Source organism: Molossus molossus, unplaced genomic scaffold (assembly GCF_014108415.1).
Source record: "Molossus molossus isolate mMolMol1 unplaced genomic scaffold, mMolMol1.p scaffold_m16_p_32, whole genome shotgun sequence".
Taxonomy (NCBI): Eukaryota; Metazoa; Chordata; class Mammalia; order Chiroptera; family Molossidae; genus Molossus; species Molossus molossus.
Window position 1 is genome coordinate 1,438,130 of NW_023425369.1, and position 574,769 is coordinate 2,012,898.

A 574,769-nucleotide genomic window follows, 5' to 3' on the forward strand; every position below is an offset into this window, starting at 1 on the left:
AGGCTCATAATAGTCAAGTAACTTTCCCAAGACCCACAGTCATTATGGTGATAGAGCCAGGATCTGAACCCTCATTTGGTCACAAGTCCATCTGAACCCTCATTTGGTCACAAATCTCACACTTGTTCCACTGTAGTAAATGCCTCCCAAATTTGTTTTGTGGTTGGTTGTATTCTGAGTGTGATGTATGAGTGACAGAGGTCCTCAGGACAAAGAATGAAGAGTGAGCCAGGTTGCAGTAGGTCCTGGGCTCCACGGGGGCACCAAGGTAGACGGGCCGTGGAGCAGACTCCACGGCTCTCTGTGCGAGGTCCAGATCCCACGACGTTGGAGCCACCGCGGTACACCCTCCTGTGCGATTGATCTGATGTACGGGACCTCCTTTGAGGAGCACAGTGGGGTTGTTTTCCAACCTGGCTTTAGATTCAGGTTAGACTTTGGCTGCAGCTTTCGGGCCTGAAACCCAAAGCTCCCGAGGGGTGGCGAGTTTTGTCAGGGAAAATATGTGTTCCTGTGTGCTGCTCCCAGGAGCTTTTCCTCTAGCAAACAAATGAACCACCACCAACAGTAACACCAGCTGCTTTCACATGGGTGTATTTGCTTTAAGAAAACTCTTATCCAGATTGCTGTACGTTTCTTTTGCTTTACAGACTAATGTGTTCATGTAGAGAGTCTTGCTAGGATAACAAGTGGGTAAAGAAACCTCTCTGACAGAGAAACCCAGTGAGACCATCCGGCAAGGCTTGTGCTCAGCTTTACCTGCTGTGTTCCAGGGGCCTACGGAAGCTTCAAGGGTCCCCATTAAAGAGTTTTCCGAGCAGAGTTGAGTCTTATGTAACGTGATATGTTTGCTAAAATGTTTTATGTATCATGACTTATTTGGGATACATAAAAATACATAAAGAGTATAGACCTATGGATATATCCCCTGGCTTAAGAAATACAACATTGCTAAATGAGATGAAGCCCTGTGTATACCCACCCCACCCCACCCCACCCCGATTACATCCCTCATCTTCCTCTCCCAGAGGGAATGCCTATCCTGAATTTGGTATTTATAATCTCATACCTTTATTTATATTTTTATTACACATGTTTGTAGAAAAAATAAATAATATTTTATGTATATTTTAGTGCATTCCAGAAGTGGTACCGATGTGTATGCATTCGAAGTATGAATTTCCTACAACTTGTCCTTGTCACTAAACAGTTAGTGTGAGCGAGTCACCAGCCTGAATGTGTTTAATTGTAGTTCATTCATTCTCCCTCCTGAAGGAATTGCTTGAGCACAATAATGCACAAATATATCACGTCATATATTCTCTCTCTTGTGGGTGGACAGTTTTCTCTCTTTCTTTTTAATTATTGCAAACAATATTGCCATATCCATTCCTACATACGTCTCCTTGAGCTCATGGGGCAAGATTTCCCCAGTGCCTACACCTGGGAGAGAAATTACCGGGCCGGGAGGTATGGATATCCCAACATTCACTAGATTGCTCTCCAAAGACAGTGACTGTTAAAACATGTTTTGTTTCCCTATACAACACCGCTGTCTTCACTATGTTGTGTGGTATGTGTATTTGCACATAATTAAGAACGATGACAAAAAAGGAACAATGTAAATATTCCCGTGTACATATAGAAATGCTTGCATTGTATCCTGAAAACAAAAATAAGAAATATTTGATTACTTCCCTCCACAAACTCCATCTACTATCTTTCTATTCTAACATGTACTTTCAATATCATCATCCCAATATCTCAGTGCCCTCCCTAGTGTGAATTTTGTTATATGTATGGTGTTAATATATGTAATTAATTAATAATTAATTAATGTATTGATAATCAGTGTGGCCTGATCAGGGGTTACTTGATTTTACTTATTTTTTAATCCATAAAACTGTAAGGAAACCTACCAGACTCTGTTACTATAACCAAGCACACATCTTTTAAGGCTGTCCACGGAAGAGGAATCTCTATGTGAAAAGGGACAGTGGCTAATTCTTCATTTATTCTTTGAGTCTTTCTTTTTTTTTTTGGTTAACCCTCACCCGAGGATGTTGTTCCCATTGATTTTTTTTTAGAGAGTGGAAAGGAGTGAGAGAAAGAAACATCAACATGAAAGAGTCACACTGACTGGTTGCCTCCTGTACAACCCCAGCCGGGGCCTGGGATCAAACCTGCAACCCAGGTACGTGTCCTTGACCGGAATTGAACCTGAGACCCTTTGGCCCAAGGGCCGAGGCTCTAACTGCAGAGCCAAACTGGCCAGCGTTAGTTTTCCTTTGTTTTTCTTGCGGTCCAACTTCCCAGGGGATCGCTCATTATTTATTACCACCACTACTCGCTGGTCTCAGGGTCATGATTACTAGTATGGTTTCTCAGGGAGCCTCCATGAGAATTTTCATTTTATGTTTCAACACAATCATCTTCAAAACACAAGGAGCAGCAGAGGCTCGTGCACCATCTGATCACCCAGAGCTGAGCACTGGCCCATGATGGCAGCATCACCATATTCCTTTCAAGCTAATGAAGAAAGAGTAGAGATTTCCCTAATAATAAATCATGTGGTTTTGCCAAATGTAGGGCAAGGGCCTCACCTTGAATTATTAAAGGTTGTGCAGAGGTTTGAGCAGGAAGAAAATGATAGGAGAATTGACTTCACCCAGCACATGGCAATATAGGTATGCCACACTCCAGAGAACCGTCACACAGAAGTCGGAGGCATATTCATGCTAAAGGCAGCAATTTAGTTTCAAGGGAAAAAATTCATCATCAGGTTAAATCAACAGTGTTAATTTGAATTGTGTGTGTATATATATATATATACATATACATATATATATACACACACACACACAAACACACACATATACACACACACATATAAATGTGTATATTTAGTTTATAAAACTGACTATAATTATGAAAGAACTCTAAGCGTAAAGAGATTATTTTTTATGCATGTACACACTTAAGTAACAAAAATTACAACAAAAAGTAAATAAGGTCAGCTCTGGAAGTCTAGGAGTCGGTTGTCCTCGAAAGGAGTCCACATGTTTCCAAAGTGAAATCAGACCTCTCATTGCAGCTGAGACCCAGCAGAAACGTCTACATCTCTTTTATGTTTTTTTTCTTTAAATTCTCACCCAAGGTTATTTTTCTATTTATCTTCAGATAGGGTGGGGAGGAGGGAGAGAAAGAGAGAGAGAGAGAAAACCATCCATGTGAGAGGGACACTTCGACTCGTTGCCTCCCACACCAGGGCTGGGGATGAACCACAAACAAGGTATGTGCCCTTGACTGCAATCGAACCCATGACTCATTGGTCCATAGGCCAACACTCTAACTGCTGAGCCAATCTGGCCAGGGTTATATCTCTTTAAAAGTGTCAATGATAACAAAAGGGAAAGAGACAGACTTGCAATGGTAATCTCTATCAGGAGGCATAATTCACTTCTCAGCTTCAGGTCCTGGTGGAGTCTACCATTTCTCCATCTCTTCATCACTCTGCAGTTCCTGCAAAGCTGGTAGAGGCTCTCAGAAGCTATGCCCTTGAGCTTGAAATAAGAGAGAAAGGGCCTCCCTGCTTGACCTATGTGGGCTCATTTCCTGTTCCAGTCAGGTTCCCATCAAGTATTTCAAACACACATCATTTAAGACAGGGAATTGGGCCCTGGCTGGTTTGGCTCAGCGGTTGGAGCATGGGCCTGTGACCAAAGAGTCTCAGGACTGTCCAGCTGGTGTGGCTCAGAGGTTGAGCATCGACCCATGCATGCACCAAGAGGTTGCCAGTTCAATTCCCAGTCAGGGCACATGCCCAGGTTGTGGGACCAATCCCCAGTGAGGGGCATGCAGGAGGCGGCCAATTGATGTTCTCTCTCATCGATGTTTCCTCTCTCTCTCCCTCTCCTTTCTTCTCTCTAAAATCAATACAGGAAGAAAAATATTTTAAAATAAAGAGTCTCAGGATCAATTCCAGTCAAGGGCACATACCTCGGTTGCAGTTTGGTCCCTGGCCCTGGCTGCGGTCTTGCAGGAGGCAACCAATGGATGTGTCTCTCTCACATCAGTGTTTCTCTCTGCCTCTCTCTCCCCCTCTGTCCCTCCCTCCCTCCCTCCCACTCTATCTGAAGATAAATGGAGAAATATCCTCGGGTAAGGATTAAAAAGAAAACAAGACAGGGAATTGGTTACCCAGATGCTGGAAGAGCTAAGAAGCCAAGCCAGGCGATGGTGAAGGGACAGCAAGAAGCTGCTGCCCCCATAAGGTGGTAGGGACACAGAGAAGAGGTCACATTACCAGAACACACCGGGCTGAGCCATGGTCAGGAGTTAGAATCATCAGGGACTGTGGCTAGGAGCCAAGTTCAGGGAGGAAGAGGCAGCCAGAAGGGGAGGCAGCACTACAGGAAACTGGGAAAAGGTGTCTCCCTTTAACCTTCCCTCACTACTTCCTGCTGACAAGCAACAGAAAGGGACCCCGAGGATGTTCCCTGTGACACAGCAGGGGAAGGGGGAAACAGGCAGATGAAGGCTTCCACCAGAGTCTGTGTTCTTGCCCACGACCCTCACTTCTCTCAGATAATTGACACTGGGAGTAACCCTTTATGCGTGTTTCCACCTCCTACACTGGTGTGATCACACCCTAAGAAAGGCAAACAGGATTCCTAGTTTGTACCAGTTCCCATTAGTTGCTGTGGCTGCCTGGAGCCCCATGTTGAAGTTCCTGCAACTCCATCTCTGATGGATTGATTAATAATGTCTGTCATGAGTGCAAAAGGTGAGTCTTGGCCCTGGCTGCTGTGGCTTAGTGGTTAGAGTGTTGGCCCACACACCAAAGGGTCGCAGGTTCAATCCCCATCAAGAGCATATACCTGGCCCCAGTCAGGACACAAGCAGGAGGCAACCAATCTATGTATCTCTCACATCGGTGTTTCTCTCGCTCTCCCTACACCCTCCCTCCCTTCCACTCTCTCTAAAAATCAATGGTAAAAATATCCTCCGGTGCCCTGGCCAGTTTGGCTCAGCGGTTAAAATGGCCCTCGGAGCCTAGAGTCTTGGGTTTGGTTCCCACTAAGGGCACGTCGTACCTCGGTTGCGGTTTGTTCCTGGCCCTGAATGGGATTTTGTGGGTGGCAACCAATCAATGTGTCTCTCCCCCATTGATGTTTCTCTCTCCCTCCCACTCTGTCTGAAGATAAATGCAAAAATGTCCTCGAGTGAGGATTAAATATATATATATATATCTCCTCGGGTGAGGATTAAAAAACAAAAGGTGAGTATTGGTATACTCATAGTTGGTTACATACGATCTCTAACTTTTGATTTCATCAGAAAAATCTTTCAATAGACAATATAAAAAATTAGCATCTATATATAGCAGATAAGAATCTTAGTCTATCCACAAATGCAGGTGTGCATGAAAGTCTATTTCTTTATTTTCTTAAATTTAATTCATTTGATCTAAGTCTTTATCCCTCCAGATGGGTGGGGATTTCTGTCTCGTCACTTTTCTCATATGGTGCATGGAAAATGGGAAGAGACCTCTCCATTCCAGTCCACTGTGGCCACCACCGACCGCTCGTTGTCCAGTCTGCATGAGGGAAATCCAGCAGCTCTCTGCTTTTCTGCCTTGCGTGGGGCCCAGGAATCTTAGCCACAGCCTGGAACCCTAGTGCCCGCATTCCAAGAAGTTCTTTGCTACCGTCTTCCTTCCTGAGCTCTGCCAGCAAGGGAGTTAAAGCTGTCTCCTGCTCATGGACCACGGAGCCTGACCTCTGCCCTTCGCAGGCTGGGGGAGTCTCTCTTCTCTCCATTCTTAAATGCAGATGCCTAACTGAGGGGGTCCAAAAGGAGGATATTTGTCTGTAGGTGTCCCCTTGGTCGGTACAACCAAGATGCCAGGCAATTATTTTTATTTCAGGTTCATGAACTGAGTTACTAGCTTTAGCATTTTCTAACTCGAGTGTGTGACTATATCCTGGTTTGACTACACATTTATTTATATTCTGGCAAGTTCTAGTGTGTGGAGAGACAGCGTTAAATGCACTACACCGCCCTCCCTTCATGCAGCTCGAAGTCCCATCCCCTCTGTCTTCACCCCCGCGAATCCTGACAACGGCGTCTCAACAAGCCGGTTAGGAAACCAGCCGGGGAGAGGGTGTCCTGCCAGCAACTTCGGCTTTGGGCTTCCGGGAGGGGCACGGGGCTGCTGCCTTCCTAAGACAAAGGAGAGAAAAATGTAAGGAGAAACAGTAATTAAACATCTCTAAAAATTAACCTACAGAAGTTCACCCTGTGGGAGGGAGAAAGAGCTGCAGGGACGGTGGGCTCCCCTCACTGAAGAAGGTTCTGTTCCTTCAACCGGACATTCATTCTCTTGCCCTGGAAGACACTGTTCCGGACACAGGGGGTACCCAGCAAATAGCCACCAGGACTCTCTCATGGCGTTTCGAAGTGGGGAGTCAGGGAATTTCAGCGATTTCAGTCATAGCCTCTGAGCAATGTGTAACGTCTCTAAGCATTTGACAAATCCAGTACTTAGGATATCGGGTGGGATTCTACACGGAGATGTCTCTGGAAAAAGCCCATCTCCGGCAATTACTTTGTCTCTCCAGGATTAGCATGAATTGGTGGAGTAATTTTTAAAAGTGCTGATGTGTTTTCACGGGTGTCACCAGTTAAAGCTAATTGGGAGAGGAGGTGGGGGAAGATGGAAATGTGTGGTTTGGGGTTCCTAGCTGTGAGCGTGTCTCCTAGGAAACCACGGTGATGGAGAGTGGTAGGCTCTCTGAAACAGGGGAGGAGTGAGAAATACAAGGCGAATATGCACAGGGAAAGAAACAAATCATTGGCTGAGCCCCAATTAATAAAGAAAATACTCCATTATTAGTGGAATCTTTTGGAATTGCTGATGAGGTCAAGGCGGGTAGGCTAGACAAAAACACAATCTAGACTCACTAATAGGCAAAGTAGTAAGCAATGTGCAAATGCAATAGTCTCTACTTCGGCTTTGTAGTATAAATGAAAATAATCTAATTGTCATCTGAGAATGAAGCGGATACTGTTTAACTCTCTACCACGTCACAGGTGTTGGTTTGTTTTTACTAATGGGGGCCATGTATTAAATGTGTGAAATGTCCCTCTCCTTCATCTTTCTTTTTCTTTTTTTTCTTTTATCCTCACCCTAGGACATTTTTGCATTTATTTTCAGGTAGAGCAGGAGGGAGAGAGGGAAGAAGAGAGAGAGAAACATGGTTGTGAGAGAGACACATTGACTGTCTGCCACCCACACGACCCCAACCAGGGCCAGGGACAAACTGCAACAGAGGTACGTGCCCTTAGCGGGAACCAAACCCGGGGCTCTCTGGTCCATGGGCTGATACTCTAATCACTGAGCCAAACTGGCCAGGGCCATCTACTTTCTTTTATAACCAACAGTACAAACCTATATCTCCTGGACGCCAGGATGGTAAGTAGGACATGCGCACTCTTCAAATGCATGGGGTCTGAGTCTTCTCCAACACTCCTTAGTAACATTGTGCCGCTAGCACAGGACTCATTAGGGAGATGATAACAGACAACAGCTGACACTTTCAGGCATACACTGCCCCAGACAGGGTTCCAATAACTTACTGGAATTAAATTACTGAAACACTTCAAGGTAGGGATTATTTAGACCATCCACTCCTTTACAAACAAGAAAACCGAGGCACGGAAACATGAACTAACTGTCCCAACATCACATAATAAGTAAAGGAGCGAGGTATGAACCAGGCAGAGTAAGTTGAGAGCCCATAGCCTTAGCGATGCTCTGTGGCATATCTGGTCTGGGGCTGTGTCTGGCCACAGCATCTAGAGCCAAGAGCTCGCCTTAGGAACATAATGAACACCTACCGGGGTTGGCTCTGGACCACATCATTCACTACCTGTTCTTTAGACTCTTCACCTGCTTTGGCTCGTACACTGTACTTCATCTGCAGGTTGGCATGAGGAAAGGAATACTTGTAGGTCCTAGGGCTCCTAAATCCTGCAAAATCCAGGCCATTTTCAGTGAACTGGCCTGTCTTGAATTTTATTTATTTATTTATAATATATACCTTTTGTACAAAAAGGAGCTGAAGCAGCTTATACTAAAGACATGTACATGTGCTGATTAAGTATATATAGAAAACTACAAACCTGAAAAGGAAATGAAGGAAATACAGGAGTATAGTCACTATAATTAAGCATTAATAAAGAAAATACTCCGTTCTTAGTGGAATCTTTTGGAACTGCTGATGTGGTCAAGGCGGGTAGGGTGGGAGAAATAAAAATGAGTACATTGGCTAGACAACATACAATCTAGTCTCACTAACAGATAAAATATTAAGAATTCAATATTAGTTATTACTCTGTCATTTGCCCCAACTGATCACATACAGAACTTTATATTAATTTTCAATCCACCCATAGACTCATATTTACTGGGAACCTACCATGTGCCCGGCAAGTGTGCGGTGCTCTAGTTGAGACAGAGATGTTTAAGACATGGCCGCATGCTGACAACCCCAGGGAGAGGCTGGCATACATGAGCCAATAGCTGAGAACTAGGCTGCAGGTGACGCGGTGCCTTATTGTATCGTAAATGCTTCAAGTGAGGGTTCTGAGAGGTTAAAACCCATCAGGTATGGGAGAGCTAATTCCTAGAGTCTCAGGATTCTAACAGGTATCAGTTACTTCATTATGTATGGATAATGGCCCTGATGGGAGTCAACAGCTATAAAATGAATAGAGAGCTTATCAAAATCTAGACCTCGTTTTGTTATATATTCTGTTGCATTGAACTATATGTTTTGTATTGTAATGTTGTTGGATTCATAGATCTTCCGAGGAAATACTCATCCTGACTACCTTCCACACTAGGTAGGAATCTTTCCCTTCATATATTCTTCCTGTCACATGATCGTCTAGCTGCCACATTCAAGGGAGCCGAGGAACAATGACAAGTGTAAGAGCTCACGTATACCGAGCACTTTCTGTGAGCCATCTTTCATGCATTCCCCACACAGCAACTCGCTTAATCCTTAAATAGCTCTGAGATAGGTCCTGTTACTCACCACATTACTGAGATGAGGACATTGAGACACAAACAGGTTAAGCAATTAGTTCGAGGTCACATGATCAGCAGGTAGCTGAGCCCTTAAACCAAGCCTTTGGAGATGCTTATCTTTTATCTCGTTTCTAGATTGTTAGGAAAATGTTCTAAGATTTCTGAAAATGTTCTGAAATCTGCGTTCAACTGTCCACAATCCACTGACCCTATTTTGTTATGTCAGTAGCAATAAGCCCCCTCTTCTTCCAAAAGAAAATGCTCCCAGTGCTGTGTCAGAGACCTTAAGTCCTTGTTTCTAGGGAAGGTGAACACACGCGTAATTGCTTGGATCAGTTTCTATCTCTTAGGCAGCATAGTGAGAAATTGAGAGCCTGTCTTCTGGACCCAGGCAGCGTAAGTTTAAATCATAGTTCTGCCAACCAGCAGCTTTGTGACCCTGGACATGTTGCTTCACCTCTCTGTGCCTCAGTTTTTTCACAATGTAAATACAAATTTTATAGATATAACTACCAAACTAGTAATTCTATCTGCAAAATAGCCTTGTCATAATGTTTTAATTATTTGGATATGTAAAAGGAGGCTGAGCAGAAGGCAATTAGGTGTTAGAATTTCTGGGACCCTTCCCCTGAACCTGGGGGCACACCCTTAGGAGCAGGACTCAGAGCTGGGCACAGGATCTGAGATACCGAGTCTCTCAATGACTTATAAATAGCACTCATTTTTTATATCTGAGAGCATTAGTTAATTGTGTACATTATCTCAATATAGAGAAGAGAATGATAGGTTTATCTGGGGGAGTTTAATTTAGTGATTTCCAAAGTAACTCAGTAAATCAGGGGTAGAATTAGGATTAGAATTCTAGTTTCCTGGGGCTTTCTTGCTTGCTTAGCAGTTCTGCTCCATGGTGCTACCACCCTGTGAACTGTTCACACGCCTACACTGGTCCTCATTGCATGTGTTTGCTGTTTCAGTGTAAACTTATGTCTGTTCACGGTAGTTCTCTCCTCCAAGTCACCCCAGAAAGGAACCTTGACGTGACTTTGGATTCCTTTCCCTTTTCTGCCACCAAAATCTATCAACCCTGAGCAGTTGCTTCAGGCCTTAGGAAAATGAAGGAGCAACATTAGATGGTTTTGAAGGGCCTTTCAGTTCTCTTGAAGGCTTTGTCTTGCCAAAGAACATCAGAGTCTAAGCAATAAAAATAGATTTTAATCAGGAACTATGACAATAGGGGAAAAGAGACCCGGGGAAAATGGAACTGGGCTCCTTTCAACATCCAGCATGGCGAGGATGGGATTTATAGCCCAGGACCAGGGTGAGGTCAGTGGATGGAAAATTACTAAGAGGAGACATCAGGGGTTCTGGCTAAAATGACTGGACAGGATCCTTGCTAAAGGCCGGCCAGGGCGATCAGACGTCATCTCAGGGGTGGTGAGAGATGAGGAATTTACTCAGCTGTTGAGAGTGATTAGATATTAAGGGTGGAGATCCTGGCTAAACCAATTTGCCAAGATTCTTGCTATAACTGGACAGGGCAAGGCTGGCAAGGACACAGGAAGGAGCTGAATGTTGAGGTCTAGAGGAACCTGACTGCAGCTTAGTCCAGGACAGGGTCCATGTCCAGGTCCGCGTCCTACTCCGGTGAGTTCCTCCCCCAAACTCTCTTCCCCCATATCCTTCTCTGCAGTTTCGCCATCCTGTTCACAGTTCTTCAGCACCTAGTCCAGAACCGAGCTGCAGGCGAACAGTCTGGGTTTCTCTCACTGCAGAGCGACTCCTCGTTCCCCAAGGCTTGGGGAAATGTCCCCTCTCTCGGGCTCGTGAACGGCCATTCCACCCGTCAGAACAGATTCCCACCCAGCACCCCAGCACGATGACACCCTTTGAGTGACAGAAATTGTGCCGGGACCATTTCCAAACCTACAGTGACACCGCCGCCGCAGGAGGAAACGGCTGCGAACAGGCACGTGTTGCCGGGGTGCAGAGCAGACACCATCAGGGTTCCTGCGTCTCGATTTGCGGAATGTAAACTGTGTACGATGCAGAGCAAGGAGAATTATCTGTTCTCTTTGACAGATTCACCTGAGCACATTATAGATTTGTATTGTAAGGGCACAAGAAAAATAAGAAGGAATTCTTTGAGTCCTCAGAGTCTGCCTTCCCTCCGCCCGCTGCTCGGGCCCCGCCCTTTCCTCCGCAGGCACCAGTGGCGCTGGGACCATGGTGCTGTGGCTCCGGGAGGAAGGCCGATGTGCATGTTAGCGCAACTTCAAGTGCAATGAATGAACTTCGAGGAAGACATTTTGAGACTCAGCTGGCAGGTGGGGAGGACTCGGGAGCCTTGGGTCCTCCCCAAGAGCATGGGGGGGGGGGGTCTCCTCTTCTACTTACATTGTTCATGCTTTAGCATTTTTTCAGTTTTAACTTCTTTTTAAATCCTCACCCGAGGATATTTTTTTCTATTGATTTTTAGAGAATTGAAGAAGGTGGGAAGAAGGAGAGAGGGAGAAACTTTGATCGGCTGCCTCCCGTACACACCCACCTGGGGATCGAACCCACAACCTACGTATGTGCCCTGACCAGGAATCAAACCCACAACCTTTTGGTGTAGGGGACAGCACCCGGCCCTCTGAGCCACCCAGCCAGGGCCAGTTTTAACATTTTGTTCCAGCTCTTCTAAACTCAGCCTTTACCCTCCGTGAGAAAGATGCTTCTGTGCTCTCTCTGTATTAACCACCATCACCCAGGCAGCCCGAAATGGCCCAAGGATCCAAGCCCAGGTACCTCAGGGTCTTGGGTTTGAATTCCAGCCATTAAAATATTCTCTGGCTTTAAGCACTTCTCCGCACTCTGTCCTCAGTTTCCCCCATCTTTAGTATCGGTTATATTATCTCTCAAGGTCTCTTCCAGGCTGGACAGTCCTGATGCTTACAATGATCAGACATTGGTTTGGGGAGCTCACTGCACACGGACTCTTCAAACCCATGTCCTGCAGCCTGATTTCCCATCGAGGGTGCATGTCTTAGTGCTTCTGCTTCTCTTCCTTCTCTCAGGGTGCAGGATGGAGTTTTGACAGTATTCATACTCTAAGAAGCAATCACCATGAGATTACAGTTTCTGAAGGGTCAGCATTTTACTAGGTCACATTTTCTGCTTAAATTGCCTGACAGTGTCCCTTAATAGTGAAGAGCACGCTTTACTTAGAAAACCTGTGCTCAATCATTTAGAGAATGTCACCAGAACATGTGCATAAATGATGTACACATCTTGAATACCAATTATTGCCTGACAGAGAGGAAGCTTGTTCGACGGTTAAAGATAGGGAGGCTGGACCTTTCTGGCCAAAAAAACCTCTTTCCTGTTAGTAGCACCTTTGTTTAAAAAAAATTTCTCCATTCCTTGTCATGTCTCCATCTGTGACAGAGCTTTCATCGTATGTTATTGATCCCATTGAAAGCCAGCCACCCAAACCCTGTTTTCTTATGAACCTTTCTTTGTGACAATACAGCCTATTAGAGCCAATGTGTATTTTGTGATGTTTAAAGAAATGAGATTGATCAGTCAACCAACCTTTATTGAATTCAGTCACTATGCCAGACATCAGAGGAGCCAAAGACACAAGAAGCTGCTAATATTGTGGGACACACAAGGCCGTGTGCGCCCGCGCGCACATACACGTTGAACTCTAAACCAGAAAGACCACATGGTGAGAAGCATTGGAGAGAAAGATGTGCAAGTGCAGAGGAAGGAAGCCCTTGACCTCGCCTGTGGGTGGGGGCAAGGCGTGCAGAGGGCTGGGTGACAATCAAGTGAGACTTCGCTGGAAAGGTGACCGTGAGGCGCACCTGAAAGAAGAAATGCAAACGAGGACACTACAGCAGTCCAGGCCACGGAGCTCAAGAGCATGGCTGTCTACATACCAGGGGAAAGTGTGTCAGTATTCTTTTTTTTTAAATCCTCACCCAGGGATATTGTTTTCATTGATTTTTCGAGAGAGTGGAAGGAGGGAGGGAGGGAGAGAGAAACATTGATGTGAGAAAGACACATGGATTGGTTGCCTCCTACATGCTCCCCAACCAGAGCCGAGGATCAAACCTGCAACCCAGGTGCGTGCCCTTGATCAGGAATTGAACCCAAGACCCCTCAGTACACAGGCCGACACTCTAACCACTGAGCCACACCAGCCAGGGCACGCATGTTAGTATTTAAAAAAAAATTTTTTTTTCTTATTGATTTTAGAGAGAAAGGAAGGGAGAGGGGGAGATAGAAACATCGATGAGAGAGAACATCAGTTGGCCGCCTCCTGCACATCCCCCACTGGGGATCTGGCCCACAACCTGAGCATGTGCCCTGACCAGGAATTGAACTGGTGACCTCTTGGTGCATGGGTCGACGCTCAACCACTGAGCCACATCAGCCGGGCACATGTTAGTACTTTAACAACCAGTATAGACATATCCGTTGTACTAGGTGATCATGAATGCTAGTAAGTAGGTTAAAATTACTAGGCCTCCAAGTGTTTACAGGTCCATTGTCAAAGCAGGTTGAACTTATTTATTTTGTTATCATTTTCATCAGACGTGTATTGCATTACTAGAAACAGGTCATTATCTCAGGGGATAGAAGAGCCAATTGCAATGAAGTAGAAGTCCTTTCCACCAGACACGGTGGATTGAGTTGCTCCATCCTGCCCACCACACTGTGATGTCCTGGAGGACAAAGGCAGGCGGAGTCACCTTGGTGTTCCCAACACCTGACACAGGGATAGGCACACAGAAAGTGATCAATAAATGTTCGTGAATGAGCAAGCTGATTCTTGATTCCTTTAGACTCCAGAGCTAGTTGAAAACTCAATGGCCTGTTTTCCATTTCCTTTAGGTAAATATGTTTGACAGCTTTTGGTCCCTTGGCTCATCTGCCAGGATGCTAAGGTGACCTTTGTATCTCACAACTGTCTTCTGCTTGTGAAGAGTTGGCCCAGGCTTGCTTACTGGCAGGGGTGGGCAGAGCAGTAGGTTCGAAGCATTTCGGTGTGCCCAGAGAAAATGCACTTGAGGCTTAAATAATTCCATCTCATGAAAGAAGCAACAGAAGCAGGTATAAAAATGTGTTCGGATAGAATTAAAATCAAGTGAGAGGACAGAGAAGGGGGGCAGCAGAACACCCTCGCATACTGGCAGGTAGAAAACGTCTAAGCAGTTGGCAGTTAATGAGAAGAGAGAGGATGGAGGTAGGCCAGGAAGCTGGGGCTGGGAGCTGCCGCAGCGAGCCGCCTCTCGGAGGTGTTTATACACAGCGAGAGCAGGTTCTCCTGGGCTATGCTGCATGAATTTTGATCTTGCCTCTCTACCCTTCTCTACTGAGCTTCAGTCACTTCACTCATATTAGGCAAAACTTCTTGATGTTGAAATCAGCGTGTGCTGATAGCTCTTGAGTCGAAAGACGGGATCCAAAGGGTGGGCGTTTCAATGGGACAGGAAGAAAAGGAGAAAGCGAAACAGCTCGAGGCTTCTGTTCAGTCAAACCTTTTTGTCACATCTTCTCACTTCAAAACATGCACGTCCCTGGCAGAACTGAAAGGGACATAATGTCAAGGGACACAATGCGCTTGCGTGTGGACGGAGAACCCTGTTTCAGAGTCAGAGTGCGTCCTTCCACTGGCGGCGGGGAGCGTTCATCATTCCCGCTGAGGAGGAGGGTTTTGAATGGGTTGAGATCCACATTATACTTGCTCCATGTCCGTGTGAGGGCGGGGGAGCTGGAGTAGCGAGCCCCTCCTTGCAGGCGGCACCTTGTGAAAGTTCATCCATGTGCACCAGCTTTCAGGATTTCAGAATAGCAAGACCCGTCGTGGCTTCTCCTGACGGTACAGCTCTTGTTAAGTTGGAATAATGGGCCAGTGCTGATCACTGAGGGTGGAGGGCAGTGACATGGACCGTGACCAGGTTACCTGGCAGGGCGGGACGCGTGTGTGCAGCCATGGGAATGGCGCGGCCAAGGCTTTGCTTCGCTGGCAGAGCTGAGCTCGCGCTTTCGTTTCTGCAAAGTGCGTAATGCTAATTATGAACACTTGAATCCTGCCATTTCCTAGGGAGTAATTAATGAGATTCTGAGAAAACCTCGAGCGGCCTCCCTAGAAAGGGCAGCAAGAGGGTCAGGGCTAAGCGTGACAGTGAAGGGGAATCAGGGTTGGTGAGGGTCCAGGAGACAGTCACAATTAGTTGAGCATTGCAAATTCATCTCTTTACCCTGAGAACTTGAAAAACTGAATCAGGAAGCTGAATTTTTAGTTCAATCCTGCTGATATACTGAGTGGGTTTTTTTTTTGTTTTTTTTTCTTATTTAAATTTTTTTCATGGAAAGAGAATAATGGTAGGCTACCTGTGCAGCCCCAAGTTTGAGATATATATAACCCCTCAAAATTTTTTTTATTTCCCTTTCATATAATTATAAAGGGCATCACATTCGAGCCCTGCCATGGTAGGGTTGGTGACCATGTGCTTCTAACCTTTGTTGAGTGCTCATCCTCAGTAATCCTGTTTTTCTTTTATCTCCCTTGTCAACGGCCAGACAGGGATAGCAGGTACTCTCCCCTCGCTAAGTCCATCGCTGTCTCTATCTCATTTCCCTTTCTATGTACATCATGTCCGCTCATTCATCTATATACCCCAGGCTCATTGAAAAAGATGTCAAGACATCTTCCAAAAAAAAATGCTTTACAACAGAAAAGAAACAAAGAAAGAAATACAGAAGGAAAATGGTAAAAGCCCAAGATTAAGGTAGTCTAGAGAAATATTTACCAGAAGATTTATAGAAATGACCGTCTTCACCATTTCTCCCCATTCCTGTTCTGATCCTACGAAGGAGGGCCCAGGGAAACACAGGAGCAGCTCTTTCCAGATGAGACCAGCAGGAGGGCGGCTCTAGCGCCCAAGGGATCACTGTTGTTGGATCTCCTTGAGAGACCTCCTGTTCTCTAGGTCCAAGTGGGTCAGATTGTGCCTAACGTGGAATAAAACTAGTTTCCCTCCCAGCAAACTGTGACTCACGGAGAGCGGGACTGAGCCAGTGATGCGTCACTTATGTGGCCCTCCCCTAGCCAGGCCTGTGTCTCAGCCCCATGACGACTTTCGACTCGCCTGGACAGCCAGCGGAATGGAAGGCTTTAGGAAAGAGGAATGGGGGATGGTGGAGAAGACTCAAAACCCAACTGTCTTAGCTCATAGCAGACAGGAACCAGGGCAGTGGACAGCAAGGTCAGCAGGTCACAGATATTAAGAGGTGAACCCTGCCTGCCGTGTGCTCCAGAGCCCTTGGCGGCCTCCCCATCCACTGCATGCTCACTCTGCCCTCCTTTTCCCACAGTAGTTGTCAGTCTGGTTGGTCGACAGGTTGGAAAGCAGGGCTCCCTGGGGACTCCCACCTGACTGTGCACGCGAGTTTTCTGTCCTGTTGGTCAGGATAGAAGTTGGAAGCTACCTTTATGATTGCAGACCGAGGGTCACCGCCAGCCAGCAGGGTCTTAGTGGGAGTCCGGAGGTGGGCTGCTTTGATTAGGAGTGAAGAGTGTCTTGGTTAAAAGGTCTATGATTTCAGCCCTGGCCAGTTTGGCTCAGTGGTTGGAGCGTCGGCCTGCGATTCAGAGAGACCCGGGTTCGGTTCTCGCTGAGGGCACGTACCTTGGTTGCAATTTGTCCCCGGCCCTGGTTGGGTTGTGCGGGAGGCAGCCACTTGATGTGTCCCTTTCACATCTCTCTCCCCACTCTACCTGAACAAAAATGGAAAAATATCTTCGGATGAGGATTTAAAAAAAAACAACACAGGTCCATGATTTCAGCAGCCCAGCTCCCAGCCCTGACAACAGTTTTGCAGGCTTTGCAGGGAAGGAAGGAGGAGGTTTCCCCAGCTGCCAAAGTGCAGAAAACGGTCCCGCCCATCCAGTGGTACATTGTCCGTGTGCCTCTGTGTCCTCAGCCAGTATCTCCTCAGCCAGGGTTGTAAAGGGTATTTTCATCTGTAACCAAACTTCCTGTAGTGGACTGGCAGGTGGATCAGAAACTTCAGATGGAAGCTCCAGGCATGTGCTGTGGGAGCCAGACAGCCACACAGCCGAGCCACTGACCGTTAACGAAGCTACACTGTCTGTTTTGCTCGTGTTTGGATCTGTGTCCCTCCCAACAGTCTCCGGAACAGTCCCACTTAACTGGATTTCATCCTCAAGGCTGAGTATTGAAGCAGGGTGACTCAGGAGAGACACCCAACGGGGGAGAGAGCAGGGTGCCTGGGGACGGTGCTTGGGCTAACTGGCTAACAGCCGGCGGGTTCTCCTTACTTCTCCCACCTCCGGTCACGGTCCACTCTGCAGAGCCCCCGTGCTCCCGCAGCACCCAGCCTCTGTTCTCTCGTGGTTTTGCAAGTCCTGGCATTTGGAGTGTGGCATAATTAGAGGAGAGAGTTGTGAACTCTGCAATCCATTGTTTCCTTTGTTCTAGCAAAAGTATCATTTGGGGACCTGTGTGGTTGAATCCATATTATAAATAGCGCAGTTAGGCCCTCATGGTGTGACAGGGCCAATCCCAGGACAGCCACGCACGTGTGACTGGAGGATTTACCACTCTCTGAAGCTAACCTTTTCTGGAAGAATCACAGTCAGTCCTGCGCTTCCCCTTCAGATGCCGGGCGTGCAAACCGAAGAGTCTAGATTCCACCTGCTAACTTCACCTCAGACCAAAGCTTGACCTCCCACCCGGATTACACGCTGCATGTCCCATTGGAGAACTTAGAAATTGTGGAGGCTGGATCCCAGGCTAAACAGATGTCAGGGCTCCCTGGGAGCCGGGAGTTAGGAGTTGTGACATAAATGTACAAAGCCTTCTTTCCTATGTCAAATAAACAGACACATATTTACAAATGTGTGCAGGCAGACAGGCAGTCCTATCTATGCCTTCTGTGTCTTATACACATATTTAGGTATGTGATCATCCCATCACTGGCTGATTTGGCTCAGTGGTTCGAGTGTCAGCCCGTGGACCAAAGAGTTGCAGGTTCAAATCCGGTCAAGGGCACATACCTCGGGTGTGGTTCGTCCTTGGCCCCGGTCGGGGTCATAAAGGAGGCAACCAGTTTGATGCGTCTCTCTCACATCAATGTTTTTCTCTCTCTCCCTCCCACTTTATCCGAAGATAAATGGAGAAATACCCTCCAGTGAGAATTTAAAAAAAAGATTATTGATGGTGGCAAGTGTCACAGAGAAAGGTCCCTATATTGGTGGAGGACAAAAGGTCTCTGGATACAGTAAGGACAAGAATGGGTGACATCTTAGGGAGGGGAAAAAGAAGTATGGTGACAGCCAAAGGAAATGTGCTCCCTCCACCTGTGGCCATCACCAGGGGCTCAGGGGAGAGCAAGATGGGGTGGAGAGCAAGCGGGGCGGGTCCATGAGCACTGAGCAGCCTGAATCTGGAGGTCGGACCATGGCCTAGAGAGGTGGTGGTGCGAACAGCCCCGGGGAACCACCGGAGTGGCGAGGGTGTCTGCAACATGGAAGGAGCTGGGTGCAACAGCTCCCCAAAGCCTCAGCTATGGAGAACCAGAGGCCAGGTGCCTGCAACATGGAAAATTTGGTAGCATGTGGACAGAGGTTGGCCACCTTCAGATATCAACCACTGACTTCTTGTTGTTTAATGTTAATTAAAGCTGTTAATATCATCCAAAGGTGAAATATAAGATACTTCCCAGGAGTGCTGAAAGGTGAGGGAATAGGAACGGCAATGGTCCGTGGGACCCACACAACCCCCTGGCCGACCTGTTAGGACTGACCCTCCTGCCCAGGTGGTGGGGCCCGAGCCTCTGTTTCCAGGGACTGGCCTCCTGCCCAGCACATGGGCTGCCTAGGGGGTTTCCTTCGTAGCAGGGCACTATCTGAAGCCAGGCTTTGATCCCGAGTGTTCATTTCTCTCTGGTTTTGACCTTCTCTGTGACTTTAAGCTTGTTTTTATTTTATTTTTGTTGTTGTTTTCATCCTTATGTGAGGATATTTTTTCACTGATTTTTTAGATAGAGTGGAAAGGAGGGTGGGAGAGAGAGAGGAATATTGATGTGAGAGAGACACATTGATTGGTTTCCTCCCACACAACCCCGACCAGGGTTGAGGATCGAACCTGCAACCCAGGCTTGTGCCCTTGACTGGGAATCAAACCTGAGACCCTCCAGCCCATGGGCCAGCACTCTAACCGGTGAGCCGAACTGGCCAAGGCTTTAAGCTCGTTTTTAAATTGCTGATTCTAAATGGCATTCTACAGTCCACATATATCCAGAAATAACAATGGTATTGTTGTAAACTATTGGTGATTTTTCATCAGTAAGCAATCCTGAGGTTCTCAGAGGGACTTTTTGTTTGGCTGGCTTTTTTCCTGATTTAAATCAAATGATCAAAGAGAAAAAATGTCTCTCTGCTTTGGTTCTTTGAATTATTAACTAGATATACTATAATAAGATGTTTCACTGCCATTCACAATAATGGAAAAAGAGCGAGAGAGAAATGAAAGGCTCTTGGGATGGAGGTCCTTCCATATCAGGCAAGCAGGGGGGTTGGGAGAAGGAAATGCGGTGTTTGGGGAGCAGCACCCGCACTGTTTATAGACAGATGTGCACATCAGTCAAGCGGTGTCCCTTCTGTCTGTGCATCCAGCACTTTTCACATTCGTGACCTTACCTGACCCCCACAATCCAGTGATGATGAATGCAGGGCAGGAGAGGTTATGTGAGGTCAGAGGAGGGCTGTCACACTGGAGATGGTGTCAGGCCAGACAGCAGTGACAGCAGTTGTGGTGGTGAAGGTGATGATGAGAGGAATTAATATGCGCAGAGTGCTTTACAACACAGACTTGCCACACGCGTATTTCTCGCTACAGAACTAGAAGATGGTTGTGCAGTTATGTATGGGACACTGAGTTGGAAGGGAGAAAACCTTACATCTGAGATTGCTCAGCTACAATATGCAAAACCTTGTCCAGACCTGCAAATGTGTTGAATTTTCACAGGGAAAACAGACCAAAATTTGCATCAGATTTGAGCACCTAGGATTCTTGGGGTACAATGGTTATGCAAATGGTGCTTGCCTGCAAGGAGAGGGACGAATCACATGTGCCCACCACTCTACAAGAAAGCCAAAGACAAGAAGTGCAGGGGGAAATAGCCCAACATATAAGCTGTGAGCTCAAAAGATGCCCAGGGGTACTTGAAGAAGGCTTAATGGAGATGAAATTTGAATTGGTTTTTGGAGGATGGGTTGGATTTCAGTCTGAGAAGGACCAGAGCTATTCTGGGAAGAGAAAATGGCTTGAGCAAAGACATGGAAGAGAAAAGTGTGACCATGTTGAGAGAATAATGATCCATCCAAGTGGGATACAACAGAAGGCACAGGAAAGAGGGTTCTGAGTGAAAAGCCTGGAAAGGTAGATACTTGGTTCAGTAGTTAAGGGTGTTGGAGGCCGAGGTGAACACTATCATCATCCCATTGACAGAGGAGAAAACAGAGGCACAAGGAGAACACGGTCATGAAGCCAGGCAATGGCTCTGGGTAGTCTGACTGCAGAAGCCAGCGCCTCTGGTCTGGATGCTCAACACCCCTTCTCTACCTGGAGCTCTCCCAAGATGTGGCGAGGCCTGCCCTCTACCTCACAGGACCCATGTCTGTCCTTCTGCTTTTGGTTGTGAGTGGCAGACGCCAACTCAAACTAGCTGAAATAAAAACCCAGTGTTTGATCTCAGAAAACAAGAAGTCCAGAGGTCAGATGAGAGCCATCGCTGGTTTATTCAGCAGCTCAGCAGTAACTTCCAGAACCCCGCTGTTCCCTCCTTTCCACCTGCCACCGCCCCCCTCATGGGCCAGCATGTCCTCTGACTGAATGTTCTCTCCACCCCCTGCCTGCTCCCCTTCCCCATTTCAGAGGCAGCTGTTCTGACCCTCAGGGGGGTGCACTCTCCCTGCCTCCTGTGGTGCAGGTGGGTTTCCTCCTCCCAGCAATGCTCTGTGAGGGACAAAACTCTGTGTATTTGTTCAACAGTGTGTCCTAATGTCTGCCACTCCGACGCTTGTCACATGAATAAGTGATAGCTTTGTGTGGTGCCTACAAACTCAAGAACCACAACAAATATGGAATAAGGCAAATAACTAATTGTGATGTATTTTCCCATGGTGCATTTTTGCTGAGGCACGTTACTACTGGTTTCTTCCCCAAGAAGCATCGTCCTCTTCCCCCCTTCCTATAAAACCCATGATTCATTCAGCTGTCCATGAGATCCCCTGTTCCTGAGGGATGTTCTGATTATTTACCACCTCTGCCAATTGCTGTTAGCCCAGGGGCACCCATGTCATAAGCTGCCCGAGCAGACCGAGGGAAGGCTGTTCTTGCAGGTGGACAGGCTGCTGGGTGCCCCCGCTGCTTCTGGTGGTCATCTTGTGACCAGTGTCGTGCTAGTGGAGTTGGAAATAATAGAGAGAAATTTGGTAGGTAAAAGCAAACAGGACTTGGTCATGTTTGGGGACATGAGGGATGAAAAAGGTGGTGTTAAGGAAGGCTATTGTTTTCTGGCTTGGACCATGCAGTGGGTGGGTGGGTGGGTGGATGGATGATCTATTATTATTATTATTATTATTATTATTATTTTAATCCTCACCGGAGGATATTTTTACATTAATCTTCAGATAGAGCTGGAGGGAGAGGGAAGAAAAGAGAGAGAGAGAGAAACATCAGTGTGGGAGAGATATAATTGGTTGCTACCCGCATAACCCAACCGGGGCCAGGAACGAACCGCAACTGAGGTATGTGCCCTTGGATAGAATCAAACCCGGGACTCTTTGGTCAGCAGGTAATGCTCTTACCACTGAGCCATACCAGCCAGGGTGGGATGGACGTTCTAATAACTGGAATGGAAAACCCTGGATAAAATGAGAGTCATCCACCAGACTTTCATGCAATTTTCCGTAGTCGGTTTTATAAATTAAACTGAGTCTGAATTCATCTGCGCTTCATGTTTGCTTCCTTTGTACTGTGTTGGGCCCTCTGGTGTGTCCTGTTTGTCACAGTCCTCCTTGTGCCTGCCTTGATTCCATGATGTTTGCATTTCCTCCTTGGACCTGTCTGAGAGTGCCAAGACATCAGGAGACGTGCACGCGTGTGCATGTATGTGCGTGTGAGGGATTGCATTCCTCGTGGCAGATTATTATTTTGTCCCTAGTAAGTGGTGGGTAAATATCTGCTGGATATAGCCAGGCTGCAGCGTTGTGGGGGTGCAATAGCCACACTTAGGTGGAAAGTTGCATTGAACCTGGGAGCCGATAGACTTCCCACCTCATCATCTCCCCTTACTCCTGATTGTGTCTTTTGTGATGAACTGTTTGAAGTTCATCCAGCAAGCTCCTTCAAAACGCCTCTGCAAGCCTCAGGCTGTGTGGCAAGGTAGCCATGTCTCTGAATGTCCGGGAAGGAAACTTGTCACCCTTTTGTCTTTGGAAGGTAGGGGTGCCTTTCCTTGTTAATAGATTTGCAATTATTTTGGCAGATCAGAAATAATATTTCAAAAGCAATGAAGATGCAGCTGGGGGACATTACTGACTCGTAATTGCTTAATATTGTTATCACATTTGCTTACAAGAAAAGAGCGGCAACCCGCCATCCATCAAGGGAGAGATTATTCATCGTAGGTGATCACGGTGCATGCTTTGGAATGTCATGGCAACCGTCCCACGGTCTGGACTTGATTACTTGCTGCTGCATTCCAGTCATAGCTGAGTTGCTTCATTAACATTATTTTCAACCTCATTTGTAAAAGGAAGTTGGAAAACAGCCCCACATGGGGCCTCATGCTCACCTGCTCAGAAAAGCTGATGTAGCAAAACAAAGTAGCATCTTCTCTTTCTGTCCTTTGCTAATAGAGTCTATAATTGTACTCAGAAGCTCATGGCCCCACTGTGGGCATCAAGAAAGGGCTCACCAGAGGTGACGGGGAATTACATACTATCCAAACCTGTCTTTCTACAAGTGGGAAAAATGAAGCCAGGAAAGGTTGGTGCCCAAGGTTGAATGGAGTCCTCTGGTGATCAGATACTCCTGGGTTAAATTCCTGCCTCCATCACTTACTACCTATTAAGCTTCCTATGTCTATCTGAGCCTCGGTTTTCTCCTATGAAATGGGAATAAGAACACCTGCCTAGTCAGCACCTCTTGTGAGAATCACAGAGAAGCCATGATCATGGTACCTGGCACAGAGCAGGTGTTCAATTCCCGAGGGTTATAATTATGATTATGTCAAAAGTCACAAAAGGAGTTTGTTGAAAAGCTGGAACGCAAATTTGTGTCTCCTGAGTCTGGTCTGATTAGACCACAGAGCTCTGCGTGAGTAAGGAGGCCTGGAGTGTGGGCATCTGTAATGTCTGCTCAGTAAACATCTTCTCTCATGTTGTACTTAGAGACTGGCACCGTTCAGGTGGCAGGGGGGTGCTGGTGTGGGTTGGTGGGCTTTGGGCCAAATATCTATCCGAAACAAGTGGTCTGTGGCATTTTCCAGAACCCTCCACATCTTGCTACAGCACACTGGGGTGTAAATGGGCTGTGCTACAGGTTGCAAATAAAACGGTCATTCAGTCTGAAAGACTCGCGGGCACTGAGGGAAGATGGAGACCACCCCACTCAGAGGCCGAGGTGACCTGCGCACCCGGGGAAGAGAACATGCTGCGGAGAGGCGGAGAGGCGGGATGATGACGGGTATTTAAACATAAACTTCGGCTCCCAAATAGCCTGGTGGCCTCTCTGGGACTGGAAGCAGCGCACATCAGAATTCTTGAAGGTTCCGAGAGGCCAGTGGGGTGTGGGCACACAGAAGCCACGCCCCCTGGAGAAAGGCGGTCCGTGGAGTGTGACTTAGGAAGCCCACCCAGCTCAGGGTCCCCTCACGACGGGAAATACAGAGGGGGTGGCGGGCGAGCCAAGTGCGGGGCCCCAGAGGCTGCAGGCAGCCTTTGCAGAGGCCGGTTCCTGGCGCAGGGAGAGGGCGGGAGCTCTCTGTCCCAAGGGTTTCGGCCTTGGAACGGGACCCAGCCGCCGGCAGGAGGAAGAGCGGGCAGAGCCGGTGCACGAGGCAAGCCCGAGCTCGCGGGGTGCCCAGCGCGGCCGGCATGAACCCCTCAGCCGAGCAGACACTGGAGCAGAGTAGCTGCAGCCAGTGCCTGGCCCGGTACAGCAGGGCAGGAGCGTGCCCAGATCTGCCCAAGTCGGGCTTTTGTCATTAACCTGAGCAGCAGCTACCTTTGTGTCATGTAATCCTTAGTATGCAGTTTCTCTTTTAATCCCACAACATGCCTGGGAAGCAAGTCCTTTCATTTCCATTTAACAAATCGGGACAGTGAAGCTGAGAGAGGTTCAGTGATTTTCCTGGGGACCGGGGAGGGAGGTAGATGAGCAAGGATTAGAACCCAAACCCACACTCACCTCTCCTGGTGTCATAGTAATAGCTCGCCCTGATACAGAGCCGTTCCGTGCCAGGCACACACTTTCCATACGTTCATGTGAGGCTTACAACCCCCTGATAGGGTGGGTATCATTACCGTGTCCATTGAACTGATGAGGAAATGGTGGCACCAGATTAAGTAATGGGCCACACAGCTGAGTGGCAGGGCCAGGTTCCCGAGCCAGCTGGAACGGCTCCCAAGTGCAGGGCTGGGCATGAAGCAGTGACTGTCGGTGTGTGCTCCCGGGCCTGAGCCTCAGGAGCACTGCAAACTTGATAGAAATGCAGATTGTCAGGTCTCACCCCGGAATCAAAGCAGGTGATCTGGCCATGCCCTGTCCCTCCTGTAGGTGGCGCTCTCTCCAGTTAACCCTGGAGAGTAGCTGACACCCTCTTACATTCTTCTTTCTGGAAGTGTGGTCTCTGAACAAGCAACATGGGCATCCCTAGGGTGCTTGTTAGAACTGCAGAGTCTCAGGCTCCCCCTAGATCTACAAGCCAGAACCTGTGTTTTAACAAGATCCCCAGGTCTCATGTATGCACCTCAAAAATTGAGAAGCTCTGACCCAGGGTATTGCAGGGTGGGGTCGCACGGGGGAGACTGCCCTCAGATCTCACTGCTCCTGAGACAATGAAGAGAGGGAAGCTGCTTTCCCGGTGTCACCTGGAGGAACGTCAGTCAGGAGACACAGTCCTTTGCTGGAAGGTGGTCTCCTAGTTAAGGTAGCAGCAGCCAGGTTAACAGATGGACAAAGTCTCCGTGACTCAGTCTAATAGGTATTTATTGTTTGTGCAAAATCAAGTCAGTGGGGGGGCTCTGTTACCCAGCAAGTTAGAAGTGATGCCCATGGCTTTCCCCTCTCACTCACAGCCACCCTACCTGCGAGGGAAGGTGGGAAATGCGACCTAAACCTAAGGAGCAGCCCACGGTCTCTGCCACGTTCACTGGAAATTTACTCTCAACTGTTTGGGTATCAAGTCAGCAAATGAACAAATGTGTGCACAATAATCAAATAATGAGTAAGAGTCATTTATTCACCCATGCATGTGTTCATTCAACAAACATTTGTTAAGGCCTGGTATGTGGAGGAACTTGGAATAATAAATGAATAAAATTGCTGCTTCTCACAAAGAGCCTAGCATCCAGAGGGGAAGATGACAAGCGGCCCAGTGACTGGCAACTGTGGGTAGCAAAAAGCACTAGTGCTCTGGGAACGCGGGAGAGGTTATCAAGCAAGGATATCAGGGAAGGCTTCCTGGAGGAAGTGACACTGAGCCAGGTTTAGACACGTGGAAGGAATAAACAAGGCAAAGAATGAAGTTTGAATACTTAAGACAGCCGAGCAAGCTGCTTCTGTGAAGCCGTGGAGAAACTCAATTTGGGAAACTGAGGTGTTGGTCGGCTTAATGGTGGTGTCAGGGATGGTGAGGGACATGAAGCAATACAATTCACTTGGCTGGGTTGCCTGTTTCCTGTGGGACAGGAAACAGTGAACCTGTGGTCTGGCCCCTGACAGCAGGAAAAGAGGCAAATAGTTCTGACCACACACTTGTATGTATCCTCACGCATAGTCACCCAGAAAACAAGAACACGTACCACCTACAATGAGTTTCCTCACTGAAATGCCCTATATAGTGGCAGGAATGGAGGAGCAAGCTGCTTCAACTACCCCATATTTAGTCCTGGAACGGCTGTCACCTGCCCTGCCCTGGAAACCCTTTCCTTACAGAGGGATGTGCAGAGGTCACACGCTGCCCCAGTCTGCGGGGCTTTTGGAAAAGCTGGTGACCATATCTCCACCAACCGTCAGCCCCAAAGACATCCTTTAGAAGTTCTGTGGGACAGGACACAAAGTTCTGTCTTTCATAATTAGGAAGTGATGGATAACTTAATCAGAACAGAGAGTGGTTCACAGGATGTCACCTCCTCTCATTTGTTGGACTACGAGCCCCCATTAATCACCGGTCTTTCCAAATGCAGAACAGACAGGTTGATGAGAAGCTTAGTGCTGGGGTAACCTTGCCACTGCTCCCTGATCTGCTTCAAAAATGCTGCCAATACATCACAGCCAACACCACTGTCACCGGCCAGCCTCTGCTCCTCATGAACCTTTTGAGAAGCCAAAGGAATATCTGCACATCCAGGAAGCATGTCCCATCCCACCTCCTTCCGCTGTGGGTCCCGAAAGCCGTGCCACAGCAGGTGCACCCATGAGGCGGTCCCTGGAGGTTTAATCCCACAAGGGCCCTGAGCTCTGCTCTGACTGTCATGCTGTCTCCTGCACACTGAAGCAGGTTTAAGTCCTGTTTGAAAGGACGATCCTCCTCTCCTGACCTTCTCTCCTACGGGTGCTTCTGCAGGATGCTTTTCTTGAAGCTCTTTGTTCACGGAAGCCTGTAGCCCTAGTGTCAGCAGGGCTGCGAATGAGTTCCTCTCCGCCATCTGTCCCCCTGTGGACTAGGATGCTCACCGGGCAGGCCCTGGTTGCTGGCAGGGGACTCCTGGATCCCTCAGCACTGTTCATGGCCACCTCCCTGAGCTGCGTGCTCCATCTGAAACCAACACCTCCCCAACAAAAGACTACTCAGTCCAGTGGGGTTTCTAGTTCCTCACTGTAGAAACACATCTGGCTGATTATGCAGGAAGGACCTTTGTAAAGAGAAAGGTCATGCAGGAGGTTAAAGAATTTCCCTGCGAGCCAGAGTATTGCTGGATTCAGGGTTATATGGCCAGGAAAGATGCCCCAAATCCCACCACCAAAGGGACCCCCTGAGGACCTCCTCCACATCAGGCCCTGATGCGGCAGCTTGCTCCCCAGAGCGGCAGCCTGGACACCAGGCACCCTCCTGAGGACAGCTCCCACTGCTGCGGCCACTGGGAGGTTCCTTGGTGCCCAGGATTCCTGGACACCAGCTTCCCACTTCCCACTCCAATGCATGTGCCAGTTCCCGTGCCCACACCCCACCTCCAAGGAACCTGAAAAAGTGAGTGAGCAGCAAATATTTTTAGCTTTCGTGGCCGGAAATTGCTTCTGGCCCTGCAAGACATCCATCCCATGGGCACAAACAGAGAGGAGGTTAATGTTGGCCGCTTCTGTCTCATGCCTGTGAGGGATGAAATGAGGTTGTAATTCATCGACACTGGCTGGCTCATAACATTATTCCTAACAGGCGCTAACGCTTTCCGGCTCTGACGACGGGTGCGCTGCCCACCCTCCTGCCACGGCTCCAAACTCTTGCAGATGTCTGCTGTGGTCTCCTTACCGCTCTGCTGGCGGGGGCTGGTAGCCTCTGACGCTCCGGGTGTTCAGGGGAAGAAGGGTCTGGGAGTTTCGATTTTTTTTGGCTAGCAGTGGGCGTTTGTACAGTTACATTTCTGTCTGTCACCTCCCTACCTTTGCAGTTTGCTGCCCCGAAGCGGGCTCTCTCTCAAGATTGCCAGTTGCTGTGTCTTCAGTACCCGCCATGTAGACTTCATTTCGGGCCAGGAATTTCTTGGATGCCTGTTAAAATTCAGAATCTTGGCACCTAGATCCAGAATTTTGGTGTAGTGGGTGTTTGATAGAACTGGCCAAGACTTTCCAAGTTAAACTTCTTTGGCAATTTCACAAACTCTCTGAGAATCACCATTACTGTCCTCACTGCTAACTGCTTGAGGATTTAGGGAATCTATGCCTCCACCCAGGCTCTGGACAGCTCACCCACCCGTGGCCGAGGAAGTACATTCCAGCTGTCCCGGGCTTCCAGGTGATGCGAAATGTGCTCTGAGTCAGAAGGATGCCTGTGGGGCGAGTCGGGGCTTCCACTGCATCCGTAGATATCCATACTTATTCTCGTACCCTTTTCTTTCACCCTCCCTTACTCAGGTAACCAGCCGTCTTGCTTGGAGTGAACTTCAGCTCTTACTTGGGGATGTTAGCCTCTTGAGGGGGCCTCCTTTCTCTAGCCCCACTACGTGAAAGGAAGTGATTATTATTGCCTTATACCTCAGGAACAGAGAGCTCAATGAAAATTGGCTGCTAAGTTCTAAGTTAGAGTCTCAGAGACCTGGACTCACTGTGGCTCCCATGGTATTAAAACCCCACCCCCATCAGTTTCTAGGAAATGACACTCCTGCTTCCCGAGGAACGCAGGGCAGTGGCCTCAACAATAAGGAGGCCAACAGACTGTCCTTTGCACCGTGTGATAAAAAAGATTCATCTCTGTAGCCAGAGCTACCTCCTTAGCAGTGTAAGGGTCTCTCCTTCCTTCATTCGCTAACTCATGCCTTCGCCAAATATTACTTGGATGCCTACTGTGTGCGAGGCCCCGTTCAGGTCTGTGTTATAGTGGCTTCTTGCCTTTTTCTGGGTTCGTGGAAAGGAGCCTGTGTGAGTCAAGGCCGTGCAAGACACAGACCCCAAGACAAGGTTACCCACGCAAGGATTTCATTAGAGGAAATGTTCGCAGGACGGAGAAGAGCTGGGAAAGGCTGGGCGAGCGCCCAGAAGGCAAGGCAAGTCTGACCTTGAGAGAAGGAGGGAGTGCTAGGCTCTGGATGTTTGTGTTCCCCTCAACTCATATGTTGAAATCCTCACCCCCAGAGGTGATGATACTAAGAGGCAAGGTCTCTGGTAGGTGCTTACATCGCGAGAGTGGAGCCCGGGTGGATAGAATTAGTGCGTTTATGGAAGAGGCTCCAGAGAGACCGCCCGCCCCTCCTGCCACGCAGGGCTGGGGGAGAAGGCTGTGCCCAGAGGAGGCCCTCACCTAAGCATGCCGCTGGCCTGACCTCCGACTGTCAGCCTCTAAAACTGTGAGAAATACAGTTGACCCTTGAACAGCATGGGGATTAGGGTCGCGGACACCCGTATGTCCAAAATCCATGTATAACTTTTGACTCCCCCAAAACTTAACTACAAAGAGCCTACTGTTGACCAGAAGCCTCACTGATAACATAAACAGTCAATTAATACATTTCTTGTAAGTTATACAGGTTGGGGCAAAAGTAGGTTTGTAGTTGTTTTTATGGACAATAATAGAATAATTAATCAATAATAATACAAGAATAAACTCTGTTTCACATACTCACAACTGTAAACCTCCTTTTGCCTGCCCTGTATGTATTACATACTGTATTCTTACAATCAAGTAAGGCAGAGAAAAGAAAATGTTGCTAAGAAAATCATAAGGAAAAGAGAGGTACATTTCAGAATTTATTGATAACAATCTGCATGTAAGTGAACCCACCCAGTTCAAACCCTGTTCGTTCAAAGGTCAGCTGTAAACTCCTGTTGTTTAGAAGCCACCCAGTCTGTGCTATTGTGTTAAAAGAGCCCGAACGGACTAAGACAGGGAAGAAGTTTGTGTGGACGGGTCCTAAACTGCCGAGAGGTAGCAGGAGTTGCCTCAGCCGTGGGGGTACTTGAACCTACACAGGCCACCGATGCATGTAGCACCTCCCAGGGGAGGGTCTCCTGCGGCACCTCCTCTGCTGTATCTGCCCTCCCACCTGGTCACTGGCAGGGAGCAGCCAGCGGGAGGCCAGGCCTCAGCCCAGGCAGCACAGCAGGGGGCGTCGATGCATAGTGGAGGGCCCTCCGTCAGGTATGCCCTCTGCTGACTGAGGTCTGCCAGGGGCCTTCTCCTGGTGGCCACAGAGCCATGCTTTTGACCAAAACCAGAATGAGAAAGGGAGCACGAGGAAATTTTGGCATGGAGTCAGATCTAACCTAAGAGGAAGTTTTATCTATCTTCCCGAGATGGCTTGGGTTTGCCCGGTCCATACCCATTTCCCGCCTTGTAAAGGCAAGGAATGGTTTGAGTTTGCTCTCTTACTTATGGAGAAAAGTTCATTGTGCAAATGTTTTCATGAGATGGTCTTTGTTTTGTTTTTTGTTTGTTTGTTTGTTTTGGTTAATCCTCACTTGAGGATTTTTTCCATTGATTTTTAGGGAGAGTGGAAAGGAGGGAGGGAAGAAGAGAGAGAGAAGCATCAATATGAGAGACACATCGATAGGTTGCCTCCCACACAACCCCGACTGTGGCCAAGGATTGAACCTGCACCCCAGGTATGTGCCTTTGACCAGGAATCAAACCCAGGACTGGCCAGGGCAAGATGGCCTTTGTTTTCAGAGCTGCTGCAAATGGAGTCTTTGCCTGTGAAAAAGCTGAGTTCCAGGACCTCCATCTTGCAGTCAGAAGCCCCCTCTCACCCTTCTGCACCTCACAATCAGGGCTTCTTTATCTGCCGTATCAGAAGTTAGCAGATCCCAGTAGAAGCAAGTCTTGGGGTAATTCTCAGTATCGGCTTTCCACTGAAGCAGAAAACACAGGAAGCATAACACTTGATTAAATCTATTCAACCTACCCATTCCAATGCCTCCAATTTCATATTAGCGGAGGAATAAACAGGAAAATACCACCCACCGGTGGGCATTCTTCACTTGAATCCGAAGTGAAAACCAAGCCTTCGGGCAGCACTCAGGTTTTCCTAACAGATGCTACACACGTTTCTAGAGTGAAACATGTCCCTGTTTTTCTGTGTCAGCTCTGGTTCCTAATAGGATGGTGCAAGGAGGCAGGGCATGAAATTTTCATAACCAGTCCCCTCTATTTACATGCACGAAAGCTGAGATAGCCGGGGTTGGAAACAACTAATGCATATGCAATCTGAAGTGTTTCTGAATATTGGTGCTGTTTTCCTGGTGCTTTGAAATCGAGAAGTGAGGACGTCATTTGCACTCTTTTTCTTTAGTCATTTGCGCAGATATTTACTGAGTGTCTATTATGGGCAAGGTTTTTTAAATAGAGAATACAGTATAGACAGAGATGCTGATAGACAAGGGGATGGGTTCAGGGGAGGTAAGTGGAGTTTTACATAGATTTCTGTGCACAAGGAAGAACCAGCATATAAGCACATAAGCACTGTTACCTTAGTCTATGGTAGGAAGACTACAGTCGTGGTATATCTAACAAGGTAAGAGTAATTATTTATTTTTCCTATGTAGTTTGTGATTTCCTGAGAGATACTTCATAAACTAGAAATAGACCAACGACAGATGGGATGGGACCTTTGATTAGCAATGATCGAGGAATAACCAGAGATGCTAAGATCGCACTGTCGTGCAGTAGCCCCTCCTACATGTGGCTGCTTGCAATGCGCCTTGTCTGAACTGAGCTGCTCTGAGTATAAAATACTCTCTGGAGTTCGAAGACAGGGCTGCTCTAGACTGTAAGCTTCCAGGAGATGGGTTCTCGTATTGCATCCTTGGAACATAACACACTTTCTGGAATGTACGAGGGTGTCTAAGATGTTTGTTGAGTGGATGTGTGTGAGTTAAGTACACGTCAACACTGTCACCAATAGTAAGGTATCATTTATTACCTCACTTGTCACCCACTCTTAGTATCCCATCCATTCTCCATCCACAGCACTTTTGTGCCTCTGACACATCTCCTCAGAACTTGCTCTAGCGTGTCCAATACGCAGATGGCCCTCACAGACCCTGGGCCAGAGCCGCGCTGGTGGCCGAGTCAGGCTCTGCAGGCAGACACCTCCCTGCCAGCGGATCTGTGGGACTCAGAAACTCTCTGAAGGGAGGGTTAGCTCTCCATACCCTGCTTTCCCTCCCTGCTTTCTAACCACTTAAATTTCTCAAAAAATTTTTAGTGGACCCAAAAGAAATGTGTTCCGTCCTTTCTTTTCTCTGGTGGTTTTATAGCCGCCGTTCTTGCTTGTAGTCATTCTTCTGACTCTCCCTCATTGTCAGGTTTCCAGTGGTCATTTCTTCCTGCTCCGAAATTAGAGGCTTTAAAGGAATGAGAGATGAGGAAACCAAAAAAAACAGAGGAGGGGATTTTAGAATTGTGCCTAAAATAAGAATCAATTTGTTCTAAGTGAGGCTGTGCGGGGCCATGGACAGAGCTTGGAGCATGGACTTGGTTCTCTTTTTGCTGCCTCTCCCCAGGGCTTCTGCTTCCTGCTGGTCCCTGGCTGCATTTGAGGTGATTGATGTTACCAGGAAAGTGAGCTCTGAAAAACGAGGTTACGTTGTATCTAGGATAATGAAGTATTTGGAAAGTTAGAAGCAATTGGGGTGAGGTTAAGACAGCATTTGGCCAAGGCACTCAGATCTCCCCAACCATACCTCCCAATGACTATTTTAGGAAAACATATACACAGAGAACGAGAGTAGGACCCGGGTCCCTCTAGTGGGAAGGCCAGAGCTCGCCCATAGAGAGGAGAGCCGGAGGGAAAGAATAAGGGAGAGCAGGGAACGGATCTCCTCAAGTCTGGGTGGAGAGTGCCCAAGCCTTCCCCCCTAAATCTCTGTCGGAATGCACAGCAGGTAATGGGCAGGGGCAAGTTTTCCCAGAAGCCTTGGGGTGAAGACAGACCTTCAAAGGAAGCTGTACCAAAGCAGGCTGAGCTTTGAAAGAGCCACCCACTGAGACCACAGCCCCATCCCCCCGCACTGGAGTCTGGCAGCCCCCCATCGCTCTCAGGGTCCTTGGTGACAGAACGGTTGGGGCGGTGTGGAGTACAGAACAACAGACTTTTCTGACCCGACCTTGGAGATCAGAGGTCTGACTCCAAAAGGATTCAGTGAGAAACAAAGGTGTTCTTTTCAATCATGGAAATTCCCTGAAGAAGAAAAACAAATATGTACATACATATATACCTATATGTACATTTCTAATTAGGGCTTTACTACTTAGTCTTTGAAGAAATGGGCAACAAATGATTTCTGAAAATGGGTTGATCATGTGTACTTGTATTTTTTAAAGGAACATTTAATTCATTAATGATGATGACATATGAAATGAACATGGATGCACCATACAGCATCTTTGAGCTGGTTTTCTCTTAGACTTTGCAAAATCAGTGTCATTCAAAAGAATTTTAAGCACAGATTGTAGTAGATACAGAAGCTCTTCTCCCTCCCACCCCCAAAGTCATTCAGGCAGCCCTCTTGGTGTGTGTTTCACAATTAGCATGCACTTAAATAGAGCCCTTATTTAATAACCTCTTTGTCTGTCTCTTAATTATAATAATTACACCCACTAAGTGAAGATAAAGGTGGAAGTATAAAATGGATGTCCTTCTGAATTTGGAAAGAACTAAAGTTTAATCATGACCTTCCTATGAGCACAGACTAAAGTGTGAAGATGCTGAGTCCCAGGGGAGCTATTGTTATCCCTTAAAGGCCTTCACATTCTTTCTAAATCAATTGAGAGAAAGTGCAGCCACAGCCACAGAGAAACTACGCAAAGCAAAGTGTTCTTAACAGCTCTCTCTGTCTCCTGCTCTCTTCTCTGCACTCATCCATCGCACGTACCTGCCAGATTAATTCTCCTAAAATGCCTCATTCATCATGTTACTCCTGCTCACCCATCTTCATCGCTCCTGATTACTTACAGGATTGCACTCAAAAGCGGATTCAGTTGCTCCAGGCCCTCCCCAGCAGCTCCCACATTCCCATTGCTGACCATCCTCTTCAGGCACTTCCATGCCGGTCCCCTTCCTTCTGAAGAAACAGTTTGCTAGTGTTTCCCACATAATTCTCGAACTTTCCCAACACCAGCATTTGCTCACACTATTCCCCAGGCTATAATCTCTTTAATCATTCTCTTTGCCTTTGCAATCCCTCCCTCCCTCCCTCCCTCCCTCCCTCCCTCCCTCCCTCCCTCCCTCCCTCCCTCCTTCCTTCCTTCCTTCCTTCCTTCCTTCCTTCCTTCCTTCCTTCCTTCCTTCCCTAATTATTGAGCACCTGCCGGGTATCAGGAGCTGCGTGTGAACCCTACTCCCGACTCCGCATGCAGGATGTCCTCCTTCTTCAGAGTACATAGCACTTAATTTTTTTGTCATTAATTTGTCCATTAATCATAGAATCCTGTGACAATCTCTTACACTATTATTGTACAGAGTCTTAGTTCGTCCAGGCTGCTATAGCAGAATACCATGGACAGGGGGCTTATACACAACAGAAATTCATATCTCACAGTTCTAGAGATTGTTTGAGTCCCAGATCTAGGTGCTAGTCGATGTCAGCAGCAGCGTCTGGTGAGGGCCCCCTTCTGGGTTCAGAGACATCTACTTTGTCCCCACAGGGTAGAGGGGTGAGGGAGCAATCTGGGCTCTCTTGTACACACACACTAACCCCATCACGAGGGCTCCACCTTCATTACCTAGGGCCCACAGTGAAGATTGGCTTTTAACATACGAATTTTGGGAAGAAGCAAACATTCAGTCTAGAGCATATACTATTCATTTTTTAAAATGCGTTTACCTTGCCCTGGCTGGTTTGGCTTAGCGGTTGGAGCGCTGACCCACAGACCAGAGAGGCCCGGGTTCAGTTCCCATTAAGGGCACGTACCTCGGTTGCCGTTCATCCCCGGTCCCGGTTGGGTCATGTGGGTGGCAACCACTCAATTTGTCTCTCTCATGTCAATGTTTCTCTCTCTCTCTTCCTCCCTCTCTCCCTCCCACTCTATCTGAAGATAAATGCAAAAATGTCCTTGGGTAAGGACACCTACCACAGATAAAGCATTATGTCAGGTACCAGAAAGAATAAGTCATCAAAGGACACAGACAATAGTTTGGGGAAAGCAGCAGGTGGGTAGGAGCAGGGAGGAGGGGGTCAGTGGGGGAAAGGGGGGATATCTGTAATACTTTCAACAATAAAGATACATTAAAAAAGAATAAGTCATGATCCTTGCACTGAGAAGTGTGAAATCTTGTTAAGAGATGAGGTGATCGCATTTATTTATTTATTTATTTATTTATTTATTTATTTATTTATCCTTACCCTGCTGTTTGAGTATCCTCTGTCTTGAAGGAAGGACTGTGTAAGGGGGAGTAATCCCTGAACTAGAATCTATGCACTTTATAAACTGTTCAATGGCAACAAACCGTGAGCCAGATCACAGCTTGGGATATTATCCCATCAATGTCGGATCCAGGCCTCAGGAAAATCCAAGGCACAGAGGCCTGTGATTTTATTTATTTATTTATTTTAGTTTAAGTTGTGTGTGTGTGTTTTGTTTTGGAGAGAGAGATAGAAACATCATGAGAAACAAACATCGATTGGCCGCCTCCTACATGCCCCCGACTGGGGATCAGGCCCACAACCTGGGCATGTGCCCTGACTGGCAACCTCTGGGTGCATGGGTCGACGCTCAACCACTGAGCCACACCAGCTGGGCGAGGCCTGTGATTTTAAAAAGCAGAAATAAATAAGAGTTAAAATATTGCCTATGTACCTGGAGGGCATTATGCTAAGTGGAAAAAGCCAGTCGCAGAAGGACAAATGCTGTATGATTCCACTTATATGAGATTCCTAGAATAAGCAAAATCATGCAGAATAGTGCCTGGGGGAAGGGAAGTGGAGTTGTTTAACGGGACAGTTCTGAAGATTGGTTGCACAACAATGTAAATGTACTTGGCACTACTGAACTGTGTGTTTAAAAATAGTTGAATGACAAATTTAATGTTACATGTTTTTAATGACAATTTTTAAAAAATTTTAATAACCATTAAAAAGGACAAAATACCTGCTCATGAGAGAATTCTGAGAGCTGTGTTTGGCAGAATAAAATCATTTCAACAATGGCAAAAACATTTCCTGTGTATTGATGATCAGCATCACAAAGGGATTCACAAGTATTTTTTAAAAGAAGTGAGAAATCTGCTTGAATATAGTTCAGGTGACTATATGGGCCCTTCCTTGAGAGATCTTCTAATCTTGCCTTTTATTATTTTTTTTTTTATCCTCACCCGAGGACATTTTTGCATTTATCTTCAGATAGAGCAGAGGGGAGAGAGTAATCTTGCCTTAAAAAAAAAAAGTAGCTACATATATCTCGGTTGTCCAGAATGTTTATTTCTGTATTCTCTTTTTGAGTAATAAAAAAGGAAAAAACCTTATGAATCACCTTACAATTTATAAAATCCCTCACATTTGCTGTTTTCAAAGACATCTTCAGCACCTCGTTTCCATGTTGCATCAAGGGCAAGAAGGATATTTTTCTTTCTTTCCAGTGAATTCTTTTTATTTTATTTTTATAAACCAATTTCTCATTTGGTCTTCTAAACTATACTGAAAGATCTTAGCAGCCTTTTAATATAATCCTTATAGTTACATATTTAAAAGCAGTACTTGTGTGTGCATAACTATTTTTTACCACCTCTACTTTCAATAAGATTTTCAAAAGTGGCCTACAGGTCAAACATCTAGAAATAAAGGAGAGATTGTGTGTAAGAAATAGAAATAGTAAGACTTTCAGGTACCTACATTGAGCAATTTATGCCAACTGTCAGTGAATTTTGTTCAGACTTATCTGGCAGCTTAGACACAAAGGGAAACACATTGGGTTATGTGTTTTGTTTTCCAGTAGTAGAATATGTTCAAATTTAAGTCACTCGAAAACAATAAAGAGGCCCGTCCTACTCTTTTTTAAATCCTCACCCAAGGATATGCCTTCATTGATTCTAGAGAGAGAAGAAGGGCGAGGGAGAGAGAGAGAGGGGAACATGGATGTGAGAGAGAAACATCGGTTGCCTCCCAAACACAACCCAACGGGATCAAACCTGAAACCTGGGTATGTGCCCTGACCATGAATCGAACCTTCAACATTTTGGTGCATGGGACAGTGCTCCAACCAATCAAGCCACCCAGCCAGGGCCTACTTTTACCTTCTTTAGAATAAATAAGCATAATTCTGTTTACCTTTCCTTAAAACACTAATTTTCCACCCTTTGAGTTCTCCTTTTTTGCAGATCTTTTGCCTAACTTCTAGAACACAGGGAACCAAACTGGATGCTCTGCTCTGCTAGACAACGGACTGTGGAAAAGAATAAATGGGTGGGTTCCTCTTGGCCTATGCAGGGTATAGTATCTCACCCATTGTGTGGCCTCTAAGGCTTTTTCTGAGATGCTTTTACTGAACCAGTATTTTCCCAGCCTAAAGTTATTATTCAACTCAGAAAGTACATGAATACCTACTAGTCTAGAGGCTGTGGAGCTCACAGTACCTTGCAGTCAAATATAAATTGATGCAGCCACTATGGAAAACAGTATGGCGGTGTCTCAAAAATTTTTAAATAGAACTACCATATGATCCAGCAATTCCACTTCTGTATATTTATCCAAAGGAAACAAAATCACTATCTCAAAAAGATGTCTGTACCCCATGTTCATTGCAGCATTATTCACAACAGCCAAGACATGACACACCCAAGTTTCCACTGACAGACAAATGGATCCAGAAGTTGTGGCATATATATGTGATGGAATATTATTCAGCAATGAGAAAGAAGGAAATCCTGCCATTTGAGATAATAGGAACGGCCTTGAGGACATTACGCTAAGTGAAACAAGTCAGACAAATACTATATGTTCTCACTTATATGTGGAATCTAAAAACATCACACTCATAGAAACAGAGTGGAAGGGTGGTTTCAGGGTGTGAGGGGGTAGGGAAAGTGGTGAGATATTGATTAAAGAGGACAAACTTTCAGTTATAAGATGAGTATGTTCTGGGCATCTGATGTGCACATGGCGACTATAGTTAAGTGTACTTGGAAGTTGCTTTGACAGTAGAGCTTCTGTGTTCTCACCACCACAAGAACAACATGGTAATTATGGAGATGAAGGATGTATGAATGAACCTTATTGTGACAAGCATCTGCCATATACAAGTGGCACACCTTGAACTTACATAATGTTATATGTCAATTATATATTGAGAAAGCTGAGGAAAAAAAGGTTTTAAAGAAAAGACGTGAATGAGAACACATTTAGCTCTTAATGCAACCCATTTCTTATCTGTCACGCTGGATGTTAGGGACCAAGTGGTGGGTAAATGGGACTTTTGAGCTGAGATCATAAGGATGAGAGGGACTCTGCCATGTGAAGATCTGGAATGATGGGAGGGCCCCCCACAAAGAAGGTACCCCATGCCCAGAAGTCCTGCCTGCAGCATGGAAGAGTGTGGTGTAGTGAGGCTGGGTCCATCACACACTGTACTCCTTGATCGCCCCTCCTCAGAGGTCATCTGAGGACACTGCCCTCAGCCCTGCTCCTACAGCACATGCAACTCGGAATCTTTTATTTATTTCTGTATTGTGTTTTATTTTATATTTTATTTTATTTTAATCCTCATGCGAGGATATTTTTACATTAATCTTCAGATAGAGCTGGAGGGAGTGAGGGAGGGAGAGAGAAAAAGACACATCGAGTGGTTGCCTCCCGCACAAACCCAACCGAGGCCGGGGATGAACCACAACTGAGGTACGTGCCCTTGGCTGGAATCAAATCCAGGACTCTTTAGTCCATGGGCAGCTCTCTTACTGCTGAGCCATACTGGCCAGGGTACAACTCAGAATCTTTTAAAGGTCACTATTCTGATAGGATTGTATGAAATGATTTATTTTTTCCCCTATGGGAGAGGAACAGTCAGTAACAGCAATAGTACTAAGTTGCACCACAGGACATTGCCAGTTTCTTGGGTCATTAGTGGTTGCCTCTTGGCAATTTCATATGGTCTAAGCTCATTATTCTGAGTATTGGAATGGCCCACGGGGACAAGAGTGGTTGGGGAAAGTCTCTTGCTTTATGTCCCTCACTTTTATGCACAGGTAAGGTTGGGGTTCCAGCACAGACTTGGAGCCTGAGGGACTGAACGGGACCATGTGGAGCTCAGTGACAGGGAGAAGTAGGTGGGATCTTTATGACATAACCTTCACTTTCTGGGGAGCAGAACCATCTTGGAGAAGAAAAAACCTGCTCAAGGCATAGATTAAGGTTCTTGACTTGAAGCAGTTCTAGTAGCAGAGACCAAGGCCTGTGTAGTTTATATTAATACTCTAGCACAGAGAAGTGAGCATCATGTCTGTCTGGCATAAGGATGGAGAGAGGCACTAGTATGGAAAACAGAATGAGAAAAGACCTCTTTCTCTTAGCTAAGTGTGCTTCATGGCATAGCCGGGAGGAACGGGAATGCTACCATACTTTACCTACAGTTGGCTGGCTTAAGCTGACCAGGAATTGTTGACTGTATGTAATTCTTATAGCTTAGACTGGGTTCCATCATTTCCAATTCAACATTCCAACGTCATCTATGAATTTTGGAGTTTTAAGAAACTTCTAAGTGTTATTATAGAACAAAAGATATATGACAGGAAGGAAGGTAAATATCTGGGTGAACTTCCAACTAACGATTCCATATAAAATTCTGGCCCAAGGTAAGGCCCTCCCTTAGAGAGTGCTGTCTTAATTTAGCAATTATATACTAATTTATGTACTATGTAATTTATGTAGTACATAATTTTTTTTTATTTTTTTTATTTTTTTTTTTTATCCTCACCCGAGGATATTTTTCCATTTTTTGTACAGATAGAATGGGAGGGAGAGAGAGGAAGGGAGAGAGAGAGAGAGAAACATCGACGTGAAGGGACACATCGAGTGGCTGCCACCCGCACGACCAACCAGGGCCGGGGACAAACTGCAACCGAAGTACGTGCCCTTAGCGGGAACCGAACCCGGGTCTCTCCGGACCGCAGGCCAACGCTCTAACCGCTGAGCCAAACTGGCCAGGGCTGTAGTACATAATTTAATACTAATTATGTACTAACTGAGATTTGAAAGACAGTGCCCTCGCTGGGTAGCTCAGTTGGTTAGAGCACTGTCCCTTTGCGCCAAGGTTTCGGTTTCGATCCCCAGGCAGGGCCCATAGAAGAATCAGTCAATGAATGCATGAATAAGTGGAACAACACATCTCTCTCAAATCAATTTAAAAAGAAAGAAATACAGTAATTATATCAATTAGGTTTACATTCAGCTGAGTGTAATAGAAAAACTAAGGCTTACCAGGGTTACTAGCAGTGGTCTAAATGGGTTAACTATTTATTTCCCTCCAAGGAAAAACCATCTGCAGGTAGGCAATCCAGGGCTGGGTGGATGCTCTGTGGTTAGCAGGGACCCAGCCTCTTGTATTCTGTTGCTCCACCATCCTTAACTATCACCTCATGGCCCCAAATGGCTGCATAAGATAGAAACATCACATCTGTATTCCAGACTGCAGTATGGAGTAAGGGGGAGAAGCCTGTGGCCCTTCTGTTTAAGGAAACTTTCATCAACATCCCATTAGGCAAAGTGTAGTCACAGAACATGTCTGCATAAGAATGTATGTGTATCCCCTTTTAGATGGGCTCATTGCCGATCTAATTAAAACACATGTTTTGTTAGGTGGAGAAGAGGATAGAATAAAGCGGGTTTGGGTAGACACTGCAGTCTCTGTCGCTTTAGCAGTGGAGTCTGCTGTTGTCCAAGACAACTGCGTGAAGGAGAGGCTTATGTCAGGAAACCAGACATGGGAAGACACCCAAATAGAACAAAAACTAAATTGTGTCAGTCTCCTCCCCTCCCGCCTCCCTCCCTTTTTTCTTTTTTTTAAGTGCTCTGGATTTTCTGTGGGCTGGCTTTAGAATTTTAGAAAATAAAGCTTCAGGAAGTTGTTGTGACAAGTTGCCCTGCGTGAAACCTCCCATGCACACAATCACTGTTCCAGACATAATTGGGAGCTAATTTCATATTTCCTGCATATCATATTGGAAAATTGAGCTGTCAGATTTATTTAAGGGCTACATGCCAAATGAGAACACCCAAGCCCTGCCCTTTGAAAGAATATATTTCTGTGAGACTTCTTTTTCTTTCTCCAAGACTTAGCATTATACTAGAAGCCAAATCCATCTAATAGAGCAAGACTTTGAAGTTCAGATATCTGTTGCATATAAAATTTAGAAAACTTACAGAAGACAATATAGCCAAGAGAAGTCTTTTCATAGGTGTCCTTTCCCATCAAAAAGTCCCTTATTTCCCAAAGCTTTTAAAGTTGTGGATTGTGCCCTGGCCGGTTTGGCTCAGTGGTTGGAGCGTCGGCCTGCGGTCCAGAGAGACCCGGGTTCGGTTCCCGCTAAGGGCATGTACTTCGGTTGCAGTTTGTCCACGGCCCTGGTTGGTCGTGTGGGTGACAGCCACTCGATGTGTCCCTTCACGTCGATGTTTCTCTCTCTCTCTCTTCCTCTCTCTCCCTCCCGCTCTGTCTGAACAAAAAAATGGAAAAATGTCCTCGGGTGAGGATAAAAAAATAAATAAATAAAGTTGTGGATTGTAGCACAGTAGAACAACATCTTATACGTTATGTGAGGTTTAGTGGAGTCTGGATAATCCGTGGTCAGGATGCCTTGACATAACTGTGGAATCAAAACTAGGTTAACAAGAAATGAGCAGGGCATTATTCAGCTTGTCTCTGGAGAGAGAGTAAGCTCCATGCTATGAATGTGTGTTACTGAAGTCATCTTGCTAGTGTGGTACCGTCGAGTCTGTGACTTATCAAAGAATCTCCCAATCAGTGGACAATCCCACTTGGATTCTTTTCCCACAGCTTTGCCTGAGCTCTTTTACATCTTATGCTTTGTTTTTTTCAAAATACTATGCTTAACTGGAAGGGAATCTGCATCTCTTATTCCCCGAAGTCCTGGGATTGGACTTCAATCCAGTAAAAGCAGCTTGATTTTCTCATTTAGTTTCTAGAAATAGTTGAGAGAGAGAGAGAGAATGAATGATGATCCAACATCTGGTGGAGCTGTCTAAAATTAGAGGAGATGACCTTGATAGGAAATGCCAAAATGAAGAAGGGAGGAGGAATGAGTCAGTTTACTAATGTAATTTGTTCTGTGAATAGTTGATGGGCATTACTCACAAGGAGAAGGTGTAGGGTTGGGTTGGGTTGGGTTGTATGTGTTGTGTTGGCAGGAGAGACCAGGCTGAACACTCGGATGCAGAAGTTCTTAAGCATGGGAATGGTGTCCACACAGCCCAGGTCCAGGTATGGTAGGTAGGAAATGAAACAGGTAGAGGGTATCATTGATTTCCTCTTCATCTCCTTGCTTCACCATTTTGCCCTTCACCTGATGTCCTTTCCCCTTCCATTACTGGTGTTACTTTCTCTTTTATTCTCCTGTCTTAAAAAGATCTGTTCAAATTAATGCACACCTAAATTGTAGTAAAGTGTAAATGAATTTCATTGGAACTTCAGCCGGTAGTGAGTATCTGAGGAAGCATCTTTGGAGCGGTGGATCCTCTAGGCCTGTTTTTTTTTTTTTTTTACCTTCTCAATGACTTACTGTGTGGCAAGTAACTCTTTCAAGGAAAAAGCCTGGGAAGTCTCTTAGCAAAGTTAACTATTGCAAGTCCATTCTACTGCCCGCTCATTTCCTTCAAGAAGGTTAATTGTGGGAAGTCCTGGGAAATCCAGTAATTTTTATGAGAGGTAGGATTGATGAAAGAATTATGAAATCACAGGTGAGAGGCTATCTAACTTCACCGAGGACGTACCTAGCCTAGAGGTTTTCAAACTTTTTTGGTTCTAAGTAGAATTTTTGTTGTTGTTGTTGTTGTTACAGATGTTTCTCCTTTTCCCCCATTGACACCCTCTGCCCGATCCCTCCCCCTGCGCAGCATTGTTGTCTATGTCCATGGTTACACATATATGCATATAAGTTAATAAAAACATGGAATACTTTTTAATAAAAACATGGAACAGATAAAGCAGAGCAGTTTGGGTGGAAACCTAGGTAGGCATCAAGTGGGTAAATGAAGGGAATGCAGAGGCTTTTGCAGGCACCCTGAGACTCGGGGTCTGGAGTTTAAACACCACTGTACCGGTTGTGCAGCTTGTGCAAGCCAGTCCTGGTGAAGATCTAGAAGCTTGGGCTCTGAGATGCGGAAAGACTTGCCCAAAGTTGCACAGCCAGGAAGGACAAACTTGAAACTTGGTTCCAACATTCCAAACATCTCGTTTAGAGCTTTCCCATCGCAGTGCTCAAATGACTGATTTTCTCTGGGAAGTTTATTTTTTTCTGATTATTAGAAAACCTAGAAAGAGTAGGAAGTATAGGGAAGAAATGAAATCCACCTAAAATCCCATCAGTCAAAAAAATTATAGGCTAGCCCTGGCCAGTTTGGCTCAGCAGTTAGAGCATTGGCCCACGGACTGGGGAGTCCCGGGTTTGGTTCTCGCTAGGGGCAAGTACTGTACCTTGGTTGCAGTTTGTCCCCGGCCCCGGTTGGGGTCGTGTGGGTGGCAGCCATCCGATGTATCTCTCTCACATGAATGTTCCTCTCTCTCTCTCCCTTTCTTCCCCCCGCTCTATCTGAAGATAAATGCAAAAATGTCCTCGGGTAAGGATAAAAAACAAAATTAGAGGCTATATTTCCAGCATGATGTAAACATCAATAATCTTTTTATTTTAATTTTTTTGGTACGTGCCCCTAGCGGAAACCAAACCCGGGACTCTCTGGTCCCCAGGCCAGCGCTCCAACCGCTGAGCCAAACCGGCCAGGGCAACATCAATGATCTTAACTTCAACAATCTTAAAGAGATTTGACTTTTCTCATGTTGATTCGAATGTGTGGTTGGTCCTTGGACCCAGTGAGTATATAAAATAAAATTCTAGGTCATAAATACAAACAGAAAGTTTGAGCTATTTCATGTTCTCAGATATTTAGGGAGGAGAAATATATGATGGAACAGTCCTCTTGAAGTATCTCTTCCTAAAAATCTCCCTAATTGGGTTTCCCAGAACCCAAACCCAGCCTGTCACTGCTGATAATGATAGAATAATTTGAAAATACTCGCAACAGGGAATTTTTCTTGGCCTTTCTACCCAAGTGTCCTAGTGTATCAAGCTCTGGCTATAGCTGAATCTTTTTTCCTTTCTTTCTTTCTTTCTCTCTTCCTTCCTTCCTTCCTTCCTTCCTTCCTTCCTTCCTTCCTTTCTTCCTTCCTTCCTTCCTTCCTTCCTTCCTTCCTTTTTTGTTAATCCTCACCCAAGGATATTTTTCTATTGATTTAATTTTTTTTTTAGGTAGAGTGGAAAGAGAGAGAGAGAGAGAGAGAAACATCCAAGTGAGAGAGACACATCAGTTGGCACAACCCCGACCAGGGCCAGGGATCGAACCTGCAACCTAGGTACATGCCCTTAACCGGGAATCAAACCTGAGACCCTTCAGTCCTCAGGCCAATGCTTTAACCACTGAGCCAAACCAGCCAGAGTGTACAGCTGAATATTTCTAATGAATCCTTTCAAGCATCAGCAGGGATGCTCCTTCCAAACAAAAACGTGATAGCAAATGAAATGCTTTACCACATGCATTAAGTGATTCTAAATTCGTAAGTTCAGGTGAATCAAGATGAGGGTGGAAATGACGATGACAGAAGTGATAGGGCCACACCGGCTTAGCTGAGTTGACTGGAAAACAAGGACTGCATGAGCCAGCAAAGGCTGGCATCTGGGGGGCGAAAACCAGATATTATTGCTCCACCCGACAGTTTGCATAGATGGCGGGGGAGGGGACCCAGGAGAGTCAGGCAGTGGGCGGAGGGAGAGGCGCTTGCCCTATTGCCAGGCTGCCTTGCCGCAAATCAGGCTGTCACTTCAAATTATTTATCTCTCAACCATTAACATTCCCATCTATAAAAGAGGGACAATAAAAATTGCACCCATTTTTTGAAGATTTACTAAGTAAATCCACATACATCTCTTAAAGCAGGGTCTCACACATAGTGTTCAGTGAATATTAACTATTTTGATCAAAATTATTACACCACTTTTTGATTTCTACCCTCTTTAACCTCTCATCCCTCTGCTGCCTCTGTTCTGTAATTTGGACCATAAAGACTGTTTTACTGGATGCATCTGGGAGACCAAAAGAAAGTTGACTTTTTGGCTTAAGCCAAAAGTCAAGCCTGAATTGGACATTAATGGAGTATGAAGCCCAACGAAGACAGAGAAAGCCCTGTATGCCTGGGTACCCCCTGAAATACGGATCTAAGAAACGGCAGAGAATTTCCCAAGGCAAATGAAAGTAGCTTCCATTTACTGAATACTGTGTGTCAGGCACGAGAGGAATGCATTTGTCATTTCATTTGATGCTCTCAACAACACATGTTTCAGGCGAAGGAAACAAGGTTTACAGAAGTTACACGAGCCCAGGGTCACACAGCTGGCAGGTGGCAGAGCTGGGGGTCCAATCCAAGTACAGTCACGTCAAAGCTCGTATTCGCACCCACTGTGCTGTACTGCACCCCAGAAGGCGAGCCAAACCGGGAACATAGCATGAACAAAAGTCTTGGACTTTTTGCACATTGGACAAAGGTGTTCAAATGGATATGAGGGAAATGGACATGAGTCTGGGTCAAGGACCCTTGAGCACCATATGCAGAAGTATTTATCAGTCAAGTGAAGGGAGCCATCAAGAGCTTTGAGGTTTTGAAGGCAATGACATGACTTGCATTTTCAGAACATAATAATTCTAATGGCAGCTTATGGGGATAAATATGTTGGAGCGAGACAGGAGTCAGGAGTGACCAATTTGAAGACTATCATAATAGTTCACTGAGAGCAACCTGGACCAGGAAAGTGGGAGTAAAAAGAAATTTTATATGTATATAGCTAAATATCCAAGACATAATATATCCATAAGTATAACAACTAAGGGTGCTCACTGGCTTTGGCATCTGATGATCCAGAGTCTGAATCTCAGTTCTGTCATATAGTAATTGTTTACCTTGACATCCAGCTTCCTCCAGTGTAAAGCCGAGAGAATGATTGTCTTAGCTAGTCTGAGCTGCTATAACACAATATCATAGACTGGATGGCTTATACATTCCAGACCTCTATTTATCATGGTTCTGGAGGCTGGAAGTCTGAGATCAGCATGGTTAGGTTCTGGTGAGAGCTGTCTTCCAGGTTACTGACTACCAACTGACTACCAACTTCTCATTGTGTCCTCACATGGAAGAAAAAGGGTATGAGAATCTCTGGGTTTCTTCTATGATGGTGCTAATTCCATTCATGAGAGGCTCCACCCTCATGATCTAATCACCTCCCAAAGGCCCTGCCTCCTAATGCCATCGCATTTCTGGGTTAGGATTCAATAAATGAATTTAGGAGGAACACAAACATTCAATCCATTGCAGTGATGTTAGGAGAGTGAAAATTAAGATTAAAAAAGATGAATCACTTAAAAGCAATTATAATACAGTTGCCTAGCACATAGTTAGTGCTCAATAAATACTGGTTACTTTGTTATCATTATAATAATTAATATTCCTTACTGTCTGCATCCTTCCTGTCAACCAGAGAACAAAGGTCTGCAGATAATAAGAATAAATGAATTTAAAATTTGTTATTTTGATCACATTTACACAATTAAAAATTTTCAAAAATTATATTTCTATTATTTTCTAATACACCAGTAGGGGAGAGAAATTGTGGTATGTAGCATGGTGTCTTCCACACGTTTTTGTTCTTTAGTGAATTAATAAAATGCAATGCAGCTAAACAAACTACATTGTTGATGACCTCCATTGGATGGGTAGAAAATCACACATTGCTTAATTTTTTTATTTCACTGCCTATTTGCCTCAGACCCATGTGTCCTTTCTAGGTGGCGACTGCTGGACAGCAGAGTCCAGATCAGTCTGACTCTTTTTATGGCCAAGCAGAGTAAGCCCCATACAAAATTAGTTTCTTAAAGCTTACCCTTTTTAAATACATATCTTTCACAACTTTTGAGGGAAATATCTAATATTTTAAAACCTACTTATCTGCAAAGTTGGGTTAAGGAGTTATTTTTCTCAACATTGCCCAGAGGATTTCCGTTAAGTCAACTCCCTACATGTAGCAGGATTTGCAGATTACAGAGTCTATCTACAAAGTTTCTGCCAGGGAAAGAACTCATTAAGAAGACTTGGCACTGTGTTCCCTAAGAACAGGATGGTGAAGGTTATTTTTACAGCCGCTCTCAATTGGGCACAGATGATCTAAATTCACAGTATTACCATAGTGCTCCAGTTGTTTTATTTTTACTCCTCAAGTCTTCTTGTTGTTTCCTGGTTTTAGGGATCCATGCAGAAGGAATGCTCTGGGTATTTTGCACTGGTGCATTTTGGGCTTGCCCTGAGGTGGGACTGCCAACCTGTGGCAGAGGCCCAGTGTCATTAAGCTCTGGAGGAGCTGGTTATTGTTCAGAAAGCATGTGAGCTGTGCTCAATTCTGTGCACATCATAGGTGGGCCAACACCTACACATGTGGTCTTTGTTTCATTACATCATGTGGAATAAGGATTTGATCCACCATGCAGGATAGGAACAATGATTTTGGAGAAATGGGTCCCTTGAACCACACTGGCCCACCAGCAGCAAAGTGCTAAAGTTGAGGTTATATTTAGAAGTGCATTTATAGAATAATTTAAGGTGATTGATCCCCTGCCATATGCTCTTTATGCAGTTGCTCCATCAATAGCTTACGTCCCCACGGAGAGTGCAAGCATTCCAATTCAATTGACAATTGTAAATTACCATACAAGTAGCATCAAATCAGTGAATAGCCACATGCCTATTTATATCACTGTTTTTTCCACGGGGCAAATCTGTTCTGAGTTTGAAAGTGATGGCTGGCAGGAGGCACTCAGTTACAGGCAGAATCTTTTAGAACTTGAACTAGTTCCAGGAGAGAAAAATATACACCTGGAGGATACCTGGGGGAGAGATGTCATGAGTTGAATGGTCAGTGATCTGAATAAACAAATAAATCTTAGGGTTTCAGTTTGATCTTATTTAGTTATTAAAATAATTGGGTTCTTTATCTTAGTTTCTTACCATCTCCTTAACTATCACAGTCATTAAAATTCATCCTTTGGCCCTGGCCGGTGTGGTTCAGTGATTAGAGCATCGATTCTTGGACCAAAGGTATCAGGTTCGATTCCCAGTCAAGAACGTGTACCATGGGTTGCAGGTTCAGTCCCCAGCTCCAGTGGGGACGTGTTGGGAGGCAACCAGTTGATGTGTCTCTCTCACATGATGTTTTTCTCTCTCTCTCTCTCTCTCTCCCCCTTCTTTCCTCCCTCCCTTCCACTCTAAAAATCGATGGAAAAAACATTCACATACGAGCACACATAGGCACATTTATATGCATTCACATGCACACATACACAGCCATGCATATGCATGCGCACATATGCATATACACACATTCCAACTGCAGTAACCACTGCATATCTTCCGTGTTCCCCTCCAGGGAGCCGCAGATATTACTCCCCCAACCTGAGCGATCTGCTCCTCTAGCATGTGCATAGATCCTGGGCAGGGCTGAGAGCTCTGGAAATCCCAAGAGAGAGAGAGGCAAGGTGGATTCAGAAGCAGACAGGATTTTCCCAGGAAGACACAGTGCTCACTGAATCCGGTCCGTGCCCAACTCTCCTGCAATTTATGTGTGGAGTGATGGAAGATGCATCTGTGCGGTGTCCAGTGACCCTGGATCCGGGGATTGAAGGCCACTGCGGCCCTCTGGATTTGGAGATCACAGCCTTTGTGTTCACAGGGAGGGGAGATTGGCCAGAGGTGGGGACACAAGAGAGCCGCACACTATTACGTTTCCATTACAATGGCGTTTTCTTCACTTCTGGGAGCGTCCCCCCAGGCGCCCCATTAGCATAGTTGTTATGCCTCACAGGTGCAGGCCTCCTCATTCCAACCACCCTGTTTGTATACCAAGTCCCTAACATCTGCACGGGGTGGGCGATGCGACATGGGCCCTGCGTTTGGGTTCATCCAAGGGGCATTCAAAGAAACAGACTGATTCGGTGGAGTCAGGCCGTCTGGACCAGAAGCCCAGTGCTGCGCGTCACGGATCGCTGGCCCCAGGGCTGTCCTGAAGGCCCCACCGGGTCGCGGCGTGGTTTCCTGCTCCGCTCCGGGGCCGGTTCCAGTGTCTGCCGCGGCTCCGCGGGCAGGGGCGTGCACCTTTCTCCGCCAGGCCCCCATTATAACTCCACCATCCAGGCCCTGGTTAAAGCTGTTGCCTTTGAAAAAGCGTTTTCTCCCCAGCTCTAGTTTCTTTCCCAAATAAGCTCACTAGGTGGCAGTGAGCAGTGAGAGAAAGCGGGCGGCTTCGGAAAGGCATCAGAGGCGAGAGCTTCGCACCCGGGGTCTGAGCTGCTGGACGTGAAAATCCCTCCGCGGCTGGTGGCTCCCACGGCCCTTCCCGAGGGCAGACCCGCTGCTGTTTCAAGGGGAACATGAAGTTTTTACCAAATGATGAAATGCAAAATTTATTGTCAGACTTCTTCTCAGTGCTTTGTTGATCATTTCTATTCTGGTTGTATTCATAATATTGTCAAAACCAGAGACATTTATTTTTAGCCTATAAACAGACTTCCTTCCCAGAAAATGATTGTAGCTGGGTGCTACTCATGCAGCCATTAGAGGGTGTGTGTAGGTGTGAGCGGGTGTAAATGCGTGTGTTTTCTTTGGAAGGCAGGACAGCCTCGCGATCACTTCAAGGATTTGTGTCGTTGTTCTTTCTCTACACAACCTTTTTCGATCGCGAAGGACCCTCCTCTCGCCCTGTTCAACTCAGGGTCTCCGCGTTCTCAGCAGGTAAAGCCTGGAATCTGAGCTTGCCTCTGCTTAGGGAAGACTCTATAACTTGAAATTTATGAAAGGACACTGAAATCTTAGTGCATACACTCTCAATTAGTTTATGTATATGCTGCCTGGTTTTTAGCCTGAATGCACTTTGTTCAGAGGAGAAGAAACAATTGTAAATCAACTGGAAAGGTGGTTTCTGTAAACTGTTTAGTCTTGCCTATGGCTGGAGAGGTTGACCACACTGGATCCAGATGCCGGCACTGTGGCTTCATCACCTTTGCTCTCCGTCCACAGCCCTGCCCTGACCTGGGGAGCTCATCAGAAGAGATGCCAGGAGCTCTGTATCTAGCCAGATGTTCTTGGACACAGGGCATCACTGCACTGGTCGTGTTGCTGCTCTAACCCTGACCTCAGGCTCCAGCCCTCATGATTTCTGGATCCTTTTCTATCCCCAGGTCTCTGCCATTCCCTAGTCTTGACTTCCTGTCTTAGTAACCAGTCAGCCCCCTCTGGTTTGGATTTGTTCTTGCCAGACACTCTCTTAGGTCTGAAGTCCTATCTTTGCAGCCTGGGACCCCACTGTCTGGTGACAGATGCCCTTTTCCAACTACATGCCTCTGTTTGGTGGTTATTGCTAACTTCTGAGTCCCAACCGAGTCCTCCACTGAGCTGTTTGGATACTATGTGATTCCAGTAAGAATCACCATTAAAAAAACTCCAGCTTTGCTGATGTCTGCATTCAACAAACATTTATGCAGGACTACTGTGTGCTAGGCTCCAAGCTGGGTACTGGAGATACAGTGGCTCCTGTCATCAGAGAGCCACAGCCTACCTTCAGACCTGTGTTCTAGCTTGGTGCCTTCCCCCAAGGCTGGCGGCAGTCTGCTCCCAGCCCTGCCGACCTTTGCAGGAAGATCCTTTTCTAGACCATAGTCACTCACAGTCGGCCCTGGCCTGTTGCAGCAAACTGGGCCATGGCTGGCTGTGCCTGAGGTCATCAAAGTGTCCTGCTCGGTTTCAGGTGAAACTCTTTCAGTAGCTAGCCGCAGGCAGGTTGGGGCTACCTTTAGTCAATATGAGAAGGGAACTAGAGTGCTGAATCGTCAGATAGTCACTGTCTTCTTGGATCTGCATGGTCCCTTGCCTGCACCAAGCAAGGACGACACAGAGCAGACATGAGGAACCTGCCTGGCTTGAGGTGTGAAATCCTGCACCACTCGAGTTCTGCCTGATTAACTTGCTGTAAGAGAGATCAATGCGTCAGGTGCGTAAAATCGCCCCTGCCTTCATTTCGATTATGTAGGTGATGAAGAGATCTTGAGGTGGCGTTGAGTCAAGTATAAGCTATCCCCTGCTAAGAAGATAAAATCATCTGAGGTTGTTTCCATTTGCACTGGACAGCTGTACCTTTTAGAAAAGCTGTGCTTCTGATACTGTGTTAATTATATTGTAAGTGAGCAGTGTGGGTAGTTAATAATATTGGAGATTCCAGTTGGGGACTTAAAAATATACATAATAAATCTTAGTGCTCTACTAGCTAGAAAGAAAGTAAGTAGCCCTGGCCGGTTTGGCTCAGCGGTTGGAGCGTCGGCCTGCGGTCCGGAGAGACCCGGGTTCGGTTCCCACTAGGGGCGTGTACTTCGGTTGCAGTTTGTCCCCGGCCCTGGTTGGTCATGCGGGTGGCGGCCACTCGATGTGTCCCTTTCACATCGATGTTTCTCTCTCTCTCTTCCTCTCTCTTCCTCCCACTCTTTCTGTACAAAAAATGGAAAAATGTCCTCGGGTGAGGATAAAAAAAAAAAAAAAAAAAGAAAGTAAGTAAATGTGAAGCTCCTCCGTGGTTCTCTTATGGAAATAAGACAGATGTGAAAAAATACCCTAATAGGGAAACTAAGGTTGGAAAAAATCTGTCCAGGATCTCTAAGCACATGGTGCAATATTTTATGCAGTTGTTTTCTCTAGAATTTGGTTATAGTAATGTTTTGTTTTGTTTTTAATGCTCTATGGGCGATACCTTTTCCACTATGTACATTTACATACATCCCACATGATTGCTTTTTAATGCATTTTAAAAGATAAAAGAGTTACTTAAGAAATAGGTATACAAGGAAATCCCTTCTAGGAGTCCAGATATTCTTCCTGTCCTTTTGGAAATCTTGTTCATGCCTCAAAGTTCTAATCAGTTTGGTGTCATTTTGTGCTTTGCTAGTCTGCTCCGTCAGGACCCACGGGTAATGACTTCAGTGTTAGTCTGGGTACTTCTCTTTGGTGAAACCTGAAGCTCAAGGATTTATAAGAATGATGAAAGATGATTGACGAGTACTGAAGCCATGCTACGAAGTGCTCTTGGTGCAGTCCATAAAGTTAGAAATATGGAAAAAATTACAGATAGTGTCCAGGCCTAACTGCAGTATGGTTTCAGCATTAACTCATAACCTTAGAACAGAGCGGCTGGTGATGCACCCTGATTCGACCCCATTCTCCTAGACCCAGTTCTACATTTCCTGCTATGCCCTGCTCAGGTCCCTGCAGAGTGGCCCCTTCCGGGTACCCACCGTCATGTGTCCTCGGGGTCTCTCTCTGCATTTCCACAGTGTACAGTATAAAACTCACCAATTATGCTCCTGGTAATCTTGCTACTTCTCCTGTTTCCAATCCCTGCCTATAGATCTGTGCAGCACAGAGCTCTAGGAGGTATAACTTCTGTGCACCCTGTGAATACTGCCAATATTCTCTCCTGGGTGGCCGTGACTAAGAAGCCCTCCAGGACTTCCGGGGAGATCGAGCGTTACCTTAATGACCCTCCTCCTATTACTCAGAAGGCTTTTCCTTTACAGTTATTTCTAGGCCCCCGCTATAAATATCCTCCTGGCAACCATCTGCCCCTGCGGCAGAGTTTTACTATTTCATGCCTGAGCTTGGGTTATGGGATCACAACACTGCCTTCCCTTCTAGAGCCATTTCGACAATTCCTCTCACTCCTAAAGAATATCAGCCCTACTCTGTCAGGAGCGAGCAAGATTTATTTTAGTTTCATTAAAAAAAAAAAAAAAAAAGCTGTGCAATTTATACAAAGCAATCAGGAGCTTGTTGGCCCATGTGGTTCAATCCATGGACTCATAAAGGGGACAGAGGAAACAAAACAAGGCCTGGAAATTACCTAGACATCTGGACGGTGAGTTCCTGCTCCACGGAACTGGGCCAGCCCCCTCCCATAAATCCAAACTGTTGGCCATGGCATCTCTTAAGGGGCCAGGTAGATATTTTTCCCACAAGTGAAAATTTCCAGTAAAACTAGAACCTGGTGTTTGTTTGTTTTTTAAGCTTGAGAAGGTAAACTTTTATTTTCAATCCACAATAAATAAGGTGTTTGGAGGCCAAGGCCCTAATGAGATAATCACCATGAAAGCTGCCACTGAAACCAGCATGTTTGACAAGGGAATGGGGCTGGCCCTGTTCCCAGCACACTGACTGGGAGGTTGGAGGAGGGGCTCGTTGTTGTCCCTATAACAGGTGACAATTCAGAGCAGGGCCAGCCCATCCTCTGTGGGAACCTTCCTGATACGTGCTTGAGGGGCTGGTTGGAGGCTCCAAGAGGGGAGAGAATGAATAATAGGTGGGAAGTCAGCCAGTGGCAGTCACACTGTTCACTGTTCTCTCCCCCGTGGAAACGGAACCTTCTGAGAGCATCGCCAGGGGCCTGTGGGAAAATAGGTAAAGTCGGGAGCCACCTTTGTGACCGTAAAATCAGCTGGAAAGTAAATGGACTTCAAGCGCTGGGGACATTCCAAGAAAGAGGCTTTGAAGTGGTGGAGACCAGAAGTCGGCTGAATGAGCCCTACTGGCTCTCTCACACAGGAGGCTCATCTTTAGAGCCCTCTCCCTGTACCTCCCAGCCTGCCCCTGCCCTTGCTTTTGCCCTTTCCAGACAAGCTGGCATTAGGCTCATTATTAGAGCAGCAGGGAGCCCGTTCAGACCAGAGCCCAGTCCTAGCATGCTTGAGGCCAGGTCCCTGACCCTGCGCACCAGCTGTGTGATCTGGTGTTGTGTCACCCTTCCGGTGCCTCGGTTTCCTCCTGTGCAACACTGACTGGCTCGTCAGTCCTTCCAGAAGCAGACCCTGAGCTAAGGATCCGAGTGAAAGTGCCTGTTGAGGAAGTGTTTCCAGGAAAGGAGCAGGGTGAGCAGGGTAGGAGGCGAAGAAGCCGTGCTGGGTGGGACCGCCGCTGAAGCCCGTCCCAGCTGCAGCCCGATCCCCGCAGCTCCGAGGTGTAAGTTGCATCTCGGAGTCTGTGCCTCTGCAGGAAAGGGTTCCGGTGTCTGCACCCTCTCAGCAGTCAAGTCATCGCTGCGTGGGTGGGGTAGACTTAAGCTGGCTTGCGCCTCTGGCTCTCCCCTTTGAGCGGAGCAGCTCCGGCGGCCTGAGGGCAGCCCTCCGGAGGAGGCAGCAAGTGCGAGCTTGAGCAGCAAAGCCCCAGAAGCTGGGCGGACACACGGGTGGAGGGATGGCAGCGGGCCCCAGCAGAGCTCTCCGTTACCCGGTGGGACGAGGGCGCCTATCTCATGGCGTTGACGTGAGTGAAATGCGTGCGTGCTTACCAAGTGCCTATAAGGAACAGTCCAGAGAGTGAACTTTCAGTGACTCTTCTAGTTTTGCAGTGAGCCTCACGCTCATCACCCCCATCCTCTCACCGGCGTGCTGGGAGCAGGGCCGGCCCCCATCTATGTTCTTAGACAGGCTGGTCTCCGTGGCAGCGTCCACAGTGGCCGTCTCCCTCACAGCACCACTCCTCGGCTGTGTGCTGGGCGATGGCACAGCCGGGAGGAGGGGACCTGTTGGTGACAGGAGCACCAAGGACCACCGCAGGTGGAACAGCGGGATGAGTGCGAGAAAGAAAATCTCCCTGTCCTCAGTGGACAGTCAGCTGTGGAAGAGGCACAGAGGATTTAACTAGCAACAGCTCCCCATGGGCCAACACACAGCTGAAACCAAACGTTAGCACTGACTGGCTCTGTTCTTGGAACTGCCATGTTTTGAACTCCAAAAGGAGCAGTTTCATCTGACGCCAAGCTCAGCACCCCCCTCAGGTGTTAAGAGCAGCTCCCTCGCTGCCCGCACGGAGGAGCTTGGACACCTGGACATCAGGTGTTTACATCAGGAGTTCGCTGATGGCACCTGTGGGTTAGCCAGACCAGAAAACTTCCAGCAGTCAGGACAGCCATCTCCAAATATATATGTAGGACTGTAGTGTGAAGAAAGATATGGAGCTGTGACAGGGAGACCTGATGGGGGGAGGTTGCCCGAAAGTTCTTTGTGAACTTTCTTCTGTCTCCAGGCTCCAGAGACCGCTTGATTCCCAGAGTGTGTGGCAGGACAGAGCCTTCCCGCTGCCCGGGCCTCGGGCGGGGGCTGGTAAGCAGTGGGGGGGATTCAGACATGCAAGGGAGACCCCTTCCATCTCCTAGCTTCCAGGACCGCAGTATTTATCAAGGATCAATAAGAAAGAGACAATAGATGATAGGTAGTCAGATTGATAGGTAGATAAGTAGATGGATAGACAGATAAACATGTAGATAGGCAGGCAGAGATAGGTAGGTAGGTAGATAGACAGGAAGGTAGGTGGATAGATGGATAGATAGATAGATAGATAGATAGATGACTAGATCGACAGATGGATAGATAAAGAGACGGATGGGTGGATATAGGACACTCAGTGTAGTAGATATGAGTACAGAAAATGTCTATTGTAACTAGCCTTGCTCTGGAGAGACTAGTGAGTGGGGACTTGGCCGTGGTTTGCATAAGGTTTGAGGCTACTCATGACGCTTCATAGGGGCAAAATAGATGGGTCTGAGCTCCGAGTGAAGGGAGATGTGTGAGCAGACGGGAGGCAGTGTCCTGAGCGCCCGGGCTGTTTGGTTTGCACAGTCTTCGATTCTGCTTTGTAATTGTCTCAGTCAAATCTCCTCACAGGGTCCCTGTTTTTCCTCCCCTCCTTTACAAATAAGGCTATTAATATAAGAAGAGGCCAGGTGAAGTAGCATCCTCGACGGCTAAGTAGCTCCGGCAGCTTCTGCTGTTCTTTCAGACATCTAGGTGACTGGATGAAGTAAAGGAATCTGGTTCCCCCTCTTATGAATGGCAAACAATTCCCGACTAGAATTTTCTTCTTAGTATCTAACACAAGCCACTGCAACATGAGCCCTCCAACAATTCTCCTGGTCTCCTCTCTGTTTCTTCTTCTGTTTTAATAGTGTGGCTCACACAGTAGTGTTTGGATTCATTCTTGACTGTAAATTACTTTGAAATCTATGCTGCATGCAGGCTTTTTAAATCACAGCCAACTTCTGAGTTAGAACTTGTGGCACCATGTGAAATTGATTTTCACATTTAATTTCTATTTCCCAGAGAGGTAAACTGAGATAAGAGTACCAGGATGGGAGCTTGTTCCAGCTTTTCCATTCCAAAGGCTCGCTTTCTGTGCTGGACTCCACCAGGAAGCACAGGCCTGCCTGTCACCCCCCTTCTACAGTCCAAGTGCACTGGGGCACTCACAGAATCACGTGGGTAATGAGGTTCAGGTGTAGAAACACATCGACAATACTGATAGCTGCCATTTACTTAATGCTTATGCACCATGCCCTGGCCAGTTTGGCTCAGCGGTTAGAGCGTCGGCCCGTGGACCGGAGAGTCCCGGGTTCGGTTCCCACTAAAGGCACGTACCTCAGTTGCAGTTTGTCCCTGGTCCTGGTTGGGATCATGTAGGTGGCGACCACTCGATGTGTCTCTCTCTCATCGATGTTTCTCTCTCTCTCTCTCTTCCCCCCTCTCTCCCTCCCGCTCTATCTGAGGATACATGCAAAAATGTCCTCAGATGAGGATTAAAAAAAAAATTCTTATGCGTCAGGAATATGCCAACTACTTTACCTGTGTGATCTCCTTTTCATCCTCACTCCAACTCTCAGAGTTTAATACAGTGAAGAACACAACACATAAACCAGAGCCTGGACTCTCACATACCCACACCCCACTGGGCTGACCAACTTGTCCTGGTTTGCCAGTGGCTTTCCTGGTGTTCCCAGGAAAAGTCCAGAGTCTCAGGAGCCCTTCCCAATCCTGAGCAAACCAGAATGGTTGGCGCTCTCTCTCTCTCTCTCTCTCTCTCTCTCTCTCACACACACACACACACACACACACACACTAGCATAATGCACCATGTATTCCCAGAATTCTGGAGTTGGGAAGGACTTGAAGACACACCCATGAAATCAGGAAACTGAGCTGGAGAGCAATGAAATCATTTATCCAAATGGAGGCAGAGCTAAGGATCTCCTGAAGTCAGACAGAAGACCGACGTGATCACTCAGTTCTCAGAAAACATACATTAGGTAAATAAACTCTCATAGGGGATTTACACATAAAAGATTGTGAACAGCCCTGGCTGGTTTGGCTCAGCAGTTAGAGCATCAGCCATGATCAGAGAGGTCTCAGGTTCAATTCCTGGTCAAGGGCACATACCGGGGTTGCAGGTTTGATCCCCGCCCAGGTAGGGGTTGTGTGGGAGGCAACCAATCAATGTTCTCTCTCACATTGATGTTTTTCTCTCTCTCTTCCTCCCTCTCTCCCTCCTGCTCTATCTGAAGATGAATGCAAAGGAAAAAAAGATGTCCTCGAATGAGGATTAAAAAAAATGTTTTTTCTAACCTTTGTTTAGAATATAATATAAATTGATTCAAATCTTTTATATGGACAGCTTTGATGTTCGTATTAGTGAATTTGAGACACTGTCATAAGCTGAATTATTAACGATTAATCAAATGTTCAGTCTACTAAGGAAGAAAAGCAAACTGGTCCATTTGAAAGATTTTGTCTTTGTGGTTGTTAAAATGATGGCAACCACACCGAGCTTTCTGGTTAGCCTTTATATAAATAGATAATTAAATTAATTGTTATATTCCATTCCCCAGCCTACCTAATTTATTTTATTTCTTTGTGGATAAATAGAAAAGCCTATCACTTTCATTTATTGTACACGCATACTAAATGTCTACAATTACTAGAGACATATATATATACAGGGTGGAGATATATGCCTTTATATATGATGGAGGGTTCTTGAAAGACCTAGCTACAAAGGCTTACTGCCAATCACCTTAAAGTTGAAGGCAGAGGATTTTGCAAAAACGACAAAAATTGGTTGCAACACTAATCGAAATGGCAGAGCCTTGCATGCCTGCTCCAGTCCCCAAAAAGGCTGATTCTCAAAGCTATGAAATGAATTGGTAATTCCTGCTGCTGAACTGAACAGTTGGTGAAATCCTTCCAAGTCCATGAATCACACTGGGGACCAGGCAGATGGTCCATCCTCCAAAACATGACTGCACCAGTTTCACAGAGAGGAGGTTTTCACAGGATACTGAGAGCAAATGAATAGGCAGGGAAATACGCAGCCCAGCTCCCTCTCATTCCACAGGCCAGCTCTCGCGGGCATGTCACAGTGTCGAATGTGCGAGGCAGTCTTCTCTCCCAGCATACCCATGGTCACTGAGTTGACAGGCCAGCGATTCCAAGACCTGCTCAATCTCTCCGCTGCAGAAAGAATTTCTGATTAGAGAGCAGACTGCCTGCAAAGTATCTGAGGCTCACCCAGGGGTTGTACTGGTGCCAACACTGCTGATTAGAGAAAATAAGAACTGCTAGCCCTGGCTGGTTTGGCTCAGCGGTTAGAGCCTCAGCCCTCGAACCAAAGAGTCATGGGTTCGATTCTGGTCAAGGGCAAGTACCTCAGTTGCGGTTCAATCTCCAGTCCTGGTTGGGGTCGTGTGGGAGGCAGCCAATCGATGTGTCTCTCTCACATCGAGCTTTCTCTCTTTTTCTCTCCTCTCTGTCTCTCTTCCTCCCTCCCTCCCACTCTATCTGAAAATCAATGGAAAAATATCCTCAGGTGAGGATTAAAAAAAATAAAAAGCCCTGGCCAGTTTGGCTCAGTGGTTAGAGTGTCGGCTTGTGGTCCAGAGAGACCCGAGTTCAGTTCCCACTAAGGGCATGTACCTCAGTTGCAGTTTGTCCCTGGCCCTGGTTGGTCGTGCGGGTGGCAGCCACTTGATGTGTCCCTTTCACATCGATGTCTCTGTCTCTGTCTCTGTCTCTGTCTCTCTCTCTCTCTCTCTCTTTCTCCTTCTCTCTCCCTCCCACTCTATCCAAACAAAAAATGGAAAAATGTCCTTGGGTGAGGATAAGAAAATGAGAAGAAGAACTGCTAAAAGCTACCCTTTGTGTAGTGCTAACTGGAAGCCAAACAACATGTTATATTCTTTACATCTACCACCTCATGTAAAGCCTGTGACTGTAGGGGTGACACTCACCTGGACATTCACAGATGGGAGAGCTGAGACTTCGCGGGAAAGCCCTGCAGTCACACCGTGAGTGAGTGTAGTCAGGGTCCAACCACCTCCGTCTCCAACACCCGCGCACTAACCGCTGCCCGGGAGTGAACCGGGTCACCTCCCTTGTCAGAAGGCTTTCAGCGCTTATGAAGAACACCTCTTGATTTACAAACGGACGGAGGAATGATTTCCTTAGTGAAAATTAGGAGAACTTATTCTGGCACTTAGGAAGGAAGTGTTTCAAAATGTACCCGGGGGTTCTAGTTTGTTTGCTTGTTTTTTTCAGGTACAATAAGGACATTGGAAGGAGAGTTTGTCGCTCACCCGAGATATGGGGGTGCACCACGCAGGGCCACCCAGGGAGGCACCAGGAGGCAGGAGCAAGGGGAAAGCAGGGGCAAAAGCCCTTATCATGGTTTTTCATGGGAAGGGACAGGCAAGGCAGGGGAAGTAGCTGAGCAGGCCCAGGACTGGAAACGTGGAATAATTTGGGCAGGCTCTGAGCTATGGAGGTGGTCTCTCGTTGTCCTGTACCTGGTCCTGGGGTGATTTAGGGGAGGGGAAGGGGCATAATATCTTGGACTGCAGGAACTGATACAAGGAGGTGGATGGGGTATGGACTTAGAACCCATCAGTTTGCATGTGAACCTGTGCTTGCAAGCAAACCCTTTGCTCCCGGTAGGAATCAGACCCTAGAAGCCGGCTGTCCTCCAGTCCATAAGGCGCCAAGATTTCAACACATCATAAAACATAGAAAATAAAAAATATAATTACTACAAGAGGGCACCTAAAACCCCTCTGGGCACATGCCTTTTTCGCTTTCCCTGGGACAACATACGCAGCCGTCATGGCTGTGAACATTTTATGGGGCGATTTTACCGTTTTCAGAGCATACTGCTTCTGGACTGCTTACAGGTCTAAGACTGAAACATGGGCCCGTTTACTTTTTTTCTCTGGGTGAGAAAGTCTCATCAAATAAGTCTTGATTAGCTTGGCTACTTGAATCATGGAAATATTTCTTTAGAAATACAATCATCTGCTTAACAAACAAAATTTTTATTAACTGGAGTTTCCACTGACAGAAGGTGGGGAGGAGATGATCAACAAAGTTATGGATGTTGTTATATGCTTTTAATAATATGATGCTCATGCCAAGTTTTTCTGTCATAGTCTGTCTACCTTGCTGCCTTGGTAAGCGCTTGAACAATAGCAGTGACTTGAGCAATCAGAGACGCTGTCCAATTCTTCTGTCACGTCACAGCTTAGCTCTGACCTGAGGTGTGTCCACAGACTGAAGCCCAGCCTTCCCTCCACCTGGAGGCACCTGAGGACCCAGTTCCTGTTGTGCTAAGGCAACCAAACAGAGACAACAGCAGCCCACCAGGCTTCACCCTCCCTGTTCACCTCCCCCTGCTGGAGCCTTAGGGCTGGGAGCCAGAGCTCTGCAGCGGGACATTTGGGCTTATCTCCTGACGAGGACCAACTCAGTGACCAGGGCTGGTCACCTAACCTCTCTGAGCCTTGGGCTTTTTCTCCTTAATCTCTAGAATGCAATGATAATAATAGAACCTGTGTCATAGGGTTGGTGAGAGGACTCAATAACAAGTCCATGGACAGAGTAAAGACTCAAAAATGTCAGCTGTGTTGGCTACCTATCATGATCATTGCTATGTCTGAAAATGTCATGGAAGGGATGATATGTAGAGTCAGCTTTGGGCCACAATGCCAATGTGTTTACATTTTAACAGTGCCCCTGAAGATCAGTCTCTACCTCAAATGTACCAGAGTTTCAGATGCCTCCTCCTCACCCAGCTGCAACCTTGGGGCCCCGTCTCTCAGCAGCTTGGATTGCAGTGAAATGCCCCCTCGGCCCTAGAGGTACATAGCATAGAGAGAACAGCACGGGGAGCTAGAATAGCCAGCCCAGTTCTGTCACCAGCTAGCTAGTAATGTTGGACATAGTACTACAAACACCTGAGCTAGGTGCTGATGCGACCCCCGCCGTGGGCACCCAGACCCTAGGGGAAGCACAGTGGCCTCAATCCCGTCGCCTGATGTAGTAAACTAGCAAATGTTTCAAGGCCTAATTTTTGTTTTGTTATTGGCCCTTCCCCCTTCATTGCACACATATACAGAAGCAATTCAATATCAGAAATGTCACTTTAGCATAGATCAAAAATTGACTACTGTGGTTTTATAAGTCACAGAGAGTTTATTAAAAACTAAATTGATAGCTAAAAAGGACTCTGACGAGGAGAAGCCCATAAACTTAATGGCATTTATTAATTTATGGGCCATCATTATACGATGAGTAATCTTTATATAAAAGCAGCGAGGAGCTGTGATTTGGTTAGGACGGTGCCTGCTGTTTCCCTTTGCAGAGATGACGACTGTCTGCCACTCAAGGCTGAGCCGGCCGAGGCGCCCAGCTGCACGCTCCCCGCTCGACCAGAGCGCCTTTCTCCGAGCCTCTCTCTGCCTTGACAGTTTATCTCCTCGAGCTCAGCCCTGAGCCTGCTGACACAAGCCTGGCAAATGCTCAGGAAGGCAGCCGATGAGGTATAGGCCCCAGCTGGGTGCTGCCCACCCTGGGTTCTTTTCCCAAGCGGCCTGGTGCTGCAGTATATGCTCCCTTTCAGGTTTCAGTTTCTTTACCTTCAAAACAAGGGGCTTGCATGGCTGCTTCCCAAAGTCCTTTCATAATCACAAGCCACGCCCAGGACCCAAAAGGCCATCTGGTCCAGCAAAGCATAGTCACGCCATCCCCAGGCCGGGAGACACTTGTCATCTTGGCCCCGGGCACCCAAGTGGCATGAGGAAAGAGGGGGGCGCCAAGGAAGGACACACCCTGCTTGTCAAGTTGCTCTTCCCTGAGAGTTGGATGAATGAGGGTGTGAGGTGATGGAGGGCGTGTGACATCTGGACGGGGCTCCCTTCCTAGGCTGATCTTGGCCAGAAGCCAGTTCCAATGTCCGCAGGCAGAAAAAGATGGAGGAAAGGAGAGGGGAATATAGAACATCATAAAAGCCGTTAAGGTGGTGCATAAGGAACCAATTTAAAAATGGGAAAGTAGCAGAGAAACTTGATTGCTTGGAAATGTCACTCTATCGGGCACTCCAGGTACAGGGGGGACTAGAGTACTCAGTGGCCGAATGCTATCACCATACAGTCTTGCTGAATATTGGGGTATTTGAGGTACCAAAGGACACACAGAACCAAGTCTGCATAGCCCACTCCTCTGGCCACAGTAAATGTGTTGCCTGGGAGCCCTGCAGATCTCATCCATTCCATGAAATACCATCACTATATCAGCTTGATGGTCTGAAAATGAGTGCTACCTGTCAAGATGAGATCAGGAGTCATAATTTTCATTAATGGATCTATTAGAAAACATTTCTAACATTTTCATCTCACTTTTCTTTCGTGTAAGAGACGTAATGTAGCGAGCAGTCCTGAACGCTTGCTCAGTGCCGGCCCCTGCCGTGCTTTCTGTGGCATCACACGTTGACTCTTCATGCCCTCGAAGGTGTTTGCTATCCCCAATGTGTAGGTGGGGGACGTGGAGCACAGGGAGTTTACGTACCTAGGTGGCCAGAGGCAGAGTTGGCATTTGCACCACCTGCGGGGTCGACTCAACCTCTGGACCACATGGGGGGAAGAGCTGGGCCCCTCCTTCACAACAGCACTGGGTGGCTGGGGTCAGTGAGAAGGACAATGAGGTATCTTGGTGCCCTGGACACTCTGAGATGACCGAAGCCTGGGCTTTCCCAGTAGCTAAGGGAAGCCCTTCGGACCCAGTGGTAGCCGCGTTTCCCTCTTCAGTGGGGAGTTCTTAGGGCTCGTCCAGCATATGGAGCCTTAACAGGAACAACCAGCTGGAAAGGGCTGAACGCAGATGACGTACTTGTCTCCACAGAAAGGGATGGAGGCCCAGGATAGAGAGACAACGTGGTAGAACAGGAAACACGTGTGTTTGGAGCCAGACGGCCTGGACAATTCACGGAACTTGACCCTAACACGTGAAGTTGCTGTGTGGGTCACAGGAGAAAACAGATGTCAAATGCTATAAAATGCAACCTGTTCCAGAGAGCACCTCGCATATAATAGGTGCTCAATAAATGATGGTTGAAGGAGGCCCTTTCCACTCAGGTAGTAGATCAGCTGAGCCCCTGCCTCTTCTGGAGGGAAGAACAGTCTCCCAACACCTGGGATTCCAAAACAATGAACCCGAGAATGCTACTACTGGAGCTGTTGTTCACTCGGGATCCGGCAAAGCAGACAGTGGAAGAGGAGCCTCTGTCTTAATTTATTATGTTTGTATTTATTATGATGCTTCATTCATGATAATGGTCCCCTGCAATGAGTTGCTTTCTGCCTCAGAAATCTAATGACAAGGATCATTAATCCTTGAAGCCAGAGTGATTGTCAGGTGGATTTGGGCTGAAAATATTCACTGTGGTGTAATTTCTACAATTGGGTTCATTTTGTAAGACATTTTCTCATCTTCTTTTGGCCCTGTGCCTTCCTCATGTGGGTGGGCGCATTCACAGGCCGTGTGACACAGAGACCTCCTAGAAACCAGCAACAGGAATATGTGAGGTGGATGTTGAGCCTACACAAGAATGTGACTCTTTCTGGGTATTTCAGAAAATATATTGCATATTTAATATATATTTAATATATATTTAATTATATAACCCTGTGAGCATTCGATGGAAAACCTCAATTCAAACAGATCTGCTTCCTCTTGTGTTTGCGTTTAAAAATCAATGTATTCATCAGACCTTAAAGGCAGGTTATTCCAAATGGATCACTCCTCAGAAGACATAACATGAAACTCCTGGGTTGCAAAGGGCCTCTCAGAATTGACACCAGTGACCTCCTAATAGCAGGGTGAGGGACAGCCTTTCCACTCCAATGGAAGGGAATGAAGAAATGGACACTTTGCCAATACTAATAACGATGACTGCAATATGTAGGCACACTTCAGCGTGTACAAAGCACCTTCACATGCATTATCCCCTTTGAGCCTCATAAAAACCCTGAGAGGTCAGTGCAGTAGGCATAATTATTGCAAGTAGGATTATGATTATCCTCGCTTACTGAGAAAGCCACAGCTCCCAGCTTCCACAGTCATCAAGCAGCAAAAGAAGGACCCGCATTTCCGTCGAAAGGTTTAAGCCTTGCATACCAGTACGTAGAAAAGCTTTTGCCAGAAACAACAGTTTGGGACCCCAGGTACAATTCTTATGGCATGTATTTTTTGTATCATGGGTTTTTCTGTCCCTAGCAACATTTTTAGTCCCTTGTGGTACCTACCTGGTACTGTGGTAGAACCTGAGATTCCTGGCATCTCTTCACTTCCCGAGTGACACAGAGCTGTGCCCTATGGAAACTGCAAAGGTCACTTAGACCCAGGCCCTCCCTTAAGAGGATCAGTGCTTGAAATGCCACGTGCTGCTCCCCCAGAAGCCTGCAGGCTCTGCCCTCTCCTCCACACACTCACTGTGCTCACCTCCTCCCCCAGCCCGGGAAATCCTGGTCACTGTGCTCTCCTGTCCCCTTTGCTGGGGAGCTCCGTGAGGACAAGGACCACACCTCTCTCAGCTTTGCATCCTAAGCGGGCCATCACGATTCAGGCTATGATGTGTGAAATAAAGAAATTAATTAAACAATTAATTATTAGGGAGAAATAAGAACAAGTGCAGCAAAAGGCAAATTACTGGCTTTTATTTATGTTGATGTTTTCTTTGTTGTTTTTTTATCCTCACCCGAGGACATTTTTGCATTCATCTTCAGATAGAGCAAGAGGGACAGAGGGAGGAAGAGAGAGAGAGAGAGAAACATCAGTGTGAGAGAGACTCATCGGCTGGCTGCCACCCACACGAACCCAACCAGGGCCGGGGACAAACCATAACCAAGGTACATGCCCTTAGAGGGACCCAAACCTGGGTCTGTCTGGACCGTGGGCCGATGCTCTAACCGCTGAGCCAAACCAGCCAGGGCCATGTCGGTGGTGGTGTTTTTTTCACCCAAAAGTACTAGTCATGTGTTTGACAACTTTCCACATTTTAGCTTCTTAAGATGCCAGCTTTAACCCATCCCCAGAAATGACAAAGTCAGTTCAAGCACATTTTATTCTTTAGCCAATCTCAAAAACTCCCAGGTCCTTCATGAGCTCTAGGTGACCTGGGAGAGACTGGGAGGGGTCCGTACACACCCTGCGTGACACAGCTGTGGGCTGCTGCGTCAGACCCGTGCTGGGTGGGTGAACAGAAACAGGGTGCACGGTGGGTGCGTGGTGGGCTGGCCTTGTGTGAGGCTGGTTTTTCAGAGGCTCAGACATGGCAGATAGACCTGAGACCAGGTAGCCATCTTGCTAAGGTCAGATTCTCCTGGTAAATATCAGTCCCCTTCTGTGGTTAGAGGTGGGTGGTATATTACACGTGAAACAAGTCTTTGGTGAAATTCTGCCCAACACACAAACATTTGTCAAAACTAGGCACAAACACTAAGTCCCATAACTTGGAGAAGTCCCACTTTCTGTCTTTATAACAATGCAGGAATACCACGGATACAGGCTGTCTGTAGTTCTTAGATTAATGTTTAATGGAATATGCATATATATTCCATTATATATGTATATACATACACACTATATAAATACACATATATATGCATACACATATCACCCACACACATACGTACACACAAACATAGAGAGAGCCTATACTTTAAAATTTTGCATCATACATGCCCAGTGAAACATTTTAAACAAGGTAAAATACTTCAGGTGGGGTTGGGTTAAAGGATACTTTTTCACTGTTAGTTTCGAGAAGCAGCATGGTGTCCTGGAAGGAGCAATGGCCCTGGAGGAAGCCAGATGGCAGGTTCCAGTTCTGTCTCTTCTTAGCAGCTGGGAAAGCTGTGTAAACTCTTCAGACCTTGGTCTCTTGATTAGAAAAAATAGCATTAATAATACATAATGCATAGTGTTGTTGTGATGATTAAATATGATACTGGAGGTGAAGTATTTAATATGTGCCTGAATTAATTAGGTATTAAAGAAATAATATTTCCTCCCCTTCTTGACTCTCCTCTTCCCACTAATTAGATGAGCAGGATTTCATCAGGATATGAAGTGCTTACTATGGAGAAAAAAAAACAATTTTTAAGAAGTGTTGATTGTTGCCCAGCTGGCATGGCTCAGTGCATTGAGCATGGTCCCATGCACCTAGAGGTCACTGGTTCCATTCCTGTTCAGGGCACATGCCCAGGCTGTGGGCTTGATCCCCATTATGGGGTGTGCAGGAGGCAGCCAGTCAATGTTTCTGTCTCATCGATGTTTCTTTCTTTCTCCCTCTCTCCTTTTCTCTCTATCTAAAAAAATAATAATAGTAATTTTTAAAAAGAGATGTAGATTATTTATTGTTTATATGCAAATATGATTGTCATTTAAAATAAGTCATGTCTAGTCATTGCCGATGATATTGAAAAACCTTTTCTTGGTAGTGCTATATTAGCTAGCAGTTGCTTGAGTTACAGGGAGCTTTAAAAAAGTTAAGGCCCTGGCCAGGTGGCTCAGTTGGTTGGAGCATTGTCTCGCACACCAAAAGGTTACAGTTTCCATTCCCAGTCAGGGCACATACCTAAGTTGTGGGTTCAATCCCCAGTAGAGGCACATACGGGAGGCAACCTATTAATGTTTCTCTTTCACATCAGTGTTTCTCTCTCCCTTCCTCTCTCTCTAAAACCAATAAAAACATATCCTCGAGTAAAGATTAACAAATTATTAAGGGCATCTTTCTTTGACTAAACTTTATAGAATATATAGAGTGTCAACTAATTCTGGGTAATCTCCACCCCTTGTCTACAGGATTTGCTATATTAGAGACTTCTGTGGGATCTGGGTTAAATCATCTAAGACTAGTTCCTTGAAGTCAAGACCTGAAGGCTTTTCTATTATACAGCCTCCCATCACTCAGCCTCCTGTGGTTAGCCATGACTTACCAGTGTTATCTTCTTAAAAACCCTCCTGCCCTGTGTGAATCTCCTCCTCTCCTCCAGTTCAGCTGTGTGCAACAATAAGCAAACAAACAAATTACTGGACACTTTCCGGACTCCAATAAATTTTAAGGAGGGAGATCTAGTTCTATAACCAAACATGCATGTAGATCAATCCAACACCCCTGCTGGACAAGACATTTCCTCCTCTGTGTGCTCATTAGGCATGAACTGTGAAATCATTCATCCCCAGGGGCACTACACCAGGGCACAGAAGTGCTGTTGTCTGACAGCAGTTTGTAGCCTTCACAGTATCTGTGATGTCTTCCCAACTGTTGGTTTTGATCACTGTTGCTTTTTCATCTGTGTATTTCCAACATTTCAGCCATGAAGCAGCTGATAATTTGTCTCGTTGAAGACCCAGGTCTGAAACACATACACTGTCTGATTCTAATCATCAGGTTCTGAACAGCTAGAAGACTGGAGCACAGAACTTAGGTCAAGGGGCAGTTGGCATGCCCTTGAGGCATTCTGCCACCCTCCCATCTTCCACTGCTTCCTATTTTGCTCTTTCCCCTGAAACCTCATTCTATAACATGAACCCTTACAATACTCCTTGACCACCATTCTACTAACTACCCAAGTATGTTGTTGATGTTGGGGTACTTCATATACAAAATATAAAGGGAAGTTTTATTTGTATATTTTTAAAGGGAAGTTTTAATGATCCAACTCATACGGGGCTACTTCCAGTCTTCCAACACCTGCATTATTAGAGATTTCAATTTGACCATTTGGATGGTCATAATAGGATCAAGAAAAACCCATGAAGATGGTGTACTCTTTACCTCAAACCGCCCATCACTTTATCCCCTACCCAACAGCCGCCCTTGGACAAGGCAAGACACCATCAACCATATCACCCCCCTTGGGAGATCTTTCCCATCATAGATACCATACACTATCTGACCTCGGGCCCCAGTGATATTTAGTTTTGGAGAGTATATTTAAGGTCCTTTGTGTTTAATTTCAATCATACCACCACAAAACCAACCATACCTGAGGAATACTACATTTCTTGCAGACAACCCAATGGAGCGAGTTCTTCACTACCTAGAACACCTCCTTTCATACAAAGGTGCTTCCAAGATTCAGCCCATCAAACTCCTTGCAGCCTTTGCCTCACATCGACAACCCAGCATGCAGGTCACCCCCACTCCAAGTCTACGAAAGGGATTGTAAGAAGCGTACCAGTCAGCAAGATCACCAGGGAAGGGACATGAATAAAAGATACTGCCTGGCATGAACATCTGAGCCAAGAGATGGGAGGCACCCTAGGCGTCTGGGAAGCTGTAGAGGGGTATAGAGTATCCTCACAGAGCAAGCCCTGTCCTTCTTTCTTTTCTACTGTTGTTATTTTTCTTTAATTCTTATTCTTTGGTTCTTTCTCTCTTTTTCTTCATATAAATTATAAACAAATGTATTTATTTTTCTAGTACTCGGTATCCTTAGCTATACTTTATGAAGACTTACATTGAAGAAACAAACCTCATGACTGGGAGGTGCAGAGTTAGGGAAGGACAGAAAGCTATTTTCCAGAAGCATGTTTCATTACTTTTATGACTCAAATATCTCCATCTCACCTCATTTTCCTTTAAGCCCAAATATGTAGCAGACTGAAATGTACTGATATGGGATGTCGGGGGTGGGGTGTGTAATGAGTGCAGACAAAAAGAAGCATATTAGAATAGTTTCCTGTCTTCTAAAAAAAAATCCTCCCCTTTCCCAAAATAACTGATAAATGATCCTTTGTGGTGATGGTTGTGGTGCTGCTTCTACCGTTGCCAAAGACCTACTCGGCATCTTGCTGAAAATTCGAGCTTCCTAGGTCTGGACAGCAAATGTGGACGGTTGCATGTCAGGGGAATGCCACTGAGGCTCCAAAAGCACTAGGCTTATTAAAACAAGTCCAGCCCTGGCCGGTTTGGCTCAGCGGTTAGAGCATCGGCCTGAGGTCCAGAGAGACCTGGGTTCAGTTCCCGCTAAGGGCACGTACCTCGGTGGCAGTTTGTCCCCAGCCCTGGTTGGGTCATGCGGGTGGCAGCCACTCGATGTGTCCCTTTCACATCGATGTTTCTTTCTTTCTCTCTCTCTTCCTCTCTCTCCCTCCCACTCTATCTGAACAAAAAATGAAAAAATGTCCTCGGGTGAGGATTAAAAAAAAAATCAAATTCACTCCAACTCACAAAATGTTAAACTTAATAATATTTTAGATTTAAAAATTTTTTTTTTCTTTATTGATTTTAGAGAGAGAGGGAGGAAGAGGAAAAGAGACATAGAAACATCGTTGAGAGAGAACATAGATTGGCCCACCTCCTACATGCTCCCCACTAGGGATCTGGCCACAACCTGCGCATGTGCCCTGACTGGGAATCGAACCAGCAACCTCTTGGTGCATGGGTCAATGCTCAACCAGTGAGCCACACCAGCCAGGCTATTTTAGATTTTTAATTTTCCAAAGAATACAGTGATACCTCGGTTCTCGAACATAATTCGTTCCAGGAGGACGGTCGAGAACCAAATTGTTCGAGAACCGAAGCAATGAAACCCAATAGGAAATAATGGAAACTGGATTAATTCGTTCCAAGCCCCAGAAAAAGCCTATTTACTGGCCTAATTTGTATATAATATGTAGAAAAACATAAGTCTCAACAAGAAATAAAAGTGTACAGTATGTCTAAGGGTTAAATTCAGTGTAAAGCGTGACTCTCTCCACAAAGCGTGACTCTCTCTCTGCACTCACACTGACGACGCAAGCAAGGCGCGCTGGGCCCAATGAACGCCATTCGGCTCAACTCGGCTCATCTCGGAAGTTCGAGTTCCAAATATTTGTTCGGATTCCAAGACAAAAGTTTCTCGAATCTCCTGGTCGAATACCGATTTGGTCGAAAGTCAAGGCGTTCGAGAACCGAGGTATCACTGTACTTTCGAATTAAGAAGGATGAGGTTATGTGAATCCTGCATTGTACCCAGAATAGCATAACCACAGTTATTATATTTGGCCTATTCTTCCAGGTATTGCTTGGAACTTTGAGGACATTATCCAAACAAAGTTGAAACTTCTAACTTCCCAAGACCTCATTTGCACCAAATTCAGCCCAACTAAATTGGCCCTAAATTGTGTTGCCTCTTCCTATCTACATGGCCATCAAAATCTCATTGTTCTGTTGATCTCAACTATATATTCAGAAGAAAGCAGTCTTATTAAACATTCATCATAAAGAATAAATGATTAATCGACTTGAACCTTCCCGAGAGAATTTTTATTTTAAGGAGGAAGTTGTTCATATAAATCGATGTCTAATGACTGGAATTTCAGCATTCATTGAAGATTTATTACATGTTGGTCACAGTCCTTTGTGGCAAAGCCACAAAATTAAGACAAGCAACCTTACAAATACAAAGAAATCCTTCCCAGTACTTCTTTCTTTCACTCTCTCTCTAACCGCAGCCACCAACTCCCACCTCATTCAACTGTCCACCCCAGAGTCTACCATCACCCAGTCTTCTCATCAAGTCCTAGTCTCCTTCATTCAATGCTGAACTTGGAGAAGATGTTCAGAAGGTGCATCTTTCCACTCATGCATCTGGTAGTTTTCTCTGTCTGTTTCCACGCGTATGCCAATCCACCAAAAGCACCTGACTTCCAGTATACTCACCTCCGCAGAACAGAGTTTAAAGACAATGATAATTTGGATATTAACTTTTTTCCCCATCCCCTCCTTATATCTTCCTCTCCTGATTTAGAAAAGTGTTCTAATCCAAAGTAGGTCTTTTCCCCCTTAAATTGTTTTTTTATATGAAATATTTTCAGATAATAAAACACTTCACTGGATTATTTACAAAGAAAACTTTTCCATTTAAGATTTATTAATGTAATTCAACTTAAACCAGAGTTTTCACCCATGTTTTGGTAACATAGACTCGAAGTATGAAGGGTAAGCGTACCTTCCAACTGAAAAAGCAGGGTTTACACAGTGGGCTGTGTTGAGATGAGCAGTGTTTAAAGGTCCTCAGCATTAGACTTCCTCCCCAGACGAATGCATATGCCCTCCTGATTTAATTTGGTCTGTTGGAGAATTTTTTCCCCCTAAATATTCCATGGCATTTTGGGAGTGGGGAACACTAAATCTGCCTGGGATTTACATTTGCTCTGGACTGACTTCTGAGAAACTGAAATCCAAATGCCCTCACAGATGGAATGGCCACATGGAGGAGCAGAAAAGCAACTCAAGAAAGTGAAGACACTAGTGTTCAAGAATCTGGGCTCTTTCCTGGAAAGGGGTATTTGCCTTGGTACATTAGTGACCTCAGTTTATGCTTTTCCCCTAGAGAATAATTATTAAAGGTTCACAGTATGGATCTTGTCTCGCAACCCTTTTGTTCCCTTTGATGAGTCCATCCATCTTGGTCGGAAATCCTTTCCTCTCCTTTGAAGAAATTAAGGAAACTTCCAGGGGCAATGAATCTGTCAACTCAGTGATCTTGAAACACACCCTCCTCAATCCTTCTGATGAGTCAGTGTCACTGTGAGCAGCCCATTTGCAGAAACCACGTCTGCATCTGTGCACTTTGGCACCCCCATCGCCTAGCACCATATCTAGTACACAGTAGGCATTGAATGCCTGTTAAATAAGCGAATAAACCGAGATCTAACGTGACAACATGGGTAAGAGCCCCTGGAGCCTCAGAGCCCGAGGTAGATGAGCGGAGCGGTGCCCCTGAGCCCCAGAGAGAAGTGCTGCCTTAGCAAGTGCACCCCTGCCCAGACAGAAGACCAGCTCTTTCTCTCTCTGCCTCTCTTCAACACTTACCCTCCCTGACCGTGTCGCTTTCATCCAACTTTTCTCCAGCGGGCTGCCTTTCTATATTGCTAATAAAAGGTTGGTAGAAGAAAAATACTGGGGAATAAAACCAAATTAATTGAAAGATTAAGATGAAAAACATTTATAGTTGCTATTTTTCAATCTCACTCATTCAAACTGTACAGTAGTCCCTCCTTATCGGGTGTCACTTTTCATGGTTTCCGTGGCCTATGGTCAACTGCGGTCCAAACATGGTAAATAGAAAATTCCAGAAATAAACAGTTCATACGTTTTAAATTGCACACTGTTCTGTGTAGTGGGATGAAATCTCCCACCGTCCCACTCCATCCTGTGTGGGTGTGAATCATCGCTCATTTCTCCAGCGTCTCCACGCGGTGCATGCTCCTCGCCCCTTGGTCACCGAGTAGCCATTTCTGTTAACAGACCAACTGACTCAGCATCACAGTGCTTGTGTCCAAGTAACCCTCATTTTACTTAATAATGACCCCAAAGCACAACAGTAGTGGTGCTGGCAATTCAGATCTGCCAAAGAGAAGCCACAAAGTGTGTGTGTGTATAGGAAAAACACAGCGTATGCAGGGTTTGGTACTATCTGCAGTTTCAGGCATTCACCAGGGGTCTTGAAACAATCCCTGCAGATAAGAGGTCAACTGTAACTTCCATTACAAGATTCTTCCAAAATTCCAGAATGACTGCTTGGAGGGAGGAGGCAGAGTAGACACTGCATTGCACCCAGCAGGAGTCTGTGCAGGGCGGAGGGTCCCCCGGGAGGAGCGCAGGATGGGGCACAGTGCCATGCTCGGGGGAGGTGAAGAAAGCAGGGGTGGTTACCAGTAGGAAGACAGAGGGAAAGAATCTGAGCAGCTCTGGTCAAGGAGAGATTTGAGGGGAAGGAAAGTCTAAATATGCTGTGACATGTTGTGTGAACCATCCCTTCAAGAACAACCACAGCAAAGTCTTCTTCATTCTTCAAGGCTGACAGCTATTGATTTGTGTTCAGTGGACTGGCCCTAGAAACAGCCAATGATACTTTATTAATATTACTATCAAAATAGCCAAAGAGCACTAGTCAGTTTGACTCAGCGGTTAGACCGAGGGATCGTAGGTTCAATTCCCGGTCAAGGGCATGTACCTGGGTTTCGGGTTTGATCCCTGGCCTCTGTAGAAGTCATCCGGGAAGCATCCAATGGATGTGTCTCTTTCACACCGATGTTTCTCTCTTTTTCTCCCTCTCTCCCTTCCACTCTATCTAAAATCAATGGAAAATATCCTCAGGTGAGGATTAAAAACAACAACCAACAGCCAAAGAGAGACAGCTAAAGTGAGAAGTGGAGAAAAAGAAGGGCCAGGAGAATCCTCTACAAAAGCTATAATTCCCAAATATTTGGTTTCATGGGCCATGAGATTTTTACTTTATTTTATTTTATTGATTTTAAAGAGAGAGAAAAAGAGGGAGAATGAGAGAGGAAGGGAGAGAGAGAGAAACATCGATTTGTTGTTCCACTTATTGATACTTTTATCAGTTGATTCTTATATGTGCTCTGACCTGGGATCGAACCCAAAACGTTGGCATTTCGGGACAACACTCCAACCAACCGAGCTACCTGGCTGGAGCATCATGGGCCATGAAATTTCAAAAAGGTTTTTGAATCTAACTTCTAAAGTCTGCCAAGGGAAGGCACTGGGGCGAGGGCGGGGTATGTGTGACTGCCCTATTTTATTAGCACCATCATAACAGAAAGTTGAACACCAAAAAAGTGGAAAATACGTACTTTTAAAATAAAATGCTACCTTTAAATTTGAATATATTTGGCTTTGGTGGAAACTTCCTTACCCTTGTTCTTATTTTTCCCATTTCATCATGGAACAATGAGAAATTCTTCATAGGTCCCCAGACCAGTGTTTATGAACAGCTGTCCTGGAGGCCCCGGGGCACACAGGCTTCCAAGAACTCTGACGAAATGTATGGACCCACTCTCAAGAAGATGTGCATATGCACACATGCTTTTGCAAGAACTTCAGAGAGTTTGTCTCTAAGATAAGCACTTAGCTCCAGAGAACCCTTTGCATTGATAGAGATCTGTCGTTTGACTCGAACATGCCGCGGCCAGTGGTCTCAGCGATCTCAACTTCATTTTATAGCAGTGAGTGCTGGGGCACGGCAGTCCGGTCACTTACAGTCTCTCACCCTGTGAGTTGGTGGCAGCCCAAGGAATACAATTCACATGGCCTAAGTTCAACATCGGCTTAGCCAAACTATTTAACACTCCTAGAATATAACCCAGGGCAAATGATATTTCCACAGTACAGAAAAGCAAGTCAGCAAATCCACTTTCTCTCTCCCCCGGAGTCAGGAGTGGGGATTGGGAGCAGGGGGAGGAGTAATTGGAAACAGTGTCACTGGCGACAGAACAAAAGCAAGGCACTGTGCCAGGACAGAACGATCATTCAGTACGTTTTTAAAAGAAAGAGGGAGCTGACTAAATGAGACAGCTTCCTTCATCTCACTTAACCTGGGGGAGGGAAAAACAGGAAACCATTCCTATTAACCCTAATATAATTAACATCCTAATAATATGTGAAAATCCTGAGTTCAGCTGCTACCCACCAGCCTATGATAATATACGTGGGAACTTCAAGCTCACACATGAGTAAGTGATAGCAAATGTAAAGCTTTATTGTTTCTGCATATTTTTTTTTAATCCTCAGCCAAGGATATTTTTTTATTTATCTGCAGACAGAGTGGGAAGGAGATAGAGGGAGAGAGGGAGAGGGAAAGAAACATTGCCGTGAGAGGGATACATTGACTGGTTGCATCCCGCACGACCCCGACCAGGGCTGGGGACAAACCACAACTGAGGTACGTGCCCTTGGCCAGAATCGAACCAGTGACTCATTGGTCCATGGGCCAACGCTCTAACCACTGAGCAAACCAACCGCGGCAGTTTCTGCACATTTGAATGCTTTTTGGTAGGGAGGGGAGGCAAATTATACTCCTACCTCCCAGAACCTTTTTGATCCTAAGGTTAAGAACTCTTGAGTTCTTAGTTACTTAGCACAGACTAAAGTCAGATTTAAATACAGACATGATGAACAAAATATAGTAATATAGAAATATACTAGATTATAATTAATGAAAGTCTATTGAACTAGAATTTTTCTGCACCACACTTAAATGATAAAATCACAAGAAAACCAATACTTATGGGAGGTCTGCTATATATCATGCTTTGTTTTTTTAATCCTCACCCCAGGATATTTTTCTATTGGTTTTAGAGAGAGAACAAAGGTGATAGAGATATCAGTTGCCTCCCTCATGCACCCCGAACAGTGATCGAACCCACAACATAGGCATGTGTCCTGACCTGGAATCAAACCGCAACCTTTTGGTACAATGGCCGATGCTCCAACCAATTAAGCCACCTGGCCAGGGCAATATATTATCCTTTCTTGATCATAACTGGTTTATTCTCCCAAAAGTTCCCATCAGATATATGGTATAATCCACAAAACGGCCCACTGTTCCTTCCACTGACACTAGTCGATAATTTGTGCTCCCCAGGGCCTGAACCTAGAAAACGTAGACTTTGTGACCTGGCCAGCAATTCTGGCTAAGGTGTTAGTGACTTCATACCTTACTCCTCTCAGGCATATGTATACTCCCAAAGATAATCCTAGAAAGTGCATTGCTTGATTTATTAAAACCGACTTCTGATGGTATAATTTCACCTAAGACAACACCTAGATGGAGAAGATACTTAGAGAGGAAGGAAACTTTCCCAGCACACGTTAAGTCTTGCTGCGGTAGATATTATTTTTGATATCTGGAATTAGCCCTGGCTCTGCTAGTTCTTACTACGACCAATGAGATGATTGTTTGTGTATATACATAAGGGTGTCATAAATAAAGCAGATTTTTATAAGCTTAGCTTTTCGTGTCTTTACGTTTTGTTATATAGTGTTTTCATTTTTTTCTCTCTCCTCAATACTGGTTATTACTGTTTAAACATCTTGTTACTAATTTCCATAAAAGACTTATTTTCTATGTGATTTGCTGTATCATAGTTTTTGTATGGGCTAAGAAAGGTTTATTCCCTGAAGGATAGGAGGTTAAATGTACATCTATTGATATATCCCTATGATTGCTAACATTGTTCCATATTATTATTGGACTCTGTTTATTCTAGTCAATGACAATAATGTTTCAATTTTTCTTTATATTTTTAAATGGTTTTTGCTTTATGTATTTTTATGTTAGGTTATTTACTACATACAGTTTCCTGGCTTATTGTCACTGTGGATTCTAGGTCCTTTTCCAATATGCTTTGACCTTCTTAATCCTTTATGAGTCTTTTTTGCCATGAACTCAGTGTGCAGCCCACAGATGTAGGTTCCACCTCTGAATCCTTCAAATGCTGGCTGACCCCTGCTTCTTGTTCTTCTCTGTCCTTTCTCCACTGGCAACACACATTCTTGTAATTTTTGTCCTCCTCACTCATCCTCTCTATCCAGACTCAAAACATTCTTTTGTTCCAGTAACAAATACCTACGCTGTAATTAGCCAGGTTCCTGGCCTCAAGTTGCTGAGGACCTCAAGCTGTGTAAACATCCATACCCGAGCACTCAGTCAGGTCCCCGGTCACCTTCATCAGAGGAAGATATGGGGCATTGGCTCCATTGTGCTTTGAGTGGGGCAGTCCCCCATTCTGATCTCCAAATGGAGTAGCAGATCCAAGTGCACAGCTCCCCACCCAGTTCCTAGTGCGGCTCTATCGTACCAAGCTGGGTCCTGACCTCCTCAGTTGCCCAGGTTTGTGTAATTCTGAATCAATGGGGTCTTTCTGAACGGTCTCTCCCGCTGTGTGCTTCTAGCAGCCCCTGCCCATTGTGCTTCATGCTGGAAGGCTATACTTCCCAGAGGCACTGAGCTACACAGTTTCTGTCCCCATCGCCCACCAACACACACACACATGCTCTACACTCCCCATTTCTCTTTCCTCTTCTGTTGTTTTCTGAAAATCACAAGATGCTTATGCCAGTATAATTATGTTAGCAGGGAGAACTAGGGGCTAGGACTCTGGGCACCTCTAAAGCATTCCACAGAGAAAAAAAGTACTATGACCTTTTTTATGCTTTATTCAGAATTGAGTCTGTGAGCCTGGGGTTATACAAAGGAGGGACCGCGTGTCTTTCTGTGTTCTTTCATGGGGTAGGGCTTCTTTGTTTCATAACATTAAACATGTTTGTTTAACTTTGATTCCATCGGCCTTTCTAATAGTGGAAATTTCTCCCAGATTCTGTTTCTTCTTTTTTTGTTGTTTTAATATGTTTTTATTGATTTTTAGAGACGAAGGGGGAGAGAGATGGAAACATCAATGTGAGAGAGAAATATCGATCGGCTGCCTCCTGCACACCTGCCACTGTGGTTTGACTTCCGGTCAGGACGCATACCTAGGTTGTGGGTTTGATCGCATTGTGTGCCCTGACCAGGAATCCAACTGGGACCTCTCAGTCATGGGACAACGCTCAGTCCACTGAGCCACACCAGCTGGGCCCAGATTCTGTTTCTTGATGTTTCAGTTTGGGGTACTTGAGTGAGCTCTTTTCATTTTCCGTGACTTAGGAATATCAGTGGGGAATCGGGAGAGACTAGATTGAGGCCTCCACGCAGATGCTACTTCAAATGAGAATTAGAAAAATAAAGTTTGATCGAATGGGGTGGAGGAGGGCTACCATTTTCCATCTGTCTCCTCTTGTTCCTGGTAGAATAAAACATCAGTGATAGCTGTGAGCAAAGACCCTATGTGCCAACAATAGGAGTTTAGCAGTCTTTCAAATTAGATACTATGAAAATGCTTAAAAATGGTATGGTACATGATCAATGGCTGGTGGCTTTACTATACTGTTATTTTCACCGCATTGCACATTCTAAAATTGCCTCTGCTGCTGTTTCGATGAAAGATCTATTTCATCAATGTTAAAAATGAGCATAATATTCTGATGGCTGCATTTCACCAGGAGCGCCTCAGTAACGGGCACCAGCAAAGTGCCTTGCAAAGTTCACGCAGAAGAGACCATAGCTTCCTGAGACTAAGCATGTATTGTTTTCCAGTGGCTAAAGAAAAGCCTCCCTGTCTGGTGGCCATGGCAATGTTGGGTGGAGGAATTAGCTCCTCCGCCGGTAGCTTGCACGTGGCACTGTTCTACAATAAGGAATATTTCTGGGACTTCTGGAAGCGGCCATAATGACATGTCATCTAAAAGCACTATGGGAGGACAAGTGGAACTGGGAACACATGCGTTCTTTCAGTGAAGCTGTAGTTGGGGAAAACACCAATATAAAAATAGGCTATTTTTAGGACCTCAGTATCTCGGCTCCGTGAATGGTTCTGAGTCATATTTTACGAAGATGATACACTTGGCTACTGTCGGGCTGCAGCTCCCATCCGGCTCTGGGGTGGGGGCAGGATTAAGTGGCCTTCCATACTGAGCACTTCCAGGCAAAATTACTAGTGCACTTCTGATTGCAAAATCTTTACCCTTGGCGTTGACTTAAGTAGCAGGAAGAACATGACTTGATTGTTCAAATCCCTGGTAGATACACTGCTGCTCTTAAGCTCTGAGCCATTCATTCATTTGGCCTCAAAAGTCCCAGGGAAGCTGTAACATTTCTAATATCAGATTTTTCATTTTTGGCGCATTTAAAATTCCTGGGGTGATTTTTTAATGGCATGCATGTAGGAGGTAGATTTAATTCTCATGTTTTGACTGCAGTGTCTTTTTATACTGAGTCAGATAGAAAATCCTAAGGAGTTCAAAACGCATAATAGATGGGAGTTTGCTAAATCCACATACAAGACTGTGTGCCTTTAAGCAGTGATCCCCCGCCTAACATAGTTTGATTGAATAGTGGTTAGATGGTTACTAAGAGATAACTACATGCTCAGCATTTAATTGGACTTTGGTGGGTTTCCACAGAACAGAACAATAATTTAATTTATCACTAAATTAAGGATACACATTTAAAGCATATAACATAAGACTTTTATTTATTTTTAATTTTTTTTTCATTTATTTATTTTGGAAAGAGAGGAAGGGAGAGGGAGAGAGAGACAGAAACATTGATGAGAGAGAACATCAATTGGCCGCCTCCTGCATGCCTCCCACTTGGGATTCAGGCCCATATACTGGGCATGTGCCCTGACCAGGAATCGAACTGGTGACCTCTTGGTGCAGGGTCGACGCTCAACCACTGAGCCACACCAGCTGGACTGACATAAGACTTTTTTAAAAAGGTGGTGGGGGAAGGAAGCCTAGTAGAAAGAACTCCCTTTCCCATGAGCATTGGCCATACAGACCCTGCCTACCTTTGTCTCTGAGAGTCTCCCTTCCTAGGCATCTATGGCTCAGCAACCCCGCCCTCACCCTCATACATATCTCTTTAATTGGATACATGCAATTTTACATAAATGAAATCTTACTGATACATCCTTTTTCGTTATCTGATTTCCCCCTGAACAATATATCTAAAATAAAATTTTTTGTCTGTGAATATAGATCTGCATCATCATTTTATTGGCTATGTAAAAGGGAATAATTTCACCCAATATTGAACCAACTTCTTTTTGAAGAGCATTAAAGTGGTTTCCAAGTTTTTCATTGCTATCAGTAGTGTGTTACATATACAGCTCTGTGTATTTGTCTGATTATCTCCTTGGGATAAATTTCTAGAAATTGTATTTGGGGTTCAGTGAGTCTGTTCATTTTGAGTTTTCATTCATTTGGTCAGAATGCTTCCACCGACATAGAATAGGAAATCCAATTAAAGAAATGAAAATATAAAGAACTGACTGTGTCACATAAGAAGTTTGGAAGTTGGGGTATTCTAAGATTAAGTCAACAATTCAGTAATGTCACCAAATCCAAAGTTTCCTTCCATCTGACTCACCTGATGTTTTCAATGTATTGATCTGGTCCTCAAGCTTGTCCTTCATAGTCACACAATGTTGCCACAGTTTCAGGCATCACGTAACAACACTGGTATGGAAAAAAAAAGCATTTCCTTTATGTATCTCTTTTTATCATAAGGACAGTATCTTAGAATCTCTCAGTAAATTCCCCTTTGCATCACTTAACCAAAATGGGCTGGACAACTAATGGCAATCAGTGATCTATGAGCTAAGAAAATTCTGGGGATAAGAAGAATGTTGACAAACTTCTTTTCAGAAAGATTGTATCAACTTATATTTTTACCCTTAGCACCTGTTTTTCCTTCTTTTGTCAATCTGATACTATATTAAAAAATGATACCGCCCTGGAAAGTTTGGCTCAGAGGTTAGAGCATCGGCCTGCGGACCAGAGAGACCCGGGTTCAGTTCCCACTAAGGGCATGTACCTCGGTTGCAGTTTGTCCTGGCCCCAGTTGGGGTCGTGTAGGTGGCAACCAGTCAATGTAGATGTTTCTCTCTCTCTCTTCCTCCCTTTCTCCCTCCTGCTCTATCTGAAGATAAATATAAAAATGTCCTCAGGCGAGGATTAAAAAAAAATATATGATACCTTGCCCAGACGTGGCTCAGTGATTGAGCATCGACCCATGCACCAAGAGGTCGCAGGTTCAATTCTAGGCCAGGGCACATGCCCAGGTTATGGGCCAAATCCCCAGTGGGGGGCATGCAGGAGGCAGCCAATCTGTGTTCTCTCTCATTGATGTTTCCATCTCTCTCTCCCTCTCCCTTCCTCTCTTAAATCAATAAAGAAAAAAATTTTTGTTTTAAATGATTCGGTTATTTTTGGGGGGGAGGGTATTTCCTTTTTTATTAAGATATAATAATTATCTTATCTTTGTATTTATCTGATTATTGAATATATTTTCAAATATTTACTGACTGTTTTGACTCTTTTATAAAACTGCCTGATTATATCCTTGGCCCTTTGTTTATTTTTTAATTTTTTTAAATTTATTTATTTTTTTATCCTCACCCAAGGACATTTTTTCTATTTTTTGTTCAGATAGAGTGTGGGAGGGAGAGAGAGAAAGAGAAACATCGACGTGAAAGGGACACGTCAAGTGGTTGCCACCCACACGACCCAACCAGGGCCGGGGACAAACTGCAACCAAGGTACATGCCCTTAGCGGGAACCGAACCCGGGGTCTCAGGATCGCAGGCCAATGCTCTAACCGCTGAGCCAAACCGGCCAGGGCTGTTTATTTTTTTAATTGTCTTGTAAGTACTCTGGGTATACTAGGAAAAGTAAATCTTGTATATTAGGAACATTGTAATTTTCCCACTGATTGATTATCATTCTATTAGCATTATTATGGTGAATTTTGCCATATAAAATTTTTAATTTTTATGTAATCTATCAATTTTTCCTTTATGGTTTCTGGCTTCATGATCATGCTTAGATCAACCCAAAGATCAAAAATCATTCACCTGTGTTGTCTTCTAATATTTCTTCTTTTAAGTGGCTAGCCATCTGTCCAAGAAAACAGTCATTAAGTAGCCCCTTTTCTCCCTACTAATTGGAGAATGCCATCATCATCACATACTAATTCCCATGTATGGAAATAATCTGTGTACACCAGTTTTAAAAACAAAGGATTAGGCAATATTTACTGATTTTCTGCAATGTGGAACGCCATTGCTTATGGTTGAGAGTGGAAACAGGGACAAACGAGACCCCGTGTTTGTCTTTAATCATGCATGTGCCCGTCATTAGTAAGACGTGCTGGCACTGGGCCAGGGACAACTGCTCTGATTCCCAAGGTGCCCACTTATAAACACTGTGGCCTCATCTGACCGCAAGCACAATATTTTGCTTTTCTGTGCTTTACTTTTTTCTAAAGAAAAATAGGATAATAATAGTGTCTATTTCGTAGACTCGATGTGATAATGAGTGAATGCATGTAAAACGCTTAGGGTCTGGCTCAGAGGAAGAGTGCCATCTTGCTAGCTACAGCTCAGACTTCGAGGAAGGGCAACGGCGTGCATATCGGCAGAGACTCTGGACACCAACTGCGTGGGCTGGGATTCTCCCACACTGACTAGTCGGGTCATCTTGAGTTAGTTACTTAACCAATTTACTTTGTCTCAGTTTTCTCATCTGTAAAATGAAGATGGTAATGGCACCTACTTCTTAGGGTTGTTGTAATTATTAAATAGATACATGTAAAGTGCTTAGATACTTTAATAAATGCAAATTATGTAAAAGCTATTTTTTTATCCAAGATATATCATGTCACTTGATTCCAGACTATTTCAGAATCTTGACAACAGACTAGAGGAAGATAAAGAACAATTTGGGGGGAGCTCATGGGAACCTTCCATTACTAAACAGTCCAACAGGCAAAGGGATTGTTTCCAAGAAATTCCACCTCCGGCTTCTCCATTATTCTTTCTGTCGGGGTAATAGTGGGAGTCCAGAGGGGACAGGAGCTAACACTGCCACCTGGTTTCATTTACACACCGACATTAGATTCCACAATACTGTTCACAGAACGTAACCAGCCTTAGACCAGGTTTGCTCTCTCTCAATCCTGATATGATTTGGAAGCAACTCTTTGCTGTTCAGTTAGTTGTTTTTCAACCAAAACCATCAGATAAATATAATTTGCACTTTGTTTCTGGTTCTCTCCTCCATTATATCTAAATCTATCATTATCACCTGGACTACAAGAAACATTTTTAGTTTGTCCAGGGCACATTTTTCCCCTGCTTCCACCCACCTTTTAAACCAAGAGTAGACATTAAACCTGATATGGCAACCGAAAACTCGTGGCCTCGGACTGCTGCAAGTTGCATTGGGATCTGTGGTTACACCTAAACTGAAGCAGCCAGTCCGCTCTCTGCAAACCCTGTATTGCTGAGCTCTGCGGCTTGTTCCTTCACCAAAGGGCTGCCCTCGGAGACAGCCTTACGGAGACGCCAGCCACTCACCTGCCGGCCCAGCCCCTTCTGCTCACACAAGTTGCAGAGAAAGGACCAGGAGAGTCCACTCAGCTCATCTAGATTAGGTCCTCAGTCAACAATGAACATCTGTATTTATCTTTCCTTTTTTTTCCCTCTAGTGTCTACAGCACTACAGAAAATGGAAAGTCCTGCATAGGAATAGTAACATAGGTATTAAAAAAGACCCTTTACATGTCTTCTCTCTCAGACACTTTGGTTTATTCCAGTGTTTTATTGATCCAGAATAGGCAATGTACCTAAAAGATAAATGGGAAAAAGAGTCTAGGATGAGAAATGAAGATTTTGATTGGTTTTTGTTTTTTTTTTAATCCTCACCCGAGGACATTTTTGCATTTTATCCTAAGAGTGGGAGGGAGAGAGGGAGAAAGAGAGAGAAACATTAGTGTAAGAGAGACACATCCACTGGCTGCCACCCATACAACCTCAACCAGGGCCGGGGACAAACTGCAACCGAGGTACATGCCCTTAGCGGGAACCAAACTGGGGCCTCTTTGGTCCATGGGTCAATGCTCTAACCACTGAGCAAAACTGGCCAGGGCAAGAAATGAAGATTTTGAAAGGATGTATTTTAAATTGCATATATTTAACTACAATTTGTTCTTGAAAAAAAGCAAATGGTATGTTAGTTAAAACTTCAGATTGACACTAAATCAATGAATTCTATGTGATTGAAGAATTTAGCATGAAAATAGCCTAAATTCCCCCAAAGGACTTGGGAAAAGAAGAAACTAGCATTTGGGGATAGACTATATTTTGTAAAGAGAACCTCCCCACCCTGTAACACTTCCCTGAACCAAGCCTGGATGAGTAATCATTTCTCTCCAGTTCTACTCATTGAAGGAACCAGAAAGTTAACACACTTTTGCCAGGCTCAATTTAAGAACTGGGTAAAGATGCATGAATTGTTTCATTTGTAGGGAACTAGATATTACTTCCCTGATCAAAGCCTCTCTTGTATTTCTGGATAAGTTTTATTTATTTATTTTAATCACACAATCACACCTACCACACAGACAAGCAAACTGAGCTTGGTCCCAGGACACTCTCGCATTAAATGAGAGTCAAGAGTGTGCATAAACACAGCAGATGGGAAAGGGTCTTTGCTATCCAAATTGCCTGCAGCGTGCATTGACTTTTGTCTTGTTTGATTCATATTTCCCTTTTCTTGAAATTTCCTGAGTGGAAGCAATAATGCAAAACAGACACAGAGCCTGGTGTCTATTATTTTCTTGTTATTTGTCAACATGACACATTCTCATAAACCCAGCTCTATAGGGTGAAGGCAGTGTGTGAAGAAGATAATATATTCACACCGCACTGAGAAGGAAGAAAACCTCTCTCTGATTGCTTTCATTTCATTAAGAATGTTGCTGTATTTATTGGAATTTGAAAAATAAGTCACCAGTGTGTTCTCCACTGTGTTGCCTCATCTGGGAGGCAAATGCCTGAGTCTGAGGTCTGTATTGACAATACTGAGTTACAGAACTTCCACTGACCTAAAAAAGCAAAATGCCTTGGTTGCAGAGCTCTTCGAGGCCTCATTTCCTACCCCGGTGGAAGAAGATTCTTGCATTTTTCTTGTCTGCTGCTTCTCAGGTATGACAAGTCAAAGGAGATACAGAACGCGTCGTCCATCTGCAAAGGCTTCAAGGTTTTGTACAAAACATAATCTGCCGCCCTGGATGGTTTGGTTCAGCGGTTAGAGTGTCAGCCTGTGGACCAATGAGTCGCGGGTTCGATTCTGGTCAAGGGCACATACCTTGGTTGCAATTCATCCCCAGCCCTGTTTGGGGTTATGGGGGGGGGGGGGTGGCAGCCACTCAATGTGTCCCTTTCACGTCAATATTTCTCTCTCTCTCTTCCTCCCACTTTATCTGAAGTGGAAAAATGTCCTCCGATGAGGATTTAGAAAAAAAACAAAAACATAATCTGCCAAAGGTGAAGGGATCAAGAAAAAATAAAGTGGAAGGATGGAAAAAATATTCCATGCAAATAGTAACCAAAAGAGAAAGAACAGGAATGGTTATACTAATGTAAGACAAAATAAACGTTAAATCAACAATGTTTTTTAATGGGTTTAGAGTTTCAGCTTTGCAAAATGGAGAGTGTACTGGAGATGGGTGGTAGTGATGTTTGCACAACGATATGAAGTACTTAATATCATTCAATGGTGCACTAAAAAAGAGTCGAGATGGTAATTTTTATGCTACATGTATTTTACCATAATAAAAAAATGTTTTAAGAAAAAAACTAAAAACAATGTGCCAAACCTGGCAGGGCTAAATATAACCAGAGAAAAACTCAACTTGCTACCTGGGGAAATGTTGGGAACAATGAATTTTCAAAATATCCTATAAGCAATAATTTTATTTTTCTTTTGAATTTATGAGGAGCTCTTTCCTCTCACTAAAGGAGACAAAAAAGCAACAAGGAGCTCAGCCTCACATTTGAAATGCCTTGGTCTTTCTTCTGAATGAAGGCAGCAGATGGTGGGGTGGGCTCTGATGGGCTCTGGGTTTGGATAGGGTGGCAGATGCGTGAATGGCAGTTTAGAAAGCCAATAGAAAATCAGTGATGCCATGTACACAACAGGGGGCCAGGGAAGTGGTAACTGGGACTGAGACTAATACTGGAGAAATACTGGGGGAAAAACTCAAAAAACAATTTGTTTTCATTTTAAAAGGGAATGAAGTATGTGTGTTAAAATTGTAAAGAGCAAATATCTTTAGAATGAAGGCAGGCCTTATTTGAAGTCTTTTTGATCCTTCAGTTGCTATTTCAGAAGCTTTGTGGGGGCGAAAGCAAATCGTAATCTTTCAGTGCCTGCTGTGTGTAACTGTTTCATGGATTTCATTTTATTTTTATTTATTTACTTTTTTTGACCCAGTCATTTTTGTGTATTGTTTGTTGGAGAAAGATGTGTATTAGCAAATAAAACTTTCAGAGAAGCATTAAAAATTCAAAGAAAATGTCTTTTAAAAAAATTTCAAAGGCAAATTATTTATACTATGCTGACAATTATGAATAACTTCCTTAAACTTCATAAACCTACCTGAGCAGTACAAATATGGAATTAGATTGAGTGGTTGCTCAGAACTCTGTAATTGTATGACATCCCCCCCCTTTTTTTTCCTCGATTTTATTTTGTATAGGTTTTGGGTGTACAGCTTAGTGGTTAGACAATGATATACTTTACATAGTGTTCCCCGATATTTCCAGTTCCCACCTAGCAGCATACAAACAATATCATTGACTATATCCTATGCTTTACTTATTTTCCTGTGACTATTTTATAACTTGCAATTTGTGCTTCTTTTTTTAAAATTCTTTTCCTTTATTGGATTGAGAGAGAGAGAGAGGTAGAAACATCGATGACAGAGAACATCGATTGGCCGCCTCCTGCATGCCCATCACTGAGGATTGGACCCACAACCTGGGCATGTGCCCTGACCAGGAATCGAACTGGTGACCTCTTGGTGCATGGGTCGATCTCAACCACTGAGCCACACTGGCCAGACAACAATTTGTGCGTTTTAGCCCCTTCACTTCTTTCACTCAGTCCCCCGACCACCCCCACCCCTAATTCATCGATTTTAGGTCTTGAGTGTGTGTGTGTGTGTGTGTGTGTGTGTGTGTGTGTGTGTGTGTGTGTCACTGGAGCAGGGTAGAGAGGGAGAGTATGAGGCAGTCAGAAGAAAGGGAATACAAGACTTAGTCTCTATTACTGAGGATCTCATTTTGCAGATGGAACACATCATACAGTCAATAAATCAATAAGATGATCTGGGAAGAACTGATCCACTAATGCATATTCATATCAGGTAACCTGATAACCTAATTCCCTGAGTCTTCCTTAGAAGAAAAGAGTGCATTGATGTATTAATTGATTTGTTAACAAAGTGACCATAGTTGAGTTGCTGAGGACAAATGTCCAGGTGATTCTTAATGTGGTTGAGGTTGGGTTTCTCTGGAGTGAATCAGTACACTCCCTATCTTCCTGGGAAGAGGCAAAAATTAACTGCAAAGAGGCCTTGAGATAGGAGTGGAGGAAAAACTCCCACCCTTAGGATCCAAGAAGGCAGTTGTTCCTGAACCTGCGGCCTGGAGAGGCCGGGCCTGGAGGAGTGCTGGGTGGCCTCCCTTGTTCACTGGAGACTGTTCAGCTTCCAGGCGGGATGCTGGCTGTCTGCCAGACTCTAAGATGTGTCTAAAGCCTTAATTAAAGCATCAGCGTAGTCTCAGGTGCAGTTTGGAAAATTAGGGCAAGGTTTGTGTCCATCCTTAAGACAGAGTTATGCAGGCAAGAAAGAGCAGTGTCCCCTGTCCCAAAACCAGAATTGGGGTAGCAGTGGCTGGGTGTGGGGAGGCAGTCCCTCCAGAATCACCAGCAGCAGAGGAACTGGCAGGGACACAGCAATAGATGAAAGAGCCTGAGGCAAGGGACTAGAGCTGTTAAGCATACTGACAGCGGGGCCTTAGGAAGAGCTCAGAAATAGCAGCAGTCTTTCTATGGAGGTGGACTGATACCACAATAATATGAGAGTAAAAAGCATGTATAACCTTAGATCTCAATGGTGGGTGACTCCTAGGCCAGCAGGGTGAAAAATCAACAACTAAAACCAAGTGTATTAGTCCCCCTCCTTATACACAGTTTCTCTTTTCATGGTTTCAGTTACCCGCAGCCAACTGGGGTCCAGAAATATTAAATGGAAAATTCCAGAAAGAAATAGCAGTTCATAAGTTTTAAATTGCACACTGTTCTGAGTAACGTGATGCAATCTCGCACTGTCCTGCTTCATCCCTCCTGGGGGCATGAATCCTCCCTTTGTCCAGCATCTCCATGCTGTAGATGCTCCCCTCACCCCCTACTCCCACCCCTCAGGCTCTTAGTGACCTCAGTTATCAGGTCAACAGTCATAGTATCTCACAGTACTGTGTTTCAGTCACCCTCATAGTAGCCTAACACTCCCTCACAATCCCTGTGTCACTCACCTCACTGCATCTCGTAACATAGGCATCGTATCATCTCCCATCATCACAAGAAAAAGAAGAGCGACGGCACAGTAAGGTATTCGCACAATGTCCAGTACAGCGCACTGTTAGAATTGTTCTATTTTATTATTAGTTATTGTTGTTAATCTCTTACTGTGCCTGATTATAAATTAACTTTTACCATAGGGATGTATTCCAGGAAAAACATAGTACATACAGGGTTTAGTACTATCTGTGGTTTTCATCATCCATGTGGGGTCTTGGAATGTATCCCCTGCAGATAAAGGGGGACAACTGTGCTCAGTGTTATAGACTGAGTGCCATGTCCCCCAAAATTCACATGTTGAACTCCCCCCCCCCCAATGTGATAGTATTAGAAGGTGGGGCCTTTGGGAGGTAATTGGAGTTAATGAGGTCATGAGGGTGGAGTGCCCTTCTAAGCGTCCTTGCTGCCCTTTTCTGCTCTCTGCCATCTGTAACTTAGAAAAGGGTTCTCATCAAAACCCAACCATGCTGCCACTTCCAGCCTCCAGAACTGTGAGGAATAAATTTCTGTTGTCTACAAGCCACCCCATCTATGGTATTTTCGTTATAGCAACCTGAAGGGACTAAGCCACTTCGGGAATACAGAAGAAAGGAGTTGCCTGAGTTGGTTGAAGATAGTGAGCTAAGGATCATAGGAAAGGTGGGTATGGAGTTCTAGGGAAATAAGGACATGGAGAACATTCCAGCTCCCAGCTGGGGAATCTGAAGGGCTGGGCTATGCTGATAGCAAAGCCATATGATTTATATGGTGCCAGGCTGCACAGAGTGCTTCCAGCACACCCTCGCCCCAAGACCCTCATATTTTGAAAGTATTCATTTGTGCCAGGGGAATTACTCAAGGACTTGGACCTCCTGGGATGCAGCTGATCAGCCATGCTCTGCCTCTGGATCTGTGGTCCAGGTGTGTTAATGTGCCACTGAATACAGAGATGCACTTCCATGACCTCTTTTTCCTCATAGCTGTTATTACCCTGGGAGAGAAAACTAAAATCAGAGAATCAGAAAACAATGTTTGTGTTTCTGACTCCACCATCTCTGCAGATATCCTTCAAAATGTTTCCCCAGCTGTCTTGGGAGTGCCCAGGAAGATGTTTAAGGTGTATGTATTAGTTTCCAAGAGCTGCTGTAATAAATCTGTACACACTGGATGGCTTAAACCCACAGAAATGTTTCTCTCACAGTTCTGGGGGCTGGAAATCCAAAACCAAGGCGTTGGCAGAATTGGTTCTTTCTGGAGGCTCCGAGGGACAACCTGTTCCATGCTTCTCTCCCAGATTCTGTTGGTTTTCTGCAATCCTGTGCTGCCAGTGGAAACTGTGCTCTTTCATGGAGTTGTGAGAAAAGCATTTCGGGAGACAGGTGATGGGGGATGAGGTTTAGTGGTAAGATTCATCAGAGTGGAAATGGGAGGCTCCCCCTGGGTTCCCAATGTCTCATCTCCATCCATCCGGCCATGGAAAAAATCCACTCTTGTCTTCATCAAGCCCAAAACAAAGGCCACCGTCCAAAAGTTCTGTGCCATTGGTCTGGCATCAGCAGTGTCACCTGTCCAGGTAGCTTGGTGCTGTTCGGGCTGTGATCCTTGCTGTGCTGTGTACCCAGGCTCCCACTTGGAGCCCTTTGGATTCCATACAGGGCTGCTAGGGCCACATGGTTGCTATGGAGAGAGAATGCGTGAACAAAGGGGTGAGAGCGTGTTACCAGGTGAGAGAGAGAGCCAGAGGGAGACAGGGAGGAAGGGGCTTTGTCTTTGTTATTCTCAGGTTACATTATCCTGGGCTTGGGAAGGATCAGGAGCTCCTTCAAACTAACCAATTAACTTCCTAAGTTTTCCCAGGCTTCTGATGGGTCCACCCCCTAACCAATCTATTTCCTAGGTCTTTGGGGTTGTGTCTCTTATCCAATCAGATCCCTTTCTCAGGCTAGACTGACAGGCCTCTATGGTGACTTCTACTGCACGTGTGCTCACCTCCCCGCATAGCCTGGGTGAGTGGCCTGAGGAGATTGAAAAGCCGGTCCTTACTCGTGTATGGGGGAGGGGGTGTTGGTCCCCTTGGGGCGCAATGCTGCTGTCCGCCCCCTAGAGCATGTGAAGCTGTGCTTCCTGGTTAAGCAGGGTTATGCTTCCTAGTCGAGTGTGCTTAACAATGTCTGATTCCCTTTGCTCCCTTCCTTTATTAATATGTAGCTACCACTCTGGCTGGTTTGGCTCAGCTGTTAAAGTCAGCCTGTGGACCAGAGTCGTGGGTTCGATTCCAGTCATGGGCAAGCACCTTGGTTATGGTTGAGCCCCAGGCCCTAGTTGGATCATGTGGGAGGTGACCAATTGATGTGTCTCTCTCACATCAATGTTTCTATCTCTCTCTCCCTCCCTCCCTCCCTTCCACTCTTTCTAAAGATAAATGGAAAAATATCCTCAGGTGAGGATTAAAAAATAATAATAGTAACAGTAATGATATCTAGCTACCTACACTAACACCTGGCTTGTGGTTACATCCCTCCAATCTCAGCTTCCATCATCACAGGCCTCTCCTCTCTGTCTCTTCTCCTTCTCTTACAACTTTAAGTAAAGATAAAATCCAACAGCCCCTAAGGAAATATAGGAGGAAAAAAAATTTGCTTTAGACCACTGTGAATTATGAGGAGTGGAAAGGCACAGCTTGGCTGCCCTCCTCCCTGACGCTGCCGACAGCGTGCTGGGGGGATTCCCACCAGAGTGCACCTTTTGTTCCCGCAGCTCTGGAATGCTGGCGGCAGCTTCTCCAACTTCCTGCTCTCGGCTGGTTTTAAACACTCCCTCTAGTGTGAAACTACTGCACACTTCACCATGAATTGCTTTCCATACTGACAGTTATCTCCTCACCCCAGCCCCCCATTGCACATTTGTAAATCTAATGGGCTTAATTGCTCTGTTCACTACCTATATACTTCTTTATTTGAAGAAGGTATGAGAGAGGTCTCAGGTACAAATTAATCCAGCACATTAAACCAGTAAATCAGGAATGCAGCACTGGCAAAGCCAACGGTTCCTTCCCGGAGTGACTGGCTTCTCAGTTTCTTTCCACACGATTCTGTGAGTCCAGGTTCCTCCTGAACACAGAACTCTGGTGGCCATGGTCATTCCACGCATCCAGCTTTAAATTAAAAAAAAAAAAAAAATGATTTTAGAGAGAAAGGAAGGGAGAGGGGGAGAGAGAGACATTGATGTGAGAGACATTGATCAGTTGCCTCCTATATGTGCCCTAATCAGGAATCGAACCCTTGACCCTTTGGTGCACAGAATGATGCTCCAACCAACTGAGCCACACTGGCCAGGGCATATCCTGCCTTTTGAGCTACAAGTGGGTTCCCCACATTCTGCCAATACAAGATTTTGTTGTTGCAGACCAAGTCTCATCACATTTTTTTTTTATCCTCACCCAAGGACATTTTTCCATTTTTTGTTCAGATAGAGTGGGAGGGAGAGAGAGAGAAACATCAACATGAAAGGGACACATCGAGTGGCTGCCACCCACATGACCAACCAGGGCCGGGGACAAACTGCGACCGGGGTACATGCCCTTAGCGGAAACCGAACCCGGGTCTCTCTGGACCGCAGGCTGATGCTCTAACCGCTAAGCCAAACTGGCCAGGGCCCATCACATTTTTTAGCAGACTTTAGGAACTGGAGGTACAGTCAGTGAATGGGAACCTCCAGAGCCAGAAGGAAAGAAATATTCTTATCTTTGTAACAACAGGGAGAGCCCCATTTTGTTTATAACAATTACTGTTGTTTTAATTATTGTAAAACTCTACCATAATGTAGTAAGCGGGGAGTTTCAAGAAAAAGGTCAGTCATGAAAAATGGGGGCATTGTGCTACTAAGAGGCCAATGCTGTTGTTATCAGTTGGGAGCACTCCATGTCCCCCCACACCCCGTTGCTGGTGGGAGTGGGTTTCTTGCAATATCCTGAGAGGGAGAATTTTCTGACACTTACACAGGAGGATGAGATATTGTAGAAAGCCTCATTGCTGTTGAATAGCACCTCTGAGCGTCCAAGGTCTCATTTCCCCGTGGCCCACCAAGGAGAAATGCAGCTGTGTCTTCAACAAGGCTAGGACTAAAGCTGTTGCCCAGAGTTTCTGTTCCACGTTGGGACAGTGTCCGGGCCAGCATTAAACTAGCTTCACTTGTATTCCCAGTAGCAGTCCATCAGTCCGCTGCCTGTGGGGTCCACAGGGCCACATGGCTGTGGAGGAAACACGGGCAAATGCAAGGGAGTCACAAGAGTGCCAAGAAAGGAGCAAAGAGCCCAGAGAGAGAGCTCCTTTGTCCTGGGATTATGTATCCCCAAATTTTCACAGGCTTATAGTGGCCCTGCCTCCCCAGCCAATGATCTCTGTTCCCAGGTTTGACTGACAGGCATCTTCGTTATGTTACCTCAGCTTCACTGTGCCTGCGCCCATCTTTCACTTTGTTGGAGCCCTTCCCCCAGTGCTTGCAAGTGAATGGACCGGTGGTTCCCCAGGGGGGGTAAAGTTGCAGCTTCCTGGTGACGCTGCCCAAATTCTACCACTCAGAATTTCCTAAGTTTCTGTTTTACCATCCAAATTCATCCCACCCTAGCAGTTGTAGCTGGCTGGGACTTTCAGGACAGTGGAGTGGCAGCCATGCCACTAATATCTTGGTAGGCTGGTTCATTCTTCAACCTGATTCAGGCCATTGGCTACTGCCCCCCCCACACACCCACGTACCCACACACACACACACATTCCTTCTCTATTTCACCTCAATTTCCTCCTCCCCATAATAACTCTCTCTCCCCTCCCCCATTATCTTGTGATCTTACTGATTAACAACACAGAAATAATGTCTATTGTTTATTGAGTGACTATGTGCTAGGCTGTGTGCTAAATGCCTTCACACTTTTTGTTAAGTGGTTAAAACAGTTCTGTGAGGTGGGTACTGTTTTCCCACTGGTGGAGAAGGAAGCAGACACTGGACTTCAAAAGTCTGCCACAGACCTGGCCCATTTTGCTCAGTGGTTAGAGTGTTGGCCCATAGACTGAAGGATCTCAAGTTCGATTCCCAGTCAAGGGCACGTACCTGGGTTGCAGGTTTGGTCTCTGTCCAAGTTGGGATTGTGCAGAAGGCAACCAATCAATATGTCTCTCTAATATAAATGTATGTTTCTTTCTCTCTCTCTCTCTCTTTCTCTCCCCCACCACCACTCCCCCCCTCCCTCCCACTTTATCTGAAGATAAATAGAAAGATATCCTGGATGATAAAAAAAAAAAAAAAAAGAACATTGTAACTCAGCCAGTGTGGCTCAGTGGGTTGAGCATTTTCCCATGGACTGAGAAATCCTGGTTCGATTCCTGGTCGGGGCACATGCCTGGATTGTGGGCTCCATCCCCAGTAGGGGGCATACAGGAGGCAGCCAATCGATGTTTCTCTCTCACTTTGATGTTTCTCTCTCTCTCGTGCACTCTCTAAAAATCTATCTAAAAATCAATGGAGAAATATCTTCAGGTGAGGATTAACAAGAATAAAAAGTCTGCCACAGGCCCCACAGTGGGAAAGCAGCAACACCGTGATCCTAACTGTGGTCTGTGTAACTCCAAAGCCTTTCTATTTCATGCCACTCATTGACATTAAAGCCCAAAATAGCCATGTTCTCCCATACTTCTTAGACTTGGAGATCCCTCAAAGGGGAAATTTCTAAGATGGAAAGTACTTTTCATCCCTAAAGTTTCACATTTTGTGTTACAGTCAGTTTTGTTTTCTGGATTATTCAGTACTAATAATACAATGAGGCTCTTCTTTGGGTTTTCAGAACACAGCTGGGAGAGAAATCAACAGAAATACTTGAATCATCTTCCCCGTCAGCTGATACTCATTACAGATGCTATAATGATGGTTTAGAGTTCATATCAACCTCCTTGATTGACCCTTTGCCTCTGAAATGGCTGAAACTGATCACTATGGCTTAAAAAATGGAAAGAACACAATGGCTTCTCTTTCTTCCTTGCATGTATATTTATTTACACACATGTTGTGTACGGTCTTTGAGGTTTCCTAGTCCCCTTGATGTCAAGGGCCCCCAAAGTAAGAATCTTTGTAAAGGTGACCAACATTGAATCAACAGTTTTTTGTTTTTTTTTAATTCTCACCTGAGGACATTTTTGCATTTATCTTCAGATAGAGCGGGAGGGAAAGAGGGAGGAAGAGAGAGAGAGAAACATCGACGTAAGAGAGACACATTGAGTGGTTTCTACCCACATGACCCCAGCCAGGGCAGGGGAAAACTGCTACCAAGGTACATACCCTTAGCAGGAACTGAACCCCGGACTCTCTGGTCCACGGGCTGACACTCTAACTGCTGAGCAAAACCAGCCAGGGTGAATCAACAGTTTTTGAAAGGAGATGTTCTGGAAGCCACCAGATCAAGATTGGGCTCCGGCCATGGTCACTGTGTGATTCTAGCTTTAAGACCCTCTTCTTCCTCTCCCAGCCATTTGCAAAAGCAACACCAGATTAATCACCTCAGGCTTGGGTCCTTGTCACTTTGTCCTAGGTGTGGGATGGGTTACCAAACTCTGGGCCACTTTCCATTGTGGGCTGCAGTGCTAAAGGCCTAGACCTTCTGTCTCCCCCAGACACAGTTAGCTGCCACTCACTCCAGAAATCTCCACTAAGGCCAGTTCCTGCAGTGCTCCTGGAGGGTAAATTCCCATCAGAGGACAAGAGGAAAATTGAGAGTCCCTGGACTGCATGCTGGCAGGTGGGCACATGAAGAACTTTCTTGCCGTACCCTGGATCACAGACCTCCAAGCAGTGTCATTGTCTGGGGCTTTGCTGTGAGGTCCTGCATGTCAGATCTGTGGGCAGCTGGCACTCCCAAGGAACCAAGGAGCTGTTCTTCTCATCTTTGCCTCTAATCAAGGACAACGATAAAAGCAAAATCCCAAAGGATACAGAAGTTAAAGCAGTTTGCATCGGCATATTTCTACTATGAAGAATCTATTCTTTACTCAACAAAGCCAGCAGAATTGAAATTTTGACACAAGAGATATGAAAATTCTGTTTAGATCAGGACATCGCTGTGCCTCATGGGGGGGTCATTGCACAGTGTCCTGAGGGTGATGTTGGAGAGGGAGGCCCCATCACAAACCAGAAGGAATATGAGTAGCATGGCTGGCCCGGTTGTAATTCCACAGTTTATAAAAACTTTGCTCTTTGTCTTCTCGAGATCATCTCCAGCAGCCGGTCCTGGTGGCCATGCTTCCCAGTAGCAGCAGTGACTACGTGGTGGGAATTTGATATCACCGCACTGGGATCCATTTGGATTTCCCTCGTTAGCGCAGATATGGGGTCATTACCTTAACCAGTCTTTGGGCTGGTCTGGGGCCAAGTCCAGCAGGATCCTGAATCACCGCCTGTCTGTGCATTCCAGCCATGAGAGGTCAAGGTGATCCTCACCCTGGACAAACAGCAGTCATTTCCTCCGGGGACTCAGGAGCTATCCCTGGATCCAGGGGTCAGACCACCCGAGAAAGAGTGAGCTGAAAATAACCTCCTGCCTTGGCATTAACAAGTATTAAATTAATTCTGCCTTTCATTTTCTTAAAATATGGTCAAATTAGGCCCTTGGGACTCGACTGGTCTGGAAAAGACTTTTTCTAAAAAAAAAAGTGATAGGTCCTGGCCAGTTTGGCTCAGCAGTTAGAGCGTCGGCCTGCGGTCTGGAGAGACCTGGGTTCGGCTCCCGCTAAGGGCACGTACTTTGGTTGCAGTTTGTCCCCGGCCCTGGTTGGTCGTGCGGGTGGCAGCCACTCGATGTGTCCCTTCACGTCGATGTTTCTGTCTGTCTCTCCCTTCCTCTCTCTCCCTCCCACTCTATCTGTACAAAAAATGGAACAATATCCTCGGGTGAGGATAAAAAATAAAAAAAAAAAGTGATAGAACAGCTTTGCATGTTGCCATGTGTCCTTTTCATGAGATTCTGAAACATTTCTGCAGCAGAGTATAGGGGAGGAAGACGGTGGCCCCTCCCGTTGCGTTCACAAGCTTTCACCTAAGGGTTGGTGCAGAGAGAAGTGTCACAAACCCTGATCGCTGCAGCCACTTTAGACCAGTAGTGATTGTGATGTTTTGTTTTGTTCAAATGATGTTTGAATCATTTCAATGAACGCATGGAGAAGAGTGAATCAGAATGTGTGTGTGAGACAGAGCACATCAGAGCTGAGGATCCCAAAGATGGGCTGTGTCTGGTTAGTAAACCAGAAAGTACATTTCAGTGATTTCATCTACTAAAACAGCATTTATTTATATTTATGCCAGGAGCATTTCATAATAAACTAGTGTAAAGGATATAAAATCACGAGAAAACTCTGATCAGTATATAATAGAGATGTTAACCATTAAAGAGGGAATACACACACCTGCTGAACCAAGGAAAGCTTCATAAAGTCAGAGGCATTTGAACACTGTAGAAAAACAGTACAATTTCAGTAGGAAAAGGTCACAGGGATAAGTCCCATGGACTCCGCACACTTGGGGTAGAAAGGGCAGGCATATGCTGGAGGAACGCCAGCAAGGATTTGTGTTAGACTCTTGTGTAACTCCCATGAAGTTGCAACAGCAGAAGTACCAGAGCACATCGCCTGACTGTAAATAATTCACTTAAATTAATCTGATGAACAAGAGAAAGGCATTGAAGGGTCTTGAGCAGAGAATTGTCAAGGTTAAACACAGTCTTAGGTAAGTCATGGCGGTGGCTCTATTACCTTCTTCAGACTGTCGTAATGGAGTACTACAACCTGGGTGCCTTAAGACAACAGATTTATTCTCTCACAGTTCTGGAGGCTGGAAGTGTGAAATTAAGGTGTCAGCAGGGCCATGATCCCTTTGACAGCTGGAGGAGAATCTGTCCCATGTCTCTCTTTTAGCTTCCACTGTTTGCCAGCAATTCTTGGCGTTCCTTGGCTTGTAGACACATCGCTCTGATCTCTGCCTCCGCCTTCACATGGTATTCTCTCGGTGTGTATGTCTCTCTGTCCAGATCTTCTTCTCCTAATGATATCAATTATATTGGATTTAGGACTCACCCTAATCCAGGATGGTCTCATCTGAACTTGATTACATTGGCAGAGACCCTAAATAAGATCACATTCACAAGTTCTGGGTAGACATGACTTTCGGGAGCCACTATTTAACCCAGTCAAGAGGCCAAAAGTAGGAAGATTTAACATGGAGAAAGACTGGCAACTCAGAGCCCTCAGTGAGGAGTCCAGTGTAACAGACAGAACAATGAAGACCCAAGCCCAGAGCAACAACACTAGCTATGAAGAGGAGAGACATGAAAGGCAGAATTGACTGGGTTGGGTGACTAATGCCAGGCGGGGGGAAGTTAAAGATGACCCAGAGATCAGGGACTGAGTGGGTGAGTGGTAGTGCCAACAACCCAGGTAAGGAAGCAGAAAGCTATAGTTAATTTGGTGAGAAATTAGTTTGATTTTATATCTCTTTGCAGAAAGTTAACAAAAGATGTTGCTGTATATGGAAGTCCGGGCAGCTGGCAGGGAGGGGTGGGGTGCTGGACAGATGTTAGAGCTGGTAGAAGGGATTTAGGAATAATCCAGCAAAAGGAGCTAGATTATCATCCGAGTAGATAAAATCCCAGACTTTGAGAAGACACATGAAAGGACGGAGAGAGAATTTTGGAGAACAGCTCAATTGCATACCAAAGAGGATGAAAAAGGGAGAATTCAGGAAGCCAGTGGGCAGGGATTGAGGGCAGGAGAGGGAAGAAAAAAATAGATTATTTTGGATAAATCATATGATTTAATCCTTTTATAAAATATAAATATGCATTTTAGGACATTTCCTTTGAGTATCATGGTATATCTATCTACACAACATACATGGAATTTTAGGATTTATTCATAAAATAACATGGAACATATAGCAAAAATTACTCATAAAAACAAAATTCTTTAGAAATATATTTGTACTCAATCCTCAGCAATTTTTTTAAATCCTCACCTGAGAATATTTTTCTATTTACCTTCAGATAGAGTGGGAAAGAGGGAGACAGAGGGAAAAAGAGAGAAACATCAACATGAGAGAGACACATCGACTGGTTGCCTCCTGCACAACCCCGACCAGGGCCAGAGACTGAACCACCACCAAGGGTATGTGTCCTTGACCAGGATCAAACCAGAGACTCATTGGTCTGTGGGCTGACAGTCTAACCACTGAGCCAAACTGGCCAGGGCAATCCTCAGCAATTTTAATGTTATATATGTTCAAATTTTTTAAGTTATTTTTTAAATTTATTTTTTAATAGAATTAAAAAAAATTTTAATTGATTTTCTAGAGAGGAAGGGAGAGAGAGAGAGAGATAGAAACATCAATGAAAGAGAAACATTCATCAACTGCCTCCTGCAAGCCCCTAATGGAGATCGAGCCCTCAACCCAGACATGTGCCCTGACTGGGAATCGAACCAAGACCTCTCAGTCCATGGGACATGCTCAATCCACTGAGCCACACTCACCGGGCATGTATGTTCAGATTTTTGATGAAGAAAACACTTTTGTCAGTACATAGATAACAGAGTAACATGTTGCAAGTAAAAATATCCTTTAAAATTATTTTATGTCCTATTCTATCTCTATACTTTCAAGATATTCACTGTTTTTTAACTTTATATAAGTATAACCATGAGATACACACCCTTTTGTATCTAGCTTCTTTTATTCAAAAATATATTTATAGATCTACCCATGTCGTTGAGTGTAACAGAGGTTCATTCATTTTCATTGCTGTATTTCATTCCATTATATGATTAGTCAGTATGACTCTACTACATATTTATCTGTTCTAGCTCTGATGGGCATTTGGAGAGTGCTCATTTTGGAGCTTTTATGAATAATGCTGCTACGAAAACCCCTGGGCACGTCTTTGGTGCTCACACAGACACATTTCTTTGGGTTATACCTAGATGTGAAACTTATTTATAAACATTTCCAATTTTAAGTCTTTAACAAAATAGTTCAGGTAGGAAGATTACAGTGTGTTTCCCTTTTGGTGCAGAAAACAAATTAATTTTTAAACAGACCAAAGGCATTTCAATTAGTCAGAATTTTAATGGTGGAAAGTTAATCTGTAAACACTCTATGGAAATACTGGAAAGCCTGCAGCCAAGCAGGACTTCTCAGAGAACGTCATGAGAAAGGCTTCTTGAAAAACGCTGAGAAGAAAGCACGCTGGGCTCCCTCAGAAAGCAGCTCTGAAGAGTCTGAAGGACAGAAAGAGCTCTGTTTTATTGGGAGAAAGCAGAAGTGTTCTTGTTGCCCAATTTCAGCCTGAAACTGGAAAACAAAACACAACCGAAGAATCCGGTGTAACTCCAAACACTCCGTGACTTTTTCAAAGGACCACAAGTTGCTGTTCTCAGAGCTTCATTATGATAAAATAAGTCATTTCGCTTTCTCACAAGGGAGCCATGGAATTCCTTTAATTAAGAGGAAGTAAACTAGTTATTCCCCTCTGAAGGCCTGGTGCGCGCGGCTGCACAGCCGGGGAGATATATTTATCCCAGCTTGTTGGTGTGACACCTTGCCCTTCCTTCTCCTCACACCCTGCCTGTTGCTGTTTCCACCTCCTTCCCATCAGCACCTCATTAAATGGCACACCTGTGTGATCGAACCCTGAACTGCCCGGTCCACTGTAGGGCTGAACTCTGCCTCCTTCTGACCTCAGTGCCGCAGTCAAGGAGACACCTGAGCTGACCTATGGTGTCTGAGGAGTCCGCAGTTCTGTTAACACAGGAAGGAAGATGCTACACCCAGAGATGGGCTGTCTGGATTCGGGTCACTGGCTCCAGGCTGGCCCTCAGCAGACAGGCCAAATGAGGCCAAAGTCCCTGGGGCCTGTTCCCTCATCTCCAAAACGCAGTTCATCTCCCATGAATTTTACACTCCTCCCAACTTGAAGAATTGCATCACTCTCTTTTTTGCTCCAACATTAACTTCAACTAAATTCCTCCAGTGCTGTTATTGACTCTCTCCATTACACAATGGAGATGCTATTAAGATTATCTTGTAAATGAATACCAGACATTTTCCAGTAAGTCCGCCACCACCACCGCACACACTTTGTAACCAGCTCTGCTTCCTCACAAGAACTCTCTCTGTTCCATTCAACAGAAGAATGGTTTTCCCTCAGTGACAGGAACAAGTGATGGTTCACACAACGAGGTTGCTGTGCACACACAGCCCAGTGTCGTGGTTTATCACTGACTCTGGAGCCAGAGGATGGGGCTCATGTTCCAGTTCCACCGTTGGACTGGCCCCATGGCTGTGAGTAAGTGACCTAGCCGTTCTGTTCCTGACCCGTCTGTAAAATGCGAAGGGTGAACATAATAACCACCTTATTGGGCTATTGTGAGGATTAAACAACTTTATATTTGTAAGGCACTTAGAACTATGCCTGGCACAGAGTACAGATTAGAAGGGAGATGGATGGATGGATAGATAGATAGATAGATAGATAGATAGATAGATAGATAGATAGATAGATAGATAGATGATAGCTAAGCAAATGAGCAATCAATAAGATCTTACTTAGAAATTAGAAATGAGCACTCTTAGATGCAAAAGACCTTCCTCGCCCTGGCCGGTTTGGCTCAGCGGTTGGAGCGTCGGCCTGCGGTCCTGAGAGACCCGGGTTCGGTTCCCGCTAAGGGCACGTACCTCAGTTGCAGTTTGTCCCCGGCCCTGGTCGGTTGTGCGGGTGGCAGCCACTCGATGTGTTCCTTTCACATCGATGTTTCTCTCTCTCTCTCTCTCTCTGTTCCTCTCTCTCCCTCCCACTCTACCTGAACAAAAAATGGAGAAATGTCCTCGGGTGAGGATAAAAAAAAAAAAAAAGACCTTCCTCACCTATTTAATATCTAACATCTAAGCCACTGTGAGCAAAAAGGGTATTATTAAACAACAATACAGTAAATGGTCCAAGTACAGGTCATAAAAATAGCCCTCTAATAATTCACCAGTCTAAGCATTTCCAGCCACAGGATTACTAGCTTGGTGTCTGCAGTGCCTGACAAAAATCATTACAACCTCAATGCAAGTTCAACAGAAAACAAAATCAGTAAATATTTAATGTTTAATTAAGTTAAATTAATTAAATGAATTATTTAGTGTGTTGGCTGCTATCTTGTAATGATTTTTAAGTGTCCAAGAAAGTAAAGGTTTCTACATTGTCCCTTTCAGAAATGCTCAAGAAATGGTGTCCAGAAAAGAAGAAGGTCAGTGTTATTCTTGTTTTGTACAAACACAGCTAGTGACCTTGAGAATAAGTGGAAACATAAAGAGATTAACAGCAGAGTGAAATAGAGGCCCACCTTAAATTTAGGGAGGCAGTGGGATCAGCCTTACTGATGATAAAAGTCATTGGTAACAAGTCATTGCTCAACCGAGTCTCAGGGGAACCTGCAGCCATACTTAAGGTGTTGACGCTCTCGTACATCTAGGCACACAGTGGACATTCTAAGCACCTTTATTGCCTACATTGCTGATCCTTTATGAGATTAGCTTCTGAGTTTGGTAGATTTGAAATTGAGTAGCTGACAAGTGTTATCAATTTTATATAGTTCACATCTGATTAGGTGTCGTGATCCAAATCTTTCAAGAGCCAACTTTTTCTTTGCTTTGATATCTCTTCTCAAGGTCAAAGGGAAATTTTATGAAGGGGAATATTTGGATGAATTACCCTCTGTTCTTGCTTAGTGTGGTTTTAATTTCCATTCATCCTAACAGGTGTGTTTGGGGCAGGTAATACAGAGATGCATAAGGGAACCATTAATATTCTCTTAAATTGTCCTTGAGTGAGGATTAAAAAAAAAAAAATTGAGCATTAGTGTTAGGGAATTGTATGAACCAGTATTTTTGCTTATTAAAGAACATTATAAATTGAAATAAAAATTAGATGCCATTTTCACTCATCACATTGTCCCAGATTCAATAGTTGGCTCTCATACTATGTGGCTGACTGAGGCATGCTCTATATATGTAGGGGTGTAATTTGGTACAACCTCTAGGGCAGCGGTTCTCAACCTGTGGGTCACAACCCCTTTGGGGGTCGAATGACCCTTTCACAGGGGTTGCCTAAGACATAACAGTAGCAAAATTACAGTTATGAAGTAGCAATGAAAATAATATTATGGTCAGGTGTCACCAGAACATGAGAAACTGTATTAAAGGGCTGCAACATTAGGAAGATTGAGAACCACTACTCTAGGGAGAGTAAAATGTACAATGTCTACATATTCTTAATGTGCATGACCTGTGAGCCAGCAATTCCATTTCTAGAAGCCTACCTTACAAATATTTTGGCACATTTATGAAACACACTTTCTGTATATTTCTGACATATTTAAATACCCATTAATGGCCCTGGCCAGGTAGCTTAGTTGATTAAAGCATCATCCTCATGCACCAAAGTTGTGGGTTCAATCCCCAAGTCAGGGCACATGCAGGGTCAACCAATGAGTAGAACCACAAATCAATGTTTCTCTCTCTCTCTCTCTCTCTCTCTCTCTCTCTCTCTCTCTCTCTCTCTCTCCCTCCCTCTCTAAGCTCTATCAATAAAAAAAAATAAAATAAAATTTCTAAAAAAATACCCATCAGCCCTGGCCAGTTTGGCTCAGCAGTTAGAGCGTCGGCCTGCGGTCCAGAGAGACCCAGGTTCGGTTCCCGCTAAAGGCACGTACCTCAGTTGCAGTTTGTCCCCGGCCCTGGTTGGTTCATGTGGGTGGCAGCCACTCGATGTGTCTCTCTCACATCAATGTCTCTCTCTCTCTCTCCCTTCCATTCTATCTGAACAAAAAATGGAAAAAATGTCCTCGGGTGAGGATAAAAAAAAATACCCATCAATAGGGAATAGGTTAAATGAAGTACTGTTTACAGTTGTAAGTATGCTACAATTTGTGATATATATTATATTATACTATATATTATAATATTATATTATTATTATATATTATATTATTATATATTAATATTATATATTATATATTCAGACATAAATTGTTGATATACACATAGTAAAATTTTATACCTGAATATATATAATGAATATCACAAATGGTAGCGTATTTATTGTCTTCATAGCACTTCATTGTCTGGAATATATATATATTCTTCTCATTTCAGACTAGTTTTAAGTGCTTTATCTAGAGTTATCAGGTTCATTCTCACAACAACCCTGTTAGACGTGGAAATCTTTAAACCTGTGTGCCATTTACAGATGAGAAAGAGCCATCAAAAACATCTGTAAAAGATTTGGGAGAACGTGGCAAGGCTCTGTGCTTCCACAACCTGCATTTGTTAGAGTTCGAGTGGTGGGGTTATCCCGAAATGGTGGTCCTGGTACGTTCCCAGTTTGCCCTGCCGGTGCCAATCACAGAATCTCTACAAGTCCCTTTCACTTCAAGTGGTAGAGCCAGTGACAGGTGGCAGTCTGAAAGAGCAGACAAGTTATTAGTGTTTCTCTCCATCATAAGCTCCGAGCACCGCTGCATGTGCCTGACACCAATTTCACTGCCTGTTAGTTTTGAAAGTCTTGAAATTCAGCCTTGTGAATAGGCAGGGTATGGGGGTGTGGGAAGCAGGGCTGGAGTAGCAGTGCGGGGAGGGGGGGTGACGTGGAGGAATAGAGCCTTTGTGCTTGTCAGAGAGGCTGTCAAAATTGAAAATGCATTGTGAGTGGGGAAGACAAGGTTGCTTGTGCAAGCCATCTGACACAAACACGGGAAGAATGAGGCAAACACTGCATGCATGGTCTGCTGAGACCACTGCCCTGACCCACTGCAGTGCCAGCCTGTGGGGGAGCCCTGCAGAGGCAAGGTTTAAATTAAACCTTGTCCTCCGAGAGACAGCTAGACCAGACAGGCGAGCCTTTATAACCACTCCCAGACAGGCAGCTGTCTGTGGGGCCATCAAAAGGGCCTGTTTTCCTTAAACAAGCATATCTTTAAAAATCCTCTCTCATTCTACTTTTAAGTGAAGGCAGAAGCTTGACAAACAGGATATCAATAAGACATTAGTATCCATCGCTTTTACATGTATCATTGTGGGGGGCGGGGCTTGCAGTATAAACTGTGTCTATAGGACATAATGCAATGATCAAAATAAAAGCCACTGCTTTTGCTTTAAAAAAAAAAATCTGTCATTGTGTAATCTTTGTTTCAAATTTCTGCTTAGCTTCACTGAACGAAGCACAAACATTGCTAACCAGATCATCTTAATGACCAATTCAGATCAACTGTAGGGTGGTCTGGTCCATTGCTTTGTGCCCGACTTTCAAATAAATGGTTTTGCTGAGTAGAAAATCACTGCACTAGACTGGACAGAGAGACCATTCCAGAAAAACATTTTGCATATTGCCCACTGCCTCGGGCTTGCACACCTTTGTACTTAACATAGATTGTTTGATGTGCTCTAGTTGAACCGAGGACCTCACCTCTGCAGGGCACTTGCACTTTTGTAGTGGAGATTTATTTTCTGGGCTGCAGAATAACATAGTCCTCTCTGGAAGGATGGTTTACTCACAGTTTCCTTAGAGAGGACTGGCTTCCTAGCTGTACAGGGAATTCGGCTACTCCCCACCCTCCAAAGACTTTCCTTTTATCTGAGTCCTATCACCAAAATGCTGAGACTGCTGTAGAAGATTTTTCATACACGTGGGAGAAGGAGGTGGTCACCCAAGATTCAAACAGAAAGAAACTCTAAATTTAGAAATATAAGCTTAACTGTTATTATTTAAATATGCAGAACAAATTCTAGCATTTGCCTGCTGTCAGCTGTGTTGCTGATTACTGTTCTCAGTTGGTGAGCCTCATAGCCCAAGTGAGGTCCTTCTCTGGTGGTCACTGATCTTTGATCAATGGGAAACGTGTTGTGTTTTTGACTTATGCAATCAAAGTGATGTCTATGGGTGGAATCAGGATCCCATGGTGCCACTAGTGAGTCGTTGGCTGCTGCCTTCTCAAACCCAGTGGTCTCTGGGCTCAAACCCTTGGATCCATCACGGTCCCCAGCCATGCTCCTGTTGCTGATTGCTGCAAATCCCTTTCAGGAAGTGTGCTCTGTACCTCACTTGTTCTTGCTCATTTCCTCTCCCATGAAGTGAGAGAAATGTTCTCCTTTACCCCTTCATCAGTGAGCTCTCCCTCATCCCTCAAGTCCCAGAGTCAGCGCCTCCCAGTAGGGAAGTACTCTCTTCTTTCCTATACCCGGAAAAGATCGTACAGTAGTCCCCAGTTATTTGAAGTTTCACTTTCTGTGGTTTCAGTTACCTACAGTCAACCTTGGTACAAAAATATTAAGTGGAAAATCCAGAGATGAACAATTCATACGTTTTAAATTGTGCAGGACTCTGAGTAGTGTGCTGAAATCTGGCGCTGTCTCATTGCCCCCTGCCTGGGGCGTGAATCATCCCTTTGTCCCGCGTCTCCACATGTACAAGTTCCCCGCCTGTTAGTCACTTAGTAGCCATCTGGGTTATCAGCTTGACTTTGCAGTAGCTCAGCGATTGTGTTCCAGTCACCTTTATTTTATTTGATGATGGTCCTAAAGCCTTTCACATAACTTATATTAGAGTATATTGTTATAATTGTTCTATTTTATTATTAGTTATTGTCTCTTACTGTGCCTAATTTATAAGTTGATCTTTTTTATAGAAAGATCAACTTTTTATATAGGAAAAAAGATATGTAGGGTTCAAGACTGTCTGCAGTTTCAGGCATCCACTGGGGGTCTTGGAATGTCCCCCACCGATAAGGGGAGGTACTGTGGAAATTACACCACCTCTTGCCATGTCTTCTCAAGACTGTGAGGTCTGGAAGAAGGAGCTGTGTCTTAATCTTTCCAGCAGGACCAATACCCATGCCATATCTGGCCCAGTTTCCGAATAAATATTTTTCAAAAGGATGAATGAGCCCGGCCGGTGTGGCTCAGTGGTTGAACATTGACCCACGCACCAAGAGGCTGCCAGTTTCATTCCTGGTCAGGACATGTGCCCAGGTTGTGGGCCAGATCCCCAGCGGGAGATGCACAGGAGGAGGCCAATCGTTCTCTCTCATCAATGTTTCTGTCTCTCCCTCTCCCTTTCTCTCTCTCTAAAATCAATAAAGGGAAAAAATTGTTTTTTAAATGGATGAATGAGAAAATGAATAAAAAAATGTTTGGATTTTACATAAGATCAACAAAACTTCTCCATAGTTACCAAAAATGCGTATCAGTTAGACATAATATAGTTACTAAGGCGGCTTCCCCATTCAATCTGCCTAAGCCATTCCTTACCATATTTTCATCTATTGATAAGCACTGATGGCAGTGAACTTGCCTTATCACACTGCCTCTTCAAGGGTTTCTCTGCCTTCAGACCGGTGTGGTCCTGCTTCTCGGTACCAGCTTACCCCACGTGGCTCATGTACCATCCACTAACAGCAGAACTAATGATAAATGTCTCTTACAATTTTTTTTAAATGTATTTATTTTAGAGAGAGAGAGACTGAGAAAGAGAGAAAGAGAAACATTAACTTGTTGTTCTACTTATTTATGCATTCATTAGTTGATCTCTGTATGTGCCCAACCGGGGATCAAACCCACAACCTTGGCATATCGTGACAGTGCTCTAACCAACTGAGCTACTAGGCCAGGGCATTATATGTCTCTTATGGATGACATGCACAACGCACTACGAATTTCCTCACTCTCTCTTTATGTTAACTCCCTTTTGGTCAATTTCTCCCTTTTGGAAATGGCTAAAGTGATTTAGTTCCCAAAAGTAGTATGTTCTTGATCCATCAGCCTCAGGGGCCGAGCTCAAGCATGCGAACCACTGACACTGCCCAAAGTATGCAGTTTCTTGACCTTGAGATTTGCTGTTTATATTCTAGAAAAAGCACTACCATGAAGTGCCCTTGGAGTCTAAGAAAGTGTCTCAGAGAAGAGCCATGTGAAGTCATTGCTTGGACTGGGATACTGCCTTACATTAAAAATACTTGCCCTGGCCGGTTTGGCTCAATGGTTAGAGTGTCGGCCCAGGGAGAGTCACAGGTTTGATTCCGGTCGAAGGCACGTACCTCAGTTGTAGTTTGTCCCCAGCCCTGGATGGGGTAGGCAGGAGGCGACCAGTCAATGTGTCTCTCTCACATCATTGTTTCTCTCTCTCTCCCTCCCTCCGTCCCCTCCACTCTATCTAAAGATAAATGAAAAAATATATATATATCCTCGGGTGAGGATTAAAAAGAAAAATACTAACTGTTCTCCATCAGTTGATCCCTTATCCATTCCAAGAAGAGGATTAATGAGATACTGAAGTATATCTTTTATGAAGTTCCAGCTATTCAAAATATTTTGTTCAAATGTAATTCATAAGGAAAAAGGCTAGAGAAAACCTGGTTTTAAAAGCCCTCCCGAGGTTTCCGGGAGACTGGAAAAATACTGCATCTAAGGAATGCCTTCTTCTCCAGTCGTCTCCTGGTTATACTGCGGATGGTTCACCCATCTTACCTGGTGAAAGGAGGCTCCTGGCTTTTTGAGTACCTGATGGCAGCTGTAGTTTTAACAAAAGATAGCAACTCCGTGGCAACAGTAAGTTGAGTCTCTGTCGCTGACCTTGCTTGCTCTGGTCATTGCATCCAGTACAGACATGGCAAACGCATTAGCTGATAGGAAGGCCTGTGAATATGAGTTGCTCATCAGGGAAATATATTTTCTGTACATTCCTGGCTCTTGGAGCCATTCATCACAGCATTGCGCGCCCTCCCTCGTGCCTTTGCCTCACAAGAGATGCCTGTCATGAAGCCCACTCTGATTCCTCTGTTAGAGGCCTGGGAACAGAATCCAAACCATAACTCAAAGAACACTTATATGAAATTTATGACCAACTGTCAAGCTAAACTACTCGGACAGATTCCAAATCTACTTTAGAAATAATATGATGCTTCTTTTTTTTTTAATCCTCACCCGAGGACATTTTTGCATTTATCTTCAGATAGAGCAGGAGGGAGAGAGGGAGGAAGAGAGAGAAACATCGACGTGAGAGAGACACATCGAGTGGCTGCCACCCACACAACCCCAACCAGGGCCGGGGACAAACTGCAACTAAGGTACGTGCCTTTAGCAGAAACCAAACCCAGGACTCTCTGGTCTGCAGGCTGACACTCTAACCGCTGAGCCAAACCAGCCAGGGCAATATGATGCTTTTTAATCAGTTTTTTCTTTGTCCTTTATGGTTGCTTTGTTTAAATGTTAAGTGCCAAATTAAGTGGGTTTGCCTCTCCATTGGGAAAATGAAAATTCACGGAAAGGTACTAAATTGGAGAGTTTCATCTGTTCCCACTTCAGAGAGCTCTTGACACGAAGAGGGGAAGTTTTATTGTAGAGCAAAGACAGTGTATAGTCACAGTTTCTCTCAATTTCACATGGGCTACCGTATTCTTTGTCATCCTTTGTCATCATCACGGAGTACTAAGGGGTCACACCCAGTTTGGAGAGAGACTGGAGTTCCCATGGATTGTGAAGCTTGGAAATTGTTTAGAGAACAGGGCAGAACTCCCTTGCAGACTGAGGCTGTTTCTCATACAACAGTCACAGCAAGAATGGTGACTATAGTCTTGACAACCAAGTGTTCCAGAGAGACGGCCTCAGGCCTGAGAAGTTGTCCAAAACAATGGTCTTTCTTAAGATACAAGATTTCAGCCTTGAAAGGGGAAGAAATTCTGACACATGCTACAACATGGATAAAACTTGAAAACATTATGCTCAGTGAAAGAAGCCAGACACAAAAGGACAAAGATTGCCTGGTTCCACTTACATGAGGTACCCAGCGTCATCACATCCATAGAGATAGGAAGTAGAATGCTGGTCCCCAGGGGCTGGAAAGTAGGGAGAATGGGGAGCTGTTATTAAATGAGTCTCTGCGTCTCAGTTCCACAAGATGAAAAGAACCCAGGAGGTTCTTAATAATACTGAAATTTACCCTTAAACCTAGTGAAGATAGTAAATTTGATGCTAGGTGTATTTCACCACAATTTGAATTTTTTAAGTAAAAAACAAAGGAAACTTTGGAGGCAGAGAAAGAGAAATGACATTTGCAAGGTTTCGTGGGTATTCTTTAACTGGCAGAAGCTTGAGGAGTTGACACAAGAGATTAAATTTTTCTCCTTGATGTTTATCTACTCTTGCAGAGGAGGGGGTGGGAGGATGGAGATGGGGGAGGTATAAGGGATCTAATAATATTCTGAGGAAAAATTTAGTACCCCCACGATTTTCGTTTCCTTGTTTTCCACAAGACTATGTGCTTTTCTGTCATCGCGTACAGAACGAGGTCTGATGCGTGTTTTACAAAGAACTATTGATGGCGTGTCTGTGTGAATTGCCCTAGCCTTGGTCACAGCCAACTTCTGCGGGACCCTCGGCCCCATCTACAATACACTCCAGTGTGTTTGGCCATTTATGAAAGGTCAGAAATGAACTGAGAAATGGCTCGAGTCAGAAACATGTGGCCCTATAAATATCAGAGTCAGACGGTTTATTCCATTTCCCCCCCCTCTGGCTTCTCACCCCATCTCACTCTCTCTCTTTCGCCCTCCGTTGAGGTTCCCTGCATTTTGCCCAGCACCTCAGACGGTGCAGTTACATTATACAGAGCAGGCAGCGGTCAGATTCTTTACCTGGTGATATCTCTTTGTGCCCAGTTGGGTCCTGTAGCACCATTAGTATAGCTTTCTTTTTTTTAATCCTTTAAAGATCTTTGGTTACAAAGCACCAGCAGTACAGCCTGCGATGTTCCGTTTGGTTTTAAGGGTTTCCCCTTCCCATTAATGGCAATTCTGCCTTGTGCCTGAGCTTGACACCAGCCGTGTTTTCTGAGCTGAGAGTGTGCAGGTTTGGGCCGTCAACCTCAGAACAGATCGAGACGTTCATTATGACGTTCGCTGCCAAACTGGAGGACTTTGAAGTGACGCTGGAACACCTGCTCATGGACGTGTTTGTAAGTAAAGGCTTTCACCTATCCCATGCCCGGTGGACCCTCCTGCCACTCCCAAAGTCTCTGCGACTGTCCCCATTGCTGCATCTGATTCTGTTCCACAACCGTGCAGTTCTCACCCGTGTCCTTATTTCTTACTCATGTGCCTCATGGGGAGAAAACCATCAAGTCTCCCAATGCCTGCGTGGGGGCGGGATGGTCTGTCCAGATTACATGCCAGAGATGTGACTTTTTAAATCAAGTATCTTCCAAAAGTCTGAATAAATGGGGTGAAGAAATCTAGCGCAGCTGCCGGAAGAGACAAAAGCAGCTTCAATCGGCATTCCTTGAGAGAATCAGATTTGTTTGGGAAGTGATCATTCCAGAAAGAGGGGGAGGATGGATTCAAAATGTTGCATTTTCCGGGTAGAGAAGCTGAGGACAGGATAGAGCAAGCATTTCAAGCATTTCACTCTCTACTGGGGGGGAGGGGGGGGCTCGCCACTTCCATAGGTATTAGGTTAATTAGTGTGACTCGTTTTTTAAAGAAAGAGCAGCTGACGAGGACACTTCTGTTCTTGTGATGACTCTAGAAACACAATCTTTGAAAACTCCTGGCACTCATAGCAACTGAAACATCACTTCTACCCCCAACCAACCACAGGCATTCCTAGCCTGGGCTCCGGGTTTTCTGTCGGTGACAGGTCTGTCTGTTTTGTATTATTGATGGGGTTTAGGCAGGTGGTAAGGCAGCTGAAAGGTGCTCTCCTTCCAAGAACAACACTGGCTGTGCCTGGGAACGGCGGCTGTGGTGCATTTCGAGGACACGCCGGCCTGCATCTCGAATCTGGAAAAGGCTGGCTGCCCATTTCTCAGTCCCTCTCAGAAACCTTTCAGGAAATGATGTGTTTTGGCAGACATGAGAGTCTGGGGGTTTTTTTCTTTCTTTATTAATTTATAATTTGTCTTTAAATTGAGGCAACATTCTGCTGGCAGGATTCCTGGAGGGAATTAGCCTTTCCAGGGCTGGGTACCAGGACTCATTGGACCGTAGGGTTGGGAAGTCATGACTTAAAGAGGAATGTGTGGAAAATGGGGAGCATCCTTATGCGTTCCCATTGATGGGGTTCACGGCAGCGTGTCGTTATTTTATCTGAAGTGTGAGCAGAGCAGGAGGGGGGTGTTGCTTTGACAGCCGATGCCCCCTGCCCAGCCTCCACTGCCTGCCACAGTGGGGGCTATTGGGGTGGTAGTAGGGTCTCCTGTGGAGGTGGTCTGTGGCATACCAAAGGGCTGCCATGATTTTGGTCATCTCAGGGGGGGAAAAATTCATCTGGGAGTTGTTTCATTTAAATACCATGAAATCACTAATGTATTACCCATTTCTCCTCAACTGCCCTACCCCCACATCATTTCTCCAACACCTCCACCACCGCAGTCTTGTTTGAAAGCTCCCACATACACTCCCTCTTGGAAGGAAATGCAGTCATACACTCTGTCCCTTTCTATAAATACAACCCATAATTTCACGGCCCGGGCTGAGATCCTTACCACCTCTCACTTGGACTAACCGTCTAATTCCTCTCCTGCCTTAGGCATTTCTCCTCCAATTCATCCTACCACTGTCATCTCCAAAGCCACCTCCCACACTCTATTTTTGTAATTAAAGAGAAATTATTTCTTTACACTAGTTTTAGGTTCATAGCAAAATTGAGCAGTAGGTACAGAGAGTTCCCATGTACCCCCCCCCCACACCCCCACACACACACACAACCAACCTCCTTTCCTATGGACATCTTGCATGAGAGTTGTTACAATGGATGGACCTACACTGACACATCATTACACTCAAAGTCAAAGGTTTGCATTAGGGTCACTCTTGGTGTTGTACATTCTATGGCCTTTTCTTTCTTTCTTTTCTTTTTTTAATCCTCACCCAAGGACATTTTTTTTTTTTTAGATATTTTGTTCACATAGAGTGGGAGGGAGAGAGAGAGAGAGAGAGAGAGAAACATCAATGTGAAAGGTATACACCAAGTGGCTGCCATCCACACGACCCAACCAGGGCCGGGGACAAACTGCAACTGAGGCACATGCCCTTAGCAGGAACTGAACCTGGGTCTCTCTGGAATGCAGGCCGACGCTCTAATCACTGAGCAAAACCAGCCAGGGCCATTCTATGGCCTTTTCAAATGTGTAATGACGTGTATCCTCCATTGTGGTATATATGGGATAATTTCATTGCTGTAAAAATCCTCTGTGCTACCCGTATTTATCCCTCCCTCCCTCCCTCCCCGCTAACACCTGGTGATTACTAATAATGTTTTTTCTGTCTCCTTAGTTTTGCTTTTTCCAGAATGTTGAAAACCATATAGTATGTAGCTTATTTAGATTGGCTTCTTTCATTTAGCAATATGCAGTTAAGTTTCTAACACATATTTTTATGTCTTGATAGCTCTTTTTTTTCTTAACACTGAATAATATTCCATTGTCTAAATGTACTATTATTTATCCATTCATTCATTGAAGGACATCTTGGTTGCCTTCAAGTTTAGGCAATTATGAATAAAGCTGCTATAAACATCCATGTGCAAGTTTTTATGGGGACATACGTTTCAATTAATTTGGGTAAATACTAAGAAGCTCCATGGCTGGATCATATGGTAACAGGAAGTTTAATTTTGCAAGAAACTGCCAAACTGTCTTCCATGGCTGTACCATTTTACATTCTCACAGAAATGAATGAGAGTTCCTGGTCCTCCACATTCATGCCAACATTTGGTGTTGTCAGTGTTTTGGATTTTAGCCATTCTAATAGGTGTGTAGTGATGTCTCATTGTTGTCTTAGTTTGAAATTCCCTAATCATGTATTATATGGGACATTTTTTCATATGCTTCATTGCCATCTGTATATCTTCTTTGGTGAGGTGTCTGTTCAGGTCTTTTGTCCATTTTTTTTTTTTTTTATCCTCACCCGAGGACACTTTTTCCCATATTTTGTTCAGATAGAGTGGGAGGGAGGGAGAGAGAGAGAGAGAGAATCATCAACGTGAAAGGGACACATCGAGTGGCTGCCACCCCCACGACCCAACCAGGGCCAGGGACAAACTGCAACCGGAGTAAACGCCCTTAGCGGGAACCAAACCCAGGTCTCTCCGGACCGCAGGCCGACACTCCAACCACTGAGCCAAACCGGCCAGGGCCTTTTGTCCATTTTTTAATCTGGTTGTTAGTTTTCTTATTGCTGAGTTTTAAGAGCTTATTGTATATTTTAGATACCAGTCATTTTTCAGATATGTCTTTTTTTTTCTCTTTTTTTAATCTTTACCCAAGGACATTTTTTTTGCATTTATCTTCAGATAGAGCAGGAGGGAGAGAGAGAGAAACATCAATGTGAGAGAGATACATCAAGTGGCTGCCACCCGCATGACCCCAACTGGGGCCGGGGACAAACTGCAACCCAGGTATGTGTCCCTAGCGGGAACCAAACCTGAGACTCTCTGGTCCGCAGGCCAACACTCCAACCACTGACCCAAATTGGCCAGGGCTCAGATATGTCTTTTACAAATGTTTTCTCCCAGTCCATGGTTTGTCTTCTCATTTTCTTGACAGTGTCTTTTGTGGAGCAGAAAATGTTAATTTCAATGAAATCTAGCTTATCAAGTATTACTCTCATGGTCATGCCTTGGTGTCATATGCAAGGTCACCTAGGTTTTCTTCTACATTATCTTCTAGGGGTTTTATGGTTTTGTGTTTCATTTTTAAGTCTGTGATCCATTTTGAGTTCATTTTTGTGAGGGGCATAAGGTCTTTGCTTAGATTCATTTTTTTACATGTGGATGTTGTTATTCCAGCACCATTTAGTGAAAAGACTGTCTTGGCTCCGTTGTGCTGCCCTTGCTCCTGTGTCAAACCAGTTGATTATATTTATGTAGATCTGTTCCTGGACTCTCTACTCCGTTCCATTCATCTATGTGTCTGTTCTTGCTCCAATATCACGCTGTCTTCATTGGTGTAGCTTTACAGTGAGCCTTGAAGCGGGTCACGTCAGCTCTCCCACTGTTCTTTTCCTTCCATACTGAGGTGACGGATCTCGGTTTTTCTCCTTTCATATAAATTTCAGAATCAGTTTGTATATACTTGCTAAGTTTGTAATAACTTGCTAAGACTTTACTAGGGTCATGTAAAATGTACAGATCGAGTTGAGAAGAATGACATTCTGACACTATCGAGTCTTCCCATCATGAACATGGACTATTTATCCATTTGCTTAGTTCTTTGTTGATATCTTTCATCAGTGTTTTCCCAGTTTCCTCATATAGGTCTTCTATTTTGTTAGAATTATACCTAAATATTTTATTTTGGGGTGCCAATGTAATTGATAATGTGTTTTTAATTTCAAATTCCACTTGTTCGCTGCCGGCATAGGGGAACGTAATTTACTTTTATATATTACCCTTGTATCCTGTAACCTTGCGGTAATTGTTAACTGGTTCTGAAAGTATGTTTTTCAACTCTTTCAGATTTTCTACATGGACAATCATGTCATCTATGAACAATGATAATTCTCTTTTTTCTTTCCCAATCCATATACCTTTTATTGCATTTTCTTGCTACATTAGCGAGGACTTCCAACACCATGTTGAAAACCCAGGGTGGGAACGGCGTCCTTGCCTTGCTCCTGATCTTAGCGAGACAGCTTCGAGTTTCTCACTATTAAGTACGATGTTAGCTGTAGGCTTTTCGTAGATACTGTGTATCAGATTGGGAAGCTCCTTCTATTCCTAGTTTAGTGAGGGTATTAATTATGAATGGGTTTTAGATTTTGTCAAATGCATTCCCTGCCTCAATTCCTCTGGTAAGATATTTTCTCCTGAGGGCAGGCCTTGCTAAGATAACAGGATACTCTGATGTACCTCCATGGACACACATCCCTAAAGAATATCGAGAATGAGCTTTCAAGTTGCATGGATTTGGGTCTCCATCCCAGCTCAGCACCCACCCGAGCCAGGTGACTCTCTGCAAGTGTTTAATCTTTCTGAGCTTTGATTTCCTCATCGATACAGTGTAGTTAATACTTCACAGTTTACAGGGTCACCGTAAAGATTGGAAGGAGGTAATGTAGAGCCAGCGCCAGGGCTATGCCCCGTGCAAAGGAAGCCCTCTGTGAATGAGCAATCTTCTGCTCCTTGTCTTCCCCTAGAAAAAGCGTCTGTTTTAAGTCCCTAACCACAAGAAGTTACTCTCTACTCCTTTCCTTCTGAAGCTCTCTTTCACCGTTATCACCTAACCTTCCCCCTTGAACCTTCAGGGGACTTGGTTCTGTCAAAGCACAGCGTTGACTCTGCTTTACCACAGCTGGGCTGATTCTCCCGCCTGCGACCAATGTGACAGGAGGCACCTGGTCCTGAGCCCACAGCCAACAGGCGATGGAGCCTGGGGGACAGGACTGTGCTTGGCTTCTGCTCTCCAGTTCGGCTTCTGTAGTGGGGACTCTGAGCAAGGTGACTTTGGGCTGCATTTCCAAAGCCACTTCCCAGGAGAGAGCCAGGAAGAGTGTCTGACATCCCACAGGGCCTGGGAGATAAAAACCCACAGAAGAATGAGGGCACTTGACATCCATAGGCCAGTATCTCGCTCCTCACCCTTGCTAGGGATGGCATGATTTCTCACATGAGTCTAATTGTCTAGAAAGAATATTTCCATCAGAGGCCCATTAGCTTTGGCTTTCCTCTCTAGCTCATAGCATGCTCATTAGGGTGTCATCCCACTATCTCAAGAACAGCTGTTTCCATATTGACACTTCCTTTCCAGGATTACAAAAAGCCTCTGAGGGGGTTTGTGGGATTGCAAGGGTTCTGCAAGATGAGATAAAAGGGACATATCAGACCTGGTGTTTCATAATTAGTTGTCGCCACTCTGGGGCTCCTGTAGCTACTGCAATGCTGCTGGATCTGTGAACAAAAATAGCATGCACGCGTGCATGTGTGTGAATGAACACACACACACACACACACACACACACACAACACCGCAGCAGAGTAAAGAGCACAAAAGGTGAGGTCAGTCAAAGCATGTGAATGACTCTTCAGGACTAGCTCCAGAATTGTTGGCAATGCCATTGCTGATGTGGTTGTCTTGTTCCCTTTGTCTGTCTAGCCTGATCTTGTTTCAAAGGACTTAAGGTTCTTCTGTCCAAAGTATAGCTTGGAAGCTTCATGTCACTAGTAGGTCCATGGACTATGAGCCCTGTAACATATACTGAAGGAAAACAGAACAGAGGAAATTAGGCAGGTGTCCTGAAACACTGTTTATTGCATTAAATAACCCAGTACCTAGATTCGAGTTTGTTCATTCAGAGAGGCTGAGTGGCTCCAGCGTTCCCTTCCAGCATCCCGTGCACTTCCCGGGGCCCCAGTGACCTTCTAGTCACTACCCACTGCCTCAGTGTTTGTCTGGCTTAAACTCTGTAACATTGCTCCTTCTGTTTGTAATTTAATTCTTGTTTGTATCAAAATAATAATATTCATGGCAATGTAAATAACATTTTAAAGTTCAAGAGTACTACAGGGCTTATTAAAAAATACACACACTCAGACCCTTTCTCTCCATCTCTGAGTCCCTCTCCCCAGGGGTACCTGCAGACCTCCCTTTCAGCTGTTGCTTCTAGTAGTTAACTCTAAGCTTCTCAATGACATAATTATACTGTGATTTCTTAATTACTCAATTTTTGGCATTTTTGCTGCCACCCTGAAGGATGAGGCTTTGACCTATGTAAAACCTTACTCCACATCCCTACAAGCACACACGTCTCTCTTCTTTCTTCTCAGTATATCTACATCACCATTTAAATAAAAATTCAGTTCTATTATGATAATCAAATATTGTTTACAGCTGAGAAATATTATATATTATGATTACATATCCTGAATATTGTGACTTTATGTTTTTCCAGGAGTTAATAATTGCCTTGTGTCATTCTTTGCTTAATAGTCTGTGTACCCTTTCAATCATTTTTCTCTCAGTTCTTCAGTAGAAGTATGTATCTCCTCTCAACTTGGGAAACTCATCAAATAATCAACATATTCTCTTTTATTTTCTTATTTTTGAGACATTCTTCCTGAGTTCCCTCATCCTCCTGCAGCAGTGGGGTTAGCTTCTAAGTCTCTTGCATGGCTTTCTTCTTGGTCTCCTCTTCTCCATTATTCTGGGAACTCCCTTTGCACCTCTCCTGTGATCAGTTCTTCTTTTCTTGGAACTCGTGTTCTTCTCTCTGTAGGTCTAACTTTCTTTTTCTAGGGATTATCTTCCAGTGAACTTCTGGAAAAAGGTGAGTGAGAAGTAAAATTTTTCCTCTTGAATATCTGCCCTCACACTTGGCTAATAACTTGTCTAGTGGTCACTTGTCTGCTACTGAAACCCAGAGCTACATCTCCATGCTTGACTGTTAAGTTCCAGGTCAAAATGTTCAGGCACCAGAAGCTCTGTACGTCTAGAGCTACTCATTTTCATCTCCCAAACCTTCTCCTCTTTCTGTGTATTTAACTAACAGGACCAAACCTCCTCCCTCTAGTCCCTTAGTATAGAGACACACTGTGTATCTCCCTCTACCATCTATGACTCCCCAGTGTCTTGTATTCAACCTCTCACCACTATCCTCCTTCTGGACTCAATCGTTGCTTATTTGGACAATTGCAAGGATCTTGTAACTACTCTCTGACCCTCCAGTGTACCATTCACTCTCTATCATTGTACCATTTACCCTCTCCATGGTACCATTCACCCTCTATCACTGTACCATTCACCCTCTATCACTGTACCATTCACCCTCTCCATGGTACCATCCACCCTCTATCATTGTACCATTCACCCTCTATCACTCAAGTTAAAAAAATTTAGGCTAGCCCTGGTCACTTTGTCTCAGCGGTTAGAGCGTCAGCCCATGGACCAAAGAGTCGCAGGTTCAATTCTGGTCAAGGGCACATACCTGGGTTGCAGTTCAATCCCCAGCCCTGCTCAGGGTGGTGCAGGAGGAAACCAGTCAATGTGTTTCTCTCATATCAATGTTACACTCTCTCCCTCCCTCCCTCCCTCCCTTCTCCCCTCCCTCCCACACTACCTGAAAATCAATGGAAAAATATCCTCAGATGAAGATTACAAAAACAAAGTTAGGCTAGATGGTATCACTTCCTACCAAAAAAAATAAGTTTTAAGGACCCCCTCTTGCTCACAGATGTCCCATGATGTGAAACTTCCAGGTACCCATCTTTCTAAGAGATCAAGTGCTTTCTTTCTTCACCTTGGGAAACTACAGACCATGTGGCTCACCCCAGAGACCCCTGGGCAGATGGGCAGTTGCCTTGGGAGTGACGTGTTCCTGGGCAAAGGAGAGAAAGCCATATGATGGCCCAAAAGAAAGCCATCCTTCTTGAAGCAGCACAGGGATTACTTAAACCAAGATGAACCATTCTCCTGTTGAAGAAAATGACATGTTAAACTTCTGAAAAAGGGAAGCATGAAAATTAGAAGACTTAAAAGTTCATCCTTAGCCACCCAGTGCTTATCTAAGACACCTGAAAGTTGGAAGCTAAGCCTAGTAAAAATCAAAAGTCAACATTCATTTACTGTTTGAAGGTGTTCTATATATATTCCACTAATCCTGGGTAGTCAATACCATAGATAAGGACATTATTTATTTTGCCATTCTAGGTGCAATGAACAGTTTACCCTGTGCAAACTTCACTTTATAAACAGGGCAAATCAATGCTGGTTCAAAATCCACCCACAGTTGCTAGCGCATGGAAAGGGGCTTTGCAAAACGGCCTCGAAAGCCCATCTACACAGCGAGCCCCTCATGGGTCAGCTTATTACCTACTTAATCACACAGGCATCCTGGCAATTTTATCGATTTGTCAGGACCTGGACATGACATCATTCCTAATAGCACATGCAATAAGCCATTACCACCATGCAGAATAGCCGTTATCCTAGGCTGCAGCCATTGATTGCCTGACTTAGCCCCCTGCTGGGAAGGGCAAGTGCACTCTGATGGGGCAGAGCATACTGAGGCGAGACGTAAAGGACCTTCGTGTGGAAGTGAATAGTTGAATGATTCTGTCAGCAGGCTGAGGAGCCTGGTATTTGAAGCAAGGAATGTGAAGATAGAAAATAGACCAATTCTCCACACAGAACATTAATACTTTCCATTTGACATTTTCTACATCTTGATCATTGCCATCAAGATTGAGATTCTGGGATGCCCATTAGCATGTGAGGTTTTTCATCCAGCAAATGCTGCATTTTCTTCCTACCCTGGAAGCATGAAGGTCTGGTTTCCTTTGTGAGGGGATGTATGTTTTTGCATCGATGGACATAAAAGGTCCTATACAGGGCTAATTGATTCTCTTCTAGTTACTCAAATGAAACATACTAAACAGAAAATTCAGAAAGATCCAAAAAGAAGCCTGTCTCCCACCCAAAATGTGTAGCTAAGCTGGATGACCTTTAAGGAATTCAGCTGGATAAAATATGGACGTCATAACACAACATGTATGAAGAGGGAGAAAGACAGATGGTGAGGTCCGGGAAGTCTGTGTGGTGACAGGAAAATAGTGTGCAGAATTGAGAGTGGAATCAAACGAGGTGTGTGAGTGTGTGTGTGTGCGTGTGCATGTGCGTGCGCGCCACTCACAAAGGACTTTCACAAACATTATTTCATTCCATCCTGTTGGGTAGGTATGTTCAGTAACCTTCCAGGTGCAAACCCAGGTATAAGCTTTTTTCACTTCACTACAGACATCAGCACAGAGCCGAGTTTGAACAACAAAAGAAAACTCTTCCCACAAGCAAACGTCCCCTCATATCCTCAGTTGTTGACCCAGCACCTGACACGTAGCAGCTGTACAGGAGAGGACAGTGGTTCGTGGGTTCCCAAGCCACTTACAGTGTCACCAGGGCAGGTACTCCGCCTCTTTATGCCTTGGTGTCTTCACCTTCATTTAGGGTAACTAAGAGTACCTATTTGATAAAATGTTGTAAGAATTCAATGAACTAATATATTTAAAAACCTTTAAAATATTGACTGCAGTAGGATGTGCCATCTAAGGGGGTTACCGTTATTTTATTAGACACTCAGAAAAATAATTGCTGAATGAATGATGTGGCATAAGCCATAAAATGAAATAAAATTGGTTTAGACAAGGCAAGGCCAATATCATAGAGCATGGTACGAAATACCAGAAGAGCACAATGTGATCTCAGAAGCAAGTAGTGCCTAGTCCGAACCTTTATCAGCCATGACATTCAGAAGTCAAAATGAACAATTCAGTTTAAACTTCTTTTATTTTCTTTGCCTAGCTGTTCATGGAGAACTATTCGATGAAACCCAGAATGTAGTACAAGTAGACAAGGAAAGAAGGAAGGGACAGAGGGAAGGAGGGAGGGAAGAAGGGAGGAAGGAAGGCAGGAAGGAAGGAGAAAAGGCAAAGGCAGGGAAGGAAAATTTATTTGCCCACCCAAGAGAGCTATAAATTTACCTACTGTTTCTTCCAAATGCCACAGGCATGAAAGTCTGTGCAAAGATGGGTAATGCCAACAGTGCACTGTGTCGCTGCAAACCTTTGTTCAAACAGGGAGGAAGGTAAACTACTCTGCTCTGCTGAAGTGGAGAGACTCTCCCAGACCCCAGGCATGTGAGGTCCGGCGACAACTGTGTTGCTTGATGTCTTCATCCTATTCTTAGGTGTACTAGGTTTCATGATTGGCATAAATTCGGGCCACTTTTCAAACAGAAAACTATGGATGTAGGCAGTGTTTCTGTTTGCATAAGACTGAGTCACAGCTCCCTCTGATGAGATGTGACATGAATTACCAGGGTAGCTGAGTTAGGAGGTAAGGGACATCGTGTGGGATGTTGAAGAAAGACAGGACTCCCCTTCGAAACTCCCCTCCCTCCGACTCCCTCCTCCCCTAATTCGAAACTCTAGGAACTATCCACATTGGACAGGACTGTGTTTCCTTCGGGTGTGTGTTTGAGTCAATCTCATCCTATTTATCTGCTCACCTGTTTACATGGCAAGACTTGACAACAGCACACTTCATTCAAGGCTGCGGTTCTCCCCTCCCCCAGCTGTAGTGCGGGTGACCTGCTGTGGGAAAGAGGGTGCATGGCCCCTCCGTCGGGGGCAGCCTCTAGCATGTGCAGGGTTGAAGTGGGTGGGAGAGGTCAGGGCAGGAAAGTCTCTCTCCCCCTGGGACTGACGGGTGTTCAAACCCAACCTGTCCTTGTGGTGCGCCTCCTGGGGGCTTGGAAGGCCCCCGTCATCCCGCTGCTGGGCTGTCTCATGCCATTCCCTGGCACAGTGGGGCCTCCCTTCAAGTTAGTCATTTAAGATTCCTCCCTTCACCTGGGCCCCCACCCAGCTTCTTCCAGGTGGGGTTCCCTTGCCCTTCACATGAGCACTGGGCACCTAAGAGGAGCCAAGACCAACTCTCTCAGGCAACCACATCTGACCCAAGACAGTGGGGTAGAAGTTTCTCCTAATATCCCACTCTCTCCTCCCTTTGCTGCCACCAGCTGCTTCAGCCCTTCCCTTTCCCTTTTGAAAGCTCCCTGTGTCCTCCCAAGAGGCTCCTCAAAGCCCCTCTGCCAGGCCTGGGGCGAGGGGACAGGCCTCCCCCTCCCCCCATCCTCCGACAGCCCTGAGACAAGGTCAGCTTAGACAGCAGGCTTCTGAGCTGTTCTCAGACCCTCCCTCACCAGCCCCCGAGAGGGTGTGGAAGGTGAGAATGGTTGGTGCCCACCGTCTCGCCATCTCCAATAAAGTCCAGGAGCCTCCTTTTAATCCTGCCAAACGTACTTGAGATGAGGTTAAAGGGGCGCCTACACTGTCTGTCTTTCATTGTCTTTGTTTCCATAATGTAAACGATATTTCACCTTTTGCCAGAGAAAGAAAGAAAATGAACAAAACGGGAAGAGAGAACGTTTTCCGAATGGATTCTGCCCACCTTTTCCAGAAGGGCTCGCCCACCCGCCCCCCCTCCCGTCCCCCCTCCCGCCCCCTCGCCCTGGAAGAAGCTGGGTGGGGGCCCAGGTGAAGGGAGGAATCTTAAATGACTAACTTGAAGGGAGGCCCCACTGTGCCAGGGAATGCCCCTGACCCCAACACACAGTGGCCTCGGCTGCCCTCGGACCCTGGAGCTTCAATATGGCACCCCCTGGGCAGTGTGCCCCCAGTTCCCAACCCCGCCAAGCCGAAATTTCTACCCTCTAGACCAGTGGTTCTCAACCTTCCTAATGCCATGACCCTTTAATACAGTCCCTCATGTTGTGGTGACCCCCAACCATAAAATTATTTTTGTTGCTACTTCATAACTGTAATTTTGCTACCGTTATGTCTTAGGCGACCCCTGTGAAAGAGTCTTTCGATCCCCAAAGGGGTCGCGACCCCCAGGTTGAGAACCGCTGCTCTAGACCATTCTTCCTGCATTCTGCCGAATGAACAAAAGAAGGCATTACGGATGAGCTACTTAGTGCTCGGGAGTCACAGGAGGCAGATTTGCATTCACGCAGGCCTTCAGGCTGCCAAAGGGGTCGTTTCAGGCCCTGAGCTAATAGTTGGAATAGTACCTGAGTTCAGTCTGTCAGGCTCACTGTGAACAGAGCGCAGAGATTGCAATGAGCAGTCCTCATGCTGTGCCATGACCCAGTGTTCTGTCAGGAGGTGACCACCATGCCCACGACTTGTCAGCTCCCACCAGCTCGGCCAGGGAGTCAGGTCTTGCCCCGACGCCCAGACATGGGCCTGGGGAGTCGGCTGTCTCCTTCTGCTGCCTCCCCAGCACTGGGGTTGGAAACTGCTTTCTCTCTGACAGGCCATCGTTCCCCACTCCCTTTTCCAGCCACGACTATTCATGATGAAGAGCACCCATTTAATTTGATGTATCTGGCTTCGGTGTATCAAGACCATTGATTTATCTGAAATATGGTTCAATCGATTCCTATGCATTTTTGTTCCAGAGTTTGCATGTAAATATTTTCATTGAGACTGAAATGTTCAAACAAGCAACCCCAAAACTTCACTGGCCTCTAGTGCTGTTCCCAGAGGCAGCAAAAGCAGCAGCTCCAGGGACTCTAGGACAGAAGTGTCTTCTCCACCTCACCTCCCCAGGGTTCGCTGACACCCTATTCTGGTCCCATCCTCCCCATCTGTCCTGTGGCCTTTATGCTGTTCCTGGGATGCACAGAGAACCCCCTCATCCACCATCCCGGCAAAAACATGCTTTCTCCAAGTCATAGTCTGCTCGCTTTCAGTTCTTCCTAATTCACCATCTTCCATTTCTTTGTTCAGTGAATCACTGGTCCCTCAGTGCTGGTCCTTGGCTGCTGACCTCAGATCTATTGTTCCCCTTTTCCTCCCCTGACTGCGTGGCTAGTTCCACGGCTCTGTGTCGGTTGGCTTCAATGCATGGGAGACACTGCAGGGAAATTGGAAGGGAGTAGGAAGGGAGAAGCTGGGCCGTCCTCCCCCACCCCCACTCGGCCTTGGCAGATGACTCCAGCGGTGGTCGGGTCCCACCTGACTGGTCCACAGTGTTCCAGCCTCTGCCAGGTGACCCTGGTCCTTGGCTCCAGGAACCAGCTCCTCCCTGTGTCCCTCAGGCCAAGGCGTGTGCTGGCTTTCGGCTGCCTCCCCAGCTCCTGTTGGCTTCTTCCTCCGCCATCACCTGTGCCTAGTTCCGACGGACATGGAAGCAGTAGTTGCAGAGACTCCAGAACTGCTAAATTCAATACTGTTTCCTGTCATGACAGATTTTTTTTTCCCTTTCCTGATGGGCCCCAGGGGTATATCTCCTTTCTGACTTTCCATCCTGCTGCAGTCTGAGAGCATTCTCTGTGACAGGCAGGGTGTAACGGACTTCGGTTCTCCTCTGGGCTCTGACAGTCCTAGCTGCACTACTTTAGTCAACTTCCTAAACCTCTCTGAGCTCCAGCATTGTCACCTGTAAAATGTAGATAGTGAAACTCAAGTCTGCCACTGAGACAGCCTTTGGTAACCTTCCAGCATGTTGTCTGGCGACTACTGTCTGCTCTGTAAACATAAGTCTCCTCACCTCCCCCGGAGGAGTGGTCGTATCCACTAAGGTAGGAGTGCACATCCCCTCCAGGGAAACATGCTTGTGTTACAGCAATGACCTCCTAGAAATAAATACTTCAGACTCAATAATCAATTTTAAATGTATCAATCTCAAAAACGCAATTTTAAATGTATCAATCTCAAACTTGCACAGCTAGAAAGATAGTCTTGGACAAGCTGGCCTTTGTGCACCTTCATTTCCCTTGCGAGGACTGGGGAGGGCTTCTCTGCTGTGGCCCCTTCTCTCCGTTAGCTGGAAGGAGGTGCGGTGCTGACATGAGAAACGATCCTGCTCCCCATCCCTGGAGGGGTGGAATGTGTGGGGCTCAAATGTGTGGGAGTCTGGCCCGGGGTTATTTTTGTTTCCATTAACATTCTCTTCTATATGTATTTTAACCTTAATCAATTGCATATGTTTTTGTTTTATTTGCACTTAGTTCATCAAAGTGTCCCTTATGATCTGAACTATGCCACGAGGGCTTCAGCTCTTCAGTGAAATGCTCATTAATACCCCTGGGAAACAGGAAGTTGCATTTAGTCAAATATAAATAAAGTCAGCTCCCAGGGGCTTCGCCCTGGCCTGGGTCAGGAAGGAGCCGGTGACTTCTCAGTTGATCTGATCCATTGCCCCCTCTCCAACTGCACTGGAGGAAGGAATTCCCAAGACTCCGGACAAATAAGTGCTTTGAAAATGTGCTTGTCCTTTGTTCAACACCGTTACGCAGAGAATCGGGGTTTCATAAAGGAAGGAGATCCTATTAATTTGGCCAAATAACTGGGTATCATTCCAGATTTATGTCCACCCCCGAGTAGTTTGGAACCAGGCAGTGCAGGGAGGAAGCAAGAAATAGGAGAAAAGGTAGGAAAGCCCAAACCACCTCGCCAAGACGCCTGCAAGTCGTGTGGTGCAGCTCTCCGTCCTGTCTCTGCCGGCTTGCTCGCCCGCTCGCCAATGCTCCCACTACACATATGGAGCCAATTACGAACAAAGCCCGAATTGTTATATATTTGGAATTTCCCACATCAACTTGATGCTTTCTTTAACTGCCTCTTAATGTGTGTCTGCACTGGGTGACCAGACCCACGCTTCCAGCCTGCCTGCCCCCGCCCCCGCCCCCGCCCCCGCCCCCCTTCTGAGAGTCTCTTTCCTGATTCATTTTATAGCGGTATAAAGTTCCACTCCTTCCCTTCACACCCCACCCCCACTTCCTATCAATCTCTTTGAATAAACAGAACATTCTTTTCCATCATTTTCAATAAACTGGTCTGTAGAGAGTAAATATAAGCTGGTTCCCAAAGCATAGGAGTGATATCAGGTTAACACCCAAAAGCATGGGATGATTACAAAGGAAATGGCATCTCTTTCATAAAACCCGGAACGGGAAAGAGCAGTTGATGTAGAAATGTGTTGAAAAGAAGACTAAAATACTTCCAATCTTGGAAGTCCCTTACTTGTTTTTCTTTATAGTCATTTTCTCTGCTACAGAAATAAGCAGCTTTAGGGAGGCGTAGCAATGGGGGTGGGAGGAGGTAAACACTGTATCAGTTATACAATATCACAGGAAAGTTAGAATTTTACAGCATGTGTACCCTCAGACAACAAGAGAAGATTCTCTGATACAGAATTCTACGATAAGATTAGAAAATAATAGGCAAATGTAATGGATGAATATGAACTTGGATAGCTTTTTTCAGAGCCTTGTAAAATCAAACACAACTTCTTCATGTTCACTGGCACCGATAAAAATAAATGTTCTATAACAGACATTTAAAGAGGGGGTCCCACATGCAAGTAGATTTAAGTTGATGCATCTGAACCATGTGACACAAACATTTTCCTCTTCCTCCTCTCATGCTTTCTCTTTGTGGACTGCATTCACATATATAATTAATTGTATGCCTACATTTATTTTCTATGTGTTGGAAAGCAGAAGGGAAAAAAATAAAACAGATATGCATGTCTGACTCCCAGGGTCATATGTATAATTTATGACTGCAAAGAAGGACCCCCCCCCCCCTCCCAAGTCCCTAATGTGCTATGTCACTGGTCTTCACATATTTTTTCCTGTGCTGGGGAGAGAGGAAAATCAGAATGCAGAATTTCACCAGAATCTCCACACCAGATGGTGATGTTCCAAATAGTCTTCTTAAGGTGAGCATGTGACCTACTGTACAGCCGAGGGGCTCCTGCATCACGTGATGGAATGAATAATACGTCTGATAGAGCTTTGATTAGACGACTGACCTGGTTACCATCTGTAGTCACGAGAAACCAAGTTGACATTTCTGGACCACTCTCCCCAGAAGCGTCGCTTGCCCACTTCTGGGACACGCAGCCTCACGGAGGGATAGGCACATGGGGACAGACAGGAGGCAGCTAAAGCTCAGCAGCTGAAAGCACTCTCAACTTGCAGAACTTGGGCTATTTTTCTTCTTCCCCATCCCCCCACCTCCTGACAAACCACATCTTGACTCATATGGTCGAAAGAAAAACTCTTTCAGTTATTTGATATTTGGGAAACCTCCAGGAGACCGTAACTTTGTTTTGAGGAAGCCTCTGTCTCTCCCTTTGCTGGGAACGCTCCCGGACACGCGAGCACACACACCCACACCCACACACACACTCACACTCACACACAGCGCTACACCATGGTGGTTCAGGCTGCAGTGGCTCCGAATAGATCCCAAAGACTTTTACTGAAAATTCCTTATGGATCTCTGAGAAGACGCAGCGTGGAGAGGGTAAGCGACGTGGCGGGCTGTTTGTGTTCCCCCAGCAACTGCTCCAGAGAAAGGGAGACCTTTGATTTCATTGTACACAGCCTCCCTCGGCTAGTGCTGTTTTCCTGAAAAATCCGAATTCCTGGGACTGTCGAATACTAAGTCACTTGTAATTTTTTTCCCTAATAGATAATGAGGAGAAAATTGAAATGGAAATTTTTGTTAGCTGTACATGTGGGTAGGGGGTGTTAGAGATGAAAAATGGAGACGACTGGGGTGGGGGCTGCCCTGTGTAACGGATGTGGAGGATGTGCGTGCTCGTGGAGAAAAGCATCCGGGCTGCAGGGGCTGTGAAACCCGTTTTCTTCTGTGTTTAATGAAACAGGTCCATTAGTGCAGCAGGCTGCAAATTTCCTCTCTGGGTGACAGTGTCTTCAAAGGAGGTGTTGATGACGTTAAGGAGCTGTGATGCCTTGCGGGTATAAATTGTACACCCGGTTGACTAGAATCCCTTCTGTGTTTTGTTGTTGTCGTTATTGTTGTTGTTTCAAATACCTTGCTATCGTTTTGGTTTATGTTTTTACTACTATGGATTTGGGCTTAAAATTACTGTTAATTTTCTGAAAGCATGCTTACTTTACGGTAGTCCCTGGCAGAGGAGATCCCGTAAAGCAATCCGAAGGATTTGTCCTTCTCTGGAGTGACTGGTGCAGTTTGGGGGATGACTGGAGCTAATGCAAAGCGGATGGTCCTGGAAACGGTGGGCTCATCTGTGTGGGGATAGTGCCTACACCCAGGCAAAGATGGACTCGGTGGGTCTCAGGACCCCCAAAGCTCCTGTTTGAATCATGGCGGGCCCCTCCGTGGGCTGTGGACATCTATTTAGACATCTTAGGTCCGAGTGTAATCTGAGATCAACAAGGCAAGGGGCTCTCTGGACAGATAGCAACCTGCCACATCGTATAAAGGGGAACAGCGCTTAATTCAAGTGACTTTTTCTGGTTTGTATACTTACCACTCAGTGACTTGTAACTTTCAGGAAAACGTAAAGTTTAAAAATATAAGGGGCTATCTCGACTTCTAGGCAGGGCTGATTTCCTGACTTTTGATGAGTTCTATTTTTTCCGCCATTTGAGAAAAATGAAAAATAACTTCACTGCCCACTCTGCTCATGTGCAGGCCTTGACTTTGAGACATCTTTCTTGTGCTCAGTATCAGGGTCATCAACTCACATGTACTCAGTGCCTACCGCATGCTCCCTTTATACCAGGCGCTTTCGGACATAGGACCAGCAGTTCCTGCGGAAGGTATGATTTCTCAGGCTCATGTTGAATGTGATTTTAGGCTCTGGTGAAAATGTTTTGACCTGTATGGTAACTAAGGTTATATAATATGTTCTGTTCACAAATACTCGCTTGGAAATGTGAATTGCACACACTGGAGCTGTATGTACCACATGGAGTACAATGAGAGAGTTACCCTACGCATAGGCACGAAAAAATTCACAGCAACCTGGCAGCCTCTGCTTCACCATTATAATCTCCAGCTAGGTGTTTAATCACATATGTTTAATAATAAATCAAGATGTATGCAGTTACCATTTCTGTTATTCACTGGTCACCAGTTTTAGAAAAACTGACAATACACGAACACCGTGTCATATATAAAACATGTCCGTTGTTGCATACACTGGCGTATGCTTACATTCAAAACACAAAGACCTGTTTTCCGCCCTTGAGCAGGTGCCGGGGTTGCTCAGGCCTGAGGAGTCAGATCTGAAAGCTTCTGGGCCCCTGAGAGAAGCACACCCGCCATCAGGGCATCAGCCGTGCTATCACTGTCCAGTGCTGGGTGGGTAGCACCCGGGCTGGCACACCCGGGACATTATTCACAGGGGAAGGTCCCTGGTGCTCCTATGAGCTTACCCTGTCACCCTTCACCACAAGGGACAGTGAGACTAATTAGAATGTATGATGTCATGTCAATTACAATTGGATGTTTCATGCTGTTGCTGCTTTTCTGACAGTTTTCAGGATCAGAGTCATATATTTATATAAAAGGAGGGCAGGAAAGGTGTGAAATGGCATCTGCTTTAGGGCAGACACTGAGGACCAGCGCTGTGTTCTGGGGACTCCCTGGATTCAAAGCAGTGGCAGCTGTCTCAGTTACATCAGCAGCCTAGAGGGTGGCAATCGCTGGAACTGTCTCACCATATTTAGTGATGCCAAGACCTCGCATTGCTGTAACACCTTTGTACCAATGCGCTTTCTTATCCATTACCTCACTTTACCATCATGAGTTATTAGGGAGACACAGAGGATGAGGTTATTATTTTCGACCTGTTTGAACAGGGAAACCAAGGTATGGAGACAGACACTCAGTGACAGAACGGGACCTAAGTTAGTGACCTGCCATTTAGCCCGTATTCCATCACCTTTGCTCTCTGGGAAACTTTGATATTGCAGCCTGGCCCTGAGAAGTTGGTTACAGCCAACTTGCCACCAGAATTTCACATGAAAGGCAATAGAGAAGACTAACCAAAGGCAGAGATGCAACAGCCAGGAGAGTAGCTCATGATTTCTAGGGCTCTGACAGTCATGCGCATGTAGGTGTCCAGGATGAAACAACTGTTTCTGGTTTCTGACTGCCTAGAAATTGAGTTGAAAGAAGAGAAACGAGCCCTGGCTGGGTAGCACAGTTGGTTAGAGTGTCATCCAATATGCAAAGGTTGCAGGTTGAATCCTCTGTCAGGGCACATACAAGAAAAACCGATGAATGCATAAGTCAGTGGAACAACAACTCAATGTGTTTCTTTTTTCCCTCTCTCTCTCTGTTCCTCTCGAAAGAGAGAGAGAGAGAGAGAGAGAGAGAGAGAGAGAGAGAGAGAGAAAGAAAGAAAGAAAGAAAGAAAGAAAGAAAGAAAGAAAGAAAGAAAGAAAATGCACCTTTTCTTCTTAATCTTTACCTTATTTTTTTCATTTATCTTTAAATAGACTGGAAGGGAGGGAGAGGGGGGGAGAGAGAGAGAGAAAGAAACATCGATGTGACAGAGACACATCGATTGGTTGCCTCCTGCACGACCCCGACCAGGGCTGGGACAAACTGCAACTGAGGTACATGCCCTTGACCAGAATCAAACCTGTGACTCTTTGATCCACAGGCCAATGCTCTAACCACTGAACTAAACCACTCAGGGCTAAATGCACCTTTTTAACCAGGCTTTCTAGATATTTATCAAATCCTGATCACAGAAATCCTTACTCAGGCCGGAAGGCCAGGCTTAGTTCTTGTTCATATGTTTTGGTTTGTTCTGTTTTTTTATCCTCACCCAAGGACATTTCTGCAACTGTCTTCAGATAGAGCAGGAAGGAGAGAGGAAGAGAGAGAGAAAGAAACATCAATGTGAGAGAGACACACTGAGTGGTTGCCACCCACACAACCCCAACTGGGGCGGGGGACAAACTGCAACCGAGGTATGTGCCCTTAGCGGAAACCGAACCCAGGACTCTCTGGTCTGTGGGCCAGTGCTCTAACCGCTGAGCAAAACGGCCAGGACTTTTGTCATATGTTTTCACAGATTTCCACAAGTCCATCACCATGCCAGGCAGGGCACACAAAAATGAAGGAAATGTAAGACGCTAGATTTGGTAAAATAGGAGAGATTAGGGTTACAGGTTATGTAAATGAAACAGGAGCAGCAAGGTAGATTGGAAGAGTGTGCAGCCACGCTGTTTCTAGGTATTCACTGTGTAGCCTTGACATAGTGACCCAGGCTTTCTTAGCTTGGGTTTCTTCGTCTACATAAATGAATATTTATTTTCATTTGTTAAGAAGTTGAGCCCTGGCCGGTTTGGCTCAGCGGTTAGAGCGTCGGCCTGCGGTCCGGAGAGACCCGGGTTTGGTTCCCGCTCAGGGCACGTACCTCAGTTGCAGTTTGTCCCCGGCCCTGGTTGGGTCGTGTGGGTGGCAACCACTCGATGTGTCCCTTTCACGTGGATGTTTCTCTCTCTCTCTCCCCCTCTCACTCTATCTGAACAAAATATCGAAAAATGTCCTCGGGTGAGGATAAAAAAAAGAAGTTGATGTAACGTATGGAGGGACCTAACACAATGTCTGGCATACAGAAAGTAATCAGTGATGGTAGGCATGTTTTTTTTTAAGTTTGAGTGGAGAAAAACTTGACTACTTGACTTGTTGTTGTTTTTTCTTTATTGATTTTTAGAGAGAAAGGAAGGGAGAGAAAGAGGGAGATAGAAACATCAACGAGAGAGAACATCGATTAGCCGCCTCCTGCATGCCCCCCACTGGGGATTGGGCTCACAACCTGGGCATATGCCTTGAGCAGGAATCGAACCGGCAGCCTCTTTGTGCATGGGTTGACTCTCAACCACTGAGCCACACCGGCCAGGTGGAATGTTTTATTAAATTACTATGACCCTAGCCCTGGCCGGTTTGGCTCAGCGGTTAGTGCGTCGGCCCACAGACTGGAGAGTCCAGGGTTTGGTTCCCATTTGAACCATACCTCGGTTGCAGTTTGTCCCCGGCCCCAGTTGGGGTTGTGTGGGTGGCAACCACTCGATGTGTTTCTCTCACATCAATGCTTCTCTTTCTCTCTTCCTCCCACTGTATCTGAAGACAAATAAATGCAAATATGTCCTCGGGTGAGGATAAAAATATAAATAAAAAAAATTACTATGACCCTACAATATGAGGAAATAGTTTCATGTTGGAAATTACAGTTACAGGAACAAAACCTAAGAATAAGTGAGCAAAGCTTTTATGTGGCCCAGGCTGTGTTGCTTTAGTGCATTTATTAGGGGAGCTCATCTCCCCATTGTTTGCCCTTCTCTACCATCCAGACCCACACATCCTAGAATGGACCTGACATCTGTGTTTTCCTGAATGTCTCAACACCTCACATTCAATATAGTCAAATGGAATTTGTCATCTCGCCCACAATCCTCCTCCTCCTGCAATACCACCAGCTACCTAAACACCCGAACTGGAACCCAGGCCTTTCCCTGCCTCCTGCCTTGGTCTCACTGTCTACTCAGTCACCACGTGCTGCTGGTTCTAGCCCCCGAACATCTCTCATATCCACTGCTCCTGCTTCCGTGACGTTTCACCTTGTAGCAGTTGCCAGTCTTGGCCTCCCCCAGTCAGGCTCTATGTTGCAGACAATGTGATCTTTCTAAAACAGCGATTTTCAGCCCTTGTGCTGCAGCACACTGGTGTGCCACGAGAATTTTTAAAACATGCAGTACCTGACTATTTAGTCAGGGGCACTGACCTCTTTTCCCTTAGATTGTCAAATAACTGGTTTGACTCGGCCATTAGAGCGTTGGCCTGAGGACCAAAGAATCACGGGTTCAATTCTGGTCAAAGTCACGTGCCTTGGTAGTGGTTGTCCCTGGCCCTGGTTGGGGTGGTGCGGGAGGTGGCCAGTGTTTCTCTCTCACATCTTTGTCTCTCCCTCCCCCCACTCTATCTGAAAATTAGTGGAAAAATATCCTCAGGGAAGGATTAAAAAATAATACACACATACGCTTAAGTGGTTTTCTACCTCAAAGTAAGTACAAATGTCTAAATATAATTACAAGGGCCTTCATAATCAAGACCCTGCTATCCTCTCCAGCCTCATCTCCCCTCATACCTTACCCTGAATACATTGTACTCCAACCATACTGAACATGTGTGCTGTTCCTCCAAATTACCATGCTTTCCCTTGCCTCAGGGCCTTTGCACATGCTTTTATCAGATTGACGCATACTGCCTCCTCCTTCCACCGTTTTAGTTTTCTGTTCACACCCTTCAGTCTAAATGTAACATCCTGTGGGGAGCCTTTCCAGGTGCCCTATCCCCTCCCTAAGTCTGAAAACATGCTCTTCCTTCTGGCTTCTCTATCACTCTGCATTTCCTTTATAAGAGCACAAATCACACTGCACTGAATTCTCCTCTCTCCATTCTGTTTCCATCCTGTCAGTCCTCCACATGATGACAAGCCGCTTGAGGGTAAGGAGCACATCTTGGACCATGGTTCATAACAGGAGTGTTATAGATATTCACTAGATGAGACAATGAATGGAATCTGAAAGTTCCTATCAACTTCCCTCAGTGAGAAAATTTGGGGAGAGGATCAGAATTAAGATATTAATAGGAACAGCCTCACTTCTTATGTTAAATGACCACAAGCCCCATTTTTGCTGGTGGAAAATGTGTTCACTCTAACATGTTAATACAAACTGAGGAGATGGATGGCCTTCTCCTATTTATTCTGAACTCTAAGGCCACACCATAAATCTTAGAGTCATACAAAGTGAATGTGTGAACAAATGACCAGGCTCAGATGATACGTCTCTTCAGACTAATGTAAATTTGACATGTTTTGTTGGGGAAAAAAAAGAAGTCAGAAAGCATTCTCTTTTACCATAATTATTTGACTATTTAAGTGAAAGGGTTTTTCTGTCTTGGAAAGACTGAAACGGTGTGATATTTCTGGGAGAAGTATTTTTAACACAGTATAAATTAAACCTTTTTGCACCCACATTATTCATTATTTGAAGTGTTACTCCAGGTTGACGCGTTGCCAGTCTATTATTTTGCAAACCATTACATTATCACAGCTGCTAGGCTGCATAACTTAAGAAGTCAGAATACAACAGAGGCTCTATAGTCTAGTGTGTGGTGCTTACATTCTGAATGTAATCATGCAGGGAAGTGTAAGGCTTTACCAAAAACATATACAGCAGACGGCTTCTAGTGGATATTTATTACCATTGAAAGGAGACAGCTAAGAAATTGTTCAGACAGATCAGTGTAGTCACACATGTTATTATCCAACCCCCTTATCCTGCATGGGGTTTTGTTTCTTCTATAAATATACACCTCTCTGGAGAAGAAAGAACATCGAAGTTCGGGGACTCCTGCCCTCTGGTTCACAGGCTGCGCTGGAGACTATTTTGCCCGCGTTGTTTAGCCCCATACAATTTTAAATGACCTCTGCTTGGTGAACCAACACTGATTTTATTTCTGACAGCAGCTTATGTCAAGTTAAGCCAATGACTTGTCCTCTTAGCCAGAGTGTGTCGTGGAAAGGCTGTTCCTACTGGTTCCACCCCAGAGTTTTTATCCCTCACCCTGGGGTGGGAAGCAGGACTGGAGATCGCTCTTCAAGTGGTCAGGACCCCCAGGAGCGTCACCATCCTGCACCAAATGGTGACAATCAAGCTGGGCATGAAACCAGGTGGTGGCTTCTCTCTGTAGACTACCCGTCCCTACTCCTGACTCCTCCTTGGGACTGTTGTTCGTGTCTTAGGTCCAATTCCATGGCTCATCCTAACGCAGTGCTTCTCGAGCTTGGTTTCACATCAGAAGCACTTGGGGACCTTCAAAAATCCCAAGGTCCAGGCTGTCCGCCAGAGCAGTGTGTGTCAGACTCTGGGAGCCACACGTCAGGGTTGAAGCCCCGGGTGACCCGTGTGTGCAGCCACATTGAGAACTGCTGCCCTAAGGGAAGATGACTGGGCGCCATGCCCGCTTACGGAGATAGCCGGTTCCTGTGCTTCCTCGTGTCTTCACATGAAAAAAATCAATGAGTGGATGGTGTTGGATTTGAGTCCAAAGTGTTATTCCCAATGGGAGAGTTGGGTCCGTTCTTCTGGGACATCCTATGCAGTAACCAGCACTTTAAGGCCTCTTTCTGGATAATTGGACCCAGCCTTCTGAAGTCAGAGAGGCTGGTGTTGTGCAGGACTTGCAGACAATTTGAGATCAGAAGCACCCAACCCAGCTAATCCTGCATAGTCCTTCTCCATTGGGGTGTGGACAAAGCCCCTTTGGATTTCTCAATCTGCCCTCTCGCGGCTGTGTTCACAAAACCAGTCATGTATTCTCGGAACACTTTCTGTACGGGTTTTGAAATCACATCTCTTGCAAATTGCTCTAGCAGAATAATACTCTCCACCTGTGTAACGTAAGCGTTTCTTTGAACACATAGTTGAAAACAATGCCCTTTTACTTGTAGTGATTCATCAGTGCGCCTCTGAGAACAATATTGTTTTATGTGTAGGAAACAATATAGAAGAAAGTATGGCTGTGGATCTTTGTTTTCTAATCTGGGAGTGGGTAAACACATCTGTGGGGTTTTTTTATTCTTTTTTCTTTTCTTCTCCAGTCACTTAATAACTAAATGCTTCAAAAGATGTGGCCGGTTTTTCTATCACTCCCTAGAGCCTAGAACCATGCCTGGCATATATATAGGGCAAATAAATATTTATTGAGTGAATGTGAGTAGATGAATAAAAAGAATGTCTTCATGGTCATAAACACAAACCTTTAATCAATCAGAACTCTCACCCAAAGGATAGGGTTGCCGAGGGCCTGCTTTTCTTATTCAGGTGAATATTTGTGTCACAAACAGTCTTAACAAAGTGACTTATTTTGGGATGCTAGTTTTTCTTTTTTTTAATTTATATTTTTATTACAGTAAAGTTGTCCTGGCCGGGTTGTCTCAGTAGTTTGAGCGTTGGCCTGCAGACCAGAGTGTCTCGGGTTCCCGCTAAGGGCACGTACCTTGGTTGCAGTTTGGCCCCGGCCCCGGCCCCGGCTGGGGTCGTGTGGGTGGCGATCAGTGGATGTGTCTCTCTCATATGGATGGTTCGCTCTCTCTCTCCCCCCCTCTCTCCCTCCTGTTCTATCTGAAGATAAATGCAAAACTGTCCTCGGGTGAGGTTAAAAAATAAATAAATAAAGTAAACTTGGTATATATTATATTAGTTTCAAGTGTACAACATAGTTATTTAACATTTATATACCTTATGATGTGAGGATGCCAGTTCTTTGCAGAAAATTGGATCATGAAAAATTGCTTGAAATTTGACTACACAATTTATTTACCCTTTTGAGTGCGTGAACATCCTTCTTCCTTCCCAATTGGAATGTGTGTGGGGGTATTTTGAGATAGTCTATAAATATGCCTCTGATCATTTTCCTCCACTACTTACTGACTTTTCTCAAAAATGCCAAGGTCTCATTTCCACATGGATAGATTACTTCCAAATGGTCGCCTCAATCCCTCAATCAGAACATTAATCAGGAAACCCAATAAGGCTTACAAGTATATTGATTATTTCTGGAGAATGTGGTCTGAGGTCAAATGAACAGTCAGTCTCAGAATATAAATACCATAGGGAATGTAATATCTAGAACCCAATACCCTATTCATTCATTCCACAAATTTTTATTTAGTACCTACTTCATGCCAGGCAGTATTCTAGACCTGAGGAATATAGTAAAGTATCTGCTTTTTTTTTTTAATCTTCACCCGAGGATATTTTTCTACTTATCTTCAGATAGAGTGGGAAGGAGGGAGAGATAAACATCGACTGGTTGCCTCCCGCACAAACCCAACCAGGGCCGGGGACCGAACCACAACTGAGGTACGTGCCCTTGACCAGAATCGAACCCAAGACTCTTTGGTCCACGGGCCAACGCTCTAACCGCTGAGCCAAACCGGCCAGGGCGAAGTATCTGCTTTCATGTTAAGAAGTGATAAGGTCTCTAAAGAAAACTATGGCAGGATGAGGAGCGAGGGGAGATGAGGTGTGCCACACTCGGGGCTAATGTGGCTGTCCGTTCAGATGACGTCTGAGGAAAGACATGAAGGAGGACCCGAGCAGCCAGGCAGTCCTCTGGGAAAGAACACGCCAGACGAAGGAAACCGCAAGTGCAAAAGGCGTGGTGCTGGGGCGTCCCTGGGCCGAGAACAGCGGGGATGGCCGAGCTGGAGCGTGCGAAGGGTGCGGGGTAGGCGGTGAGGAACGGCAGTCATGCAGGTGATGGGAGCCAGATGCCAGAGGCGGTGTGGCCATGATAAGACTTTAGGGTTTTACTCTGAGTGAGACAGAAGAAGACGTGTGGTTGGGGGCAAAAGGATGATATTAGCTGACATTTTTTAAGGAGTCCCTGTGGCCACTGGGCTGACAGCGCAATGGGCGACGGCAGAGCGACTCATTAGGTCATTAGAGTAACAATCGCGATGAGAGATGATGATGGTTTACACCAGATGATACTCTGGAGGTGGTGAGAAAGGAGTGTTGGGAAGAGTGAGGTGACAGATTGGCTGATGGGTCGGGTGGGGAGTGAGGGGAAGAGCCGGGTGGAGAAGGACTCCCGAGCTGCCGTAGCCCCGAGTCGACACTTGCTAAGGGGGGAAATGCTGCGGGAAGAGCCAATGCTCTTCTTCTCCAGGGGCAGGGGCGATGAAGAGCTGTGTTTGGATGTGTTAAACTTGAGATGATGATTAAAAATTCCAATGGAGGACGTTAAAAAATGTAAGTTTGATGTGTAGGTGAAAGGTCTAGACTGGAGACAGGAATGTGGACCGTATCCGGGGGCTGCTGAAGCCGGCTTCTCCAGCTCTCAAGAGCTGATCACGGATGTCTCTTCAGAAGTCCACATTCAGGGATGACATGTGGCAGCTTGAAACGGGCCTGGTGGGGGAACTTACACCATGGAAACAGATCAGTGTGCCTGGGTGTGGGTGAGTTCCAGCACCAGCGCTCTGAGGAGGCTCTCCTGCCCGTGGCCAGTGCCGCCCTCCCTTTGCAGTGTCGTGGTGCGTGGCCAGGACCGTCCAGGTAGGCAGCAGCGTGAGCACCAGGCTCTGGAGCCCCTCTCATTAAGATGTCAACCCAGGACTTAAGGGGAGGGAGAGGAGAGGGAACCCCCTCATCCTGCTGGACCCCAGCTTTGGGTTTTCCAGGAACAGAGCACTTGGGGAGAGGAGCTACCAAAGAATGAAAACACCCTCTGTAAACACAGGGCACTTACAGATTTGAATGAGCAGCACAGTGGTCTGCTCACTCCTTGGCCCCTAATGGCAGCTGTGCAGCCCTTCCCGAGGGCCAACCCAACGGGCAGGAGCCAGGCGCCCCAGCCACGCGCCCTCCCATTCAACATCACTTCTCAGGGCAATACCCACACCCTGTGGCATTTACTTCGACCACAGAAGCCATCCACGGATCATTTTAATTTTCTTTTATTTCTAGTATAATCCTGGACATGTGTTCTGTGGTCCCCTCTGGATAATACCGGATCAACATGCCTAAAAGCAAACAAAAGTGTGTTTGGGATGCTGCGACTCCATTTTTCCTTCAGTTCAGTGGCCTTAAGGTGGTGAGAGAAATGTGTAATGTGTATGAGAATAGGGCCCATGTGGAGCAAGATTTTCTTGCTCCTTCTGAGACCTACCAATCAGAAACAGGCTTTTGAAAACTTATATCTATCTCCTGTAGTCCCCTGAGGACCTAATCCTTCATCGTAGTCCTGGCTGCTTCTACTCATTCCAGTCATCCTGTAACATAGGGCCCCGGCGACGTTATAACTCAAATGCGCTCCGGAGCCAGGCTGGTCAGACACGTAGGCCAGTAAGGAGGGCACATCGCCGACGAGAGCGCTCGTGCCTGGCAACCGATGCCAGCTACTCCCAGCTTCGCCACCAGGAAACAGGCTGGTGTTCCCGGAAATTCTGACTCTTTAATAGAAAATCCTTGTGCAGTTTTCTTATAATAATAGATGTGAGAGAGTTGAAATATCTCAATATTAGTGTGCTGGCTTTATTGCAAGCGTAGAGGCGAACACTGCCTAGCAAACCAAGCATGTGGCAGCCTCCACTGGGCCCGCTGAATGCCATTGTTCAACATCTGCAGTACAATGAGTGCCATCCCATCCAAATATCTATACGGTAGATCCTCTCTCCCCAAACTTGAATTGCATGAGGATACATCTCTATACAAAAAAAAACAAACAACAACAATCTAATTTCGAATAGAGCTTCAGGCCTTCCAGCTGGTATCATAATCCTACTGCTAAATCAGAATTTGAAAAAACAACAAAAACTCTTGCTGTGGCCATTTGGGCTCAGCGGTTAGAGCGTTGGCCCGCGGACTGGAGAGTCCTGGGTTCAGCTCCTGCTAAGGGCACGTATCTCCGTTGCTGTTTGTCCCCGCCCCGGTTGGGGTCATGTGGGTGGCAACCACTCGGTGTGTTTCTCTCACATCAATGTTTCTCTCTCTCTCTCCCTCCCTCTCTATCTGAAGATAAATGTAAAAATGTCCTCAGGTGAGGATTAAGAAAAACAAAACAAAACTCTTTTGACAGGTCACATGCAAATTCTAAATTACATTTAAATAAACTGGATGCATGCCTTCCAGCTATGGAAATAGGAAGACAGTATCCTCTTTGCTTAGAGCATGGTTTTATTACCTAGCAAGAGGAGCAGAACCTAAGGAGCAACTAAACCTACAAGTCTAATCATCGCCTGATAGGACAACCTAACAGCAGCCACATTGTTTGGCTTTGGCAGGTGTTTTCTGGTGTTGAAGTGGACCATAGCAAACAATTTCATCTAATGAAGCAATCACTCCACCACCTAGAGGTCTAGTTTGCTCCTAACTCAGATTTACAAACCAGCAGCATGTGGTCCTACTCAAAACCAGAGGCAGCATGACAGCCAAAATGAGGTTCATTTCTGATCAAGGTGGTTGGCTGGTAACAGCTAAACTAAAACCCTTTCGTTCTAAATCATCTCTTTTGTGCTCGATGGAGAATTCTGGGGTCTCAGCCAAGTCCCCGAGCAAAAATTTGAATGAAAGCACAGCTCTTTTTCTGATGAAAACTTTGGTTCTACCCGTAGGAGCTCTTGATCTTACCAGAATGTCAAGGGGGAATGGTGTCCAATGGGGGGACAATACAAGTCATACCTCTCAACTGTCCCTTCTGAATAGCAGTCCTCATGTGTCATACCCACAGCAGACGTGTATCTCTTTCATTTTCATCTCAGAATATCTTCACTTCTGCCTCTTGCAGGATAAGGCAGCTCAGTTGCCTGCCTTCCAGCACTTAGTCAGAGGCCTCCTAGGGACATCTGACACCCAAGAAAAGCAGATCAATGGATATATTAGCTATTCATTACTTTTCCCCCTTTATACTATAGCCTTATGAAGTTAAATAATCAAATATCAATATACCTGGGCAGCCGTTTTCCTCAACTCCCTCCTGGGATTATTTTATTGAGTTAAGATATTTTTTAAAATACATTTTTATTGATTTTTTTAGAGAGAGAGGAACAGAGAGATAGAGACATCGATGTGAGAGAAAAACATCAATTGGCTGCCTCCTGCATGCCCCCCTACTAGGAATTGAGCCCGAAACCGGGCATGTGCCCTGACCAGGAATCGAACTGGGACCTCTCAGTCCACGGGACGATGCTAAATCCACACTGGCCGGGCTGAGTTAAGATTTGATTCATCTTTCTTGAGGGCTGATGTTCAGTATCCTTTTTAAAGATATGCAGCAACCTATTCTGGGCCTGAACTGGAGCCAATGACCCAGGTCTTGGGCAGGACGTGGGGTAGGGTGGGCAGAACTGACAGAACATGAAACCCAGGCGAGATGTGGGAGGTGGCTGGTGGCAGCAATCTCTAACACAAGCCCCACAGACAGGTGAATGGGTCGTGAGTCTGGAAGTGTTAGATGGAGCCGGAAAAATCTGGAATGAAACAGTCAGATGCATACCAGAGAAACTAGAGAAGAAGTAGGTTGAAAGCAGCAGGAAGAAGGAAGGGTCCTGAGGAACTGCACAGACACTTACATAGCTGCAGGGACGTCTGGGCACAGCCTGGGCTGCAGGCAGGGAGAAGTAGCTCAGGCACCGCCTGGCTCAGAAAGCCAACAAAAGCAACATCCTTAAAAATATTTCAGAGGCTTTTTAAAAATTACAGTTGAAGATATCCCCCCCCCCATACCCCTTGTATAAATTTCACCCTATTCATTCCTTTCAGGAGATCATATGAAATATGTGATTTAGCCCGGCCATTGTGGCTCAGTGGTTGAGCGTTGACCCATGCACCAAGGGGTTGCCTGTTTGATTCCCGGTCAGGGCACAAGCCCAGGTTGTGGGCCTGATCCCCAGTGGGGGGCATGCAGGAGGCGGCCAATTGATATTCTCTCTCATCAATATTTCTTTCTCTCTCTCCCTCTCCCTTCCTCTCTCTCTAAAAGTCAATAAAGGAAAAAAAAAACTTTTTAAGAAATATGTGATTTAATATGCTTATTTTTATTTTTCACTTTGCTGCCAGGAAACTCAGAGCTACAGTTGGGGTCCAGCTGGCTCGTTCTAGATACCTTTTCACTTTTATCTCATCCTTTTAAGCGACTCTTTTCTTTTTCCTATTTTATATTAGCCATAATTTCCTCGTTTGCCCATATTATCCCAGCATATATTTATGTGCGTGTATTTTGCACCTCTGCCAGGCAGCATGAAATCCCATAACTCTCTCCCCTGTTTGTGTTGGTTTCGGAAACCAACGGAATGGAAACAGTTCACTCGGTGAGAAACTGGAACAAAGGATGCTACTTCCCTTCCCTTGGCGGAACTAACGATCCCACAGGTGTATCAAAACTGCTTCACCGTGAGCTGAGACGTGGGAACATCGTCCTGTGAACAAGGCAGTGCTTTATCCCAGACGGGAATGAATTTATCTGGAATGTTTGGCCCTGATAAAACAGCCACTCCATTTCACCCCATTGTGTGTACTCGGGGACACCGTGCAGCTCCTGGTGGCTGCTGAAAGGCATTCCTGGGAAGAACAGAGAATACGCTCTAGAGGGGGGTCCCCAGTGGAGGGTCAGTGGTGCCTATTCTCATTCTGAACCTCCAAGTCTGAGGCCCACCTTCCATTCAAGTTACACTGTGCCTGAGAGTGACATTTCTATAGAGTCCCAGCTCGCTGTGCTGAGGGCTGAAAAAGAGGTGGTTTCTGCTTCTCAGTTCCCACCAGGATGTTGAAAGCCTGTGCTTTGTCCTTTGCACCTCCACTTCTTTTTTCTTTTCCTTTCTAAAGTTTGCTCGTGGTGTGCTCTGCTGAAAACTATCAGATGCACAAATAACCATAGCTTCCTGGGAAAGAGTTGTGGCTGCAGGTGATGGGTTGGTGCCAAGAGGAGTCGTAAAGCTGAGAACACTGTTTTGGGAAAACCACGGCATTCAGAGCAGTTTCAGGATAACCGTCCGGCCCCATTAGGGACTCTGGCCGGGAACCCGCCCTGGAAGCTGGCTCCAGAATCTCCTCCGGGGAACACGGAGCCCCACACGCCCCCAGATACGTTGGTTTTCTTGTTTTATTTGTTTAATGTTTAAGGGTAGGCATTGCCGGAATCTAGTTTCTGATCTTGGAGTTCATGAAAAGAAAGATGGGAACCAAAGCTGGCAGACGAAGAGGCGTCAGTGGTGGGTCAGGTTTACACCAAGAGGAAGAAATTACACATTACCAGATGCCTACTCCGGTACTTAACAGAATTCTGAGAATTTCTGACCTCGTGATGTAAGATGTCACTGTCCTCAGGCTTGTCCTCCGCCACACCCATTGCTCGGCTAAGAGTCAAGGAAGCCAGAGCTTGCTCGCTCCCTGATTACTGAGACCTGAGGCCAAGAAGCTCTAGCAAAGGAAGGTCTCCTGTATGTTTCCTTCCATCCTGGAGTGAATTAACCCAGTCAGCCAGGGTCAGGGAGCAGATATCAAGTGACACATTTTCCTCCCTCATTCCCTGGCTCCTCCGCAGATGTGGCCCCTGGGCGCAGGAGGAAGGAAGAGCACTGACCGGATGCACGTGTCAGTCCTGGGCCCCTGAAAGCAGGGAAATAACCTCCTTCTGTGGTTTTATAGGCACCACATCCTCTTCTCCCCGCCCCACCCCCTCCAGATTGCTCTCAGGTGCCAAGAAAATGACCAGGAGCAAACTCAGACAGGTAGGAAGTCACTGAGACCCAGGAGACCTTGACCTGATAGATCACAATGTAAAGTACATTTCTTCAGTGAGCTCCCACTGTGTGCAGGGTACCCTGCTGTACTTGACAGATGTCTTCTCCTTTGACCCCCAGACAGCCCTGTGAGGCAGGCTTTCATGTGTGTCTCTACTTTATAAAAGAGGAGAACAGAACAGAGAGTCGATCGTTGGCCCAGGCTTGCACAGCCAACATTGATAAATCCAGCATTTGAACCCAGGTAGTCTGACTCCAGAGAACCTTCTCGGGGGGATCTGACTGAGGTCTAAACTGGAGTGAGGTTCTTGGGGTCCAAGTTGCTGAGAAAAATACCCTCGACAGAGGCACCGGGGTGGCCAGATTCAGCAAATGGAAACACAAGATGCCTAGGTAAATTAGATTTCAGATAAACAGCAAATAGTTCTGTAAAATAAGTATGTCCCATGTTGTTTGTCTGAAACTGCCATTTTACTGGGTGTCTTGTATTTTATCTGGCAGCCCCAGAGAACCACCGCCGTCTCTCCATCTCCTTGTGTTGTCTTCCTCGTGGTTAAGTCAGCATTTCCCTGCTTTCTTTCATTTCTCCTATGCCCTTCTGTGGAACTTGTGAGCTCTATTCCCACACACTACCTTGCTTTAAAATCGATTGTTAATCATCATCTAGTATTGCTTGGCTACCCAAAAATATGCCAGAGCTTAGATGTTGTTCAGAGACTCAGAGTGGTAGCCTGTGACCTCTCGGCCAGTAAGTGTTAGGGTACATGCACCAGGAATCCTTGGCACCCCCATAGAAGTAAAAGCAACTGCCACAGAGCGGTGGTGGGGCTGGGAAGACAGACTCCTCACCCCGGCCTCCATCAGAGGAGTTCTGCTTCTGAGATAGTACTTATGTTTCTACCTAAGATTTACTGTGGGTGAAGAGTTCCATCACTGAAAACAAAAGTTATTGAAAATCACTCTTCCAGGCTGTTACGTTCCGAAGCCATGCATCTCGAATGTCAGTGTACAGAGGGGCCACCTGGGGATCTTGTCAAAGGCAGGTTCTGATTCAGCAGGTCCAGGGCAGGAAATGAGAATCTACAATTCTGATGAACTCCCAGATCATACTGATGCTGGGGTCCATGGAGGACTCTGTAAGTAGCAAGACTCTAAAATGGCATAGCTGAGGTCCATGGACATAGATTATTTTTCTTCTCATCTTTGTTTCAGATATCATCCATCCATCTATCTATCTATCTATCTATCTATCTATCTATCTATCTATCTATCTATCCACCTATCATATATCTATCTGGGTCTCTGGATATATACTGACCCACTCCATCCTGCTCCTGCCCCCATCCCCAGGCCTCCACTGCACTTTTTGTTGTTGTTAATCCTCACCTGAGGATAATTTTCCATTGGCCTTTTTTAAGAGACAGTGGAAAGAAGGGGGGCGGGGGGAGAAAGAGAGAAACATCAATGTGAGAGAGACACATCGATTGGTTGCCTCATGCACAACCCCAACTGGGGCTGGGGATCGAACCTGCAACCCAAGTATGTGCCCTTGACCACAATTAAACCCAAGACTCTTCCATCCAGGGGCCAATGCTCTAACTGCTGAATCAATCCAGCTAGGGCTCTTCGCTGCACTATTGTCTGAGTCCATTGGTTATGCATATATGCATATAAGTTCTTTGGTTAATCTCTTCCTGCCCCTCTCACCCCTTCCCTCTGACACTCCTCAGTCTGGTCCATGCTTTCATGTCTCTGGATCTATTTTGATCATCAGTTTATTTTGTTCATTAGATTCCACTTATAAGTGAGATCATGTGATACTAGTCTTTCTCTGACTGGCTTATTTCATTTAACTTACTACTCTCCAGGTCCCTCCATGTTGTCTCAAAGGGTAAGACACCCTCTTTTTATAGCTGTATAGTATTACACTGTGTAAATGTACCACAGCTTTTTAATCCACTCATCTACTGACGGGTATTTGGGCTGTTGCCAGATCTTAGCTTGTAAATAGTGCTGCTATGAACATAGGGGTGCAACTATTCTCTCTGATTGGTGTTTCAAGATTCTTACGGATATATTCCTAGCAGTGGGATCACTGGGTCAAATGGCAGTTCAATTTTTAATTTTTTAAGGAAACACCATACTGTTTTCCATAGTGGCTTCAACAGTCTGCATTCCCACCAGCAGTGTACTAGGGTTCCCTTTCCTCCACATCCTCACCAGCACTTGTCATTTGTTGATTTATTGATGGTAGCCATTCTGGCAGGTGTGAGGTGATACCTCATAGTCATTTTAATTTGCATCTCTCTGATGATTAGTGGTCTTGAGCCTTTGTTCATATGTCTCTTGGCCATCTATATGTCCTCTTTGGAGAAGTATCTATGTAAGTTCTTTGCCTACTTTTTAATTGGATTGTTTGTCTTCCTTTTGTGTGAGTTCTTTATATATTTTGAAAATTAACCCCTTATTTGATGTATAATTGGCAGTTATGCTCTCCCATACAGTGGGTTCCCTTTTCATTTTGATGCTGGTTTCTTTGCTGTGCAGAGCTTTTTAGTTTGATATAGTCCCATTTGTTTATTTTTTCCTTTGTTCCTCTTGCCCTAGGCAATGTGTTGGTGAAAATTCTGCTAAATGAGATGTCTGAGATTTTGCTGCTTATGATTTCTTCTTCTAGGATTTTTATGGTTTCACAACTTACATTTAAGTCTTTTATCCATTTTGAGTTTATTCTTGTGTATGGTGTAATTTGGTGGTTTAGTTTCACTGTTTTGCACGTACTTGTCCAATTTTCCCATCACCATTTATTGAAGAGACTGTCTTTACTCCATTGTATGCTCTTGTCTCTTTGTCAAATATTAATTGAGTATAATGTTTTGGGTCAATTTCTGGATTCTCTGTTCTGTTCCATTGATCTATATGCCTGTTCTTGTGCCAGTAACAGGCTGTTTTGATTACAGTGGCTTTGTAGGATAATTTGATATCTAGTATTGTGATCCCTCCTCCTTTGTTTTCTTTCACAAGATTGCTGCAGCTATTCAGGGTCATTTTTTGGTTCCATATACATTTTTGGAGTATTTGTTCTAGATCTGTTAAATATGCCATTGGTGTTTTAATAGGGATTGCACTGAATCTATAGATCACTTTGTGTAGTATGGACATTTTAATGTTAATTGTTCCAATCCATGAACACAGTATATGCTTCCACTTGTTCATATCTTCCTCTATTTCTTTTTTCAGTGTCCTGTAGTTTTCTGAAAACAGGTCTTTTACCTCCTTGGTTAAGCTTATGCCTAGGTACCTTAATTTTTTTGTTGCAGTGATAAATGGGATTTTGTTTGTTTGTTTTTCCGAGAGTTTATTATTGGTATATAAAAATGCCATTGATTTCTGGATGTTAATTTTATATCTTGCTGCTTTCCCAAATTCATTTATTAAATCTAGTAGGTTTTTGGTGGAGTCTTTAAGGTTTTCTATGTACAATATCATGTCGCCTGCGAATAATGTCAGTTTCACTCCCTCCTTTAAAAATTGGATCCCTTTTAATTTTTCTTCTTGTCTGATAGCTGTGGCTAAGACTTCCAGTACTATGTTGAATAAGAGTGGTGAAAGCAGACATCCCTATCTTGTTCCTGTTCTTGAGGGAAACACTTTTAGTTTTTGCCCATTGAGTATGATGTTGGCTGTAGGTATATCATATACAAACTTTGTCATATTGAGGTATGATCCCTCTATTCCCTCTTTGCTGAGAGTTGTTTTTTTTTGTTTTTGTTTTTGTTTTTTAATTAAAAATGGGTGCTGGATTTTGTCAAATGACTTTTCTGCATCTATTGATATGATCATATGATTTTTATTTTTCGTTTTTTTATGTGACATATCACATTTATTTTTTATTTATTTTAATCCTCACCTGAGTATATTTTTCCATTGATTTAGAGAGAGAATGGAAGGGGATGGGGTGGGGGGGGCGGAAATCAATGTGAAAAAGACATATTGATTTTTTTGCCTCCTGCACATGCCCCAACCAGGGTTGGGGATCAAACCTGCAAACCAGGTACATGCCCTTAACTGGGAATTGAACCCATGACCCTTCGATGTGTGGGCCAATGCTCCAACCACTGAACCACACCAGCCAGGGCTATATCACATTTGTTGTTTTGTGAATATTGTGCCAGCCTGCATCCCTGAAATAAATCCCACTTGGTCATGATGAATAATCTTTTTAATGTATTTCTGGATTCAATTTGCTAATATTTTGAGGATTTTAGCATCAATATTCATTAGATATATTGGCCTGTAATTTTCTTTCTTTGTAGTGTCTTTATCTGGTTTTGTAAGTCTTCCTTCCTTTTGAATTATTTTAAAAAGTTTGAAGAGGCTAGGTGTTAGTTCTTTGAGTATTTGGTAAAACTCCCCCATGAAGCAGTCCAGTCCAGGACTTTTGTTTGCTGGGAGTTTTTTAAATCACTGCATATATTTCACTAGTTGCTATTGATCTATTCAGGTTTTTGGATTCTTCTTGATTCAGTTTTGGAATATTGTGTTTCTAGGAATTTATCTATTTCACCCAGGTTGTCCAATGTGTTAGCATATAGTTGTTTGTAATATTTTCTTAAAATCCTTAGTATTTTTGTGGTGTCAGTTGTAAGGTCACCTCTTTTGTTTCTGATTTTATTTATTTGAATCATCTCTCTTTGTTTCTTGATAAGTCTGGCTAAAGGGTGATCAATCTTGTTTATCTTTTCAAGGAACCAGCTCTTGGTTTCATTGAGCTTTTGTATTGCTTTTTTAGTCTCTATGTCATTTATTTCTACTCTGATCTTCATTTCCTTTCTTCTACTTACTCTGGGCTTTTCTTGTTTTCTTTCTAATTCTTTTAGTTGTAGGGTTAGATAGTTAATTGGATATTTTTCTTGTTTCTTGAGGTAGATCTGTAGTGTTATGAACTTCCCTCTCAAGACTGCTTTTGCTGTGTCCCATCGATTTGGGGTTGTTGTGTGTTCATTTTCATTTCTTTTTTTCCAGGATTTTTTAAAAAATGTCTTCCTTGATGTTGTTGGTAACCAATTCATTGTTTAATAACATGCTATTTAGCCTCCATGTGTTTGAATATTTTTTAGTGTTTTTATTGTAGTTGATTTCTAGTTTCATGACATTGTGATCTGAGAAGATGCTTGATATTTTAATGTTCTTGAACTTCTAGAGACTTAGTTTATGTCCTAAAATATGCTCTATATTTGAGAATGTCCCATGTGCACTGGAGAAGAACATATTCTGCAGCTTTGGGGTGTTCTGTAAATGTCAATTAAATTCATCTGATCTAGTGTGTCATTTAGGGTCATTTATTTCCTTTATGATTTTTTTTTGTCCAGAAGCTCTGTCCTGTGAAGTTGATGGGGTGTTAAAGTCCCCATATGGCCCTGGCCGGTTTGGCTCAGCAGTTGGAACGTCGGCCTGCGGTACAGAGAGACCCAGGTTCGGTTCCTGCGAAGGGCATGTACCTCGGTTGCAGTTTGTCCCCGGCCCTGGTTGGTCGTGTGGGTGGCAGCCACTCGATGTGTCCCTTCACATCGATGTTTCTCTCTCTCTCTCTTCCTCTCTCTTCCTCCTGCTCTATCTGAACAAAAAATGGAAAAATGTCCTCGGGTGAGGATAAAAAAAATAAACAAATAACTAAAAGTCCCCTACTATGACCATATTGCTGTCAATCTCTCCCTTAAAGTCCTCAAGAGGTTTTTATATATTTAGGTGCACCTATATTGGGTGCATATATATTTATCAGGGTTACATCCTCTTGTTGGATCAGTACTTTTAGTAGTATGTAATGACTTTCTTTGTCTCTTGTTATGGCCTTTGCTTTGAAGTCGATTTTGTCAGATATAAGTATTGCTACCCCTGCTTTTTTGGGTTTTTTTTTCCATTTGCATGGAAAAATTTTTTTCATCCCTTTAGTTTCATCCTATGTGCATCTTTTGTTTTTAGGTGGGTCTCTTGTAGAAAGCATATATATGGGTCATGATATCCATTCAGCTACCCTATGTCTTTTGATTGCAGCACTCTATACATTTTTATTATTATTATAGCAGCAGTCCCTTTAACATTTCTTGGAATGCTGGTTTGGTGGTAATAAACCCTGTTAGCCATTTTTTTTGTCTGGGAAGTTCTTTATTTCATCTTCTATTTTGAATGATAGCCTTGCTGGATAAAGTAGTCTTAGTTTCAGATCCTCACTTTTCATTACCTTGAATACTTCATGACACTCCCTTCTGGCCTGTAGTGTTTCTGTTGAGAAGTCAGTTGACAGCTTTATAAAAGCACCTTTGTAGTTAACAAATTGCTTTTCTCTTGCTACCTTTAAGATTCTCTCTTTGCTTGGTTGGTGTGGCTCAGTAGTTGAGCATCAACCTATGCACCAATAGGTCACAGTTTGGATTCCTGGTCAGGGCACATGCCCAAGTAGGTCTGATCCCCAGTGGAGGGCATGCCAGAGGCAGCCAGTTGATGTTCTCTCTTATTGATGTTTCTCTCTCTCTCCCCCTCTCCCTTCCTCTCTCTCTCTCTAAAACCAGTAAAAGAAAAAAAAAAAAAAAGATTCTCTCCTTGTCTTTATTTTTGGCAGTTTAATTATGATGTGTCTTCACATGGGCCTCTTTGGTCCTTCTTGCTTGGGACTCTGTGTCTTTAACTTGAGTGACTTTTTCCTTCACCATATTTGGGAAGTTTTCTTCCATTATTTCTTCAAATAGGTTCTCTATCCCTTGCTCACTTTCTTCTCCTTTTGGTATTCCTATGATGCGAATATTGTTATGTTTCATATTATCCCATAGCTCCCTTAAATTGGTCTCCTGTTTTTTAATTGTTTTTTTCTTTCTGGTTCTTTGATTGAGTGATTTTTTTTACCCTCTCCTCTAATTTGCTGATCTGATCCTTGGCTTCCTCTAATCTGCTTATTTCTTCAAATGTATTCTTTATTTATGCTGTCATTCTTTATTTCCAAGTAATTGTTTTTCATAGTTTCTATGTCTTTATTCATGCTGTTGAGCATTCTTATAATCATTATTCTGAACTTTATATCTGATAACTTGCTTATCTCCATTTCATTTAGCTGCTTCTAGAGAATTCTCTTGTTCTTTCATTTGGGGCTTGTTTCTTTTTCTCCCCATTTTGGCTGTCCATTTGTGTTTGTTTCTATGTATTAGGTAGATCTGCTACAACTCCCAGTCTTGGTAGGGTGTCCCTATGTAATCAGTGATCTGTAGGACCCAGTGACTCAGTCTCCCTGATCACCAGACCTGGGTGCTCTAATAATGTCCTTTGTTTGTGCTGTGTGGGCCCTCCTGTTGTAATTGAGTCTTCATTACTATTGGTCCATTTGTGCATGAGCTCAACCCTCAGGCTGGTTGACAGTGAGGCTCAAACCTAACACAATATGCAGGTTGTTGTGTAGATGCTTATCACACAAAGCAGAATTTGCCTCAGCAGTGTTTGGAGCCTGCCAACATCTCCCTGTGGATATTCTGCTTTGGATCCTGCTCTGTTGTTGTCTGAAGCTGACCACTGGGTTTATTGATTTTGGTGCCTCTTCAGAGGGTCTTGGGTATAGGCCAATGTCAGACACTGTTTGTGACTGGCTCTGAGTACCCCCTTTGGAGCTATCAGCGATCCACAGCTTGTAGCTCCCTCTGCTCAGGCTGAATATATGTATAAAGGACCAAGGTGCACACCAGGGTCTGAGTTTACTAGCCTCAGGCCCTGGAGCAGGTCAGGCAAAGACTCAAAGCACCCGGAGATCCACCTCTGCCTGCAGGCTGACTTTTAGTCTCAGTCAGTTAATGAGCCTTGGGCTACAGACCTCAGCAATGCGTCAATGCCACAGGGTGGGGCAATGGGTGGAGCAATAGTTTCTCCCAGGCTAAAGCTCCATTGATGAGAAGGCTCTGCCCAAGAAAGATGGTTTCTGCAGCATAGGGCAGTCACTCGGCACAGGGATCCTGGCGGCTTTCCTCTCAGCTCTCTACCCAGAGCCACCAACCCCAGACTCTTTTCAAGCAGCTCTAGTCCACTCTGTTCTGACTCTGCTGGAGCCCAAGGTGAGTGGCAATCTCAATATGGCCTCCTTTTTATGTCCTTGGTTATAAGGGTTCTCTCCACTTAGTCTTCAGTTCATTATTCAGGATTGTATTTCTATATTTTAGTTGTAATTCCAGTTTTGTCCTGGGAGGTCAGTGTAGGTTCCACTTAATCCACTGCCATTAGATTACTGGTTTAATATAAAAGACTATAACTCAGGAATAGCCAGTTGGGAGAGATACATAGGGCAAGGCATGAGGAAAGGAGGCAGAGCTTCCTTGCTCTGTCTAGGTATACCACATTTTCCAAATCTTCACATGGTCCTCTCCAAACCACATCTGGATCCTTGGATATTTATTTTTCTATATATCATTTGTCTATATCTCTATCACTGTGTATCTATATATGTGTACCATCTACCTATATCTGTTTATCTACCTATCAATCTATCATCTTTACCATGACTACTTTATACAAACATTTGGGCAAGATCAGCGTGACTGTCCAGGCCACTTAATGAGAAATAAAATCTCCATGGTAAAAGAGGTCATAAGAGAAAAAGGAATGTAGCACAATGACATGTTCCTTCTCAAAAGCATTCTACCAAGGTCAAAGTATCTATGAGTATTTTATATTTGCCAAATTTGGAAATCCTGTAGACCTAAAACAGTCCTGGCCTTAAAAAATCTGGAACCCTTGTGTGACCAAATGGGTATCTCTATGCATTGTGCATAATCCCCAAGAAGTCCTCTGCATGGCCTTAAATATGAAGGAGATTGTTTTCGTTTCCCTCTCTGTTTTATACAAATATTAAATAAAATAAGTAGGCCTGAGACACTTGGTCTATTGTCTGATCCTTTTTTTTTGTTTTTTTTCATCTTCTATCATATCTCAAATGTACTTGTTTCTGTAAGAGTTAGAACTCCTCCCTTTAAAGAAAAGAAATATTGAGTGTTTTTGTTTTGGCCATAGATGATACCAAGGGCTCTTGCCTTGGAGAGATTTGAATTTGTTTTTTCTTTTCTCTTACAGCTGTGACCTAGTTAATTGTAGGTGGGAAGCAAACTCTGAAATCATTGGACTTTGTGCTGTGCTTAAAAATCTTGCTCCCTCAAATTGTAGCATGTCCTCCTTAATAACAGGAAGTCAGGTTCTGAGATCAGCAACATTTGTGTGTTTTGTGCATTGAGATAAAGAAGAGTAAGTGTGTTGCCTGTAGTTTCCTGGCGGTGGGGGAGAGGGGAAAGAGAAGGGAGATAGACAAGTAAATAACCCAAAGATGAGTCACTCATTTCCAAAACGAGAGTCTAAACACTCTTTGTTAAAGGCAGACTGTAACCTCGGAATGTCCTGGCCTCTGGGCCACGGGGACAAAGGAGTGAGTGATTCAGGGTCTCAGTGTCGCTGCTTCATTCCTGCCTTTGGGGGACTCAAGTACTGAAGTATCACATCGTAAGAAACCATTTTAATTTAGAAATAAATGTGTGTTGCTAACATTCAGGCTTTTCAAGTCAATAAGTGGACCCTCATGGTGGGAAGAAAAATTCTATTCCTTTGAACAAAAAATGTTACTTTTAACTACTTAATTATTTTTTCAGGGGAGGGGGCAATGAAGAGTTGGATGGAAGGTCCTTGAGTTCTGACTTTCCATTCTGAGTATGGAGAAGGGGTTTGTTCATTAGCCCTACGGCGGGCAGGCTGCCCTGCTAGCGTATTTCTTCCATGATACCCAGAGGTGAATGGCAGTTCTTTAGAACAGGTTGTCAAAGAATGAAACTATGAACAGTGAATACAGTGAGCGACAGCGTTTCTTCCATTTCTGTCAGCCACGCTAAATCCAAGGGGCATGGTGGACCTAGAGCAGGGGCTCTCATTGTGGCCCCATGGCCAAAGTGCCAGCTCACCTGAGAACATGTGAGGAATGCAAGGGCCAGGGACCTTACACCAGGTCTCATGAGCCAAACACTGGGGTGAGATCTGCTTCCTTTTTTTTAATGTTAGAATTCAGGCTGGTGATGGACTCCAGAAGCCTCCTTTAATACTGGAATGTTCACCTGAATCACTTTTTAAAATAATTTTTTTTCTTTATTGATTTTAGAGAGAGAGGAAGGGAGAGAGAGATAGAAACATTGATGAGAGAGAACATCGGCTGGCCGCCTCCTGCATGCCCCCCACTGGGGATCAGGCCCACTACCTGGGCATGTGCCCTGACTGGGAATGGAACCGGCGACCTCTTGGTGCAGGGTCAATGCTCAACCACTGAGACACACTGGCTGAGTGAGATCTGCATTTCAACATGCCCTCTAGGGGATTCTAATGCAGGCTGACCTGTGAGAACTGCTGACCTGGAGTCTTAGGTAACATCAGGAGTTACAGGAGCTCATCTGCAGGACACTGACCTCAGTGCCAGACGAAGACAGTGGTTCTTTTCCTTGGCTGAGCATTAGAGCCCCTGGGCTACTTTTGTGAAATATAATACCAACTCCCTCCCCAACATATAAAACTTCAGTCCCTAGGGGTGGGACAGGTGAAAGCATTTTGTAAAAGCTTCCCAGGTGTCTCTAATGGGCAGCCAGGATTGACAACCACTGGTTAGTGGGAAAGAACAGACCGGGTAGGGGAGGGTTGCAAACTCAGCTGAAATGCCGATACCTGGGAAAGGGAGCCAGCGTCCTTAGTGCCGGGCCCGGGCAGGCCCTGCAAGCTTGCCTTTCAAGGCAATGGAGACGCCAGAAGCCACCGGTGGTTTCACTGTCGTCATTGTGCACAATGGGGGTGCTGAGGGCCTCACTTAGAGCCAGTTGTCAAACCCCTCCTTGCTAGCCCTGTCCAGCTCCAGGTGTGAAAACTGCCAACGCTCCGTTCCTGACTCTGCGCGGATGGAGTCCAGCAGAGTTCCAGGAGGCAGAGGCTGTTGGTCAGAAGCCTGGTGTCTGATGGCTGAGGGTGTGCCAGGGACCTGCACGTCCCCAGGTTTGGTCGTTTCTTCCTAAACGCAGGCCAAGCAGTGGGCGAGTGCCTTTGACCCTGCTCGGCGTCCGCTCTCCCATGGAGGCCAGAGCCGCTAGGGCTGCGGTCCTGACACCATCCTCCACTCTTGCTCAGCTTGCTTGTAACAGGGAGCCCTTCAGATCAGGAAGGATCCTAATCCCTCTCTGGTGGCTTTCCACGTCCTGGTGCCTGACCCTAAGTCACACCCACTAACATCTGTTCAGGGTAATTTAAATGGGGCCACAGTCTCAATCAGCCTATAGCCGGTGTAATGTGCCCAGTGGGCACCCCCATGCCCAGCCTCCTTCCCTGCCCCGGCCCTCAGCGGAGGAACCAGCCTGCCTTACCACCAAGGGCCCATAGTCATGACAAGCAGAGTGGTCAGTGCTGAATGTCCAGAAGGAGGGAACCATGGGGTCACAAAGGGTGCCTTGGCCTAAATACGTAAGCTGGACATCAGAGCTGGGCTCCATGCCAGCCTAGGAATGAGAATGCGGATGAAGGCGCCGCAGTCAAGGGCAGGGCCAGCTGAGGCTCGTACATGCTAATGGCGCACCCGGGGCCACCGAGCAGGGCTCACTTGAGCAAACACATGCTAAATGTCAGTACTGTGTGTCTGACTGTGGGCAGAGGCCCAGCCTGCCTCAGGAGAGGCCCAGGGACAAACAGGGCAGAAGCAGTTGGTGAAAAGATTAGTATCCAATGCTGGGGCACTTCCTCAAACAAATGAAATCACCTTGTGATCCAGCAGTTGCAGTTCTGGGAATGCATGCAAAAGAAATGAAAGCAGAGACTCCAACAGTTATTTCTATGTCCATGTTCTTAGCAGCATTACTCACAGGAGCCAGAAGGTGGAAACAACCCAGTGTCTGTCAGTGGATAGAAGGGGAAAAAATGTGATATGTACATATGATGGAATATTATTCAGCCTTAAAAAGAAGCATATTCTGCCCTGGCCAGTTTGCTCAGTGGTTAGAGTGTCACCCAGTAGACAGCAGAGTTGCAGGTTCGATTCTGGTAAAGGGCACGTACCTGGGTTGCTGTTCGGTCCCCGGCTTTGATTGGGGTCGTGCAGGAAGCAGCCAATCGATGTGTCTCTCTTGCATTACTGTTTCTCTCTCTCTTTCTCCCTCCCACTCTGTCTGAAGATAAAGAGAAAAAATTAAAATAAAAAATAAAGAAGCATATTCGGACACGTGCTAACATAGATGAACTTTGAAGACAGATCCCGTATGATTGCACTTACATGAGGAACCAGAGTCGTCTAATTCATAGGCAGGAAATAGAATGGTGGGTGCCAGGGGGTGGGGGGGGTGATGTTTAATGGGTACAGAATTTCAGTCTTGCATTCTGGAAATGGGTGGTGGAGACAGTTGCACAACAATGTGAATGTACATGATACCACTTAAAGGTGGTTAATTTTGTTACGTCTGTCTTAACACAATTGAAAAAAAAATCAGTATCTGAAATCCAGAAGGTTGTGGAGTGTGAAACCCGACAGGTATATGCTTCCATGTGTCACACAGGACATGAGGAAGGGGTTGTCAACCTGTGTCTGTGCTGTAAATGCACCCTTAATTTCCTGAACCCCTGCCCCGTGGGCTGCTCCGGCCTTCACATTTTACAATCCATCCTGATTTTGGTAGGGGAGGAGGGGTGCTCCCCTGAGAGAGTGCCTCAGGCCGCTCTTGTGGTCAAACTCAGGAAGGGGATCGCAGACCTGCCCATTACTGGTGCTTAATTAAGGAGAAGCCTGGTCGCAGCTGCGCTGCAGTGAGGCCATTGTCCCGGGTTTATTAAGAGACGGAACAGAAGGCACTTAGCTCCTAAGCGGCTCCTCGAAGGAGAATCTTAAATCATCACCTTTGTTTCTGCATCAAGAGGGAAATAACCAACACCCTGATCCAATTTCCTTCTCCTCTACTGGAAATTTACCTCAAATTATACCACACAGAGACTTTTTTCTTTAAATAAAAGATTAATCGTATTCTATTTTTCATGACAAGTCAAACAGTAAAGTGTAAGCTGGTTTTTCTTACAGATCTTCAGATGCCTTCATGGCCTAGATGGGTGTAATTACATTTTTTCTCTTAAGTCATTGAAGGGAGTTCAATTTCTTCGCGCAGTTTATTTCCCCGGCCCTCCTGTCTCTCCGATGTTAGGGTTACCAATTAAGGAAAAATACCTGATGCAAATTCACGGAGCCTTGGGTTAAAGTAAATGTTTTACTTACAGAGGGCTGCTTGACCTCTGTCAGAAATTGGCAGGACATAGCGGAGATCCAAATAGTCATACGTTCTAGAAATTTGTCCTTGTGCAATTTGTTCCAACACGATAGAGTGCACCTAGGTACACAAACCTGCGTATAGCTTACTGCACACCTAGACAACCAGGGACAGCCTACTCCTTCTACGCTACAAGCCTGTACAGCATGTTACTGTATAGGATACTGTAGGCAATTATAACAGTGGTATTCACCGAAACATACGTAAACGAAGAGAAGGTACAGTATAAAAGATAAGAAATGGTGCACTTGTGTAGGGCACTTTCCAGGAATGGAGCTTGAGGACTGGCACTGTTCTGGGTGAGTCAGTGAGTGAGCTGTGGGTGATACTACTGTACTCTCCTGTAGCCTTATACATGCTGTACAATTAAGCTACACTGAATCTATTAGAATGTCTTCTTCTTCAATAACAAATGAACCTTGGCTTACAATAACTATTTAACTTTATAATCTTTTTATTGTTTTTTTAACTTTTCAATTCTTGTGCAATACTGCTTACCTTAAAACACAAGCACGTTGGCCCTGGCCGGTTTGGCCCAGCGGCTAGAGCGTCAGCCCGCAGACCAGAGAGTTGCAAGTTCGATTCCAGCCAAGGGCATGTACCTCAGCTGAGACTTGTCTCTGGCCCTGGTTCAGGCCATGCGGGAGGCAACCACTCGATGTGTCCCTTTCATGTCAATGTTTCTCTCTCTTCCTCTCTCTCCCTCCTGCTCTATCTGAACAAAAATGGGGGAAAAAAATGTCCTCGGATGAGGATAAAGAAAACACACATACAAGGACATTGGAATAACATTACAACAGCTACGATATCACTAGGAAATAGAACATTTTCAACTCCATTACAGTCTTCTGGGGCCACTGTCACATTTGCGGCGCTTGACTATAGAGGGAATTTCAGAAGGCTGCTCAGAGTAACCTGGCAGGACCTCACTTCCCCCTTCCCTGCACGCTTGCACTGTGGCAGGTCCCCACTCACCTGCTGCCTCCCACACTGCCCCACTGGGAGCTCGACTGCTGGCCTAACGGGAAGGGTATACAATCTCCTGGCAGACGGAGCCGGGTCCGGCCCACCTTGCTTTCCCTTCAGTCTCCCATTCAGCTGTGGAAACCCTGGCTCACTTTGTTATACATCTTTCGTGGTGGTTGCTCTCAGTCCACCTAGTTTCTGGCCTCCTGGTCGACATGAACTCTGGGTTCATTCTTCACAGATATTTCGATCGCCTGCTTGAACTCGTTGATTCACCTTGAAATTCTGGATGACCCTGGATGTCTGTGATGACTGTGATTTCCTAACCATACGTTGCCTAGATCTCCAATCCCAACCTTGTTCCTTTATCTCTGAGCTTTGTTGCTAAATCCTAAGCTGTTCCTGGTATCCTTGGTCAACCATGGATACAAACAGACCGTGCTGCCTATAATTTAAATGGTTCCAAAGTACAGCACTCAAAATAAATATTTTTATCTGTCTGTAAGAGATCTTAATGAGAAAGTACAGTATTAAAATTCTTCGGTGTTAGTCTGGGCAACTCAAAAAATTAATAAGCTTATCCTAAAACAGCACTAACTTTGTGATATGGAAGTTCAGTTCATTGGCTAATCCAATCCCCATCAACCAGCTCAAAATAGAAAATGGTTGCTTTATTTTATTTTTAGAGAGAAAGAAACATCAATGTGAGAGAAATATCAATGAGCTGCCTCCTGCATGCCCCCTACTGGGGATCGAGTCCACAACCCAGGCGTGTGCCCCGACCGGGAATCAAACCAGGACCTCCCAGTCGGTGGGACAGTGCTCAATCCACTGAGCCACACCCGCAGGACATGGTTGCTTTTTATTTTGTTCTGCGTGTTTTGGGGTTTTCTGTCATTGTTGTTATGGGTGTTGCTTCACTAGAGGACTTTTGTAAGTTTAGGAAATGTAATGGACTAGAACACAATAGCTTTTTGCCACAGCCACATTGGAATACAGTCTCTAGAACCAGGCATAGCTGTGGGCTTGCCGGAGTTCCTTCCCTTGGCCTTAGTGATGCTAACTACGGATTCAGAGCACGGGGGGGGGACAACGTGACTGTCAGCGGACAGTCTCCCAGCTGGGTTCTTCGGATGGCCAGACGGCTTTTACATCTGTGTTCTCTTTCCCCTTGAGAGAAGCATTCTAAGAAATAGAGACCAAAATGCAACCTAGACAATGGCTTCCCCAAGTCATTAGCTCACCAGAATTGCATCTGACCCACAGAAGCCACAATGACCCCACCTACATTAGTGAGGCCATTCCATTCCCATCTATCAGCCTCCTGCATTGTCATTGTCACGGCGTGTCCATACTTCATTACTGAATAAGAAAAGGGATGTAGGGTTAGTGCGAATATTTGGGCTCTTTCAGAAGCCAAGACAATAAAAAAAAAAAAAAAAGAAAGGTACCTCCTGTTGGGGAGTCTAAGCTACTCCAGGGTAGAAGTTATGAAGGTGTGTCACCCAAGAGCAGCAGGAAAAGTCACAGTCTACATTTTTATACAAAATACACATTTCCACTCATTCAGTACTCATGATATTCTTATTAAGTCCAAGACACCAGGGATACCAAAGCGGGGGGGGGGGGGGGATAGCTAAATTAGAAGGAGAAATTTTAGAAAAGAGACTTTACTAGAAATGAATAATTTCTTTTTTTAAGGAAAACCCTCTAATATAAACAACATACAGCAGGTCCTCCTATAACATTGTCTGGTTCTAGGTCATTTCATTGTCATGTTGATGGGCCCTTGTTTATATCAATTAACCTATGGCAAAATTGGTGTCATTATATGTCGGTTTTCTTGAAGTCACAGGACCTATCAAAGACGTTATGTGAGGATTTACTGTACCTGCAGGTGGATTGAGGGGTAGATGGAACTTAAGCTGTAGGTGAGAACTAAGTGAGCTTCCATCCCTACTTACCACTTATCAGTTCCGCTTGCCTTCATTGATGTTGGAAGAGAAATGTGACTTCACAGATTCTAGACACAAATTTTCTAAGGTCTTCTAGGTTCCCACTTGGAGAGAGAGTGGTAATTCTCTCTCAGCAACTGTCCAATGGGCATGAACTCATCTTCATCTCCTGTGAAGGGAGTGGGTCTCAAGGTCCTGCCCTTCGCAGTGGAGACCGACTTCTCAAGCAGGCACACCCTCACTTACGGTGCACAGGCCATTCCATTCCCGTTTATCAACAGGCCCCAGACCCCAGCTCTTCCAAGTGGATGTAACTCCTAAATAAAACAAAGCTTATATGTTTTCACATAAGGCTGTGATCACATAAACACATGTTGTAAAATACATGCTCGAAAATCATCCTTGGTCTCCGAGTTCCATGGAAACCAAATACCAAGAGATGGAGGAAAGAGGAGCTGGGGGCATTTAACTTCTCATTCGGGGCCTGGAATGATTTAAATCAGACAGCCCTGATTTTATTTCTGCTGGGGTCTGGCATGTATATGAGAGCTGACTTTTGTAACCGGGATGATTGATAGGATGACATCACTTTTATGGCCATAAGACCACTTGTATAACAGTTTGTGAAGCTTGGGGGAAATATTTCTAAACATAGCCCTTGGCATGCGTCGCTGGAGCACTTGAGCTGGAGGGCAGCGCCTGCCTTCCCACAGCTACTTTCCCAGGGACCCAAAATATTTTTATACACACAGCCAAGCATTTTTCAAAAAGTATTCTGCCCCCAGATGAACAGAGTGCGCTCCCTTGCGTTATGTCAACGGCTCTCTCTGGTTCTCAGGTTGAGGCATGATGACGCAATGACTGTGTCAGAGCTGGGACATTTTCCAGACCCAAATATGGGATTAAATGTGTTAGTGAGCAGTCCTGAAACGCCTCAGGATTTCAAAAGACTGTTTGGGTTTGGGCTCTGCACATCGCCCACTCACTTTACCATACAAGTGCTATTCCTAAAATCCTTTTCCCAAAGAGCTGGCACTGGGATTATAAAGTGACAAATGGGAACTTCCAAAACTGTTTGGACTTTTGCCCCAGACGGCGGGAGTGTCGGGAGCAGAAGAGGAGGGGTGGAGGGGAGCGGTGGACAAAGGAAGAGAAATGGTGGGCGCTTCTGTACTCTCCACCTCTGTTTCCCCAGAGTGGTCTGCTGCAGCCTGCTTGGCGCTAGGTCGGGCTCCTTCTGCTTGCTCCCACAGCCCGCCCTACCCAGTGGCCATGCCAGAGAGCTCACTTAGGAAAGCAGGAATGAACCATTTCATACCCACTAGGTCGGCTAAAGTAAGAACGACAGGCAGTAACAAGGTTGGCGGGGACGTGGAAAAATGAGACCCCTCATACACTGGTGGTGGGAATGGAGAGAGGCGCAGCCACTGTGGAAGTCAGCTCGGCAGCTCCTGAAAGGGTTAAACATGGAATTACCAGTGATCCAGCTCTTCCTCTCCCAGGTGTCAACCCAAGAGAAATTAAAACATGTACATCCTCCCAAAAGCTTGTACGTGAATATCCACAGTAACGTTATGCACAATAGCCCCCAAAGTGAGAACAACCCAAATGCCTACCACTGGATGAATGGATACACAAAACACAGTCTATCCATACACTGAATGGGCTTTTATTCAGCAAAAAAAGGAATGAAGTGCTGATACTTGGTACGCGAATGAACTTTCAAAACATTATGCTTAGGGGAAGAGGCCAGTCTCAAACATCACATTCATATAAAATATCCAGAATAAGCAAATCTTTAGAGACAGAAAGTAAATTGGTGGTTGCCAGTGTCTAGGGAAGGGAGGGCCAGCTAATGGGTATAGAGTTTCTTTTGGGGGTAATGAAAGTGGACTAAATTTAAGTTGTGGTGATGGTTGTACAACCCTGTGAATATACTGGAAAACCACTCAATTGTACACTTTAAATGGACAAAGTGTTCTCTATATAATTTAAATCTTAATAAAGTGGGTTTTTTATTTTTTAAAGCTAACGAAGAGCTATGGGCTTCCTTCATTTAATGAATAAACACCCAGCTCTGCCCCAGACCAGCATTTTGGTGACACGTGGAGATTCGACAACAAAAGCATCCCGTGGATGGGAGAAACAAAACGTGCAATCAATCGATTTAAACCCAGGTTTGAGAGCCCGGTGCTGGAAGTCAGGGGGGAATGTGGAATTAAAACGTGAATTTGTAGCCAAGCGCTGAAAAGGTCCAACGTGCCGCAGAAATCTCACCGAAAGGAGCCCGCGCTGCGACGGCGGAAATGTGGCTGAGGTGTTCCCAGCCCCCGCTTTCCCTGTGCTGTTGTGGGTTTGTTTATTTTCCAGCACCTTCTCAGGCTCACTTTGGACTAAGTTGCCTATTGATCCTCTTTCGTTCTTCCAAGAGAACAGATGTGGCTTATTAGTTTGGGTTCAAATGCCTGGGTATTTGGGGCCTCAGCTCAACCGGGCTTTGATGTTGGGGAAACTGCCCTTTCCCTTCAGATTCTATCTGTAAAAGGTAACAAAACCTAACCGAGAGCATGATTTATTTATTTATTTTAATCCTCGACCGAGGATATTTTTCCATTTTTGTTCAGATAGAGTGGGAGGGAGAGAGAGGAAGAGAGGGAGAGAGAGCAAAAAACATCAATGTGAAAGGACACATCGACTGGTTGCCTCCCGCACGACCCCGACCTTGTGGTACGTGCCCTTGACCGGAATCAAACCCGCAACTCATTGGTCTGCGGGCTGATGCTCTAACCGCGGAGCCAAACCAGCCAGGGCAAGAGAATCTTTTAAAAAGTACTATTTTTGTCTCCCGGTAGCTGACATTGACTGTCATCTAGTGTAGGGGTTCTCCAGGCAGCCTCAGGCTGACATTTTCTAAAACAGATGTCAGTAAATAATCACCAAATAATTAGCACAGGTTATCTTAGATTGCGTTTCTGAATATATTTCTTTGGTGCTATAAATATGCTTCTTCGTGTGTGTGCCATTTCCTGTGTCTGCCTGTATTTGAAAATTGTGTTCAAAATCGCACTACACATTACTTGCAACTTAGAGTTTTTCCGAGTTCTTCTCAAGGTGGTAATTATGTCTGAAACATCCCTAGCGTCAAGCAAAGGCATTTATGGCTTTAAAAATATACATTCCTCCCTCTTTACAATAACAGCGAAGTAGAGTCGGGAGGCAGATGGGCAGCTGGGCCCGGCGAGAGCAGCGGGGAGAGGGGTGGACTGGAAGCAGTGGTCAGCGCCCCGCGTGGCCCGTGCGCCCTGCAGAGTCCCACCGCCTTCCCGCTGGGACTACGTGAGACACGTCCAGGTCGTTTATCTGCCCGGTGAGCCTTGGTGTCAGGTCCCAGCTCCATCACAATATCCATGTGGCCTGGGAAGGCCACTCTGACCCTCGGCACTAGATTTCCTCCTCTGTAAAATGAAGGTGTACACACACACAGACACACTTGAGAACACAGATACATATATACATACACACAGACACTTGCAAACATATACATGCACACACCAACACAGACTGACACACACATACACGCACACACACACGCATCTGTTTCTAATTGCTCTGAACATTTTAAATCCCTTTAAAAGCAAAGGCATCCTGGTCAATGGCAGTGTCCTATTCGCATGCATAGCCTGTCAGATGCCGCTGGGGCAGCTGCCCCGTGAAAGTCTGAATTAGCAGCACAGAGGCTGCGACAGAATCAGGAATATGACTGAAACTGGGCAGCATCCTCCACCGGCCCTGGGACATAACCAGTCCTGTCTCCAGTGCGTCCAGGGGCTGGAGACATCTGCTGGAACTTCCAGGCTCAGATCGCAGCGGCCAGACTCGTCTCCGAGGCCAGTGTCCCTGTCCCTGTCCCTGTCCCTGTCCCTGTCCCCGCGAGTAGTGAAGACTTCAGAAGTTTTAAGTGGGTCTCACTGTTCTCAGGAATTAATATGTTGGGATTCAAGCAGGTTTTTTAAAAGCTTATTATGGCACTTTTGGACTTAAAAGATTCCCAGACCATAAGTTAAATATATATTTAACTTAAACAAATTTTCAGTCACATTATTTAATCAGAGAGTAAACAGTACCTTTAAAACTGTCCCTGTCTGTTCCATAATTACACACTTTGGATAAGAGCCTGGTTCACAGCCAGAATCCCCAGAGCATGAGCTCAGGGACACAGGCAAAAGCAACATAGTTGGTCTTTGCTTCTTCTTGAAAACACCAAGGTGGTTAGGTAATGTTAACAGGACAGTCATTTTCCCTATACCATTTGTTTTTTCATTTAGTTTCTTTCTATCATTGTTTCACTCTTTATTTTTCCTTCAATAAAACTATCTCTGTTGATGAGGTGTTTGTAGAAAGGCAAGATTCCGTAGTATCCCCCACACTCCCCTTTTATTACAGGGTATGGAGATAGAAGAATAACATACAGGAATGAAATCATGCATCATGTTCTATCCCAGAGCCACTACTCATGGGAAAATTATTAAAATTCATCAAAGCAGAGTTTAAATAAAAATGGGCTTCCCATATTTATTAGATTAATTACTGTATCAGTCCATGGCAGAAGGAGAAAAGGGATTAAGAAAAGATGATTTCAAGAAACACAGATTTTGAAATGATCTCAAGAGCTTCATGTTATCAGTGGTAGGTAATGTCCTTGAATTACTCGATCATGGTTAAGTGCTTCAACTAATAAACATATAAAGTCAGGTACATGCCACGTCCTGTGTAATACACTTTAAATATATTGCCTTATTTAACCCTCACAACAACCCTGTGAGGTTGGTATGATTCTGATCTTGCAGACAGGAGAGTATGTCAGAGAAGTCCCTTTGTCCAAGGTGACACGGTAGGTGGCAGTGCCACATTTAAACACAGGTATGTCTGACTTTAGGACATTCCGTAGGTTCCTGAGTGATGTGCTCTACTACCATTCTGATGGCATTAAAGGTTCAGGTCGGAGAGAATCGAGTGAATGAATGGGGAGAATGTGCACATGGCAAATATCCCTCAGTGATTGCTGTGGTTTTTCAGGATTATCCAACCAAAATGCTGTTAAGACTAAACCCAGCCCTGGCACATCTGGCTCAGCGGTTAGAGTGTTGGCCCAAGGACCAAAGAGTCGCATGTTTGATTCCAGTCAAGAGGACGTACCTCGGTTGTAATTCATCCCTGGCCCTGGTCAGGGTCGTGCGGGAGGCAACCAATTGATGTGTCTCTCTCACATCGATGTTTCTCTCTCTCTTTCCCTCTCTCCAACTCCATCTGATGATAAATGGAAAAATGTCCTCTGGTGAAAATTTAATTTAAAAAAAAAAAAGACTAAACCCACCCCACCCGGCCAGTGTGGCTCAGTGGATGGAGCGTTGTCCCAGGGACTGAGAGGTCCCAGTTTGATTCCCAGTCAGGGCACATGAGGGGTTGCAGGCTCAATCCCCAGCAGGGGGCGAGCAGGAGGCAGCCCATCCATGTTTCTCTCACATCAATGTTTCTGTCTCTCTCCTTCCCATCCTCTCTCTCTATCCCTCAGTAACTGCAGTGGTTTTTCAGGGCTATCCAACCAAAATGCTGTTAAGACTAAACCTAGCCTTGGCCAGTCTGGCTCAGCGGTTAGAGTGTTGGCCTGAGGATCTCTCTCTCTAAAATAAATCAGTAAAAACAAACAAAAAAGGACTAAACTGCCCCTTCTCTTAACTGTCCAGGCTGTGTTGTGACTGAACCCCCCTACCTGTTGCCTGTCCTTCCTGCTCCGGACTCTATCACGTTAAGATTCAGGTGCCCTTGTGAAACATGGTGTAAAGTAATCAAACTCAAAACAGCTGAGTTCACTTCTCAAATAGCTGAACGATGTTCAGCTGGGTGTCTACCCTTGGGTTGAGATTCACATAGGGCTGATCCAATATCTAATAAAGTTTTAAGAGCTTTGGAGAAAATGCCCACTGTGGGGAAATGTGGGATATTTTGCCTTTACCTACTTTATCTGCTTTCTTCCCAAATTGAGGATGTTGATATGAAATCCATCAGATAAGCTTTCTTACAGCTCTTTTCATTCTAATCTCAGTTTGGGAAATTTCCAAAGAAAATGCCTGGGCTTTTACAAATTGGCCACAGAAATAGCGATTTCTCCAGGGCCTTTTCACTTTGTCATGCAGACACTTCTTGGTTCTTTAAGTTTGAAAGAGTTAAGAGAAAAGATGGAATGTCTCGGGAATGTTGGCGGGGAGGCCGCGGCTCTCCCCTCTCTGCATCTCACCCTGGACGGGCTCCTGGGACCAGGAGACCTCAGGATGGCTCTGGGTTCATGCTCTTTCCTCGGTTCTGCCCAAAACGCCACCTCTGTGTCTGGAGAGGGAGAGAGGCGCAACTGTCTGCAGGGTGAGGCTTGTTTTCACCTTGTCCCTGGAGAGTTCCCAGACACAGGGAGAAAACATTTGAATTAGCAGCCATTGGCTTATCCTTGAGGGAAAACAGGCACTGAAGATTAGTGGAGACGGTGGTGAGGGGAGGTAGAGGGGAGAAAAGTAGAACAAGAGGAAACGGAGTTATTTTGACTGCATTTTTTCCTTGCCTGATTAAATCTAATGACATCTGAACTTTGCATTACTAAAAGAACCCGGCTCTGAATGTGGGGCCTGGGACCAGAGGGTGAAGGCGGGGCCTGGAGCTGGCATGGCTGCGGGGGCGCCTGGCGCGGAGGACCTGCTCTGTAGCTGGGACCAGCTGCTGTGGGACCTGACTTGCCGGGCGCTGAGGAGGTGCAGAGGGGACAGCCTGCAGGTCCTGCAGCTGATGCTGAAACCATGGTGCTTCTCCAGGGCTGTCTACCAGGTGGGACCTGCATCTACTCTTACGTTTCTTTGCAGCATAAGAAGTGTGGGGAATGGTGTTGAAGGGGTGGAAACTATTGTCACATGCTAAGGACTATGAAGTGTGTTATAATAATGGGGGGGGGGATAATCATTAATTGAGCATCCTCTTCGAGGGGCCAGGCACTGTGAGAGGTGCCTTGTAAGCAGTATCTAATTCCATTTTCCAAACCACCAGATAAAGTGGGTGCTTATGACGCTATTTTGGAGGCGAGGTGATTGAAACTCAGGGAAGGACTTGCGTTGTGCAAAGTCAGCCAGTTGGTAAATGACAGAGCCCTGCAGTTTAAACCAAGGATTTTCTGGACACAGAGAAGAGGCTGCTCTTTCCACAAGTTCATGCTCCTCTTACCGGAGACTGTTTTCTCCACGTGCGTGTCGGGGTGGTGACAAGCTGTAAGGGGCCTGTGGCTGTGGGGTCAGGAGGCGAGGAGGGAAATGCTGAGCAACAATAGGAAGGCCTTTGGTGACTCAGCTGGTGGCCTCTGAAGTCAGACGTTTCCACAAACTCCTTTCAAATGTAAGAAAAAGAGAAACATTTCTGCAGGAAGGTAGCCTGTCTGAGTCCATTGGCTGGGGGTGCCTAGCGCTTCAAAGAGGGAGACTTTTCCCTCTTCATCCGTCCAGACTGGTGTCATTTTGCCACGGAGACCTCAGTCCCCACAGCCCAGCCTGAGAGGAAGGAGCCAGAGTGACTGAGGGGGTGAAGGCTAAGTAGTAAGGTTCTGGAATGGGGTGCCACCAGCTCTTCCTCAGTTGACGGTGTTTCGTAATCCAGCGTCTTGCACTAAGTCAACGTGCGTGGTTTTGGCTCTCTCTCCTTGCCAGCTGGCTGGTCGCATGCTTGGAACCAGGCAGGCCCCGCTGGCCTTTGTATTTTGAGATGTAATTTGGCGGCGCAAATCCTTTAATGAACTGTAATGACTAAACAATGCAGGACCATGAGCCACCCTCCTCCCTCCCCTCCTTAAGGAATGAATGTCTGGACTTACATGGAAGAGACAGCTCCTTGGAAGATGTGCCCAAGAGCCCTTGGTTGATCTTACAGAGGAATACAGCCCTCCCAGGACCCTCCTCCTAGACCCTCCCCCCAGGACCCCTCCTCCCAGGACCCTCCTCCCAGGACCCCTCCTCCCAGGACCCTTCTCCCAGGACCCTCCTCCTAGACCCTCCCCCCGGGACCCTCCTCCTAAACCCTCCTCCCAGGACCCTCCTCTCATGACCCTCCTCCCAGGACCCCTCCTCCTAGACCCTCCTCCCAGGACCCCTCCTCCTAGACCCTCCTCCCAGGACCCTCCTCTCATGACCCTCCTCCCAGGACCCCTCCTCCTAGACCCTCCTCCCAGGACCCCTCCTCCCAGGACCCCTCCTCCTAGACCCTCCTTCCAGGACCCTCCTCTCAGGACCCTCCTCTCAGGACCCCTCCTCCTAGGACCCTCCTCCCAGGACCCTCCTCTCAGGACCCCTCCTCCTAGACCCTCCTTCCAGGACCCTCCTCTCAGGACCTCTTCTCACTGCCTATTGGCATTTGGACTGGAGACTGTTCAAGTGGTTTCTGGAAACAAGATTTCTCCCCCCCGAATTCTTGTGTTCGAAGGGCACATACCTATTGTTTTACTAATAACAGCAAATATGTTCGTAGTCGACCTTATATAAATGAAATGTGAGAGGAGTCCTCCCAAATTTGACAACAATCTAAAAAATGTATGTACTGTTTCCAGTGACGACTTGTGACTCTGAAAGAAACCTGGAAACAAGGTTCCCTGATGGGAGATTCAGTCTGGTGGTTGGTCTGCCACCTGAAGATTTTTCTGAAACCCTGGTGTGGAGTCCAACTTCAAGCAGCTTGGCCTTTGGGGTGACTTCTCAGTCGAGGTCATTCTGCCTGAGCTGTTGCTGTGCTTGTGAATGAATTTTAGGGTCCTGGCTTCCTACCTCCGTCTCCCACTTTCTCTTTGCCTTCTCTCATGTCTCAGAGAGTTATATAAACCCTGAGATTCTAAATCAGGGAAGCCCCAGTTCTAGGGGCTTTCGCAGGACTTGCTTCATGTGTTAAGAGCACTGTAAAGAACACTGAAATGTATTGGCCACCACGTTGTGGGGGGAAAGTGTGCTCTTCCAGTCACCCACACTTAGCAAGCAGCAGCTGTGCGCCTGCCCTTTGCTTTCTCTGTGAGAGTGGGGGTGACAGCTCCGCGGCCCCGTGAGAATTAAATAAGGGCACATGTGTCCAGGTGTGCTGCGAATACTCAGTACTTGCAAATGGGAAGTGTTGTTGTTTGATATATTGTATTCTTACTGTTTTTTATCTTGGGGAAAGTTCACCAAGGGTGCCTTTAAATTTTAGCGGTCAGGTGACTAATGGCCATTTTTATGTATTTTGTGTAGGGAATTGTCTAGGAAAAACTGTTTCCTTTTACTGTCACACGACTACTCTCACACTCACAACACTTCTGATGCCAAATACGAGGGTTTCCCCCACACGGGGCAGTTCTGACACTCACCGGAGTTTGCGCAGGCTCCACAGGGTAAGGGCTCAGTCCCGAGGGGTAGGTCCCCAGTGACCCACAACTTCTGTCCAAGTTGGCTACAAATTGGAGCTTCCCGGAATCCCCTCTCTGGGTTTACTCATTTTCTAGAACAGCTCACAGAACTCAGAAACACACTGCCACTTGTACTGTAGGAGAAAGGATACAGATGAACAGCAGATGAAGACAGGTGCTTCTGTCCCCGTGGAGGTGGGGGGTGTCGTCCTCCCAACATGTAGCTGTGTTCACCCATCTGGTGAAAAGCTGTTTGAACCCTGTGCTTTTGGGATTTTTATGGATGCACCTTCACATTAGTATGATTGATCATGGACTTAGTCTTCCTAGCGGAGGGGTGGGGCTGACAGTTCCGAGTCTCTAACCACGGCTTGTTTTCCTGGTGACCAGCCCACCCAGAACCACAGCACTGAAACAAAGACACTACTGTCACCCAGGAGAGTCCCAGGGATTTCAGAGCCGTGTCGGGAACCAGGGTCAAGGACCAAATATTAAAACAAAAGATGTTCCCAGTGTTCTTATCACCCAGGAAATTACAAGGGTCTCAGGAGCTCTGTGCCAGGAACTGGGACAGGGACCAAAATATATATATTTGTATTATTTCATAGAGATGCTTTCATGGTTCACAGTTTCTCACTGGCTGAGGTGATAGCTGTCAAACCCTGGCTGGACTTGAAATTCAACTGGGGAGCTTTTTTTTTTTTTTTAATTTTTTTTTCTTTATTGATTTGAGAGAGAAAGGAAGGGAGAGGGAGAGAGAGATAGAAACATCAATGAGAGAGGACATCGACTGGCTGCCTCCTGCATGCCCCCCTTGGGGATCAGGCCCGCAACCTGGGCATGTGCCCTGACTGGGAATTGAACCAGCAACCTCTTGCTACATGGGTCGACGCTCAACCACTGAGCCACACCAGCTGGGCACAACTGGGGAGCTTTTAATATCACCCATGCCCAGGCCTGACTCCCAGAGATCCTGATTTAATCGATCTGAGATCTGCGTATTGGTAAGTTTTCAAAGCTTTCCAGGTGATTGTCATGTGCGGTCCGGCGGGAGAGCCCCTGAGCTGAACGAGCTATTTTATGTCATGAAACCCCCAGTAGGTGCATCAGAGCCACTGAATGAAGGGGACAATTTAAAAACATATGTATTAATTCCAGGAGCCCCACCGCAGACTTAACGATTAAGAATGTTTTGGAGTGGGGCCTGGCAATCTGCATTCTTAACATGTGATTCACGATATGAGTGGTAACCACTAACAGAGAACCAAAAGTATTATGTGGACCCTAAAAATAAGGATCAGAGGCAGTGACTTGGCAAGGTCAGCATGAGGATGAACTCAGTTCAAATTAAGTCCATTCCTTGGTCCACATAAGGTGCTCAGTAAATGTTAGCTGCTTTTATTGTTATTGCAAGATTGAAAGGGTGCACCCACATTTACCCCAAACTATGAAGAAAATACGATCTGTTACTCAGGATGGCAGTGACCTTCTCTGAAACAGGTTCATCAGCAGCTCTGGAGGGGGGACCTTTCTCATTTTCAGGTCCCCATTGACTCCCCAAACAGGGAATGCAGGCAGCTCGGTCTCCTCTCCGCAGGGACGTTGGTCTATCTGACTTGCCTCTTACCCAGTACTTCATCACGTTACTCTCCCACACAGCTGTTATTTGTGGAGCCTGAACTGTCCATAATTGGGGATGGGAAAGCTCTAAAAGGAGAAAATTTCCCTGGCCGGTTTGGCTCAGTGGTTAGAGCATCTGCCTGCGGGCCAGTGAGTCACAGGTTCGATTCCGGTCAATGGCACGTACCTCCGTTTCGGTACTTTGATTGCAGTTCCTCCCGGCCCTGGTCCGGGTTATGTGGGAGGCAACCAGTTGATGTGTCCCTCTCATGTCAATGTTTCTCTTTCTCTCTCTCTCTCCCTCCCTCCTTCCATCCCAGTCTATCTGAAGATAAGTAGAAAAATATCCTCGGGTAAGGATAAAAAAGAAATAAATAAAAGGAGGACATTTTTTAAACTGTACAAATTTAGGTGTTTAAAGAAAACCACAGCAACATTACAAATATAAGAAAGGTGACAGATCTCATAAGCATCACAAAATCCAGAAAAAAATGACACAGGTGTATTAACTGCCTAACATCTCTAGTAATACTTTTTTCCCCTACATATTTTGGCTTTCTACTCTTTTTCTTATTTTTTATTTTTTTCAATGACAACATTCAATATTTTTTATATTAGTTTCAGATATATGGCATACTGTTAGACATTTATATAATTTATATAGTAATCTCCCGGATAGGTCTAGTACCCACCCAGCACCATACATAATTATTAAAATATTACTAATATTTTTAATTTATTCATTTGATAGAGAGACATCTATTCGTTGTTCCGCTTATTTACGCATTCGTTATTTGCTTCTTGTATATGCCCTAACTGGAGATCAAACAGCAACCATCTGACTGTTCTCTGTATTTATGAGTCTGTTTCTCTATTGCTTGTTCATGTATTCTGGTTTTTAGATTTCACATATAAATGAAATCGTATGGTATTTGTCTTTCTCTGTCTAATTGTTCTCACTTAGAATTACCCATTAATTACCCATTAGGTTCATTCATGTTGTCAAAAATGGTAAGATTTCATTCTTTTTTTATGGCTGAGTAATATTCTGTTGTATATTTGCACTTGAGTTGCTTCCATATCTTGGCTTTTGTAAATAATAATACAATGAACATAGGGATGCATATGTCTTTTCAAATTAGTGTTTTGGATTTCTTTGGATAAGTATCCAGAAGTGGAATTGCTGGGTCATGAGTAGTTCTGCGTTTAATTTTTTTGAGGAGCCTCCATACTGTCTTCCTTAGTAGCTGCACCAGTTTGCAACCCCACTACAGTGAACGAGGGTTTCCTTTCTCCACAGCTTCACCAACACTTGCTGTTGATTTACTGACCGTAGCCCTTCTGACAGGTGTCAGGCGAGCATCTGCTCATGTCTATTGGCCATCTATCTGTATGTCCTCCTTGTAGAAATGTCTATTCAGGCCCTCTGTCCATTTTTTAATGGATTGGGGGGTTTTGGTGTTAAGTGTTATGAATTATTTATAAATTTGGGGTATTAACCTCTTACCACTGTATCATTGGCAAATATTTTCTCCCAATTGGTAAGTTGTCTTTTCATTTCGTTGATGGTTTCCTTTGCTGTGCAGAAACATTCTAGTTGATGCAGTCCTGTTTGTTTATTTTTTCTTTTGGTTCCCTTACCCAAAAAGATATCCCAACAAAAATATTACCAAGACTAATGTCAGAGAGTTTACTGCCTGTTTTCTTCTAGGAGTTTTATGGTTTTAGGTCTTACATTTAAATCTTTAATCTATTTTGAGTTTATTCTTATATATGGTGTGAGAAGGTGGTCTAGATTCTTTTACTTTTTTGCATGTATCTGTCCAGTTTTCCCATCACCATTTATTGAATTGAGTGTTTTTACCCCATTGCATATTCTTGCCTCCTATGTCACAGATTATTCACCATATAAATATGAGTTTCTTTCTGGGTTCTCTATTCTGTTCCATTGATCAATGTGTCTATTTTTATGCCAGTACCTTGTTGTTTTGATTAATATAGCCTTACAGTATAGTTTGAGATCAGATAACATGATACCTTCAACTTTGTTATTTTTTCTCAAGATTGCTGTGGCTATTTGGAGTCTTTTGTGGTTCCATATAAAATTTAGGATTATTTGTTCTAGTTCTGTAAAAGATGCCATTATTGCATTGAATCTATAAATTGCTTTGGGTAGTATAGACATTTTAATGATGTTATCTCTTCCTCTCCATGAGTATATGCTTCCATTTATTTGTATCTTCTTCAACGTCTTATAATTTTGGGAGTATAGGTCATTTAGCTCCTTGGTTAAATTTATTTCTAGGTGTTTTTGATGTAATTGGAAATGGGATCTTTAATTTCTTTTTCTGAGACTTCTTTATTGATGTATAAAAATGCAACCGATTTTTGTTTATTAATTGTGTGTCCTTACTGAATTCATTTATCAAGTCTAGTAGTTTTTTGATGGGATCTTTAGGGCTCTCTGTATAGTATTATGTCATCTGCAAATAATGACAGTTTTACTTCTTCCTTTCCAATTTGGATGGCCTTTCCCTCCACCTTGTCTGATTGCTGTGGCTAGGACTTTCATCCTTGTCTTGTTCCTGATCTTAAGGAAAGTGCTTTTAGCCTTGGCCAGTTTGGCACAGTGGTTGGAGCATTGGTCTGAGGTCCAGAGAGACCCAGGTTCAGTTCCCGCTAAGGGCATGTACCTCCGTTGCAGTTTGTCCCCGGCCAATGGCAACCACTCGATGTGTCTCTTTTACTTCGATGTTTCTCTCTCTCTCTCTTTCTCCCTCCAACTCTATCTGAACAAAAAATGGAAAAATGTCCTCAGGTGAAGATAAAAAAGAAAATGCTTTTAGCTTTCCTCAATGAGTATGATGTAGCTGTGGGTCTGTCATATATGGCCTTATTTTATGTTCCCACTTTGCTGTCAGTGTTTATCATAAATGGATGCTGGATTTTGTCAAAAATTTTTTCTGCATCTTTCAATATGACCATATGATTTTTATCTTTGGTTAATGTGGTGTATCATGTTAACTTATTTACGGATATTGTACCAACCTTTCATTCCAAGAACAAATCCCACTTGATGGAGGGGTATGATCTTTTTAATGTGTTCCTGAATTTGGTTTGCTAATTTTTTTTTATCTTCACCTGAGGACTTTTTTTTTTTTTTCCCCCACTTATCTTCAGATAGAGCAGGAGGGAGAGGGGGAGGAAGAGAGAGAGAGAGAAACATCAATGTGAGAGAGACACGTGATTGGGTGCCGCCCACATGACCCCAGCTGGGGCCAGGGACAAACCGCAACCAAGGTACGTGCCCTTGACAAAATTGAAGCCGTGACATTTTGGTCCTCAGGCCAATGCTCTAACCACTGATCCAAACCAGCCAGGACAGTTTGCTAATATTTTGTTAAGGGTTTTACATTCTATGATCATCATGCATATTGGCATATAATTTTCTTTCTTCATGGTATCCTTGTCCGGTTTTAGAATCAGAATAATACCGGCCTCAAAAAATGAGTTTGGGAGCCTTTTCTCCTCTTAAATTTTTTGAATAATTTGAAAAGATAGGTGTTAATTCTTCTTTGAATGTTTAGTGGAATTCACCTGTGAAGCCATCTGGTCCAGGAGGTTTGTTTGTTTGTTGGGTTTTTTTTTTTAATTATTTATTTGATTGTGTTAGTAGTTATTGGTTTGTTTAGATTTTCTGGTCTGTTTTTTAACGCAGTCTTGGAAGATTATATGTTTATGGGAATTTATCCATTTCTTCCAGATTGTTCAATTTGTTGACAAATAATTGTTGCTAGGATTTTCTTATAATCCTTTGCATTTCTGTGTTGTCACTTCTCTTTCATTTCTGATTTCATTTATTTGGATCCTCTCTTATTTTTGATGAGTCTGGTTAAAGTTTTATCAATTTTATTTGTATTTTCAAAGAACCAGCTCTTGGTTTCATTGAACTTTTGTATATTTTTAGACTCTTTTGTTTATTTCTGCTTTGCAATCTCAATTATTTCCTTCCTTATGCTCCTTATGGGCTTTGTTTATTGTTCTTTTTTTAGTGCCTTTAGATGTATGATTAGCTTATTTGAGATTTTTGTTTATTTCTTGAAGTAGACCTGTATTGCTATGAATTTCCCTCTTTATTTATTTATTTATTTATTTATTTATTTATTTATTTATTTATTTAAATTCTCACCCAAGGATATTTCTCCATTTATCTTCTGATAGAGTGGGAGGGAGGGAGGGAGGGAAGAAGGGAGGAAGAGGGGGAGAGAGAGAGAGAAACGATGTGAGAGAGACATATTGACTGGCCACCTCCCGTACGACCCCAACCAGGGCCAGGGACCAAACTGCAACCGAGGTATGAGCCCTTGATGGGAATCGAACCCGCAACTCTCTGGTCTGTGGACCGACGCTCCAACTGCTGAGCCAAACTGGCCAGGGCTGAATTTCCCTTCTACAGTTGCTTTTGCTGTGTCTCATAGATTTGGGGTTATTGTGTTTTCATTTTTATTTGTCTCAAGATATCCTTTGATTTTTTCCTTGATTTTGTTGTTAACCCATTCATTGTTTAGTAGCATGTTATTTAGCCTCCATGTGTTTGTGTGTTTTCAGTTTTCTTCTTATAACTGATTTCTAGTTTCATACCACCGTGGTTGGACAAGATACTTGATATGATTTCAGTGTTAAATTTATGGAGACTTGTTTTGTAGCCTAACATGTAGTATACTCTGGAAAGAGTTCCATGTTTGGCCGCCTACTCTTCGATGTCTTCAAATGATTTTGTAATATTTCTGTAGAGACAAAAGAGGAAGATAAACTGGACTTTCCTCTAACATGGCTAATCAAAATTTTTTTCTCTTTTTAGTGCTAGTTTAGAAAGGTTTCTTTCAGATTCACAACTTGTCATTGGAAATATTATTCACATTTTAAAAACTGTTTTTGAATTTGAAAAGCTTTCTCTCAAGTTTCTTTGGTATATGATGTATGATCAAACAAACTTGTTCATAATAAAAGTATAGGTGTGTGCCCTTTAAACACCCGAATTCCGAAAAAAATTCAATTGCATGCAATTCATAGAAAAAATTATTTGACTTTTTTGTAATGGTGCACAGTGCATATTTAGACCCCTGACAGGGGACAGCTTCTGCATTGACTGGGGATTATGAAAACTGCACCCTCTACTTATAATTTTACTGTTTGATAATTAGAAGATTTCTCCACTGACTAGCTTCTGGCTCTTAGCTTTTTTTTAAATCCTCACCCAATGATATTTTTGCTTTTATATTCAGATAGAGCAGGAGGGAAGAAGAGAGAGACAGACAGACAGACAGACCAATGTGAGAGAGACACATCGCTTGGTTGCCACCCACATGACCTCAACCCCTGCTGGGGACAACTGCAACCCAGGTACCTGCCCTTCGCTGGAATCAAACCGGGACTCTTTGGTCCTCGGGCCGACGCTCTTACCACTGAGCAAAACCGTCCAGGGCTGGCTCCTAGCCTTTTAAACTGTGTCCTATGTGGAGGGGCATTCCTGCACAGCCGGGTGCTGTGAGATGGAGTGGTGACTGGTTAAGATCTGGCCCTGTCCCTTCACGTACAATTTTGGGTGAGGAGCATGGCGGGAAGCAGTGCCTACGCTAGAACTGCTCATTTTTACCTTCTCATAGATGGAAGTGACTGCGAACTTCATAAATACATCCCACTGAACTCAAACTACATGTACCCCAACTCGACTTCCCTTTTGCTGAATTCCAAACAATGCCCGTGGCCATGCTGATGCTACCTGATCAAGAGGGAAAGTTTAACAGAGGGGAAGTTATTGTAGAAAGAAACATTATTCACAACTGAAATGCATTAGCTTCACGATGAATCTACCTCTGTACCTTCCCACCCCAGCTCCAGCACCCCCAGTTATGCAGGACAAACTGTAAGAAGAATTAAGTAAATAAGACCAACAACCTGAATTACTGCCATGCCATGAATTGCTTCTGGCCCCAAAGAGGTAGAACATGTGTATGGCATATGTACACCTGTTTTAGATTATTATTTTTTTTAAGTTGGATGTCATTTTTTATTTTACTTTTGGTCTGTTTGTAGAAACTGCATCCTTTATTAGAGTTGTCCACTTTGTTTGTTTTTTTTTATTTATTTTCTAATGCCTGCCAGACAAAGCACAAAAGAGACAACACGCCCGGTCTTCCTGGTTTCAGGATGTGAGATGTGTCAGAGATACTAGGAGAGGGACAGTCCCAGGGGACATTCCCACCTTCCTCCAAGACGTGTGGTTTGTTACATGGTTTTAAAATCATCCGTGGTTCCTCCATCTCTGCTGCTTCTAGAAAGAAATATGGACCAGTGGCTGGAGTAACCATTCAAGTGTCAGAATTTGGGGAGAGTCCTTTTTGAAGTGTATGTACCTGGTTCTGACCCAATGCTCTGACAGTAGCTCTGTGGTTCGCAGAGTCAGGCCAGCAAGGACCTGTACATACCCCATTTCCTACAGACACTGTAAGAAAAACATGGCAAATGAGCTAACATGTGAGATCGCCTTATCATCCTGGCAGGGGTGTGTCATCACGGGGAACGGTGTGCACTTTCTTCTTCGCAGAAATCATGCTTCTATGCTGAGAGGTTCTAGAAACAGGGATGTTTTGAAAACAAAACTTTCACAGTTATGTGCATGATTAATTAGGATGATGTCAGGGGTAAATTCTAACGACAAGCCATTTCTCTACAATGAGATTGGGTTTTCATTTGTATCTTCTTAAACAACTAGTACAACCAGTCTGGGGCCTATGGATTACGCCGTGAGCCCAACAAACGTTTCCACATGTGGAAAGTTGGGCTTTGATTCTCAATTTGCTAGTTTTGCTGTTCCCCTTTCATCATTTTGTTACAGCGATGTACGTTTTCAAAAGGCTGTGCCCTTTGTATTATTTAATGCCTGCATATGGTGTGGGGCTCAGCCTTCTCTACGAAGATCTGCAACATATGTTGCGGTGAAAGGGGGAGAACATAGGCTCCACCAAGAAGAACAATTAGCCAGTTTATTAGGTTTGTTTGTAACTCTCGGCAAGTCTGCGTTTGTTTTCACCTTCTGACAGTCATTGGGGCTGTTGGTGCCTGTCCATAAAGGATGGTGTGTTTGCATTCACCAGCGTGCTGGATCGTCACACACCCTGCCTCCCGCAACAGTGTTTTCTTACATTGACACAGACTCACGTCTTCTTGGTAGGACTGGAAGCGAAAGTCTCGTTCTTGCATTTTCTAATGTCTCCTCTTTGATGTGGACACGATTTGCAAACAGCCTCCAAGCTCTGTTATAACACAGCTTTGAGTGTGAAGGAACATGTTCTCATCTTCCTTGAAAGCACTTTCCTGGTTCCGGTGAGAAAATAAAGCTTTGGGAGGTTTAGCATTCTCTGTCAGTTATCTGGATCCTCTTTCTCATTGGGTCGGTTCCTCCCAACATGCTAATCTACTTTCAAAATGAATGCTGTGGAAATCCACTCTGTGTTTTAGCTTTGGACCAATATCAAACTACATATGAATAGTGAGGGCTTCTAAAAGTCTACTTAGGGGGGTCTGGAGATAGTAATCCCGTTGGAAGGGGTATAGCCCATTTTTTACTTAAATTGTATGTATGTTTGGGGTCTCTTGAAGTGGGCTGATGGAGAATATGGGGGATCTAATTTCCCTGTCATTGCCTTGAAAAAAATGGCATTTAAGTAAATGGAGAGTTTTTGCCTAACAACCTCAAAAAGTCCTAATCTTGAGGGAGGAGGGGGATAGATGGAGGTGGAAGAGGGCATAAAGGAGATAAATGGTGATGGAAAAAAATAAAATAAAAGTTTTTAAAAGTCCTATTCTTTACAAGCTGGTGTCTTTTCAGAGTCCCATCAATTGAGAGATAATTTTTTTACACATCCTAACTTAAAAAAAAAAACATACTCGATGTCTTTTTAGAGTTTACAGAGTACTTTCAAATGCATTCTCCTATTTCTCACTACGAGCTCCGAGCAGTTAGCGGCTGGCCTCCTGTGGGGGAGGATCTCAGCAGCTACACTCCGGACATTCATTTTGGAGTAAGGGTCCCCCAGGCCAGGGCCAGTGGGTATGGATGCCCCTTTCCGCAGTCACTTGGAAGAAGAGGGCTAGCAGCCGATGCTGAAGTCAAGTATTCTGAATTATATTTCTAGTTTTTACAGTGAATCAGAGTATGGCATACTCTGCCTCAGCTTCCCCACAAATTAAGATTCATTCATTCACTTATTTATTCATTCATGTTTTGTTCATTCATCTAACAAATAATGAACAAACACCTGCTATGTGCCAGATACTGTGCTAGGTTCTGGGGATGGGATGGGACGAGTCCATGTTCTTACAGAGGTTGCATTCCCAGGGTAGAAACTAGACAATCATTCATTTACTCAACAGCGCTAATACTATAGTTACACAAGCTCAGGTAAAATCAAAATTAAAATTGCTTTGAGGACAAGGTACGTGATGACCTAGAAGGGTATAACACGGGAACTTACCTGTTTTGAGATGTCAGGGAAGGCTTCCTGAGGAGGCAATATATGAGCAGAGATCTTAAAGACAAGTGGGAGTGAACTGTGTACCAACCCAAAGTTGATGCCGTGGACGGGAAAATAAGAATACTGAGTTTACCCTGGTCAGTTTGGCGCAGTGGCTAGAGCATTGGCCCACGGACCAAAGAGTGGCAGGTTCAGTTCCAGTCAAGAGCATGTTCTTTAGTTGCGGTTCCTCCTCAGCCCTGTTCCGGGTTGTGCAGGAGGCGACCAGTAGATGTGTCTCTCTCACATCAATGTTTCTCTCTCTCCCTCCCTCCCTCCTACTCTATCAGAAAATAAATGGAAAAAAATACCCTATGGTGAGGATTAAAAAAAAAAATACTGAGTTGGTTAGGCGTAACAATCAAGTGTCCTTATTTAATAAATAAATGTGTTTTATATCATTTACAATAATGATGAGCATACTGCTTGACCACTGGAAGCTCTCCATTAAGCACTGTCCTAACCCTGCACTGGACTTTGTGAAAACCAGCTGGTCTATGTTGGAAACCTCACCACCCCGCCTCAGCTGGACATTTTCTTCATTCCCAAGGGTGTGAGCTCATTACTACGCCAGGTGGATTCCCAATAAATGCTGATTGTGCAATCTGATTATTTTCACGTCATGCTGACTCCCTTTGGAAGATGGAAGCAGGGTATTGGGTCTCTGTCACCTTTCTGAGTCAGAGGGGAACTTCCTGATTAGGGCCACACCCTGCAGATTGAGAAAAAACACGCAGCTCAGAACGAGGTGCTAATTCTGGAATAAGGATCCACTAACAATCACTTTTTAACTGAAGCATTGATTCATTTTTATCACAGGGCACCTCAGTCAATTAAAGTAAGCCGGGCTTCCACAGGGATGCCTTGGCAATCTCAGTGACCTACAGAAATGTATTTCTCACCCGGTAAGTCCGGCGATGTTCTGGTGGATACACAGTTTTCCACAGGTCCATTCAGGATCATCTCGTGCCTCTATCCTCTAAGGGCTCAGTGGCCTATTCACTGAGCAAAGGGAGACAGAGAAGGGAAACACCCAGGAAACTTTTTATGGATCTTCCCTTCTACTCACATCCCATCGGCCAGAATGCAATGTCATGGCCACGCCCAACGGCTAGGGGTGTGGGGAAGGCAGAGGGTGGGCAGCTGGCTCACCTGTCACAAAGGGTCAGCTTAGCCTGGGGTAAAGACACGCCCTGGAGTCAGGCAATTAAATTTAAGTCCTAATCACCAGACCAGACCTTGTCATCTATAAAATGGAAATAATAGCTCTACTGACCACTTAGTTATCTTTAGGACTGAATGAGACATTACATGTAAAATACTTAGACCACGCCTCATAAAGAATACATGTGCAATAAATGTGCCGCCTTCGTTATCGATGTTTTCATTTGCTACAAGATAAAAGCAAATGTAATCCTTTTGTGTTATCTCATCTCAGAAATGAGTGGGGATACAAAACAATATTCCTGAATTTCTCCAAGAAGACAAAAAGCCCTCGATTATCAACATTTGGAGAGGATTGTTCTTCCTGAGCCTCCTGGAAGTTCCCAGGGGAAATGTAAGAAAGTCTGACAGTTTTGTCAGGAAATAAGCAAGCTGCAACGCATCACGTGGGTGGTTCCGGTGTCTTAGGTGGCGTCTGCGGCTGGAAGAAAGCCGCAAGGTTGGTGTCTCCCAGAAATCAGAAGGCCGCTCTGTTCTGTCCTCCCTCCCGCGAGCCCAGTCCAGGCGCAGGGCTGCCTGTCCCGCACCGCGAGCCTGTTGGCGCTTCCCCAAGTGAGCACCTGGTTGACAATCTCCCTGTTCTGAGACAGCCGCTCCGGCTTTTCCACAGCGCCTGCTGGTCTGGGCCGAGCAACCTGCAGTTTGTTTTCTCTCTAGGCCAAGGCAGGCCACCTTGGAGCATTTTCCCAGCAAGAGGAAGTGCTGGCTGATGGTCAGCCCTGGGGGCACTTTGCAGCTGACACCTCCTTAGCGGGCGCTGCCCCAGGCCGGGCAGCAGAAGGGCACGGAGTGCCAGCTCTCTGCACTCAGGAGGTCGGAGTCGGGAGAGGACGGGGTTGGTGTGCCTTCTTTTACCAACCCGTGTTATATTTAGTTCACCTCCCAAGCCCAGGAAGCCTTAGATAAATCCCTGGAAATGATTGGCTCAACCTGGCCTCCCTCTGCAAGGTCCACAGGACATTAAGACCATGTCACCCGATGACATCAAATCTTAGCAACAGCAACAACAAAGTCACAGCTTTTGAATGTGTATAGACATCTTTTGATAACCACTGGGGTGGGGGAAGGGTTGCTGAGAAGAGGAGATTCCAGCCAATGCTGCCTAATAAAACTCCCATATTTAAGCCACTTTATAGAACAAAATACTTAGAGTGCTGGGGAACCTTGTGAACTCAGTCTAGGGTAATCCATTCTCTGCAGTCAAGGCTACATCTCAAACACCCAAGGAAATGACTCGTCTAGACTGGTTATGACTAGAAAACGTAAAATAAATTAAAGATGTTTATTTAGTTCTGTTTTGAGTGCTTTGCATAGACGTTAATTCTCCCAATGAGCCTATGAGGCGGTGACTGTGATTACTCATCTTACAGATAAGAAAATGGAGGTTAAATCACCCAGGCAAGGTCACGCAGCTCAGAAGAAACAGACTGGCCCGATTTCAGGGAGTGAGGGATTTCAGGGATCTCCTCAGGGCTGTGTTCAGTATAACCTGCTACTAGCAGGAGATCCTTCCTGGCGCCCACCAGGGGCTCCGACAGCCATCTGAGTTCTCTCCCTCTCCCTCTCCCTCTCTCCCTCCTCCCGCCTCTCCCACCTGGGTCGTGAGTTTCCGGCCAGCCAGGTGCCATGCCTGGTAATCCTTACAAGGTGCAGTCGTTGAGTTGCCTTTCTCTCCTTCTGAACCGGTCTATCTGCAGTTTCTTTGTTGTGTTTGAGACTGAAGGATAAAAACTGAGCTCTTCCCTACTTCATAAAATACCCAACTTCTGCCTATAAGCCTGGATTCCATTACTTTGGTCTAAATGAAGGGTTCTTGATAATAATAGCTGAGATTTATTCAACGCTCAAAATTCGTACACTTCACATGTATATATTTAATCGTCAAGGCAATCACACGAGGGAGGTAGCATTATTGTCCAATGTTATACACAAGGAAACTGAGTCACTGAAGGTTCTAAATCACTTGTCCAAGATTCACGGCCAGTTGGTGTGACTTCAGAGTTCAGGGTCTGAAGCACTAGGCAACACGGGCTGCCGGGGGGAAGCTGTCGGCTTCAGCAGGAGAATCTGGCCGCACAGGTATGTTCATGGAATGCCGACAGCATCTCATTCTCCCCTCTGCTCTGTCTGCCTGCTCACCATTTCTGTAGCCGTGTTATCCACACATTCAAATGTCCCTGCTTGTTTCGTTGTTGTTTTCATCAATCACCAAGTATTTCTAGATGGGGACAGGGCCCTTGTGGAATCCCAGTTGTGTGATCACTGTCTTGTTACTGAACTTCAGTTTCTGTCACTGGAAAATGGGGGTGAATAGGACCTCAGACTTTTGCTGGCGTGAGCGAGATGCGGCCTGTGAAGCTCTGGCATTGTTCCGGGAGACAGTGTCTGGCTGGGAAAGCTTCCTCTTACCCCTTCAGTTCTTCCTGCTGCTTGAATCATTCAAGTGGCAGGTAGTAGATTAACAGGAGAAGATCAAATTTTAATACATTCACACGAGGAATTCACATGAGCATGAAAATTCCAAAGACGGTTGGGCCAATTGAGGTATAGATGTCATTTGAACTAAGGGTAGGGAGGTACACAATTCACAGGTAGATGAGAAAGAGCAAACCTTTGCTCAACAAATTCTTTTTTTTTTTTTAATCCTCACCTGAAGATATTTTTCTATTTTATCTTCAGATAGAGTGAGAGGGACGGGGGAGAGAGAGAAACATCGATGTGAGAGGGACAAATTGACTGGTTGCCTCATGCACGACCCCAACCAGGGCTGAGGATGAACCACAACCAAGGTATGTGCCCTTGACCTGAATCAAACCCTCAACTCACTGGTCTGTGGGCTGACACTAATTGCTGAGCCAAACCAGCCAGGCACTCAACAAATTCTTACAGGCCGATTGGACACAAAGGGGACTCTAGCAAACAGATGTCACTGGGATCCACCTTTCTGTCTGCCACACAATTGCCATGTGCTGAGATGAACATATTAAGCTTCCCCTCCTGAAGCAGGGTTTTCTCTGTCAGCCTCGTTAGGCAGGAAAGGGGGAGGTAAAGAAACTCTTCTTGAGTTTGTTGGGCTTTAATTGTTTTCAGCTCAAAATGATCTGCATGCCAGGGTAGCACATTCTGGGGAGACTCGCTCCCGACCCCCACAACAGTAAGCAATCACGAAAAGGTGGCCGTGGCCGTTGTAACGTTACTGCTTTACAGTGCGATCAACACATATTCACTGACTTCCACTCCAGTCAGCGTGCGAATCCTGAGAGACACGACAGGGTAGGGGAAAGTATTTGCTACAACTTTCCAAACAACTAGTAAATCAGGCAGGTAATTAATAAAAGGTAACTAGGATGTAAGGTAGTGGATAGAGGCCAAATGAGAAGTTCCAACAGCAAACACTGTTGGATTTCAGAGAAGAAAAGACCAAAGATCTGCAGGATTCAGGAGAAAGATGAAGAACAGACAGCCTGTAGCCGGTTTGGATCAGTGGTTAGAGCATCAGCCCATGAACCAAGGGGTCACGGGTTCGATTCCCGTCAAGGGCATGTACCTTGGTTGCAGTTTGTCCCCGGCCCTGGTCAGGGTCGCACGGGAGGCAACCTGTTGATGTGTCCCTCTCTCGTCGATGTTTCTCTCTCTTCCCCTCCCTCCCACTCTATCTGAAGATAAATAAAAAAATATCTTTGGATGAGGATTTAAAAAAAGGACAGGATTTTTCTAGGCTATAGGAGAGAGGAGGGTTTCCAAATAGGAAAAACATTGCAAACAAAAGAAAAGGTGCGGGAGAAAAAAACATACAATATGTTCATAGTTACCATATACGATCGACTTTCTAAGTAGCTGACAGTACAGAGGGAGAGAGAGAGAGGATTGAAGGCCAACGAGACACAAAGACAAAAATAGGAATGAACAGAATCAGGAACTGAAGGCAGAAAAAAGTTAGTGATTTGCTCAACCCTGTGAATTAATATCACAGCCAGAAATAGCACCAAGGATTCCCAGTTCCCATGAGATTCTCAATATGAGACACTGTGCTTTCCCCAGTAAAGGAGGGTTTACACTACCTCCTTTGTGTTTGGATGCTGCTTATTATCAAGTATAAACCAAAAAGCAGTGGTGAGAGTCATAAACAAACTTGGGCAGTATAGCCTCTCAGAGGAACCTGCCTGTTTTTCTGATCTTTCAGCTTCAAGACAGACTCTTCCCCACACGCATCTGGAGTCAGAGCCATCCATCCACCAGAGAGAGGGCTGACCATGTTGTTAAAAACTGTCTGGTTAACCCTCTGGTGCAGAGCCTGCGACTCTTTTCATGACTTTCTAAGCCAGTTGTTAACAACGATGTCCTGGGCACGCAGACGCCCAGTTCTCAGGGTTGGGGGAGTGCCCAGGGTGGGCGCTGTAGGGAGGATCTGGACTGAACGTGGAGCTCATTGTGAACCCCATTTTGCAAAAATGCTCCCCATCTCCTGTTCTTGGCCCTTCCCAGCGACTTGCTGAGGGCCAGGACTTGGGAGTAGCCTGTTTTGTTTTGTTTTTTTCTTACCCAGCCTGTGCTATTGTCCAAATTGTCAATGCTGCTCGGAAATTCTAGTCAATTCATTTGAATCTTACAAGTCACTGCTAAGTCAATTCAGTTTTCTGTGCCACGGGGACAAATACACATCTCTGCATCCACAATTATCTTCCTTTTCCTCGGCTTGTAATTTTACTTTTCCCCATTTTTACTGAGATATCATTGACATCCATCACTGTATAAGTTTAAGGTGTACAGCGTAATGATTTGCCTTACATGTGTTGTGAAATGATTACCACAATAAGTTTAGTCAATAACTATCATCTCTTACATATACCAAAAAGGAAAACATTTTTTTCTTGCGATGAGAATTCCTGAGATTTACTCTTCTAACAGCTTACTAATATTGTACAGCAGTCTTTAGTGTAATCCCCATCTTGTATGTGACATTAGCAGTATTTATCTTATAACTGGAATGTGTACTTCTTCTTCTTTTTTATTAATCCTCACCAGAGGACATTTTTCCATTTTTTTTGTTTGTTTGTTCAGATAGAGTGGGAGGAAGAGAGAGGAAGAGAGAGAAACATCGATGTGAAAGGGACACATAGAGTGGCCGCCACCCGCACAACCCAACCAGGGCCGGGGACAAACTGCAACCGAGGTACATGTCCTTAGCAGGAACTGAACCCGGGTCTCTGTGGACCACAGGCCAACGCTCTACCGTCAAGCCAAAGTGGCCAGGGCGGACTGTGTACTTCTTGACCCCTCCCCCCACCCTCGCCTCTGATAATCACACATCTGAGCTCTGTTTCTACAAATTTGGTCTATTTTAATTTTTATTATATCTTTTGGATTTCACATATAAGAGAGATCATATGGCACTTGTCTTTCTCTAACTGACTTATTTCACTTGGCACGATGCTCTCGAGCTCCATCCATGTTGTTGCAAATGGCAGGATTTCTTTCTTCTTTATGGCCAAGTAGTATTCCATTGTGTATATATACCACATTTTCTTCATTTATCCATCAGTGGAAACTTAGGCTGTTTCCACAACTTGACTATTAAGACTCATGGTGCAGTGCCCACAAAGGCACAGCTAGTAATTTTAGATTGCGTCACGGCATATGTGAGATGGGCAGAGACTCTGGTGTCAGACGGATACAGCTCCAATTGCCTGTCTCCACCAAATACAGGTCCAGCGTCCACCTATTGCATGAACTTGGCAAGCTCCCTCATTGTGATAAGCCTGTTTCCTCTTCTGTAAAATGGGGTGAAAACCAGTTTCTCATAAGATTGTTTTCAGGATACGATATCCTACCGAAAGCACTCAGCATATTGTATAGCACATCCAAGGTGCTCAATAAATGATAGTAGTGTCATTGTTGATTCTTGATCATCATCTAAGTACTCCTGGAAATCTTGCTTTGCTAGGAAGGCCCTTTGCAGCAGCATTAGGGATGAGTTTAAAAGGCTTAGAATAAAAATCACCTTGATGTTTTTCAGATGTGTTGCCAACTTCAAACTAAGAGAGGGAGAGCCTGGAAAATGCAGAAATAGTCTCCGTACATACTGCTTTTTGTCGAAGGACAATGCCCTTCTCCCCCTCTCAGCACTGACTGCTAATCAATCCCCACCTCCCCTTGAACTGTGCTTTTCTGGAGGGCTGTGTATCTCCACATATGGAACACAGTTTCTCTGCAGGGCCTTTAATACCAGAAATTCCAAAACAAAGCAAACCCTGGCAGAGCACTGGCTCCACGTTGACAAATCAGCCCGCCATCAGGCGCCACCTCAGGTATTACAACGTGTTTTTAATTAAGGAGGGAACTGCAACTCAGACTTCAGAGGTTAGCTGCTGGCCCTGTGCAGTGGAGGGCTAGCAGACCCCCCTCCGCAGAATGGAGGTACCTGGAGCCAGAGAGGACCTCTCCGGTCCTGCTGCATTGTCACCTCCCACCCTACACTGCTTTGTGCGCTGACACCTCTGTAACTTGGGTTAGAAGTACCATGGATCACCCACTAAATGGCATTTAAAAGCAGAATTATTCAAGTCGTGTCAGATGACTACCTCACCCAACTGAACATGATGTATGCTTTGTTAAGCCCCTGTGACGTTTGAAAAATGGGGGCTGTCTAAGAAAGAAAATTGTGTCTATGGCTAAAAGAATTGAAGTCAATGTTCATTCTTAGAAGAAAATTCAAGTGGCTTTTAAAGACAGTTTGCTGATTACCTCTAGCCTACCTGCAATCTAAACGATGGCAAAGTCAAAGGGCAGCAGCGGTCGGGTCTGCGTGGAGACCTGCGAGTCCCACGGGCACTGGGAGCGCTCGGGCAGGGTTCCGGCTCCAGGCCTGCGTGCGGCGGACCTGCCCCCCTAGGAGGAACTTGGCCGTTGACTCCAACAGGCACGCAGGCTGCTGCAGGGGGGATGGGGAAACGCTGCCCTGGGACTGTGGAGCCCTGTCGGGGAGGCTCTGATGGTGCTAACGCCGTGTTTCCTTCTCCTTTGGCGACTTTTCCCATTCCTGGAGCAGCCAGAGCTCCTGAGCACTGCAGGAAACTCCGACTAGAAAGAAGTCTTGCCTTTTATTTATGTCTGTGCAAACACAGCCCCATCTGTAGAAAAGCAGCTGAGACTGGGGAGAGAACTGCGAAGTGTGCACATTTTGGTCTTTTCTGCCCTGGCATCCTGACAGAGCACGGGTTATTCCTTTTTGCTTGTCTTTTGTTTTCATAAAGAAGGAACAAGGACCTGCCACTGCCCTGTGGTGACTCTTTGTAAAGGGAACCTCTAGCCCTGGCCAGTGTGGCTCAGTTGGTTGGGCATCATCCCGTGTACCTGAAAGGTTGCTGGATCAATTCCCGGTCAGGGCACATGCCCAAGGTGTGGGTTTGATTCCTGGTAGGGGTGTGCAGGAGGCAGCTGATCGATTTTTCTCTCTCATGTTGATGTTTCTCTCTCTCTCTCTCTCTCCCTCTAAAATAATTAAAGAAACCTTAAAAAGAAAGAAATGCAGAATCCCAAGTTCTACCTCAGACTTGCTCAGTCCAAACATGCGTTTAAAAAATAAGTAAATAGCCTGGCCAGTGTGGCTCAGTGGTTGAGCATCGGTCCCTGCACCAACAGTTTGCTGGTTCGATTCCCAGTCAAGGCACATGTCCAGGCTGTGGCCTGATCTCCAGTGAGGGGCAGGCAGGAGGCATCGATGTTCTCACTCATCGATGTTTCTATCTCTCCTCCCTTCCTCTCTCTCTCTCTAATATCAATAAAGTGGAAAAAAAAATTTTAATAGATAAATAAATAAGTAAAGTGAGCCTCTTGTGTGATTATGGCAGGCCGATTTCTTAAATTTTACGAAGGGTGGAAATAGTTGATACTGCAAAACAAAGGTAATGACAATAAGCAGTTCTTTGGTTTCTTGGGGGAATCCTGCCCTAGCTCACTTTAGAATAACAAAGGAGCCATGGCCCATTTGTTTCAGCATTTGGAGTATTGGCCCTTGGACCAAAAAGTCTCGGGTTCAATTCTGGTTAAGGGCACGTACTTCAGTTGTAGTTCGTCCCTGACCTTAGTCAGGGTCTTGTGGGAGGCAACCAATCCATGTGTCTCTCTCACATTGATGTTTCTCTCACCCCCCCCCCCACCCGCCCCACTGTGTCTGAAAATAAATGGAAAAATATCCTGAGGTTAGGATTTTTAAAAAAAGGAAATGTTGTGAATGTTACAGGAAGATGTTCACAAGTTGATGGTGTGTGGGAACCAAAGCAGGGTACACAGCTGTTGGTACAAAGCACTCCCACTTCGGAGGAGAACGCGCACGGGCAACCAATGTCATCAAGGTGGCCTAGGAGACTCGCTGTGCCAGGGGCCGGCTATGCTCTGCAGAGGTCCACCTCGTCTCATCCTCACAACAGCCTGCGAGGCAGCTGACACAGTAAGAAGTGACACAGCCGATTCCGAATCCATGCTCTTGGCCAGTAGGCTGTAATACAGCAGTTATTTCTGGGTAGTATAATTACAGGCATATTTTAACTTCCTTTCACTTTCTGTTCTTTTCAAGTTTTTATCTTTTTACAAGGAGCATATATTACCTGAAAAAACAGAAAACAAAAAGTATGAAGAGAGGGAAAACATGCGTTGTGAAGAGCAGTCACATTTGCTTCATCAGGGAGATGTTCAATTAAACCAGATCTAATCACTGCTAAATCAAGCCACTCCTAATTTAAGATGTAAATATGAAAGAACATCCTAAGAACTCCAGATATTCTCACCTATTCCTTCTCTGTAAAATTTTATATCATAATACCTGATCGCCCTTCATGTTTTCCTATTGATTAGGATGACATCCCCACCCCCGGGCATGGCCAGCTGAATCTCTTCATTTGTACTTTTTTCCCTTCTTCTCCCACCTCTTTCATTAGCTTTCTCTACGAACTCCCCTCGGCCTCGTTTGTCTTCAGTGTTGTCCCTCTGTGGTCTCCTCGGTCTGCACGCAGACTTCCATCTTCTCATCTGTTCTAAAAAGCAAATTCTCTCCAGGGGCTGTGATCCCATGATAGCCCACCAACTCTCTCCTTCCTTCTGTACTGACGTCACCTCCACACCCTTACCACCCATTCCTAATGCCCTCGTGGTCTTGGCCTCTGCCCCTACTGTCCTATTTCCCACAAAGCCACCAGTGCCATTCACTTGTCACACCCAATGTGATTTCCTATCGTCATCAGTGTTTCTGTAGCCGTGATCACCACTTCGCAGGCTCAGCACCCTTGGCTCCGATTTCCCTGTGCCACCCTCCTTCTTTCTCAGCTTCCTCTGCCAGTTTCTCCTGCTCCTCATTCTACCTAAACAGACAAACCCAAAGATCAACTCCAGCCTCGTTCTCTTGTCTCTATAGATTCCCTTTGAATCTCAGTAGTTTTTGTGTACCACATGTTCATCACATAGTTTATCCACAACTCCAAAATATATACACAGGAAGGTTACGTTCTATTGGGCAAGAGAGATGATAACTAAACAGATAAGCAGGCAAAGGTCATCAGAAAGGACTTTCAGACATAATGATATCTGCGCTAAGACACAGATGATGCAAAAGAACTAGGCAGCCCGGCCGGTGTGGCTCAGTGGTTGAGCATCGACCCATGCACCAAGAGGTTGCCAGTTCGATTCCTGGTCAGGGCACATGCCCAAGTTGTGGGCCATATCCCCATTACGGGCATGCAGGAGGCAGCCAATCCATGTTCTCTCTCATCTATCTCTCTCTCCTTTTCCCTTCCTCTCTCTCTAAAAACAATAAAGAAAAAAAAAAAAAAAGAACTAGGCAGCAAAGTTCTAGCAGAAGAACAAGGCAGAGCAAATGCCAAGGTCCTGAGGCAGAAACAAAGGTGGCCTGATCTAGGGAGAGGAGAAAGACAGCATGGCTAGAGCATGGTGGGCAAAGGGGAGAGAGTGGAAGAAAGGGCAATGGAAAGGTTGACTCCTCCATGAAATGTTAAATTCTTACATTACTTGGTAATTCTGTTACCATCATTCTGCCTTGTAATGCATTATCTGTTATCTCCTACTATGAACATCTTGAGTGAAGAAAAAAATCAGATCTTACTTGTCTTTCTAGTCCCTCCAGCACTAGATCAACAAATTATTAAATTAGTTGCATTTCAGTGAAGGAAATAAGCTAGAAATGAAATCTGTTAAGATTCAGATTTACCCCAAGTTAAAACCCGCCTTTGAATCACTAATCAACATGATGCCAGAAATAACATCACACTGAAATGTCAGTAAAATTTAGCCAGAACAACAAAGCCAAGTGTCCCTTTCTTTTCTGCCTCCGCCTGGTTGGGAATTTAACATCCCTCAAGCCACTCATCTGGGACAAGATTTCAGGGTGTGTGCATGTTTTCCATCCCCACAGGGCTGGCTGTGGGTGGAGGAGAATTCCTGACACAGGATAAGGTCACACTGAATTAACCCAGAAGACTCTCTCCTGGGGAAATCATCTCCATGTTGCAAAGTCAGTAATGCTGCTAATTAAAGAAACATTTTTTGAGACGCTGTGATCTGTCGTTAGAAGTGTTGACTCTTGATGACATGGAGAATGACTAGCATCTTATTTCATGCATTCCAAAAAGAAAAGTACACAGATGTGAATGTCTGCTCTTCAGATCATTGCTTCTGAAACAAGGCGCTGAGGAATCGCAGCAGTTTGGGGTATAGCTGGGAGTCGGAAAAGCAATGTGAAGGGAAAACACGGTTGCTTGTTTTTCCTCTACGCTCAGTGCTGCTGCAGCATGACTTCCTTCTGACAGCAGATGAGTGAGCTTTCTCCACATCAAGCAATTTTGTCACACCGGCCTGGTCTCAGATCATTCTACTCAATTCAAAACTGTCTACATGTCTGATCCCACAGGTTAAGGGTTCAGTCCCACAAGATGCCTCTGCCCTCCACCTCCTTGTCCGATGCCAGTCCAAGTCCAGGTGCTCGCCTGTGCTTTTGACCCACTGTCGATGGGAGCTTCCCGCCACTCACTCCTTGGGTTCCATTCATTTGTTAGAGTGGCTCACAGAACTCAGAAACATTTTACTGACCAGATCATCATTTCATTCTGAAAGGATATAACTCGGGAACAGCCAGAGGGTAATGGGGTAAGGTTTGGGGAAAGGGGTGTGGAACATCCATCTTCTCTCTCAAAGTACCACTCTCCCCAAATCTCCACGAGTTCACCCACCGGGAAGCCCTCTGAACCCCATGCTTTTGGGTTATGGAAGCTTCATTAGACAGGTATAACTGATTAAATTACTGGCTACTAGGGGCTGATTCAACCTCCAGCCCCTCTCTCCTCTCCTGAAATCAAGGGCTGGGACTAGAAGTGCCAACCTCTAATCACACAATTATTTCCCCTGGCAGCCAGCCCCCATCCATCCTTAGGGGCTTTCCAAAAGTCATCCCATTAACATAAACACGTTTATCACTCTTTTCGCTTAGGAAATTCAGAGGTTCCTGTGCCAGGAACAGGGATGAAAACCCAATATTATATTTCTTTCTTTTTTTAAATCCTCACCCGAGGATATCTTTCCATTTATCTTCAGATAGAGTGAGAGGGGGAGAGAGTGAAAGAAAAGGAGAGAGAGAAACATCAACATGAGAGGGACACATTAATTGGTTGCCTCCCGCACGACCCCGACCAGGGCCAGGGATGAACCGCAACTGAGGTACGTGACCTTGGCCGGAATTGAACCCACAACTCATTGGTCCTAGGGCCTACGCTCTAACTGCTGAGCCAAACCTGCCAGGGCCAAATATTATATTTCTTATTACATATCACAATATCACACAGAGGCTCCAGTGTCAGTGAGGTAGCATTTATTAACTGTCACACACCCACTCTGGGCCTCAGTGTCCTTATCTACAAAACAGGGATTTATAAAATCTGCCCGATAGAGTTGATATAAAGATCACAAGTGTGCAAAATTGATTTGTTAGTCATACAAGGTCTTAACAAAATGAAGGGATGTTGGAAGCTTTGGAAGGATCTTGGCAGTATCAATTCTGGTCTCCCTCGTGTGGAGCTGCAAGAACAGTTTATTCCCAGAGTTCCCTTTGAGTCCGGCTGGCCCTGGACCTGAGCTCCCAGGCCCTGTGCTGCATTTCCTAAATCGGGCCGATGAGGACGCAAAGAAAACGTCTTGAAGTCAGGCACCCGTTCCCATGCGACCTTAGTTGCTGTGGAAATAAGCCACGCTGCCCCTATACTGAAAAATTAAGTTTCAGAAAATGCAAGCAGAAGACCTCTCGCTTGAAATAGGACGCCAGCTCCTCTCTCCAATTCCCCCGTACCAGGAGCTACAGCTATTTTCACCCTGGGCGTCCATCAGACCTGCCTTCCTTGGGTTAATGGATCTTGAAAGTGAAAGGCCTTTAAAAGTGGTTACATAGCCCTGGCCAGTTTGGTTCAGCGGTTAGAGCGTCAGCCTGCGGTCCAGAGAGACCCGGTTTCGGTTCCCACTAAGGGAATGTACCTGGGTTGCAGTTTGTCCCCAACCCTGGTTGGTCGTGCGGGTGGCAGTCACTCGATATGTCCCTTTCACGTCGATGTTTCTCTCTCTCTCTGTCTCTCTCTGTCTCTCTCTTCCTCTCCCTCCCTCCTACTCTATCTGAACAAAAAATGGAAAAATGTCCTCGGGTGAGGATTAAAAAAAAAAAAGTGGCTACATAGTGATGAAAGACCATTTGATTTCATATTTTAAACTATATACATTCAATGAAAGGTTAATCAGTTCTGAAAGTGAGTGAGTCCCAGATCCCAAGCCCCAGCAAATAGCTGTACTTCAGGGCGTGCATCTAGTGCAGCGATTTCCAACCTTTTCCATCTCGTGGCACATAAACTAATTACAAAAATCCTGCGGCACACCAAAAAAATATATTTTTTGCCGATCTGACAAAAATAAAGAGGGTATAATTTTGATTCATTCATACCAGATGGCTATTGTTGTGTTGGCTGTTGTCATTTTTTCACTTGACAGTCTAAGGAAAAAGAAGTCAGTGTCCCTGACTAAATGGTCAGGTATTGAATGTTTTAAAAATTCTTGCAGCCCACTGGTTGAAAATTGCTTAATAGCGCAAATGTCAAAAGTGTTTGAACGATCAAATTAATTATTTGCATTTTAACTCTCTAAAGTCTTTTCCTATCTGGGGGCTTATCAGTTCTTCTGGTGCCCTCTCCCCTTGCCCACCCCCTGCTCTCCTGTTCTGACCCTTCTCTGCCCACTTGCAGCCTCTGACTCCTTCCCCCTTCTTTATTCTGCTGTCTTCACCTTCAGTGAATTGTACCTACCATTGGGTAAGTCACTTGTCTTCTGAGGTATCAATACATTTTGTGGTTCCTGAATTAACTTTCAGGACCAAACATTTTAGCAGAAAAACACTTTTTAAAATGTGGAATCATATGATAAACTCCCGATATATAAAACAGATGTGAAGAATGACATTTTAACAGCATAAACATATAAAATTTGCTTATTCTTCCCTGGCCGGGTAGCTCAGTCAGAGTATCGTCTCATACACCAAGGTTATAGGTTCAATCCCTGGTCAGGGTATATACAATAGGCAACCAGTGAATGCATGAATAAGTGAAACAACAAATCTCTCTCAAATTAATGAAATGTGTTTATTATAAGACCATTCAATGGGAATAACATTTGGTTGCACAATACCAAGGAAGTCTTGGAACACTCTGATACGTGTTCTTCATGTGAGCAGACATGCACAGCCCTGAGTATTTGAAAAGGCCAGGACAAAGTTACTCTTGTTATCTCTTGATGACATGGAGAAAAACGAACCAATCAGGCATCTGCAAAAACTTCACAGACCCAGAGGGCCTACACAGACAGACTGACGGACTGAACACGTCGCTCATCTGACACACACTCCACCAGTTCTTTCATATGCAATATTTAAAAAGACTTTATTTCTTAGAGCACTTTTAGGTTTCCAACAAAACTGAAGAAAGTGCAGAGATTTCCCATCTACTCCCTGCCCCCCTATATCATAGCCTCCCCCATCAGCATCATTGACCAGTGGTGCATGTTACCAAGGGTCAACCCACAGTGATACGTCATCACCCAAAGTCCACAGCTTGCCTTAGGGTTCATTCTTGCTGTTTAGACAAAAGTATAATGACATGGATCTACCATGATAGTATCATCTGAAACATCTTCAGCCCCTAAAAGTCCTCTGTGCTCTGCATATTCATCTCCTCCCCCACCCCCGCAACCACTGATCTTTTTATTGTTCCCCTAGCTTTGCTTGCCCATTCTTTTAATAAAACCATTACGGGCTGCCCATGCTGATTTTTCTTTTAATTTGTTAATCCTCATCCAAGGATGTTTTTCCCACTGATTTTTAGAGAGAGTGGAAGGGAGAAAGGAAAGGGGCAGGAGACAGAGAGGAACGTTGATGAGAGAGACACATGGATTAGTTGCCTGCCGCACTGGGATCGAACCTGCAACCCAAGTACGTGCCATTGACCAGGAATGGAACCTGCAGCCCTTCAGTTCGTGGGCTGACGCTCTAACCACTGGGAACACCAGTCAGGGCCCACACCAAATTTTTAACTGATTGGTCACTTTATTGCTTAGCCGGGAAAAGGATCTTAAGAGAAAATAAGTGGAAGTTAGAGGGTGTAAAACAAAAACAAAAAAAGACAAGAAAAAAAGAGACACTGGATTCTATCCCCGTGGTAAAATACCACTAAAAAGTGAGCCAGTGGCCACCAGAGTTTGTAGAGTGACCCAGGGCAAATGAATAAAAGACATTTGTGTGATGTGGGAAAATTATATAGGTAAATAAACAAGTGACTATTGCACAGGAGCACCTGAAGTTTTTGTCATGATAGGAAAGATGCTCTCCTGAGAAGCCTTCGGCATTGACTGACTTCTGGTGAGACCAAGGAGGGGCAGGGGATTCTAGGTAACCAGCCCATCTCAGCCTCCCGCTTCCAGCCTCAGGCGTGTTCCTGGAGTTCGGGAAAGGACCTGCCTAGAAGTCCAGCTGAGTTTGCTCTACTAGATCTGGGGTTCAGCTCTGGCCGGTTTGGCTCAGCAGTTAGAGCGTCAGCCTGCGGTTCAGAGAGACCCGGGTTCGGTTCCTGCTAAGGGCATGTACCTCGGTTGCAGTTTGTCCCTGGCCCTGGTTGGGTTGTGCGGTGGCAGCCACTCGATGTGACCCTTTCATGTCGATATTTCTCTTTCTCTCTCTCCCTCCCACTCTATCTGAACAAAAAATGGAAAAATGTCCTCAGGTGAGGATAAAAAACAAACAAACAAACAAAAAACTAGATCTGGGGTTCAGGAAGCACTCACTGGTGGTGTCTCTGACATCACTGGCTGCCCAGCCCCCCCATTCTGGTGGCCAGGCCCACTGGATCAGGACAGGGTTATAAGCAAACAGAGTCCAAGAAGCTCAGATCCCTTCCTTGGCCCTTTCTGGATTCCAACTCATAGTTGTGGGTCCCAAAATTATTTCACACCGGGGCAATCGTACTTTTTAACCTCCCTGAACCGGTTGGTGTCTCTCTCTCTCTCTCTCTCTCAGAGAGGGGAAGGCAACCCCTAGGGGGTGTGTAAATAATGGTTGGGACCTGATTTATGGGTTTGGTTCCAGCCAGATGAAGGTGAAACTGGGCATCTGACTCTGGCCTGGTCTGGCTTCTTCCTCGAAGCCTGGAGTAATTAATGAGCAAGGAAATGAAGGATTTAGTTGCTGGTAATGACTGGATAAGGAGAGACTGACACCAGCCAAATGCATGGTTCTCCCACACTGTGAAATGTGGAGGTGGCAAGATTTCCAAGGGTGACCCTGGATATATAATTGAGCAAGCTTTATTAAATGACTTGTCGCATGGAGCACGTAAAGTCTTCCAGCCCGGTTTTTATAACGTGCTGCTCCAGAGGCGGAAACCAGCCGAACTTGAACCTCCGCAGAGCCTCGCCTGGCAGATTTGCAGACAGCGGTGCCCATGAGACATCTCAAACTTTACGACTACATATTTAAGCATTTATGAGACTTGCACTGCGTTCCATTAAAATGAAAAAAAAAAGAGAGAGAGAGAGAGGGGCAAGTTGGGGGGGGGATCCCAAGACTTCCAGCAGGGGTAATTAACCCCAAATGTTTCATAAAGGATTTGATAGTGTTCTGCTTTTAAACTCCTTTCCCAGGCCCGTTGTAGAAGGGAAAGAGAAGAAAGGAACCTATTAAAAAGTCACCATTGCATTTTTTGAAAAATTGTATGACCAAACTAAGCTGTTGGACCCATGTTTAGAAGGAAACTAACCACACAGACCTCATGCCAAGGTAACAGATTAAATTTTACTGGAGAGAAAATATTTAAGACACGGACTGGCAGTTTTCACCAGACCCACCCGAGAAATGCCTCTCTTTTATCCCTCATCTACTTACTCTATGCCTTGCCTGTTGGGTCTAGGTTTGGCATCAGCCGGGGCAGCTTGGCGTCCGCCCAGCCTCCCACCAGCTGGGATGCATTTCCGTTCCTCCCACTGCACCGTTGCTGGTGGAGAGGCAAGGAGTGGCCGCTGTCATAGCGGAGACACTGAGTCCATTCATTACGAATACCTGCTCACATGAGCTCACATCCACGTGGCCCCACCTCAGTGCCGACCACACCACGGACTGCCCCCCTCTGGCTGGCTCTCTGCAAGACGCAGTCAGGGCTCTTCGTCGGAGGGATGGGGCCGCCTTCTATTCGCTGCCGTGTGCCCAGGCATGAAGGCACATCCTCAGTATGTCTATTTTAAGCCCGCCCATTTCACAAAAGAAGCTTCTAGAATAGTCGGTCAGCAACTGACACAGCTCTGGTCTCCAGGAATGAACGACAGTCGTATAAATAGGAGAGTGTTCTGTCTGACGCCAGGGGAAGCACCTTGAACATTAAGCAGACCAAACAGTGTCATGCTCTGTCACACCCTGCTAACGGATGTGTGGTTGCCGTCTCATAAAAGATCCCCCCCAAATAAACAGCTGGTCTGATGGTTTCATAGTCGCCTGCCTGAAGGAGGGACTGGACAGATGACTCACTCTTGTGGTTTCTCCAACTCTTTAAATCTGTTGTCTCCAGGTGGAAGAAACATTTCAGTGTTTGTTCTCACTGATGGCTCACGGTATTTATGGCCTCACCTTTTCACTGCCAAGGGGTGTGCCTTTCTGCCCACATTAGCAGGACCCCTGCTCATGCCCACTCTAAGTAGAACTTTTGATAGCAGTTTAACCCGTAACTGCTAACCTACTTTCCTATCAGGTATTTTAAAAGACATAATAGATATTTGGCTTTTGTATTGTCTAAAATGAATGAGAAGCCCTGGCTGGGTAGCTCAGATGGTTAGAACGTCACCCACATATGCCCAAGTTTCGATTCAATCCCCAGTCACGGCACATGCAAGAATCAACGAGTGAATGTACAGATAAGTGGAATAACAAATTGATGTGTGTGTGTCTCTCTCTCCCTCCCTCCCCTTTTCTCTCCAAAATCAAAATTTGATAGTAAAAAGAATGAGAAGTATACATTACTTTTTGATTTAGGTCTATTTTTCATCAAATTATCTATTTCAATCAAGAGTTGTGGTTGGCTTTTATGTCCTGTTTTGCCATATGGAAAAGCACAGAGCTTCACGAATATCAGAAATGTGCAATATGAAACGTATAGCCCATAATTTTAGAATGACTTCACAGCATTTTATAATTCATGAAATCTCCACCCCCTCTCTGTAAGATCAGACATTTTATGACATAAACCACAACACATCTTGTTTCTCTCAAGAAAAATAAAAGCAGAACATAACTTTAAAAAAAAAAAAAAAAAAACACCTTTCTTTGCCATAAGGGAAGAAGTCTTTCTGTTTTTGCACAAAATTCAGAGATCTCTGCAAATGTGGTGTGAAACAATTTATTCACACCTTTTCTAGGCATCTTGGTCAATCGAAATTCAAGCCATATGTTTTCAGTTGTTTGGGCTACTGACAGATACCATGGACTTGGGTGGCTTAATCGCAACGGAAAGGTACTTCTCACAGTTCCGGAGGTTGAGAAGCTGTGATCAAGGTGCCATCAGATTCGGTATCTGGTGAGGACTTGCTTCTTGGTTCACAGAGCTGTCTTCTCTCTGTGTCCTCAAAAAAGGGGCAAAGGAGTCCTATGGATCTCTATTTTTAATCCTCACCCATGGATATGTTTATTGATTTGAGAGAGAGAGAGGGAGAGAGAGAAACACTGATATGAGAAACATCCATCAGTTAATTCCCCTACATGCCCCTACCAGGAATTGAACCCACACCTTTTTGGTGTATGGGGATGACCCTCCAACCAAAAAAGCCACGCGGCCAGGGCCATGGGGTCCCTTTTATAAGGACACTGATCCCATTTATGAGGGTTCCTCCCCAAACCTCCAAACACCTTCACAGTGGGGATGAGGTTTCAACACATGAATTGGAGCGGGACACAGACCTTCGTGTGTAACACCACACGTCCCCACACTGTTCTAATGACCGGAGTCAGGCTACCCTCAGCCGACCTCTCCTTCCCTGGTGAAGCCTTGGTACCTGCAGCTCCCCGATCTCTTTCAAGTGCCTCCAACATAAACTCGCCGTTCAGCCTTGTTTTAGGTTTTGTTTGTTGAGTTCTGCCTCTGTCCGTCGGTCCTTCCTGCTCTCCCAGCATTGCAGGGACAGCGCTGGACGCGTCAAGGTAGCACTGAGGAGGGGAGGGAGGAGGAGAGGGAGCTCGTTAGTGCCTTCAATGAGCCTTTCCCAGTTTCATCTGTGGCTGAATCACAAACTTTCTGAGTCATTTACCCTGTCGCAGAGCCATTTTCGGAGCGGGTAAGCAACATGAGAGAGGCCAGGGCTCCTTCGTCACAGAGAGACCGCAGTGGCAGTGTAATGCCACCCAGGATGGAGGTGACAGGGCCAGCCTAGAGATCTGGGGCACCTGCCTTTGCCTCTGTGGGCTCCACTGGCAGCACCTGTCAGAGGTCGCCTGAACAAGGGGCTCAAGGTGCTTCCTGGGCACGCTGGGCCCCTAACCTGTCCCTTCCCATGACCCCTCCAGTCTCTTTCCTAGGTGCAGGGCTACTAATGGGCCTGGAACAGGATCTGCTGGTTACAGGGGATGGCCCTGGGGAGCAAGCTAGATTTACAGCTGTGGCATTGCCCTTTCTCTGCCGCGGGGCTCCGCTCGGGCCTGCTTCCTTCCTCTGTAGTCAGCGGACTGCAGAATAAAGGAGCGGCCCGGCCGGGCCAAGCCTGGCTGGGTAACCATCGGCACGCGTCGCTTCAGGGTCAGCCTGAGCTGCCCCTTCCATGACTCTGCGAAGGCGACAGTGTCGGGCCGCGTGCGGAAGCCCCGTCATGCAGCTGTTCTCCCCAGCAGCACCCAGACCCTCCCCCTAGAGCATTCGCTTCCCTGGGGGCCGGGTCACTCCGTTCCTCAGTCTCGTCAGAGCCCACCAGGAAAGACAGGGACTGTGGTCCGAAGAAGCCGAGATGGAGCCATGCCTGCCCCAGACTCACAGCATCCAGACTGAGAAAGAGAAATGCTACCAGGCCAATAGATGGACACTATGCAGATATCTAATTTTAACACGAGATTTCTTTTTTTTTTAATGGAACAAGAAATGATGACATACGGCATCATATTAAATGTAAAGACTCCTGTCTTTTGGATATGATGTCAACACTACAGTGAAAGATGGCCTCTGGGAAGTGGACCAGGAGGAGTGATCCCACATTCTTGCCCCTTCCAGCTACAACGTTCACATTTCCCTCAGTGGACAGCTGGAGAAGGCTGGGAGGCTGGCTTCGGCCACAGGACTTGAAGAGGCTGAGTCTGTAGGAGGTGTCCGCCCTGACCTTGGGTCTCCGCAGACACTGCTCTGAGTAAAACAAGCCTTCACAAGCCTTACAAGTGTGTATCCCTTGGCAGTTTACAAAGTACTTCAACTATCTGTCAGGACACCGAGCCTCATGTTGCAACCAAGGTGATGAGATGGAAAAATCTTCTGGCTGCCGGGATGGGAAACCTGACTTCACAGAGGCGGGAGCGCGGCCTCCTCTGTGGCCGTCCTGTTGAAAGACGGGGCACATTTAGAAGCTGCCAGGCCGGGCACTCAGGGCAGCACCACAGATAATTCTTGTTGTTGTTGGCTCCGCAGACTCATCCAGGGCTTGTTCCACTCTATATTTAGTCATGCTTGCTATGGAATTAGGAATACTTTTATATCACTGACATTTGACACATAGACATTTTTCTCGAGGGAAAAAATAACATTCAGGCTCTCACGTTAATGTTGGGAAAGTACAACTGCCCCCAACCCACCCCCCAAATGTGGCAGCTTCTAAAGCTGGAGCCAGGGACTAACCAGCCAGAAGTTTATATTACAAATAAATCCCACTCTTTATGCCAAGGAGGTATGTCAAGAGGCTGACAGTTTAACTGGCCAAGCCAAAACGTTTCCTGAAAAATTAGAATTTCCAAATAATGAATTACTTTTTATCTGATTTTTTTTTCTTTAAAGAAAAGGCAAATTGGGTTGGTAATCTCGTGATAAAATAAGTAGATCCAAAATGTAACTAAAATCATATGGTTAATAATTTTCAAAACCCCAGTGATCTGTAGGCTGTTTTCTCTCCCTAATCTTGCTCTGCGTTGATTAGTCCCACGAGACTGAATCACTTGAACTGCAGGTCAATACCAGACATGAATCCCTGCGGCTGTTTCTGGGGTCTCCCCTTTCCATGCAGCCACCATTTCCTCCTACCCCAGGGTTTCTCAACCCTGGCACTAGTGACATTTTGGTCTAGATAATTCTGTGTTGGGAGCTGTCCTCTGCATTTGGGGATTTTTAGCAGCATGCCTGGTTGCTACCCACTATATGCCAGTAGCAACTCTCAAGTTGTAGTACTTAAACATATCTCCAGAGCCCAGGTGGGCGTGGCTCAGATGGTTGAGTGTCCTTCCATGTACCAAAAGGTCACCCATTCCATTCCTGGTCAGGGCACATGCCTGGGTTGCAGGGTTGCAGGCTCGATCCCCAGTAGGGGGCGTGCAGGAGGCAGCTGATGGATGTTTCTCTCTCACTTCCATGTTTCTCTTTCTCTCTCCCTCTCTGTTCCTCTCTCTAAAATCAATAAAAGCACACAGTTGTTTTTTGTTTTTTTTTTCAAATGTCTCCAGATGTTGCCAAATGTCCCCTGGCTGGGTAAGCAAAGTCACCTCCTGTTGTAAATCACTTTGTTAACTCCTCTGTGCCCAGTACAAAGCTTTGCCAAGAATGAACCTGAATTTGTGCTGTACAAATATGTTATTATGGTCCGTTGAGACTGTATGAGAACAGAGCAAAAATCAGTACATTGAAACAAAACAGGAATGATGTCTAAGGACTGGAAAAGTTTTTCTAATTTAAGGGTGGGAAGTAATGATATGTATTCAGTGCCACTCTTTGAAGGTCTTTAAAAGTTAGATTTGATTATCTGTAGTAAGAGGTAGAATAGAATTTAAGTCCTTTTTCAGACTTTTTGTTTGGGTTCTTTTATTTTTAACAAAAAGGACACACTGAAAGGCATGTAAGTATACAGGAATACAAAGAAAAATAAATTACCAGAGGTAATTTTCCTTCTTTAGCTGAAGAACTGGGCATACAGGGGAGGGAAGGCAGGCTTGCGTTTAGGTGAGAAAGAGTGGAGAATGAAACTGAGAGATTAGCAGGTCATTCATAGCTTAATATAATGGTTACAGTTAAGAGATTTGCCTACAGATAAATGTTTCAGAACACGCGTGGTACTGACTGCTCTTCCATCCCTCTCACTGGAAATGGATTTACAGATTGAAGAGCTTTTGAAATTTTAATTTTAAGTCCTTTTTTTCATTTTAGTTTTATTAATCTTCACCATAAATATTAATCTAGGAGCACCAGTGCCCCCAGGGCCTTCGCGTGCTCTCTCACAAAGGCTGATGAATATCACGACCGCCGTTAACCAGAAAGCAGCGTGAGTGTGAGAACTGACCGCTTGTCCCTCAGTCTGAAGCAGAGCTACACCTGAAACATCCGGGTCCTTATCCGTGCCCACGTTCAAAGGGACAGCACCCTAGAGAGAACAGAAGTTGGGCACGGAAAGGCCTGGCACTGAGATGCTGGGGAAGGGCTGCAGTGTGGGGTTTCATGCTTTCTAGAGTGAGGTTAAAGTTGTTTTTTCAGTTCATCTGCTAACTGTTGTTTCACTGGGTCCCTTTCTGCTTCATTAAGTACATTCTCTGTGGGGTCAATTATTTCAGCTCCTGCTAGAAGCACCTTTGTAATCAGAGAGAAGACAACTTCTCTGCAACCCACCCGAGGTTTGCTGGTATCAAAACGAGTGTTAGTCTTCCCTCTCTCTGAAGATGTGTAGCGTCTGGGCATGGCAAGCATTTGATGCTTTCCAGGATAAAGAGGGTTGCTCACCAAAAGGTTTGCAAAAATATCACCCCTAGAGGGGACTGTTTCAACCGCTGATTTGCTGCTGTCAGGAGTCTTTTCACTTTGCTGAGAACTGAAGGCTCCTTTGGCAGCCCAGCCAAAAATGCCATTGGGCAGCATTTATTAGATGGATCACATGCAGCACAAAGAAATGTCAAAATAATTTATTTCAAGGAAAAAGCTCAGTTAACACATGAGTTTTCTGCCTAAGTGCTAACGAGTGACAAAATGAGAACTTTTTTTTAAACCAAAGTGGAACATAGACCCTTAAATCTTTGAGATTCAAAGCAACTCAGGCATCCTTGGTTGACCCCTCATTTACAATGAAAGCGGTTCTCAGTCCACCCAGTGTGTACGGGTGACTGGGCCAAGGAGCTCGCTCTTGCCACTCCACCACCCATTGGTAATTTAATGAGGACTACTGTCCTCCCTAAAACAAGGATTCCAGCTGAAGCTACTGACTTTGCTCTAAGCTCACATGCTGATCTCTCCATGAAGCTTTCCTGGGTATACACATCTGTCTCATAGTCACAGTCATGTGCCACTTAATGACAGGAATATGTTCTGAGAAGTTCAGCGTTAGAGCGATTTTGTCATTGTGCTAACATCACAGAGTGTGCTTACACGAACCTGGATGGTGTAGCCTACTGCACACCCAGGATACATGGTCAAGCCTACTGCTCCCAGGCTACAAGCTGTGCAGCATGTTACTGTACAAAACAACATGAGATCAAATCAAGCACAAGAGAAAAATAATACAACCAAGAGACACGGTAATGCAAGATGCGTGAGGCTGCTGCTGATGTAACACACTGTCTTACAGCCAATTTTCTGTATGTAGAAGGAGTACACTCTAAAACAATGATAGAGAGTATAGTACAGTAAATAACCTAAGCAAGTAACGTAGGTGCTTTTATCAGTATCGAATATGTGTTCTGTGCAACTGGCAGTAGTAGGTGTGTCCACACCAGTGCGTCCACAGACACATGAGTAGCGCATTGTGCTCTGACGTTAGGACAGCTATGACCCTAGGCGATGGGAATTTTTTAGCTGCATTATAATCTTAGGGGATTATATGTTGTGTATGCTGTCTGCCATTGACTAAAAAGCATGGAAAACCTGTGCACTCTAGAAGTAGACAGACTTTGGTTCAAGTCATAGTTTTCCACTCAAAAGATGCATTTCTCCTTTTTTTGTTTAATCCTCACCTGAGATATTTTTCCCATTGATTTTTAGAGAGAGTGGAAAGGAGGGAAGGAGAGAGAGAGAGAAAAAGAGGGAGAGAGAGACATCAGTTGGTTGCCTCCCACACTCGCCAACCAGGGCTTGATCAAACCTGCAACGTAGGTACGTGCCTTTGACGGGGAATCAAACCTGTGACCCTTTGGTGTGCAGTCCAGCGGTCTAACCACTGACCCACACTAGCCAGGGCAAAACATGCATTTCTTTAGGGAATTTGTGTCCCTTCCTGAGCCTCAGTTTCTGGTCTGTCAGGAGGATATAGCAGCCAAGGTGCCATGTCATCGTTGAAACATCAGTGGGGTCAGTGGCAAGAGCATGACATTCTACCTGGCAGGGAGGGGGCGTTCATGGAAGGGAGCTTTTTTCTACTGACTGGTCTTTGCTTAACTTCCCGCCTGAAAAAAAATATCAGAGCTGATAAACTTGTTTTCACCCATTCTCTGGAAAATATACCGCACCTTATATAAAAAATATGTTTACTTACCATGTTGCATGCAGATTATCCCAGAACTTTCTGGAATATCACCCATCAACCTGTGTCACTTCTAGAATGAAGGCTGCTTTAGTTTTGAATTTACACTGTTCTCTTCATAATCTGATACCAATTTTTTTGCAAGGCAGTTATGTGGTCTACTTTTATTTTATCTGGACGGCCTGTCCATTGGCGTGGGCCTGCAGCGTCACCAGCTAACCAGAACTTTGAGAATGTGCAGTTCGCCCGGAAGAGGTTTTTAGTTGATGAAAATTCTGGAAACCATGTCTTATGAGAAACACACAAAAAGTGGAGATGGTTAGCTTGAAGAAAAACAGACACAGGGAGGACACGATCCATTCTTAATTGGTTAAGATTAATGCATTCATTCAACTGTCATGAAACAACATTTGTTGAGCACTTTCTTGTGCCAAGGAAGAGACACTGAGAGCAAAGAAGAAGGACTAGGTTGCTGCTTTTGCAAATAGAGTTAGTGGGGAGTGGGGACCAGACAAAAGGGCTTCCTAAGGGGGCAATATAATTTGGGTTAGTAACTGCTTCTCTACAAGTTTTTGGGGAAAAGAGGTCATTTGCCTAATTGTTTCTCTGGTTTTATTATTGAGATATAATTGACATATACCATGTTACTTTCAGGTGTAGAGCATAATGATTTGATATTTGTATATATTGTCAAATAATCACCACAGTAAGTCCAGTTAACACCCATTACAACATAAAGGTATACATTTTTTTCTTGTGATGAGACTTTTAAGATCTACTCTCTTAACAACTTTCAAATAAGCAATACAGTAGTGATTTTCAACTGCTGTGCCGCGAGGATTTTTTTTTTAATCCTCACCTGGGGACATTTTTCCATTTTTTGTTCAGATAGCGCGGGAGGGAGGGAGAGGAAGAGAAAGAGAGAGAAACATCGATGTGAAGGGACACATCAAGTGGCTGCCACCCGCACGACCAACCAGGGCCGGGGACAAACTGCAACCGAGGTACGTGCCCTTCGCGGGAACCGAACCCAGGTCTCTCTGTACTGCAGGCCGACGCTCCAACTGCTGAGCCAAACCGGCCAGGGCAGATTTTTAAAATATACAATATGTGCCCAGCCGGTGTGGCTCAGTGGTTGAGCGTCATCCCATGCACCAAGAGGTCACGAGTTCGATTCCGTGTCAGGGCACATGCCCAGGTTGTGGGCCCAATCCCCAGTGGGGGGCATGCAGGAGGCAACCAGTCGATGTTCTCTCTCATCGATATTTCTATTTCTCCCTCTCCCTTCCTCTCTCTCTAAAGTCAATAAAGGACAAAAAATTTAAAAACAAAACAAAATATGCAATACCTGACTATTTAGTCAGGGGCACTGACCTCTTTTTTGTTAGGCTGTCAAACAAGAAAATGACAACAGCCAACACAATAGTCATCCAGGATGAAAGAATCAAAAGTATACCTATTTTTGTCAGATCAGCAAAATATATTTTTTGGTGTACCACAGAATTTTCGTAAGTAGTTTATGTGTGCCATGAGATGAAAAAGGTTGAAAATCGCCGCACTACATTATTATTAGCTATAGTCACCATGCTGTACATTACATCCCCAGGACTTACTTATTTTGTGTCTGGAAGTCTGTACCTGTTGACACTCTTTACCCCTTTCACCCACCCCGTGCCCCCACCTCTGGCAACCACCAATCTGCTCTCTGTATCTGTGTGTTGGTTTGGTTATTTGTTTATTTATAGAGTCCACATATAAGTGAATTCACACAGTACTTGTCTTTCTCTGGCTGACTTATTTCACTTAGCATAGTATTCTCAAGATCCATTCATGTTGTCACAAATAGCAATATTTCATTCTTTCATGTGGCTGAATAATATTCCATTGTGTGCATAAGTGTATATGTGTGTGTATGTGTCTATCAAAATTTCTTTATTCATTCATCCATTGATAGATACTTAGGTCATTTCCATGTCTTAGCAGTTGTAAATAATGTTTATTTAATTAAATATTTATAAACAATAATTTAAAAACATCTTTTTTTAAAATTAGTGTTTTAATTTTCTTTGGATAAATACCCAGAAATGGAATTGCTTGATCACGCGGTAGTTGTATTTTTAATTTTTTGGTGAAATTCCATACTGATTTCCATAGTGACTGCACCAATTTACATTTCCCACCAAAAGTATGCAGGGTTTGCCTTATTGTTTCTTAATTCTGTATCTTTATATTCCTGACTTACTGCTTTTTTTCTTTCTCAAGAACAGGCATTCATACCCAAGTGTGCGATGTCTGGTAAAGGGGTGCGCATGGGGTAGATGCACAGGGAAAGCATTCAGCCTGCTCTCGGGCTCAGGAAGGCCCGACTGTGACTGAGTGAGGAGGTGGAGTCTGAGCGCTGAAGAGCGAGGGGTCCAGAGGGGTTTGTTAGTAAGCAGCATCACTGTTAAGGTTTCTCAGGACTGCGACGATGTGTGGGGAGGGAGTGTGGGTTTGGTCCGTCCTGGGAGGAAGCTGCCAGGTGGCGGAAGCCCCCCTGTCCTAAAGGGAATGTGGAGTTTTATAAAAGACCCTGAGTGGGAGGTGCAGGACCTGGGTTCTAGTTCTGCTGTGGGGCCCTTGAGCAACTCACTAGTCTCTCTGGACCCAGCTCCTTTGCTGGCAGTGTGTTGATGGACTGAATTGTCTTGAATCTCCTCTCCCCTTACCTCTACATGGCTCCACCATGTCTAAAGTTAAAATTTTAGCCCAGCCAGTGTGGCTTAGTGGTTGAGTTTTGTCCCGTGCACCAAGAGGTTGCCAGTTCAATTCCCAGTCAGGGCACATGCCCAGGCTGTGGGCCTGATCCCCCGTGGGGGGCATGCAGAAGGCGGCCAATTTATATTCTCTCGTATTGATGTTTCTACCTCTTCCTCTCTAAAAATCAGTAAAGAAAAAAAAATTGTTTTAAATTTGTTTAGAACGTTTCCTGGGACCTGTACGATTTAGGTGAAGGACCACTGCTCAGGGACTCCATGCCAATTGAAGAACCCATTTACCATTTTTTTTCTTAACCCTGTGCAGTAATATTCCTGTGTAAGTGTTTTTTTTTTACTCAAACAACATTTTCCCCTAAAGCTGAGACCCTTGATCTCTCTCTCCCCCAGCCCTTTTGGGAATGCTAGCAGTGATGCTCTTTGCTTGTGACTGGATTTTACAGTAGATTCGAGAGAGTCATCTATACCCTAGAAAAAAAGTGTGCCTGGCTGAAGAAACAACCCACAGACCCTCCCCACCGCCTCGGCAGGCACCGAGCGGCCTGGGGAGCGGACGGCTTCCTTTCTGATTCCTTGGAAGAGTCACACAGGACAAGTAACCCCTGCGGCTTCTCTGGCAGGGACCAGCGTTATCAAACACTTAGCGGAGGAGTCCGATGGTGGCAGGAACCTACACTCTTGTCACTCATCAACTCTTGATTGTAGTTCTCAGCCAGAGCCACACAAGCGGCCACAGCCGCGCACTGTCCCTGCAGCAGGCTGTGGCGAGGCAGGGAGGCGCCGAATCCCCACGAAAGCCGGGCTTCGCCTGCGGGGACGCAGCTGGAGGCGTCCACGGACACGCGGTGCCCAGCCACAGTGGCCGCTCCGTCTGCTCGCTGAGCTGGGAATCACTGCCCCACTGTTCTTCCTGGAAGTTCAAAGTTTTTTTTTTTTGTTTGTTTTTTTTGAGAAAAACATTCATTCTTACCCTATGTCCTGACATGGAATACTAATCATTATTATAAGTTTAGCTAATATTCATTACATGCTTATTATGGACCGTGCTTTGGCCTGTGTGATTTTCATGAAATATCTCATTTAATTCCCACGACAACTTTATGAGGGACAGGGTGTCCCCGTTTAATAGATGAGCAAACAGAGGCACAGATTTAACTTAATTTGGCCTCATCTGAGAGTTGTTAGTAGCATGGCCACGACTCACCCCACAGAGGCTGCTCCAGATCCTGCCTCTTTGCCACCCCACCTTCTTCCACTTGCCTGCTGAGAATTTAAAAATCGAAGGCTATAGAAAGTGGGTATAAGTTCACACTGGGGAATATCAGAAACCAGGCCTCCAGCTTTGGGGAGCTCTGTTCCCCTTCCCTCTTTTCATTCAGGTGACAAAATCAGGCTGAGTGCCAGCTGTTACTCCAGTTGTTCTGGGTACTGCTTCCATTGGTGACGTAAGTTCTCATCTTCATAAATTGGTTTTCACCTTAAAGTGACAACACTTCTCTCCAAACTTACCCACCGAAAACCATCACTCCTGTGAAACCCGAATGGTCCCCCAGAGGTGGGCAGAACGGAGGCCAGGGCGGCCTCTGCACAGCCCCAGCTCTCACGGAGGGCATCCAGAAGGACACCGGTAGCTGGAGCTCAGCACCGTCTTCGGCAAGAGCTTGTCCTGGAAAACACATCAGCATCTCTTCCAGTCTATCTGCTAGTCCTTCCATATGAAAGAGAAAGGACTTGACAAACTGTGAAACATGGCACTGTCACAGTTACTACATGGTTACGGGAAATTTACATTTTATACCTTAAGTGGTAACTTCATTGAAAAGCAAGAAATTGGTACAACCATCCTACAATTAATATGTAGCTTGCTGTGCAGCCAAACACTTCTACAAATAATAAGGAAATGACACGTGAGGATGACAAGGTGGCTTGGCACAAGGAGACAAGGATCCCAATCATATCCAGTGACGTTGGGACCAGTTTCTTTTTTCCGGGGGGGGGGGGGGGGGGGGATCAGTTTCTAATATGACACCAAATGCTCAGTCACGGTTGGAGCAAACTGGAGGTCTTACGAAGTTAAAAATTCCGTGTGACTTTGTTGTGAGAAGACCTCCGGCTTCTCACTGTTCTGCCCCACACCTGGAGGCGGAAGGATGAGGAAAGGGGAGATGCACAAGGTCCTCCATGACTTATACCCTCTGGCCCTCTGAGTGGCTTGAGCTCCCAGCAGCAGCCGTCCTGCCCGGCCACACTTCCCCATGTCCTCAGCAGGCCTCAGTGTTGTGTGAAATCACAAATCAGGCTATTAAGGAGAATATGTAATCTCCTTTTAGCACTGAATGTAAAAAGAAATGAAATGGAACCTTTACAATGAAAAAAAAACAGAGTCTGTATTTTTTAATTCTATAGGCTTTTTAAAAAAAATGTACATCTGGCTCATTTACCTCAGCCCAAGATAGAAATGCCAATCCAAATACTTGTGCAAACAGTTTCATCTTCATGACTGGAATTCACAGTTCAGAATTTTTTTTTTTTTTTTAAGTTCTGGCTGAACTTCTACTTTTTAAAACAGATCCTTGAGCTATAATTTTAAATCCTAACTACAACTCAGTTGAATTCTGGAAATGAACTCTAAAAATGATACTAGGAAAAAAATCTATTTATTTCTTATCATCACTGCCTTAACTTACACGTTCCAAAAGAACTTAAATATCTTAGACATCCAACAGTGCCAACTACTTTAGGATTTAAAGATCTAATTTCCATATGTTGCTATGAAATGACAGTCTTCTCTTCTATGCTGATACTCTCTCCACATAGATACAATTCATAGGGTCTTTGCATTTATGATCATGTTAGCCTTGCTTTTTTTTTAATTGTTGAAAGTATTACAGATGTTCCCCTTTAATTCCCCCATTGACCCCCCTCCTCCCCACTCTCACCCCCTCCTGCTTTCTCCAACCTATTGTCTGTGTCCATTGGTTGTGCATATGTGCATGTAAGTTCTTTGGTTTATCTCTTCCCACCCCTCCCACCCCCTCCATCCCTCTGAGGTTTGTCCATCTATTCCCTACTTCCATGACTCTGGATCTCTTTTGGTGGGCAGTTTATTTTGTTCATGATGTTCTATAAATAAGTGAGATCATGTGGTACTTGTCTTTCTCTGACTGGCTTATTTCGCTCAGCATAATAATCTCCAGGCCCCTCCATGTCATCTCAAAGGGTAAGAGATCTTTCTTTCCTACAGCTGCATAGTATTCCATTGTATATATGTATCACAGCTTTCTTATCCACACATGTACTGATGGGCACTTGGGCTGTTTCCAGATCTTAGCTATTGTAAATAGCGCTGCTATGAACATAGGGGTACATATATTCTTTCTGATTGGTGTTTCAGGCTTCTTAGGATATATTCCTAGAAGTGGGATCACTGGGTCAAAGATCAGCTCCATTTTTAATATTTTGAGGAAACACCATATTGTTTTCCATAGTGGCTGCACCAGTCTGCATTCCCACCAGCAGTGCACTAGAGTCCCCTTTTCTCCACACCCTCGCCAGCACTTGTTGTTTGATGATTTGTTGATGGCGGCAATTCTGACAGGTGTGAGGTGATACCTTATAGTTGTTTTAATTTGCACCTCTCTGATGATTAGTGATGTTGAGCATTTTTTCATATGTCTCCTGGCCATTTGTATACACAAGAATAAACTCCCTCTCTCCCTCCCACTCTATGAGAACAAAAATAGAAAAAATGTCCTCGGGTGAGGATAAAAAAGAAAATGGACGTTGCCTCCCAAAGTGACCCTGTGGTGGTGGTTCTAAAAGCATCTGGGGCTCAGTGGTCCATCTGCATGTCTTTATTCCCTTCATTCTCTGTATCTTGAATCCTTGTACATTCGCACCTCGAGCATGTTGTTCTTATTTGTCTGCGTAGGAAATTGGCTAAGTAGAGGAGGATACAGGGCAATAGACAAGCTCAGGGAGCTCTGAGTGAGACAAACGTCCCCTCCCACTGCAGTCACAACCGTTCCAGCAGCAGTTGGTGGGTCACAAGGGAAAAACTGTGCTTTACACTAGTGTCAGAGGGAGATGGCATTAAGAAGCTTAAAAATAAATATCCCAGCTTCCAGTCATTAGCTTTGACTTCCAAATGGCTGGCTGATTATTGGCACTATGTTGCATTGCTTTGTTTTGATGGACTGGAACTGCTTTGGGTATTGCCTTGGCCTTAATCAATACACACTACAAAGGAGAATCACCTATCACATAATCTTCACCCTCCCTTCCCCTGTGCCTTGAGGGGGTCCAGACAGGAGTATACCCTACATTAAAATCTCAAGTGTCTGGACCAGTCAGGCTACCAATGCCCCCAACAAGAAGCTGGGCATGGCCTCTCCGGGACTCTGTGTTCAGGATTTGCCAGGGCAGGGTGAGACGTGTTTCCCGGTACACAGCCTCGCTGTCTCCTCTGTTTATTTCTTCACGTGCCTCTCAGCTCCTGTATCAAAGTTGAATACATTCCTTCTCTCCGGTTTGCAGATCTCTGTAGGCAAGGACGTCTTCTTTGAACCAGACACCTAAAGGGAAGAAAGGCAAAGTCGATTTCTGTGAGCAGCAGTGTTTCACCATGCGCTGTACTCAGTCAACCACACGAATGAACTGATTGGTAACATGAAATTACCTACATAAAGGGAACCTTTATACTAAAAACCAAAACAAAAGAAGAACAAAACCTTCCGCTGCAATGGAACATTTCCTGGGGTTATGCTGAGAATGGGTTTTAGTGAAGAGAGAAGCCAAATGAACGAGCCTTGGCACCCTCCCTCTGGCACAAACGGACTTTCCTAGAAAAACGGTCTGAATAAACAGGAGCGGAGAGTGGGAAACTATCAGATCGGCGAGGCTGAATATTCACACACAAAAATAAACACATAGTCAGCTTTTGGTTGACTGCAGGAATTGTGCTTAGAGGAAATTCTTTGTATCGTGTCTGTTTTTCTCTCTCTTCCTTGCTCAGTGGTCAAGTTCAAGTCTCATCATTGGTGCAGTGACTGAGTCTGAATCCTGACCAGTGATGAGATCAGTCCTCACTATCCCGGTGACCTGAGAGGGACTGCCGAGTCTCCTCTGCTGTGTCACAATGTCTGTGCAGCCTGCATTACATAAAGAAACGCTCGATCGCCTTCTCTATTAAGGCATCCCTTCAACAAGTGGCTGTTGAGAACCCGTTATACGCCAGATACTCCTCTAAACCCTGAGAGCAGAGGACAAAGCATGCCCGCTCTCTTGGGAGTTCCATTTTGAGAGCACCCAGGGAGACAGAAAATAAACAAATCTGTACTATGGCAGATGCTGGGCAGTGCCGTGAAGGAAGTAAAGCAGTCAGGAGGACAGAATGGTAGCCGGGGAAAGGACATTGTTTAGCCTGGGTGGTCAGGGAAGGCTTCTCTTGGAGAGAAGTGCTATATGAATCAAGAAACTGTACCTGAAGGAAGAGAGTTTCAGCAGAGGGAATGGCAGGTACAGTGGCCCAGAAGTGGGAGCACGGTTTGTCCAGTGACTGGAGTAAAAGGAGGGAGAGAGAAGGAAAGTCAGAGGAGATGAGTTGGAGTAGGGAGAAGGTATTTCACATAATGTTGCCTGGGGTGGGGTGGGGAGGCTGGTGTATGCAATTTGAACATTACTCCTAATTAGATGGGGAGCCTTGGAGGAATTTTAGCTGGGATATCATGTGATCTTGCTCGTTGTTTTATTTTCTTTTTATTTTTTATACTCACCCGAGGATATTTTTCCATTTATCTTCAGGTAGAGAGAGAGAGAAACATCAATGTGAGAGGAACACATGGATTGGTTGTCTCCCACACAACCCCAACCAGGCCAGAGGCGAACTGCAACCTAGGTACGTGCCCTTGGCTGGAATCAAAACTGGTTCACTGGCTGACACTCTAGCGCTGAGCCAAACCGGCCAGGGCTTGCTCATGATTTTAAAGGATTGCTCTGACAGCTGCCTGGACAATATACTCTCCGAGGCCAAACCCTGTAGCCTGAGTTGGTTTTCTTCATCCCCTGGCTGGCCATTGTAGGAAGTATGTTCGTAAGACTTGCAAATAATGCAAAATGGGGAAAATAACAGAATCGAGATCTAAACATATTTATTCTTTACGTTTAAAACCCAGATAAATAGCAGCCTCCACTGGGGAGCCTTCCCTGTCCCCCAGCCATACCCCACTGCCCACCATGGTGAGACACTCCCCAGCGATACTCCCTTAATGTTGGCGTAAACTTCAAGCATCAAGTTGCTCTAGACCTTGTGGGTTCACTCATATCCCCTTCAACACTGCATCCCACTTAAAAACAGGAAGGTAGCTTATTCACCTCCCCATTCCCCAGATTGGCACATGGTAGGGAGTTAATAAAATTTTGTTGAATCAGTGAATTCTTTAGCAATCCATTAAGACTGATTTACACCAATATGATGAAATATATTAAAAATCAACTGTTTGTGTGTAAGATAGATAAGGCCCACCTTTCCAATGGTTCACGTTTTTAAAAATCTGATATTTAGCAGACCTTGAACTTATTATGAGGTATGCATGAGATATAACTGCTTCAAAAATATATAAGTTGCCCTGGCTGGTTTGGCTCAGCAGTTAGAGTGTCAGCCTGCAGACCAAAGGGTCTCGGGTTCAATTCCTGGTCAAGGGCATGTACCTCGGTTGCAGCTTTGATCCCTGGCCCTGGTTGGATTGTACAGGAGGCAACCAATGGATGTGTCTCTCTCATATTGATGTTTCTCTCTTTTTCTCTCTCTCCCCTCCCCTTTTCTTACACTCTATCTAAAAAAAGCAATGGAAAAAAATATCTTCAGGTGAGGATTAAATATATATATGTATACACATATACATATGTGTATATATATACACACACACATACAGACACACACACATATACATACACACACACACTGATGAAATCTTATACACACACACACACACACACAGATGAAATCTTATGGTCTAAGCAGGTTGGGCTACTTGCTGATCAAATCGAAAGCACTGTATGGAACACACGATGTAGTGCTAACACACCTGGTTTAGATTTATTGGATTTACATATGTGTGTGCATGCACATGCCTGTGTGAGCAGAAACAGCACGATCTTCTATTTCACCAGAAATAGATTTAGGCAGAGCCTAAATCTGAGGTTGTGATACAGGGACACCTGTCTGTTGGCTGGTGCATTGTGTTTCTTGACATTTTAACTTGGCCTTGGGGTTTGCTAATGCCTGAAGATGTACCCTGTAGAATCCCGAGATGAAAGGGAAGGAGACCTGATTTAGTTAAATAGCACCTTTAAGACATATGTATGGAAATTTCTAAAATTTAAACAGGTGTGTGTGTGTGTGTGTGTGTGTGCGCGCGTATGCACGAGCGCATTGGTTAATCCTCACCTGAGAATATTTTTCCATTGATTTTTAGATAGAATGGAAAGGAGGGAGAGAGAGAAATATTGATGTGGAAGAGACACATTGATTGGTTGCCTCCCACATGACCCCGGGGATCGAATCTACAACCTAGGTATGTGCCCTTGATCAGGAATCAAACCCGTAACCCTTTGGTCCACGGGCTGATGCTCTCACCGCTGAGCCAAACTGGCCAGGGCAAGCTGATGAATATTTTTGATGAAATTGCACCTTGGAAAGCCCGGCTCACAGAGGCCTCCCACTCAGAGTCTTCCAGCAGACTGTTCTGTGTCCGAGGTGTGCGTTCCTTGCTATTTCTTTCACAAAAAGACTTGACTACTCGAAGTTATCACTGTGGATGGAATGCATTTTTTTCATTCCATTTTCTCACTTTTTACAAGCATAACTTAACCAAAGAATGAACTACTCACAGTTAGTTATTATACTGAGCAGCACACTGATCCTACTGTTTGAATGTGGCCTATTTATTAGCGACAGTTCCTGGAGTTGGAAGAAGTTGTAAATGGACAGACAGGGCAGAAATAGTCAGCCTCTGTCACATGCCTCATTGTAATGACTCAGTTCTACTAACTGTGTCCTAGAGGGAGAGAAATGATGAAGTACCGATCTTGTTGGTTTCTAAATAAATTTTAACTGGCACCATGTGATTCTAATTGTGTCTCATATTTGGGCAGTTCTAGTCAGAAGCAGTAGGATCTTGTCATTAGAATAATAAAAAAGAAATTTTACCTACTACTTTAAGTCAAATTTTGAGGAGAATGATTTTTTTTATTTTTAGAGCAGAATCCACTTGCCTTATAGATAGAAATAAATCCTTTCTAATCCTACAAAATAAATAGCCATCGTCTACTCCTTATGCTGACTTCTGTGTGGCATTGACTAAGTCACTTACCCTCTCTGGGTTTCACTTTTTTCTATAAAGTAAAAGAACTGGACCGCACATTCTCAAACAAATCTTCTGACTGTAAAGTTCTTTCATCTTTATTATGATACATGTATTGACATTGACCTTAAAGACCACCGACCACCTGCTTCCTTTCCTAGCACCTTAGCTTTTAATTCATCACTGCATCACCAATGTCAGGGATAGACAGCTAGACAGATGAATTGTCACTGTCTTAGTGAACTTGGACTCTATATCAAAATACCAGACTGGGTGGATTAAACAACAGACATTTATTTCTCACAGTTCTGGAGTTTGGGAAGTCCAAGGCTAAGATGTCGGCAGGTTTGGTCCCTGGTAAGAGCTCTGGTCCTGACTTGCAGATGCCACCTTCCCTCTGTGTCCTCACATGGCAGAGATAGGAACCTCTTCCTATAAGGGCACTAATCCCACCAGCGGGTCCACCCTCATGAAGTTTTAACCTAATCCTCTCCCAAAGCCCCTTCCTCCTAGTGCGATCACATCTAAGGTTCAAACATAGGAATTTGGGAGGCTGTGACCATACAAAATTTCTAAATTCTTTTTTTTTGCAATTTTTATTAATTTATTTTTGTTACAGATGTTTCTCCTTTTTCCTCCATTGACACCCTCCTCCCCATCCCCACCCCAAGCATTGTTGTCTATGTCCATTAGCTACGCACACATGCATACAAGTTCTGTGGTTTATCTCTTCCCTTCCCCGCAACCCCCTCTTCTGAAGTTTGTCAGTCTGTACCCTACTTCTATGTCTCTGGGTCTATTTTGTTCATCAGCTTATAAAACTTTCTAAATTCTTTTTTTTTTTTATCCTCACCCGAGGATATTTTTCCATTTTTTGTACAGATAGAGTGAGAGGGAGAGAGAGGAAGGGAGAGAGAGAGAGAAACATCGATGTGAAGGGACACATCGAGTGGCTGCCACCCACACAACCAACCAGGGCCAGGGACAAACTGCAACCGAAGTACGTGCCCTTAGCGGGAACCGAACCCGGGTCTCTCCGGACCGCAGGCCGACGCTCTAACCGCTGAGCCAAACTGGCCAGGGCCTAAATTCTTAACATATAAGGAGGCGAAGGCTGCTGTGAGAAACAATACAGAATAATGTAAGGGCCCTGAAGGCACATCTAGATTTAAACTTCACTCTGCCACTCACTCTGTGAGTCCTTTATCTGTCATATGGGGATGCTACGAGGACTAAGTGGACCCAGAGGTAAAGTGCTTGGTGCAGTGCTTGACACACAGTCAGAATTTATTAAATGTTTGTTACTACTCTGCTACTGAAGCACCTATACACGACTGGTCCCATTCTAAGAGCTACAGGAGGGTTTAAAAAAAGAAAAAGAAAGCAAAGCATTGAACAGAAAAGTTGGCTCCCAGGCCCAAACAAACACGGTATGTGTAAAAAATTTTGGAAGAAGAATGAAGGGTGCCAGCCAGGAGAACCCAGTGTTTCATCTCTGACCTCCTAGTAACGTCGGGAAACTCTCTGTAGATGCTACAGTTTCCCAAAATACATCTGAGATATTCGAATTCAGGCTCTGGGAATGTGCCCAGTTTTGGATGCAACCAAAGGATACATTGCATTACACATTCTTAGCTCCTAGGAAGAATTTCTGTAATCACCTTACTGTCTGCACTCTGGCTGAGTGGGTTTAATGCGATCTGTACATGATGGGGTAGGCGTGGGAGGGCGGGCAGGATGTGAGGGAGGCTTGCTGGGGTTCTATTCAAGGACCTCATCTCAGCCTTGAGGATAGTCGGGCAAAATCATCCTAACCGGGCCAGAACCTTTGAATGAAACGGACAGCATTGAGTCAGTAGCTACACAGTTTGCTTTCATCAAAAAATGCTTAGATGTTAGAGGAATGCTGAAATGTCTGGCTTTTCCCCTTCATCTAGCTGGTTTTATGAAGACTTCATTGCAACTCCATGACTGCTTACACTTTAAGGTTTTCTTCAGTTGGTGCAGCTCTTGACTACTTGAAAAATCCTGCTCTTCTTCTGATGGAGATGAGAGATTTGCCAATGTGGGGGATCATTTCTGGGGGTTTCCTTGGCTTCTTTGATGATCCCTACTGTGTTACGTAAACCAGGTCAGATGTCCATGTGAGGGCATCGTTTTAATGGGAGCTTTTCAAATAGGATTTCAGAACAGGCATCCTTCTACTGAATTGCTACTTTTAAATGTATTGGTGCTTTTTTGGGTACCGGTGTTTCATTGTGACGAATGTCCTGCACTCCAAGCGATGAGGTGTTCTTTGAGATCCGTGTGCCACCAAGGAACTTCTAAAGGTTCTGAGTGATTCAGAAATTTTCTTTCCCTCTCAGACTCTTCCTTTCAAATGGCTCATGCTGTTACTGCCCAGAAATAAAGTGGGCACGTAATTGGAAAATATAGGTGCCTAGTTACTTATTAACTCATTAGTACAATGATGAATGAACATCTTCCTGAGAAAAATGATACCCAACTGCAACATAAACAAAGTCATAGACAAGTCATCACATTAGAACAAGGATTTTTTTTTTAACCTTTTCTGCTAGGGGACTTTCTCTCACATTAACTGTGCTCATTAATATTATCTTCTAAAACCACAAATCTGCAGTAATTTAACTATTGTAGAAGCAAATGTGAAAGAAACCAGAGAATACAGTATCTTCCCCTCAGCAGCCAACCAGATGTCACTTTGGGAATCACAATAAATCTCTTACATTTAACACGGAGCCACCGAAAGCAAAGTGGGCTATAAAGACACCAAATAGACTGATCCCTGGGAATTAGGGGGACGCTTGTCATTTAAATACATATTTGAAAACTTTTTTTCTACCAAGTCCATTTTGCTTTGTTTTACCGTACTTTTGATTGATATCCATGGCTCACACTTAGCCTGGTTCATTCATTGCCTAGTCCAGAGCTTTGCTCATGGTAGCTACTCAATAAACCAGTTAAATGAATGAATAAATAGATCCATAAACCCTCGCAAATCCCACTTCTAAAATTCAAGTTCCTGAAACTATGACTTTGTGACTGCTTATTCATATTAGAGCTGGGGGTTGTTTAGACTAGAATATCTCCGGCCTACATTCATTCACCTAGAATCGATTGAGCCTCGTATGCTGTGTACTGTTCAAGGCTCTGGGATGCGACAGAGAACAAAGCCCTCATGGATGAAAACTTGCCTTCATGGAAATCATCAAATAGAGGGAAACAGTTGACAAATAAATAAAATACGTGTGATGTTAGTAAATAGGTACAAAGCGGAAAAGCAAACTGGTGATGGGAATGTGTTGGGCAGTTTTATATAAGGGGTCTCCTTTTTCAAAAGCAGGTCATTGGAATTCTCCCCATTGAAGAGCGTCTATGGACCAGGGTAACAGCGGTCACTGTGTGCAGAGTGCTTCATGGTTCACGGTGTGCGCTCCCGCTTCCCCTCATCTGCATCCCTAAGAGGTCTCCGTAGTCCCCATTACTGATGATAAAACTGAGGGTCAGAAAATGATTAAACTGCTTGGCCAAAGCCATGTAGCCACTGAGCAGAGGTGGCCAGAGCTGGCCAGGCCGCCCGTCTCCTCTGCCTGTGATGTGAAGTGTGTCCGTCGGTCTCACTCCTGCCAACAGGAGGGGAGGGAAGCCTGTGATGGCGTGTTTGTGTTCTGTTCAGAGTTGCTGTTTTGCGGAGTTAGATTATTTACATGGTTGTGGGGTTTCTTTTCTTCCCAGGGGAAATAAAAGTACAGTGTGTTTATTGTTATATTTTTCTTTATTGATTTTAGGTTTAGAGAGAGAGGAAGGGGGAGAGAGAGAGAGAGAGAAACATCAATGAGAGAACATCGATCAGCCACCAGGAATCAAACCGGCAACCTTTTGGTGCATGGATCGATGCTCAACCACTGAGCCACCCCGGCTGGGCCAGTTTGTGTTTATTATTCAATAAAATCTGTGAAGAGTATTAAGATACAACAGGAGAGAAGAATTGGGTGAAACCGAAGCCTCTCCTGAAAATCTGGGCATAATGCTCCCCTCCATCCTGTAGTTAGACTCTTGAGTTCTGAGCCGCCTCGGACCTGCTCTCTGCCGTGAGGTGCTGTCCGTGTCGTCTGGGCCATCCTCTGACTTGCACATCAAACTAAAGCCACTTCTTGGTGATGAGTGTCTTCCTCAGGAAGTACAACTCACCCCTCCCTGCTATGTAGTAGTGAAAATATTTTAATTTCATTCAAAATTTAAGTTTTGAGAGCCAAAGCTTCAGTAGACCACAAAGGTGATCTTTTTTCCTACTTAGAATTATCCAAGTATAAAACCTCAAAGCAAAATCTTCAAACACAAAGTGCTCATTTTCAATGCACTCAACCCCTGTTTACATAAAAGTCATAAGATTATGGCCTGTTTTTTGGAAAATGAGTAGAATATTGTTCTTCATCCCCTAAAAATGAGCAAACAAACAAACAAAAAATGATCAACAAATATTTACTGAAAACCTGGCATAGTTTTACTAAGGTGGTGACTCAAAACTAGAGGACAATGGAGATTTGGTAAGCAGATAGAGAGAAATTTGAGTTTTAGTTCTACTACTCGTTGAGTGACCTTGGGCAAGTGACCTAACCTCTGAGCCTCAGGTTTCCCTTCTGTGAAATGGGTATAACACTCTGAAACATCTTTATGGGGGTTAAATGACATATAGAATGTTAAGTGTCAGGCACATAGTACATAGTCAAAAATAGTACTGTAGTGGGGCTAGTGAGTGCCAACTACACACCTCGTGGTCTTCCCTGCAGGGCAATAGCGGTCTTGACTTGGGCTACGATTCCCCAAATCCAGAAGAGGTGGGCAGGGCTGAAACCCAAGAGCAAACGTAGAGGAAAGCGAGGCCCAGGACTGGATGAAAACAGCCACGGGCAGTGAGGAAGCACCCAGAAGACCGCAGAGCGAAGGCAGAAAGCCGACCCAGAGTGAACGGCGTACAGCAGTGGCCAGTGGCCTGGAGTGGGCTGTCCGGATGACAGAGCTGAGATGGGTTCCCTGAAACAGAGCCCAGGGACGGGGGATGGGATGGAGCTTCTACAGGACTCCAGGGCCAAGCCAGGTCAGGCAGCCCGGAGGGTGCCGGCCTCAATAAATGAAAAGCAGCTTTTATCTTGGAGAGATCTGCATTTCTAATTCACCTGCAGTCAGCACCAGCGCAGATAACGCTCACTTCTCAAAGTCGGAGCCTTCAGTGGTGGTTCAATTTGGACAATGTTGTGTTTGTTCTCTGAATACAAACTGCTAGTGTTGGAAACCCTCAGTGCCTGAGCCACCCACCCCACTGGACTCTTTGTTGGTGGGGCTTGCTCCCTGCCTCAGAGAGTCAGAGGGACTTTGGGGTCAGGAACCCAACCGCCCACCCAGGGCAGGCATTCCCACCACTGCATGACTGTAGGTACTGCCCCGCCTCTGCAGGGACACTTCTGGTGTTAGGACACCCACCCACATGACACGGAAGCTGTCCCGTCGATTAGCAGCTGAGTTACACGAAGCCCTCAGCACTGTGAGGTCTGCGCTCCTGTGGCCCTGTCCCCGCAGTGTTGTTTCCTGCACCTGCAGGTGACATACCTAATCTACCTGGGACAACTCTCCAGGCAGCTGGCCCCGCCTCTCCTCCACTGGGGCTATTCTTTTGGGGACTAAACATCACCATTCTTTTCAGCCACAGAAGATGGCTTTGAATATTTCTGTGTCTTAATTGCTGTCATCTGGTCAAAGCTAAATTTGCAAGCATTCATCTTAAAATGCAGCCCATGAAACTGAACACAGCAATTTCTATATGTTCTGAATATGTCAGTCCCATGAACTCCTTTGTCGAGAACACTGATCTCTTTTGCAGACTAATATTGTACTATCTTTGGGGGCCCCCGCATGATGCTTTAGGCTCCTGTTAAGCTTCCTGCCAATAAAATTCAAGATATCTTTTTTTTTATCCTCACCAGAGGACATTTTTGCATTTATCTTCAGATAGAGCAGGAGGGAGAGAGGGAGGAAGAGAGAGAAACCTGAGAGAGACACATCGAGTGGTCGTCACTCACACGACCCCAACGGGGGCCGGGGACAAACTGCAACCGAGGTACGTGCCCTTAGCAGGAACCGAACCTGGAACTCTTTGGTCCACGGGCTGATGCTCTAATCGCAGAGCCAAACTGGCCAGGGCTCTTTTTTTTTTTAAATAACTGCTTTTTGTCATCCTACATGTATGTAGTTTATTTGGTGAAATCTACATTTCTCATTGTTAAATCCACAATTCTCTCTTCTCAGGCCATTTTTTTTTTTTTTTTTTTTTTTTTTTATCCTCACCCGAGGACATTTTTTGATATTTTTGTTCAGATAGAGTGGGAGGGAGAGAGAGAGAGAGAAACATCGATGTGAAAGGGACACATCGAGTGGTTGCCACCCACACAACCCAACCAGGGCTGGGGACAAACTGCAACCGAGGTACGCGCCCCTAGCGGGACCGAACCTGGGTCTCTTGAGACCGCAGGCCGATGCTCTAACCGCTGAGCCAAACCGGCCAGGGCTTCTCAGGCCATTTTGAATCCTGATTTTTCAGCTCTCTTTTTAAATATTTGTTATTTAAAAAAACTTTATTGAATTTATTGGGATGACATTGATTAATAAAATGATATAGGTTTTAGTTGTACAATTTTAATAATTAATTGTTTTAATTTGGTAAGAATTCTTCATAATTCAGCAAAGGCATTAATGAAAATAGTTATCATACATAGCCAAGTGCAGGGCCCTGTGGTATACCCCCACAGGCCCAAGAAGCTCTTATTAGACTAGAGCTCTTATTGTTAATGGTATTGAATGCCGATTATCGATATTATTCATAATATAGGCTGAGCATACTGTTGGTAATGTTATTACCGTCAGTACTCATCACAGGCATATTGGGTATATTTACTCAACATCCGCCATATTTCATTCAGTGACAGTCCTTGTATATGATCACTTTACTAGTGATGAACCTACCCATGGCGAGGATACACCCCTATTTGACTGTCTCCAGACCTACTGTTGTAATTATAGAATCCAAGTGTATGTGAGAAACTTTGGAAAATGTTTCACTCACACTGAAGTGCACTCTTCATCTTGGCCCTGGTGAAAAGGGCACGAGGCCGGCACTCCCCGCCAGCTCCCAGCACCCCTCACGACAGAAGCTGTCCAGAGTGCCGTCCCCTTCTCCGGCACAGCTGGGCCATGACCGAGCTACTGGACAGGCCTTTCATCTTGACCATGGCTGTCTTCCTGCCAGCATGCAAAGGTGCCCCAGGGAGGTGAAGGGGAGTGGGTCTGCGGGTGGTCACCTCATGTCACCTTCCATTCCTCCTCACCGCTCCTGACCGTTGTCTTTCAGAGGCTCTGCCTCTCTCCCTGCAGTCTGGCTTCTGTGGCCTCTCCCTCCCCCAGCCACAGCCTGTTTCCATCACACACACTCTGTGCTTATTTATTCACTTGCTATTGTCTGATTCCCCCACTGAATGTCAGCCTCACGAGCGCAAGGACAGGGACTTTTAGGGGGCCTATTTTGTCCACTAACTGTATCCTTAGTATTAAAAATAGTGCCTGGACCATTGTAGGATCTCCATAAATATTTATTAGATTAAAAATGGGAATTGTGCCCGGCCAGTATGGCTCAGTGATTGAGCATCAACCCATGAACCAAGAGGTCACCGGTTTAATTCCCGGTCAGGACACATGCACAGGTTGTGGGCCTGATCCCCAGTGGGGAGCATGCAGGAGGCAGCCAATCGATGTTCTCTCTCATCAATGTTTCTGTCTGTCCCTTCCTCTCTCTCTAAAATCAATAAAGAAAAAAAAAATTTTTTTTTTTAAATGGGGATTCTGGCCCTGGCTAGTTTGGCTCAGTGGTTGGGGTGTCGGCCTGAGGACTAAAGAGTTGCGGATTCAGTTCCGGTCAAGGGCAAGTACCTCAGTTGTAATTCCGTCCCCAGCCCTAGTCAGGGTTGTATGCGAAGCAACCAATCAGTGTGTCTCTGTCACATCGATATTTCTTCCTCTCTTTTTCTCTCTCTCCCTCCCTCCTTTCCTTCCACTTTATCTGAAAATAAATGAAAAAAATATCCTCAGGTGAGGATTAAAAAAAAACAACACAGAGGTATTGTCTACTTGAAATAATTTACCTAGACCCCTATTTAAGTCTCCTGACTTTTTTTTTTATCCTCACCCTTGGACATTTTTCCATTTTTTGTTCAGATAGAGTGGGAAGGAGAGAAAGAGAGAGAAACATCGATGTGAAAGGGACACATCGAGTGGCTGCCACCCGCACGACCAACCAGGGCCAGGGACAAATTGCAATTGAAGTACATGCCTTTAGCAGGAACCGAACCCAGGTCTCTCTGAACCGCAGGCCGATGCTCTACCTGCTGAGCCAAACAGGCCAGGGCTTAAGTCTCCTGACTTTTTGTTATGACTATAGATTCCTGCAGTGTCAAGCACCCCAGGGGCAGAGGAAACAAAGGCGGGCACCAGACGCGGGGGATAGTGGCCTTGTGAAAGGAGGTGCTTACGGTTCATGAGCTACACAAATCACTGTGAGAGTGTACAGCTCAGTGATTTTTAGTGTATTCAAAGAGCAATGCAACTGTCACCACAATCTGCTTGAGAACATTTCATCATCCTCAAGAAAAACCCTTTGTCCTTAGCAATCACTTTCTCCCCTGAAGTTGCCCTAAGCACTCATCCATTGGCCTTCACTAATTTACTTTCTCCATAGACATATTGATCTACTTTGGACATATCATATAAATGGAATCATGCACTATGTTGTCTTTTCTAATGGACTTCTTTCATTTAGCACAATGGCTCAAGGCTCATCCGTGTTGTAGCATGTGTCAGTGCTTAATTCCTTTTGACAGCCGAGTAATATTCCATTGTGTAGCTATACTGTATTCTGTTTATCTATTCATCAGCTGATGGACATCTAAGCTGTTTCTATGTTTGCCTATTATAACTAATGCTGCTATGAACTTCACGTACAAGTTTTTATGTGATGAATGTTTCCATTTCTCTTAGGTATATACCTAAGAGTGGGTCATTTGGTTACTCAGTGTTTAGCATTTTGAGGATTTGCCAGACTTTCAGAGTAGATGCACCATTTTATGTTTCCACCAGCAGTGTATGAGGGTCCAAGTTTTCCCCATTCTCACCAACACCTGTTACTCTAAGATACTTCTTTTTAGTCTCATTATTTATCTTATAGCCCTTATAAATTATGCATTCTTTTAAATTATATAAATAATTAGTTTATTGAATTTAAATTATTTACCATCAGGGAAAGAGGAAAACCAAAAATGGGAAGTATTTTTATTAAGCCTATTCATTTTGGGACACTGAGCTTCATCAAGGAAAGCTAAAGCAGTCACTGGTAGGGTCCTGAGCATTTCCTTTATTTTTACTTTATTGGATTTATTGGGTGACATTGTTTAATAAAATTATACAGGTTTCAGGTGTAGAATTCTATAATCCACCATCTGTTTATTGTATTGTGTGCTCACCTCTCCAAGCCAAGTCCCCTTCCATCACCATATATCCCCCCTTTCCACCCCTCCCCCACCACTCCCTTTCCCTCTGGTAATCACCATGCTGTTGTTGTCTGTGTCTATGAGTTTTTTTAGAGAGAGCTTCTTTTCTCTGGTTTGGTGTCTCAGCATTTTAAGGACCTGGGTGCCCTTAAATATGTGGGTAGGAAGAACAATGTCTCTCTCCCTGCTTTACATACTGTGCCAGAAACTCCCTTAGACACACCAAACTATGGAGTGTTTCTAGACTTCTGCAGATGGAAATGTCAAAAAACGCATCTTTGTGTGCATGGCTAACCCAGAGCCTCTGGTGCGCTGGTCGGTGTCTTTTAGATTCCTGGGGATCCAACACTTGTTAGGTGCAGGGAGAAGACTGAAGGGGTCTTTCTCTGATTTGCCCCCAATGTGATGGTTTTCATAGCATGAGACAAACTTGGAGTCACAAAAGACTTACTGTTCCCCACCAACTCTCTGCATTCATTTGTAGAACTTTCTTTTTATAGATGTGATCTTCCCACATGTAGAAAAAAATGTTCATAGCTTTGCTTAGTACTGGTTCACTGTGAAAGTGTAGCCTTGAAAAAATGTTTAAACTACTCTTCCTCATTATTAACTTCATTTATTTGGATTTTTAAAGTTGTAGTCTGGGCTTTTGTTTGGTTTTCATTTGATTTCCATGAATACAACTCACAATTCATTTCTGTGTTTGAAAACCCTAGCCAGCGACTTCTCCTGGCTGAGGGAAAAGGGCATGGTCAGAATGCTACTTTTCAAAAAGTCAAATTTCAGAGGCACTTGTCATTTTCTTAAACACGTCCTTTAAAAGACAAATTTTCAAATCACTAGATTTTTGTCAGGAAACTCCCAGAAGCTTAAAAGTACAGTGTTCTCGGTGAATGCTGCCGGGGCTGCTGGTGCAGGCACCGGGCAGAGTGGTGTCATGCCGCTGTGTCTGTCACAGATGGCTGCCCAGCTGTGTACACGATTGTTTATTGGTTCCAGTTGCTATTGTGCTCGATAAAGCACTCGCAGATTTTGTTTGAAACATTACCAGACCTTTGCAAATCAAGATGTATTCGCCAATTTTATCAGCACAAATATAACAAAAGAAAAGAAACCAAAGATGTTTACAGCTCAGTTTTCTTCAGGATGAAGACTCAAGCTAGCCTGTGTATCAGTTATCCGTTGCTGTGTAACAAATCATCACAAAATTCAATGGCTTAAACAGCCAACATTTATTCAGGTCATGATGGTGTTTGTCGGCAATTCGGGCTGGGCTCAGCAGTGCAGTTCTTCCGGTCTCCCTCCTGCATCTGTGGTCAGCTGGAAGTCAGGCAGGCAGTTTTGTTCATCTTGGCTGGGCTCTGTCACCTCTTTGGGGCCTCATTTGGAACAATAAGCTAACTCAGCCTTGATCCATTTGTCTTTGTGTCTTCCAGCAGGCTACCCATCTTTCTTTCTTTTTTCATTTTTTATTTTGTTAATTCTCACTGGAGGGTATTTTCTTCTATTGATATTTTAGAGAGAGTGAAAGGGAAGGAGAGACAGTGAGAGAGAGAGAAACATCAATGTGAGAGAGACACATCGATTGGTTGCCTCCCAAATGTGTCTCCACCAGGGCCGGAGATCAAACCTGCAAGCCAGGTACATGCCCTTGACTGGGAATCGAACCCATGACCCTTCAGTGCATGAGCTGACACTCTAACCACTGAGCAACATCAGTTGGAGCAGGACTACATTTTAAATATTGTCACTTTTTCTGCATTTTATTGGCCAGGACAAGTCAGAGGCCTGGTCCAGTTTCAAGAGGAAGGAAAACAGACTTCACCTCTAGATATCGCTTCACAATCACATGACAGGGGCCTGGATACAGGAAGCAGTAAGGGATTGTAACCATTTTTGCAAAGACAATCTACTTCATGACCATTCAAGACTGTATTAAGAACATATTTAAATGTGTTGTTTTGTTGCATGCTTTGATCACACAGCTTTATATATATATTTATATCTCTTTATATATATATATATATATTTATATATATATTCATATTCTTGAGTTAATCTTTTGGACCTTAAAGAGATTGACCATTTCTATAACAAAGGACTTTATCAAATGAATTTCATATTTGTGACAATTCTGAATCTTATCTTAAATAGCATGCCATGCAGTTTTATGTGTGTTTTCATTTTATGGCTTTGAGCCAAGACTTCCTCCTATAGTTGAAAAATAGTAATAATCAGGTTGTTTTTCTTCAAAATTTGTATAATGGTATTTACCATGTCACTGCAATAGTGATAGGTTTATGCAATATTTGTTTTCTTACACAAGAGAAACCATGACTTAAGATTGTTTGCGCCCTGGCCGGTTTGGCTCAGCGGTTGGAGCGTCCGCCTGCGGTCCGGAGAGGCCCGGGTTCGGTTCCCACTAAGGGCATGTACCTCGGTTGCAGTTTGTCCCCGGCCCTGGTTGGTCGTGCGGGTGGCAGCCACTCGATGTGTCCCTTTCACATTGATGTTTCCCTCTCTCTCTCTCTTCCTCTCTCTCCCTCCCACCCTGTCTGTACAAAAAATGGAAAAATGTCCTCGGATGAGGATTAAAAAAAAAAAAAGATTGTTTGCACATCCGTAATAATCAACCCATCTTTTAAATAAGCACCCAATAACATCTGACACCTTTCGGATAAACAGTTATTCTTTATTATAAATTCACAGCTGTAATTCAGTAGTGGGTATTTTATGTTTTCATGTTGGTTTCAACTATTGTTACAAAATTAAAATGACTATATTTTCAAAGGTAAAGAAAGAAAGACACTGTGGATGCGGGGAAATAGGGACTTTTATACATTGCTGATGGGAATAGAAATCAGTTTAATCACTTTGAACAGCAAATTGACAACACCCAGTATATACACACATCTACAGAAAGCAATTCCATTTCCAGGTGTTTACCCTACAGAAATTCTCGTACATGTACTAAGGAGACATATACTAAGATAATCTTTGCATTCTTTCATTCTTCATCAAGTATTTATTGAGCACATATTATGTCTCAAATACTATTTCAGATATTACTATATAGCCATGGACAAAACAAACAAAAATCCTAGGAGTTTGCTTTCCAGAGGAAGATGACAGAAAATAAGCAAGATAAACAAGGAAAATATATAGCAGGTAAATTGTGATTAGTGCTATAAAGAAAAATAAAACAGAGAAAGAGAATAAGAAGTGTTGGAGAGGGGATTAAACACTTTAACAGGATGGACAAGGGACAGCTTCATTGAGAAAGTGACAATTAGAGTCGCTAGATTTAACAAATAAAAATACAAGATACCACTTTAATTTTAATTTCAGATAATTGGTGAATTTGTTTTAAGTATAAGCATGTTCCATATAATATTCGGGACATTCTTATTCTGCTCGATGTTTATCTGAAATTCAAATATAACTGGGCATCTTATATTTTATCTGGCAATCCCAGTGACAAGTGAGTAAAATCCTGAAGGAACAAAGGAGCGAATGAAGTGGATGTTATGAGAATGTTGTGAATGAATAATTGGTAGGCGAACATGCCAGATGGAAGAAACCGTAAGAGTAAAGGCCCTGGCCAATTGTAATTGTGAAAACTTAGAAGTAACCTGTCTTTCAGTGGGAAAACTGAGAAAGGAGATAAGTCAGAGAAAGACAAATACTGTATGATCTCACTTATATGTGGGATCTAAAAAAGCTGTTCTCATAGAAACAGGAAATAGCCCTGGCCGGTCTGGCTCAGCGGTTAGAGCGTCAAACTGCGGTCCAGAGAGACCGGGGGTTTGGATCCCGATAGGGGCACATACCTCAGTTGCAGTTTGTCCCTGGCCCTGGTTGTTCGTGCGGGTGGCCGCCACTTGATGTGTCCCTTTCACGTCGATGTTTCTCTCTCTGTCTCTCTCTCTTCCTCTTTCTCCCTTCCACTCTATCTAAACAAAACACGAAAAAATGTCCTTGGGTGAAGATAAAAAAAAAATTAATTAAAAAGAAACAGGAAATAGAATGGTGGTTACTAGGGGCTGGAGGATGATTGAGGAGATGTTAGTCAAAGCATACAGACTTGCAACCAGTAGATAAATAAGTCCTGGAGATCTTATGTACAGCATAGTGATCATAGTCAACAATACAGTATTATAAACTTCAAAGTTGCTTGGAGACCAGATCTTTATTGTTCTCACCACAAAAAAGAAATAGAAATTTTGTGACTTGGTAGAGGTGTTAGGGTGATAATCATACCGCAGAATATAAATGTATCCAATTAACACACTATACACCTTAAACTTACACAGTGTTGTATGTCAATTATATCTCAAAAATAAATAAATAAATAAGAAAGGCAGTCTAAAACAAAGAACATAAACTGTCCAATCTCTATGGTAGTTATCCAGTAGTCTAATATATTTTCTGTACCTTTCTGAATGCTTATAATGTTTCATTATTTAAAATACTTTTAGCCCAGCTCGTGTGGCTCAGTGGTTGAGCGTCGACCCATGCACCTAGAGGTCACCAGTTCGATTCCCAGTTGGTGCACGTGCCCAGGTTGTGGGCCTGATCCCCAGTGCAGGGCAGGCAGGAGGTGGCTAATCTATGTTCTCTCTCATCGATGTTTCTATCTCTCTCTCTCCCTCTCCCTTCCTCTCTCTCTAAAAATCAATAAAGAAAAAAAATAAAATAAAATAAAGTACTTTTAAAAGAAGGGCATCAAACATGTAAAAGAAATTAGATACTTTTGTACTAGGAGAAACTCACTACATACAGCTTAGGAGTGGATTAATATGTGATCTAGCAACAATGCTGTGCAGGTGCTGGTAGGTGACAGATACTGGTGAGCAGTGCTCATGACCCAGGGTGAGAAGCTGTCTACTGTAATTCAGAATGTCCCCCAAATTCACTGGGAGCCCTTGGGCAGGCCAGGGGCCCCTCACTGCCCATGTCCTCTCCTGTCCGGGGGAGGCGCGCACACCCGCCCTCCCCGTCAGAGCGCCACGTGCGTGGTGGACAAGACCGCAGCCGTGCAGGACCGTATGTGTCCTCGTCTGTTTTGTCCTCATTTGTTTTGTCGAAACTGGAGCCCACCTTGGATTTCCCACTGCCCTGGAGGTTGAACAAAGTTATAAAAGTCAGGCTCATTTTGCATTTTCCTCTACGGATTTTTTTTTTTCTTATAGAAAAATGGAAGTTGATTTACTCCTAAGGAATGCGGTGAAACCTTGGGGCTCTGCCTCACCTTCGCTGGTGGTGGTGCTGGTTTGCTGAGGGATCTGGGCTACACGTGTCTGAGCAGAAGTTCACATGTGGTGGGGGCATGCTGCACCACACAGGGGAGGGTGAGACGACGTGACGCTTTTAGGGGTGCATGCTGCGACTGGCTGGCATTCCCAGGGGCATCCTTTGACATCAGACAAGGTGCTGTGGGCTGCTTCAGGGACTCGAACCACTCTTAGTGCATCCCAGATGCGCAGGGTGAGCGCTCCCTACAAGGTGCACTCAGAGGAAAGGCTGCAATTCAGGACACGGTTACTTAGGATGAGGATATTTCTTATGATCTATTTACAGTACTTAACTCATCTGGATCTCATTAAAGCTCACAGCACTTAGGTAGAGGGCTTAAACCAAGAATCAACATCTGATGTAGTGAGCAAGAGGGTATCATATGTAGACAAACGCTGCCAGATTTTTTTGCCGTTAGTTGATGCAGATAATACAAATAAGAACATTAATAGCACATGTTTTATTAAACACATGCTCTTTGCCCAAAACTCTATGTGTGATGTGCAGTGCAATCCTCATGGCAACCTTATGGGTCGGAGAGTGAGACTGAGAGGTGAGAACACATTCTCCTATGGCTATGCAACTAGTAAGTTGCTGCCCCGTGGTTTAAACCCAGGCATCAGCTCCTAACCTGGAGATTATGTTCTTGGCGTCTTTGAGCAGGAAAGTGAATTCCGACACTGGTTTCAGCATGCGATGGAGACGGATAAGGAGGTCCTGCCCAAAGTCTCCGTTTGGCTCTTTCAGGGCCCTTCAGGGATGATGAGGAGAATCAGTGAAGTGGCTGCAACAATCGTGAAGATTACGGTGAAAACAGAATCCTCAAATAACTGTTGTAAAAGTGCAGCCAAGGATTCTGCCAGGTTGGAAAACTGAGGCCGGCAATGACTCAGTGGTGCCCTGTCACTGGACTTGGCCCTGCTGGATAACACCTCCGTGTGTCTGCAGAGCTCTGTTTGGGGTGGGAATGGTTTTGATGACCAGGGGCAGCTGGGAGCAGTACTCAGCAAAAATGTCACCTAAATCAATATTCCCTTTGGAGCCCCCTTATGCTCCTCCAGAAACCAGTCCTGAAACTTCCCGCCGTGAGCCCTTGATTGACCAGTTTCTGCTTTTGCTCAAAATTAAGCCTCAGTGGAAAGAACACACTTTGGAGGTCTTGGGGGACAGACTTGGATTCAAATCTGTCTTTCTGGGTTTGGACTTTTGGCAAGTTACTTAATATTTCGGGGCCTCAATTTCTGGATCTATATAATGGGAATTAATATAGTCACGCTCCACTTGATGACAGGGCTAAGAAATGCATCCATAGATGATTTCATCATTATGTGAACATTATCGAGTGCATTTACACAAACCTAGATGGTATAGCCTTCTACACACCTGGGCTATGATATACCGCTGTCATTGACAGAAGCGTTGCTATACAGACATGACTGTAACACCTATTGTGTGGTGTTGCTGCAAGGATTACAGATAATGCACATGATATGTATGGCACCACTCAAAAAATAACTGCTGCTATTATTATCATTATTATTATTATCATCGTCATCCGATAGCAGTTTAGGTTATAAACATTTGCAAAGGCAAATTTCCTTTGTAAAGAGTACAGGAGGCTTTCCCTGAAGATTCTAAAGATATTTTCCTTTCTCCCCACTGTATATCTCATCTTCTACTGAAAACACAAGACTAATAAAATGGTCCCCAGGCATTCAGACCTCCATTTAGGCTCAACTTCAGACCACAGTGTAGATTTGCCATGTTTTGAATTTTTGAGAGAGTGAAAAAGAGGATGAGATAGAAACCCATGGAGATCTTCTCAAGACCACACAAGAGAAGTTAGAAAAATATAAATGCATGAAGCACCTTCGATTTCCAAAAGCAAACATCAAAACAATTTGGAGTTTACTAAGTGGGGACTAAGGAGGGATGAAGGGCCTCCACCTCAAGAGAGAAATGACACCTGCTGGATTACTAAGTGCTTTTGTTAGACCTCAGTGAGTCGTTCTAGGAATCTTCAGAACATACTGCAGGGATTCCTAGAACTGGACTCTGGTGTTTGCAGTGCAGTGTGGCCACTGACTCCAGCTCATTTAGGAGACCAAGCCCGCTCACAGTTTCAGACTGACTGTAATTTAGGCCGCCTTTATGAGACAATTACATGAAATTGCTTATAAACACTGGTCTGACGCTGTTCTCTTCCATCACAGATGCTTCTCCTGTTTTTTATTTTATTAGCTAGATGGATTTAATTATCGAAATCTATTGGGTAATTATGATCATGCTTGGCCCAAAGAACGTGGTAAAGCAAAATTAAATACACAGTGTACAGATTAACAAATTTTGAGGACTTAGAATAAAATAAAATTCTTCAAATAAAAATAAGCAAAATGTTGCCCTGATTTCCGCTTATGAGAAATCCCCAGTGGAGTAAGGAATAGAGCCAAGTGCCGAAATGGTTATAATAAAGTGCTGCGTTGGAGATGTGCATGGGCTACTTCAGAGCCCTGGAGAGAGGGCCTCTGGGAAGGTGGCCAGGAGATGAGGTGGAGAGTGAGGGCATCGGCCAGGTGCAGGGGAGGGGAAGGAGACCTTCTGCTCAGAGGGGGAGTGTGACCAGAAGCAAGAAGCAGTAGGGACTTGCATGAGTCTCTCGTTGGCTGGGGGGTGACGTGCCAGCAGGGAAGAGTGCGTGGTGAGACTGGACAGGCAGGCGGGCCCTGCTTATTACCAGGTAGCAAGCAAAGGAAGCCAGGTCCATGCCGAGTCTGTTCCCTGTCACGTCCTTGCCTTAACCAGTACCTACTGATGAACACCTGCCAGGGACCTTCGACTTTACCCCAGGTACAAGACTTTTTTTTAATCCTCACCTGAGGATATTTTTCCATTTATCTTCAGCTAGAATAGGAGGGAGAGAAAGAGAGAGAGATTGAGAAACATCAATGTGAGAGAGACACATCAACTGGTTGCCTCCCACATGACCCCTACCAGGGCCACAGACAAACCACAACTGAGGTATGTGCCCTTGACTGGAATCGAACCTGTGCCTCTTTGTGGGCTGACGCTCTAACCACCGAGCCAAACCAGCCAAGGCATGAGAGAGAGAGAAGATTTTATTTTTCAGAATGAAGCAATATGGTTATATTTTGTTTTTGATATGGAGGTCACCAGTTAGGAAGAGTTTCCATCAGAATTCAGTTCTTAAAACCACAATTCTACATGTGAGGATGTTCACTTATTCATTTCATTTATCTTGATTTTTTTTTTTTTTGTAATCTTCATCTGAGTATATTTTTTCCATTGATTTTTAGAGAGTGGAAGGGAGGAAGGGGTGGGGGGAAAGAGACAGACAGAGACAGAAAAACATGGATGTGAGAGACACACATCGATTGGTTGCATTCTGCACGCACCCTAAACAGGGCCAGGGATCAAACCTGCAATCCAGGTACATGCTCTTGACTGGGAATCAAACCCATGACCCTTAGGTGCTCAGGCTGACACTCTAATCGCTGAGCCACACTGGCCAGGGCTGTCTTTAAAATTTTTATTTATTTCTTTATTTGAGAGAGAGAAAGAGAGAGAGACATCAATTTGTTGTTCTACTTATTTATGTATTCATTGGTTGCTTTTTATATGTGTCCTGACCAGGGATCGAACCCACAACCTTGACATATTGGCACAATGCACTAATCAACCGAGCTATCCAGCCAGGCCTTATTTATCCTTTTAATGAATATTTATTGAATGTTCACTATGTGCCAGGGACTTATCTGGATTCAGATGGGTCAGAAATAAACAAAACAGACATAAATTCCTGCTCTCCTGGGAGGGACAGGTAATAAACAAACACATATGTAAAACAGAGTTATATAGTCTGTTAGAAGGTGATAAGGACATGAGAGGAAAATAAAACAGGGAGGGATTAGGGAGAGGGCAGCAACAGAAGGGCAAGCAGAAGTTGCTATTTTTTAAGAAAAATGATCATAGGTCATTTTGATTTTTGACATTTAAAAAACTGAGTGACAGCTATGAAAAATATATAAACTTAGCTCAATTTATCTCTACTAAAAGATAAAAGAATGAAAAAAAGATGGTCAGAAAAAAATCTCACTAGTAAAGTAACATTTGATCAGAGACCTGAAAAAGGGCAGGTTTGATTCCTGCCGTTATCTGGGGAAATGCAAGGGCCCTGGGACCAGAGCAAGCCTGAGAAGCTGGAAGGATCGCTGGGAGGCCAGGGTGCCTGCAGCGAAAATGAAGGGTTAAGTGGTAGAAAAGTGGTATTAATCGACCAGCAACAGCAGTATCACCTAAACTTGTTAGAAATGAAAATTCTTCTACTCCTAACCCAGAGCTATGTATGAATCAGATACTCTGGAGAGGCATTATAGCTTTCCAGGTGGTAATCCTGATGTTGGCTTATGTCTGAGAACCACCTCTTAGAGCTAGGTCCCAAGACCTCCTTTCTCCCTAGAACATCTCTTCTTGATGATCTGATCAATTTCCATATGTTCAAATGCCATCTGTGTATAGTGTTGGGGAGGAAGAATTTTTCCTTCCAGGTTCTTCAGGCTGGTCTAAGAATCAGATGGCCGTGGGACAAAGTAACAGGAGAAAATCAAATTTAATTGCATACATTCATAAGGAGGTCTCATAGAAACGGGAACCTAAAGAAAATGACCAAAGCAAGCAACTTTTATATTTTTTAAGCAAAGAAACAATAAATTTGTATTTTACAGGACAAAGAAATGAAGGTTTGGGTGCTAATTAGTAAGGAATCTAAGTAAAGTTTTGGCTTGGGATAGTAAATTAGTGAAAGGTAATAAGGTTTGTTATACAGATTTCTCTGCCCTGAATTCTCTCTCTGGTGCCAAGGATGTCTCTTTTTCCTTCTGGTTCGGGGAAAGTACCTTTCACGTGGAAGATTTATTGCCTGCTCTCAGAGGGACAGAGAAGGGTCAGAGTGCCCTTTTTGTACCAACTTCTTTTTAAGCAACTTTAATTCAAAATAATCAGTATGGCATTTTGGCATATTTGGGGGCCGCCTGCCACTGGACATCCCCAATGTTTAAAATTTTCCATGCAGATATCTCTTTTTGAGTTCTAAGCTTGTGTATCCAATCCCATCTCAACAGATAGTCTGCCAGGTTCCTTTTTGGTGAAGTCAGAACCCTAGAAATGTGCTACACTGAACTCTGTTTATAATGTGGATTATAATGTATTCTCTGCCGCTATAATTTGGGGATGAGTGTGATTAGTATTTGGTGGCTGGAGAAATCGTCACGTCACTCCATGTCAGCTTCCAGCCCCATCTCACCTCCAAGAGACTGACGTGCCTTTTCTTCCTATGGCACAGGGCCCTGCGTCTGTTAAATCCTGGGCTGTTCCTCCCTCACTGACTCATCATGTTAATACAGTCTTGCTGCTTCCCTGAGAGATTAATGGGTGGATGCCACCTGCACATAAGACTTCATACTCTTAGTAGTTACAACTGAAAAAGGAATATTTGCTGAAAAATGTTTTTCATTCAGTTTCACTAATATTTCTGTCTTGGTTCCCATTTGTAATGAGGCAATAGGCCAACAAATAAATAATGAGTATTGAGTTCCAGCTGATAGACACTGTGCTCGGCATTATGAGGGATGCAGTGCCTCCAAGTACTTGACATTGGAAGGTAAGACGAGTGAGGATTAACAGTGCAAACTCGGAAGCCAGACTGCCCGAGTTTGATAATTGGCTATTGATATACTTACCATGTGTAGGACCTTAGTGGGTTATAAAACCTCTCCCTGTGCTTTCATTCTCTCCACACTAAACGGGGTTACTAATAGTATCAGCCTCACAGGGCTATTGAGAAGATTACATAAGCTACTGTATGTAAAGTACATAATCAGTATCTGGCACTTAGTAAGAACCAAGTGCTAACTAGTTATTAATATATATTTTTGAGTAAATAAATAGAAAAGGTTTGGTGAGAGAGCTAACCTATGTACTTGAGTGCATCTGTAATGTATACCAGTTTTATACTATGGTACTCACTGTAGTAAATCTGCTCCCAGGGGCTGCAAATTACATTAATTAGCTGGTGGTGTTTTGATTGAGCCTTCTCTGTGTTTCGGAAAGACTTGCCCTGGGTTTTTGTTGCCGTGAGTTGAGGCGCTCTAAACCATGATTCCCAACCAGGAAAGAATAATAGGCAATAATCTAATATAATGAGAACATAACAAGATTATAAAACATAGCTATTAAAAAATGACATTGCTATTTTAAAAAATAACGAAATAAAACACAGCTATTAAATGAGCTCTTCATATACCCCAGGGACCCTGGTTTTAAGTACTTGCTCGGGCCTTGAGGGGAGCTGGAATTCTTTCCTTTTGATTGAAGTGATTCATCATTGGCCTTTCATTGACCTGGGAGTAAGGAGAAAAAGTATTGGGTATAAAAATAGAATAGGGTTCACTTAAAACCAGTCAAGCACTATAACCTGCCCCAAAGGGGTCTTTCTTTATCCTTAAAACTGGTTGGAGTATGGAAGGAAAAGATGCCAGTGTTATTCTCTAGCAAGACAGGAAACAGGAGGTAAATCTTTGTCCATGTGGTGCAGGTTAGGAACTAATGGGACAATATAGCTTACTGTCACCTCCCTGGTGCTAGCCGACTCCAACTGTGCTCCATTCATTCCATAATTAATAGATGCATGTAAAGCACAATTGTGGCCATTCTCACTGTGATTGCCTGCATATTTCATCTGTACACCATGTGGTAGTCTGAGTGTGGAAGGAACTGCTCAGGGTCTCCAAAGAAGGACTCTGTTCAAGTGCGATTGTTGCCCCAGCACACTGCTTACTGGTTTAAATCCCAGGTTCTTCATCTGTAGGAAGGGATACATATAGTGTCCACCTCCAGAGCAGCTTGTGCTGATCCAATGAACTAATGTTTGGAAAGTTCTATGTACTCAAATAATGTTAGCTATCAGTTGTATGATTTTAGAAATAATTTGTGTTGAATCCATAGTTGTTATAAGGCTGAAGTGAGATATTATTATTAGGCCCATTTTATTTTTCTTCTTTCCTATGTCTTGTTTGATATATATTTTTCTTTTTTTAAAAAATTAATTAATTTATTTTTGTTACAGATGTTTCTCCTTTTCCCCCCACTGATTCCTCTCTGCCTTGTCCCCAGCTTTGTTGTTTATGTCCATTGGTGATGCACACATGCATATAAGTTCTGTGGTTTATCTCCCTCCTACTACCCCCTCTTCTGGGGATTGTCAGTCTGTAACCTTCTTCCACGTCTCTGGGTCTATCCCATTCCTCAGACTGTTATGTTCATTATATTCCACAAATAAGTGAGATCATACGATACTTGTCTTTCTCTGTTTGGCTTGTTTCGCTTAAGATAATACTTTCCAGGTCCCTCTATGTTGTCTCAAAGGATAAGAGATCTTTCTTTCTTACAGCTGCGTAGTACTCCATTGTGTGTATGTACCACAGCTTTTTTTATCCATTCCTCTACTGATGGACACTTGGGCTGTTTCCAGATCTTAGCTATTGTAAATAGTGCTGCTACAAACATGGGGGTACATATATTCTTTCTGATTGGTGTTTCAGGCTTCTTAGGGTATATTCCTAGAAGTGGGATCACTGGGTTCGTTTGATATTTTTTTAAAGTATTACAGATGTCCCCCGTTTTTTCCCCATTGACTCCCTCCCTATGCCCATCCCCCTCCTGATTTCCCCCACCTAAATGTCTGTGTCCATTGGTTGTGCATAAATGTATATAAGTTCTTTGGTTTATCTCTTCCCACCGACCCCCCCCCCCCCATTCCTCTGAGATTTGTTAGTCTGTTCCCTACTTCCATGACTATATCTCTTTTGGTTGAAAGCTTATTTTGTTCATCATATTCCATCATGTGGTACTTGTCTTTCTCTGACTGGCTTATTTCACTCAGCATAATAGTCTCTAGGTTCCACCATGTTGTCCCAAAGAATAAGAGGTCATTCCGTCTTACAGCTGCATAGTATTTCACTGTGTAAATATACCACAGCCTTTTCATCCACTCATCTACTGATGGGCACTTGGGTTGTTTCCAGATCTTAGCTATTGTAAATAGTGCTGCTATGAACATAGGGGTACATATATTCTTTCTGGTTGGTGTTTCAGGAATCTTACACTATATTCCTAGAAGTAAAATCACTGGGTCAAATGGCAGTTCCATTTTTAATTTTTTGAGCAAGCACCAAATTGTTTTCCATAGTGGCTGCACCAGTCTGCATTCCCACCAGCAGTGTACTAGAGTCCCCTTTTCTCCACACCCTCACCAACACTTGTTGTTTGATGATTTGTTGATGGCCACCATTTTGGCAGGTGTGAGGTGATACCTCATTGTTGTTTTAATTTGCATCTCTCTGATGGTTAGAGATGTTGAGCATTTTTTCATATGTCTCCTGGCCATTTGTATGTTCTGTTTGGAGAAATATCTATTCAGGTCCTCTGCCCATTTTTTAATTGGATTGTTTGTCTTCCTCTTGTTGAGTTGTATGAGCACTCTATATATTTTGGATATTAACTCCTTATCTGATGTATCATTGGCAAATATGTTCTCCCAGAGAGAGGGTTCCCTTTTTATTTTAATACTGGTTTCTTTTGCTATGCAGAAGCTTTTAAATTTGATGTAGTCCCATTTATTAATTTTTTCCTTTGTTTCTCTAGGTGATGTATCAGTGAAAATTCTGCTACATATATTTGAGATTTTTCTGCCTACATTTTCTTCTAGGATTTTTATGGTTTCACATGTTATATTTAAGTCTTTTATCCATTTTGAATTTATTCTTGCATATGGTGTAAGTTGGTGGTCTAGTTTCTTTTTTTTTTTTGCATATATCTGTCCAAATTTCCCCAACGCCATTTATTGAAGAGATTGTCTTTTCTCCATTGTATGCTCTTGTCTCCTTTGTCAAACATTAAATATACATACTGTCTTGGGTCAATTTCTGGGTTCCCTGTTCTGTTCCATTGATATGCCTGATATGCCTGTTCGTGTGCCAGAACCAGGTTGTTTTGATTACGATGGCTTTGTAGTATAACTTGATATCTGGTATTGTGATCCCTCTCACTTTGTTCTTTTCTTTTTTAAGATTGCTGTGGCTATCTTTGGTTCCACATAAAATTTTGGCGTATTTGTTCTATATCTCTGAAATATACCATTAGTACTTTAATAGGGATTGCATTAACTCTGTAGATTACTTTGGGTAGTATGGACATTTTAATGATGTTGATTCTCCCTATTCATGAACATGGTATATGTTTCCATTTTTTAATATCTTCCTTTATTTCTTTTTTCAATGTCCTGGAGTTTTCTCAGAACAGGTCTTTTACCTCCTAGGTATCTTATTTTTTTGTTGCAATGGTAAATGGGATTGTTTTTTTAATTTTCTCCTCTAAGTATTCATTATTGGTGTATAAGAATGTATTGGGCCCATTTAAACTTTTTTCTTTATTGATCTTAGAGAGACAGGAAGGGAGAGGGAGAGAGATAGAAACATCAATGAGAGAGAACATTGACTGGCCACCTCCTGCATGCCCCCACTGGGGACTGGGCCCACAACCTGGGCATGTGCCCTGAGCCAGAATCGAACTGGCGACCTCTTGGTGCACAGGTCAAAGCTCAACCACTGAGCCACGCTGACTGGGCATATCAGGCCCATTTAAAGGTGAAGAAATGGGTATCAAAAAATCAAGAGACTGAAGGTCACACTGTGCCTTCGGAGCAGGGGTCCAGGACTGTCCGATGTCATTGGCTTCTAGGGAGGAATCATGCAGTCCAGACTCAGGTCCACACCCACGCTGGCACCTGTCCTCAGCAAGGCAAATACACAAAAGCAAAAGTGAGAGCCACTTTTTTTTTCCCCACCAAAAGTGGCACTCTGGTGAAGATTCAAACTGAGGAATCTCCTCTTAATTGCCTCATATACTACCCAGAGCTTGTCAGAAAAGCTATGACTTCAGATCTCAGAGTTAAGAACCTGGTACTTTGTATTAGTGTAGAATGTGTAATTTGTGCTATGCAACTTTAAGCATAAAAAACATCACATTGATTTATTGCTCTTAACCCAGTGAAATCTAATTAGAGCCTCACCAAGGAGGTAGGAATTTATCCCCCCTTTCCTTTCCCCTAGCTCACATTGCACCTCAAGACAGGAAAAGGCTAGTTGCCACTGAGGTGCTCAGTATCTAAGAACTTGAGGTCCATTTTAAAGCCAATTACCCCATTGCTCCTAGCCAAACCCCAAGATCCATTGCCTAAGACACACCCCTTAGAATTTAGTACCGCCATCCAGTGTCCACATACTTCCCACATCAGCTGACAGGTGCCCTTTTGAGGCATGTAGACAGATGTCATCCCTTTCCTTCTTCTGGGGGTGCTATGGCCTTTCTCCATTCCTTCTAACACCCCCCCCCACACACACACACACACACTCCCAAGCCACAGTGCACCTCTCCTCTCTTTGAGAGCTCAGCTCTTCAAAACAAAGCTGCCTAACTCTGCGTGAGAGAGGCAAGGGGTATGGTCTCAAATCCTGCTTGCTCTCTGCAAGGGCCAAAGGAAAAGTATTTCTTTTTCTTTCTGAAACTACAGCAGTCAGAAAACAGTCTGCCTTATGTCTTTTTTTCAGCAAGACTCTTCAAAAAGTATCAACCTGGAGCTGAAAGTGGAAACACTATATTCTTTCATCACAACTGCATGTTAGGGCGGGCAGATGGACCAACCCTTTGCAAAGATCCTTTGATTCTTTATGCCTTTGCAAGTAACTGCCTGCATTCCCCGTGGCGGCATTGGCTGCTCTTCGGAAAGCAGACCGTTACAGAACTCTGACTGCAAAGCTTGTCATCCATCAACTCCAAGGATCACAACTGGTGAAACAGAGAATAGATTTTCTCCATATTTTCATTAACTTCCAGATAAATTAACTTTGAATTTTATCTCACGCATCAAGTTTAACCATGGCCCATTTCTCTATATCCTTAAATTCTACAAATAAGGTTTTTCTTCCCTAAATTTTTATTCATTCTCTGTCTTGTTGCCAAACATAAAAGGCTTAGGGGATAAAAAGATCCTATGCCATGTTCCAGCACAAGGTCTCACTGGGAGACAGAATAAAAAGCCCTCATAGGGCTGTAGGCATACAACCAGGCCCTGTTCTAAGTGCTTCACATACTGTGTATTGATTCATTTAATCCTCATAGCAACCTTATGAGGTAGGCAGTGATTTTATCCCAGTTTCATAGATAAGAAAAGTAAGGCACAGAGAAACTTGCCCAAGGTTACACAGCTAGCAGGGGCCCCAAGCAAGATTCAAGCCCAGGCTATCTGAAATCAGTCTGTGACCTTATCAAGGAACTGTGAATATCCATTGTAGTTAAGTGTTAAGAAGGAAGCAAACAGGATAATGATACAAAGAGTACCTGGGAGAGGCCTTTTTCTAGGCATTGAGCAGGAAAGGTTATCATTATCTTGGAGGCAGCCTTTGAGCTAAAACCTGAAGGATGACTAGGAGCCAGCTATACCGAGAGTGGGGTAGGAGCATTCCGGCCAGGAAGAACAAGAAATACAAATGCAAAGAGAAGAGTAGTTTAAGGGCAGAAAGATGGCTTGTGTGGCAAAGTATAGGGACAGGGAGGCTAACACGTGATGAAGATGGAGAGGATGCAAGAGAAATGACAAGCCATCGGGCAGTGGTTAAGTTGAGCAGTGACATGATCTGAGTTGTTTCTAAAGTCACTGGCTGCTGGGTAACAAGGAGATGAGTGAGAACCTGGAATGCAAGGACCTGGAAAAGGGTGATGGAACAGGGGGTAGAGGGTGAGTGGACCCTGTTGGGGTCAGGTGGCAAAAGATGAGGCCAGTGGATAAGGAGGGCTTGGTGCTCAGGCCATTGTAGCCTCCCGAAGAAGTGTGGATTTCATTTCTAAGAGCTAGGGAAACCCTGAACAGGGTTAAGCAAAGAAGATCTACGACCAGATCTGAGTTTTAGGAGAGTTACTCCAGCTGGCATGGAGAATGAGTTTCAGAGACAAGACAAGGTTAGGAGGCTGCTGGAGACACCCTGAGGCGAGGTGATGCGAACAGAAGGCTAGGGCAGGGGTCACTCATCTATAAAGGCTAACCAACACCAGGCATTGTTGGAGTAAGTCGGACAAGGGGCTGCTCTTAAGGAACTTTCCAGAGCTGTTTATGGGAAATGCTTGGTGATAACCTGAATGTGAGGAATGAGTGAATGGAAGGTGACAGAAGACCCCTCTGTCCCTGTTTCTGGCTTGGATGGATGCTGCACAGTGAGACAGGGAACCTGGACTTCCAGTGGGACAGTTCCATTTTAGGACATTCTGAGAATTACAGTGGCTGAAGTGGAAAAGCAGCGGGTGGGTGGAATCCAGGGACTCCTATAAGGATGGAAACTAAATATAAGAAGAGAAATGGTAGGTTTGATTTCCTCAGTCACCCCCTACTAAGTGTTACAGTCGCAACACATCAGCACTGGAAACAGCCTGTGTCCAAAGAAATAACTCTCCTGAGGGCCAGGAGGATATGGGCTTCCAATGCATCTAGAAAGAATTGGCTTTGCATTGGAACAATCCTCAGTGGCTACAAAAGTACAGACACATCCCAGTTCCAAACAGCTTCCCCTGACTCAGATTCCCAGAGTCAACTCAAGTCCCCGAGAATCATGTCAAGTCTCCAGTCACCAGCGTGTGATCAAGACAGCTTGAAGTAAGACAGGCAGTCCTAACTAACGCATGTGTTGTTCACTTTTTCCTTCAATGTGGAGTTTCCATTTACTGACTGTGAGACCTCTTGAACTCTCAAAACATGTTAACCAATGGACACAGAAAACAATACTGTTAAGGTGTGTGTGTGGGGGGTCAGGGACAGGAGCAGGGAGGAGGGTGTCAATTTGGGAAACAGCAGGGACATATGTAACAAAAATAAATTAATTGATTAAAAAAAATTTTTTTCTTTAGAGATCTTTCGAGAAGAACACACGATGGGTGTGTTCTGGAAAGATCAGTTGGAAGACAGGATGGCAAGATTTATTTTTATTGCAAAGTTTGTAAATTTTCACTCCTGCCCCTGCCCTGGAAATAATGGCGCTAGATATACCTGGGTCTCCTTTCGCTGTGGTGAGAGGAGAACCAATCTCGCCTTTGAATTGTGGATGGATGGTGAGTGGATGGATGCTGGGAAATTCAGCGCCGAGCGAGTTCTAGGGACAGATTTTACCCCTGAGACAAGCTAGCGTTTCCGCCTTAGCTAAGCGGTGCCACTGTCTATTTCGCCCTTTATTTTATCAACTGTGTTTTGACAATTCATAGGGAAAAAATGTGTCTAGGGCAAATTGAGCTCCTGCAGCAATAAACATTTAGACATGCAACGTGAATTGAGTTATTGTTCTTGGTAGGGATATTCTCCAAATTTGTTTCTCTTCTTTTGGAAGGAGCACTAGTCAGGTTTTCCTGCCCTGGGCCTCTGGAAATGGAAGTCTCCTTTCCCCAGCAATTGTTGCGAATTCCTGATAACAGCCCCATGGCTAGGTTATCCCGCAGGAATTTCTATTCCTAAGAGTTGAGGGGAGATTAAAATTCAAGATTGGGCTGGTTCGAAGGAGTTACATCTTCAGCCAAATGCAGCCAAAGTCGCCTCTTTCTCAGGCTCACAGGGTGGGTTTTTTTGTTTTTGGGGAGTGTGTGTGTGTGTGTGTATATCTTGTCCGTTTCAGTCCCTTCTCTTCTCCCTGCACAGCCTCTCCAGGTCCACAGCCTCGGTCAGGACCTAACTTTGTCCCTACTTGTGTGCGCGCGCGAGCAGCTCCGAGACCCCAGGCTCCCCGGCTGCACAGACCGCGGCAGGCCGGGCGCGGGCGGGCTCATTGTTGTCCGGTGCTCCAGGCGCGGTTAGGGACCTGCCGGAGCCCGCCTAGCGCAGGACCCGCGGGGCCGCTGGCGCGCCGGGGAGCGCGCTCTGTGCGCGGGGGCGTGGCCCGGGCCGAGGGGCGGAGGGCGCCCGCACCATGCGGTGGGCCAGGCGCGGCGGGAGAGGGGCGGGCCGGCGGCGGGGCGACCTGGCCTGCGGCCAGGCTTGGCGGGAGAGACGCAAGCGGGCGATGGGCTGACGGAGGGCTGGCGGCGGGGCGGGGGCGGCGGGGCGGGGGCAGGCAGCAGGCGGCGGTGAGGCTGCGGGTGCCGCGGAGGAGGAGGCAGAGGCTCCGGGTGCGGATGCCACGGAGTAGGCCACGGGCCTGCGCTCCCAGGGCGGATGGGACGCCGGTTTCCTTGGATCCGCCGCTGCAAACCTGAAGTTCCTAGGCTCCCTGGGACGTGCAACAAATAAAAGGTAATGTGTCTTTGTTTCCCAGCCATGATCGCAGGAAGGCTATGGACTATTCGGCACTTCTGTGTCCTTTTCTAAATGCTAGTCGGGTGAAAGGAACATGACACTTCTTAACGGGGACGTAGAGGATATAATGTCGCGGATGTGACATTTTTCAGTGCAAACCCCACGTGCGGCCCGCACTATACTCCGTTCTGCAACCGCATCCTCCCCCACAGGCACTTTGCTTTGGCACTGAACTCTGAATTTACCCGGGGAGAAATGAAGGGCCGATGCTGTATGTATGCAGACCAGGTGGGATTTTTTAAAAAAACATTTTTATGGAAATGTCAGGGAAGCTCTGCCCTTTGGGTGCAGGAGTGAGCAATTCAGACTAGGGTGGCGGGAGACAGGCAGCTGGTCGCTGGCTGCCGGGGACTGCCAAAATGGACTGCTCTTTACATTCCAAATGGCTGCAGCAAGTTTGATGCAGAAGGGGAGGAGGAGAGGAGGAAACCCCCCTTAGCCCATGGTCATTTAAAAATGACCCCATGCAATGCTTCTGTATTGCCGGCAGCTGCCCAAACGTTGGCACATACTGCATTTAGAAACGATTAACCAGTCCTGCACTTTGAAAGCTGTGTGGGCTGCTGGTGTGTAATCAGGAACTCGGTGCCTTTTCTCCCATGCCTTGTTAGCAGAGTAACTGCTCAGGAGATTCACACAAATTCTGCGGAATTTCCAAGGGATGGCTGTACTAATAGTAACTCTGGCTGTAGCTACTTAATGAACATACTCATTCTGAAGGATGCAGCCATGCCAGTCCTCAGGAAGCTTAGCTCGCTGAGAAAGGCCATCCAGTGCTGGAAAGGACTTCCTGACCCCACCATGAATGGAGTAAGCTCTCTCTCCCCTATGAATGGAACATCCCAACAGAGGCTGCTGGTGCTGCTGTTCTGGCTTTTTCAGTTTGAATCCTCGCTGCTTTTGATGGAAGGCATTCTCAGAACACCCAAGACAGGCACATTTCTAAATCCCAGCCGTTCAGGTTGGACAGCCCACTCAATTTTGGAGTTGCCTTGGCTGTATTTAGACACCTGGCGGGGCTGACTTGATTTGCATTTACCTGACTGAGTTTAGAATAGCTGCTCATTCCCCCGCCTTCTACCTCAGTATCCACAAGTCTCATTTCCCCCCCCAAAAGCATGACTGATTTGTGGGAAAGCACCAGAGAGCCAGGGGCCAACGTCTGACTTCACCCAGGGAAAGTACCTCAGGAGCTGGATACAAAAATCTATCCCTTACACGTATAAAACTGTGTGCCATCTTTAAAATGTGCAACAAAGTGGGGCTTGGAGGAGGGTATGGGAGGACACATTTTATTGTTTGGTTTCTAGTCTTCAAATGGCTTCAAGTTCATTCATAAAATTTCACCTTGTTTCATTGGAGTCTGGTTTGAGCGAGGCCAGAAGAGCAGACCTTCAGATCAGCAGAAATCTGATTCTGATCCTCAAAGTGTCACTTGTCTCTTGCAATGTGGATGTCAGTGGATGTGCCACTTCTGTTGGCTGAGGGATCCATTCTTGTGCAAATGAAATTTGGGTTTAGTTAAGGCATAACAGGAATGAGGGTCAAACAGGTTAGAATCCATTTGGTCCTGAGAGGTTGAAGAGCACAATTAATTTAATCAGAAGCAATATTTGGACATGCTTTGAAATCAACATTACATCGGCTAGTTATGAATAGAATGTTGCCTCCAGATAACTTGAAGTAACACCTGATGTGTAAAGTTGTGTGGGTAGAAATAACCTTTTAGAAAAAAAAATACCACTAAACTCTTCTTGTATTAAAGGGGAACCGTGTCTGTAGAAATGAGGATCAGAAAATCTTTGTACCCTCTTTTGTTCTGACCAAGTATGATCTGCCCCTGCTATTGCGATAATCTTCTTGGCTTTCATCTTGAACTAATTGTATTAATAAGACTTGTTATTTATGGCACAGGGCCTCTGTGTAATTTGTAGACATTGTTGCCAAATCCCCTGATAGCCTGGCAGGTGGCTTCTACCATTAACATGATCTTGTTTTTGGAGAAACCAAGACCCCTTGAGGTTCAGTGAGTTGCTGATTTCATAATCCATGAGAACAGCATCCCAGATGTGTACAGTGCTCCATTTTATCATAACAGCAAAGTGACAGTCCGAGGTCAAAGGCAGAGCCAGGTACGAGTCCTTGCATGGGTTCTAGAACTTGGAAAAAGCTCTGTGGAATAGTGTACACAACTAGAGGTGCGAAGGAAGGTCTCTTGAGTCAATCCTGATGAGTTGATGAAAAAAGTATGGTCCATTTGTGATGGGAGAAGCATTGATGAGATGAAAGATTCAGGGACTTTGGTATTGAGGGAGTCTGTCCGGCTACCTTTGTCTTTTAGTATGTGTGGGGTAGATTGAGACCTCCTCCAAAGAAGATCTTTACTGACTTGACTGCATAAATATATCACTTGTTGTCACATTATTGATGCCTGTGTGTGTGTGTGTGTGTGTGTGTATGTGTGAGTAAAATACAGATCTATTCACATACCATATACTTATCTGTTATAAGAGTTGCATTTAGTCTGACAAACTGAATGACTGAAAAGATGATGGGGCACTTTCAAATCTAAAGCTTTGTTCTTAGATTTTTTTTTTCTTTTCTTGCATTTATCTTCAGGTAGAGTAGGAGGGAGAGAGGGAGGAAGAAAGAGAGAGAGAGAGAGAAGCATCGATGTGAGAGAGACACATCGACTGGTTGCCACCCACATGACCCCAACTGGGGCCGGGGACAAACTGTAGCTGAGGTACATCCCCTTAGCAGGAACCGAACCCAGGACTCTCTGGTCCGAGGGCTGAGGCTCTAACCACTGAGCCAAACTGGCCAGGGCTATTCTTAGATATTTTGCACATGTAATACCTTTTCTAATAAAAAGGAACAGTATAGCTTCTTGAGAACTTCCATTTAAATATTTCAAAATGAGAAATAGACATGCTAACAGTTAAATATCTGATGGAGTTACTTTATTATGTTTTCTTCTCTATTTTTAAAAAATATTTAATAAATTGATTTTTGTTACAGATGTTTCTCCTTTTTCCCCCTCATTGATTCCTTCCTCCCGTTCCCGCCCACCCCCCCCCCAGCATTGTTGTCTATGTCCATTGGTTATATTTACATGCATAAGTTCTTTGATTTATCTCTTCCTTCCTCCTACCCCCTCCTCTGAAGTTATTTTAAACCACTTTCTAAATAGTATCAAGAGGGGACTGACTGGTGTGGCTCAGTGGTTGAGCATTGACCCATGCACTAAGAGGTCTCCAGTTCGATTCCCAGTCAGGGCACATGCCCAGGTTGTGGGCCAAATCCCCAGTCGGGGGTCATGCAGGAGGCAGCCAGTAGATGTTCTCTCTCATCGATGTTTCTATCTCTTTCTCCCTCTCCCTCTCTCTCTCTAAAATCAGTAAATAAAATAAAATAAAATAGTATCAGGGTGTATAAGTCTAGACTCATCAATGACTTTAATGCATAACTTTTATATTTTGGATAGCACCTGATGTGTCATTAAAATCGGTGGCAGAAATTCTCTGTTTAGGTGTATTAATTCCACATCTCAATTAAAAATTATTTCTGAGCCCTGGCCAATGTGGCTCAGTGGCTGGAGCATCAGCCCTTGTACCGAGGGGTCACAGGTTCCATATTCGATCAAGAGCATGTACCTAGGTTGCAGGTTCAATCCCTGCCCCAGTCAGGGCACATGCAGGGGGCAACCAGTTTATGTATCTCTCACATCTATGTTTCTTTCTCTCCTCCAACTCCCTTTTACTTGCTCTAAAAATCAATGGAAGAAATATCCTTAGGTAAGGACTAAAGAAAAAAAAAAGATTTCTGAGACCTCATAGAAAGAGAAACCATGGGATAAAGATTTTCCAATGATTATTTGACCTAAATTCTAAAAAACATATTCTTCTTGGGCTAAAGGAGGAGAAAAAGAGGAACTCCATTACCTGGACACGATCAGCAGGTGCCCCAGGCCACATTCCCTTGTGACCTCCAAGGACACTGGTTATCCCTTCACTCTACCAGGTCCCTTTCTGATTCTTCATTGTCTGTTACTCTCTGAAAATGGAATTAAAGTAACATAGGAAGACATTGATGTTTCCTAAAAGGAGTTGAAGTGAGAAAAGGAAGAGAAGGGCTCATTCCATCGGTTTTGTAGGATATGTAGATACTTGACCTCTTCCTACAATTAACAAACTCAAAGACTGAAAGAATCTGGGGAAAGTGGCCACAAAAATCGAAGCTGTTGGGGAAGGGTGAGATTTGAGTATTTTACCTTGTGGTGTTCATTCTAGCTGTCATCAGACCGAATAACCTTGGTGTATGGTTTGCACTTATTTTTTTTTTTATCCTCATCTGAGGACATTTTTCCATTTTTTGTTCAGGTAGAGTGGGAGGGAGAGAGAGAGAAACATCGACGTGAAAGGGACGCATTGAGTGGCTGCCACCTGCACGGCCAACCAGGGCCGGGGACAAACTGCAACCGAGGTACATGCCCTTAGTGGGAACAGAACCGGGGTCTCTCTGGACTGCAGGCCGACGCTCTAACTGTTGAGCCAAACCGGCCATGGCTGGTTTGCATTTTTGTGCTTGTTTTCCCAGGCCATTTCATTTCAAGAGCTGGTCCAACAGCCCCTGGAACTCTGGGCTTCAGGGTCACCATTGCATACAAAGGTCTGCTGGTTTCACTACTCTCTTCTCTAAGAAGTTTTCTGAATCAGCATAAACTGGCTTATCAGAATTCTCTCCACAGCAGTTTCCTTTTGGTTCCCTAAATCCGTCAGCTGACACCCTTCCTCTGTCCCATGGGATCAGCAGGTCTTTCTCTTCTAAGGAATAATGGAGGCATACCCGCACATTCGAGGCAGCCTGTTCCACTATTAACAGCATTATCCTAAAAATATCTATCATTATGCCTTTCTCAGAAGATGATCAGACCTGGTTCTACTGTTCAGCGAATTGCATTCACGCTGCTTTTGGGTGCTGGTGTGGTTGTGTGTGTGTTCAATTCTTAATTGTATCAGTGGAAATTAAGTATTTTCTCCCAAAAGAGAAAACGTATTCTTCTTGAGCTAAAGATAAAAATTACTGCTGAGAATAAAGGCCATGATTGTTGGAGGGAGTTTGCGGACTTTGGTTGGTTCACAGGCCTTATTACTACCAAATAATCAAGAAGCAGTGAGCTGGTAGCCCCTCTGCAAATGCTCAGAGCTAACTCTAATTCAGAAATGTAGCATGTGGGATCCAGCTTGTTAGGAAGTTAGATCTCTTATATGGTAGTTTGGGTTTTTTTTTTTTTTTTTTTAATTAGAACTCTGATTACCCCATGATGCATCACACGAAGAAACTAGTTGTCCACGGTCAAGAACATGTATACACCTTTCTTCTCCCTAAACTCTGACTACGTCCCCATGCACTTTATTGCTCCTATCTTATTAGCAGTTATTTGCCAACTCATGGTTCCTGCATACTTTCTGCTTACTTAATGCTCATGGCATTGAACCCTTTGCTCATGATGGGCACTCAGGAGATCCTGTTGGAGTTACTAAAGCACTGAGTGAAACTTTCATCCCACATTCCAACATCGCGATATTTAGGTGTCTTCAGAAATCTGGAAATCTGAGTGGTCTAAAGTGAAGTGTCACCTGTTGGGCCCTCCTGTGTCCGACCTTTTCTTCGTCTGTACCGTGGTATGGCTCCTTTTTCACAGTTAGCAGTACCTTCCCAACCTTGGGGCCAGAAGTCTTGGTGCTGATGCAGAATACTAAACCTTTTAACAATAACTTTTACTTCAAATTAGCCTAGAGTTACCCCCCTAACTTAAGACTCTTACCCCCAATTTCCATAGTAGAAATCAGCCTGTTCTTTGGGTGGTGCAGTCTTCTTCACAGGGCTTTTGCCTTTCTTTGTCCTTGTTGGGTGAGGAATGCATGAAAAAAATGGCGTGTAATGGGGAATTAGATTGATAATGCATGACAGTGAATGGAAATAATAATCAGAGAGTTGCCAGGCTGTGCCATTCATAACCATAAAATGCACAATTATGCTCTCACCACATGCCTGTGAACAAGTATTATAGATGTGACAAACGCAAACTAGGAGACCAGAGGGTGTAGAGCCGATGGAGCTAGGTGGTACCCCTACAAACTGAGCCTGGGTGCGTGCGGGCTCGCCCGTTGCTCTGCTCCCACGAGCTACCCCAGTAAATATTGGATATTTCTTTTTCTGTTTCGGGGGGGGGGGGAGAGAGAGAGAGAGAAGAAAAGAGGGAGGGTGGTAAGGACAAGAACCAGATTGGAGCTGAACACAATGGAGGGCAGTGTTTTGCCTTCTCAATCCCCTTTTATTGGAGTGGCTGAGTGTTTTGTAACAGAGTAACTACAGAGTGACCAGTAGCACAGATGTAGCCTGCAGGTCTTGGCAGCAGAGCACAGGCCCTGAGTCCGGCAGAGTAGCGGAGGCCGAAGTCACACCAGATGTGCAGTGCTGTCTGCGAACCAATCACAGATGAGATCTGGGGGTTATCAGTCAAGTCAGACATTTCAGATGGATGGAGTCTTAGCAATTGAAGGTGGGTATATAGATCATTTTTGCAGATGAGGAGCTGCTTACAGATGTTCGGGGACCTCGCCAGGGTCTTAGTTTCAGGGCCAAGACAAGAGTTCCTACCAGCTGACAGGGTTTCTGGGATGCAGTGTGTATGGCAGACTGAACAGAGCTGCGGTGGCATGGAGCCCTGGGTGGGTTTCTGGCTCCGCCCCTTTGTAGCTGTGAGGCTTTGGGTGAATTACTGAATCTCTCTGAGCCCCAGTTGTTTTCTTTGTAAGAAAAGTTATATTCAGAGGAGCCAGATAATATCTGTGAAACACCTATCACAAAGAAATATGGGAGACTCTTAAGAAATTCTGTCATGCCCTGGCCGGTTTGGCTCAGCGGTTAGAGCGTCAGCCTGTGGACCAGAGTCCCGGGTTTGGTTCCTGCTAGGGGCACATACCTCGGTTGCAGTTTGTCCCTGGTCCTGGTTGGGGTCGTGTGGGTGGCGACCACTGGATGTGTCTCTCTGATGTCGATGTGTCTCTCTCTCTCTCCCTCCCTTTCTCCCTCCCATTCTATCTCAAGATTAAGATGCAAAAATGCCCTCAGGTGAGGATAAAAAAAATGGAAAAAAAAAACAAAAAAGAAATTCTGTCATTGTATTCTGCACTTTGCGTTTGGCTTGCTTCTGTCTCAGGACCAACAATGCTAACTTTGGGGTGGGGGTTGGAACACATTGGGGGGGTAAGAAAGCCAGTCGCCATGGAAATGGAGATACTACTGAAATAAATGGTACCTCCTCACCAACAGTCCTGATGTGAATTTTATAAAGAAAAAACAGCATTAAAGGGAATGACCCTTAGCTCTGATAGTTCATAAATGTCACCTGCATTCCAGAGAGGATTTTGCAGGTAGTGGCATCATCCTGGTGATCCTCACCTTATTGGGACAGAGAAGCTTAGTAAGCATGGGAGGCACCCTGCTACCTCCCTTCGTCTGCAGTGAGCCCTGGAACATTCACATGGAGAGGGCTGGTTGCAGAAGGGGGCAAGAAGAAAGAAATATGATTTTGCCTTTGCACTAAGGGATCCTATCACTCTTCCTTTTTGAAATTCTTCGATGTTCAAAAATGATCAGAAAGCCCTTAGGACTTTTGTCTTGAAAAAATTTGAGACTAGAAACAAGAATTACCAAGGTTTGTTAATCAGTGATATTGCCTTTTTTCTTTGTTAGCAACAAAGGCAAACATCCAAATACTGATCACACTTCTTCGGTTACTTTCCATTCATTGCCATCAAGTAGGACAATTTTCAACTCCTGTTTTCTTATTTATATTTCACCTAAGTAATTAGAGCAGCGAGTTAATGACAGAAATAAGCCTCGAACCCGAGAGTGTCCTGGTACTTGTGGAAGTTTCTTTTTCCATTATAACCACCACCTGACCACTCTGCAGATACTGGGAGAGTTTCCTTGTAGCAGAGACATTAACACGCCAGTTTACATAATAGTCACCCAAAATTATTTATGCACTTTAATAACCTAGGTGTTAAATAAAATAAATCAAAATGATAGATGGTCCATCTTCTGCAGATGGATTGAACAGGCAGCCACAGGCAGCAGAATCAGCATTAAACAAATACAAAAACAGCGACAGTATTTATAGAACATTGTGGCTGTGTCCAGGGCAAGGGTATATTTTAAGTGAAGCCTCGGAGACAGCTTGTGGGCATCCTTTGCCTTGACAGGGTGGAGTGTGTCCATCATCTTAGGGAGAAATTATAAGCTGGTATTTGTTTGTGGTTCCTTCTTTCTTTATTGTGGAAAACTTGGTTTCTGTTGCCAACCGCAGTTTGGTTCATCTGCCATTCTGTTCCTATGGTTGTAAATTGGTCAGTAGAGATTTTGTGCTATTTAGATACAGAGATCTCTAACTTTCAACTTGGAAAGCTATCTAAATACTTGGAGAATAAAATCTAAAACCACAGTCTTTTGTTTGTATTTTAAAATATTTTAAATTATTATTGATTTAGGAGAGGGGGGGGAAGGGGACTGGAGAGAGAGAGATCAATTTGTTGTTCCAGTTATTTATGAATTTATTGGTTGATTCTTGTATGTGCCCTGACCAGGGATTGAACCTGAAACCTAAACCTATGGGGACAACACTCTAACCAACTGAGCTATCCATCCAGGGCCAGTCCTCTTGTTTTATGTATAGCTAGATTCTTTTCTTCTTGGGGATTGATCATACTCCTAGAGAACTGTCAAAACCCAATGGAAAAATTCCATAAACTGTAAGTTTTATACTGTGGTTTTTGGTTTTATAGTGGAAATAGAGAAAGTCAGTATGTGAACATGCATGTTTGTAGGTAGGAAAGGAGAGGGCGGGGATGATGAGTTCTCCAGCCTTCCAGAGGGAGAGGATGAAGCCAACACCTGGCATAATTCACCCCTTCTCATCAGACCCTCACCGTGGGAGGCTGCCTGTCAAATGGACTTTGAAATGGCCTATTCTTTGGCTATTTATAAACTTTCCCTAAACATAGTTCCCCAGAGGAACCTGCCTCTGAGAGTACTCCAGGGTGAGCAGATGCTCTCCTGAGCCCCTTCCTTACGACTAGCTCCACCCAGGCTTTTGGACACTCCTGTTTCTCTTCCGCTTGCAGCTTAGAAATCCTTGTCCTGTGATGAATGACTCACCATGTCTGCTCGCTCTTCCTCTTTGCTGCACTGGTAGTCTTTAACTCTTCTGGCCTTTTACAGTACATTTCTCTAATGCCTGGTTCATGTGTTTCCTTCCCAAATTCTTTTAGGGTGAGGTGTCACTGCCGCCATCCGAGTTCAGGTCCCAGTTCAGGGCCTCCTCTTTCTTTCCTGGGTTATTACAAAATCGTCACAACTTATTCTTTTCCCACCTTCTCTCTCTCTCTCGCACATGCATCCTTGCCTTTCCCAAGCACATTTGACCTTTTCTGGACATCAGCCTCTTGCAAATGCTCATCCTTCAAATTGAGAGGCTCCTCCCATTCCTTCTCTGCAGGACAGCCCTGCTATTTCTTAGTCCAACTCCAATGTCTCCTCCTCCTGTTCCTCCTAGCAGAACACGTCTTCCTCCTGTATTCTCCCAAAACATCATTAGATATCTGTTGCAATGCCCTTTGTACATATTTCTCCCTATACCTATCTTTAAAAATATATTTTTACATTTTTAGTTACTGATTTTAGAGCGAGAGAGAAGGAGGGGAGAAATATCAATTTGCTGCTCCACTTATTTGTGCATTCATTGGTTGCTTCTTGTATGTGCCCTGACCAGGATCGAACCTGCAACCTTGACATAATGGGATGACACTCTAACCAACTGAGCTACCTGGCCAGGGCTCTCCCCATACCTTTATAAGGGAAGGACCATGTCTTATTTATCTTTGAGTCACAGTATCTAATTATATGCCTTTTATTTGGTAGGTGCTCAAAATATAAATTGAGCAATAATTTGATATATAGTGAGTGTGCTTCTCATATCTTTACTTGTTTGCACATAGCTAGCACGGTTTTCTTCCCTGCCTAGGCCTAGTATTCTTATCTGCCCTTCTCTCTCTGCTTTTCGGCTCAGACTACTCTCTCTGCACATTTCTTGTCAAAGAGAAGAGATTAAGGATGGTGCAGCACAGCTATCCTTTATATGGATATGGTCTTGCAAACCACAGCTGGCAAAATGACAGTATCTGAATACTGCATCTTCAGTCAGTCAGTCAGTCAACACACACTTGTTTGTATGCCTCTGTGTTCCAGGAATGTGTCAGTGAACAAAACTGATAAAAATGCTTGTCCTCAGGGAGCTTGCATTCTAAGGGGAAGAGGCAGGGGATAGACATAATACATAAGTAAATAATATAATGTTCTAAAAGGTGGTAATTGCTATGCAGAAAAAAAACAGAGGATGGGAAGTACAGCCAGGTTGCTGTTTTATATACAGGAGTCGAATGAGACACTATGAAAAGGTGATATTTGAGCAAAGCTTAAAAGGGTGTGAACAGGTGAGTGAGCTGTGTGTGTGTTGGGGGGGTGGTGGCGGGGGGAACATTCCAGACAGAGGAAAGAGCTCATCAAAGGCCCTGAGGCAGAAGAGTAGGGAACAGCAAGGAGATAAGTGTGGAAGGACACGCCAGATGAGGGGCTCAGAGGTAGAAATCAGTGGCGCCTTAAAGGCTCTGCCCTGGGGGTATGGGACCATTGCAGCACTTGGGTCTGGAGAGCGTTCTGATTGTACTTGGGCTGCACAGGGATGGTCAGGGTGCCCTGTGGGAACCAGACCATCAAGCATGTGGAGGAAACAGCAGGGCGGCCAGTTGAGTGGCTGTTGTAAGAATACAGAAAGTGATGAAGTGATGATGTTGAAAAGTGTTCAGTGTCTGGAAGTTTTAGGAGAACCAACAAGATTTTTTGGTAGGTTGATGTAGAATGTGGAATGAAGAGAGAAGTCCACAGTTTGGAAGCCTCGATACCAGAACATGGGGATAGAGAGCTGACATTATGTGAGAGGCAGAAGCTATGGGTGGAGGTGGTTTGGGGAGAAGGTGAGTCAGGAATTCTGCTTGGGACACAGAGTTTGGGATGTTTAATGGATATCCAGATGGACATGCTGAGTGGGCAGTTTGCAGTCATGCACAAGCCTGGAAAAGGAGAAAGTCTGAGCAGAGATACACAGTGGGCCTCAGCCACATAGAGGTGATAGTTAAAATCTCCATGGCTCGATCCTGAATATGACAACGTCTGAGAAAAAGCATAATTACCACACTTCAAATAAAAAGAACGTAAGATATATATATAGATATTAAAAAAAAGGTAATTCCTAGAAATGTGAAGAGCCCGTTGAGATGTGCTGTTGCACAAATTGAACTGTCCTTGTCATCCTGGTAGTCTGTCTGTTTTTTTTAAAATTTATTTTAATTTACTTTTTCTTTTGATCTTAGAGAGGAGAGAGAGAGAAACATCGATCGGCTGCCTCCTGTTCAAGTCCCATCTGGGGATCGAACCTGCATCCTGGGTGTGTGCCCTGGCCGAGAATCAAACTGCCACCTTCTGGTATATGGGACAATGCTCAACTGAGCCACCCAGCCAGGGCACACAGTGAGTTTATTGATGTATCATTGGCATATATTAAACTGCACCTATTGGAAGTGTACATCCAGTTGGATAAGTTTTGACACATGTCTACACCTGTGAAACCATCTCCACCATCAAGAACTATAACCCCATACTTTCAGTCCTGTTTATGAGACTCTTTCGTGTTTAAAGCTTCATGCTAGACACTATGAAGGATTTCAGATGTAATCACTATCCCTGCCTCATGTATTTGTTTTGATTTAAAATTTTGGCTTTCCCTCGCCAGTGATCTAATCACAAACTTATTTCCAGAGCTTTTCTGAAGCACATGCTGAAAATACACTCCAGTTTGGTTACCAGAGTGTTTGAAAAGACACGTGTAAACCCTTGGACACCAGGAAAGAGGAAAGATTAGGAACCCTGCCATCCATTAATCGGTTTGGATACAGGCGAAAACATATTCCTCCTTCCTTCCTTCGTGGAAACATCCCAAACAGTAGGCTCAGTGTCATCCTTTTTCACTGTGTGTAGTCAACACAGTAATTACCTCCTGCTGAAAGCTTTGAGAAATTGTTCTGTGTCCAATTAGAATTTTTGATTTGCCTAACAGATACTACGCGACGTCTTTATTGCTCTAACTGCTCACTAACGACAGGCGCCCTGGATAGCCTTAGACCTCCGGTGGCAGTGTCCACTGCATCAGAAGGCACGGCCTGATTTCCCGGAACAGCACTGACATCAGAGAATGGGGTGAAAGGAGGGGAACCCTCCTGTGGTTTCAGAATCCTCTCCCTCCCTCTCCCACCCCTCTCCATGTCCCTTGCTCTCCCAGACTCATGCCCCACCCCCATCTTTCAGTGTTTTGGGGGAACACATGCATCAGCTCTGGAAACGTGTTCTGTGCCTGGAGCCGGAGCAGCAGGAGCAGGCCTCTGAGAGGTGTCTGGGGTGGTTCACGGGCAGCTGGCTAGTGTCAAAACTTCAGACAAGATGAATGGAGGAAAGGAACTGCCAGGGGCTCGAGCGAGCAGCAGAAGGCTCTGCCGGCGAGGCTCCAGCAGAGTCCTTTCCAGAGACCATGGTCATGTAAACATGCAGGCTCCAGCCCAGACGGCTAAGGTAGCTGTAAAAATGTCCCTGATGTATATGCACTGCAGGCTCCCAGGTTCTCCCTGTGCCTTTTATTGGGGGTGTTGGGTGGGGGAGGGGCAAGGGCTTGCTGCTGCCTCTGGAGCTGGGCCCACCCTGCAGGACTGGTGGCTTTCTAGATTGGGAACACCCTTATTGCTGGACTCTTCTCTGCTGTGATGTCACTGGAGATTTGGTTCACGTTAAGCATGAGCAGTTGGGCCGGAGTGCGTTCTTGCAAACCTGGAGGACTTGGCAGCTGGGCACGGGGGTCCCTGGACTTGGGCACGGGGGTCCCTGGACTTGGGCACTGAGGGCCTTCATGTCCCATGCAGGTTCCGTGAAAGCAGGAGGCCTGGAGGGCCACCCCGCCTTCACTGTGGCTGTTCTTCCACTGTGCTGTAAGAGTCACCAGAGACCTCAGGATGGGATCCCCAGAGCTTTCAGATGGTCTAGAATACTGCTTTCAGGCCCTGTCCCCGACCCGCCTGCGCACTGATGGAGAGTTCAGCCACATGATACACAAAGGGGTTGTTCATGGGGAGGAGAACCCATTCCCAAATTCTGATCTCTGTAGCAAGACCTCCCGCTCCCACTGATGTCAGTTACGCTCATTCCACATGTGCTCGTGGGGATAACACAAACTACAGAGAACCACAGCTTCCTGAGCCTGTGTTTTGGGGGAAGTTTCCATAGAACAAGCAATGAAAACACATCTCCTGAATGCAGCTTACGTTGTAGAGTACTATATTTGGGAATTGCCCTTGAAATGATATATAAGGATATATGTTATTTGAATATATATTTATTAATTCATGTAAAAATATTTATTGAGTGCCTATTATGACAGTTACATCATTCTGTTTCAATCACACACGTATATCATTTTAATGTTAACAAAATAGTTATACTAGAAACGTGATAACCTATTGCTTAGTAAGATGCATGGTTGTAAATAGTGTTGTCTCACCCTACTGATCACAACATCGGCAACGTTTTCTAAAAATTAGTTGAAAATAATACATTGAATGAGATATTGGAACCGAATAGGTAAATTCACGTTACCAAGAAAATGGGACTGAGGTTCTTGGTTATCTAATACATGAATGCTCAACCAGCAGCGGACACATAACCATTTCACACAACATTGTGTTTTAAATGGAGGGCATTTGATCGCACATTTATACAAAGGAAATTGGTAGGAAAAGAAATGGTAGGAAAATGTGTTTGTGCCTACTGGTCTGTAGTGTGATTTTTTTAAAAAGTCTTCCAAAGCAGTAAGTAGATGGTGTGAATATTTATTTTTATCAAACTACATGTAATGTTGTAATAAGAAACATTATAAGTAAATATAAGAGTTATTAGAGTGAAGATATTTTCTTGGAAGTCTTGTCCGTAGGTGGGCACATGTGCTCATGGCTCAGGCTCTGTCAGCCGCCTCCCCCAGAGGTCAGGACTCCTTTCTGCAGCATGGTCGTCTGGCCCCGCCGGGATCACTGGAAGTGAAGATGACCCACCTGTTCCATTCTGAGCAGTGGTGCTTGTCTGACAGTTCTTTCTTCTGTTGAATTCAGATGTGTCTTCTGGAACTTCCACTCACTGAATCCATTTCTGCCCACCAAAGCAATGTTCTCCCTTGTCATTAAATTATGAAATTTAATCATCAAATTAGCGTTGCCTCAGCAAATTGACAAGTCTCCATGTCCAGGCATGCCCCAGGCAGTCTAGTTTATACCTGTCATCTCCAGGGAATCAATAGTAGCTCCCTTCTCACTCATAAAAGTGTGTTGGCATGGACGGAAGGTTGCAGGGCACCCTACCACTGGCGTCTCTGCTACTCAGGCTAGCAGGCGTGTTCCTGTCGGTCCTGAGAAGGCATGGCCTCCACCGCTTTTCCCAGCTGGATTGCTCTTCTCTGGCCTTGCTCCAGTTTCCTTCATTTCCACATAAAATAATGGTACTCAGAATTGAACACAGATTTCCAAAAATGGTTTAACCATAGTAGAGTGGAGGCCTCTTAATTCATTAATCAGAATGCTATGCTTCTGGTATATGAACTAAGAATAAGACTCAAAACTATAAACAATATGACCCCAACTGAAAAAAAATGGAAGCCACCATCTAAACCTTTTTGTCAACCGTAAATGTGATCATCTCTGTGCTGGTTATAAATCATTGGGGGTTACACACATATTGAGAAAGACAGTTTATGTTTTAGAATCGCCTTCCTTACAGTTTTCCAAGTGCTTGTGTATCTTCTTAGGCACGGAATCCTCTTTCCAGACTCCCCTTTCTGCATCTGACAGGATTACATTGATCTGAAACCATGTTCATTGGCTACTTACTGTTTCATCAGTGATTTAGCCATTCTCAGATCATTGGAGATATGATGCTTCCTCTTTCTTGTTATTGTAAATAGGGCTCTCCAGCTGTATTCCTTACTCCTCCTCTCCACCCTGCTCCCCCCCCCCCCCCACCACTCTGCTCTAGCTCTACTGCATGGCTCATGTTTCCAGAACATGCCATGTTCTCTCCCTTTCCGGGCCTTCTTCCATCAGGTTGCCTTTGCCAGACGTCCTATTCTGCAGCTACTACTTCCTCACCTGAGTGTCAACCAATTCCCCAGGTATGAGTTAGGGTCTCCCCTCTCACCCCATAGCATCTTATACCCACATGAATTACCCTTTAATTGCCTGTTAATTTCTCTACTGGATGTAGAAGCCCCTTAATGTGGGAACAAAAATCATGGCCATCATTATATCTAATAAGATGTCCAGCATATAATAAATGTATCATAAACACTTATTGAATGAATACACACTATAGTGGATATTATTATTTTTTTTTATTTTTATTTTTTAACCTCACCCAAGGACATTTTTTTTCATTGTTTGTTCAGATAGAGCGGGAGGGAGAGAGAGGAAGAGAGAGAGAGAAACATCGACGTGAAAGGGACACATCGAGTGGTTGCCACCCGCATGACCCAACCAGGGCCGGGGACAAACTGCAACCCAGGTACATGCCCTTAGTGGGAACCGAACCCAGGTCTCTCTGGACCGCAGGCCGATGCTCTAACCGCTGATCCAAACTGGCCAGGGCTATAGTGGCTATTATTACATACAATCATTAACCCCATTTCTCCTAGTTTATTAGGATACATTACTAGATTACTTTCTTGATTACTAGAGAGATTGATCTCTTCTCTAGAAGAGAAATTACTGAGTCAAAGAATATGAAAGTCATTTGCACTTTAGTTTTATTTTCTGTAGGGTATTAGTAGTAGTCCAATTAGCTTGTAATTATGTACTAATTAAATAATTCAATCTTTAACATATTAACCCCTCCTTATATTTGTTGTCATCCTCACTCCCAAATTTATGTTTGTTTTTTCTTTCTGCTTATGGAGATTTTTTAAAAATTATTTTTTCTAAATATGTTTTTATTGATTTTTTTTTTTTTTTTAGAGAGAGGAAGGGAGAGGGAGAGAGAAACATTGATGTGAGAGAGAAACATCGATTGGCGGCCTCCTGCATGCCCCCTATTGGGGATCGAGCCTGCAGCCTGGGCATGTTTCCTGACCTCCTGGAATTGAACCGGGACCTCTCAGTCCATGGGGCGACATTCAACCTACTGAGCCACACTGGCCGGGCTAAAATTGTTTTTAATGTAGTCAGATCTTTACGTTTCTTCCTATTGGCTCATTCATTGCTTTTATGCTTAGAAAGATCTAATTGCCTATGTATTTTAAGTATATGACCATGAATTTAGTTGGGGGAAAGAGGTACAGTTGGTTTATATTCTTGGGTTGTTAGTCCTACCATTTCCTGTCTTGGCTGAGAAGATTGAAACAAAACAGGAACTGAGTTGTTCAGTGGTTCATCTTTTAACAAGAATCTATTGGCTCCAAACAATGAAAAACATTCCTTTCCTTCATCTTTTTGCTTTGAGCATTTCTTTAAAGGTTCTTTCATTGTCCTTAGACTTTCCTTGTTTTAAATTTCAGCTTTGGTGTTTTTTTTTTAAATCTCTGTCCCTGTAAGTTTATGACACTCATCATCTGTGGACACAATATGTACATTGTATATGTTATACTAATATCTAGTCTCCTTAGCAGTGGTTCTCAACCTTCCTAATTCGGCGACCCTTTAATACAGTTTCTCTTTCTTTTTTTTTTTGAATCCTCACCTGAGGATATTTTCCCATTTATCTTCAGATAGGGTGGGAGGGAGGGAGAGAGAGAAAGACAGACAGACAGAGACATCGATGTGAGAGAGACACATTGATTGGTTGCCTCCCATATGACCCCAGCCCTGGTTGGGGACGAACCACAACTGAGGTATCTGCCTTTTACCAGAATCGAACTTGAGACTCTGGTTGATGGGCCGACACTCTAACTGCTGAGCCAAACTGTCCAGGGCATCACATTTTTACTTTTAAAGTCTTCACCTCATACACAGGATATTCTTTTAGACCCATAGAGACAACCTTATCTTTTTTCTGGAACTTTAAAGACTGTTTTCCTTGAGTCTGTGGTCCCCATCTGAACTCCCCATCAAGTCTCCTTTTCTACTACAAAAATTCCAACTACAACAACCCCCCGCAAAGGGTCAATATTCGCCTTTTCCTTTGGAAAAAACTCATCTTCCTTCCACCCAGAGGGGCCTGTCGCTAAGATCCCGAAGCCAGAGCTCGCAGGACAGAGCCCAGATGTTGGCCCTCACCTTTCCTCACTTCAAGGAGAATGGAGGCTGGTAGAAAGGCGTAAAGGCTCTTGCTGCTCCTTTGACTGTCTTGTGTCTTCGGGACTGATACCTCACTCGGCCACCTTTAAAGGACGCACAGATACCCGCGCTGTGGACAGTGTGTGTGCAAGAGTAACACCCTGAACCTGCTGAGGGAAACGGGCGAGTCCTCCTGTTAGCGAGAGGTGGCCTTGTCCCTTGTTAACACGCAGCCTGTGGCCTGGCAGTCCTTGTCCTCGCCGGCCTTGTCCCACGTGTCACACACTGGCTTTCTAAGCCCCCCGTCTAAGGCCAGCTGCAGCGTTCCTTCTGTCAGCTCCCTCTGGGTGACTGCCAGGTAGCCCGGGATAGCCCTGAGAAGGGCTGGGCCCACAGGTGCCCTGTTGATGAAGTGTCCCCTCCAGCTACGACCAGGGCTCCACGGAGCTCTGTCCTGTGAAGGCCTGGTGCTTGCTCAGCTCTAGGGACAGCCACCCAGAGGGAGTCTGCCCTGACCAGCCTCCTCACCCGGCTGTCCTGGTGGAGAGTGCGGGGAGCGGAGGGCCACACTGTCTGTCTGGGCTGAGGACACTGTCTGACACTCCTGCCCGGAGGCACCTCGCATCCCCTGACTAGAGACTTCCGAAGGTACTGCTGATCGAGAGCCCACCGCACGTCAAGGAGAGTGCCACACTACGTCCATTAGTTCATTCCTCACAGCTGCCCCTCGAGGTTGGCACCAGGATGGTCTCCATTTCCTAGACTAGGGATTGTGGCTCAAGTGGGTGTAGTGGCTCGTGCAGGTCCTCCCCCCCCCCCCCCCCCCCGTGAAGCCAGGATACCAGGATACAACAGACCCAGCGCTCAGGCCCCAGAGCCCCACCCCCACCCTCTGTGAACCACAGCTCGTGGCCTGGGAGCACAGCTGGGGAGCAGAGCCTGGCATCAGGTGTTATGATGGGGAGGCTGCCAGGTGGGGTGGGAAACGCCCCGTGGGGAGTAAAGGGTGTGTGTCAGCACAGCCGAGTCTGCAGAATGAGCAACAGTGAGTGCCCATCGTTCCCTCCAGCCCGTGCCGCTGGGAAGTGGCACCACGGTTTCCTTGATCACTGCTGTGTCTCCAGCGCCCAGCTCAGCACGAGGCAGAGAGGAGACAGGCAGGGCTGGTCCTTTGAGGACATCAGCGAAGAAAAAGTGTTTCCAGGCAAAGGAGACTGTGGGAGCCAGGCCCTGAGGTGGGAGAGTGTGGCCTTTGGAAGAAAGAATTCGGAAGTTCCAGGGTGGCTGGCTCTTGGGACAGAGGGGACAGGAAAGGAAGGCATTTGAAAACAAGTAAGTTCAGGTGAGGCCAGATTTCAGAGGACTTGGTACGCAGCATTGAGATATCCATCTTTCAGAAATGGTGGGAGTGTGTGTAATGAGGGAGAGGGGTTTATAGCAACATCAGAAATCTGCTCCTCCGGCCTTGAGGAGTCCACTGTCCACACATTCCCACCCCGTTTCCCATCAGCCCCTGCTCAGATTGCACGGGACTCCTTCTGGTGGAAATTCCCAGCTCCGTTTCCCTTGTGAGGAGCAGTCTTCCCTTCTCTGACCCTTCTCCAGAGAAGACGATAATCCATGTGGAGTAGGATTAAGTCTCTGTATCTCCAGAGACTCCAGTTGTTCCATTCACAGAACCAGAGTTGTCTGGGATTCTAAGCCTGGGAAGAAAGCAAAAGCCTCTGTGAATATGTGTTAATAGGTAGATTTAATACTCAAACTGGAGGTAAAAAAAAAAAAATGCTGTCGTCAGAAGGTACTCTAGCAGCGGCAGAACTCACGTGTGACAATCAGGTCACTGATCTTTCGGTGCCTCACTGGCCAGGATGTACTGCAGAAGGCGCTGGGTCCTTCCTGGAGCCTTGGCAGCACCTGAGGTCTCCGAGGGGAGCTTGCTGCTCCGTGCTCACCAGCTTGGTGTCCGTGGTGCGTAAGCGGACTCCGGAGCCTGTGCACCTGGGTCTCCCAGTCCATTTTCTCCTGACCACTTCATCAGAGGGTTATCTCAGACAGAAGAGGGTGATGGTCTGTAACACTCTGGACCTGGGATGAAATGCACCAGCTGGACTTTGGCCTTCCATATCTGAGACCCACCTGTCCAGCCTCCATGTCAACAGCTTGTCCTCAAATATTGTGCAGTGTCCTAGTGGAGAGTGAAGAGTGCCTTCCTTCCCACATCCTACAGCTTGGCTTTGGATTGGAGTTCCCCTTCCCTGGAATCATGAAAGGCCATCGATGGAGCTCCTGGGTGTTCTTACCTCTAACCTTTCTGGGTCCATTCCTTACCTTCTAAACTTTAGGCTAAGAGACTGATGGTTAGTGTTTTCTGACTCTCTGTGCTGCGGTACCATCTGGAGAGGATTGAGAGGGATTGTCCTGTAGGACTCGGGGCTCCAGCACATACAACAGTGGTCTTCAGGACAATAAAGTCAGGGACTGAAACTGTCCCGCCCAGGCACAGCAGCCCTACCCTGTCCCCAAGCCCTTAGTGTACCCAACACCACAACTTCTCTTCCTGCATTCGCAGAGAAAACCCAATTCCCTTTTGCCGAAGAGGGAGAGAGAGAGATCTGAGCAACAGCAACACTAAAATATGCTTTACAAAGATCCTCCAGTAAAACACTGGCCCCATGTATGACCTCATCAAATGCAAACTTGCAGAGGGATAAGCTTTGAAGAATACAAGACTATTTTAGTTTTTATATTACAGTATATTGGCATGTGAATTGTTTCTAACAGAGACACTCGTTTATATCGCTTTCATCTGGGTTTTATAAGCTACAGCTGCTTTGAGGAGCAAAGAATCTCAAGGACAGGCCTGGGTATGTCCTTCTTTTAAATCTAGGAGACTCGAGGGAAAGACAGAGGTGGGATAATTTGCCAGAGGTCATGGAGCAAAGCAGGGACAAGGTCATTCACTCTGAATCAGATTTCTGGTGTCTAGCACCTTGTGTCTCCTTTCCTTCCATTATCATCTCGTTTAATTAATTTATTTTTAAAATATATTTTTTTTATTGATTTTAGACAAGAAGGGTGAGGGAGAAAGAGATACAAAGATCGATAAGAGAGAATATCGATTGGCTGCTTCCTACATGCCCTCCACTGGGGATCTGGCCCACAACCTGGGCATATGCCCTGACCAGGAATTGAACCGGCGATCTCTTGGTACATGGGTCGATGCTCAACCAGTGAGCCACACCAGCTGGGCTATCATCTTATTTTAATATGATGTCACTTAAAGACAAAAAACAGTAAGCTTGAGATAAATCAGAGAGAAGGAAAAATTAAAATTAAAATTAAAATGGACACTATAGCCCTGGCCGGTTTGGCTCAGCAGTTAGAGCATCAGTCTGTGGACCAATGAGTTGCAGGTTCGATTCCGGTCAAGGGCACATACCTCATTTGTGATTCGTCCACGGCCCTGGTTGGGGTCGTGCGGGGGAGGCAGCCACTCGATGTGTTCCTTTCATGTTGATGTTTTTTCTCTCTCTCCATCCCACTCTATCTGAACAAAAATGGAAAAATGTAGTCAGGTGAGGATTTAAAAAAAAAAAAAGGACACTATACCTTTAACCTTTCATGGTTATGAGCAGAGATCCCTCATGTTCTGTTGTTATATTACATTATGACATCACTTTATAGTAACTGAGATTATATCCGGTATTTTCATGGTACAGTTTAAGTGTGGGCAGCAAATTGGTGGATTTTCTTAAATAAATGTTAACTTGCCCGAAATCCTTTTATATATGGATTTGCTGTGGGGTTGAGTTTCTTGAGGCCACTGTGAATGCATCACTTCATTTCTCTCCTGGATGTGACAGCTTCAGGGTCACTGAGATGTTGTGATCTTGCGACTTTTTAGTACCTAGGCGGGCCATTGGGCCCTCATTTGTCTGAGGAGGAAACTGAAGTGGAAGGAGAAGGGCTGTTTTGGGTGACCCCGAGAGCAGAAGCTCCCACAGTGAGTCACACTGGGAAGTTGTAGTCATGTGTCTGGAATTTCCTTCTGAGCCTCAGAAGGCCTGGGTCAAGGGGCGGCTGTGAGGTGCTGCTGTAATGCATCGGATTCTTTGCCGGCCTATGCCTGATGCACTGACCAGCTGTGCTTAGGAAGGGCGTGCTGGAGGTCAGCTCTCTGTGTTTGGCTAGTATGCTTTTGAAATCTGAATTTTCTATTAGATGATAAGATTTTAAAAGATAGGATTTCAGCCTGGCCGGAGGGGCTCAGCTGGTTGAGCATTGTCCTGTGCATTGAAAGGTTGCTGGTTCGTCCAGGTCAGGGCACATACCTGGATGTAGGGTTCGATCCCCAGTTGGATCATGTTCAAAAGACAGCCAGTAGGTGTTCTCTCTCACATCAATGTTTCTCTCACTCTCAGCATGTCCTTGGGTGAAAATAAAAAAATAAAATAAAGGATAGGATTTCAGGTTGTTTGGGGGAACATCAATACTTTTCTTAAACGAAGCATGTTTGGGAAATGTTCATTCTTCCGTTTCCACAATTCTAGCAAGTCTTTAATATTTTTTATTTTATTGTCCCATAAAGGTATTGTCTCTGAAATGAATGTGAATCACAACTTGGTAACTCGCTGTGCCCGGGACGGAAGCCAGCAGGCCGGTGGTGGCTGGGGAACGTGCTTTCGCGGGGCTGGGAGCGCTCCCTGAGCTCTCTCCTGCCCACCCTTCCTCACCCCTCTGCCCTGCAGCTTCGTGATAACAGTTTCAGCATCAGTCCGCCTCAGAAAATACAGTCATAAGGTGTTAATGGAATAACTTTAGCTTTCGTTTTTGTAAGCCACATGTTTTTTCCTTCTAAGTTCAGGATCTCTTACCCCGTAGTCATTCACACAACTGCCTGAGATTTCTATGAAACTGTCCTGAAGAGTGGACTAGGGTTATTTCTTCAGAGCACTTCCTCTACGTGCCTGGACCATAGTGAACAAATGATTTGACAGGGAGCGACCAAGAAGAGGGAGAAGACATCCAAGAAGTGGGAGAAAGAGAAAGAGAGAAGTGATATATAGAGGAAGAAGTGATAATAAGAAGCATAGTATAAGAGCTTTTACTTAATTCTGAATTTGAAGAGAAAATATTCTCCATAAAGTCTATTTTCACATGCTGAGTTTTCCATGGAAAGCAACCCCAAACCACCATTTGGGGGTTGTCCTTGCTAGTTATTGTTTTCTAGTGATGCCCTGAGGAGAGGACCCCCCGCCACATTTGGACAGTGGGGCCTCCCACCAGCAGGAATAAATCAGGCTACTGTAGGCAGATGCCTTCAGACGGAGATATTTATAATTCCCCCTTTGAGATGCTGTGTTTCCTGAACCACTTCTCGTCACAATTGGCTTCCTATTCATTCTGCCTGCAGGGAGAGAATGTGTCAGACTTTCAATCTTCAGATTTCTGACCTATGTGACAATTGTAGTTCTCATTTGTAAATTAATTAATTTGATTTGATATGTTAAAAACACAGGCCATCTAAAATTAATTTGCTGAGGAAAGAGCTTCTCAGGCTCCATTTCCTGTGGCTGACCTCAGACACGCTTACTCATTTTTCTAGATCAAGTTTATTACATTATTCTAATTGACCCCCGCACACACACCATTTTGAGTAATATTTGGGTAGAGTGGGGGGAACCACCCATAAGCCTCCTACCCTAGCACATCAGCTGTTTTATTTATGCCTCCTAATCCCTGTCCATCTGCATGACCATTTTATTGGCTGACTTTGTAGTTCACATATCATTATATTCTGCTATGCTCACTTAAACTAGTAGCACAAATCCATGTTTCTGCAGAGTCTTCATGATTCAGTGTATATCTCAACAGAAAAGTTGGATAAATGGAGTAGACACCCTGCCTTCAAAATAACACTTGACATCCTTGAGAAGCACAGCGCCCTTGGCAGACCTCTGCTTGGTGGACTCGTATTGTAGCGAGACGGCTTATGACTGGAGTGGTAGCCAGCCGGCCCGGCATCCACGAGAAGCCTTGTTCTCCCAGAGGGTTTCCTTAGATGCCAGTGCGCCGGTTGTGCCTGAGCCGCTGGCGAGGAAAACAAGGGAAGCAACATCACTTCACAATTGTCCGTATTCAGAGGGACATTTCAGGCAAGCCAGACAAGGCGACAGATGTCCACTGGTTCTCCCTACGCACCAGAATGGAAAACTCTTTCTGAACTGGTAGCAGGATCCTCCTGCTACCAGTTCTACTTCAGTATGAAAAATCGAATGGCCCCTCCTTTTGAGGAAAAACTAGAGCAGTGCTGTCCAAAGACACATGTGCTTCCAAACGTGTGATGATTCAAAGTTGAGTTTCTGTTTAGACTCACGTTCCTGGGCTGACTCTTCGGAAACAGGTTGCCTTCCAAAAGGGAGGCAGCTTGTAAACTCCCCACTCGGAGGGAGTGGTGCTCATAAATTCCCCAGGGCTTAGCTACGGGGCTCTGTTGAAGAGAGGAGTGAACTTGGAAGACCTTGGGTGGATCTTAAAATCTCAGTGCATGTTACTTCCTTAAAGTGCTGAGCAGATAAGGTGAGGTTAATGTAATGAGAATGTTATGCTTCAGATGAAAATGAGAACTTCGGGAAAATTTTAGACGTGGGTATGAACTCAGTGTCATGTCTCACTCGGCATGTTTTCAAATATTGTGAGAAAGGGATACACTACCTCTTATTACTATGATTAAAACTTTATTTGAGCCCTAACCAGGTGGCTTGGTTGGTTGCAGTGTCGTCCTGTACACCAAAAGGTTGCAGGTTCGATTCCCTGTCATGGCACATACTCAAGTTGCGGGTTTGATCCCCTGATGGGGTGCATAAGAGAGGCAACTGATTGATGTTTCTCTTCACATCAGTGTTCCTCTCTCTTCCTTAGATGAGGATAAAAAACAACAACAAACTTTATTTGCTATAGTAATGTCTTTTAGATACCAATATTTTCTTGTTTTTATAAAATATATTAGAATGTGGATAAGGAACTCAAGAATGTGCTTATATCCGTAACCTTTTACAATATAGTGAAGGTCAGAACTTTGAGTTTTAATGCAGAGTACAAGCAGAATTTTTTTGAAAAACTGTGTTTTTTTGTTGTTGTTGATTTTTTAGAGAGAGAGAGAAACATCAATGTGAGAGAGATACTTTGATCGCTTGCCTCCTGCACATCTCCTATGGGGGATCGAGCCCAAAACCCGGACATGTGCCCTGGCCTGGAATCAAACTGGGACCTCTCAGTCCATGGGACGATGCTCTATCCACTGAGCCACACCAGCTGGGCCAGAATTTCTTAAAATTTCCCATCCCCACTGGTCAGAGAATGTTCTCAAACCTATAATAAATGTTTTTAAAGGAATTTCAAAATAATATACTGGATGATTGTGGCACTTCCTTCTTAGAACATTTACTCAGTTAAAGTTAGCTTCTTTCTAATAACTGAATTGTTGAATATCTAAAATTTGTTCAAGGTACCTGTGTCATTGCTGTCAACTGCCCTGTTGAAACTTCAACATTTTTGGTGTACTTTTTAAAAAAATTGATTTTAGAGAGAGAGGAAGTGGGGAGAGAGAGAAATGTTGAATTGCTGTTCCACTTATTTATGCATTTGCTGGTTGCTTCTTTATGTGCCCTGACCAAAGAGCAAACCCACAACCTTGGCATAACGGAACAACACTCTAACCAACTGAGCTACCTTCATAGGATCAATTTTTGGTGTACTTTTTTGAGGAAAGAACTGTTTATACATTCCAGTATGATGTTCATATTTGAGTTTAATTAAACATTTCAGTATCTTTCATTGAACTTAGATAGGGGAATGATTAAAGTGAAGCTGATGGATTTTCTTCCCCATAGAGAAGTCATTCATTTATTTTGTAACATTTTTTTTCTTTTTTTATTGAGATATAATTAACTTATTGTATTAGTTTCATGTGTACAACATGATTCGATACTTGTATAGATTGTGAATTGATCACCACAGTAAATCTAGTTAACATCCATCACCTCACATAGTTACAAATTGTTTTTCTTATTATGAAAACTCTTAAGATCTAATCTCTTAGCAACTTTCAAATATGCAGTAGAGTGTTATTAGCTATAGTCACCATGCTGTACATTCTATTCCTAGGATTTATTTATTTTATAACTGGAAGTTTGTATCTTTTGACAACCTTTACCCATTTCCACTACCTCCCCAACCTCACTTTTGGTACCAGCCAGTTGATGCTCTGTATGAGTTGGTTTTTTTTTTCAGATTCCACATATAGGTGAGATCATATGGCATTTGTCTTTTACTGTCTAACTTATTCCACTTAACATAACGCCCTCAGGGTCCATCCATGTTGTCCCACATGGCACTATTTTTCCTTTTCATGGCTGAATAATATTCCATTGCGTATGTGTACCACATTTTTTTTTTCGTTGATTCATTCATTAATGGACACTTAGGTTGCTGCTGTATCTTGACTATTATAAATAATTCTGCAGTAAACATAGGTATACATAGATCTTTTCTAGTTAGTGTTTTGTTTTTTTTATCCTCACCCGAGGATATTTTTCCATTTTTTGTACAGATAGAGTGGGAGGGAGAGAGAGGAAGGGAGAGAGAGAGAAACATCGACGTGAAGGGACACATCGAGTGGCTGCCACCCGCACGACCAACCAGGGCCGGGGACAAACTGCAACCGAAGTACGTGCCCTTAGCGGGAACCGAACCCGGGTCTCTCCGGACCGCAGGCCGACGCTCTAACCGCTGAGCCAAACTGGCCAGGGCTCTAGTTAGTGTTTTTATCTTCTTCAGGTAAATACTTACAAATGGAATTGTTGGATCATATGTTAGTTTTATTTTTTAATTTTTTGAGAAACGTCCGTAGTTTTCTGGAGTGGTTGCATCAGTTTACATTCCTGCCAACAGTACACGGGTGTCCTCAATCTCCACATCCTTGCCAACACTGGTTATTTCTTGTCTTTTTGATATTAGCCATTCTAAAAGTGTGAGGTGATAGCTCACATTTGTGGTTTTAATTTGTATTTGTATTTCCCTGATTAATGGATGTTGAACCCCTTTTCATGTACCTGTGGGCATCTGTACATCTGCATTGGAACAATGTCTGTTCAGATCTTCTGCCTATTTTTAATTGGATTGTTTTTTGTTTGTTGTTATTTTGCTATTTTATGTTTTTTTTCCTATATTTTGGATATTAACCCCTTTTCAGATACATGATTTGCAACTATTTTCTCCCATTTGGTAGGTTGCCTTTTCATTTTGTTGATGGTTCCCTTTGCTGTGCAGAAGCTTTTTAGTTTGATGTAGCCCCACTTGTTTACTTTTTGAAGCTGATGAAATTTTAAATTAAGCCATTTGGCTAGGACGACTACTGTTTGCAAGGTTGATGGATTCTACTGGAATTTGAGCCGGTTTTGTGGCTAAGACAGTTAACACAGGAAGTTAAGACTCCAGAGTGAATAGACTTTGCATAGGTCCATGTCAGGCCCACAGCTGCCTGCTTTGGCATAGACGTGCAAAATAGCAAGTCTTCGGACTGAACTTTTCCCTCAATGTTTACTCTATTTTAACTTCTGAGTATGTGAAACGTTTCTTGATGACTGTTCTCAGAGCTGGGGATTGCTGAGTCATTATAACGGAGACTGGAGACAATGGTTTAGCCCCATCCAAGCAGGACGTGCTGCTTTGGTGTAGATCCCATCAGTAGGGAAGGCTGAGTGGATGGAAGGATGGTGGGCTGGCTTCATTTGCGGAAGGACTCAGAGAATTTTCTCTTGGGAGTGCATGACAGCTTTGGACATGCTGATGGTTAGACAATAAGCCCTGTTGAACAAGAAGAGAAGAGGCCATCTTTTCCATGTTTCGTGGAGAAAGCACTCGGGAGAAGGGACCTGACCTTGATGGCCGTGCAGCTACGTGAAGCCAGGATCTGCCATGTGCATCCTTCCCTTTGATCTGCTGGTAGCTGGGGGAAGGAAGAAGGCTTCAGTGAGGGTTACAGAGTCATATAAGAATTCAAGGGCTGGAAGGAACCTTTTGTGGCTTCTGGTCCAGACAGTGGTTTGGGAGCCAACTCATACTAGATGTCGTTGTTACAGTTTCAGGAATTTGGGGTGCCAGTTGTAAAAAGTAGCCATTATTAAAATTATATAAACATAGCATTAAATAAATTATACTAAAAGCAAAGGTAATAAATACTCAGAATTGGTCACTTCCCAGTTATTTTACCATACTTTGCTATCGTCAACACTCTTGAGGTTACTTACATCTGTTGTATCTGTTGGAAATACTGTCGGTGTTGTCGTGACAGCAGCGTGAAGTCAGACAGTTGCCAGAAGGGTGCAGCGTGCAGTTGCCAGAAGGGTGAAGACATTGGGAGCACAGGAAAGCAGTTTTGGGTGCGAGTGGTGGCCAGCTGACATCTATGAGAAGCCCTGTTCCTCAGGGGAGTTCCTTTGAGGGTGATGCCAGGGCTCTAGCAGATGCTACAAATGAATGTTTTTGTTTTCTTTCTTTTTCATTCAGAAAGAGAGTTGTGAAATTGTCACGTGTGAGACTGGAACACAGAGATGGACAGAGGCTTGTGCAAAGTCCTGCAGCCAGTAACCTGTGAGACCAAGACTCAACTTGGATCTCCTGGGGCCTGTCTGGGTGCTTTTCCTTATGTCGCATAGTTGTAAAGGCACAAGAGTTAGGGGTTAGGCTTAGATGTGAGTGTGATCTCCGGGGTTCCTCTGTCACAGGTAACTAGGGTCAGAAACGAGCAGAGGGGAGGATTAACTCAGAAATGAAATGCAGTTGCCAGAAGGGTGGTCATCTACCCTCTGGTGACTGGTGAGAGGGACGCGTCCCAAGGTGGCAGAGACCTGATACCAAACTCTGTCCCTAATACGTGGTGAAAAGCTATGGAATGAATGAGGAAAGAATGAGTAACTTTTATCAGCACCTGATATGTGTTATGTATGTATTTGTTCTTTTATTTTACATCTCCCCCATGAGAATGTAAGTTCCATGCGGGCAGGGACCTTGTCTGTATGCTGCTGTATACCAGCTCCCAGAACAGTGCCTGGCACATAAATACTTTTGAATGACTTAACCAATCCTGCTGCTTGTTGGCATTTTATAGCATCAAATCCCAGGGGAAGTTTTGCCCAGAGGACTGTGCCTGGTAGAGTCTGGCACAAGGGACTGAACCTAACCATTTGGCTGGCTGGCTAGACCCTCAGTGACCATCATTTCTCTTTCTTCTCAGATGACGGAGGGCCGTCGATGTCAAGTACATCTTCTTGATGACAGGAAGCTGGAACTCCTAGTACAGGTAAATGACTTTGGGCCAACTTTCTAAGTTTCTTCTGTGACTGATGTGGTTCACACTTTGATTCAGTTGGGGGGTGGGTCAGAATGTAAACTGGTTTTCAGGCTAAATCTGTTCAAATCTATGAGGGAAGACTGGGACACACCCTGGTATTTTTGTGTGATTGCTATTTTTGTTCATTCTGTTTCTTTGCACACCACGCCTAAGGCATTCAAGGTCAGATGTATATCTAAACTATTGTTGCAAATCTCTAGAAAAGGAAATTCCACAACTGCCATTAGCTATTCTTTATGCTTGAAAGAAGTTAATTATAATATAACCTAAATAACTCTTGCTGTGGCTAAAACTGGGTTAGTTGTCTAAAAAGAAGTTCATTATTTTCAAGTGAAAATACTTTTGAATGACTTAACCAATCCTGCTGCTTGTTGGCATTTTATAGCATCAAATCCCAGATATAAAGAAAGGGAAACAATCTCTTGGCTCTGTCTCCCTTCTAAGAGCTGAGTAATCACCGTATCCCATCCTGTGCATCAACGTCGACATCTCTGTTGAACATCTGGAGAAACTGACAGAGGAAATCAATCGATTTATCTCCACACTAAGAACATGTCAGTGTCAGAGAAGTCTCCTGGTCTTGCTCAATTTACTCTTGAAAAAAACCGTTGTTTTACCCAGAGCCCTAAAGAGTGGCGAAGTTTCCAAACTTGATTTAAAGCACTTAATCTCCAAATCTGTTGCTCAACTCCAACTTTTATAGCTAAATGTGCTTGATAGTCTCTCAGTGTCTGTGAAATTCTTAGGGCAGGGCTCCTTAGCCATCATGCTTCGCCACGGAGAAGCTCCATTTCATCAGTCGGTTGAAGTGACACCCACATACTCATCCCCTGGGAGGAACCGTCCTGCTTTGGTGGGGAGGGTCACACAGGAATCCTCTCATCTTGTGCTCCCTGTACGCGCTGCTTGGATTTCAAAACGTTCCAGGAGCTAACTTAAAAAGTTAACACTTTTCAATAGGATTTAAATTATAAAGAAATTATAAACGCACTGTAGTATATGGAGAAAATAGGAATTAGCTCATACAGCACACTAGTTCAACTAATTCAACCACTATTATCTTGTCATATCTCCTGTTTATATTTATAGGCTTCATATTTATATTTCTTAACATGGTTGGGATCACGTATGTATAATTCTATGTATTTTATTTTTCCACTTAACATTGTCTTTCACTAGTATTTTCCAAGTGGTTATAAATGGTCATCTTTGTTGATGGCTGCATAAATCCCAGGAAAGGATATATACCGTGATCAGCTAATCATTCACCCATTCAAGTACATTTAAGGTTTTTTTGTTGTTGTTTTGTCATGTTTTCCCCGATGACAAGGAAGTGCTCTGGTTAATTTATCCACGTGTTAGAGTTCTGCCACATTTTGGATTGTGTCCATGTTCGGCTGGACTGCAGGACCCACTGCTGGGGAGAGTCAGACTTCCCGTTGGATTGGGGAGTGGGTGGCAGAGGGGATGGTAAGGTGAGCGAGCTCTCTTCAAATAGCAGGATCAGGAGCTGCCAAAGCCTTTGGGGCGCTAAGTTGTTATAATCAGTATGAGTGGTCTGCTGTGTCTCAGGTGCTTTGCATGTGTCGAGGCTTGGAGGCTTAGATGGCAGCCCCCTCTGGAACAGGAAATGAGGCCCCCTGGGAAAATATGAATGGAGGCATCTGAAATGGACGTGAGTCCCAGAAAGATGGGTTGTTACCGATGTGCACAGTTTCGGAAAGGACATCCTCTGCCCTTCACCATCAAGAAATTGTTGAATTAGCCAAACAAGAGTTCGTACTCTTCCCATCCCTTTGAGCACACGCTTCATGTGTTATTCCCTCTTCCTGGAACACTCCTTCCAACCCCGTCCCTGTACCTGGCTGGTTTCTGTTAAACTTGCAGCCCACCCAGGCTTTCCCTGGCCCTGCCCTCTGCCCCTCCTTAGCTGGGCCTTAGCTGCCCCACCCCCCTTACAGCACCGGCACTCTCCCTGGCATTGCCTGTTTGCTTGTCAGCATTTCCCAGAGCCACCAACGACTGAGAACTGGGTCTGCTTCTTGGTCACTGTATCCCCAGGACCCAGCCCAATGCCTGGCACATACGTCACTAACTAAATGCTTGTTGAGTAAAAAATGAGTGAGTCCTAAGGTTCTCTGGTGTTACTTCCCCCAGAGGACTTCTTGCCATAGAACCATTGCCTGGCAGTGGATTTACTTAGTGCAAATATTAAATAAATAAATAAATAAATAAATAAATAAATAAATAAATCGGTTCTAAACTCCTTTCTACATTCTTGTAGAGTGGGTTTCTGCAACACTTTGGGAAATAAGCTTAAAACTATTTCACAAAAGTCAACTTCAATATATGACTTTTCTCTATTCTCTACAAAGTTTTGTTGTCCAAGATTATGTTCTTTTGACAGAGTGATTTCTAGAGGGAATTCCTATTCTCCAGCTCCAGATCAATCCCATTTATTTATTTTTAAAAAAATATGTTTTTATTGATTTTAGAGAGAGAGGATGGGAGAGGGAGAGAGAGAGATAGAAACAATGATCAGCTGCCTCCTGCATGCCCCCCACTGGGGACTGAGCCCACAACCTGGGCATGTGCCTAACTGGGAATTGAACTTGTGACTTCTTGGTGCCTGGGATGATGCTCAACCAACTGAGCCACACTGGCCTGGCCATCTCAAGGCTTTTATTTTTATTTTATTTATTTTTTATTTTTTATCCTCAACCGAGGACATTTTTGCATTTATGTTCAAATAGAGTGGAAAGGAGAGAGGGAGGAAGAGAGAGAAAGAAACATTGATGTGAGAGAGACACATAGACTGGTTGCCACCCACACTACCTCAACCGGGGCTGAGGTCAAACTGCAACCAAGGTATATGTGCCCTTAGCGGGAACCGAACCTGGGACTCTCTGGTCCGCAGGCCGACGCTCTAACTGCTGAGCCACACTGGCCATCTCAAGGTTTTTAATAGCATAAAGCATTTGAACTTCACACCCTCTGTTTGGTATTTTAAATTCACAAACTGATAAGGTTTGTTTTTGCTAAAGATTTTGTTGTTGTTATTGAACAATTTCAGGATATTTGTAACAAGCCTTAGATTGAGCAGCGCCTGTCGATGTTTCCACGTTTACCTGACAAGGTTTATCAGGTGGAGAGGGTTTGGATGTCCAGGAAATGTTTCCCTCCCATGGAGAAGCACAGGGGCTCACACCGGGTGACTGACAAACATTCCAGTAGCTGCGGAGGTGGGAGGTCTAGGTTCTCAATCACTATTAGGATAAGAGACACATCAAAGGCTACACCTCAGACCTTCAGAAGCAGGAAAAAGACTGAACTGACAGAATCCACAACTAACAATTGCTTCTCCCCAGGAGGATGCTGGTAACCAGTCTGCCCCAGGAGAATTTTCTGCAGTGATGTAGACCTGGCCACTGTGAGGTAGCGTTTCCCTTCTCTGGGTTTCAGAGCAAAAGGGCTGTAATCCCCAAGTGTAATGCTTTTCCTAAAGCCCTTTGAGATTTCCCAGTCAGTCTGTGCTTCCAAGTCCCTGATTGCTCCCCGTAAATCCTGCATTACCCCTAAGGAGGAGGGGTGCAGGTCAGTAGTGCACATACTAGGGTTTAACATTCAAAGGGCTCATCCTCAAATCCACAGGCAGGTCCCTGACACCCAGGACATTACCACGTGACTCTCTAAATCCTTGGATTCCACTTGAGGACAGCTGGAACAATGCTATGAGCTTTCAGTGACAAATCAACCTCAGTCGATGTGGGGCAGGTGGTTCAGCCAGATCACCCTCCCATCCAACCTGGAGACAGTATCTTTTGCTTTCTCATCCAAAATTATTTCAACCAATTAGAAATGGACTCAAAAAGCCTACATCGAAACGAGAGAGGCCACCACACGTGCATCTCTCAGTCAGCCTCTTCCTGAGGCTTCCGAAGCCAGACCAGAGGGTGCCCTGCATGTTTCCTATTGAGCTTTTCAAGTCTGGTCTTCCTAGGGTTATTCCTTTAAAACGATTTGCTTCACTTTTCTCTGATCTGAATGCATATTTAGGGGAGCATTTTGAAAGCAAAGAAAGGGGAATGTGGTTTAGCCCTAGTAAGAAAGAGTTAAATTAGGCTGAGAAGAATTTTCTGACAGTGAGGGTCAAGAAATAGAAGCCACCACCCTGGCCGGTTTGGCTCAGCGGTTGGAGCGTCGGCCTGCGGTACAGAGAGACCCGGGTTCAATTCCCGCTAGGGGCATGTGCTTCGGTTGCAGTTCGTCCTCGGCCCTGGTTGGTCGTGCAGGTGGCAGCCACTCGATGTGTCCCTTCACATCGATGTTTCTCTCTCTCTCTCTTCCTCTCTTTCCCTCCTACTCTATCTGAACAAAAAATGGAAAAATGTCCTCGGGTGAGGATAAAAAAAAAAAAGAAAAAAGAAATAGAAGCCACCAACAGGGAAGGTTCTTGCTCTTGGGTATCTTAAAAATCGGATAGATTTTCACTGGTTTGGAATGGCTGAGGTGTGGTCCTTTCTAGTTCTCTGAGGCTCGTGATACTGTGTAATCTCCTGTCTCATAGGAAACAGGCCAGGACAAGGAAAATGGACATGCGCCTTCTCCTCCCAGAGACACCTCATTTCAGGCCTTTCCCCAGCACTGTAGATGAGTCCTCTGCACCCCCTAACTTGGCCACAACGGACTACACTTCTTTTTAAATCCAATTTATTACTATTTATTTATTTATTTTATTTTTTGTTAATTCTCACCCAAGGATATTTTTTCCATTGATTTTTAGAGAGAGTGGAAGGGAGAGAGGGAATGTAGGGAGGGAGAAAGAGAGAAACATTGATGTGAGAGAGACATCGATTGGTTGTGCCCTGACCTGGACCTGGGATTAAACGTGCAGCCGAGCTATGTGCCCTTGACTGGGAATTGAACTCGGAGATCCTTCGGTGCACAGGCTGATGCTCCAACCACTGAGCTACACTGGCCAGGGCTAAATTTATTTTTTAACTAGTGATTAGGCATTTATATACCATATGAGGTGATCATCCTGTTAAGTCTAGCTCCCATCTGGCACCATACATAGTTTTCCAGTGTTATTGATTATAGTCCCTATGCTGAACTTTACATCCCTGTAACTGGCAGTGTGTACATCTTAATTCCTTTCACCATGTTTGTCCATCCCCAACCCTCCTCTGGTGACCTTCAGTTTGGTTGTCTGTATGTACACGTTTGTTTCTGTATTGTTTGTTCATTTATTTTGTTTTTTAGATTCCACATATCAGTGTAATCATAATATATATATATCTTTTTCTCTATGTGGCTTATTTTGCTCAGCACAATACCCTCTAGGTCCGTCCATGTTATCACAGATGACAAGATTTCATTCTTTTTTATAGTCGAGTAATATTCCATTGTATATGTGTACCCAAACTTCTTTATTCATTTGTCTGTCGATGGACACTTGGGTTGCTTCCTTATCTTGGCTATTACACATAATGCTGCAATAAACATAGGGGCCCATATGTCTTTTCGAATTAGTTGAACCCCACTTCTTGTTTTGTGTAGGGTGCTGCCCTGTGAAGCGGGGCAGTATTCTAGGGTTACAGTGTCTCTCCCCTCTGTCCCCCTTTCTCAGTGGCCATTGGCAGCACAATTACAACTGTCTGCTTTTATTAAAATAGAGGAACCAAGTGTCCTGTGATTCTGAGAAGTGGAGCCAACTTCAACTAATCAGCGTTTTTTCAAGAACATCAAAGATGGTGGCTGGATTTTTGTAGTGTATGATATGGTGTCCCTAACCCCCAGAAAACCTGTGAGACAGAAGCGTCAGGAAAGAGTTAAAGCTGCTCTGTGCAGAACGGTTGGCACACTTGAGATTGGCCAGTCTAAACGGGTGTGTCTGTGTGAGATACGCGTTGAAGGCTTCGTATGAAAAAAAGAAGTAAAATGTCTGAATGATTTTTTAGGTGATGATTCCATGTTGAAATGGCATTTGGGTATATTAGGTTAAAATATACATAATTAATCTCACCTATTTCTTTTCCCTTGTTTAATGTGGCTACTATAATATTTTACATTTCATACTGGGCCCACATTTGTGGCTCACATTGCGTTTCTGTTGGAAAGCTACCTAAAGAACAGAGAGAAGGTCATTTAAACAAAAGAAACAGTTATGGACATAATAGAATTGTTTAGGGCTACCCAGATGTTATACTGGATGTCTGCCACAGTAATGACTACATATTATGGTTCTTTATGGAGTTTCTATGACATTTATCTTATTTAATCATCATGGTAACTGTGTAAATACATAGGTGCTATCTCAGATAAGGAAACGAATTCAGACAGGATAAATAACTCGCTCAAGGCCACATACTAGTACCTAGGTCTTGTAATGTTGTAGCCGAGTCTCTCTTCCCTGCACCATAAAAAATATATACAATAAAAACCTGAGGTACTCCCTGGCTGGTGTTGCTCAGCGGTTAGAGCGTCGGCCCGAGGACTGAAGAGTCTTGGGCTCAGTTCCGGTCAAGGGCACGTCCCTTGGTTGCAGTTCAGTCTCTGGCCCTGGTCCGGGTCCTGCAGGAGGCAACCAGTCGATGTGTCTCTTTCATGTCGATGTTGCTCTCTCCTTCTCTCTCCTTCCCTCCCGCTGTATCTGAAGATAAATGGAAAAATATCCTCGGATGAGGATTTAAAACAAAATAAACTAAAAACCCAAAGTATGATGTAGTTCACCTGTGGTGCAGCTGCTGCGTTGGCCCTAACACCAGCATTGTAAGTGACCGGAGTTAAACACTTTGAACCTCATCGCGAAGGAGAACTGGAGGTGGTCTTACCCAGGTCATTTGGCTTCCTCCAACTCAGATTCTGATCCCTGTAGCAAAGATTTAACATGTGAGCCCTGACTAGGAGGGATTTTCACATCATGTGGATAAGCCTGAGGGCATCAGGTGTGGAAGAAGATTAAAGAAGCTGATTAAAGCAGTGTTGACTTCTCATCACTTTGTCTGACAACGGTGCTAGTGACATTGCGTCTGAAAGGTTAATAAGGAAGTTAATGTGGGCTCCGAGGAGAGCAGCCTTGAAGGCAGAGCAAATATCCTGGCCTATAGAGGGCTAAGAAAACAACAGCCTGTAGATGACTTTTTTAAAAATCTGGAACCCCGCCCTGGCCAGTTTGGCTCAGTGGTTGGAGTGTTGACCTGTGGACCAGAGAGTCCTGGGTTCAGTACCCACTAAGGGCATGTGCCTTGGTTGCAGTTTGTCCCCGCCCCGGCTGGGGAAGTGTGGGTGGCCAGTCGGTGTGTCTGTCTTGTATCCTGGAGCCCCAGTCATGCCACATAGAATGAACAGACCTGGGTGCCCTGCATGCCTACACCCACTCTCACCCCATTCTCAGCTTCTTCCATGGTTATAATGTTCTTCTGTAAAAGGCAAGGGATTTACTTGGATACAAATCCAAGTGAACCAGGACTATCCCCCAAATTACATGTTGCCAAGGAAAAACAGATACTGAGCTGATTCCATAACTTCTTCTTTATTTAATCTTTATTGTTGAAAGTATTACAGATGTCCCTCCTTTTTTCCCCCATTGACCCCTTCCTGCCTGCTCCCACCCCCTCCTGCTTTCCCCAAACTACTGTCTGTGTCCATTGGTTATGCATGGACGCAGGTAAGTTCTTTGGTTTACCGCTTCTCATACCTCCCACCCCCTTCCCTCTGAGGATGGTCAGTCTGTTCCCTACTTCCATGGCTCTGGGTCTGTTTCACTGAGGAGAGAGGCTCAGTTTGCTGCCTGGCCATCCACCGAGGAGTGAGCCAGGTCTGCCATCTGCTCCTGTCTGGTCCGAATCCACCAGGAGGCCCAGTGTGAGCCCGGGGTGGGAGCCATGTGCAGAAGCTGGCGCAGACCAAGGGCCTGGATGCTCTGAACCTTGTGCTCAGGACTCCCAGGCTACCAGGGCGTCTCATAAAATAGGAGCCCAAGGGGTGTCAGGCAGCACTGCCTTGGGCCGACCTCAAACTCCCCCGTGATCGCCATCATCATGTATTAGGCTTCTTGCTGCAAAGCCGGGCATTACACCAATGAGCCGAACAGATGTCTTTCTAGCCCCTGGGGATGGCTGACAGTATTTACATTTTAAAGGCACATGGCGAAGCACATAGAGGCTAGGTATAGAGACAGAGACCGTGATGGCAACCCTGCATGTAATCAAAGGGAGGAACCAGAAAGTCCATAAAGTGCACCCTAGTGACACAGGCAGCTCAGGAAGGACCTGCGCGTCTCCTTTCTCCAGCACGCTCCTTGGTGGAAAAGGTGCTCAGCTCTGTGCTCTTGGGAACAAAAGAGAATCCCTGTCTCCCTGTGGGGCTGTGGCAGAGGGAGGAGTGTCAGGAAGCAGCAGATTGATGCAGTCATCCAGGGGACCTCCCCCAACACACACACACACACACACACACACACACACACACACACCCCTCACACCCTCCAGGACCGGGCAGCTAGGTCCAAGCTCTGGTTGCTTAGCACTAATCCCGTCTTTGCTCCCTTCCCCCACCTTATCCTCCTTTCTCAACCCCCCACCCCCATGTCTGTTCCCTGTTCTCCCTGATGCTAATTTTAACCAGTTTTAACGTGGATTCTTGGAACCATTTGAAATGGCCAATATTTGGCCGGTTTTTCCCTCGGAAAGGACAGTTGCATTTGGTTCCAGCTGGATGTGAAGGGAGAGGGAGGAGAGGGCGGACGGCAGCATCCCTCCTCCCCTTCCAGGGACGACCCTCCGGAAAGGGTGTTTTATGTCTTTGCTTTTAGTTTTGTTACTGCTGAGTTATATTTTCCTTTGATCCCTTTACAAAATCATCTCCACATGTTCTCTCAGGTAGCCCGTGGGATCGTTTGCAGATAAGGAACCTCCGGTGATGCGTGCAGACTGGGGGCTCTTCATCTTTGTCTCCCCGCTCAAGAGGGATACGGGGGGATTGCAGTGAATTTAACACACAGTGCAGTTCAGCAAAATGTGAATAATTATGCTTCTAGGGGAAAGACACACACACACACACACACACACACACACACACACACGTGCACACCCCCTAAGAAGAGTGTGGAAGCAAAGAGGAATCTGCAAAGGATGGTGTCACGGGAATCTGGGCATTAGGCTGGGTGTTTTTGTTTTTTATCCCAGATTGATTTTTGTCACATTGCTCAATTCGAACACTTGTTCATTTGGTAAATCTTTATTGTTTGTCTGCCGCTGTTCTATGCAGACCTAAGTGTGCCTCCCATGGGAGCAAGGGTCCTGTCCAGGGGTGAGAAATGGTTATTCAGGCTTTTTTGAACGAATCTTACAAATCCAGGGGTGGGTATTCTTTTGTTCTTCTAATAACCTCCTGTGGCTGGGACAGCCCCCCTTCTCTGTGCAGTTGTACTGACTGTACCCTGTCCTTCCTTGTAAGGAGGGGGTACAGGAGGATTTGGGGGGTGGAAATCTGTTCCTCCGGCAGCTTCTGCTGCTGCTTGTCCTACTCCTGGGAAAGAAGGAGAAGAGGTAGCACAGAGGGAAGTGGGGGAGGGAGGGAGGGAGGGAGGGAGAAGGGAGAGAGTTGTCCGGTACCAGAAGTGGAGGAGGAAGGAATAGAAAGGTCTGAGGGAATCTTTTCTGCGCTGTATTTTTCCCAACTCTTGCACCTCTATGGGCCTTCTTGAATCTCTCTACTTTCCTCTTCCTCACTCTCCCAGCACCGAACTTACAGTTTAGCTGTTAAAGCAACTCAGAAGTTTCCAGATTTGGCTAAGCCCCAGTCCCACACCTTGGCCTCCTGCTAGGTATGTGTAAGTGGCTACTGAGGTGGCAGCTGGAACTCCATGTCCCCAACCCAAGCCTGTTGGTCCCCACTCCTCATCAAATCCAGGGCATCATTTTCTGCACCTGCGTTGAAGGGGAGCCCACCATTCTCCAAGCCAAGCAGGCTTAAGAACCCAGACACCTTTTTTGACTCATTCCTCAACTCTATCCCAGTCTTGAAGTCTTGCCAGTTTTCTCCCCTCTTAAGGAAATGATCTTCCTTCTCTACTCCTGCCATCACCTTATAGACATTTACCACCTGGACTTGACACTATCTGCACGCTCATCGTCCCTGCTGTTTGCCTCCTCGCCGACCTTGACAGTTGTGTTCTCCAGACATCCAGTCTGTCCTGCATAGCACAAGTGGGTGCCTCTTCCTTCACCGCTGCTTGATGACGTCTCTGCTCAGGACCTTCAGTACGTCATCCTGTTTGAATTCCTCTGCTGGTCTGTCACGTCCCTGCATGATGTGACCCTGTCCTTGTAGGAGCAGAATATTAAAGGGGTGAAGAAGGTGGTTTTGCCCCTAACTGCCTCCTCTCTGAATGTGCCCCACAGTGTCATCGCTGGGGCCCCAAACTTTATAATTACAAGGAATTGTATCCATAGTGATGGACAGACCAACCATGTGACCGTCCTCTTGTCTTTTAGACCACTGGCTCTCACACTTCTACTTACAGAATCCTTTGTCCACTATCATATAAAGGAGGAGGTAGGAACCCCACCACTTGTCCCATACCACTAACAGGGCTTCACCCGAGGGGCCTCAGCAGACCCCACAGCGTTTGGAAATCACCACTCTAGGTAGAAACCAGATGATAGACAAGTACATATCCTTGACTCTGTGCAAGCAAACACAAACCTGAACATTTAAATGCAAATCGAGTTTTAATTATACAGCCATTTTTTCACTGCTTTGGGAAATTTGATAGCTTAGTGGTTAATCATCACAATAGCGAATGGAACACTTCTCTCTGTACCAGACTGTTCTAAAGGCTTCATCTGGGCTAAATCATCAGCTGGTAATCAGCTCCACAGCTCTGTGAGGCAGGTAACTGTTACTGTCCCCATTTTTCAAAGGAAGACATTGAGACAGAGCAGTTGGTAACGTAGTCAGAGTTGTACAGCCGGTGAATTGTGGACACCTGGTTCGGAAGCAGGCTGGCTGGTTCCAGAAGAGCAGCTTGTACCCAGTATGCTGAGAGCACGGCTCTGGGGCCAGACGGCCTGGCTTCACAACCTGGCCAAAATCCCAAGCCAGCCAAGGTCACGGAGCTACCGACTCCGGCTCTGAGCAGCTCCGTGACCTTGACCAGTTACGCAGCCTCTTCAGGCTTCGGTTTCTCTATCTGTAACCACGGAATGATAACTGCCTCCGGTCTTCCTGGTGTAATTTTATCTGTGAATTGATACTAGTACCTGCCTGTGGAGTTGTGATTAGGATTCAATGAATTAGAGCATGTGGAGTGCTCAGAAGACTTCCTGGCACCTCATGGGCACTTTTAGCTGGAATCAGATGCCCAGGTTGGACCACTTAGTAGCTATGGTAACCTGAGCAAGCCCTGTGCCTTTGCTACCTACCTGTACAATGGGAATGACTTCCCTGGCCTTTTGGAGAACTGCTACATGATTTGCGGAGTTATTATTCCTAGTAGTTTGGTTTTTATTATGATTCTGTACAAGGTTTTATGGAGTATTTTTAGAGTTCAGTGTTAGTTCACTTGACAAGTGATTTTGACTATCAGAAATGTTTTACCTGTCGAATCTTCCAGGCTTCGCAACACATTGTCTCCTCATCTTTTCACGAACTGCTAATTCTTCCGATGTCACATACAACTCATGTGACAAGGTCGTACAAGGACAGGCAGGATGTATAGGACATGTATTTATACAGAGTACTGTAACCATCCAGATAAAGTGAATTTGGCTTGACCTCCAATTATGTCAAAGTATGCTAATCACTCGTCGTATTCTTGGGGATGGAATAGAAAATATGATGTTGACAGTTTCAGCCCAGTATCTTATAAATAACCCTGTTCATAATGCTTTACATTGAAACGGTCTTGAAGTCACAGAAGGGATCATATTGTGACATAGGGACGGATAAAAACTATGACAAACACTGTCCCTTATCACAAGTTAGCGATTGGTTTCCCAGCCCATTCCTCACAAAGTCAAGTTCTCACAAGTTCACATGTTAGCTTGTTCCCACTCAGGGCTGTACCCTTTCAGAGGTTGCGATGCGCTAGCAGATTTGTAGCGCAGAGTGAGATGGGTGTTTTGGGGTGTCTGGGTGTGTTTATGTGACTCTGTAAGGCTCAGAAGAACAGGTGCCTGGCCAGGCCTGCTGGACCTCAGCAATGGGATGACTCCTGGGAGATTGCATGGCTCCCAAAATACCAGCTGCCGGTTCAAAATTGGTCAACACTTATTTTTTTCTGAGGAAAGAAGATTTTAAAATCTTATGCAGAGTCCTCTGAGGGGAGCAGTAGATCAGTACAATGAGGCCTGCATTTTAAGGTGAGCCATCTGTGAGAACTATCTTACCACATATCCCGGGGTCGGAGAGGTGGGTAAATGCCTTCTCTCCGCCTTTCAGAGATTAAGAAAATGACATACAGGCAAACCTTGGAGACGTTGTGATTTGGTTCCAGACCACTGCAATAAAGAGAATATTGCGATAAAGCGAGTCCCATGAATTTTTTGGTTTTCCAGTACATGCACAGATTATGTTTACACTGTACTGCCGACTATTAAGTATGCAGTAGCATGATATCTAGGAAAAAAAACTATCGACCTTATTGTATTATTTATTTATTTATTTATCCTTACCTGAGGACACCTTTTCATTCCTTGTTCAGATAGAGTGGGAGGGAGAGAGAGAAAGAGAGAGAGAGAGAGAGAAACATTGACGTGAAAGGGTCACATCGAGTGGCTGCCACCCGCACGACCAACCAGGGCCGGCGACAAACTGCAACCGAGGTATGTGCCCTTAGCGGGAACCGAACCCGGGTCTCTCCGGACCGCAGGCCGACGCTCTAACCGCTGAGCCAAACCAGCCAGGGCTCGACCTTATTTTAAGAAAAACTTTTTTTTTTTTGCGCCGATAGACTTGCTTTGATGCAGGGTTGTCAGAAACCTTCGATTTGTAAAAGAAAAGACACAATAAAGCCGAGTACAATAAAATGAGGTACGCTGTGCAAACTAATGCTACTGTGACAGCGAAATGCCTTCCACGTTAAATCGGTTCGGTCAGACACACCTTGCATAAGTCTTAGGCGCAGTGCTGCCATGTAACCCTTAGTTCAACAACAGGGTGCTCACCAAATTGTATCTGTAAGCATGAAACAGAATAACAGGCTTTCCATCCTCTTCACTTTGAGCACAGTGAGAGTCAGGCAGTTAGCTCTAGGGAAGGTCTGCGGGCCCCTTGACTGTGTCTCACCCGTCTGCACAGGAAACTGGCCACATGCCGGCGGCCATGGCCCCAGCGCCACATCTTCCCAGGACACGTTCAAGAGCAGGAAAGGGAGTTTCTCCTCTTGTTAACACTTTAGTCATGGAAGAGGAGCTCTCCCGTCCCTTACTTCCCTGCTCCACCCCAGAGCAGACTTGGCTCATGTTCCCATACCTGAACGGGCACTGCCAAGGCATGGAGTTCACGGGATGGCTTCACCCAGTGGTTCTCAGAGTGTGGTCCTGGGTTGGCAGTATCACTGTCACCCGGGCATATGTTAGAAATGTGCGTTCTTGGGCCACCCAGGCCGGAGCCAGAGTGTGACCCAGGGCAGTGCGCTGGGGCCTGTGCCTCCCCGGAGCATGTCCTTGGAGGCAGGAAGGATCGAGGCAGGAAGGACCGACCGAGGAGGGGTGCCCCGCCCCGCACCTCTCTGCAGCGCGCTCTGGCTCCCGCCGGGGCCGGGGCAGTGTGGCATTCCCAGGCTCCTGCATTTCGGGGACCAGAAAACTTAATGGTAAAGGAAAGTGGGCTGGACTCTTTTCTTCTTTTGCCAAATAAGGGTATTAAACAATATTGCTGACTACTGTAACCTTTACTTATCTAATAAAGAAAAACACGCACGAAAGCAAAGAACAATCTCTTAAATAGGATACATTTAGCTTTATGAAGTTAAACACATTCAATTTACTATTCTGGTACTGGCTCGTGGGAAAATGCACCAAGGTTTAGGGGGCATTGATGTGAAAAGCTCACACTTTGGGTCAAGCCAGTTCTAGGTTTGAATCCTGGTTCTCTCGTCCCGTGTGGATGGTGTGTGGCCTTGGAAATATTTGCCTTTATGAACCTTAACTTTGTCGTTGCTAAAATGGGAATTATAACAACTATCTTGCAGGGTTGTGATGACAATTAGAGGGGATGATAATATGAAACATACCCTTGTTACTGAGGAAATTCCAAGGATTTCCTCCCAGGAACCAGGGACAAAAGCCAATCATATTCTTTATTATGCAAGAATAGCTAATGATGCAGGCATTCAAAATCTTAAGGCTTGGACTGAGACTGTTGAAACAACCAAAGTTAATGTATGAAGTTTCTGTTGCCCCCCAAGCACGAACTCTTTTGACATCAGATCACTTTTTAAACTGTGACCCTGTTAGTCAGCTTGGCTGTCACAGTGAAATGACGCACTGGGAGGCTTAAAGAACAGAAATGTATTTTCTCACAGTTCTGGGATCTAGAAGCCCAAGGTCAAGGTGCCAGCAGGGTTTGTCCCTTGTGATGTCTCCCTCCTTGGCTTGCAGATGGCCACCTTCTCACTGTGTCCCCACATGGCCTCTCCCTGTGCAGGCATCCCCAGTGTCTCTTCCTCTTCTCATAAAGATACTAGTCCTCTTGGATTAGGGTCCCACCCTGTGATCTTACTTAACCTTCATGACCTCTCTAAATACAGTCACATTGGACTTCCATATAGAATTTGGGGTGGGGAGCACACAATTCAGATGGTAACAGTCATCTTGAGCAAATGACCACTTTAAGCCTTAGAATCTAAATCTTTTCTTTTTTTTCTTTTAAGAAAGTAAGAGAAAATAAAAGTGGACAACTTTTCAATGAAAGTGGACTACTGTCTTTGAGGGTAGTCGTGAGGTGTGAGCATGGTAGCGTGTGAGATTGCCCACCACTGACCTCCTGGGGCGGCCGAGGGCCCACGCAGCAGTTTTACAGGGCCACCTGCTGTGTCGCCTGGATGGGCCTCAGGGTTCTCACCTGGGCAGTGGGTGTTCCATGGGCTGGTTCTCAGACTCCGGTTGCAGAGAGGGTCAGACCTGAGTCATCACCGTGGCAGTGTGTCCACTGCTCCGCCACTACTATAAAATATGGGTGACAGCTGGCAAGGTCCCTTGTCCTCCGGAGCCAGGAGACTATGCAGTGAGCTGTGATGCAGGCCTGGGTCTGAGGACCATCGAGCCGCTGTGTGTGACAGGACCATGCGGCAGTCGGGAAAAGCACACGAGTCTGAGTCTTAAGCTCTTGGTGTTCACTAAGCTTAAAGGAGAAAGAAGAGAGAATGATGCCAGTGTGTCCAAAGCCAAATTAACTGGGACCTCACCGAAAACCTTAGAACTTCCTGTCTCCATCTACACACTTCCTCTGGGTGCATTAGGAATCCTGTCGGCTGAGATTACCACCATAGAGGGTCATTTAAATTCCCATTGCAGAGGGTCATTTAGAAAGTATTTTCTCCTAAGTGCAATTTCCATAGTCTTCTGTTCAGATGGATGATTGAGTACATCGTGGCCACCTCACTTGTCTTTAGAGATGGTGATTCTTCCAGCCAAGCCCTAAGGTTATGTTAATCATTGTGTTTATCTTGTTCATCATTGGATGGCTTTTATTCAATGTCATGGTCATGGTCAGTATTTTAGACTGTATAACACAGGAAAACAGGCATATCTCTGTGCTCCAGGAATTTATTATCTAAAGAATGTAATGTCAGTACAGTCCAAAATGCAGAGAAAAATCCAGACAGGAAACAAGGCAACAAACCAAGAGGGAAGTCACGGAAGGTAAGTTGACTAAAGTAGACGGTAGGTGGTGTGATGGAAAAGAGATTCTTTCCCACGATGTTTTGATTAGGGGAATGACTGGAGAAGAAAAGTTATGCCCTGTCTTTCAGGGGAAGGATGATTTCTGCTGGAATTAAGTCTGTCTTCTTTAAAGATGCTCCCTGAGTAGGTAGGGTACCATAGAGGCCGGAGACAGAAACCTGATGGCTCCAGTGGGGTCAGAACATGAAGCAGAAGGAAGAGTGTGAGGACGTGAACAGAAGATGCCCTGTAGTCCTGTAACTGAAGTTGTAGGGGTCGGTAGGAGATCTCGCAGAGCATGGGTGACGTGGGATCTGATGGGAAGAAAACAGGACGTCCTGAGGGCCCCACACCCACGCATTTCTTTCTTTTTTTTTTTATCCTCACCTGAGGATATTTTTCCATTTTTTGTACAGATAGAGTGGGAGGGAGAGAGAGGAAGGGAGAGAGAGAGAGAAACATCGATGTGAAGGGACACATCGAGTGGCTGCCACCCACACGACCAACCAGGGCCGGGGACAAACTGCAACCGAAGTACGTGCCCTTAGCGGGAACCGAACCCGGGTCTCTCCGGACCACAGGCCGATGCTCTAACCGCTGAGCCAAACCGGCCAGGGCCCCACGCATTTCTTATTGGTAGGTGCGGGGTTAGACTCTCAGAATTTGGAGCACCATGTGAACGTATACAGGATGCCAAAATAGAGGTGAGATTGACCTTGAGGAATAGTATTGCCCAAGAGGATAAAAAATCAGAAGCTGCCCGTCCTGATCGATGGTTGGAAAAAACTGGTGGTTGAAAACATGACCTTCTGATCTTTTGTAACAGTCGTGCATTCCCCACTGCTGACTTTCTGATCCGTGGAGAGCTCCAAACAGTTTCACGAAACAGGTCAGGAATCTTGGCTGGAGTTCTTGGCTTCCTAGTGCTTTTCACAGGAGAAGCAGTGATTCAGAGCCCAGTCGGGGCTGTAGAACCCGAGTGTCAGGGCCCTTGAGCCTCGCCAGGCCCAGCCCTGTGTGCTCTGGGAGAAGTCTTTCCAGCTCAGTGACCATATTAAGGGAGAGAGAAATGAGGCAGTATGGTTGGTTTAGACTTGTCTTTCTAATTTTGGACGGTCCTCTCAAAGGGTCAACTTCTGGGGACACCTTTTCCTGACCAGCATTCCCAAAACTGCTCCATGGAACATGAGGCCCAGAAAGTTCTCCATGGCGGAGGGTTCTGTGCTGAGTGAGTTTGGGAAATACCTCACAGTATGTTCCCAGCAGAGACATGGGCACATTTGTCCGTTAAAACCAGTGAGGAGGCCATCAGGAAGATGCCTGCTTAGCCAGTCTGCCCAGGCCCCCTAACTCAAGAAATCCCTCTCGCTTTGACCACAAACTCCTTTTGGGTGGCCCAGCTTATGATGGTCCTGCACAGCAGGGCTCTGTGTTGTCACTTGGGAATGCCACGTCTGACTCCACACCACATCACGTGTCTGGTGTTAACTCCGCCAGGGGCTGGTGGCTTGGCTCTGAGCCAGCCGCTTGGCCTTTCTGTGCCTCAGATTTCCCAACAAAATATGTTGATTTCTGCAGAAGTTCTTTTTCCTTCCCAGGAAGGCTACCAACATCAAGGAAATGACAAAAAATGTTTTGAGCTCTTTAGGAAGGTAGTACCACCAAAATATTGGATGAATATCACAAGAGTTTCTTCCAAGCAAGACTGATACTCATTCCTTAAAGAAAAATTCTGTACTAAGCTGCATAGTGCCAGGTCCATCATAGGCACTCTAGATACTTATTGAATCAATGAATAAAAAATAGTATATAAAGAGTAACTATATATAAAAATATAAATTATATAAATAAAAATTACATATATATATAAATTATGACTATCTACATGTCAAACATACTTCTGAATACACTAGTATCTCTTCTTTTTTCATTGCAATAACATTTATTCTAAGGTTTAAACATTTCATACATGTTTTTCTGTTTTATTCCCATCTCCTTACCCCCCTACCCTTTGGCAACCATCAGCGTATTCTCTGAATCTGTGAGTCTGTTTCTTTTTTGTTTTGTTTATTCACTTGTTTTGTTTTCTTAGATTCCACATATTAAGTGAAAGCATGGGGTATTTCTTTCTCTGACTTATTTCCCTTGGTATAATAACCTCTAGGTTCATTGTATTTTTTCATTGATTCTTCATCAGAACTCTGGGGGAAACAGTTATCTCCGTTCTGCTGTTGACAAAACTGAGTCACAAAGAGTTAAGTCAATTGCTGAAGGCCACCTAGCTCCAGGAGCGAAGGAGTTCACACCCAAGAAGTTTTTCTGATATCAGAGCCCTGCTCTTAACCATCGTGTTTGTCGCCGTGCCGAATGAATGTACTCTGAGAAGGAAAAGAAAGTATATTTCTTTCTAGTCCATTCTAATGACCACCGTCTCAGGCGCTCACTTGGCAGCCTGAGTCCGGGCTTAGACAGATGACGCCGTGCTGATAGGTGCTCTGTGCACATGGCCGTCACGGGGAATTATCTAATTGTCTGAGAGTCCATTTGCCAAAGTAGGACTAAGGAAAAAAGCTGAACAGAGAAGAACTTCAGAGGCAAGAGTGAGGTCTGTGTAGTCAAGAGGAGAAATGTTACCCTGTTGGCTTACAAAGCCATTTGGCCCTCTCTCAAACTCATTTAAATCTCTCCCCTCTTAACAGCCTCCCTAGAACGCAGGCCTGCCTCTGTTCCCTGCTCACCTCCTGCAGACCTCATTCCTTCTACTGACGTTCTTTGTAACCCTGCAGACTGCTCTCTGGACCAGAAATCTCAGCCACAGCCATTTAGTCTTCCCTAGGCCCTGGGGGAAGAAGTCAGTCTTGTCAGAAGTTTTCTTTCTAATGTCAGGCTTTCAAATTCTGGTAGCCTTTGATTATTCAAAAATTAATACTTGGGGAGCTAGAAAGAGCCTCAAGGGTAAGGGGGTTGATTCCTCCCCATTTTTCTTCCTCCTGGAAAAGAGAACAGAGGATTGAGCTCATGTCTGCAAGCAGAGTTATATTTTAGGGAAGACTCAACCAATTTGTATCCAGAGACTGGTTTCTTAAGAGAACTAACCACCTCTGCTACCTCAAAACTTGGCATTTTTCAAACTGGCTGATACATCTTTAGGGGAGAGCACTTCTTCCTAAGGTGTGTCCACTTTGGGCTTGACCTGTAAGGACCCAGAGCTGCTTCCGTGTGTCCACAAGGCCCCCTAGAGCCGGAGGCCTGCAGGTCGGGGTAATTTTCTGTACTTTTCACTGCGGACGCTTTTACTGTTTGTGTCGTGTCATCTTTCTGTTGGTTGTGTGTGTTTAAGTCTCTAAGCATATTTAACAGCTCATTGGGGCATAATTGACATATGTCAAACTGCACATATTTAAAGTGTACAACGGATCATTTTGACGTATGTCTGCAGCTGTGAAACCATCACAAAGTCTAGCCATTCTGAAGCCACGGCCAGAAAGTGTGTTTCCTCCGAGCCTACCTGAGACCCCCCTCCCCCAGCCATGCAGTATTCCTTCTGGATGAAGCTGTTGGTCATGAGCCCACAGTGGACCCTGGACAGCTGGGCCAGCAGTCTGTCACAGGGTGCTCATGAGCCCTGGAAACCACACTGGGAATTTTTAGGGGCTCTGGAAGGGAAGGCAAGTGTTTTTCATTTCTCCGGACTCTCAGCTGGGGTATTCAGGGTCCTGAATGTAACCTGGGACTCCGCCCTGGCCTTGGAAAGCCTGTGGGGATGGTAAGGGGAGAAGTGAAGCTAGGTTCCCTGTGAGCTGGGTTCTGGGGCTCAGTCAGCAGGGATGAGGGTTTCGCTTCCTCCTCGGCTCCACGGCAGGAAGGCTGGGCAGGAAGAGCCCTTGGAACGGGCATTTCAACAGGAACCGAACCTAAAGAAGCGCTGAAGGAGGGCACAGGCGGTGAGGGGTGGGGGTGGGGGGGGCACCAGAGCAAATGTCGGTGCAGAAATGGACCTGCTGTGGTTACCAGGTTGTCCCATGGACCCCTCCACCTTTCCTCTCTTTCTCTTGGCTTGGAAACGGCTTCACAGTTGGGCTTTCAACTCCTGACTGCTCCCTGTGGTCATCCTGGCTGTATACTCAAGAGCTCAAAATAAGGAAAGATTGCCAAGGTTCTGTTACTTTTATTTATTTATCCATCCTTACCTGAGGATATTTTTCTATTTATTTTCAGATAGAGCAGGAGGGAGGGAGAGAGGAAGAGAGAGAGAGAGAGAAACATCGATGTGAGAGAGACATATCGACTGGTTGCCACCTGCACGACCTCAACCAGGGCCGGGGACAAACTGCAACTGAGGTGTGTGCCCTTGGCCAGAATTGAACCTGCGACTCCTTAGTCTGCTGGCTGACGCTCTAACCACCGAGCAAAACTGGCCAGGGCAGGGTTCTGTTACTTTTAAAGTATTGAGTTATAGAAGTCTCATTTCATACATGCCCATCCTATTTATGCCTCTGACTTGCATACAGAGGTGGTTATTTGAGATCCAAGTACAGAGGCCTTGCCCCGCACTAACCAGCATGACCCCTTCCCTTGCCTGTTGGTGTGTGTGCAGGACATGGACCATCGTGTAGCTTCGTTTGCGTTCCGTGGCTTTGTGAACAGACTTAGCCCAGATCATGTGTCTCACCTGTTTGAATTTCTGTCATGCCAGGCGCCCTCTCTGGGTCATGTCATATCACAGTGGGTACTCCCTCCGTGAAAATTTTACGTTTGTCGGTTCCGGTGGCTCGCTGGTCAGTTTCAGGGCTGTGACTTATTCAGAAAGAAACGGTCAAAGATGAATTGACAGTCAGACTTTGCACAGTCCCATGTCAGTTAAAATGGAAAAACGACGTCTGGTACGATGAAGAACAGGCCACGCAGCTTCCAGTGAGACGCAGAGGACTCTTACCCCGAGTTCTGGCCGGGAGGAAGTGGGATTCGGTGTCTCGATCACTGCGATTTCCCCCTAGTTTTCAGATTCAGTTTAAACAGGATACAATATGTGACTCTGATTGTGAAAGTGTTGGTGAGCTACAGAGAAGGTCATAGTAAGGTCAGTTTCTTGAGGAAACTGTTTTCTGCATCACCTCGTGTTTATCAAGAATCTTCATGTTTTACTTTTTGCTGTGCTGTATTCCTAAAACATTGGTGTGGGAGGTCAGGCAGTAGAGCTGGAATAAATGAGGGAATTCTGGATTAATGGTCTTGAAAAGACCCGTAAGTCTGTGCGCTTTACCTCCCTCTTTCCTTTAGGCCAGACCCGTTCAGTTTTGAAAATATCACTGATTTTACGTTTCTGCAAAATGTACTTGATATCTTGTGTAATGAGTATAGAGTTTCAGCTCTGCAAAATGAAAAGAGTTCTGAGATTGTGTGCACGACAGCATGAGTGTATGCAGCGCTGCTGAAATACACACTTCAGATCGTCAAGGTGGTCAATTTTGTGTAATGTATATTTTAGCCAAGTTTTCAAAGATGACCTTGTAGCCTTCTTAGAAAGCATTTTGATAGTCAAACCTTAGGACATTTTTAATGTCTATGTTAATTCTGTCCTCATAGAATTTCACATTATAGCCTCTTTAGGGGAAAGAAATAAAAAGGTGCTTAGTACCACCTATAAAATGTGCTCTCATAAGCACAGACAGGCCCAACGAGTGGCCCTGTTTAACGGTCCCTGATACCCAGGAAGAGAAGAGGAGATGAAGGCTCCTCACGGCCCTGAGACCCCACGGTTAGAGTTTAGACCATCCTTCCTCTAGACCTGGCCCCTGACAGAGGCCAAAGTTAGCCCACTGCTCCGAGGATGCCCTGAGAGATGGCAGGAAATCCAGATAAGAACAGGACCGCTCTTGCTGCTGAACTCATGCCTGGGGAAGGAGAGTGGCCAGGAGGACTTCCCGAAAGGCGGAGGTCCGTGGAGCCATGGTCAGAGGCTGCTCCCTTCTCTATCTTCTTTGCCCACACTTATTCTCCCTTCAGAAAGCACAGATTCCTGGCAAGTCCTGCTAAGGATCATGCCCTCTAGTTTTCTGGAATGTTTTACGGCAGGCTAAAAGCATAGACCTTGCCCTGGCCAGCTTAGCTCAGCTGTTAGAGCGTCGGCCCGCGGACCAGAGTTGTGGGTTTGATTCTGGTCAAGGGCAGTTGCAGTTCATCCCTGGCCCTGGTCGAGTTTGTGCGGGAGGCAACCAATCGCTGTGTCTCTCTCACATCAATGCTTCTCTCTCTCTCTCCCCCTTCCTCCCACTCTATCTGAAAATAAATGGAAAAATATCCTTGGGTCAGGATTTAATAAAGGCATAGGCCTTGGCTACCTAGCCTACTCGTCACCCAGAAGCAATGCTCGGTAGGACATTTAGGTTACCCTAAAGGGCATTACATTACAGCTTCTCTTTGGCATGGGAGTGGAGGTGTCTTAAACATTCCACACCGGTAGGAAGTGGTATTGATCACATGGGCTTGAGAGAATTCAGCACTCTGACCAGGTTTGAATTTGGAATTTACTCCTTGCTAGCTCTGTGATGTGGGGTGGGGTGATCTGTCGTCTCCGTGCCTCAGTCTCTCCAGACATAAAATGGGGATATTGTATTTCTCTTGAGTTTCTGATCATTGTAATGGTCACATGTGGTCTTGCCCCTTCACCCCCAGCCTTAGAAACAGGTTCCAACCCTGTGACTGGGCTCGGGTCCGTTGTCTTCCGTCAGAGGCCCATGCCCACGCTGTCATGTGTGACCAGATTTCACTGAGTCATTGACTCTTGCAGGCCCTGCTTATATGACAGGTCTCACACAATGTATTGGATTTGGTGAGTTATTTGTTGTTGTTTTTTCTGTTAATCCTCACCTGAGAATATTTTTTCCATTGATTTTTAGAGAGAGTGGAATGGAGGGAGGGAGGGGATAGAGAGAGAAACATCAATGTGAGAGATAAAGCAATTGGTTGTCTCCTGCATGTGCCCCAACTGGGGCTGGGGATGGAGCCTGCAACCCACGTTCGTGCCCTTGACCAGGAATCGAACCCGAGACCCTTTAGTGCATGGGCCCAGGGGAGGGGAATATCAGGCCCATGGGCTGTATAAGGCCCTCAAAATCAACACCAGCTAATGTCACATACCTCACCAAATTAGCCTGACCAGAAAAAGGTTGCCCACCCCTGCCTAACCATTGAGCCACACTGTCCAGGGCTTTGCCAGCTTTTAGTTCTCTCTCCCCACAGGCAACAGCAGAAGCAGGTGTTTCAGCCTCCTTGTGGCTAAATGCACAGGAGGAGAGTCAGCCTGCCGGGGTTGATGCCCAGCTCTGACCTTTCCTGTAGGAATAGCACTAGCAACACTGTAGCCTCGTGGGTTATCGAGGGCCCAGTGTATAGTACTGAGCACGTCTCACCACCTTACGAGATGCCACACGCCATTCTAAGGCCTTACCTGTTGTAGACCTTTCAGTCCTCACAACATGAGAATGAGATACTGCTACTTTGTTGAGAGGTTCATTTAGTTTGCCTGAGGCCACACAAGGTGAGTGGCCCCAGAGTGGGGACTCTGCACCACATGGCACTGGGTGCCCTGTAAAGATCTGAGGTTGTGGCTGCTTCACTGTGAGCCCCTTAACGTCAGGCACAGTGGCTTCCTTTTGGGTCCCCCGGCTCCTCGCCCACTTCCTAGCACATGGTGGTGCTCTGATAGGACTGCTCACCTCTGGTAGGACCATGTATGTGATGTAGTCTGTAAGTGGAAAGATGTCAGAATTCTGAGATCATAAACAAACATCTTTGGAGCAGAATCTCAATCCTACTGCACTTTAGAATCCACTGATCCCTGGGCCCCTTGTAGACTAATTAGGTCAGACGCTCTCTAGGGTGGGGCTCAGGCAGTTCTGGCTGTTTAAACTTCCCAGGTGACCCTCCCGTGCAGCCAAGGCCGGGGATCACTAATTTGGAATATCCCAGGTGACCTCTGCCCAGACTTCCTGCCTGCCATCTGGAACCTCCGGCTGCACAAAGCACCAGGGTACATTTGGAGGAACAAATTTTTAAGAATACAGTGTACAGTCCTTGACTTCATTATTGCTAATGGTTCATGAAGAGGCACTTATTTTTTATTTTTTTATCCTCACCTGAGGACATTTTTTTGCATCTATCTTCAGATAGAGCAGGAGAGAGAAAGGGAGGAAGAGAGAGAGAGAAACATTGATGTGAGTGAGAGAGACACATCGAGTGGTAGCCACCCACACGACCCCAACTGGGGCTGGGGACAAACTGCAACCGAGGTATGTGCCCTTAGTGGCAACCAAACCTGGGACTCTCCAATCCATGGGCTGATGCTTCAACCACTGAGCCAAACCGGCCAGGACACAAGGAAGCACTTTAATTGAGTCACTTGAAAGGACAGCCTAGGATGTATCTTTTAAAAAATTTTTATTGATTTTCAGAGAGAGATGAAGAGAGAGGGAGCAAGAGAGATTTGTTGTTCCACTTATTAATGTTCATTGGTATATGCCCTGATTGGGGTTTGAACCTGCAGCCTTGGAGTATCAGGATGATGCTCTAACCAGCTGAGCTACCTGGCCAGGGTTTAAGATGCATCTGTGAAGAGATGCTGCAAGAGGTAGTCAGAGCATCCGGAAACACAGCATCTCTGTGGACCCTTCGGGGACCTGAATGGAAAGAACCAGTTCTGCTGGTCAAATGTATCACCAGAGCCCACCTCACGTGCATTAGCATGTGAGCCAGGGCAGGGTTTTGGTTTTGGCTTTGCTCTGTTTATTTTTCCCTCGAAGATGATGTGCCAAGAGGAGGTGTTTTTCTGGCTCAACTGAAAAGGTCCCAAGGTTCTGGGTTTGATGGATTCTCATAGATGCAAGTCCACCCATACCTGAGGAGCATCTCATGGTAACAGCTTTCCCCCAGTGAATGCAGGGTGTTCCCCAGTGATGACGACTTGGGGGAACTGCTACCCGGAGAAGGCAACGTGAAATAAGGATGTGAGTTGGGGTGTGGACCAAGAAGTGCACAGAGAAAGGGCAGGTGGAATTAACAAGCATCCAGTAATGATCACATGTTGAGATCTGAATTTCGTTTTGCGCACACTGTCTCATTGTGTCTTCACAACATTCATAAGGTTGGTGGCATTGTATGCATTTTACAGAGAAGAAGCTGTTGCTCTGAGAAATTAAACTGCTTGGCCATAACCCCACAGCAGTTCATGAGCCGTGATTCCAATCCAGCCTCTCTGACTCCAGAGTGCTCCTGTTGATTGACAGTGATCCTGGGCTCTGAAGGTCGTGATTTAATGCCCAGGCCTCCAGGTGGCGGCTTGTGAGATCCAGGGGCGCTCCACTGGGGGACCGGAGAAGTCATATTTGGTCTACAAATACAGCAGGGACTGAGGCAGTGAGGGTTCTATCTTTCCCTGTGCCTCCTTGTCCAGCTGAGAAGTGTCCTGTGGGCAGACGTAGGTCCAGAGTAATTTTTAAAATCAAAAGTTAGCCCTGGCTGGTTTGGCTCAGCAGTTAGAGCTTCGGCCTATGGACTGAAGGGTCTTGGGTGTAACCCCCAGTCAGGGGCGCATACCTGACCCCGGTGGGGCTTGTGTAGGAGGCAACCCATTGATGTCTCTCTCTCACATCGATGTTTCTCTCTCTCTCTCCCTTCTTCCCTCCCACTCTATCTAAGAATCAATGGAAAAATAACCTCATGTGAGGATTAAAAAAGTAAAACACAAAAAAGTCAAAAGTCACAATACTGAGTGCATGTGTGTATATGTGTATGTGTGTGTGTGCCTGTACACACACACGCTCTCTCTCTCTCTGTATAAACCTGAACATGAACTTACAGAGTTAGATTTCACCTTCAGCCTCTTCTGAAGTGCTAGCTGCCGGTGCTGGGTTCCCGTGCACCTCTGCTGGTTCTGCAGAGCGGGACTGGGAGGGACTAGGATGGAAGCTGACTGCATATCCAGCTCTCTGCTCCTCGAACCACGGAACCCTGTGGCCTGCACAGCCAGGACAGCACCTGGATCTCTTATCTTAGCCTGGGGTTCTCTCTGCTGCACCCTGACTTTGAAGAAGCTCTGGGAGGAAGAGACATATTTTTCACTGTTTCTGCACTGTCTCATTCTGGTGCTGGTGTCATCTGGTACCCTTGACTTCTTTGATAGGAGCCTTTCAGAGAGGTTCTGAAAAGCGGCAGCACAGACAACAGAATCTCTTCTGTGCTTGTGACCTGGGTGGTAGGCTGACCCATCCTTGTAGCAGTGAAGGGAAGAGAGGCCAGAAGTGACAGCTTCCTGCCCAGAGGACAGCCTGCCTAGCAACCAGTGACACTTGCTGCTACAGGGTCACAGCCTGTGATGATTTCTCTCTCTGCAGATTGACACACTATTATGAATGTAGAGAGTGTTGCTGCTGCTCTGGAAAGGACAATGTGAGGCCTTGAAGAGAGTAAGTGAGTGCAGAACGGAGAAGTGTGGTCTGATTCCCAGATGGACCATTGATAGGCGGTAACGCTGGTGACAGGCGGGGTCAGGGGCCTTCCACATTGCATGTGAATCTTCCCACTGAAAGTCTTCCACTTAAATGTTGCAGATGGCCCTGTCTGGCCTCTTATTTATTTTGATGAAATGATTTTGACACAAAGAGACAGGCAGGTGACAAGAGCAAAGACTGGGATGTGCACCTTCCTTCTGGCTTTTCTTTATTCCCACTGACAGACACCCCCCCCCAACACACACACTTTCTCAGCTCCACTTATTGTGGGTGGTTGGGGCTCCAAGGAGAATCCACTGAAGAAGGGGTTGGTCCCGCCCTGGCCAGTTTGGCTCAGCGGTTAGAGCGTCGGCCTGCGGTCCGGAGAGACCCGGGTTCGGTTTCCGCTAAGGGCACGTACTTCGGTTGCAGTTTGTCCCCGGCCCTGGTTGGTCGTGCGGGTGGCAGCCACTCGATGTGTCCCTTTCACATCGATGTTTCCCTCTCTCTCTCCCTTCCTCTCTCTCCCTCCCATTCTGTCTGTACAAAAAATGGAAAAATATCCTCGGGTGAGGATAAAAAAATAAATAAATAAGGGGTTGGTCCCACGCTGGACCCTGCTCCAGGAGAGTCCTAATGAACAAGCGGAGATCCCGGCAGTGGAAGACGCTTGTCTGATGCGTACCGAGGAGGAAGTCTGCGGGCTTCGGGAGACACTTTCATTTGGTGGGGATTAGAACTGAGAAGAGATGAGCTGCCCCAAGGCCCATGTGAAGATTGAGAAGGACCCTGACCTGCGAATGGAACTCGGGGGACGCTGGCTTGTGTCAGTATGAAGGCTTCTGGTGCTCCAGTCCTATCTCAACCTTCCTCACTCGTCCATCTGTCCATCCACCCACCCGCCACGCAGTCATTAATCAGTTAGCATTTGGGCCAGGCTTTGTGGAAACAAGGATGCAGAGGACACCGTTTCTGCTCCCAGGATGTGGTCACTCTGGGAAAGAAGCAGACGACGAGTAAGATGAAACTGCTGTGGGACGAGCGCATCAGGAAGGGCTGGTGTGGAGCTCGGCCCTCTAGCCGCTAGGTCAGCCGGGGTGGGGACCAAGGGAGGGTGTGAGGCAGGGCAGCTCTGAATGAGAGGGATTTGGGGCAGCGGAGCAGGAGGAGGGAAGTGGAGGCCACGGGAGTAGATTACACGGTGGTCGAGCACCCAGCAAAGCACAGGGCTCCTCAGAAGCAGGTGGGAGTGGAGGGACCCCCTCTCCCTCCTGCTCTCCCACCCACCCTCCGAGCATGCTGGCCGCCCCCGCCTGTCTCCTAGGGTGTGCGTGCAGACCTACCCAAGAGAACACACAGGTCCAGGCCATTCCCTGCCTCCTGGCTGACTGTGCGGACCTCTGATCCATCCCGCTCCGATCCAAGAGTACTTGGCTCAGATCACCTGCTTTCGCTTTTTCGAATGTGATTTTTTGGACGTGATTCCTTCCTCCTGCCTTATCGGGCCACAGAGGGCTGTTTTGCTTTGCCTGAATTGGGACTGACTTCATATTTCTTATGTGGCTTGGCTTCAGAACCAAGACGGAATAGCAGTGCCAAGCTGCCTGACGGCCGTCTTTAACATGTGTTAAAAACCTAATAAAATATTGCCTCCAAAATTCCTGGCCAGATTCACTTATATAAATATCTAACATAAGGTCTCACCCATAACATCCCACCAGGTTTCAGGAGATGGCTTTAACATCTGCCCCGAGCGGGGAGAGGTGCGCAGAGAGCTTGTGCTCTGGGCTCCTTGGGGCTGAGCTCAGCCAGTCCCTGTGAGCTGCGTCTCTGTTGTTCCCGGGACAGGGGTGAGGACGGCTGTCCGCTGTCCCTTACACTGCGAACCACACCACCAGTTCCCTCCTGGGTGTGCTTCCAGTGAAAGGCCTGCCTGTGTGTGTGAGCTCAGCCTGTGTCTCCCGGCTGCCTGTGTACCCTAGTAGACTCTGTCTCATTTATGTTCTTAATCCCCTTATTTCATACCATTTACAATTGTGTAAGCCTCCTCCAAACCTTCTGGAAGTGGGGGCTCGGGGCTGCAGGTAAACAGTGAAATAGTATTTATGATTCGAGAATGAGGGTATTATAAGTTCACGGTTCCTCTTTGGACCCCCGCGGCGCAGCATCTGTTCTTATCCACTGGTTAGCACGCCGAGGTGGGGGGCGGCCTGCCTTTTGCACTGTTGCTTGTCTGACTTGAAGGAAATTGCTCTTCAGGAATAAATATTTTGCAGCCATAAGTTAATCTTCTTCCCTCCCCCTCCTGGGAAACCAGTACCTGTGCACTTTTGCATCCCTCTCCTACCCCAGTGAGAGCGCCTTTTTAATTATATTGGAGATGAGTCACCGGCAGAACGCAGTGTATTTCTGCAGCAGGTACCTGCCAGCAGTTTGCGAGAGCCACGGGACGGGACCCACAGGGACGAGACTTGGGGAACTTCCAAGTTAAAATGCTGACAAACATGGGAAAGTGAGTGCCGTGTCTCCAGGTGTATCACTGACGCGCGAGACTTCCTTCTCTTCTCTCTTTAGTCAGTCACTGCCATTTTAACCCCAAAGAAGCAGGAGGGACAGGTGTGAGGTCAGTTACTGCCATGCATGGGCAGACCCTGGGCGTGGAGAAGGTGTGCTATTTAGGGTGAGTCTGCCCCAGTAATTCATTTCCAAGGGAAGTTGTCTGCTTTCTGTTCTCCTTACTGTGTAGTAACAATTTATTCACAGTTCCTGAGATAAAGGATATGACAGTTTACTCAAAAGAGGATTTAGATTCTGATCAGAGAAGGTCCTTGTCACAGTGATGAGGGGATACGTAATTTCTTTGGGGATTCAGTTACCGGTTCAAGGAGAACCTGCTTTTACTGAGCACCTTTCATGCCCTAGGTACTTTATAAAATGATTGTTTTTGGAGTCCTTGCAACAGCCCTGTGAGGTAGATATTATCCTCCCAGTATTTCAAAGTGAAAGGAACTGATCGCTTCACACATGGAATAGCATTGGGTTTTCAAGCCCTGTGGTCTGACCACAAATCCATTGCCTAGATTGCATGAAAAGGGCGCTTACATTTTAAGATCAGTCACAGCAATATGAGTCTGTATGTACACACACACACAGGGTGTGTATATGTATGTGTGTGTATTTTTTATTTTACCCCTTTGCAACTCCCCACTCTCACTACCATCTTACTAGAAGGCAAGCCCCGTTGTCCGAACACCAGCCACACCACACTGTGGGCAAAGGATGGCAGGTGTCACGCGAGCCGCACCCCTGGTGTACAATGGGAAGGTAGCAGCAACCAATTTACCTGCCCCTGAGAATGGGCCCTTCCTTCTGCCCCGTTGCCATACATGCCTTTCCTAGGGAAACTGCGGAGAGCTCCTAGCTCCTGCTGACTGCAGAGCTGTTCGCTGGAATGACCGAAACTTGCTTAAGGCCTCATGGCCTCGGTGTGTACCGCACAGAGCCTGTCCTGAGCTCGGATTCCCTGTGCCCTTAGACCACACCCCTCTCTGCCCTGTCTGCATCCAGGGAAGGGAGTGACTCAGCACACAGTGTCAGCAGGACCTCAGGTTTGAATTGGTCCTGTGCCATTTGGCTCACTGGAAAGGTAGCCAATCTGCCAGTTTGATCCTAGAGAACTCACTTGACCTAGTAAATATATGGAAGGTTTACGTCCAAATTAGTCATTGATGACTCCCTGTAGGACAAGGTGGGGTCAGAACAGTGTGCAGAGAGACTTCTTGTTAAAGGGAAAATGGAAGTGGTGGACAGGATCGTGAAAGATGAAGCTGGACCCCCAAGAACCTTTGCACCCCCGTGTTTGCTAGACATGTCTCTGCGTTGGGGCTGCTGCCCTGACAGCCGTAGGTGGAGAGGCACTTTGAGCACTGTGTCTTTTGTGTTTTCGCCTCACTGAGACAATTACCATTTCATTAATGCAGAGAGGCTGTGGAGGGGGCCACCCTGGGTGAGCTGTCCTTATGACATTGCCCGGAGCAGGCTGGAGTCTGGGGTTTCTGTGTTAATCAGCAGGCGTTCCCTAATGAACACCTGCCCGCTTCCCAGAGTCCTGAGGGGCGTGGATCCTGAATACAGTGGGCTTCCCAGACTGCTGGCAGAGGGACTTTGCATTTCTGGAGGAGCAATAATTATGTACGCCTGTCAGAGCCTTCCCGTTGGGCATCATTCAAATGCGGGGAGGAGACTGGCTTCCCAGACTGATAGCAACCTCAACTTTTCTGAACCTGAGACAGGGTATATCTTAACAAAATGAGGAAGAAACAGTGGGGAAATCAGATGACAAGAACCAGGGAATAAGCTAGTATAAAGAATAGTATAGCCTGGCCAGTGTGGCTCAGTGGACTTAGCATCGCCCCATGGACTGAGGTTCCAATTCGATTCCTGGTCAGGGCACATGCCCAGGTTGTGGGCTCGATCTCCAGTAGGGGGCGTGCAGGAGGCAACTGATCAATGTTTCTTAGGTTGATGTTTCTATCTCTCTTTCCTTCCTCTCTAAACCAATCAATAAAAACATTAAGAAGAATAGTATATAGGAATAGTATAAAGGTGGGATGGAGGTGGAGGGGAGACAACTGCGAAACATTTTGGTTTCTTGGGAGTCCCCCATCCTGGGTTGACCACAGAGTTAAATGGAAGGCGAGGGAAGGGAGGAGCTGGAGGGAGGCAGTCAAAGGAGCCCAGGTGACTGTGTTGTTGGCAGGGAAACGGGTTGAAAGAGGTTAGGGATGGGGACACTGCACCTCCTGTCCTGGGTTTATAAGTAATAGGAACCTTGCCATTTGCATCAACGCCTCCTTCCTGGGTGCCTGTAGCACCTGATTGGATTGAAACCTGGCCACTCGCATCTGAGCACAGGGCATCTGGTCCATCCCTCCCTCCCGCACTGCTCCCCTAGCATTTCTGTGCTTCAGACCCGCCTGGGGAGGGTGCGCGGGTTCACCCCCTCCGTGGTCAGCTTCCCTGCTGGCCAGTGTAACAGCAAACAGTGACCCTGTAGTCTGTCCCACTGTCCTAACACCCAGCCTTTATTAGGTGCCCGCAGTGTGGCAGGCACTATACAGGGATACAATATTGCTCAAACCTGCCCCTGCCCCTAGGAACTCACTGTATGGCAATATTTTATTGCATTTAGAATAAGCAGCCGCAAACCCCTCCTGCTTGGGCTATTTGTTCCTTGGTGGATCTGTACCCCAGTGTGTAAAACCAGAGCTTTGGAGGTAGCCCCAGACTCAAGCCCCTCGTGTGCCCTTGGGGGATTGTGACCTTGGGAACACTGACATTTCTAAGACTCAGTGTCCCCATCAGTAAATGTTGCAGGTTGCTTCGAAGATTAAAGGAGGTGGTGTATGGGAGCTCACCGCCTAGAACCCAGCGGGGGGCGGCCTGCACAGAAGACTGCTGGGGGAGGGGCCGCAGCAGCAGGACTGGTATGACCTGCCCAGTCCCCGTTAGCAGAATAGCAGAAAGGCTGGGCAGGTGCGCGGGTCCTGGAACCACCTATGCTGGCAGCTAAGCTGACCTCCCTGGTCCTTGGACAGGCTTTTCGACCCCGGAGACGAAGTCTCCTCCCCTGGAAGTGAAGTGGTTGGGCAGTATCCGCATCACACTGCAGGGCTAGGGTCTGCCAGTGAGTAGCCGCAGGCATGGGGCACGCTACTCCTCTCTGCTTCTGCTCCTTCTCCGTCAAATGTGGGTAATTCTGGTCTCTACTTCCTGGGTGAGGATTGACTCAGTTCCTGGAAAGCACCTGGGACAGCGCTGGCACCCAGGGTACACCGGGTGAACGGAACTGTAGTGTTGACCGAGTCTTCGACCAGCTTTGCTGAGATACTCTGCTGGTCACTCCAAGCTGGGTGGAGATCAAGTATTCGTCTCGTGTCCACTGATGAGTTGGGGTTCAGGTTGAATGGGGACCTCCAAGATAGAGAGATGCTCCCTCTGCAGGGCCCATGTAGCTTTAGGACCTGCCTCCCCACCGACTCAGAAGAGCGCAGGCCCTATTGGCCTCCACATCTGTTGCATAAAGGAAGTCGCCTCCCCAGAATCCAGGAGCTGCCCAGAGAGGGCAGGAAGGAAGCAGCATCTCAGCTAATCAGCCTGAGCATCCAGAGGGTGCCCTGAGGGGGAGCGGCCAGACCCTGGTCTGTGTGTAGGATGACCTCATGTTTTTGGTTCATCATGGGGCCCCCTCCCCAGGGATACTGAGCAGCCAATGAGCAGTGTCTGCTTATTACCCTGCCCCCAGGGGCGGGGGAGGCTGGAGCCAGGCTCCCAGCTGCTCCAGGAAACACAATAACAGGCAGGGCTTCAGAGCAGCCCGTGCTCCTGCATCATTTTTGCAGACTCCCTTCCTCAGCCCCTCTCTCCACCCAGGTTTTCAGGACAGTTGGAGAGGAAGGGCAGGCTGACTGTGCTTCTGCCCGACCTCAGCACCTGACTGACTGTTCCCCTGGCTCCAGGCAGCAGCCTCCTCTGCAGGGCCGGGAATCACCTTTCATGGGTCCAGCAGTGCCATCAGGAGAGGCGGGTGTGGCCCAGCCATGGAGTTGTCACCTGGCAGCCCAGAGGTCACTGTGTGCAAAGCGAATTGTCCAAAACAGCCTTGGGGAGGACACAGAAGTAGGCAGGCCTGTTCCAGAGCCCTGTGCATGCTGATATGTGCATGGTTTCCCACTAGAAAAGTCCAGAGCCCTCTGGAACTCGGGTCGGACCAGTGATGATGAGGAGTTATTCTACCTTCTTCCCAGAAGCCATTGCGTGAACAAAGTTAATTGAAGGTTGATAGAAAGTCAGTCTTAAATGTACAGGGTGGGGCAAAAGTAAGTTTACAGTTCTTGTGGAAAATAATGCAACAATTAATAAATAATAATACAAAAATAAACTTTCATGTATTCACAACTGTAAGCCTACTTCTGCCCCACCCTGGAGTGACCTCATAGGGCCAGGTCATCACCAATGACCCAGAACAGGCTACCTCCAACCCAGGGTGCAGTGTCGCCGCCTCGGGTCCACACCGAGGCCCTGCCCAGTCGTCCTGTGGAACTGGACTGGGCTACAGCCCTTCTGGCCTCGCTCCCAGCCGGATCCCTGCAAACTCCACAGATGTTTATAGCACACATAATTGTCAAATTATAATCAGCAGAATTCTGTAAACATCCCCTCAAAGTACATAAGAGGATAAAGCTTTCTGCTTACCCAGCGACTTTCTCTAAATTAGTTTAAGAAAAATTTGGAACAGTGTAGTACATTAATCATCATCGTGCCAAGGTATGACATTGTCTTTGTTTGCAAGACCAGGAAATCGCAGGGCTGATGCCTTCAGTGCTGTTAATACAACCGTACAGAGAAGCGACGGTGTGGTGCCCGGTCGGTCAGCATAAGCGAGGTTGTGCTGTTGATGACAGACGACCCCAAACATCTCAGCGGCTTCACACTGAGGTTCATTGCTCACTCACCCTGCACGTCCATGGCCGGCAGGAATGCTCTTGCTGATTGAGCCGTCATAGGGAAAGAGAGAGGGTGGCTGTTTAAATTACTCTTATTGAGGTATGATTGAGATATAACATTATTATTAGTTTCAGGTGCACAACATAATGATGCAATCATTGTATAGGTCATGGCCTTCAAAGGGACTTAAAACTTGAGAGGTGTAACATGCACATCTTCTGGGATCTGTTATCAACCCCTTAAATTCCCTGTTTATTTCCCCATTTGTAATTGTGGTTAATAAATGTAGGCTTTTCTTCATTGGGAAGTAATAGGACTAACTTAAAAAAAATGTTTAAACCAGTGATAGGCATCCGAATGGGTATAGTCATTGAAAAGAGGGAGCTTGAGCCCTGGCCAGTTTGGCTCAGCAGTTAGAGTGTTGGCCCATGGACTGAAGGGTCGTGGGTTCGATTCCGATCAAGGGCATGTACCTGGGTTGTAGGTTTGATCTTTGGCCCTGGTTGGGTTTGTGCAGGAGGCAACCGATCAGATGTTTCTCTCTCATTGATGTTTCTCTCTCATCGATGTTTCTCTCTCTCTCTCACCCCTTCTCCCTCCCTTCCACTCTTATCTAAAAGTCAATAAAAAAATATCCTTGGATGAGGATTAAATAAAAAGAAAAAGAGAAGAGTGAGTTTGTGATCACGTTTATTCCTGGGATGAGGCTGTTGCTCAGAGCCTTTCAGTTGCCTTCAGCTTATGAGTCAACAAGAAAATGCATTTTCTCACTGTAGAAATTCCAATTTAAAAAGGTTTGTGGCAACAGGCTAAATCATAGGGTTATGTCACCATGGAAAGCCCTAAAGTCTCTCTCCAAGAAGCTCCTGCGTGGCTGATCACTCTGGTGACTTCTTCAGTGTGTTGAGTCAGACCTTTAGCTCTATACAGTCAGAAACCTGATTTTCCATCTTCAGGGGAAGACTCACATTCGCCATGTTTGAAGTACTGGTTATATATAGATCAGTACCAATGTCTGAAATGTCGGTGCACTGGGTTGACGTGAGTGTTGTAGCCCTCATCCACACATGGCCCTCCCAGCTCATGAGAGGTCCTGATCCTTGACCTCTCACCCAGGAAGTAGAGGCAGCAGAGGCAGGTGACAGGGGGTTAACAGGCGAGCCCTGAGGCCAGCTTGATTTCACAGGGAATCCTGTCTTTGTTCTGTGGCCCAGCTGCCTGACATCTCCAAGCTCAATCTTTATTGGCATGGAATGATCATCTCTTATTTCAGATAGTCACATATCATAGAGGATGGTCAGCACTGTGTCGAAGACAGAAGTGCCTCAGTGATTCTTCGGAAGAATGGAAGTAGAAGAAGGAGAGCTAAATAGGTCTTGAGTGTTTAATGTGATCCGCTAAAGTGGCCCCATTTCTGCCCATTCCGGCCTTACCCCCGGAGCCCAGGTGGTCCAGGCCCGTTGGCTAGGACCACATCCGCGTCCCCAGCTCACCTCCCTTTCCCACACTGCTGCACCCGGCCCTCCCCCGCACACCTCCCAGGCCCCCGTGGAATGATTACTATTTTATCCTGGTATAAAGTATTCCAGCCCTGAGAGGACAGTCATGCTCCACGTAACGTTTCAGTCAATGACAGAACATGTACGACAGTGGTCCCATAAGATTATAATAGAACAATCCTGTCACCTAGTGATGTCATAGCTCTTGTAATGGTCTCAACACATTGCTCACAGGTTTGTGGTGATGCTGGTATAAACACACCTACTTTGCTGCCAGTGAAATAAAAGTATAACACATACAGTTATGTACAGTACATAGTTCTTGATGATGACAATAAATTACTATTACTGGTTTATGTAGTTATTATACTATACTTTTTTTTTTCTGTTAATCCTCACCCGAGAATTTTTTTCCATTGAATTTTTTAGAAAGAATGGAAAGTAGAGAGAGAGAGAGGGAAAAAAAAACATTAATGTGAGAGAGATACATCGACTGCCTCCCGCACGACCCCAACCAGGGCGGGGGATTGAACCTGTAACTCAGGCACATGACCTTCACTGGGAATCGAGCCTGTGACCCTTCAGTCCATGGGCGGATGCTCTAACCACTGAGAAAACTGACCAGGGAAATTATACTACACTTCTTATCATTATGTTAGAGTATATTCTTTCTACTTATATATATAAAAGTTTGCAGTAGCACAGTGTGCTGTGTTATGCCGGCAGCAAACTCATGCATCTCGTGTTTATGGTGTTCCTTGATGGCATCATTTTCTCTTGTGCTTGATTTGATCTCATGTGGTTTTGTACAGTAACATGCTGCCCAGGCTTGTAGCCTGGGAGCAGTAGGCTGCACCCTGTGGTCTGGGTGTGCAGTAGGCTGTACCTGTAGGCTTAGCAGGTGCACTCGATGATATTCACACACTGAAATCGCCTAGTGACGCGTTTTTCAGAACTTATCCTGATTGTTGTGGTGCATGGCCTTAATTCTTTCTCTTCCTGGGTAAACTTATGTTTCTCTGATCAGTTCTATTGAGATGTTGGCTTTAAAGTTTATCTCTTTAATAAACTTTAAATTTTATTTCTGTCAGGGCTGGAAACCTCACCATAACTCTCAAGAACCCACAGTAATCACTTTATAGTCACACATTTTATAAAACCAGTTTGACCTTCCTCCTCCCTCTCTGTCTCCATTCAGTAGACTTGACTTCAAGTGATTTTTGCCAATTGAAAAAAAATTCATTCTGAGGGCAAGAAGATTTATCAACAGTGAGGATACTTTTAAAAATGGGACACAAGCTTCAAAGGCAAACCCAAAAGATGATCCAAAATGTCTTAAGAAATAGCAGACTGCTTTGAAAGGGGCAGCAATCATCTGGACAGACCATGCTATGTTGCAATTTAAAAATTGGCCAGACTGCCTTCTGTTCAGTCGCAGCCTCTACATTAAATGCTTTCTACCAGGGCAGCCAGGTACGCTCTGGGGCTGGAGGTGGTGCAGCCCCCAGAAGCACGCAGCAAACACAGCTAGTGGCCTCGGGGGCCCCCTCGTCTTGGATTCCACTTTGGAATTTATCGGAGACGTTCTGAGACAGGCCAGGAGTGCCGCGCTGCGTTCCGCGCGGGAGTTTGCTACTTCTCATGAAGGAGGTCTTACATAGTGTCTCGAATCCCCTCTTGGTCACGGATGGCTTTTTCACTTTTTCAAATTTTAAAGTGAATGGAAGCATGAAATGTTAGACGGCTTTGATTTATCAAGATGGATTCTCCTGTTGAGTTACGTCTTCTGGGGGGTGGGGTGGGGAGGAAGCTCTACCCTCAATTCAGACCCACTGCTGTCCTTTCTAGCTGTTTCACTGGTAAATTGATGATTGTCGAGGCCCAGAGGGTGGCACCCTGTGAGCCAGGAGCGAGGTTGAATAGGGGAACCATCTGCCTTGGCTATTCATTTATTTATTTATTTATTCAGAGAGAGTGGGAGGGAAGAGGGGGGGACAATTATGTGAGAGAGGCACATCAATTGGTTGCCTCCCGCACGAGGCCAACCAGGGCTGGGGACTAAACTGCAACCTAGGTACTTGCCTTTGACCGGAATCAAACCTGCAACTCTTTGGTCCACAGGCTGACGCTCTAACTACTGGACCAAACTGGCCAGGGCTTTTTAAAAGGAACACTAGCCCGGCTGTTGTGGCTTAGTGGTTGAGCATCGACCCATGCACCAAGAGGTCGCGGGTTTGATTCCTGGTCAGGGCATATGCCCAGGTTGTGGGCCTGATCCCTAGTGGGGAACATGCAGGAGGTATCGATGTTCTCTCTCATCGATGTTTCTATCTCTCCTCCTCCCTTCCCCTTACTCTAAAATCAATTTAAAATTTTTTTTAATATAAATATATAAAAATGAAAGGAACACCAGACCTTACTCTGTGGCCCGGGTAAAATCTAAGTTCTTACTAGCAAGTGCTACATGCTACTCATCTTGTATGTCCTGTAGTGTTGGCTGGTGCCTTGCACATATGAGACACTCAATAAATGTTGAGTTAAAGGAAGTGTACCTGTCTCAGTCTGCTAGGGCTGCTGTAACAAAATAGTAGGTTGCTTAAACAGCAGACATTTATTTTCTCACCTTTCTGGAGGCTGAAAGTCTGAGATCAGGGTGCCAGCCTGGCTGGATTCTGGTCAGGGCTCCCTTCCTGACGTGCAGAGGGCAGCCTTCCTGACGTGCAGAGGGCTCTCTTCCTGACGTGCAGAGGGCTCCCTTCCTGACGTGCAGAGGGCAGCCTTCCTGACGTGCAGAGGGCAGCCTTCCTGACGTGCAGAGGGCTCCCTTCCTGACGTGCAGAGGGCTCCCTTCCTGACGTGCAGAGGGCAGCCTTCTCAGTGTCCTCTCATGGTGGATAGAGTGCAAGCAGGCCCTCTGGTGTTTCTTCTTGTCATGGGGGCCCGCCTTCATGACCTCATCTAAACCTAATCATTTCCCAATTGCCCCATCTCCAAATACCATCACATTGGGTTAGGGCTTCAACATAGAATTTGGCCAGGGACATAGTGCAGTCCAGAGCAGCACCCAGAAGGGAAATAAGAAACCAAACTGTCATGTAACTCTCTTATTTTTTTTTTTTTTACCACCTTCACCCATTTTGACCCCTCACCTCCTCAGCAACTACCTATCTATTCTCTGTATCTAGGAGTTCTTTTTAAAAAGTTTTTAAAAAAAGATTCTACATATAAGCGACATTATAATGGTATTTATCGTTCTGTGTTAGACTTATTTCACTTAGCATAATACTCTCAAGTTCACTCATGTTGTTGTAAATAGCAAAATTTCCTTCTTTTGCATGGCTGAGTAGTATTCCATTGTATATATACACCACATTGTCTCTATCCATTCATCCATTGATGGTTACTTAGGCTGATTCTATGTCTTTGCCATTAAAATAATACCCTTTGAACATGGGCTGCCTGTATCTTTTCAAATTGGTATTTTTGTTTTCTTTGGCTAAACACCCGGAAGTGAAATTGCTGGATCATATGATAGTTCTAAAACTGTCATGTAAGTTCTTGGTTTGCATGTGTTACCCACTGTCCTAACAGAAGTGCAACAGAGTAGCCACTGGAATAAGACATATACACAGGAAGGGTGTTCATGCACATACATGTACATACACCAACAAGCATACATTTTTCTCTGCTGGAGTCTGTTTTTGCTCTGAGCTTGGAGACATCCAGCGAGTGTGCTTAGAACGGAATAGTTGTCATAGAATGAAGGCAATTCATTGGCACATACTGACCTGGGACCTAATGTAGAAATGACTCTTCCCTGTTAGCCCTGCATCCCCATCAAATGGCCTTTCCTAGCTCCCCAACCTCAGAGCCTGGTGTCTGCAGTCATGTCAACATTGAGGGACCCAAGAGAGTGAGGTATTGACAGCATGACATTTGCAGTGATTTTATGCTTAAAGCTCTGGTACACTCCTTTACATTGGCAGAGATGCTTGGGAAAGAGTTTATGATAAAAACATTCACAGGTAAAGGCTGACCTTCTCCTTTGGAAAGGCAGATGGAAGGTGAATCTTTAGCTTATTTTTCTTTTTTCTTTTTTTTATCCTCACCTGAGGACATTTTTCCATTTTTTGTTCAGACAGAGTGGGAGGGAGAGAGAGGAAGAGAGAGAGAGAAACATCAATGTGAAAGGGACACATCGAGTGGCTGCCACCCGCACGACCAACCAGGGCCAGAGACAAACTGCAACCAAGGTATACGCCCTTAGCGGGAACCGAACCCGGGTCTCTCTGGACCGCAGGCCGACGCTCTAACCACTGAGCCAAACCGGCCAGGGCTTATTTTTCAATACTATTCCCAAAGCCCTTTGGCCACAATTTTAACATTTCTTGCAGGAGGATACTTTTATTGTTTGTATTTTTAATTATGGGAGCACAACATGTGTTCATGGGGAGGGGGTCCAGAGCCAGGATTCAAATCCCAGCCCAACAGTTAAACAGACATGTTTAGTCTCTGGGCTCCTGTTTCCTCCCGCACAGTGGCGTTAGTGATGGGACCACCTCGCAGGGCTGTGATGAGGATTAAAGAGGCTGGTGTTTGTAGAGTACTTAGAACAGGGCCTGGCACAGAGCAAATACTGTAGAACTATATGCTAAATACATATATATGATAAGTATTAAATAGTAGGCAAGCAATTATATTAATCAATATTAATATAATTAGGTATTATAACATTTAAAAATATATTTTAAGTAAACATGATAATATGTAATATATTTATTATATGTAAATTATATATGTAACAAAATATACATTACAAAATATGGAATATATTCATTATATTACTACTAATATAATATATGTTAAAACATATATTATACAACTATATAAACATATACATGTTATAACATATAATATGTATACTTACTTTACATATATGTGTATATTTTTTAATAAGGCATCTTCCTGTGAATTCAGCATGGAACATGCTCCCGTGTGGGGAAGACAGCCCCAGGCTCCGACTGCCCTGTCGATGAGGACGTTCCATTTGTTGGCAGAACAAACTACTAGGAAACAAGGCAGAAGGTCGCCCTCGTACTTGGCTGTTTGCTCAGAGGCGTCCTCATTGCCCACTCCCTTAGGTTTTATAAAAATCATTTGCATCGATATAGAAGGGGTTTGAGATGTTGCATTTTTTTTAAATTATGTAAATTGGAAATTGGATGTCTTAGGAAATGTAATCTCTCATCACTTACCCTTTCTCCGTTTTGTTCTCCCGCCAGCCCAAGCTTTTGGCCAAGGAGCTGCTTGACCTCGTGGCATCGCACTTCAACCTGAAGGAAAAGGAGTACTTTGGAATAGCCTTCACAGACGAGACGTAAGAATGGAAGGGAAATTGGAAATCACACTGTCCCAACTGGCCGCAGTGAGGTCAGCCGCAGGCCACTAGGGTCCTGTGGTGTGGGGTCAGGCCAAGTTCATCATTTGAATTCAAAGTCCTTGTGATCATGCCCGGAATGGCCAAAGGACATAATTAGGGTGATGTTTATATTATGAAATTATTAGGTAAACTAGTTCTTATCATCGGATTGCAAGTTCGTGTTCAGAACTGAAGTGTTTTTATTGTTTGTTTGTTTTAAGTAGATTTGCATGAGTTTGTTTTCTGTTTCAGTTAAATGAAAACTTCTGGAAATTAAACTTTTTTCTCCAGTGTGGAATAACAATCACAGGAAGTGAATTTGATGATAACTTCAAAATGAAAATTATCTGTGCCATTTCACTGTCTAAGCTGAAATGAGAGAATAGAAAAATCAGAAATTCAGGTCACTCATCTGATGAAAGTACTTTTGCTTTTACTGGTCTTTCCGTTTGGCTCTATAAAGAGGTGTTTGTTTTACAACACAAGTAAGAAATATCTTTACTAAAATTTCAATTTCCTTAATATTGTTAGCAAAAGAGTATGTAAAAATGTGCACCGAGTGTTAGATAGGAATGTATTCTAAGCAAATGTTTAATAATTTTCTTTCCTCTGAGTGTACACACACACACTCCTGCAGATCTTTAGAATTACAGGGATGATTTTCTAGAATACTAATAGATCAGGGTTGGGTTGGTGGCTGGACAGGACAGTACAGGGGAGGCCATGTGTCATTAACCATGGTGGCATCAAGGCAGGATGGGCTCAGAAGCAAGGACAGGAGGCAGCCACATCGGTGAGTAGGAGAGGGGATCAGATATGTGTCCACCTGGATTCTCAGCCTGGGGAACCGCAGGAGCATCATGGAACGTATGATCACCCTATGAATTAGCGACAGGTCAGATGGTGGGGTGATCCGGGAACAGGCAGTGGGAGTAGTCACATTTTCCTCGAGAAAACCGGGAGGAACCAGGTCAGCCCCTGGTACTATGTTGGGAACTGAGCCAGAAGGCAGGCCGGGGTGGGGGCCCCGAGTCTAGAGGCACCGCCGTGCCTGTGGGTGCAGCCGAGGAAGCCGGGCTGTGAATGGAGGGCTGTGGTGGGAAGGAGCCAGCCTAGTAATGAAAAAAACTGTGTTCAGGCAAATATACATCGGGAACAGCTACTTTCACCAGTGCGGGCGTTTCTGCCTTTTCTTCTGAGAATCACTATAAACCCCTGAAATTGCTCTTCATACCTTTGTCGCTAATTAGAAGGAAACCAGAAGTTCCAATGAATCATATCCCATTGTTCACATTTCCCAAGTACTGTTACTTTCCTCAAAGATCCCGTGACCCCCACGTGAGTCCCAGTTAGAGTAAGAGTCAGAGAGTGAGCATGTTGTCCTGGGCCAGCGAGAAGAAATGCTGACTGTGCCCCAGCAGCGCCGGCCAGGAGTCGGCCACCAGGTAGAAAGTCACCCTTCTCCAGGATGGCGTGCGCAGGAACCACACCGCAGGAAGAGTGGGCTGCAGCACAGGCCCTTGTCCCCGCGGGTCACGCTGTAGTTTCTAGTCTGGGCCGTCCTGGCTCCCTGGGTTGGCCAGGAGAGTGGGTGTGCGTACGCATGTGAGGCCAGGCTGGAGGAATGTGGCCCACACCCTGGAGTGGCATTGCAGAGTGGAGGGCTCTGGGGCGGGGGACGGTGAGGAAGAGGATGTGAGCCATCCCCTGGCACAGTCCACAGAGCGTGTGGTCACCACCATCCCCTTCTCCCGAGTCTGGGTGGGAGGGTTTCTTCACCAATTGCAGGAGTGGCCGGAGGCCAGCAGGTCAGTGGAAAAGAGCAGCAGCTGCAGACAGTTTCTGAAAAAGAACTGGCAGGTGGACCTGACTAATGGGGGAAATGGAGTGTCGGGGCCCCAGGAAATAAGGACAGGAGGCAGAAACAAAGGGGATGGCCGTGACTGGGGGCGAAGTCATGGCCTGACAACATCTGGGGCCAGTGGACGTTGGCTGGTGGCCTCTTTGATCATCTGAACTTTCCTACCTTTCCTGGTAAAAAAGGGCAGAATGAAAAGCTGTGCCTGTGAGTGAGACTTAGTCTGGGGTGATGAGCATATGTCTAGAGCAATAGCCTTGTCCTATGTGCCCCTGGACACGAGCACAAGGTCTTTTAATAACCGTGTCTTCAAATTGTGCATGGTACTGTGACTGTGTGTGTGTGTGTGTGTGTGTGTGTGTGTGGTTTCTGCAGGTGCTACACTGTGTGTTTTATAATCTAATGCAGTTGGAGTTTCATTCGTTACTCTAGCCCATGGTATACCCTATGTGTTGCCTGTTTCCTCATGCAAATCAAGCAAGACTAACACTTGGAAAGTGATATAAACTACAGAATGCTTTAGAAATGTAAAGTTTTACCAGCAGCATCATGATTCCTTGTAGTAGATGTATGACTTTTAGGGCACGTATTGTCAGTGAGCCTTCCAGTACTCACTGCTGTTGACGCCATTTTGCAGGATCTGGACGGGGCTGGAGAAAAGGCATATAGAACAGAATGCAGACAGGACATTGGAAGTTTCTCTAAGCTTTTTCTGCGCCATAAGTTGTGCTTATGAATAGTGTCCAAGTACACAGCACAAGACTTTACACCCACAGACATTTAATAACGTTAGCTAATCCACTATGTTGTAGTATTAGTACCAACTCCACCCTCCCTTTTTTAAATTTAATTTTTAAACTCTATGTTTTGAAATAATTAGCCTTACAGAGGAATTGCAGTGGTGGTACAGAGGGTTCCATATACCCATCACCAGGCTTCCCCAAATGTGTTGATAGTTTACAACCTGTGTTAACATTACTATATTATATTACCATATTATTGGTACTAAACTGTGGACTTCATTCCAATGTTGCCAGTTTTCCCATGAATGCCTTTCTCCTGTCCTAGGATTCAATAGCACGCAGCTTCTTCTGTTTTGAAAAATTTGCTGCAATCAAAAGAGATGTAGATGGTTATCAGCACATGCTCTGGATTGAGGCGATACAAGCAAACAATGACATGTTGGCCGCCTTTGAGACGTTCTGAAGCAGAGGAAGAGCCTCGTATTCATTTGATCCTAAAATAATTATTTACGTTTTGCTGGAGTTGTGGTTCTGAACTTTGGTTGCACATTGGAGTCACCGTGGACATTTTATAAAAATGCCAGTGTCCGGGACCTGTCCTGGAAGAGTGATTTAATTGGTCTGGGAGTGGCCAGAGCAGCAAGATTTTCCTGATATTTTTCTAATGTGCACCCAAGTATGAAAACCCCAGTTCTAGAGAGAGGGGAATGGTGGAGCCATTGACCCCTGTCCCCTCCCTCCAGATCCAAGAAGGGAAGCCGATTCCACTGAAACACTGAATATTTGGGGCCAGGGACCTGAAAGTTCTAGACTCTTCATTCCAGACAAACTCTGGAAACCTGGCAGCGTGAGGACCACCTCAGAGGCTCGGCTTTGGTGTTGACCCATCAGTCCACGTGGTGTGGCTGAGTTTTCACTTTTCTTCCCTTTTTTTTTTTTTATCCTCACCCGAGGACATTTTTTCATTTTTTTTATTCAGATAGATTGGGAGGGAGAGAGAGGAAGAGAGAGAGAGAGAGAAACATCGATATGAAAGGGACACATTGAGTGGCTGCCACCCACACGACCAACCAGGGCCGGCGACAAACTGCAACCGAGGTACGTGCCCTTAGCAGGAACCGAACCTGGGTCTCTCTGGACCGCAGGCCGACGCTCTAACCACTGAGCCAAACCGGCCAGGGCAAGTTTTCACTTTTCAAGCACTGGCATCCATCATTTCAGGAACACTGTTTTCACATTTTATTTTTTGACTTATTTTCATTGCTGTTTTAAATACCCAAGTTGTTGAGTGTTTTTTACATTTTTTTATTTTCAGAGGTCATGGTTCTGATTGTATAATTTAAATCAATAAAGCCTTATATTTAATTATCCCATCTATTCTCAATATTCTCAATCATAATTTTTGTTTCCTCTGTTTGGGTTATTTTATTTTATTTTTTAACAGCTTTATTGAGGCATAATTAATAAAGAACTGCAGTGTTTAATGTGTACTGCTTTATGAGTTTGGACATTTGCAGATATTCAGGTTTTTAATATTTTAATATTTTTTCTTTTGTTAATCCTCACCTGAGGATTTTCTTTTTATTGATTTTTTTTTTTTTTTTAGACTGAGTAGAAGGGAGGAGGGGATGGGGGAGAGAGGGAGAGAGACATCTGTGTGAGAGAGACACATCAGTTGGTTGCCTCCTGCAGGACTCCAACCAGGGCGGGGGATCAAACCTGTAACCCAGGTACATGCCCTTGACTGGGAATCGAACCTGAGACCCTTTGGTGCATGGGCCGATGTTCTAACCATTGAAATACACCAGCCTAGGCCACACTTTGTTGTTGTTGTTATTGTTGTTTTTATCCTCACCCGAGGACATTTTTTTTTTTGCATTTATCTTCATAGAGAGCGGGAAGGAGAGAGGGAGGAAGAGAGAGAGAAACATCGACGTGAGAGAGACACATCGAGTGGCTGCCACTCACATGACCCCAACGGGGGCCAGGGACAAACTGCATCCGAGGTACGTGCCCTTAGTGGGAACCGAACCCTGGTTTCTCTAGTCTGCAGACCGACGCTCTAACCACTGAGCAAAACCAGCCAGGGCATGTTTTTAATTTTTAAAATAAAGAGAAAATTGTTGACAGAGGGTCTTATCATCCAAAGCTATAACTAAACAACTTGTAGACTATTTAGCAGAAATATCAAACACACCCCAAGTTGAGGTAATGATTATAATATAGTTACATTTTAATTTGAATCTCCTGCCATTATTTTGAGAATTATGTGTCAGATGCTGTCAATGAGTATTTATGTAATGAAAACCTTTAAGAAGTATTTGGGAAGTGAGGGAGAAAGATAACAAATTTGGTCAGCAATCAGTGCACATTTTAAAAACCTGATACATTTAGAATGTATTTTCACATACCACTTAAAGCAAGTTCACATACCGAATAAGGAAGTTCTGAGCCTCTTATTTAATCATAGACCCCTTTGAAATTTATTAAGAAGGTCCCTTCCCTTGCCTGCACAAAAGTTTATACATAAAATAATTTATGCTTAAATTTAAGAAGGGTAACTAGACATTCTGAAGCCAGAATCGTAGTTTAAGAACCAATTAAGGATTATTTTAAAAACAATGTGCAGTGTTTTAGTTAATTAAATCATTGATTAGTACTGTTTGGGGAGTCTGACTTATCCAGATAATTAAGGGCCAGTGTGTCCTTAATCAGTTGGGTCTATAGACCAGTGCCGGGACAGAGGGGTCACTTCTCTGCTCTGCAGTGTCCCTGAGTCCTCGTGTGCCTTAGTTAGAACATGACTAGCACTGGCCGAGCATTGGAACAGGGTCTAGTTGCTGAGCACTCTCAGTCTCAAACTTTCTACTATTTTAAAATAAGCAAAGTAGAGCCCTCAATGGTGTTGTTCAGTGGTTAGAGCATTTGGCCCATGCACTGAAGAGTCTTGGGTTCGATTCCCAGTCAAGGGTACATACCTGGGTTGTAGGTTCGATTCCCACCCTGTTCGGGGTGTGTATGGGAGGTCACCAATCGTTATGTCTCTCTCACATCGATATTTCTCCCTCTTCCTCCCCGTCCCTCCCTCCTGTCCACTCTCTCTAAGAAAATCAGTGGACAAAATATCCTCGGGTGAGGATTAACAAAATAAATAAATAAACAAAGTAGAAAAGCAGTTTTCCAATCGTGGAAGAAACGGCATGATGTAGCTCTGGGAAAGCAATTTAGTGTTTAGAAATAGGTTTGGGGTTTCCCTTCATTAAATGCCCTGAACCACAAGACTGCAGAGAGAACCAGCGGCTACAACCTCTGGGCCTGGGTTGTAACAGCTGCTTCTGGGAGCATGGCATTCATCAAGCAGTCTCCTCGGAGACTGGCAGACATAGGACACAGCCATTCCTTCTGTTTAGTGACCAGAAAAGGGCTTTAGCAGAACACTTTCCGTGTGCGGCTAAGATAAACTTAAGAAGACTGGGATGATCTGAGGAGGCCTTAGGGATCCACCCAGGCTTTCTCTTCTAAAAAAAAAGTGTTAGGATGGAGCTCGGATCCTGGACGAGGGGGAGCAGAGTGAATTCTCTCTAAGGAGGGGGTTGTTTACTTAGAGTAAGAGTGGTGTTTATACATGGACAGCTGTCCCCAGACTGACAATAGCATTGATCTGTGGGGAAGATCTGAAGCCAACATATTGGTTTCTTAACAGATGTTTATTTAGCATCCACTGTTCAGCACCAGAAATAACTAGACTTTTTTTTTTACCATTGTGTAGCCTGTATTTTTAGTTTAGGAGGTATGTAAGATATAGTGTAGGAGGTACTATAAAAAAAAGTCTTGGAACAGACAAATCCTCTATAAATAAAAAGTTAAAACCATAAACTCAGTTGGACCAAATAGCCCAGGTTTAAGTCATCTGGACTCCCCAGTGCACTCCTTATCTTAATCTTTCTCTGTGTGTATGCGTCTCCGGTGCACAATCTGTCTCTCTCTCTTGCTCTTTCTTTCTCTGTCTCTCACACACACACACACTAAAAAATACACACTGCACTCTCAGACCCACACACACTCACTCTGCAAGACCACAAGTTGAGTGTTTCTGCCTACGTTGATACCCCTGAGCTGTCCTTGATGTGCACCTGCATGTCTGAGTCAGGACACTAAAAGCCAAACATCATTTCATTTGAAGAGCTCCCCACCCACCCTCCATCCAGGGGCCTCTGTGAGAATGTTACACTCTTGCTCTGGCTTTCCATAGAAACTCATTCCGTATGAAGTCGGCTCTATACAGTGAGAACCTCTAAAAGGCGCCAGAGCATCATTCTCCCCTGGGGTCCAAGAATGATCAGCTCAGATAGTCTTATCAGACACCTCCACCCTCCAGTAACTCTGTAAACAAAGCTCTCCTTTAGGTCATCTCTATGGAAGGTCCCAACATTTGGAGCAGAAATCTATTTGTAGAAGCTAAAAGCAATCTGTTAAATAAATGCATCCAATTTTTGTTGCCTAGAAGCAATTGTGTATTTATGACTGACCCAACAGTTTGACCTATAGCCACCATAAACCAAATGAGCATTATCTTGCTCAGCTTTAAAGATAGTTATCAGTCAAGCAGTAAAAAATACCAAGTGTCTGCTAGGGCATCTTTTATTTTTGTGCTTTGTTATTAGTGAAAGCACTAATGTGCATTCGCCAAGAAAAATCGATGAGAACAATGAAAACCAAGCTATCAGGCATCTCTTACTTAAACAGGACTGAGAAAATGCTTCTCTGCTTCTTTCAACACCTTGCTGCCTGTTCTACTCTGACTTAAATTAAAAAAAAAAAAAGGAATTTTTTTGTTTTTGAGAAAGGGACTTGATATTGGACTGTGACATGTCACATAGGAAACAAAAAGTCCTCAGAGAGGAATGCTTGGTACCAGTGGGTGTAGGAAATCTGAATTTGAACCCCATACAATGAACAGAAAATATTTTAACAAGTCCTGTTGCAGCTGGAAGTAGTGGTGTCAGAAGTAGGGTTTCCAGTTGTTTTTTTTTTTTTTTTTTTAAATCCTCACCCGAGGACATTTTTCCATTTTTTGTTCACATAGAGTGGGAAGGAGAGAGAGGGAGAGAGAGGAAGAGAGAGAGAGAGAAACATCAACGTGAAAGGGACACGTCGAGTGGTTGCCACCCGCACAACCCAACCAGGGCCGGGGACAAACTGCAACTGAGGTACATGCCCTTAGCAGGAACCGAACCCAGGTCTGTCTGGACCACAGGCCAATGCTCTAACCACTGGGCAAAACTAGCCAGGGCTCCAGTTTGCTTTTTATTCCCTCTCTTAGCTTTTGCCCAAATACTGCACCCTTATCATAAGGGACCTTGGATGAGTCACTTGTCCCTTCAGTGGAGAGAATTTTGGTCACATAAAATGGAAGGAACTGACTTAACTCCCCCCTCGGGGTCCCAGGACATCAGGGTCCCTTGGTGCCCACCTGCCAAGGACATCAGAGCCCTGCCAGGAGCCGCATCATGCCGCCCCTCGCAGAACGGGGGTTGAGCAGTTCCAAAGACAGAGCGGAGAGAAGGAATTTCATTTTCCTCAAAGACTAGTCAATTTCGGGGTGATTCTGGCCTCCTGTTCTCTCTGCTTCCTAACATTTCTGAACTTTCTAGGCAGTTTAGTGCTTGGTAAGTGCTAACCAATGTATGGCTGGGGACAAAGGCATTTGCAGCTAAAGGAATCCATTGCTAGGATGCCCTCCTTTGAAAAAGTTGAATGTGGGGAGCAAAATTATCTCGAGAGGGATCCACCCCCTCCATTTATCCTCCGTTAACATGGGTGGAGAAGAACGGCCACGAGCAAACCGAGGCAAACCTAACAGAGTAGGAGCCCGGTGACGTCTGTCTCAGCATCTCTTCATGCAAAATGTCCCCACTTTGAGGTTCTTCAACGCGTGAATTATGCCCTCAGGCCAAGTAGAGTTCTCAGCATTCTGTGTGGTCAAGTGATGTTGAGCCATTGGGGTGAGAGCAGGATTTATCTCTTGAGGATAATGCAAAGGTTATTTCCATCAGACCGTTTATCAGGAATTATTGTAAGGCACAAGAATACATTTAAATCTGCATGGTCATTTGACGGATTGCTTTGCTGAGTTTTCTTAGATTCTGTACTTACTTGGCATCCATGAATTACAGAGCCAGACTAAGGTCTGTCCTGCTGTCCAGAGCCCATACTCAGAACCACTCCCTTTATCTAACTAACTCTCACACTCCGAGCCAGTAGTTCCCCTGCTCTGAGTCAACCCAGGGCCAGGTAACAGCCAGCCAGGGACAGCCCCTACGTCCCTGAGCCTGCCAGAGTTACTCAAACTAACCAGTCCTAGTGGCTTCCCTGCCGTCTTGCCTTTCCCATGGCAGCCACAGGAGGGCTCTGGCCCCTGCCTCCTCGTGCCTCTTCTGCCCCGTGGTCAGCACCGGGGCTTCCGCCGGTGGCCCTGCCCGGTGTGGTGCGCCTCTCACTTCTAGGGGGCCTGTGAGCAACGTTCAGTTCTACTTCGCATGGCGTTGACCTCTCCATGTGGTCACTCAGTCACCTTTGTAAATTATGGTGTGGGCACAGATCAGTTGCTTTTGGAGGCAGTCATCCAGTCAGGGAACCAGGGCTTTTGAGCACCTAATATTTGCCAGGTCTTGGGCTAGGTTCTGGGATGAATTTTTTTTGCTAATCCTCGCCCAGGGGTATTTTTTTCATTGCTTTTATTTTTAAAAAAAAGGAGAGAGGAGAGGGAAGGAGAGAGAGACAGAGAGAGCGAGAGAGAAGACCATTGAAGTGAGAGAGACACATCAATTGGTTGCCTCCCACACGACCCTGACGGAGGCCAGGGATCAAACCTACAACCCAGGTATGTGTCCTTGACCAGGAATTGAACCCATGTCCCTTCAGTCATGGGTAACCACTGAGCCACACCGGCCAGGCTGGGATGCTTTTTTTGAAATGTTGAAAACTTACGACTTTGGGGAGACAGGTCATATTTTTAAAAAAATAACTAATTGTACACGACTGTATTATAAATGCCTTGCAGACGACATGAACCAGGAGCTCTGGAGAAGTCTGAAAGAAAGCCCAGGCTTAGGCAGCCAAGGGAGACTTCACTGAAAGACCGCACTGAGCTCAGCCTCCAACAATGGCCAGCATTCAGATAACGAGGGTGGGGAGACTGTTCCAATTAGGAGCAGCAGCATGATCAAAGTCATCATGTGGAGCATGCACATGGCGTGCGTGCAGGAGGCTGGGCGCGCGGAGAGGGTCCTGGGAGATCGGAGACATTTTCAGAGGCAGGGTGGGAGTGGCTGGAGGCTCTTACTCCCCAATAATTAGGTCTCACATTTGTCTTAACGCCTTCTAGTTGATCAAAAACACACACTGTTACTTTATGGGGTAGATCTCACTGTATTTTTCAGATGTAGAAAGTCTATTGGGGAAGAAGAATGGGGAAGAAGAACGCAGAGGAAGTTCTGTGGACTGCGGGAGGTGCAGCCTCCGATGCGTGCCCAGCATGGGTGCTGTGAGGCCCATCCCAGGCAGGTGTGGTGTGGGGAAGGTGCATCAGGAAGGCCTTCTGGAGGAGGCACAGGAGAGCTGGGCCTTAAATTATGGGTCAGACTTTACTGGGTGATGAAGGAGAGGAACAACATTCTAGGTAGAGGGAACAGCGTGAGCCAAGGCTCAGAGGTCACCATTTCGGTATGACCAGAAACGAAGTTAGCACCCCCGCCTTTCTCTCCTGGTCTGTGTTCTCATTGGCTGGGGATGTATCCCACTTTCCTGGAAGAAGCTGGTTCAGTCCTTTTACTTAAAAGTCTTTTTTTTCCTGTTATTTTTCATCCTTACTATATTCAGAGAAGAGTAACCAAAAATGAAAATAAAGTTTATAGAAAGAATGTTTTTCCAGATGGAGATCCCAAAGGAGGAAAAAGAGGCAGATCCAAATATCATCTCTAGACCACAGGTGTGGGCTGAAGTGAGAGATTTGTGTGTGTGTGCAAAGGGTACAGTTTAAAAGAATTCTTCAGATGGAGCTTGAAGCCCCTTTCCTTTCTGGAGGCCAGCTTGAGCTTGGAGGAGCCACACCGAGCTGGGCAGTGCAGAGCTGTGCCCTCGTCCTCCGCAGAACAGGCGCCAGCCTCCACACACGTCTGTGCATCCTGAGCATCGGTGTCACACACCAGAGTCACTTGTGTCTGTTCAGTGTGCGTTTACTAAGTAAAGGTGACGATAGGGCTCTGAGTCCTCCAGGATGATGGACAGATTGGGTGAGGAGAAGGGAAAAATGGATAGATTTCTCTGCTCATACTTCTGATATGTCTTTGCCTCATCCATCAAAGACCAGCCTCCTCATCGTGGCCTCCAAGGCTCCAGTAGCTGATCCCTGCCCCTCTCTAGCCTTATCACTTTCTACTCATAGGACACCTCAGGGCCTTTGCACATGCTGATCCTTCTGCTTGGAAAGTGGTTCCCCTTGCTCTTTGCTGAGTCAACTCTTATCATTCTTCAAATCTCACTCAAACACCAGGCTGTGCTTCTCAGACCCCCAAACCAGATCAGACCCCTTATATGTTCTCATAACTCATGGTCCTAATACTATTAGTTATTATGTAATTAATTGTGGGAATAGTGGTTGAGTATCTCTTATAAACATATAAGCTTGAGGGGAAAAGGGACTGTGTTTATTTTGCTCCTTGCTGCTTCTCTAGACCCTTTTTCAGAGAAGGTGGTCAGTTGACATTTATGAAGAGAAAAAAGAGATGGAGGGAGGGGGAGGAAGAAATACATAAGTCACTCCATTTGTATAACAAATATCTCTGTGGTTCACTGTTTAAAATAGCTTTAATGAGCCCTGGCCTGTGTTGCTCAGTGATTAGAGCGTCGTCCCGAGCACCGAAGGGTCATGGGTTCAGTTCCCAGTCAAGGGCGTGTACCTGGGTTGCAGGTTCAATCCCAGCCCAGTTGGGGTCATGTGGGAGGCAACCAGTCGATGTCTGTCTCTCTTTCTCTCTCTCCCTCCCTTCCACTCTATCTGAAAATCAGTGGAAAAATATCCTCAGGTGAGGATTAACAAAAAAACGAAACAAAACATAAAATAGCTTTAATGAGGTGTAACTGACGTACAGTGAACGACACATATTAGAGTGTGCAGTTTGGTAAGTTTTAACACATGTGCACCAATAAACCACCCCCACCATCAAGATAATGAACACACAATCCATCACTCTCCCCAAATTTTCTTAATTCCTTCCTCTCAACCACCCCCCAGGCAATCACTGATGCTTTCTGTCATTGTAGTTAATTTGTCATTGTAGATTAAAGTGTCATCTAAAAGGAGTCATACAGTTGGTACCTTCGTTTGTCTGGCTTCTTTTACTCAGCATAATTATTTTGAGATTCACCTGTGTTGCTGTGTATCTCAATAGCATTGTCTTTATTGCTGCATAGTATTCCATTATGTAATTATGTTATAATATGTTTATACATTCCCCTTGTTGACAAACATTTGGGTTGTTCACGCTTTGAGCTATGAAAAACAGCGTGTCACCGAACACCCGTGTGTAAAAGTCTTTGCACGGCCATATGCATTAATTTCTCTTGGGTACACACCTAGGAGAAGAATGGCTAGGTCATACGGCAAATGTAAGTTTAATTTTTTAAGAAACTGTCTGTTTTTGGTGGTTCGGCCCATCTGCTTCTAGCAAGATGGCGCAAAGGTTGGTGACATGTTTCTAAAGTGTGTTCTGAGCCCTTCAGGAAGAAAGGCCGCGCGCCGCACGGTGGGAAGGGAATTCGGGATGAGAGAAAGCATGATTACGTTTCGATTTTAGTGCAGTCTGAGAAATGGACAGCAGACCTCTGACCCCTGACTTTCTGGGGGTCACTTTCCTCCTGCCGGTCGCGCAGCACCTCCCACTCAGGCTCTGTTCCCCAGATCACTCCTGGGTTCTTCAGATGTTGAAAACCTGACAGTGAGGCAGAGGTCCCCGTCTACCTGCGATCCAGCCCAGCTGCTGCACACACACCTTTGCGACGAGAAACGTCCGCAGGATCCACAGCCCTAATCCGCTTGTCTCTGTTTTCCTCAGGGGACACTTAAACTGGCTTCAGCTCGATCGCCGAGTATTGGAACACGACTTTCCCAAAAAGTCAGGACCAGTGGTTCTGTACTTCTGTGTCAGGTATGTGCACCTGGGATCTGCTCTTTTGCTTCTTTTTTTTCTCTTTTTTCAGAAAAGTCTGGAAGGGCAGAGTGATCAAAAGAAAGGAAAATCAAGTTGGTCTTGGTTCATTACCAGGAAGAGGTCACTGCGTAGCTGCATGTTCAGTAGATATAAACACAGGGTGTGAGTGTGTGCATGACGTGTTTGTGCTCTTGCACTTGTGTGGAATAAAGAAAAGAGTTGTTTTTTTTTTCGCCTTTTTTGAGGGGGGCATATATCTCAAACTAAGCTGAGTCTCTTACAATCCACACTCTCGGGTTCTGTGTTGGTGGCCATGTGAAGCTACGTAAGTAAAGCTCGTCTAGTCTTTCCTTCTATCACAAGTGAAACGGACCAGTTCATTCCAGACAGGAGTAGTCGAACCCCAGCTGTGAGCCACAGATCAGTGCATTTCCTGGTAATGGGCTAGATGGCATAATAAAATATCAGAAACAAGGGGAATTTTCTGTTCACTAATCTATTGGAAGCTTTATTTGGGGACTAAAGAGAACTAGATTTGCTTCTTGTAGTTAATATTTGCAACAGTCTTAGAAAGTCGACCAGACTGATCGTGTTGGTCAGCAGTTGTGTGAAGCCAGAAAGGGTCATGTCGCGGGTTCTGGGAAAGTACAAATCATAGGCAGAACCAGACTCTGAGCCCGTCGTGGAGCCAGGACCTTCCGGCTTCCTAGGGTTTCTGTCGAGAACCTTCACTGAGACAGTTGCAGAGACTTGTAGCGCGAATACCAGGGAACACTAGTCCTTCCACCCACTATGTGGACCCAGCTCCTTTAAAACATGGGAACACAAGTTCAAGAGCAAGACCTCGTGGCTTACCGTTCAGTCCTTAAAGAAGCAGTTTTGGATGTGACCATCCTGATACCACAGGAGGCGTTAGTAGGGCCTAAAATCAGAGTGAAGGGCTCCATTTAACAGGCAGGTGTGTGTTCTTTATCACAGCTGGTGGGGTAAGCTTAAACTCACATTTAATGCCTTTTCGATTTGTTTAACAGCTGTGAACATATCAGAGCTAATCTTAGCCATTTTCATCACCGATGGGCACGATTTCGATGTCACGTTCTCTTGAACGGTGTCTACATTTTCTCAGATAAATGGAACAGTAACCTTACAAAGCAGAGTAACCTGCAAGGGAAGGTAGCGGAGCACACTTGCCATGCATTCGGCTGTCTCCCCTTCCCGGGGCTTTTCAACAACACTCACCCCGAAGAGGAAATCCCGGGCTACTGGCACGCTGGGTCTCTTTCTCGGGAGTCTGTGATGAGCCGCGTCACCTGTGAGTTGGGGGAACCAAGCCTTGGAGGAAAGCTTGGGCGCCATGAGGGGCCCATTAGAAGGGGTTGTCCCTGAGCATATGCAGATGATTCCAAATCACTGCGCGCTGACTTCAGTCTGTGAGACCGGACACGCAGAGGACGCTGCAGAGGCAGGGCCGGCGCCGACAACGGAGACAGACTGCGAACGGTGTGGCTGCAGGCAGGGCTCCTCCAGCTCCTCGCAAAAGCAGTTCTTTCTGGGGAGCCTCGGGTTCCTGTTTGCAGCCACCTCCAGCCACCTGAGAGCTTGAAACTCAGCAGGTCCAAAGTCAAATTCATTGTCTTCCCACCCACTCCCACCTCCCCAAATCTTCGGTGGTCCCTTCAAATCTGTGCATCTTTTTCTGCTCATTTAGGCTCTCAGTCTGGAAATCTTTCTTCTTCTTCAAGTTCTTATGTGCATTAGTTCTCAAAATCTCTCTGCCCTGCCCTCTCCTTATCTTCTGTCACTTGATCTATTGCAGCCACCTCCCGGGGTAGGTGTCACCTGGGCACCAGTCACGGGGACCCTGGCTCCCAGAACCCCCATGACCCTGAGTCCCCACTTTCCAGCTAGTTGAGCAGCACAGGAGCAAAACGGCAATAGTTTGTTTTCCTGGGAGAGGAGGCAGGCGCTCCATGGAGGTGAATTCAGCATGTTTACCTTGCTGTTCGGTCTGGGAACCATTCCCAACTTACCACTCAGTGCCTTTCTAGGAATGCCCAAGGCTGTTTTCTGCAAAGGTCTGGTATGATAAATTATCTTCCTAAAAGACGCAGACCTGGAATAAGCCACAGTTCACACGAGGGTGTCCGTCCAGCTGAGCGCCCTTCCTGTGCGGGGCGCTGGCCTTCCTCAGGGGCGTTCCAGCCTGCCTCACTCGCCCTGCAAAGCAGCCTCACTCTCCAGTTCCTTGTAGCCGCTCTGCTTTTGTTTAAACATCTCCATATGACATCTGTTTAACACGTGCACAGTTAGCCTTTGTGGGAGAGGGGAGTGAAACCACCTGATAAAAGACCGTGGAAAATATCGACCGCCTTAGAGCCAAGTTTTAGGAATTCACCGAGGGGGAAATATTAACCCTGTGTCACTGAGTTTGGGCTGCCATCCCAGCCTGATTTGTTATTGGACGTTTATACATTCTTACTCTGGCAGGCATGTTCAAAAACAAAACATCTGTGAGGGTGAGAGCAGAATTACTGCCTCCATTCAACCGAATAGGAAAAATGAGACCCGAGGTGAATTTGAACTCGGAGAATTCTGCTTCAGCCTCGAAGCCAGAGTAAATCCTTGTAGCAAGCGTTTGGTCCTCGAGGGCCTCATGCTGGTGTCACACCAGAGGACACTCTCCAAATAGCAGGACGGGGATCTAAGAACCCGCCTGCATCGGCCCATGAGACAGCCTACAAGGAACCTGCTCCCTCCAGCCCCTCAGTCAGACCTCCAGGAATGATCACGGTGGCTTCTGGGTCTTAATAACCACCTAAAAGGGAACCAGGTCAGAGAGACGCGAACTCTCCATTATTCAGGGTGACTGTTATCCTCACAACAACCCTTGAAGCAGGTATTATTTGCTATTGCTAATTAAAGATAGGAGGTGGGTGCCCAAGAGTGTCAGGTAAATTCTCCCCCAGCATGACTGGTCTTTATGGCATCTGTTCAGTTACATCTGCCTCCAGTCCTCATGCCCTCCCTCCCCCATTCGCCATGTGGCCTGCCTCATCAGTGACAGGTGACACTGTGATTGTTCATCCGAGACTGCCGTGGTCCCTCCCTTTGCAGACAGGGCCAGAGGCACCCAAGGCAGGATCCACGACCTGGGCTCATCTCGCATTTCGCACTTGGCCTTGGCTGCAGAACCAGCGTCCATCTGCGGAGATCTGACAAGAGCAGATGCTCCCAGCCCTGGGGAGAGGCGCGTGGAGAGCACCGGTCCCAGGCCTGACATCCCAGGCTCAGAGCACCCCTGAAGGGGAAACCCAGCCACCGTCACAGCTTCGTCCTGCTGGAAACTCCACATAGAGGGGGACGGCATACATGCATTTCCCCAACCTCTAAGGCCCTGTCAGCCATGCCTGTCACCATCTCTTTGCCAGTTCAGCCCAAACCCAGCTGTGGACCATTGCAACCACTCCCTTACCCTGGACCGCCCCTCCCCCTGCTGCTTGGTACATGCACCTACATGTGTGCACACGCACATTCATGTGTACGCACATATGCAGATATGCACACAACCAGTAGGGTTGGATCAATCCAATCACACACTTTTATTTCTATTCCTGAGCTGCCGAGTGTAGTGGGGATGGGAAATCGCACAACTGCTTGTTGGCGCATGACTGACAGGCCAGTCTCACAGAGATCAGTTTTTCTAGCCAGTTCTGTTCAGTTCGGGCGCCTGCTAAGGGTCTCTGCACACCCCAGTGGTTTCCTTCCCTCCTGCTGCAGACTCCAGAAGCTCACACCCTTTGCTTCGAACAGCAACATTGCTTATGATTTTGCAAAGAAAACCAAAACTAGCACAAGTCAACTCCATCAGCTTTCTGTGCCCTCATCCACAAACTTAATTGTATCTGCCCCCCCCCCCCCCCCACTGCACGCAGGCATGGAAGAGGAAGAGGGACCGGGGCCCATCACCCGAGGCTGGCCGGTGCCCGTGTGCTCCAGCCCTTCCACCACTTCAGAGAGCCTGCCCCCTCATCTCCTCGCTCTTCCCCCGTCCTCAGCCGCTGCTGCTTTGTGGATCGCTTCCCTCCTCAGCCACCGTGCTCCCCCCACAACAGAATAATTCCCTCCCTGTTCTTCCTCCCCCTGCCACCACCTCTGCCCCCCCTTCTGTTCACAGCACCTGTGGCCTCCCTCCCCCCATCCCACAGAGCCCACGCTTTGTGGCCGTCTAGCATTGGTCCCACCACCCATGGTCAGTGGAAATCTCTGGGACCCAAATTGCACAGGCGCGTCTCTGCCTGAATCAGAGGATGTCAGCTCTCTGCCCCCAGACTTACTCTTCTTTCTGTGGCACCTCCTTGTCTGTCATTGGTACTGCCGCCCACCCAGCCCCCAAGCCGGAAACGTGGGCATCGACCTTGATGCCCCCTGCTCTCCCCCCCTGTTCCCCCCCACCTGCTCCCTTCTCTACGTCAGTTACTAGTTCCTGTGTGTCTGCATTGTGACCAGTTCTCACACTCATCCCTCCCTCTCCATGGCTGTAATCAGGCCTTCACAAGCCTCCCTGGTTCTGAGATCTCCGAGCTCATCTCTGTGTCTGGTCTTGGCCCCTTGCCATCTCTCCTCTATGTTGCCATGGAGCATCTTTCCAGAAATTTCATCTGTCCCCTATTCATCATTTTCTTGGACTCCCTCTGTCCCACTGAGGACATCCTTGGCATGTCCTATGCGATGTGACTTCTCATGCCTGCCCAGCCTCATCTTCCCCACCCCTTACCTCTCACACTGTCTGCAAGCAGCCCAGTGATGGAAAGACCTTTGTTTAGTGCTGTGAGGCGAGCTCCCAGACAGGAGAATAATGACCCTCTGAGAGCAGGCTTAAGAAACAGGTCAAGAAAAAAACAAGGAAAATTTACCAACTCACTTAAAGAAGTCTCTCTGTCTTTAAATTTTTTAAATCCTCACCCAAGGATGTTTTTTTATTTTTTTTATCCTCACCCAAGGACATTTTTCCATTTTTTGTTCAGATAGAGTGGGAGGGAGAGAGAGAGAGAGAGAGAGAGAGAGAAAGAAACATCGATGTGAAAGGGACACATCGAGTGGCTGTTGCCCACACGACCCAACCAGGGCCGGGGACAAACTACAACCGAGGTACATGCCCTTAGCGGGAACCGAACCCGGGTCTCTCTGGACCGCAGGCCGATGCTCTAACCGCTGAGCCAAACCGGCCAGGGCAAGGATATGTTTTTTAATAATTGATTTTTAGAGAGAGGGAGAGAGAGAGAGAGAAATACCCATGTGAGAGACACACTGATCTATTGCCTCCCATTGGCACCCGACGGGGATCAATCCTGCAACCTTTTGGTGTACAGGACGACACTCCAACCAACTGAGCCCTCCAGACAGGGCTCTCTGTCTTTTTATAGACACAAGTTTGTGTTCAGAATGCTTCCCCCGTATCTGGGCTATCCCTTTAATTGTGTGTTCTCCAGCCAAGTGTCCCTGGATCTCTGGTCATCTGTACTGTCGTAGGAAAGTAAATAGGGATGAGATTTGTCTTCTCAAATGTGGACTTGCACAAGCAATAATCTGAAGTGGGCAATAGAAATATAAAATGAAAAAGAGGAGCTTTAATTCAGAGAGGGGATTTTCAGCCAGTTCAGGCTCTGACTGTTGGTGTCTTTCCTGACTGGACTGCTGGGACACCAGTTACTATTTCTGTCACTCGCAGGAACATGGGTCTGAAGGGATGTGTCCGTTAATCAGAACTTGCTAGCTCTCGGCTGGGTGTCCCAGTTAAGATTTCAGTGCCGTTGACATTCTCATCAGCAGAGACAGTTGGCCGCAGAAACTCACAGCGGTCTCCACTACCCTTCCCATCATGATTACTCCTTTTTGCTCCCAAAAGTCGGCATTCCAAATGTGGCATTTCTGTTCATTACAAAATGAAATCACGGGTCCATTTAATTAACACTTGCTATAAATGGTCAGTGATTCCCAAGTGCCAAGTGAGAGGGAAGAGGAGGAGCGAGGGGCCAGGCGGGGAGCCCGGCTGACGTCATCTGCTGGACGGTGTTCAGTTCACCTCATTCGGAGGCTTCCTCCAGCCGAAGGCTTCAGGGCCTCTTGTGTATTTACTGTACGCAAATAACGACTCCACGTATGTATTCCTCCCTCAGACAGTGTGATCAAGTATGCGTGGCTTGGGGTCACCTGGCACAGGCTTTGGGTGACATTGCTCATGGCACCCAAAGAGCACTGTTGGCCAGGTGTGCCCTTGGCCCCAACACTGTTCCCTTTGCCTCAGAAAAGCAGCCCTAAGATCCAGTCCTGCGGAAGCTGCTGAAGAACCTGTTCAAGGGTAGGTTTCATTATGATTGAGCTACAGTGAGGCCAAGGGATCAGGACACAGCTGCTGTTGATAACGGTTGGCTACGAGCAGTTCCCAAGAGGAGAGGGCACCCCAGGCCAGGCGGGGCTGCCCGGGGCACCAGGCTGTCAGCAGGCAGAGGACGGGGAACTGGGCGCAAGAGCCTGTATTGTTTCTGTGGAAGGAATGGGTGAGGATTGGCCACTTGGAATAATTTCAGAGGACTTGTGGGCAGAGGGGCTGTCCCACGTTGTTGGTTCCTGGCCCTGGGGTGACTAGGGTAGGTGGATAGTGGCCCTGAGCGAGAGCCCTGGGAGGAGACAGGAAAGGTAGGTGGGCCGTGGATTGGGTGGTCTGCAGCTGAAAGGCATGTTCCCAGGTGAGTCCTTGAATATCTCTAGGATTTGGTTAATGTTGGGGGGCAGGCTCTCCAGAGTTAGTGAGGCCCCAGATGTCAGTATTAATCCATGGTTGTTACAGAACCAGACCTGGAATTGTCCATTTGGACGCTGACTCTACAAAATAATCACTCACGTTGGGGGGTTTGTCCAGAGACCTGGAGTTTTCAGTGTGGACTGGGTGGGTGAGGAAGCCCCACACTGGTAGTTCAAGAAATGCAACATCGCCACCTGCTGCTGAGAAGGAGTACCGCTGACAAGGCTTGCAGGAAAAGGGAAAAACAACTGGTTAAAAGCAAGAAAATCGAAAATCTCAACTTCGAACTGAAACCCCCAGAACTTACTTCTCCTCCGTACATGGCCTCGGTGCATGAGCCGAGATGTCTGAGGGCTGTTTTTCTCCAGACACGTTTGGCTCACCAATCCCCTAGCACAGACAGGAAGTTCAAGTTGAGTCAAATATCCGAGGTTACAGAAGAGGAATGTGGTAGGCCCGGGACTCACAGGGCTTCCAGGCTGTTTCTTGGTGATAAAGGTTAACAGGAAACTGGTTTACAGTTTCTGCCAAGAGGAGGTGAGTTTTTCTTTTCGTGTGAGAATATGCGTGTTATTTCCTCTACCTTCCTGCCTCTTGGACAGACAGACAACAGAACTCGGTGGAAATGGATGCTGTTGCAAAACAAAAAAAGTATAATTTGTCATCTCTTTGCAGCTTTCCATTATTAGAGAGTTGAAAAGGGAATTGTTTCCCCAATAGACTGCTGAGAAAATTGGGACTGGAGAGACAGAATGTCTTCACTCCTAAATTCTCAAGAATGAAAACAAATGCAATAAAGACATAAGGCGTTGCTGTGACAGTGGAGTTACTTCAGACCCCACAGGTTTAGACTCAGAATTGTTATCACAGAGCTCACTGTCGAACTGAAGACGCCTCTGCTGTGACTCTGGCTTGAGGAGTCAAAGGAACCAGCAGCTTGGTTCAAAGGCCTTTCCCTGTTACCAGCAAGGGCAGGGCTGGATGTGGAATATAAAACCCGCACCTAGGACTTTGTGATGTCTGGGATCCGGGTGTTTCCCCTCCCTCCTGCACGGCCTTCGTTGCCCATTTCACTGCCGGTGAGAACTCCAGCCAGCGCGAGTGGAGAGAGCAGCTGAGAGTTCGGTTTCCTTCCCGGGCAGCAGTGTCGTGCCAGGCTCCGCGGGGTGGTGGAGATGCCCTGTGACAGGAGTGACCGCAGCAGCTACTAAGACGTCCCAGGACAGACACCACCACAGGCACAGGTGTCCCGGTGGCCGGGGGAGGAGCTCTCTGTGGGGAGAGTCAGTGGCACCAGATAAAGTGCGGTGACCCTGAGCAAGGCCGAAGGGAGCAGGAGTGAGTTGGGGTGTGGAGGATTGTTTGGGGGCCTGAACAAAGCAAGTTTCATCTGTGATAGGCCACAGCCGCAAGTGGCCCAGCCATGGCATTGTTCTGAACCTTCGAGAGTGGGGCCCAAGGCTTTGTCACCCTCTCCCTCCTCCCCTCCCCTCCTTTCCCTTCATTTCCCTGGGTTTCCCCCTCTCTCCCTCCCTCCTTTTCTCCTTTTCTTCCTTTTTCATTGTGTTTTTCTGATGGCCCCTCTCCAAAAGCCCTTTACAGTGCACATAGATTTCAATTAAGTCAAATTTAACTTATTTTGCTTTGCGATGTACAATTTGCTACTGCATTGCAAGTCACCAGTGTTAGAAAACTGAAAGTTATACAACCTGATGGTTCCTCGGCAACCGCTGCATGGAGGCGCCCGTGTCCTATATATAGTCCCTGCTCCAGGAGGCAGATGCTTTCATTCATTCTTTCATTTATTTACTTTTCTGGGGGTTGGAGTGGGGGTTGAAGATCAGCCAGCCTTTTCATTCCCAGGCTTTGCAAGAGTGGGGCCATGTAATTTCCAAAGATTCTGTAGGCGCTCACGTGATGGTAATTATACTGATATCAGTTGATTGAAAATATCTGCTAAATACTTGAAGTTACTCTAGATTCACTCACAGATTTAAATGAATCTGTATTGTATTACAACTGCCTTTGCGCATCTTTGAAAAATGATAGAACAGCTTAGCTGGTGAGGCTCAATGGATTGAGCATCATCTCTTGGACTGAGAGGTCCTGGTTCAATTCCCAGTCAGGACACATGCCTGGATTGTGGGATCGATTCCCCAGTAGGGGGCGTGCAGGAGGCAGCTGATCCATGCTTCTCCCTGACGTCGATGTTGCTCTCTCTCTTTAAAAAATCAATAAAAACATTGAAAAAAGGAAAGAAAAATGATAGAACACATTGTTTACTTAGTCTGTAGATAAAAGATTGCTCACTGGTGGGCCATGGCCTTGACCTATGGACACGACTTGTTGGCCTTATACAATATTGGTTTGCTGTTTTTGCTATTGTTATTGTTGTTTTAATCTGAATTAGTTCTTAGTACTTAAAATCAGTAGATTTCTTAGCTGTAGAACCACTGACCGAGTCCTGCTGTCTCCTTTTACAATCTGGAAAAGAAACCCAACGAGGTTATGAGATTGACCCTAAACCACATAGTCTGGGACCAGATAACCAGCCTCTTGACTTCTTCCCCAGGGTTCTCTCCGTCGCCTTGTACCACTCGTTTCTTCTCTTCACCGTGTCCCCGGGCTCCACGAGGCAGGTGTCCAGTGCCCTCCAGGAGCTGTCACACCCACTGCGAGCTGCGTCCCTCCGGGGCTCGGCACGTCCATCCGCTCCTCTTCCCCTCTCAGCTCCTGCTCCCCAGTGCAGCTGATCCCTAGACAAGCACAAGGACCTTATCTAATTAAGGAATTTAATAAACTCAAAAGTCAGTGGGTAGAGCTGCATATAATATAAACTTAAATTATTTCAGCATGTTTCGTCTTGAAAAAAACCTCTAAGCTCCATCTGAATAAAATTTCAATTCTCATTTGGCTTAATATGCATTAATATTGGAGTGTGGCGCTTATCACAGCCCTTGGATGTGCAGAAATCAGATGGTACATCACCACCTTCAGGAAGATAGGTCCTAAACGTTTCTAAGAGAAATCGGGCCCCCTGATTTGATTATGCAGGAGAAATTATCTTTTACTTTTTATTAAAAACTTTTTTTCTTTATTGATTTTTAGAGAGTGAAGAAGGGAGAGGGAGAGAGAAACATCGATGAGAGAGAACATCGCCTGACCACCTCCTGCATGCCCCCCACTGGGGACCTGGCTCACAACCTGGGCATGTATCCTGACTGGGAATCGAACCGGCGACCTCTTGGTGCATAGGTCGACACTCAACCACTGAGCCACACTGGCTGGGCGAGAACTTATCTTCTAAAAATCCAACTCAGCCCTGGCTGGTTTGGCTCAGCAGTGAGAGCGTCGGCCCGTGGACCAGAGAGACCCGGATACGGTTCCCGCTAAGGGCACATACCTCAGTTGCAGTTTGTCCCCGGTTCTGGTTGGGGTCATGTGGGTGGCAACCACTCAATGTGTCCCTCTCACATTGATGTTTCTCTCTCTTCCTCCCTCTCTCCCTCCTCTATCTGAAGATAAATGCAAAAATGTCCTCGGCTGAGGGTTAAAAAAAAATCCAACTCAAATGCCCTGGCCAGTGTGGTTAAGTGGTTAGAGCATCAGCCTGCAGATCAAAGGATCATGAGTTCAGTTCCCACTTAAGGGCACATACCTGAGTTGCAGGTTGGATCTCCAGCCCTGGTGGTCAGGGCCGTGCAGGAGGCAACCAATCAATGTGTCTCTCTCACACTGATGTTTCTCTCTCTCCCTCTATCTTCCACTCTATGTAAAAATCAATGGAAAAGTATCCTTGGGTGAGGATTAACCAAAAGAAAAAAAATCCAACTCATCAGTGATTAGGACAAGCAAGTAACACATTATTGAAAAATATTTTAAAAATTGGAAAGCAGGTAAGGAGAAAGAAAGCAGAGGGTCGAGTTTTAGTCTACTCGAAGCTGCTGGTGGCAGGACCAGTTCTTGGCACGGTAAGGGCTGTCGGGCATGACGGTCCTCACCCACTGTCTGTTGACTTGAAACACCCTGTGTTCTCAACAAGGAAATCGTATGAAAATAACAGACGATGCCTTTTTCTTGTGTTCAGTTAGGAATGAGATCTAATCCTCAGTGTTGAATCCCGGGGCTCAGAGCACTGTGGGTCGTCTGCTTGGTCAGTGCTTCTGTGATTCATCTGCGGTTTTTCCTCTTTCAGATTCTACATAGAAAGCATTTCGTACCTAAAGGATAATGCCACCATTGAGCTCTTCTTTCTGAATGCGAAGTCCTGTATCTACAAGGTAAGAACGTTCTCTTCCTCTTCAGCGTTTCCCACTGAAATAGGAACGTATTTGAAGCTGGAAATCCCAGGTTCTTGCCTCTAATGTGATTTTTGTGGATTACTAGGAGTATCTGATCAATCAATTCCTGTTAATAAATGAGAACTCCATGAAATTAGAACTACCAGTTTAATAATGTGACTCCTTTTGATCCCATCACTGTTTTTGGCTCCTTGAGGTGTTCTTTAACCTGCTCTTAGGGTCTCCTTAACCTGGCTGCTGACAGAGCGAGGAAACCCAGACAAGTATGACAGATGCCTAGTCAACTTAGGTCTCGCTAGTATGAATGAACTTGCGAACAATGCATCTGTTTCTCACCATTTTTAGACGTTCTAGCAGTATCTGTCAAAGAGATGCTATTGCCCTGGCCGGTTTTGCTCAGTGGTTAGTGTTGGCCTGCGGACCGGTGAGTCTCGGGTTTGATTCTGGTCAAGGGCACGTACCTCAGTTGTGGTTCGGTCCCCAGCCCTGGTGGAGTTGTGCAGGAGGCAGCCAGTCGATGTGTCTCTCTCATATCAATGTTTCTCTCTCTCTCCCTCTCTGAGAAAATCAATGGAAAAATATCCTCAGGTGAGGATTTTAAAAAAAAAAAAAGAAGGATGCTATTGGACTTTGCGGGGGACACATTTTTTTCAATTGTGCTAAAATGCACGTGAAAGCCCTGGCCGGTTTGGTTCAGCGGTTAGAGCGTCGGCCTGCGGACCGGAGAGTCCCGGGTTCGGTTCCCATTAAGGGCATGTACCTCGGTTGCAATTTGTACCCATGACTGCTGTAGGCACCTCATATAAGTGGAATCAAACAGCAGAGGCTAGGGCAAGCGTAGATTTACAGTTGCTCATATGAAAAATAATACAATAATTAATAAATAATCCAAGAATAGCCTTTGGGTTTCATATACTCACAACTGTAAACCTACTTTTGCCCCACCCACTATGTGTACTTTTGTGACTGGCTTATTTCACTCAGTATAATGTCCTCAAGGTGAATCCATGTTGTTGCATATGTCAGAATTTCCTTCCTTTTTTAAAGCTGGATACTGTTGAATTGTATGGATATATCATGTCCTGCTTATCCAGCGTCCACCAGTGGACACTTGGTTTGCTTTTGGCTGTTGTCAATAATGCTGCTGTGAAATGGGTTTACAAGCACCTGTACAAGTGCCTATTTTCCGTTTGGGGTGTGTACCCAGAAGTGGTGTTGCTGGGTCACAGGGTAATTCTGTGTTTCATCTGAGGAGCCGCTGTAGCCACTGCGCCAATTTCTGTTCCCACCAACAGTGGGTAAAGGTTCCAGCTTCTCTACATCCTCGTCAACACATTATCTTTTGTTTTTGTTTTTGCTTTTTTATTATAGCCATCCTAATGGTGTGAGGTGGTATCTCGTTGTGATTTTGATTTGCATTTCCCTAATAAGTAGTGATGTTGAACATCTTTTCATATGCTCATTGGCGATTTGTACATCTCAGTTAGAGAAATGTCTGTTCAAGGGACAGCTCTTAATTGCGCGGGTCAGTCCCTCGCACTATGTCTGATTCCCCCATATGCTTGTAGTGCTGCCTTTCCTTGGAGAACCCAGTGCCCACAGGTGCTCCCAGCACACACCCCTCCCTGGGGAGCGGGGCTTGCAGGTCACCCCCTGGGTGAAGAACCACTACTAGGGAAACACATTTAAAGTAAACACCCACTCTGCTGGCCCCAGCATGCACCCCGTGTTTCCCTGATGCAGCCTCTGGCACATGTCAGCTCGGCTCGTTAGCAACATGAAGACGGTACCTGCTCAGGGGGCCAGTGGCGCTGGGTGCTGGGTGCTGGGTGCTGGGTGCTGGGTGCTTTCCGTGAGTTGTGTGCTGAATCCTCACAGCGCCTGTGAGACAGATACAGCTTTCATCCCTGTGTCCCTGGGAGGAAGACGAGGCACAGGGAGGTTATGAGATTCTCTCCGGTCACATGTCTACTGAATGTGTCAGTTGGGGTTGACTTGGCCACCCTGTGCCCTGGAGGGCACACTCTCCTCAGAGACGCCCCTGCATCCGGGGAACTTCAAAGCCAAGTACATGTGTTATAAAGTGGGCAGTGGTTGTATTTGAAGGAGTCTGAGGAGATCCCACTACCTGTATTTTCACACTTAACCAAACCCAGTTTGGGGGGATTTCAACAACCCATAACCACTCACACACACACGTTGAAATGGTGTATCAGCCATCACTTCTCCTGGGAGTACTTCAGCATACTCATTGCACAGAATAGTTTTACCAAATGCAAATATTCAAACTAATGAGGGCCTGGTAGTTATCAAAAGCACGTGTGAAAGGACCTCATTTGGTGACAGTTGCTGAGCTGGGACTTAAACTGGGCTCAAACCCATGTGCTCAAGACTAAATTTGCTGAATGGAGGGAAAGGTCACTAAATGTAGTTACATGAAGTTACTTCCTCTCCGCACACTCTTGTTTTCTCATTATATGTGGAAATAAGAATACCAGTCTTACATGCCTCACAGATTGTAAGAGGAACTGCTGGTTTCTGTTTAGTGAACGTGAAAGCACTTGGAAACCGTCAGAAATAAAAAGTGAGCACTGTCCACCAGGTGGCAGACGTGGGCAGTAAATGTCTGGGAAGCCACTGACCTGAGGAAACCACACTCAACCAGGCAAGGAGAGCGTGGCCCCAAATCCTGCGTGTACAGGCACTTGGGTAAAGGCAGAGAAAATCTCCTTCTTGGGCTTGCTCGGTTCAGTCGAGTCACGCATGCTGAGCTGGAGCTGAAGTTGCAGCACTTCTGAGGACTCCGGGATTCGTGGGAAATAAAAAAGAATAAATCCTTAGAACGAAATATTTATTACAGGTTGCCAAGCGAAGGTGGTGATGCATTCATTTAAGATCACGGTGCCCAGAGCAGGAGCCTGCCTGCGGACACGGGGGTGGTGGTGTCGGTCCAGATCCCCAGCTACCTCATCTCAGGCGCTGGCTTAGAGCTTGGCCATGCCACTGCCCAGGGATGGCTGTCCTGAAGTCTGTATAGGGTACCAGAGTCACAGACCACCTGTTTCCCTCCCTGACATCAAGAGTAATATTTTAATTTGCACAAATTAACACTTAGAGTTTATTTTTAAAATGTTCACATGTTACCTTATTTGAGCCTCACCAGTGAGGTTGAGTGGGACACCTTAACTGTCCGGAGAAAGGAAACTGATCTGAGGGAGGTTACGGGACTCACTCAAGGACAAAGGACCTGTGACCTATTGTGCACCCATGTAAACGTGTGGAGACACTGGAGTTCCAGTAGCACCGTGACTGTGATTAGGAGTTTAGATTTGATGTCCCACAGACTTGGCTTCCCTTCCAGCTCCGCCTCTTAGTACATGCAGTAAATGTGGACCCCTTCTGGGACGTCTCCAAGATTAACTTTCCGCTTTATTTTGCAAGAGTATTAAAAGACTACCCACAACTTTCTTGAGAAAATCAAGCAAGATAAAGCATGAAGGTGGCTTGCACTGTGCCAGGAACACTGTGAGCTCCTGTTGAGAGAGAACTGCTCACTGGGGCTCATGCCCAGGTGTAGAGCTTGGCTGTGACCTTCTTTGTGTCACCCACCCTGCCCTGGGGCCAGAGGGCGGGGCCAGACACAACCTGTAGATGCTGCTGATAGCGGAGGTCTCTGCTGACACAGCACAGGTTTAATGTCAGCTCTCTTCCTGTTCCTTGGGCAATCATTCCTACAGCACACTGGAGTCGAAATTGTTCAGATAAAATAAGCTATTTATTCCTGCTCCTTCGAAGTCCCTATTTTAGTCACTTTGTACAGCATAAATATTTATTTTTATCAAAGTAATATAGAACACAGACAATGCTGGGAAAAACAGAAGGCGGCAAGAAAAGGGGAGACCGAGTATGAGATGGATTGACTCCATCAAAGGAGCTGTAGGCATGAGTCCACGGAGCTGAGCAAGGCTGTTGAGACCGGACACTACACATCACTCACTCACAGAGCCGCCGGGCGTTGGAGCCGGCTCAACGGCACGCCACACACAATCTGTGATGCAGTTTAAAAGCTGGAGGGTCCTAAATGGCTTGTTATGAAAAGGATCTTCACCCCCAGTCCCACTATTTTCAACAATTTTAGCTGATTCTCCTGGTGTTTACCACTCTATTTCTAAATAATTGGCACAGGGCATTATTCCTGGATTTATCCGTCTTAGATTTATTGAGTTCCTGTTAAGATAGGTGGGGATAGCCCTGGCCGGTTTGGCTCAGCGGTTAGAGCATTGGCCCGCAGACTGGAGGATCTTGGGTTTGAGTCCAGTCAAGGGCATGTCCCTGGGTTGCAGGTTCGATCCCTGGCCCTGTCAGGGTCATGCAGGAGGCAACCAGCTGATGTGTCTCTCTCACATTAATGTTTCTCTCTCTCCCTCCCTCCCTCTCTCCCTCCCTCCCTCTCTCCCCTCCACTCTCTCTAAAAATCAATGGAAAAGTATCCTCAAGTGATACTTTTTGGGGAAAAGTATCCTCAAAAAAAACCAAACAAACAAACAAAAAAAGAGGTGGGGATTAAGGTCTTCTATACAACCATCCACACTTTGCCTTTCCCGTTTCCCAGTGTGGTGACAGCGTAGTTCTGGGTAGGAGCCACAGCCGTCAGCGTTACATTACTATGACTGATCCAAGTAGCATCCTATGGTTGTGATTCTTTTTTTAGATAACCAGGTGTTTTACCTAAAGGTAAAGAATTGCCTTGCTGTTACTTGTTTAGTTTCTACGTAGCCATCATTTTTTTCCCAAAAGCTCCTACAGATTCCTAAGTGACCATGTTAATTTCCAAATACATCCACTTCCTTTGCTTTGGTGTTGGTTGTTACTGCCTTTTGTTGTTTTTCTTGGGACCTCCCTGGTGGAACCCTCTGTCCTCTTGCTCCAGGCTGGATGTGGCCTGTCTCTCCTGTGCCCCAGCTCTGCGGTAGGTTGTCTGTGTTCTGGATCCTGAGTCTTCCTTTGTTTTGTTTTACACCATTATTTCACTGGAGAACACCCTGCAGCAATCCCGAGAAAGTACCTGTGGGAAGTAAAAAGTTGGGGAGTTTGCATATCTGAAAGTCTTCTACCTTCATATCTGATTGATAGTTTGACTGTATGGAAACACAGAATAAAGCTTTCCTCTCAGGATATCACAGGTGTCACTTCAGAATTACCTGCTTTGATACCTCATCTATTTGTTATCTCTGCCTTTTTATTCTGTCTTATAGGAATTTCATCATTATTATCTTTAATCTCCTCTGCTGACTTTTTAACATTTGCTGTCATGTTTTGTTTTGTTTTGTTTTTATCCTCACCCGAGGATATTTTTCCATTTTTTGTTCAGGTAGAGTGGGAGGGAGAGAGAGGAAGGGAGAGAGAGAGAGAAACATCGACGTGAAGGGACACATCGAGTGGCTGCCACCCGCACGACCAACCAGGGCCGGGGACAAACTGCAACAGAGGTACGTGCCCTTAGCGGGAACCGAACCCGGGTTTCTCCGGACCGCAGGCCGTGCTGTCATGTTTTTGTTGTTATTGTTAATCCTCACTTGGATTAATGGGAAATTAATTTTCCATTAATTTTTAGACAGAGTAGAAGGGAGGGAGGGGAGAGAAAGAGACACTGAGATGAGAGAGACACGTCGATTGGTTGCCTCCCTCATTGCAACCCAGGTTCGTGCCCTTGCCCGGGAATCAAACTTGTGGGCCGATCCTCGATGCTCTAACCGCTGAGCAAACTCAAACTGGCCAGGGCTGCTCTCATGTTTTTAATTTCTAAGACTTCATATTATCTGGATTTTCTTTTTTATGCATATATGTTATTCTATGTTGTCTTTGAACCTAATGTCCTCTTACTGTTCTGATAATATCACGCATGTTCTCATTCCTTTCTGCTTCTGTCTAGTTCTTTTTTTTTTAAGGTTTATTTATTGTGGTCTGTGTCTCTCATTCAGAGACTTTCCTTAATTACCTGCTGACCCTGGTCTGTTCATGGACAGTGGACAGTAAGGCGGACAGAAGCTAACTGATGCCCAGGGCTCAGGAGGGCGGTGCCTGTGGGTGCCCACTGGCAAGATGCTGCTTTCAGTGAGAAACCCGGATGTCGGGGTTGGGGCGCCCTTTCTCGGCGGCTCCCCCTTCTCTCCTGAGGAGACTCCTCCCGTCCTGCCCAGGCGGGCTGTGGCCTTCATTCGGGTACAGATGCCCTGGAACCCTGTGCTTTCGGCCACCGCATCCCAGCTTCCCGTTCTTCTTCTCCAGGGAGCAAATCTTGGGCTTCTTTCGCAGCGGAGAAGTAGAAAAGGGTTTTTGTTTTGTTGTTTTTCCCAAACTGCAGAAACCACTTTACCTTCCACACTTTCTTCACCAGGAGGAACTAGAACCCACAACCAAAGTGGGTTCCTCTCTCTTTACCCTGCTGTACAGCCCCCTTGCTTCACACAAAAAGAGCAGACAAGCAGACTGCAGCCCTGAGGAGCAGGGCTGTGATTGTCTGCTTGAAGGGAGCAGGGGGCACAGAATGGGGCGCCGGCACCCCACATGGCCACATGCTCCAACAGCCCTGCTCGTGTGCCTCAACTCAACTAAGTCGACATGTGGATGACGGGCATGTACGGCCAGGGGATGGGCGGATCCACTTAGAAACCTGTCTGGTCCCCCAGTAAACTCCTCGGAACTGTGCCTGGGGGTGTTGTGTGTTCCTTGGGAAGCGACGGGAGAAAGCGGGGATCTCCTGCCAAGCCTTCCATCGGGTTCTCTCCCTCTTTGCGTGTGGCCTCCTGCATCCACTGGAGAGGCCCATGGGTCAGCCTCCCCGGACACAGACGACTTGTCACACTACACGGGAGCACGTGGGTGGACGTGGACTCTCCTCTCAGCTCTGTCCCCACTTCAGGCCACAGGATCAAATCCTGCCTGCTCCGAGTTCTCCGCCGACAAAACGAAAGTAATGGCAAATGTTAGTCACGGTAATAATTTGCAATAGCGTTGCAAACAACAAGCGCTAGGTCATAAAACTTCAGAGTCTGTTTAATTTTTTAGAAGGATTCCCATAGATCATAGACCTTGAAGTTCGGAGGGAAATAAAGATGTCTGAGAGCCAGCCCCCAGGATTCTCCACACAGAGAAATACTTTTAGACGGAAAGACCTGCTATCTCCATTCGGTGCCTGGAGGAGTAACTTGATATTCAGAAGATTTCAGTCGGGTGAAGTGAGGGGCTGTTCAGATGACTAACTGCACTTTCACATCTCATGTTTGAACCGTATAACCCTGTTCACACCTGAAGGAATTGGCTGTTCACTCTTTATGAATATTTATCACATTTGAATTATTCTTGATCTCAGTACTTATCCGACAATGATGACGAGCGAAACAGGACCCATAGCCGCCATCTGAAGACGGATGGAAATGAGCCTCTTTGGGATGGAGGAGAAGTGGGCACGAGCGTTTTTCTGAGTGAATTTTTATGATCACCTTCCATGACTGGTCACTGAACTCCTCACACAGTCAGTGCTCAGTAAACTGTTCTTATTTGGTTCCAAGGATTCACATATGTCCTGGGAAATTGCCAAGTTTGGGGAGCAAGGATTCACATATGTCCTGGGAAGTTGCCAAGTTTGGTGCCTGCATGTACCACTGAGAACAACCTGATCTTGTCAGAAAAGAAAAAGCTTAGCTCTGGCTGGTTTGGCTCAGCAGTTAGAGCATCGGCCCACGGACCGAAGGGTCTCAGGTTTGATTCCCAGTCAAGGGCATGTACCTGGGTTGCAGGTTCAATCCCCTGCCCTGGTGAGGATCGTGCGGGAGACAACCAATCAATGTGTCTCTCCCACATCAATGTTTCTCTCTCTCCCTCCCTCTCCTCCACTCTATCTAAAAAATCAATGGAAAAATATCCTTGGGTAAGGATAAACAAAAAAATGGAAATAAAATTAAAAAATAAGAAAAAGCTTAAGCTCCCTGAGTTAGGTGTGCTGGGTGTCTTATCTGGCTTTCTTGTCCAAGATGTCCACACTGGTCTGAGGGCTTCACATAGTATTGAAGCTTAAATAATCAGCCTCGGGCCACGCTTGCCACTTAGGTCTAAACACCTCCCTCTTGACAAAAATGGAAATAAGTGGGCTTTATCCAAGATCTCCCAAGAGTTGTGCTAATGAGCCGACGATCTCATCTCTGAAGACGAGGGAAAGCCCAGAATCAAGCCCCACAGGATGAAGAAAGCAACGTAAACATCAGCCTCCGACTGACAGCATCCGCATCCTCATGTGCACGTGGGATTGTTGCAGGTGCTGCGTGTGTGCTCCTGTGGCAGAGTGGAGGGAAGGCCAGGGGAGGCCTTTCATGTTCAGCTCCAGAAACCAACCCGTGCGGAATCCTCATCTCGGTTGCCCGTGACCTCTAAACGGTTCCTCAGGGTCATGAAAGGGGCGGTAGACAGCAGGAGCCACGGAAGAAGGGAGTGGGGGCCTGGTGTGAATGGCATGTACCCCAGTGGATCATTACACAGACATGAAGTGACTTGACTGACGAAAAACTGGCAAAGGGTGAGAAGGAGGAATTGGGCAAGATCGCATCGGTCTCATCATGTAGCACAGCTCCTGTGTGCCGGGGGCGCCTTTGTACAGTCATCACGAGTTGTGCAAGAAGGCGGGGCAGTTACCCAGCCACGGGGAGGCGGAGTGTGGACATCGGGACCCACTTGGGTGATATACACACGTGCAGTGCTGTCCACCTCTTAAAAATATATATATATATATAGCTTACTGAAGATGTGTATATGTGCACAAAATGCTGGAGAACAGAGGCAAAATCGTGGAGTTCAGATGATCTCTGAACACCAATGAGCGAAAGTCAATCATACAGACATGCTGCTTATCATGAGTCTCAGAGTTTCCAAACCACTTCTGCCTCTATGTGTCAGCAAGCTCAGTAAAGTAATTGGAAAAGAAATCGTCATTCCTGTTCGACTGATGAGGATGATGAACTCAAGATCAGTGATTATTCACTGCGGGGTTAGAACTAGAACCTGGAATGTTCAGGCGAGCGTAGAAATGATCTTACGGAGGACAGCAGGGAAGTAGAGTCTTTAGATGGCTCATGGCTGAGAAGAAAGGTGGTCAGTTGGTGGGATTCATTCGGAAAAGCATTGGGCCAGCCCTGTAGGTCATTCTGAATGGACTTTGCAAAGGTCGTCCTCCCTGGAAGCCTCTCAACCCACCATATGGCCGTTAGTCGTATTTGGTTATAATGATCTCATTAATCTCATGTGAACGTTGGAATTTCTGGCATTCCTGACCACGGAGGAATGCTTTCCATTAAGATTCCTGGTGGAGGGAAAGACCACCATCACGTTCCTCAGCGCTAGGGGAGCATGACGAGATCCCCCAGCTCAGGGCTTCTGGAGAAAGTCCATGACACCTGCCACTTGGGCTTCTCGTGGGGCTGTTTGTTTGGAACAGTTGGAGACCCCAAGATGGAAATCTTTTGGAGAATACTGTTCGGCATTATGTTGCTGATAAATGACCTGGGGCCTCCTTCTCAGCTACTTAATCACCGGGGATAAAGCCACACTGCCGGGAGGAAGTGGAGCCGCCCTCCAGCCCTGCGCGGACACGCGCACCTGCAGACACGCGCTGCGACCTTCCCTGCCGTTTTTCAAAAGATCAAAGAAGGCAGCACACATTACTCAGTAGTATGTGAAACAGACACCCCAAGATACACACTGAATGGCCACAATAACTACCAGACATCACATTTCCTTCTACCAGCGAGCCTCAGGGTAAAATCATTGCATGCCCACCAGACACCCTAGATTTCCAGGCGTGAGTCCAACTCATCACGCCCTGCAGACCCCCATCCTCAGAGGTTAGGAGGGCACGGGAATGCCACACCACCAGCGCCTGGCAGTGCCACACGAGAAGTACCTGTAGATCCCCCCGGAGGGTCTCCTGCTCCCCCTCCTTCCCCACTTTGTTCTCAGTCAAGGGAAAATCCAGCACCCCAGGAAAGTGTGGGGATTTTGCACATACTCTTTCTGGTCTCATTCAGTGTATTTTCTCTGTTTGAGGAGAAACACACGAAAGAAGCCACCTCTGGGTGCCCGAGAAGTCAGATGAGAGAAGGGCAGAGGTGTCGTGTCTGAGAGGAGGTTCCCTGGAATCTCCTCTGCACGGGAACTCGGGTTCTGAAGTCCAACGGGAAATGTGTGGTGTGGCAGGAAGTCTAGCGCTGTGTGCCATCATCACAGTGGGTTGTTTTTTTTTATCCTCACCTGAGGACATTTTTCCATTTTTTGTTCAGATAGAGCGGGAGGGAGAGAGAGGAAGAGAGAGAGAAAAAAACATCGACGTGAAAGGGACACATCAAGTGGCCGCCACCCGCACGACCAACCAGGGCCGGGGACAAACTGCAACTGAGGTACATGCCCTCAGCGGGAACCGAACCCGGGTCTCTCTGGACCACAGGCCGACGCTCCAACCGCTGAGCCAAACCGGCCAGGGCGGAATTTTTAAGATAATATCAACCGAGAGGGCTGGGTGTTGAAGGGGGAAAAGTATTATGAACAAGAGACATCAGGGAATTGGGCAGAGAGAGCAAGGTAGGGAAGTACTCTTCACAGTTAGGGACATGTCTCCCCGCCTTCCCAGATCGGTTCTTTCACATACCCTGTAGATCTCTGCCCAGGCTTCTCTGAGGTGATGGGATGATTCTTGAACACTATCAAGATTAAGTAGAAATGGCAAGAAGTCATATTGCAGCTCTCTTTTCCATCAGTGTTGCAAGTATGTGGGGTATTTGGGCCCCTTGCTTCCTAATCTTCTTCCCTCTGCCTTGTCTTTATTGGGACATGGTCAAGAAGGTGAAAATTCACCCCATGTGGAGGTGCTGTTTCCCAGTTACCCTGAAGACAGCGTGGTGAGAAATAACTTGGGTAAATCAGGTCAGACATTTAATTGTGAATTTTCAGTAGCTTTACTCTGAATAATAGTACATTACCGTTAATGATCACCAACAGATTGGTGTCCAGCAGTCTCTCCGGGAACCGCACGATCACATCCGGCTGGTGTGGCTCAGTGGTTGAGCATCGACCCAGGCACCAAAAGGTCGCCAGTTTGATTCCCGGTCAGGGCACATGTCCAGGTTGTAGGCCCGATCCCCAGTGGGGGGCATGCAGGAGACGGCCAATCAATGTTCTCTCTTATCAATGTTTCTATCTCTCTTTCTCCCTCTCTCTCTAAAGTCAATAAAGGAAAAAAGATAATTAAAAAGACCTCCCTCCGCCTTCCCCACTCTGCTCTCCCACAGTGTAGACATTCTCATTTAGCAGAGGAGTCAAATCATGAACTCCAAGCTGTGTTCATGGTTGGTTTTGGGTTGCACTTTCGATAAGCCTCATCCCTGGATGTTAAATATTAGCCCACCATTGACCGCGGGCGGCAGTGCAGGTGTAAATGTTTGACAGGAGAGCACACATCCCAACACACTACCAGGGACACATGAGTGACCTCAGGAAACCAGTGGGTGGGAATGGAAATGGACATCGTGTAGAAACGATCCCCTGTGGACACCCTGGACAGGGTTTCTGTTAAATCATTTGTGCAAAGTTAAACGATTGACATTCTGATGGGACCTGGTAATCCCAGGAATGCGATTCCAGGCATACCTTCACCTCCCAGCTCTGCCGCTCGGCGTCAGTCACAGAGGCTGTAAGGCTCCTGAGCCGGCGGAGTGGAAAGAATTATTGTCCCCCTTCTTCCGTGTGCTCTTGTTAGTTCTCTGCGCCCGCACTTGTAAGGCGGTTCAGTACAAACAATCCACCTTAGAAATCTCTGAGCCCGGAAGAGCCTGAGCCTTGCCCTGCCCTCGAAAGAGACAGGCTCGCTTTAGTGCATTGTTTTGAATGACAGGGGCCAATTCTAGACCCCCTCCCCCCTAAAATGAGAAAATCCATGAATCTGACTCAGAGTTTAGTGTACAATCCAAATGAAAAGTGACTCTTGTTTTAGCTACCTTGATGATTGATGTGGTTCTGAAAATATGTTGGCTAAGGCCGAGTCCTGATTGATTTGGGGGAATGCACGCCCTCAGGAGGGTCGCACGCTGGACCAGAAGTTCGGGGTTTGTTTCCAGCCCTGCCGCTGCCACGAAGGCCTGTGACTCTGGGCAGGTGCCTTGCAGTTTGGGATTCCTGTTCCCCGGCAGGGCGGGCTGGCTGGCTGTGCTGTCTGTCTCGGCTCTAGCCTGCGCCCCTCACTCACTGCAGGTCCAGTGGTGTGGGGAAGAGAACAGCAGTGTGACCACAGGATGTGACATCAGATAATCTGGTTGTTAGGCTTATATGCTGGTGGACTCCAGGCTTCCCTTCGTCTTTAGAGCTGAGCTCCATATAGCAGTGCAGTGCTGTGTACGTACAATTTGCGAGAAAGTAGATCTCATGTTAAGTGTTTTTACTACACACATATAAGAAAAGTAAAACCACATACACACAAGGGACACAAAGACAATTTTGGAGGTGATGGATATGCTTATTACCTAGAATGTGGTGATGGTATGCACAAGTGTACACATTTATTTTTTAATCCTCACCCAAGGATATTTTTCCATTTTTAGATGGAGTGGAAGGAAGGGAGGGAGAGAGAGACAGAGAAACATTGATGTGAGAGAGACACATTTATTGGTTGCCTCCTGCACGACCCCAACCAGGGTCGGGGTTTGAACCTGAAACCCAGGTATGTGCCCTTCATCTGAATCAAACCTGAGACCCTTTGGTCCATGGGCCAACAGTCTGACTGCTGAGCCAAACTGGCCAGAGCCACAGGTGTACACATTTATCAAAACTCATCTAATTCTACATATTTAACGTGTACTTTTTTGTGTGTATCAATAATATTTCAGTAAAGCTGTTTAGAAAGGAGATATGAACTATATACATATTGAAAAAATATATTAAATAGAAGAAAAATGTATATTAAATTTTTTTCAAAAGGTTTGTGTCCTTCTAAGGTCATGTCCATAGATCATGAATGAATATTTGGGGGAAGGACTGATGGGACAGAGCATTCATTTTTTTTTTTTTTTAAAAGATATTATTGATTTTTTTTTTTTTTTTTTTTTTAGAGAGAAGGGAGAGATAGAAACATTGATGTGAGAGAGAAACATCAATCATGCCTCCTGCATGCCCCCCACTGGGGATTGAGCCCACAACCCGGGCATGTGCCCTGACAGGGGATCAAACTGGGACCTCTCAGTTCATGGGACGATGCTCAGTCCACTGAGCCGCACCGGTCGGGCTCGGCCAGAGCATTTTTAAACCTGAGCTCTGTAGCAGTGCTGACCTGTAGGCCTGCTCGTGACCGGTGCTCTGGGGCTGCTCTGGCCCCAGTGCCTGCATCGGGCTACTGAGTGCCTGAGAGAAGTGTGGCAACCAGGCAATCACAGTTTTAATTTAATTTAATTTTAATTTAAAGAGTCACAATCCAATTATAAAGTTTCCTTCAATACAGACTTACTGCCATTTCTGAAAGTAGGGTTTACAAAGAAAACACAGTTTATTATCAAGTCATTGATTAATCAAATTAACAGATTGTAACAACTTGGGGGCACTGGCCCACTCCTTAATTTTTCATGAAGATTTAACAATGACGCCTGGGAGATGACTGTGTAGGCCCAGCGCCGCTGGGTCTATCCTGGCCAAGAGCCGTAAAGAGACGTCGGGGAGCACTGGGGGGCCAAGTGATCCAGAGAGGTTGCCCGGGGAACCAGAGATGTTCCATGAGTGTCTGAGATTCTGGGAAGCTCCTCAGAAAAGGCAGACCAGGCCTCCTTTTAGAGACATCATAGTGAAGTTGTTGTCCAAGTACCAAACTTACCTTCCTTGTGGCTTTTCTTTGCAGGAGCTGATTGATGTGGATAGTGAAGTGGTGTTTGAATTAGCCTCCTATATTTTACAGGTGAGTTCTTCTCCCCTCCGGACCACACCCAGAAGGAGGAGGACTTAGCACAGCCCGCTGCCATAGCCACAGCGAGAAAGAACCGTTAGGGACACTGCACCAAGGCAGTAAATGGGAGCTTCGGGTATTCCAAAATTTTAAGACAGCATCTCTTTACAAAGGAAAATCATGTGTCTAACCTGAGCCTGGGGGAAACTGAGGCCATTCTGTGACCCCATTTTGTTTGGCCTTGGTGCTCTCCCACTCTGGAGAAAGCCAAGTAAATAGTAAGAATCGATTGTCAAGACAATCACTTCTCGCTCTCTGAAAAGATAAGGAAAAGACCTTTAGCTTTATGCAAAAGAGAGATATACTGAATAGTAGCAACATTGGTGACATTAGCAATACTGGCAAGATGAATTGCAATGATGTCATCAATTTATCCCTTCAACAGAGATTTATTGAGCAACTACTTTGTTCAAGGCTTTATGCTAGAGTCACTAAAGAGTCCATGGTCCCTGCCTCCAAAAATCTTTAGTACATTCGGAGCATAGCCCACAAGACAAGACAAAACAACACATTCCGATTCAAACTCCTTAAAGTAGAAAAAGTTAGAGCAGGGCCCAGAGTTGGGATCTTGCAATTTGTCATTATGAATCACTTGCTTTGTATATAACTTTCTAAAGTTTGCTTTAGTGTCTCATATTTAAGTGTCCAATGCATGTGTCCCTTCTTAATTATATGTCTGTGGCAGATAGGACTGTCGCGGTGGAAGCTGGACCTATTCAGTAGAGGAGCTGTCATGACTATAGAATGTATTTTAAGGTTTTCAACACTGAATTGGAATGTTTCACTGATGTTGAATTTTTTCTTCCACAGGAGGCAAAGGGAGATTTTTCTAGGTAAGTTTACAAAATTTTTCTTTCTTAAAAATGTATTTCCTTGCATCTCTATTAAAAGAAAGTATTCTGCCTTTTGTGGAAGGGCAGTTTATGAGTAATATATATTATGATGCGATCCAGCTCTTAACTTGTCTATGGAAACAGAAACATCGGGCATAGGAAGTATAATGATGGCAAGAAGGATATTTTGTTCTAAATAAAAAGCCTAGAGGTTACTGAAAGGCTGAGATGAGAACCCAGTGTCACACCCGGCGAGGATATTGAGGTTTGTCAGGTTGTCCGAGTGTCTCTGAAGCCTCGAATCCCCTAACCCTGGCAGTCCTCATAGGGAAGTTGACGTCTTTATTTTTTCTGTCTCTCAGTTTTCGTGCCTGACCTTCAAGGGACAAAATGCTATCCCACAGGGAGATTGTGTTCGTGAAAGTGTTACAATATCCCACCCCACTTCTACTTTCTGCCTTCTCCATGTATCCTGTTAGAGCGAACAGAGACAGATTTAACCACCGCGAAACCTGTGCGCAGCTTGATGGGCCCGAGGACACGCGCACTTCAGTGCAGTGTGCCGTGCGTTTCGGCAGGCACTGCCCGCGGACAGCCTGGCTGCAGTGTCATCACTGGAGCCTCCATGGCACATGCTGGGAGCATCCCAGGCTATCTGCTCAGAGACACATTATTCCTGGGGTTCTGTGGTATCACACTCCCATGGGGGATGTCCAGCATAGCCAGCTCTTAGCAGTCAAAGTCTAGAGGTGAAAAGACCAAACCACATGTACAACCAAACAGAGTATCAGGCATAGGAGTCTGGCTCATTGATAGGAAATTAGCAAAATTGGTATTAAAATGAAACACAAATCATTCTGTCTCCTCCATAAATGAACTTGTATGTTTTCTGATGCTTTGGGAGGGGGGGTTGATCTGTAAATGTAACATTAACTACTTTAGTGGGTGGCCTACCTGTACTTGTCTAGCTTTGTCAGGTTCATGCTGACTGGTTCTTCGGGTCTTAGTTGCTTTCTCTGTCCTCCCCTGTGCATCTCTGAAGCTTTTCAGCACATCCTGAGGTATATGTTCTCACTCAGATATCTCAACAAAAGCAAAAAATTATTGGATAATCTAGGTTAAGGATCAGCAAACAAGTTCTGTAAAGGGCTAGGCAGTTAATATCCTGGGTTTTGCAGGCCATACGGTCTGGTTGCAGTTTTTCAACGCTCCCTTTCTAAGTGCAGAAGCAGCCATAGACACTCGGCAGTGTTCCAATAAAACTTTATTCATAGACTTAAAAATTTGAATTTCTTATACATTTTCATGTATTACAAAATATTCTTCTTTTTATCCCTCCTCTCCCCCCAATCATTTAAACATATGAAAACCATTCTTAGCCCACAGGCCATATAAAAACAAGCAGAGGACTGGGTCTGGCCAGTGGGATGTAGTGTGCTGACCTCTGATGCTAAAAGGGAGTCCCCTCAGCTCTGTTTGAATGTTTGTGTAAGGAGACCTCCAGGCCCCTTTTATTTAGGTCTCCCAAGTTCTTGCCATAAAGCAGAGGTGGTCCTGTGTTTTTTTAACTGAGGCTTTTTTACAGCCATTCTGGGAGGGAGACTGAACACTGGAGGTGGCCAGTCACCATGCACTGAATTTGTTGAATGAAACATTTTCAGGATATAGAAGCTACACTTTGTTGTGATTTTTTTTTTCTTTGTTACTCTTTTATGCCCTTCATTTGGTATTGGAGTTTGGGGGTTTTGATAAGTGCAAGTTCATATCTACTTACAAAGATTTCCGGAGTCCCGTGGGGAATCGTTTAACAATCACAGATTCGGTGGTTTCTACTGTCCAGACCACTCTCTGGAGATACTCCCCCCTCCACCCTTGTCTTTCGCCAGCTCTGACCTCTGCTGTAAATATTATTTATTTGTGAGAGTGCCCTGGCAGGATGGAATGTGAACTGCGGACAGCATTCCCTGGCCCCGCAGAGCATGGGAACGTGTGACCACAGGGGTGGCAGGGCGCAGGCCTGGCAGTAATTCATGGCCCCCTGACGAGCTTGTGGAATGCCAGCTTGTTGGCCTCAGAGACACCAGGGTCCTGGTATGGCTTCATTCGTCAAAGTGCAGCCTCGCAGGTTGTTTGGAACAGCAGCTGTTCAGGGAGAGAGAGAGCTGTCGGGCGAGAGAGGTCAGACGCCTTATCCAGAAGGTCAGTTTATCCCCCACACAGAAAGCCCGTCACCTCCCAAGGTGGAGACGGACTTCTCCCAAACACCGCTGTCCTGGAGGGTCTGTGGTTAGCCGGCTCGAGTGGCCCAGAGTTTGAGAATAAGAGAAGTCATTCTAACTTCCTTGTGTCCCCAGAACATTGAAGGTGACCACATTTGCTTTGGTGGCTGAACATTAGGCATTTTAGATGTCACAATCTCTTCATTTAGTTTTATAACAAGTTATTTTTCTCTGTTAATAATTCATACAGGCCCAGCCGGTGTGGCTCAGTGGATTGAGCATCGTCCCATGGACTGAGAGGTCCCGATTTGATTCCCGGTCAGGGCACATGCCTGGGTTGTGGGCTCAATCCCCAGTAGGGGGCGTGCAGGAGGCAGCCAATCAATGATGTTTCTCTCTCTAAAAAAAATTAATAAAAACATAAAGAAAATAGTTCATGCAGGACCCTACAACGTTAGTTTTGTTTAACTGAATGGCTTTGACTTGTATACATACCCGGTAAATATATGTTTTCCTAAACAACATTAATAAAGTGAGGTGCCCGCTAAGAACACAGAACACTGGAGAAGGCTTTTCTATAACACGTCTAGGGCATAATTCCAAGATATTCTAGAACCTGGAGGATCAAATACCTTTTGAACTAATGGTTGCACCAAAACGGCAAAGTTACTCTTTTGTAACCTGAGCCTCCTGAAACTGTGACTTCTTTTTTTTTTTTTTTTTTAATTCCTTACCTGAGGATAATTTTCTATTTATCATTAGATAGAGTGGGAAGGAGGGAGAGAGAGGGGGGGAGAGAGAGAGAGAGAGAAACATCAGTGTGATAGAGACACATCGATTGGTTGCCTCCCGCACAACCCCAACCAGGGCCAGGGACCAACTGTAACCAAGGTATGTGCCCTTGACCGGAATCAAACCTGCAATTCATTGGTCCGTGGGCCAATGCTCTAACTGCTGAGCCAAACCGGCCAGGGCAAAACTATGACTTCTTAAAGGATGCTATTGTTCTGTATGTTTACATCTTACATGTATTGTATATATGAAGATAAACAAATTACATTTATGTAGAATGAGTATTAAAAATCTACAAATCATGGGACCAACTGTCTTGAAACAAGAGGAAGAGGGTTATTTTTACAAAAGGGAGAAGTCAAAAGTGCTGAGATGCCTTCGCAGAAAGAGAACTGCAGAAGGACAGCCAGAATCATAGCGCCTCCTCCTCGTCCAACCACAGGCTGTTCTGTTTCTTCTTTGGGACTCTGTTAGCTCAGCAGACCCCCAAAGCCTTTGTTTTATGTAACACCCGCTTTTCTTTCCAGTTAAGGAAAATGCTCACTTCCTTGTCCTACTAAACATCACACTGAAATCTTGGGTTCAGTGTTGCTGAAAGAAAATGACTCCGGTGTAGATAGATAAGAAGAATTGCCCATGATAGGAAGAAATATGTCATACATGTTCATAGTCTCACATAGGGTGGACAGATTTGTGAGATATCATTAAAAGTTTAGGAAGTAGTCTTATCTAAAAATAATATTTTCTCTCTTGTATTATTTTCCCTAGCACAGCATGTAATCACCGTATTTCATTTCCTGGTGTATGTGTATGTAAAAAAGTGAATTCCGTCAACCATCAGGAAATCAATCAAGTTGGCCTTTCTGTTTAAAAACAATTGCAATAGCCTAAGAACTATTAACCATAGCCCTGGCCAGATTGGCTCAGCGGTTAGAGCGTCGCCCTGCGGTCCAGAGAGACCTGGGTTCGGTTCCCGCTAAGGGCACGTACCTCGGTTGCAGTTTGTCCCCAGCCCTTGGTTGGTCGTGCGGGTGGCAGCCACTCGATGTGTCCCTTTCACATTGATGTTTCTCTCTCTCTCTCTCTTCCTCTCTCTCCCTGCCATTCTACCTGAACAAAAAATGGAAAAAATGTCTTTGGGTGAGGATTTAAAAAAAAAAGAACTATTGACCATGGCAGCTTTATGGGCAAATATTAGGTTGAGAAGGGTTAACACAGTTTAAAAACAAAGTGTTCTCATTTGATAATCACCGCTGAGCATCAACTACGTTTTTTTTATCACTTACGCATACTTTACTCAGCACAAACTTTGCAGTAGTTTGAGTGCTACTATTTCCTATTAAAAGATATTTTTAAAAAAACACAAAAAACTTTGGGTTGGTCCTGCCGGTGTGGCTCAGTGGTTGAGCGTCAACCCAGACACCAAGAGGCTGCCAGTTCGATTCCCGGTCAGGGCACATGCCCAGGTTATGGACCTGATCCCCAGTGGGGGGCATGCAGGAGGCGGCCAGTCGATGTTCTCTCTCATCCATGTTTCTCTCTCTCTCTCCCTCTCACTTCCTCTCGCTCTAAAAATCAATAAAAGGAAAAAAAATTAAAAGAAATAAAAAACCTTTGGATATTGTAGAAAAATAATACTCTCGTCTTTTAAAAGGTGAGTGCAGGAAACACCTCATTTAATCAACTGAACAGGTCATTCAAATTGTATAGCTACATTCTAATTTAATTTAATAGAAGACATTGCTACACTGTGTTCAGTGAGGTGTTATAACAAGAACTTGAATTTTTGTTTTTTTCCCCTAAGGGGACCGTAACAGAGAACCCTAGTGGCCAGTCTCCTGATTTTGAGAATTGCCTCACTTTATTTTCTGTCAGCCCTTAGGAAAGTGTGCCACCAAAAAAGAAGGGGGGGAAATTACTTTAAACATTTTGCCAAATTGGTGAATTGATTAAAACATATTTTATGCTGAACAGCACAAATAAATGCCCAAATCACACTACCTTTGATATAAAAAACCACCCATACATTAGCAGGGACTAGTGAAAAACATCTGTTATGTAGAATTTTTTGCTAACAAGATTTATGGAAACCAGATCACTGTAGTTCTGTTGCTCTGGGCCATCTGTTGGGAGCTGAGAATATCTTTGTATGGAGGACCGGATGGACTGAAGCTAATCATTCAAACTGGATTCTTCTGGCATGAGGTTTATTAGGACCTGTAAGTAAACAGCCCCTGAAAGGGCTGATATCAAGGCGATTCCGTGTCAAGACTGCTTACGTGTCCAGCAGGGCCTGTCGTGTGCATGAGAGGTGATGCATCTTCCGGCCGCAGGCTCTCCATTCCAAATAAACACGGCAGCCAGAGAAAAAGGAGCAAAGCTGTGATTGAGTACTTGGGGGTCAGTGTGTATGTCAGCTGCACAAAGTTATATGCCCGTCCAAGTGAGAGGGTGTCTGCTTACCCTTCAGTGGTTGGTAGAAACCTCACTGTGTCCCTGATCTGCCCACCTATAAGTTTCTAGTGCTATGTCTTTAAAAAATGCTTTTAGCCCAGCCAGTGTGGCTCAGTGGTTGAGCATCGACCATGCACCAAGAGGTCACCAGTTCGATTCCTGGTCAGGGCACATGCCTAGGTTGTGGGCCTGATCCCCAGTGGGGGGCATACAGGAGGCGGCCAGTCGATGTTCTCTCTCATCCATGTTTCTATCTCTCTCTCCCCCTCTCTCTAAAATCAATAAAGAAAAAAAAAAAGCTTTTAGCTCTGGCCGGTTTGGCTCAGTGGTTGGAGCGTCGGCCTGCGGACCAGGGAGTCCTGGGTTCAGTTCGCGCTAGGAACACATATCAAAAAAAAAAAAAAATGCTTTTAGAAATAGAGGAATGCATTACTCAGTCAATAGAAATGAATAGCAGTCTTTCATTAACAAAGGAAATTGATTTCTACCTTCATTTCAGAAGAGGAGTTTGAAGTATTTATTTGTGCTGAAAAATTCCTTCTGTCTTTCACAGACTGCATGTTCTTAGTGCTCTGGGAGAGCAGTTAGAAGAAAAAAAAAATCCGCAAAAAACAAACAAAACCAAAAACAGACTTTTTAATATTTTATCTTCTGTAAACCATCAGACCATGGTTTCATGTCTGGAAAGATAAATGAAATTTCTGTGACCAAAAAAATAAAACAAAACCCCTTCTGATTTTTTGTTTGTTTGAATTCTCTCCTGCCTTTCAAAAGAGCGTTTGTGAATTAATGTGAACGAAACTTTGCTTTGCTTACTGGTATCTGAATCCAGGTTGGTAGACTTTTTGGATCAAACTAGATGATGTTGAGACAGTCCAAGGTTAAAGGACGAATTTTAGAAGATCAACAGGAAAAGCAGACAAAGAGCTAGTTTTCTTCTAAAAGACTTTTCAGTAACATAAACAGTTGTATAGATGGCTGCCTTTAAGAAAGATAGCAACGTCATTTCTTGCCCAGCTAACAGGCAGCATCAAAAGAAAGTCACTGAATCTCCAGCAGCACCATAACTCATAAATCTGAGTCTTCTAGTGTCATTACTTTGTACTCACATATGTGTTTTTACTTCTGCAATGCAAAGCAAGCTCGGTTCTAAATCATTATTACAGAGCATTTAATCATTTGGGGTATATTTTCTTACAGTTGTTAAATTAGCCTCTTGCAAGAAAACAGCTGGCACTAATCATATAGCAAGAGAGATAGATTTGCTGACACTTTTAGATAATTAGTAAAAAAATAAAAACTAGACAGTTGTGTTTGCAATAGTCAACATTTGAAATACAACTTACTTAGCCTCATAATATCTTGAATACCAAACTTGCAAATTTCCCTGTTGGAAATTTCCTCAAAAAAGTTAATCCGTTAAGCTTGAAACACATCTGTCAACCCAAAGAAGAGTTTTTGTGGGAAGAATTTAAGTTCATAGAATTCTCATAGGTTATTTTTCCAAAATCAGAAGAAAGGGGTGTGTGTTGGTTTCCCATGATTTAACAACTTCTGGGGAGAAGCCGCTGGAACTTTTCAAGCCAGCAAGGCCTTTTGAAAGGAACAGCATGGATGAAAATTTGAAACAAAATATTCAGTGGAAAAGTTACAACTTGTTACAGAAAGCTTTGTTTTGAATACAAAAGTCCATTGTACTGAGATTTTCAAGTGTGTAACTCATATTTTTCAAGTATACAAAAGTTTTCAGATAGGGTATTTTTCAGGATAATATTCTTCAAATGTGGGAATTTAGACATAAAATAAGGAAATTTTGTGTTATGATAGCTTGTCTGTTTTGTTAAGCATTTGTTTAATATCAATGTCATATTTTGAGTTAACCTTGTGAATAGTAAAAAGGCTCATGGCTTTGAAACTATGTCAGTTTTTCAGAGTTAAGATTCCCAATTTAAAGGGTAAAGTAGAAAATTGATCAGTGGCGTCTTCTTGTTTGAGTAAAATTATTCTCTTAAATTGTAAACTTATAAGCAATATCTAGCTTGTTTTGAATTTTACAAGTTTAAAACTATGTTAGAAATTCACAAAATTTTCACCAAAATTCACAAAACTTGAAGAAACCAAACTTACTGATCAAGGAGGAAATCTTTAATTAAATAAATTGGTAATTAGCATCAGAAATAAAGACATGTAATTCATCAGTATGTAGACACTAGGATAACTCTCTGAGTCCCATGCTGCATTTATGGTTTCAGTCCTGTGCACACCCCAAAACCGCCTGTTCCTGGCAGAATCCTTCCACACTGAGCGGATTCTGTGTGCCCCAGGTTTCTCCTGCGACTGTGACTTTGACCTGAAGGGAATCTTCTAGAAGGCATTTCCTGTCTTTTGTAAGAAAACAAACACACCATGGGTTTTGCAATCCTCCTGTCAAATTTAAGTTTTGATTTCTTCATTTTATGATGTCTCAGTTAAATGTGTCCTTGCTCTTATTTGTGGTAAAGCCCTCAGTTGGTGCGTGACTAGAAATCGAGGTGTTTTCTGCAGTAGAGAGTTCGAACCCCCCATGTTTCACGAGCAGTGCAGGCGGAAACAGAGACCCAGCATCTCAGACCCTCCCTCAGAGACCAGCATAGCCCTGGGAGACCACATTTTTGCTGGCGACACTACTAACTACCCAGAAGTGTGGAATACAATCTGGTTAATATTAAAAACAAGAAGATTTCCATTTTAGTCTCAGTTTAGCAAATGACTGTCTCAGAGCGCTTTTTTCTTTTTTAAGAAATACAGCATGACTGCCGTCGGAACTTGAACCGTACTAGGTGTTTTATGCGTTGGCATCGACCAGGCGCACTGAGCTCTGGGGGAATGGCTGGGTGGCAGATCCTGAGAGAGGAAGCTGGGAACATGCAGCCCCTTTGTTAGGTTTCAGCTTCACATTTCTCTGGAGAAGTGACTGGACCAGTCTTCCGTAGGGCAGCTTCCTGCATTGCAGCCGCGGACTTGGCCAGCTCAGTGACGGGGCTGGCCACCCCTGGTCACTCCAGATGTTTACAGACAGCAGAAAGGCAAATAGAACATTTCTACATCAATATCCTTAGGGAAGGTTTAAGAGCCATGGACCCCTTCCAGGACGTAATGGATTTGGACGGGCTTCACTCCGTAGTGATCTCTTGTTATATTTGTCTGTGAACCTCGCCTGGGGGAAAACTTGAGAACCCACAGCTCACAGGAAAGTCAAACCTGGGGCTGTCATCACGCAAATTTGTTTGCCAACAAACTAATGTTTGGTGGTAAGACAATCCCTTCCTCCTCCAGCTCCTTCCTTCCCCAAATAAACAGTAGGTGTGATGAGTGTGAGTAATCCCAAGCTCACACTTCAGCTTTGTTGCCTTTCTCACAATTGCATCTGATAAAAGTTCATCCCCCCAAAGTGCCTTTTGATAGACATTGAAGGTGCCACACGAGGCCCTGTTGCATCGATGGCTCCACCCCCTGTTCTCAGGGAACGTTATAGACAAACACGGGAGAGAAGATCCAGAAATGCATCCTCGTGGGCTCTTGAGTGTTTGGGGAACTGAATATCTGCCCTAACTAGACATTAACAGCATGTGAGGAACGTTTCCAAACCCTGCTTGGGAATTAAATTTTCCTGACCTCCTGAGCTTTCCTGTTTGAAAACCTCTAGTGGCTGACATCGTCCACTGGAACAGTTTGAACTCGGTCAGCCTGGCAGTGAAGGGCCTCAAAATTCTGTGCCTAATCTGCTTTTCTTTTTAATCCTCACCCGAGGGTATTTTTCCATTTATCATCAGATGGGGGGGGGGGGCATTGATGTGAGAGGGACACATCGACTGGTTGCCTCCCGCACAACCTGACCAGGGCAGGGATGAACCGCAACCGAGGTACATCCCTTAACCAGAATCAAACCTGAGACTCATTGCTCCGCAGGTTGATGCTCTAACCAGTGAGCCAAACCGGCCAGGGCCTAATCTGCTTTTTATTTATAGCTGCATATATACCATCCACTCCAGCTGAGCTCTGGGTTCGGGTCGCAGGGCCTCCGTGCTCGGCTGTGTTCCACCGAGGAGGCCCTGCGGGTCCTCTCCTTTTCTCCGGAAAGGCCCCGCGCCGACACCCTTCTTACACGAGGCCACGGGGCTCCTTCTTTCCTCTGAGCTTGTAAATTGTGTTTGAATCAACATGATCACACATGGCTCGTATGGTCAATTACCTTCAGTCCCTACTTCTTGCCTCCTGCGTTAGACGGTGAGCACCTTTTGGCCGAGGACTTGGGCTCGCTGTCTGTGTGTACGCCTAGCACACCTTCCCCGAACGTCGCAGGGCTCCAGGGCCTCCGGCTGGCTGGTCACTGAGGGACGAGTCCTTGCCTTTCCATTCAGATGATAACAGTTCTGATACGTGGGTTTATTGACTCAAGAACAAGTTGAACATTTCCTTCTGGGTGGTTGTTCAAAGCCAGAACTTACAAACACCCCTTGCCAGTTTCTTAGTCCACCTGAAAAATGTTCTTTCTGGGAGCAGCTATGATGTCACCACCCGTGTGTTCCTTTGTCACCTCAAACATTGAACTGAAAGTATTGGAATGGCTTTGCCCGGTGCCACTTGGTATCTGAAGGGCAGCTGCTTCCATTGCTGGGGGCAGTATTTCCAGCTGGGTGGGGACTCGTGGGAGGGCACATCCACCAGTTAGCCATGTGGGTGTTGGGGTGTTTGTTGTCCAGATGCCTCAGGAGCTCCCTATGACTGTAATGTTGCTTCCTTCCTTCCTCCCTTTGTATTTACTTGCTGAGCTGCTATCTCATCACTGTTTTAGTTGTTACTGCCCAAGGTCCCGGTGGCCAGAATGTGCCTCAATTGGTGTGGGCAGCGTGGGATTTGTGGGTCCAAGGCCGGGCTCCGCAGGGTGAGCTTCTGCGACCCCTGCAGGGCTCTGAGGTGCTTCGGTGGACCAGACAGGGGAAACACCCTTGAACACCAGAACCACCCCAGAATGGAGGCCACTAATTGCCTCTGCAGTTGGAGAGTGGGCGCAAACGCCCAGATGGCTACAGACTGTCCAGAGGGGAGCCCGGCGCTCGAAGTGCTCTGGTGAAAACTAAGGGAGGTTCATGTAGCTCCACACCTGTGAACATGCGAGTCTGTGGGAAGGAATTTCTTGTGCTCCAACCCCCTCACACCAGGCTATCCACTTACCACTTACAAAGTAATTTCCATGCCTCATCAGAAGCAAAAGTTATTTATTTGTCATCTTCTGGAAAACAGGTTCCAACGTGTGGTCAATCCTAGCAGAGAAAACTGGCATGTGTGTTCCTGAGGGAGGTAACTCGGGAAAGAGCATTCAGGACCCCGCCCTCGGGGCCCCATGAGCCCATGGCAGGGCCCCAAGAAGCTCCTCCTAGGTTGTCCCCGACCCGACAGGCACACTGGTGACCCTTCTCCCACATTCGGCTGCTCAGGGGTCCTCGGTCTGTGCCCCCCTCTGTGTGTAGGGTTTAAGAAGGAACCACAGCCATCTATGAGCTCTGCGTTTTGCATGTTGAGTGTGCTTTTTCCTTTTTATTAGATACATACACACATACACAGATACATAGACAGACAGAAGGAAAGTACCCTTCCTTCTACCACTTTCCATTAAAGGGAACAGATAGGGGGTTTCCTGGATGAGGCCTGGCGTGGTCATTTACTTGGAGGGTGACCTTGACATTCTGTCTGTCTCTGCCCCTGTCTTGCAGCAATGAAGTGGTGAGGAGTGACTTGAAGAAGCTGCCAGCGCTTCCCACCCAAGCCCTGAAGGAGCACCCTTCCCTGGCCTATTGGTAAGCTGCTTCTCTCCGAGTGCCCAGGCACCCTCTCCGGACCGAACCCTTCCTGGGCGCGGGAGCCCAGGCGACGGAGCCCACCCTCCAGCCAGGGCAGGGTCCGCCCCATTGGAGGAGCAACTCAAAACTGCACGAAGTGGCTTGGGTGTCCATGAAACCGGTTTCTGCATTTGTTTAAATGGTGCGGTCGGTATGTGTGACATCTCTCCTTTCCCCGTTTTCTTTCATTTTTAAAGAAAGAAAACCTTCTGAAGTTTCACTGAAAGCTTCGCCTCCTTGGAAACCCTTTCATGTGCTGCTCGAGTTTCCTCGCGGAGTTCTTGCCCCTTGGTGACAGGATGTGGGGGGCTGAGGTGGGGGAGAGCTGCAGGGTATTTTTTCTTCGCAGGAGAGAGAGGTGGATTCTTTCCTTTTCCCATAGTGTTTCCTATCTCCTGTTGTAGCTGCCTGTAACATGATGCCGTAGTTATCTGCCGGCGTGGAGGGACTGATTCTGAATGAGTCGGCCATTTGAAGGGTGCGCAGACTGGCCGGGTCACAGTTGAGCGGGGCTGGCGTTCCCGCGAGTGTGCTGAAGTTCTGCTGGGCTCACCAGCCCTGCCCACTGCCCCGAGAAAAGCACAGTGCAGCGTCCGTCCTGCAGTCCTTCTGCCTCCTTACCAAAGGCACTGTGGCTGCTCCAAAAGATAACATCGGGAATCGCAGAACAAGGTGGTCCTGGTCGACTGTACCGTGACTCCCAAGCACTCTGCGATGTGCTTCATGGAGCTCACAGACTCCTAGCAGCGCATCTGGTCGGGACACTGCAGTTGTGCCGGTGGCGTTAGGAGGGTCCCGTGGCTGGGGTAGGGTGCGAGCAGGAGTCAGCACCTGTGCGAAGTCATTTTGCCCCAGAAGCCCACGGGCGGGGCAGCTGGGCTGGAAGCGAGAGGCTGCGTGGGCTGGCAGCCCTGATCCCGGCCCTGTGCATGGTCCTGTCGTCCTTCCTTCGGTAACACAGCCGTCGATAAGTAGTGGCTTGTGTCTTTATTCTCTGTCCCCAAAGGGCAGAATCTGTCTAACCTGCAGGGACTCTGCCCATGTCAGCTTCCAGACTCCCGGCCCTGGTCTGCCCATGTGAGCGCCAGCAGATGGCATCCCAGTGCCTCCGTCAAGGAGCACTGTTGCCCCGTCCCCAACTCCTGGCATCCCCTGGGCCTTATGTTCTCTCTCCCCCCAAGCTGTTTCTTTTCAGGAAACCCACAGTGAAGGAGCAAGAGACCCTAGGATGTAACTCTAGAGACTAGCAGTTCCTGCAGGCAGGGAGCTGTGTGCCAGGGGACTGCAATGTTGGTGGGTGGCTTGGGAGTCAGAGTTGCTTGTAGCCTAATCCGTCCCTCAGTCATCTCCTCATTCGTTTGTTCCCAAACCTGTTTACACCCCTTGCTCATTGCAGAGTTAGGAATGCTCTCTCCCCTCCAGTACACGTCACTGCACCCGCCTCTAGCTCTGTCTCCCCAGTCGTCCTACCCTCCACGTTGTCACTGACACAGAAACACCTTCCTTTGCGCCCGTCCGCTCTCCTTTGTCAGGATGAACATCTTCCTCTCCATCCACAGCTGTAGCTATCTTGTGAGAACCTCCCTCCGTCCCCGTGAGCAGATCAGCCCCTTCCCCGGGCCACGCGCAGACCCACAGACGCTGCCACGGTCCCAGGGCCCTGAGAGGACCGGGAGGCACGGCTTGGCGCAGGTGCCCTCACGGCCCCGCTTCTAAACAAGCCAGCGGCATGGGCACTCCTGACGACGCATCGTCAGAAGGCCGGCAGAAGGCCTTTCGCCTCGGTGCGTGCCCTTGGCTGGTTGTGGTTGGCTTTCACCTTCCAGCCTGCTTGGATGGACTCGAACAAGCCGAGCGTCGGGAAAGGGATACATGTTGTTCATGCTTCTGATACATACAGACGGGAGGCAGAGCCGGCCTCCGGCTTGTTCAAAGTTCTCCCTCTGTCTCGGCGTCATCCCTCCCCGGCAGGGGTAACCCTGACCCTTTATTGCTGGAGGAGACCTTCCCTCACTCCACAGTCTCAGTCAAGGTGCCCACAGCCTCGAACTGCCTGATCATTCCTGAACAGGATGAACAGCTGCCGTTGTTAGGGACCTTTCTGCTCTCCCGGCCAAGGGAGATGTGATGGACAAGCTTGGGCCAAAATTAGCCACAGGGAGCCCATCCTGTGCGTGAGGGAAGGAATCGCAGGGTTTAGCACCTCAGCCTGTCCCTAAAACGGGGTTGGGGGTAATGGCGTCCCAGGAGGCTCGAGCTCCTTCTCTGCTGCCTCTGTTCCCCAGCTGGGAAATGGAATGACCCTACCAACCTCATTCCAGCTGCAGTCGAAGGAGAAAGTAAACGCTGCATCATGCAGCGAGTCGTGAGTAATGCTGAGTCACAGGGCAGCAACCTTCCTGTCAGTTTTCCCCAAGCGTTTAACAAGCTTGGGCCTCTCACCCCACGTGATTCCCCTTTTGGGAAGGCGTCCGAGGTGGAAAGTTGGATTTCTATGCTGAGGGCCCCAGAATAAGTCGGGATCTGGTCCCTGACCTGGATTCTCCGAGTGCCTAGCTTGTGAATGCCGGACCACCCACACCATCCAGATGGGTACGCAGGGACATCGTCCTTTACTTGAGTCCCTGACAGCGGCAGGCCAGTGGCTCCTCCGAGACAGGGAACCACATCTCCATCACAGTACCCCTTTTGCATCACCCGAGTGTCTCCTGGGCCCTTGTCTTTAGAGAGATGCTTTAACTTAATGGCGTGACCCAGCCCATGGCTGGGGCACAGTGTGCTCCAGTCATTTGTCCTTTTCCTTCATGAACTGCTGTGTCCTCCAAACAGGGTTTTGGGGTTCTGTTTACTCTGGCTGAAGGGTCTCTGATAGTTATCTCATGACGTCCCTACCACAAAGCTGGGGTCGCTGGGGACCGTCAGCGGTGCCCTTGGGCCCTGCAGCCTGCAGAGGAGGGGTGGGCAGGGCAGGAGGCAGGATGTCTTTCCAGTCAGCTCCGCATGTGTCATGACATGTGGGCCAAGTGTTTCTTTGGGGCAGAAGGAGTGGGGAGCCGAGGAGGGAGAAGGCAGACACTGGGGCCTCATAGGTGTCACGGACAGCAGGAGACGCAGGGTGGGCATGGTGTCGAGTGCGTCCTGCAGCTGCCAGGCACGCGAGCCTGCGGGCAGGCGCTCAGTCGGGGAGGGCAGAACCGCCGCCCGACAGTGTCTCTGACGTGCAGCGGCGTCTCGGCTGAGCCTCGCTTGTGTTCGGAGCTACCACACTCGACTGATTCCCATGGCCAGCTCAGCCCAGTCCTCTCTCCCGGAGCTGAGAAGGAAACAGGCTCCTCTCTATGCTGACGTGCTTGACCCTGGAGCTGGGAGTTGACCTCACAAAATGCTAGGCCACGGGGGGGGAAGTGTGCCGGCGCAGCCGTGGGTCCCATGGGTGGGTGAGGAGGAGGCTGGAAGACGATGCCAGCATGTCCTGACCCAGCTCTGCATGTGTGCCGAGGCTGGTGTCTACCCAGAGAGGATGCTTCTAGAGACTCCTCTCAGGAGAGGGCTTTGTCACGCTCCACGTAGAACCGCCCAGGTGTGTGGGAGCCGAGGAGAAATACGGCTGCATCTGCCCCCGCAACAGCTCTGCGGCTGGGAAAGGCCCCTCGGAGCTAGCCGGTCCCAGCTCGGGGACACATTTGAAGACAAATTCTTGTGAAGAGTCAGGCGAGCTTACATGCACCAAATTTCAGAATACTAAAATGAAGAGATGTTCATAAAGATTGAGAGTTATTGGAAGGTAAATAAATCGCCCCCAAGTCATAGGACATGTTACCCCCAGAACTGATCTAGCTGGAAAAGGAAAAGGTGAAAGAAGACTTTAGATCAGTGCTGGGGTAATAAGTCAGGAGTAGGCTTTCGGACTTGGCTCCTCGCAGGTGGGATTTGCTCCCCCTGTGCCCCGCAAGGCCATCTGCGCTTCCCAGGGCAACAGTGGGAGCAGCCAGGGCTCCCGCCGCCCTGGGCCCCCCGGACCCGACACACTCCTCAGAGAAGCCCGCCAGGCCCTCCGCCCTGTCAGAGAAGGGTTTGGCTGGCCATGGTCTCCCAAGGCAGGAGCTGATCTCATTGTTTTAGAGCCAAGAGTTCAGAAGATAAAAAGGAGCTCCCTCTGCCCAGCCGATATGGCTCAATGGTTGGGTGTAGACCCAGGCACCAAGAGGTCGCTGGTTCCGGGTCAGGGCGCATGCTCAGGTTATGGGCCCGATCCCCAGTGGGGGGCATGCAGGAAGCAGCCAGTCGATGTTCTCTCTCATTGATGTTTCTCTCTCTCTCAAATCAATAAAGAAAAAAAATTAAAAAAAAAAAAAAGAGTTCCCTCTGAGCCTTTTATCATGGCCTCATGCCTTGTGTTAACTAGGCCCTAATTCCAAAACTTTTCCATCCTCCATGGTGGTCCTCAACCCTGACATCTAATTCAGGGGAGGTAGACTGTGGATGTTCTGTTCAGGTCAGCACCTGCCCTGCCCCCATGAGGCCCTGGGTAGACAGGACTGAGAAATGAGGAGGGTGAGGAGGACCCGAGCGAGTTCAGCTAGACGCAGGTGGGGAACGTCCAGTCCACGGGCTGTTTAAGGCCCTCGAAATCAATACCCGCTAACATCACACGCATCACCAAATTAGCGTGACCAAATATAACAGGCTAATTCCTAAGTTGATAATATTGTATGGCCCAAGAATGATGTTATAACTATCCAAATGGCCCTTGGCAGAAAAAAGGTTCCCCACCCCTGACTAGAGCATCCACTCTGATGTTCAGCCAGTTGGTCCTTTTCCTGTCCCCTGAGACGCCTGCTCCCCACTTCTTCTTCTCTAGAATCATTTCTTGCAAGGAACTGACCCCAAACCTGAGCTCTGATATTAATTCTGTGATGAAAGTCCAAGGTAAAGACAGTGAGTCCTCTGAGGGGGGAAGAGACTTTTAAAATCAGGTCAGAAATGCCACTTCAGGACAAATTTTTTTTTCCAGGAGCTGTTGGCTCCTTGGAGCTTGTCATGAACTTGCTCAGGCTCAGAAGACGTATCCCCACCAGCAGATACCGCTGAGCAGGGAGTGTAATAACAGAACCTTTTTCTTGTGCCTTCAGTGAGGACCGAGTGATTGAGCACTACAAGAAGCTGAACGGCCAGACCAGAGGGCAAGCAATCGTGAAGTAAGTGCCCCCCCAGAGCTCCTGAGATGGTATTATCTCAGAAAGCCATGTCCCCAGGATATAATTAACTCAAGTTAATTTCCAAGTAAATAATCACTCCTGGAACATGATCTTGCATGCACACAGATATGTACACGACAGCAGTTCTGCCAAATAACCAGGTGCATGTGTGTTGTCTTCCCAGCTACATGAGCATCGTGGAGTCTCTCCCAACCTACGGAGTTCACTATTATGCAGTGAAGGTAGGTGAATTCATTTGGTGGTGGGTGCCAAGCCTGCCCTAAAATTTTTAAAAATACTCATTAAAAAAAAAAAGAAAATTCTTGAAGATCTTTTGGGACATGGAGGTAGGGGAGGGCGTGGTCAGGAAGACTGCATATTCAGGGGGGATTAGAGCAACTTTCCCCTAGAGTAGTAAGACTTGATTCAGTTACTCTCGAAAACACAGTTTTGCTTTTGTGACGTGGATATAACAGATCCCTGCTTGCTTTCATCCTCAGAAGGATCCTGGATGAGCAGGATCTCAGAGCCTCTCAGTAGGAAGACTCCATCTAAATACTTGGACTGTAGAGACCAGAAATCTTCAACAGAATCAACAGTGTTTTTCTTAGTGGTCAAACGCCACGTAGGCAACTTCAGAGGAGATGGGGGTTGTGGGCGACACATGAAATGAATGACTCTTTAGGAAGGCAGGGTCTGTCTTCTTTACTCTTGTGACGGCAAGTCCAGTGTGACACGGACCCCACTCTGAAGTCTCTAATTTTATTCATGATGTCCCATACTGGGTTCCCTTCTTTGAAATAATGGAGTGTCCTTTTCTGTGATGAGAAAGGATGACTTCCCTTCCTTAATTCACCCCAACACAAAAAGTTTAGCTAAGTCATGGCCCCAAGGCCAAAAAAGAGCGGAAAACACTTCTGAATTCAAGACACGCTCACCTGCCAACCTGAGATTCTCTTGCTCTTCTGCTGGTCTCTTTGCCCTTGTTTCTGCCCAGCTGTATCTCAGGCCCGCAGAACAGACATGCGCCGTGTTTTGCTGGCCTTTGCATCAGTCGTGCCGGCTTGCACACTGTGCAGGCCTTGGGTATGCATTTAATTGCCTGTATCTTACACTACGCTGCAGGCTCTTGATGGCAGTCACTGTCGTCTGTTACATGTTCTTGGAACCCAGTGTAGGGCCTGGCACCTAGTAGATGCCTAGTAAGTATTTACTGAGTGTTCATTGAAAATTGAAGTGCGTAGTTGGATGTATACATTTCCATCATGGCAACACATGTTGGAGCACTGTTTGTGGAGCCCAGTTCCGAGGGTTTGCGGGGACGCGCGTCCCACCGAGCAGCTCAGCTCAGCTCGGGCTCTTTGCAAGACTGCAGTGGTTAAATTTTTCCTGATGTCCTACCAATAGAAGCTCTTTTTGTTTTTTTAATTCTCGCCTGAGGATGTACCTCCATGGATTCTGAGAGAGAGGAAAGGAGAGAGAGCAAGAAACATAGAGCAGTTGCCTCCCGCACACGCCTGACCAGGGATCAAACCGACAACCCAGGTACGCACCCCAACCGGGAATCGAACGTACAACCTCCTGGTGTACGGGACGATGCTCCAACTAACGGAGCCGCCCAGCCAGGGCCCAGTGGAAGCTCTTAATCCCTCTCCATCACCATTCACAGAACTCGGACACCATCACCACCATCCCTGCCCTTCTCCAGCCTGCACTGTAGTTTGTCGTGAAGGATGTGCCCTAACCTTTGGAGCTGTCTCTGATCCCAAAGAGAAAGATGAATTCTCCCAGGAGATTACCCCATGTAAGGCTGTACCGTGCAGGGTGGCCATTGCAGTCTGTGGACAGTCAGTTGGGTTTTTCATGAAAAGAGGCTCAAAACCCACTGGGCTGTCTGAGCCCGTTTCCACTTGGCTGTGTTGTTGCCATAAAGGAAACATAAGGATACAGCAACAGTTCCTGACGTGACAGGAGGCATTTCTCAGAAGTCACACTGTGAGTCTCTCTGTTGTGGAAATAGTGTTTGGTGATGTGTAGCAAGGAGACTGCTTTCAGGAATGGGAACCAGGCCCGGCTGGTGTGGCTCAGTGGTTGAGCGTCGACCCATGCACCAAAAGGTCGTCGGCTCCATTCCCGGTCAGGGCACATGCCCAGATTCTGGACCCAATCCCCAGTGTGAGGCATGCAGGAGGCGGCCAGTTGATGTTCTCTCTCATCGATGTTTCTATCTCCCTCTCTCTCTAAAATCAATTAAAAAAGAAAGAATGGGAACCAGGAACTCAGGAATTCCTGGACCCTGTTCTCTGTTTGTTTCTAGTTTGATCTCATCTCCATCACTTGTGATTAAAATAGAGATTAAGAAATTTGCTTCTCCAACTATCCCCACAAAGATCTTCTAGATATTGAAAGTCTGGAGAGATGCACTGTTTAGCAATTGAGATGGACAGACTGGACGTCTTGGAGATAAGGCTTCACCTACTTTTCGCTTGCTGACGCTTATGTTCCATTTCTTCGGCCCTGGAGCTTGAAGGCAGCCTCTGATCTGCATGCTTTCTGCCTCCCGGTGAAACTTTAGGGACGCACTCGCTCCCTTGCAGTGTGTCAGAAAGCAGGAGCAGACCTGCTGGCCTTCAGGTGCTCGTGTGTGCACAGCTTTCGGAATCCCCAGGCGTAAGCGCGCGCCGTCCTGCTTGCTGGGAGAAAGAGCACACGGATCCAACAAGCCTAAGCCAACTGTAGCCAGACTCCCAGGTGGTGGCCTTGTGATTTCACAGATGCCGTATTTTATGGCGTGATGACCTCCCTTACCTAGTGGACCCCAGGGTGCGGCCCGCTGGCTGTCCTCTTGTCCTGCTCCCAGCGTTGCCGGCACAGAGGCACTTCCCAGGGACCGCGGTTTTAGGGCTTTAAACGTTTTTTAAAGAAGTTACATATCCTGACACGTTCCTAAACATTCAAAATGTATTTCTTTTGCTCTTCATCTTTGTGCTCACCTTGGACTAACTCATGCCCACAAGTATTTGAAAACCGTGAAGCCAGTTTTGAGTTTTCAAGACATTTGTGGTGGGGTGAATTGCAGACTCACAGATGGGCAGTTCGGACGAATCTGGGGAGAGGCTGTTTCATGGGCCCACCCTCAGCGCCTAGCATTGGGGGGCTTTAATGAACAGTCACCCTACTTGACTGTAGAATGACAGTTTACAATCTGGGAAGGAATAAACAGAGGGAATTGGTGTGGCTGGTTTAGTCTCCAGAAAGTCTGGCTTCAGTGTTGCTACTCTGTCCAACAGCTTGAGCCACACAGCCCTGCCTGGCACCCCGCTGTCCTCTTAGGTGAGCAGGACCGCCGCCCCGCACGGCCCTTGCCCTGCTGGGGGTGGGGGTGCTCCTTAGAGCAGGACTGACCGTTTGCTTCGATTCATTTGTCTTTAAAATGACAGGAGTCTTAAGTACAAGTTACTGAGTGAAAGAAGCAAACCTGAAAAGCTTCTGTATGATTCCAACTGAAGGACCTTCTGGAAAAGGCAAACCCGGTTGCCAGGAGCCGGGAGGGGCGGAGGAGGGGTGAGAGGTGGGGCACGGAGGGTTTTTAGAGCAGTGAAGATACTCTGTGACCCTCTCATGGTGGACACGTGTCAGTGCACACTTGTCCGAACCCCTGGAATAGACGGCACCTAGAGGGAACCTGCGGTGAACTGTGATACGGGAGTGATACGATGTGTCGGTGTAAGAAGGCACCACTCCGGTGAGGATGTTGATGCTGGGGGCAGGTCGGAAATCTCTGCACTTTTACTGTGAACCTAAAACTGCTCTAAAAATCTTCTTAAAATTATTATTATGATTATTATTTGAGGTGTGGCCTTCCATAGTCCCCATGGTCCTTTCTAGCTCTGAGTTGAGGACAGTTTCTCTGCTTAGCAGGGCGTTTTATTAGAATGTTCAACATCTAGACTTTCCTGGTGGTGAGTGAGGGGCCCGGCATCGGAAGCCTAACATCTCAGGGGGACAAAGAACAAGGCGTCGGCTCCTCACTCAAGGGCGAAAGCACCATGGCCGTGCTGCCGGGTAGGAACTGGGCAGGGTCCCCAGCCCAGGGCTCATTGCAGGTCACCCGTTCCTATGCCTAAGCGCCAGGTATAGGAACATGTGGAGAGAGATGGCTCTGTGCACTTCAAGGAATTTGCATTTCCCTGTCTTGGGATGAACCAGGAGGTCTCTTGGGGTGTGTTTCTGTCCTCTGGCCCCATATTTACCCAAACTCCCTTCGGTGTCCTAGGACAAGCAGGGGATACCGTGGTGGCTGGGACTGAGCTACAAAGGAATCTTCCAGTATGACTACCACGATAAAGTGAAGCCAAGGAAGGTAAGTGTGCTCTCCTTTGTGAGCCTGAGAGAGGGATACGCGGAGGAGGGAGTGAAAGCGAGGGCCTGGGCCCTCCAGCCTGGGTGCTCCCAGTGTATGCAAATGACTGCACGAAGTCCGGTCTGAGCGCCCTGGTGAATGGTTTTATTCCCTGTTACCAAGGAAACTGAAGCAGTTACAATTACTTAAGGTAAGGAGACTGGCTCAGGTCTCCCAAAGGAAATGGGGGAAAGGACTTTGAGGGACTGTCCTGTTCCATAATTTTCTGGGGTGATTTGCCCTCGGGAAAGTAGGGAACATAGCCTTTGAATCCCGAAGCGAATCCCAAAGGGGTGTGTGTGTGTGTGTGTGTGTGTGTAAAGAAGAGATTGTATGCCAAAAAGAGGTGGAAAAGAAAGAGGTGTGAGAGGCATTCCTGCAAATCCGGTAAATACTTTATGGTGTATCAGAAGTGAATAGAAATCTGGAAAAAATAAGGGCATTTGCTGAGAAGAAAGGGAAGCAGAGAGGGATCTGCAAAGTCACTGTAAACACAGAGCATGTTTGAAGGGGGCACAGTCCTTGAGTTTTCTCTGATGCACATTTTTGAGACCAGAACAAATTGAAAAATTATAATGGAAAAATATCTCTGAGGCGAGAGCTGTCATCCATCCTCTGGCAGAAGATCACGGAGAGGGGACGGTGTCGTTTAAACCCTGAAATACATATTAAAAGTCTATCAAAACCACACTTGCTTTAGGAGAGAGAAAGCAATATTGATGCATTATGTCATTCCGGGTTGCTCTCCAAGCTTCTTTATCCACAGACAGGATTGAAATCCATACAACATAGCTGAGCTTGTCTTGTCTGTCTGGTTAACATCCACCAGAGCCAGCTTTTTAATAAATTGATGGGGGGAGAGGGGAAAATAGCCCTGTGTTGGGAGCATTTTCACTCAATTCATTAGTAAGTAAGTTAAGTTCTGTTTTTTTACCCTTACATGAGGACATTTTTTCACTTTTTGTTCAGATAGAGTGGGAGGGAGAGAGAGGGAGAGAGAGAGAGAGAGAGACATCGACATCGACGTGAAAGGGACACATCGAGTGGCTGCCTCCTGCATGACCCAACCAGGGCCAGAGATGAATCGCAACTGAGGTACATGCCCTTAGCGGGAACCGAACCTGGGTCTCTCTGGATCGCAGGCCGACGTTCTAACTGCTGAGCCAAACCAGCCAGGGCAAGTTAAGTTCTTAGAAAAGATCCCGAGCAAATGATGTGAAGAAATTCTTCCGTGGGAACAATTCCGTCGAAACCTGGCTGTTCAGAGCATATTGGTTTGTGGCTATCTCCGAAAAATCTCCAGTTCCCATTTACATCCTGCCCGACAGGAATTGGACCCCACGTTCTTGTTTCCCCCTCTGTTTTTCTTGGCCACATGCTCTCCCGCCCTGTTCCCCCTGCCTCTGTCCTGTGTGGCTTTTGTAAGTGCCTGTGCTTTTTCTTCTCACGTTTTCTGTTCATTCCCTCCTCCTTTTCATACTGACAGCCCTCCCTTTCAACCTGCCTGGTGGTTATTTCTGTTTGCAAGAGCGGAGAAATACTTGCGGACCCTTTAACCAAACCCTGGCCACATTAGACCCAGCTCTTCATCGCCCACACTGGTAGAAGGCCAAGGACAGCACGGACACTTAGGTCCCCGGCCGAGTTCCTCAAAGTCCAGCGGTTGAATTCTCCTCTTCCGCAGAGCATTTTGAGACATGTTAACAAGTACTCATACATTCTCGATTTAAGTTATTCATATGTTTAAACTTGCTTTACTTCTCTAATTGAGGTAGTAATAAAGATTGAAGAGGTGACAAGATCACACTTGATGTATGTAAAAAGCAAGGTGTGACATATTCCAAGGGCCTGATAAATTGTACGTAAACTGTAACTCGGTAAATTCAGAGTCTCTTAAGACTCTAAAACAGGTTTCAAGATAAAAAGTGGGAAGCCAGGGTGTGAAGAATCAGCCATTGAGTAAGATAATTTACTCTCCTTTGTGGAGCTTATCCAGGTCATTTAACATTTAAAAATGTTTAAGGTTGCCCTGGCCGGTTTGGCTCAGCGGTTAGAGCATCAGCCTGTGGTCCAGAGAGACCCGGGTTCGGTTCCCGCCAGGGGCACGTACCTCAGTTGCAGTTTGTCCCCGGACCTGATTGGTCATGTGGGTGGCAGCCACTCGATGTGTCCCTTTCATGTCGATGTTTCTCTCTCTCTCTCCCTCTCCCACTCTATCTCAACAAAAAGTGGAGGAATGTCCTCGGGTGAGGATAAAAAAAAAATAATAATAAAACAAATTAAAAAAATAGAATAAAAATGTTTAAGGTCAATATATTCATTTAGGATATTGGTTGAACTCAGAGTGAGTTATTTAAAATAACTTACGCTACTGTGGTCTCGGAAAAAGTTGAGATTCTCAAGTCTACTGCCAGGGAGGAACAACCAGGCCATCAGAGTGGCCATGTCAGATTTTCATTGTCATAGAAGCACATCTGGCCCTGGCTGGTTTGGCTCAGCGGTTAGGGCGTTGGCTCGCGGACCAGAAAGTCTCAGGTTTGATTCCAGTCAAGGGCATGTACCTCAGTTGCGGTTTGATCCCTGACCCTGGTTGGGGTTGTGTAGGAGGCAGCCAATCGATGTGTCTCTCTCATATCGATGTTTCTCTCCCTCTCTCCCTCCCTCCCACTGTATCTGGGGGAAAAAAATCAATGGAAAAGCATCCTCAGGTGAGGAATACAAAGAATACAGCCCAACAGCTGTGTGGAGGTGGGTTGAAGAAATACAAGTGTGCAGGTCACGACTTGCAAACCAGGACCTGATTCCAGTGGTGTAGGTCAGCGCTGGTGGGGGCTTGGGGCTGGCTGGCAGTAATAGGGGTGCATGAGGGGAAATGGAAGCGAGATATGGAAGTAGATATGGTTAACCAGCTGTGTGTGGGAGAGGGTGGCAGTCGGAGCAGAGGGGGAATCTAGAATGATGCCAGGCTTCCTGATCCACCAAAGCGTGGGATATAAAGAAGGGGCAGGAAGGTCAGTTTGGATGTCCAGAGTGTGAGGCTTGCTGGGACATCTGGGTAGTTGTGACAAGTAGGCAGTTGGGTATTCAGTTGGAGCTCAAGAGTATCAAGAATTTCCCATGCAAAACTGAACCAGAGACCAAACAGAGAAGAAAGGGGGAGGCATCCGGCACACCGGAAACATTACCAGTAGCTGTGAGATTTCAGGTCCCTACTGTGACATTCCTGTGAGACACAGAGGCGGGTCCAGTTTGCATGGGCCCTGAACCTTATGCAATTTGGGGACCATGCTCTTTAAGAAATGAATGTACAGTGTGGGTAGGAAATGAAGAATAGGCCTTTGAAAGGCCCATAAGGGGAAGAGAAGGCTAAATGTCATTAGCCCAAGGGGTACCTGTCTCTGCTGAGGTCTGGGATGAAACTTAAAGGAAAAACTAGAGACTAAACCAGAGCCACAGTTAAGAAGTCACAGCTGCAAGAAGAACCAGGCAGGGTGCTTTTCCTTCTTCTCTCACCCAGAATCATCCTAAAAGGCCATCTTTGTTACATATAAGGCACCTGTGAGTCCCTGAATGGAAGCATGCGCTCCCTCCCCACCCCCATGAATAGAGAGAGATACCTGCACACGGCGACGCCTACCAGTGCCGATCTACGCACAGGGTGCCCAGAGTCTGCCTTCAGTGCTCCAGGCCAGTGATGCTTAACTTCAGCTGAACATCAGAAATCCCACGAAGCCCTTTGAATGTATAGATGCCACCGTCTCCCCCAGTTCCACTCCATCTCTGACCCGGCCACTGAATGTTTAGAAAACCTCCCAACGGATTCTGACGGGTAGCTGGAAGGGAGGACCACCACCCAGCCATCTGGGCTTCCTTCCCATACGAGGCCTGGGGAGGGTCACCGGGCTCCGCAGGTGTGTCTGGCAGAGCCTCCACATGGAGAGCTGGGGTGTTTGGAGACACAGGGCTCCAGGCTGGGCCAGCCCCTCCAGGGGATGGCACTCCAGGGGGTGCCACACCCTCTCAGGCCAGGCAGAGCTGTCTTGCGCCCCCAGCAATGCTCTGGAACCCGGGAGCACACCCAGTCTGTGCACCTGGAGGCCCTCCGGCGAGGGCAGGGGTCCTTGTCACCCTTGGACCATTTACTGAGGCCGTGTCACATGGCACCACAATACTAAGCCGACAATTCAAGTAGAGGCAGTGGCAGCGGTGGGCCTCGAGGCACCCCCGGTACCCCAGTACCTGGTACCCCGGTCCTCACGGCTCTGGGAGCGTCTGCACACCGCGAGCACACCAGGGAGCTTAGCAGCCTTCTGTGAGAATCCACTCCAGTGGCTCCACGTGGCCCACTAAAAACATTTTAAAAAGTGGGTGGCTGATTGCTATCCAGAAATGAGCAGGACCATAGCTTGTTTCAGTTCTCTGGTTGGGGGTGCAGTTTGCCACTCTGGTCGCAGAGTCTTCCCTGAATTGTTTAATTCTCGTATTGAAGCCGTAGTGGCTGTGGGAGAGATGGGGTCAAGCACAGGGCGCCTCACAGGTGAAATGGAGAGAACACGTTGGTCCCCTCCCAACCACACAGCTCTGTGCTACCTGGGCCTCATAAACAAGCGGGCGCCTTGCAGAAGTACAGCCCAGCACGCCAGCTGCCCATGTTTGTCAGGATCAACCCAGCTTCTCTGCCCTCGGGCCACACGTCGGGAGCTGCCAGGCACGAGGGAACACCCAAAGACAGTGTTTTGGCTTTTGTGAACCTCCAGATGCTCAAGGGTAACTTTGGAAGTTGAAGAACTACTTGTGCGGAAGAACAGCCTGCAAAAGCCAATCAGTAAATAGGACTTTAAAAAAAGAAAGCTGCAATCTATTTAATTGCTTCAGAATACTGGCCCTCGCCTGCATGTATGAGTTCTTTAAAAAGATCAGACAGAACCCCAACAGGATCTGAGGACAGGTTGCAGAATTTCTTATAAGCTATTAAATATCACCCCATCGACTCTGACTAAATCCAGTTTTTCTTTGTTAACTAACCATGGTTTCCCTCTGGCTCGGCCTGTCTCCCCACTTCTGGCTCTTGTGCTTACTAAAATGCCACATGGCACGTTGGGATAGCCCTTTGCTTATCTCAGCTCGCCTCTCCCCTTTCCCACAGTTAACGGTTTTTCTTGAGTCATCTTGGTTAAGCAGAGGTGAGAGAGGAGGAAGGAGGGATGTAGGGACCAAGCAAAAATATCTAGTCTCTGCGTGGATCATTTTACCCTATTTTCTCCTAGCTGCCAAATTCCATTTTAGCACATGTGTGCACGTAAAATCAGAGTGCCGCGTAAGAAAGACGTCCTTCATTTCACACGTCCCAGTCCTGTTGGCTTCAGGGAATAATGACATGTTGTCAGATTGGCATTTGGGCACTTAAAGTGAATCATGAGCTTTATTTTAGTTTACATGTACAGCCAAGCAAAGGGACCCAAACCATCAAAAAAAAAAAAGAAAGAAAGAAAGATGCCCTCTGCGTGGTGACCACAGTGCCTTGGATTGGCTACCCCATCGCTTTCAGGCAGTGGTCTGAACAAGCAGGACTTTGTCCTTTTTCTTCCTTAAGAACATTTGAGTGAGATGTTAGTGATATATATTGAAGAGGCATTGTCGATTAGCTCTTGTAGAACCACGGTCCTGTGGGCAGGGAGAAACAAGACCACATGAAATCCATCACGTAGGCTCTCCTTTGAAGGGCGGACTTGCACTCCTTAGGTCAAGGCCCTGAGAAAGTTCAAAAGCTCCCATCCCTGGGACAGTCTGCCCCTTCTTTGCAGCACCAGGACTAAAGGTGCTGGGAGGTTAGCCTCTTCCACACGTAAGACTCACTTCCCACTAGTTCCAAATCGTGTCCTGGTAGTTGGCACTCCTCAAACAGACCGGCCATCTAATCATCAGAAGCCATTATAAATGATGGCAGAAATGCCTTTCGAACGGGGAGCCAAGAGAATTAGAATAAAGGCCCCTCCTGCAGGCTGTGTCTGAGGCTGTATTAAAGCACAAGTGGTGTGAAGCATGTGACCTCCCTGGAAGGAATATCCAGCTTCTGCAAAGCATCATTTATGGCTGCAGCAGCCCATGCACCAGCCCATATTTAATGAGCTGTCTCCACGGAAGAGGAATGGCGGTACTGGCCCTTATTACATATTCGGCAGACAGCATTTACTTATTTATTTGATGTGCAATTAGGGGCGCTTTTATGGACACTTAGATGCACACTTAGGAGCACTGTGGGGTCCCCTCTGAGACACTGGGAGAAGGAACGAGACTAAATGGTCTGCCCGTGTCTCCAAGCAGCCCGTGTGGCTTCCTCTGGTTCCTGAGAGTATTTTGGATACAGGAGTAGTAGCTCAGGGAATTGATGCATTACCGTCACCCCCCCAGATTAGTAAAGATTTTTGAACTGTCTGAGATGATGAGACAGGAAGAGAAAATAATATTTACAGGAAATTTTCCATTAACTGTGAATGGACTCCCAGCTGAGTTCGCCCCATGAATTATTCAGTGTGCTGAGCCCTCCGCTAAGTGCACTGCTGACTGCGTGTTCAGCTTCTGTTTGGATGCACTTGGCTCATTTGGGCCTGCTGAGTCCTCCACCTTGCCTGGCCCTGGGTGGGTGCCTTCCTCATTCCATGATCTGTAACCCCATGGAAAGCACATCCTGTGAACCCCAAAGAAGAGACTCGCCACTTAACACCTTCAGCATTTTTAGCGTTTCGCAGCCTCTGCTGTTTCTCAGGGTTGGGTCAGAGAGCCTCCTCTGGTTGCCTCCTGCCGGTCCTTCAGATCTCATTCTGCTGAGAGACCTGGAAAGGGTTCGATGCATGTGAGTGACAGGCCCTGGCCCTGGGTCACAAAGGGGACCTGCCTCACAGCTCAGAGCTGCCTGCCAGAGGAGGAATGGGGTGCGGCGGGGGCACAGAGAGTCTGCCATTGAAAATAACTCGCCAAGAAAGAAAGGAAAACAGCAGTTGTATTCTAAGAAAATTGACCTGCCTCCCCAAAGCATTGACACTAGACAGACTTCCCCAGGCACCGATGTGACGTGGCGGAACTCTCTCTCGGAACCAGGAATCCAGCCTCCCCCCCGAGAACTGCAGCCCCCTGAAAGCGCTGAGCTGGAGCTTCAAACCTCAGCCGAGGGTGCTGAGCGTGAAATCCTCCCCCGTGAAGTGGTCCCCATATGAGAATGGCCAGGTGCCAACCGCGGCCATGTCCTTCTCGGGGCCCTGCAGGTGTGACAGTGAACAGGAGAGACGGGCCCCTGCCCTCCCAGAGCGTGCAGCCTGCTGGGTAGGTGGTTAAATGATAACATAAAGTAAACCTACAACGTGCAGTATTAGCGCTGATTCTACGCAGACAGGCAGGCAAAGCGGGAAGGGTGCTGGGGTCAGGAGTGGCCTCGGGGGGATCCTTAGTTCTGGGAGTGCAGCACATCGGGCGCCCTGGGAAGCAGGCTCTGAGGTGGATTCACAGTGAAGGAATCCAGCTACTATCACCGGATTTCCAGCGAGGACAGGGAAGGAAGCAGGACCATGCAGAGAGAAGCGGGGCTATTGTGGAATCTCGGATGAAGCTCTGAACTTGGAACAACTCTCAGAGCCGTTGTGGTGAGGCTGGGGACCAAGCCTTATCCTCAGCATCAAGCAGTCTTTAGACATAGGTGACCCTAAGGGAAAAGGTCGCGACCTTGGGCAAGATGGCGATTGCTGGAGAGAGGAGTCCTTCATCCCTGCATGGAGAGGCAGGTCGGTGCAGCCAGACTTCTCACAGCGGGGTACTCAGACTGCGCCCCAGCACCCGCCCGTCTACGTCCCCCGGCAACGTGTTAGAATTAGAAACTCCGAGTCCCCGCCTGAGGCTCGGACTCAGCAACTTGGAGAATGGATGGGGCTCGGCAGTCTGTGTTTTCATGAGCCCTCAAGGTGATTCGGGTATAGGCTACAAAGTGAGAGGACCACTCTCTACAGACAGGTAACAGGAACTTTCTAGGTGATTTTACAGGTAACAAGGAACTTTCTAGGTGATTTTATAGGTAACAAGGAACCTTCTGGGTGATTTGACGCTGTTATTTAATTGTCAGAAGGTATTTTAGTCTGCTAAAATCAAATCCTTTTCTAGCACAGTTACACCTTCAAAAACAAAAGATGTTCATTCTGTAAGCCGGTGGTCCCTGTATCCGCCCAAAGGCCCAAAGTAAACCTCAAGTCTCAACCAAAGAGGGATTCCGATGCCATTAACTCACTTTTGGTGTCTTCAATGAAGCTGTGATGAACAACTTGTTTAACTCTTTTGTGGCCTCTCTTTGGTGCTTATGAAATGGAGGCTCTAAGACACGAGATATAGTCTAATTTGCTTCGTCTCGACTTCATTTACATCTCAACGAGTTTCCTGTTCCCAGGATTCAAGTGCTCTTGCCCTTGACAGAGCAAATGGCATGACAGTCTCTCTGCACTGAACAGGAGAGGTGGAATCTCTGCAAAGAGCAAACGACGTCTCTTTGTTAAGAGGGTTAGTTTTTTCTTGGTCATTGGATCTGGGAGCCGAGGGTCCCTCAGTTCCCACAGGTTCGTGCGGAGGCCGTTTTGGAGCCTGGTGCTAAGTAGGCCAAACTTCCAAGGCCCCCACTTGCTTTCTTCTTGTCGTCTTGTTGAAGGTGTCCCCACAGTACCCGTGCTGGCGACAGGCTGGCCCTGTGCAGGGTTTTGGCACAACCCTTTGGGGGCTGTGTCCCTGCCCCCACCACAGGTACCCTATTCATTGCAGTGGCAAAGTGTCTTCCCTGGGAGTCGAGAAAGTTCAGTTCTAGCTCCACTTCTGCAAGACGGGTCATCTCCCTGGGCCTCAGTCTCCTCATCAACAAGGCAGTCGATGTCGATGATCAGGAGTCTTGAGGCTGAGAAAGTCTTGAAACTAGAAACAAGCCAGAGGAAGGCAGTGAGGGACGAGCTCACTGTACAGCCAGGAAGGACTGATGAGTAAAAGGGAGAATACAGCCCTGACCAGTTTGGCTCAGCGGTTGAGTGTCAGCCTACGGACCATAGAGTCCCGGGTTCAGTTCCCGCTAGGGGCACATACCACACACACAAAGAGAGAGAGAGAGAGAGAGAGAGAGAGAGAGAATACAAAACATGTTCCCAGAAGAAAGGGGTAAAGAGAGAAAAATGCTAATTTCCAAGTAGGTCTGTCTTTGTTCTCCTGTTCAGCCAAAGCTGGATCTGGATCTGACGAGATGACCCAACATCATTTTTCTCCCTTCCCCAGACTGACACTTGTGTCCCCTGTGTGGGTGTGAGATCTCCTGGGGCTCATCCATTCCCCTCTGCAGGGCCTGTCTCAGACGTGTCCTCCCTACAGGAGCAGCCCCTGTGTCAATGCCAAATGGCCATATAAACAGCCCCGCGGATTGTGAGGGCTGCCGGGGTCACACACAGCATTTGATATTTATAACATGCAAACAAACACCCAGCCAGACAGGCCAGCAGCCCCCTGAGATGGACCAGCTTCTAAATCATCGCAGCAGCAGAGTCCCACCGCTCCGGGAGCCCCCCCGACCTTGGATGTTATTTGAAGAAGCAAATCAAAACCCAGCAGTATTGTTGGATGCCAGCGCTCTGCAGAGGGGCTTCCAGGAGCCCCACCCACTGCAAAAAAACCCCATGAACCAAGTAACTTATGGATAGAGTTGATTTTTCTGACTTAAAAACCAAAGACTTTGCTAGTCTGACAGGAACACTGAGCTCCTGGGACTCCAAAGGCAAAATGCTTGGATCTCACGCCGGGTGTTTTTTCCCTAGATAAAAATGCAGCCACACCTGTGCCTTTTTGGACCACTCCCAGGTAACACAGAGTCCCACACAGTCCCTGTAAGTAGCAAAATCAATTTTATTAAGAAATTAGAGTGCCCAGTTTTTTGTACGAGGCAAAGCTCCAACTTGATTTGAAGGTACACTATGCCCCTCTCCCAGGTAGGGTCCCCCTCTCCTTCAGCTCATCTGACACTAGCTAGATTCGACTCCTTAGACAGGAGTCAGGCAGCAGTCTTAGGTGTCCCTTAACCGCAGGAGATGATGGTCAAGTTCTCTAGGTAATCCTAATTTATTGTCTTACAGGGTTTGCAAAGGCATTCATCCCCCTCTTGCGGAGAGGGGCTAGCTCACAGCACCTCTGAAAATCTTCCCTCAGCTTCTGTCTTCCTAAATGTTTTACACCCCAGTTGAGGGTTAGGAGTTCCAGAGTCATCTAAACCATAAGGTTCTAAATTTTTAAAAAATTGTAATTGTGGCCCTAACCAGTTTTTCTCAGTGTTTAGAGCACTGGTCCTTGGACCAAAGAGTTGCGGGTTCGATTCCGGTCAAGGGCACGTACCTCGGTTGCGGTTCGCCCCGGCCCTGGTCAAGGTTGTGCAGGAGGCAACCAATTGATGTGTCTCTCTCATGTTGATATTTCTCTCTCTCTTCCCCCTTTCCACTCTATCTGAAAATAAATGGAGAAATATTCTTGGGGGAGGATTAAAATAAAAATTGTAATTGTGATAAAAGACGCATACTATAAGATTTACCGTCAGGACCATCTCGACGTGTCCAGTGTAGTAGTATTAACGACACTCAGTTGCAGTGCAGATAGTCTCCAGGATTTTTTCCTCTTGCGAAATTTAAACTCTGTCCCCAGTAAACAACTCGTTTTCCCTCCCCCAGCCCCTGGCAACCGCCATGCTACTTTGTTTCCATGAATTTGACAACTCTAGGAACTTCATGTAAATGGCATTGTATAGTATTTGTCTTTTTGTGACCATAGGGTGTTTGTGTCCAAAGTGGGACACTTTGAGCGTGGACGAGGCTGTGGCCTGGTTATTAAGTGCACAGTCTCCGAGCAAGCACAGCTGCCACGGGCAGCCCGAGCCACAGTGGCCTGTCACACCAGCATGGCGACCTGGCTGCCTCGCTCTTGGCCGTTTTCGCTTCCCGCTCCCACTGCATGGGCAGCTCACTGCTCACCCCGAGGAGACTGATCACCTCGAGGTCTCAGGCAGGGCTTCCGTTTTCATAATCCGTGACTCTGGTGTGCAGTGGTGTCTTTACCCACAGACAGCACAATTCGGGGCAGAGCTCTGCTGAGCCAACACCCAGGGAGAGCCCAGAGCCCCTGCCCGCCCCGTTCTGCTTGGCACCACCCGCAGCTGTTTCTGGTGCTGGGTGGGGTTGCAGCCTCCTCACCAGTCCTTGTCACCATTCCGGAAGCTGCATATTGGCATCAAATGTGGCCGTGGGCTTCCACCCCAGCCCTGAGCAACTCAGCGTCCTGTGATGAGTGCTCCCGCGTCTTTTAGGAGGCCGCAGAGCCAGAGGGCACAGATGCTACTCTCTGCAAGCCTCACATTTGATGGGAAACCAATCCCAGCCCTGCCTGTGAGGGGCACGAGCAGTCACAGCTGAGTGCGTTTTGTCCCCGATCGTGCGCACATGTGTAGCTTCCAGTACGTCACTGAGTCGATGCTTGTGGCTGTGGGGTTTGAAAAGCCACATGCAATGGGTTGTTGGGCAGATTTCTGGCCAGCTGACTCGATGAAAGACTGCAGGGTCACGCAGAGAGGAGGACCCCTTCCGAGGTGCCTCAGCCATGGCGGCCCTGAGCCTTCAGGCGGGGGAAGACAGCTGTCATCGGCAGAGCCCCCCACAGAGGTCCGAGGTCAGCACCTGGTAGAACCGTCCAACAAGTTGAGGAGGGGTTATTTGGGGAGGCGGCCTCTTGTGAAGAAGGGGCGTCACAGGGGATTCACGGTTGTTGTCCTGGACTGTTGGGTCCTTGTAAGTAATTCATTTTATTGAGTTTGAACGGAAAAGTGTCATATAAGTCATGATTTATCCAGGCTAGGGTTTACCTATCCAAACAGTGGCAAGGCCAAAGGCAGCTCCTGGTCTCTTCGTGTGTCTCCCCAAGCCCTCAGCACCCACAAACCACTTTTCTGTCTCTCTGGACTTGCCTATTCCAGACCTTTCGTACAGATGAAAACATACTCTGTGGCCTTTGTATCTGGCTTGTTTCATTTGGAATATGTTTTCAAGGTTCCTGCATGTTGTAGCAACAATCAGAACTTCCTTTTCATGGCTGAGTACTATTCCACTGTCCTCTGATGTTTGCTGCAGCACTTCCTGCACTGGCACAGTGCTCCCGGTGCCCTGTTCCTTCTGCTAGTGACTCGGCTGTGGCTTCAGGGTGGCCTTCCCAGACACCTCCCTGACAGCACTTGTCCTTGGAACCTCTCTTCCTCTGACTTCTTCCTGTGTAGTTTTCTTACCTACCTCTTCCCTCACAAAAACATAGACATTTTTTTTTTTATCCTCACCCGAGGACATTTTTCTATTTTTTTGTTCAGATAGAGTGGGAGGGAGAGAGAGGAAGAGCGAGAGAGAGAAACATCAATGTGAAAGGGACACATCGAGTGGCTGCCACCTACATGACAAACCAGGGCCGGGGACAAACTGCAACTGAGGTACGTGCCCTTAGCGGGAACTGAACCCAGGTCTCTCTGGACTGCAGGCCGACGTTCTAACCTCTGAGCCAAACCGGCCAGGGCAAAACATAGACACATTTGTCTACTGTTGCATGCTTGCTGCCTAGCAGAGCCTGACACATGGTCGATACTCAATAAGTAGTTGTTAAATGAATAAAAGCAGTCAGGGCAGAATATCTAACAGCTGTTGTGACCCGCTGCCAATTTTGAGGACGTCTTCGTGTGTGTGTGTGTGTGCGTGTGGTGGTGACCTTACTGAAATGGATAATTAGTAAAGCTCCTACAAGGAAGAGTTTGAGAGCGAGACATTGTAAGCGAGAGGAAGGGAGGAGGGAGGCATGAGAGCTTCTCACAGCTTAGATTGTGGGTGAGAAAATAAAAAAATATGTACAGAGTTCCCTACCAGTCTGTATGGACTGTCCCTCGATTTTATCTTTTGTCTCTTAAATAAACGGACCCAAAGAACTGATAGTAACAACATTGAGAGCAAATTGCCAAAGTATGTCGGGCCGTCGAACAGTTTTGGTTACTCTGGCCGCCGTGTGTTTCTTAGAAGCAGGAGCTGTTAGGCTGGAAACCGCTGCCTGTTGAATCTTGTAAGCTTCGCGTGGTCGTGGGAGATCTCAGTTGTTTCTGCTGAGCTGTGTGATATTTAGCAAGCTCTTTGAGGTGTTTTTTTTAATCAGCATGAGTCAAAGGGGAAACTCAGGCTGAACTGACCTTCCTGAAAGTGTGAACCTATGTAACCCCAAAGCCCAGCACAGCCAGAAAGGTGGCAGTGTGAGCAGGCCCTGGCCCCCAGCGTCCTGGGCCCCAGGACCAGCACCTGCAGGGGCCAGGGAGGGGCCGCGGCAGTTTCCAGGTGGAGTGGGTGGTGCGGAGTCCCTCCAGGTCAGGACTAGGACTCCAGCTTGAGCGCGTGAGCCCCGAGACTGGACACTTCCCCCGTTCACTTGTAGCCCAGTGTAGTGCAGACAGAGCTACCGGAAGGAGGAAAGGCTCCGGTTCCAGGGTTGGGCCCGAGCTGGCACTCACAGCCGCTTCCCTCTCGCCACATCCCTTGCAGGTTATATTTTTAACAAGATGTCTAGGCTCAACCATTGACAGTTCCTCATATCCTGGGAGTTTATCATCTGTGTGACTTTGAGAAAGTGACTTAACCTCTGGAACTTCAGTTGCCATAATCCCTACCTAATAAAGCTCTTCACTCATTCATTCACTCAACAGATAATTATTGAGTGCCTCATATGCCCCAGGTATTGGGCCAGCTGCCAGGAAAATACTTCCAAGGTACCAAGTGCGACAGAGAAGACGTTTGAGTAAAATAGAGAATTATAACACGGGATAATAATTGCTTTGACAGAGGGACATATATAAATATCTAGGGAACTAGCCCGGATTGGGGTTAGGACAACTCTGGTGGAAAGAAAATGGTTTAGGGCAGGCTGGAGAGTATAGAGGGCTCCAGTTCCACCTGATCTTACCACCTTCCCCAGACCCACAGTTCCCCAGGTGACCTGCCCACGTCAGAATTCCTCTAGGGAAACAGGAGCAAAGCAGAGCTTTGAATAGGAGCAGCTCTCCTGAAAAGACAGAGATGCTAGAGGTACAAGTCTCACTGTTAGAAGACATGTCCTTATCTCTGTCCTTTCTGGGAAGGAAAAATGGTGGAGCAGATACACAATTGGTCCAGCAAGAGGATCCTGAGAGAGAAATCACCAAATCCAGCCAGGGCCCCAGCTGCAGAGATGGCCTGTTCATCCCTCCAGCCCGCCCAGCAGAAAATCCGGGCTGAAGTGGGGCGGGCCCTGGGCCCCCTCTCTGCTGGTGACAGCCACCCCCGCAGAGCAGCTGTCAAGACCACAGGGGTTTTGGCAGCAGCCTGACTTGAAAAGCAAGCTGCCAGCCCTGGCTCGGTGCCCACTCGGCCTTCGCGCTCCCTGACACACTCTCCAGCCTGGAGAGGCCGGAGCTCCCTCCTGAGGTCTCTGGCAGCAGGCAGTCTGCCTCCTCAGGTGCCCACAGAAACCACACCTGCAGACCCACCCTCCCGCGAGCTGGGCCAGCTCCTGTGGTACTGGCTGTTTTAAATGCAGACAAGCGGATCTTAAACATGACTCGCCAAGAGTCTTGTGGTTTGCTGATTTCTTTTAGCCATGTTTCACACGGATATCATTAGGGTAGAGCATTATCATTTCATCTTTTTTTTCTTAGCTTGTTTATGCAGGTTGCAGTCATGAGTATATCCCTTTGTTTCTACATAGGAGCTGGTAGCCAACCCATTCTCCATTCTGTCTCTGTCTTCCGTGGAGTCAGATGCCTCCACCAGGGAGATCGGGGGATGCCATACCTCTGGACAGAGCTGCCAAACATTAGAGGACTGACAATTGTCAACATACCCCCCAAAATAAAAACATATGCTTTCCTCAAAGTCAACCTCCTAAAGGAGTCAAAACAACAACAACAAAAAACTTACAGCAGCCAAAATGAGAGAAACCTTTGTCGTGCAGGTGAAACGGCCCATCATAATTCAGGTGTCAGATGTGCCTCTCATTGACATAAGTCATAGCAGGTGTAATTGGTCCTGCAGTATTTCTGAGGGAAAGCCCGAGCCCAGAGAGGGTAAGCCGCACACCTGGGCCACAGTGCTCACTGCTAGAAGGCCCGGAGCTAGGCCCAGGGGGTGATGCTGAGTGGCCGCCTTGTTGGTTCCAACACTGACCCTCATCACAACCCAGCGGCCACTCTGAGGAGGGTAGAAATGACAAGAGTAGGCCGAGGACAGGAAAGGAAAAATACTTAAAGCTTCTCTTTAAACCTTTCGTGTTTGCCAACACTTTATGGTGCATCTCTCCACAGAAGGGCCAACGTACATAGAATAACATCAGAGAGAGAAGCCCTCCCCAGAGAAAAAGAAACGGAAACTGAGTCCATTGGGGAGAAATAAAATGGCCTGCTTCTCTCTCGGCCTGTTAAGTAGTTGCAGACCCTCTTGCTCTTTTTCCTCTGGTAGTAATGACTCATCAAGCCAAAGCTAAAAGGTTTTTGATGGGATAAAAAGAAGCCATCCATGAAAGGGTCAAGGCCTGATGCTCTGGGTATCTGTCACTGAATCAACCCAATCAATTTAGAGCTTGTGTCCTCCGACAGTGAGGAGGAGGCAGCCGGCCAGAGGGACATCTTGATCCCATTAGGCCAGGCTGTGGAGAAAAATTAGCCATTGTTTTCTTTGCTGAGGTTGCGGCCCTCTCAGAAGGTAATAGATGCCAGGAGTCCTCTTTTAACGCAGGTAAGGAAGGGCAAACTCATTGGCACTTTGTTTTTTTCTTTATTGATTTTAGAGAGAGAGGAAGGGAGAGAGAGAGAGAGAGATAGAAACATGGATGAGAGAGAACATCGATTGACTGCCTCCTGCATGCCCCCCACTGGGGATCGGACCCACAACCTGGGCATGTGCACTGACTGGAAATCAAACCATCGACCTCTTGGTACATGAGTTGATGCTCAACCACTGAGCCACACCATCGGGGCAAACTCATTGGCACTTTGTAAGTGAATGAATTACCTCTGAATATAGTTAGCTTGTGTTGGAGGGCCTGATTTGGTTCCCAGTATAGCCTATAATGGGCACTACAATGGGGTACTTTCTTCTCAGGGTGAAGGTTTTGAGATTAGAAGGTAGAGCAGGAAAATGGCCAGAACGGACTCAGTACAGAATTGCAATGGACCCAGGAACTGGTTGAATGAGAACTGGGACCAAGAAGCCCAAAGACAATTCAGCAAATTCCAGCTCAAAAGGAATGATTGATAACCTGCGTTAGCCTTAAGCTTGTATTGTAGCAAATCCATTTAACACAAAACATTTTTTTTTTATCCTCATCTGAGGACATTTTTGCATTTATCTTCAGATGGAGCAGGAGGGAGGGAGAGAGAGAGCGAGAGCAAAACATCGATATGAGAGAGACACATCAACTGGTTGTCACCCATACAACCCCAACCGGGACCGAGAACAAACTGCAACCAAGGTACGTGCCCTTAATGGGAACCGAACCCGGGACTCTCTGATCCATGGGCTGATGCTCTAACTGCTGAGCCAAGCTGGCCAGGGCCAGAAAACATTTTAAAAATAGTTTTATTGAGTCTGGCTGGTGTGGTTCAGTGGTTGAGCATTGACCCATGCACCAAGAGGTCGCCGGTTTGATTCCCAGTCAGGGTGTATGTCCAGGTTGTGGGCCCGGTCTCCAGTGGAGGTCATGCAGGAGGCAGCCAATCAGTGTTCTCTCTCATCAATGTTTCTATCTTTCCCTCTCATCTCTCTCTGCAAAATCAATAAAGGGAAAAAAAAAATACACACATACACACACACACACACACATATATATGTATATTATTGATTTGTAGACAGAGAGGAAGGGAGAGGGAAGGAGAAAGAGAAACATCAATAGGCTGCTTTCTGCACACTTTCTACTGGGTATCCTGCTTGTAACCCCGGCATGTGTCCTGACTGGGGATTGAACTGGCAACCTTTTGGTGCATGGGTGAATGCTCAACCCACTGAGCCACACTGGCCAGGGTAACAGAAAACATTTCCTTTTAATGCTCATGGCACCATATTAGCCATCTTTTAAAGAAAATTACTCAAACCTATACTTTGGGCTGGTACATGTTCAAAGTATTCAGAACTTTAATGTTTAACCTTAAGAGTAATACTGGCATGTAAATGATGGAAGGGAAAGAACCTAGTAATAGCCAGTATTTATTGATTGCTAACTCAATAATAAAAAAATAAATAAAGTGGCTGCCTTTTTACGCACTTTATATGTGTTAATACATTGATACAACAGCCCTATGAAAATAAAACTTATTACTAGTAGCATTTCAAAGATGGGAAGACTAAGACACAAATTATATTGCTAACGATATACAACCTCTAAGTGGTAGACAGTGAAAACTTTGAATGCTTTTAATCAGTACTCGTCTATATTGTCTCCCATAAGAAGGAAATGTCCTAAGGCAAGCTACTTGCTTTGTAAATTCCAAAGAGAAGCAGTGTGACATTTGGGGACTTACGGTGCTGACCCCATCCACATACTCCTTTTGCAGAAAAGGAAGCTGAGATGCTGAGGAACTTAAAATGTCAGGACTATTGCTGAGGCCTCTTGACTTCCAAACCAGCATTGTCACTCCTAAAAGTGATAAACCAAAACCAGAATAACTGATGAATGAATATTTATACCAGAGACAAAAGCATGGGGCATATCTCAACAAGGGGGTGTGGCAACTATAGATTTTTAAAAGCCTGATACAGAAACTATTGCTGATTTATTTTTCTTTTGTAAATTGAGGTTACACTGGTTTATAACATTATATAAGTTTTAGGTATACAACATTGTAAATGTGCTACAGTGTATACACTAGTATGCTCACCACCAAGGGTAGTTTCCATCCATCACCATACATTTGACCCTTTTTACCCATTTTACCCTCCTCCCACCCCCTTCCTCTCTGATAATCACCTATCTGTTATCTACATCTGAGTTTGTTTTCATTTTGTTTTTTATTCCAGATATGAGTAAGAACATAAGCTACTTGTCTTTCTGCATCTGACTTATTTTACTTAGCATAATACCCTCAAAGTCCATCCATGTGTCTCAAATGGCAAGACTTCATCTTTTTTATAGCTGAGTAGTATTCCTGTGTGTGTGTGCATACCATATCTTCTTTATTCTTTCATCCCTTGTTAGACACTCAGGTTGTTTCTGCATCTTAACGATTATAAGTAATGCTGCAGTGATCCTAGGGGTGCATGTATCTTTTCAAATTAGTGTTTTTGCATTTTTCAGATAAATACCCAGAAGTGGACTAGCTGGATCATAGGGTGGTTCTAGTTTAATTTGGGGAAGAATCTTTATATTGTTTTCTATATTGGCCACACCAATTTATAGTCCCACCAACAGTGCACAAGGGTTCCCTTTTCTCCACTTCTCCAAACACTTACTCCTTGTCTTTTTGATGATAGCCATTCTAACAGGTATGAGGCAATATTGTATTGTGGTTTTGATTTCCATTTTCCTAATAAGTAGTGATGCTGAACATCTTTTCAGGTGCTTGTTGGCCACATGTATGTCTTCTTTGGGGAAAATGTCTATTCAAGTCCTCTGCCCATTTTTAACTCAGGTTGTTTGTTTTGTTGTTGAGTTGTATGAGTTCTTGATGTATTTTGGATGCTAACTTCCTATGGGATGTATGATTTTCAAATATCTTCTCCCATTTGGTATGTTGCCTTTTTGTTTTGTTGATGGTTTTCTTTGCTGTACAGATGCTTTTTAGTTTGTATTCCCATTTGTTTATTTTTGTTTTTGTTTCTTCATCATTGGAGTCAAATCCACAAAAACATCACTAAGACTGATGTCCAGGAGTTTAGCACCCATGTTCTCTTATGTTTATTTTATAGTTTAAGGTCTTGCATCAAGTCTTTAATTCATTCTGAATTGATTTTTGTGTATGGTGTCAGGTCATGTCTAGTTTCATTCTTTTTTTTTTTTTTTAATCCATACCCGAGAACATTTTTCCATTTTTTGTTCAGATAGAGTGGGGGGGGAGAGAGAGGAAAAGAGAGAGAGAAACATCGACATGAAAGGGACACAATGAGTGGCTGCCACCCGCACGACCAACCAGGGCTGGGGACAAACTGCAACCGAGGTACATGCCCTCAGCAGGAACCAAACCCGGGACTCTGGACCGCAGACCGACGCTCTAACCACTGAGCCAATCCAGCCAGGGCTAGTTTCATTCTTTTGCATGTGGCTGTTTAGTTTTCCAGCACCACTTATTGAACAGACTTTCTTTTCTCCATTGTATGTCCTTGGCTCCTTTGTCATGAATTATTTGTTCTTATAAGTATGGGTTTATTTCTGGCCTCTCAATTCTATTCCCTTGGGCTGTGTGTCTGTTTATCTGTCAATCAGTACCATATTGCTTTGATTATTATAGCTTTGTAGTATAGTTTGAAGTTGGGGAGCATGATACCTCTGGCTTTGTTTTTTTTTAATCTCAGGATTACTTTTGTTATTTGGGGTCTTTTGTGGTTCTGTACAAATTTTAGTACTTTTTGTTTTATTTCTGTGAAAAATGCTCTTGGGATTTTATTTTTATTTATTTATTTTAATTCTCACCCAAGGATTCTTTTTCATTAATTTTTTTTCTTCATTGATTTTAGAGAGAGGAAGGGGGAGGGAGAGAGAGAAACATCAATGAGAGAGAACATTGATCGGCCCCCTTCTACATGCCCCCCACTGGGGACTGGGCCCACAACCTGGGCATGTGCCCTGATCAAGAATCGAACTAACAACCTCTTGGTTTATGGGTTGATGCTCTGCCACTGAGACACACCAGCAAGGCTCCATTAATTTTTAGATAGAGCCCTGGCCGGTTTGGCTCAGCGGTTAGAGCGTCGGCCCGCGGACCAGAGAGACCTGAGTTCGGTTCCCGCTAAGGGCATGTACCTCGGTTGCAGTTTGTCCCCGGCCCTGATTGGGGTCGTTTGGGTGGCAACCACTCGATGTGTCTCTCTCACGTCGATGTTTCTCTCTCTCTTCCTCTCTCTCTCCCTCCCGCTCTATTTGAAGATAAATGCAAAAAAAAAAAAAATTTTTTTTTAGATAGAGTGGAAGGGAATGAGGGAAGGAGGGAAGGAGAGAGAGTGAGAGAAACACAATGATTGACTGCCTCCCGCACAACCCTGACCAGGGCCGGGGATCAAACCTGCAACCCAGGCACATGCCTTTGACCAGGAATCGAACCTGAGACCCTTTAGTCTGAGGACCGATGCTGTAACTGAGTCAAATTGGTCAGGGCTGCTTTTGGGATTTTGACAGGGATTACATTGACTCTGCAGACTATTTCAGGAAACATTGGCATTTTAACAATGTTAGTTCTTCCAGACCATGAGCATAGGATATATTTCCATTTCTCCAGTTAACTACAGATGATGTTAAGTTATTACTACATTGTGAATACCATCTGCTTTGTGGATGTTGCATCTTCCCACATAGATTTGGATTGTCAGCTCCTTATGGTATAACTATGCTTTAGGCATCTTGTCCTTTCTTCTCCTATAGCATAGGCCAATCCAAGTAGACGCCCCTGCTCGAGTGGTTGGAACGAAGACAGGGCATTAGATATTGCCTAGAACTCCAGGGCCTTGCTTCTTAATTCTTTAAGCATAAAAGTAAAATGCATTGCATGCCTGTGCAACGGGTATAAAACACCTTTTGACATATGGTGCTAACCCACTGAAAACATGTACATGCTCCTGTTGTTCCTTATAATTGGTTCTCCCTTAATAGCAGAAACTTGTCAGGCTCACCTGATAATATTCTCTGAGCACACAGGCTTGGTTCTGAGGTGCACTTTCATTTTAATTCAACTCCATCCACTCTGCCTTTTGTCCTACCCTCAAGGTGTGTGGCAACTCATTTTTATTTACTGAAGGTATAAATATACCTAGAGATAAGTGATCGATAGCCCTTAAGTAAAATAAAGAAGTAAGTTTCTTTGTATGTATGTTTCCTTCTGAGCCTGGAGACTATTCCTGGCCATGAAGCTAATTCTTCTTAGAAGACAACTCCTTGCTGGTGTTTGGAAAACATTTGGCATCGTGTAGACTGCCAAGGGCCTTTGAAGAAGTGATTGTTTACTTAATCATCAGCTTGAAACAGATTTGTTCTCGCCCATTGTCGGGCCTTCCTGGTGTGCTAGAAGAGCCCAGGACAGAAGTCCTAAGACTGGGTCCCAGCATCAGTTACGCATTTAACCTCAGCTGGTCCTTTAACCTCTCTCCACGGGGCTTTCTTATCTGTGGAAGGAGGAGTCTGGACCAGATGGTTGCTGGCATTCTGTATAATGGATCCTTCAGGAGGAGCAGGAAGTTACTCAGAGAGAGGTCATTAAGAGACTTGGTGATTCAGCCTCAAGGGCAGGAGGGAGACAAGACTCCCTGAAGTCCTGGTCAAGACTCAGAGCCACTGGAGCGAGCTTGCTCTCAAGCCCTTATTTCCGCCTCATTCTGTGAGCTCGCCCGCCCCCTACATGCTGTCCTGGTGCTCCGTAAACACTTTCAGGGAGGAAGTCTCAGGGAGTCAAGGCCCCTTCCCTGTCCCTGGGGGTGGTGGGAGGGAACATGAGCCCTTTCCTGCCTGACCACCAGCCGTACACAGGATGTGGGAACCCAGCAGCCCAGCTGATGGGATCCAGTGACCGGGTCCTGCCTGTGACTGTTGACATGCGCCGTTGCACTCAGGCTGAAGATGGTATTTATTAGCCACTTCTGTTCGCTTTTCGTGGGTAAATGTTTCCATCTCTTATTTTAGGCATTAGGACACTGAGTCCCAAACAGGGGACATGGGAGATCTGTGGTCCCTTGGGAATTAAAAGTCTGGGTTCAAAACTACCATGCGATGTCTAGTACCAGTCACGGGCCCAGTGGCGGTGACAAACACCGTCTCCATGGAACCGCTTCAGAAGTTGTCCTCTGCCTTTAACCATGACAGGCCCAAATTATGAAGGCTGTTCCTAATCACGATTTTTGCTGTTCGTCCTTGGTTGAAAGCTACTGAATACTAAGGCATCTCTGAGTAGACAACCAGAGGAATCCAGGTCTCTAAGAAGAGAAGGAAATAATATCATGTGTAGCACAAAAGGGAAGAAGAACCACCGTATGGGAGTAAAAAGATTGGGTTTTCTATTTCCTACTTACAGTCACACTGCTGCTCATTTGTAAAAATCATTCCACTCATAAAGTTAACCAGCCATTAGTGAGTAAGAGCTCTCCCCACTAATTAGTGGGCCTGTGTGGAAAGGAACATAGTTCGAGGTTAGAGTAATGGGCCAGGTGCCCCGGACTCCTATTTCTGGTTCTTTCACCGACTTGCTGTGTGGCCTTAGGCGGTTTCTCAAGGCCTCACTTTCCCCGGAAAGAAAATTTCCCACTCACTCGGGGATGCTGAAAGATCAAAGAAAGGGTGTTTATAGATCATTTAAAGATGCCCTGATGAAGTGTATTAGAATGGTCTTGATTTAATAGGTGTTAATTTATAAATCCTTTGATTATTGATAGACCCATGAATTTAAGCTTCTAATTAGCTGCTTGGGCATAATTGGCCATAGGAGTTACACCAGCTCCTAAGGGAGCTGTCATATCGATCACTGTGTGTGTCTGAGGGGTCTTTATTTGGGGTCGCAAAGCACATGGAACTCTAAGAGTTACCTGGCTGCAGAGCTGAGAAGCTGCCCGAGTCTGGAGGGCTCTCCTGATGTGACACAGATGATCAGCAGCTGCCCCGAACTAGCACATCTGGAGCCCAGCATGGCCCGTTCAGAGGGAGGCGAGGTCAGGTGTCCTCTGCCTGTTTGCTCGTTTTCACCCTACCAGCCGCATGGAGGGTTCAGCAGGCAGAGCCTCTGAGTGGGGCCCAGGGGCAGACATGCGCAGCCAGGGGTGACATCTGGTGGCCAGCCCCTCGGGGCACAGCTGCATCCTGCTTCCTTTGTATCCCTCTGTCGGCCTGCACCCTGAGTGAGGAGGAAGGGTCAGCCCGTGTGGCCACGTGTGCATCTGCTCTTCGGCTCTGGGGACGCCGCTCGTGTCCCGGTGCAATCCTGTCTTGAAAAACTGTCCGTTCAGTCTCCTGGCTCCCACCTCTCTTCTCAGTATTACATTTTCAAAAAAAAAAAAATGTTTTGAACCCCTGCTTAGAGCAGACATGAGGGAAAGCTATGGTTCTGCCCCAGTTAGAACATGTTCATAGACGTCATCCCAGGGCAGCGGTTCTCAATCTGGGGGTCGAATGACCCTTTCACAGGGGTCACCTAAGACATAACAGTAGCAAAATTAGTCATGAAGTAGCAATGAAAATTTAATGGTTGGGGATCACCACCACACGGGGAACGGTATTAAAGGTCGTGGCATTAAGAAGGCCGAGAACCACTTGTCTAGGGAGAGGCCAGAGCCAGGTGGCCAGGGTGCAGTGCCGGGGGACGGAGTTCCAGCGGCAGTGGTGGTGGCAGGTCGAAGGCCCACCGCGCAGCCAGGTGGTTTGCTTTGGGCTACAGGCAGGGGCAGGCTCCCCCACCACCCGGATGGGAGCACCGCAGGGGAGGGCCTGCTCGTTCTCTTCGCACGGGGTGCGGGGAGCTGCCAGGGCGCTAGCCTGAGTGTTGGCTGGGGCTCTTCTCCAGGCACAGGGGCTCCACATAAAAGGCCCAGGTGTCCTTTCTGTCCTCCTGATGGAGAGGAGCCGGCAGACACAGGGTGGGCACCTCACCCCCAATGCTGCTTACCCCAGGAAAGCACCTCCAGCACCAGAACCAGCCAGGACCAAAGATGGGGACCAGGGACATGGTTTGTGGGTACAACATGAAAACGCAGGGCCCTCGATCCAGACTCACAGAGAATTTCAACATGGTAGCAACAGAGCCATAACCCAGCCAGGCCCTTCTGAGCATGGGCCCTCGGGTCTATGACGGTGGTCCTGGCCAAGGTGGCTGCAGCACAGGGCCCCGAGGGTCCCCCTCAGGGACCAGCCTTCTTCCCTCCACCCTCTTCCTCAGAAGGAAGGGGAAAGAGAGGGGGCAGGGAGTAATTCTGTATGCTTCCTTAGAGGGCTCCAACATGCGAATAATCAGATTGTATTTTCTTAAACCCCTGTGTGAGCGCTTGACAGAAGCTGGGTTGGAGCCTCGTGTTGGTCTCTTTGGTGTCCACTAACCAGGGGACCAGAGCAGTTGGAAACATACAGAAAGAAACCATAGAACCCAGGAAAAAACGACACCATCTGTGAGTGGCCGAGGAATAGGAGAAGGGCTATCGAACGATTAACGTAGTAAAATATTCCCAGCTTTCAAAAAAAAAATTTAATAAAAGAATAAGTTTGGTTCTGAGTTTATTCTTTATTTCCCAGGATTTGAGAGAAGTCAGAACAATCAGGAAGCATGATAAGACCTAAGTTCATTGAGCACCTCCTCTGTGCAACACTGAGCAGGTCTGTGGCTGCTGTGATGTACCTGGGAGGGAACATTAGTGCCATTTCACAGATGGGAAAACGGAGGCCAAAGAAAGTGCTGTCCCTTGCCTAAGAGCAAACAACTTGGATGTAGGAGAGCTGGATCCGGTACGATGCAGTCAGACCCCAGAGCCTGTGTACCGGCCCCTTTGGATGTGTGCTACTGCCAGGTTCTGAGGGTAGCGTTAGGGAATCCGGTGGTTCTGGGCTTTTCTGGCTGTGACTAAGTTCCAGTGGACCATCTATAAATATCTAAACAGCAGGGTCAGAGAGGAAGTGGAGGGGGTTTCCACGGAGGGGTTTAGCGTGATGGCATCAGCTAGGAGCTCAAGATGCAGTCCCAGCACTTGAGTCATGCAGACTGTCCTGAGGCGGCATTTCATCTGTGACCCGACACAAAGCTGTCTGAGCCAGTGCAGGGCTTCGGGTCACTTGCTTTCCTTGAAACTTCTCTCCACCCACTTGGAATCGCCCCTGACGGAGGAGGAAATGATAGCTTCCTTTGGCTTCAGAGTGCCGTGGACTTGGAGCTGTGGACCACGGAGCTGGCTCTGTGACACGGGAGAGGAGGGGTCCTCCTCCTCCTCATGCAGACAGAATGATCATCAGATTCTGCCCAGCAGGTTGTGAAGAGAAAAGAATGCAGCCATTCTAGAAACTGTCTTTATTCCAGCCCTTTGACAGGGGTGGAGTCCTCTGGCCAAGCCCTGGCTAAGTGTCCTGGGCCAAGAGGGTGGGGTTGAGGGGCCACAGGGACACTGCCCTCACATCGCTAAGGAGAAACATGAGCAAGTCAGAGAGGGCCAGGAATCCCAGATGACAGGACTCTGGGTCTAGGATGACACCCTTCAAGCGTATGCCCTCTGGGAGGAGCCTTGGGGAAGAGGACAAGAACAGGGTTCCTGCTTTACCTTTCTGTGAGCAAAATAAACTCAAATTCTAAGTATGTAGAAGGGATGCATTGTGCATCAAATATAAATATAAATAATGCGTGTGTAACTTTAACCTTTGCAAACATTTCCCAGAGGGTTAAGTAACTTTCTTTTTCATCCTGCGAAAGGCACCTCCCACCCCATCGCAGTGCTGCAGCCTTAATCGCTCCCAGTCACTGCATCGGCCTCTTCTTTAAGGGGTTCTCTCTTGGAAGGAAGGCTGCCCACCAGGGCCTGAGGGGGGCCCTGTCAGGAGCTCTTTTTACTGCCCACTTTTCAGAAGGGCCTCAGTTCCCCTCCTCGCCCCTCCCCGCGCCAGCCCGTGGTGGCTGCAGCAGACTCTTGGCTTTCTTTGTGCCGCAGAAAGAAGCATGGGCTTGACAGGCTCATATTGTTATCTCGAGTAGCCTAGCCCAAAATAAGGTCAAGGCAGCCCCCCCCTTCTCAGGGAGGCTTCCTGCGCTGCCTAATCACCAGGGTGAGTCCGAGCTCTTACACATTAGTGGGCAGGAAGTGGAGTCCTGATGGGAGGCTGGGAATTTGAGCGCCTTCCCATTTCAGCACTGGAGGGAGGAAGCGGGGCAGCCCTCCCGCAGATGGCTACTGCAGCCTGCTGAGCCCGCTGGCTCGCCTGCTCCCTCCCGCCAGCCTGCCTCCTCTCTGCGCCCGCCCCTCTCCTTGGAGGGAAAAGTGCAGAGCTGGGAACCGTCTTGGACAACTCAACAAAGGCAAAGCAGCCGGCAACAACTTGAAAAGAGCTTGTTTTGTTCCCGTTCAGGAACCTGCAGGAAAATCCACACCCACGCTACCAGGTTTTGAACTGGAGAGTGAGGGGGGCGTGCGTGTGTGTGTGTGTGTGTGTGTGTGTGTGTGTGTGTGTGTGAAGAGGCCCAGGAGGCACAAACAACTGTACAGTCTCTGCTTTGATAAGGAAACTGCCGGCTCGAGTTCAGCAGCAGAGAGGAAGGCGGCCGCCCTGAACCACGCTCGCCTGATTTTAAACTGCATTGTTTTCTGTCCAGATATTCCAGTGGAGACAGTTGGAAAACCTGTATTTCAGAGAGAAGAAGTTTTCCGTGGAAGTCCATGACCCACGCAGGTAAGCTAGGAAAGTCCTTTCCATCCGGGAGGGCATGGCCCACCCGGCACTTACTTACTTACTTCCAGTCCCATTCTGTGCTGCCGCCCTTGCTGTTCATCTTGGCGGGGAGGAGATGGGTGATCGTGGAGAGGAGAGTTGAAATCAGACCATCAAGCTTTGTTTTGTACTGTGTATGTTGGTAAATGTGTGTGTGTGTGAGAAGTTAGCCATTCATGATCATCTCATCTGCCTTCAGATGTTAGTTGCTCATCCACGTGGAGTTGTCTTTACAAACCGGGGAGTTTTAGGGGAGATTTGTAGCTCTTTGTAGCCAACACCGACTTAAATGGGGCAGCGGATGGAGTCCTTTTAAGAAGCTTTGCCCGAGGAGGATCTGAAGGACAGCTTGTCAGCCTCTGAGACCCTGTCAGGTAGGACAGTCTGCACCCAGGGCGACCTCCACCCGAAGCAGCTGTGCTCACTTGTTTGATTCCATGAGCTGTGGTGGGAGGATGTCAGCCTTGTGGGTGGATGTGAGAGAAACGCAGTTCCTTTTTCTCTCCGCCTCACATGGAACCCCAGCAGCACTCCTGTAAAAGCTGTGCTAAGTCACAAAACCTGGGGCCAGACCACAGGGCCCTGGTTCGCACTGAGCAGGCCCTGCGTGGACGTCCGGGGGCAGCACGCACCTGCGTGGACGTCCAGGGGCAGCACGCACCCGCGGAGTTTCCTCTCTGTCTGCCAGCAGTGTCGGAGTTCAGGCAGCCTAGGGATAGCTGCAACATGCCCTAAAGTCAAGCCTGACACCTAAGTAAATCCCAGATATACGGCAAGAAGGGATTCCCGGGAAGACTGGAAAGATCAGATTCTGTAGAGGAGCAAATGTCGATATCCAGCCCTGGCCTGGGAACCAGTGGGCACCGGCTCCCCTCACACATGGCCTCCGAGAGCTCAGAGCAAGCTGCTGTGCCTCCTGGAGAGCCGAGGCCCAGAGACAGAGCGGGCGCAGGTCAGGGGCCTCTGCCCAGGTCCGGGTCCCTGCAGCCGGTGATAACCAGCAGGGCTGCTGTGCCAGGTCCCGTAATCTGTGTGAAACAGCCCTTTGGGCAGGGGAAGAGCTGGCCCATGCCCCCCGGACACTGCAGGACAAGCAAACAACATTTCACAGAGTTGTTTTCGCAGCCAGGGGAAGACGGTAGCATTGGGCAGCACAACTTGTCCGCCTTTCACGGCTTCTTAGAGTCCAGAGACCCTGCCTCTGCAGAGCAGGAGTCCACTCACGCAGGCCGAGAAGGGGAGAGACGGAGAGATGCTGAGAATAGTCCAGCCAGGATGGAACGCACCGGTATTTGTCCAGGTGAACTGGACCAGACCAGTCTTAGGAGTGTGGAAGGAGGGAAAACTTATATAAAAAGAATGAAATGAATATGAATGTTGCTACCATGGGTCAGATGCAGAAAGGGGATGCTTGACAGAATAAAGCTAAAGATAGGATAGTCTAAGGGGCTTAGCATACGGACTAGACCCCTTCATGCCTGTGCTTTTGGGAATTCTGCTAACATAGACACCTTGGACAAACCCTTGCATGGTGTGTGAGTGTGTGTGTGTTTCTCTGGGTCTGTTGCCCTATCTGTAATATAATACTAAGTTGCCTTCTCCAAGGCCCAAGGATATAGGAAAGAACCCAAGCCTCACATAACACTATTATGTGGGCCTTTAGCCTATTCAGCAAAAGTGATGCATCTCATATTTGTTGGGTAGCTTCTGTGTTTGGGCACCAAGACAGGTTCCATGCCCTTGAAGGACTCGGGCACCCTTGGAAAGACAGGCAGAAGAAACGTGTATTGGTTGCGCGCCATGTGCAGGCACTTTTCTCAACACTTGTTCACATTGATCTCATTGGTCCTCCCTGCAACCCCAGGAAGCAGGTACCGCAGGGTGCCTCGTCTACATCTGGGGACCGGGCACAGAGGAACAAAGCAGCCTGCTCTGGGCTACAAATGGCTAGCAAGTGGTAGAGGCAGGTGTGGAACCTGGGAGTCTGGCTCCACAGCTCACACACCTTTCTGCTGCACTATACACAAGGCAGCAGTACCAAGTGCCAGAGGGCAAAAGCAAACATGCTCAAGGTGCCTGGAAGCCAGGCTGGTCGGGAGGGGCTTCCTGAGAAGGAGAGAGCTGAGCGGAACCCCAAAGGGTGACCAGGATTCAGCGCTCCATGCGGGCCCTCAGGAGGACAGAGATGTCTATCAGACGGGCAGAAGAGAGGAGAGGAAGTGAGGGGCCCAAGGCAGCCTGCGTGCGCACTGGGCAGGGTCATGTCCCCTGGAGGAAATAGCCTCGAGGCAAGCAGGGAGGGGCATGGAGGCCAGGGAGGTGTCATTCCTGAGGTCAGATGAGAAGGCCTAAGTCCACCAGAGCTTTAAAGATGCCTCTTCCAAATACACCGAGGCAGGCAGAGAGTTGCTTCAGGAGAGGGGCAAAGCCCAGTCTCTACCTCACACAGCAGGGAGCCTTGTCACAGCCCCGTGGTGCTCCCTAACTCAGCGGGCCATCCTGTCGCTGTGCCCTTGTTTGTTGGGAGCAGGGAGGACCAATCTGACCGGACATTGGGATGGTTCGGGGGTCAGCCCCTCCCCCAAGCCAGGAAGTGAGTCAGAACCAAAGCGGTAGGACGGAAGTGTAGGAGGGAATCTTGTGAGGATATGAAGATGTCATCCATGGGACATGTGGGGGGCCGGGGCTCCGAGCACAGGGTGCTTCCTGAGGTGATGGGCACAGGTGGGATGACAGAGGCACCGTGGGGCTCATCCTAACTCCACAGCCACCTTGTTTCCAGGTTCTCTAGGCCTGGAAAACAGTCCGTTGCTAAGGTTTGGGCAAAACAGGTAAGTGGATGGGATGGGAAGAGCCTGAAGGGAAAGACGCAGAGAACAGATCCGTTATATGGGGCAGGAGAACAACTCTCCGAGGGTCTGACTGACCCCCTCCGCAGCTGGCTTGGAGCCGCCCAGGCTGAGGACCTCTCTGCCCTTCCTCCCGCCTTCCCTGGGAAAGAGCAGCCGCACCCAGCCTGCCTCAGCTCGCACCGAAATGCACATCCATTGCTTTCCTTTCTCCGCTCTTCTGGGAGAGGAACGAGTATTTACTCTGGGAGCAGCCATTGCTGTGGAAGCCAAAGTAGGCATTCGGATCAGTTTCTTTTTAAATTTGTAGGTAACAGGGTTCCTCCTCACCGTCTCACCTGCTCCCTTTCCACAACCTCCAGCGGTCTTTCACGCACTGGTGTTTTCTCTTAACTCTTGTTCTAACTGAAGGGAGAAGTACACTGCCTGGAATCAGTATCACCAACTAACCATCAGATTTGAATTTCTTCTTAGAAATGGGTCTGATGAAGACCTAATGTTAAATCTTTAGCCCCCAAGGGAAGATGATAGGAGCCGCTTTCCATTTTCTTCAAGGGAGAATGTGATTGTTCATGAGTCCTGACTGCCCCACGTTTCCTCCAAATTAGACATCTTAATCTTAGAACACACATTCTCTTTGGATGTGTACACATCAGATACCCCAGACCCCACCCACTGTCTCATCCCTTTGCCCTACACACACACACAGTTGTAATAATCTATCTTCTAAAATACACTTCACTGAGAACATGGTCATATAACTTTTTCCCCCAGTGCCACTGATGTGGTGAGTTACGTTGGGACCCGTGTTCCCACTTCCTTTTTTAGAGTCTGATTTCCATGCATATATGTACTCCATGTCTTCTCCATACACATACATGCAGAGGCAGGGTATTGGGAGGCGTTGGCTGGGCTCATTTCTGTCAGCTTTTCCTCTCCTGGTTTTGTAAGGCCCTGTCTACCCTCTGAGTGTATTTGAAATTGATGATCAACTCTTTCAAGGAACATTGAGTTAAAGTAGTCTAAGAAGTCCTGATTCCCCCAGGACTTTCCAAGGCTGTGGCCAGGGGCGATCTCACCAGAATCCTCTTATCCTGCTCCATAGGCAGCAGCTTTGCCTGCTTAATAAAAGACACTGTCGAAGGCTTTTCCTGTCTCTGCAGTTTGTTGTGGTCCAAGGCCTGGAGCAGAAAGGGCCATTCAGTGACCTAGAAGACCCCTCTCATCTCAGACAAGGCAGAGGCTTGGCTCCATTCTGAACACTCAGGAGCCAGAAAATCAAAAGATTAGCATTAGTCACAATAGCCAAGATACAGAAACAACTGTTGACAGATGAATGGAGAAAGAAATTGTGGTATTTTTACACAATGGAATATTATTCAGCTTTTAAAAAGGAGGAGATCCTGCTGTTCATACCAACATGGGTGAGCCTGGAGGACATTGTGCTGAGTGAAGTCAGCCAGCTATGGAAAAGCTGCATGACCTCACTTAGAAGGAGAATCTGAAAAAGTGAAGTTCATAGAAGCAGAAAGCAGTACAGTGGTTACCAGGGGTGGGGAGAGGGGGGAAATGAGATTTTAGTCAAAGGGCACTAAATTGCAATTATGTAGGATGCACACGTCTAGAGACGAAATGGACAGCGTGGTGACTATAGCTACATATACTGTTTTGTGTCTTGGAAATTTACCAAAAGGAGATTTCAGGTGTTCTCATCAGGTAGATAGTAGTAACTATGTAAGACCCCAATATGTTCATTAGCTTGGAGGTAGTCATCATTTCGCTGTGTATGTATGTCAGATCATCCTGTACCCTGTAGATACAATTTTTATTAATAACAGAAAAAATATATTGCCTTTGCTACCATTTCCCCAAAGTGTGTGTGCCCACACTCGTCTGTTCTCTTTACGGCAGGGCATTTAGGGCCCACTGGGTTCTCAGTGGGAGGACCCTCCGTGGAGTTCATCATAAACACGGTCATCCCTTCTGATCCTTGCTTTCCCAGGGCTTCCGTGACAAGGAGGACGTTCGGACACAGTGGCATCGCGGTGCATACATGGTACGCGTGCCCGGCACTGATCAAGTCCATCTGGGCTATGGCCATTAGCCAGCACCAGTTCTACCTGGACAGGAAGCAGAGTAAGGTAAGCCCTTGTCGGGGGGCTGGGAGGGTCTCTGCTGTGACCAGACTTTCACCCCGCTGAGGGCAGATGAGAGCCCTTGCCTGGATCTCCCTGTTCGGGGATTGGTGGCTGGATGGGCGGGGACGGTGTGACCTGCCTCTTGGAGCTACAGGAGGAATGTGAGGTCTCTTCAAGAAGGCACGTTCCCATTCCTTGTAGCTTGGTCACAGGACTGCGGCCCAACCACAGAGCACTTGGGCCGTAGATGCAGTCAGGTAGGGCCCTGCTGCGGAATTCTGATCGCGCTTTGAACCTCAGGAACCTCGTCTAGGGGCAGGCAGAGAGGCCCCTTTCAGTGCTCAAACAGTGGCATATTGTTTTCTTTTTCGAGGGGGAAGAAATGTGACCATTCTCAGCTCATAGACACCACCTAACTGTTTAGAGTAATTGCTGTGAAAACCCTCCAGGCTTTTCCAACTGCCAACTCTTCTCTTCTTCTTTTTTTTTTAAATGCAAAACTGGAAACATGAAAGAAAAGGAAAAAACCAGTCCTGTTTCCCTCAGGTAGACCTGGAGCCTCCTGGGCCTGGGTGAACAGTCATCCCCGGAGGGATTCAGTCCAGCCCCTGCGGGCGCACACCCCTGCATATTCTGTGGGTGGGAGAGTGACGTCTCCTTGGTTCACACACGGCTTAAATCAACACTCTGCCCCCTCTTCTTCCAGCTGTCTGCCCGCTCCCCTCGCGTTACCCCCGCACACCACTCCCATTATTTACCCCTCAGGTGAAGAGCCTTTGGATCTGGGCTCTGCATGTTTCTCAGGATCCTGCTGCTTTGGGGTAGGGTATTGGGGATGGGGCACAGGGCGACACAGGCACACCAACCCTGGCCCACGCCATGGGAGGTTTTGTCTCATTGTGTGAGTTCTTGGGAGGGGAGGAGGTGGCAGGATCCTGGGCTTACTGGGCACACAATTCAAGGGATCGGATTAATTCTGGATCCTTTTGGTTCCTCTTTTGCCTTATTTTCCAGCTGGGTGGAGTTTCTCTTCCCTGGCTTGGGAAGAGGCATGGAGGGAGAGGGCTGGGTAGAGTGGGAGGTGGGAGAGAGGGAGAAGGAAAACAGGACAGGAAGAAAGGAAGTCACCCTTCAAAGTGGATGCAGTTTCAAACCAGTGCCTTCCCTGTGTAGTGGTCATCGTCTCCTTTGTAACACCTTCCTCCTCTACTCAGTCTTCTTAGTGACTCCTTTTTTGGGTAACTTTCTGGGGTGAGTGGGCGCAGTGTGGAGCGTTTTTCTCGTTAGGAAGCATGAGAGTATTGTGCAGCTCTCCTGTTGGTGCCGGGCACTGGCACAGGGATTTGAAGGCCCATTAGATCTAAAGCTACTGGAGCGATGTGTCTTGACTCCCGCTGTAGCTGGATTCAGAGTTGGTGTCAGCATTTTGTCCTCCAGTGGCAGGAGCTAGAGGTCAAAACCTTGGAATGCCGAGTCCGTCCCGTTTCGTTCAGCCATGGGGGTGAGACGTGGAGAGTCTGGGGGTTCTCCTGCAGGCAGGCCCCCATGCACTGATGCCACAGGGGAAAGAGCAAGTATTTCACCCAAAGGATTGTACGTCCCCGGACCCCCTGCTGTTTTTTGTTTTGTTTCTTTGCTCAGATAGTCCTGTGGGAAACTCAGGAAGCGGTTCTTAGGGCCCTATCTGGAGCCTCCTTCTCAATGGTGATGTTACTGTGCAGTGGAGAAGCCTTGTCCATCAGGCTGGCTTGTCAACCCACTGATGCAATAAGTAAAGTAATGAACAGAATACATCAACAAGGTGTCTTTTAAGAGGCCAAATGAAGTGCCCAGCGATAGGAACATTTCAGCTGTCCTCCTCAGCAGCCCTGACTGAGGAAATGCACACACTCCCAGAAGAACTCCCGCCACAGGCTTTGAATGCACACGTGCTCCAGGCCCCCTGCATTCTCATAGGAACCGCTCCACCAGCTCCTCCGCCTGCAGGGGAGGGTGAGGAACAAGTCCAAGGACTTGGTTTTCCAATTCTGTGACCCTGGGCAAGTCTTTCATCACTGCTGTTTTGTTTCCGCCAATGAGAGGACAGGAAAGGAAATTCCTGACTGAAACTATTGATTGGTCCAAAGACACAATGTTTGTGAAATTGTTTTGGGAGATCCGTGCTATCTTCTGTTAGTATCATTATCAATCCAACACACTATTGCCTGGCCAACCCTATGTCAAGTTTAAATTCTCTGAATGTTCCTCAAATTAAATCAGAGATGATCAAATTCCCCTTAGGAATTCCATTGCAACACCTTTTGTTTCTGGAATGTTGTTCTTTATGCATCTGTGCGTGGTCCCTCTTGGTGGGCAGAAGGGCCTCTGGGTGAGTGGGGGCTCACAGGCCTGGGAGGAAGAGCTTCCAGATACTTCTGAGCAGCAGGTGTTGGCTGGCACACTGTCCACTGCTCCACAGTCTACTTACTGCGTCGGCCGTGCCGATCATTCCTTTGTGTGAAGGGCTTCAGGAAAGCCAGGCCTCCCCTGTGATGCCTATCACCCCCAGAAACAAGTGTGGTCTAGTGGTTTGAGTCAGCAGGGCGGGTAGCCAGGAAGTCTCATATTCTTCCCCTGGCACTTGGTTGTTTTCTTTTCAGGGTCATTGTGTAAATCATTTAAGAAAACCACTCTCTCTCTCTCAGTCTCTGTCTCCCCCCCACACACACACACACTTACACACACACATTCTGCCGCCGCCACCACCATGGACAGAGTGAGGGGGGGTCGTCTGAAGGAGAGGCAGGCACCAGTTTCACTTGGTAACACATCTGTGCTGACCCCAGAGATCAGGAATGTCAGCCGGTCCCCCGCAGCCTCTAGCCCCGAGCCAAGTCGCGCCTTGTAGACTTCAGAGGAAAACATTGGAAAGCTCAAGCTGTTTAGAGTAAACACGAGACACTTTTCCAGGCTTTCAATCCAAACATCTATCCTTTTTTTACCCCCCTACTGATCCAGTCTCTAGTCTTCATTCTCTCTAGAGCAAAGGCCGAGTGAAAGCTTGGCAGGGGACGGTCAGACCTTGCTGACAGAATGCCAGTAGTGACACTTGGTGTGGCAAGACCTCATAGCAAAATGGTCAGCAGTACAGAGGCTCTTTCGGGTTGACCCAAACATGTTGCCAGGAGACAGCCTCCCCATCAGCGCTCACTTCCTCGAGGCATTCTCTCTCCATGGGTTCATTGTGCGATGTCCCTTCTAGGGAGAAGCCAGCAGTTCCTAAAACGTCTAAGAATCTGTCTCCCTTGGGAAGGGTGACTGTCCGTCACTTTTCCGTAGTTTTTGTTTTCTGCCTCTGCGGTTGATGTGTGGCAGGAGTGGAGGTGGGGTGAGCACAGGTCTTCCATGTGATTAATGAGATCCCCAAAATATCAGGTTGAGTCATAGGTTGAACCTCATTTAGCAAATTACTGCCAGGCCCTGACTTACCACCTATTGCTGTTGCAGTTCCCCTGGCTTTGTGTGTATCATCTGATTCAGTCCTCATCCCGCCTCTGTGGTGTGGGTTTTCAGATCTCCATTTGAAAAGCAGTGATGTGAGGGTCAGAGGCTGAAGAGAAAGGTCAAACACTGACTGACTAGGAGGAGGCAGATTTGCAGATCTTTCTGACTTCAGAGCCTGGGCCCTTCACCACCATGTGGAACTGGTTTCTGTCTTCATGTGTTGTTGTTACATAACTGCAAGCGTGGGCTCCCTTTTATGAAAGCGTGGGCACTGGTAGAAGCAGCGCTGAAAGAAAGGAAGTAATGGACTGTGCTTTCTGTGCTTGTGGGAGGAAGAAGTCAGCCGCTGGGTGCTGCTAATCCGCTGAGTCAAATGAAATGAAGGCCCTTCCTGCTTATCTGCCAGCCAGAACCCGACGAGGCCTGGCAGCAGATTGTGATGGACAAGGAAGCCCTAACCTGCAAGGGGACCTGGTTCTGATGCAGGGACACAGGTTGAGGTCAGACAGGAGGTGTCCAGTGAGGAAGGACCAGTGGGATGGAGAGAGTGAGGAGGAAGGTGGTCCATGGCCGTGAGCAAAACAAGTCTTAGCATTTCCTCCATCATTCAGACGTCGATCTTGTTAAGGTGAGGAAAGTGCTCCGCGGTCGGAAGCCTTTGTTTCACCCACGTCGGCATCAGCATGGAGGCCAGGGAAGGACAGAGCCACAGGGGTTCAGACAGCCTTTGCTGGGCAGCTGAGGGCACCTGGCACAGCGCGGTGTGTGGGAGACGGGCACGGGGTACCTCCCTGCCACGGCCTCGTTATCCGCTCTCCGCCGGCTTCGCCTGTGCTCAGGACAGCCCTGGTTTCACACGCGCCAGTTGTGAGCACTCACGAAGTGACTGAAAGCCTCCCCTAGTTCCATCCCTGTCAGGGAGTCGCCAAGGGCCACAGACAGATTTGCAAATGTACAGGTCGTGCCAGCATGTACAGTTGTCTCCATCGAGTCTGGAGTAGAGGTGGAGCCCTAAGCTCTAGCACAAAAACTGAGTTCCTGAAGGAGAAACAAGAGCAAACATCAAATCCACTGGCAGGAAATGCTAACCCACTGCACTCCCAGCAGGTGACTTGACTAGGAATGGTGACTGTTAGGAATGTGATTGTGGATACAGAATCTCCTGATCATTCTGGCCTGCTGTTAAATTAGCCGAACCGGGCCCACTAATACGTGGGACAGTGTTAACCAGAACCTGAAGACTTGGGTGCGGACATTTAGGTGTCGTAATAGAAGAAGCAAAGCACCGTGTCAGATGCTCATTGGTGGGACTCAGCTGTCCACATGAGCAGCTATTCTAGAGGCTCTTACACCTGCACACAGGAGTCTTGTCAGTCCAGAGCGCTGTCCCTTCCCAGTCCTCTCAACTTCCCAAGGTCACGTGGCTAACAAGTGAAGAGGTTTAAATCATCTCAGAATGTATTGCAATTTCATGCATTTGTTTCAGATAGCTCTTATGTCATTCACAAAGCTGAAATCATTTTCCCTCCTTCTTTGAACACAAAACAGTTATGATCACTACTGCACTACTGTTTATTCAGATCAATGGACTGGGCGGAGGGGAGAGGTGAAGAGGGGAAGGGAGGGAGGTCTGTTTGACTTCAAAGTCCCTGCTCTTAAGGACACTGCAGTGCAGCCTATAGAACAGGAGGTTTAGGGAAGTCACCGCTCTCGCCAGGCCTTGAGCCGTACCTGCTCCTGCAGAGAGCTTCCGTGTTCGCGAGGGGCCGGAGCAGTCTGTGGGTGACATTTCAGGACCGTTGTCTTGGAGGTGGACCAACACCCCTTTATGACCTGGATGCCTTTCCAATTCTAGTCTAAAATCCATGCCGCACGGAGTCTGAGTGAGATCGCCATTGACCTGACTGAGACGGGGACTCTGAAGACCTCGAAGCTGGCCAACATGGGGAGCAAAGGGAAGATCATCAGCGGCAGCAGCGGGAGTCTCCTGTCATCAGGTAAGCTCAGCCTTGGGTTTGGAGCCACCTTCCTGAGAACATGGAGGGAGTTCCCTCTGGAGCCTGGCTTCAGCCCTGGCGTGGCTCCAGGGGAGGAGGGGAACCGGCAGCAGCCGAGGACGCAGCTTGGCAGGCTCGCCAGGACCTGGCTCTAGTTTGGAGACCGAGGTTTCGGGCCAACGGGGGATCTGAGAAAAATGTCAGAAGCATCAAAGGGTGGGGGAAAAAAAAGCGGTAGAACCACTCAATGTGGGAAGGATTATTGGTCATATAAGTGTCTTCAAGCACCCTCCAGAGCCTTCTGAGTGCTGATGGCTGACTGTCAGGAATGTGAGTGCCAAGGACAGCAGGTGGGGTTCACTTGTGTGTCATTAGAGGAGAATGATGCCAAGGTAGGGCTGAAGGTCAGGGTGGTGGAGACACTGCATTCTGTTCCTAGGTGAACTTCTTGAAACTTAAAGTCCATAATACTCTTGATCCCTTGGAAGGGAGAGATTTGCTGTCACTGGGTATGGGGAGAGCAGTTAAGTGCCATTTGAAATCGCAAGTTGACGGGTCTGACTCCGCTGTCTGCTTCTGTGGACCCTGGGCAGTCATCTTGTCATTAGAAGTTGGGAGGGACAGAGGAGCTCTGAGCTTTCAGATCTGGCTGACTTCAGGAGAAGGGAACCATTTGCTCAAGTATGAGACGGGAAAAGGAGCGGGTTTGAGGAGGGCGGGGAGGGAGTCACTGTTTGGAAGTGTGATCGAAGTGTTGCTGATGCTGGTCACTCCCCAGGCCACATGGTCCATCTGATTGTCCTTGGGGACAGAGTGCCCTTGCTCTGAGCCATGAAAGCATAGTGAGAAGTCTTTGATGGGCCTCACATCCAGGGTCCTGTCTGTAACTGTGTCTAATGACTGTACTCAGCAACGCAATGGGAAAAAGGAAGGGAAACAGGAGACTAGAAGCTAAAAGCTTCCCCGTTAGCTTCTGGGCTGGTCCGAGCCGAGCCGGGCCGGGGGGGAGTGGTGTGCCCTCTTGGACTTGGGGAGACTTACAAAGGGGCTGAGCACTCCAGCTCACGCCCTTAATGGACCGCCTTTCTCAGGCCCTGGGAAGAGCCCACCTGTGTGTTCACATGGCCATGTGTTTTCGCCAAATCCGCGAATGTAATACATTTCACGTTTTCTTCCTTAAACAGCCACCAAAGTGATGTAAGTTCAGGCCCCACAAAACCTGGGTCTGCCTCTGCCAGACCACTGTAGGGTTCGCCACAACCCCTCCCTGCTTCAGGACTGCAAAGCTTTTCATCACTACAATGGGCCAAACATTATTTCTGAGGCCTGGAGGTTTGCAGTCAAGACTTAGGGAATGCTGTGTTCTTAATATCAAAGAGAATGCCATTCAAAGCCTAATAAGCCCCTGCCTAGAATTACAGCCACTCCCAACCCCCTGCTGAATGGCCAAGGACAAGCCAGAGCCCGCCCCTGCATTTGTCCTGTAGACTCTCCCAACCCCTGCTAAGATCTAGAGTCTCTGATTCCAGCCTGGATCGACCCACCCACCAGCCTTCTCATCCAGCCACAGATGAGCATAGTCATTCCTCCTTCTCAATGAGGGCGTGCAGTTCTGTTGTGGTTACATATCCATTTGGAAATCCAGGTTCTTTGTGAACGTGGCCTGGTTACTCTCAGAAAGAAAAGGGATCATCTAGCTTAAGGCTTCTCCGACCTTCCTGTGCATCAAAACCACTTAGACTCTAAGAGGGTGTGTTCAAACACAGAGGGGGACTCCAGCTCCAGAACGGAGCGTTTGATTCCCTTGGTGTAGGGTAGCCTGAGAATGTGCATTTCTAAGGAGTCCTAACGAGGCCCCAAGTGATGCTGATCCTGCTGGTCTGGGCACCAGCCATACTTGGAAAGCTTCTCTCTCTTCTTGCCGAAGAGGAGGTAAAAGCCTGAGGTAGCTGTGCTCAGGATCACGGCACCCAGGGGTCCCCGCTTTTAAACCTGTGCCCTAGTCCATCTGCTCAGGTCTCTTAGCTCTGGCAGCATCTGGTGGTACCAAGGCAGTAACCTAACAGCAGTCACAGATGTGAGCCCCAAACCTCCTGGCATGGAACCGATGTCACTCAACCATCAGAAACGAGACCCTGGCATCTTTAAGAGAGAAAGCATTCCCCTCTTACTGCCATCACCTGGACTTTAACGATCAGTCTGGTGGGCTGGAAGGTAAAGCAAAAGAAAACCTTCCTGTTGAATTCACCCCCATCCCTAAGAGAAGCATTTTTATTCCAAGATACATTAAGGTGATTTTCATGCCTTCGATAACTTGTAATGGAAGCTCCAAGCTAAACTGTTTGGAAGTGATGGAGGCAGCCGAGGCCCCTTGCCCTCCCCACTTTCAGGGGCTTCTTTTGTGGGCACTGACTCCCTCAGCCCTTTTCCTGCCTGAGCGTTGCCACACGGCTACACAAGAGGCGAGCGGGGCAGAGGAGACGGGGGTGTAAGATGTGCCCATGACACGCCAGGGGGCACTTCCAGCCCTGCCCAGCCCTGCGAGTTGGAGCCTGGAGATAGACCCTCAGGATGAGGACGAGGCTCTGTGGGGAGGCCCCTCCCCTTAACTTAGGAAAGAGAACAGAGCAATGGAGGGACAGACCATAAAACAGGAAACTTCGGAATTTCTAGAACCCTCAGATCTGGTCACCAGTCTTTCTGGGGCTGCTGATCGCTGCCCCTCTGCCTTCTCTTGTTCCGGGAGAGAACACCCTCACTGAGGCACGTCCTTGGAAACTCCACCAGGAAGGCACCCGTTTCCCAGGGCCCACAGTGCAGAAACCTAGGCCGGGCTCCCGCCCTGTTCCTTTCTCCTTTCCTGTCCTCTTGCCTCACTGCTTGTTGACAGCGCCTCTGGGGCGCGTTCCACAGGCCGGGCTGCTCCTCCAGCACAGCCTGGCCTGACACACCCTGGATCGCACTGCCGGGCCTGGTTCTGTTTTCTGTTCAGAAAATATCATACATATAACCTAGTACCCTATTCGATCAGTTGTCTTCTTCCCTTCACCTACTTTACTGCCTCATGTTTAAAAAAATAAAAATAAAAAAAGGTGGTGTCTAAGAAAGCCCTTGAAAGCATTTTCAGAAATTAATCATTATTTGAAATTTCTTTTTTCTACCTCTAGCCCAGTGCCTGACACCTACCTAGTAGGTGCTCAATATACAATTAAAATAAATTAGTTGCATTATATTCCCATGACTTATTTATATTATAACTGGAAATTTTTGTACCTTTTGACTCCCTCACCCATTTCACCAACCCCCTCTGGCAACCAGTCTGTTCTCTTTCTCTCAGTTCACTTAGCATAGTGCCCTCAAGGTCCATCCTTGTTGCTACAGATGACAAGATTTCATTCCTTTTTTATGGCTGAATAATGTTCCTGTGTGTTGTGTATGTGTGTACACACCACATTTTCTTTATTTATTAAGAGTTGGACATTTAGGTGGTTTTCATATCTTGGCTATTGTGAGTAATACTGCTATGAGCATGGGTGTGAAGTTGTTTTTGTTTCCTTAGATAAGTACCCTAAAGTGGAATTGCTGGGTCTTATGGTAGCTCTATTTTTACTAGTTTGAGGAACCTCCATACTGGTTTCCATGATGGCTGCACCCATTTGCATCCTTTTGCACAGTGGCAAGGGTTCCCTTTCTCCGCAGCCTCGCCAGCACTTGTTTCTTGAGCTTTTGATGATAGCCCTCCTAACAGGTGTGAAGCGAGAGCTCACTGTGGTTTAATTTGCATTTCCCCAATGACTAGTGATGTTGAGCATCTTTTCATGTACCTGTGGCCATTTTTCTTTGGAAAAATGTTCAGATTCTCTGCCCATGTTTAGATCAGATTGCTTGTTTTCTGCTATTGAGTTGTATGGGATAGGTTCTTTGTGGTTCTGGACAGTAACCCTGGATTGCACCAGATCGAACCAGGTCCAGATGCTCAATAGCTGCCCGCCAAAGACCACTCCGAGATGATGCTGTGAGAAGGAACTTGGGTGCAGGCCAGCGAGCAGGGCGCAGCAGGGATGGCTCCCGACTGTTTCCCCAAGCCTCTAGTCCATCTCTGCTGGGGGGAGGGGTCATGCATCGATACCAAGGTAGACTGTCATTGCATGTATAGGTGAGGACCTTCCGGCACACGCTCCATCAGGAAACATAGTTATACATATATCACATGTTCAAATATGGCGGGAAACTTCCTTCCCTGGGAGGAGATTTTAGTATCATAATGAGGGCAGTTCCTGAGGAGGTCACTGGAGATCCTTCAGTTGGCTCCAGTTGGTCTCAGGGGGTGGTTTCAGCTGGGTCATCCCCCGGTTCCTGCAAAACATCCTGGGCTTGTTCCTGAAAAACAGTTCTAGCAATTGTCGAGGTCAGGGATTGTGTAGGCATGGGTACGCATCTGCCTCAGTCTTGGTCTTTCTGTGAAACCTCCAGCAAGTTACAAGATAGCACTACCCACACCGTGTGCATTTTAGAGTGATCTAAGTGGGTTTACAGGTTAATCGAAGCAGAGTGATAGACTCTAAACAAAGGTTAATCTGTGCTAGTTACCCACTAGGCCACATGTGTAGGTTAGTTTACATGATCCAATATTACTTTGCAATGACTTTCTCCCATTTGGTAGGTTGCCTTTTCTTTTTTGTTGATGGTTTTCTTTGCTCTGCAGAAGCTTTTTATTTTGATGTAATCTCACTTGTTTATTTTTACTTTTGTTGCCTTTGTTTTCGGTATCAAATCTTTTAAGGAAATCATCTCCCAAGACTGAGGTCAATGATATATGCTCACTGAGATTACATTTTTAAAACTGACTTTAGAGACAGAGGAAGGAAGAGAGAGGGAAAAACATCAATTTGTTGTTCCACTTATTTATGCATTCGTTGGTTGATTCTTGTATGTGCACTGATGATGCTCTCACCAGCTGAGTAACCCGGCCAGGGCTGAAGTTCAGTTTAGAAGAGTACGAGTAAGAATCCTGCACCTGCTCCATTTCAGGAACCTCCTACGTCCCCAGAGTGTGTGGTATCTTGGGCCTTGCCGAGAACGCTCATATACCTGCCACTAACATTCTCCCTCAGATTGTACTGTATCCCTTTTATCATGCCGCTGTTAGATCTTGAAAGGTTAATCTTGGCCCTGGCCAGTTTGGCTCAGTGGTTAGAGCGTCGGCCTGCAGTCCAGAGAGACCTGGGTTCAGTTCCCGCGAAGGGCACGTACCTCGGTTTCGGTTTGTCCTCAGCCCTGGTTGGGTTGTGCAGGTGGCAACCACTTGATGCGTCCCTTTCACATCAGTGTTTCTCTCTCTGTCCCTCCCACTCTATCTGAACAAAAAATGGAACAATGTCCTTGAGTGAGGATTAAAAAAAAAAAAAAGACTAGTCTTGTCAGATCAGGCTCCTACTGCAAATCATGTCCATTCTTGTTATCTTTCACTCATCCTGCTGTGACAGGCCCTCTCACAGACACCAGAGGAGTTGTTGGACAGCCCCCTGAGTCAGAGGGAACGGGCTGTCCCCAACTTCCATCCTTGTTTTCTCATATAAATGAGTTTGTAGAAGAGACCTTGATGCGTTGTGAAGTGACTTTATTAAAACATTAAAGCACACGCATTTATTAATGACACAAAGCGAGCAAAGCTATACTCCTGGCTTCTGAAGCACAGGCCCCTCAGCTGATCTGAAGAGCCAGTGGGGTGGGTGGTTTCTGCCTTAAACACCCTCTGTCTACGAGATGTTTTATAAGTTCCTTTGCTAGGTATCTTGATACAGATTAACTCTAAAAGTCTCCCCTTTATCACTTTTCCACACTTTATGGGGAGCACTTGGCTTTTTTTGTTTGTTTGTTTATACTCCTCTTTTCTCCTCCTCCCTGCTATTCCAACAACTTCAGGATGATTTGCACTCAGTGGTCTTTGATTCCTCCTCCTCTCCCCCTCTCCCCTCCTCCGCTGTACTCTTCTGTGGAAGGAGAGGTTTCAACCTTGTTCTCAAGATAAGGCACTGCTGCAAGGGGCCTGCAGAGCCTTTTGTTTAACTTCCGGTCTCAGTTTCCCTATTCCTCCTGCCCTAAAATCCTTTCCCTGGCACTTCCACTGCCCCCAAGTTGTGGTGTAACTGACCCACGTAACACTGTACTATCTCTGTGGTATAAGCATATTCTCTAGCTCCCTACTTTGCTAGGACTAGACACAGCATTCAAAAAGTGGCAGCCCCTCTCCTCACAGTTATATACTGTTTAATGATGTTAAACAGAGATAAAATATTTCCAAACTATTCATGACCTTGAAGGTGATTTTCCTTTTGAACTAAGGCCATATAGTTACCTTTAGAATTACTGAAGTCCAGCGCGTGGCATCTGAGGTCTAAGATGCTAAAGGAATGATGAAACACCGCTGGTGTTTATTAAAGAAGTGCAGTGCTCACAGTTACTCGTGCTGTGAGCCGGCTGCTAGTGTATCAAGCAGAAAAGGTCCACGTTGAAATGATGTGTTAGGCTTGGGTCCAGGACACCCTGCTTGTTGGTGGTGATACATAGGTGCCCCCTGTGTGAAACCTGGAGTCCCATACCTCGCAGAGACCCCTGGAGGCAGTGAGCCTTCTGAGTCGGCTGCAAGGAGTGTGTCAGAATGAGAGGGATCAAGTCCTCGCCTCCTGACCCAGTGCTGGGTGGGATTCCGACCCTAGAAAGATTATGACACCCACATCTTGAATCCATGTGTGAAGGGGCTCTGGTGGCCAGGCTTTGAAAGGATGGGAGAACCCTGTCCCCAGGTCACATTCGCCGAGATGGCCTGGCCTTTCCAGAGTCCCCTGGAAGCAGCTCCCCTGGGCCAGGCCGGTAGAGCGCTACCCCCTGCCTCACAAGCTCTGCGTGGTGGGTGCCCAAGAAACCTGCTGACGGACCCTGCAGGGGGTCAGCAGGGGACACAGTATCCTCTCTGCCCTGTGAGAGCATAGCTTTGCTCAGGTGTGCTTCCGGTAACCAGTTTGTGGAGGCTCAGATAGGGTTTGAGAGGACAACTATGAATTCACACTGTTTGGTCATGTTTTCAGAGTTCAAAACAAGCATTCACAATCCTTATTTTGCAGGAACCTGGAAGGGTTTTTTCCTCCTTCTCCCAGCCCCCAATTCTTGAAATCTTAAAAAGGATCAGAGAAGAGAAACAAATGGAATAACAGCCCAGAGACAGTGCTGATATGTTGTTGGTAGCTGGTCTGAAGGTGGGAGCAGGAGGGTTGTCCTCCGCCTTGTTTCAGGACCGGCGGGTGCAGAGCATGCTGAATCCGTGGGAGCGCAGCCGCCCAGGCCAGAGCCTTTGTTCTCCGCCATTTAGAGAAAACGGCACCAGCTCACTTAGGAAATACCCGGTGTTCTGCAGCCCTACCCACTTGTGAAACACCCAAACACAAAATATTACTGTGTATCTTTTCCTTTTTGTTGTTGTTAATCCTCACCGGCGGATGTTTTTCCTTTGATTTTTAGATTGGGGGGAGGGAGGGAGGGAGGGGGGGGAGAGAGAGAGAGAGAGAGAGAGAGAGAGAGAGAGAGAGAGAGAGAAAGAGAAAGAGAAACATCATGTGGGCGAGACACATTGATTACTTGCCTCCTGCATGACCCCAACCATGGTCAGGGATGGAACCTGCAGCCCTTGACTGGTCCATGGGCTGACGCTCTAACCGCAGGGCCACACCGGCCAGGGCTATTCTTCCTTTCTTAAAGAAATAGGGGGGGAAAGCCTGCTGGTGTGGCTCAGTGGTTGAGCATCGACCCAGGCACCAAGAGGTCGCTGGTTCAATTCCTGGTCAGGGCACATGCCCAGGTTGTGTGCCTGATCCCCAGTGGGGGGCATGCAGGAGGCAGCCAGTTGATGTTCTCTCTCATCAATGTTTCTCTCTTTCTATCCCTCTCCCTTCCTCTCTCTCTAAAATCAATAAAGAAAAGAAATATTTTGAAAACCCAAAACACTGATGTTGCCTTCTTGAGTGGAAATGTAGGGGCATAAGCCACCCATTCTGTACAACACAGAAGGACATGAGCTATGGTTCCCGGCCATTTAGAGAAAACGGCCTGGGTGGGATTCCGACCCTAGAATGAGATGACAATAGTCATCTTCACTGCGATCAGTAAGATTGTGAGGATGCGGTGATAGTATTGTCTCTAACACCCTCCCCCCCGCCCCCCGCTAAAAGACATGTTGTGCTAAGGGCCTCGCTTCGCCGGGGCTCAGCCCACATGCATTACTCAACGCCTCACACATTCTCGTTCTCTGAGCGCTAGCACTTCCTCCCATTGTTTGGAAGTTTATTAATAACTGATATAACAATGAGGATGCCAGCTATCTGATCTCTGCATGCAGACGAATGGTCTGATAGGCGCCTGCCAGCTTCATGTTTGGGGCTCTGTTCAGCTCAAACCACACGCCTTGGGTGGGTGTAAATCACGTGGTTTTGGGTTTGCAGCTTTTCTTTTTGTCTTTGTCCTTCCTTTTTGGCTTTCAGTTTTTCTCCTCCCTGTGTCTCTGTCCAGCATCTCAAGGGTCTCTGTCTTCAGCTGCCTGTCCCCATTCGGTCTCATGAGAGCAGGATTCCAGGGGCTTGCATTCTGGTCCTAACCTCAGGGCTCCGAGAGCGGCACAGCCGGCAGGCACTGCCCAAGGGCTTGGCTGCTGCCAGGGCCGCTTATTCTGGACTGTGTGACCAGGGAGGGCTGCGAAATCTCTTTTGTGGAATGGATGTTTCTGGACTTCTTAGAGCAGGATGGGCCTGCGTCAAAACTGAGACAAAATGTTTGTCCCTTCCCACTCTCATACTGGGGAACTAAAACGCACTAAAGTAGCCCTGGCCAGTTTGGCTCAGCGGTTAGAGTGTTGGACCGCGGACTGAGAAGCCTGGGTTTGGTTCCTGCTAAGGGCACGTACCTCCGTTGCGGTTTGTCCCCGGCCAGGGTTGGGGTCGTGTGGGTGGCAACCAGTTGATATGTCTCTCTCACATCAGTGTTTCTCTCTCTTTCTTCCTCCCTCTCTCCCTCCTGCTCTATGTGAGAATAAATGCAAAAGTGTCCTTGGGTGAGGATAAAAATAAAAGTACTCACTAAAGTAATTTTATGGATATATTTATGCCCTCGGGTGTTCCTAGTAAAGGAATATTTGCCTGCTAAAGAGAACCAAACAGAATGGCAATTTATAACCTAAGTGAACGATTTTCCAATGATGAAATGCTAAACACTGAAGAAGAAACACCACTATCAGCTCTCACAGGCATTGCTTTGTTCCCATTTAGGCAGCCCTGTTGGTATTGCAACAGAGTAACACCAGCTCCGAGCCAGAACAATAAGCCCCCTCATTTCACAGTGTAAGAAATGGAAACTGTATGAGTTGCTCATAAACAGTTTCAGCTAGGTATTTTATCAGGTGCTGCCGCTAATTTTTATGATCAACTGTTCAATTCCTTCCCCCTCTCTCTCTCCCTCCCACACGCCCTCCCTTCCTCTCTTCTCCCTCGTATTGCATGTGTGCTCTTCCCCCTGTGGGGACAGTGCCTGCAGCCCGGCCTGTGGCCACGCAGGAGAGCTGTCCCAGACAATCAGGAGTTTGCTTTTCAAAGAGCTTCCATTTCTACTGTTTTAAGAGAACTGTTTATTTTTACAGTTTCTTACCCTGATGAAAAGTTTGCCAAGCATGCATTTTTCATGCTCAAGATCACATTGAATTCTCTGAGCCCGTCTCTAGGGACCACATTTACCCCGAGATTGGCGGTGACCATTATTAGGACATCGTTTAAGCGAGGAATCTGTAATTGAGGATTTGTGCGGCAAATCAGTGTCCCTTCCTCCTAAAGGAGAAGTTCAGACCTTTCCTTTATATTTATTCCTGGGTGTCTGCCAGAACTTTTCCTGACAGCTTTCACAGATCTGCCGAGAATACGTCTACTTTATTTCATTATTTTCCCTGGAGGCCTAAACAGACTGTCATTTCCTCCGCTTACTTTTAGGACAACAGATTTCTTTTTCCTTTGGGGTGCTGTTTGCTCTGATTGCCCCTCCTCAGAGAGGAATGCAGCCCTTCTGTCTTCTGAGATCAGTGGGCTGGCCGTCAGTGTTCCGTTTGTGTGAAAACAGACCCGCCACAGTTCTCGTAGGATGCACACTCATATCCGGTGCTGAGTAGTCAGGGTCTTTTGAGAGATTGGAGCAGATTGTCGATAACAGCTGAACGAGGATGTCCTTCCGTGTGTGTGCCTGCAGCAGAGGGGCCGCTGTGCGTGATGCGCTGGTGTCCCCCGCCCCCCACCCCCACACGTCCTGCCCTGGAGCTGGCTGCCCACTGGGGGATCTGGAGTTCCCCTGCTGGATGGGACAGTTTCTCCACAAACTGCCAGAGGTGGCAGAACAGGTTTCCTCCACATCTCCACCAGCAACCTCCAGCATCGGGAGTTCACTCCAAACATTCCCAGATACCCACTGGAAATGACTTCCTGACCTTGAGCACATCACCTAGACTCTCCTGGTCATATTTGGTAGGAATTACTTTTGTTAAGGTCAGATCTTTTTCTCCTCCCCACCAACCAGATTATTGGTGGCCTATTTCTATAAAATCTTTTGGATTTTTTTTTTTGCATTTATCATCAGATAGAGCGGGAGGAAGAAAGAGAGAGAAACATCGATGTGAGAGAGACACATCAAGTGGCTGCCACCCACAGGACCCCAGCTGGGGCGGGGACAAACTGCAACCGAGGTACATGCCCTTAGTGGGAACCGAACCAGGGACTCTCTGGTCCACGGGCCGACGCTCTAACTGCTGAGCCAAACCGGCCAGGGCTAAAATCTTTAGGATTTTGATCGAAACGATGATAAAATAGGATTTAAAACGACTAAAAGATTGTGTTTGCAGTCTAGTTTCATTCAAGTAGGTAGTTAACTGTGTGGTAACTGGGGTGGAAGGTTTACTGGAAAACTAATCTGACGCTTAGTTTTCCTGGCGGCGAACGCAGGGAGCACCTCCCCCGTGCAGACCAGAGGAGGCCACCACCAGCTCTCCAGCTTATCTGACCAGCCAGGCTCTGGGCTCCTTCCTCAAGTGGCAGCACTGCTTCTCACCTTCACCGGGCTTGTCGCCTGCCTCCGCCTGGTGGCAGCTTTTCGTGTTAGGACAAGGCTCTCAAGGCTGGGACCCTGTCCAGTCATCTGTTTCCCCCACCCACCTGCACACATTGGCACGTCTGAAGAAGCCCCTGGTTTCACCTCCCCTTCCCTCTGCCCACAGGTTAATCCATGGAGACTGTGGAAGGGGTGTGGGCTGCAAAGGCAGATTGTACATGGCACCGTTCTTACTCTGGAGACTCAGCAGTTACCAGGATACCAGGACAGACAGCTCCTACCTCACAGTGTTTCCATTCTAGGGACAGTACGGACCACACAGAGCCCAGCTAGAATCCCAGCTCTGCCTCCCTACATCCCGGCAACGTCTGTGAAAATGGGGACACTGTGTTTGTGAGGATTACATGAGGTGGGACATGTGGGAAGCTCCTGTCAAGAGTTCTGTAAAAATCCACTTTTTTCCCCTTCTTGCTGGTTTCCTGAATGCATAGGGCCAGGAACACTATTCATGCAAATAGCTACGAATATCCACGCAGCACATATGTCCTGAACTCTGTTCTAAGCATCTTTCAAGCACTGTCTCATCCACTTCCCCCAACTTTTGAAGAAGTCCTGTTTTTATTTCTAGATTATAGGGGAGGACACTGAGACTTAGGTCACGTCACGTTACCAGGCCCTGCGGCTGGTAGGGCGCGGAGCTGGGACATCAGCCCAGACTGTGAACTCTGAACTGCTGGACTGCAGACTTCTGCCCCGGGAGCTCAATGCATGTTTCCCAGCCAGAGTTAGATCACTCTTTCCCATCCACTTGGGTACCACTCTACACTTTACTAACAACAAAGTATTTGTGTATTACTTATATCTTTCAAAAATATTCAAATCACCTCTGATTTGCCTCCGCCCCGTTCATTATGTGTAGACAGCCCTTTCAAAGTAACTTGGCTACTGTTTGGTCAATCTGTAAATTTTGAAAATCTTACTCCTCTGACTCTCATAGAGTTTTCCATCCATTTTCCTGCGTCTTGAATCCCAAAGACAACTTCGATCAATCTCTTGTTTAGCATTAAAGCTTACACAGGTTTGCTTTGGTCTGTTGGTAAGATGATGAAATACATTCTTTAGGCACTGGTTGATCATTGGACGTTCCCTTCTGGGGGAAGGACCAGAGTCGGCAGGGGGCTTGTCTTTCTGGAGGCGGGACTCGTAAAGGAAAGGGGGCAGATGGCACTGTATATGTTTCCTTTTGTACAGACTGCAAAAATGACTGCCCGAGGCGTGAGGGAATTGCCTGGGTAAGTGGTTTGTTAAGGAACAGATTCTTCAGGTTCGGAGGGCTCTTACCGGTTGGCTGGTTGGTCATCGGGGCTCCCAGAGTTAGTAATCCAAGGCATTACACCATTTAATAGCAGGTATGTGATGGAAATCCAGGTCTCTTTCCTGTCCTTCACTGCCCCTCTCAAAAACAGCAGATCTACACTTTTTTTTATTTTTGAGGGGCTAAACTTACACCCTTGGTGTGGTCTTGCATATTCGTCTGTGTTTAAATAACAGGAAATGGCTAAATCAAGGTAACAGAGAGCTTCTATACCGTTCGACAAGGCGAGGTGTTGATTTGAAATTATGTCGAATCATTTTTGAAATGATCTCAAACCTTCAGTTTGTTAACACTCCCACTGACCCTGAGGCTGTTCCCTGATTGGGTTTCTCCTGGAATCACTCCCACTGACCCTGAGGTGTCGCTCCAGGGGATTAACCTCCTGCCTCCTGGTTTCTGGCTAACTTGCTGGCCTCCCTTTAGGACAGGGTGGGGAATGTCTGCCCTCAGACCGTGTGAGGCCCACAAAAATCATTTGGTCGCCAACGCAACCGCAGGTGGAACTCGAAATTCAGTAAACCTAGGAGCTTTTTTCATAGCAACATAAATTTATGTTAAGTGGATCATAATAATAATGTAAATTTTGAGGTACAAGCAAGGAACGTCCATTGTGGGATACACAGGACACCATGAGTACATGACAGGGCAGACACAAATGCTTCCTGTCAGCTGCCCGTGGTGGTGGCCCGTCTGCCTGTATTGCGGTGACTCAGAGGACAGTCAGTACCAGACCGGGGGGTGGGGGTGGGGGTCATACATGTTGCGAAAGTGTTAACACACTGTGGTGAAACTACGGCGATCTGGTGATGATGAGACGAGGTGCAATAAGATGATTCCTCCTGATGCTGATGACCTTGCTTCCGATGACTGACAACGATGTTGTCGACACAGACGGTAACTCCAGTCCAACCAGCCTTTATCCACACATCCATGATCAACAATCCTCGCAAAAACCTGAATCTCAAATGAAGATTAAGGAAATCACAGTACACAGAAAAGACCTTAAGAGTCGACGATACGAATGTTGGATATGCTCCAAATCTAAGATGCAGGATTAGAACAGTGATCAAAGCAAAATAATCGCTTTACTGGCGACACACACACTGGACAGTTATTAAAACTTAAATGGTGTGACATCTTACAAATGGCAACAACAAAGAAAAGAAAAGTCGATGCAGAGTGTCAATCTTTCCAAGAGAAATGGACAAAGGATGACTTTTTTGAAGTCAAAGGCAAACCTGTGTGCCTAGTTTGTGGCCATATGTTACCAGGAATGAAAAAAGAGCCAATTTAGAGCGTCATTATAGGCCGAAACATGCTAAACTCAATGAGTCAGGAGGCCAAATGCATCTGGATGAAATCAGTGCTCTTCAGCAGAGTTTGGAATCGCAATAAGCCGCTTTCACTAGGCCTCGTTATTCAGACGAGTTACTAGTGAGGGAGCTAATCACAAAGGAGCTGAGGCCTCGTGCAGAGGGAGAGTCTGTGAGAGCGCATGGCGGCTGCTGCGGAGCTGTTAGCACCACACAGTACAATTGTCTCAGAGTGTAGTTTGTGTGGGAGAACCATCTCAGATCGGATCACTGACTTTGCACAAGATACTGAAAAAACACTGAAGGATTCTGCAGGAGATTTCCAGGTTTTTTCTCTGGCTTGTGACGAGACAATGGACTTGACAAAAACTGCCCAACTGGCCGTTTTCATTCATGGGATACCTGCAGAGTTTGACACGAGAGAGGAACTGCTGTCACGGGAAGCCATGCATCGCACTACAAGGGGTGAGGACCTGTTTGAGAGACTTGCTTTATCAATGAAAAAACGAGCTAACATTTGAAAAGTTAAGTGGCCTTACTACAGATGGAGCTTCAGCCACGGTTGGCTCACAAAAAGGGTTAATTGCATTTGTCTAGAAGGAACTGAATCGTCTCAATCTTGATCCAAGTGATTTAACTCAATGCCACTGCATCACACACCAAGAAAGTCTCTGCGCAGTTGTTGCGGTTCAACAATGTGATGTCAACAGTAGTGTCATGCATCAGTTTTGTCAAAAGCAGAGGATTTAACAGCACCAGTTTAAGGAGTTACTGAATGATCTGGACTCTGAGTATGGTGATCTTACTTCTCACTGTAAAGTGCAGTAGCTGAGTCATGGGAACATGCTCATGAGGTTTTACGAACTGCGGGATGAAGTCAAGCAGTTCATGGAGATGAAGGGAAAACCTGTCAGGGAACTCGATGATAGCAAGTGGCTGTGTGATTTAGTGTTCATGGTGGACATTACCAAGTACCTCTCAGAGCTCAACGTCAAGCTGCAGGTCCCCAACCAGCTTCTTAGCATTCTGCCTTTTTTTTTTTTTTTTTAATACTGTATATTTTTCTTGATTTTAGATAGAGAGGAAGGGAGAGCAGGAGAGAGGGAGACATTGATGAGAGAAAAACATTCATTGGCCGCCTCCTGCATACCCCATTACTGGAGATTGAGTCCGCAACCTGGGCACGTGCCCTGACCAGGAGTCAAACCAGCAACCTCTCAGTGCGTGGGACGTCGCTCAATCCACTAAGCCACACCAGCCGGGCACAGATCCCTGCTCTCAAACATGAAATGATTGGAAGCTAAATTAAGGCTGTGGAAAGTGCAACTTGAAAAGAGTAACATAGTGCATTTCCCCATTCTGGAAGGACAAAAGCCTTCTGTGACACTTGACTATGTTGGTGAATGTCAAACTAATTGAGGCATTTAATGAGAGGTCCAAGTAGGTGAAAAGTAAACAAATGGAACTGAACATGTTTGCTACACTGTTCAACGTGGAACCAGCTGATGTGCCTGATAACCTACAACACGAAATCATTCAGCTGCAAATCGATGATAAGCTGAAAGCGAGGTACAGTAACCTCCCACTGCTTGAATTCTATAAACGTTCCGTAAGCAGTGATGAATTTCCCACTTTGAGGAGACATGCATTGGAATACGCATCTATATTCGGAACAACTTACTGCTGCGAGTAGTTGATTTCAAAACTGACCACCGCAAAGAATTGACTGTGCTCCAGACTGACCAGCACAAACTTAGAAAAGCAGCTGTGAGTGGCAACATCATCAATGCCAGCTGACAGCACACCCCTCACCAAAGAGAAGCAGTTCCAGCCATCACATTAGGGGTGAGTTAATTAAATGTTTGACCAATTATATAGCAGGCTAATTATTAAGTTGATAATTTTGTATGGCCTTCAAATGATGTTATAAATATCCAGATGGGCCTTAGCAGAAAAAAGGTTCTCTACTCTTGCTTTAGGATGTCAACCATGCTATTCAGGGGATGCCTAGAAGGCTGTTGTGGACGGGGTGGGAACCTCCATCACAGGCCACTTGGGGCTCCTTCTCCTGAGGCCCTTGAGCGACTTTCTGTGGAACTGTTACTGGGGCATCCTTGTCGCTAGCAACTCCGCCACTCTCCTCATAGTTGCCATACTTGCCTGGTTGCAGGTAACGTCCCACAGGCTCAGATTCCACAAGCTCGGAAACACAGTGGCCTAGAGAACTCAGAGCCCTTGCCCTAGGCAGGGGATTTCCTTTAAAGAAACAGGCACTTGGAACCTCTTTTCAGATACAATCTGACAAGAACCTGAATGTGTGAAACAGGTTGAGGTGGAGCTGCCCTAGCTTGTGGTGTGCAGGGCGGGGAAGAGGGGGGGCAGAATCCACAGAATCTCATGACCCTGATCCCACCCTCACTTACAGCAGCCCCAAAGGCATGTCTGCAAACCCAGGGCTCAAAAAACATAGTTCAAAAGTACTGCCTGGACCTATATTGTTCCTTTTAAAGGTGAGCTTTGGAGCCCAAGTGGTACGCTGAATTGCAGGGTAAGTATCTTTTCTTTGACCAGTACCTCCCTGAGCAATTGGTGGAGTGGTTTCAGTGATTTCTCTGTCTCTAATTCAACCAGGGTGTATGTGTGTGTGTTCCTATACCTGTGAAGATGTATATGTACTCACTCATGTTCAATCTTTACCCAGAGTTGAGGGATTACCTGTTTATTCCAGGCACAGTGGTATCCTAAGTGCATTTTTTCACTTAATCTTTACAACACATTAAGGAGGGCAAGTCAGTTGCCCAAGGTCACACATCCAGTGAGTGGTTTTGAGTTCATCAAACCCAGAGCTGTTCGACCCTCACTCGGGTGTCCAGTTGTGGCTAAAATGGAAACCCACATGGCCAGTCCAGGCCGGCTCAGTTTGCAGAGGTTTAACTTGGTGCCCAGCACCACATTTTTCATGAAGCAATTTCAAAGGTGGAAAAGAGCTAGACTTAGTGGTGCCAGACAGGAGGAGGGCCTCTTGAGCCATCCAGTCTGTCTTACGTGGGTTGTGTATTTAGGCTAATTACTATGAATAAAATAATTTAGGTAGCGCTAATGAGCCCTGCAACTCCAGACCCAAGCTTAATGAATCCCACAACTAGAGACAAAATAATATAAAAATGTTGTGCTTTGCCTCCCCGTGTCTAATGTTGTGTGATTTTTGCATCCTGGAACACAGTCGATTCTTAGGTTTGACTTCCTGCGGTGTTATTTCCTATGCAGAGGCTGGGCGGGGCAAAAGGGAAAGCAGGGAAGTTTTCACCTGAGCCAGATAGCCTTTCATCTTTCTTGGACCAGATGTTTCCAGGCCTGGTTTTTCAATCCAAAGTGTGACTTCCTTCCAGTGTTATTTTACATTCTGATCAATTCTTTAGGCGATAGAACAGAGAGTACCTCATTAAATTTTCCTGTGCCCTCAAATGTGATTGGTGACTGTGAGTAAGAGAACCAGAGTAGACTCAAAATGACTTAGCTATGTAATATTAGACGATGGGAACTTGGAGATTGTACTGGTAAGAGTGAGGGGACTGACTTAAGGAAACAGAACCCCTGAACCATTCAAAAAGGGGAGCCTGTCCTGTCGTGTGTTGCATGAACAGACACCGTACGAACTTAGCGTCCGAGAGCCTTGAGGTGACGGAGACTTCTTAAGAGTCACACTTTTGTTTGGGCTGTTGAACTTGGAAACTGGTGATTGATGCATGACAAAGTCCAGGGAAATGGTACAAAAATGATTAAAGGTTTGGAAGGCAGGTTCTGTAAAGAAAACAACTACTAGATTTCTTTACCAAGATGAGGTGCAACTTTATAGCATCTGAGTGTGACTGACAGTAGTTATTTGTTTATTCATATTAATATTTGTGAGCCACCGTGGAGTTATGAGGATCAGTGACAGGTTCTCTCTATTGGACGATAGAATGGGGTGAGGGAGAAAAAGGAAAAAGCCCAAATTGAAGTCAAAATACATTGATGCTATGAGATTTCTTGATTACTGACGTTGTAAGAACCTTGGTAATTGAGGGAAAATGGGGTTTCCTGCTAAGTGACTAATGAAGAGAGTAGAATAGTATGTGTATGGGGACCATTTGAGCAGGGCAGAGCTTCGGCTGCAAAGGCACAGAGTCCTTTCCAGCCTCACGGTTCCGAGAAGCCTTCTTTCCCACTGGAACAGGCGGATCGACTCCGGGAATTCCAGCTAGGTTATTCTTGTATCTGTCATCCGTTCTCTGAACTATCCAAAAATGTTTCATATGGAAATATAATTCCTCCCCCCTCCCCAACAACCCGGGCTGAAACTTTACTGGGATTGTACTGGTTCTGCTGTTTAATTCCTAGAGAACTGAGATCTTGATGACATCAAGCTTCTAGTCATGACCACGGTTCACTCTCTGTTGTTTGTTTTTTTCCAATTGCAGTTGACATACAATATTAATCAATAATTGAAATCTAGATTCTATTTCATTGGGGAAAGACATTTTCTGTACCTCCTTTTTATTGATATAAATTGACATATAACATTGTATTAGTTTTAGACATATAACGTAATGATTTGAGGTATATATAGATTGCAAAATGATTACCACGATAAGTTTAGTTAACATCCATCACCTCACATAGTTATAATTTTCTTTCTTGTGGTGAGAACTTTTGAGCTACTCTCTTATTAACTTTCAGTATTGTTAACTGTAGTCAGCATGCTGTACATTACATCCTCAGGATTATATATTTTACTGAAAGTTTTTACCTATTAACAACCTTCACCCATAAGCCTATTCTCCATCCCCTGCCTCTGGCTACAACCAGTCTGTTCTTTTTATCTATAATTTCAAGTGTGTGTGTGTTTTTAGATTCCACAGATACAGTATTTTCTTCCTCTGTTTGACTTACTTCACTTAGTTTAATGCCCTCTAGGTCCATCCATGTTGTCATAAATGGCAAGATTTCACTCTTTTTATGGCTGAGGAATGTTCCATTGTATGTATATACCACATTTTCTTTATTTATCTGTTGATGGACACTTGGGTTGTTTCTGTGTCTTAGCTATTGTAAATAATGCTGAAATGAAAATGGGGGTGCAGATGTCTTTTTGAGAGAGTGATTATTGCCCTGGCCAGTTTGGCTCAGCAGTTAGAGCATCGGCCTGCGGTCCGGAGAGACCCGGGTTCGGTTCCCGCTAAAGGGCATGTACCTCGGTTGCAGTTTGTCCCCGGCCCTGGTTGGTCGTGCGGGTGGCAGCCACTCGATGTGTCCCTTTCACATCGATGTTTCTCTCTCTCTCTCTCTCTCCCTCCCACTCTATCTGTGCAAAAAATGGAAAAATGTCCTCGGGTGAGGATAAAAATAAATAAATAAGGAGAGAGTGATTATTTCCTTTAAATAAATATCTAGAAGTGGAATTGCTGGATCTTATGGTAGTTCTAGTTTTAATTTTGTGAGGAACCTTCATACTGCTTCCCATAATGTCCAGACCAATTTACATTCCCATTAATGGTGCACATAGGTTCCCCTTTCTCCACATCCTCACCAACACTTACCTCTTATCTTTTTTTTTTTTTTAAATTCTTGTGTTTTTTTTAAATCCTCACCTGAGGATACTTTTTTCCATTTCTCTTCAAATAGAGCAGGAGGGAGGAAAAGAGGGAGAGAGAGAAACATTGATGTGAGAGAGACACATTGACCACCACACAACCCCAACCAGGGCCGAGGACAAACCGCAACCAAGGTACGTGCCCTTGACTGGACTCAAACCCTCGACTATTTGGTCCGAGGACTGACACTCTAACTGTTGAGCCAAACCGGCCAGGGCACCTTTTATCTTTTTTATAGTAGCCATTCTAACCCATATAAGGTGACATGTCATTGTATTTTTTTTTTTTTTTAATCCTCATCCGAGGACATTTTTCCATTTTTTGCACAGACAGAGTGGGAGGGAGAGAGAGGAAGAGAGAGAGAGGGAAACATCGATGTGAAGGGACACATCGAGTGGCTGCCACCCGCACGACCAACCAGGGCCGGGGACAAACTGCAACCGAGGTGCATGCCCTTAGTGGGAACCGAACCCGGGCCTCTCCGGACCGCAGGTGGACGCTCTAACCGCTGAGCCAAACCGGCCAGGGCCATGTCATTGTATTTTTATTTGCATTACCCTGATGATTAGTGATGTTGAGCACCTTTTTGTATTCCTGTTGACCATTTATGTGTCTTTTGAAAAAATGTCTCTTCAGTTCCTCTGCCCGTCTTTAAATTTGATTTTTAAACTATTGAATTATATAAGTTCTTTCTATATTTGGGATATTGGTCCCTTACAAGATATATGATTTGCAAATATGTGCTTCCATTCAGTTAGTTGGCTTTTAATTTAGTGATGCTATTTTTTTGCTTTACAGAAGCTTTTAAAATATTTTTTAATTTTTTCAATTGCAGTTTAGATACAATATTATACAGGGTGGGACAAAAGCAGGTTTGCAGTTGTGAGTACACAAAACACGGAGTTTGTTCTTGTATCATTTAGTAATTATTATATTATTTTCTATTTGAACAACTGTAAACCTACTTTTGCCCCGCTCTGTAAGTTCCGGGTATACAACACAGTGATTAGACTAATATAACTTGCAGAGTGAGTACACGGATAACCCTAGTACCTATCTGACACTGTCCGTGTGATTACAGTATTATTGACTGTATTACCTGTGCTGTGCCTATTGGCACTCCTGCCAGCAGGGCACCACGAGGGTGCCCTTTTCTCCACATCCTCGCCAACACTTGTTGTTTGTTGATTTATTGATGACAGCCATTCTGACAGGGGTGAGGTGATAGTTTATTGTGGTTTTAATTTACACTTCCCTGACGATTAGTGATTTTTTTTTTTAAATCCTCACCCGAGGACAGTTTTCCATTTTTTGCACAGATACAGTGGGAGGGAGGGAGAGGAAGAGAGAGAGAAACATCAACGTGAAAGGGACACTTTCTAGTGGCTGCCACCGGCACGACCCATCCAGGGCCGGGGACAAACTGCAACCGAGGTACATGCCCTTAGCGGGAACCGAACCCAGGTCTCTCTGGACTGCAGGCCGACACTCTAACCCCTGAGCCAAACCGGCCAGGGCTGATTAGTGATTTTTGAGCACCTTTTCATATCTGTTGGCCATCTATATATGCGTTTTGGAGAAATGTCTATTCAGGTCCTCTGCCCACTTATAAAAATTGGATTGTTTGAGGGATTTTTGGTATTGAGTTGTATGTATATTTTCGATTTTAACCCTTGATCAGTTGTATCATTGATGAAAGCCTTCTCCCATTTGGTAGGTTGTCTTTTTGTTTATTGATGGTTTCCTTTGGTGGGCAAAAACTCTTTAGTTAAATGTAGTCCTAATTGTTTATTTTTGTTTGTTTCCTTTGCCCCTGAGGAGGCATATTAAAAAGCAACATTACCAAAAACAATGTTTAGTAGCTAATTCTTATGTTTGCTTCCAGGAGTTTTATGGTGTTAAGTCTTATTATTTGTTTTTAATCCATTTTGAGTTTATTTTTGTATATGGTCTAAGAAAGGGGTCCTTTTATTGGTATGTATCTTTATTCCATTGTATATTCTTTTCAATTACAATTTGCATTCGATATTATTTTGTATTAGTTTTAGGTCTACAGCACCATGTTAGACAATTGCGTACTTGACAAAGTGTTCCACTTGATATTTTTGGTACCCACCTGGCACTATACATAGTTATTACAATATTCTCGACTGTATTACCTGTGCTGTACTTTACATCCCTGTGACTATTTTATAACTACCAATTTGTACTTCTTAACCCCTTCACCTTTTTCAGCCAGTCCTCCAACACCCCCTCACTGAGCCACACCAGCCGGGCTGTACCACAGCTTTTTTTTTTTTTTAATCCTCACTCGAGGACATTTTTACACTTTTTGTTCAGGTAGAATGGGAGGGAGAGAGGGGAACAGAGAGAGAGAAAGAGAGAGAAACATGGGGCCGGGGACAAACTGCAACCGAGGTACGTGCCCTTAGCAGGAACCGAACCCAGGTCTCTCTGGACCGCAGGTTGACGCTCTAACCGCTGAGCCAAACCGGCCATGGCTGTACCACAGCTTTTTAATCCACTTGTCTATTGATGGGCAGTGGTATGCTTCCATATCTTGACTATTACAAATAATCCTGCAGTGAACATAGGGGTACATCTGTTCTTTTGAATTAGTGTTTTGAGTTTCTTGGACATGTAACCAGAAGTAGAATCACTGGGAATTAAGGCAATTCTATTATTAATTTTTTTTTTTTTTTTTAGAAACTTATATAGTGGCTTCATCAATCTGCATTCCCACCGACAGTGAGTGAGGTTTCTGTTTTTTCCACATCCTTTCATCAACACTTGTTGTTTGTGGACTTATTGATGAAAGCCACTCTGATACGTGTGAGGTGATATCTCACCGTGGTTTTAATTGGCATTTCTCTGAAGATTAGTCATGTTGAACATCTTTTCATATGTCTGTTGGCTATCTGTATGTCCTCTTTGGAGATGTGTCTATTCAGATCATCTACCCGTTTTTTAATTGGATGATGATGATGATGATGATGATGATGATGATTTTTGGTGTTAAGTTATATGAGCCCTATAAATTTTGCATATTAACCTGTTATTGGATGTTTCATTGGAGAATGTCTTCCCCAATTCAGTAGGCTTTTTGTTTTATTGATGATTTCCTTTGCTGTGCAAAAACATTTTACTTTGACATAGTCCCATTTGTTTATTTATTTTTTCCCCTCTGCTCAGGGAGATAATGTCAGAAAAAATATTGCTAAAAAAGATGTCAGACATTTTATTGCCTATGTTTTCTTCTAGGATTTTTATCGTCTTACATTTAAGCTTTTAATCCATTTTGAGTTTATTTCTATATATGGTATAAGAAAGTGGTCTATTTTTATTTTTTGCACATTATTTCTCCAGTTTTCCCAACACTATTGTATATTCTTGCCTCCTTTGTTACTGATTGATTGACCATGTAGGTGTGGATTTATTTCTGGGCTTCATGTTCTGTTTCACTGATTTTGTGTGTCTGTTTTTATGCCAGTACCATGACATTTTGATTACTATAGTTTTATATCAGGTAGTGTGATACCTCCAATTTTGTTCAAGATTGCATGTGCTACTTGGGATCTTTTGTGGTTCCATGTAAATTTTTAGATTTTTTTCTAGTTCTGTGAGAAATGCCATTGAGATTTTTATAGGAATTGCATAAAATTTTAAATTTGCTTTGGGTAGTATGGATTTTAAACAATGTTAATTCTTCCTTTTTATGATCATAGTATGTACTTCCATTTATTTATATCTTTTATTTTTTTCTTTATTGTCTTTAATTTTCTGAGTACGGGTCTTTTACCTCCTTGGTTAAATTAATTTCTAGGATTTTTTTTTTTTATGCAATTATATAGGATTGATTTTTTTTTTTTTTTTTTAAGTTTCTTTTTCCGGTAGTTCATTATTGGTGTATAATAATGCAACCAATTTGTAAGTATTATTTTGTATACTGCTAACTTTCCTGAATTCATTTATCCGTTTTCGTAGTTTTTGGTGGGATTTTTAGGATTCTCTATATACAGTGTCATGTCATCTGCAAATAATGACAGTTTTATTTCCTTCCAGTTTGGTACCTTTATTTCTTCTTGTCTAATTGCTGTAGATAGAACTTCCAATACTATGTTGAAAAAGAGTGTTGAAAGTGGACATCCCTGTCTTGTTCCTGATCTTAAGAGAAGCAGTTTTAATTTTCCACATTGAGTGTGATGTTAGTTATCATATGTGGGTTTGTCATATATGGCCCTTATTATGTTGAGCAATTTTTTCTCTATTCCCACTTTGCTGACAATTTTTTCATAAATGTGTGCTAGATGTGTCAAATGTTTATTTTGCTTCTATGATAATGATCTTGTGATTTTTATCCTTCATTTTGTTTATGTGGTGTATTATGTTTATTGATTTGTGAATATTGTACCAACCTTGCATCCCAGGAACAAATCCCACTTGATCATGGTGTACGATTTTGTAATGTATTCCTGAATTCAGTTTGCTAATATTTGCTTGAGGATTTTTGCATTTATGTTCATCAGTGATTTGGCCTATAATTTTCTTTCTTTGTAGTGTCTTCATCTGGAGTCTTTACACTTCTTGAGTTTTTGGAATATTTTAGAAGAATAGGTAGGTGTTAGTTCTTTGAAAATTTGGTGAAATTTACCTGTGAAGCCATCATGTCTAGGACTTTTGTTTGTTGGGAGTTATTTTTTTTCTTTTCTTTTTTTTTTTTACAGCTTTGATTTTACTAGCTATAATTGGTCTTTTCAGAGTTTTTAATTCTGCTTGATTCTGTTTTGGAAGACTGTATGTTTCTAGGAATTTATCCATTTCTTCCAGATTGTTCAGTTTGTTGGCAGGTAGTTGTTTATAATAATTTCTTATAATTATTTGTATTTCTGTGGTGTCAGTTGTTCATTTTCCTCTTTCATATCTGATTTTATTTATTTGGGTCCTCTCTCTCTCTCTCTGAGGAGTCTGATTAGAGGTTTAGGAATCTAGTTTATCTTTTAAAATAACCAGATCTTGAGTCCATTGATCTTTTGTATTGTTTTTTTCTTAATTCTTTTTCATTTATCTTCACTCTGATCTTTATTATTTCCTTCCTTCTACTCACTTTGACTTCCTTTGTTGTTCTTTTTATCATTCCTTTAGGTGTAAGGTTAGATTGTTTATTTGAGATTTTTCATGATTTTTTGTGGTAGGCCTGTAAAATGCTATGAATTTCTCTCTTAGGACTGCTTTCACTGTATACCATAAATTTGGGATTGTTGTTTTTATTTTTATTTATTTGAAGGTATCTTTTGATTTTGTTCTTGGTCTTATTGTTAATCTAGTCATTGTTTAGATTATCTAGCCTCCATGTGTTTGCGTGTATTTCAGAGATTTTTTAAAAATTGATTTTTAATTTATGCCATTCTGGTTGAAAAAGATGCTTGATATCATTTTAATTTTCTTAAACTTATAGGCTTGTTTTATGTCTTAACATGTGGTCTATCCTAGAAGATGTTCCATGTGCACTTTAAAGGAATTTATATTTGCTGCTTTGGGGTGAAGTGCTCGGAAACTATCAATTAACTCCATCTGGTCTAGTTTGTCATAGAAGACCACTGCTTCCTTTTTTCTTTCTGTCTGGAAAGTCTATCCATTGATGTTAAAGGGCTGTTCAAATCCCTACGATTGTATTACTGTGGATCTCTCCCTTTATATCCATCAATATTTGCTTTATATATTTATGTGCTTTTTTAATTTTTTTTTTTTTACCTTCACCCTAGGATATGATTTTGTTTATTTGTTAGAGAGCGAGGAAGGGGGCGGGAGAGAAAGACATTGATGTGAGAGAGAAACTCAATCAGTTGTCTCCTGTATGTGCCCTGACCAAGGATTGAACCTGTGACCTAGGTTTGTGCCCTGACCAGAAATCAAACTTGCAACCTTTTTGGTACGTGGGACAATAATCCAACTAACTGAGCCACTCAACCAGGGTTATTTATGTGCTTTCATGTGTGAGGTACATTAAGTGTTTATAAGGGTCATATCCTCTTGTTGGATTGATCTCTTTATATTATGAAATGGCCTTGTTTGTCTCATAGCATTTGTGTTAAAGTCCATTTTGTCTGATATAAATATTGCTACCCCAGCTTTTTTCATATACATTTGCATAAAATGTCTTTTTCTATCCCTTTTCTTTCAGTCTGTGTATATCTTTCATTCTGAAGTGGGTCTCTTGTATATGGCATATATATGGATCTTCTTTTCTTGTTCATTCAGTTATCCTACAATTTTTGATTGGAACACTTAATTCACTTATATTCAAAATGATTATAAATAGGTACATATATATTACCATTTTATTTTTTATAACTGTGTTACTTTTTGTTTTACTTTCTTCTTCTTAAAGAAATTCCTTTAACATTTCTTATAATACTGGTTTGGTGGTAGTGAACTCTTTTAGCTTGTGTCTGGGAAGCTTTTAATTTCTCCTTCAATTTTAATTGATAGCCTTGCTGGGTAGAGTAATCTTGGTTGTTGGTCCTTGCTTTTCATCATTTTGAATATTTTGGGCTAATCACTTCTGGCCTGAAATGTTTCTATTGAAAAATCAGCTGACAGTCTTCTGGGAGCTCCCTTATAGGTACCTAACTGTCTGTCTCTTGCTACTTTTAAGATTCTCTCTGTCTTCAACCTTTGCCACTTTAATTATGTATCTTGGTGTGGGGCTGTTTGGGTTCATCTTGTTTGGGACTCTGTGCTTCTTGGACTTGTGTGTCTGTTTCCTTCATCAGGTAGATAAGTTTTCAGTCATTATTTCTTAAAGTGGGTTCTCAATTCCTTGCTCTCTACTTTCTCCTTCTGGTACTCCTGTAATGTGGATATTGGTACACTTGACATTGTCCGAGAGGTCCCTTAAACTATCCTCATTTTTTATACTTTTTTTCTTTTCACTACTCTGATTGGATGTTGTCTGCTACCCTGTCTTCCACATCACTCTGATTTGGTCCTCTGGATCATCTAGCCTGCTGTCGATTCCCTCTAGTGTAGTCTTCATTTTAGATACTGTATTCTTCATTTCTGACTGATTCTTTTTTATGGTTTCTATGTCATTTTTTTATGTTTAATATCTTTTTGTTTAAGTTCTTGCTGAGTTCAACCATTCTTCCCCTAAGTTTCTTAAACATCCTTACAACCATTGTTTTGAACACTCTATCTGGTAGGTTGCTTTCTTACATTTCATTTAGTTCTTTCTCTGGGGATTTCTCCTGTTCTCTCATTTGGGGCATGTTTCTTTTTCTCCCCACTTTGGCTGCCTTTCTGTAATTGTTTCTGCATATTAAAGAGATCTGCTATGCCTCCCAGTCTTTTCTTTTTCTTTTTCTTTATTGCTGTTTTAAAGGGAGAGGGAGAGAGAGCTAGAAACATCGATGAGAGAGAACATCGACTGGCCTATCCATGGGTGGGGTTGTCTCTCAGGCTGGCTGACTGTGAGAATCGATCCTGACCACAGTGTATGAGCTGCTTTGCAGGGAGTGGTGCACACAATAAAGTGGAATTTGCCCCAGCAGGGTCTAGTGCCTTCTGAGATCTTCCTTTGGGATGCTGCTTGTGGAGCTAATTGGGTTGTGCTCTGATGTGGTCTGAATCCCATCACTGTTTATTGTTTCTGGGAACTCTTGGGAGGGACTCCAGTGCAGGTCAATGTCAGGTGCTGCCTATGATAAACCCTGGGCTACCTGTTTGAAGTTACAAAGTGATCGAAAGTTTGTTGCTGCCTTTGCTGGGACTGGGTGGGTGTAGAAGGGGCCAAGCTACACCAAGGCCGGCTGCCACCAGCTCAGGGCCCAGAGACAGGTCAGCAAAAGGCCCAAGTCACCTCAAGATCTACCTATGACTGTCTGTTAGGCTCAGTCACTAAAAGAGCCTCTTGCCGTAGGTGTATTGCATGAGCAGATTCTTAGTGAAACACCAGGTAGGTGTGAGTGGTGTTCACCAAATTGATACAGATTCAAACTTGGTGCCAGTGGTGGGTCTGAGGCCACTTAGCAAAAGTCTCAGGGTACACAAAAATCAGCTGCCACCCACTGGGTGCCCATAGACTTTTGTGGTGGAGCAGGATGTTGGAGTTGTCAGGATGAGACCAGCAGAGTTTATCAGGCCCAACTGATTAAGAGCTGTCCGTGTGAAGGGAGTGCTCTATTTAGGAACAGTATTGCCAGTGGGACCTGTGATGGAAAAATGGCCCCCAATCTTGAGCCATACAATTCAGTCTCCCCCTGAGTCTGCCCGGGCCTCCTTGTGAGCCTTCCAAGAAAATGTAGTGGTGACAAACTCCTTTCATTTTTTCTCATCTGGGAAACTCTGTCTCTTCAATTACAAGTGATAGCCTTGCTGGGTAGAGTAATCTTGGTTGTAAGTCTTAATTTTCATCACTTTGGATATTTTGCTAATCCTTTCTGGCCTGCAAAGTTTCTGTTGAGAAATCAGCTGACAGTCTGATGGGAGCTTTGTTGTATTAATTATACTGTTTTTCTCTTGCTACTATTAAGATTCTTTTTGTCTTTAATTTTGGCATTTTAATTATGATGAATGTTGGTGTGAACTTTTGGGGTTAATCTTGTTTGGGGCTTTCTGCACTTTCTGGACTTGTATGTCTATTTCCTTCACCACATCAGGGAAGTTTTCAGTCATTATTCAAATAGGTTTTCAGTGATTATTCAAATAGGTTTTCAATCCCTTGTTCTCTCTCATCATTCACTATGATGAGAATGTTGGTATGCCTGAGGTTGTCACAGAGATCCCTAGCCTCATTTTTTTAATACTATTTTTTTATTTTGCTGTTCTGATTGGGTGTTTTCCACTATTTGTCTTCCAAATCGCTGTTTAGATCCTCCACTTCATCTTATCTGCTGTTGATTCTAATGTATTCTTAATTTCAGTTTTTGTATTCTTCATTTAGACTGGTTCTTTTTTTATGTTTTTTATCTCTTTGTTGAAGTTATTACCGAATTCACCTATTCTTCCCCAAGTTCATTGAACTTCCTTGTAACCAGTGTTGTGAACTCTATCAGGTAGATAGCTTGTCTCCATCTTATTTAGTTCTTTTTCTGGAGTTTTATCCTATTCTTTCACTGGGGATATGTTTCTTTGTCTCCTAGTTTTTTCTGACTTCCTGAGTTTTTCTCTGTATTAGGTAGAGCTGCTATGTCTCCCAGTGTTGGGAGAGTGTCCTTGTGTAGTGGGTGTCCTGTGAGGCCCAATGGCACAGTTTCCCTGTGTACCTGAGCCAGGTGCTCCAGGAGTGTCCCTTGTGTGTGTGTTCTCCTGTTGTAGTTGAACTTTAGTTCTTGTTGGCACATCAGTCAGTGATATTGACCCTCAGTTTGACTGGTTGTGAGGGCCGGCTGTGACTACAGTAGATAAGCTGTTGTGCAGAAGCTGACCCCGCAGAGTGGGAGTTGCTTCAGCAGGGCTCTAGTGCCAGCCGAATCCACCCTTTGGGTGTGTTTGTGAAGCTAGTTCAGTGGTGCTCTGCTGTCTTCTGAAGCCAGGCACCAGGTGTATTGCTCTGGAGTCTCTTGGGAGGGGCTCTGGTGCAGGCCAAAGCTAGCCACCATTTGTGCCTGGTTTAGGGCCGCCTAGTGGGAGCTAACTCCTAGTGGGAGTTATCTGCAAGTTGGTTGCTTCTTGTGCTGGACTTGGGCACACTTAGGAGAGACTGTGCTGTTAACCAAGGCCAGCTGGCACTATTGTCTGGATTGAGACCCTTGGGTGGTCCCCACAATGTGAGCTGAGGCCAGCCGCCACTTAGTTGAAACTACATTCCAGGCCAACCCTGGCCAAAGTTTATGCCAGGTGTGGGGCTGCTTAGGAAGAGGTACAGGGCACACTGAGGCCAGCCGCTCCTTGTTTGGGGTTTGTGAGCCTTTGAGAAATTTTAGGCAAGTCTGCAGTGTGAGCCAAAGTAGGCTGTTCCTGTGGGAAACCTGCTGAAATAGTTCAGCCAGGTTTGGGTGGGGTTTCAGGGAATCACCAGGGTGGGGCAAACAGCATTAGCCAGGTTACTGAAGAGCTCAGATTTGGCACCCACCTGAGCCTGTTGGCTGGGTTGGGGAGGTCTCAACAAAGGACCAATGGTGCCTGCCAGCACTTCTGTGCCCAGAGAGCATGGCTACCCCTCCAGCCCTCACCCTGAAGCTGGTCAATTTAATTACTTCCTGTATGTTGGGGTGCTTTTGCAGCTGCTGCCTCTGCACTGGAGCCCAGAGTGAGTGCATTTATGGGCAAGTGAGTCTGTGTTCGGGCTCTTTAGGAGGACGCCTGGGTCTGCAGCAGCCCTCCATCTCACCTGGATACAGTCCCTACTGCTTTTTACAACCAGGTGTTGTGGGGACTCCCCTTCCTGGCACTGGGGCCTGGGGCTGGGAGCCTGGGGTGGGGCTGGGATTCCTTGCTCCTCAGAGAGGACCTCTGCAGCCGAGATGTCCCTCTTGATTCTTATCGCTACGTGTGGGTGTGGGACCTGCCTGTTCTGTTTCTTCCCCTTTTACCAGTGTCTCTGTGGCTTCTTCTGTATGTTTTTAGTTATAGGACTTCTGTTCAGCTAGTCTTCAGGTGGTTCTTTTTTTTTTTTTCTCTGCTAGTCTTTTATTTTATTTTTATTAATTAATTTATTTCTGTTAAGGATGTTTCTCCTTTTCCCTCCTCATGATCCTACGCCCCCCACCCCACATTGTTGTCTATGTCCATTGGTTATGTATATACGCATATGTGTTCCCTTCTCCCCGCCCCCCTCCTCTGAGGTTTGTCAATCTGAACCCTACTCCTTTCTATGTCTCTGGCTCTGTTTTGTTCATCATCTTATTTTGTTCATTATATTCCACAAATAAGTGAGATCATGTGATATTTGTCATTCTCTGATTGACTTGTTTTGCTTAATATAACACTGTCCAGGTCCCTCCATGTCATCTCAAAGGATAAGAGATCTTTTTTTCTTACAACTCCATAGTGTTCCCTTGTGTATATGTACCACAGCTTTTATATCCATTCATCTATTGATGGACACGGGCTGTTTCCAGATCTTAGCTATTGTAAATAGTGCTGCTACGAACATGGGGGTACATATATTCTTTCTGATTGGTGTTTCAGGCTTCTTAGGGTTTATTCCTAGAAGTGGGATCACTGGGTCAAATGGCAGTTCCATTTTTAATTTTTTGAGGAAACATTTATGTGGTTCATAATGATAGTTGTTATGAATTTAGTTCTAATTTTGATATGGTTGTGGGAGGAGGCAAACATAGCTTTTACCTGTCCATCTTGACCAGAAGCTCTCTGAGATGCCTTCTTTACAATCGGAAGAAACTGACCAAATTGACTGGGAATTCTAATAAGATGATGTTCATATCTGTCATCCATTCACTGAATTGTCCAAAAATGTTTTATATGGAGATATAGTTGCTATCCCCTCTCCCCAAAAAGCCTGCTCGAATTTTTATTGGCATTGCAGTGATTCTGTTCTTTAATTCCTGGTGTCCTGACATCTTTGTGATGTTAAGCTTTCAATCCATGACCACACGACATCTCTCTGTTGTCTTACGTCTCTATTTCAGTAAAGTATTATAGTTTTCATTGTAGAGATCTTGCATATCTTTCATTAGATTTCTCCCCAGGTATTCGACATTGTTTGATTCTGTTGCAAATGGCATCACGTGAGGCCTTTGAATGCACAGCCAATATCACTTGTCTGTTTCCAACACTTCTGCTCACCATGGGCGTGAGAAGCAAAGCATTAATCAGCTTTTCCTTTCCCAGGGAGTCAGTGCATCTAACCCATCAAAGTAAAAAGGTATAATAGCTTTGCTGCAGGAAATTTCAGAATCCAAACATTGCAGCCAAGAAATTATGCTTTCTTCTAACCTGAATCTCCCCAGTTGGCATTTCGGCTTATTTTCCTTTAGTTTGGTTCACAGTTTGCCTTTCCCAAAGGTTTCATATCTAGCAGTCTGCTGTTCGGATCATCATTCAGATAGTTCTGCCACATTGTAAAACTATGTGCAACTTTTATTAAGAGGGGATTTGCTCATGATATAGTGTTAAGTTAAAAAATAAAATAAACATGTAATTTTTTAAATGTATGGCTTAGATAGAAAAGGTTAAAAGAAAATGTAAGATCATGGTTATCTCTGGATGCTTAGCTTCTGGACTATTTTGATATATGTCTGCATTTTCAAAATGTTAATGTTAAACATGTGTTTTCTTTCTATTAAGCAAAAATATATATATATCTATATATATCTATATATATAGATATATATAGATATATATCAGCATTTTTTGTCTTGTTAAGCTTCACCTGAGAATATTTTTTCTATTGATTTTTTTTAGAGAGAGTGGAAGGGGTGGTGCAGGGAGAGAAACGTCAGTGTGAGAGAGACGCATTGGTTGGTTGCTTCCTGCATGGGCCCGACCAGAGCCAGGGATCATATGAAACCCAGCTATGTGCCACAACCCTTTGGTGGGTGGGCCAGCACTGTCAACACCTAGCCATGCCCGCCAGGGTTAAAAATAAATAAATAATACATAAATAAAATCAGCATTTTTAAGTGGAAAAACACAAAACAAAACAAAAACACAACTACCTATTAAAATTACTGGTTTAAACATCATTTTGCTTTTCACTGTACAAAGTCTGTTAAATTTGGCTAGTGAAGTTAAAACAGCTATCAGACAGATCTGAAGAAGATCAGAACTTCTTTTTCACACGTGTCCGATTTCCCGCCAGGGCTCCGACCAGCTGTCACAAGCGCTGAGCATTCTGTCCTCACACTTGGAACCTGCAGCACCTGTTCTGTTTCACGCGTCCTCGATTCCCGGGGTGAATCCCAGATCCACGGTGTGGGCTGCAGTTACATTTCCCGTGGTCCAGATGTGTGTCCCCAGGGGGCTGGCCTGCTAACTGCGCTGTTTGTTGACAGGTTCTCAGGAGTCGGACAGCTCGCAGTCCGCCAAGAAGGACATGCTGGCCGCCTTGAAGTCCCGGCAGGAAGCTCTGGAGGAGACGCTCCGCCAGCGGCTGGAGGAGCTGAAGAAGCTCTGCCTCCGAGAAGCTGTGAGCAGTTCCTGTTCCCTCCCGGGGGATCTGTGATGTCTGTGCCCTGTCTCCACATGCTGATCAAAGGGAATATTGATAAAGAGATCGTAAGGGGAAAGCAAGGTCTCTCCTGATACACAGACGTTGGAAACGTCCACCCCCTGCCTCGGGCCGCTTCGCCGGCGGAGCAGGTGACGTTGGTGGAACCAGAGAAAGCAGGTCCCGGCAGAGTTCCAAGTGGGACCTCACTCCAGGCTGGATGACCGGGAGCAATTCCAGTCATGGCAGCAACTGATAGTGATAACGTTTGCAGGGTCGCCCCTTGGTTTATAAAGCATTTTCTCTCACGATGGAACCTCCTTGAACGGGGTGGTTTGCCACTGCCTAAGATTTTGTGTTTGAGGGGAGTTTTGTGCCTTTTATTTCTCTGGAGGCTCTTTCAGATACTGTGTCTTTGGAAATCATGCTAAGAAGCATCACTGGGAATCAGTGAGGAAACCAGGATTTCACTTGATACATCATCTCCTTTAAAACTCATCTGATGTTACACTCCTTAAAAGAAAGAAAGAAAGAAAGAAATCTTAGCCTAGTGATATCTTTTAAGTTTTACGCAAAGCAACCTTCCTCAGGCTCGTGTCTGCACTGGTCTCACGTTTCGCTGGGACTCAGAGGCTGTGACAGGCCACCGTTGCATTTATTTGAATGTCCCCTTCCACCTTCTTCTGTTTATTCTGCAATTCTCTGTTAGCACATTTGAAGAATTGAATTTTTAATGCCACACACATTACAGTGCACGTGTGTGAGCACAGACATGTGTGTGCGTGCACCTGGACAGGACAGGGCAGGGCCCTCCAGAGAGACACTGTAGCTGGATAACCTTACCCAGAGCTGTACTGGTGAACAGTTGAGAATCAGAAGGATAAAGAGCTCCTCAGACTGTGTTCCCCGCCCCCCAGTAGTAGTGCCTTGCCCTCAGCCAAATGAGTGGGGACCTTAGAGTGAGATCACATCACATTGCCACTTGGCTTAATTAGGCTCTGGATGGATTTACACCGGAGCCAGCTCAAAGCCAGACCCACATTAACACAAACCCATTGCAGACCTTAGGAGAGCAAGTGCCCTGGGGGAGGGAGGGAAGGAAGGGGTAGGACTCCTGAGCAAGCTTTTCCTGGTGTCCTAAGACCAGGCAGCTCCCTGGGCAGGGCGTGGCTCTCTCTGGTGATGACCAGCGTGGCTGCCTCTGGTTTGCAGGAGCCACAGGCATTTGTGTGAAGAATATGCTGGAAGAATTTTTAAAGGTACAGCTTTGGGTGTCTGCACTTAATAATTTGCAAAGACTTGTTTTGTTTTTAATAGCAGCAGTGTCCCTAAACCGAGCAGTGAGAGTCTCCCTTCTGCTCAGGTTGTTCTCTGCTGTCAACATTACAAGAAGCAAAAGCTTTGTTTTCCTTCTTTTGCTTTGAGTTTTGAAAGACACAATGAAACCCTCTTTAACGCACGCTGACCCTGCCCCGACTCGTTCCTCCGTTTCTGAGGTCGGTTTAGGGACAGGAGCGCCTCTGGCTCCCTCTGTTCGGTACCACACAGCATGCCCTCAGCTCGGAGCGTCCAGATGCACTGTTTGTGCAAGGGGAGCTTGAGGGGCAGCCAGAAATGCCAGAGTGAGAAGAGCAGAGGAACCGAGCCAATCCCCCACAACAGTGTGGCTCTGGTTCAGTGTGAAATCAGATTAAATGTGGAGAATCAAGGCCTTGACTCAAATTCCTTCAAGCGGATGGTGGAAAATCAGTAGCCTCATTTTTTAAAACATAGTATTTTGTCTTAAAACCACAGATGCTTTTTAGACTTGCCATGTTAACAACTTTCCCTTGTATTTTCTTTTTACAAGTTCAGGTTAAAAAAGAAAGTTCTAACCGTATAAAACCCTCAGTGTTTATGTTATTTATAGACTGACTTTGAGGGAAGCAGATAAAAACGTTGCAGAATAAACACATAAGGACTTTGGCGAGATTTGAACCACATTAAAAAAAGAAAGAAAGAAAGAAATGGAGGAAGATTGCAGAGCATTCCATACTCAGACAGTTGGCCTTTGTTCTCCAGAAGGCTTACAGTGAGGGACAGAAAGGCCAAGGGTTCATCCCCAGGAGAGTGGGGAGTGGGTGTGCTGGTACATGCCACATACACTCACATGAACACGCCTTGCACATGTCCATACGCCCAAGTGAGAGCGTGTGTGTGTACACACACCCCAGTGCACACATACACCCAGTGTAAGCACGCGTGCACACACACGCACACACAACACGGAGGGGAGGAGAGTCCTGATCACTCTTCTTCTTAGAAGGTGGGTCACCACCTGGAATCTGATGGTCTGGGCTTCCCACCTGTTGGACCCTTGCCCTGGCCCTGGCCTACCCAACACAACAGCTTTTTGTGTGATGATGAACTGTGAGCTCTTCCTTGAGTCTGTACCACAGGTATTGATTTAGGACCAGAAACCAGGGCTGGGCCGTGCCGGGAAGGGCCACCTGTCCTGTTGGCGGTTCACAGTGGCTCTGCCAGGTTCTTCTCGTCTCTGAAAGTGACCACTTGCCGCTGACACCCTGGCTCCACCACATGGATTAGCTGCTGATTGAGATTTGATCTCTGTTCAGTCCAGACATGGCCCCTCATGTGAGCCCAGTTCTAAGCTGTGCTCAATCCTCTGACCTCGATGTTTGCAGGATCCTTGGCACTGTGGCAGTGTGTCAACTGCTTCACTGTCATACTCACAACAGTTAGACTTCCAGCGCCCACAGCACACCCAGCAGGTCTGCTTTAACAGCCTGGTCAGTCATGCGGGTTATAGTTTCAGTTTGTACGAAACTTTTATTTGTATACATTTAATGTCTTTTAAGCTCAGCCTGTTCCCTGAGTGTTGGCTGAGTTGGAATAATGATCACATTCAGTGTGTGATTTGTGACAGGCATTGTTCTGGAATTTGCCATATAAATACTTCTCTTCCTAAGCAAGCTCAGACATTTTCTTCTGAGGTATCGGTGAGGGGCGAGCAGGGAGCCGGAGCGACCAGACTAGGTGCTGGCTCTGCTCCATGTGGCTGTGCCACCGCACTTGGCGCTCCATGGACAGGAAACACGGGGGAACTAATGAATGAATGAAATGCAACTTGTATGATGAAAGCCAAAGTGACTCTGTTGCCGTGACAGACATTACTTTGGAAAAAGCTTTTTAATTTGCATCTGCTTCGCAAAGAAAAGACTGCTCACCCCTTTTTAGAGAAATGAAATCACAATTCAGAAACTTATTAACTCTCATTTAGGCATTTTTCTTCAGGGTACTTTTTCACATCTCTGCATTGAGGTGTGTGTGTGTTCGCTAGAAACCAAGCACGTTCCCCCTCTGATGTTCATCCTCTCCTCCCCTCACACTATTGCACATTTGCAGGAGCTGACAGGCAAGTTGCCCCTTGAATATCCCCTGGACCCAGGGGAGGAACCACCCATTGTTCGAAGAAGAATCGGGACGGCCTTCAAGCTGGATGAACAGAAGATCCTGCCCAAGGGAGAGGTGCGTCCTCCTGGCTGGTGTTGGATTCTCTCACAGTTTGCAAGGGCTTCCAGGTTTTCTGTGGCTGTGGCGGCACTCTGCCCAGTGCCAAGTGCCCTTCCCCATCCCTCAGTGCCTTTCTTTGCCTCTGGCCACACTGGAGGTTGTCAGGATGTGGCTCCATCGGTGGGATTAGCTTGCTTGAGCTCTCGTAAGCATTTTTGGTGGAAATCTGACACGATAGGCCTGTTGCAAGCTGTTAAGTTAATGGAGGAGAACATTCTAATAGCACCCATTGCGTGTGTTTTCAATGGCCTCCCAGCCCTTTGTTGCTGAGAGCCTGCTGTGGGTTAGCGTGAAGGTGAAATCACAGGAACACGGGTGTCGTGGAGCCAGTGGAAGGGGCGGACCAGACTCCTGAGATCTGCACCAGGAGGTCCCGGGGGGCTGGTGGCCGCACCAGAATGCTCCACCCAAATCTAAGTCTCAGCCTGGCAGCTTCCTGTTCTGTACAGTGAAGGTCACAGTCCTTTTCTCTGGGCCATCTCTAGGGTTAAATGAGCTTGTATATGGAGGGAATTTAACCTGGGTCTGCACACCTGCGTGGTGATAAGTAGCTTGAGGTGGAGGGGACAGAGCAGGACAGTGTGGCGCTGTGCAGGGGCAGGGTTCTGTCAGATCAGAACTGGGTGAGGGAGGCCGGGCTTAAGACCATTTAGTCAAGTATTTCTTAATCATCAAGTATTTCTGTCATCAGAATTGCCTGGGGAACTTCTCCCCTCTGCTGAGCAGACACCATGCACTTAGCTTTTATGAGGAGACCCCACTTTAGTGAGTGATCCCCCATTGTCCTTCCCACAGTCCCCGCCCTCCGCACCTTCTCACCAGCTGCTCTTTCACACTTGTCAGCAAATGGTGCGTCAGTTCCCCGAGAGTCCAAGTCCACTCCCGTCTGCTCGCCTGTCCCTGCGCACATTGGTCTGAAGTCACTCACAGGGAGGACCGCAGAGTTGGCTGGTGTGCTGCAGAGCTGCCCTGGGAAGGAGGAGCTCCCGTTCCTCCTGGAAACGCACTTGGTGGCCCCGTTCTGTGCAGACCGGCTGCCAGCACCGCCGGGCTGTCTGAGTAGCGAGGACTCGTCCTGGGCGTCCACGAAACACGGGGCAGTGTTTGAACCAGGGCTCAGCACTGCTGTGTGTGTGGGGGGCACACTCCTCACAGCCCAGCCTGTCCCTGCTAACTTGTTTCCAGGCCCCAGAATAAAATCAAGCTGAGAGTTTTGCCCTGGATGGAGGCCCCAGCCTGGGGTGTGGTGCCCAGAGGCCAGAGGTTTTATAGGCTTCTACCTGGGAAGATCTGTCTGTTGATTCTGAGAATCCTCACACTGTGCTCCTAGGTAGCCAGACGAGTTCCTGCCAGACCCTGGCGTGACTGCAGTCCCCCAGGGCCAGATGCAGGTGTGGTCTCCCAGGGCACTTTCTGGCACAGCTTCATTTCTCCTGTGACCAAAACTCTGGGAAAATTAACCCATCTGCTCCTTGTGGCCAGGGTAAGGAGCAGAGGTAGAGGGAGGTGCACACGGAGAGGAAGGGAGCCCGGACACAGTCCTAGGAGTAGTGGGAATGGTCCCACTGTCACCAGCCATCCCCGCCTCCCAGCCCGAGCAGAGCTGTCATGAGGAGCCAGTGTGAGAGGGACACTGGGACCCGCAGAAAGGGCTCCCAGAGAGATGTGGGTGAGTGGGGCCAACCCAACACCATGGGCTCAGAATGGAGAGAGAGGGGTGTGCAGGAAGGTGGGGGAGGGGCACCTCGGAGCCCCCTGGTAGCAGGCCCGCAGAGGAGCAGGACAGAACGCTGCTCGGAAAGTAGTGCTGCATCCTGTGCCCAGACGGAAGGGAAATACCAACCGAATGGGTCTGCATTTCCACATAGCCTTGGTCTTCTTGAACCACGCTGGAGACTACGGAAATGACGCCAGGAGACCTCACAGCCCTCAGCACGGGGAACCTGCTTCTCAGGGATGGGCCATGCTCAGACTATCCTTGTCTCCAGAGTGGGACACGGGCCAAAGGTCTCAAAAGTGCATGTGCCCAGGGCACCGGCTGCCAGGGATTTTCGGATGGGGCCACTGCAGGTTCAGGCAGGGTCGGGGTTAGGCAGTGGGCTGCTGGGTTCCGAGTGCCCGTGGTCCCCAGCAGTAAGGAAGGCTGGCTCACCTTGGGACAGGGGTGGGGGCAGAAAGGACAAGTGTCTGCCTGCCGAGTATTCTCAAGTGTGAGCCCTGGCTCTCCCTCCCACAGGAAGCCGAGCTGGAACGCCTGGAACGAGAGTTTGCCATCCAATCCCAGATTACGGAGGCTGCCCGCCGCCTCGCCAGTGACCCCAGTGTCAGCAAAAAACTGAAGAAACAACGGAAAACCTCTTATCTGAATGCACTGAAGAAGCTGCAGGAGCTGGAGAATGCAGTCAATGAGAACCGCATCAAGTCTGGGAAGAAACCCACCCAGAGGGCCTCGCTCATCATTGACGGTCAGTGCTGAGCCCACTCCCCATGATGGGCTGCCCCCACTGCCCTGGGGAATGGGCACCAGTCCTGTTAGTGGGCCAGAGCCCAACTCCTGGCATGACCTAAGCAAGCTACTTAACCACCCTGTGCCTTCATTTTCTACCTATCAAGTGAAGCTAAGAAGTCCTGAGATCCAATGAGAGCAATAAAGTGCACTCAGGTCCTTAGATGAAAGGGTTTTGCCAACCAGACTATTATTGCCTCCCTGGGAGAGCCTGCAGCCATGAGCTAAATGCTCTCCCAGCCCTTCTGTGTGCTAAGCCCAGTTGACTGTGCCTGTTCAGCTGTCCTAAGGGCTGAGCAGCCTGTCCCAGTCTGGAGGGAAAGGTGGACATCTGGGCTGCCTGCAGCCAGCACCCCATCACCTCTGTGCTCCTCTGTGTCGGGACCCAGATCTGAGGCTGAGCTGGGAGCACTGGGCTGCCCACTCTGACTGTCTGGAGCCCTGAACCCAGGGAGGAGAGCTTAGGAGTTTGGGTGATTATATTTGGTAAACACTAGAAGGAAAGACCTCCCCTCCCCCACCTAAATCCAACAACAACCATCAAAACCATCAAGTTCCCCAAATGTTAAAATTCCTTTTTTCCTAAATAAGCTAATTCTTTGAAACACACACACACACACACACACATATATATATCAAGTTTCATCATTTTTTAAAATATTTAAAACATTTGCTGCAGGAAGACAGAAAGTAGAATGGTAGCAACCAGGGCCTGGGGCTGGGACCTCATGTTAATGGGAACAGTTTCCCTTTGGAAAGATGAAGAACTTCTGCTGATGGACGGTGGTGATGGTGGCACAACAATGTGAATGCACTTATGGCCCCTGAGCTGTACAGAAAAGTGGTTAAAATGGTAAATTTAATGTATGTTTTACCACCATTTTATATGTATATAAAACATATATAAAATCTGCAACCTAAAACTGTGGGCATACTGGAGCAGCAATGATATTCTAGGCTCCAGGATGCCAGTCTCCTAGGTGTTCTCAGTCCATCCATTCCTGGTTTAAAAAAGAAGAGAGACCATAAGAAATCCCTTTGCTGTAGTAAATGTGGAATAACTATTCCCTGTCACCCTGTTGTCTTTGGCCAACACTTGGTCACTTCCTAGCGGAGCTGCCATCCACTGCTCTTCTCCTCTGCCCCCCTGAAGGCACTTGGGGGTCCTGGCTCCAGCATAACATCTGGGGTGGGCACAGAGCCCAGTTTGGAGGGGCGCTGCAGGGAGGGGCCCTCACTGGTCGGCCACAGAAGAGCCTGGTTTTCCGGCCAGCTCAGTAATGGCTGTTCTGTCAGGAATGCCACAGAGTCTGTTTCCACATCATGTCTGTGCTAGCTGGTGACTGCACCCATCCGAGCCTGCAGCCATTTTTTTTTTAACCCACCAAGAATATAACTTCTCTGTTTTGATGCCTCTTTCAAGTAATGTTTTCATCACATGAGCCATTTGAATTAGAGGAATAATTAAGATTCTTCTCAGTTCCTTTAGCATGTTTTATTTTTTCAAGATAAAAACACTACACTTGGTATCTGAGGACTTGGGACCTTTTACTAATGTTGCCAGGAGAGCAGAGCCATCCCGGACAAACCAGCTCCCCAGATGTGCCTCAGTTTCCCCAGCTGTCAAAGGGGGAGGAATACTTACTGCCTCCCTCTTTGGCATGTTCACATGGGTAATTGAATGGGGTCTATGAAAATGAGCTTTGTAGAAATAGAAGCTGTATTTAGCAACTTTTTTTTTTATTAATGTCTTAAGAAGTTCATTGAGAAGCCATCTGTTGCCTACCCTGTGAGCAAAACCAGGTTCCTTACAGAAGTTTCACGTTTGTACAATAAACAGCAGTTCACTCTCTTGGGTTCTGTCAGAACAGGCCTGGGGTTGGGTGGGGACAGTGCTGTGGCCTAAGCAGGCCAGGCAGCCTTTACAGTGGATGTGGAGCTACTCAGCACTGTGGTGCCTGTCACACAAGGACACAGACTGGTTGGCGCTGTGTCAGGAAGGGGCGAGCTGATGCCCCCACAGGGACTGTCATCACATTTTGGTTGTTCCACAGGTTCTTTCTGATCAGGCGGAGAAGGCAACGGGATGGTGCTGCCCATGATTTTCACAGACAGGGCTTTGTCTAAGGCAGTGGTTCTCAACCTGTGGGTCGCAACCCCTTTGGGGGTCGAATGACCCTTTCAGAGGGGTCACCTCAGACCACTGGAAAACACATATTTCCGATGGTCTTAGGAACCGAGACACCGCTCCTCCATCCGTCTCCAGGCGGGTCCGCCCACACACAACAGGAGGAGCTGGATTGAAGGGTCGTGGCATTAGGAAGGTTGAGAACCACTGCAAGGGATGTGATCATCTCCGACTTCTGCTTTTTGTCTTCGCAGATGGAAATATTGGCAGTGAAGACAGTTCCCTCTCAGATGCCCTTGTTCTGGAGGATGGTAGGTTGTCCACTTCCTGCTCGAGAACAGGGGGCACAGATCAAACTGGGATTAAGCTGTGTAGTCCGGGGCGGGCCAGTGTAAAGGCGAGAGCCGGGCCGACAGGGCAGCGGCCTCCCTGCCCTGCTGTCCCTTCCCACGTCACCGGTTTGGTTGGGAGGTGACTGGCGCTACAATTGGACATGTCCTGTCTATTGAAAGAAAACGTAAAATCATGATGACGTTTTGCCGTTTGGTATGAAACAAGCAAGAGTCAGTGGTATTTACTGTAATTTGGATTTACTCCACGTGTGGCTAATCAGAATCGAACCTTCTCTTCCCCTTTAAAGCTGCTCAAAGTAGAGGTTTGGTTGGTTCTGGACTGACCTGTGTGGGCAGCTGGGCCGGCGTCGCGGCGCCTTCCAGGTGGACGCGGCCTGGCTCCCCGGCGCTGGTGCCGGGGCAGAGGCGGGCCGCCTGCGGTCAGCAGGAAGATGACCTCCGCTCAGTTCCTCTCTTTCCGTCTTTGTGCAGAAGACTCTCAGGTCACCAGCACACTGTCCCCCTTACAGTCTCCTCACAAGGGACTCCCTCCTCGGCCACCGTCGCATAACAGACCCCCTCCTCCCCAGTCCCTGGAGGGACTCAGGCAGATGCACTATCACCGCAGCGACTATGACAAGTCACCCATAAAGCCCAAAATGTGGAGTGAGTCGTCGTTAGATGAGCCTTACGAGAAGGTCAAGAAGCGTTCCTCCCATGGTCATTCCAGGTGAGCTGGGCGGGGAAGGCCCGGTGAGGGCGACCGAAAGCATCAGAGGCTGCCCCAAAGAGCAGCCACAGATCACAAACTCCAGATCAACCTTTCCCTCCTTCCAGGGGCGCTTTTCTGCAGGGACGCTGACCTGGGGTCCAGGTGCAGATTTGTCATTCAGGGGGAAAGCCAGGGGTGGGGTGCACAGTCAGCATGTGAGCAGATGGCTTTCGTGCCGTTCAGTCCACAGCAGCAAACTAGGAAGCTCGGGCAGCTCTGTCTGGAATGGCAGGTGGGAGCCTTCTCAGGAATCCAGAGTGGTCAGAACCCTCAGCCGCCAGCCAGCGGCATTCTGCAGCCAAACATCTGTGATCTTAGCTGGGAACGATCCATTTGGGACACGGCCGATCTTGGAGAGCGGCTTTGGGAAGGCATTTTTGGTCAGCTTGTCTGGTTTTCTCATTTCCTTTCATTATACCATTTGAGCTCCCAGTGGGTGCCCGGACAGGTAGATATTTGGCTCTTGGGAAATAGAAACTGCAGTTCAGGACAGTGGCTTCGCAGAGCAGTTCCGGTCCGTTCCAGCAAAGGCTGACAAGGGTCTTCATCGGACACGGCTAGGGCGTCAGGGACAAGGACTCCTGGGGGAAAGGCTGAGAACCAGAGGAAAGATCTGAGGGAATGAGGACGAGGGTCCTGAGTAAGCTTGCCCTGCACCGAGATGGATGTTGGGAGGCTTGCCAGCTCTTGGGAACAGGTGTGGCGCTGCCTGGGGACCAGCCTGGTGACCAGCCTGGTCTCCTCTGGTTTGCAGCGGCCACAAGCGTTTCCCCAGCACAGGGAGCTGTGCTGAAGCCGGAGGGGGAAGCAGCTCCCTCCAGAACAGCCCCATCCGCAGCCTCCCTCACTGGAACTCGCAGTCCAGCATGCCGTCCACACCAGACCTGCGTGTCCGGAGTCCCCACTACGTTCATTCCACCAGGTGAGTCCACCCCTCCCTGGACCAGACCTTTCTTTGTTAAAATTTGGCATCTCTGGCCCCAATTGGCCCACATAATAGATGAACTAGAGTTAGACCTGAACTAGTGAAGCAGAATTTTTTTTTTTTATACTCACCTGAGGACTTTTTTCCATTTTTGTTCTGTTAGAGTGAGAGGAAGAGAGAGAGAAAGAGAGAAACATCGATGAGAGAGCCACATTGAGTGGCTGCCTCCCACACGACCCCAGCCGGGGCTGGGGACAAACTGCAACCAAATTACATGTCCTGAGCGGGAACCGAACCCAGGTCTCTCTGAACCATGGGCTGATGCTCTCACTGCTGAGCCAAACCGGCCAGGGCATGAAGTAGAATTTAAAACTGAGCAGGTGGCAGTCAGCGCACATTTGCCAAGGGACCTGTCATACCCCTCTGTCCATGCCCAGTGGGACTGCAGTCAGCTGGAGAGTCCCCTGCAGACAGTGGCATGGAAGGAGCCTGAGCCGGATGCTGGCAGGAAGGCCCGCTGGCTGAGCAGGGAAGCCTGCCGGCGCCACAGCTTGCACTGGTGGTGATCTTGGCTGGATAGTGCCCTTGCAGCCTTCGACTGGGGCCCCATTTATCCTGGACTTTTTAATGCCTCGAGGTATAAATTCAGTGCAGAACAAAAGGAACAGGGCAAAAGCGAGGCTCCGGTGAATCAGACCTTCACTTTCTCAAAGAGGCAAAACCAAAGCCACCATTTCACCAAGGCCATAGGGATCATACCTCGAAGGACAGATGGTGGGATCTTCCATAAATTCTGAGCCCTTTTATACAAGACGGAACCCTTCAGGCAAGAGTTCCTCCTTCATTTATTCATGCCTTTATTCATTCATGAGCACACATTTATCAGTGCCTGTATGTAGCAGGCATCATTCCAGGGAATAGAGCAGTGAACAAAACAGACCACACCCCTGTTCTCCTCAGACTTCCATTTAGTTGGGAGTCATGATAAATATCTGTCAAGTGGTGATAGCACTAAGAGGAACAGTGAACAAAGCAAGGGGCTAGGGAGTGAAGGGAGAGATCATCTTTTATTAATCCTCACCTGAGGATATTTTTCCATTATTTTTTTTAGAGAGAGTGGAAGGGAGGGAGGGAGAGAGGGGGAGACAGAGAGAGAAACATCGATGTGAGAGAGACATATCAATTGGTTTCCTCTCGCATGTGTTCCAAGCAGGGCGGGGATTGAACCTGCAACTCAGGCACGTGCCCTTGATTGGGAATCAGACCTGAGACCCTTCAGTGCACAGGCTGATGCTGTAATCTCTGAGCCACACCGGCCAGAGTGAGATCATCTTTTAAATAGAAGCGTTGGAGAAGCCCCCTCTCGTAAGGGGAACTTTCAGCTGAGACCTGAATGGATGGGGGAGCAAGCTCTGAGGGTGTCTTAGGGAACAGCAAGGTCAAAGCCCTGGCTGCAGGCCTGAACTTGGCATGTTCTCAGGAGGCCAGTGTGGCTGGAACGTAGTGACAGAGTGGGGTAGGACCAGAGGGCCGTGGTGGGGACTTAGCATTCTCCCCAGGGAGGCAGTCAGAACTGAACTCATGTCTTTGTGTACTTGGCCAAGAGGCCCACCCTGAATTTCACATGTGGCCCCAGCATTGTGTTTCATACTGATGAATATTTACAGTATGGACTCAGATAAGCGGAATGGACTATACAAAGTGGTGGCATGGTAAGTTTTTGCATCAGTTGTTTTCCATGTTCCACCTTCCTTCCCTTTTAGATTCTTCATGGAATGGAAATCTGTTTATGTGGGTTTCACAAACAGTATTTGGTTGAACCATATGAACCTGCTGAGCTGTCTTTTGACCTCCAAAAACAGGCATTTCATCTGGTTTAACATAATAGTCGAATAGGCATTTTCTTGGTTCTTTTTGTATCTATAGAATCCCTTTCCACCTAAAAAAAAAAAAAAAAAAAGCCCTGGGTATGGACACACTGTTTTCAGAGGGAACCGTCCTGGGGGTGCTGTCTTCAGTCCCACCTCCTACTGGGAATCAAAATGCCAGAGGAGCCAGGCTTGGCTCCAGGTGAGATCGGCCCTGCTCTCCTGCCTCCTTTTCACCTGGGAAAAAAGGAAGCCCCTGGATTCCCAGGGCGACGCAGCTTTGTCTTTCCCAGCTGCTCACTTGCTGGTGGCTCTTTCCTAAGCCCCATGATTGCAGAGCCCCCACCCTCCCAGGGCCCCCAGACCCACCAGCCATCATCTCCCCGCAGGTCGGTGGACCTCAGCCCCACGCGCCTGCACAGCCTCGCCCTGCACTTTCGGCACCGGAGCTCCAGCCTGGAGTCCCAGGGCAAGCTCCTGGGCTCGGAGAATGACACCGGGAGCCCGGACTTCTACACCCCACGGACTCGTAGCAGCAATGGCTCAGACCCCATGGACGACTGCTCCTCCTGCACCAGCCACTCGAGCTCGGAGCACTACTACCCAGCGCAGATGAACGCCAACTACTCCACCCTGGCGGAGGACTCGCCGTCCAAGGCACGTGCCCGGCAGCGGCAGAGGCAGCGGGCGGCCGGCGCGCTGGGCGCCGCGAACTCGGGCAGCATGCCCAACCTGGCGGCCCGCGGCGGGGGCGCGCCCGGCGTCTACCTGCACAGCCAGAGCCAGCCCAGCTCCCAGTACCGCATCAAGGAGTACCCGCTGTACATCGAGGGGGGCGCCACGCCCGTGGTGGTGCGCAGCCTGGAGAGCGACCAGGAGGGCCACTACAGCGTCAAGGCGCAGTTCAAGACCTCCAACTCCTACACGGCGGGTGGCCTGTTCCGGGAGAGCTGGAGGGCCAGCGAAGAGGGCGACGCCGGCCGCCTGACACCATCACGTTCGCAGATCCTGGGGACTCCGTCGCTGGGCCGCGAGGGAGCCCACGACAAGGGCACGGGGCGCACGGCAGTGTCCGATGAGTTGCGCCAGTGGTACCAGCGCTCCACCGCCTCGCACAAGGAGCACAGCCGCCTGTCGCACACCAGCTCCACCTCCTCTGACAGCGGCTCCCAGTACAGCACCTCCTCCCAGAGCACCTTCCTGGCCCACAGCAGAGTCGCCAGGATGCCCCAGATGTGCAAGGCCACGTCAGGTGAGAGGGGACAGGGTGGGGTTGGTCCTGAAGGAGCAGGTGCTCAGTGTAGGTGTTAACTGTTGACACATTTCAGGGGCTTCCAGAATTTCTTAGAGCCTGGGGTAAGGAATGAGACTCAGTTCTGGAAACCTAGCTGTCAGATGTATGAGACTTGAGGTTTTATTGGCCCAGTCCTCTTTACACAGTCCCTTACTGGTCCTGGTTTTGCCAAGAGGGACAGACCTTGGAAGGGGTGGGACAGGGCCTCAGCCCCTCCCTCCTACTTCAGCTTCCTCAGGAGGGGGCAGACCATCCTTCCAGCCACCACTTCTGGTAAGGACAGAAGTCAAAGAAGTCAGGTGAAGCGGTGTCTGAGTGTTTACCCTGGTGAAGTGAGACACCAGGAAGGTAGAGACCTGGTGGCACCGTGCTTAGGGCCTTGGCTTGCTGAAGCCCTGAAATGGGGCTGGTCCCCCTGTGAGGCACTTGGCTTCACTGTGAGCCATGAATGACGGCTCCTCACAATCCCGTCAGTGGTGGTGTGTGATAACCAGTCATTTTTGTAAAATGCTTTCAGTTTTCACAATCAAATGAAGGGTTACCTTGTTCTTGTACTCAGGACATTCGGGGTTAAGTAGTGAAGGGAAGAAACTGTGCTTTTCCCCAAGACGTTACATTCCGTTCCCACTCCATCTGAGAACCATGGTGACAACACACTCACCCAGTCACAGGTGCTGCAGGGCCCCACGCGGACGGGCTCATCTCCATGCTCAGCCCGCATGAGGGGGGTCGCATGCAGTGGGAGACGCTGCCTCCTACTGACTGTAGGAAGAGAAAGCGGAAAGAGGGGAAGTATTTTGACACATGAAATGATTTTAAAATAGAATGAAATGAGAATCAGCAGAAAGTGGAAGGAACTGCAAGTCAGGATTTGACTTGTGACTGGAAAGAGGGAGAAGATTGGGGCGAAAGGGTGATTCTAGAGACAGAAAAGAGGAGGTCATCTTGGACAGCTGAAGGAGATTCTGGGGGCATGGAGAGAGCAGGGCAAAGAGGAAGGACGGGCCAGCTGCCCGGTGTGCCAGGCCACTTGGCTCTGCATTATGTCCTCATGCCCTGTTGGCTCATTTATTATGGCACATTGGTCAAATGACAAATTCCAGAGATGATGATGAAAGTGATTCAGGAAGTCCTGAGAACAAGACCTCACAATCCTAGAACCATCTCCATATTCCTCCATCTGTAAAGTAAGCCCAGTGCAGTATGCCGTGGCCCCCCGGAGCACCGGGAGGGAGCGAGCAAGCGTGTTCTGCTCACCGTCCGGGGGCCTTGCGCCTCGGAGGCAGCGGCTCTGCAGCAGAGGCCCAGGCGTTTTATGTTCCAGCAGACTCAGCATTTGTCTAGTAGATTTGCTTTATTAAAAGAGAGTAGGTAAAATCTTTTGGAACATGTAGTAGACTAAAAAATTTAATAAGTGTACTTGAGATTTCTTGATGAAAAAGATTCCATTCCCAAGAAAGCAAGAGATGCATTTTTTAAATGTGTTTGTTGTTTTTCCTTTTTATTTTTAGAGAGAGAGGGAGAGATAGAAACATCCAGGTGAGAAACATGGATCGGCTGCCTCCTGCACGCCCCCTACTGGGGACGGAGCCAGCAACCTGGGCATGTGCCCTGACCAGGAATCAAACCCGGACCTCTCAGTCCATGGACAACACTCAACCCACATCAGCCAGATGTAAAGATGCACTTAAGGAAGATTTACTTTTTACTAAATTTCCCAACTAGAAAAGTTCTGTCCATGTCAGTCAGTTCCTAGAAGTCAGATTTGGATGAGCTATTAAAAACCCTTACACCCTTTTAGTGTCCAAAAAACTCGATTATAAGCCTGAAATGACAGACAGCAAGCTCTGAGAACCTTTCTGGAGGTTCTCTCTTCAAGACGAAGGCAGTTTCAACATTGGGGCCACATGTCCCCGAGCCTCGAGGTGTAGCGCCCTGGTGTCCAGGGAAACAGGCCCTCCTGCACTAGCCCTGCCCAGGACCCCCTCAAAGACCTGCGGGGCATCAGGTTCTTTGCTACGATGGAGGCTGTCGCCATGCCTGTGGCCACTCCCCAGTGGCAAAGTGAGGACCTAGGATGCCAGGTCAGCTTGGCTCACGATGGAGCTGCTGCATGGTTTGGGGGGAGAAAAATGTAACTGGTCGAATGTATGTGGGTGGACCTGCTGCGGGGTCCTGTCTAGCGTCTCTGGATAGCAGCGCTGTCCTCACTGGTGTCTGACATGTCTTTCTGCACCACCTGCACACAGCTGCCTTACCTCAGAGCCAGAGAAGCTCCACGCCGTCGAGTGAAATCGGAGCAACGCCGCCGAGCAGTCCCCACCACATCCTAACCTGGCAGACTGGGTGAGTTCCCGTCTGACCCTTCCTCCTCCTCTCCCGGGGCCTGGAATGATCTTCAGCTTCCTGGTCAGCTAGGGAGACTGTGATGAGCATGAGTCTAGTAACAGAGGGTTTTTAAGTAAAAGGATGATGGGTGGTTTTCATTACTGGCAATTCCAGGCAGCCTGTGACTTGGGTTCTAGTTATACCAGGACAACCTCAAGATTCCAGGCACGAAGGAGGGGAGGGCAGGAGAGACCGGTGTAAGCGCCCAGCGCTGGGCTCTGGCCCCGGTTTACCTGCTCCTCGGGGTGCCCACTGTATTGCTACCAGGACACATCTTAAGAAAAAAGGCAGGAGGCTCAAATCCCATCTGTCCGGGCCAACCACTTAATCGACACACAAAGGGGATCAGGTACCTTGAGACCTTCAGGAAATGGCCCACAGCAAAATAGTAAAACCAGAATTCAGCTATTCAGTGTATTCAGACATCACGGCCTCAGGGACATTTCGGATGTTCTGATCTGAGGGGCAGGTACACGCAGTTTGCTTTGCTCGCAGTTCCCGCCTCTTCTGTTGCTCCTAAGACATCACCTCTAAGTGGATGTTACATACGGTAAAAGCCTGTTGGTTAAAAGGTCCCTTTATCCACCTCTGTTCAGTTTCTCATTTGCTGGAGCATCAGCAGGGGTGTCTGGAAAAATTGACAGCTGTCTGGGGGTTGAATCATCAGAAAACAGCAGGACCAGAATTGGTTCCGCTGTCCGCATTTCTGACTCTCATGCTTGGCAGACAGTTTTTGTTTCTGCAAATGTATCTGTAGTGATTTTAAACCAGGCTTCATGGGGCCTTAGTATTTGACAGAAGGCAGGGGAGCTAACGTTTACTAAGTGCTTGCTCAGTACTCAAAGCTGGAAGCTGCTTCTAGCGTGTGAGCTCCTATGATCCTCACTGCAGCCTCCTCAGGAAGTATCAGATCTGTTCGTTTCCTAGATGAGGCGAAGAGGAAAGAAGTGCCTTGCCCAAAGTCACACAGCTGGATGGAGCTGGGAGTCCCGCCCTGTGCTCTGTGAGCCCAAAGCCGTCTCTTCCCACTAGGCCAGCGGTTCTTAAAGGGCAGTCCCCAGACCAGCAGCATGAGTGTGACCTGGGATCTTGTTAGCAGTGCAGGTTCTCAGGCCCGTCCATGGCCTCCTGAGTCAGAGGTCTGGGGGTGGGGTCTGGCAGTCTGTGTTTTAACAAACCCTCCAGCGGGGGTTCTGATGCCCGCTCGAATTTGCCAATCAGTGTTCCTGTGTCCACTCCCATTTCTTGGTCTGTCTTTTGAGCAGTACTTCCCTCTGTCCTTACTACAGATGATGGAAACACTCCCTTGTGCACCATCCACACTCCAGCTCTAGCTTGTGTGGTCTGGCAGCTGCTAGGCCACGAGCCCAGGAATCTCACCGAGATTAACTCATAAGAGAACAACACATACTCTGTATCATTGGTACCTCCGGCAGTAACCCAGCTCACCCTTAAAGGAACTTCAGGTTCCAGGCTCTCTCTCTGGATCCTCCAAAATGTCTGGATCGTGTCCAGTCTCACCAGATCCAGATGCATGGAACTGACTGCACCCCTCACATGCGTACACCGTGAGCTAGTCCTGGAGCCCCTGCGTCTCACCACATGTATAGCTAGTGAGGAATCAAGACAAATTTGAAACAAAGATATTTTGGTCCTCGGAATTAACTCTTTTATCAGATTGACTTGAACGATCACTAACAACTATTTTCTGTGGTGGGACAAGAAAATGAGAAATGGGTGAAACGTGCCACAGCCGGCCTTCCTGGCAAAACTAGAGGTCTTTGGACTCACTCATGGGGGTTGCAAGTTCTGCATGACTGATTTGTCACTAACACTTGGGTGTGGAGTCAACCGGTCTTTCCAATGTATCAATGAGCTACAAATCATGTCTGTGTCGGTTCCTCTCTTTAACATGACCTCTCTTCTCTTCCTCCTTCTGCTTTCCTTTGTTCAGAGAAGCAACAGAACACTCGCCCGTTATGGACGGGTCTGAGTCTCCACCTCACCAAAGTACTGATGAGTAGAGGTATCGTAAGGGAATGTTTTGTTCTTACAGCCCTTCCCCTTCACCGCCTATGAGTGTGTGGTCAGTGACGCTATGTGTTCCCTTGCCCGTATCATGATTTCCAGAAGGAAATATCTGCATGGTGTGGAAGCCGTTGTTTTTATGTCTGATTTCTAGATACATGTGGAACTCTATGTTTATATGTATGTTTCTACATCAGATGTTAGATATTCTTATGCTACTTCCCAGAAAAGACCCCAGAGTGTGTTTTAGACCTTCCCTGGCTCTACGTACATGCAGATACTGGTAGACACTGTTACTGCTCTGTTAACCCATGTCCATGGCAAGAACAGCATCTCATGCAGTTTGTTTCAAAGCACCAAGGGCAGACTGAGCTGGCCCAGAAACACTGGAAAATCTCCCATGATATCCCCCCAGCATTCTTGAGTGATAGCTGTGTACTCTACCAAATGCTGTAGGGTCCTGTTTCCCAAAATGTGGTCCATAGAGAGCACCGCCATCACCCGGGAGCTGGTTAGAAAGCTAAACTCCTGGGCCCACTCATTTGAATCTGCATTTTAACAAGATCCCCGGGAAAATGAAATGCACTGCTATGGTGGGCATGAAACAGTAGCCCCTGGTCTGGGTCCTGTCCTAGGGACCAGCAGAATCTAACTGGGAGAAGAGACATTGAAATTAAGTAGATTTCAAGGGTTATCTAAAAAGATAAGAATACTAGTCAGAAGTGGATAAAGAGTTAATCCTTTAAAAATGACCCCTCACTGTATTTGAGGAACCATGCTACAGACCAGATAAGAGTTCAGGTTCAGATGAACAATTTGAAAACCTTATCAGCATTTTCTAGGCAAGGAGAGTAAGAAACATGTAGCACTTATGTTTGAAGTGCTGAAAGGGATGTGAGGGGAGAGGCCTCGTGGCTTCTTGGAGAAGCTGCCTAGGCCCGACTTGGGAGGCCTGTGCAGGGAGAACAGTCTCGTTTGGCTGTAGGGAAAGAGCTGGACTTCAGTCTGAAGAGTAGGGCAGGACGAGATCCTGAACAAGTCAGGAGACACGGACATTTTTACTGAGTCCCCCAAAATGGGCAGATGAGGGATTAGGAAAACAGGGGGCTTAGCCTTTGAGAGGAAGATGGTGTTAAACTTGGGTAAACGACTCATTGGCTTTATGTACTGACTCACCAATCAGACAGCATTCAGGGTAGCAGACAGAAAGGAGCTATGTGGAATCTAGTGAACAAACTGGACTAATAAGCAAAACAGATACAGACTCAGAGCAGGCGGACAGCTCTGGTGAGGGTGTTGGGGGAGGAAAAGGGATTGAGCAAAAAAGAAAAAAAAGAGAAAGAACTCATGCACACGGACAGCCGAGTGGTGATAGCGGTGGGGGTGGAGGAGGCTGGGTGGGGGGGGTAAGTGGTGATGAAAATAAAAGGGGTGAGGAGCGGCGAGGAGCTGCACCAGGTAAGACTTTCACAGGCAGAAGGCAGCAGGAGCAAGGCAGCCACAGGAGAAAAGAGCGGGTTGGTTACTGCGGAGTCACTTTCCTTTGAGGGTGGCAGGGGTCTGTCAGGTGGGTGACCTCAGTATCGCTGACCAGGTGATTCCTGATTGACGGGTTTAAGATCCCATTTCTGGGAAAGCCCTAACTGTAGTTCAGTTAAGTCTCAGTTTGTTGGTAAGCAACTCCATTTTGGGCCCATTGTCTTGCTTTTAACAATTTCCTCCCTTTGATCAGACTCAGCCTAGCTGAGAAGTGATAAAAATGTAAGGCATCAGAGCTACTCCCAGCGACTAGTCTGGGGATCTCCCGGTATTTTGCTGCATCTCTCTGTGGTGTTCACAGGTCACATCAGGTTCACATGCTTTAAGGTGGTCATTCTCTTTATTCCCTTTCTGACATTCTGTTCTTAGGGGAATCATCTGTGTGATGGTTAGTGGCCGTGAACATGCACTTAAAGCTTTAGAGAGAACACACCAGGGGGAACTACTATGATCACTATAAGCAGGATAAGCAGTATCTGGAGTGCACTTGGGTCCCCAAGACCCAAACCGATCAAAATCAAGTCAGTCAAGAAAGACGCTGTTGAAGGAGTCACTTTAAAACAACTGGCTTGTCTCAGCTTCCCCAGAGTATCAGTCCAGGTGCAGCAGGTGGTGGTGGTCACAGCACCGTCTATGGGTCAGAACCTAAAAGGTGAGTCATTCAGGCCAGTAAAATATAAGGGTCTGTAGGCTGCACAAGGGGTTTTATTCTGATCACCCTTGCCTTGTGTCCCTTTCTTGGGACACAGAGCCTGGATGCAAAGTTCCCTGGGTCTGGGGTTGTTAACCAGAGAGAGGGGAATGGATCCCCAGGGCTAGGGACTCTGACATAACAGCGGAGGCTGAGTTTGCCCCCCGAGACACTGAGGCATGGAAATCAGGAGGAAATTTGGGATGGGCTGAACTACAGAATCACAGGCATGATGGCAAATCCAGTAGTTTGGAGTTTAGATTACCCCCCTTTCCGAGGGCCTGAGATATGTGAATAATGGATTTTATCTGCCAGGCCTGAGCAAGGCAAAAAAATGGACAGAAGAATCATAAAAGACCCTCATGGTGTAAGAAACAGGAAAAAATGGTTAGAGAGGGAAGGAGGAATGGAAAGAAAGGTTTTTGATCTGACATCTTGGGGGAATTGGTCCACTCTGATGTTGGCTACTTTTTTCCCTAGTCAGTTTGATCGAGGTCTCCAGCTTTTTCGCAGGACCAGAAGTCAGGTGGAACCTTCGCCAGGTGTGAAATATGCACCCACAATTCGGCACCTCATGATTGCCAGTGGTTAAGAGCTCCTGGTATGCCTGCTGCTAAAGATCTGATGAGAATTCATTGTAATGGAATTGACAGGGAATTTGGTTATTTCTGTGATACACAACATCTTAAGATAACTGGAATTGGACTGATAATACCCGGACATAATCAGATTTCTAAGAATTCCACACAATTTCTAGAATGCACTGATTCGAATTCTAACCCTCGGAACCCCTAATTCCTAGTGAACACTAAGTAGTAAGCAATTGTGAATTGTTTGTTACACTAGAATTCTGCAGATCGGAAAACTTAATACATTTCGTAATTTCTAGACTATTCTCCCTCAGTGAATTTTTTAGTGTGGCACAAACCATGCTGACTGATAGACCTGGTACTACAGAGGGATCCGGGAAAGCCGATTCCAGGATGAATTCTCATCCTTCACTGGCTTTTGCCAGTTTTCCCAGGATCTGCTCTGCAGGCTCTGGAGCGAGTGGGCTTTCAAGTAGATAGTGCGACCCTGGTAGCTACCATAATCTGGCTAGGTTTTCCACTGACTTAATTTTAGCTTCTCCTTGGCTGTTTTAAGGGAATAACTGGTAGCAGTTTACCGGAAAATCCCTGAGCCCTGTCAACCTTGGGAGAGACTGATATGGGGGCATCTGTAAGGCCACTGACTTGGCAGACTTTTTTCAGGTCTTGCTTCGGAGTAGAAAGGCAGTTCAGTGGGAGGGTTAGACTGGGAGTAGAGGAGGAGAGAGGGGAGTAGTCGGAGTCATATAAATCCTGTAGTCTTTTGTTGTAGGCACCTTCTGGGTTTTTGCATGCCAATTAAAATAGGCGTTCCATTCTGTTTGTTTTATTTGGGAGCCCTTGCTTTCAAGTACACATCTAAATGAATGCTCTGGTCTACTTGGAACACTCACTCCCTATAATGGCTGTCAATCTATATAAGGAAGTAAACTGAGGCAAGCTCAAATGAACAGAAATCGAGTTTATTATAATAGAGGACTTGCACTTCTGGAAATTCATGCTGCACAGAGCAAGCTCCATGTGAGTCCATTGAGGGTTTGGGGGGGCTGTTTTTATGGGCAAGGAGTGAAAGGGGGCAGAGTCCAGCCAGAGCTTTAAACAGGAAGTTCACTGGCTTAAGTTTGGACAGATTCTTGGTGATGTTCACTTGCCGGGGATAAGTCTCAGCCTTCTGTTCATCAGGCATTTATAGGAAAGTGATCTCTCAGTTGTTTTTCTGGGGGCACATGTGAGAGTCTCCATTTCCTGATTGACCATGTCATCTAGGCGTTGTTTTCCTTTCTCCTTTTGTATTTTTTCTTGATCAAACACATTAAATGGAGGACCTGTTCCTCGCAGCACAGGATCATTCTCAGGTGTCTAGTCCCACAGAAGAGGGAAATGGCAAGTGGATTTCACTGTTCTCATTTGAACAAGAAATGTGAACAACCAAACTGTATACTTGGGTCAGGGAGCAAGGCAGTCCAGACTCGGCATGAGCAGACTGGGTGGTTGGGGATCGGCTGTACTCTGCTGATTTGAGAAGAGCTATAAATTCCTGTAAGGTTAGGTTAGATTGCCTGTATGAACCTGTGTCGACCATCTCCATTTTGTCCATAACATAAGTGACTCCATTTCAGTTTGGGTATACAGTTCTACTTTTTGATCAAGTCCCTATTAGGGGTGTTGATCACCTAATATATTGCTAGGTGTTTCTTCTGCATGGACGTCATCCATTTTGTTCATTTTTTACCATAATGCCATGACTGCACATCTCTCTTCAGGGTGAGAGAAGCTTTTGGGGTTGTTGGCAACTAAAGGCCACATTTGAGCACCTTATGAGTCAAAATGGAGGGTCAAGGCAGGGAGACTGTGTCAAGGGTACAGGTGTTAGATTAATGCTTGCCCAGTGTTTCAAACTGGTATTTATCAGGTTATTTTTACAAAGATTGGATAGACCGAATTATAACCCATGAGCCCAATCCTACTGGTAACCAGCTGAGTAAGTCAAGATAAATCAGATCAGGCTTGAGCTCGAGTTTTCCAGAAGTGTGTTAACCCAGGCACACTGGTGTTGACTCTAGAAGTGTCCTTGCTCAGCTAAGGTCATCAAGGGCTGTCCTGTTGTCAAGGACAACTTTAGCTAGAGTTTCTGGGAACTGTTGGGTGGCTAAGGCCTTAGAGTCAGCGATGTTCTCAAGGGCTTAAACTCACTTGAAAGGGTTTCTGATCTTAGCCTCATTGTACTTGCTTCTAACCAGACAACTAGGGATCTGCCAAAGGAAGTGAATCCTGAATGCCTCCTGGTAAGTCCTAGCTAACTTGATGATAATCCAGGGGAGTTGACTGGTGAGGTGTCTCAGTTTGGGGTACAGTACCTAAGAGACATTGCCGGTTATGTGCCAGCCATCTGGGCATAGGCATTCATAGGTGCGGGGAGAATAAACACAAAGATAAATCCTGTTAGGGCACAAACTACCCCTGTTCAAGAGGCATTGTTAATGGATTCATCTGCATGGAGTCTTGCATCTACCCATTCAAGGCAGGGATAGGTTACGGTTTTAATGCATCTGGGAAATAAATCTAGCCTGAAATAAAAAGTTGTTCTAAATTCCTTGGTCGATGCTGCTAAGATTTTTTCATCACTGGGGCAGATATGATTTAGATAATCATAAGAACTGGGGACTGCAAGTGTGCTACAGTTTGCATAAGTATTTGTGTCTAACTGGGAAAGTACAGTTATTATTGGGGGGGGGGGGCACTGGGAGCCTGGCTGCATAAGTATACTCTGTAGCTGACACCAAAGGGAATGAATATTGTTTAAGGTGATATTAGAGATAGACGATAAACTGGTTACAGGAAGGACCAGAGAGGGTCTCCAACATCATGGGAGATAGAGACAAGGGCATTTTTATATATGATGAGATCAAGGGAAAAGGGCAAATAGGAGGGGGAAAAACAGAAAAGCAGAAGAGGCTGATTCACCCCCCCCCCCCCCCCTTGTGAGTTTCACAGTAAAGGAGATCAGTGATGGAAATCAAGCTTTAAGCTCTGCAGGCCTGGTCCGGTGTTTGGGATGGCTGTCTACATCCAATGTTGTCTGCCTCTGGCTGCCCAGTGATTGTTAGTGGCTTTGCTGGTCCATTCAGGCCTGATGACTCCTTAAATTCTGACGGATGCCTTCAAGTTTAGCTGCATGGGAATTGGTGAGAAGTACCAGGAAAGGTCTTTTCAACAAGGGAAGGAGTACTTTTTCAGTAGAGGTATTCTCTAGGAAGTAGGTCCTGAGAGGAATCAGATGTCAGGTTGTATTCTTGGTCAGCATAGGCTTCTTTAATAGATCCCACTGGGCAATGTGATGGTCAGAGTACGGGGAATGCGGCAGGTCACTATTTCACAGGGAACAAGCTCATGTTTTTCAAAAGTTAAGGACCTTACATTCTCTGGACCAGTGACAGCACCTTGGTCCAGTGAAATCCCAAGACACACGTTTTCCTAATTGGGTTTTAATGATGCCACATTATTCCTTCCCACGAGTCCTGCAGGTGCAGGATGATATGGGCAGTGCAGCCTCTGCAGCATAGGAAGGACTTGGAGAGTTCTTGGATTGCCAGGCCAGTAAACTGAGTCCGGAGGTTACTATGTAAAACATCTAGGGGTGATGTTTTCAAGTAATTTCTTTGCTACAAAAAGGACAGTTACTTAACAGGAAAAGTGTCTCCCCTGTGAGAAACATGCAGACCACAACCAATACATATTTGTTCACCTGTTTTTAACAATTAAGTTTAATCATGAAAATTTCTCAAGATACTAAGCAGCAAACCAAACCTTGTTATTTTCCTTGCTGACAAAACTTATTTGACTACTAGAATAAAAGCTGTATTTCTGCATTATAGTAAAGCTGATAACTGAATACATACCTAGTTTAATTATATCAACAAACTTAAACTAGCTTTTATTTATTAAATATTTATCCCAGATCACATGAACTTGAAACATCCGGATTAAGTTCCCACATTTGAGCATTTAGAACACTTAAAGTGCTTCTCTTTTTTAAAATAAAGCCCCTGTCAACTACAGCAGGGTTTATTCTGTTTTGAGCAAAGGTAAGTTGTTTTATGGCCAGAGTGATCATGATGCAAAGCTTGGGTCTTGTGAGGTCCAAATGTTTTGTTCATTTGTGTAGATACTAGGAAATTAAGAAAGGTTTAAAAATTACTGCAAGTTTTAGTACAGCATTAAGGGCATCACCCAATCTGTACAAATTCCTCTTTTTCTTTAAGCCAATTCAGTAGAGTTCATTTACGAACTGGTTTTGGCACTACCATCCGGAAATAGAGAAAAATATTATACATTTACAATATACGAACAGAAATTTTAATTTTAAAATCTTAGCCTTGAGACAAACAACAGAAACAAGACACGTTTCTGGCAGAATCTTGATTCCATCCATCCTTTAGTTAAGCATTAGGTCGCTCAAAACCAAATTCATTTAGGAACAATTCTTGAGAATGGCAGGCGATCTAGTGTCAGTCTAGCCCGAGTCTGAGAGTGAGGTGGGAAGTTCTCTAACAGCTTTTAAGTGTTCAACCTGTACCCATCAGTTTTGCAGCTTTGGCTTCTGAGATTCCCATTAACCTCAGAACTATTGTCCCTTTACCTCATGTGCACATTAACAGAGAGATGGCACTGTGGACTGGTCAAGAGAGAGCCTTAGGTGTGCACCACTAGCAGTTCCCAAAGTAAAACTGGATAACCAAGGGCTAGTGACTGGTGCTCTGTCAGAGGCTCCTGTGGGTCTAGACTGACCCATTAACCCTGTACTGGAAAGAGAGCCGAACTCAGGACCCAGAGGAACTTCCCATGGCCCTCAGAAATGGGAAGGAAGAAAACTCAAAAGGTTCACAGGGACCAGTGCCTGTTTCTCGTCTGTGAAGCTGAGAGATACCTTCTTTGGGTTCTGCCACTGCCATCAAACTTAAAAAACACAACTCAACAGTAAATTTTCAAAATCTTTTTGGCTTTATTCATTTAAGTTACAACATAATTCCTTGAGGAATTAAAAACTGGACTTGTCTTACAAATCTCCTCTTTACAAGAACAGAAATGCAACACCCAGAGCCCACCTATCCTGACCAATCCTAAAACCTCCCCTATTCATCGCAGAAGGCTTGCAGATATTGTGAAAGATTTGGGAAACAACTTTTCCCTGTGCCTTTGAGATATAAATGTTCTACCTGGTCTTTTCTAGGAGTTCTCACGTGGGCTATCTCTGAAATAAGAACTTTAAGCAGGTAATTCTTATCAGAAGGAAAAAAAGAGGGGGGAGGCTATTTGAAACTTAAGACATAAAAATGTCTTCACAAATATTAATGAAAAGTTTTAGCCATCTGAGCAGGTAACAACTTCCCGAAACACGATTCGGATCCAACTGTTCTCTTAGGAGCTAGTGAGTACGGCTAAGGGGAAGTGGCGCCAGGGCCTGCTCGTTGTCTCACCCCCTCCGCCTCCTGCAACTGCTCTCAGGAGGATCCGGACTTCCGTGCAGTGAGCAAGCTCTCAGCCTTGTCTCAGCATATGCCCATCTTTGAGCCCAGTGACTGGCTGTAGGACTCTAACTGGCCCCCCTGAGTCACCTGTCCACTCTAGAAGAGGGTATGGAGTGACACCTGGTGGGGAACAGCCACCTTTTGCCACAAAAAGTTTCTCAATTTCTCAGGCACAGTGGCAAAAGTCTGTATTGTCAGGGCAGAGAGGGATTTTGCAGGGTGGGTATAACGGAGTCAACCATTTACCATGTAAATGCTCTAAAAGATATCCATGGCTAGTACATAACTAAGGGTCTTTGTTATGTTGCTTCTGAAAACACATTTAAGCAGCATTACCCAGGGTTCCAGGCACAGGACTCTCAATAAAGCCCACAGTATGCTCACAGGTACCTTGCTTGGGTTTTTTCTAAAAAGCCAGCTGAGAAACATTTACAAAATCCACAATGCCTCATCCATTTGTTCCTGGAGAAGTCAGCATCAAACGGAAAAGTGGCGATGACTGATCATTCTCAATCATAAACTTGCTTTTCTTCAAACCACGTTAGACTGGGGGGCTCTTCCTGACACCGATCTCAACCACAGCACTCGGTACGGGAGATCAGCAGCAGGGGAGAGACCTTCTGACATGTATGAGAAGGCCTATGCTGTTTCCAAATAAATCTTTCCACTCCCTAACTGGCATATGCTCTTGGGAGGTCAAGCCCTTTGCAAGCCGTAACAATACACAGACCTAATGACTCCTAGTCACAGCCCAATGTCATTCACAGGAACATTATTTCAAAAACGGAAGGCTATGGTTAAAGGCCTAGAGGTTTCATCCCTTCAGGAATCAGCACAAATGAAATTACACTGTGAGTAAAAGCAAAACACATGAGAATGGGCACACAAGACACTCGAGGCCACACTGCAGCTGTAGGAACAGAGTGTCCAGGTCAGTGGTGCCAACACCAGGCACTGCAGCCAGCAGGGAGGGCTCTTGGTTGGGGAGTGCGGGGGGCACATGGCACAGGGTCTGCTGGGCAAAGTCCAACTCATTCCCACCTTCACCCAGATGAAGTGTGAGCTTTACCTTGCCCTGAAGGAGCTGGTTCAAGATCACTAGAGAGGGGCTATTTCTCCTGAACATGACCCCTAGTGATTATTAGCTTCAACATACACAGTTGTGTGATCACATCTCGCTATGTAAACATTCCTTCTTAACCTACACAGTGACCTACCTGAAAAACTTTGAAGTCTTTTATTTTTTATGTACTTTCCTATATATTTTCAATATGCCTTTTTTTTTTTATAATCGTAAAACATGTTATTTAAAATACTAAGCATTGATTCAAAAATTTAAAAAACTCAATTCACAACATGACTTCATTTTCACTATGGGAAATCTGATGTCTTGCTTCTAGGACAGAAAAAATATGGTTAGCTCCAGGGTCCCAGGGAGGACAACCCAAAGCCACTGTTCTGTGGAAAGGAATCCTGAGAAACTCAGCGCACCACAGACCAATTAAACCAGCACCTCTGCAGTGAAGCCCAAACCTGAGTGTTTTTAGATTTCCTGGGTGATTCTGGCGTGCAGCCCAGCTGCCTAAGGAAACGTTAGCTCCACTCCTTCAGATGTTCACGGTTTAGGTCCCCTGTATGTGGGTTTTTCAGTCTACTCAGCACTGTATCAGGCCTAGTTCCTTGTGGACAGGGAAGACTGCCGATCAGTAGGAAACCCTACATAAATAAGCACGCACTTGTGAACGCAGGACAGTTAGTGCCATTTCCTACTAACCGTCTCTTCTCCTTGGATTCCCTGTAGGAGCTACAGTGACAGCTGCTTCCTGGATTCCTCTCCGTATCCAGAACTAGCTGACGTCCAGTGGTACAGCCAGGAGAAAGCCAAGCCCGGGACCCTCGTGTGAGCCAGCCGGCCTCAATCCGACCACCTCAACACCATTCAGAGATCACCTCACTGCCTCTCATTTGCCTTACCCAGACGCACTGTCACCCTGCACCAGCTTTGCCCTCAGCACTTTTCCTCCCGTCTCCGCATCCCCTCGCACTCAAAAACCTGACTGAGGAGACATTCTGGAAGGTTCCGGTCCCACTGTGTGTCCCCTGGCTCTCCTGCCCACAGAGAGCCAGGCACCTGTGCTCAATGGCACCTTGGTTGCTTCCTCCTGCCATGACAGCCCCCAGGCCAGGAACCACCAGGGAAGCCGGCTAGCACTGAATTCCTGCGGACGAATGGCGTACAGAGAACAGGAAAGGAAACTTACTGTGGTGCTCCAGGAAGACTGTTCAGCTGTGTGGCCAGCCTGCACCTGGAGGCCAGCCAAGCAGTTCAAGACTAGGATGCCTGGTGGGGAAGTGTAGTTGACACTTGAAATGTTCCTTGAGAGAGTGGGAGAAAATCAAAAAGGAAGCTTAACACATCAGAAATGCATCAGAGGATCATAATCAGTTCTATGCTGCCAAAGATTTAAAAAATAAAAACACAAAAAAATAAGAGGGGCCAAGAGGAAGACATTCTTTGCGTAATGAAATCTGTTTCTAATTCTAAACTGCTACGACACACAAGTCAAAATCAACCATTTGTAAATTGTCTCCCCTCTTTGTCCTGCCCCCTTAACGTCCACCTCCTCTCTCTGGAGAGCCTGGAAAACTAAGCTGGTGTGATAGGAGTCAGTCGGCAGGGTCTTGGCTGGCATGGCTGACTTGGGTCTCCGTGAGCCTGGACGTGGAGAACAAACCTGTGGGGAGCAGCAGCGTGTACGATTAGCCCTGGTCTACACCCAAGCTAGGACACAAAGCTGCTTTCCTCTTGGGATTTGTAGGAAACGTAAGGTAATGATGCCAAAAGTGGTTCTCTCTCATTAAAACAACCAGTAAAACTATCCTATTTTTTTGCACAAGGTGTTTCATTATATTTTTTATGGGAAACCAAGGGAAAAGCACACTGCAATTCATTCAAGTGTTTTAACTGTTGTGGCTCATTTCATGTTTGTGTGACAAAGAGCTCAGATCCGACTTCGGTTACCAATGTGTCACTTATTCAAAAACCCAACTATGCCCTTAGGTAGAAAGATTTTATTATGTGTCTACTAGGCAGAGCAGGGTTGAAAAAAATACCAGCTCCCAGGGGGTCCATATGCCCACAACAGTGTTAGCCACCTTGATGTACCCCATTTGTCTGCAGGTACCAAATGAAGAAGAGCAAAAAAAAAAAAGGTGTGGGAGCTGCACGTTTACATGTGTTCTTAGCTATGCTCACTACACGACTGGAAAGCCATCAATCTTCAAAGGCCTCAAAACTACTTTTATAGTAATAACAAGTGCACACTCTTAGTTGGGTTATTAAAAATGGCATGAACACGGTCTCCACAGAGGTGGTATGCTGTGCTTGCTGGCACAAGTGGGGGGCGGGGGGATATTTTTTCCTCACTTGTTATGACTTACTGGAAAGGCATTGGGCAGCCAGAGACAGGAGCCAGGGTTGGGGTAGTTTCATAGGAAAGCAGGACTGAAGTTAGCTTTAGCATAAAAAGAAAAACCTTTGTTCTTTATGTATATGTAATCCAAAAATAACAAACTCCACCAGACCAGGAGGTATGGACGGACACTAAACACAGTATCTAACCATGATGCACCCTCTGCTGCAGCTGGCACAGCACGTGGACTCAGCAGGCTGGGACCGTCTGGATGATTCAGGGCCTGGTCTTCGGGGTTCTGTGGGTTGCTGGGTTGGCGATACCAGGTTGCAGAAGGGATTCAAGTTCACAGAACACTTCAGAGGTGAACTCTGCAGGATAAATAAAACTGGTTATAATGTTAAAAAAGATTCTGGGCAGTGATGGAGGAGGGGTATGTTTTCATTGCTCTTATTTTGATGGTCAAAGCTCCCATCAGGTTTTTTCCCCTCCCCATTTGGAAAACATTATATAGTGGGCCATTTTTCTTTCTCCCAAAAACTGATACATGGATAATGGAACTGAACTATGTGCAACAGGAAAAGTCAAAAGGGAAACAGCAAAGGTTATCCAACATGGGCAGTAATTGAACATCAAGTCTGAAGTCAACTGGGTCAAGCTGTTAGCCCAACTGGGTTACTAGGATTCTGGGGGCAGAGAGAAATGGAGCGGGAGGAGGGATTGCAGTTCAGACAAACATCACAATAGTCTGGTAGTAAAGACGGAGATTAAGTAAAACAGGTTTTACTGTTTAGCTGCGTTCAGTTACTACAAAGTGTACATAAAGTATTAGTCCTTTGAGACTGACATGATTAATGATCAATGTGGTGGGAAACAATATAGTTATTGTACACAGGCACTTACAAACTCTCTATAGATCCCTGTTTGTTTCAAACAAAACAAGATGAACCATGATGCCCCTGGTCTGATATAAAGCCCCACTGGATTCTGTGGATACATGTAAGAAATGGCCTGTTTAGCCAGAACACTGGTGAAAACACCTATATCAGACTGTCGCTAGACAGGTGGATTTTTTTATATTTTATTATATGGAGGTGAGTGTTGGAGAAGTTAAAATTCCAATTTGTTTTCATTCAGTATTAGTTTAGTTCTAAATATAGCAAACCCCATCCAGGTGCTATCAGATGACCAGTTACTGCTTAGTTAAGTGTAAAATTTTTCATACACATTAATGTCAATAGTTTATTACAAGTTGTGCAAAATGGACTCTAGTTTAATAATGGGGAGAAAAGGATTAGGTTGCTCCTGAAACTGACTGTAGAGCATGTAAAATGATTTTACTGGATTCTGTTCAACTGTAATCAATGAAAAAAATGTATGTTGTAGACAAAGTTGCAGAATTAAAAAGAAATCTGCTTTTAATTTATTCTTTTTGTATTAAGAATTTGTATAGTACCTTTACATTTTGCAAAACAGTGTTGTCGACACTTATTAAAGCATTTTAAAATGAAGAGATCTCAGTTGGTTCTTGGAAATTTTTTTCTAGGTGATAAATGCTTAAGCATGCTCTGGAAATCTGTAGCTCAGTGCTTATATCCTTTTTTAAAAGTCAATGTTTTAAAATTTTTATTTTTTAATTACGGTTTGCATTCAACATTATTCTGTATTAGTTTCAGGTGTACAGCATAGCAGTTAGGCACTCTTACTTTACAAAGTGTCCCCCCGATATTTCAGGTACCCACCTGGCGCCATATGCAGTTACTACAGGATTTATTGACTACATTACCTACGCCGGACTTGACATCCCCATGACTATGTTGTAACTACCGATCTGTACTTGTTAATTCCTTCTCCTTTTTCACCCAGCCCCTCACCGTCCTCTCCTTTGGCATCCATCAACCTGTTCTCTGTATCTATGAGTCTCTCTATTTTGTTTGTTCGTTTATTTTGTTCTTTAGATTCCACATATAAGTGAAACTATATGGCATCTTTCTCTGATTTATTTCACTTAGCATAATACCCTCTACATCCATCCATTCTGTCATAGGATTTCATTCTTTTTTTATGGTTGAGTAGTATTTCATTGTATATATGTACTACAGATTTTTTATCCACTCACCTATTGTACAGATGCTATTCTTACAGTCGAGCTCAGTTCATTCAGTCAATTTTCTAATTCTCGTTCAATTTTTATTTTCCTTTTGTTACTTAGATGAAGGTGATATATGCTCATTTATGTATTTCTCCTACTCCATAAAAGGATGTGAGATTAGAGATCAATCTTTGTCAGGATGCTACTTTAGTACTTGTATCCCTGTTCATTATAAATAGTTACCCGTGTGCAGCATGTGCCAGGCATGGGTACTGTTCCCACAGAACAGCCCCTGGTGGAAGAGATACTGAGGACCCCCGGGCTCTGGAGGTCAAGCTTAGTCTGTCTTCATGTGGTCCCTGGTTCTGTGTGGGATGCACAAGGCCAATCAGGGAGACGGGCAGAATGCTCAGGCTCTTTACCATCACTGCTGTTCACTTCTGTGCTCACACAGCTCAAACTCTGTCACTCATCCTCTAGGTCATATCACACTGGGCCTGCAGTTACAAAAAAACCCATATTTATGGGCATAAAAGTAAGTGGCTGACCTCAGTGGAGACTTTGCTGTAATTGAATTCCTGTCCCCTAATCTAAGCCAACATGCATCTTTTCAGTAGCAGGAAACTGGAATCTGGCGGCCAAGAACATCCCTGGATGGAAGTTCTCCCCACACGGAAAGCCCTTGCTGAAGCATCTGCCACCAGAGCGGGCTAACCCCTGCCCAAAATGAGAGCTATGCACTGAGAACGCAGAGCCTGTTTGGAAGCATTTTATACTTCCTAAAGCCTTTCCTTGGGAAAGCAACCCAGGGTCCCTGTATCTCAACATAATCTACACTATTTTCAAATAAACAGGGATCTTCTACAAGTCTTTTACATGTAAATATGCCACGACCTAGGAAATAAATCTGATATCTACTCGTTAAGTTCTATCACATGAAAGCAACTCACACACAGGAAGGTGGGACTTTTCCATTTCTTCTCCACTCCTTCCTTTCACCGCAGACACACTCATTCCCCCCTTAGAAAATGCCAACAAGGCAATTTGGTTATTAGAGAACACAAAAGAAACACCAAACCCCAATAGAACGCACTAGAAATAGCCAGGTCTCTCCTTCCTCTCTCCCCCAAAACCAGTTCAAAAAAGCTCAGACATAAAATTTTCTCTAAAAAGGGTGTCAGAAAACCATAAATGAGGGCTAGCAAGCAGGCACCGGCCACAGCTGAAGTCATTCATTGCATATTCCTTGCTGCGTCCAGGTCTTCAAAAGCTCACGCTCTGAAGCCTTAGACAAACAGGCACAGGACCACAACACGGGAATCAGGTCGTCAGCAATAAACAGAAGAAAGAGGTTAAAATGAGTCCCCAGGATAAGAGACCAACGAGCATGTTAACAGGATCTCTCACTGATTCCTCGTTCAAGGTGACAGGTCAGAGATGGCAGAGAAAAGGCAGAAGAACCGTAGAAATATAGCCTCTTCGGCCTGGCACAAAGCCATGCTCCTGGCATTGTCAGCATCTACTCAGGCAAGAGCTGAGGGGCCTGGATTGCAATTCAGGAGCATAAACAGTGAGCAGATTGACACAGCCCATTCATTTATAACTGCCCCCAAGATTTGTTTAAATCAGAAACTTTTTTCCTCTTCATAAATCTATATCCCAACTAACTGGAAGTTTCCTTTTATTTTTTCACTCATGCATCTATTGTGTAGCAAACTCATTTCAATCATGCTTTCATTCTTCCCATTCCCAAAACCAATCTTGTCAAGGTCAAGGATGACTCCCCACAATGCTAAAATCCAGCTGTTTTCATTTTATGACTTACCAGTGGAGCCCTCTTGCACACAGCCTATCCCTCAAGAGCTTCCTTCGCTGTAACATTTTCTTCACTTGGATCCCAGGTGTTTCTCCTTTGCGCACAGGACTCGTTTTCCAATCCCCTTGGTAGTTTTTCATCTCCCTGACTTTTTAGCAGTGGAGCATCCCAGGGCCCAGGTCTTGGGCTCCTTTTCTTCATTATCCACAATCATTCTTCTTGTCGCTCTCATCTCATCTTACGGTTTTATAGGTCGTCTCTGCTGATGGCATCTCTACTTATCCCTACATCCTGGACCTCCTCTTTAGAACCTGTGTACCCTACTGCCTGCTCAGCATCTCCACATGGACATCTAACATGCTAACATGTCCACAACTGAATTCCTGACCTCCCCTTCAAATCTGCTGCATTACTTGTCTCCCTCAGCTCAGTTATGGGCAACCCCAGCCTCCCAGTTCCTGGGTCAAAAATCTTGGACTCATCCATGATTGCTTTCTTTCTCTCACACCTCACGCCTGCAGCAAAACAAATGAGGGTAAAATCCCTGCATTCAAGAGATTTATATTATATTTGGGGGTGGAGGGAGGAAAGAAAAAGTAAATTATACAAGCCAGTAGAAAGTGTAAGCAGGCAGGGACTGGGGAAGATTTAGCCTCTGACAAGGAGAAACATTTTTTTCCTCCTGTCAGGTCAGAAAAGCTGCTGGCAGGTGTGGAGGTGAAGAGAGACCCTAGGCTTGCTCCAGATTCCACATGGCGTGAGAAGAGATCGTGAGGCTATCCTCCCAGTGAGGGTCAGTAGGTGGCTGGGTAGGGTCAGGATGGAGCAGAGTAGAGTATGAAATGACCCGAGAAGAAATGAAGATGCAGAATGTCCTCCATGCACCACTTAGGGCCCAGCCACCACTGGACACCTGGTGGCTGTAAATTCCCTCCTGGTACTTACTAGCCAGGGCACCGGAGGCCGATGGAATGTCATAGGCTTAGGTTTTGCAGTGTGGTGTGGCAGAGGACAAAGGATAAGAGAGTAGAAGGTCCTGGTGAGAGTGACTGGAATGATGGCAATGGCTTCTAGATGGACTAGAAAGTGCAGCCAGGAAGATGAAGATAAAGCAGGAAACAGAAGAATAAATAGGATGCTTTGAAGAGGCCAAGGGACAGCAGAATAAAGGAGGGAGAGAGCAAGGGTAGGACTTCACGACCAGACAGTAGGTTAATACTCATTTTCCATAACATTAGCCACTCGCGTGTGGAGTGAACCACACAATCTAATGATCGTCACATGGACAAGTCCCTATTAGCCCAGCTGGTGTGGCTCAGTGGTTGAGTGTCGACCCATGCACCAAGAGGTCGCCATTTCGATTCCTGGTCAGAGCACATGCCCAGGTTGTGGGCCTGATCCCTGGTGCAGGGCATGCAGGAGGCAGCCAATCAATGTTCTCTCTCATCATTGTTTCTATCTCACTCTCCTTTCTTCTCTCTCTCAAATCAATAAAGAAAAAATATTTTTAAAAAAGAAAAGTCTGTTATGCTGATGCAGTTAATGAACATCCATCTGAGCTTGGGTACACGCACCTGGGTCTCATTCCCTTTGGGCAAGAGCTGCAAATCTGGTTGCCTGTCCTATCAGGAGACCAAATTTGCGCCAATTATTATTATTATTATAATTATTTTATTTTTTTATTCCTCACCCAAGGATATTTTTCCATTTTTTTTCTTAAGATAGAGTGGGAATGAGAGGGGGAGAGAGAGGAAAAAAACCATCAATGAGAGAGAGACACATCGACTAGTTGCCTCCTGCATGACCCTGACCAGGGCCGGGGACTGAACTGAAACTGAGGTACGTGCCATTGACTAGAATCAAACTCGTGACTCATTGGTCCATGGACCAACCCTCTAACTGCTGAGTCAAACTGGCCAGGGCCACACCAATTATTTTAATAGAGATTTGATAAAAACAATTTTAGCCAGATAGCGAAGAGGTCACAGAGCAAAAAGGAACACAGATGTCACAGAGATGTTGAGCACAGGAAGCAGCGACTACTCTTAGGCATGGAAAACAAAGACAAGGGATAATTGGAAGTAGAAGCTTGTAGGGGCAGCCTGTGAAGCTGGGTGTCAGACCTGAGGAGTGGGCACTGCTCCACGGGCACCAGAGCCTCAGGACCTTGGCAGGACCCCCTAGAGCTGGGCTCAAACCTACAAAGAGGGGGTGCTGGCTGATGATGCTGTGGCCTTTCAGTGGTACGATGAAGTAGTACAAGTGTGGAAAAACTGTGAGTTAGCGCCAATTGCTCCTCCAGGAAGTAACTGTCACCACTGAGCTGGAGAACTCAGGCTGTGCCATCACTGTTAGGGACAGGAGGCTAACAAAAGCCAACCAGAAAAAGAAAAGTGTGGCCTGCGAGTGTCATCATGAGCAGAGCGTGGAAGGTGCGGTGGAAGCAGAGAGAACAGCCGCACAACCGGCACCTGCTGACCAGTAGCCTAGCCTTTCACCTCGAAGTTGTGGCTGGTGAACTCAGTAGTGATCCCAAGTCCCTAGGTCAACAGACAAACCAAACATCTCTAAATCAACACAGACCTCTAAAATCCACAGCTATAATATAAAGGACAAGCCAATTTCCAGATTTTAGATTAAAATATTTTTTTAAATACAGGACAAAAAAATACAGGTATCTTTGACCCATGTTAGTATAATGTGAGTCGCTGTCTTGGAATGAACTTCAGTAGTAACAGGTCAAAGCATATGAAGACACTTTCCCAAAATGATGAAATCACAATCACTATTTTCTACATATCTTTTACATCCATAACAAATACTAGCTTATTCCTCTCAAACCATTTCTTATTCTAAGGAAAATTCGAAAATAATGTCTAAAAAGTGCATGGCATATGAGAAGAATGGGTACTGAATGAATGGTTGAATGAATGAGTTTACATCAGACCATGTGAAACCTGACCATAAAGTTCTCCCAGGGGATATTCAGCCATGAGTAGCAAGTCTCCATTTCTATCACAAAATCAAACTTTTGCTTAATTCCAATCACATTACTCTTATTAGCTGCCCTTTGCTTTGTTATAGAAGGAGAGGGGTTTTTCTTAGTGCTCTCCTGTGCTCTCTTTGAACAAAATATTTTCAAGTCTGTTTTCCTTACAATCCTTCCAAATCTTTTTTGCTTAGCAAATTTGAAATTCTTTAATTTTCAAGGTCATGCATTTCTATTTGTATGTGTGTCTGTTGTTAAATGCAGGCACTGTTTGGTAACTTATATTGGATGTTGTCTCAAGTCTATAGAAATCATCCAAAACGGTTATCTAATGGCAATCCTAGGACTTCAGAAAATATTATTACCATGGAATGCAGTCACTAGGTCCTAAGGATTTAACTAGATGCTATTTACTGAAACGCAACTTCATCAAATCCTTTTCCATTCCACTCTGATCTCCCACATTTTAATATATTGCTCATTCTTGTTACCAAATCTTACTTATATCTGTTAAGCTATTAAATTAAATATTAACACATTCTTGACCAGCAATTTTACACAGAAGTTATCTCATGTCACTGGCTTTTTCGTAATTGAGTATGAAAGTGAAACAATCTAAATAAACTTCAGTATACTTTCTTTATAATGAATTTAAATGAAACTTTGTACATACCTGCTATATATTATATTTATACATATTATATATTTTAGTAATTTTTTTGGTGTGGTATACTCTATAGAAATCACCTACATGTAATGAATGGTATGCACCAGGTTTTGCAAATATATCTGGTTTCACTGTGCTTTCCTTTTGAAACACACACTTTACAAGTTCTAGCTGGATTTTTTTTTTTTTTATACCAGTGACCACATTTTTTCTAAAATGTGGTCTTTTAGTTGCCCTGAAAGCTTAAAAGGTAAATCAATGGAAGGAGGGAGCTCTTTTAGAAGTATCAGAAGTGTTAGGTTCTGAGCTGTACTCATTTGAACCAGCAGATATCCATTCCCTAGCTACTTCAAGCAGAAATTTTTTGTATCTTATTTTGTCTATTGTAATTACAGTAAATTTTGAATGCACTGAATAAAGCGCAATTGATCAGAAAGAATGCTACCTTTTTAGACCACTTTATATACTTTTTCGAAAGATACTGCTGTTCGCCAAATATTAGTCTCCTCGATCGACTCCTTTCATGTATTTGTTGTAATCTAATATGCACGCAGGTTTAACTATATCTTCCGTAGAAGTTCTTTTTCACTTCTTGTTTTCATAGAGGCATCATGGATAGTTGATCATAGTCACAAGTCTTTTATCTTTCCATGATATAAGGACAATGGGTCCTTTCCGTAAAAACATTTCCCCTCTCTGAATATTCTTTGACTTTTCTTTTAGTACCTTTGGTAAGCCACAGTTTTCTCTTATGGTACCAGATTAACATTTTCTTTTCTAATGTTTCAGCTGTAGAAACGCTGTTGTAGTAATTATCTTGGTATACATGATGCCAAGAATCAAGATACAGCTCTAAGACAGATAATATAGTTTCCTGCAGCCTTTTGCCTTCACCCAAATAAATCTCGAAGTTGCAAATGTATCCACTTTCGCTTTCACAAAGCATTCTCACTAAAATCCCATACTTTATTATTTTTGCCGCATTATGTGTTCTGAAGCTGATACGTCCTCTATATGGTTTCATTGCTTCATCTATCTATCCTGCTTAGATAGATACAAAGACTGAAGTTTTGGAAGAAAGTAATCCAAAAGAGGTCTAATTTTATATAGTCTGTCTTCATTAGATGTATTTTGTGAATTATCACTAGGGTGGGAAAATGTAAGCATTTGCTCGAGCCTCATTCTGCTCATAGTTTTAGGAAATACTGGAGCTTCAACCAAAGGATCCGTTGACCAGTAATCCCTCCAATGTGATTTTTCCATTTGTCCCATTAGTATCAACAAACTGAGATACTTCTTTAAATCGGTATTGGTAACTTTCATCCATGGTACAGTTTTAGGAGATTTTCTGTAAAACTGTTCCATTTGGTGGTGGTATAAATTGCTTTGAGAAACAACTAAATCAAAAAAATCATCACAAAAGGAGAATCATTTGTAACAAAAATTAATCAATAGAAAAATAAAAAATAAAAAAATAAAAAATAAATCATCACTAAAAAGTACTTCCATCACTTCCCTGATGCTCCGTGGATCACTAAGGTCAGCAGTTAACACCCAAAATATTTGAATAATCCTCCAAAGTTGGTGTAATATCATTTTCAATCCACTCTTCTTCAAAATCGCTTTCACTATCAGATCTTATTACATTTCTTTTTTGTCGTTTTGGTGGTCTAATATCCAACTCATTACTGTCTTCCAATGAACTATCAATTTCTACATCACTACAATATATTTCAAGATCACTCGGACAATCAGGTAAAGTGTCTGCATATAATTAATTGAAATGTTCACCTTCACAATCCATCATGGTTTAAACTTTTGTAATACTATAATTGTGATAAAAACCTAAATATCAAGAAGTCTTTTATAATAAACTGAACCCGACGAAGAAAGATTTTACAATAGCGTTGATATGTATGTTAAGACTGCGAGTGGTTAGAAGATAGTCCAAGTTCAGACAGCTCGACAATGTGATTGTTTTGTTTCCCACACCTTCGATTTTGTGGTCCCGAGCCCGGAGGAGTGGGAAGAAAAGGAGTCCACAGGAGAAGACAGAATGGTGTGCTGTTCTTCGAATTCTGACCCTCTGGGCAAAGAGTCACAAATACAATAATCCTATATTACCCTGAGTTTCAAAAATTGAAATAGCTAATGCAAGTGCAAACATGAGTTACCTCGTGATCGGTCAACAACTTTGGGCATGAAAACACGAGTTAACTCATGAGCGGTCAACAATGTGTTAATCATCCCTGCTTCCCTGATTTTTGAGGTGGCTTTTCCTCTTGCTATCCTTTAATAAAGGGGAACACTCCCTCTGGTCTTTTTTGGTGCCTTATGTAATTAAAGGGTTTGTAAATGTTCACATTTTTAGCAATTATGTCATTTTCTTAATATTTTTCTTTGTTCGTCTCCAAAAGTTGTTGCTATTCCTTTAGACTTTTCAGGAGAAAGAGTCTCCTCTTTTACTTTTGTGACATACCTATTTATTGTAGAGCTCCTGAGCTTTGATCAAATTTCTCTTCAATCTTCCCATCTTTTGAGAAAAGATATTATTTGGTTTTTATTAGGTATTTTCAGTTTTTCTAAAGTGTATATACTTCTCTACACATTATCCTCTTTTCCCCAAAGTAGCTTTCCAAATAAAAACTTAATAAAATAGAGAGTAATAGAACTCATCAGATGAGCTCTTCCTAAATCTCTCCTCTACCAGAAATGTCTCTATGGCCACAGAGTCCTTCTCCCTCCGTGCTCTTCTGTGGTCCCAGAGCTAACCTGTCCCTGCTCTGGAGTGCACCCACGTCTGCCTGCTGTGGGCCTGTCTGTTCATTCCCCTTCTCCTCTAACGTTACTTTTCCCCCTCTATTGGCTTTTACCCTTTGACATATAAATATACTCACATTTTTCCATTTTAAAAATAAAAAATCCTCTGCAGTGCCAGAACACATGCAAGCACGTAACTGGGGCCGAGGGCTCCCCGCCGGTGGCCCTTTTAACTGCTGGTGACAGGGTAGCAGCGTGCTTCCCAGGGCGAGTTTTCCAGGGGTTGTGACTGACCCAGCCCTTAGCAAGGACTGAAATGCCCTATGGAAACATCGGAGATCCTGTAGGCTCTGCTACTTAGGGCCCTGCACATTAACTATATTTGTTCTTTTTCCTTGGTGATAAGAGACACGTATCTTCATTACCGCGCTGTGGATGGCTATTGAGAAGGAAAAAATAAATAAATAAAATAAAAATGAAAAATCCTAACAGTGTAGTTTCCTCTAACTACTATCACATCTCTCTGTTCAGCCAAATGTTTGGGAAGAAAAGCCCTTGGTTACTTTCTTCACTTTTTCATATCTATTTGCTTCTTTACTCTGGTCTCCATCCTGCAGGCACACATCCCACATCACCCAGCTGCCACAGCCAAAGGCGTCTGTAGCTTTCTGCCCTCCAAACAACATCTGACTGTGTCTAGGGACTTACGCACGGAGTGCCCATTGGCCAGGCACTGGGGTAGGTGCTGTGGCGCCAGAAATGGATGGCAGTTGTGATTCCCACCCTCTTGGCTTCAACAAGTCTTGGCTCACCTTCGCAGGCTTCACCTAAATGTTACTTAAATCTTCCTATTCTCCAAGTCTTTTTTCCCCTTTCTTATTGTATATAGCTTCTCAAAGCAATCCCTTCTGTAGCCACGTCTTCAATTACTATATATACTCTAATGACAATATACTTTTTTATTTTAACAGTTTAATTTTACATTGTGTACCTTATTCACTAAAACCATAGATTCCAAATTGCTCTATAAAAGCAATCATAAAAAAAAGTGATATTCTTAGCATGTCAACTTTAGGAAATTTCCCTAATTACTTTTTTTGGTGGGGGAGGAGGAGGATTCAGGCTGGGAAGAGGCAGGAAATTTCTGAGGTGCTTCTAGAAATGTTATATATCTAGATCTTGTTTTACATCTTGACATATATTACATATATCAAGAATCATTGAGCTCTACAAATAAGATCAGTACATCTCACACACTACCCCGTTTATTGGTATGTTCTATCTGAATTTAAAAAACAAGATATTAGCTCTGGCCGGTTTTGCTCAGCAGTTAGCGCATCAGCCGGCGGGGTTTGATTCCGGTCAAGGGCACATACCTCGGGTTGCAGTTCGGTCCCTGGCCCTGGTTGGGGTTGTAAAGGAGGCAGCCAATCAATGTGTCTCTCTCACACTGATGTTTCTCTCTCCTGCCTTCCCTCCTTCCCTCCCACTCTATCTGAAGATAAATGGAAAAATGTTCTCGGGTGAGGATTAAAAAAACAACTACTAATTACCCCATTAAATTGCTTTTGCAATGACTTCTATAGCAAATGTCTTAACGCAGAAAAAGTTTGGGTTTATGGTTTACCAACGGCCAGCAAACAGTGGCCGATAGGCCACCTGCCTCGTTTATAAGTGAGGCTTTACTGGGACAGCCATAGGCTGAGTGATTGTGACGGAGACCTAAGATCCTTAAAGAAAAGTTTTGCCAACCTGGACGTAAACTTCAAATAATAACTTTAAACTGTCCCTTTTTAGGATAATTCAAATCAACCTCATGAAATGCCAAAGTAACAAGGAGATTCATAAAACAGCTGCATAAATTAGTTAGTTAACTGTAACCAAGCATTTCCAAAACTCTAACGTGGGTGTGGCAGCACTCTTTGCCTTAAGCTGCACTACCAGTTTAATGACACAGATCACAAATTGGGACTTTATTTGTCCTTACACAATGCTAATTTGGAGGGGAGGGTTAATCCTTACCCAAGGATATTTTTCACTGATTGTTTTTAGATAGAGTGGAAGGGTGGGGGGAGGGAGAGGGGGAGAGAGAAAGAGAGAGAGAGAGAGAGTGCGCGCCAGCGAGCGAGAGAGAAACATTGGTATGAGACAGACACATGGACTGGTTGCCTCTCCCAAGACCCCTACTGGGGCCAGGGACTGAACCTGCAACCCAGGTGCATGCCCTTGCCCGGGAGTTGAACCCTTGACCCTTTGGTCAGTGGGCAAACACTTCAACTGCTGAACCAAACCAGCCAGGGCTGATGGTAATTTTTTTAAATTTGGTGTTCATATATATATATATTTTTAAAGTGTCCACTTAAAAAAAAAAATCGAGATTTTGGCTGTTCATACAAAGAAAACAAGATGGAGCAACATTGGAACCATAGTCCTACAAGGTAACACTGAGCTAAAGTAACTCCAGCAACCCTGAAGCTAAGCACTGGTTGACATGTCACACTGTGCTTGGCCTGTCCACTTTCCTGACAGCGGAGATGAGACAAGAAATGCTGCTATTAGTGCTTACTTGAAAAGTAGGAAAGCAAAGGACAGGCAGGGATCAGGTGTTTAACTCACTTAACCAGGGATCAGGTTAAGCTCACTTGTTTCCTGTCGTGGGCATGCAAGCTTACAACTTTGAGTTTAAGCAACAGCCTCTAGCAAAAAGGCAGAAAAGAATCAGAGATGTCTAAGGGCCAGAGGACCAGACAGGGCAGTAGTTAACTCGATGCTTGCATCAAATTGTAGGGATCTCCCCATTCTTCCAAAGTGGCCCTGTTCCTGTCTCAGGTAATTCTGCCTAGTAAAAGGCTTCTTCGTACTATTTTTGTAATCTCTACGAGTCTATATTCATTTCAAAATAAAATGTTTTAAAAAATAGTATTTCCTGCCCTGGCCGGTTTGGCTCAGCGGTTAGAGCATCGGCCTGCGGTCCAGAGAGACCCGAGTTCGGTTCCCGCTAAGGGCACGTACCTTGGTTGCAGTTTGTCCCCGGCCCTGGTTGGTCGTGCGGGTGGCAGCCACTCGATGTGTCCCTTTCACGTCGATGTTTCTCTCTCTCTCTCTCTCTTCCCCTCTCTCCCTCCCACTCTATCTGTACAAAAAATGGAAAAATGTCCTCGGGTGAGGATAAAAAAATAAAAAATAAACATAAAAAATAGTATTTCCTTACACTGATTAAAAATCTGTCTTCCTTCCTGTACCTTAATGGGTCCTTAGCCATATATAATATGTTTAATTTAATCTCTCTTCCAGCAGAAAGCTCTTCCATTATCTGTAACTCTCTTGCCCACATCCCCACCAAGAGTTTTCTTCCTCACGGACTCTCCTGTCCTATAGAGTATTCATTCAATCAGCAAATATTCCTTGAGTACCCGCCATCAGTATAGTACATTCTAGACTCTGGGGGTGTAACAGTGAACTCTGTTCTTGCCTTGTGGAACCAACACTAAATTATCATGTCTGATAATGTAATATAAGCTATCATTAGACTCTCTCTCTCTCTTTCTCTCTCCCCCTCTCCCTCCCCCCACCCTTCCACTCTATCTAAAAACAATCAGTGAAAAATATCCTTGGGTAAGGATTAACCCTCCCCTCCAAATTAGCATTGTGTAAGGACAAATAAAGTCCCAATTTGTGATCTGTGTCAGTGGCCATATCATATTACTAATTTCATTACACTCATAATCCACTTAATTACCTAATTTGTACTCTTATACATTGCTCACATATATGCTCAACCAACTAGGTTTTTGGACCCAAATTTCTTTATGGTCATCCCTGCTAAGTGTTATATTTTTATTTTTTTAAGTGTTATATTTTTAGAATCTGCCTTTCTCTTCAGTCTGTCAAGAACTGCTAGAACGTCAGTTTCTTTTCTACCTTAGCACACACCCTCTCCCTTCTAGTTTCTTGTCTATAAATCTGGTAAATATACCTCTCTGTATAATCATCTGAATCAGTCATTAAAATGTTAAACAGGACAGCAGTGAGGTCACTAAGAACCTATGACGTATGTTACTAGCACGCACCCAAGTACCATGGATCCATTAGTCAGTACTCCCTGGCTTCCCTCACTCAATAAGCTGAGAGTCACCTGATCATATTGTCATGTCTTTATCTGTTCACCAAAATATTATTAGGTTTAGGTCAAACACCTTCCCAAAGTTCAGATATAGTATGTCCACCAATTTTCCCTAATCATGTTGGGGAAAAAATCATTTTGAAAAAAAATTGGAAGGTAACAGTTAAAAGGAACGAACGACTGAAGGAAAATGGATCACTACGTAATTTCCAATATAAACCAGGAAGCTTTATTTATTTTTATCCTCACCCAAGGATATTTTTCCATTTTTTTGTTCAGGTAGAGTGGGAGGGAGAGAGAGAAACCGAGAGAGAGAAACATCAATGTGAAAGGGACACATCGAGTGGCTGCCTCCCGCACGACCAACCAGGGCTGGGGACAAACTGCAACCAAGGTACGTGCCCTTAGCAGGAACTGAACCCGGGTCTCTCTGGACCTCTGAGCCAAACCAGCCAGGGCTAAACCAGGAAGTTTTAAATGTAAATACTAGATATACTTAAAAAAACACACACAAAAAAACAGCTTTTGGGAGGTACCATTATTTGAAAAAGAAATGCTCTTCAATTAAGACAATTTATCTAATTATATGAACGTTAATACATGCTGTATCTTTGACCAGGGTATAATTGAACACAGACAATTTTATCATTGGGAATTGTTTCTATTGTTAAAGTCAAACAACTTTTTTCCCCCTCAACTAAAAGCTTCTTGCCTTCAACACAGTCACTGGTGGTTATTTTAAAAAACTGAAATGTCCTAAAATTTCCGTAAGTGTATTTGAACTCTATAAACTCTACCATTCATACCAGAAAATCAGGTTGAAATAATTTGTTAAAATGCTAATATATGTGAATAAAGCATAACACAAATTAACATTTACCACTTGGAACTGAAATACAAACAGATAATTCATGAATATGGAAAAGACTATTCTCTGACAGAAAATTTAAAAGCACTTTATGCATTTTAAGTGAATTTTAAATTTTAAGTAAACTTTCAGAGTATCATCTTCAAGCTTTAGAATTCACATCCAGCAAAAGTCATACAGACACAACCTGGGATTCCTGACAATTTGGCAAAAGCTAAGAATACAGTTGATTTTTTTTCCCCACTAAGAAAAATTTAACCAGTAAAAATGCAAACAAGTTTATGTGAGGTATGTACAACTAAGAAAACAAACTATAAACACTTCAGACCTATTTGTGTAGAGAAGTACTGTTATACATTGATTAAAAAATTATGTTCATCAACACCAAACTTTTACTATTCATGTTTTATCCTAGATGTTAAATCTACCTTGAAAGTAATAAAACAAGATTTACTACAAAACAGTCTAAATTTGCCGCTCTTCACTAAACTTCCCAAAGCAAACTGCAATAGTCTTATCTCAATGCTAAGACAACTAAGCACAACCATTCACCATGTCTTGCATTTTAAGAAACTGAAAAGGTTTTTATTTGATTCAGTGACAATGTCTTAAACACACCTATTTATAATGAGTGGGCTTACACCCTATCATGCTATGTTCTATTTGCTATAATTCTTTTGCTCTCCAAATTTAGTTTTGCCCTGGCCAGTTTGGCTCAGCAGGAGAGCATTGGCCTGCGGATCAATGAGTCATGGGTTCGATTCCAGCCTAGAGCAATGTACCTCGGTTGCGGTTCGTCCCTGGCCCTTGTCAGGGTCCTGCAGGAGGCAACCAATCAATGTGTCCCTCTCACTTTGATGTTTCTCTCACTTTGATGTTTCTCTCTCTCTCCCTTTCTCTCCCTCCCACTCTATCTGAAAATAAACAGAAAAATATCCTTGGATGAGGATTAAAAAAAAAAAAAATTTAGCCCTGGCTGTTTTGGAGCATTGGCCTGTGGATCAGGGTGTCCTGGGTTCGGTTCCCGCTAAGGGCACATACCTTGGTTGCAGTTTGTCCCTGGCCCCGGTTGGGATTGTGTGGGTGGCAACCAGTCGATGTGTCTTTCTCACTTCGATGTTTCTCTCTCTCTCTCTCCCTCCCTCCCATTCTATCTGAAGACAAATGCAAAAAACCGTCCTCAGGAGAGGATTAAAAAAAAATTTAGGCCCTGGCCAGTTTGGTTCAGCAGTTAGAGCATCAGACTGCGGTCCAGAGAGACCCAGGTTTGGTTCCCGCTGAGGGCATGTACCTCGGTTGCTTGTCCCTTGCCCAAGTTGGGGTTGTGTGGGTGGCAACCATTCGATGCGTCTCTCTCACATTGATGTTTCTCTCTCTCTCCCTCCCACTCTATTTGAAAAATAAAAAAATGTCCTCGGGTGAGGATAAAATAAAAATTTAGTTTTGAAATTGGAGAATATTAACCTCCAGAGAAATTTCTCTTCCTCCAAACTGCTTCCCTGAATATATTTCTACTGTGTTTCATCATTTAAAACATGTGGAACATGCCTGGAGAAAAATCTTTACTTGTTCTGGCATGGATATCAATCACAGTGACACCAATGGACCAAAGGGTATTTCCAATGGCCATCTGAAGGTATGCATCATTAGCCTAAAAAATAAAGATTAAGAAGGATCAGAAAAGCAGAAATATTGTGTTGGTCCAAACTTTTATTTCAAGTATTACAGCTCTTTATGATATAATTTTCATCCATCTCTTAAGCATGTTGAAAATATTACCATTCCCCTCTTCAAACAAAAGAAATTAAAATACGGATATCTGACTGCCTAGGACCACAAATGTCCAGGGAAAAACAGAAAAAAGCTACCTCATGAGTAAAAAGGCAAAACATTTTTCTGCAGCTTCTGTGCACTGAAAATTAGTGCATTTCAGATCTGGAATTATTACGTAGCTAATTTTATGTGCTGAGAGAAACTCTAATTTGGTTCTCCTTTTGACCTATTTCTTCTCCACAGGTGGTCCCACAGAAGACAGAGGCCAAGCAGTTTTCTGTAATCCAACCTGAAACAGTCCACTCCCTGCACAGCAGACAGACCTCTGAGAGCAGGGGGCTCTGCACGTGGGGACTACTACATAGGGCCTGTGGCACACGTGTAAACCGAGATTAAATACTGGCCCTTGAGTCAAATAGCTCAAGGATGGGATTGGTTCACTTCAGACCCCCAAACCTCCCACTTGCCAAGAACTTTAAAATAAAAGCTACACAATGTAAAGACAGAAACCAATGAAGATAAATAGCTCTTTTTAAAACCAAGCCTGGCGACTTGTGAAGAAGGAAAAGAAGAAAAGCAAGATAGAAAGCAAGGAAATTCTAAAAGACCTTGAGGGTTTCACAGAAGCCTATATAGTCAGGCTCCGAAGAGATTATAATTTTTAAGAATTGGTATTACAAATAGCTCTACTCAATTTAAAAAAAAAATTTGTTTTTCTTTACTGATTTGAGAGAGAGAGAGGAAAGGAGGGAGAGGGAAACACTGATGAGAGAGAACATCAACTGGCTGCCTCTTACATGTCCCCATTGGGGCTTTGGCCCACAAGGCATGTGCCTTGACCAGAAATCGAACTGACAACCTCTTGGTACATGGGTCAATGCTCAACCACTAAGCCACACTGGCCTGGCTCTACTCAATTTTTTAAAAGCTTAATTTTAAAAGGGTATATACACATTTTTATCACTGATTCCCGTGTGTGCAAATATTAACACTAGATATTAAAAATTTCCAATATTTAGTTTCCCTAAATTTCCAAAGAAAACTGTCCAAATAGGTTATTAAAGTTTCTTGGTTCTTTCTGTAGTTTACACAAAATAAACTTCCACCTGATTCTTATGAGAGAATGAGAAATGTCACAAGAGGAAAGGCTAGTGATCTGCATGCTTTCTGCAGTAACGGTGACCTATCCATCCATTCCAATGCCGTCCTTAGTAAGCAGCGTGCAACAACAGAAACTGTCCAAGAATCAAGTTTATAACCATAAAACAAAAACATTTCCTGTGATGAAACTAACTGGCTCTCCCATAGAGGAAGTAAAAATAATACTTGAGCATGAGGCTCTGACCAAGGAGACCATAGTGCCCCAGAAATGCCAGCAGTCCCTTCTGAGGACAGATCCTCAGAGCACAGTTAAGCAATGTCATTCCCACTTTTCTGTCAGGCCCTTTACGGCTCTGAACTGTCACTGGAACTACTGCACTGGAATTCTCTGAGGTTACCCTCTCGGGAGGCACAGCCACCAGAAGCAACGCTCCTGAGTCCAAGGTTATACCCACCAAGCAGTGTCCCACTACCAATCTCCACTACTGTGCACTAGGCCCTTCCCTTCTTGTTGCCCTCCACCAGCCTTCCACTCGCCTCTTTCTAAACTCTGCCCCAGCAGCACTTAGACAGCAGAGCTCTTTCCCCATGCCACCTCCTTCCAGAGCCCATTCAGGAGGCAAGACACTGGAGCGAGAGGAAAATCTTCCCTTACCAGGAGTCTGCTACTGCTGCAGTCCTGAAATCAGAGAGATGAATGCTGGTAGCATGACTTGGAACATTTTTCATAAAAACAAGTATAAGGGGTGGTCAAATTACATTGTATCTTAGTACATCAGTTCAGCTATACTAGGAATTGTTTTTATAGCTGGCCTGCAAATGAACCTACTTAACATTGCTTCTATGGGAAAATGTGTTCCAAGTCATAACCACCATCCTATAAATTTTGAAATTCAGTCCCATTCATGAAATGAACATTACCCATATCCAGTACATGATTTGAAGAATCTTTATGCCTACCTTCAAAATGAATGAAAAATACAGTGTGGTCTGAAAGTTTAATACTGAATGCTCAACAATAAAGCTTACAAATACATAATAATATAAGGTTCTTATCTTTTTACTATTAATTAACTTTACATTTATTCTTAAGTCTCCTATGTAAAACTCTCCCACACTAAATGAACATATTATATACTCAACCTAGATAAACAAATAACCATAATTCTGATGCACAGCATGGTAATATACCTTCACATATTCTCTCTGCAACATGAATTTAATCTGTTATAGATTCTTCAATATCAGCAGGAAGATTCTGAAAAAGATTTTTAAAAAAGCACAACTAATTTTGAAAGCTACTGTATGCAGTTACAGACTGCATTTATTCTAATTTTATATATATTTTTTTAAAAATCAGTTAATAAAAGCATATTTTGAGAAACCTCACCCTTTTCTGTAGCTTTCTGAAAAGGGGTCTGAGACAGGACTCAGCCTGTTTCTAAGCAGCACTGTTCAGTTTACCCTGCACACTGGCCTTCACATAATCTTCTTTGGCATGCAATTCTTGAGCCCAAACACCAAGAAGGAACTGTTGAAAGAATGGGTAAGATTAGACTACAATGCCACCCAGTGGTTGAACAAGTGTAAAAGTTCCCTAACACAAGACAGTATCCTTAAATTTCTTGACTGATTCCAGTATCATACACTAATATTTAATTAGTGAACCATACCTGCTTATTCTGTCATGTATGTTTTTTTTTGTTGTTTTTTTTTTATCCTCACCCGAGGACATTTTTCCATTTTTTGTTTAGGTAGAGTGGGAGGGAGAGAGAGGAACAGAGAGAGAGAGAGAGAAACATCGATGTGAAAGGAACACATCGAGTGGCTGCCACCCGCACGACCAACCAGGGCCGGGGACAAACTGCAACCGAGGTACGTGCCCTTAGCGGGAACCGAACCCGGGTCTCTCAGGACCGCAGGCCGACGCTCTAACCGCTGAACCAAACCAGCCAGGGCACTGTCATGTATGTTTTGAAGTAGTGCCTCTGGCAATTCACGAACCTCCCCATTCTATATATATTCCTAGCTCAAAGATAATCCATTTTCCCCTAAAAAGAATTACCAAATTACATGAATAACTATTTGATAGAAATAAAATTTTTATTTTAGTTTATTTATTTACTTTTCCTCATCCAAGGACATTTTTCCATTCCTTGTTCATACAGAGTGAGAAGGAGAGGAAGAGAGAGAGAGAGAGAGACAGACATCCAGGTGAAAGGGACACACTAAGCGACCACCACCTACCTGCATGACCAACCAGGGCCGGGGACAAACCGTAACCGAGGCATGCACCCCCAGCAGGAATCGAACCCGGGTCTCTCCAGACCGCAGGCCGACGCTCCAACCACCGAGCCAAACTGGCCAGGGCGATAGAAATAAAATTTTAATTGTATTGCTATTACATAAAATTCACCCCACCTAGATTATCACCCATAATACCATATATATGCTATGATATTTAATGAATCCCCCAAGTATGTTGTAGTATTTGGACTTCCTACTTCTGCAGTAGAGACAATACTTCAATTAAAAATTCCCTCTGAAGAGCCTATCTAAAGGAGAAGGAAAGAAAATAAGTAAAAGAAACTATGACCCATGTTGCCCCCCAACCCCAGAAAACTACAGCAGTGTCTCCTGGACAAAGAGCACCCTTCTAGAGGCAGGTAAACAGTGAAGGCTGAGTAGAACATACTCCCCTAGTGGCAATCCCTGTGCAATCCTATATAAGGAGAGGCTGTCACTCTAAGAGAAAATTCTAGTTCATAACTGGTTCCCATGCCCTATCTAGTTCCATATCATTTCCTCAACAGATTCAGAATCTTGATGACTAATTTCGATGACTACGTTGTATTTAAACTGTAAATGCAAGTAAAAGCATTTCTTGCATTTAAATCTCATGACCTAACCACATGTAATTTATAAATACATGCTGAAATAAATCTGGAATTTGCACACTCTACCTAAACTTCTAAGAACAAAAATGCTGAGAAGATGGAATGAGCATATCATAGCAAAAATAAGCAGCTACCTGTAGAATAGAACTGAGAAACGAGCAGTCTCTGAAAGGTTACTGATGCGCTTATTTCTATCGCTGCCAATGTCTTCCTTCCTCCTTCCTTTCCTTACTGTCATTACTTCTCATAAAAGCTTCTACAACTCTCTCCTCATTGCATTCCTTCCTAGTGTTTTAAAAAAAAATTGTAGAACTCCCCAAATAGCTTGTTCATTCCACTGCTGTAATTCTTTTCTTCGAGTTTACATTAGTGAACTTTAAAGAAAAGTGCCATGAGAAACATAAATATACATAAATGTATATGTCTTCGATTGACCACTACATCCAAGTGGACAGCAGTGTCATAAACAGTGTACACATCAGAAATGTTTACTGAGCTTTCTCTTCCAGTCACTAACCCTCGATAATCCACAAATATAAAAACAGTTCTTCACAAAACAAAATGTCCTCCTTCCTTAGACTGAAAGTACACATCTTAAGGAACTTGGTTATGATGTCCATGCCTTTATAGTCATCACGTTTTCCTAAAGAGTCTCTCAATGCCTGAAGAAAAACAGTGTACCTGCTCATTAGTAAAGAGCTATACTGACTATATACGCTATCAACACTAGTATCAACATGGCTCTTTATTACATAGACTGTCCAATTTTTATTTAAAAACCTTATAGAATTTCTAGACAATTTTTTTTTAAAACACACCAATTTGGTCCTGGCTGGTTTGGCTCAGTGGTAGTGTGTTGGCCCGCAGACCAATGAATCATGGGTTCGATTCTGGCCAAGGGCACGTACCTTGGTTGCAGTTCATCCCTGGCCCTGGTTGGGGTTGTGCGGAAGACATCCAGTTGATGTGTCCGTCTCATGTCAATGTTTCTCTCTCTCTCCCTCTCTCCCACTGTACCTGAAGATAAATAGAAAAAAAAAAAATATCCTCGAGTGAGGACTAAAAATAATAAAAACACAGATTCACCATTTAAATTTTGAAAGCATGTTATCTTTTATGAATCAAAAGAGAGAAGAGGGGGTATGAGGAGGGCTAATGCATATGAGATTTCTTTTCAGGGGAACAAAATTGTTCTAAATTTAGATTGTGATGATGATCATACCATCTCATGAATGTACTACAAAAGTATAATTGTACGTACACTTTAAATTGGTAAATGGTATGTTTTGTGAATTTCTCAATAAAGCTGTTAAAGCAAAGGGGGGAAGAAAAGCCCAGAACTGGATGCTAATGCCAATTATTCCAATAAAATTTAGGGTCCACATATGGTTGTTGGGTTGGCGGTACAATGAAAAGGATATCCTCCTCAATTATGATATCAACATGGGCAAGAGCAAGGAATGTAAGGAAAAAGAAAAATACTTCACATTTTATTATAAGTATTAACAGCTTAAAACTAAGTCATATTTCTTGCTCGAGCTAGATATCTGGATAACACAACATTGTTCTTTAATTGAGATTACGCATATCACGCCACATTCAACACACTGGCAAAAATCAGAAAGCAAAAGATCGCCCAATGTTGACAGAAATTAGGGATGTGAGACACACCCAGCTGGTGGAGCACAGATTGGTACGGCCATTCTGGAGAACAATTTGGGAACTTACATAAGTTAATTATATAAAATCAGCAATCCCACTTCTGAGTCTATAGGAGTAATGTGCAAGACTATTTATCACACTGGAAGAACTAACATCATTAAAATGTCCATACTACCCAAAGCAATCTATAGATTCGATGCAATTCTCATTAAAATACCAACGATATATTTCACAAAACTAGAACAAACACTCCAAAAGTTTATATGAAACCAAAATAGACCTCGAATAGCCCTGGATGGTTTGGCTCAGCGGTTAGTGTTGGCCCACGGACTGGAGAGTCCTGGGTTTGGTTCACCCTAGGGGCACATACCTTGGTTGTGGTTTGTCCCGGGCCCCAGTTGGGGTCGTGTGGGTGGTGGCCACTTGATATGTCTCTCTCTTCCTCCCTCTCTCCCTCCTGTTCTATCTGAAGATAAATGCAAAAATGTCCTCGGGTGAGGATAAAAAAAAACCAAAAACCTCAAATAGCCACAGCAATCTTGAAAAAGAACAAAGTAGAAGGAATCACAATATAAGATATCAGGTTATACTACAAAACTACTGTAAACAAAACAACCTGGTACTGGCACAAGAACAGGCATATAGATCAATGGAACAGAACAGAGAACTCAGAAATCGACCCAAGACATTATGCTCAATTAATATTTGACAAAGGTGGCAAGAGCATACAGTGGAGTAAAGACAGCCTCTTTAATAAATGGTGCTGGGAAAATTGGACAGCTAATGCAAAAAAATGAAACTAGACCACCAACTTACACCATACATAAGAATAAACTCAAAATGAATCAAAGACTTAAATGTGACTTGTGAATCCATAAAGCCTAGAAGAAAATGTAGGAAACAACATTTCAGACGTTACAAGCAGCAGAATTTTCACTGATGTAACACCTAAGGCAACAGAAATAAAGGAAAAAATTAATACATGGGACTACATCAAACTAAAAAGCTTCTGCACAGCAAAAGAAACAAGCATCAAAATGGAAAGGGAACCCACTATATAGGAGAACATAATTGCCAACGATAAATCAGATAAAGGGTTAATTTCCAAAATATATAAAGTTCTCATAAAACTCAATAAATGGGAGACAAAAACCCCAATTAAAAAATGGGCAGAGGACCTAAACAGACACCTCTGTGAGTAGGACATATGAAAAAATGCTCAACATCACTAATCATTAGAAAGACACAAATTAAAACAACTATGAGGTATCAACTCACACCTGCCACAATGGCCGCCATCAACAAATCATCAAACAACAAGTGCTGGCGAGGGTGTGGAGAAAAGGGGATCCTAGTACACGGCTGGTGGGAATGCAGACTGGTGCAGCCGCTATGGAAAACAATATGGTGTTACCTCAAAAATTTAAAAACTGAACTGCCATTTGATTCAGTGATCCCACTTCTAGGAATATATCCTAAGAAGCCTGAAACACCAATCAGAAAGAATATATGTACCATGTACCCCTATGTTCATAGCAGCACTTTTACAATAGCTAAGATCTGGAAACAGCCCAAGTGTCCATCAATAGATGAGTGGATAAAAAAGCTGTGGTACATATACACAATGGAATACTATGCAGCTATAAGAAAGATAGATCTCTTATCCTTTGAGACGACATGGAGGACCTGGAGAATATTATGCTAAGTGAAATGAGCCAGTCAGAGAAAGACAAGTATCACATAATCTCACTTATTTGTGGAATATAATGAACAAAATGAGGTGATGAACAAAACAGACCCAGAGACATAGAAGTAGGGTTCAGACTGACAAACTTCTGAGGAAGGGGGCAGGGGAGAAGGGAAGAGATAAACCAAAGAACTTATATTCATAAATGCATAACCAAAGTACAAAGACAACAGTGTGGGGAAGGCAGGAGGGCGGTGGGAACGAAAAGGAGGGCATCATCAATGGGGGGGGGGGTGGTATATCTGTAATACTTTTAACAATAAAGATTTTAAAAAATTAAGAATTGTGCCTGGCTAGTGTGGCTCAATGGCTGAGCATCAACCCATGCACCAAGAGGTCGCCGGTTCAATTCCCAGGCAGGGCACATGTCCTGGTTGTGGGCCAATCCCCAGTGGGTGGCATGCAGGAGGCGGCCAATCGATGTTCTCTCATTGATGCTTCTATCTCTCTCTTCCTCTCTCTAAAATCAGTAAAGAAAAAAAAATGAATTAAAAAAAAAAAAGAAAAATGTTTATGTTGCTCTGGCCAGTTTGGCTCACCAGTTAGAGCATAAGCCCACAGACCTGGGTTGTGGTTCAATCCCCCGTGCTGGTTGGGGTCATGCAGGAGTCAACCAATCAATGCTTCTCTCTCTCTCTCCCCCCCTCCTCCCTCGTTCTCACTCTTTCTAAAAATCAATGGAAAAATATCCTCAGGTGAGGATTAACAACAATAAACAAACAAAAAACTGTTGCTGCATCAAAGGCACTATCAATAGAATGAAAAGAGAAAATATTTGTAAATCATACACCTGATAAGAACTGATAACCAGAATACATAAAAACTCCTATAACTTAACAACAAAAAACAACATGATTAAAAATGGGCAAAGGACTTGAAGAGAAGAAGACACGCAAATGGCCAATAAACAAATGAAAACATGCTCAACATCACTAGTAAATAGGGACATGCAAATCAAAACCACAATAAAATATCACTTGACATCTATTAGGATAGCTATTATCAAAAATCAATCAAACAAACAAAAAATCCTCAGAAAATAACAAGTGGTGGCTAGGATACAGAGAAGTGGAACCCTGCGCATTGCTGGAAATGTGCAATGTCCGTGGAGCTGCTGTGGATAACTGCTGGCAATACCTCAGAAAGTGCAACATACCTACACAAAGAAACATTATAATTGAAATGTCAAAAATTAAAGACAAGAGATTTGTTTTTTCTTTATTGATTTTAGAGAGAGGAACATCGATGAGAGAGAACACTGACTGGCCGCCTCCTGTGTGTCCCTGAACTGGAGATCAGGCCTACAACCTGGGCATGTGCCCTGACTGGGAATTGAACCAGCAACCTCTTGGTGCATGGGTTGATGCTCAACCATTGAGCCACACCAGCTGGGCAAGACAAGAGGAGATTTTTAAATGGAGCAAGAGGAAAATAACTTTTACATACAATGAAACCCTCATAAAACAATCAGCAGGTTTTTTCTGCAGGCCAAAAGGGAGTGGCACAATATATTCAAAGTACTCCAAAAAAAACAACAACTTCCTGCTGAAAAACACTCTACCTGGCCAAGTTGTTAATTCAGAATTGAAAGAGAGAGAGAAAGTTCATCACCACTAAACAGGCCCTACAAGAAATACTAAAGGGCCCTTTTTAAGCTGAAAAGAAAGGGTGCTAATTAGTAAGAAGAAAACAACATGAAAGTATAAACCTCACTAATCAAGTAAATATAGAGTAAAGGTAGTGAATTAATCACTTTTTAAAGCTAGTATGAAGGTTAAGACAAAAGTAGTAAAAACAATTATAACTACAATAATTAGTTAAAGGATACACAAGATAAAAAGATGTAATATGTGACATCAAAAACATAAAATGTGGGCTGGGTAAAGTAAAAATGTAGAGCTTTAAAATTTGTTTAAACTTAAACTGGTATCAACTTAAAACAGACTATCCCAGTTATAAAATAAATAAATTATGAGTGTGTAACATACAATATGATGACTATAGTTAATAATACCATTTTGCATATTCTAAAGTTGCTAAGAAGTCAGTCTTGGGTTCAAGTCTGGTCAAGGGCACGTACCTCAGTTGCGGTTTGTCCCTGGCCCTAGTTGGGTTGTGCAGGAGGCAACCAGGTGATGTGGCTCCAACACACTGATGTTTCTCTCTGTCCTTCTTTCTCTCTCCCTCCCTCCCACTCTATCTAATGATAAATAGAAAAATATCCTTGGGTAAGAAATTAAAAAAAAAAAAAAGTTGCCATGAGAATAACTCTTACAAGTCCTCATCACAAAAATAAAAATTGTAACTACATGTGGTAAGGAATGTTAACTAGACTTATGACCATTTTGCAATACAGTGATACCTCGGTTCTCGAACATAATTCGTTCCAGGAGGACGGTCGAGAACCGAATTGTTCGAGAACCGAAGCAATGAAACCCAATAGGAAAGCGTGACTCCACAAAGCGTGACTCTCTCTCTGCACTCACACTGATGACGCGAGCAAGGCGCGCTGGGCCGAATGAACGCCATTCGGCTCAACTCGGCTCATCTCGGAAGTTCGAGTTCCAAATATTTGTTCGGATTCCGAGACAAAAGTTTCTCGAATCCCGATTTGGTCGAAAACCGAGGCATTCGAGAACCGAGGTATCACTGTACATACAAATATGGAATCATTACATTGTACACCTGAAACTAATATAATGTTATACATCAATTATACCTGAATTTTAAAAAATGTACAAATTGGAAATTTGGTATTATCTGACAAAGGCTTGAACAAGATTAGAATACAGCAGGTTGTAATAAATTAATATTAAAGCTAGAAGACTTTTCAAGTAATGAAACATGAGTAGAAAACTTAAATGAGATAAACATTTAATAGTTCACAGCAATATTATATTCTATCTTTTGATAAGAAAAATGACTCAGGATATAGAAGAGAAATGGCCAAAACCATATCAAAATTACAATTAAACTACAGAACAACCTTCATTAAGAACTGCCAGAAATCTGGCTGAAAGTCTACAACCAGGGAATTAAGAATAAGCCACATCCAGACTAGTAGGAGGGGCAGATAAAAATTAAGTAGGATATCTCAGCTGTGGAGGTCCCCCCTGAGGAACAAGGGGTCCCAGCCCTATACCAAGTTACCCAGACCAGGGTTCTAGTGCCAGGAAGAGTAGTCTCCATAACTTCTGGTTTTAAAAACCAGTGGAGATTGAGGCTGAGTGAGACAGAGGGCTTCTGTAGTTCCAGGCACTTATTCTTAAAGGGACCGTGTACTTGGACTTACTCAAGACTCATTCCCTCTGAGCTCCAGTGCTACAGCAGCAGCTTGAAAGGCATCAGAAACACATAGACAGTCTAGTATCAGGGTGAGAGCTGGGGCGGGGAGGGCAGCTTTCTCCCAGACAGAAGTGTTGGCAAAGGCCATTGTTCCTTTGATGAACCCTACCTCCACAGATCCAGCAGGTAGGCACCATATTTGAGTCTCCATCAACCTGTTCACACCATTCACCCCACCCTGGTGATTCCCTGAGGCCCTATTCCACTCAACTTTCAGGCCCATACAAGCTGCTTCTAGTGGTTTTTCCATATGAATGGTTTGTCTTGGTTCATGCTTCAGATTTTCCTGAAATCTCTCAAACAAGCAGCATCTGGTCTCAGTGGCAAGCCCCATACCTCTCACTAAGTGGCCCCAAGCCTGACACTAGCAGCAGCTGGACTTGGTTTACAGCTTGGCCTCTCTTGGGTACCTCCAGGCCCAGCACAAGTAGAAGCCTTGCCTGAATATCTCCAAGCCCAACACAAGAAATAGCCTTATAGCTCATGCTGGGTGGCCCCAAGTAGAACAAAGGCAGCAGTTGACCTTGGCTTGTACCTCCCCAGAGACCCTAGAGCCAGTGCACCCAGTGGACAGCTTCAGACCACATCAAAGCACCAGCACCCAACCATGTCCATAAGCAACACACTGAAGGGGTGGACACAGTGGGCACCAGAGGCCCACTGAAGGAGGTCATGCTCTGTGGGATAGGCCCTTGCACAGCTGATCCTCCACAGTGGTTGGAGGTTGGTGGTCATGGCCAGTCCTTGCAGGTAATTGGCCTGGGGGTAAAGCCCTTCCACTGATGTGCCAACAGCTATCAAGGCTCAACTACCAGAGAAGTGTGTACAGAGCCCAACATGGGGATGAACCTTGAGTGACCAGCTCAGGTGATCAAGGAGACTGTGCCACTGGACCCTACAGAACACCCTCTACATAAGGCCACTCTACCAAGCCTGCAAGAAACAAACAAAGGGAGACTGCCAAAAACATGTCCCAAATGAAAGAACAGAACAAAACTCCAGAAATAAAACTAAAGAAGATGGAGACAAACAATCTACTATATGCAGAGTTTAAAACAGTGGTTATACCAATGCTAAATGAACTTAGGGGAATAATAGATGAACTCAGTGAAAACTTCAACAAAGTGCAACATAAAAGCATAAAAGCAGAGCTAGAAAGCATAAAAAGGAACCAATCAGAAATGAAGAATACACATACTAAAATGAAGAATACATTACAGGGACTCATCAGTGGAGTAGGTGATGCAGAGGATCAAATCAGAGATTGGAAAGATAAGGAAGCAGAATATACCCAATGAGAACAGCAAAAAGAAAAAAGACTCCAAATAAATGAGGATACTATAAGGAACCTCTGGACAACTTCAAGCACACCAACATTTGCATCATGGGGGTGCCAGAAGAGAAGAGAGACAGCAAGAAAGTGAAAACCTATTTGAAAAAATGACAGAAAAATTCCCTAATTTTGTGAAGGAAATAGACATACATACAAGTTCAGGAAGTGCAAGATGAACCCAAAGATGTCCACACTAAGACAGATCATAATTAAAATAACAAAGGGTAAAGACAAAGAGAATATTAAAAGTAGCAAGAGAAAAACTGTTAGTTACCTACAAGGGAGCTCCCATGAGACTGTCAGCTGATTTCTCAACAGAAACTTTGTAGACCAGAAAGGATTGGCAAGAAACAGTAAAAGTGATGAAAAGCAAGGACCTATAACCAAGATTACTCTACTCTGCTGCAAAGCTATCACTTAGAATCGAAGGCCAGACAGATAAAGAACTTCCCAGACAAGAAAAAGCTAAAGGAGTTCATCACCACCAAACCAGTATTATATGAAATGTTAAAGGGTCTTCTTTAAGAAGAAAAAAAGATAAAAAATATGAACAAAACGGCAATAAATACATGTCTGTCAACAATTGAATCTAAAAAACAAAAAAGATGAACAGAAACACTCATAGATACAGTGAACATGTTTTTTTATCTTTACCCAAGGATATGTTTATTGGTTTGAGAGAGAGGGAAGGAGAGAGAAACACCGATGTGAAAGAGAAACAGCAACTGGTTGCCTACCGTATGTGCTCCAATAGGAGATTGAACCTGCAACCTAGGTATGTGCCCTGATTGCGACTCGAACCCACAACCTTCTGGTGTACAGGACAGTGCTCCAACCAACTGAGCCACCTGGCCAGGGCAATACAGAGAACATTCTGACAGTTGCCAGGTGGGAGAGGGTTTGAGGGCAGGGTGAAAAAGGTGAAAAGATTAAAAAGTACAAGTTGTCATGGAGATTTAAAGTACAGCATAGGAAATATACTCAATAATATTCTAATATTCATATTAGGTATGGTGTCAGATAAGTGCAAGATTTATCAAGATGATCATGTAGTGAGTTATGTAATATCTAATCACTGGAGTGTACACCTGAAACTAATATAATAATGTACATCAATTGTAATTGGAAAAAATTTTTAAAGAAAAAGAGAAATAAATGTTGGTGAGATGAAGCAGAATAAAAACCACTCTTTCCAAGAATTTAGGTTAAGAGGGTGATAGAAAGAGGGTGTAAGAAAAACAAATCACTGTTAACATTTATAATAAAAAAAAAAAAAGAAAAATTTAAAAAACTTATGCTTTGGGAAAAATAAAGTTAAACATAGAATAATGTTTGGGTATACACACAAAAGAAGTGAAAGGAGGGACTAAAACAGGTATTTGTACACCCATGTTCATAGCAACTTTATTCATAATAGCCAAAAGATAGAAACAACCCAAACACCCATCAAGGATGAATAAACCAAATGGGGTTAATACATATAATGAAATATATCTCAGCCTTAAAAAAGAATGAAATTCTAACATGCTACAACACAGATGAATCTTTCAGGTGTTATGCTAAATTAGAAGGCTGGTTCAATGGAAGCTTCAGATGACCTTAGCCACTAACCTCACTGCAACTTCAGCCCTCACCTGACTACAACCAAATGTAAGATCCCATGCCCAAAACTGCCAAGGTTAGCCCAATAAAATCACAAATAATGAGAGATATAATAATAAATTATCTTAAGTTACCAGGTTGCAGAATGGTTTGGTACAGTCTCATACATGACCAAAAAATATTTTATAATACATTGTTTAAGATACTAAATTTTGGGTGGTTTGTTAGATAGCCATAGATAACCACACCTGCTTCTAAGTAAGTGAAAGAGCAAGTAGACACGTTAATAAGGCCACAGAATATCTGAACAATATTGTGACATTTACCCAAAGTATAAAACATACTCTTTTCAAGGGCCCATGGAATATTCACCAAAATAGACCATACACTGAGCCATAAAACAATTCTCAGAGCCCTAAATGTAAAAGCTAAACTATTAAGCTTTTAGAAGAAAATACAGAAGAATATGTCTTCAAGACCTTGGAATAGGTGAAGATTTCTTAAGAAAAACACCAAAAGCAAAAACCATAAAACCAAAAACTGATCAAATAGCCTTGGCCAGTGTTGCTCATGGTTGGAGGGTATCAGGCTTGATTCCTGGTCAAGGATATGTGCTTGGGTTGCAGGTTCAATCTGGGGCCCTGGATGGGGCACGTGTGAAAGGCAACTAATCAATGTGTCTCTCTCATATCAATGTTTCTCTCTCTCCACCTCTCTCTCCACACCTTCCACTATCTCTAAAAATCAATGGAAAAATATCCTTGGGTAAGGATTAAGGAAAAAAAACGGAATAAAGTAAACTTCATCAAAATTTAAAAGACAACCCAATTAAAACATGAACAAAAGATTTTAATACACAATGCACAGAGCAAGAAATAGCAAATAAGTCCATGAAAAGATGTTCATAATCTTTAGTTATCAGGGAAATGTGAACAGAACCACAATGAGATAGTAGTACATATATAAGAAAATGGTTAAAATTTAAAAGACTGTCCTGGACAGTTTGGCTCAGTGGTTAAAGTGTCAGCCCGTGGTCCAGAGAGATCCGGGTTCGGTTCTGGCTAAGGGCACGTACCTTGGTTGCAGTCTGTCCTTGGCCCCAGTTGGGGTCACGTGGGTGTCAGCCAGATGATGTGTCTCTTTTACATCGATGTTTCTATCTCACATCAGGTCAGTGTTTCTATCTCTCTTCCGCCCTCTCTCCCTCCTGCTCTATCTGAAAATAAATGCAAAAAAAAAAAAATGTACTCGGGTGAGGATAATTAAAAAAAAAAATTTTAAAAGACTAATAAAAATGCTGACAGAATTTGGAAATATTTGGCATTCCTTAAAAAGTTAAACATACGGCCTTCTTATACACCAATGATGAACTCACAGAAAGAGAAACTGAAAAAAACAATCCCATTTACCATCGCGGCAAAAAAAATAGGATACGTAGGAATAAACTTAACCAAAGAAGTCAAGGACCTATTCGCAGAAAACTCCGGTCATTGAAGAAAGAAATAGAGGAAGATATAAAAAAGTGGAAGTGCATACCTTGTTCAGGGATTAGAAGAATTAACATCATTAAAATGTCCATAAAATCCAAAGCAATCTATAGATTCAATGCAATCCCCATCAAAATACCAACAACACATTTCACATAACTAGAACAAATACTTCAAAAGTTCATATGGAACCAAAAAAGACCTCGAATAGCCACAGCAATCTTGAAAAAAAAGGACAAAGTAGGTGGGATCACAATACCAGATTTCAGGTTATACTACAAAGTGACTATAATCAAAACAGCCTGGTACTGGCACAAGATCAGGCATATAGACCAGTTGAACAGAACAGAGAACCCAGAAATGGACCCAAGGCAATATGCTCAATTAATATTTGACAAAGGTGGCAAGAGCATACAGTGGAGTAAAGACAGCCTCTTTAATAAATGGTGTTGGGAAAATTGGACAGCTACATGCAGAAAAATAAAACTAGACCATCAACTTACACTATACACAAAAATAAACTCAAAATGAATCAAAGACTTAAATGTGACCCGTGAATCCATAAAAATTCTAGAAGAAAATGTAGGCAACAAAATTTCGGACATCATATGGAGCAGAATTTTCACTGATACATCACCTAAGGCAACAGAAACAAAGGAAAAACTGAACACATGGGACTACATCAAACTAAAAATCTTCTGCACAGCAAAGGATACAATCATCAAAATGGAAAGGCTACCCACTGTATGGGAGAACATCATTGCCAATGATACATCAGATAAGGGGTTAATTTCCAAAACATATAGAGTACATACAACTCAACAAAAAGAACACATAGAACCCAATTAAGAAATAGGCAGAGGAGCTGAACAGACACCTCTCCAAACAGAACATACAAATGGCCAAGAGACATATGAAGAAATGCTCAACATCACTATCATCAGAGAGATGCAAATTAAAACGAGGTATCACCTCACACCTGTCAGAATGGCCGCCATCAACAAATCATCAAATAACAAGTGTTGGCGAGGGTGTGGAGAAAAGGGGACTCTAGTACACTGCTGGTGGGAATGCAGACTGGTGCAGCCACCATGAAAAACAATATGGTGTTACCTCAAAAAATTAAAAATTGAACTTCCATTTGACCCAGTGATCCAACTTCTAGAAATATACCCTACAAAGCCTGAAACATCAATCAGAAAGAATATATGTATCTCCATGTTCATAGCAGCACTATTTACAATAGCTAAGATTTGGAAATAGCCCAAGTGTCCATCAATAGACGAATGGATAAAAAAGCTGTGGTACATATACACAATGGAGCAAGAAAGAAAGATCTCTTATCCTTTGAGATGACATGGAGGGACCTGGAAAGTATTATCCTAAGTGAAACAAGTCAAGCAGAAAAAGACAAATACCACATGATCTCACTTATTTGTGGAATATAATGAACATAACAGTCTGAGGAATAGGGTAGACCCAGAAACATGAAAGTAGGGTACAGACCGACAATCCTCAGAAGAGAAGGTGGTCGGGGGAGGGAAGAGATAAACCACAGAATTTATATGCATGTATGCATAACCAATGGACATGGACAACAAAGCTGGGGATGGGACGGGACGGGGAGGGGATGGGAAGGAGGGTGTCAATGGGGTAAAAAAGGAGAAACATCTGTAACAAAAATAAAATTAAAAAAAAAAAAAGTTAAACATACATTTACTCTTATTGTTCAGCAATTGCACTTCGAGGTATTTATCCAGAGAAATAACAGGTTTAAAAAAAATGTGTTTAAGAATGTTCATAGTTTTGGAGCAAATGGTTTACACACACACGAATCAAAATTAAAATGAAAGAAAACACATTCACCAGAAGTAATAGGCAACTTTTCCCATTTTTGCCTACAATAATGCAATGGGTCAAATGCTGTCAAACTCCATAGTGTTCTAGTTTATGTGGCACAGTGATATTCTTCTAGCTTTGTTATGACTTATTACCTTGTTAAGTACAGGTGTGAGGAACTCTATTGTTCTTAAAAGTTGAAAAACATCACAATCAGTTTTTCAAATAGTCTGATTGGTTTTCCTCTTTCTCAATCTTTTGATAACCTATTAAAAAAATCAGATTACAAAATGGTGGCAGAGTGAATGGAAGCTACACAGACCATCTCCCAGGACCAAACTGGAATTACATAGAAAATAAAGACAAATCATCAGAAAAAAGCAACAGAAAAGCAGCATGGAAGACCACATAACCAGGGACACTGACTCAATCCTGGTAGGCTTGCAGATATGCGAGAGGGGGGGCTGGGAGCCCAAGGTCGGCAGCAGCCTTAGCTGTGAGCAGTGCCCTTGGGTTAAACTCCCAAGTGCCTCCATAGCGCAAAGCCAGGAGAGAGGCTAAAATAGCCACAGCCACTCACCTTGGGCTCTGGCAGAGGGAGGGCAGACTGGACTGGAACTGCGTAGGGACACTTGGGATTAAGAGGGCGCTCAGAGCTTTTGCTGAGTTGTGGCCACACAGGACAGTGGTCATCTTGCTCCTTCCCAGGGCTCTGGGGAGAGGCAGCGGCCCCTCCCTCAGAGATTCAACCCCACCCAGGTGGGCCATTGAAATGCAAATTGAGTCTTACTAACAACCAGCATCTGCCCCACCCTTGGGAAATTCTCTTAAGCTGAGCACCTGAGGGAGTTTTTCATTCAACTGACAACCCAAAACTCTTCAGGTAACCACTACTGAGAGCCTCCAGGCAAAAAGCTAGAGGATAACTGTACTATTCCTGGGCTAGCAACTCTAACCAGGAAAGTAAGACTTGACAGTGGTGTTTAAGGTGTGTCCTCCCTGGCTCATCCAAACCCAGGAGAGGGAGCCACACACAGCAGAACACCAACACCCAAAGGGAAAATTTGGCAGGCTCCAAAGCCCACTGTGATAGCCAAAATGGTGAAACACAGAAACAAAAGCCAAATGAAAAAAAAAAATCAAAAGATAGTAATAATTCCTTATGTTATTAGTAATGGTAATTCCTATTTTAGGTGATGAAACGCTTATTTTGAAATGCTGATGCAAAGAATTGTGTTGTTTTTTTCTTTAATTTTCCATGAACAAATATACTGAGTTATTGTCAGACCTTAAAGAGTCCTAACGGTTTAAGTCCCTTGACTAATTGTTTCAGGAAAGTACCAATCTGTGTAGTAGAGTACATAAGAAAAACATTAAGGTGGGAGCAAGTGGTAATATTAACATAGAGAAGAGGTTTGGAGTCAGCTGATAATACCATAGCCAAGTCAGCACTGCAATACTACATTTAAACCAGATACCTGTCCCTCAGAAGAGAATGAGTATTTCCGTATGGGGCACATACAGGGTTTTTGACAGGCTGATAATACTGCTCTATTTCTTGACTTGGGTGATGGTTATATAGGTGTTTGTTTTATAATTATCCATTATATTAAACGTGTTTTATATACTCTTTTGTTGTTGTTGTTCTTAATCCTCATCCGAGGATATTTTTCCATTGATTTTTAAGAATGGAAGGGAGGTGGGGAAGAGAGAGAAACATAAATGTGAGAGAGACACATCAACTAGTTGCCTCCCGCATGACCTTGATTGGAGCTGGGGATCAAACCTGCAGACCAGGCACATGACCAGTAATTGAACCTAGACCCTTGGGCTGACGCTCTAACTGCTGAGCCAAACCAGCCGGGGATATACACTTTTTTTTGTAATCCTCACCTGAGGACATTTTTGCATTTATTTTCAGATAGAGCAGGAGGGAGAGAAAGAGAGAACCATCGATGTGAGAGACACACATCAACTAGTTGCCACCCACATGACCCCAAACGGGGCAGGGACAAACTGCAACTGAGGCATTTGCCCTTAGTGGGAACCGAACCCGGGACACCCTGGTCTGCAGGCCAATACGCTAACCTTTGAGCCAAACTGGCCAGGGCAGGCTATACACTCTTTATATACATGCTATATTTCATAAAAAGAAGAAACAAAAATTATAATTAATAAAGTTTGATCCAAATTTTTAAAAAATACCAAGAACTTTACCTGGGGACACACTTAGAAACCACTGGTAGGGCTCCCTATGGATTAACTGAAGCTTGGTATTACAAAGAAACTTGAGAGGTCATCCATTGCTTTCTCTAATCAATGCAGAAATGACCTCAAAAACACCTGTGTCAGGTCTCTGACAAATAAAAGGAATCACATCTCTTCATGAAAGTGCCCGCCTCATTTTTGGATACATTTTGCTTATCAAAATAAACTAAAATCCGCCCTGGCCGGTTTGGCTCAGCGGTTAGAGCGTCGACCTGCGGTCCGGAGAGACCTGGGTTCGGTTCCCGCTAAGGGCACGTACTTCGGTTGCAGTTTGTCCCTGGCCCTGGTTGGTCGTGCGGGTGGCAGCCACTCGATGTGTCCCTTCACGTCGATGTTTCTCTCTCTCTCTCCCTTCCTCTCTCTCCCTCCCACTCTATCTGTACAAAAAATGGAAAAATATCCTCGGGTGAGGATAAAAAATAAAAAATAAAAAAATAAATAAATAAATAAACTAAAATCCTTTAAACTTGTACCCAATTATCTTAGCTCTACTTTATTAAACCCAAGAACACTCAATAATTTTTCAAAATCAGTGCTGCTGTCAATGGATTTTTCAAAAAAATATTCCCCTCTGTCCTGGCCAGTGTGGCTCAGTTGGTTGGAGCATGGTCTTGTGGACTGGAAGGCTGTGGATTTGATTTCTGGTCAGGACACGAATCTGGATTGCAGGTTCAATCCCCAGTTGGGGTGTGTGAGGGAGGCAACGTGTCTCTCTCACATCAATGTTTCTCTTTCTCTCTCACCCTTCCTCACACTCTAAAAAATAATAATAATAAAATAAATACATTCCTCTTTTAAGGCTAGTCAAAATTCCTTCCTCTAATTTTCGCAGGACAGCTTCCAGAGTCAGCCATTCTTTCCTCTGAAAGTTTCCTTTTGTTCAAAGTTAATTTTGGTGGTGTACCTTCTGAATAGTTTGAATACTTCATATCACATGAATATCTTTAAACATTTTTTTGCTAAAGAAAACAATAGTTGATATGGACCAAGGTATGGGCATACACTACAGGTGAAAAAATAAACTGGTATAACTGGTCCTCTCTTAATATGTCTCAAAAGTCTTAGAAATGTACTAGATTTTACTCTTTGGTACCTACATACACTGCAGAAAACACACTTCTGGAATGTTTTCCACAAAAAAAAAAAATCTAAATTATGCATGCCATGACATCTACTGAAGGATGTTCCTCTTAGTATGATTTAAAATAGAGAAATGCTGAAGCAATCTATATCACCATTAATAAAGAATTTTTTTTTTAATCTTTATTGTTGAATGTAGAATGTATTACAGATGTTCCTCATTTTTCCCCCATCGACCCCCTCCTCCCCACTCCCACCTTTTCCCACACTATTGTCAGTGTCCATTGGTTATGCACATAAGTTCTTTGGTTTATTTCTTCCTACCCCCCAACCCCCTTCCCTTTGAGGTTTGTCAGTCTAGCAATAAATTTGTTCTTAATCCTTTCACCTTTCTCACCCATTCTCCCAACCTCCTCCCATCTGGCAACGAACAAAATGTTCTCTGTATCTACGTATAAGAATGTTTCTGATCTACCTGTTCATTTTGTTTGTAGATTTCATTGTTGATAGATACGTATTCATTGCCATTTGTCTGTTCATATACTTTATCTTTTTCTTCAAAAAGACCCTTCATCATTTCATATAATAATGGTTTGGTGGTGATGAACTCCTTTAACTTTTTCATGTCTGGGGAACTATATGGCCATCAATTCTAAATGACAGCTTTGCAGGTTAGAGTAATCTTGGTTGTAGGTTCTTGCTTATCATCACTCTGAATATTTCTTGCCACTCCCTTCTGCCCTGCAAGGTTTCTTTTGAAAATCAGCTAACAGCCTTATGGGAACTCCCTTGTAGGTAACTAGCTGCCTTTGTCTTGCTGCTTTTAAGATGGTCTCTTTGTCTTGAACCTTTTGCATTTTGATGATGATGTGTCTTAGTATGGGCCTCTTGGGGTTCATCGTATTTGGGAGACTCTGTGCTTCCTGGACCTGTATGTCTGTTTCCTTCACCAAGTTAGGGAAGTTTTCTGTCATTATTGTTTCAAATAGGTTTTCGATTTCTTATTCTCGTTCTTCTCCTTCTGGCATCCCCAAGATGTGAATGTTGGCATGCTTGAAGTCGTCCCAGAGGCTCCTTACACTATCCTCATTTTTTTGGATTCTTTTATCTTTTTGCTGTTCTCATTGGGCGTTTTTTGCTCCTTATAGTCCAAATCGATGGTTTGCTTCTTGGCTCTATCTTCTCTACTATTGAATCTGTGTAAATTATTCTTTATTTCAGTTAATGCCTCCTTCATTTCTGACTGGTCCTTTTTTATGCTCCTGAGGCCCTCACTAAGTTCACTGAGGTTCTCAGTAGGTTCATTGAGCATCCTTATAAGCAGTATTTTGAACTCAGCACCTATTAGGTTGCTTATCTCCATTTCGCTTAGTTCTTTTCTTGGGGTTTTTTTCTGTTCTTTCATTTGGGACCTGTTTCTTTGTCTCCTCATTTTGGCTGCCTCCCTGTGTTTGTTTCTGTGTATTACTTAACGAGAGGTATGAGGCTAGCTGAGACCAGATGCTGCTCGTTTGAAAGAATTTAGGAAAAACCCGAAGCAGGATCCAAGACAGGCCAATACTATGGTTAAGCAAGTGGCAACAGCTTGGGTGGGCCTGAAAGTTGGGCGGGGTGGGGCCTCAGGTAGTCACCAGGGCAGGGCTACCAGTGTGAGCCAGTCTGCGGGAGTCCCGGATATGGCGGCTGTCTGCTGCCCCAGCGAAGGGCTCACCAAAGGAACAAAGGCCTCTGACAGCACGTCTGTCCCGGAGAAAGGCTCCTCTCCAGCCCTCCCTCCAGTGCCAAACAGTTCAGTTCTTCCCTGTATGTCTCTGGTGCCTTTCGAGCTGCCTCCCCTCCAAGCTTAGAGGGAGAAAGTCCAATAAGTCCATGCGCGGGCCCTTTAAGGAGCTGCCTGGGGCTCCAGCCGCGTCAGCTTCCCTGAGCCTCAGTTCCTGCTGGTTTTTCCAGCCAGAAGTTATGGGGACTTCTCTTCCTGGCACTGGAACCCTGAGCGGGGTGCCTGGTGTGGGTCGGGGACCCCTCAGTCCTCAGGGAGGACCTTCCCAGCAAAGGTATCCTCCTGATTTTTATCCGCCACAAATGGGTGTGGGACCAGCCCGTCTGCCTCTGCCCCTCCTACCAGTCTGGATGTGGCGGCTGCTTTAATTCCGTAGTTGCAGGACTTCCATTCAGCTTGCTTTCAGGCGGTTTTGAATGATAGTTGTTCTGTAGTTTAGTTATAACTTTGATGTGGTTGTGAGAGGACACGATACCGCATTTCTCTACACCGCCATCTTGACCGGAAGTCTAAAGAATTGGATTTTAAAATATTATGGAAATTACAGTTACAAAAATTATATATGTGTGTGTGTGTGTGTATATATATATATATATATATATATATACACACACATATATACATATATACATATATACATAAAGATGTAGCGCCCTGGTTAGAGCATTGGCCTGCAGTCCAGAGAGACCCGGGTTCGGTTCCCACTAAGGGCATGTACCTCAGTTGCAGTTTGCCCCTGGCCCTGGTTGGGATGTGTGGGTGACAACCACTTGATGTGTCCCTTTCACATTGATGTTTCTCTCTCTCTTTCTCTCCCTCCCTCCCACTCTATCTGAACAAAAAAAGAAAAAATGTCCTCAGCTGAGGATAAATAAAAAGATATAGCAAGAGAAAATAAGTTATAAAATAGTACATTATTTATAATAATTTAGACATATAATTATTTAGTGTGTATGTATATATATATATTTAAAATGTGTTTTGTTTTTAAAGTTTAGAATGATACATACTTTAAAAGTTTATGGTAACAGTCTCAGAAAAAAACAGACAATTGAGAACTTCCTGATGGAAACTGGCTAGCTGCACAGTAACTAAGTTCAGTAAGTCATCTTATGTGGAAAATAATGACATAAAACTACTGGATAGAACTAGAGATAAATGGAAATGCTGTGGAGAGTTTTCTCTTTTTCACAAAACACTCTATATAAACTTACCTCTTGCCCAGAAAGAGTCATGTGTAACTTTTCCTTTGCCAGTTTAAGTTCTAATACTGGATTTGATGAAGTTAATGGTTTCTGGTCCTCCTCTTTTGGCTGTGTCTATATTAACAGCAAAAAGAAATAAAATGAAATTCAGCTTTTTAACTGTAATTAATATTTATCATTCTATTAGATTAGCTGTTCATGTATATTAAACATGTTTTAAATTTTGAAGGTCTTCAAAGTGTTCCTCCGAGAAAAGAGATAATAAATGTCCAGCTTTTTAAATTATTATTATTATTTTAATCCTAACCAAAGGATATATTATTTTTCATTTATCTTTAGATAGAGTGGAGGGGAGGGAGGGGGAGAGAGGGAGACACATCGACCGGTCGCCTCCCACATGACCCTGCCCAGGGCCAGGGACGAACCAGAACCAAGGCACTTGCCCTGGCCAGAATCGAACCCAGGACTCTTTGGTTTGGGGGCCGACGCTCTAACCACTGAGCAAAACTGGCCAAGGCTAAATGTCCAGCTTTTAAGAGCTTATCAAACTTGTCCATTTCAGATACAGTACAAATAGAAAGCATGCACACTGGAGACAACATTCTCGCTACAGAAGAGTGAAATTAAGTATAAAAGTGTCCAATATCAAAACCTTAAAAGACCTGAAATTTAGACTCATCTCTCTCAACTCTAAAGAATTTTTCTTAAAAAAAAAAAAAAAAAAAATCAAGCTGCTTCTCCCCTTTGAGAAAATCATCTTATAGTGTTGTCTGGTCCTTGCTCTGGGTTTAAAATGAAGGCCAATGAAAATAACTGCTTTTTAACAGAAACCAGTGAAGTCTCAAGATCCAGATTTTTTCCTACCCTACTTTTTGAAAGGTATTATTTCAAGTGCAGAGAAATCACTGTTGTATACTTTCCCACAAACTGAGCTACAGACCTTGTGGGAAAATAGTAAGAAACAGTACCTCTCCACTCATACCACACAAAGAAAAGAGTGGACATTCTTGTTCATATGAACCTAGAGGGGGAAAAAAATCTCTTCATATGTTTTTTCAGTGTGCCGCTAAAGTCGCAGTTTGGGAAAATAGTGAGTTCAGCAACTTATAAGCCTTATAAAAAGATACTAAAACATGGTTTCCAAGCAATTATAATACAAATCTAAAATGCCAAAAGTTGTCCAGCTGGTGTGGCTCAGTGGCTGAGCGTCAACCCATGCACCAAGAGGTATCCGGTTCGATTCCTGGTCAGAGCACATACCCAGATTGTAGGCCCAAACCCCAGTGAAGGGCATGCAAGAGGCACCCAATCGATGTTCTCTTTCATCGATGTTTCTGTCTCTCCTGCTCCTTTCCTCTCTCTCTAAAATCAATAAAGGAAAAAAAAAAAAAAAATGGCAAAAGATTAAAAAAAAAACACCCAAAAACATAAAGACCAACATTAACAAAAAACACATTAACTAAGAAATAGTTAAAATTATGTAACTTATGAGTCTATTGTTTATGGTTAAAGGTTAGGTTTATCAGTATTAATAGTGTAACAAAAAATTGAGATAAAAAACTAAATTTCCATATTTTCACAAACCAAATCAGCATCAAGCCTTAAAAAATGGTAACTAGTTTTTATAAAGGAATAAATGTAATACATGCTGCATTTTCATTACTACCAAGAAGGAAACACTAAAAATATTTTAGAAAAACCTGTGCTTTCTTTTTAAGCATAAAAACAGGTCGTTTCTCTAAAAACCTTAGGATGAAAAGAGGTTTTAATTATGGAATGGCAGCTAAAAGGTTCAAATTTAGGAATCTAGGAAAGCAATAAGTCAGCTTACTAAATCCAGGGTAAGTAATTCTTATTCCAAATCAAGTTGGAATTAGACAATGTTGGGCAAGCAAAACATTAAAATTCTTCTTTCTGATTACTTATTCAAGTTGTTTACACAAAACATATTTCAATATCCTAAATAAGAAGCACTAGAAATCAACATATTCATGGAAAATATTAAATACAAATAGAAACTTTCATATTGTACAAACCTAAGAAATATAACTACATTTTAAAAATTCGCCCTCTTCCAACACTACAGAATAAAACCAAATGCATATACATACTACTTGGATTTCTCATGCAACCTCCTAGATATACTATGGCAGATAAACTAATTTCCAGAACTTTGCCCATGACATGAACAAGAGTATTATTTTATATTGGTGTTTCACAAGCAAAAAATTGACTTCAAGTTTATGATTTAGCAAAAGTACTTAAGAGAGCCTCTAAAATTTGGTTAAAAAATTATAAAACTAGATACAGTCTTTTAAAAATAATTTAAATATAACTTCACCTCATAACCTTTAACCCCTCCCAATAAAAAACCCAATACATTATTCAACTAGTAATCTCAAAGATAATTTAAGTCATGCTTCTAAAATATATATATTTATTGATTTTTTTTAGAAAGAGAGGAAGGGAGAGGGGGAGAGAGAGAAACATCAATTGGCTGCCTCTTGCACCCCTCCTACCAGGGATGAAGCCCACAACCTGTGCATGTGCCCCAACCGAGAATCGAACCAGGGACCTCTTGGTGCATGGGTCCATGCTCAACCACTGAGCCACACCGGACGGGCAGGATTTTTCTCTTTTATAAAAGATGTTTTTATTGATTTTAGAGAGAAGGGAGAGAGAGATAAAAACACTGATGAGAGAGAAACACTGATTGGCTGCCTCTGGCACCCCACCCCCACACCGGGGATTAAGCCCACAAAGCAATCCAGGCATGTGCCCTAATAGGAATCAAACTGGTGACCTCTTGGTGCCTGGAAGGACATGCAATCAACTGAGCCACACCAGCCAGGCGTGATTTCTCCTGTTTCTTGAGGTAGGCCTATAATGACATAAACTTCCTTCCTATTATTGCTTTCACTGCACCCCAGAAGTTGATATGTCATCTTGTCATTCCCATATATATATTTTTTGTTGTTGTTGTTCAGAAGAGTGGGAAGGGGAGAGAGGAAGAGAGGAAGAGAGAAAGAGAGAGAAACATCGACGTGAAAGGAACACATCGAGTGGTTGCCACCCACACGACCCAACCAGAGCAAGGAAAAACTGCAACGGAGGTACACGCCCTTAGTAAAAACCGAACCTGGGCCTCTCTGGACCGCAGGCCGACGCTCTAACAGATGAGCCAAACCGACCAGGGCAACATGCATTAATTTAAATCATTATTCCTTCAATCATGTTAAGGTTTTTTGTTTATGTAAATAGAAAACAAAAAATCATCAGAGCTCTACCAAAGTCACTGGAGAGCTAACCGATATACGACCTGGATATGCAAAGCAAGACAGCACATGTGAGATCACTAACCATGTGGCAGGATCCAATGCTGAAGAATGAAAATAAGCCTTAAAGAGTCTGAAGTAATAAACCAAATGGTAGCATACAAACACAATTTAAAGAGACACAACGCTTTCCAAAGTGAAAAAAATTGTAAAGTGTCAATGAATACTTTTAGTTAGGCAATGTGTTTTTTCAATGTCATCCAAAGAACTACATCGAAATCTGCCTTGCATAAAGTAGCAGGATGCAAAATTAATATCTAGAAATTGATAACATTTTATACACCAATAATGATGTCTCTGAAAGAGAATCTAAAAAAATCAATCCCTTTGACCATTGCAACAACAAAATTAAGATACCTAGGAATAAACTTAACCAAGGAGGTAAAAGACCTGTACTCGGAAAACTATAGGACACTAAAAAAATAAACAGAGAAACATGCAAACAAGTGGAAGCATATCCCATGTTCATGGATTGGAAGAATTAACATCATTAAAATGTCCATACCACTCAAAGCAATCTATAGATTCAATGCAATCCCTTTTAAAATACTAATGGCATATTTCACAGATCTAGAACAAATGCTGCAAAAATTTATATGGAACCCAAAAGACCCAGAATAGCTGCAGCAAATCTTGAGAAAGAAGAACAAAGTTGGAAAGATAATACTGGATGTTAAATTATACTACAAAGCTATTGTAATCAAAACAGCTTGGTACTGGCACAAGAACAGGCATATAGATCAATGGAACAGAGAACCCAGAAAGCGACCCAAGGCAATATGCTCAATTAATATTTGAAAAAGAAGGCAAGAGAATAAAATGGAGTAAAAACAGTCTCTTCCATAAATGGTGTTGAGAAAATTGAACAGGTACATGCAAAAAAATGAAACTAGACAACCAACTTACACCATACACAAGAATAAATTCGAAACAGATAAAAGACTTTAATTGTAAGAGGCAAAACCATAAAAGATCTTAGAAGAAAACATAGGTAGCAATATCTTAGACATCTCACATAGAATTTTCACAGGTATATTTCCTAGGGCAAGAGAAACAAAAGAAAAAATAAACAAATGGGACTATATCAAACTAAAAAGCTTCTGCACAGCAAAACAAACCATCCTTAAAATGCAAAGGGAACCCACTGTATGGGAGAACATATCTGCCAATGATACATCAGGTAAGGGGTTAATTTCCAAAATATATAAAACATTCATACAGCCTGGCCAGTATGGCTCAGTGGATTGAGAATCAGCCCATGGAATGAGAGGTCCCTGTTCAACTCCTAATCAGGGCACATGCCTGAATTGCGGGCTCAATCCCCAGTAGAGGGTGTGCAGGAGGCAGGGGATCAATGTTTCTTTCCCCCTACCTCCCTTTCCCTCTCCAAAAAAAAAAAAAATCAATAAAAATATATCCTTAGGTGAGGATTAAAAAACAAACAAAAATTTAAAAAGTAATTTAAAAATGTGGTATTTGGTTGACATAATGATTTATTCAGTAGGATTTTTACTTTTTTGCAGATGTGATATTTCTTTTTTGTGATATAGTAGAAACATGACTTATAACAAATTAGTAACATCACTACATTTTTCACACACAAAAAGAAAACAAAATCAAACATACCCCTACTATATGATCCACCCATTCTATTCCAGTGCATTAAGAGAAATGAAAGTATGTATTAATACAAAAACCTGTACAGTGTTTGTAGGAGCTTTATTGTAATAGCCAAAAATGGAAACAACCCAAATGCCCAAGAGCAGGTTTGTGAATAAACAAACTGTGGTATATCCACACAAGGGTGGAATACTACTCAATAAAAAAAAACTAATTCTTGATACATACAACCACCTGAATGAATCTCAAAATTATCAGGCTGAATGATAAAAATACATTGAACCAGTGTGTTTACATTAAACTCTAGGAAATCCAAACTAATTTAAAGTAACAGAAAGCAGATCAAAGGTTGTCTGTGAACAACGTGGAGGTAGGGCCCAGGAAGGGACAGGAAAACAGATTACAAAGGGGCAAAAGGCAACTTTGGGGTGAGATGGACATGTTCACTCTATTGTGGTGATAGCTGCATAGGCGTATACCTATGTCAAAACTCACCACATTGTACACTTTAAATATGTAGTTTACTGTATGCCAATTATACCTCAGTAAAGCTGCTATAAAAATAAAATATCATGCCCAGCAGCTATAGCTCAGTGGATTGAGCGTCATCCCAGGAACTGAGAGGTCCCAATTTGATTCTTGGTCAGGGCAGATGCCCAAGTTGCGGGTTTGGTTCCCAGTGGGGAACGTGCAGGAGACAGCCAATTGATATATCGCACATCAATTTTTCTATCTCTCTCCCTTCCTCTCTAAAAATGCAATAAAATATATTTGAAACAACAAATTGGAGATTTTTATTTATTTTTTAATCCTCACCTAAGGATATTTTTACATTTATCTTCAGACAGAGTGGGAGGGATGGACAGAGAAAGAAACATCAATGTGAGAAAGACACATTGACTAGTTACCAGCCGCAAAACCCCAACCAGAGCCGGGGACAAACCGCAACAGAGGTATGTGCCCTTGGCCAGAATCGAACCTGGGACTCTTTGGTCCGTAGGCCAATGGTCTAACCACTGAACCAAACCGGCCAGGGCATATTTTTAAAAAATAAAATATCACAAGGAAGAATCAGAAGAATTAGGAGGAGGAGGAAGAATTAGGAGAATTAGGAGGAGGAAGAGGCAGGAAGCAGGAGGAAGAGGTGAATGAACAAGAAAAAAGAAAAACTAGTTGTAGGGTGAAGGCATTTGCACTGCCTCACTTGAAGACTCCCCACAATGCTACAGTAGACAAGACAAGATGGCACTGGCACAAGGACCAACAGGGAGATCACAACAACAGAGTACAACACCCAGAATGGAGCCACACACAGTTACAGTTTATTCTTGAGCCACATGGGTTTGAATTGTGCGAGTCCACTTATACATGGATTTTTCTCAAATACCGTAAATGTATTTTCTCTTCCTGATAATTTTCTGTTCTCTAGATTATTTCATTTTAAGAATACAGATTTTAATACATATAAAACACAAACTATGTGTCATTAGATTGTTTATGTTACTGGTAAGGCCTCCAGTCAACAGGAGGCTATTAGTAAACTTTTTGGGGAGTCCAAAGTGATACAAAGATGTTTTTACTGCCTGTAGGGTTGGTATCCCTAATGACTACATTGATCAAAGGTCAACTGTACTGATTTTTGATGATGCCAAAATTACCGAAAGGGTAAAGAAAAATATGTTCATTAAATGGTGCTCAAACTTGAAAAACGATAAACCACACCGATACATCTTATCATAGAAAATATTGATTATAAATTGTTTAAAACTCTATATCAAAGCATAAAGCTCTTATAAGGCAATATAAGAGAATATCTTACTCTCTTGAGTAAATGATTAAGAGTGGAATGGCTTGATCAAAAAGCAGGTGTATGGCCCTGGCCGGTTTGGCTCAGCGGTTAGAGCGTCGGCCTGCAGTCCTGAGAGACCCGGGTTCGGTTCCCGCTAAGGGCATGTACCTCGGTTGCAGTTTGTCCCCGGCCCTGGTCGGTTGTGCGGGTGGCAGCCACTCGATGTGTCCCTTTCACGTCGATGTTCTCTCTCTCTGTTCCTCTCTCTCCCTCCCACTCTACCTGAACAAAAAATGGAAAAATGTCCTCGGGTGAGGATAAAAAAAAAAAAAAAGCAGGTGTATGTTTATATTTTAAGAAGCTGCCAAGCTGTTTTCAAATAGGTTATACTACTTTATATTTTCAGGCAAAAAACAGAAAATAGTAACCATTAAAAACTGATGAGCACGACTTCTGGTCAAGATGGCAGCGTAGGTAAATGCGGCATCACGTCCTCCCACAACTACATCATAGTTACAACTAAACTACAGAACAACCATCATTCAAAACCACCTGAAATCAAAATGAATGAGAGTCCTACAACTATAGAATTGAAGAAGACCCATTCAGACAAATAGGAGAAGCTGAGGCGGAAGGGCTGGTCCCACACCCACGTGTGGCAGATAAAAATCAGCTGGACAGAGGGGTCCCTGTCCCACACCAGGTGCCCGGCTCAGGGTTCCACTACCAGGAAGAGAAGTCCCTATAACTTCTGGCTGGAAAAACCAGCAGGAACTGAGGCTCAGAAAGGCTGAGGTAGCTGGAGCGCCCAGCAGCTCCTCTTAAAGGGCCCGCACATGGACTTATCGGACTCACTCCCTCTAGGCTTAGAGGGGAGGCAGCTAAAGGGGCGCCAGAGACATACAGGGAAGAACTGAGCTGTTTGGCACTGGTGTGAGGGCTGGAGAGGGGATTTTCTCCTGGACAAACGTGCTGTCAGAGGCTTTTGTTCCTTTGGTGAACAATTCCCTGGGGTGGCAGACAGCCCCCATAGCTTGGATTCCAGCAACCTGGCTCACACTGGTTGTCCCGCCCTGGTTATTCCCTAAGGCCCCGACCCACCCAACTTTCAGGCCCACCCAAGTTATTGCCAGTTGCTTAACCATAGGATTGGCCTGTCTTGGATCCTGCTTCAGGTTTTCCTAAATTCTTTCAAACAAGCAGCACCTGGTCTCAGCTAGCCCCATACCTCTCATTAAGTAATGAACACAGAGAAGCAGCCAAAATGAGGAGACAAACAGGTTCCAAACGAAAGAACAGAAAAAACCCCCAGAAAAAGAACTAAAAATAATGGAGATAAGCATCCTAACAGAAGCTGAGTTCAAAATACTACTTATAAGGATCTTCAATGAACTTAGTGAGAACCTCAGTGAACTTAGTGAGGGCCTCAAGAGCATAAAAAAGGACCAATCAGAAATGATGGATGCACAGTCAGAAATGAAGGAGGCATTAACTGAAATAAAGAATAATTTACACAGATTCAATGGTAGAGTAGATAGAGCCAAGAAGCAAACCGTCGATTTGTAATATAAGGAAGCAAAAAACACCCAATCAGAACTGCAAAAAGAAAAAAAGAATAAAAAAAAATGAGGATAGTAAAAGGAACCTCTGGGACAACTTCAAGCATGCCAACATTCACATCTTGGGAGTACCAGAAGGAAGAGAGAGAGAACAAGAAATCGAAAACCTATTTGAAACAATAATGGCAGAAAACTTCCCTAACTTGGTGAAGAAAACAGACATACAAGTCCAGGAAGCACAGAGTCCCAAATAAGATGAACCCCAAGAGGCCCACAACAAGAAACATCATCGTCAAAATGCAAAAGGTTCAAGTCAAAGACAGAATCTTAAAAGCAGCAAGAGAAAAACAGTTAGTTACCTAAAAGGGAGTTCCCATAAGACTGTCAGCTGATTTCTCAACAGAAACTTTGCAGGGCAGAAGGGAGTGGCAAGAAATATTCAGAGTGATGAAAAGCAAGAATCTATAACCAAAGCTGATATTTAGAATCGATGGTCATATAAAGAGTTTCCCAGACAAGAAAAAGTTAAAGGAGTTCATCACCACCAAACCGTTATTATAAAATGTTGAAGGGTCCTTTTGAAGAAAAAGATAAAATATATGAAAAACAAAATGGCAATGAATACATATTTATCAATAATTGAATCTACAAACAAAATGAACAGGAAGAACAGAAACATTCTCATAGATACAGAGAACATTTTGTTGGTTGCCAGATGGGAAGGAGGTTGGGGAAGAGGGTGAAAAAGGTGAAGGGATTAAGAAGTATAAATTGGTTGCTAGACTGACAAACCTCAAAGGGAAGGGGGTTAAGGGGTGGGAAGAAATAAACCAAAGAAATTATATGTATAACCAATGAACACAGACAGCAGTGTGGGAAAAGGCAGGAGGAAGGCAGAAGTGGGGAGGAGGATGTCAATGGGGAAAAAAATCAGAAATATCTGTAATACATTCAACAATAAAGATAAAAATGAATAAATAAAACTTAAATTAAAAAATTAAAAAAAATGTATCAGGAAAAAAAACACAAAAAGAAAAGCCAAATGAAAGAACTAGAGACTCTACTGAAGATGACATAAATGTGGAGCAGTTAGGGAAGTTAACAGAGCCAGAATTCAGTGCCATGATATTGAGGAAGCTCAACATCAGGCGTAATGACATAGAGATGTTGAAAATCAACCAACTGGAAATTAAAACCACCAGGAAGATATCAAGAATGACATTTCAGACATAAAGAACACATTGTAAGATCTAAACAATAGTGCAGAGGAAGCTAAGGACCGGATAAGTGATTTAGTAGACAGGGTAGAAAAAAATCAACCAATCAGAAAACCAAAAGGAAAAAACAATTAAAAAGCAGGAAGAAAGCTTAAGAGAACTGTGGGAAAACTGGAAACGTAATAACATTCGCATCATAAGAGTACCCGAAGAAGAAGACAATGAGCAAGGGTTAGAGAATATATTCAAAGAAACAGTGACAGAAAACTTCCCTAATTTGGTGAAGGAAGAAGGCACAAGAAGCACAGAGAGCCCCAAGTAAGAAGAACCCAAACAGGCCCACACCAGGAGACATAATCAAAATCCCAAAAATTTAAGACAAAGAGAAAATCGTAAAACTAGCAAGAGAGAAGCAACCGGTCACCTACAAAAAAAAACACCATAAGGCTCTCAGCTGACTTCTCAACAGAAACACTACAGGCCAGAAGGGAATGGCAAGAGGTAATCGAGGTCATGAAAAACAAGGATCTGAATCCTTAAAGACTACGCTACCCATCAAGGCTATCATTCAAAATAGAAGGTCAAATAAAGAGCTTCCCAGACAAAAAAAGGCGAAGGGAATACATTAGCCAAACCAGCACTGTAACAAATGTTAAAAGGACTGCTGTAATTAGCAGAAGAAATGGGAAGAAAAATAGAAGCACACTAAACAAAAATGGCAATAAATAAGTGCATATCAATAATCACCTTAAATGTAAATGGATGGGATGCTCCCATAAAAGGACACAGAGTAGCTGATTGGATAAGAAAGCATGACTCATCTATATGTTGTTTACAAGAGACTCACCTCACAACAAAAAACTCACATAGGCTGAAAGTGAAGGGATGGAAAAAAATCTTCCAAGCAGACGGAAAGGAAAAAAAAGCTGGGGTAGCAATACTCATATCTGATAAAATAAATTTCAAAATGAAGGCCATTAACTAGAGAAAAAGAAGGCCACTACATAATATTGAAAGAATCTATCCAATAGGAAGATATAATCTTGATAAACATATATGCACCCAATATAGGAGCACCAAAATATATTTAAAATCTTCTGGAGGACTTCAAAGGAGAAATCGATACCAATATAATCATAGCAGGGGACTTCAACATCCTGTTGACATCACTGGATAGACCCTGTAGATAAAAAATTAGCAAAGAAACAGAAACTCTAAATGAAGCAACTAGACCAAATGGATTTAATAGATATATACAGAGAATTACACCCCAAAATCACAGAATTCACATTCTTCTCAAGTGCACATGGGACATTCTCAAAGATAGACCATATGTTAGGGCACAAACTAAGTCTCTACAAGTTCAAGAAGACTGAAATCATATCAAGCATCTTCTCAGATCACAATGGCATGAAACTAGAAATCAACTGCAAGAAGAACATACAAAGACATTTGAACACATGGAAGCTAAATAGCATGTTATTAAACAATGAATGGGTTATCGAGGAGATCAAGGAAGAAATTAAAAACTTCCTGGAAACCAATGAAAATGAAGACACAACAACACAAAATCTATGGGATGCAGCAAAAGTAGTTCTGAGAGGGAAGTTCATAGCACTACAGGCCTACCTCAGAAAACAAGAAAAATCTCTGACAGACTATCTAACCTCACAACTTAAAAAACTAGAGAGCAAACAAAAAGAAAACCCCAGAGCAAGTAGAAGGTAAGAAATAGTAAAGATCAGAGCAGAAATAAACGACATAGAGACCAAAAAAAACAATTCAAAGGATCAATGAAAGAAAGAGCTGGTTTTTCGAAAAGATAAACAAGATTGATGGACCCTTAGCTAGACTCACCAAGAAACAAAGAGAGAGAACCCAAATACACAAAATCAGAAATGAAAGAGAAGTAACAACTGACACCACACAAATAAAAAAAACTGTTAAGAACAACTACGAACAATTATATGGCAACAAATTTGAAAATCTAAGCGAAATGGACAAATTTCTAGAAACACATAGTCTCCCAAAACTGGACCAGGAAGACACAGAAAACTTGAACAGACCAATAACAACAGAAGACATTGAGGAGGTAATCAAGACTCTCACAGCACACAAAAGCCCAGGCCCGGATGGCTTCATGGGGGAGTTTTACCGAACATTCAAAGAAGAACTAACACCCATTCTCCTCAAACTATTTCAAAAAATTCAAGAAGGAAGACTTCCAAACTCGTTTTATGAAGCCAGCATAATTCAAATTCCAAAACCAGAAAGAGACACTACAAAGAAAGAAAACTACAGGCCAATATCCCTGATGAACATAGACGTCAAAATCCTGAACAATACTAGCAAATCGGATCCGGCAATACACCAAAAAAAATGATCCACCATGACCAAGAGGGATTCATCCCAGGGATGCAAGGCTGGTACAAAATTCACAAATCAATACACGTGATCCACAACATAAATAAAATGAAGAATAAAAACCACATGGCCATATTAATAGATGTCGAAAAAGCCTTCGACAAAATCCAGCATCCATTTCTGATAAAAATGCTCAGCAATGTGGGAATAGAGGGACCTATCTCGACATAATAAAGGCTATATATGAAAGACCTAGAGCCAACATTATACTCAATGGGCAAAAATTAAAAGCATTTTCCTTAAAAACAGGAACAAGGCAAGGATACGTAGAAAACCCCAAATACTCCATCAAAAATTTACTAGACTTAATAAGTAAATTTGGAAAAGTAGCAGGATACAAAATTAACATCAAGAAATCGATGGCATTCTTATACACCAATGATGAACTCACAGAAAGAAAAACTTAGACAATAATCCCATTAATCAATGCAGCGAAAAAATTAAGATACCTAGGAATAAACTTAACCAAAGAAATAAAGGACTTATTCCCAGAAAACTACAGGTCATTGAAAATAGAAATAGAGGAAGATATAAAAAAGTGGAAGCACATACCTTGTTCATTGATTGGAAGAATTAACATCATTAAAATGTCCATATTACCCAAAGCAATCTATAGATTCAATGCAATCCCCATCAAAATACCAACGGCATACTTTACAGAATTAGAACAAGTACTTCAAAAGTTCATATGGAACCAAAAAAGACCTCGAATAGCCATAGCAATCTTAAAAAAGAAGAAAAAAGTTGGAGAAATCACATTACCAGATTTCAGGTTATACTACAAAACCACTGTAATCAAAACAGCCTGGTACTGGCACAAGAAGAGGCATATAGACCAGTGGAACAGAACAGAGAATTCAGAAATGAACCCAAGGCAATATGCTCAATTAATATTTGACAAAGGTGGCAAGAGCATACAGTGGAGTAAGGACAGCCTCTTTAATAAATGGTGCTGGGAAAATTGGACAGCTACATGCAGAAAAATAAAACTTACAACATATACAAGAATAAACTCAAAATGTATAAAAGACGTAAATGTGACTCATGAATCCATAAAAATCCTAGAAGAAACTGTAGGCAACAAAATTTCAGGCATCATACACAGCAGAATTTTCACTGATACATCACCTAAGGCAATAGAAACAAAGGAGAAAATGAACGTATGGGACTACATCAAACTCAAAAGCTTCTGCACAGCAAAAGATACAATCATCAAAAGAGAAAGGCTACCCACGGTATGGGAGAACATCATTGCCAATGATACATCAAATAAGGGTCTGATTTTCATAATATATAGAGTACTCATACAACTCAACAAAAGGAAGACATAGAACCCAATTAAAAAATGGGTAAAGGAGCTGAATAGACACCTCTCCAAACAGGACATACAAATGGCCAAAGACATATGAAGAAATGCTCAATATCACTAATCATAAGAGAGATGCAAATTAAAACAACAATGAAGTATTTCCTCACACCCATCAGAATGGCCGCCATTAATATATCATTAAACAAGTGTTGGCGAGAGTGTGGAGAAAAGGGACTCTAGTACACTGCTGGTGGGAATGCAGATCGGTGCAGCCACTATGGAAAACAATATGGTGTTACCTCAAAAAAATTAAAAATTGAACTTCCATTTGACCCAGTGATGCCACTTCTAGAAATATACCCTACAAAGCCTGAAACATCAATCAGAAAGAATATATGTACCCCCATGTTCATAGCAGCACTATTTACAATAGCTACAACCTGGAAACAGCCCAAGTAGCCATCTGTATACGAATGGATAAAAAAGCTGTGGAACATGTACACAATGGAGTACTATGCAGCTGTAAGAAAGAAAGATCTCTTATCCTTTGAGACGACATGGAGAGACCTGGAAAGTATTATCCTAAGTGAAACAAGCCAAGCAGAAAAAGACAAATACCACATGATCTCACTTATTTGTGGAATATAATGAACATAACAGTCTTAGGAATAGGGTAGACAGAGATAAACGGAAGTAGGGTACAGACTGACAACCCTCAGAAGAGCGGGTGGTGGGGGGAGGAAAGAGATAAACCACAGAACTTACATGCATGTATGCATAACCAATGGACATGGGCAACAAAGCTGGGGATGGGACGGTGGGAATGCGGAGGAGGGTGTCAGTGGGGTAAAAAAGGAGAAATATCTGTAACAAAAATAAAATTTAAAATAAAAATTTAAAAATAAATAAATAAATATTAATTGCAAGTTTAGTTGTAGAATCTAGGAGGTAGGCACATGGGTGTTCAATGTTAATTCTTTTGAGTTTTCTGAACCTTTGAATATTTTCATAGTACAATGTTGAAAAAAAAATCTACTTTTCATCAGATGTCAAAGTATGGTATCAGTACGACAGCAAACTCCCTCCACACTGTTTTTTCATTACACATAAGTAGTACAAGAACCTCTAAAGGCTCCTCGCTGCCCACCAAAGAAAGAGGAACTGGAAAGGGCTATAGAAGACTATGCAAGGAAAGGGGTGACAAGTATGAGGAAAGGCAAGCTCAAAGAACTGAGAAAGTAAAGAAGTTAGTGGAGTTGGACCAACTGTGATTGGTGCTAGGAGGTAGTGGCCATGAAAATTTTCACCAGCATAGAAATGACTAGTTCTTGAACTTTTTGCGTCAAAGATCCCTTCAGTAACATCATAAATAGAAGGGGAAGAGGGGGCATATGTATACCTACGTGCTACATTTTTTATAAAATTTCAAGGAGCTGATGGATACTCTGAATCCATCCAAAGGCTCCATTTGAGAACTCCCAACACATGCCCTGGCCAGGTTGACTCAGCAGTTAGAGCGTCGGCCTCTAGACCAATTAGCCGCGGGTTCCATTCCAGTCAAGGGCACGTACCTTGGTTTCAGTTCATCCCTGGTCGGGGTCATGCGGGAGGCAACCAGTCGATGTATCGCTCTCATGTCAATTTTTCTCTCTCTCTCCTTTTCTTCCTCCCTCCCACTCTATCTGAGATAAAAAGAAAAATATCTGTGGGTGACGATTAAAAAAAAAAAAAAGAACCCGACCCAGATGTTAAATGAAAACTAGTGGTGAATATAAAATAAATGGAAGAAAATATTCAGTATGAAGAGAAAGTGGCTTAGGCCTGAACTGTCAAAACCAACATTTAAGAGATGAAAAAATAGACAATTAAAAAACAAAAAAGAAGAAGCTTGTCAAAGAGATCACAAATAAGCAGCCTGAGTAGTCGAAAGAAAAACAGGAAGCTATGTGGAAGAAATGCCAAGGGAAGAATGAAGGAGGTGGACCAGTCAAGAGTGTCCAATGCTATTCTTAGTCAGGAAAATGGAGATCCCTGTTGTTCCTGTTTAAAATGGATTCGGTAGAGCTGTGGGGCAGAAACTAGTTTGCAGCAGGTGAAAGAAGGAATTAGAATTAAAATTTATTTTAAGAAGCTTGGCTAAAAACAAAAAGGACATCTGCTTAAAAACCTTTTTAAAGAAGGACATTTGTAAGCTTCAGTACTGATGGGGATAAGCCAGTAGAGAGATAAAAGGGGATAAGTGATACAAGGTTCCTGCTGATACTAAAAGAATGAGTTAGGATCCAATGTGCAGGTGGATGGTTTGACCCAAGCTGTAACTGATACCTCATTCATTTTAACAGGAAAAGAAGAGGGGTTTCTTGCCGGTTGGCTTCTGTTTCTCTGTGAAATTGAATGCACGTTCCCTAAAGAAAAGGATCAAGCATTACATTCTCTTTAATCCTCTGTGGCAGAGTGCAGTATCTGAAACATGCATGTAAGAAACATCCAATAAATACTGTGTGGGAAAACTATTATTCTACACAAAACTCATCCTCATAACAACTAATAAAACTACTCATTGTGCCCCAACGAATTCCTGGAGCCGCCGGGTTTCCCACATAAATGAGGTGTTTGTGAACATTCACCAATCCCGTGGCTCGAAAGCACTGGTATTCCAGCAATTACCAGAGGAGTTACATGGGGCAGAACCGTGTTTAGGGCAGGTGATCAGAGGATTAAAGATTCTGCAGTTTAACAAAGGGGCACTCACAGGTGTTTACTATTTCAACTATTAGACTAACAATAAAAAGCTGGGCCATTACTTGAACGGACCAAGATGAGGAGTCTCTTCTGGAAGAATACAACATAGGTGGGTGTTCTCCAGCTACACATAGGGCAGTGAAAACAATTCAGGGATCTCCAAACAGCATTTTTTTCAAAATGAAACGGAATGGATTAAAATAATAAGACAAACGATAGAATCACATGTAGCTAAGATAAGAATTATTTCAAAAAATTTTTTTATACATATGAGAGCAAAATATAAAACTGTATTCTTATTGTGGCTGGAGCAATGACAAAATATAAAAGTTACTGACACTATGATGCAAAAAGATAGAGTCTATGAAGCAACTGGTTCTATATAAAATTATACAGCTACAGGTCAAGACTGTCTCCCACACATACAGAGAAAGAAGATGCCCAGTTACACATACTCTCTTCTACAGGCACACCTGGGAGACACTGCAGGTTGGTTCCAGGCCACTGCAATAAAGTGGGTATTGTAAAAAGCGAGTAGTAAGTTTTTTGCTGGTGGAGGGTCTTGCCTTACTTTGTAAAAAGGCAACATCTGTTGAGTATGACGAAGCAAAGCCACTAAAACGAGGTATGCCTGTACTATCCAAGAGCACTCACCTACCCGACTATGCTGATCAACTGGTTGGGGAGGAGTGGGGTGGGGTGGGGTGGGGTGGGGGGGTGTTGGGGGGGAATTAATAAAAACCGGGTTTTACCAGTAGGTAGGAATCAAAGACTTTTATTATTTATTTTTCTTTTTTTTATCCTCACCTGAGGATATTTTTCCATTGATTTTTCTGATAGAATGAGAGGGAGGGAGGGAGAGACCGAGGGAGGAAGAGAAATATCAATGTGAGAGAGACACACGGATTGGCTGCCTACCTCACGACCCTAAGATGGAACCTGCAACCGAGTTACTTGCCCTTGACTGGGAATCGAACCCGCGACTCTTGGGTCCGCGGGCTGACGCTCTAACCGCTGAACCAAAAACTTTAAAAAACTTATCCTGAGTCTGCCCTTCCTCTGTGTTTCACTTGGACACAAACGCTTTTTAATAAACACCAGACGGGAACGATCAGAGAACTGGGGCAGAATTCTGATGAGTATCGACACACGGGAGCGGGTATAGGGGCAGTTGTGGAAACTGAGGGAATAAGGGGGCAGGTGGAGGAAATTCTGGCCAAAACCTTGGGCTTTCCTGCAGCTCCCCCACGTCCTCCCTACCGCTGCCCGGTACGGTGCCAAGGGGGGAACCAGGGGGGCCGCTCCAGGGAAGTGGGGGGGGGGCTCTCGTTCACCCCACGCCCGCCCAGAACCCCGCAGTGCCAGTCCCCACTCCCAGCCTCCCTCTCCGCCGCCCCACACACCCCCGCGCCCTAAGACTCCTCACCAGCTCAGTCCCCGTCCTCCACCACCGCGCTCCAGCGGACCTCCGACTCCAGAACCTCCGACTGCAGAGCGTCCACGTAGGGCCGGCTTCAGCTCCAGTTCCCTCCCGCTGCTCGGCCAAACCTCACCCGGCTCGCAGGGCGAACCCACTACAATCCGCCAGCCCAGAGACTAGGGCACAGCCTTGCGCCGACAGGACGGCTTCCGGCGGAAGCTGAGATCAGGGAGAGGAGGAGAGAGCGCCTCAGGAGCCCGGGGTGAGACAGCCGCTGTGCGCGAGCGGCCCCTGGCGGCGCCCTCCGGCAGCGCGCCTGTAGTTTCCACAACCACACATTCAAATGAATGTGGACTAAAACGCCCGTCTTCGGAATCGGGTGGAGGTCGACAGGCTTCATTTTTAATAATATATCTGATTGTACCTGCTAGTTCAGGTCCAAACACCTCCTCGAAGAACACCCCAGTTATGTTGAATAAGGCCAGACCCTTATTATCATACCAGAGGTTCACATCAGTTTCTGAAGTCACCTGCTTGCCAAAACTGATGTAAGTACCAGAGAGGGAGAAAAACTTGACCAGCTAGTGATGCAAATAAAGGTACAGTGCTCAGCCCTGACCTGTGTGGTTCAGTGGTTAGAACTTCGGCTCTGGCACCAAAGGGTCGTGGGTTCAATTGCGGGTCAAGGGTACCTGGGCTGTCTCCCCTCTCTCACCCCATCCCTCTTCCAACTTCTCTAAGAATCAATGGGAAAAGTTCCTCAGGTGAGGATTATAAAAAAAAAAAGGGCAGTGGCTCGGGAAGCAGGGGGCGGCTCCTTGCCCGGCTCAGCCGCAGCGTCCTCCGTGCCTGGAGCACCCGCTTCCTCCCCTCCCCTCCCCTGCACTCCGGCCTGGGTCTCCGGCGGGGAACGGAGGGAAGGGATGACAGGAGGCGAAAGCGGAGTGAGGGGCGGAGGGGGGCCCAGCGCCGGGCGAGGCGCGCTCGGCCTCTCGTTCTCTCTCTGCAGCCGCCGCCTCCTGGCTGGGTGCCTCCGGGGACGCGCGGGACTCCCGGGGCGCCCGCACTGTGCAGGCGGACTGCCGGCCGCGGTGGCGACCCCAACGGTGGCGGGAGCAGGGCCCAGCCCGCACCTTCCGGGAGTCCGGCCGAGGCCGCGCTCCCCCACTCTCGCTCCGGCCTCCTCTCCCCGCTCCCACTCCTCCTCCTCCCCTTGGCCTCTGTCCCTCCTGCTCTTACTTTTCCTGCTCCTGCTGCTTGAGGACCCCGGAGCCCAGCAAGGTGATGGATGTGGACAGGCTGTGCTAGGCCCTGAAAGTGGAACCCTTATGTCCATCCACTACCCACAGACCTATCCCAACAGCACCGTTTGTGAATGGGAGATTCCTGTAAGGATGGGAGAGTGCGCATCAAATTTGGTGACTTTGACAGTGAAGATTCTGATTCTTGTCATTTAAATCACTTGAGAATTTATAATGGAATTGGAGTTAGCAGAACTGAAATAGGCAAATACTGTGGTCTGGGATTGCACATGAACCATTCAATCCAATCAAAAAGCAATGAAATCACGGGGCTGTTCATGAGTGGAACCCATGTTGCTGGATGAGGATTTTTGGCCTCATACTCAGGTATAGATAAACCAGATCTCATTACTTGTTTAGACACTGCATCCAGCTTTTTGGAACCTGAGTTTAGTAAGTACTGCCCAGCTGGTTGTCTGCTTCCTTTTGCTCAGATATCTGGAAGTATCCCTCATGGATATAGAGATTCCTAGCCACTGTGCATGGCCCAAGTGCACGCAGGGGTGGTGTCCAATGCCATGGGCGGCCCAGTCAGCGTGGTCATCAGCAAAGGCATCCTGTACTATGGAAGTTCTCTGGCTAACAACGTTACATCTGTGGTGGGACACTTATCTACAGTCTTTTTACATTTAGGACAAGTGGTTGTTACGGAACTCTTGGGATGGAATCTGGTGTGATTGCCTATCCTCAGATCACGGTGTCGTCTGTGCTTGAGTGGACTGACCACACAGGGCAGGAGAACAGCTGGAAACCCAAAAAGGTCAGACTGAAGAAACCAGGACCTCCGTGGGCTGCTTTTGCCATTGATGAGTATCAGTGGTTACAGATAGATCTGAACAAGGAAAAGAAGATAACGGGCATTGTGACCACTGGCTCCACCATGGTGGAGCATAATTACTATGTGTCGGCCTACAGAATTCTCTACAGTAATGATGGGCAGAGATGGACTGTGTACAGAGAGCCTGGTATGGAGCAGGATAAGCTATTTCAAGGAAACAAAGATTATCACCAGGATGTGCGTAATAACTTTTTGCCACCAATTGCTGCATGTTTTATTATAGTGAATCCTACCCAATGGCAACAGAAAATTGCCATGAAAGTGGAACTGCTTGGATGTCAGTCTATTCATAAGGGTCGTCCTCTAAAACTTACTCAACCTCTGCAGCCTCGGAACAGCAACGACCTCAGAAGCACGACAGCCCCTTCAAAAATAGCCAGAGGTCGTGGCCCAAAATTTACACAACCACTACAACCTTGCCGTAACAATGAACTTCCTGCACAGACAGAACAACTGCCACTCCTGATATAAAAAAACACAACTGTAATGCCAAACGTCACGGAAGACGTAGCCTTGGCCTCCGTCCTTGTCATGGTCCTCACCACTCTCATTCTCATATTAGTGTGTGTTTGGCACTGGAGAAACAGAAAGAAAAAACCTGAAGGCCCCTATGATTTACCTTACTGGGACCTGGCAGGTTGGTGGAAAGGAATGAAGCAGTTTCTCCCTGCCAAGTCCGTGGAGCATGAGGAAACCCTGTTCCCTACAGCAGCAGTGAAGTTAACCACCTGAGTCCTAGAGAAGTCACCACGATGCTGCAGAAGGACTCTGCAGAGTATGCCCAGCTGCTTGTGGGAGGGATTGTTGTCACACTTCACCAGAGGTCTACCTTTAAACCAGAAGAAGGAAAGGAAACAGGCTATGCTGACCTAGATCCTTACAACTCCATGCAAGAAGTTTATCATGCCTACGCAGAACCGCTCCCAATTACTGGGTCCGAGTATGCAACCCCAATCGTCTGGATATATCGGGGCACACCACAGCTTCAGTGGGTCTGCCCTCAACATCCACTTTCAAAGCTACAGGGAACCAACCTCCTCCTCTAGTGGGAACATACAACACTCTTCTCTCCAGGACTGACAGCTGCTCCTCAGCACGGGCCCAGTGTATCACCCCAAAAGGTGGCAAGCCAGGTCCAAGCGCTCCAGATGAATTGGTGTACCAGGTGCCACAGAGCACACAGGAGGTTCAGGAGCAGGGAGGGATGGTGACAGGGATGTTTTTAAAGGAATCCTTTGAAGGTGATGCTACTTTTTACAAAGCATCGTTTTAAAGCACATGGCCCTTTTTTTTCTTTTTTTTTTCCCCTACTAGTCATAGTAATATATAGAATGTATTACATATTTTTCAGGGATGTAGTTGGGGGAAATGTGATGACCGAGGTACAGGAAACTACTAATCTTGCCATTTTGCTTTAAAGGTGCTATTGTGGCAGTTACTGCTTGCCTGTTAAATTTCAAACACCCTATTTGTTACTACTGTAAAACACTATTTTTAATACAGAAAAAGCTCCCTACTATGCATTTCAAAGAAATTAAAAATCACTGAGAGTAAGTATTTATTACCAATGCTGCAGGTACATTTGATGAACTCAAGAGATGGCTTTATAAGCCTGACTGGCACTAATGCATGCTACTGTTCTTGAATGTCTAATGGCTTGAATTCTGCTCTTTGTGAAAGGTTGGTACTAGCATGATCTCCTCCCCTTATATTCCTGTATTTCTTTCTGTATTTTTTTTTAAACGATGACATATAATCATTGTTTTGATTGCAGTCATACATATTTATCTATTTTTCCTTGGGAAGAGGTGAGAAACTCTGACTTATAATGAGCAGGGTGTTTGATTTTCACTTTTTGACACTCATAGTACACAGCCTGGTAGGACTCCTTTTTGTCTGTTCTGCAGGGGCCTTGGTGGCCTGCTCCACTCTTTTTTTTTTAATCCTCACCCGAGAACATTTTTTTTCCTCTTTTTGTTTAGATAGAGTGGGAGGGAGAGAGAGAAAGAGAGAAAGAGAGAGAAACATCAATGTGAAAGGGACACATCGAGTGGCTGCCACCCGCACGACTCAACCAGGGCCGGGAACAAACTGCAACTGAGGTACATGCCCTTAGCGGGAACCGAACCCGAATCTCTCTGGACCACAGGCCAATGCTCTAACGGCTGAGCCAAACCAGCCAGGGCCTGCTCCACTCTTGTTTATAAAATGTTTTGAGTTTTTTCAGCAGGTGATACTTGCTCTATCAAACCTCATGAATTCAGATCCTCTAATGTGTTTAAGTTTACTTCCCTATGTGGAAACAGGAATTTTGCAATTTTAAAAGAACTTCTTTAAAAGAGATCCTCTCCCTCCCCTCCAACTTTATTTGCAATGGGATTTTTTCTAGGACAGTTGTGGATAGTTGAGGGCTTCTAAGTAGACACTGTAAAAAGTTGGACCTACTTAATATTTGTCATGGTGGAAGGCAAAATCATTCTTCAGAAGACTTATAAGTTACCTTTTTAAAAAAATGACCTGAGTTTGCTCTCTTTGGTTTTATATGTAGAGTTTTTTCTTTGCATCTCAAGGTATTTTTTACTCTTTAATTTCAGTTTCCCAAAACAAACTATTATAAGAGCTATGAACCCAACATGTATTCTTCTCCTCCTCATGATTGTGCCTGCTTCCATGGGGTGAGAGTGTGAGTAGTTCTTCATCACATACCTGATGAGGGAAGAGGTGTAACATTCGAGCACGTAGTTTTTGGTACTTCTGGGCAGCTTGTCACCATTGCTCAGAACTAGATGTAGATGGGTGAAATAGAAATCATCTGCAGTTTATCAGCCTAGAATGTAATTTATGGACTTAATAGAAATGCACTTTTCCATCAGGTCCTAGTCATTACTATTGGTCTGGACCACCAGATGATGATGTTGCCAGAATTTGATAAATTTGACTAGAGGTGAACAGTCTTCATTTTGTTGCTTCCATGAGTATCAGTAACCGAAAGACATTGCTTCAAAGTAGAACTTTTATTTCTACAGCCTCCCTGCCTTCTACTTGTATGGTTTTGTTGGTTTTATTTTCACTTGCTTTTGCTTTTCCAGACACACCATGAGGCATAACTTTATTCATTGAAAAACCAATACATATTTTGTTTCAAAATATGTGAAACAAAAAGCACAGGTGTTGAACTTTTACTAAAGCATATGAATGTGTAAAGCACATGTATTAATTAATGCAGTCATCTCCTTTCAGGTGGGAAGAGAGTAAACCAGTTGCTTTATTTTTTTATTAATCCTTAGAACAGAGAGAATATACTTTTTTTCCTAATATCATATACCTGTTTGAAGCTTTAAGAGAAATGTTTTCAGTAACTGTTTTGTTTTCTCAAAGATGCTTGCTATTTTTGTATGTGCACCTACTTTTCCCATGGAACTTTTTTTTTTTGAGAAGCAAATGTTTTGTTAAATGATGCATGTTTTAAGACTTGATCCGTATTGCCACTGTGCTGTCCTTGACTGCCAGTGACTTTTACAAATGTCTAGTTTTTACTACTTTTATATATTTTACTTTCCAAATGAAGAGCTGAGCTGGATACAAAAGGTTGTTCTGATTTGTACTTTTTCTTTTAGTTTGTTTTCCTAGTAGAGTTTTGGGGTTTGGTTGTTTTATTTTTGTTACCACATTTTTATGTCTGATATATATACAGCTTTGGAGACAATCAAGTATCAACTGAAAATGTGAAAGTAACCATTTTTTACAAAATTTTCTTGAATTTTTCTTTTCTTTGCTTGAAACATATAAAAGACTTAAGTCACTGCGGTTTATTGGATTAAATTTTTTTCCTGTTAATTCTAAAAATAGAACCAGACAGTGATGCAAAAGTGTGGCCACTACACGTTTCATAAAATGACACTGACTTCACTGTTACTTGATATTAGGAACCAGCACTGTTACAATAAGATATTGTGAATGCTGATTTATATTTTATTAAAAGCTGTAAATCTAAACAGATCCTATTATATGCAGGGTCTAGTCCAGTTATTTAAGTTAATGTTTCACTATTTGCACTTTGCATTGAACAGTGGGTTTAGTTTGCTGATGAAATGGTTCGAATAGAGAATTTATGATGTTGTGTATATGCTTGCCCCGCCCCCTCCACACACACACATGGGGGAGCAGGAAATAAGCTCATCTAAATATGAACATGGCTATAATTCTACAGAAAGTGATCAAGCTTGGCTTGGCTCCACAGTTGTCACCCGGAGAGCAAGAGGGCAATGGAAACACCGTGTCCGGTGATATGATTAGAGAGGACTAGTAGGTTATGCTTTTCAGGAGCAATCAATGAAGCTCTGCCTTTCAATTCTGAACTTGAAGTCCCTAAACTGGAAAATCTAAAGAGTTGGATGGTTATTCAAATACTTTTTAGGTCAAGTGTGGCACCAGTTCTCATTTAATTCAACTTGTGACTAGTTTCTTCATCTCCTCTCTCTTCTCTCTCTCTCTCTCTCTCTCTCTCTCTCTACTGGGAATGGTGGAAACAAAACACATTGAAACACAGTAGAAATGAAAATGGCTTAAGTGTCAGTGATAATCTCCCAGAATGCACTTTTCTTACCTCGGCATGTACTGTAGTTGCTCAGTATTTGTATATGTTGCTAGAATTTAGAGTGTATAAATAGTGATATTTTAATGTGTTCATGTGTTTTTAATAAATTGTATATATGTATCTTGCTCATAAAAAAAGGGCAGTTTTCACTATTAACATGTTAAATTCCCTGTAAAGTTAAGCAACTACATCCATTTAAGTCTTTTTCTAATAGTAAATTTGTTCTACATTGCCTAGTATCTAAGTGATAATTGAACATTTACTCCAAGATGAGATGATATTTTTGGTATTGTGTTCAGCAATCAAGATTTTCAGTGACATGTTTGGAGACATAATCAGAATTTCTTTTGTTTTTACTCCAACCCAAGAAAAAAATAAACTGTGGAGAAAAATTACATCAGAAAGATCAATTTTAAAAAGACCCTAAAAACTGTTTACAAAACGTTTGTTTTTTTATTCTGTATCATTGCATATTTTTAAAAAATCCTCACCTGAAGCCATGTTTTTATTGATTTGAGAAAGAGAGAGAAGAGGAGGGAGGGAGGGAAACATGGATCAATTGCCTCCCCTATGGGTCCCACAGGGATGTAACTGCAACCTAAGTATGTGTCCTGACTGGGAATCAAATCTGCAGTCCTTTGGTGTATGGAATGATGCTCCAACCAACTGAGCCACCAGGTCAGGGTGCTATTTAATTTTTTAAAAAATTCTACTTAAATCATCATGGAACAATATTTGACATGCTAGTTTTTTCCGCTTAAAAAGAAAAAAATATTCAGTTGATAATGGGTAAGATGGTTTATTCATATAAAAGATGAGAGAGAATTGTTCATTTCAATTTAAGTTTTTTGTTGTATATGTGTGCATGTTGGTTACATTGCCTCTAAAAGGTATCTGATTTTTTTTCCAGAAATAAATTAATATAAGAAGTTACTTCTCCTTCTGACTTAAGACACTTTGCTAATTTTTAAACCTTCTGGAAGCTTAAGATATTTTACAAAGAAAAGGCCCTTGAACTAATAAACATAGTATCAGCCTTACATGGATATGTTTCCTGAGTCATTTGTAATTCAACAAGTAAATAATAATTAGGATTTTCCTGATTTAGGGATCAGAGATTATGACACAAAGGATAGTGACAGTAAGGAGAGTTCACAGAGAACACAGAGGAACAGCTGGCCAGAGGGGAGAAAATTAGTGTGAACCAGAGAAACACAAGCTACCTTAAGCAGGCTCCCATTACATTTCAGACTGCTGTTGACTTTGATGTTGATGTAAACCTGTGCATTAAATCTTGATTAAGACCTGAGATAGAAGACCTAAGAGAGGTGAGTACTTGAACAAGCAAACTGATGAGTAGGCTTTTCATTACAGAAGGCTAACAAAGATGACCAGGAAACTTTAATAACACTGAAGAGAACCAATCAGTCCTGACTCTAAGGGAGATGTATGTATGTATGTATGTATGTATGTATTTATTTATTTATTTTTAATACTTACCCAAGGACATTTTTTTCTTCTTCATTTTTTGTTCAGATAGAGCAGGAGGGAGAGAGAGGAAGAGAGTGACAGAAAGAAACATCAACATGAAAGGTACACATCAAATGGCTGCCATCCACACAACCCAACCAGGGCCGGGGACAAACTGAAACAGAGGTACGTGCCCTTAGCAGGAACCGAAGCCAGGTCTCTCTGGAACGCAGGCTAACCACTGAGCAAAACCGGCCAGGGCAGATGCATTCATTTTAAAAATATGCATTCCTTTCCACCACAATGAATTTAATGAATTTAAAAAGTGAAATGTTGCAAACAACCCAGATGACCTAAATGGGAGAATGATTAAATAAGTTATGGTTAATACCCACAACTCAACATGGAATATTAAAAACCATGTTTCAAAAAAATTCAATGCTATGACAGTGCTCATGACATAAATTTAGTTAAAAAAACAAAAAAAGTAGAATTAATTAGATTGGAAATATAGCATATAGTATCCATTTGGTAAAAAAAAATAAAAAATAAATAGCATGTAAACCTAGAGAAATGATTGGAAGGAAATATCAAAATATCAGGTTATTATCTGTCAATAGCACCACTGGTGATTTTTTTTTTTTCTAATATACACCACAATTTGGTACAAATTCTCTAATTTGGAAAAAATATCCAGATAACGGTAATTTTGTTTTATTAAATTATTACTGCAATCCTTCATAATTATTTCCAGCATAATTACTTTAGAAATTGTGTGTGAGAAGATGGCAGCGGGCAGGACTGAAGGGAGGGTATGTGAGAGAGCGAGCAAGTGTGTGAGAGAGTGTGAGTGGACGTAAAGGTGGACGGCTGAACCGGAGCAGTGCAGAGCCGCGGAGCAGAAGGTTCCTGTGCTGTGGATGGGAGCAGCCGGCTACCATGGTAAGTGGTCCTTCAGGGTGCTTCTCCCTGCCCCATGGGGAGGTCCCACCATTTTGGAACATCCCAGGTCTTTCCTGAGAGGAGGCAGTGGGAGCAGCTAGGGCCCAGCTACCTGAGCCCACCAGTGCACCTGACACCATCAGACCAGTGGACACTCTCTGTCAACACAGACCAGTGCACAGTAGTGGAGTTCCCAAGGAGCCAGTCACGGAAGCCCCAGGCAGCCCAGAGCCCAGCATCATCCCTCATAGTAACAGCCCAATCGGAGTCCAGATATACCTTCAGCAACAGAGGCTGGGGAGCAGACACCCATCCCCAGGCAACAGAAGCACAGACCAGCAGCTGAGACCCATCCCCAAAAACTACAGCAAAAGCTGAGCCGAAGTTGAGCCCCTGGGGCAGCAGCACTCCCCAGCCACCAGCAGCAGGACCTGGGGCTCCACAGAGGCCTGTGCAGTCCAGCAGCTCACAAAAGCAGTGGGAACCCAGAGCCCCAGAGAGACTGGTGCTATCCAGCTGCCTGCCCTCTGGAACTGCAGGATGTGGGGGCACCAGAGAGGCCTGTGCGACCCAGCAGACTGTGTGATCTAGTTACCCATGGGACCTGCGGGGTACTGAAGCACCAGAGAGGCCTGTGCGACCCAGCAGCCCATAATATAGCCATAGAGCTGGGTCCCCAAAGGGACTGTGCCATCCAGTTACCCGAGGGACCTGCAGGGTGCTCTCTTCTTGCAGCGGTTATACTTTTCAGTCGTTAACTGATCATCTTTTCAGTAAGTCAGGCTGCTCACCATCCTCACAGACTTGTCAACTCAGTGGAGGTGGTAGCAGCTGGACAGCAGCTCAGGGCACCAGCAAGGGCGTGGCCAGGCCCTCAGGGCTGCCCAGGGCCTGGCAGCCCAGTGGCCCCTGGGCTGCACCAGACTTTGTCATTGTTGGGGGTTAGGGGCTGACTTCAGAGCGAAGACAGTGACAACAGTGAGGAGTGGAGTTCCCTCATGGGCAACATACTGTCCTGTTGCTGGAAGCGCAGTGCCAGCCCCAGTGCCAGCCCCAGTCCAGGCTGGCACTCTGTGCTGGTGAATCAAGTCGTCGAAGAGTTTGATGTCTGTGTGCCAAGCACCAGGATCTCAGTGGCAGTACCTCCAGCCATAGCTGCCCTGGAATATGAAGAGTTGGATGACCTAGACTTCGACATGGGACAACCTGTGTGGCGCATGAGTGACCTGAAAATGCCCACAGGTAAGGAGGCACTAGGTGTTCTCTGCTCTCAAGCGAACCTCTGGCCCCCACTGCTCCCAGGATCCCCTCGAGGGGAACCACCACCTCAGGCTCCCTCTTGCCTGGAGCCAGCTTTCCAAGAGCTGGCTCTTCATGGCATCCCCACATCTTATTCTTTTCTCTATATGTGTGGCCAGTTTCTATCTTTGTTTACTAACCAAATGCTCAGGTTATTTTATTTTATTTTATTTTATTTTATTTTATTTTATTTATTTTATTTTATATTCCAGCCTAAGACAGTGCTGCTTAAGGCTCTGTTAATATCTGTGGGACTCTATGAATCCGTTACCTATCCATATGGTACTTAAGTGACGGAACCAGGTAGGGCCTGGTGCTGCCCTTGCTCCCATCTGTTAAATAGTTGGTACTGTCTGTTCAGTGGTTGAGCATCAACCCATGCACCAAGAGGTTGCCCTTTTGATTTCTACTCAGGGCTCATGCCCAGGTTGTGGGCCCAATCCCCAGTGGGGGCATGCAGGAGGCAGCCAATTGATGTTCACTGTCATTGATGTTCCTATCTCTTTCTTATTTTTAAAAAGATAGTTGGTACTTAGGACAGTTTAGCTGCAAAGATTTTAAAGTTTGTTATTTAAAATCAAAACTGACATAGAATCTATATGGTGTTCTTAAGTAGACTGTTTGCAGTTGCCTGGGTAACAGCTGCTTTATTCCTTCCAACTGTCATTTGAACACTGAAGGAAATGATGGGAGAGGGAACTTACAATTACTGATAATGTGAAATGTTACTGCCAGTGCTACAGAGAATAGTTTTTGGTTCTTTGTCTATTTTTTCCACAAAGGAGAACCCAGGGAGTTCATGTATCCACTCTGACACAAATATGTCTCAGTCATCCATAGTGACTTACAGACCTCACTTGTATATTGCCTGTTGTAAAGGGGAAGGGGAGGGAGCATGTACATGAAACTGTTGGTCAAAAGTGTCCAAAGAGAAGAGCACAGGAATTTAGACTTCAATTTGTAACATAAAGCCTCGGGAGTTAAGGTAACAGATCATGTGCATGACAGTGTTTGTCTCCATGGCTCCCTCTCCCCCTCCTGCCAGGCAATTTCTGTTTAACTGAGAGAATGTTGAGGTAAAAGTTCTGAAGACCAGATGGGGGAGTGGATAAGAGGAGGTGGAGGGTGAAGAGAGGAAACATTTGGTTTAAAAAAATTCTGGGTCACAGGGCAGCTAATGAAGACTGTGTTTTTTGAGGTAGATTTTTTTACAAAGATGTTGAAATCCCATTGGTCCATTTGTTTCATTTAAATGCCAGGGATTATTTTATTATTTGATACACAAAATGTATTATAGCTCTTACTTTATTTAAACTTTAGTTGAACTTTTAATTTTCTTAAAAGTTGGAATAATTAAGCCTGTGGATTTACCAAAATGATGAACGTGGCTTTGTAACGGAAAAGTACTCCCTTTTCAGATTATTCAAATATTGTGACAAAAATAAACAAATGATATGAATTAATTTTACCTTTAAACATAAAGCAAGTGAATAGCAGTGAAAACTTCTGCTCTGTGTGGTGCAGTAAGGTAAGCCTCTGAGTGATTTCATAAACCAGTTAGTAATGGGTAGTGTCGGACCTCTATGTAAGTCTTGAAGATTTACAGCTCAGTCCCATGTACATCTTCTCTGGCCTTCTAACTGCAAACAAGGCCCCTGTGTATTCTGCTCCTGCTGCTGCTGCTGCTGCTGCTGCTGCTGCTGCTGCTGCTGAGGAAACAGAGACTGAGAGGTGTGACCTGACTGGAACACGGCTACTGAGCAGAAGGGCTGACGTGGAGCTGGCAGATGTGCCAGATTCCATCTCTGTGGGGCTGAAAAGCTCTTTAGAATACAGCTTGTATTTGATCATTTCTCCATGATGTGAGCTTATTTAAACTTACTCCAGTCTTGATTATTTCCTTTTGAAATTATTGTGTACAAGTCAGAAGCCACTATTACCACTCCAGAGTGCTCTGGACACAGAGGGACTTTAGGAGAAGCTGGTACGAGGGCCAAGGAAGTAACAAGGATTACGCATAAGTAATGTTCAATCAGAATGGTTGAAAAATAGAGTTCATAAGCATAGAATATACATTTTTATGTTTCATATGATAGTTACAATTTCATTTCAGTTTGTCTTTAGTTTGGGGGAGGCACTCAATAAAATGATATGAGAAACCTCATTTTCAGCATTTGCCTATTACTGAATTTCCATAGAAGCAAGCTCAACATGCCAAATATAAAGTACAAGGACATCGAATGTTTGCTTTTAATGTCTTTATTTATTTTTTATGCTATATAGACTTTTTAATTTTTGTATTGTTGAAAGTATTACAGATGTCCCCCTTTTTTCCCCAATGACCCCTCCTTACCTTCCCACCCCCCTGCTGCTTCCCCAGTCTAGTGTCCCTGTAGCTTGGTTGTGCAGATGTGCATATAAGTCCTTTGGTTTGTCTCTTCCCATCCCTCCCACCCCCATTCCTCTGAGATCGTTAGTCTGTTCCCTTCTTCTATGATTCTGGATCTCTTTTCATCAACAGCTTATTTAATGTCTTTATTTCAGACAATTTTATAAATACCTGCTTAGATGTAAAACAGTCCAGCTTTTCTACAATGGAGAATTGAGTTGACTACTTACACAAAATTATATTTGAATGATACTCTCCCTTTTGAAACAGAACATGATTTCTTGAAGTAATTTCAAAAAGATATTCTTAAGAGCCATGTATAGATTTCAGATAGACTTAAAATAAGTTTTCTACTACCTTGCCTTTGTCTAACAGTACATCTAACAATGGATGGTATCAGTCACACAAAAAAGACCCTAAAGTTCTGTTATCCAATTTCAATATTGCTCATCATTGTTCACCAGCCTTTATGTTCTGACCTTAGGAGCTTAGCTAATTTTCTGGCTAAAGGTGTTCTCTCAGGTGGCTCCTTCCTGAGGACTGAGTGGGGAATGAATTGGCAACATTATGTAAAAAAAAACCTCTGTGCAACAGATCTTGACTCTTTCCAGTAGCTATTTTAACCCTTATTTCTTTTTTGTGTGACAGTATAAATAAGCATTTGATGTAAAAGATTTACAAAATTCAGAAGCCATTCACTGATGCTGAGTATACCCAGAACTTGTATTAATATTTATGATTTTATTTCTCCTGAACCTGTTGTATGAGTATAAACTTTACATTTTGTCTAGTTTACACAAATGCGGTCACTCTTCATGTGCTCTGTATAACTCTGTGTTGTAAAGAGAAGCAGTGACAGCAAGCTCCCGGGACTGTGCTGACCCTGAGAGCACTGGAGGATGTGCGTTCATGCAACTTTGAGGAGCTGCCCTGCAGCCTTTTAACAGCCGTTCTGTACCTTCAAGTGGTTGGAGCATCATTCAGGGGCCCACCCGTTATGATGGGCCATGTTTCAGAGGGAAACTGTACACAACCCATTATGATGTTTTATTCTTGGACGCAGACAAAAACAGATTCATTGTAAAATTCAGATGGTATACTTTCTTATAACTTAATTAGGATGTCATGTTGTGGTTAAGACATTTTAACATTAAATATTTGTATCCAACTTTAAGTCACCATTGGTTTTTCACTGAGCGTTAGAATTTCTGTAAGTTTTTTTTTTTTATCCTCATCCGAGGACATTTTTCCATTTTTTACTCAGATAGAGTGGGAAGGAGAGAGAGGAAGAGAGAGAAACATCGATGTGAAAGGGACACATCGAGTGGCCGCCACCCACACGACCCAACCAGGGCCGGGGACAAACTGCAGCCAAGGTACATGCCCTTAGCGGGAACCGAACCCGGGTCTCTGTGGACCGCAGGCTGACACTCTAACCGCTGAGCCAAACCGGCCAGGGCAAGTTTTTTGTGGGTTTTGTGTCTAAATTCGAATGACTACTATTCTAAGATCTGAAAGAAGTGCTGATCTTAAATGACAAATCAAAAGATTACATTAGATCAAATTTTAGAAACTCTAAAATACTTGGGAGAAACTTGATTGGTTTGGGGAATACTGAAATAGATATTTACTGGGCACCTTTCCAGATGCAGGACAATGATGTTCAAGGCAGAGCCCCCAGCTTAACTCAGGCTTTGACATTTTAAAAAATCCTGAGTCAGACAACACATGAACCAGCAAGGAAGTCAGGGTTAATGACAGCTGCTCTCTCTAAGTGACACTGAGCAGTTCTAGAACTGAAAGGGAGCCCCATGAACCCGTGGGAGAAAAGGCTTCCATGCAGGTTCCCCAGATGGGAATCCAGTGTGCAGGCCAGTCACAGCAAACATGGGGCAACTGCAGATGAAGGGACACCAGGAGCAGAAATATGGTGCATTATACCTGTGTGCCGAGGGGGCCTTGACACAAATGTGAATTTCAGTCTAGTTGAAATGGGAAACCATTGGAGGATTATATGCAGAGAAACTATGCTAATTCTATAAAGAGAGGGAGAGGAACAGAGAGCGCGTGAGAGAGAAGTGACTGTGTAAGCATGGAGGAAGCAGGGAGGTGGGTAGAAGGCTGGCACAGGTATTTATTCTCACAAAGTCCACTTCTCTTGGTGAGACACAACAAAAAGTCTTGTCTCTTGAGTTGGCCTCTAAGGCCAGCAAGTCTCATTCGGAATGTTTCATGGTTGTTCCAGTCTTCACATTTTTATTTTGAACTGATTTGTCATCTGCTCTGCTTGTTAACAGGGAAGTTGGAAGGACTAAAGTCTCAATGTGAAAGTACTTTCAGTGCCAGACTAACAGTAGGCACCGGCACTGGCAAAATCATGCTTGCTCCTTTCAACCTAGACTAGAAAATATGAGCTCTTCAAGAAGTTTGTCAAGCCCTGTGAGTATTCTTCTTATTTCTTAGGAACACTAGATTGTCCCCCGAGCAGTTTAGCTAGAAACACCCAGGTAGGGTTGGCCGACATGTAGCAGACTCCCTCATTTTCCGCCCACACTGGGGGCAGACGTCAGGCCTCAGGACCAGCATGGTTTTCTGCCCCAGCATGGAGCTTGCCTTAGGATTATTCTTTGCACTTCACTCAAATTGTTTAGATTTGGTTTATAAAGACTTGCCTGACCTTGTGTAGGCACTGCAGCTATTTCCCGATGGAGGTAAAATATTTGTAGCATTACATGATAAAAAGTGTTGTAAGGAATTATCTAGTCCAGTGTTGTCAAGAGTGACCCCTGAATCAGCACCAGGCCCACCTGGAAACATGTTAGAAATGCTCGTTCTCACTCCACCTACCCACAGCCTACTGAATTATATGCTCCAAAAATGAGACTCTGTATTCAGAGTTTTAACAAGCTCTCCAGTGATTTTGGTGGCTGGTAAAGTTTGAGAACCACTTCTTTAGTCCAATCTCATTGGTTTTTGCTGATGAAGAACCTTAGGTCTACAGGTGTTAAGCTATTTTCCCAAAGTCGCCCATGGGATTAATTGCCAAACAGAAACAAAACTAAACTTCCTAACTCCTAGTTGCTGCATTGGATAGCAAGTAGAGAATTGCAGGAAGACTTCCCTCTATTTTTCTACCTTAAGATTCTAAGTGAAAATTTGTGTCATTTTCCAGCATCTCTTGGGGGCCACCCCTGCAGCATTTGTAGTCTGTGTGGTTCAGGCATAGCCTCTGCAGTGGGCTCTTATTCTGGTCTGGCCCAGAGCACCCTGCAATCCCCTTACTCCTGCCAAGAATGCAGACCCCACAGGTCACTTATATCTGAGACTACTGGAGTCTTCAGTGTTGCCTGTAGAAAAAGCATGTCTGCAGATGAAGTCAGTATAGAGAAAAGTGTAATTGAGTTGGACAGAGAGAGTCTGGGTTCTGTGGCATTGTTTCAACTTCAAAGCCAGCTCCAGCTGAACCTGGAACGCAGAGTAAGTAGTCCTTACCTTTTTGTTGTAGGAATGCCTCCACCCCATTTTTGTTTTGCTAGAGCCAGATTTGAGTTGGTTTTCTATTCTATAAAACCAAAGAGCTGTGGTGAATGCTTTGGTAATATGTATTATTTTAATACCTGTGGTTTAATCAGTGGAGAATAAGGTTGTGTAGGGTAAGGTTTTTCATACTGTTTTTGTTTGTTTGTTTTTCCAAACAGAGGGCCCTTTAAGAATGTGGAATACTGCTTAAATTACTAAAATCCTACAGCATGGCTTTCACAGTTACTGTGTGCTTGGCCCCTCCTTGGAAAACAGTGCAGAAGCCAAGGTGGAGAGGAACATGGGCTCCATGTGCAATTCCTTGATGCATTCTGGCCTCTGGATATGGGAAGAATGCTCTTTTGGTAAAATTAACAAAAGTGCCTGTACTTAGGGCTTGACATCCTGGGTCTGCCAGCCACCAAGCATACAACTACCTATAGAAGACTGAAGTACTTCGAGGGGTAATTTCCTGTTCCTCATTGTAGAGGGTTGTTGCAGGAGTTATGCAAAACGATGGTACAAAGGAGCTTTGTGAATTGGAAAGCACATTCCAATGAGAGGCAATATTTGTACTTGCAGGGATTATAGGTCTACCCCTCTTGGTTGCACCTCTTCATGGTGATAATGGCAGCAGGACAATGGGAAATGTGCAAAATACAATTGTGTTCTGCTCAGGTAAACATATTGTTTCCTCTTCTAAGGCTGAGAATCTCAGAAAAATGGTCTGGAAGGAGAAGTCTGGTGATATATTTTCCTAAATGGGTTTGAATACTTCCTATGTAAATCAGGTTTTAGCTGGACGGTCTCCTCCATGTGTCATTGTACAACTAGGCAAATGAATCCATATTTCTCAAGGACACAATCCAGGAAAAGTAAAATATATATATAATATATATATATATATATATATATATATATATATATATATATATTAGTGTTCTGAAAATATTAGATGCAAGGAAGATGCTAATAAAACTGTTTAGCTTTGCTGCGGTAGAATTAATATTTGCAGGAGCTCAATATTAAATTTACTACTTTGAATGTTAGCTGGACAGTCAAATTAGAAATGGCATTTCTCCGCAGGGATGATCACTAAGAGAACAGAAGACTGGAATTTAACTCTGCTTCACATGGTTTGACAGGCTCAGAATATCAAGAGGAGAAAGAAAGAAAAGAAAGGGGAAGAAGAAGTGAATAAAAAAAAATAGAAAAGAAAACCATGCAATAAATTTTTAATTTCTATTAATTTTATTCTATTATTATTTGTAAAGAAAACTTTTGGATTTATGTTAACCTAAGAATATAATTTCTTGTAACATCAGAATAAATGAGTTGCCTATTGGTTTATTATTAGTTATAATATGTGAATATCTGGCTTTCAAAGCTTCAGCATCAGAAAGAAGAAATAATGTATTTAATACTATTTAAATACTTTATCACAAGCAAGGCCAGTTCCTATGTGTGGAGTTTTAAATAAGAAGTAAACTACAGTGTATTATCCTCTTTCTGAATTTTTGGTTCATTTCAGGTCACAGAACCTCAACTAAAATGGGGTATCTTTTATAAAAACAAGTACAGTCATTTCAAAGTTTGCCTGTCTCTACCCTGTATGACAACAATATATGGAAAGTGTGTGGAATCCAGTCCACCTCCAACTCAACCATATGCTCATTGAGGATAGAATACAAAGGGCAAAGCTCTTGAACAATGTCCTGATTTTGAACTATACTAGAGAAAATAGCAGGACAATGTTTTCTCACTCATGTGAAGGATGAAGATAAGAGGCTATGTCTCTGTAGAGCAATCCTGACAAGTCTACCATTTCTGGATACAGGCACAAGAATAAAAAGTATTCATACCCATTATTCAAAGTGACATAGACACTAAAACTCTTATATTGCAATTTAGAAATTTGCCAGGTTCTTTCTTGTTTGTATATCTGTGGTGAACAAGCATACAATGTATGTGTGTGTATACAATAATCACTATTTAGAGTTTCCTCAGTTCAGTTTATTTTTGTTTTAAATGAAAAAATGGTTGATAGATAAAAACCAATATTTTATCACATTTAGTCCACCTCATTCTAGATTTTCCCAAGAATTGAAGAGAATAAAATTAATGTCAAATGCATCTATTGGCTCACTTACACGATTAATGCAATTTCTTATCATTTAATGTCTTAATTTTTAAAATTTGAGGTATCTGAAACTGGATAAGCAGTCAAGAGGCATTTGTTCAAAGATCTAATGAAGATCTACTTAATGGGAGACACAGATGATAAGAGGGTACTTTTTCACATTTCTGCTAGTAGATGGAAACTGGTAGGAGACATTAAAATATATGTACTTGAAAAACAATAAAGTAAAATTATTAAAAGCATAATGTTTGGAGTTAGCAGATTCTGATTTAAATTCTATCTGTTCTGTGCAAGCTTAGCAAGGTACTTTTTCTCTCTGTGGTTTAGTTTCCTCCTCATTTGTAGGAGAATCATAGCACCAGTCTCACTGGTAATGATAAATGAGATCATGTGCACAAAGCTGCAGCAGAGCAACTGGCTCATACTAATCCACAGAAGGAGCTAATGGTCATGGTGGTTTTCATAATTACATAAGTGAATAAGATATTAGGTAGAAAGTAATAGAGGTTGTAAAGTGTATGGGAATTATGAGGAGAGATCACTTATGGCTCGGGGATTTTAGAACATCTTCAATTGGACTGTGAAGAATGTGAAAGGTTTAGACACCGGACATAGAAGGAGCCACATAAACAGTGATATCTGAGAGCAAAGAGACTATTGAATTGGGAGAAATGGCAAGTTTGCCTGTGCCGTGGGTAAATGAAAAGGAATGTAGAAATAAGGTTAGAACTGTGATCCATCTTCATTCTGCTTTCCAGGAGAACTACCAGCTGTTTATGCAGGGGAAGGGAGCAACGGCAGTGATGCTTTAGGAAGGTTTGGAATGACAACAGGAATGATATAAATTGGAGTCAGGAGACTGGAGCAATGTGGTCCAATTAGGAGGAGACGATTGCAATGCATTAGATGAAAGATTAATGGAAATTATAGAGATATATAATAGAAGAACTATGAGGGACAATAATCATGACTTGATTACAGATTAGATTTGGCATGAAGAGAGAAAAGACAGTGGTACTATTAAGAATTAAAAGGAACTCTATTGGGTAGAAAATGAGTTAAAGGTGTTGTACTTGTATCTAGTTCTTACACAATAAGAATCAGCAGCCAGGACAGCAACACAGAATATTATCAATATGACTTGCCATTGGGCTGTCAAGAGGATGCCTGGAAGTGCATGGTTGTGTGGGGTCTACGTTCCTGCCTCTCAAGTGATGAAAAGCACCATAGGCAGATGCCTCGTTTGCAGAAGAGAATAGTTCCTGCCCTATTTCTAAGAAGGGACAACTTGCCTTTGAATCCATGAAAATTACCTATACCTACACATCGTTGACATTCAACAAATGATTCTCAGTGAAGGAACAAAGAAGGACATGTTAAACCAACCCACTGGCAGCTCTGAAATGCTGAAAATAAACAAAACCCACTCTGGGAGCACCAGTGGGTACGTTTTCTTCCTCTTCAATGCCTCTTAAGCTCATTGTGAGGGTAAGTGATGTCAGATGTTTGTCCTCAAGCACTTTTTCTATCATGGTTCATATTTATAGAATAATATGCTACTGAGACTTATGTATCAAGATTTGGAGAGGAAACAACACTTTAGGAATGAATTTTAGTTTAGAAAGTGTTCATGCCTGCATTCACATAGATTAATGTGGGAATAAAGACAATAAGAAAATAATAACCTAGAACAGTTAATAATCAGTGCTAGATGGATGTTTACAGATAGGAAGGCTGGTATACCTCAAGATTCTTAGCCCATTGGGAAAGAACTGGCTCCCAAACACCAATTTAAGAGCCAGAAATGCAAGTAGGTAGGGGATTATTTCACCTAGCTCTCTAGTTGGGGATTGGGCCAGGGTCTAGGGGAGCAACAGCAGAAGAATAAAAACACATCCAGATGGAAGTGAGCTATAAGCATGTGATGCATCACTAAATGACTATAAAAAATTAATTTCATGCTTGTCTATTCTAGTAACTCCCTTGGCTGAGGAGCTACAGAAAAGTAAAAACCAGAAAGAGTCTCAAGTAGGTAAAAAAGCACTTACTACTAAATACTAGGTATGGAGTTAGGATTGAATCAGCCTAACCAGGGTTACAAAAAGCAAAATCTTCCCTGCTGAGGGTAAATTAATGTGCATAGCCACATTACTCCTGCTTCCAATAGAATACAGTTGACACTTAGAGGCTTGCACAGGGTTCATGGCCATGTACTAGTCAGCACTTGTAATGGGATAGTCTTTTCTGCAGGCCTGTCTGGTTAATTTCAGGATAAGAAATTGCACAATAAGATGAGAGAAAAGGCATTTTAGGAAAGCATCCATCCTATGGTGCTCCATGGCCTTGAAAGATTTTACCCTCTTGAAATTTTATGTTCCTCTAGGTGATATGCTATAATCACTCTTGCCATCAAGAGGTTCCTTTCTGAAATCACAAACTCTAATAATAGTGTGAAGGTAACTTGAGTTAAATAGTGCCATAGCAAAAGAACTCTGTAGACGTTGCATTTCATGTGACTTACATTGGAAGTATACAATATCTCATAATTTTAATTAATTCATAAAATTGTCTACATCCAGTGAAAACTCCAACCCTCTGTACTTAATAAAGAGATCAATATATTCTGGCAGGATGAAAAGATCTTAAAACCAAGAGAAGTCCCAAGGCTATAAAATTAGTTGCCTACAAGTAGGAGTCTCAACCCTGACAAATATGGGTAATTCACATCAGAAGAGTTAATAGAGACTGAATGTAAAGAGTCTGCAATCTGATTGAAGTTTTCGAAGTTGGTTTATCCTTTTTAAAATTCTAGCCTTCTTAATTATAAGCTACTGAAACACCATCAGGCAAACAAATTCATAAAAGAGTAAACTGAGAGAGCCACAGGAAATCATTATAAATGGCAAGAAAAGTCTTGTTTTCATAGGTAGTATATTTGAGGTAGTTTAATAATCTGACAGAAATGCAACTTGTTGACTGGTTTCCAGGTAGGAATTCTCTTATCTGGTTATCACTCTTTAACTATTTCCTTCTCCTCAAGACATCTCAAGGTTATTGGATTCTTGAAGAGGGGAAGATATAAGGTTCTCATGACCTTCAAAGCTGTCAGGCTCAGGAAGACCCTTACCACTGTTTACAATGATTTTGAGTTTTGGCACCAGTAAGGCAAGTCTGATGGGAAGATTTTTTGGTCTTGATTACCTCCTATAAAGTTTAGTGATGGCTCATAAATCACTGTAATTACAGGCATCTTAATCATCCTCCTGAAACCGGAATAAATATATTCCCATGGCCCAGAGGGGAAAAGCCTTCTGCAAATTCCACCTATTTTCCAGAATAGAGCATGTGCTTAGCTTTAGCAGAAAAATCCCCTTTGGAGATTTCCAAAGACAGCTGGGGCCCAGTGAGTGGGGCCTATAACAGTTCATTGGTGGGACCAGACATGTCATGAGAGAGATGTGGGAGTTCCTAGAATTCTCCAGGCAGAGGGCCCGCACGCACCCCCACTGGGCCGGCCCAGCCCAGATCAGGCAGGTCACGGAGGCTGAAGCGTGCTCATGCCCTCTCCCTGGACTCTCCTCACAAACCAGTGGGCGGGGGCTCCAATGGACCCACTGCCAGAGTCCCAGTCAGTCACAGGCTCTGTATTTTCACCCTGCCTGATTCTAGGATTCAGAAGTAAAATAAAAACTAACACTTAATACATTCAGTAAAAAATGAACACATGCTCCACATAGTTCATTTAACAACAGCAGGACTGGTCGACTTTTCCTACATAAGGACGGTGCGCTTGGGGGCTGACTTTGCCCTACAAGGTCATCTTACTTGTCGGGACTCTGACAAATCCCTGGGTAATTATTTTATGGAGGTAGTTAAAGACAACATTAGTTTCTTTTACTCAATTACTTCAGAGATTATCACTAGGCAATCCTCTAAGCAATGAGAGCCAGTGGTTGTTATTCATTGCTGCCATTTAACAGGAGCCACACTGTGGGAGATACTGCAAAACACCAACATACATCCATCTTTAACACCCATCCCCAATATCCTACTCTGAAGAGCAGAACAGAATTTTAAAAATGCAGTGTGTGTGTGTGTGTGTGTGTGTGTGTGTGTGTGTGTGTGTATACATACATACATATATTGTAAAAACTCACACAAAGAGCAAATGTAACATTTTAGGATTAAAGGTTTTGCTGTAGAAGAATTTCATGGCTAGATTTATACTAATAAAACCCAGGGATTGTAATGGGCTACCTACAAAGATCAGCAGTTTACTTTCCAAAAAGGGAAAGAGGGAAAACAATTAAATGCTCAGGTCTGGAAAGTTCTACCTCAGATTTTTTCTCCTGCTTTAGTCCTTGACTTCTACAAACTGATGGGCCATTGGGGCCCCCTTTTCTATTAACCAAGGCACAAGGAGGGTTTTTCTCACACAGAACATTCCCAGAGGAGACAATGGGAACTTTCTGTCTCTTTTGCCCAATCAGGAAAGGTACTTACACCTACATAATTCTCTGGACCCCAAGGCAACACGTAAATACTGCAAGTAACTGCTGACTGCCAGAAGCCCAAGCACTGAGGAAGTGTGGAGGGAGAGCTGATTGACAGGGAGCTGGCTCCTCCCGAATGGGTTGTAACTCAGAGAAGGAAACAACTGACAGCTCACAGGAACCTTCTTGATTACATGGTGATTCTCCACTGAAGGTGGGATCCCTCCTCCCCATTTGGGGAACATCTGGTAATGTGTGTATGGCAGGGGTCAGGACTGGTTTACACACTATTTGGAGAATGTTACCAGCGTTTGCTGGGTCCAGGCTCATAATGCAAATATCCTACCATGTGCACTGCAGTCCCCAGAATGAGATTCCAACCCCAATGCAAGTAACTTCACATCTTAATTAACAAAGTTCAGAGCCAGAGAAGCTCAGTGAAACCCCATGAGCAATTATTTGCACAGTAATGACATGGTCCCCAACTCCTCGGTTCAGTGTGCCTGTCACTCTGAGACTTGCAGAACATGCAAAGGAAGAAATACTGACTCAAATGGGAGGCTGAGCAATGCATGAAATCAAGAATATTCTTGCAGCTCATTTCTTGCACTGTCTCTGTGCCGAGACTACTCTTTCTCTTTTCTTCACTGGGCTAACTCTTTCTCTTCTTTAAGTCTTGAATCAAATGGCGCCTTGCTAGGGAAAATTTCTTACCGCATGAAATAACAGAGTAGTGACAAAGACTCCCATTTTGACCAAACTTAAGTCAGGGTCTTCTGAGCTCTTTTTCTCACTAGGCTCCTTCTTGGTCCACATCCCTGGCCTGCAGAGCCCAGTTTAGCAAAGAACCCTGCTAAGTCAGTTTACAAATCCCTCGCCACCCCTCCTGCTCCTTGACACCTAACCAAGTTCTTCTTGGTAATTTCCCATCCACTCCCTCACACCGTCTGTTTGCTGTAAACACACACTTGTCCCTGTTGTACTTGGAGTTGAGTTTAAACTTTCTCCCCTATTATTATAATCTTGATCCCTATTGCATTGGTCTTGAATAAAGTCGTCTTTGTTATTCAAAATTTCAGTAAATTATTCTTCTCTTACAGTATTAATAAATATATATTAAATGGATAAATTCCTAAACTGAGTTGTCTAGATAGGTTGTTCCCCTAGAAAAGTTGGGTTGAGAGCAGGGAGAGAAGGCTTGTGGATGAGGAAGAGAAACCACTAATGGGGAGACGACAGTGGAGACTGAGTTGATATAACCTTGTATAATGTGATCCTGGAGAGCTCTTGCCATGGTCCCAGGGGCTGGTCCCCAGGAAGACTCTTCCATCCACTTGTGCTAACGAGCTTTCTCTGTAGCCAAGGCAGTGAGCTGTGTCAATCTATGGGACAGGAAAAGGTAGCACTCTTTGAGACTTGGAGAATATCTGTTAGGGTATTCAGTTTACAAAGGAGACAATCTGGCACCTTGGGGTTACATGGATGAAGTGAAGGGTGAGGACACTGCCAAGTGGAGCAGCCCTTTCAGTTATTATTTCATACTGACTGGGCGCATTCAGTTGTACTGATGTAAGCTTCTTCACAGACACAGTTGTCATCAGTGAAAGACTGAAAAAATCTATTAGAAAAATTAACTCTATTACTTATTATTTAAGCAAGAAGTTACACATTCCTCAGGAATCAGTGGGTGAGTTTTGTTTCTTATTTCACACCAGATACTATGAAAAGACAGCTCACATATTCTTTATTTTGTTCTAATGCAAAGTTGTCAAGAAAATAATGTCATATTTTTTCCCCTTCAGGCTAATCTTGAAACTCAACAGAATAAAAATTTCTTGATTTACGTGGTTCGGGTAACTTAGAGCCTTCTCAGCAGGGCACGGAGCTTATGGGTTTACAGGTCCGAGACAAAGTTTTGGTCCAGCTGAATTTGATTTGGGCTCACGTATCAGAAGAAAGGAAGAGAGCTGACATTTAGTGATTGCTTAATTGGAGCCAGGTACCGGCTGCAATGCTTCCACATTCACCATCTTATCACCCTCACACAGCCCTGCAAAGTTGGTATTGGTGTCCAGATACAGTCACTGTGGCTTGGTGAAGTCCTCAATGGAAATCCACACAGCAAAGTGCTGAGCAGAGACTAGAGCCTAGGTGTCTAATGGCAGGGTTCATAGGTTGTTGTCAAAAAATCATGCACAGGGTATGTGGGTCTGACTTCAATACTTCCTACAAAAATAAACTTTGACACCTCCAAAATCTTCATAAATCAGATAAAGAGAAAATCCTGTTTGCAGCTCCCTGGAGAGTTGCCTGCTCTAAGCCTCCCTTCGGCCAAATGTCTGGGAGTAAACAGGCCACCCAGGCCATACCTATGGCATCTTCTGAGTTAGTCTCCCACTCAGGATTTTTCTTCCTTTGGTGCCTCCTACCCACACAGCTCCCACCTCTCTGGAGGCCCTGTTTTTCCCACTGTCTACAGTGGAAACTGAAAAGGATTGAGAATGTTTACATTCTGTGATTGGCTGATCAATGTATCTGCTTTAAAGTTGCACACACAAAATGCTTGTTCGAGCAGGTTTTAAAAGAATTTTATCTTTAACTGTAAAATGCTGTCTATATTTAAAGGATTTACATAGTAGAGATAGATAAAGGGCATCCAGAATTACTTACAACCCAAATAAAACTCTGTGTTTTTAAGTTAATTCAATAGCATCTTCTCTCCATTCACACACAGCAGCCGGTGGGGAAGCCGCCTCTGCCAGCTGAGCTGTGACTACGTGGTCTCTTCCTGGACTTCTCCTCCAGATCCCAGTGCACAGACTCCTGCCCACCTCTGCACAAGGCTTCCCTTTCTCAAACTCTCTGTGCCTGCCTACATCGGCTTCCCAGAGATGCAAGCTGTTTTGAGGGCTGAGCTGTGTGTCGGTGTTGGGTGCAGGGCAGAGCTCGGAGCTTGCTGGGTAAGCCTGAAGAGCCAGGGAGATGCAGATTCAGCTCTATATGCAGGATGCAGCAGCCGACAACTCAATGCCTGTGCACGATGGCAGGTTGGGGTACCCAGGTCCGTTGGAGATCATGTGGCCACAGAGAAAGCCACCACTTATCACAGCTTAAGAACAGCTCAAAACTGGGATTTCTCATGTGAATCTCCCAATGATTAAACACTGACACACAGGTCTGCCTCTACCATTTGTGGAGCCTGGGATACGAGTACAAATGGAGGCCCACATACCATATGTCATTGTTTAAAGAATAAAAATGAAGCCAACAGTTTACTCACTAAAACATGTCCTGGTCACTACTTAACTTTCATGAGGACTTGGAAGGCCAGGTCTTAATTTAGAATTCTTTTGAATTCCCTGACCAATTATGTTACCACTGAGAAGGCCATCCCCAGTGCCTGAGAGTACCCACCCCCTGCGCTCCTCCCTGCTGGCTCCATCTAATGTAGAGGAGCCTTGCTTGCAAAACAGACAGTCCGGTGACCATGCCTAAGCTTCAGCCATGTTCCCTGCAGAGGGCATCCTCTTGGTTATGTCTCAGGCCTGGAGGTGCATATCTGTGCCTACCAGGGAATGTCACATCTGAGGAAGAGGCCCACACAGGCCTAGGAAGTGGGTCTGGAACCCCTTGAGACCATTCAGGGTGCTGAGTTTCTGAGCACAGCCTAGAAGGACAGTGCACAGACTATGGAAGGGTAATTATCTTTGGCCCCACAGACTGCAGTCCTGGCCCCCTTGGGGAGGAGCACAGCTGTAGTAAATCCAGAGAAATGTTCTCTAAGTGTGAGACCCAGAATAGGAAGACATTTTGCCAAGGTCTAAGGGCAATGGTCTTGCCAGATTCTTTAAAAAATTTAAGAACTCTGAGTGGAGGGCTCAAATGTTTGTGGACAACCAGTTCACTCACTGGTCTAGCCAAAACATTTGGTTAGAAATAAAGAAACCAGACTTTGCCATAGGCCAACTGTATTCACTTAAATGAACTACATAACTCCTTCACAACTTAAGTTGGCCATTGGTAAAATAAAGTGTCATTATATTGTATCCAGAGTTCTTACATCTAAGTTGATTATAATAGTGATTTCTGCCATCAGTAAACAGATACATCTTTATCTTTATATTATAGAAATAAGCAATTTCTCCCTCTTCCAATTTTTTATCAGGTGCCAACTTTACAAAATCTACAAACTTTGTCATATGTTATAGACCTAGAAAGTTACAAGAACCTAACATTCCCTTTGTGCTAGTGTGATTAGTAACTTAATTCTTTAAACGATGAGGGATTAATTTTTAAATAACAGTCATAATAAACCATAATCAACAAATAAAACATCTCTTAAGGCAAAGTCCATTTCTTTGGTTTCAACAAGATAAGTTGAAACAGAAACCTGTACCAGAGATATGCCTATAAACAAGAATATAAATAAGAAGAATTTAAACTTTCAAATAAAAATAATAATTTGCAAGGTTGCATGAAAAAATGCTTAGATAACTGAATATTCCTATATAACTAAAAACAAAACAAACAAACAAGCAAACAAAATAACACAAATGTATTAGAATGGTCAGAATCCAGAGCAGTGACAACACCAAATGCTAACAAGAACATGGAGCAATAGAAGCTCTCGTTCATTGCTGGTGGGAATGCAAAATGGTGACACTTTGAAAGACAGTTTAGTGATTTTGTAACGAAACTAAACACATTCTTACCATACGATTCAGTAATTACAGTCCTTGGTATTTGCCTAAAAGAGTTGAAAACCATGTTCAAACAAAAATCTTTATGTAGATGTTTATAGCAGTTTTCTTTATAATTGGCTAAACTTGGAATTCTCTAAGATGCCCTTCAGTAGGTGAATGGATAAATAAACTGTGGTACTCCACAGTGGAGTATTATTTAGTGCTAAAAAGAAAGGAGCTACCTGGCTGGTGTGGCTCAATTTGTTGAACATCATCCCATGCACTGAGAGGTCATGGGAGAAGTTGCCAGTTCAATTCCCTGTCAGGACACATGCCTGGGTTGTGGGCTGGATCCCCTGTGGAAAGCCTGCAGGAGGCAGCCAATCAACGTATCTCTCATCCATGTTTCTCTCTCTCATGTCCTCTTCTTTTCTCTTTCTCTCTAAAATCAATAAAAACATATATATATTTTTTTTATTTTTTTAAAGAAGGGAGATATCAAACCATGAGAAAACATAGAGAAAACTTAAATGCATATTACTAAGTTAAAGAAAAAAAAAAAAGCAATCTAAAAAGACCACACACTGTATGATTACAACTATATGATATTATGGAAAAGGCAAACGAATGGAAATAGTAAAAATATTAGTGGTTGCCAGGGGTTGGGAGTGGGGGAAGGGATCATTGTGCAGAGCACAGAGAATTTTTAGAGCAGTGAAAATACTCTTAATATTACTATAATGAGGAATACATATCATAACACATTTGCATACCACAAAGAGTGAACCCTAAGATAAATTGTGGACACTGGGTGATGACCGTGTGCAGGTTCATCAGCTGTAATGACTGTACCCCTCCGATGGGGGATGTGGATAATGAGAGAAGCTGGGCACGTGATGGGAATGGAAATTTCCGGGGAGCTCTGTACCTTTCTCTTTGTTTTGCTGTGAACCTGAAACCACTCTAAAAATAAAGTTTAAAAATAACAAAAAATAAATATGTACACTTTATTAAGAGCAACTATAAAAGAAAAAGGCCTCATAAGGTCATCTATTTGTTAGAATAAACAGCTTAAAATGTATGCTCTTGGTGTACCCTAGCCCCTTAGCTTTTTATTTTATTTTTTATTCTTGTGTTTCTCCTGCAATACTCGTACTTGGGCAGCCTCTTTTCTGGATATCCTTGGACTTGGACTTTTGGAGATGGGGACTCAGCTCTCTGCCCCTGAGGCTGGGCTTTGTATTAAGGCCAAGACACCTGTTGGCCCAAATCTTTGTATCATGTTCAGCTTTACAGCTCAAAGGGAAATGACGGTGTCATGTCGGGAATGTGGACTGAATTCAAGACTTGTCCTATGATTAGACTTACTAGTGGAACAGCTCAGAGCAATAGGAGCAAATTGGCTAGACCTTGGGCTGACAGACCTTGGGAGGAATACAGAGGAAGGTCAACTAGTTCTCAACATTAATCCGAGAAAGGCTAAAGCGGCTTGCACACAGTGTGAACAACTGCACACAGTACACAATATAATTATGTATTGATTTAACTTGCTGAGAATGATCTGCTTAGAAAAGGAGGTAGGTGAAGGGCAAACAAAGAATGTTGTTTAAATATTTGAAGAATACTTTGTCTCTATTATTCTTTCTTTCTAGGGTCCAGAATAAGAGGGAAAGGCTTAAAATTACTGTTTGAAAGATTCAGCTTGGAAGACAAATGTTCTGGTAATAGGACTGTTCATGATGTGAATGGTTTACTGAGAGATTTAGAATCAAGGTTTCTGGTGACCTTAAGATAGAATTCTGTAACCGTTCCAAAGCCTTCATCTTAATACATGAGAACAAACGAGGCCCAGAGAACACAGCTAATAAATATCAGAGTCGAGATCTGAACTTTGGTGTCTAAATATCATAGTGGAAAGGAAGCTGAACGATCACCCATTCCCCAGAAGGTCAGCAGAATACATTTCCCACCATCACTTTGTTCAGAAAATGTTCAGGCAAATAGAAAAGTTGAAAGATTACTACAATGGTATACCCATTATTTGATTCAACAATTGTCAGCATTTGCACAGCTGCTTTATCTGTCATATGTGTACTTGTACATATGTGTGTACAGCTGGAAGTAAGTTGACAGGAAGTTCTGTCCATCAACTTTTTTTATGACTTCCATGACACTTGTTCTGTAGAATGTTCTATACCATAGATTGGCCTGTTTTCTCTTTTATGTCATTTAATTGGCCCTCTTAAACTGGAGGGAAGTCCACAGGCTTGTTAAAGTCAGGTTCAATATTTCTGGAGAGAATAATTTATATAATGATGCCAGTAGGCTTGATTTCATTGCCAAGTCTGACAAACTGAGGATTTCTGCAAGAGCTCTTGTTGAGGAAGAGTGGAGGGGTATCTCAAAGCATAGAAACAACTTACACTGAGAAGGATTTGCTGTGGGTACTGGTGGGCATGAGGACAATTACATATTTATAAGGAAAAGGGAAGAATAGATTTTTTAAAAATTAAGATAATTGTAGATTCATATGCAGTTGTAGTCGTGTGTGTGTGTGTGTTTGTGTGTGTAGTTCCATATAACATTATCAGATGTATAGGTTGGTGTGCCACCATCCCAATCAAGATACTGAGCCAACAAGGATCCTACATATTGCCCTTTTATAATTTTCTCCTCCCATTTCTAAAAGCTGACAACCACTAATTTGTCCTCATTTCTAAACTGTTGTCATTTTAAAAAATGTTATATAAATAAAATATTATGTTATATAATCTTTTGGGATTCACTTTCTTTCATTCAGTGTAATTACCTGAAGATTCATCCACATTGTTATATACATAGTTCTTTTGTATTGCGGAGTAGCATTCAATAGTATGGATGCACCACAATTTGTTTAACCATTTACCTGTTGAAAAATATCTGAGCTGGTTCCAGTTTGGGGCTGTCATAATTAAAGCTGCTATGAGCATTTGTGTATAGGCATTTATTTAAATAAAAGTTTTTATTTATCTGAGGTTAGTATAATTTCTGGGTCATATGGTAATTGCATGTATAGCTTTTTTTTTTTTTTTTAAGAAACTGTCAAACTGTTTTCTAGAAATGCTATACTATTTCACATTCTCAAGAGCAATATTTTTAAGTTATTCCATTTCTCTGCATCCTCACCAACATTCAGTTACACCTGCACCATTTGTTTAAAAAGCTATCCTTTTCCCACTAAGGGCCCGTACCTCAGTTGCAGTTTGTCCCCGGCCCTGGTTGGGTTGTGCGGGTGGCAACTACACGATGTGTCCCTTTCACGTCGATGTTTCTCTCTCTCTCTCTCTCTCTCCTTCCCACTCTATCTGAACAAAATATCAAAAAATGTCCTCGGGTGAGGATAAAAAAATAATAATAATAAAAAATAAATAAAAAGCTATCCTTTCTCCATTGAATTATTTTTGCATTTTGCCAAAAATTATTTGGCATATTTGTGTAGCTCTATTTCTGAATTCTAATCTCTGTACCACTGATCTATGTGTCTGTCCCTCCATCAATAGCACACTGTAGCTATAGAGTAAGACTTGATATTAGGTAGTGATTCCTCATGCTTTATTCTTGTTTGTCAACGTTGTTTTAGCTCTTCTTTGTTCTGTGATTTTCCACATAAATTTTAGAGTAAGTTTGTGTACATCCACACCAAAAAAAAACTTTCTGAAATTTTGATAAGAAGTTCATTAAACCTGCATATCATATTGGGGAGAATTTATCATAATGAGACTTTTAATCTAGGAACATGGAATATTCTCCATCTATTTAGTTTATTTCATCAGTATTTTGTAGTTTTCAGGATACTGATCCTGTCCATGTTTTGTAAAATGTGTACCTTTTATTTCATTGTTTTTGGAGCTATTGTAAATGGTATTGTGTTAGTATAATTTTTGGGTTGTATAATAAATGCATGTATAGATTTTTGTGTTTTTTTAAAGAAACTGTCAAAGTGTTTTTCAGAAATTCTGTATAGTATTTCACATTCTCATGAGAATGCTGATAAGTGATTCTACTTCTCTTTGGAGCTGTTGTAAATGGTACTGTGCTTTTGTTGTTGTTGTTGTTGTTGTTGTTCTTTTGGTACGTGCCCCTAGCAGGAACCGAACCCGGGACTCTCTGGTCCACAGGTCGACGCTCCAACTGCTGAGCCAAACCGGCCAGGGCAATGGTATTGTGTTTTTAATTTTGTTTTCCATGTGTTCTTTGATCATATATAGAAATATGATGGAATTGTATGTGTTGCTCCATCCCCGAAACTTAGTGGACTCATTAATTCTGGAGTATTTGAGGCTCCTTAGCATTTTAAACCTAGAACATCATGTAATCTGCAAATAGAGGCAGTTTTATTTCTTTCTTTCAAATCTGTATGCCTTTTATTCTTTTTTTCTTGGCTTATTGTAGTTGCCAAAATTTCTAGTACTATGTTAAATAAAAGCTGTGAGAGTTGACATCATCACTTTATTTCTAATTTAGGGTAAAAGCATCTATTCTTTTATCCTTAACTATAATGTTAGCCATAGGTTTTTTGAAGATGCTTTTTATCAAGTTGGGGTGATTCCCCTTTATTCCCAACTTTGTGAGTTCTTTTATTCTAATCATAAGTTAGTATTGAATCTTGTCAAACCTTTTTCTATGTCATATGATATAATCACATAATTTTTCTCCTTTAGCTTGTAGATGTAGTTTATTACATTGATTGAATTTTGAATGTTGAACTAGCCTTGCATATTTGAAATAAATTCTGGTTGGGCATTGTATATAATCTTTCTATATATTGTGGGATTCGGTTTGCTAATATTTTGTGATGATTCTTAAATCTAAGTTAATAAAAGGTCTATATTTTTCTTTTTTTCTACTGTCTGTCTGGTTTTGTATCACAATATTATTAGTCTCATAAAATGAATTGGGAAATGTCCCCTTCTTCTCTTCTTTCTATAAGAGATAATGTAAACAGTGTTAATTTCTCTTTAAGTGTTTAGAAAAAATTATTCCGTGAAACTATCTGAAGATGGAGGTGGCTTTTTCAGGAGATTTATAATTACAAATTGCATTACTTTAATGGTTATAGAGCTTTCATAGTATGTATTTCACATTGGTTAAGTTTGTTACTTTGTGGTTTTTGAAGAATTGCTCCGTTTTTGTAAGTTGTTGAATTTATAAGGATAAACTTATTTATAGTATTCTTTACTTTCTTTCTCATGGCTGTGAGATCTGTAGTGATAGACCCTATTTAATTCCTGATACTGGTGATTTGTATCTTTTTTAATTTTTGTAAGTCTTACTAGAGGTTTATCAACTTTATTGATTTTCTTGGAAGAATTAGTATTTTGCATTGATTTTTCTCCTACTTTCAATTGCATAGATTTCTGTTCCTTATTATTTTCTCCTTCTGATTGAATTGGGTTCGTTTTGCTCTTCTCTTTTCTAGCTTCTTGAAGTTGGAATTTAGGTTTTTGATTTGGGATCTTTTCTAATTTCTAATACTAACATTTCATGCCGTGAATTAACTCTTTCACATTGTTTTATATGCAACTCATATATGTGGATGTGTTGCATTTTTGTTTTATTTAGTTGTGTGTAATTTTTTCTATTTCCTTTCAGATTTCCTCTTTGACTCATGAATTATGTAGAAATGTATTGTTTCATTTCCATATCTTTGAAGATTTCTCTTTTTTATTTCTGTTACTGATTTCTACTAACACACTCTACATGATGTCATTTAAGATTTTTTTCAAAGTTTACTTTATGGCCTCAGAGTTGGTCTATGTTGGTAAATGTTTCACCTTTGGAACAAAAAAAAAAAAAAAGTGTATTCGCTACTGTTATATAAATGTCAATTAAATCGTGTTATGTTGTTCAGATCTCCTATACCCTTGCCAATTTTCTGCCCAGTAGTTTTATTAGTTGTTCAGTGTGAATGTTAATTTCTCAATTACAACTGAAGATTTATCTATTTCTCCTTTTGACTCTGTTAGTTTTTGCTTCATGTGTTTTGGGACTCTTATTTGGTGTGCATGCATTTAGTATCTTCATATCTTCCTGGTGGATTAATTTTTTTATCCTTGTGTAATAAAAATAATCTTGGTAATATACTTTCTTCTGCAGTCTACCTCACTTCAATATAGGCCTGTCTCTTTTATTTTTTATCCATCTGCATGGTACTTTTTTTTTTTTTTAACTTTCAATCTACCTGTTATTAAATTTAAAGTGATTTTCTTAAAAGCAAAATATTGTTAGAATTTTTTTAAATCCACTGCCAATCTCTGTCTTCTGATTGGTGGATTTAAACCACTTATATTTAATAAGATTATTGATGTTAGTGCTTAAGTCTGCCATTTTGTTGTTTTCTTTTTAGTTCCTCTAATTATTATTGTTCTGTTTATTTTTCTTGCTTTCTTGTGGGTTGCTTGGACATTTTTTAGGATTCCATCTTGATTTATTTATAATATCTCTTTGTATGGTTTTCATAGAGGTTTCTTTAAGTATTACAATATACCCATGTGAATTATGACACTTACAATATCAACATTGTACCATTTACAATAAACTGTCGAAACCTCAATTCCATTAAGTCCCTTTGTTTTTCTCACTTTTGTATCAATCTTGAGTATCGGACGATGTTAGAATTTGTGTTTCAATCATCAAATATGACTTATAAAACTCCTGAGGAAAAGAATAGTCTATTATATGTACCTATATTTCTACTTGTTCCTTCTTCCTGATGCTCCACGATTCTTTGTTTCGTCTTCGTCTTCGTCTTCGTCTTTGTCTTCGTCTTCATCTTTGTCTTCTTCTTCTTTTTTTTTTTAGGACACCAAGTTTTCTTTAATTATTTTTTTTGGGGAAGGGACATCACACTTCTACCCAATTAAGGGAAACATTTTGTTTTATCAGTACAGAGGTCTTCTTCTTACACTGATCACGCCATGAATTCACGGGGAATGGGCTCCAGCAGCTCAGGCTCCTTTCCACGGGTTCTCACAAAATGTGCTTCTCTGGGTGGAGCAGGCTGATGCTTCAGTTGAACCCAGGTACCTTTCTCTTTGGCTTTCTTCTTTTTCTGATCATTTTCCTTCACACGTTTCAGGAAGCTATCTCGGCTCTTACAGTGCTTGATCTGCTCAATATGTACATTAATTCTCTTGGCAAGAATCTTGCCTTTGACTTGTTTGTTCACAACAATGCCCACTGTATGCTGGGTGACATTGTAGACTCTTCTAGTTTTGCCATGGTAACATTTGTGGGGCATTCCTTTTTGAACAGTGCCTATTCCCTTTATGTCCACAATATCACCTTTTCTTATAGACTCACATGTATGTGGCCAAAGGAACAACTCCATGTTTTCTAAAAGGCCTGGAGAACATACAGTGGGTGCCTCTCCTCTTCCCCTTTGTGTTCGTCATGTTGGCGAATTACTGAAACATGGAGATTCTGGTTGAAAAGTGTTTTATCTTCTACAGACAGAGTTTAAGGGTAGGACTGCTAGGAACAAATTCTTTTACCATTTTTTTTTTTTTTGTCTGAGAATTCCTCTCTTTCTTCTTTATCTCTAAAGGATAGTTTTATCAGATATAAAACTCACAGTTAGCAGTCTTTTCTTTCAGGACTTGAGAGATGTGATTCTTCCTTCTGCCTCCATGGTTTTAGGTGAAAAATCCATTATGACTTGAATTGGTATTTCTCTATATGTTATGTGACTCTGACTGCTTTCCAATTTTTTTCTTTGTCTTTACTTTACAAATGTTTAATTATGATGTGTCTTAATTTTGTTTCATCTTTTTTGGAACTCATTCAGGTTCTTGGATCTGTAGGTTTGTGTCCTTCACCAAATTTGGAAAGTTTTCAGCCACCACTTCTTCAAACATTCTTCCAGCACACTCTCTCCTCCCCTCTGAAACTCCGACTGGGTATACAACCTCATGGTATCATCCTGCAGATCCCTGAGTCTCTGTTTAATTTTTTTTTCAGTCTATTTTCTATCTGTTTAGACTGGCAAATTCTGTTGATCTGTCCTCAAGTTTACGGACTTTACCCATCTTCTCCACTCTATTGTTGAGACTATCAAGCAAGGTTTCAAAAGTGCTTTTATTGTATTTTTCAGCTCCATAATTTCCACTTGGTTCTTTATTTATAATTTTTATTCCTTTGCTGGTGTTTTCTGTTTTTCCATGAGCAATGTCTCTCCTTGTGTTGAAGAGAGTGCCATTTGATCCCAGGAGTAAGAATGAGCCTACTCAGGCTGCCTTTGTTTTTAGGTTCGGTGTCAGGAAACTGGGCTAGGTCCCTTTCTTCCATGGGCGGAAATATGAGACACCTGTACTGTGCTGATTTCCAGTCCTAGAGTTTTAAACCAGTTATCTTCTTACCACCTTCCAAGGTTCTCCTTTGGTTTTCTCTGGTGTTATTTCCAGAGTTTATAGTTGTGGTTAGCAGGGAAGAGCAATATGCATTTATGAGATAACATACATTTATGTCATCTTTTCTAGGAGGAAAGTCAGAAGACAGGGGGTTCTTAAGCTAAAGTTGTACTCATGCCACACTCTGCATCCTCCTTTCTCTGTATCCCAGAGATGCCATGTGTATATCAAAGGCCTCGATAAAGGGAATCAGCTCTGCTCTCAGCCTGGAGCCAGCTGCACAGCCACACCAGCTATGCTCAGACAAAGAGTTTCCACAAAAGGGCTCATGGGCTCCTGGCTGCTCTTGTCTCACCCTTTACCCAGAAAACCAAAGCCTCAGGGGTTGCATATTTGTCAGATCCTGAGCTTAGGTAGTGTCTAGAATAAAAGTCCTACAAGGATAGCATCCCCATGCATTAGCTCATCACTATATCTTTGGATCCTAGCACAGTGCCTGTCGTAGGGAAGTTGCTCAGTAAACGTCTCTGTGAATAACACAGACTGGAGTTAAAGTAGCCAGAGAATACCCTCCATTCCCCAACTTTCTTCTGAGCCCAAAGTAGCTTACTTACAACCCTTTATGGGAAAGGGAGACTTTCAATATAGGGTGAAGGCCTCATGAAGAAGACTCTGTTCATTTAGACCTTCCTGAGATGCTCCTGACTATATGGGATTCCCTGGAAAAGTCCAGACCTGAGGTAGAAAAAAAAAAAGACCAGATTCAGAATATATTCCATAAAATGATTTATAAGGTCCAACCATGATGCCAACCACATCTCCCTGGAACAGATGAGGACATGCATCCGTCCCCACCAACATCTCCTTGCCTCCATCCACACCAACTTTTTCTAGAAATTGCAGGCAGCCCACCATGCCTACCAAGCAGGCAGTACACCATCTCCATACAACTCCACAGCCAGAGAGAGGTGGGAAAAGCTTCACAAGAAAGGCCCAGACACCCCCGCGGCTCTCTGCTGCCATCATTGCCATGTGGATGACGAGGACTCACGTCAACTGAAGGCTTTCACTCCGCTTCATTTCCTCTGCTAACACAGTAATCACTTTGCTCACTTCCCCCCACGCCTTTGATTTCAGTGCCCAGGAACAAAAACAGGACATAAGAGGCAGGTGAGATAACATGCATTTCTAAGTTGCCTGGAGTCTGACAGTTGTTTGAATGTTTGTGTACATTTAACAAGATGGCAGATTACACCATTAGCTTATCTTCAGAGGAACAAAAACTACCATTCAGAAACCAAAAAAATCTTTTAAATTGTTCATTGAAATGGTTTCCTCTTACAATGCATCATCATCATACTTTATGATAAGAAGAAAAGCACATTTAATACAATATCAGATAATACCAAATACACGGACTTGAGAGAGAAATCCCTCCCTTGGGAAGTAGAGAAAAGGAGTGAAGAAAGTACGTGGAGTGAGAGATGCTAACAAAAGCTAAGAAAAGTGAGCAGCAACCCATATGAACTTCTGATTCTCTCTTTAGTGGTCCAAGACACTCAGCAGGGTGAGAAGAGGAAAACTACAGTTTAGTGCTTTTTGTAAATTTAATACCCTGCTGGCTTAGTAGTCTATGCAGGAGATCAAATGAAACCTTTCTGAAAAAATCCTTGTGTGGCCAAAATGGCTAAGGCTCTCTGATGCAGTTCAGGATTGTTTGCATGGGCAGAAGAGATGCAGGCAGTGGACTGCACACCCAGGCCTTGTTGGAAAGTGCTAGGGAGCCAGGAGGTACTTGATATAACTCTCTAGAGTGATCTCTTCCCTGTGAAATTTACATAGACTTATTCTGTATTTGTACTTTTTCTTGTTGGAAACTTCAAACCAAAAATTTGGAATCAAGTACACTAGAATTGCAAATCACTTCAAATGGTTTCTTAATGATGTCAAGTGGTAAATCAAGTAGGTTCTGGGCATTCAAATGGGGGATCAAACAGATACAAACACTTCTTGGTATGTGTTCTGAACCACCTGGCAACCCAAATCCAGTCCTCCCACCATTCTCCAGCTCAGGGGAGGGCTCTGACCCAAACACAGGTTCTCCACAGAAATCTGAGAGGCCTCCTTGGCCTGACTCTTGCTTCTCCTCTCACACGTATCCAGTCAGTCCCCAAGCCCTGTTGGTTTTACCTCCTGATAACTTTTCAATCTATCCAGGTCTTCTTACCTCCCCCACTAACTCACTCCTGCAGTCCCCTCATCTCAGCAGGAAACAGCGTTGGGCTGGTCTCTGCTGCTTTTACTCTTTTTTTTGTTTGTTTGTTTTGTTTTTTTTTTTGAATTTTTTTTGTTTATTTATTTTTTTGTTACAGATATTTTACCTTTTTACCCCATTGGCACCCCCCACCCCACCCCCCCTCCACCCTGTCCCCGGCTTAGTTGTCCATGTTCATTGGTCATGCATACATGCATATAAGTTCTATGGTTAATCTCTTCCCACCCCCCCACCCCCCATCCCCTCTTCTGAGGGATGTCAGTCTGTGCCCTACTTCCATGTGTCTGGGTCTACTGTATTCCTCAGACTGTTATGTTCATTATATTCCGTATATAAGTGAGATCATGTGGTATTTGTCTTTTTCTGCTTGGCTTCTTTCACTTAGGATAATACTTTCCAGGTCCCTTCATGTCGTCTCAAAGGATAAGAGATCTTTCTTTCTTACCGCTGCATAGTATTCCATTGTGTATATGTACCACAGCTTTTTGATCCATTCGTCTACTGGTGGACACTTGGGCTGTTTCCAGATCTTAGCTATTGTAAATAGTGCTGCTATGAACATGGGGGTACATATATTCTTCCTGACTGGTGTTTCAGGCTTCTTAGGGTATATTCCCAGCAGTGGGATCACTGGGTCAAATGGAAGTTCAATTTTTAATTTTTTGAGGTAGCACCATATTGTTTTCCATAGCGGCTGTACCAGTCTGCATTCCCACCAGCAGTGTATTAGAGTCCCCTTTTCTCCACACCCTCGCCAACACTTGTTGTTTGATGATTTGTTGATGGCGGCCATTCTGACAGGTGTGAGGTGATACCTCATTGTTGTTTTAATTTGCATCTCTCTGATGATTAGTGATGTTGAGCATTTCTTCATATGTCTTTTGGCCATTTGTATGTCCTGTTTGGAGAGGTGTCTATTCAACTCCTCTGCCCATTTTTTAATTGGGTTCTTTGTCTTCCTTTTGTGGAGTTGTATGAGCACTCTATATATATTGGAAATTAACCCCTTATCTGATACATCATTGGCAATGATGTTCTCCCATACGGTGGGTTGCCTTTCCATTTTGATGATTGTTTCTTTTGCTGTGCAGAAGCTTTTTAGTTTGATGTAGTCCCATGTGTTCATTTTCTCCTTTATTTCTGTTGCCTTAGGTGATGTATCAGTGAAAATTCTGCTCCGTATGATGTCCGAAATTTGGTTGCCTACATTTTCTTCTAGAATTTTTATGGATTCACGGGTCACATTTAAGTCTTTTATCCATTTTGAGTTTATTTTTGTGTATGGTGTAAGTTGATGGTCTAGTTTCATTTTTTTGCATGTAGCTGTCCAATTTTCCCAACACCATTTATTAAAGAGGCTGTCTTTACTCCACTGTATGCTCTTGCCACCTTTGTCAAATATTAATTGAGTGTATTGCCTTGGGTCCATTTCTGGGTTTTCAGTTCTGTTCCACTGGTCTATATGCCTGTTCTTGTGCCAGTACCAGGCTGTTTTGGTTACAGTCGCTTTGTAGTATAACCTGATATCTGGTATTGTGATCCCTCCAACTTTCTTCTTCTTTTTCAAGATTGCTGTGGCTATTCGGGGTCTTTTTTGGTTCCATATGAACTTTTGAAGTATTTGTTCTAGTTCTATGAAATATGTCGTTGGTATTTTGATGGGGATTGCATTGAATCTATAGATTGCTTTGGGTAGTATGGACATTTTAATTATGTTAATTCTTCCAATCCATGAACAGGGTATGTGCTTCCACTTCTTTATATCTTCCTCTATTTCTTTTTTCAATGACCTGTAGTTTTCTGCAAATAGGTCCTTTAGTTCTTTGGTTAAGTTTATTCCTAGGTATCGTAATTTTTTTGGAGCGATGGTCAATGGGATTGTTTTTTCAGTTTCTCTTTCTGTGAGTTCATCATTGATGTACAAGAATGCCGTCGATTTCTTGACGTTAATTTTGTATCCTGCTACTTTGCCAAATTTTTTATTAAGTCTAATAGATTTTTGATGGAGTCTTTAGGGTTTTCTATGTACAATATCATGTCATCTGCAAATAATGACAGTTTCACTTCCTCCTTTCCAATTTGGATCCCTTTTATTTTTTCTTCATGTCTGATTGCTGTGGCTAAGACTTCCAGTACAATGTTAAATAAGAGTGGCGAAAGTGGACACCCCTGTCTTGTTCCTGTTCTTAATGGAAATGTTTTTAGTTTCTGTCCATTGAGTATGATGTTGGCTGTAGGTCTTTCATATATGGCCTTTATTATGTTGAGATATGATCCCTCTATTCCTACATTGCTGAGCGTTTTTATCAGAAATGGATGCTGGATTTTGTCGAATGCTTTTTCAGCATCTATTGATATGATCATGTGGTTTTTATTCTTCATTTTGTTTATGTGGTGTATCACGTTTATTGATTTGCGAATATTGTACCAGCCTTGCATCCCTGGGATGAATCCCACTTGGTCATGGTGAATAATTTTTTTGATGTATTTCTGGATCCGATTTGCTAGTATTTTGTTCAGGATTTTGGCGTCTATGTTCATCAGGGATATTGGCCTGTAGTTTTCTTTTTCGTAGTGTCTTTTTCTGGTTTTGGACTTAGAATTATGCTGGCCTCATAGAACGTGTTTGGAAGTCTTCCTTCTTCTTGAATTTTTTGAAATAGTTTGAGGAGAATGGGTGTTAGTTCTTTTTTGAATGTTCGGTAAAACTCCCCCGTGAAACCATCTGGGCCTGGGCTTTTGTTTGCTGGGAGAGTCTTGATTACCTCTTCAATTTCCTTAGTTGTTATTGGTCTGTTCAAGTTTTCTCTCTCTTCCGGGAATAGTTTTGGGAGACTGTGTGTTTCTAGAAATTTGTCCATTTCGCTGAGATTGTCGAATTTGTTGCCATATAGTTGTTCATAGTAGTTGTTAATGATCTTTTGTATTTCCGTGGTGTTGGTTGTTACTTCTCCTCTTGCTTTTACTCTTAACACTCTCCAAGCTATTCTCAGCCTAGCAGGCAGAGAAATCTTTTGAGGCACAGTTGATTATACAGTTTCTTTCCTTACACCCTTCAGTGGCCTCTGACTGCCCTTTCTTAGGGCAGCCCACTAGGCTCTGTATAATTTTGTCTTGTCCCTCTTCAGTATCATTTAATGCAACTCAGACTTCATTCTCAGGGCTGCCCCAGGCTGCTCTTGTGATCTGTCCTCCTTGGAGTTAGACGTACCACAGCTCCAAGTATGTGTATATGAACAAGAATAGGAGGTTCTGCTACAAAAGTGTACCTCTTTCTACCCACACTCAAACTCCAGCTTCTTAGCCTTCATCCGAGGACATTTAGATGGATTGTTCTCTTGGACTGGGATGTTAACCTGGGCGTTTTTAGATCTTATCCTAAATATCTGCCCCAGAGCAGATCAGGGTTCCTGCTTTTCATTCCTTAGCATCCTGTTCTTCTCTGAACACTTACCACACATGTGATTAAAAAATTAGATGGAACATTACTTGTTCAATTGATTTACAACTGTCTCTGCCATTAGAATGGAAGGCCCACGATGCAGGACTGATACCCGCCCATGTTCCTGCTCTATGCCCACACACAGGGTAGGTACTCAGGTGTGTCAAGTGAATAAATTATCTGGAGAATAAATCAAAAACATTTTACAAGGAAACCTCAGAGGAGTACAATTTTGAAAGTTTTCTAGTGAGAAAGTGATGATGAATAGAAATTATTTGCTTGCTGCCTATTGACTAATTAGAGGTATGTAAAGGGTGATCACCAGTGTTTGGTGGAGGGAGCCCTTGTTATCATATTTCAGTGAGCACAAACCTGTCTAAGGGGCTTTGAGCACTGAAGGATTCCCAGCCTCGGTTTCTTCTCTGACTATTTGGTTCTCCATCTGTGACTTTCATTATCTACATGAAAGCTGTGTAGGACAGTGGCTGCACATCTGGAGAGTTTTTCCACAATGCTAATGGCTTTTCCCTACACCCAGAGTCTGATGTGTTAATTCCGGGGCAGGTCCCAGACATCTGGGTAAGAAATACTGAATGATGTGTCTTGGTGAGGGTGTCTTTAGGTTCATCTTATTTGGGACTCTATGAGTGTCCTGTATGTCTATTTCATTCAACATGTTAGGGAAGCTTTTCATCATTATATTTTTACATACGTTTTCAATTTCTTGCTCTCTCTCTTCTCCTTCTGGCACCCCTGTGATGTGAAGGTGTGTACACTTGAAGATGTCCCAGGGGCTCCTTATGCCATCTTCATTATTTTTGAAGGGTTTAAAAAGCACAAATTGGTATTTACAGAATAGTCACAGGGATGTAAAGTACAGCATAAGGAAGGTAGTCAATAATGTTGTAATAACTGTGTGCAGTGTCATGGGTATGAGATGTATCGGGATGAATGTTTGGTAAGTTACATAATGCCTAATCAACAGTTGTACACCTGAAACTAATATAATATTGTTTGTCAACTGTAATTGAAAAGTAAAAAATTATTTAGAGTAAAAAAATAAATAATTTCTTTTTTTAAAAAAGAAAAGAAATACTGAGTCACCATATCTGGGAACTGAATTGGCCAAGAAAAAGTGCTATTCCAAAGAGAGTGAAAAATTAGCATACGGAGTGGATAATGTGGGAATAATATCCATGAGACCCACTGTGTTACCAAAAGCAAATGTGTGTTTTGTTGGCTCGAATTTGCTCATTTGCTGCTGTGCCTTGCTCCCAGTGTCTCTTCAGGGGCACTTTTCTAAACTGTCCTTATGTTCAAGCTTTGTAATAAAAATAAATCCCTTCCTTAACCTGTATTAAACAGTGCACCACTCTACAATAGCACTTGGCGGCATACCCGCAAGAGACAGACAAAGCAGCTTCAACTTTACCTCTCATGGCGGTACGCCCTGTACATTTGTCACCCACATTTTCCTTTGCTAGAATCCTTGTAATTATATTTTTCCATTAT

General features: G+C 45.0%; 2 protein-coding genes, 2 long non-coding RNA genes, 1 other non-coding gene and 1 pseudogene across 9 annotated transcripts; 3 read left to right on the forward strand and 3 right to left on the reverse strand.

The window, feature by feature from the left end:
- Positions 1-244,828: 244,828 nt before the first annotated feature.
- FRMD4A (FERM domain containing 4A) lies at positions 244,829-472,320 on the forward strand. Of its 3 annotated transcripts, XM_036281185.1 has the most exons (24): positions 244,829-244,882; positions 273,722-273,787; positions 314,503-314,597; positions 327,356-327,448; positions 338,449-338,533; positions 352,476-352,532; positions 353,391-353,413; positions 364,632-364,715; positions 369,890-369,955; positions 370,140-370,197; positions 374,232-374,318; positions 400,915-400,991; positions 405,882-406,020; positions 411,356-411,497; positions 443,905-444,038; positions 447,465-447,587; positions 449,869-450,097; positions 452,521-452,577; positions 453,091-453,328; positions 454,125-454,292; positions 456,553-457,415; positions 459,707-459,803; positions 461,800-461,871; positions 472,023-472,084. In XM_036281185.1, the coding sequence occupies exons 2-23, from the start codon at positions 273,722-273,724 to the stop codon at positions 461,867-461,869; spliced, it is 3,051 nt and encodes a 1,016-aa protein (XP_036137078.1). In that variant the 5' UTR covers positions 244,829-244,882; the 3' UTR covers positions 461,870-461,871; positions 472,023-472,084. The 3 variants fall into 3 exon arrangements, with proteins under 3 accessions (XP_036137078.1, XP_036137077.1, XP_036137079.1); XM_036281184.1 differs by lacking the exon at positions 461,800-461,871 and having other exon boundaries at positions 472,023-472,320; XM_036281186.1 differs by lacking the exons at positions 244,829-244,882; positions 273,722-273,787; positions 461,800-461,871 and adding an exon at positions 277,257-277,273 and having other exon boundaries at positions 472,023-472,320.
- A 168-nt stretch (positions 472,321-472,488) lies between these two features.
- On the reverse strand, positions 472,489-486,660 carry LOC118643227. Its single transcript, XR_004961971.1, has 5 exons — positions 486,525-486,660; positions 484,096-484,397; positions 483,678-483,731; positions 473,844-474,005; positions 472,489-472,597 (listed from the first exon to the last, which is right to left on the reverse strand). It is a non-coding gene; the product is annotated as an uncharacterized LOC118643227 (long non-coding RNA).
- LOC118643246 lies at positions 484,127-484,206 on the forward strand. The gene has a single exon (XR_004961976.1). It is a non-coding gene; the product is annotated as a small nucleolar RNA SNORA76 (small nucleolar RNA).
- Positions 486,661-490,460: 3,800 nt separating the features above from the next.
- PRPF18 (pre-mRNA processing factor 18) lies at positions 490,461-494,076 on the reverse strand. The gene is given in 6 exon segments (XM_036281183.1): positions 490,461-490,507; positions 490,510-490,600; positions 493,015-493,045; positions 493,047-493,081; positions 493,214-493,354; positions 494,071-494,076. Coding segments are annotated over 6 exon segments (351 nt in total).
- Positions 494,077-505,572: 11,496 nt separating this feature from the next.
- On the reverse strand, positions 505,573-531,508 carry LOC118643226. 3 transcript variants are annotated; one of them, XR_004961968.1, is made up of 5 exons: positions 531,490-531,504; positions 529,647-529,726; positions 514,078-514,182; positions 507,891-508,001; positions 505,573-505,625 (listed from the first exon to the last, which is right to left on the reverse strand). It is a non-coding gene; the product is annotated as an uncharacterized LOC118643226 (long non-coding RNA). The 3 variants fall into 3 exon arrangements; XR_004961969.1 differs by lacking the exon at positions 529,647-529,726 and having other exon boundaries at positions 531,490-531,508; XR_004961970.1 differs by lacking the exons at positions 529,647-529,726; positions 531,490-531,504 and adding an exon at positions 520,981-521,005.
- An 898-nt stretch (positions 531,509-532,406) lies between these two features.
- On the forward strand, positions 532,407-534,861 carry LOC118643223 (annotated as a pseudogene).
- The last annotated feature ends 39,908 nt before the right edge of the window (positions 534,862-574,769 follow it).

Coding starts and splice junctions, on each gene's coding strand:
- FRMD4A (XM_036281184.1), top strand. CDS start 273,722: ATGACGGAGGGCCGTCGATGTCAAGTACATCTTCTTGATGACAGGAAG. Junction 364,716..369,889: donor CACCCTTCCCTGGCCTATTG/GTAAGCTGCTTC, acceptor TTGTGCCTTCAG/TGAGGACCGAGTGATTGAGC. Junction 454,293..456,552: donor CACTACGTTCATTCCACCAG/GTGAGTCCACCC, acceptor ATCTCCCCGCAG/GTCGGTGGACCTCAGCCCCA.